Source organism: Corvus hawaiiensis, chromosome 3, assembly GCF_020740725.1.
Source record: "Corvus hawaiiensis isolate bCorHaw1 chromosome 3, bCorHaw1.pri.cur, whole genome shotgun sequence".
Taxonomy (NCBI): domain Eukaryota; kingdom Metazoa; phylum Chordata; class Aves; order Passeriformes; family Corvidae; genus Corvus; species Corvus hawaiiensis.
The window spans coordinates 26,914,082-27,490,797 of NC_063215.1; the positions used below are offsets into that span (position 1 = coordinate 26,914,082).

The following is a 576,716-nucleotide window of genomic DNA, read 5'->3' on the forward strand; positions in this document are numbered from 1 at the left end:
TTCATCAGCTAACAAGCAACAGAGAAGCTTTCCTGTGGGGGGATGAGATGCCCTGCTACATATATCTAATCTAAACCCATCTCCTTTCAGTTTAAAGCCACCCCTCCTTGTTCTGTCACTAATGCTCTTGTAAAAAAGTCCCTTTCCAGCTTTCTTGTAGGCCTTCTTAAAGTACTGGAACCCTGCTATATGCCTCCTGAATCCTTCTCTTCTCCAAGCTGAACAGCCTCAACTCTCTCAGCCTGTCTTCACTGGAGAGGTACTCCAGTCCTCTGATCATCTTTGTGGCCTCCTCTGGACCTGTTCCAACAGGTCCATGTCTTTCTTGGGCTGAGGACACGAGAGCTGGACACAGCACTCCAGGTGGGGTCTCATGAGGGCGGAGCAGAGGGGCAGAATCCCTTCCCTTGACCTGCTGGCTGCTTCTCTTTTGATGCAGTCCAGAATGCTTTTGGCCTTCTGGGCTGTGAGTGCACATTGCTGGCTCATGTTCCGCTTCTCATCCACCAACACCCCCAGGTTCTTCTCCTCAACTATTAATTTTCTCCATTTCATTTCTTCTTTGCCTCTGTTTCGTGAGTTCTTTTACTCAGAGTTCAAATTAAAATACAGGAGACTGGGAGTTTATCTTCAGACTTAGCTGTTTATTATATCTTATCTATAATACAGCTGCACAGAGTGTGCCTCTAAGTTAACAAGGTGAAAATGGCCCCAAGTTTTCTAACTTCCATGGTCTTTTAAGATCCAAATTACCCAATTATGGAATGCCAAGTAATTTATTTTTACTTATAATCCAATGACTAACTATTCATGATCCGCACTGTGGGTTTTTTGACCTAATACTGGAACACTCAGATTTGTGAAGAAGGAGAAAGGAAGAGCTAATCCCCACCCAAAGTCCTCCATATTGTTACATATATCCCATAAACCTAATTTTTCTACATCTCTACATATTCCACCCAGTGATATAACTTTAATTGCACAGCAACAACCTCAGTGTTATCACACAATCTGGGAAGCCTTTCCCAAGGCCTCAGGTCAAATGCAGTGTGCTTCTGAGGATCACTGTCTGTCAGCACTGAAAGGCTGAAATTCTCAGAACTCAGGGTTCCAACACTCAAGGATGGTCTCAACCCATTCTCCAACCAGCCTGTACTTGTGCTTGGCATTGCCCCATCCCCATGCAAGACCTTGCACCTGGCCTTGCATGAGGTTCTCACAGCCCCACCTCTCAAGACTGTCCAGGTGTCTCTGGATGTTCTCCCTTCCCTCCAGCCTGTCAACCACATCACACAACTTGAGGTTGTCAGCAAACTGCTGAGGGTGCACTTGATCCCACTGTCCATGACACTGACAAAGGTGCCAAACAGCGTAAGTACCAGCCTCTAAGGGATGCCATCCTTCACTGCTCTCCACTTGGACATTTTGAGTCATTGACACCTTGAGTGCAAGCATCCAGCCAATTCTTTGTCCATCTGTTAAATCCATGTCTCTCCAGTTAGAAACAAAGATGTTTGACACTGAGGAACAGTGTCAAATGTTTTGCATAAATGTTAGATGAGCTTTAATTAAAAAAATAAAAAAAGCCCATCCCCACTTTTTATACTTTAAAAGCCAAGCTCCTCATACATGCTTGTAAGCAAGACACTTTTTTCCTTGATCCACTTGTTTTCACTTGAAGAAATACTGTAACATGTACATGGCACAAGAGGAGAATTAACTTGGTGTTATACAGGAGCTGCAGCCAGTAAATAACTTCATTCTCTCCTATGTGTTATATTATCTGTTCAGACATGTGGTTAGATTGGTTGTCATAGACCTACATATCCCCTCCTCATGTTTGCTGTATTACTAACATTGCCAGCATTGTTTTTTGTTTTGCTGTTTAGACATCATGTTTAGGCACACTGTATTCCTCCTTCAGCTGCATGCAATTGCATACTTGGAAGAGTCAAGTCTTATGTAAAATCATAGGGAAATCAGAGAATGTCACAAAAAACCTCTTTCTGTTTCAATGAGAATGCTGTGCTGTACTGTTTTAGTGAAAATTCCTGAAGCATGAACATGTTGTTACTCAGACTGAATTTTCTCAAAATCTATGCTCTGACAGAAGAGGCTGTAATTGAGCTGAGATTTTTTTGTCTGCAATATTTTAAAGGTTTTTTTAAAGTCTCCAACATCTGTACAGCTCCTGTCATGATAACTGAAGTGTACACTAAACTAGTAATTAATGTTAGGAAACCATCTGGCAAGAATATTTCTAGGTTTCGTGTCTATATAAAATAGATCAAGAGTACCTGCAAAAACCAGTGGGGAAGGAAGAAGAGCAGAAGATTCACTGGTTCAAATTAGCTGAGCAGAGGGTGTGAGTGAGCCATAAAACAGACCATGCTGAGTTCAGTGCAAAGGTGAAGCTCTGTTAGTGGCTGGTAGCAGAAGCACAAGGACAGTATCCAAAAGATGACAGACACAGAATGATCCTTCCCTTAGTCCACTTGCTTCTAGCAAAACTGAGTGTCACTGCCTCACTAAAGGAATGCTCTATGGTAGTTGGGTATCTTTCCGATAGTCACAGGGAAATTCTGCTTGATTCCTTCTCAGCACCAGAGCTACAGGTGATGCTTCAGCATCGCAACGAGTTCAACATTTACCCAGACCTGCAGCCTTCATTCCTATTCCTATCTACAAGTAGTGGCCAGAATCAAATAGAATGATTTGACTGATACCAAAGATGAGACAGGCTTTTTAGGCTAGTACTGTAATAGCCAAAGAATCTCTACGTGCAGCTCCTCGTTCTTCAGAACCTGAGTTATGGATCTTTGAGGAGACATTTTAAGGGTTTTAAACAGTGTGTACTGTTGGCATTGAAGTGGCTTTAATGCAGAGAAAAGCTTTAAAGATTTTTCTGATTTTTTAAGTAAAACAGAATCCAACAGCTCTTTGTGAGGATAATTACATGGAGAGGGTTTGTCTGAACTGTGTTTCAGAGAAATAAAATACTCCTTAGATAACACTTTATGGTCTGCAGTTTTTGGAACTTTTAGCTTCTCTGAGTGAGATGCTTTAACCAGAAATAGGATTATGTAAACCCAGTGCTTGATAGATCCCATTTTTAATACACAGAAAGGAATTATTCTGTTTAATGTTTAAGATCACAAAAAATATGGGCATTACTTGAAAAAGTAGTCTTAAGGACCTTCCTTTTCTTAAGATAATAAAAGTAAATTTGGCCAGATTTTACTGAGCATCCCTATAAAATTCTGATGATCCATGGAACTTTAAAGGAGAAGAGAAACAACTGAAACCACTGGTACCACCATTAGACATTCATTTGACTTGGGATAAGAAATAAGATGAAGTAAAATTAGGTCTTTCCTTTAATAATACCCAAGCAACAGTGCTCAGGATATAACTAAGCTACACTAGAAAAGAAGATGCCTGTTAGAGCACATGAATGCAAGAATTGCTCCAAAGGAAAAAAGTTTTGACTATTAAAAACAATAGTATTTATGTAACATTATCAAAAAAATTTGAACATTATTTCTTTTACATAGTGAAAATGTGAATGAATGGTACAAACAAAATTGTAGCCATGATGTTTCATAAATTAAAGAAAAAAAATTAATCTTTTTTATTTCCTGTGAGAAAACATCAGCCCTAAACGTGCTGTTAACAACTCATTTCAGTTCTGGTCTGCTAGAGTCAGAGCTTGTGAAGGTCCTGTTGTGCATCGTAATGGCTGAGAAATTGAGATTTAATGGAAAATTGGTGTATATGAATGGAAAAATTCAGGCTGTTTTGCGGGAATTAGATGCAATTTAATTTATTTTTCTTCTTGTGACATATTAAAAGCCATCTAAACCACCATAAGATAGTCTGCTTGTTATTCTGGACATTCAAATGATGAAGAAATTCAGTGGCAGGAAGTTTTGTGCTTAAAAGCAAATTATTCAGTAAGATCAAAATTATATAGTATCTGTCTCCACCCTTCTGCTGATCATGAGTCTGGCTTGCCAGAGTTCCTTGATTAATAACTACTACAGTTTTAGATGTAATTTCAAAATACTGCTTTGGTTATTCTAAATAATGAAAATAATTGGAATGTTGCTGAAGTGCTGACAGATAATTCAGGCTAGGTTGGCCTTTTGTGTTGGTATCGCTGATCAGGATACAATTTTTACTGGTAGCTGTTAGCAGAACTCTCCTATTTAATGCAGTATTTTTATATAAAAAAATAAAATATGTGTTGAATCTAATAACTTCAGTCTCCTTAATGTGAGGCAGACCTGGAAGCAGTTGAGGTATGACAGGAAGGGGAAAGTAGCTAGAAAGCACCTGAGTAGTATCAGCATCATACTAATGCTGACTGTACTCATCCCCTTCCTCCTCACCCCACCACAGACCATTGCTGGGTAACAGAAGGCATTTATTTCCAGGCTGGGGCACAAAGACCTGCCACTGGTAAACATTAAAGGGATCCAGTCATGTGATTGGTTTTCAAGAGCTGAAGTTAACTGAACTCACATTAGTCCACTAAATTATACCACTGGGATAAACTCCCTAGAGAAACAATTAGTGGTTAATTTGTTTCAAGTATGATATTTTAGAAAATGGCATTTGTAAAAAAATAAGATACCATTTCATTATATAGCCATTATATCTCCCAAAATGGCAGGCTTTGTCACTAAATCAGACTGGATTTGGTATCTTGTTCTCATGCCTCAGGAATAATGTCCTTATTTCAGATCTTGTGACATTTGGAGTTCAGGAAAGAGGAACTGAAAGTACTGAATTATGTGTATACCAATTTTGCTAGCATCCTGCACAGACTACAGTGCTAGAATGTCAGAATTTAGTGGGTCAGAATTTTTAATAAAAGAATAGACAGAAATTGAGTATTACAAACATGAGTCGGGTGTTTTTTAACTAGGCAGCTTAGTACTTTTTAAGAGACAAAGCGTAAAAGAGGAGAAAAGAATCTAATGTGAAAAACCCTTAGAGACCTGAACCTTCAGATTTTGAAAGGAAATCTGGTGACATTGTTAATGTTGACTAGAATATTTATAATATATAAATACTCAGTAAGAAATATGGAATAATATAAAAATATTGCAAGGAGACTGAAAGCATCTGGACCCTAATTGTAGTCTTCCCTTATCTCCTGTTTGTTTGCCATCGTACAGACATGGCTGCACTGGGCTCACTTACATCAATCTGGGCTACTGCCAGTCTTCTTGGCAGCCTTATCCTTCTCTCCAAAGCAGCACAGGCTACTTTTCCCAATATCTATTTGGCTGACAGAAGAGTTCCATTCCTTTCCTGTATTCCTAACTGGAGGGCTTGGGAAATCATCCCTGTGACTCCTTTTGGACAACCAGAAACCAGACCAAATATTCCCCTTTTACTTTCTATGCTCAGATGAGTAGTGAATAAAGAAACTAGGTCTCGTTGCAGGGGAAAAACAAATCTAATCCAGTCATGCCTGGATGATGGAACAAGCCAGAAGGTCTCTCAGGATGGGGAGTCAGGAGTCACAGATTAAAAAATAATTACAGCAAAAGACTCGTGATGCAAGGTGTTCTTAGGAACTTTCTCAACTTCTTTTTAGCTACTGGCAGGAACTGCAATCGGTAAGACTAGCAGAGCATAGCAAGTCTTTACAAAATCATTTTCCTTAGCTAAACCTTCTTGCACTGGAAATGGTAAAAGGACAGTTATCGTTTAGCCCACAAAGCTGCTACATTTTAGCCAGAATGCAAGAAAATGCGGAGAGATTTAAAATAAGTAACAGGAGTTCAACATTTGGGGACTGGATTATACTAGGCACATCAATCCTGCTTTTTATTGTTCAGCTCAGGGTCTGAGCACTATATATAAATAGGGATGCAAGGTAGTTTCTTCTGTCCACTGAATGGCTCAGGCCATTGTGCAGGTAATGAGAACAGTGTGGGATATAATTCTGGAATTGCATCAGGGACTGGTGGCTGATGTGATAACAAGAAAACTCCCACCTTCCTAGTTAGCCTTGGTTGCAGGTCTCTTTAACCCATGGAAAAACTCTGCATCTTCATGTAGTCATGCAGTCCTGTGAAATTTCAGAGTCTGGGCACGAAGAATATTCCACTGACTTACCCCTCACCTGCCTCCTCATGTGTTTGTCCTGTTGCAGACACAGTGGAGCTGCCCATGGACCCCGGGTCACATGCAGTCAGTCAGCAATGTTTGGGTCCCATGGGCTGGATGTATTTTTAATACGTGGCCACAGCATGGCAGAAAGGTGCCATTAGCTGCATGTGGGGTCAACAGCAGTGCTGTGGGTGCAAAGAAATGTTTCTAACACGTCCATTTATATATCTGCTGCAGTTTAAAGCAGCAGGTATTCTTCTGCCCTAGGAGAATGTGTGTACAGTGCCATGCTATAGGACTGGATGCAAGACTCTTTTGTGTTTGGAAAGAGAACATTCTCCTCACCTTCAGTGATACACATGCAAACCTTCATACCATGGCTTTTAGCTAGGACCCTCAGCTCCCTGCATAGCACCTGGATTCCAAAAGTGCACACTCGCCCCCAAAGACTCCGAGTTATGAAAAAAACCTATACTGGCCAGGCATTAAGCCCTGAGCACTGCCTTGCAATTATCTGTAATGGGAAATTTTTCTTGAGGTACCTGGCAAAAACCTGGGCCAGGTGAGCTACCACCTGGCAGTGCCAAGGCCTGTCCTGTGGGACAGGACGAGTTTGGGACCTAGCATGTACTTAGGGATGTAGACACCCTTTCTAGCAGGCCTGATGATTCTGGCACAAAACATCACGGGATCAGTTCTGCTTGCTTTATAAAGAGTGAGTTGGCACTTGTCAGTGAGCTAGCATCCTCTAAACTGGAGATGTCCTTCATACACAAGTAGTTCTCTCCCTCTAGAGCAGTCCTAAAGGGGGACTCTGGATGGCCAGGGAAGCTTTCAGCAGGCAGACAAATTCTGCTCCTTCTTATTTGTATAGATAATTTGTCTTAAGACCAGTAATGACAATAGTGTACTTGTTATCTTATTCTTCCCTTCCCAAGCAAGCTACTTTTGGAAGGCAATGTGCAGCTCAGACTGAGGGACCATGCTACCACAGTCTGATTTCAGTCAAAGGGTTTATCCTTTGTATTCCCACATCTTCTTGTCTTTTTCAGTTCTACCTAACGAGAAAGCTGTCGTAGCTAAAGGCAGGAAGAAATCTGTCACGTACACAGCTCTCCCACCAGCACGCCTTCCCCCTCTCTTCGTCTTGCTCTCTCTGCTGTAATTGGGCTAGAGAGAAAACATTTAGCAATTTCTCTCCCTCTTTCCCCTCATTAGGCTAACGATGACATATTCTGTTTCCAGAGTGTCTGTAGGAGCACAGTATAGCAACCACTGCTCATTATTAACACTGGAGGAAGAAAAAGCTGGTGGCTTGATCCGGAATTTATGTAGATGCATGTAAATGAGAAGATATTTCCTTGGGATCAGATGTAATACACAAGTGAAAAATCAATGGGGAGAATTTCAGAATCTTGCTTGGTGGTGTTTTGAGTGCTGATGTTATCGTATACCCTTATTGTTCCTAATGAAGGTACACTCTTCCTCAGGTACAATGATACACACAGACAAACCTTGGGCTTTTTACAAAATTTTTTCAGTGCTTTAAGATTTACTTTGCCTGATTTCAGCTATCATTTTTCTGATTTGTTTTTCTCACTTTTATCTATATATTGACAAATCCATGTGCAATAAACTCAACACATGAAATTCGAACTGTTCTCTTTCTTTTTATCCAGCCTTCCTACTTTTTATTTACTTCCTTTGTTTATTGTCCTTCCTTCCCTCCTGCTTGCCTGCCTTTATTTCTTCATTTTGGAAAAAGGTAGTAATGAACTCTAGTAACATCTCTATACTTTTACTGCTAATTGCGATCAGATTTATCACCCACTTTTAACTTCTTTTTATTACCATTTAAACATTCTCAAATCCTAGTCACATTACTGACCTATTTGTCTATAGAGCTAAAATAAAAAATATAAACTGATAATTAACCTACAAACAGTACAGGTTTCTATACATCAAAGGAAAATTAGTTTTAACTGCAGATTTGGACAAGATAGGCTGAGGTGACACAAGAAACTGTATTTAATGCAACTCTATTTAAAGCAGAGTGAATGATGTATAAATGCAAAATGGATATATTCAACAGTCACTGCCTGCAACTCATTTAAAGGAATTATTAAGAAATGAAAGCGCCTATAAATGTGAATCCTAATATTATATGTGTCTTTTGACTTCCATCAGAGGTGTTTAAATACTTTAGGGCACTGATTAGTTAGCAAAGCCTCATATTATGTCTGAGAGTGAGACAAATAATAGAACCTTCATACAAAAGAATAAACTGAAGCACAGAGTAAAAGTGGCTAGTAGAACATCACAGAATCACAGTTGTATCTAAAATACACTAAAACTGAGAAAATCTTGGGTGAAACCTGAGCTCCACGTGGGTCACGTGTAGCTTCTCCTTTAGAACAGCATTTGGTTTGATCCCCTTTTGCCTTCTTCCACCCCAAGGGAAAGTTCACAGGCTCTTTTGCTGGCCAGCATCAGGTGGCAGGCTTTGGTGTCTCTGAGGTGTGTCTAACTCTCTGTCCAAGGGTATCACTTCCAGAGAGATGTCACAGTAATGTTCAGGCTCACAGAAATTTCGGGCAAATAGAGTGTCAGGACCTGACTGTGTTCCCGTGAAATATGTGCAAAACTAAGGATGGCGTAAGTGAAGGATGAGCTGAGCCCAGTGTCCCAAACCAGCAGAGCTTGCAAGGAAGTCTCTGTGCAGATCCAATCACTGGCCTCTCTGCCAAGACTGTCAACAAGGGTGCCAATTAGTGCCAGTTGTGATGATGATTTTTGTGATGCCAGCACCTGTCCACTATGAACTGGACTGTGACCACCCTCACATTTCCCATTAGATGCTGAGCAGCTGTCAGGTGGTAATAGAGCTGAATGATGTATTAGCTTCTGTGCACATCAGTAAGTCAGACAGGCTGTATTGTCTCTAAAATGCCTTTCATGTCAAATTATTTTAATCTCTGTTTAATAATGCAACTGACTTTGTTCCTTTGATTTGAGTCTGTTTTCTAGCTCATGGATTATTTATTCATATAATGCCAAGTAACATTGTGTGACAAAATAAAACAAATTCAAATGCAAGTATAACAAGAATTTGAGCTGCAGGCACAGAAATCACACTTGCAAAAACGTGCTTACATAGCCTTTTAGCGGCAATAAATTCAGTAATTATAAACCTATCTGACTTCCTGCACAATGCAGCTTGATAAACAGAAACCTGTTCAGAGGAGTGTTGGCAGTGGACCTACACAGTTTTTAATGCATGCAGATTTGAATACTGTGCACCAGTTCAGTTTGGAGGACAAAAGCAGCTTTTTATATGCAGATGCGAACCAGGTACAAATGCATACATGTGCTGAAATCCTGACCAGGAGCCCACTGCACCCAGGGGAGTTAGTGTTCCACATGGCTGTTGTCCCAAACAGGCACAGGCCTGCACCGTGCTGTGCACACAAAATGTGCTATGCACACAACATGACCTCCAGGTCTGTGCTGTGCTCTGCACATCCTCTGCCTGCAGGATAAGCTTGGTTGGCTGATTGTAATGAAGTAGCCTGTGGGCAGCTGCCACTGGGTCACACCACTGTACCTCCTTGCCTTTATCTAAAACAGCAGCAACAAATTCCCATAAGCGTATCTATCTTTTTTTGACTGTGAAAATGATTAATGGAGTTATTTTGTTTTAGGAAAACCTTACAGGAACTCAAAGACTGAAATATTGGGTAACCTTTACATGGACAAGATCTTCACTGGATACTGAGCCTGCATGGAAGCCCATTCACTGGTGCGTAACTTGGGCTTCCTGGCATCTAAAGGGATGTAAGATCATCTGTGCTAACCTTTTTTTCTTTAAAGTGTTAGCTGCAATAAATGGTATTTTAAACCATATTTCACAGAGTCTCGAGTGTCCTGCTTATTGGGATTACAATGAACCAGCAACTCCTGGCACAAAATCCTATTTGTGGGAATGTGTGTGCTGCACATGGCCTGTTGTGCTTTGATGTGTCTCTTGTGATCTTGCCTCAATATGACACCTTTCCATCAGCCTCACCTTTTTTTGTTTTGTTCTGCTGATAATTTATTGAATATACCTCACAGATGATTATGTGATCCTTTACTTTAAGATGTTCTCATGGGTTCATGGACACAACATTTTATGCACAACTCACATTCACCTTCCTCACTGAAGAAAGACTTAAGGGAAATGCCCAACAATCACATTACTTATTGAAGATAACTGATGAAAGGAGGTGTCTCTTAAAGTTCAGCCTCAAGCTTTTGTATCAGTTAATAAGATGCACTTGATTATTTTGGTAATTCTTTAAAAAAGACTGACCACGTAGTGAAAAAAATCCATTTAAAGAATAACTAAATAGGGCTGCACAAGGTATTCAAGGTGTTCCCCACGTTAAATACTGTGTGACACAGTAACAACATTTTGCATAATCATGAGAACTGAAAAGAGTGTAGCAAACCCCACTGCCATCATCTTCATCATTGGACTCACTCTCTAGAAAGCCTGGAGTTGTCTGTGTGAGTCTCCCCTCAGCACCCTGGATTCTCCATTCAGTCATGCCCTAAACATGATCCTTAAAAAAATGGATACAACCACATGTATCTTATTTTTTTCATAGCAAAAATATATATGGTCAGAGTTCTCAGTAATTCAAATGATAAAAATTCAGAGATTTATATTGTGAATAATAATTAGGAACTGAAAAAATAGTTTTATTTATTATTTTCCGTATGCTGCATATTAGATGGCTGATATGTTTGGTTAGGAAGCAGAAAGGAGCTATTTGTAGTCATTTCAGTTTTAAGGACTATTAGCTTAATAACAAGGAACTTGATAGAAAATTGTATCTAGTGGATTTTTTCTAGACACCCAGAAAACATTAATTTCTGTAGGCACTTAGGAAATGAACACTCATTAGGGATTCTTTTCTGTAGTTTTGCAAATCCTTTGAAGTTTCAAAATAGGTTGCACATTGCCAATGCATTGAAAAGCTATCCTGCTTTATGGTTGCAAAACAAAGGATGAAAAATACATTTACAATCTCCAGTGGAAAATAAAATCACCTAAAAAAAAAAGGAAAAAAACCCCCACAAGTATAAATATACATACTCATACATTCACTCGAGATACTGAAAACATATTTTGGATATGGTCATTTTGTCTCTCTTGGGAAAAGCAGAATGGCTTTTCTCAGCAAGGTGCTGCATGTAACGTACCATGGAGAAGTTTTTTGTCAAATGTATCCTCCAGATGGTGCGGGAAAAAGAGGTTCGACATGATTTCTAATTGTGAGCTTGTGTAAACCCATGTAGGTCTACTTCAGCCAATAATACTTCAAGACTTTTTTTTTTAGTCTTTGGAACAATATAAAATGTTTTCTTTAATAGTTATTAGTATCTTTAAAATCTAACTTGTTACACTCTTAGGTACATACCAGATTTATCATATCTCATGTGGATTGCATATAAGTAACTAACACAAGGGCATGCCATATACTTAATTTTTTCCTTTTTAAGCATAGCATTTGTTTAGTTGCCATAATAACTTTTTACATGAGGACCCTGATGGTGTATTTTAGTGTTAAAATACAACATTCAGTTCCAGAAGATTTTTTCTCCCGTTAGACCTATAAACCAAAAGGAAGAGTCTTCATGCAGATAATGATTTAAGGTAGGAAATTCTGACAGTTCTTATATTAAAACAACCTATTGGATATACTGCAAGTTCCTTTGCCTTCAAAGAGTTACATACCTTCAGGGACTCTCCAAAGCAGGACACATGCAATGTGTTGTGTGTTGGAATACATTATCTCTGTTCTTAGGTTATTCAAAGAGAAGCTGGAACATCTGTATTTTCAGCAGTGTTGATGCAGTGCATTATTTGTTGCAGTTCAACACATTATGTAGCAAAACTCGGTGTACTGTGCACCTTCTGTTAACATACCTTCCCCTGTTTAAGACTAGAAAATATTAATAGAAAATGGGTCATATAAGCAGGAAAGTGTGTTGTAAAGGAATTGAAACAAATAGCATGTGTGCTGGCTCTCTGCTAGGCTTAGGTTTTTGAAATCCAGACAGAATCCACAGTTGGACCATTAAAGCAGAATGGGATTTATTCTGTATAGTTTCATCATCTTGTTACAATCTTTGTCATAGAAAAGGAAGAGAGAACCTTGTGCCATTTTCAGTTCTTGTTTAATATCTTCTTCACAGGAAAATGCTGCCAGGATATTAAACTCATCTGTTCTTTTGGATAATAAGGATGTAATGTACCATTCTGACCTTTCCAAATGCTGTGTTTCAAATTACTGTTCATTAGATCTTTTTTCTTGATTAAAGTCTCACTAACCTGTAGAAACAGAACGAAATAAGATCTAGTCAAGACATAGCATATCAAGCATGATCAAAACAAAACCACACATTTGTATAGCTCAAGGGCTATAACACATATTAACACTTTGCGGGCTGTACGATTCATTCAAAACAAAGAAGCTAAAATGATGTCTGTTTAAATTTTTCACATGCTAATTTAGAATAGAAAGCTGAAGAACTTTTATTTGGTTCAAAGTTTAATTATGGGAGTAAGAAAGACTCTATTTCTGGGATCCTGTAGAAAAGTTTCAGAGATGAAGTCATAAGAGAACTGAATTATAATCCTCAAATAGAAATGTAATTAAATGATAAAATATATATGACTGAGGGTCAGATTCTGTTAACCTTATTCATTTTTATTTAGATTTAGAAATAGATATTAAGGGCAGAAGAAATTATGCATTATTGTCTAGTCTAACCTCCTGCATGGTCCCAAAATGTTATCCATCAGCCTCTGTAGCTTCTGAATGAGATGTAGCCTATCTTTCTAAGAGACCTATCTAGGTTGATAGCTCTAATGGTTGAAAGCTCTCATTGTTAATTTGGTGATGGGGGAACAGACTGGAATTCTTGGCTCCAGCTAATTACACATTCCTTACTCCTAAACTAAAGGGTTCTTTACTGTCAGTAATACTTTTTGCATGTAGGCTGAAGGCTGTAGTCAAGTTACTTCTCTTTCTTCAGTCTTTTCTTGACTGAATTAATAGCTAAGAATTTATTTAGTATTTCACTATTGGTACATTTTCCTAATTTTTTTTTTCAGAATTCTTTTTTGTACATCTTTTTGACTTTCCATACCTTTTTCAACAAACCATAAAAGTGAATGGCTTTCCAGTAAGTTTCTCAAATGCGGTGAAAAAGAAGTGCCAATTTCTGAATACTATTTACCTATTTACTCTTACAAAGATTACATTTGTCATCAAGTAGCATCCCATTCATAGTTCATATCCAACTTACATCTACAGTGACACTGTGTCCTTCTCAAAACCATTATTTTTTGGAATAACTCAGGATTAAAACATACTTAAACCAAAATGAACTATTAATCTAAACAAAAAATTAGACACAAGCTGTCCCTTCGTATACAATTAAAAATAAGTCATACACTACTCCACTGTGTTCATAGTTTAATTCTTTTATCTGTAAGTGTCCATATTAATGGGACTTTAAGCTTAAGTTTAACACTTTAGGCTGGTTTCTACTTTCTTTTTAACAGTGAAGTGGTTTTGCCTACAGTTTAACCTCTGCCGAGGAGAACTGGCCAGCCTTGGGACTGATGTTACAGAATTACGTACACACTTGGTGGTGATGAAATAACTGCTAATGGTGCTCCTGAGAGAATAACTCAGCATGGGTGTGGATGTTATGACTGCCTCCTGAGGAACTGCACTGTCTATCAGAGCAATTGCTTAGCTGTTGTTTACTTTTTCTGTCTGCGTGGATCAGTAAGCATTTTAAAACCACTGGGTAAGAATCTCTCTATTAGCACTTATGAAACCAAAAGACACATTAGGAAATACATATATTGTTGTAACAAGGAAATCACCCAGTCTGGGCAGCGGATTTCTTTTAAGTGGTGTCTCTCACACCCACAAGTACTAAGAGATGAACATGGGGATGCAATGACAGGTAACAATTCATGTGATTCTCTGTAGGAAAAACATTAGTATCATCAAGAAGAGCAACAGCCTAAAGTTCCATGTATAACACACTTCCTCAGATACATTTTTTTCCTGTACAAAAAGTACATTTCCCTAGAAAAGAAGCAGAACTCCAGGAAGTAGTTGTAGCTGCAGGTTATACCAGTTGATTTCTGCTACAATGCTGGGTCCCAGGAGAAGGCAAGTCATCAGTCAGGAAGGGTTTACAATGAATCTAGATACTGTATTAACTATTTTCTCACTTTCAATTCATACAGAAAGTTCAATATCAAAAGGAAGTAGCAAAGCCAAAGCAAATAATTTAAGATCCTTTTGTAGATCTCATATCCCTATGGATGCACATGTGGTTAGCCAGGCAATGCACACACACACATAGTGACCGAAATGGGAACTTATAAACCTTTTCAAGTGTCTACATATTTGAACTAACAGTGTGGCACAGCAGCATCAGCTGACTTGTTCTGCCTGTGGTGGCCTTCAAGAACATTCTTACTGCAGGCACTACAGACTACATGTATGAACTAATTACCATAATGTAACCTCAACTGACTACAGAAACCATGAGAATCTCCTGCTGAATATCAAGATTCCTTGGAGGAAACATTTCTCCTTTCTTGATAAACTGCAATCCTTGGTGTGCTTTCCTAGCAGGGCAGTACATGGAAAAAAGACTGGAAAACCACAGCACTTCACATGGTTACTTTCCCTGTCTACATGTAGTATCTGAATCTGTTTAGGGATCATGAATGTTTTGTTTTGGGCTATTATAAAACCATACAATAGAGCCATAAGGCTCTTCCTTTTCTAAGACTGAGATTGCTGTCACTCACCCTGTTCAAAGTGCTGCATGGAGAACGACACAAATATATTTTATTGACAGCAGGACCAGGCACCTTCATTTTTCATCCCAATATTAAGCCTACATAAACTTCAGCGTCATTGATTTTATGTTTTGTGTCCACGGGACTCTGAAAAAAGGGCCCAAAGAATAACAAATTAACAACTATTTAAAATGAGGAGGAAGAAAGAGTGAAGTCTAATTGAACAAGTGTGTAAAATTGACAAGTTATTTTGACAGCATTAACAAGTGATAGCTTGATTTTCAGAACATTGTCTTTTACTTTGAAAAATAAAATTCAGGTAGTAAACCTAGTTTTCTTGACAGGCCCTTGAAGAATGGATAGAGATTTTACATGACAGGAGATTTTATTGTGTTTATGAAACATTTTTTGTATCCCCAAATATTTCACCAGTAAGCCAATCCCATTAAAACTAATTTAATTTTATCAATGGATTGTAAAATTAAGGTTTTTCTTGTTTTTCCCCCCTTTTTTTTTTCCTGGTTTCTTTTCTGCTTTTTAAAGCCCTGGGTTTTTTGAAAAGTCATACAATTTTCTCAAAAATTAAGCAGTTGAGCTTCTTAAGACATTAAGTATGTATGTATCCTTATAGGAATCAGCTTTCCTGGTAGCTGGATAGATTTCCCAGTAGCAGGAAGACATTTACATATTCAATTTTTGTTTGAAGTTAGATGTCAAGCAAGTTTCTTAGGACTCAGTTCCCCAAATCCCACTTTATGCTTGCTTGGAGAGCCATTAGATCCTTGTATTTGCTTTTATTTCATGATAATTTCCTTTAGTTTTTGTAAGCAATGAAGCAGTCCTTAATCACTGATCCCTTTTGATAAAAAACAAGCCTTTTAATTCCTGCAGGGTATTTGCTAACCTTGCAGTGCTCAGCAAAGTGGCTTGCAGGTACACCTTATGAATAGAAGTAGTCAAATTGCACAACAATGATGAAGTAGACTTGGCTACTTAAAATGCAAATAATTAAAAATTCCAAGGTACATTTTTAATTCTACAAATATCATTTGCAAGGTTTTTTTAAAAATCTCGCTTTAATATTCACAAATAAAAATACAAACAAGAGCAACAATGACAAAATATAAGAACCCTGAACAGATCCTACTAATGGTGGCTGTGATTGACCATATTTTGCATTTTGTGAAATTAGGAAGAATTCTTTTCTCTGCGCAAGCAAAGAATGTTACATTCTGCAACAGAGACAAATCCAAGATTTGAGATTCTCTATGCCCGTATTGTGGCTGTCACAGACAATCTCTCAGATCAGAAATCAAAGGTATTTTTTTCACCTATATTTGTGTCCTGCTTGCCTGTCACAGTCCAGGATGGCATATAGATTTGTAAGGACACAGACACCCACAGTCAGACCAGCACTCTCAACTCTTACATTCATTTCATGGCTACAATTAAAGATGTTCAGACCTTATTTTTATGGCCTTACTCAGGTGAATAAGTAACTCAGGGTGACAAAATCTGGAAAGATATGAATTACATGATAGTAGAATAATAAAAGCAAGGGTGAAATGTGCTAGTGTACAAACTGTAAATACAAATGCACTGCACTATGCCAATTCTAGTGTCAAGGTGATGGCCATAATATAACAAGACTTTATATTGTTTGCTAAGACCTTTCTGGCAAAAGTAAGGGTGCAGAAAAACTAGATTTTCCATGAATGATATCAGTATATCAGTTATTTCAAATTATTAATATTAAAAGTCATAACCACTGAAAATACCTTTTCCTCCTGTTGGAGACACAGAATAGATCCCCAACAGCTGAAATTTACACAGCTCGTTATTTAACACGGCAAGAGCTACTGTCCTTTACCCCAGGGTTAAAGGCATGTCTGGTAAAATGACATTCTCTTATGAAAAGGGAAATAGCTGAATATTGACAATAGGATTCAGGGCACATTTTTTATACTGTCAAGAATTTTGGATTTGTTATGACAGAGTAGGAATGAAGGCAAACCCTTCACATTTGCATAGACAAGAAGTAATTATTTTGATAATTTTGAAATCATATGAAAATTCTAATGCGCAGACCTAAAATTCAATATGCAATCTAATTTGAAAGCCTTCCCTTCTTCTTACAGAGTATAATGAAGTCTACTATGTACAGAAATTAATAACATGAAAATACAACATGAAAGAACTTATTAAAACAATTAAAATTACACTTAGGGGTATTTTACTGATTTTTTATTGTTTTGTAGCAGTTTCAAGGCAACAAACTTTTTTTACGTGGAGAATTCCAGCCTTCCCTGAAACTTACGTAGAATTTACTTCCCAGCCAAATAGATCTGTGAAATCCAAAAAAAAAAAAAAAAGAGTGTACTCTGAGTACCTGTCACAAGTGTGTGTAAAGCTCGGCAGAATTCAGAGGAAATGTGACTGCTTCCCTGTCGTCTTGCCAAAGGCAACAGCTGGTGAGTGCCTCAGGCTCCAAAGAGGTGCTGGTTCAGAGATGTCACTGCCAGCTCCAATGTGCAGTTACCAATCCACTGCCCTTGGGAGCACAGGCTGCAGGAAACCCCCTCACCAGGTAGGTTGACCTGGAGCATTTAGTTCTTTCACCTCCTGCTATGGACCTGGAGAAGCTACAACAGCTTTTGGAGACCCTGGCATGACACTGGAAGCAGCGGCTGGAGTGCGGCTTGGGAAGAGTAAGACTGAAATCCATGAAACCCCATCTTGATCATGGCTCATCCTACTGGGATGCATAAAGCCTAAAACCATGGCACAAACCAGAAGAGGCAGACATTCCAAGATCACTGCTTGTTCCTCTGGTTCTCAGCACCAACACCTGAAACTTCATTCTCATTCTTCTCCAACTTTTCAGTGCTCTCCAATAGCTGGGTATTTAATCTCTTCAAGAAAAAAAGCACTACCCAAAAGTAAGTTACTTAGGAAAGGAATTTCAAATTTCATTCCCTCAGCACTACAATTAAAGCAGTTTGCTCATTGTTATAGCTTTAGTTTGTACAATGGAATATTCTGTATATGCTCATTCTGTGTTACATATATATGCACTGTAAATATGACAGTGATTCTGGGTCTGTGCTAAAACACCTAACAGTTACTGAACACAGTTCCTGGTGCAGTGCGATGCTAAAACTCTATGTATATAAAACCAAATAGATTTCAGTGATGGTACTCACAAGCTTATGTTTTATATTTCCTCAAGTTCTTCCTGTATCAGATCAATATACTCTTTTAAAGGGGTAAAATAAATATCCTTTTATTTCTCTGATTCTTAAGAGTATCAAATCTCAGTTGCTTCATATTGCATCACCTGTGTAGCATGGAACTGAAGACTTGATTTCAAATCTTCCCAAGTCAGTGAGCATCACTGATGGCTTGTGCTGGCTTGAATTTAATCACCACTGTCCTTTGTGGTCACTATGCCAAAAAGTCACTGCATTTCCAGTCCTGAATAAAGAACGCTAGTCATGCACACAACACTGAAAGTGAAAAAATATGTACCAGGAGGTCAACAACAAAGAATGAGGCTTTCCATTTTTTTGTTAATCCAAACATTTGTGTTTCTAATTCAGGGATTATGGTTCAACAGATGCCAACTGTTTACATTTCAGGAAAGGTCCCTCTGGTATGTATGAAGGATTTGTCCTGAAGTGAATCTGCTTGATCTCTATAAATATTTGGAGGTAGCGTGCTACTTTAATGGAATTAATAAAAATCGTGGAGGTTTTTATTGGTACACAGACTATACTCCACAGAACACCGTTGAAGTTGATGTAGCCCATTTATTAAACCTTCTGCTGTACTGTAATATTTAGCACAGCATAATTCTAGAGAGAGATCTTACCACCTATACACCTATGACGAGACCTACTGAGGTGAATAGGATTGCTTATTGTAATAAGATATGACTTTATATTTTACTTTGTCTGTCTGACATTGGAACTTGCTTACAGGTACCAATTCCTGGAGTTGTACAAAATTAATCAGAGTACTGGGAGAGAAAAGAGTATCTCAGAAACCACAATAGGCAATTCTTAAAGGCTGATGATTTAATGACATCTTTTATAGCTTATGGTAAGTCAACCTTCTGTGGTTTTAGTAAAAAGCTTAAATGAGTTCTCGTGTTTATTTTTCACAGTTATTACATTTATCACTCTTAACTGTCCTTTGCTTTGGTAAGGATCATTCAAGTATTTTTACTTATATGCCTAAATATATTATTGTTTTCTCTTGTGTTGCCCTTCACTCTCCTTTTGTCCTTGACAAAATCAGTTTTGCTGTCCATTTTTCCAGTTCTCACAGAGAACTAGCTGTGCCAACCAATTTCCATGTGATGGAAATACCTGCCCTTTTGTTGACAGGACAGACACATGCAGGATTGTACTGAGGTATCTGCACATCTGAAGCGTATACACTGCATTCTTTAAGTGAATTATTTGCCACGGTAATGTTATGCTTACCTCATTCTGCCAGCTGAATCCACAGATACTGGGATGAGCTGAATGATTTTCTACAGTTCACAAATTACAAAAAAAGTGGTTTTTACTCAAAAGTATATTTATGATAATGCTAAACATAATGCAATATTACAGAAAATATTTCTGGCATACAGGGCAAGTAGAAATTCTAAGAAGGAGATCTGGAGCACAAGAACAGCAGATACATAAAGAACATAGAGAACATAGATTACGTTTTTGTATTTAATTCAGGATAATTTTTCCCACGTTTTCATTATATGATGCATTAGAAGAGCCTGCAAAAGTTTCACAGTCCTTGCACCCTCTTCTGAGGTTCTCTGCAGAGATAATTCTTTCTGATTTTATAGGAAAACTCAGAGTGAGTACCTAAATACTCAAAATATTTTCCATTCAACTACCAATTAAACAACCAGTCATTACAAAAAAATCTTTATCTCTGCACCATGTCAGTATTGTCGTATCTTAAATATCTCTCTGGATCAAGGTCGATTGGGAGAAGTTCAAAAGCTGGATGAGATTCTGACAAAAAGCAATAGGAATAATTGGAAAGCCATAATAAAGGGCTAATATTGCACCACTTTGTATTCATATAAAGATTGATGCCGAATATACTTTAATTAGACTAGAAGAATATGACTCAAAGTGAGATGTCAAAATAGGAAGTGCATAAAAATATAAGCAGGATAGCACTGAAAAGACAATTAAGACATCTCAGAGATTATGTTAAAATGGGCAACTGAGAAATACACCAATATGCAACGTGCATTTTGACAAAATGCAGAAAGATGTACTTCCAAACTCTGGATACTGAATTATATTCCTTGATTTTAAATTCATTGGACTCATAGAAAATATCTAGAAGTCATTGTGTCCATTCCAATAGAAACATCTGGCTGATGCATAACTGATGTCCAAGAAACAGTTAAATGGGAAGTACAATTACAATATTAGATTGATTTATAGCTCAGTAGTCTGCTTTAATCTGAACCTAAAATACTTGAAAAATTCTAGTGGCTAAATTGTCAGTGCTGCCTGTAGACGAAAATTTTATTATTAATTAAATTTAGAAACAAGCAAAAGCAGAAGAGCTCAGAGAAAAGCAATTTTTTTAAAAATGCCAAATGAGCTTGAAAAAATCACTATGCCTAATTCCTAGTAAGCACTGAACTGAAATGCTTCTAATACATGTCATAAATATGTGTTTTTGTGCAATGGGGACAACCATAATTCTGATGAAAACATTACTCCCTAATCCCCCAAAAAGAATGAATATGGCAAACCCCACTTTAATCTTCTAGAGGAACCCAAATGTTGAATTCTGTTCTGTACATTTAACACAGGGGGAAATTCTAGAGCAATGTGACATCTTTTTTAAAAAAAAAAAAAGTGTAAATTCTTCCCCTTTGAGACAAAAATGAGGCATCAAATTCCTGAGACTGGGGATGAACTTTCTCTGTCGCCAGTTATTCCTCCTGGGTAACCTATCCCTACATTTGTGACCTTAGCTTATGTTTGGCACTGGTTATCCAACAGGCCATCTCTTTCTGGGTGCATACTGCAATCTGGGTTTATCAGTGTCACTGCTTATTGAAATAAGTGAACCAACATGCTAAAGCAGAAGGCGATTACATAGCGCAGTGCAGCACACGTAGCCTTTATCTGTGCTCCATTTACTGAGAGATGAGGGGGTTCATGCTGATCATTTTAGTTTTTAACCCCTATAAGAGTGTGATTCCAACCTGTGTTATTTCTTATTTATATAAACACTAATAATTCATTGCCTGTTTCAATACTATGGAAAATTATGCATGCATTGCCAGCCTGTTCTTGACTATTGCTTAAAAGGAAACCAATAAGCCAAAAGCTGCGTTCACTTTGAAGGCTTCAACTTCATGTAGGTTTGATGTTAAAGCTAGAGAGAGTGCAAAATCTGTTGCCCTGGCAAGGAAACTTCCTGTGCTAACATCTAGCTTTCTGCTCATGTCTAGGCACAGGAGTTTTCAGGAGCTGCTCCAAGTCATCCCTTCAAGTCTGCGTTGTCTCCTGATTTTGAAGCACCTCGTACTCCTTGGGTCTTTATGGGTAATTTCTATGCAAGCACTGTTAGGCAAGCACAACACCCCTTGTTCCTTGCCTGAATTTCAGTTGCTCCTGCTAGGCAGCATCCAAGACACATGGCTTCTTATTTTTCAGAGAAAAAAGTATTCCATCTTGCTTTGTGTTTCCAACTGCCATCTTGAGATTCCAGCCCTTCTAACTCTCTTAGCACATTTATCTCGTGACAGAGGATCCAGTTGCTTGTACTGAGGAATTGCTGTCCTAACTGAAGTCTTTGAACTTGCAATTATCTTTTGAAAGTCTTTACTGCACCATCTATGTTCAAAAAGGTTTTATATATTAAAATGACAAGTTTAGAAGTACATTAGAGGAGACATCCAGAGTATCTAAATATAACTATGGAAATGAGTATTAAATATGACTTTACGAGAGGATGAAAGTGCATGGATTGAATTTCCATCTTGGATTAGGATTGTAACCACAATTTATTTACACTGCATGCTGGTTCTGTCCTCTTAATTTTCTTCACTGTCCCATGAAGACTGGCATTTTTAAGTTGCAAAAACCTATGTAAAAATCTCCTATCAACTCCACAGGAGCTATGATTAGCAAAGGTAGGTAACAGAAAGGACAGGAAACTGCAGCTGTGTGGGAGAGAGGCATTCCCCAAGAGTGCCTGAAAGACAAAACTGAGTTTATTGTTTCAGCAGTGGGAAATCTGCTCCTAAGGCCTTGAAGAAGAAGTCCATTTCTTTAGTGACTGGTCCACTGTGCAATATGGAAGACTTTGGATCTGCATGTGTCAAGTTATTGCCCAATTTTAGACATTTTTGCACAATGTAGTTCAAAATAGATATTTTTATTCCAAAGTCAGGAGACATCCTGTGCATTATCTCTGCATTATCAGAGACAGAAGGGAAGAAAGAAAGGTGACAACACTAATTGGATTGATAAATGTTAGGGAACTGAGGAAAACCATGACAGGAGAGGAAAATCTCTTTCAGTAGACTGGAAAGTAAAAGAGAAAAGCTGGTAAAAGTACCCAGCTTTGTCTGTGATCAGAAAAAGCTGCACTTCTCACATGAGATATTGAAAAAATAGGTCCTACTTTCTCATATAGCAGGAGAAGTAGAATCAGGGTATTACTCACTGGGATGTAGTGGTATCATTTTATGCAAAAGCTTGGATCATTCTGTGTAATTGGCATCCCATCCAATTTATTAAATTCAAAGAAGGTTTACAGAGAATATATGGAAACACCTGACCTTTCTCTTCTCAGGGTGGGCTACAAAGAAATGCATTCTGTGGAGGATTCCGAGTGGAATTTTTGGCCCTGCCAACTCAGCATAGTCATCACAGGTCTCAGAGGCTCCAGCCCTGTATATTTGCTTTGCTTGAACACAGTAGACAAGGACTCTCTATGGACACTGCCCATGCTTAGTCTGTCATCCCAAGAGCTCCTGAGGAAAGAACTGATACTCTGCAATAATGTGCTGCTGCAGCATCTTACTCTGCTTCAGTTGTGTTGGCCATTCCTACAGCTTGTGCTCAACAGAGTACTTATGGAGGATGCAGCATACACCAGCTTCTCCACAGCCGTGTTCAAGTTCAGAAAAATATGTAAATAAAAGGCTTTGGTTTTTATACCTCCCCCCCCCTTATTTCACGTATTGAATCTAAGGAACGATTTATTCTTCTGGGCAATTTGTAGAAAAGTACAAATGCATGCATGGAGTACTAACAGACTTGCCAACTTATTCCAAAAAATGATGCACCTAAACAATAGCTGGGCAAATATTCAAAGAGGCATCATACTACTACTACTACTACTAACAACAACAACAACAACAACAGGAAGGGGCAACTGAGGAAGACTACAAAGGCTAGAAGGTGGTGAATGCACAAGGCGAAAAAATTTTATGGCCTGCAAAAACATCAGTAGTAGTGATGAGGCATAAATCAAAAAGTAGCTACTTGATCTTTAGGCTGAGGTTACAGGATGACAATTAGAAAACTATGTTTTCACTTCTAAGTGGTTTTGTCTGATTGGAAATCACCAAGAGACAAAAATTTGGTGCTCAAGATGACTTTTAAAATGAAATCAAATTTCAAGGAGAACTGTGACTTGAAATGCAACATTTATTTCTACCTTATAAGGCAGTGTTAGAAGAAGTTCCCTCCGTATCTTCCTCAATAGCTTTTATATTAGCAAATGCTCATATACTCAAGGGCAAAATCACTGTGATAGAGAAAGAGAAGGGGTTCTTTTAATTTGCTTTGCTGTTTTGAACATCCAGTGACCTGCAAAACCTGGATAAAACCCATTGGTTTATTCACTCACTAGAAGGATTTAGGAATATCTCCACTTTTACAGGAGTGATAACTGCCAGAGCTGTGAAATTTGGTAATTATTGCAGATATTATGAATAAACATTGGTACCACTGATGTGCCTCGTATATGCTAACAATAGGTACAAAAGTTATTGGATTGCATAATATTGACTTCTACCCTGGAGAAGACTTAGGATCTTATTCCATGGAAATAATGAAATGAATGGAAATCAGTTAATAGGATTAAACCCACTGTAGAGAGATGTGAAGCATAAAGCCACAGTTAATGACTCGTGATCTCTCTCCCCCTGTCCCCAGTCAATACAGTTTCTTTATTCCTCTTTGGTCCATATAACTCATATATATTCCTCTCACCTAGTCGTTCATGACCTTGTTCAAGTACTTGGTCTTTTCCTTAAAAACTCAGATGATGTTAAGAGTACTTTTTTTAAACAGCAATGAAATGTATTATACATGTGGGAATCAAATGAAAAATATTAATTCTAAAATGGTGCCTCTATTCACTAAAAATATTTATGTAAATCCAATTTAATTTTCACATCTTTGGTTCGAGCACTCCAAAAGAAGATGTGATGCTGAAACCAGGGTATTATTTTGGCATGCTTAGTCCTTCACCTGATTGTCTCTGATCTCTTAATATCTGCACTCTGGTTCAGTATCACAAAGCAAAATATGTACTGTTCTTTCCTCAGCTGAGCCACTTGCAGGATGTTTCAGAGTATCTAGATTAAGACAATACCTCATTATATAAATATGAATCTCTGGGACTTAACTCGTATTTCAAGGGACAACAGAAACTTTAAATGTTTCTCATACTAAAAAGATCTCAAATTCTGTATTTCCATTATGACGAGATTCATACCAAACTCTTACTGAATAAATAACATATGTAGTGTTATTGAATAAAAAGAATGGCCTATCTAAATAGAGAAGAATTGTTGTTTTAAAGACAATTGAATCTTGAGTATTGCTTTAAAGACAGTGCCACTTTACTAAATCATACTGTAGCTTATGAAAAATATTGCAATATATTTAAAATCTGAGATTATAATTAGCTTTCCTTTAGCTGACAAAACTCCAGAAAATACACTGATAGATATATAAAGGTAAGTTTTTCTTCCAGATCCTGAGATTTACAAAATAACCTAATGGAAAGCAAAACACAGAAGTCAACTCAACCTGTGCTCAAAACCAGTGCCTAAAGTTTTCAGGCATAATTAGGAGAGCTCTGTGGAGTTAACCTGGTAACACTGTGCTAAATCTTGGAATTCTTCTAACTGGAACAAATTTTCAGACTATTCAAATTACTATCACTCTCTTGGCACTTGTGCAATAAAGTTCTGATTTTAAACCCATAAGAATTCTGCTTCAGTAGTATTGCTGTGGATGAAATATCACACTATTTACTCAATATCTTCTGAGCAAAATACTATTTGGTGTGAGGAGTGACTACAAAGTAACTATTAAGAATTATATCATAGACTTGGCGGTATCTTTAAAAACTGGAGTTATTTTTTGGCAATCCTCTTGCTTTCTTTGCCATTGTCCAAAAGACACAAATTGAGCTGGCAGTGTACGCTTGTGGCCCAGAAGGCCGATGGTATCCTGGGGTACATCAGGTGATCCTGCCCCTCTGCTCAGTCCTGGTGATGCCACACCTGGCGTGCTGTGCCCAATTCTGGGCTCCCTGGTACAAGAGAGACATGGAGCTCCCGGAGCAGGTTTAGTGGAGGGGAACACAGATTATTAATGGAGTGGAGCACCTCTCTTACAGGGAAAGGCTGTTGAGCCTCGAGAAGAGTCAGCTGAGAGGGGAACTCATCAATGTCTATCAGTATCTGAAGGGAGGGTGACAAGAGGATGTTTCCAGGCTGTGCTCAGTGGTGCTGAGCAATAGGACAAGAGGCAATGGACAGAAATTGATGCACAGGAAATTCCACCTGAATATGACGAAAAACTTCCTTACTGTGCAGTGACTGAGCACTGGAATAGATTGTCCAGAGAGGCTATGGAGTCTCCCTCACTGGAGATATTCAAGAATTGTCTGCACACAATCCTGGGTAATGTGCTCTAGGATGGCCCCTCTTGAGCAGGGAAGTGGGATCAGGTGACTCACTGTGGTCCCTTCTAACCTTACCCAGTCTGTGATTCTGTGAAATTCCTTCCCTCTCCAATCTGGGCATGTGGTTAAATCAAAGGACATTATCTTTGCTGGGAAGGAAGATGGCAGTACAGTATCCTAATTCTTTGTGAGAGAAGCTGGGATTTGCACTTCAGGAAACTTTCAACCCTATAGGAATGGAGGTCTATGACAAGGGTCTGGCATACACTGAAAGCCTTTCAGTCACTCCTATCCCACTCGCTGTCTGGAGATGATTCCAAAAGAAACTGCATTCAGTTTGCCTTGAAGTTTAAGAACAGTCAGAGAGGAGGGATGAGCAAGGCCATGCTCTGCCCAGATTAATGGTTGTCAGTCTGCTTGTGGACCTGTCAAATGTAACTATGCAAAGTCTGCTAAGAGCAGGAAGTGGATTTGATATCAAAGGCTACATACAGGCAGCAGCTCTTAACTCAGGGCTTATGTAAGTGCATATATATAAGGACAGAAGCCTCTACTTAAACCAGCCAGTCAACAACTCTCTTTCTGAACTGTGGTGTGTCTCCAGAGATCCTTATTCAATTATTAATGCATCTGCTGCTAATTTCATCATGCAGAGTGTGAATTTGTCTTTCCACATCGAGCTCTAAGGGAAGTTTGTAAGAAATATAGAACTTGTCAGCACGTAAGAGTCAATACATTACTGCTGTGCTGCAGCCATTTATAACAAAACTAAAATGAGCACTCACTTGTTTGGCATTAATTTAATGTCCCACTTAGCTCCTATCAGACGTAAATAGCTGCTTCATCCATTTAAGCATTTCTGTTCGTGCACATAATGAAGTACTCTGTACCTGTCAAGTAAGCAGAATTCATAACTGAAATAAGAAATGGATGAGAAAATTCAATGTTCTTAATATTAAGCCTCTACAAGGGTAGCACCAGACTCTTTATGGCTTCTGTGAGATTCACCTTTTATTCCACTCTTCAGAAACCATATGAAGACATGACATATACACATGCTAGCATGCCAAAATGTTTCTAAAAGGGATATCGGTTCAACTTCAGGCACAATTAACAAAAGCTGTAGTTGTCGAACACACGCTATTACGAAATAAAATACTTAGCCAACCTCTCAGTATTTAATTTTTTTTTATGTTCTCCATTATAGAAAAACACAATTTAATTTTAAACAGTATTCTAGTTGTGATCATACTCTCTTGAGGAAATTTTTATGAGAATGAACAGAGATAATGACTACTATTAGTCACTGTCATTAGCATAAAACATTAGAAATGACAATATTTGTAACAGGCTACGACATGACAATTAAAATATGACTTTCTATCACTTGTGTATGCTTTGGCTACAGCTGGTTGCTATTTTCTAAAGTTAAACTGATAGAAGTCTGGTAATGGTATATTTAATAGCATGTTCATCATCAGATCTAACTGTTTTCCACCACAGGGTATGAAGTTTTATGTCCTCTATCAACCCAAAACAAACAGCCCTACTGCTTAATGGCTCTTCAATTAATGTTTATGGTGCTACTTTTATAGCCTAAGTTACAAGAAAAAAATCCAACAAAATCCCGCCAAGAAGCCATTTAAGAATTTAAGAAGCTTAATGGGACTTCAACGAATACCAAAAATCACTAAAACATGTATGAGGTCCCACAGTTAAGGATGTGAAATAGAAGACACTAGAACGACATTACAAAGACATTAGAAAACAGAAATAGAAGACATTGACAAATTCTTCTAGGACAATGTTATAATTGCCATTGGAGGGGGAGAACAGACCTTCATGTAGGGGAAGATGATTGAGGGACTTCAGGTTGGCTGCCTTGCAATTGCTGCTCATGCTGGGTTAAAACAGAGAAGACCTGCTCATCCCAAGTCATGCACAGGTCAGACTCTGTTGCTCAGATTGCCAACTTATTCCCCTGAGAGTGATTTGCCCTCAGTAACCCAGATGCTTGCCACCTACTCATAATTCTTTTCCCTATTTAGCAGAGCTCATGCTGATTAAAATGAAAGAACAGTTCAAAGACAGGTTTCTCTTTAACTGCCTTGGTGCATACTAATTTTTGTCTCTCCCTTTTGTACTAAGCCTCTAGAAGGCAAAGTAAAACTACTGTAAATATGTTTTCACTGGAGAGCTGCCATTGTTCTAAATTATGAAAGCAAATGATTTCTGACTTGGGTTGTTAATTGTACGTAGCAGTAATATATTAATTTTAAGCTGCCCATCATAATCCAGACATCCTGATTTCTAGCTTTTAATGATGCATTACGAGCCTTTATTTCTCTGACACCCAAGCAATTAATCACTGACACTCCTCAGTCCCCCAAGGCAGCTGGACATCATTAGACAAGGAAGAATCAGACCTGAGGGGTGGTGAAAATTTCTCTTCAGGAAATACTTGGGTTTTGCACCATAAACTCTGCTTGACATTCATTTCAGCAAATATATTTTAATAGAACCACTGTTATTTTGCCTCTCCTCCCAGTCTCCCAGGAGTTTTTGTAGCTCAACATGATGTTCAGAAACAGGCAAAAAAGGCTCTGTGAAGTTTAAAGGCTGTCAAGCCTTCTTGGCAAATTCCCTACAAGAGCACAGCTGAGAAATGACAAACCTATCACCTGACTGGCTGGTGTTTAAAGCTGACTGCTTTTGATTAGGAAGCAATGAACCTTCCCTTCTGGAGTTCATTCTGTGTTTCATAAGCACCTATTCACTGAAAATTATGCATTCAAACTGATTTGAATTTGATTAGTGTAACACTCCAGTTTTATTATTTGTAGTAAATACAGGCATCTCTTATGGTTTTACTGCACATTTAGGAGAATGTCAGGATAGTTAAAGACTTACTTTTACTTCTCATGTGTTATTGCTTGACATTTAAAACATCCAAGAATAATATATGCCTGTACTGCAGTTACTCACTTGTTGTGTGCATTGCTCCATACGTACTCACACTCTACTTCCTCTCTGCTCCAGAGGGAAGAATAGGATGAAGGCAATCCTGCCTACTCAAGGACAAAGTACTGTGTTCCCAGCTAGAAGTTACTGTGAACTGCAGCAGCTAATGTCTTTAATGGAAAACTCCTGTACTAGACTCTGTGCTGCAGACTCTGTGGTATTTCAACAGGCAGCACTGAGCAGGAGCAGCGCTGCTACCAGAGGGGCCAGCACTGAACACTGAATTGCTCTTTCAATGTCAGCCAGCTTCAGGAGTTGCAATGTGAATGCTCTGGGAAGCTTGATACACTTTTATCTTCTGAGAGCCTTTCAATTATATGTCCTTTCATATCATTACATAACTTCCAATGATCTGCACTGTGGACCTCAGTAATAAAAATCCATTTCATGCCTGAAGAACACAACTTCTTTGGTAAGTCAGTTTAGACCTAGACGAGGAGCAGTGCATTTGACCAGAAACAAATGCTGAGTGGAGTCAGCTGGTCAGGTCAATAAAAGCTAAAAATAGTATTTGAGTCTGAGAGAAAAAGAGAACTCAGGACACAGCCTAGAGGCTAGATTCAGCCCTGGCTAAACATTTATCTCTGCATCAGTGTTACAAGGAGAGATCAGTCACCCAAACTTACACGCTGCAGAGGGGTTAGATATATCTACAGAACTCACCAGTAAGGTCTGGGAGTAACTGAGAGCTTAATGTCATTATTACTAATATGGTCCATAGTGTCTTATGTCTATTAGCTTCAAGGCTGAGTATTCACCAACAGTTACTTCTACCTATCTTGAGACAAATGCATATACTTACACAATTTACCTCCTCATTTACTTACCTGTTCTGTACACCATCATTATAGTGCGTAACTACAGCAACATCAGTCATTAGGGATGCTTTTACAAAAATAAAGGAGGCTCACTTCAGCAGCAATTCCAGCTAATAGTGAAACATTTCTGTGATACGTGTATTTTCAGTACTTCAGCTTTCACTAGTACCAGCTGGCTGTCTCAAAAATCTGTAACATATTAATTTCAACAGTATCTGTATAAAGATGCAAGACAAGAAGTACGAAAAAGCTGGTTTGGGTCAGGATATTTAGGTCTTTTCTGCCAGTGATGACGCCTGGTTTTTGAGAATCCGAAGCTGAGACTAGTGGAAGCTGCAGGCTGTCAGTACTTCTGAAAATGAAGGTATGTCTTCAGTGCTCAAATACAGAGAGAAGTATCTAATCCATCTTTTGAAAATGTTGAGAATTATTAACAGAAGTGCCTTCTCCTAAACAAATCCTACTTCTTTACTAAACAAGCTTCTGAAATGAAGGTATGTCTTCAGTGCTCAAATACAGAGAGAAGTATCTAATCCATCTTTTGAAAATGTTGAGAATTATTAACAGAAGTGCCTTCTCCTAAACAAATCCTACTTCTTTACTAAACAAGCCATTTGAGAACAAAGCCATGAGAAAAAAGAATTAGCAAAAATTACAGAAGTACAGAAAATTAACTTCTGGGAAATTCCATAGGCTACTTTCTACAAGGTGAATGAGTAGCACAAGAAGGTCCAAGTGAAGCCTTGAATGGTCTGTTCACAACAAAGCTCTTGTGCATTGGCCTGTGCTTCTCTAATCCCACTTTTCAACTTCTTGCTCGACAACGGAGCATTGGGCACAGAACAGGCTTACCTCAAACTCCAAGGACTAGCATATGCCTCAAGCCTTGTTCTTCTCAGCTCTATACAATTTAATTAATGATATGACACAATATAAACAATCTGTAGCTTTTAATGAAAGCAACTCCCACAACTGAAATTTAAAACTTTGTTCCTTAAAAGTTTAATTATTAAGGTTGAGATAAATTTCGCCCAATCTCAGTTACCTAAAAGACAGCTACATAGTCTACACTAGGCATTTAGGCATATTTTCTAAACAGTACAGGGCATTTCATTCCATTTGGGTTTTTTTGACACATACCTGAAAATGGGTTAAATAGTCCTTTGAACCTGAACTGAGTATATACACATATATATGCAGCTGGAAAACAAAAAACCAGAACATGCAAGGAAGTAATGGAATCAGATGAACTTTGGTATTTTGCTACGAAGTTCTGGCTTGCCCAGGATGGGGAAGAATCAGACTTCCCTTTCTTCCTCTATAGACTTTTGTTTGTCTTCTAGAAATATGAGTCTTCCAACCTTCTGAAATATTTTATCACTTATTAAAATCTGCTGTTACCAAGTGAAAAGGAATTACTACTCTCAAATTTCCAAGAACACTAGGTCATTTTCTTTAGGCAAAGAGTGAAAACAACCTACTTCCAAGTCCTCCTTGTAAGCCATTTTAGGAAATATGGTATAATGGTTAGCAGCTTGGGCTCTAAGTGAAGGTATTTTAGTTCTGATGAAAAGCATTCTGTGTGATGCAGCACAGTTTCCCCCTTCTTCTTCCATTTGCTATATGCAAAGCAAAAATAATAACAAATAAAAACACTTCTAAGAGCCCTAGAATACTATTTACAGAGTTAACACATTTAAAAATAATCTAAGTAAACCCTTAAGAAAGCTGCATATTTTCACCCATTTTTTGATCTCACTCACAGCCTACATAAAACTGGAGTGTGAATACTGTCACCTAGGGTTTATTTCCAGCTCTATCTAGGAAAAAGAATCTTGAAAAATCCACTGAGTTTTTTCTCAAGTCTAGAGTTGTGTTAGGCTTGAATAGCTTCTGGCCGCATTCTTTTAGCTCTTTCTCTGTAGAGAAAAATCTGCATCTAAAGCAGGGCATAGTTTAAATTTTTATCACCATTTGCAAGAGCAGATCCAAAAGTAATGTGGGCAGAAAAGCGTCACCTCTTTTAGAACACACGGTGACAGGGAATGGGGATCCCATATGAGGGCTTCATGCAGTTCTTCAGGGCAGACTTCAGGTCTGTTTTCTGGTGTGCAGTCAGAAGACGCAAGGGAAGGACTGTGGTTGCACCAGGGTGTAGGAAATGAAGGTGTGTCCAGCTACAGAGGGACTCCACATTAGTTTTTGATATTAATTTTGTGAGCTGAAACCTTCTGGATGCACTAGCTACCAACAGCAAAGGCTGACAGTAGTCTTTTGTTTCACATTCTCATTTCTAATAACTAAATGCAATAATTGCATTTTTCTATGACATATGGATGTATACAAGTTTATTACAGAAAAATACAACTCAGTAGTTAGCTTGAAGGATTTAGGAAATGTTAGATTTATAATTTCCAATATAATTACATAATGTCCTTTAGTATATACAAGAGGACACAGCCTTTAACTGCAGGACCCCTTACTACCCTTTTCTCCAAAAGACCTAACTCATTCTGGATATAGGATTGAATTAAATATTTGTTTCTGTCTTAAACTCTAATGGTATGACCCTTGTTTGTTTTCTCTTTTTCATCCAAATGGTTGCTGCTGTATTTACTTTCTAACAGATTTTCATTGTGCATAATTTGTAGCAACAGTGCTACAGTAACTGAACCATACAAACCTTAATAAGTGGACGTTCACAGCAGCTTAATAAAGATACCAATATCTTCAGAGATTAACAAGTGGAGAACAGAGCAAAAAACCCCAGGATCTGCAAAATTTGGTTTTCACATGACTGTCTCAATGAATTCGCTTATCCCAAGGGGAAATGATTTCTTCAAATATTTGGCATTTTTAAAAACTATTTCTATGTTCAACACACTGCACAAATATAGCTTATTTATTATTATGTTAGTTCTGTGAGGAAGATTATTAACTATTATATTTCTTTATGACAGAAAAAGTGTAAGAATTTAGATACATCATCAAACTGTCCTGTTTCAAAGTAAGAAGCACCCCAAGTGTCTCTGTATAAGTTCCTTTCCAATGGCAAACAAAATATGAACTAGTTTAAAATAATCCTATTTTTTGCAGACTGAGGTGACCTAATTATCTGACATTTGACATAAACTAAAACCATATAGAAAAATACTACAGCTCACCTGATAGACTGGAAGATCACTGTAAGTCTGAGTGGTGGCATATCCTAGAGAGGGTGGTAATGGTAGGTCCAGAACTCAGGGCTGTGGAGAGTCCTAACCTGAGGTTCAGTCCTTCAGAAGCCAGTGATTTATTGCAAATGATGTTGAGCACTCTCAATTCCCTGAATACCATTCAAAAGGTACAGTACTTCCCTAAGGCTCCAAAAATCTGAAAATCAAGATAAAGTTGGGCAGACATATTCAATGAAGAACATAAAATTAGTTGTCACATTAATATTTTAGCTTAAATGACCTATGTAGCTTCACATACCATCTCTGTGACACAGGGTTATAGTTTGGATGACAGAAAAGTCTTGGAAGACATTACCTTCCAAATTCTGCATGCTATGAGATAAAGCAGTTACAAAAAATAACAACAGAATTTGCTACACATTCCTGTTCCGTGCAAAGCACAAGTAGAATGGGAAAACATATGATCACATGCTTAGGGTCTCTAAAATGATGACTGTGAACAACAGAGCAAAAAAGAGGGAAAGGAACAAACGAAACACTGGTATCTCTAGATTTTGGTTTATTTTTCTTTACTTTTTGAAACTTTTAGTAGAGTTACTATATAAAACTTTAGCTATCATTTTAGCCTAGATTTCTCACCTAAATTCTTAATTTTTATACTGCTACAAATTTATCATGTGCTGCCTCCATACCTTTTCTGTACCTGCAAGCATCTACTTGAGATGAAGGCTCATTGTCCAAGCACAGTAGTATGAGTATGCTTTTGGCAAAGTAATAAAAACATAGTGGGGGTGAGTTTTATGAACACCAACACTCTTTATGCAGGTATTACAGAAGAATAATTATATTCTTCCAGAGTAAATTAATTCTGAGTGCTGGTATGGATGAGAATGGGAACTCGTAAGAACAAGTTGGGTTGGAGTTGTGTTCCTTTTCTTGATAATATTAACAGAATCAGTCCCATGAGAGACCAATTAAAATAAGTTCTTATTAAAATCAATGAATTGCTAGAGAATTTAAAGATTTAGGCTGGAGAGGGAGGCATTTTTTAAGCACATTAGTTAGTCTCTTCAGTCAGCCAATGGAGACAAGGTACATCCAGAGAGTGTTTTAGAGCATCTGGTGTAGGTATTCTGAATTATTTTCTGTAAGCAAAGATCACTCCACTGAATGTATAGATACCCTGGCTATCTGCAGCAGCAAAAGTAGCTATTTGAGGCTTGGTGGTGAATGTGCTCAGTATTTCCCCAAGTGTTGCACCAAGGTAATGTCACATAGAAGGAAAAAATCCTGATCAGTGGAGTAGGGGAATATAGGCATCTTTTTATAGCTTCTAGCAAGTTAACTGAGTTGGCAAACAACAACCTTGTAGACATCTCATGATATTCTCCAAAACAAATAGATTTTCATGGAAGAGTCAGAAAACAATTTTTGGGTCACTCAGGGGAGTTCCTTATATCCTAAGCAAGTTTATGATACAGGAAACCTCAATTTGCAAATTGTGTAAACCTTTCCATAAACTTGGGAGACATTTTTCTTTGATCAGGTAGGTATAAACATCAGGCTTGCAAAATAAATGGTTAAAGTAAGCCAAGCACTCTGAAGTTAGTTAAATATCAGTTACAGGTCTGTGAAACCCAAATTCAGGTCTTGTCATGTATACATTTGATGTAGCCAGTGTCTGAGTTAAATTTTGTTACGTTTTCTTTTTTCTTTTTTTTTTAAATCATTGGGTTTAAAATGGTTGATTTAATTTTTTTTTTCTGCTTGATTTCATGCACAAGAAAGGGCACTGAAAGAACAGCTATTTGATATTTCTTTTATCCTCATTATTCAATGTGTTTTTCCTTTATTAATTTACTGAACTCTATTCAAAACCTTAATTTTTCTTGACAAAATTATGAATTTTGCAGTTGGCTTTCTGCATCATTTTTGGCTATACTATGTGAATACCTCATTAGTGCAACTAATTGTTTATTGTATTCCTGAGTTAAAATAAAACATGCAACACTGTTACATTCCCTGGGAAAGCCAAGGCTTGCATCTAACCTTAAACAGCACTTTACATAGGCACAGCTGATGATGACACTTGTAACTGATGAAAATCAGATCCAAAGAGTCTTTGTAAGATCTCAAGACAACAAGAAACACAACATTAGCAGGCAATGTTTGAGCAACTTTGAGCAACTTGCCTACCCTCACACAAAAGTCTGCTGATAGAGGTGCTGAAGGATCATATAATCCACTCCTCTGTTTTAGTCAAACTGAGCTGTTGGTCATTAAACACCCTCCACTTGTACCCCAAATCACTGGGAATGCCAGCCAGTGGTTCTGTGGCTAAGAGCCTATTTGGGCACACAATGCTTTTACATTACCACAGATATCAACTTGTACATTAGGCAAGACAGTGCAATTAAAAATACGAGCATTGAGAAAATAAGTCTGAGATAGGATCATTCTGGTGTTGTCTAATTTGCTAATACAGACAGAGCTTTTGCTCGTTCTACATATTTCTCCTGACCCCTCTGCCATGCACCCCAAACATCTTTTTCTGGATCTGACAGAAAAAAGATTTTTTATTTTTCTGAAATGTTTAGCATTTTGACAAAAATCCTTGGTTTGAGCAGATACCTATCTTGGAAAATTTAATTTGAAGTGGACACAGTTCCATTTATAGAACATCTTAATGGTAGATAATATGGCCAGCCCTGCAAAAAGTATACTTACAAGAAAAATGAGAGAAATGGAGGCATCTATGAGAGCTATGGATGAGAATGACTCATTGAAGTAAGTTCAGATGAGGAACCTGGTATAAAATGTTTTTATACTAAAAAGCTAACAGCTCTCTAGATCCTCAACATATTCTTAGGCTTATTTTTGGTTGACTATGTATTACAAAATCAGGTGCCTTATTTCCATTAATTTAGCTAAGCAGACTCCAAAGTAGAAAAACCCAAACAAATGACTGAATCTAAAATTATCCCTAAAATGGTCTAAAATAGAACTTCCATTATTTCTAAAACTGTCAGCACTACAAAGTTTAAGAATATGTAGGTTTTTAGGGTCCGATCCCACTGTGCTCAGTGCTGTGGGATGGACATTGGGTATTACCAGGAGTCTCAAGCCCTTACCAGTGTTTCAAGATGTCTTTCTTGCTCATCAAAGACATACAGCATGAGAAACTTACCATGGCAACAGGTGATGCAGCTATAGAAAAACAGGGTTATAAAGGAAATGTATGAAGATAATAATAACAGGCTTCTTCACTGTAAATCTGGCATATGTAGGTATGGTCCCCATACACACACATTCTGCTGTGGCTTCATCCAGTTGCCTGGTAAAGTCCAGCAGGCACCAAATGATGACAGTGCAACTGCACTGTGGACAAGGGAGTTCAGTTCTCTAAACAAATCCCAGCTCAGAATACATCCTGTGTTTCATTTCCTGATGCAGCTTCTTACCCTCACCTGCTGCTTTGCTAATTGCCCTTTATTACATCACTGTGACCTGCTGAGTGACCTTAGCCAGATCATGCAGCTTCACCGTTTGTCTAACACTCCATTACAAGGCAGAGATTAAAATACCTGCTGCCTTTAGTAAGCATTTTGAGTTCTATGCAGCAATTTTCTTTTGAGCACTGTAGGTGTTATTTCAGCTTTGTAAGGACTACGCAGCACTACTGGGGTTCCAGTTACTCTTTCAAATGAGCACTAGATTCCCTGAAGCACGTATCCCACAGGCCTTCACAGTCTAATGGGCAACCCATTTTTGCCTTAGATCTGCAAACAAGTTCAGTGATACAAAAAGTATTGTGCCTCCTTCAGAAATTTGATAGTTCTCATGAAAATAAAGTGAATGGATGAACTTGATCACCAAGTTGAGATTTGAGCGAGCAACAGTCCCAAGCAAGTACCTTCAACTAAATATTTTTCTTGCATGTGGGAAAATTGGTTATGATAACATAAAAAGTAAAATCTTGATGTGGTACTGTATCTGAAGTATTCTTTCTGGATCAAAGTTATTTCACACTGCTGCTAAGCAGGACATGGGCTGGAATGAAGCAATCCAGTCCTTAACAGGTAAGTGTTCTGTTTGAATTTAATTAAATTATAAAACTGACTACAGATCACATTCTGAATTTCATATTCCCTTTTCAGTCCTTGATGTCAGCATGGATTTTTAGTATATGAAACCTGGGTAAGATCTTCAGGATTAAATTCTCCATCAGAAAGCTACTTTGCTTAACAAGAATTCAATGTAATACAACATTCCTGTCAGTTGTTTGTATCTTTACATCATGAATTCTGAAACAGATATTAAAAAGGTATTAAATACTCAAAAAAAATATCATAGAGAATAATAAAAAGAACCCTATTAGTTTTAAATACTCAGAGAATACCACACTGAATTCCTATATTATTAGCGAATAGCAACATTTCATTTGTATGACAGTGTCCTTGATTATCTTTTCAGCTACAGTAGGTATACGAAACATTATGTTATTCTGTGAAGAAGAGAAAAAAAGGGGAAAAAAGAAAAGAAAAAGAAAGTAGCTGCATTGGCAAGACCTTTTCACTGATTTTTGCCACTGGTTGTGCAGGATTGTTATAAAGTTCAGGAAGAAATATAATGAATTATTAGCTGAGCAATGAATATGGAATTTGAAGTGAATATAGTAAATAATGATGCAAAATATCTGCACATTTTGTTCTGTTTACTGTGCAGAAGTAAAGAAAGCATGCCCACCCAGAATGCTGAGTCACAGATGAGCAGCTCAGCAGTTTGTACCTCTGACTTGGTGGTGGTAACACAGCGTGAAGGTCTTGTAACGCAAGGGCACGTAACAAAGGTATTCACTGCTTTCCTGTGAGTAAGCCATCCATCATGAGCTAATGCATCCAGCAGTGCCAAACAAGATATAAGCAGCTATTCTCACACTGTATAACAAGAAACTATACCTCCATTAAACAAATAAGGTACAGCAGCAACAGAAATAAACAAGAAACATTGTTTTCATAATTAATTCTACTCTTATCAGGACACGAAGCATTTCTATTTTCCACCTCATACACCCAAATGCTGTGAATTGATATTAGGAAGTTCTGATTGTTTCCATATAGCATATTGAAAAATTCTTAGGGCACATGCAGGATATAGATGATCAACTGCACGTCTTTTTCTTTCATGTTTTTCTTTTTAATATGTGAATAATGACCATTACAGCACGGGTGTGATCTTCCTCCAATAAACCTTCCTTCTGATTTACATATTTGATATATGTCTGCAATTGCATTCTCAACAAGTCTTCCTATTCTCCAGTAAAGCATACTAGGTTTCAAAATTAATTCAATTATTTTAGGAAAGGAGGCATTTATGTCTTTCAATAACTACCCAACACAGCCTTTTAATAGGATTTACGTAAGAAAAACAAGCCTTTAAACCGTGACATGTTTTCAGTAGAAGTTTAGAAACCTGAATTTCTTGTGCTTAAGTTGACAAAAATTGCTTCTCTTTGAGAATGAAAACTTTGTTCCAGATATGCATGATTTAGAGATATATTTCAACATGTTCCGCCAAGATGTAATACAAATTACTAAGTCAACCAGAGATTGTGAAAGGACAGAAAATCTTTCCTGTACTCATACTGGCAGGCACAGTTTAGATTCCATGGTTTCAGAACATAAATACTGTATACAGTATGTCTCCACTAAAAGATACTGGCATACTCATGAGCAAAGCTCATAAATTGTCCAATAGCTATGTAGATCAGCAAATCTTTCAGTAGGAATCATTTTCCTGATGCCTACAAATGAATTTGAAACTTCTGGTCCTGACCTACAGCACCAGAAACAAAACCAGTGGAAGAAAAATGAAAGGTTTGATGATTTCAAAGCTTTCTGTCGAGTCTCAATGGTAAACAGTAATGACTAGAAAAATTTAATTAGCTAAAAACAGAGTGATGATGGTGATCATCTTTGAAACCATAATGCCCTGAGAAAGTTACCTGTGTGCCTGTTCTGTCCCAGCAGACCAGTACAGTAAAACTGATAACATGTGACACTTTTTCTGGTAACTCTTGGGTTTTAATAACTGACGGAGGTCACGGAGTGCATCTAAGTTTTTAATGGAGGACAAAAAACTTGAGAAGACATTAGGATTATTTTTCTGTTCAGCATTCAAATATTTTTCAGTTTTTCTGCTGATTTTACTTGTTAATTAGTGTTCTTTTTGTACTTTGATGAATCTGTTGACAACAGAGGATGACATGAAATAATAAAAAATGTGTTCTTTATTCTTTGGACATTAACTACAGTCAACCCTTCCAACTATAGCCTTTCTTTTTGTGTGAAAACTTTGTAACCTCTTAGTGAAATTAAAGTTTTATTTTAATCCTACCTTGAAAAAAAATGCATCTACAAATGAACTCTGTCCTCCTGACCCCTAAAAAATCCATGGTTTCTGATATAGGGATAAATTGGTTCTTTGTCACAAAGGATTCATTTCTAACCTATTCTATGATTCTGACTGTATTAATATTTTTCCCCAAACTACTTTATCTTCTTGCAATCTTGAGCCATTTATTGAAGTTCTACAATATTATAAAAGAATTGGGGTAATACTTATTAAAAAACCAAAACTATTTGCTTTAACATCTTTGCTAAGAAGTTAGCAAACAGATTGTGTAAGATTATAACCTTGTTTAGATCTGGTATTGCTTTCACAAAAGAAATTACAGAAGACAACAGGAGAACAATTTTCTGTCAAAATATGTAGTTGTTTAAGAAACTCAGGTAGAGTTTCTCAGTTGTCTTTTCATTTTACACAGTATTTTTCCATAAAAGAAAGGAAGTGTACCAGTAAACTTTACAGAGTATGAGGTATCCCTAAGAAGGTTGCACAAAGACCGATACCAGTGCTGTCCCTACTTACCCTTTATATAGTCTTGAATTAACGTGTTTCTGCATGATAATGCAATACAATATGAAAAATACTCTAGGACTTCCTTTCCTTAATAGATCACAGGCTTCTTTCACCCATTATCAAAGACTTTCTCTCCAATGTTCAGCTTATTTGATGATTCTCCTTTACCTCTATTTATAATTCTGTAGCTGCAGTATTTGACTCTCGCAAAACTTTGGACTTAGAAAGTTCACAAAACAACACTCCTGCTGTCAAACATGAAGGAAATACACCACTAATGTAGACAAAATTGGTTTCTATTTGAACACAATACATTGGTTACTTGTTCTTGATTTCAACCTTCAGATAATAATCCTGGATGATATTTCATGAAGACTACCATAAATCCATATTCTCACAATAAAATTATAAGCCTTTCAACCAATGCACTCATACATGTTAATCATCCTGATTCTAATGGCAACTTGGTTGCTTTACTAAATTCCTGATATGTAGCTCAGTACCTCAGTCGTGGCTGTGGTTTGGCAGCTCCCTGGCAACAAAGAGACACAGGCTATTCCATCCTGCTGTGCTCAATCACAAGATCTGCACATTTATTTCCTCAGCCCTACCACAGACACACTGATGTTTCTGATGCCCTCACTCACCATCACTAACACCAGTGCTATGCAGTTTGGAAGTCATCACATGTCTAAATAAAATGGAGTAATTATGCTGGGCTGTGGAAGGGGTGTGGAGCAAGGGGATAGAGATCTCTTGGCTTTATGGCTGTAGCTCCGTCACTCTGAATGGAGGTTGAGGACCTCACTGAGCTACAAAAACATTGCCAATATCCTCTGAGGTGAGGTCAGATATACTGATATACTGTATTTCCTGAGTTTCTTCATTTATTCATCGGAAGATTAAAGATCTTTGTTTAAACACTGTAAGATAAGCTGAATAGGAAAGAAAGAGTTACATGGTGCTACTTCATTTTCTAATAAAAGTTGCTGCTCTAGAAACACCTGATTTTTTCAGTTAGAATGGCTCTTGAATACGTACAAGAAGTCTGCTAAACAAAACATAATTTGCTGATTTAACTACTAAAAAAGTACTAAAACCTATATTGCACTATTTTCTTCTGAAGATCAAACTGTTCTATATATGAGGTCAACCTGGATAACAAAAAAAAAAAATCTTAGAAATATTTGAACAGAAATTTTGCATTTTTAACTTGTCTTTCCTAATGTTTTCATTTATTTCTTCTGATATTTTATATCGATTTTTCTTCCTATTACAAACAAAACTAATTGGTATGTGAATTAAGCCAATTTGGTTGGTGACAAGTGTCTTGGAGTGATCTGTAGCATGAGTGGAGCTACAGGTTTTCTGGTGGTGCATATAAGTTTTCAGAATTATGTATATATATATAAGTTATATGTATATATTATATATATACATATAAGTACTCAGAATTATGGCTGGCCTGACTGGTGGATGTGTGGAATATGTCACAGCTTTCCATGGAAGACCTGAAGACAGCTGTTAATTACAACAACCAGACTCTCTTGTTACTCTCTCAAAAATTAATAAAGTGGATTATGTTTTTCCCAAGACACAGCTGATTAACTGCAAGGCTTCTTCAGAAACAGTAGTGAAATATACTTTTAGTTAGCACTGAACAGCACATGCTGTCATTGGTAATTTTTCATACTGTTTTCCTGAAAATCAATAGAAAAAATGTTTGGATGAACATTTGCTTGCTTGCACTGATTTAACCTACTTTTTCTAAATAATCCTTATGTAAGAATATTTCACAATGCATCATTTTACCGACACTTTCTGCCATTTTTTTTAATATACACAAGTAATGGCTGTAAAGTGGACTTGGAGACAGGAATATTAGAGGATGCTGCTCTGCTATAAAGCTGTATTTATTGAAGTCCATCCTCAAGGAGTTCACAGTAGTTACCCTCACATAAAAACGTGATGCACAAGTGAGAAATTAATTTTATCTACTTTGCTCTGGATCTCACTTACATCAGGTATGACCTGCTCACAGCTTTGTGTTATTAATCATTTCAGTAAGGCATATGAGTATTTCCTTATATAGTAAAATCTATAATACATAATAATCTAAAATCATGGTTATACCAGTAGGAAACTATTTATAGCAATGGAAAGTGTTTTTCTTTTCTGTAGAGATACATACTGACTGAAGCAAATTTGTGTAACTATGTGCAGTGCTACACTCACACTGATGTGACTGTAATATGCAGACAAACCTTAATGCCATGTTACATCTCTTTGGTCTGTAGGGTGGTTGTAGCACATCAATAAAACCAATTTATAAAGATCTTGAGGCAACTCTTAGGAGAGGAAAATTAAACCCTTTATATCTTGTTATACAACACAACTTGTGGTTTCTAAGTAACTGTTGAATATCACCATACCTGGAAAATGTTACATCATCCAGACCACAGTAATGGGAAAAGATGCCAGAGTAATAAATGTGTCTAGGACTGTGTATTTGTGTATATCTTATCTAGTTTAACAATGATGACAAGAATTTGTACTTTTTGTATTGTGATTAGGTTCACACTTCTGAGTCCATGGACTAAGTTTTAACTTAGCTGAATTTTTTTTGTTTGTTTCCAGCAATGACATTTGTCTTCAGTCAAAAATCTCATATAGAACCTGAAGTCTATTTAAGGAGGTCATTCAAGATAAACTTTCAGGTTTAAATGTGTTTAACAGAGAAATATAAGTAATGGCTCAATCCATGCCATTGCATAGTGATACCTCAGTGTCCCTATCATTCTGAAGCATATAAAAGAAAAACCTACCAAGCATAAGAATAAACAACAAACTTCCTGTCTCTATACAGATAGATTTTTTCATAGGAAGAAATGTTAAATATTTTCAGAAGCAAAGACAAGCTAGTATTGTATTTTTCTTTGCTATGTGACTAGCCAAAATGTAGGCATGTTCTTAATAAAAAGAAGCTCATGTTTTTGGCAAGAGCAGTTGTAAAGTACACCATCTTAATATTTACCATTTAAAGGATAGATGACAAGACTTCTTTAATTTAAATGAAGAGTAGCATAACATATATGCAAATGTTTTGATTGCCATTATACCATAATCACTATGATGATACGCAGAGAAACGTTGCTGGAAAGACATAGATTTTAAAATGGTAGCTGAATACGTTCTCGTGCATTAATAAAAACAAATGCACAGATCAAACAGCAAATAGGAAAAACCCCTGAGATGCAGTGGAGCTTACCTGACCACTTCCCAGCAGATCTGCTGCTTAGCTGTCCAATGCCTGTGAGTCCCTGAAATAGTGAGACAGAATAAACTCAATGTAACCATCATGTAGCCTACTAAATTCACTTTAACACTTCAAAGGACAAAACATACTCATCATAAACTATTCAAAAAGAGCTAGCATGCAACTCCAGCTGCAAGAGATTTTGTTCACAAACTGAACAGCAATCGGCCTGTACTTCAGTCGCATCAAAAAAGTAAACCAATCACATTGACAAAAAGCCACTGTAAACAAAAAGACTGTATTGAAAGGATTAACAGTTTTGGCATCCCTACCATCAAGTCTTCTGTTCTTTTTTTCTTTTCTTCATCAAAATTTAGGTTATATATTTGTTGTTAGCAAGAGTTGCATTACTATTATTGTTAATTTTAGTTCTGTTTATTACTTTGAGGGTTATATATTGTAGAATAATTTTGTTGTCACTAGTTAATGTTAATTAGTTGTTTTAATAGCCTATATACCTATTTGTTATCTTTTGGTAGGTTTACTTTTTTAACTATCAGTAACTTAATAACTGAGAATATTTTACATTACTGTTGCATACTCAAAATTACAGAGTTACTATTAGTGTTACCTGTTTAACGTTTAGTCATCCTTTGAGTCCTGCGACATATTTCCTTAATAATCATCAGCCATCAAGTCTGATAGTCTCAAAAGAAATATCAGCCCTCTAAACTGCCTTCAAGGGCGGTGATATTTAGCACTGAAAATTACAAATAAAGTTTTTGAAGTTGAGTACCAACAACTGGGCAGTGACACTGATGATTTGTTTATCAAGACAAATTGTTATATACTACGAAAAATGCAGTCAACGCACTCTTCTGAGTGAAAACAAATAGGTGAATCTATGCAATGCTTACATGTTGAATGGGATATTTAATGTGCGGGGAAACTCAAAGGTTGAAGAACTAGCATTTAGACAGTCTAACAGTGGTAAGTGGTAATCTTACCTCTTTAAACTCCATTACATTCTCACGAGAGACATGCTAATACAAACAAGTCAATCAGAGTTTGTGTTTAGCAAGATCAAGCTTAAAGGATAGTTTAAAATCCATTTATTGTTCTAAAGCATTTTTTTCCATTAACATGTTATACATTAGTGGATACTAACCATGATTCATGTAACAGTTTAGTTTGTTAACTTTTATATTATTTAACAACAAGAAGTTATTAATACAACTTTTAAAGTCTTACACAAAAAATCTTAAAACAGGCTTGGGTTCATTTTTGTAATTTTTATATAAAAAACATTTTAGGCATCTCTTGAAAAAGAAATAAAGCAGGCATTTAAAGCTAGAAAACAAGTAATTCCAAATTTAGTTTGTTACAAAAGGTTTCAGCTTTATTGACAAATTATGGCAAACATATTTGACAAAATTATGGTTTCCTATTTAGAGAAGCTTACACATGGAACTTTAAGTGATTTTTTTTAACAAATACAGGTTAAAACACTGAACAACTTCAGTTAGCTACATACATACAGTAGCTGCTTGTTTTCAACCCCATTAAAACAGCATTTAAAATTAAATTTACAAACTTAATATCGAACATCTTAATCTAAACTAACATATATTAAAAAAGACAGGTTAAAACATCTTATCTACAGCTTGATTATTGTCTGGCTCAAAAAAAAAAAATCAAAAATCATATTACAGTCTTTCAGCAACCCTAAACAGAAACTTAGCCTTAGCTAGTATGTAGAGAGACTCAAGATCTGTAACAGTGTCATGCTTTTTAAGTTACACACAGCAATGAATACAACCAACAGAACATCATCTTTGAATAGTTTATAGACAATGCTTGCCAAAGGTTTTGTTGTTTCTGTTTTTTTAAGTCCGTGTTATAAAATAATACTAATGCCAATGTCACGCAAATGTTATAGGAAATACAAGTAGTACATAGGATAATAATGAGCAGTAATCCCTAGGATAGAAAAGAAATGGACTATTACTTGTCTTGTTGCTGTTTATGTGGAGACCACAGGCTATTAATTGTCTTTGAGATGAGGTCACAGATGAGGAGGACCTTCAATATCTACCATAGGGGTGTTCCCTGTAACCCCCTCTGGCTGACCTTGGAGGTGGTGCCTTTAGGCTGGAACGGGTTGTAGCCCATTCTTCTTGTGCTAAAAACAGAAGAGAAAAACAAGTTTTGTAAATATCTAAAATTGAAAGAACAAAGGGATGCCACTGATAATGGCTGTCAAAATTCTTGAGGGTTCTGGCTGAAAGCTGTAGAAAATCAAAATGAGGATGGTGTTATCATCCATTTCTTTATCCTCCCACAAAAAAACTTACAGAAAACTAACCTACTTCTCTACACAGGAAACCTGTCTATCTTAGGAAGAAAAAAAAGCCTTACTCCTTCACTTTCAGCAGAGAATGAATAACTACTGTGTTGGTGGTACAGTCAGCTCTGGAAAAATCACTGTGTTAGTCTGCCAGTTCAGAATTTATTTGATGTTTTGAGTTTCTAGCATTTAAGTTAAAGCAGGAATTTGAATAACATTTAATGCTGCTGGTATGGTAACAAAATGAGGAGTTGAATCATGAAAAGATAAGAAAGATATGTTTAATTTTTTACTTCCATTTGAGACCAAAAGAAAGAAAATAATGGAAGAAAAATGTGAAGTTACTACATTAGGCAAAAGATTTTACTTTGCAGTATCTTTAGAACACTTTTTCAAATTTGGTGAATCAATTATGCTCAGGACACATAAGGTAAAAACTGTAAGTCTAGTTCAGTTTTTACAAAGCTTCTACAAATCTTCTTCTTCCTTTCTGGTGTGATATTTCTGGAATTTAACCCTCCCAAAGGTGCAATCAGGAAACTCCCTACAGTGATGGTCCAGCAGTTGAACCCAAAACTTGAATTATCTGCTAAATGAGCCAGTGGGTTGTCAAATGATTTCTGGTTTTGTCTTCCTCTGACTTTAACTGATCATACTCAGAATGATTGAAATGGAAATGCACAAACCACAGTGTATCATCTTATATCACGCCAGAGCGCAACATTGCCCGGATCTTGTTTTTGCTAATGACTGCTGACTTCTGTGGCCACTGAGAACATAAATAGCTGTCACTAGGCAAAAAATACTAAATGGTTAAATCAGGTATCAAAGATTCCTTTTGTAAAAAGATAATGCTATGTGACGATGAAAAATGAAAATATAAAACATAAAAAGCCTGTTAAAATTCTGAAAGCTATTTTTTCTCTGCAAGATGTCTTCTCTGCAACTCCACTTCATTATCTAGTTGCCTTGAGGTATGAGGGCAATAGCAACTGTAGAGCTAAAGTGAGTTCAGGCTAGCATATATGGAGTGGGCATCTCTGGAAAAGATTTGGCAGCAGTTGATCTTGCTATGGAACAAGAAACACTCCTGCTGTGATTTTTTGGTGCACTCCATTTATTTTCTTTGAGTTCTTCAGGATGTTCTCTTTTTGAATATCAGGGGTTTTATGGTCACATGAAACCAAAGTTTACTGTGGAAAGCTACTGCCTAGAGGGTTGAAGAAGTGGCAGCCAATATGATATAGTTCTAAATCCTCAGGTCTCTCATTCCTACAGGGAGTAAGTTTCTGTATAGTGGATTTAAAAATCCTGTCTCTGCAGTATGTCTCATTACACCCTTTAAAAATGGCATTTTACTGTAAATTTTTTGCAGCTTCAATTACCCTTTGCTGAAGTGGTACTGCATTTGCAGAGAGGCCTTGGGGACAAGAGAGATTTATACGGAAAAGAGAAACTTTATTTAAATAAATGAAAATGACTGAAGTAGTAAAAATATCCAGTAAATGCACGACACAAAGACAAGCCAATTTCTTGTTTCTCTTTAGTCCCCTCAGCGTTGTCCAGATTGAAGCACCTTCATATAAAGGTGAAATGTACAGTCTTTTTGGCAGTACTCATGCAGTAAAAAATGACTATATTACCAGCTGGAGGAAACTGTTTTTCCTTGACTGTTCTTAAAGCAAATTGCTCCTGTGACCGTACCAGCTCCTGATACGGAACAAAAACTGAGTCATAATTTGTGGTACAAGTCTCTTATGTTCTTTCTTTCAGTAATATGGTGGACCTATTTGCTTGATTTCAGACTTTAACACCATAATTGAAATATGATGCGATAGTTGACAGCTAACAGCTCCTGTTGATAGAGCCTACTGTATTAACAGGTGAATCCATAGCCAAAGCAGATGTTGAAGTTTTGGGACTACAGCCTTCAACTGAGAAAACCCTGGTGTTTACCACTCATATAGCAGTAAAGGATTATATATTTATTGTGGAGAAAGCAAGATGATAGGGAGCAGCACTATCAAGAGTCTCTGAACCACACCGTGTAAATATACTACAAGATGCAGCCACACCAAAAAAGAAATCAGATTGCTAGTGGTTTTTTTCCTAGGGGGGGTTTTAATAAACAATGAACCTGCGTGCTAGTAATTAAAGGTCCCTTGACATGAAAGCTGCTCTTTCATGCCTCCCTTCCAGAAGTCCAAGGTAACCTTTTTCTTTCAGCACCAAGGGAAGAAAGGGAGTTCCTGAGAATGGAAATCTCTATTTTCAGGAACAGTCTTAAAAGCTGGAGTCCTATAGATTACCTCAGCAGTCACACAGAGATTTGGGCAGCTCGTTGGGTAGTAGAAGGGTTGAAAGTTTGATTACCAGACTGAGTTTCATTGTGAGAACAGGAGAACAGTGAGCGAGCCTGGTCTTTCTCTGAAACACTGTGCCAAAAGGGGAGGAAAGAGAACCTGGACATTATTTCATCATAATAAAGTGACATATTAATGAAATGGACAGGGATTTCAGGTGAAGAATGGGCAATAGGTGTAGCTTTGGAGAGAGAAAGGTAATTGGGAGAACAAGTGAGACATTGCCCAAGAGCTGAAGAAATGTGCAGGGTGGTTGTTGTGTTTTACTGCTGATTTCTTTTCCTTTTTCTGATTCCTGTGAAGAGAAACCCTGTGGAGTCTGAACTTCCCCTTCCCTCAGTGACATGTAGACTTCCATCCAGTCTTTCTGCTCTAGCAGACCACACTCATTTCCTGTCCTTTTCACTTCTGACTGTCTCCAGTGGTATCAGGTTTCAAAGACTATGGTTAAAAGGAAATCCACACAGGCAGATAAATAACTGAGGGCAGTTTTTCCAGGAATTTAAGGAGAAATACTGTATGTTTTACTTTCAGAAAAACTGAAAGTGCAAGTTATAGCAGCATGATGGAAAATTAAGAGAGTTTATAGGTGAGGAATCTGAGAGTGCTTGGGCTAAAGGATTGTGTGTGATATGAAGTGTTATAGCTACTTTGGTAAGAAGTGTGAAGACATGGGCACAGCCCTTTTGATTACACTGCATATGTCCTTCAGTCTGCTATACGCTCCCTGTGAATTGGCATTTGAAGCTCACCTCTAGGATATAAAATTGTTCTTATTATCACAGGCAATCAGCACCCTTGGCTTATGCCCGACTGAAATTGCGTATTAGTGTTTTTGCACTGCTTCTTATGGTTCAGATGGACTCTTGTTTACTGTGTTCATTGAGTTACAGAAATCATTTATTTCAGTATTTATTACAGACATTATTGATACCTTACTTGAGGCTTTGAAGATTATTTTTTTATCAACTGCTAGGAGACTCCATAGCTTTAATCTGTTTAAATACAGAATTTTAGTTAGTTTTTCTTTTTCTTATTAGAGAGTCAGAATAAAAAAAAGGTCATATAATTTTTAACCTGAGAAATTTCTTTGAATATGGGATCAAAATGGAAACATTTATAGCACAGAGAGGGATACATATGGAGTTGTTTCTGTCTTACTATTTTACCTATGCATTATTGCAAGCACAGAAAAATTCAGTGGTCTATCCATATGGCTATCATCACATGCTTAAATGTCTTCAAGTAAAGATTTGAGAAAATCACATATTCAGACACTTTTTTTTTACTCTTCATTTAGCATTCTGCAACCTCATAATGGAATTTTCCAGTACTGAATAAGACTCTTTCACAAACACAGAGAGGGAAACAATGCAATAACTAAAGGGCAGATCATAATCATGGATGAGTTAAAAATAAAAATGTATCTTAACGGTGATTTACATAGGAGTATATTATTTCCTAATTATTTTTTATTTATAGTCATTGCTTAATTCTGGTATTAATCAAGACCTGACCACTTTTTCTTCCCAGTAACTTATTTAACATCGGAATACTGCCCACAATTATTGGGCACAATTTTATTAGCTTCTGGTCAATTATTTCAGACAGGCGGCCAGGAAAAGATTAGAAAGCTGTTCTGAGTAGATAGTTAAGATGTATATAACAGCAAGTAGTGTAATGGTTCAATTTGATTTTTCATTTACCTTTTGGTGTTTTAGAAACAGAAGTTGTTTTTAATTCAGAATACAATAGTTTTCTTTCCTGTGAGAAAAAAAAATCTCTTTTATTGCATACATGTGGAGAGAGCACACTGCACAGGAATTGGGATTACTAGCTCTACTCCTTGTTTGCTCAGTGACCTTGGACAATTGTTCAATATTTTGTGGTATGGCTTCCTCACTGGTAGAATGAGAGAGGAGTACCTCCCTCCCTGGGGTGTTCTGAGATGTAGTTAATTGCCCGAGCAGTAAGAGAAAAGTGATATAGATGTGCTGAGAAGAAGACCCAATAGAAACCAGACATATAGCTTTAAAATGGGAACTCTTAAAATTAGAATGCCTTTCTTTGGACAATTCAATTTGTGCTGTATTTCTAGTAAGCCTCCATAGAAAGATGGATGGAGACAAAATACTGCTTGCAAATGGTTGGAAAATTTGCCGTACACAAGCTAATGACCGAAGCTCAACTAACTTTGACAAAGACAGTATTTCAGCCAAAAAAATCCCCACAGAAAATGTAGCTGCACTTTTCTCATGTCATAACTGGACAAGGATATATTATTTTAGACAAAAATGCAAGAACAGATTTTGTTTGGTTTTTTTAAAGTAAAACATGCACTTTTTTTCACTCTTCTGGTCTCTTTTTGCTTATCTGCAAAGCTTGCAAAATACACAGGATTTTCTGACTTGACATATATGCATTTTATTATTTTGTGTGAAGAAGCGCTGAAATTACTATCTTTTATCACGTGATTCATGATCTTGAATCACAAATGGTGCCTTTCTTATTTGAAATTTGGAGTTTTGAGAAGACAAGAAATGTTTCCAAAACACAGGCTCAAACCAATTAAGCTTACTTACACCATCTAAGTACCCTTTGTTTTACTATACCTGCTGTATGAAATATATACAGCTTAAAAACCAGAAATGAATGGGAAACCTTGTGGTTTAATAGTCTAGTTCCTGAACATGGCTGTAGGTCTTCAAAACACCCCAACCTACTGCCCCTATGCTTGATGGTACCTTCTCTTCAGGAGGGCTAACAATTTAAACTGCATGGCTGCTCCAAATCTGCTTTTGGGTTGTGAGCTTCTCTGGCTTAAAGCGGTAGTGGAGGATCACAGCAATCCTCCAGCTGACAGCACTGGAGCAGACGAGAAGTGCTTGCACAGTCCCCTCTGCCAGCCCTCCCTGCAGGTGAAGTAATGACAGCGAGAGGTGCAGGAATGACCACTGGAGAAAATGATTTCCTAGAAGGCTTCATCCACTTCTGTAGTGAACACCTGCCACAGACAGGGAAGGAGCAGCATCAGAGTACACTGGCAGCTAGTCTGGGAAACCACAATGCCAAGAGGAAGAAGGCTCTTATCAGTGTTGTTGTGAGGTGAGTGTGAATGTTACAGTGTAGAAGGAGTTTTATTTTTCACTTATTTTCAGTAAAAATTACTTTTCTATTACTTTATGGTCATGCAACATGAAACATGCACTGATATGCTGCATCTGGAATTAAATAGATGCACATCAATATTACAGGACTTTAGTCTTAGATTCTCCAACACTACAGTTCCCATGGTGCAAGGCAGTGAAACTACCATTTGAAATATTACATAGGAAAGTTTTGCATGATTTACTTATTCTGTTATAGAAAATGATTTATAATTCAGAAGTAATAGAGGAAGCACAGTAAGTTGCTATAAATTAAAACCGATCTTGTGCTACATGTGGAATTTTTTTGATTGTTCTAGCATTACTGGAATTTTTTTGATTGTTCTAGCATTACTGAACTACAAAAGTTTTAGGATATACAGACAGTTAAAAGAATGTGATGAGTTTATATATGGAACTTTCTAAAGAATTATACCCTAATTAAAACTCTGATTTGACAAAACAGCAATAGCTCTAGAATCATCCCCACATTAGTCGTCATAGCTGAATTCAAAATGTGGTCCTTTCCCTGCAAACTTTCAAAATCACGCTCTTATGAAAATCACAAATCTCTTCAGAGGCAATGAATGCCACTTGGTATATAGCTAAGGTGATTCCTCCAGTAAAAGAATTGATAAAATTTTGCAGAAAATCAAGAAAATGCTTTTGGCAGTTCATTCTGTCCCACAGCAGGAATGCTGCTATCAGTAAGTATAGTAATGATTGAAATAGATGATTAAAGGAGGTCAATTTATTTGGTGTATCTTCTGTCCCTATGCAGTAAAAATCTTCAATAACTCCTGTTTCCAGTGGAATGAAAAACTGAGTACTGTACAGGAAGACTCAGGAGTACTTCTGAGTTCCCAGGGCTGGGTGTACATCTTCGTCATGCTCAGCAAGAGACCGGAGGCCTCAATCAGCCCAAAATACAAGTGGTCATGCAGGAACATGACACACTCCTCAGAACCATGGCACATGTAGCAAGGTTGCTAGCAGGGACAGCTTGGGGGGCAGCAGGATGCAGGTGCTGAATCAGTATTAGCACCCAGTGCATACCAATAGGAATGAGTGGCAGAGGAAACAGCCGACACTGAGGACCTGATATTCACAATATGACTTCTACAGGTATTTTTTATTTCAGACTGGCCCTAGTTTGAGCCTCTGGAAGTGAACTCTCACAAACAGTTGGGATTGCATCTTTTGCTTTAGTTTCAAATAGAATTTATGTACTTTGAACCCACCCAGTGATGTGGACAAAAGACCTATAAATGCAGACAACTGGTAAATCTGCTTATAAAGAACACTCCTACTTCCATGCTAGTGTAGAAGCAGCCAGCATGTGCTAAATAGTCAGCCAGGTGCTCTGTCAAGACACCACAAAACTTCCACCACAATGGTACAATCTGTCTTGATGCCTAATTAATAATAAGATGGATAAGGAATTGGTTGGACATCTACATCCAGAGGGTAGTGCTTAATGGCTCAGAGTCCTGATGAACATGAGTGACAAGTGGTGTCCCTCAGGACTGGGACCAGTGTTATTTAATATCTTCATTAACGACATAGGTGAAGAGATTGAATGCACTCTCAACAAGTCTGCAGATGACACTGAGCTGAGTGGTGCTGTTGACACACCTGAACAACAGGACAGCATCCAGAGGGATCTGGACAATCTCCAGAAGTGGCCCATGGGAATCTCATGCAGTTTAACAAGTGCAAGGTTCTGCACCTGGGTCAGGGCAATCCCTGGTATCAATCCAGGGGATGAACAGATCGAGAGCAGCTCTGCCGAGACGGACTTGGGGGGTGCTGGTGGAGGAGAGGCTGGGCATGAACCTCGCAGCCCAGAAAGCCAAACGTGTCCTGGGCTGCATCAAAAGCAGCATGACCAGCAGGGTGAAGGAGGGGACCTGCCCCTCTGCTCTGGTGAGACCCCACCTGCAGTGCTGCATCCAGCTCTGAGGTCCCCAGCACAGGAAGGACATGGACCTGTTGGAGCGAGCCCAGAGGAGGCCACCCAGACGACCAGAGGGATGGAGCAACTCCGCTGTGAGGAAAAGCTACAAGAATTGGGATTGTTCAGCCTGGAAAAGAGAAGGATTAAGGTGAACTAATTGCAGCCTTTCAGTATCTGAAGGAAACTTACAAGAAAGATGAAGAGGGACTTTCTACAAGAGCATGTAGTGACAGGACAAGGGAGAATGGCTTCAAACAGAAAGAGAGCAAGTTTAGATAGATATTAGGAAGAAACTCTTTACTGTGAGGATGGTGAGGCAATGGGACAGGTTGCCCAGAGAAGTTGTGAGTGCCCTATCCATGGCAGCATTCAAGGCCAGGTTGGACAGAGCTCTGAGCAACCTGGTCCAGTGAAAGGTGTCTCCACCCATGGCAGGTGGGTTGAAAACAGATGATCTTTAAGGTCCCTTCCAACCCAAACCATTCTATGATTTTTTTATTCATTCCATGATAATTTTAAGACCCAAACACCAAGGGAGGTTTTCTTTAGTATGTTGCCATGTTATTTTCTCGGAGACACCAAATGTATACACTCAGATGATACAAATGAAAAATTGGTGCATGCTAGTAAGACTTTGTTAATTAGTGTTAGTAAAGACACTGTAATCACAAGCCATGTGAAGTCAAACACTGTAATGATGAGAATCAGACCTATGTCTTACATCTGCAAATTAGTCACCATGAATTATTTGAGCACTTGACTTCCTATGAGGTTTGAACCCTCCACACATGCTTTCCTCTGCAAATTTCATCATTATATACTTGCTTTTACTTGTTCAGCAGAAACTATTATTATTATTGTAGAAAAACTTAATTTACTAGATGATACACTTTTTAGGACGAACACAGAGTGAAAAAATAAACAATATAATAAAAATGTAGTTGATTATTGCTGTACATTTTTAGTTGTTAGCTATAAAGGTCTATAAAGAATTGTTTTATGAAGTGCCATCTCTGTAGAGCATTACTTAGTAAACTAATCGTCATAACAATTGCAAAGCTCTTTTATATAGAGTGACTGGCAGGGAATTATTTGTGAAATAGTTAAATCATTGTGGCAGCATTTTACAACTTAAACGATGTCTTACATTAAAAGGAATTATACCGAGCAGTTACACTCTCCATTTTTAATTAAAGATGGAATTATCCTAAAACCAAATACCCAGTTCTGTACAAGTACTTAAAGCTAAACTGGAGTAGAATATGCATCAAAAAAGCCATGGTCATTTGAGAAAATCTTAACAACTGAAAATTTTTGGCGAAGACACAAAATATTTAAATAATGTCACCTTAATGCAATGGCAGAGCATGCAGTAAACAGCCTTACAAGCTTCTCCTGAAAAGCAGCAGTAATGTGACTGGAGTTCATTTATGTCTTCCTTCTTTGTGTAGGTGGCAAGCTACAGATTAACCTTCCTAACTCTTGCCTAAGGCCTTTGGCAGACAGCATTATCCTAATTTAATTGTGGTGGTTTAGGAGGTATAGACTTCAACCTGTCCTTTCACTCTCTATCCAAGTTTTCTGCTTTTTTGGTAGCAGCAACAAGAAGTCTCTGTGTACTGGTCTCTCAGATACTGCAGTTCATGACCTGACATAAAAACATAATGGCCATTATTTTCAGGTAATACACAAGGCAGGATATGCACCAGGCTGTGAACTGTGGCATCTGACAAGAGGCACACTCTCACTACTCTGGCAGTCTCCCTTTGGAAGCAGGGGCAGAAGCCTCTTGAACCTTCTGCAGCAGCAACTGGCAGAACTCACTGCTGGAGTCTCCAGCCTTTGGGAGAACTAAGACAGAAAGAGCAGCTGATAAACAAAGTTTTGAATGCTCTCATCAGTGCAAGGGCAAAAAAGGATTCGGATGAAAAGAACAATAAAGCAGGTCAGATGTAATGAATACAGCTTCTTGGTTATGCCTTGCCAGCAAGCCATACTCTTCTCTGTTATCTCTCTAATGTGGCCTAATACAACACAACACTTGAGTCAAGAATGCTCTTTCTTCTAAAAACAAAAACCAGGGAAAACGAGAAAGAAATCAGAACATGAATTGATTACAAAGGGCTTTTCATTTACAGTGATCCTGTCCTGAGAAGATGCTTTTTGGAGCTGGGCATGACATTTCACATGGGCAGGAAAGATTCGTAGTTACCAAACTTTAGGTGTACATTTTATCCTAATCAATTTATAAGACAAATCATTAAATTCATGTTTTCACTAGATATATCTTCAGATGACAACAGTGCCAGAAGGGAAACCACAAAATTACTAAAGTATAATGAGAGCAAAGAATATAAACCTTTTGTTCATAAATTAATCCAATTTCATGGCTTCTCTTTTAAAACCTAAGCATCAAGTTAACATGACAATGTTACCTTAGTTTAGACTTATCTGCAGATATCAAAACCTTCAGTGACAGAAGTATCATAAATGTTTGTTGAGTGTGATTAGAGGTGAGGATACTTTACCTTTTTGAAAATTTGTACAATACTTTAAATTACTGGTCTTTTATTTTTAAACTGCCTTCTGAAGGTATTTCTTTACAACTCACATGAGGAAGCCTATAAGGGCTACATTCCCAAGATTTTCAGGCGTATGTCCTAAATTTATGTTCCTCAGCCTGGAACAATGATCCTCAAAACTCTCTAGAAGTAGCTGCACAATCCTGATCTTATCAAAAACTTGTAGGAATCTCACAATTCCTGAGTACTGTATTTCCATGTGCTCAGAGACTGCTGCAGGGAATGCTTTGAAGTGTCTCTACTTTGATCCTTCTGAGAGACTGGGTGACAAGCATGTCAAATCACAACAGAGCTTAAGTGTCTAACTTCATGAGGGGGTTCTGTGCTGTGAATTTTCATTCATGGAACATCCCTAAGTCATGGAAAGCAGGGCAATTTTACATATACCCCTGATCTTCCTATTGTCTTGGGAGATTCCTTGGCTGAATTCGGAGGGAATGGAATTCTTAGGATGTTACAGCAGTGAATACTGTTTAGGAATCCATCTTGCCCAGCCTGAGACAAATGACTTAGACTCTTCCTTGTTTAGTACTTCCATTTAATCAGAGAGACGTCAACTTCCTGAGAATTAAATGGTGTTCAGGTGGGCTCTGCTCTGAAATACCCCTCTGATTTTTGCAACCATACGGTGAACAATCCATAAATGCATAAATCTTACGAACTTCTGAGGAAACAGCTCCCCCAATCAGAATTCTCCACAAGTTCTTTTAAAAGGAGTACAGAAGAATCCATGAGACATAAACCACTTCCTACTTCTCAGGAGTACAGATAGCAAGAAAAGTCATAGCAGGCAGCTCATATAGGAGTACTATTGTGCTCTATAATACTTAACAACCTACAGAGAACTCAATTTTATACTTTAAAAAGATTGTAAGTACAAAGTAGCACTACTATTTCACCAAATATTCTTCATGAAAAATGAAAAACCAACCTTCTCAGGACTGAAAACAGTCCTCCCTAAAGGTAAGTTGGAAGAAAGAGGATGCATGGGAGAAAGTAAAAATGCCAAGCTAGTAAATTTATGATAATTCAGATATTGTTACTGGAATGGATAAGGGTGAAAAGACAAGTTGTTGCACAAAACACCTAAGAGATGACAAGACATCAGTTCTATATTCATGTACCATTTTTCTGTGCTCTTATTCAGAGTTTGGGAGAATTCAGGATTACAGAGGTGTGCCAGAAATAATTGTAAAGGAGGAATATAGCCCTGTTATGGAAGGCAAAACAAGGCGTGAAATTGAACTCAGATGAAAGAAAGACTGCTGATTTCTGCAGGATAGTGAAAAATGAAGGGGCAGCTGATTTTATACAGTGGGATGGATTCAGGAGACTCACAGTGAGTTGCAAAACATCCTGAAAAAGTAGAAAACCAAAAACAGAGAATTAGGGTAAAGTTAGGTGAGGGTGAGAAGGGGTGATGTCTCAGATCAGATACAGAGAGAACATCAGTGTATGCAGCAAGAACTCAGAAACTGAGGAAGTTAAGCATGTATTCTATAGCTCTATAGCTCTGTGTCCTCAGATTACCTCCTCAGATAAATATTGGTGACTTAGGAATGACTTAACTTCCTGCACAGATTTCCAAGGCTGGAACTGGCAAATGTACTAATCTCCTAAAGTAACTGAACCAACAGTAGCATAAACAATTGCATATAAATGTATCTGCTTCCAGAAAGTAGCAAAATTGCAATTAGAAACATTATTCAATTTTATTCCAGGTTATTGATAACACTCAGATCTTTGTATTCAAATGCCAGCTCAGAAAATAAAATAGTTCAAGCAAAAAAACAAAGCAAGTCCACAGTTATCAGCCACGTATTTTAAGACAAGTCTAGCAAAGCAAACCCAGGCATATTGGGTTTGTTTCAGCTGCTGAATGAAGGAAAAAAGGAGCTTCATGCAGAGCATAAATTCAGTCATGATGCCACTCTGTGAACACTTTGTAAGCCTTAGCTAATTAGTCCATTCAAAATCCCTGCTGGGAAAACAAATAATATTCTTCTAGTTTTACAAATGAGGGATTGGAACGCAAGTGACACTACTTTAAATGTCCTGCCCAAACACATGGAGATTCAGCATGGTGGAGTGTAATTAAAAGTTAAACAGTGGGTAATTCTTACTGCTAAGATCAGACTGTTCTTTTCTGCATAGCCCAAAAGCTTAGCAGTGCATTCAGGACAGCAGTGGAGAGGGGATCTATAGACGGGAGGAAGGATCTTCCACTACAGCTATTAAAAATCTATGTGCAAAAAGGAAACAAACAAAGGGTAACTGAACCACTCACATTCATATGGATAAGCTATTATTATTACTTGCCTAGCACTGAAAATATGCTTGACTGCACATTGCATCATCCAAATATATTGTAAGAACTGACTGTACAAAAAAATAAGTTATTTCTGATTATGCAATGTAATAATTTTGACAACGTCTCAGTAATGTCTATTTCTGTACCAATACAAAGGAAACTGCAAGTTTGCATTAGTGACATTTGCTTCACAGCTGCATGAATAAAATTATTTATTTCAAGCAGCAACCCTTATATAACCCCTTAGTGTAACTTTCACTTGCAGCATCATTTCCAGCAGCTCTCATTTTCACAGTGCTGTGGAAGTCACCATGTAGACTTAGGATACTTTAGAAGCAGTAAATCAGGCATGACATCTCTGCTGAATATATTAGAGTCACTCTTTAAGCTGACAGTAGTCAGCTTTGCTGTTATTTCAGTGAATGTCTCAGAGTGACATTCACTGTGCCATCTGATGATACAATGTACTGATAATTATTAACAGGAAAACATGGACTAGACTCTAGTTATTGAAATATATCACTAATAGCAAACAACAGATCTAGAAAATGGTTTGGACTCATTGGAGCTACACTTCTCTTCCTTTCATGCTCCTGGTACCCAGGAAGTGGAACTATGCCAGCTCACCCACAGACTTGGTGGGGAAGTGCAAAGACTACAGCCCTTGCTCTGCTCATACTGCTTAGTGTGGCATGAGATACTCCTTTATCTTGGTGCAGTAGGGGTTCCCATGGTGATACAGCACCTTCTCCTTCTTTCCACTTTGATAAAGTCTATATTTCAAAATCTCACAAACCTTACTGGTTGAAATGATGCACATGACAGCAGCAGATGCATGGTATTGTTAGGACATCAAGCAAACTGAAATTTAACACTGTGAAAGATATTCAAACCCTAATAGAAACTTTATTGTTGCTGTTAAACTGACCTGTGACTATGAGTAATTTGCTTTGTAATTTTGATTGAAATTCATCAGTTCAATTTTCTGGTCCCAAGTCAAAACTCACCCTAAAGTCACACATATCTATTTTGTTCGGTCTTTGTAAAATCAGAGAAATAAAGAAAAGTGTATGGAAGTAATTTCTGAATTGCCAGTGACAGATATTTTTGTTTGATTTCATGCATTTGCTGAAGATAGAATAGATCTTACCGTAGCTGTCATAAGCCTCTTCGCTTGTTCCGTGACCATAGTCATAATATTCAGGCACACTGTAACAGATTCAGAGAGCCATGTCACTATTATCATGGGTAACCAACTCAAAACAAAAACAGAGATCACAAAATGAAAGGCATTTTAACACTTTGACATGACAGCATAGTCCAGCTAGTTTCAGGAAGAGTGAATATTTAAAAATATGAAAAAATGTATCAGTGACAATAACAGCTATAATAGAGTACATCACATTTCTTATCTACTGAGCATAAAAAAAATTTGGTCCTAAATATGTAAACCTAGGAGATGTGACAAAGATGGAGAGAAATTTTATCTGCAAAAATGAGGTCTGAAAAAAGACCACTGTATAATTCACTGTTGTTCAACTGCCAAAAGGGATATTAATCTCATTTGCCTGTAATTATAAACATTTATGCGTTATCAACTCAGCATAGTTTATTTTCACAAACCTGACTGTATTGTATGGTGTGGAACCTGTAAACTACTTATCTTTACCAAAACCAGACAGGTTTCCAGCTTTGATCCTGAAGACGAAAGCATGTTCCCACTACCTGTAGAGAGAACTTTTGATTCTCCACAGCCTTTTTCCTTATGTAGTTATTGGACATCCATGGAAAATTTTATACAGTGATCAATAAAACACATATGGAAAGAAACAAGGGTCTAGAAGTGCAAAATTCAGTCTCAACTCACTTTTTCACTGTTTTCAAAAATTATGTATAGTCATATTAACATGTTATCAAAATATTTCAGATAATAGTTACATCCTAATAATCAGCAATTCCCAGCTATTAAGTAGAGTGGGCATCCAGAAAATTCAACCTCTGAGACATAATTAAATGGAAAGGGAATTATTCACACTTTTTCTTGACTGCTATTATTATTTATAGTTTGCACTGTGTTTTGGTACCTGGTACCAAATTCAAGATCAGGCTACTTCTATTCTCAGGTACCAGGTAAACATACAAGAATCAGTCTCTGCCCAGAAAAATCTACAAACTCCATGAACTCCACTATATTGTATTTCTTCAATCTGCAGTGAACCAAGCAGAAAATGTAACACTTTCTCTGTTGATCTCTGTTGTCACTTCTGCTTCTTTTTCCTTGGACACTGTGTGAGACAGACTTGCAAAATGAACAGAAGCAGGCAAGCAGCTCAATAGTGCTATAACATTATTGCTCAGGCCATTTTCCATATTGGACTATTGTTTTAAAAATATTAGTTTACACTTGAGAGAGAAGCTTAGTTGACAGTGGAGTGCAAGTAGAAATATTTCAGAAGTGCAATAGAGATAAAAAATCAATCTATAACAATTATTTTCTTAACCTAATTTTGACCTTGTTCACAAACAGCCTGTGATTAGATTTTTAATTTCTTGAACTTAATAGCTATTCATAACTATTCTTGGAATAATTTCTGAGAATGATTCATGTTCTCTGTCTCACTCAAGAACACTGACTGCATGTATCTGATAACTGACAGTCAAGCTGTTTTGATTTGGGTCATGTCATCACCTGAATGGCTAGGGACAGCTCTCATAGTTTTCAGCTACAAATATCCATGGGCTTGGTTTGGGGTTTTTTTTTTGAACTGAAAATATAACCATAACGCTGTGCATTAATTCAGGAGTTTAGTGAGAAGTCATTCATGTGAGTGAATGAATTACAATGACGTCAGTATCTCAGAGAGATGAAATTCATTTGCTAAAGCAGTTGCAGAAAACGGACATAGGAATAACATGAATGAAATGAAGTTAACACTTCTGAAGACCTCCCAATGCCAGCCAAGATCTATAGGAAACAATCACTATTGAGACTTCCTGGATAATGGAAACCATTCAGTTGCTTGAAAATTAATCATCTAAATATACAAACCCTCCCACTGAAATGGTGCAAGAAACAAACAAGAAGGATACATCTTCTATTTGTAGAACACAATATTCATTCTGTACTATTTTGCAATTATTTTAGTAGCCAATTAAAGGAAGTAACAGGATTATGTAAGGTGAACTAAAGCACTGCAGCATCAGGGTTAAATCATATATCTAGTCATACCTACAAAGCTCACAGTTGAGATGTAAGAAATGACTTGCACTGTTTAGAACAGACAGATGACATACCACCCAGCTCTGGCAGACAGCCGTATGAAAAACTAATTTTAGAAGCTGCATTTTGGCATCCTGCCTGCTTTCCTGGGTAGAGGAGGGTGTTGGACTAGTGAGTGGTGTTAAAAGAAAAGAAACACAAGAACTCCCATCTTCTGCCAGCAGATAAGATCTAATATTTCTTCCTGATACACTTTTGCAAACCAAAGCACCTGTTTCCAAAGGTTAGCTTTAAAAAGAGGCCAGTCCAAAGGCCAGTAACTTATCAACAGCAGTCCTGCTTTCAGTGTCACTGATCAGGGCCTTGAGCTATTACCCATCAACATAATATCCAGCAGAACAAAAGACTTGCAAGAGCAGGTAAGAGATTCATTGCTACATTATTGTTGTTGTACATTTTTATTTGAGAAAAAGCCACACAATCATAGAGATAATAAGGATGTGAGATAAAAATCCTGCAGTGAGCATTCCGAACTGAAATCCACTACCAACATAATACTAGGTTAACACAGAAACCATCAAAAAATAAGAAACAAGCTGTATTGTATCTATAAAAAGGAAGTAATTTGTTACATACCATGTATTTGCTGTCTGTGAGCACAATACTTAACACATTCCCGAAAACACGTAATTCATAACACAATACGTGACTGTCATCTAAGTTCTCCAACTTTATTTGCCTACACTTCTTTTTTCCTTTATTTCCCTAATACATCTTTTTCATAGATTTGAGCCAAAACGGCATTTCAAATTCCTTGCCAACTAATATTAAAAAGTGTTTTGAAGTATATGTAAGTGAAGAAAACTTATTTCTTACTATGAAATACCAGACTTAAACTGGTATTTTGTGACCCAAACTGCTTATCCATTAGTCTGCTCTATTTTAAACCTCTCTGAATACTCACCATAATCTATTATACTCACTATAATCTATTATATGCATTTATATGCATTTAGTTGTAAACATTTTCCTCTGTTTTTTAGCCAAGTGAACAATAGGCAATATTTATAAAAATTGTGTGATAGGTTATGGCTTTACAAACATGAGGTTTATTTTTAAAATTATTGAACTACAGAGAGATGTAGCTCATTTGCATTATGGCCAACTGAGAAGGAAGCAATCAGCAAATGCATTCAGCATAAATAAAACTTGTTTATATAATTTTATCGTCCTCAGACTGTTCCTGGAAAATATAGTGATCATGAGCTCTAGAAACCTCTGACTCTCTTGGCAGTGCTAATTGGAAACAAAACACCATTATCTGTCATTAGCATTCATTACTTTCAAGCAACATGAAGTGTAATTTACTTAAAGTACATGCACCCACCTGAAAGCAGGACGCAACACATTTTATAAAGCAGACAGGAAGGATTAACTCATTACCAGCTACTCAGCTTTTACCTGCACTATACTTTAACACCAGATTTCTGAAACACAGAGGTCTTGATGTACCATGACTTACACTTTAGTAACCTTCTACATGTAGCACTCAGGGAAAAATTGATATACACAGGGGTATGTATCTTACAAGCAGTTTAACTGGGTTTGTATCGATGTAATTTTTCTCTATAAGAAACATTTACAACACAGATATATGACCCTGTCCTAATTCCTATTCTGTGGGCAAGGAGATTAATAATACATATACTGTAAATCTTCATAATCTTTACCTATTCATGCTTATTTTTTTTTAACTTTTCATTTTGGTTAATGTTTTTGAATATCTTCTTTTCAAAGATTTGGAATCAAAGTTTCCATAAACTGTGATCTGTTCTCTTCCTGCTGATAAAGCCGGGTCAGTTTCCAAAAAACCCCCAAAACTCAAACCAACACAAGATGATTGTTTTTGAGAGATAAGGGTCCTTTAGTGCCTTCCAATCTTTATTATCTAGGGCTCCTATGATACGATGAAGGCTCAAGTACAGAGACTGTGTCTAAACGGCAACCTTTAAAGCCAACAAAGACTTTTAACCTCTCGTTAACTGGGACTTTTTCAAATTTATATTAGTGCAAAAAAATGAATTCCAATTTAACTGTGTCAACACCCATGGGAAGCCACACAGCTTTTTGCCCAAAAAGGCTGTAGAGAATAGTGCTTTAAAGTGGTTTAGGCTGAGAACCACAAACAAAAGTGTTAAGATTGAAGCCACAGAACCCTGACTCTTGGGTCAACAAGCTACCCAAGGGAAGCATGATGTTCACCACTCAGAGGTCAGTGGGGTTAAGTACAGGAAAACATGACATTAATGAATAGACTGCATTAGCCTTTGACCAATCTCTTCCTGCACCTGCAGGAAGCTGCTGGCAAGAGACCCTGGGTTAGCAACATTACCATCTGGCTCCCTGGCTGCTCTTACAGCTGCAGTAATATAAGGCAGCAGAACACTTCAAGAACTGAAGAACAGAAGCACTTCTTGTTCCCTTGTGCTTTTTCGTTGTGCGTGGTGTTTTGTTTTATTCTTCCTTTCTCTCTTTGTGTTCTTTGATTTTATTTGGTGAAGGATGCATCTAAGCTTTTATTCTCAAGCGTGGTTGCAGACATACAATGGGCTCTCTAAAGCCAAAGCAGAAAGGTACAAGAAAGAGATCATCTTCTTTAAACAGTAACACATGAATCTGTACAGAAGCGTGTTCCAAGATCCTAAGAAACTGAAAGTCTTTGAGCAAGACCTGTTAACTGAGATTTAGCCATTACATTTTCCTGCAAATACATTTTTTTTTTCCTTTCCTAATGGTACTTTTAAACTGGGAGAGTATATGTTAGTATAATACAAGAATATTTTATTGGGAAATGTTTGGGAAAGAGCTGGTCAATTTAGTAAAGAGGCTTTTGACAAATCCTTGGAACTGTAACTCTGCCATTAGATAATAATCAGGCTTCTTCTGTGAAATACATGAATTGGTCCAAACTAGAGATTCAGCTGATGCCAGTGAAGTTCCACAGTTCAGACTCATAATGAAATAGGCTAAAAACTTGTACACTAGCCTTTGAAGAGGTAAAATAATTTGAGATACTTCCATCTTTGTGTTGTAGCACTCAACAATGTGAGAGTGAACCAATATTGTGGTTTTTGGATTGGAGCTCTTTGAGGAGGGATTCCCAGCCTTTGTCAGTTTGCAATCAGCATCTATACAGAGGTACAGATAAATGAACCTTTATCACTCCTTAGAGATATATCCCAGTTATGGTTACCTTTAGACAAGATTCTTGAGTCAAGCTAATGCCCAGGACAGATCACAAGAATCCCTAGAAGTGGGACTTAAAATTTTAGAGGTGGAATTCAGTATTTTAGACAAGTCTCTTTTTCACATCCTCAAATAGATCCTTTGATCTCGTCTATATACAATTATCTCCTTCTTTTCCTATGTAATTTCCGTTCAGTAATCTTAGGCATTTCCAACTTCCAACGTCAATAACTGGTACAATCAAATATTCAGTTCCTGTGCTAACAGGATCCAGTCTAACATTGCTGCAGTTGTTTCATGTAAGACTGTGTTTGTAAAGCTTCTCCCTCCTACATGAGGGAGGGAGCCAGCAGGATTTAACATACAGTTGGCCATGAAAGAAAAGCTGTTTACACAAAGCAGTACACTTCTGCCTGGAAGAGAGGCGAGCAAGATCTGCATTCACGTGAATTACAATATATGAAATTTTTACAAAATAATATCTCATAGTGGAAATGTGAGAATAAAGAAATAATCCTTCTAGGAATCTGAAACTTACTGGAACATTTTTACTTAATAGAGCACTTAATGTCTACAGGGAAGATGACAAATCTTTTGAATATAGGAACTTACAGGATCCAGCCTTAAATCACAAATATAGTCCTTTACTCAATACTTCTTTAGAACTAATGGAATAATATGGTGAACATTTTAGTGGATAAAGTCTCCCTTTTTCTGAAAGCTCAATTTTGATTGTATCCAGTATTTTTATCGGAGAAGAATATCTCTATTGCCATACCCCTGGATTTATTCAGTACCTTACAACATGCCTGAAGTGAAACTAGATTCAACTGTCTCCAGCAATTTTGTATGTTTGATTTTATGCTACTGAAAATAGGAATTTAAAAATATTATAAACAACAAAGGCAGTAAATTTATACAAGCTTAAGATTGCAGAGCCAACATAATTGCAAGATGACTTCAGGTTCTGAACTTTTTGCAAAATATGACATAGAAACCAATCTGCCATTTAATTTCACATGGCAATTTCTATTTACCTATTCTACATTCCACAGTCATTTTCTTATAGACACAGAATTATGACTGACTATTTCAGAATATAATACAAAATGTCTGCAGACAAAGTATTTGCAAAGGTAATGATGCAACATTTTAGGAATCCTAGACAGTTTCAGAGGAGAAACTTCCCTCCAGTTCAGAGTAGTGAAATTTGCTTCCACTTTGCTCATTTAATCAAATAAATGACAAGTGGCATTTGAAAAGAGTTTCTGATTATGAATGCCATAAGTGGATTGCTGTGAAAATACATAAAATGTCATATTCTAGGCTTGCTGCCTTGATTGATTTCAACAGGTTGGAAATAAAAAGCAGGGAAATCTTTATTTACGGACAGGCGGATATAAGCACAAAGCCAAAATGAAATATGAAAAAGTATAGATACAATGCACAGTGCTTAAAAAGTGAAAGAGTGAGTAGTAGAGAAAATAATAATGAATATCTAAGTTTGCAAAAAATCAGTGTAACCATTCTACCTATTTCAGCTTGGACTATATTTATGTGTCGATGTATTTTACTACATAGCGATACTTTGACAGTGAGACAGAAGTGTGCAAACCTCTGATTATATCACCAAAACATTCAACTATGTGATAATCTACTAATTCAATAATGGTTATTCACAGTCGTGTCTGACCACTGTTTTTAAACTAAGGACAAAATTCTTTCATTTAACTATGGGTAGTTCACAACTAATGTGCTGGAACTTTTCACAAAGCAAGTAGTCAAAAACAGTGGCACTTCTGAGTGGAGTTCACCAAGGAACATGTACACCCAGCTGAACCTTATACTGCTGTCTTCACAAGTGTACTAGTCTGTTATTTTACTTGCAGCACTGCTTGGAGAAACTCATCTTTGGAAACAGATATACAGACAATATCTTGATATCTGGAGGTCAAACAAGGATAAAGCAGAATGAACTGGAGCTCAGGCAAATATATCCTGCTGATGTAAATAATTCCTGCAGATACAACTGGATAAAATACTCTTCCTAAATATTTTTGCAGCATGCTCTGCACTGATGTGATTGTACCGTAAGCCACATAAGTGACATGGACTGAACTGTGGTCCATGTTGCACTCCTGCATATCAGATCAGAAATAAGTAAGTAATCTCTAAAGCTCCTGTACTAGCAGTCCATACTGCAGAAAAAGAAGCTGTAAACACAAGCTGTAGAGTAGATAACATGAACTTTGTAACAGAAATAATAACCAGGGAAAAAAGTTTCTTTTCAAAATCAAGAACTTGTCATATACTCAATTTCAGTGGCTAAATACACTCTTGAAATTTTCTGTGAGTATGAGTCATTAGAAGAATGCGCATCAGAACTGTAGCACCTATTAGAGGTTGAAGGGATAGGTATTCCTACAAACATAGTTACTGGGATAATAGTACACTGGTATGGTCATAGCATCTATTTTCCACAGCAGCACAGTGGACATAGGCAGCATTTTTGTCCTTTTACTTCTGTTACTAGTATTGAGAAACAGATACCCAACTGGACTTTGCACATAACAGCACAGCTTTAGGTATTATCGTACCTTTTGAATGAAATACAATTCAGTTAGGTGAAAGATATCAGCCAACTTGAGTGTCTCTGTTACTTTCTCATCTTTTCTTTTTCTCTTCTTCAGTCCTCTAAGATTTTAGCAATTATCTAACACAATGTTTGTCAGTCTTCAGATCTTGTAAGAACTTAGAATTTATTCCAGATATATTAATGACATCTTTCTTTATGTTAAAGTTTAGATTCTGTACTATCATTAACATCTTAGAGGGGAAATTTGGAGATGACATGGCCTATAATATGCAATTCTACATCAGAAGCAGAAGTTTGATTGCCAGCTCAGCAGATGCAGAATGGGTTTGCAGTGGGAGTTTGACAGACCAAAAAGAAGTCATTAGCCCAAAATGATCAGCATACCAGCATGAAACGTCTGTCCAGAGGACTGCTGCCTATAGCATTACATAAATTATTTGCAAGATTAACCGTAAATATTTTGCCAAGAATTGCTTCAAGGTCCTAAAATTGGGTCACTGTCATTAGTGAGGATGAGCACAGGCAGGCATGAGAAATGCTTTTTACCTATGTCATCTTGCAGTCACAGCAAGGATGACAACATGCCATCACAAGGCCTGTACTGCTGTGGAGTGGAATCTGTAACAGCAACGTTGTGCACTATTTTCATCTGTCTTTTATCACTGAATTATTTATTCTTCTTGTCAGTAAGTTATGGGCTTCCCGATATCTACAAGTCTATTTACAGCCTAAGGTGGGAGTTATAAACTCTTTCTTTAGAAAGAACACACTCGGCAACTAATTTTGCTGCTGAACTGTTTTTAACAAAAGCCATACAGAAAAAAGGCAGAATAAAAAGCCAGGCAACCAGACCTGAAAGCCATTGCCAATATACCATATACCTGTTAACAAAAACCAGAATGGATTGATGGATGAGTGTTCATGCCAGGCATTGTGGAACAGGGAAATAATATCAAACCCAAATTTTAAGCTTAATCAGAAAACCATTGTCTTCCTTTGCTCTTCACTGTTAGGCACCATTGTTTACACTACATATGGCTGGATAAGTTAGGCACAAGCGGATTAAAGAGAATATACCCTTCCTGGTTCATCCCATGACCGGCCAGTCAGTCCCAGGTTTCTGTGGTATCTCTTTTGGCTGTGAGACACAGACATTCTTTGAAATGAAACTACTGGTGCTGGCAGAGACACAAAGGTCAGTGGAGATGACTGCAGATGTGGTAGCAGAGCTGAAGATGGCTCTGTTGGCCATCACGGTTCTCAGCTGATTCATCAGCAAATTATCCATTTCTACCAAATTATTCTGTTGGTCTTGGCTGAGGAGTCTAGCCACGCTTTGCATGTGTGATCCCTAACAACCTCTGAGTAACCAAAGAGGCTGATCTACATCTCCTCACAAAACTTTGCATCCTTTTCTCCCGGTGATCTAGTGATCTCAGCCCATGAATCCTGGAGAGTGGTGATAGTTCAACAGACTTAGAAGTTCCTGGTAAGAAAATCAGAAAGTGTATTACATTTTGAAAGCTTAAAGGATTCTCCTACATTTTCTGTGTTACCTACAGCCGAGTTGGAAATTGACACTTCTACCATTTTGTATACTATACCTATATTTTTAAATAAAGTTGTCAGACTAGAGGTTTGGTGGCAGAAAGGTTTTGAGTCTGCTCTACCTGACTTTCAAGTACACAGGGAGTAGTGTATGAACTTAACAACTACTGAATATCTTTTGGTGTGTCTGGACAGGCAGATATTCTTATCACTGAGATCCATCTTCACATTACATGGAAGGGAGGGGAAGAGAGAGGAAAACAAGGTTTCATCAAGAAATTCAAATTACAGTGCAATATTGCCCATGGGAAGTATGTAAGATCTGGTGTCTTCTCCTGCCCACTGAAATGGTTGTTTCCTTGTTCTCTTTGGTATTGGACAAAGCATTTGTTGCAATTACCTTAAAAACTGTATTTTGACGTCCAAATGAACAAATTTCTAAAATGAGCAGGGTTTCTAAACGTCCTCAGAAAATGTGTAGTCTTTCACAGAATCCTGTAAATCCTGCTTACAGACTCAGTTGGGAAGGACAGGTGGCTGTCCGTTTAAATCTGTCCTGAGGTTCCACCTCGTCTTCTGGGTTGTCATTATGGGACAGGAACATGAGGAGGGAAAAGGTGGCTGTACATCTTCTGCTACTTCAAGCAAGACATACCTCCATGCAATATAGACTGTTTTGTCACAACCCATAATTCTCTTATTTCTAAAATAAGCCTCCCCAGCTTGATAAGGTACAGGTGGCTCTTACCATAGGTAAAGTCCTGCTTTTCTCTTTCTTCAGTTTGCTTCTTGTGTCCATTTCAAAGTGTGCTTGAGATGCCTCTTAGTTTGTTCAGACACGCAGACTTACTGTGGCTTTCATTCCAGCCTGATTCTGAGACTCTGTCATGCCTCTTCCACAAGTGACCCCATCCCCCTAGTTTCAGCCTAAAAATCAGACTGCTGTCATGAAGGACAGCATCTTCTGTCTGGAGAAGTTCATTAGGGAACTCCACTAGAGAAGGAGAAAATGCACTGTTGGTCCTGCAACACCATCCCTGACTTTTAGTACAAACTTTTAGATAATTATGCACTAAAGAACAGCATCCGAATGGTCTTGGGAATTGGTATTTTTGGTGCTCCTTGTACGAAACCATAATCCCATGTTGTAGCACTGTGCATGTCAATACTGTGCTCATTTTCCCTGCTGTTGGCAGAGCTTGGTTTGCAAAATTCTAAATCAGACCTCTTGGACAACAAAGGACTAGGGCCTCCAAAACGAAATATATATGGGCAGAAAGACTGGCAAATGGGAAGTAGACAAGATATGGAAGACAAAGGCAGGGGTAACAGGGGTGGTGGTGGCAAGTTGCCCAAACTCTATCTTCACTCTGTGCATGGGCTGAGCAGGGAACAAGGCATGACTTACTATGAGCTTTGCTCTAAAGCAAACTGAATTCAGCCTGAGCTCAGGACACCCACCTGTCTGTTCATGACCCTCCACCCCAACACATTCTTCTTTTTGAAGCAATGAAGAGAATAAGGCTTGGCCAACATGCACAGCGAGACAGACAGTCAGACAAGAGCATGTCCCATCTCTAAGAATTTCTACATTGATTCCTTAAAAAGTCATAAAAAGCAATGGGATAGAAAACGAATAGAAATCTTGGTACTCTGTATTAAGCCACTAACTACAATTTCTTCTTATCTCATGCTTTAGAAGTTTAATCAATCCCTGCAGAGGGAAGCAATGATAATTTTCTGGCTGAGCACTTGTCGGCAAGTTTTTGTTAATTTTCTTCCTCTAAATCAGACACCGGATGAGAGGAATAAGTACTTTGAAGCAGTACTACTAGTCTTCTTTGTTAGGTGTGCACTTGTTATGTCTTGCTCATATGACTGGAGCATACTATTAAGCAAGATCTGAGACCTGGAGAAAACATTCTTAAATACACATCTAACCAAATATTTTGGGTACATATATTGGTACAATATATTTCATTATATACTATTATTATTTCTATTTTTGGCTTAGTAGGCAGGCATTTCTATGAAGCTAAATGGCCGATGAGGGGACAAAATACAAATTATGTATCTAATGGTCCATTTGTTCTTTAAATTTTTGAAATGAGAAGTGCGTAGTTCTGGAAGTGCTCTCTTTGAAATCAATAGTCTACTTGAGGCATTAAGTGCCACTCAACATGGGTAAGTATGACCACATGTCCTGTCATATATTTCAAAAGAAAATGTTTTAGCTGCAGATTTTATACAGACTAGGTATCCTGGAGGTAGCTCAAATTAGTAGAAAACGTATCTGATGACTAAGCTTAATAGCTGTTTAATTGACTAAATTATGTGACTATAAATTTTCTTTCTTACATCAAATTATCACTGCTAGTTCTAGTTGCATTGTAATACACTCCTCATAAAGTCGATATATTTGTCATTTAGTTGCCTGGGACATCAACTTGCAAAGAAATTACAGGTTAATTCAGATGATCTAAAGCAATGTCATAGCAAGAGATTTCCAACTAATTACTGTTTTTACATCAGAAGTAATATCTCCTGTGACAATTCACTCTTGTAGCAAAAAATGAGCTGAGTTTTTTTAAAAAGGTTGAAGTACATTTGACAACACGAATACCTACCTACACAATGATATGATGGGCTCAGCTAGTAATGTATAATTACTTGAAAGTGTTAAAGTATACTTGATGGGGTTCACATTTAGGTGCGACAAATCCTTTTAAATATACTTCACTGGATACAAAAATACTTATGAAGTATTTTTTATCCACTGAAGTACCACTCACTACAGCAGTTCTGGAGCTGAACGTAATTCTTACAGACATTTTCATCAGCCAAGCATTCAATGAAAAAGATGGCTAAACAAAAAAAGCAAGTTTAAGGTCCTCTGGCTTTGGAGTACAGAACTCTGTATGTATACATCGCTTTCTTGCTCAGTGATAGTCACACTAACTCGGTTAAAATCTGTCTTTTCCTGTTAAAATTTCATTTGCCTTTCCGCAACCCAAGCAGTACTTTTAGCAATGCATAAGAGCACTTTCTGAATATTTGGCTGAAGGACCCTTTTCTCCTTTAGCTTAACTGTGAAAAAGATGCCATTCCATATTTAATAAACATTCTCCAACTGTCAAATTAATGGATGAGCGTGTGAGGTGTATGTATATAAAAAAGGGATCATTTTTGTTGCCTCATCTTAGTTACACAAATCAATATAAGATGTGAATGTAGCTTTTTCCTATTATTCCACATCATAAGGGCAAAAAATAAATTTCCAAACTTATCAATTCTGAGAGTTGCTTAGAAAGTAACTGTTAGAAAACAGATAGTTTCAGCCTTACTTCTGGCATGCAACTCCCTTCTGTAGTTTACCTTGATGGTGGATGCCAACCAGGAACCGGTATCCACCTTCACAACTATTTTTTAAAATTTCCTTCTGTTTTTTCCCCCAAGACATTGTAAAAGCCATAGGTATGAAATGCCCTTCACAACTTATCAACAGTAAAGGATAAAAAAACGGGACAAACAAGTTCAGAATAACATCAAATAAGAAAATGGTGTAATCGCTTGTAAGAAAAAAATACACTTAATTTGCACCAATTTTAAAAGCACAGTTGCTTTCATTTTTGCTTCATCTGAATCTCTGTATATAAACTCTGACTGTCACTATTACTTTTTGATAGCTTTCTGAAGTACTCTGAGATTTTGTAAAATTTAATGTGCAGAAGAAGCCAGTAAATTTACATGAAAAACTAAGAGAAAAAAGTGTACTTGGAGAAATAATGTAAAAGTACAAATGCTTACCTTTGTGTTTGTGTGGCATAACTGTTATCATATGCCTCATAGCTTGGATCATCATATTCACCTCCATATCCATCATCGTATCCCTAAGGGGAAAACAGAACACCACAGCTTAGAAGAATGATAAATCAAAGCATATTATCAAGCTGTAAAAATAAATTGCATCAACACATGCATGGCATGTTTGCCCACGATAATGTGAAACACACAGCCAGCTGAAGAGAACTGTGAGTCGTGAAGAACAACCTGTACATTGCAAGAGTAAAGAAATCAGTCACTCATTTAAGAACTCAGCTTATTCACTGATAAACTGTGGTGCATTGTCCAAACCACAGTGCTTCAGTGGGATCTGTGTAGAATACTGATGAATGATAATAAAACCAACAATTTCCTAGCAGTTTGTTACATAAATGGTTCTATAAATACCTACAGGTGAAATGAACAAATGGCAGGTCAAATATATTGACTGTTCTACACTATTAAGAAGGGTGATGTGATAAAACCTCAGTATTCAGTCTACTAAAAAATGCAAAGCAACAAACAAAACAAAACAGAACAAAAAAACCCACAGCACCCCATAAGAAACAATATCAATCAATCAATCAATCAAGGAAGTGATTTCTATAAATATCAAGCATATGATTTTTATAAATAATGCAGAGTAAGCCCCTTTACTTTCACTGAGCATCCTACTCCTTTTAAAGGCATGCTTTTCTGTGACAAATTAACCAACACTTTAGTACAGGTTCCTCCCATCTAACTTAAGGTCCTCACTGAAGGGCTCAGACAGATGCTCTGTTTGCCTAAGCTAGAGGGACACAAGTGTCTTCAGAAGGTCATTCAGCTCATCTCATGCCTGAACTTTCCACTGAGGGAGCCATGGGCAATTGTGATCCATTGTAGCTGTCTCTGAACCAAAGAATGCTCAGGAACCACACAGCAAATAAGTAAAGATAAAATCCAAGGGATGACTTTTGATATGCTCTTTTCATATGACAGGACACCAGAGTAGGTAAGAAATGCAGTATGGAAACTCTTTCTTTTTCTTTCTTTATGATTTTTGGTAGCCAGTATTTTTAGTTAAATTGGAACGAAACATTTTGTTTTCACAAGGAAGGGATAACTGTTAAGGGAAATGCTAAAGGAAATAGGAGATTTAAACATCTTTGACTCAATTATTAGTAACAGCAAAAGGCAATCTTTTCCCCCCACAAGCTATGCAAAATTTAGTCAGCTTGAGGGGAAAAGGGATGGCATGAGGCAGCTCTGAAATAACAGCAGTCCAATAAACAATCAGTCCAGTACACTACCATAACCACCCAGTGTTAGTTTGGTACTTCATCATTTCTGCTAGTTAAACTCCCTAGCAGTATTGAAGAAGACTTCACTGGCACTCCTAAATTCAAGAAAACATTCTATGGAGGAAGCATTCAGGTCTGTCCCCTTAGGTCAAGCATATTAAATTTGCCTGTTCCTCTGGGCTACCCAGCAGTGAGGGTAAGTGGATTCCTGGTGGGAGATTGCATCCCTGTGGTGCTTTAAGTCCTGAAGGAAGGACAGGACTCTGGACAGTGACTTCACTTCTCAGACTGTGTCAGCTGTAGTAAGGGAAAGCCCTTCTGGGCAGAAGAGAGTGTCCATTTTGGAACTGGGAATCTCCTCTCCCAGAATCTGAAGTCCGCACAACTCCATCATCTTCCATTTTGGGTGGTAGTGCACTGTTTTGACTTGTCTTCATTACTATAAACTCATAGCAAAAAGTACAGCTAAAAACATATCCCTGTAGATGACAGTGATGTATTTAACATATAGCTAAATACACAATCTTGCTTCTGGGGACAGGATAAGAGGAACAATGCACCCCAGGAGACATGTTAGTCAGACTGATTAGTATGCTACTGGGTGGGATCCCTGTGAAGATGAGGGTGATGGGAGTTCCTATATAAAGTCGAATAGCTAGAGGACAGACATTTCAGCCTGCACACCCAACCATCTGAGAGAAATGGAAAGGCAACAATTACAAATTAGCTCTCTCAGTTTCTTGATGCCTGAGGTGGATCAACGTTCAGCATCAGCAGGGCAGAGAACACTTGTTAATATTTGACACCACCGTGGGTTCACGTTACAGATTTTAACAGCCTCCCTAAAGGCTCAGAGCAGGTCAATACAGTGCAAAAGATTCAAGTCAAATGGTTGGAAAATAAAGTAAAAAAGCACAACGTACCTTTAATAAAGAACAACTATTTTCTGGATAATGTTCTTTTGTTTGTTTCAACGTGTATGAAAATTACCTTCTAATCCTACAGGTGATGTCTTTGTGTAAGGCACACACCAGAATTTACTGAAAGTTTAATATGATGTATAGTACCCAGATACCCACCATGCCTTTAAGCATCTAGAACTGAGACCCAAAATAGCTCCTTTCACATCCTCAAAGTGTCTTAAGCTCACTGAGCAGTTTTCTCCTCTTTAACCTTCAACTCCCCAGAACCTACAACTTTAATGTTTGAAAGTATTTCTTGCATAGGCACTTTGAGAGATGAAACACCCAGCTCCCACCTAGACCCTGTTGAGTCCAAGGGTGTCCAAATTCACATACTCTGCTCTGTGTGATGAGAATGGTGTTCCAAAAGCAGTTCTGTATAAATCCAGAGGCCAGAACCCAGTGTAACCTAAGAACCCTAAGAACCCAGAACCCTAAATGCAGTGTAATTTTTCACTCAGCACTAGACTCAGCACTTCATGCACTTTCTAGGTCTATTAGTGCTTCTATAAAAAACAGACAAACAAACAAACTTTTCCTGTGTAGAAGTCTTTTTGACCCATGGTAACTGCCACCACCATTCAGAAGAAAAAGCCTACTGCAATGAACTGGAAAATATGCAGTGGGGAATTATTAGAAATATTCAAAGTCAAACTGATAGCCACTTCTAGGCTAGGTTTTTGAGCCTGGCTACCTTTATCTCAGGTATTTCTCAAGAAAACAACTTTCCAAAACATAAAAAAAAAACCCCAACAAAACCTTTTTACTTTGTGTCAAGGGAAAGGACAGTGAGTCTTCCACAGACTAGGATTTGCTCTGGCCCTACAATGATACATCTTGGATGGGAGATAAAAGAACAGAAATACACATTTGAAGCTGCAGTGGCACTAAGAATGTTCATTAACAATTATGGATGATTTTGAGGAGCTTTGGTATTGTTTAGAGCTGAAAAATAATAACAAAAAAAGCTGGAAAGTAAAAATTTAAAATAGAACTCAATTCAAAAAAAGACTGATTTGAAAATGAGCTTATTTAAGTATTTACTAGTCTCTCCCCACAAAGGGAAGACTGGAAAAACTCTTAGGAGAATCTCACAACAGCATCTGAAATTAGCATTTATAAGACTCACTTCAGGAGGAAATACTCCCTACTCTACTACTGGTAACGAAAATTAGTCAGGGGAAAAAGGATGTAGAAGCAAAAAGGGACATAATTGAAAAAAGGCTTATATTCTACTACCTGAGAAACAGTTAAGTACCAATTTGATTCAACACTCAAGAGACTATTGAGAAGAATTTCTTTTATTTATTTAGATTTACTCAAATCCTCTTCCATTTTCAGATGCCAGGAAAGACATTAGAAATAAAAACAAAATTTTAAGTATCATTACTTACAAGGGTATCATAAATAACACAATCAGATCTCTTTAAACATGAATTTCCTTCTTAGTGTTAAGACCCTGTTTCAAACAATAACAGCCCACACTCTAATGCACCAAGTTTAAAACACCTCTTCTCTGAATAGCCTTAGAAAATAGCATTTTCACAGCATGCTCTGAAAAATGGTAGGTTTCAACTCTGTGAAACCAAGAAGGAAAATAAATCTAATACTTCTAATGAAAACTGTCCTACTCACAATATTTTATGTATTTCCTCATAATACATGATAAAATAGATTGTAAGAGAGTTGAAACTGATTTGTTTTTTACAGAAAATAGCCCAACTCTTTCTAAAGTAGCAAACTGCAAAATATCTAGACTTTAAAAAAGAAAAAACCAAACACAAACAACAGTAAGTCAAAAATAAAGTGAGTTATGCAATTCAGTGTTTCAGTTGGCAAACACGTGCACATGAAAAATACCTTCAGTCAGAGAAACAGAATAGCCCTTCTCATTAGCTGCATCCTGCAGTACACAAAACTTAGTCCTGTACCTCAGTGAAGGTGAAGGTATAAATATCCCCCTCTAGCTGTACCTCTTAAGTAAAAGCAGTTGAGGGACCTTTGCACATTTTCAGTTTTCTTCACCTTGCTTCTATGCTGCTGTCTCACTCTCTTTTCTGCTGTGACTTGGCCACATCTGTCTGTGCTTTCTCACACATCCACATCACCTTAGCTTAGAAAGCTAAAAGCCAGTCGTCTACCACTAAGCTAGAGTAGATTCCCATAAGACTCACAGGGTAGACATAAAATATTTTTCAGAGGATAATTCATACTATTGACACATATTTGAAAACAAGTTGAATTGCTCTTTAAATGAGAACTTTCTTTCCAATGACTATAAAGGGAGCCCAGGACGGATGTGTTAGATTTAGATAACTGATCTTAAGTTAAGCAAGCTAGTTTGTAATTTGGAGGAATTTATTGCTCATATTGAGAACAGTCCTAAGGGAAAGAATTTGGATGTGCTGGTTGATAAGGAGCTCCACATGAGCCAGCAATGTGTTCTTGGAGCCAGAAAGCCAAACACATCCTGGGCTGCATCAAAAACAGTGCGGCCAGCAGGGTGAGGGAGGGGATTCTGCCCTACCCTTCCATCCTTGTAAGACCTCACCTGGAGTACTGCATCTAGTTCTGGGGTCCCCAACGTAAGAAGGACATGGACCTGTTGGAGTGAGTCCAGAGGAGGCCACCAAGATGATCAGAAGGCTGGAGCCCTTCTGCTATGAAGACAGGCTGAAAGAGCTAGAGTTGTTCATCCTGGAGAAGGCTCTGGGAAGACCTTAGAGCACCTTCCAGTACCTTAAAGGGGCCCCCAAAAAAGCTGGAGAGGGACTTTTTACAAGGACATGTAAGTGACAGGTCAAGGGAGAATAGCATATTAAGCAGTTGGTAAGGCTCTAGTTGCCCAGAGAAGCTGTGGATGTCCTGTGCCTGGAAATGTTCAAGGTCCAGCTGGATGGGGCTCTGAGCAACCTGGTCTAGTGGGAGGTGTCCCAGGCCATGGCAGGGGGTTTGGAACAAGATGATGTTTAAGGGCCCTTCCAACCCAACCATTCCGTGATTTTATGATTCTAAGGTGGGGGGGCAGCTCTAAGTAGATGCAGAGGAACACATTTCTGTGTATTAATTTTATATAATTTAGAAAAAATAGAAATTTTATTCTACCAATTACAAAGAGGGGTAAAAATAGTAATTACTTAATATTTGGATTGTTCAGTGTTGAAAACCTGTAGTTAGAGCAGATAAATCTCACTGAAGTACCTGGGAAGTTAGTTTGCTGCTGAGCAAGGGTTCCCAAAATTGTAATTTATATTTGGAAACTGAAATTCTGACTAAATTATTCTGTAAGTACATACACCTATTATTATAGATGGCCATGGATCCTTCAGCTATACCTCCAGGGTCAGAAAAATGAAAAACTAGATATTATCTATAATAACTATTATCTATAGTTTTTTGAAGATGATTGATATATATATATATATATATATATATATATATCCCCTGCACTTGAAGATTTACCAAGCATTTTGAAGATGAACTAAACAATAAGTAGAGTGGCACAATATCTGTCAAAATTATAATTAGTAGTAATAATAAAAAAAATAATGCTGAAATTAAAATGGGAATACCAAACAATTGAAAAATCAGAGCTCTATGTTAGGGACTTCATAAATGCAATGTATGAACTAGAGTCTACAGTGATGACACAACCCAGAGCAGACAAGCTCGCTAGAACCAATGAAGTTGTCTCAACACACTCGACCTCTTAACAAGATCAGTCTTCTTCACACCAGCAATGGGAACCACCTTAATAAATGACTGGTAAAACATAAAGAGAGGAAAAATTTACATATGCTCATAGAAGTATAATTTAAGTTTCAGTATAATCACGGTCATGGCAATTTTACAAATTCAAAGCAGAGAACATTCATGTCCTCATATTTCAATGGTTTAAATAAACCTCATTCTGAACAATTAAGGCAGTAAGAATGAGTGAAATTGAACAAGTTTACTACCCAGATAAAGACAGGGCAGAGGACATGAAAGCAAATAGCTGTGCAGTGCCAAAGCAGGCACAGTAAAACAGAATCTCAAATACTTTCAAAAAATTGCTGTGTGTTATCCTAAACGTAGGCTTAATTTCTTTCCTATTTTTTTTTGTATTTTTTCAACTAAATTCAAAATGAATGAATAACACTTAAAATATGTTTTGGTGCACTGAAAATCAGAACAGAATGAAAAAGTAAAAGAAAATCAAATCAGAGACTTTTCTTACTCCTTCCATATTTGCCAGACTAGAGTACAGCACAATTTGCTCTTGCAATTATTATACTCCAGCATTCATCCGATTAACATCTTTCTTCAAATCCTTCTGTTTGCTCTCTTACGCTCATGAAGCCACATTGAAACTTCCAATCCACGTGTCAAAGCTCTGTACAATCAACTGCTGCTTACACCCATTTAACTTCTTGCACTTTCCCCTAACTTTGCTATCACTGACTCTGAAACCCTTTCCTCTCCCATTTACTTGTGACGCTTTTCTTGTTGCCTCTCCCTATGGAACGGCATCCTAACCAGTGCAACAATCCTTTACTCAGTTCCCACTCCACAGGAATGTCTTGCAGAAACATCTTTCTTCTAGTATCAATAAAATTACCTACTTTAGTAATAAGCAGCAAGTGGAGATGAAAAATAACCCAACGTTATCTTCTTTGTGTATCTGCAGTAAGATGCATTTTTGCATTTGTCTGTGACTCTGAGATTCCTGAAGAAAGGGTTTTTTAACTGCTATTTTTACTGATGATGTGTACTGCTTTACATAGTACTTGAGTGATAATATATTACAGTAGCAAGTTGCACTGGTGACATTCTATCACATAAATGTCATTTAAATGAAAGATTTCTTTTTCCTGTGAACTGAAATGAATAGAGTAGAAAGCAGCCTTTGGCTGCCAAGGGAGGATGGGCTGCAATACACTCACTACTGGTTTTAGTATCTTTATCATAGCTAGTATTTCTCTGCAAAATTTCCAGCAAAGCAGATGGTGAAACTCTTGTGCATTCTGATGCTCCCCCAGCTGTAGATAGAGAGCAATAGATGGAGCTGGCATAAGATCTGTCCACGGAGCAGTAGGATTTAGTGAATCAGAGACACAGAAATAATTACAAATATCTACTAAACAGTGACAACTCTTCTGCCCAAGTTTAGTAACTTACCGATGGTTTAAAGCATCTCACTGTGCTTTGACTTGCTAGACACAATGTCTTATATGTTAAATAAACTCTGTAATACTAGGAAATGATATTTCTAGGCCTTGAATGGCTGGGAATTCCAAGAAATTTTACTTTTTATTTTCAAGCCCTTGAAAAGTGGATAGTCCATCTCAGAGCTTTTAAATGTTCAAGTAAATGCTGTGGTACTAGCAAAGAGCAGAAATGCTTTCATAGGTGCTTTACAGGACCTTAAACTGCATTTAATTTTAAACCCAATTTCACTATGAAGTATTATTAATGCTGGAAGCAGGCTAATACAACCTGGCCAAATGCAAGATACTGTGCTCTAGTAAATACATCCTCAAATTTTATAAGCTGCCTATGTCTCCAAATTTACAGAATTCCCTAAAGAAAAGACTTGCAGGAGTAATGATGATTAACAGCTATACAATTTTACTGCAGCACTGAAGAAAAAAAGCTCCACAAAAATAACCTTACATTTTTTATGTCAAGAAAAGAAAATACATAGGTTAATTCTTTGTGCAATCCTATTGTTTTTGATCCACTTTTATCCTCTATTTAAATATATTTAACCATTAAGGATTCCATGAATTAGTAATACATAACAGTTAACAAATCTTCAAGTGCTCAAAACCCAAGGCAAATAAAGATTTATTTATTTATTAATCCTGAAGCTGGTCTAGATGAGTGTTCGGGCATTCTTATGTTGGAATCATTATATCCTAATATTTGGAAGACACCCCATACCTTTGTCATAAATTTGATTAAGCCCTTGCTTAATCAAATTCCAAATGTCTAGATTGTTACAATTTGAGTTCGTCACATATTTTCTGTAATCTAATTTTATAGAAAAATATTTTTAAAAATAAATTTGGACAATGAATTTTAAATTGTCTTCTGTATGTGATTTATGAACTTTGCATAATTTTTGAGTTCATACATAAACATTTTAACTCTTCCAATAATTTTTCTTATCTTATAAAAGACCATATAGGAGTATTTAGAAAGCATAACAATGCTACTTCTTATTTAGCATCGGTTCAAGCCTTACAGCTAAACAGTATTCCGCCAGTACCATGATAACCTTTGATTATATTTTTTAAGCTGTAACCTGAATAATGTGTTATATATATATATATATATGTATGTTTGAATTGATTAAACTTTTCTTTGTATTCAGTTTTTAAGTGCTGATGCAATGAAATTTACTGTGAAAAAAATAATTAGCATTTAAAAGTTATGAAAATCAGTCACTACAGAAACTATATTTTTAGTCAATACCACTTGCAGAAGAGATGACCTCATTGTTTTTTCTGCTTATGACAATGATTAATCTTATTATACAAATGTTGCTTGCATGTCTGCTAATCACATTTGAACAAAAATGTTCCTGAAAATTCTTCTTGATCCTGTGTACTGTAAAGGAGTAAAATCCAAAGTACCTACTCACAGCATGTTCTTAAAAGTAATATTTAATTTTCTAACAGATATTGTCCAATAGGGAAGTACAATTTAGCAAGGATTAAAGGTACTGCAGTCTTTTATTCTTGGATTTTAAAAATATGTAAGAAGAGTGAACTCAATTAGCACAATCTTGTACAGGAATTATTCATAAAGGCCAGGTATAATTAAAAGAAAACATGCAGAATACAATGGGACATCTCATTTGTGAATATAAGAATGAGCAAAACAGTAAAGAGTAGTTAATACTTATTGAGATATTTAAAGGCAGACTTTAAATTGTTATTCCCTCGAGTTTGAGCACGCAATTAGAGAAACTGGGGATGGGAAAGAACAGATCATCTATTAGAAACTCCTGTCAAACATGATTGCTCCTTTCAGCACATTTTTTAGTGCTTTCTCTAATCAAATGCTAAATATTGCTAGGAGTAGGGATTCCACCATTTCTCTTGGGAGACTGTCTGACAGCCTAATAGATCTTTGCGTCAGACACCTCTGCTAACTTTATCCTATATGACTAAATATATCTCACTGCACCAATGAAATGCTTTCTCACAACTCAGTCTTGTCAGTGTTCTCCAATGTCTGTGTTATATTCTTTCATTTTCTTTTACAAATTACTCAAATATAAAGATTCAAAGTCAATGCAACCCTGACATAGGCAGAGATATACTGGTCAGCAGACAGCACAGCAACCAGCAAGGACCCCCAAATCTTCATAAAAACCTCATACAGATCCTTGTCTTCACAAATAGGGTCCAGGAAATGGCTGTACTGCAAAAGATGTCTGGTTGTCTTTGACTGTAGTGGATCAAGATTGTTAAATACTACTATTAAGTATCCTAAAGTGAAAGCCTTCTAAAGGAAGTGTCTGTCAGTGGTGAGCGATGAGCTGCCTGAATTAAATCCTTCAAGTCTGATGGAATTTTATTGCATTAAAATCCACCCAAAAAGTCATAGCAAGTCTGTATAGATCTCAGAATATTATTTTCACAGCAACTCATTTGACTTACTCTGCAAGCCTTTGTGCTGCGCACCACATCAAATTTGTTTTTTTTTTTTTTTTTTTTTTTTTTTTAGGTGATGGAAGTGATACAGATATGGATCAAACAAAATTCCTATTGAATAGAGAATAAAAATCCTGTTACTGTGTATGGCATATTCCAAGACTCTGGTGCAGCCTGGCTCTCATGCAAACAAGGATGTGTTGTGATCCCGAACACCAAGAAGAAGGAATTGTAATCGTTTCCCCTCTTAAATGATACACGTTTTCTACCATGCACTTGCAATGGCTTTGGTCAAACTTAGTCTTTACCTGCCTCCTATCACTCATGGTTGAAAACTCAGAAAACTGACCAGGTATTTGATCCATGAACTGAGTGAAGTGTGTTAAAGGTACAGAAACAGGTAAAACTGACGTACTGAAAACACTTACTGGTATCTCTAGGCTAATTCTTTTAATGCTTGCCAATGAATAAAAGGACAGAAGAAGCAAAAGAAAAAGTAAAAAAGGCCAACAGCTCTGTTCATTGCAAGACTACTCTTCTCAGAAGAGTGACTCTGACCTTTCCTGGTGCAGACTGCCAACAAATTAAGGACAAAAAAGAACTAAAAATATTGATGGACTGCCAATCAGAACAGTATTGATTTTCATTTATCATATACAAGCAGAAGTTCACATCTAATAATGCCTCTTCTACTCTAAGCACCGTGGTGGAGACACCAGCAGCAGAGTTCAACCTTCTTGAGCATGCCTAGGGCTGGATTCCCAAAGTGTACAGATCATCCTGGGCCATGACTGCTCCAGCTGCTGGGCAGTCTACTCATGGTGTCCAACAATGTAACTGAAAATGTAATTTCTGGTTCCATTAGATAAAGAGTGACAGGCAGACTCCCTGTTAAAAGAAAAAATATTATTGGAAGAGATTTTTCTCTGGCCACAGATGTGGAGGCACAATATAGACTGCAGTGAACATTTATCTGATGTTACCTGAAATCTTGTGTTGTTGCTGGTTTTTTGAATGAATAAATTTTACTATTATTCTTTAGATTTTCTCAGTAAGATCAGAACCCTTTTAGCTCCATATTCAGAATTGAAAATAATTTTGTGTGATTTTAGCTCTTTTACTACGCCTGCGTAACAAGTCAATTTGTATTACTCTTCTAGTATTAACTGACATAATCTTGTTTTTATTGTTTATTGTTATAATTTTCCGCTTTCTTTATATTTTATTTTATTTTAATTTTATATGGGGATATTTTTATTGTATTAAATATAGATTGTGATTTATCATAATCAATTCCATTTCAGAAAGAAAGTAGGGAAGTGGGATGAAAAGAATTCGTTAATTGCTATTTCCTTTTGAACAGTGCTTCAGCACTTTACACACTCATCTTTATCTTGTTTATGCTATGATAATACCTTGTCCTGGATAAGATAAAAATCTACGCGTGTCTCAGATCTTCTTTCTTTTAAAGAGCAACAATGTTAAAAGGAATTTTAAAATTGAATTCTTTGAAATTTATATCAGGTTTTAGACAGCAAGCTGAGAAGGCCACTATGTCAGTTTTAGAAATACTGAAGGAAAGACTGTTCACAGCTAAATAATAAAGAAGATATGTCAGCACTTACTGCAGTAGAAAAGGAGAAGCATACAGATACATTTTTTTACTATCAGTTCAGAGAAGATGCCAGCTAACTCTTAGACTTTGCTTGAATATTAAAAAAAATCAGTAGAAGGTTATTCTCACCTTCATAGAATCACTGAGGTTGGAAAAGACCTCCAAGATCACTGACTCCAACCTTTCACTAAACATCACTATGTCAATTAAACCACAGAACTAAATGCCATGTCCAGTCATTCCCTGACCACCACCAGAGACGGTGACTCCACTGCTTTCCTAGGCAGTCCATCCCAATGCTTGACGGCCCTTTCAGTGAATAATTTCTTCCTAATGTCCAATCTGAGTCTCCTCTGGCACAGCTTGAGGCCATTTCCTCTTGTCCTGTTGCTGGCTGCCTGGGAGAAGAAACTGGCCCTCACCTGGCTACAGCCTCCTTTCAGGCAGTGGTAGAGAGGGATAAGGTCTCCCCTGAGTCTCCTCTTCTCCAGGCTAAACACTCGCAGCTCCCTCAGCTGCTCTCAAAGGACTCGTGCTCCAGACCCTTCACCAGCTCCGCTGCCCTTCTCTGGACCCACTCCAGCCCCTCAATGTCCTTCTTGAATTGAGGGGCCCAGAACTGGACACAGCACTCGAGGTGTGGCCTCACCAGTGCTGAGTACAGAGGGACAATCATTTCCTTGATCCTGCTGGCCACACTATTGCTGATACAGGCCAGGATGCCACTGGCCTTCCTGGCCACCTGGGCACACACTGGCTCATGTTCAGCTGCTGTTGACCAGCACTCCCAGATCCTCTTCCATCCGGCAGCTTTCCAGCCCCTCTGCCCCCAGCCTGTAGCTCTGCATGGGGTTGTTGTGACTGAAGAGCAGGACCACTATTCCACAATGTCAGTATTATCTCCTCATTGCCATTGTCCTTGTTCTGTTAATGCACTGGAGAAAACAAAGACATTGATTTAGCTGTGATTGCAATGGTCAGTGACTCAGGAATCCACATTAAAAGAAAATCTTCATGATTCACAGAGGCAGTGTCAGTGCTTTATACAGTGGTTCATAACAATATTCAGTTGGGTTTTGAAACAGGAAATCCCCTGGACACAGGGTTGTGTTGGTTTTTCCCCTGAGCCAAGACTAGGGTTTAATGCAGTGTTAAAATGTATACATGATTACAAAAAACATCTAAACACTATTTAAAATTTCAAAATTAATTTTCTTTAATTAACTCATTCCATTTTTTCAGTTTAATAAGATGTCTTTTGCATAAGTTCATAAAACTCAATTTTAAAAGCTAAAGATACTAAAACATAAAAGGAAATAAATCCATAAAAATATACTTCCTAGATGTAGCACATTGAACACTGAAGGGAATATGGTTTGAAAGGAAACTGACTATTTTTGTCACCGGTTATTTTCTGTATTCAAATGTTATCATAAGCAACATCCAAATCAGGTTCATGAAAATATTTGACACCGCTGAGTCCCATCATTGTGAATCCGAAGAACTCTACTTGAGGCTGAAGTAGATTCGCAAAACCACAGCTGAAATTTCACTGACTTAAAATCTCCACCAGACTCTCAGTCTGTTCATGTATCTAAGCAAAAGGTGCTGATTTATCGATGATGTTGACTTCTCAAATGTATCCTTCTAAAAATATAAAAAAATGAAACTCTCCTCCTAATTTCAGTATTTCTTTACATATCAGTAGCCAGTCAAGGACACAGATCTCAGTTAGGTCTCCTGAACACTGACTTGCCTATTTAGCATTAATATTAAAAGCAAACTAAGTCATTTGGGCTAGCAGCATTTACTGCCTTTGTAAAATGTTTGGAGGTATGTCAGTAAATTGACAAGTAAACTCCTGAGCATCACCTTGAACATCTGGGAAGCCCAGAACCTGGGCTCAGAATTATAAAATGGAGGAAGGACACTTAGAGTACTTAAAGTATCACTGAAATAATACTAAATTATTAGTACGAAAATAAACATTAAGCATTGCATCACGCGTGATTAAAAGATGGCCTTCGGCTTTTAAACTGTAGTCATCCTGCCAACTGAAGAAGGCTGTGTTTTAATTTTGACCTTTAGACAGACTGATGAATATATCTGCAGTCAGTACTGGAGTAAAAATCAGAGAAGCTAGAAAAACTGAAAACATCCCTTGCTGAAATTAGAAGCAATATTCTTCTTGTTGATTTTATCATCTATAGTGTCTAAGGATCAATGGGGTTCCTGTATTTCAAGATGTGGCTTGGAGAAGCTGAATGTAATTTGAATTTAAGTCCATTTGGATAAGCAACGAAGTTTTCTCCTTTGAAAGAGGTCTTTCTCATCAGTGCCTGCTGGAGGTCAAAAGCACAGTTCAGTGGAGTTTTCTAGTTTAAGACTAACTGATTTTGGTGTCAGTGTGCATCCTGGTTTGAGACAAAATTCGGAGGAATGTCCAAAATGAATGTCCTCTGACAGAAGGCAGATGTCAGCTGCCCCTCTCCTACCAGGTTCGGAAAGAATTATCCTCGGAGGAAAGTGAAAGGGAAAAACCCCCTACTTATTTAACAGACACAATGCACAATGGGAAAAGAATAATGCTAAATAATAGAACCTCTTGCTGTGGAGAGAACCTGGTAAATTCTCAGTGTCCTCTCTTTGGGTGTGGTCTTTCTCCTCTTTGGAGCTGGTTTGGCATGGGCCCCCCTCTGGGCCTCAGTGGAAAGCTCTCACAGTGAGTTTTGGTGTTTTGAACAGTTCCAGAAGAGAAGAAGAAGCTGAAGTCCCATGGGAAAAAAAAGTTTAACTCCCTGTCTCTCTCCAGAGAAACAGAGCTGAAAGCTGGCTGAAAAGCAGCAAAAAGGGTGCTTCCTTTGCTCTTGCAGCTGCAGAAGCACACAGAGAAGACAGAGTGACCTTGAAGCACAAACTGCTTTGAAAAATTCATCTGGCTTTTTTTTTCTTTCTCTCACACCCAATTTTAAAGACACATAAAGGCACAGGAATCATGTCTGGGCACAGAGCAGGCGATAGGGGATACACATCATAAAGTCACCCCAAGACAGTGTGAAAGCTAGGTACCTCACATCTGACCATAGGGCAGACACTGAGAGCTCAATTCAGCAGCTACACATAGTTATCTATTGTCATTTTAGACACATGAACATATCCCAGCTTTTACCTCCTAGTCCAGCAAGCCAGAGGTTTTTCCTGGGTATTATATGACATCAAATATTCTCTGTGGATGTCTTGAAGGGATGAAGACCCCTACAGTGTCTTCAAACGACATTAAAACCTGTGTCCAGGCAGCCCAACTGAATCTGAATTGAGAGACTTGCTTGGAGATGAAGGATGTAGCTACATTAGTGTTTTGAGTTGGGAGCTGCCTTAAGCACTGATCCTCCAAAACTGAGGCTAACTACCAATATGTCTGAAGTCTCCAAGCATCCAAGACTTTGAGATTGATATTCCTAAAACCTTTCTTCTGGGCAGCCTTGTGGCTTCAATCTTGGCAGAATTGAACAGCTCAACAACTATATACCACTAACACCTATTTACTGTCCAGTAAGTTCTCCATTTATCATCCAGGAAGGTTTTGAGCTAGTTAGCATGCCCCAAGAATACCTAATACATACATCTATGAGTCTGCCCAAAACCACAGCTGATACCCCTTGTTTCTTTCCAATAGAGCACAATACCACCATACTTGCATGGAGCACCAAAATTATCTGCTCTCTTCCATTGGCATTCTGCAGGAAAGATATAGCTCCTCTTTATTCCTTAGTTTTCTAGCTGCAGAAGATTCAGGGCTGTAAATCATAATCATCCCCAATGGACTTCACAAATATAAATAGATAGTTATACCTATTTCCTCACAACTGAGCAAAATTCAAGCATGTTATACGAAGTTTCTATAATATTGCAATCGGGATGTTAAACACAGTATTTTAATATGGAAAAAAATTGAAAAAACAATCTTTTAAGGTTCTTGATTTCCATTCTCAAAAAAATCTTTCAATCTGAGATGTAAATCTTGGTGTTTAAGCACATAATATCTCTGTAAAGGTTTTGTGCATTTACAGATCATCTTCTAAATGTCTTTTGCATTGTTAATTTCATAAAGAGAAATATTATTTTTCTGCTTCTGCTTTAACTTTCAGTGAGAAAGCAAATGCAAAAACCACTGTATATTTCTGTTTCCCAAATCATTCTCTGCTTTTCCTAGAAGCTAGCACTGATCACAGAAATCACAAGTAGGAAAGAAAAATATTTTTCTGCATGAGTAATCTGTCTTCTGGATTGTTCAATCCCTGTGGCAAAAACACCACTGATGTTTTGGTCTGTATAATTTTATAAGTTACAGTACATGAACAACAAGCTATCCACTGAGCTAAGAGCACTTCCGCCTTGAAACAGTGGGAAAACTCTCATAGACTTCAGTGGCATCAAAATTAAAAGAACAAATCTAGAATCTTTTTGCATTTTTAGATCTTTTGGATCATTTTGGAAATGTAACTAGGTATTAGTATGGAAAGTAAAAATATGTTAAACTATAGTTTTCATTATTTACAAGAAAAACGATCATATTAATAATGTAAATAATTATACTGGTTCTGTTTACTGTATTAATACTGCATATTCAAGCAAAGCTATGATATAACACATTATTACTATTCTGGTTATACAGATGCAGAAAACAGAATTTAAAAGTGTTAATGTAATTAACATGCTCAAAACCCAAGTGAAAATCCATGTCAGAGCAATGAAAAAAACTCAGTCATTTGGATCACATCACCACCTTCCTAAGTGATATGAGTCATTCCTTGCTCATACCAGCTTTAAAAGCAGATTAGATACTGATGCTATGAGAAAGGATGTTTCATAAACCTTTTACGAATATCGTATCAAACAGCTTCCCCAACTCAAACACTTTAAGATCCATGATTAGAAGTCCACAATAAGAGGTTATGTCACCTTAGAACATGCAACATATTGTTGCAAAAAGATGTGTTAAAATTGCACTGAAATACATCTCTGTGTTTGTGAGCTTAAGGCTTTGTTCATTACAGCCTGCCCTTGTACAACTTCACCCTTATCTCGTAACACTTGATGAATGCTCAGACTTTTTCTTCAAGTTTTGAGGAGTTTTAAGCTAATCTGACTGACATAGTATTCTTTTGCTTTGTCAAAATGTTTCCTTATCTGATTTTGCTAAGACACAAAAGGCATAGGCTGGCCTTCATTTAGTTGTTCACATATTTGTAATAATGGCACAACAAAAAATGAGTAAGATTGCAAGATGATAAAAAAAGTTTGTATACTTAGTGATGCCCATCAGTGTGTCTGAGAGCTGACAGAACATCTCACAATAATTATTTGAGGGAAAAGTTTAACTTCTCTGTTTGTGAGAGAATTATGGTTTAACTAAGTATGTCGGGTATTTAAAAACAGGTGTCTTTTTTCATTTTTATCTTCTGTTTTTCAAAATTGTTTCATCCAAAGGGAAGGATAATAAAGAGATCTCTACCAATACTGTGATTACTGTCACTCTTTACCTCTATTTTATCTTTTAAATTAATCTCTCATCATATCATATTCTCTTCCATTACTGGATGACTACAATCAGGATTGAGACAGGAGCACTGACGTATCGATATCTGAAAATCTACTGCTCTAAATATTTATGTGTACAGACACCTTAACACTACATTTCAGAGGGAAGTCATTAAATTTGATCAGGAAGTTCAAACATCCCCTCCTCAGAAACAGCCTGCATAGAACCTTCTGCTTGATCTAATGCTAACACTTGTTTTTGGTTAGTATTTTTAAAGTCACGATTATTTCCTAATACTTTGTTTTAATTTAATTAAAATATTATTTCTTTTTTTGAGTCTTGTTTCTTTCTTTATATTTTTCTGTGGGCATATTTTAGACTAGTATCTTTTGTACTCCAATGTTTTTCTACCTAAGAAACACTATCAAGAGAGTTTTTAGGCCTTAGAATGTCTGTCCAACCATTCCTGGCAGATGCTGGCGTAAAAGCAAACAAGCAATGGAAAGAAAATAAAGGGAGCATATGATGAAAAAGCAGAACTTCTTCAAAATTTACCAAAAGATGAAATAAAGTGATCCTTTGATTTAATCACAATACATTTCACAGCTTTAAAGGTTTTCTGTCCAGTTTTCCTTCCAAATTTTTCTTTCAAAAAAGTGAAACCTTTCCCTTGAAATTGAGATCCTTCTGTGAAGACATATGACTGAAAGCTGGTCTTTCTGAAGAACTGCTATTAGACAGGTATGCATAAAAGTTAGAAAAAGCTTCAAAGAAATTTCTTTATTTACAAAATTAATTTGCTACCCGCACTGACTAATACCTGCTAATCAAATTTCTTTCTGGCAAATTTCAAGGAACCATGACCATTTCATTTTTCTTGTCATAATAACAATCAACTTTAAAACAGTGTGGACTCCTAAGTTAATACAGGCTCCACAGGGAATAAATATATTAAAAAAATAATTTCCCTTGGAGGTGTGATAGTAAAGTGAAGGAAGTAAAGATGATATTAATTGTTCCTTTACCAGGTATATCAAAATTAAAGAAACTCTTCAAACTCTCTAAGTCTTGGAGGAGCCATGGCTAGAGACTGCCTCTTGGAAGGAGGTGCTCTCTGCTGGAGGAGGAACACCTCTGATGCGACTGTGGGTGTAGGCAACCCACCCTGGGGCTGGGACCCTCTGAGGGACCGTGGGCAACCCACATCAGGGCAGAAGAGAAAAAAAAACCAAGGAGCACCAAAGAAAAACAAGTAATAAGGATTGAAGAGCAGAAAGAAACTACCATGTCGTACGAATTACATTGAAATCAACAAAGACTCCGCAACAAAGTCAGTCATCCTCATGAGACAGGATCATCTTCAAACTGCCACATGTCCTAAACTTACTTCTTCTTCATACTTTGCTGTTATGACTTCCTTTCTTCATCAAAGAGCACTTTGAACTTTTCTCTTTAGTCCTAAGCATCCTAGGGAGCCATTTAAAAGTAAAACCTCCAAACAATAATTTTGCTAATCAATATTGGTAAGCTGGAAAGATATTTCTTGTGTAAATTACCTAAAGTAGATCAAGGTGAGAAAAAAACCAGTGCTAGTTTCTAAATACAAGTTAGAATAAACAGAAAGATACTTTCAAACTAAAAAGCCATTGCTTTCAGGCATGTTCCAATAGAAACACAACCCAGCAGTTACCTACGCTATAGACAATAGGTGATCTTGCTAAAAAAATAAAGTATGTTGTTACCTCCCCTGCATTGGTTCAGCCATTGGATCCAAATCAGCCTTAAAGTACCACTTTTCCAGGTTAATAGGACATCAAAACCACATTGTTTTGTTACACAGTTGGCTTCTAAAAACTTAAATTATAACCTCTTGTTCTAGGTTCTAATTATTAGGAATTTTTTATCTCATTAATATTCTACTGTAATAAGCCATATGAACAACCAGGAATGAGATGCTTATCTTTATCCCCGCGAACTTAATTTAAGAGCTTCTATGTTGAACAAGGTTGCTGAAAGCTTAAAATACTGATTCATAATTCAAGACAGTTTAGTTGAAGAGATGAAGGGAAGAGCCTGAGTCTGGATGAAGCAGATGCCTGAAAGATTCAATTTGTTAAGTAGAATCATAGAATCATTTAGAATGGAAAAGAACTTTAGGGTCATCATAAAACAAAAAATAAAAATATCTGAAAACAAGATGAAAAGTACAAAGTAATTTCTAGTAATTTTTAGTCACATAAATAGTGAAGGTGATCTTAGGAAAATCAGGGGGAAAGCAAAATCTCACAAACAGACTAAAACCAAGGACTAATCTCTCCCCAAAGGCCTTAAATCTAGATTAAAAAAGCTATTTAGATACTAACACTACTGATCCATACTAAGCCCTATGAAAACAAGGGGTGTTAGACATTCTAGTGTTTCTGTGTATGTCAGGCTTAACATCATAAAATGTTAAAAATCAACACAAGAACTATTCTGAGAAAGCAGTCTGCTTGAGAAAAAAATCCCCACAAAAGCAAAGTAAGCCATGATATTTTGTGGCATGGAAACCACGTATTTGTGTTTCAGCAGAGGTAACAGCCACCTAGAACAGGCAGTACTCTTTCAATATTCATGTATGCAAGCTGAGGTGCTGCAAAGGTGCACAGAGGTGGCAGTGCAATTCATGTTGCCATTTTGATAGCAGCTGCCACCTTCCATCATGCTCTCAAGCAAAGCACAGAGCGGAAGCCCTTACTTGATCATATCTTTGTGACTGCAATTTATTGTCATGGACTAAAATCACTGAGGCCTAGCAGGTTTGGTTATACTGATTAGTGACTGTGTGACATTCAACTGTCTGTCCACCAGACATCCTGGGCCACACCAAAGCTCCAGCTAGTCTAGTATGCTGCAAACAGTAGCAACTATTTTTATAAAAATTATAAATAGTATAGACAGAAGTACTATGTAGAATAAATAAGGAGTGACGATCTCAGAGATAGTTTGAGGATTCGTCTGTTGGCTTTTAAGCAACAGCAACTTAAGGAATTCCTATGTCAGTGGTTGGAACTGTGCATCATGGTGGACCTACTTTCCACAAATGTTTGCAATAATGTTTAAACTGATTTTAAACTCATTTTTGCACCTGTAACATCCTGTGACACAGATTCCAGGAGTTATTTCCTGTGTGAAAATACACATCCTTTTCAGTCTTTTAATTGGATTTATACTGCTCCAGATACGGGTAAACTAAGGGATTCGTGCACACTTTGTTATCTTTTATTCAATAATCAAGCCCACAAGAAAACTATTCCCTATTTAACAGGATGGCTTAATATCTTTAATAGTTTTCTTTTTTTTTAAAGAACAACACCACAGTCTTCTCAGAAATGTCTGGGCTAACCTTCATCCCATTTTTTTTCACTGCCCCTAGATAGGCTGCTCTGATTCTTTCTGAGCACCACATGAATACGTTTGTGTCAAAGCTTTTTCTTTGTGTGTTCATCTGTCACTTTTGTTCTTCCGATCTTCTACCAATTTTCCAGTGGAAAAGTCCAGCTTGCTGACCTCTAGTTCTCCAGATTACTCAAAATTTTTGTTTTGATAAATTTTGTTTATTGCGTTTCTATAGAAGGGGTGGGTGTGTGTGTGTGCGCGTGCATGTGCCTGTCTGTCTTTCATGTAAACAGGTGGATGTCCCTTTCCACTTCTGTAACTGATTATCTTCCTGGGATTCAACTGCTTCCTGGGATTCAGCTGCTTCCTGGGATTCAGCTGCTTTGCAGAAATGCCTGGTAACTGCCATGAGGAAGTGTGCTGCAGAACAAGACTAGCCTTTAATTTACCTTTTGTTCATACAGAAAGTTGACAGGTCAGTGTCAATTTTTGAACTTTCAGACTTATTGTTAGCTACACTTAGAAGCTCTTCAAGCTTTTTAAATTCTCTGCATCTTCACATGATGTCCATCCTTCCTGGTCAGCATGGATCACAGCAGTGTCTTAAAGCACAAAAAAAGGTATCCATGAATGTGTATGTTTCAATTATCACAGGTGTCCAATTGTGAGATATTTCTGTAGTGCCTTAAAACCATCCTTGTCTTCTTTCTTTAACTGCACCTTATATATTTTACGCAAATCTGATGTCCTCTTGTTTTCATGGTAGGAAGTCTGAGGTCTAATTAAGTCAAATCATCTTGCATAACAAAATGAGATCATTTTATATTAAGCTTCAGTGTATGTTTCTTCCTTGTTCTAAAATGGTGCTTCTATGAGCTGCAAGACATTTCTAACCCCAGAAATATTTTCTCTAGCCAGAGTAGCTTGATTAGTTTCCTACTTGTACTGACAGTATATTCGTGCCTAACCTATGTGCAGGGGTTGAGGAAATTACCTGTGAAGCAGTTGTAAAAAACTCAGATGCAAAACTTATTCCTGGGGGATAGCAGCCTTGCTATCTCCTCCTGCCAGGCACGCTCATTACCCTGGCATGGAAGGAAGCAGGCTGGTTACTGATTCAGTTCCAGTTCTGCATTTTCCCCTAGAGTTGGCTCAGTGGAAGTCAGACAGCTGACAATCTCAGCCAAGGAGAACTGCAGCACAGAAAACTGTAGCATTGCCTCAAGTCATTTGACTGTGCTTGCTTCCTCACAGTATTTCTCTCTCCAAGGTACACCCCACAAACTTCAGCTTCAGACAGGAGTAAAAAACAGATTGAATTTAAAGCACAAATGCAACTTATGATCATAATTCATGAAACACACAGATAATGCAGTTTGTAAAGATAGCAAGTGAAGAAACGATAAATAAACTCCTGTCAAGAGTGAGAAACATATTCTCTAATATAAAATGCAAACAATATGGGAATATTTCTGTGTGCGTAACAGCCTCATTCCATTTCAATGATGCTTCCTTGTCTATCAAGACCCAGAAATGACTGCCATTGCTACCACATGATAAGCAGACAAGAAAGCATTTAAGATGAAAAAGATTAATCTAGCAGAAAAGTGCTAACCGCAAGAACATTCAAACGGGGTATGTCTGCACCTTGAATCCTGTCTTCAGTTCTCAGGCCCTTACTTCAAGAAAAACATTGAGGGGCTGGAGTATGTCCAGAGAAGAGCAATGAAGCTGGTGAAGATTCTGGAGCAAAAGTCAACTCCACACGAGTTGGAAACCACTCACGAGTTTACACAGAGCTGGGGGTGTTTAGTCTGGGAAGAGGAGGCTCAGCAGGGACTTCATTGCTCTGCCTGAAAGAGGCCGTGTCAAGGTGGGGGTTGGTGTCTTCTCCAAGGTAACACATAACTGGACAAGAGGAAATAGCCTCAATTTGTGCCAGGGGAAGTTTAGATTGGATATTAGGAGAAGTTTCTCCATAGAAAGGATTGTCAACCACTGGAACAGGCTGATGACAGAAGTAGTTGGGTCCTCATGTAGACGTAGCACTTAGGGATGTGGCTTAGTGCTGGACTTGGCACTGCTGGGTTAATGGTTGCACTTGAAGGTCTTACAGGTATTTTCCAACCTAAATGATTCTGATGTAATCTGTGATCAACTAGAAGAGAGTCCAAATAATTTCGTTATGTGAGGAAGGGTGCATCTTTTGCATAGGAAAATTCAAGAGAATTAAGGCAGAGCTCTGTGCAGAAAGATGGAATTGCAGAGTATCTGGAAAGAAGTCAGGATAGCATCTGCTAGTCTGTCAAAATTTTGTCTTGCATTCAAGAAAAAAAGAATTGTTTTAGAAAAGGTTTCAATTGTTTGATTAGAAAAGTTAATCCCAAGAGCATAAAGCTATTTTTCTTGGCTTACCTATTTCTGCTTTTTTTTTTCCTTCAAAAAGCCACAATTCACGCTAATATATTCCTAAGCAAAAGGTGAAAGTACATGGTGGTGCACTGGAGACAGGTCCTTTTATCAGAATCTGTGGTTCTGGCTGACCTAGTGAGGGCTTCTCTCTGTTCCTTTAGGCTTTCTTGAAGCACAGCACTACAGTAAGTGCTGACACTAGAATTACATCAAAAGGGAAGTGACAGGAAAACAGCCCATTAGTATCTTTTCTACTGATCATATGTCAGCTTTTTATCTATAAAAAAAAGCTTTTTATTTTCATTTTAAAATAAAAACTTTAAAAAAAAAAATCAATGTTTTCTCCAATTCTGTAAATGAGTCAAAACAAAAACAGATGAATGCTGTAGAGAAATTAGCAATACAAAGACAGCAGAATATAGGAAATTGTAACAGCAGCATCTTTTTGACTGAGGGTCATAAGATCTAAAGATTACAGCAAAGGAGCTAAACTAAGTTTACTGAATGCAAAAACTCAATACACACACGCAAACAATGGCACTCATGAAGGTAATCCTTCCATTCTTGTCTTCACACCACCTTCCACACAGGAGAAACTTTGCATTTTTCCACTCAGTGGTGCTGACTGTAACTCAGTCTTTCACCTCAATTTTACCTCTATATTCAAACAAATGATAACTAGGAAGATGAAAAGAGATAAAAAATGTTATGAAAATCTTAGTTATTCCAGTCATTCCTGTATCATTTGGTATACTCTAGACTAGTTTTATTAGGATTGTGCTTTGGGCAAAATTTCTCAAGCATATTTGACTACTAATTAACTTTGGTAGAGTAGAAAATGTGTATTTAAGGGAGGTAAAATTAGGTCCTTATGAGCATGGGGAAAGTTAAAAGCTTCTGCTAAATCAAATTGGATTGGAGATCTACTGAAATTTTGGCAAGTATGTTTCTCAGATTAAGTAAAATTTTTATGACTGTAACACATCTAGTATACTGAATGACTGCTAAATTGGTGGCATGCATCACAGTACAGGCAGGAAACCAGCACAACAGGAATCCTATACAAAGAAAACTGACTGCTTTCATACCATTTTTGGTAGGTTTTCTTTCCCCTTCCAAAAAGGAGACAAGTATGTCTTGCAGAAATATTGCTGAGGGAATAGAAAATGGAAGTTTATATTTTGCATTAAAATATAGTTAGGAAATTATTGAGTTTTAAATTTAGGATGAAAGCTTAGCTATCAGACAACAGCTAATCTATAATGTATAAACAAAACAGCTCACAAAATGCAAAACTATATCGTAAGGGAAAATTCTCTTAGATCTACATGACTGAACTTAGTTCAGACATGCTGCATTTCCTCAATATACAGAACTCACACTGATATCAACAGGAGGTCCACGGAGTCAGCAGGAGCACCATAGCTGAGTCAAGATTTCTTGTGACCCAGTTTAGGTTCTTCCAGCACTAATACATTATGCAAATTGGATGTAAAGAAGAGTGTCTCTGTGGTATTTGTACATGTACATGAATCTGGGGAAAAAACCTGTGGAATTAAAAATTCTAACTTCCAGAATGTAGGCACATATATAGCCTGACTTTTAATTAATTACACATTTTAATGCATTTAAGAATCACAAATTTTATGTAACAGCTTAAATTAAAATATGTGTTTGAATATGAATGTCTGCTGTACATTTAAGGAACAGAAAGAGATTCAGGGGTAGAGGGCTTGGAAAAATGGTAAGTTACTATGAATAAGATACAATGTGAATTGAAAGACAGCTGTTCCATAGCAGTTACCTATGGGCATATGCTCACCCTGAATTTAACATCTGTTTCTAGCTATCAGAAAATTACAGAAACCTGAACATTGGAAGGCTGGATCTCAAGATTGTCTAGTACAACAGATCGTTTCCAAGAACCAGACTGGTTTTGAGTATTGCCAAGTATGGAGACTCCACAACCTTTCTGAGGAAGCTATTACACTGCTTGACCACCTCCATAGTTAAAGTGTATTTTATTTAAGTGGAATTGCCTGTATTAGGGTGCACTTACAGCCTTTACTGGCCCTGACCTGCTCACCTGGAAGCTCCAGCCACACCCCTGCCCATGGGCCCAGGAGCCCAGTTTCAGCTTGGCCTTCTTTCCCTGCCTCAGTGATGCCATTGGAGAGCCAGTCTCTAGTTGAGTCACAGCTGTGCTTGTTTGGGGCCCTCTTCATCTGGATCCCAAGTGGTCCCAGCCTGACCTTAGGTCTGCACTGTCACCATGGTCTTGCCTGACAGTCACTGAGCTGTGTCTGACACTGTTCATCCCCACCAGACCTGATCATGTTCTGTAGATTGACTCCCCAGTTTGACCTCAGATCTCTCTCTGCTACAAACTGATCTGATGATCGGGAGTTTTGACTGAACCTGGGCACCATCTCTGAGTCTACCTTTCTGGGACTCTGTAGGACTGGGCTCTGGGTGGCAGGGCCCCCACCCTCCTGGCCATGATACTGGCCTCAATTACTGGCCTCAAGACAGCCCTTGCTGTTCTTGACACTTTATTTCCACTGTCAGCTCTGTGCCTCCGGGAAAAATTTATGCCTTTTAACTTCTCTTTCTCAGGTATTTAAGCATTGATAAGATCTCTCTAGGTCTTTTCTCCAGGCTGAACAGTTCCTACCCACTCAGCCTCTCTTCATATGTATGTCAGTGTTTCAGCACTTTAATCACCTTCATGGCCCTTTGCTGGGCTCACTCCAGCAAGTTCACTTCTCTCACACTGGGGAATCCAGAGCTGGCCAAAGTACTCCAGGTGTGTCTCAGCAGTGCTGAATAGAGGGTCACCTTCCCTGACCTTGGCAGTGCTCTGCCTAATGCAGCCCAGGATGCCACTGGCATTCTTTGTGAGGGCACATTGTTGGTTCATGGTCAACTTGGTGTTCACCAAGATCCCCAGGTCCTTTTTCCTGAAAAAATTCAGACAGTTGGCCCCAGCTTGTCCTGGTCTCACATGAAATGGGAACCTGACTTGAAATGTCATTGCTGTCCTCTTCGGCAGCAAATTCTGATTTCAGCTAAGCCACTGCTGGATTCTCCATCAATGATTTGTGTTGTTGGGTCACATGAGGGTGGAAAACCTCATGCAGATTTACAGAACTGATGTGCAGGCACTGTTAACTGGAAGTAGGAGAATACAGCTGGAAGGGGAGGGAAGTCAGGTTTCAAAATGGGGCTTGACATTCAGTTTGTAGAAATTTTGCCTTTGTGCTCAATTAACTGATTAGCCATCTGCATAAAAATGAATTAATGAATGCTCAGGTAAGTTGGAAGACCATCAGAAGATAGAACTGTAAGTAGTATATAACACAAACATAGGGTTTCTTTAGATATCTATGCCCTCAGATATTTGTATTTACTATATGGCACATTCAAATATCCAGTTCAGCTTGTGTTAAAGCTATAAATGTCAAAGAGAAGATTGTTTGATGTAACTAAAGGAATCTTTCTTGATAATAGTGTTGAATTAGCTTTCTTGAGTAGGGATGAAAAGAACAAATTAAATTTCAATTCAGTCTCTAAAAAACCCACTCTCACTTGATCATGTCTATTGAGGAAGTGCTCAGCTCAGTGGGCAGCTCATTCAAAGAGACTTTGTCCTCAAGTAGCTAATTTTCTCCTTATTTTTTGCTTGAAAATATAAATAATTATTTAATAGCTGATATTCAACCACCAATTAATTTTAGCTTATATATATTTTCTTTTCTTAAACGTTTATCGATTTTCTCATGATATGCACACAGCTAGCAAGCTTCTCACTTCCACTAAGCATATATAAGCTTAAAAAGGAAAAAACAAAAAACCTCCCAAACCCAAACCAGAAATATACTAAAGAGAAGACAATGCCATAGGCAGGAAGCTTTTCTTAAAATATGCAATTAATAACTTAGAAAATTGCAAGCTGTCTTAAATTCAATCTCAGCAGTATTTTAGGTGTGAGTTTTGCCTAGACTCAGTTTAATTACAATAAAATTCCACTTCAGCAGTCAGTTTCAGAAACACTATTGACCAAAGAGAAAGTGTAATCTTTCTTTTATGACACAAACCATTTATTAATAAATATAAAGCTATATAACAAGTAGCAAAGGAGTCATTACATGTGACCATGAAGATATGTGCTCATTAAATGTAAGAGGGAGCAAAGTAGTGAAATAAAAATTACAGTGTGGTCACTTCCTCAGTCTCTGAATTGTGTCCTTTTCCCATCCAGCACACTAGATCAATAACTAGAAGCTTTTATTCAATTTATGATATATAGTTATTCTGCGGTGGTTATTTTCAAATTGTGGGCTTTTTTGCCTTTTTAAAATTAAGTTCATGGTTGCAACCCTATGTATACATTAGAAATTTATTTATCTACCACATTGTTACCTATGTACAGCTTGTTTTCTTATCAAACTGAGCCATTGCTACACATTGCTAATCCTTACCTGGAACACATGATAATAATAACATTAGTCTTTTGTTTAATATATAATACAAAAAAAAGAAAAAAGGAAAGAAAGTATTAACTAATGGAAGAAGGAATTAGATGGCTTCTTTGAAGTAATGTTGCATCTAACAAACCTTGTATTTAAGCCATGGTTGGAAGATGATAATCACCATTGTTCCTGCAAAATTCTTACAACTTGTAGGTATTACTTGCTCAAGATCCTAGACCAACTTTGAGAAGTAAAAATGCAAACAACAATGCAAACTAACATATGTTTAACCATTGAACTGACTGAAGTATCTTATTCTTTCTCTTCAGCACAGTAGACACACTTAGTAGGAAAGAGACAGCAAATTCTGATTTATATAGTTGACTCATAAGGAGTGAAGGAGTTTCATCAATTGCAGTTGATAGTGGTACCAGTGATTTGGGCAAATTGGATGCACAGGCTAATTTCCTCATTAACTGACTCAGCCAAATCTAAGGCTCATGAGAGAAGATTGATCTAAATACCTCTTGGAAGTGTAAATGAATTTTTGGTGAAGCTACTGACACTAAGATACTGTTATAGATAGGAATCCATCAGACCACATCACTGCTTTGCTGGATGAAGGCAGATAGGAATGCTACAATATTCAAAATAAGCTGGAATCCTAATTTGTCAAATATTTGGTTAAAATAATTCATACCCCCGTGTCTGATTAATGTATGCAAGCAAGGTATGACAATGATACATTCATTTATCCAGCCAGCTCTAAAGGAAAAATACAATATACTGTATTTTCCACATATTGATAATTGCAAGGACTGTAGGACTATGATAAGTAAAGACAGAGAAGAGAAAATCAGGACATTGTTCCACTACAGATCACTGGCCTGAAAGATTTTGACAACATAGTAAGGAACATTTAGATTAAAATAAAGGGAAGTTAATTAAATACTATTATCAAGATTGAGGAAGGCTTCCTGAAAATACACAGCCTTATGCTTCAAAATTCGTAAGACATGGATAAAGTTAGGGCTGTAGTATATGTGACATTCATAGCTCTTTGTGTATCTTTGCAGCTTTTCTCTAGATCTTAGGAATGAAAACCCACTACCAGTCAATGCCAAACTGAGCAGTACACCTGTATAGATCAGGAACAGACCATCCTACACAGACATGGCAATTGTCAGGACCACAAACACGAGTTTGTGGAACTGATTGCCTCCAAAGACTGTCACTCAGTATCAAATAAGACAGAAATTGATGGAAAAAAGGTTGGTTATGAACAGCAATTCTGACCCTTTTTTGAGACTTCCCAGAAGAGGTGGTAACGAAGTCCTTATACTGGAGCACCCTATCAAAACTTCTCAAGAATCATTACAGAATGTTGTGGGCAAAAGCTTATTCATAATCATTAAACAAAGTATGGAAAGGGAGGAGGAAATGGTAATGTCTTTTTTCTTGTAGGGTGATTTTTTCCTTTATTTGGATTGTAGATTCTTCTTCAAATCTTTTGATTCCATCACTGCTTTTTACCTGCCTGATAACTTTGACATCTACACAATGACAGTCATGATACAGTGTTCTTTTAGAGACAACATACATTCTAGAATTTCTTTTTTTAATTTCTTATAGCCTACAGAACTTATGAATAGAAAGTGTTGGCAACACTTAGACTTCATCAGTCAGTCTATTCATTTTTCTAGTATGTAAGGCAAATCCATTGGGATGACTATCTTTTTGAATAATGATCAGGGCAATCCTCTATGTCTGCTGTCCATCTCCAGCCCCTCAGGAGGCTATGACCCATCTCTCTAGGCTCTTCTGTCTTCTTCTAACCTACCAAAATAATGTCATGGATTTGGGGAGGAGGTCTGTCATGTAATATGCCTCCAGATACCTCATTTTCAAGATACCACAAGTAATTTTTCTGATGGATTTGATGGTTTAATATCACTGCAGTTTTTTTTCTGCAAGAGTTTCAAAACTACTTTATGCCATGTTTTTAAGTTATGACCACTTAAAAGAAAAAAGAAGCACAGTTTTCATAGGCAAGGAAGGCATCTGAACTTTCAGAGGAAATTGTAAGCTACTACTCCCCCAGATGCCAATTCAGTTCCCTGATCTTAAATTGTCTTGCCAAGTCAGATTTCCTGAGAAAGGAAGAGCAATTGCCTCAGATCTCTCTCTGGGAGAGTCAGGAGATAACTCAGATACTGTACAGTACTTGTGTAGTGGCAAAACAGATTTTCTCATTGCTTTGAAAGCTGAATTCTCTGTTTAAGAGCGTTAAGTCCAGTATATAGTGCCAAGGATGCAGAACCTACACCCACTCTGAAGTTTAGAAAGTCTTCTAATTAGGTAAAGGTTACTGGTTTGTAGAACAGTTATCCCTGTGTTTTTCTAAGAGCTGGATGTTCAAAAAAACCTCATATATGACCATATTAGCATATTTTTTCTCAAACACTCCACATCCTATGTAATTCTTCTCATTATTTCTGTCAACTTATCAACCTCCAGTGTGTGATATGGACATCTAAATATTCTCTTAGAGAATAGGGCTGGGGTTTGTACTTCCCAGCATGTCCTTTGATTCAATTCAACTTTCTTTCTTTTTTCATTTATCTTAGATGTATAGAAAGATATGTTGCAGCTAAATGAAGCACAGACTATCCTACCTCTCTGGATACTTTTTGCCAAAATGGTAGGTAACAATAATGAAAGCAGAAGCTTCTAGAGGCAAACCTCACAAGGGAATCTTTCTATTGATTTCATCAGCCAATGAACTGTCATGCATTTATAATGCAGGATTTTTGTGCGTATTTCTATTAAGACTTGCACTCAGTCCTTGTAAAATTTCAATTGTAGTTTCATTTTCCTGTCCAGGGCTTTTATGAGCATTTCCTAGTAGAAATACTTCTGTGATGTTTCATATCACTTGAGTAATTTCTCAAGGAACATTTATTATATGTGAGGTACAGCAACTAGGCATTTATGAGACTTGCATATGACTCAGAGCTTGGAAGTACAATTTTGTCCTTGCTACATCCTAAGAAAAACCTATGAACTTTTAGCATTGCTTTCTCTAAATGTAAGTTCTTTTATATTTTACATACAGTACGAGTGAAATATTCAGACTAATACAAAAAATAGTGTAATAACATAAAATGCTGGCAGAACTCAGTTTTAAAAAATGGAAGAGTTATCCATTAAGACATTGCTAATATTTTTTAAATTTCAGATAATTTAGAATAGATTCTTCAATCTGCTTTATTGAAGACCGGAGTTGGAATTTGGAAAACGGAAAAAAGAAAAATCCAGATCAGACTCAACACCAACTCATGTGGCAGTGCTTCAAAGAGGTCTTGTTGTATGCTTGTGGAGGTAAGAAGTCAAAACCCACCAATATCTGACAAATGTTTTGCGATCCTTATGGGCAGGCAGCAGTAAAAGAAGTGTGATAAATCAATAGAACAAATTGTCAGGCCAGTACTGGCTTGCATTGTGCTGCTTCTCATTAGATGCAGCAGCAACTGCAGAGAAGCTATTACAGCATTCAGCACTGTTAATGAGACGTACTACCACAATTAGTCTGCTGACAGAGTATACAGTCTGCAACTTGGTTACCCTAAAACATTTTTCCATGTAAGAGAATTCAGCAAAGACAAATTTCTGATAGCTACCAAACACTGAAAACTCTCCTAAAATATTTGTTGTAGTCTGATATAAACATCACCTTTGAAATCTGGCTCTGCTTCAGATAAACCTGATCAGTAGTAAGATCCAAAGCCAGTGTTTTATTGATATTTAAGCCAATGCATTTGATAAGGCCCTTGATTATCTCCCTGAAACTCAATGTCAAGTTCAAGCATTGGTTGGACAAAATGCCAGTTTCTAAATACTTTTCTGAAAAACCAGAATGGAGTTTATTTGGCACATCACTGTTTAGACAGGTTTGTATCTCACAGTAGTTCCTAGTTTAAAGACTATAATCTATAACCTGGGTACGAATAATATGGGACAGAAAAAGGGTGACATTTCAGTTTTCTTTTTATATGGAATATATTTAAGGAAATCTCAGGAAAATCAATTTAATGAAATTCATAGTGCTTATCTTAGTATACCTGCACTTTTAAAACATTTTAATTAAGAAATAGTTTCCTACTTGCTTCAACTACTGTTTAGGAATGTTTGGACTCTGATCTTTAGGTGTGAGGCTAAAGGCTGATACAGCTTTTTGTGATATTTCTCCATAGAGAAATTCAGGTATCTCTCTCCATATCTGAAGATTTCCAGCAGATTTATGAGCTTTTAAACACAGAAATCTATACTTTTTTAATTTACATTGATTTCTTTTTCCATTCTGTCCTTTATTTTTTGACAGTCATTGCAGTAACATACCATGCTATACAACATTCTTACTCTGTTTTTCTATTTTTGCTGAAAACATCTGGGCCCTGAGGGCTCCTCCTGTCCTGACTCTCCCTGTTCAGCCCCCAGGGGCCACCAATTGTCCCAGCAATGCTGCAGCAGAGCCAGACTCCAGAACTCCCCACAACCCTGCCCCACCTGGCCCTGGGCCCTGCGGAGCTGGGTTCACCTGTGGGACCATGTCCCAGCCTTGGGAGACGGGCAATGCCCAAGGGCTGGGTCTGCCCCAGTGTGCCCTGGCTTCCCTGCTCCTAGCTGGGGATGGGATGGGCCCTGGCTCCCAGGCTACCCCAAGGGAGCATGTGCTGCTGCTGGCCCCTCCCCTGCTCCCTAGAGAAAGTATACTCTACTGTTCTACTGTCATTATTAATACGCCACCCTCCTTCTTTCTCCTTAATATTAGCTTTTAAAAATACAAGAATAGCTCCATTTCCTGCATTCAGCTGTTCATGTTGTTCATGTTTACCACATGGATGTCTGGGTGCCTTCCCATGTAACTAACTGCACTGGCAGATGGGTGTATCAGCTCTTCGACAACCTTCCAGACAGATAAACCCAAACATCTACATCCGTGTTATTTTTCACAGGTGAGAAACTCACATCCTCTGCCTCCTCTTCTTTCTTCCCCTGAGCTCACCCAGTCTCACCTACTCTTCATCATCTCTCCTTGGCCATGGGTCTCTGGCTCAGTATCCAGCTCCCCTTATGGAGACTGCTCCTGCTCCTCCCTGCTGTCCTGTCTTCCATTACCAGCAACCGGTCCTTGTTTATGGGCTTATCAGGAGACCCACCCAGATCATGCCACTTCTTTGTCTGTGTATCTTCACTACCTACTCCATCCTGCTGATCAGCTTCCACCCTGGCTGGCTTGGCAGCTGTTTGCTCACCAAATTTTCCTACCCTCACTCCTCAACAAAACCACACTGTCACCCAAGCTGTCCACAGCTTTTTCCTTGAGTCACCCCTGCACTACACTCCAAACACTGCAGAGCATTCTTCACTCCTTTTATTCAACCCAAACTGAAGAGTCTTAAAAATCAAATACTGCTTCTGAATGCAAGTTTGAATATGTTTTAAGAAAAAATGTAATGCAATGGAAAACTGCAACCCTTCCCCCATAAAACCCAGTAAAACGAAATCACACATATGCACCCACAGAACAAAAAAGCCAATAAACTTAGCTATTCCTGAGACAAAGCCAGCAAAGTCCTTCTACTCTGTTCTATTGCCTCATAGGAATTAAAAAATGTTAAAATACCTGCCAACTTCCTTTGTTTCTTTAATTACAATTTTGCTATTAGAAGCATGAGATTGCTGAACAAGCATGAACAGCATGTAGATCACAAGAATAGGAAATTACGATTTATCCATGATACACTACTGGTTTGCAAGATGTTTTGGAGGAATCTTTCAAAGAGAAGAAAAGGACTCAGTAAAAGCTTGATCCCTTTTGTGAACAATGAAACTACACAGGGATGACAAAGAAATACCGTGATTATTTTAGATAAATGGTGAACATCACATGAAATAAATAAAATGGATTAGTCTACTTCTAATATATTTAGCTTGATTGTTTTTCCTCAGGCAGCTTATCTCCCGCTTTAAAAAAGAAAAGGCAGCTAGGGTCAATTATTAACTAGGGTCAAATATTAACCATAATTTGTAAGCAAAACAAACTAATTCAAGTCGTGGTTTTGTACACAAGGCTATGGAATCTCAGTCTAACTTTTACATGGATTTACAACTCATTGGTGCACAGTAAGTATAGCCTCCACTTAATGAAGCTGAGTCTTTATGTTTTTAACACTCATTTGGAAAACCAATTAACTCGGGCTCTATTGAACAACTTGAACAGGAAATAAATCAAATGTTAAAACATTGGTGAAGAGCCAGACTTTCTGTAATTAGAGTACTGATGTGCCCAAGGCTGCCTATGTGGTGTGCAGCATTATAGATTGACAACTTCAACTGTCCAAAGCAATTAAAATTGTATGTTCCCCTTGCTACACATGCTATCATCCAGCAAAACCACTGTATGATATTTACTTTTCAAATTTGGGTTCAAGTTCTTTATGATTTATAAGAACCATAATATTCCTTCTTCAATCTAGAAAACTAAAACAGCTCTAAGGTTTTAAATTACATTCAATACGAATATTCTGCAGGAAATCTACGGTCTGTTAGGTGGGAGACAGCATAAATTTCCTAGACAACATTAACAGGTTCACTGACCACATGCAATGTTTTCAATAAATTGGAATTTATTGTGGCAAGCCTTGCCATGTATTTGCTATGACTTTCTTTGCTTTTCTGTATTACTTGAATGTACAAAGAAAAGGTTTACTGAATCTCAAGAATAACAATCAGTTGTTCAGGATTTCTCCAAATGTTTAGTATTACCTCTAGAGTTTTCATTATTTGGACTTTTCCTGCCTATAAAGAAAAGCAGACGTGGGAATAAAGTAGAACACATACTCTTCTCATGACTCTCTGTTCCCAATGACTGTCAGGGATTCTGATTTGGCTTAGCTGGTGGTCTGAGTTATTCACCTGTCCCTGAAGCTGAGACAAAAAACCCCCCAAAACACTAAGATAGGTGTCTGTAATGATGGGCTCTACATACAATCCTTAATAACTTGAACATGAAGCAAAATGTGTTACTTATTACATTCACTACTCAAGTTTCTTGGTGTGCACATATTTCATCTTGACTACCAGATACAAGTCTTAGTTAAAGATAATACAGGTGCTAATAAATTCTTTGTAAAAAATCACATAACCCGCAAATTGCATTCTAGAGAAACACCTCACAGTGACAATACAGTACATCCACAACCTATTTCAAGCACTGGAGTTAAAAACAGAGAAATAAATGTCATAAGTGGATGAAGAATTCACTATAGCTGAAGTACCTTCCAAAATTCAGGCTCGGACTTGCAGTGACTACTATGATTAAATATAAATGTGAGAAATCTGTGGATCTATACACGGTATGTGAGTACCTGATAGCAAGAAGGTCCCTCTCAAGGGCCATTACCATGCTGGTGTACTTGGACTCTGAGGTGTTCAGAGTGCCTGGCCAGGTTTCTGGGTCCCAAACAGTTGAGTTTCCAAGCGAAAGAGTAGAATTCTCTGTCAGCCTTAGCAACAAACTGTGGAAAGGGAGGACTAGTCCTTGCCCCTGAATTGAGGCTGGATTAAACACTTCTTCAAAAAGTGGTTACAAGCACTTCTGATAAATTTATCAAGCTGGGGATAGTACCCTGTGCCAGGAAGATAATAAACACAACACTCAACAAAAGAAATTCAATTAGAAGCCCATTTGATGCAACCTCAGTAGGTTTCAGAGTGCATTGCAAATGAAAACATAATTAAAGTTTTGAAAAAGAGTAAGAGAAGAGTAAACATTACACAGGTTTATGATAGATATACTATACTGCAGTAGTATAGACCTAGAGTAGTTCGGCTAAGATGTCCTTTTCACTGCTTCAGTGAATTGGACAGGCATTCAGGTACAGGCAACTAGAAGTACCAATTACATCTGGTTCACATTCTCTGTAGTTTCTGTGTCATTACTGGTACTATATGCCTACCAAATCTTATGTTTGTTTCTTTCTTATAGATCTGGTGTAATTCAAAGCAGCTCTGATAGTCTTACCTTTGGTTACTTGAAAATGAATGAACAAGCAGCTTATATTCTCCCTCAGGGGATGAAGAAGCCAAATGGCCTAGGGACACCTGCTGGGAAAATTTCAGCCGGTAGTTCCTTTAGCACTTGAACAAACCAAGGTATCAAATTATTTCTTTAGAGCCTGCTACAAAGCTTGCATGGGTAAATATAGGCAACCTTATTTCAAATATCTTGAAGACACTGTTCAATACTTAAGATAGAGCATAAAAAGGGAAAGATTTTTCAGTACGTGATTAGATCTACTCTGTCTTACAGCTACATGCCCCTCATATGAATAAATCCCACTGAAGTCCTAAGAAGAGACCCCCTCCTTCTGACCACAAATCACACACATCTACTCAAAGCTGAAAATACTTTATCTGTCATTGGTGAATGGAAGACCAAACCAGGCTTCAGAAGCTTTAAACACTGCAATTATTAATACTAGGAACTATTTATAAAAGGTAAGAAACTTGTCTAACAGAATAAGATTTTATTTCTGAGAAGACTGGACAAATATGGATAACTAAGGTAACAGGACAACTAGAAGTATATGCAAAAAGCTTTTTTTGCAGGCATAAAGCATTTCAGCTCTTCCATGTAATTTACTGAAACAATCAAGGAACCTAAGAAGCAAGACTTGATTCCCCTTTTCACAGTCTATAGCTGAACATTATACAAATACATAAATGATACAGCTGTTCCACATACAACTGTTTTGACTATGGGCATCAGAGTTTTGTCCATGTTTCCTGCATACTAAGTGATTATAGCATAGGGATGTAGTATTTTTGGCATTCCATTCTAATGAAATTTTGCTTTGCTAAGAGACCATATACATTTTTGGACAGTTTAGCTTATTTTGAAATCACTTTGTTCAGAAACCTTCCATAAGTTTTGAGTATCACTTCCTTTCTTAATATTCAAAATCTCCTTTTTCTGATAGCTCAGCCTCCAAAAATATCAACTGTCTGCAAGTAAATAAAGAAAAAAAGTTAATTGTAATAATTTTGCTAACATGACTGCTGATGCAAATACTACTGATTATTTCACAGACTTTTTGATCTGATACTCATACCTATTTAGTATTTAATTCGTAAGTTATGTCACAGACTAAACTCAGGTGATATTTTCGTAAGAAGCAACTACATAATCTGTGAGAATTTTATGTGCTTCATTTCTAAAGTTAAGACAAATTTAATACTTATCCTTTCAACTGCATTTTTGCATGTATTGAAATAATTAAAACCCCTAAATATTCTGTGTCTCATTTTCATCCTTCAGTACAGTATCTGCTGTGAGGCAGCAAAAATAATTATAAGGTGTTTTTATTATTTAGTAGCTCATCTGTAGCAACAACTTGAATTAGTGCCTGTACACTAGGCAAAAAGTGAAAATCCAACATATTTTGTATGCCCTTGGACTCCCAATTTCAAGAGGAAATCATTAACACTAGTTTTTTTTTTTAGATTCTGACTCATTGTATCTTTAGTTAAGATCTTTGTCCACTGAAAGATATTTCAGTTCCCCTACTCTTATTTTTTGACTTGTTGTTCTTGGTTATTGAAATTCATTAATTTTGACAAAGGCACAGAATATTTCCTCTTAGCTTTAGGTATGTGACTGGAATACTTAGTTTGAAAGCAATGTTTTACATATCTTAAACTGTTCACTGAGAAAAAATGGAATTTTCACAGATAATTTGGCCCATCTAAGATCTGATTTCTTTTCTGTGGAGTTGCTATGGAAACACATCTATCCATTTAAATATGAGTTCAGAAATGTTGAAAAAAAAAAGACTCACAAGAATAATTACCAATAATCACTATCAAAATAGAAAGATGCAACAGTCACAGGAATTTATCCTTTGTCCAGTACTATTCAGTATTTTATTTAATTACTTGGGTGAGTTGTTAAATATACAATTGCATAGACAACTTCAAGATGGAATGGTAATACAAATATGTTGAAAACGCAAATTTGTAACTTGAAAGTCATCTTGATGTATTGGACATAATGTTTAAAATCTGTTGTCTAAAGCATACTTTTGGACTTCAGGTTTCTGTAATAATATGAGCTTAAGCAACAGGTTACATACATTATCTGGCATCTTAACTATCCAGGCTTCACTCCTCTCAGAAATCTTTTCTCACAGTTACTATTTTTGCCTTTTCTCCTATTGTACATGTATGCACTATTTTACTGCTGATTTCAAGAAAAGAAGCAGAAATTGGCTGTAATGGCAGATGTGGGAACACCACCACAAATAATATGACTTAGAGGAAAAAGAGGAGGGAAAGGAGTAAGAAATAGAAGCACATGAGAAGTACTCTGCTTCTAAGAGCAGAATGTTTTATATTTCATCTTTCATGTCCTGAGTCAAAGATGAGACATTTCCAATTAATATGAAAGTACACAGAGAGAAAAAAAGGATTCAAGCAGTGGGATGATATTGTTGAAGATGCTAGAATATTTATTAAAAGGATTAGCACAGCAAATCCAATTTTAACTTGTACCATACTCCTGAATGAATTAAACCCATGTAGCAAAATTCATTATCCAGAACGTCTGATGCAGAAAATTATTAATTCGATTCGCATTTAGTATACTAGCAGGGAAAGCTGATTTAAAATAAAGAACTTAGGAATCAATGTTTTAAGTCATGTTTTACCATTTTTCTTTGGTATATGGGAAATGACTGGAACTTCTATTAGAGTTTGTACCTCTTTTCATGATAAAAAACTTCTGGTAATACTGGAGAACTAGAAAAATACATTAAAAAGAACCCCTTTCACTCTTCTACAAAAAAATGTATGTTTGAAATTACAATCAAAGGGTGGGAAAGATAGAGAAACCTCAGCTGAAGCAATTTCAACACATTTTTATGATGTGGTTAAATTTCACAAGAAATGTCCATAAGACACTAAAGAAGAGATGGAGCAAATAAAATTCAAAAGATGAGATAGGCAAAAAAAAAGGAAAGGAGGGGAAGTATAAAGAAGTATCAGTAGAAAAGAAGAGAACAAAAGAACCAACGATATAATTAATATTTACTTCTATTCTTTTAGAACTTCAGATTCATATTTGAGATACCTGGAATAGCTCAAACCTTACAATATATAGTGCAACATAACTAAGAGCATGACCTTTGTCCTACCCAAGAGAATGACATTAAAAAAAGGTCTATTTTTTTATTTAATATGAAACCAGAAGTTAGTTGAAGAATAGACAATATTTACTCCCCATGAGGGCCATAAGGCAATAGGTTGAAGCTTCGCCACTTAATGGTATTTTAAAGAGCTAATCAGACACAGCACTTGATCTCCTGAAGTAGATTGTAATTTTCTCTTAACAAGGAGATCTAGAGCAAATCTAGAGTAAAAATGGGGAAAAAATCCCCAAACCCACAAACCTCCTTAAATTTTGTTTAATAGTGGTAGTGGTCAGAATTTTGAACTATATTTCTAGATTATTCACCCTACCTAGCAGAAAATACATTAATGCTTGTTACAGTCGCTGAAGAAAATCAACTCTTGGACCATGCTAAGTGGCTTAAAGCGTAGGGGGTCAATTGGGACATCCCTACCCCTCTCCACCAGCACCTGAGGAAACCAGGGAGACAGAATGAGTGTGTGTCTGCAGGTAGAAGGGCCTCAGAGAGCTTGTTTAGGACCCCAGATATGATTACAAGAGTGTGCCCGCAAGTCATTTGTCCCTAATCATCCATGAGCAGCATTAATGGTGTCAAGAGAGCTTCTACAAACAAAAAAAAAGACACTGAAGGTAATTTCTAAATATGCTTATCCATATGGAGCACAAACAGTGTATTGGTACAGATTTTTCAAACACTTCCACTCAATTCCGGAGTGATTTTATGATTCTATGTAATTTAAAATAATCAGACATGTCAGGTGTTGACTCTGAGGTTTATATCAAAAGCTAATTTTTTTCACAGACTTAAGACAATGCCTGTTTTTCAAAATAAATCAGCCTTTCTTTACCACAGCCTATAAAATAGACTTAGAATTCATGATTATCTTAGGTATTTAAATTTAATTACCAAATTACTGACAGGCCATTTTCTCAAGGTTGCAGCACCACGACCATTCACAATGCTGACATGATGTTCTGTATAAGTGCCTTTCACAATGACCCATTATTGAGCTAGTTACTGATCAGTTTCAAGGTCTTGTGAATATTCAGTTGTTACATTTTAAGTGGATTTAAAAAAATCTAAACTCATTGCCTTTTGGAAACAATAAACTAATGTTTTCAGTAATTTCATGGATGTACAAAATTACCCAGATTTTAGAACTTGTCTGCTCTTTGGAAAATGCAATCAGCAATTTCAGGCTGTTGTAATACCCATAACAGACTAGAATAGCTTGTCAAACAACCTGTGCAACTTCTCCACTGTAGTTAGTAGTCATCTATCCAAAATATTTGGACCATCAACCAAACATGTGGAGAAAGTGGAAATTAAATGGCATTAAGCATCAAAATAAAGAATGACTCAGAAAAACCACCAACTATATTTGTTATTTGTGATAAATTGGGTTTGCCTGGACGGGTTTTGGCAGCAGGGAAGGGCTGCAGGCAGGAGTGGCTTCTGTGAGAAGCTGCCATAAGCTTCCTCCATGTCTGACAGAGCCAATGCCAGCTGGCTTCAAAATGGATTTGTCACTGGACAAGGCCAAACCATCTGTGACTGTGGTAGTAACTCTGGGATAACAGAGTTAGGAAGGGGGAAAAAACCCAGGAATTGCAGGTAGAGAGGAGTGAGACTATGTGACAGAAAGAACTCTGAAGACACAAAGGTCAGTGCAGAAGGAGGGGCAGGAGGTGCTCCAGGTGCCAGAGCTGAGATTCCCCTGCAGCCCATGGTGCAGCCCATGGTGAGGCAGCTGTGCCTCTGCAGCCCAAGGAGTTCCATGAGGATGCAGAGATCCACCTGCAGCCCTTGGAGGACCCTATGCTGGAGCAGGTGGATAACCAAACGAGGATGTGACCCCATGGGAAGCCCATGCTGGAGCAGGCTCCTGGCAGGACCTGTGGCCCCGTGGAGAGAGAAGCCCACACTGGAGGAGGTTTGCTGGCAGGATTTGTGACCCCACAGGGACTCACACTGGAGCAGGCTGTTCCTGAAGGACTGCTCACCATGGAAGGGACTATACTGGAGCAATTTGTGAAGAACTGCAGCCTGTGGGGTGGATTCATATTGGAGAAGTTCATGGAACACTGTCTCCCTTGGGAGGGACCCCACCCTGGAGCAGGGGAAGAGTGTGAAGAATCCTCCCCCTGAGGAGGAGACAATGTGTGATGATGAACTGACTACAACCCACATTCCCCATCCCTCTGCACAGGCTGGAGGGAGGAGGTTTGAGACTGAAGTTGAGCTTGGGAAGAAGGGAGGAGTGAAGGGAAGGTGTTCTAAGATTTAGTTTTATTTCTCATAGTCCTACTTTGATTTGATTGGTAATAAATTAAATTAATTTTTCCCAAAGTCAAGCCTGTTTTGCCTGTGACAGTATCTGGTGAATGATCTCTCCCTGCCCTTATCCCGACCCATGAGGCTTTCATTATTGTTTCCCTCCCCTGTCCAGATGAGGAGAGGAGTGCTGGAGTACTGTCAGAAAATACTATGTACTGAAATGCATTTGAAGAAATGAAAGCATTCCCAGAGAACTGCACCAGACAGATTCAGCAGCAGAAACTGTCACTGACAGGTAAGTTGGAGTCAGGAAGAAAATGACTTTGGATGGTGTAGTTAACAATATATTAGCAACAATTCCTGTAGTCTGTGTTGCCTGAGAAACAGAAATAAGGTGAAAACCAGCAAAAGCTATTTCCTGAACAAAAAGGACAAATTCTCTGAAAGCCATAGGGGGAAGAAAAAAAGAGCTACTAGGGAGGTTTTTGAAAATCTCAACTCCTCCAGGCTGTAAGAATTCTGCTTACACTGAGTGACACTTTCCTTGAGGACATGTGCACTGGCAGTTTTCTCAATGCAGTATTCAGGTCATCTGAGGCAGGGAAATCACTTATGCACCCAAGGAGCCTCAGCTCTCCTATGCAGACAGCTTTGATAAACAAGATTAATGTCTTTTCACAACAAGAAAGTACCTTCAAACCCTGACTTTTCAAAATAGTCTATCACTAATTTAAAAAGTGGGTTAGCAAGATAAGTAGCACATGGGCGGTAGGGTTAATAATAAAAATGCCCACATGGTGAAAGGAATTCCAGCCACTAAACAGACCTGATAGCTGGTATATAGAATACCATTATATAGATAGTTGGTATATAGGATGCCATTTGTATCACTACAAATGTAAAGCCTTGAAAATCATTAGCACAGCCATGCAGAGTTCAGGGGAGCATTGGCGCTGTCACAAGTACTACTAGGATTTCTTAAAGCACTAGCCTGAGAAAATTTGCTTTATATTTCATATGCAAACATAAGCTTTTCAAATCTTCCATAAACCTTAGAAATTAATTCTGACCAATGAAAATGACAGCAACAACAGTAGACAGCTGTCTAAAATTACCTGAAAGATGTTAACTTCATTGCAAGTAGTTAAATTGAGATGTCTTATTTCTGGGTATTAATATCTTGCTGTCAGCATTCAAACTGTGGCAATTTTATGAGTTAGCAAAATTTCAAATGTTGTTTATCGAAACTGCTCAAAGACATTGGATAAAAATAAATTTGCAGTCTGGAGGAGAAACTGTGCCCAGTAATAAATAAAACATTTTCAGCTCCACATATTATAAACCTCATAATTAACCTCTATCTTGAGACAAAAGTATTACTCGAATGCAAACAGGACAATTTTTATTATTCAGGAATATAAACTTACAAATATATTTGTAAGAAAGGTGCTAATTAAGTCTATCATAGACAAAATCAAATCTGTTATCATCACTTACTGTTGGAGCTATTTCATGAGTTATATTCAGAATTAAAAAACTACTGGTTGGAAAACTATTTATTTCCAGATATGCATAAATGTATCAAATTATTGAATATAAACAAAGACAGCACATTTATTAAACAACTAATTTTTTCATATTAATGGGTGTATAATCACCCACATAATGGAGAGTATACATTTCCAAGTCTTTACAAATTAATTTAAAAAAAAAAGGGGGCAGAGGACGATACAGTATTAAGTTTACGGAAAACCACAATTCCCTTGGATTTTAGTGACACATTTTCCTGCATGTGGATAACCTGGAGCCTGCATACAACTGTGTCAAGTATATTCACTACCCTGAATCACAGAGGATTTTGGGGATGTGCAGAATATTTCACAAATGGTCTTTTGTATTATACATGTTAGGGTCAACTGAATATTTGCTTAAAAAAGGAAATTAAATAAGATTAAATCCTATTACATAAACCTTGCTTGCTTTATAATGCCTTATTAAATAGGGGTAAATAGGATTTATGCTAATCCCAAATTTATACCATTAATCCTGTTTTACAGTACATTTATTTCTGAACTTTTTTTCTCCTACTACAGTCCTTTCAACATTGAGTTTACAAGACATTAGTGTAATAAAATAGCAAGGGTGACTGCTTGAAATGAACATCTTGCCCGATCTATACAATTACAATTTGTATGGTCATTACCTGCCACAAGAATGAGTGATGCGCATTTGACAAAGACATGGCAATTGGTTAGCATTGCCTGCTGGCTTGAGTGACACTTTTATATTACCTTTTTTTTTTTCTCCTGGAGTCTTTTCAAAGCTTTGATTTCTGATTAAATTCTGGGACAGACAGTTGCTGCAGCCTCTAAAATATACTTTTGAAATAGCTTTGATAGTGTTGTGTCATTCATATATTCTGGCACATCCTTTTCTACATACTGATTATTCCACTCTTTACCTTATACCCCTGTGTTCACAAATCACCATCACTAATAATGTTGCACAGCAAGCAAAGGGCTGCTCAAGTGCACAGCACATGGTCACTGGGTACAGACACATCCAAATGCAAATTAAACTAAACACCAGCACAGACTCCTACAACATCAGTCATTCTGGATTTTGGACACGGCAGCATTAATGACACATAAAGCTGCAACAAGGCAAAGTACACCACCAGCCATTTTGGTCTGAAATTGCCTTGTATTTTAGAAATCACCTTGATGTAATAAGCCAGCACTGCAGTTGCAACACATCCCAGACTTCGCTTTTCCTCAAGGACTGGGCTGTGGAGACCAGGTACCATGCACATACACACGCACATTCCCTGAGGTGTGTGGCTGTTGTTTTGGAAGTGTTGCATCGTCACAGACTGTCCAATGCAACATGTCCTTAGTTTTGCTGTAGACAGGGAAGTTGCCTGTGATTGCAGCTATAAAAACAGCTGCATCAAGGTCAGTAAGTCAGCTACCTCTAAGCCACTCACACTGATGCAATCCTGCTCTTTTCCATGCAGTTTCCTTCACTTCTCAATGGTGCACAAATGATTAAAAGCAAGCAGCACCTGACATTTCTGTGGCTGTTTCTCTGAGCTCTTCCTGACGCTTCTTCTGCACAATGGACTTTGCATCTCAACATTAGCTTTTGATGTGTTTTCAAGTTATATCTCAATTATAAATATATCACAAAGTACCCAGTGGCATTGTGTCCTTCGTAAGATAGATAGGTTGAGGTTTTAACTGAATGGAAAACTGTCAGGGAAATCTAGGATTTGGAGAGAAAAAGGTAATGCCAACAGTAACCTCTTATAATTAATTTATGACCCTTTTCATTACTTTTCTCACTGTAATTTTGACTGTGTCATTTATTTCTGAAGTTCCTATTTTGCTAAACCTACTCTTTACTAATGCTTTTACTTCATGATTATATCCATATATTTCAGTGGCAACATGCATGAAGTAATATTATGAGAACACTGGCATCTGGCTCATGGCTTTTTAGCATGGTGTAACCACTTCAAACCAAACCATTCAGGAAAAATGAATCCTGTAGTTTTTTGTCATCTGTTTTGTACAAGTATTGTTGTTTAATGCATGAAATAATTTTCATATTTTTTCTGTTAACAAAATCTATAGCCAATTTTTTTCCTATGTCTATTAAAATGATAAATTACTTTGATTTCAGTCTGAATTTATTTTTGGCTTCAGTACAAAACAAATGAGAATTGATAATGAAGTTGAAGGCTTTTTTCCTAATACACTAAGTATATTCAGCTTGAAATAAGTTCAGCAAATCAAGCTACTACATATGCACATTTAAATAAAATGGTGCAGAGGCACACATTTTTGTGTGCATTATATAGTAAGCCATATTTATTGTATATAGTATGGTTGTCATAATTGGAATTCCAACTTGGATTTATGTTGTTTTCGTCTTAGATGAGTAATTAAAAATTACAGTCTGTTCTTTTTTAGTCTGTTTCATTACAAAAAATATACAACTCCAAAATAACTTGAGTTTAATCTCCTCATACTGAAGCTAATGCTCAACTGCCTGTAGCACTGTAAAGAACACAGTCGTTACAAGGAAAAGAACAAATGCTAAACTACATCTTCTGTTTAAAACAATTCTTACACATGAGCAATTCATTGAAAACAAAACCCCATAAATACATTCAGATTTAATAGTTACTCCTTTCAAAATACCCTGTTCAGCATGTAGTATGTCTAGTACTAACAGTGCTCTGCCAAACATATAAGAGGCATGCAGTAAGCATACAAATACTGCAGATAGATACCATGTATGTCAGTAATGACAGTGACAGAAGATATGGAGATCATGATAAGGAAGAAGATCCCTTTAATGACAGGAAATTTCTTCAAAGAGATTTCAATTAAGACAGGTTGAACATTTGGTAGAATCTTTATATTAACTCAAAGCAATTTTGGGTATTTGTCCTGGAAATACATGAATTTTCTATTTTTACATTTGTAAAATGTTAGTAACTTGTGTTCATACCTGAGCCTTATTCAACCCTTTTTTCCACTCCTATCCTGTGATAGCTACCTAATTACAAATAACCAACACAGCGTTAAAATGATAACCCACAGAAAAAGAAAAGAGCATATTACCTTCAGTGATGATAAAATTTTACTGCAGCATTGACCCCTTCTGACTACTGACAGTTTGCAATGACTGTCTGGACTGCTCTCAGCTAGATTCTTTGCTCTACTCCATCAGCACCTGAGGGTCCCCAAGGGCTTCTCAGAACTCAGAAGACAGCAGAAGAGGCCCCTCAGATGTAATCTTTGCAGAACATAAAAATGGATAGTCTGCTCCAGTCTCCTCACTAGAGCAGGGCTTGCTCCTCCTTGGAGTTTTAAATCTGGAAATCTCATTTCAAAGACACTGATATTGTGTTACATACTGGAGTTCACTGTTACATATGGTGGAGAAAAGCAGTTCTGAATATACAAGTATCAAACCTTTGACTCCTTGCCACGTCAGTACTAATTTCCAGCTGCCATTATTTGACCAGTACCTTTCTACATGGGTTCTTATTTCTGACATAGTTAAGTATTGCAACTCTTGGTCTTGTAAAACAGACTAATATAAAGCAGTGATTTAGATTCATTGCTGGCAGCATCTCAGTGCCTATTTCCCAGGACTCTACTAAATCACACTATACTTTACCTCAGTTGACAACTTTGGGGTTGTATTTTATTAAAATTTTAAAATACCAGCAATTTCTCTTATAACTGTAAAGCACCTTGTATATACGGTCAAAAGTGGACTCTGTAGAAAATATATTCTTTGTGGAGAAAAACATTTAAACATTTTCTTTGCATAATTTTTCCAACAGAAGACAGCTTTTATTAAAAAACCAAAAAGTCCAAGCAAAAATATCTAAGAAGGACTAGACTATAACTCCATTTACCTCCATGTGACAACTGATATACTGCCAAGACAATACAGTCTGCTTGAGACTAATTGCCTGTTGCAAAAAGCAGCAACTCTTAGTAGCTGCTACTGTCCCCCAGCACTGGGGCTTGCTGTGGATAAGGCTGTAACAGATAAGAGTGTTCACCTTCTTGAGAAGTGGCCAGTTTGGACAATTAATAAAAGTACAAGAGGACTTAATTTACTTACATGCCTAATAAGAAATCTGAAAGTACATATAGTCAATAAAGAGAGACAATGATTCTGAAGAAAGGGTCTGGCTTTTTGTTCCAAGTAGCATCCGAGGAAGTACATCTGGATGAGCATTATGGAAAACTTATGCAGTATAAGAAGTATTGGACTGTTTTCACCTCTGAAAATAATTTTATGCAACCATCACAAACGGTCTCAATTCTCATTTCTGAATTTAGCTGTAATAAACCCATGCCTTCACTGGAACTGCTCCACATGCACAATATTGTGGGACTAGGAATCAGACTCCAGCTATTTAATTGACAAAGAACCCCCCCCGTCCTTGCTCTTTGCCCTATGCTCTATCAGATTGTGTCCAGTCAAAACCAATGTTGCTATCAGCAGTGATGACTGGCAAGATAAGATCACTGTAGCACTTGTTTTCACATATCTATAAATGGTTACAGATGTATTGTCTGCAAAGCACACCTGCTGCAGTGAAATGTCAAAAGGCAGAAATTTCTCTTTTAATGAGAAAATGTAACACCACAAAGTGGTCTCCACAAAAAATGTATTTGGACTAAAAACATGCTTTATATGCTTTTATAGTCTCTCCCCCACTCATGTTTTGGCATGAAGGCTTCAAGACTGTAAATGTTCTGGAATGAATAATATTTTTTTTGTTATAAATAACTATACTCTTAGTGTAATCACAATGTATTTCTGCATTCCATGAGTACTAAACCACAAAAACGTTTATATCTATGTTGATGGAAATTGGTCTTATACAAATATCCATGTACACAAACCAGATTTTTGCCAGAAAAGCAGTAGAATGGCTGTATGCTGAAAAAAGGGCTGTTTTCACAAATAGTAATGATCTCTAAATATCAGAGAGTAGAAGAAACACAAGCTTTTGATCAAAATATCTTGCAGAATATTTGTATAAAATGACAAGTGTATCAGATTCTTCACCCCTTTTCAATGCCCCTCACATGAGATTACTAATCCCTAGCCTGTATATTTCTTTTTTTTTCTTTTATAGCAACAGATCTGTTTTGACAGCTTCCAGTTGTGGTTTGAAGTTTCTGGAGAACATGACTCACAACATTTTAAAATTCCTTAGGTTGAAGGCATTAAGGATTACACTTGCTTTGAAGTACAAGTCTGCATAACTGCCTCTTTGGATACTTGTCTAGAACTCAAATTCTAAAAACTGCCATTGTCATGTATCATCTAAGCCAGGAATATGTAAGTTTTCATAACTAAAATTCATCAGATGCCTGAAAATCAGTTTCTTGTCTTAATGGTACCTTCCTGATACGATAAACTCCAAAACCAATCCACAAGGTAAATTCTTTCCCTATAGCACCCAAATCCAATGTGTGATTCCAGAGAATACCACTTCACTAAATCCCACTAATTTTTTATTTAAAAATTCAATTTTTAGACTTTCTATGCAAGATGCAGAACACAAAAATGTGTTTCTTTCCTGCTTGGGGAGATTTAAACATCCCAGAGGTACAGTATGGCACTGGGATTCTCTGTCCCATCTGCAGCACCTTCTGAGTGCTCTGCGCTTCCTGCTGCTGGCTCCAAGGGTGTGATGTGCTCCATCCTGGCTCTCCTGTGTGGGTTTGAGGTGCCTACAGTTAGGGCTACAGACACTAAAATGAAGGAAAGTCTTGCTAGAAAGAGTGGTTCCCAAGTGCTGAAGGGGTATATGATTTAGATGGGGTTTCTTGTTTTAGCATGCTCATCTTTGTATTCTGTATGGAAACTTTAGTATCTCCTCTGAATTCCATGGAGCTAACCATACCTTCCCTATGGCATTTAAAAATACTGGTCATTATCTATCAAAATAGAAATTATCAATAATTTACGGTAGAAGCAACAAGCCAAAATAATACCATTACATGTGTGTGTGGACTCCACCTTACTTGATCATCATCACACTTATCCCATATTGATATAAAGAAATGTAAATCTGATCAGACCCTTGATTAGTGTGCATGGTGTACTGTAAACTAATAGACATCTCAATGTAAAAAAATGTTAGGCGTGTTGTGACAAAAAAGATACAAGGCATCTCAGCTGCAGCTCTTCTCTAGGAAATGTTAAACAGCAAAGAGAAACAAATTTTACTTACGAATGGACAATTAAATACAGCCAAGTTACTAAAAATAATGCAATTTGGAAGAAAAACCACAGTAAGATGCTGAGCACAAGCAACATGGGGACTGAAGAATCATTGTGCAAGTTTCGGGAACTGTGCAAGTAGAAGCCTGATGGGTGTGGGGTCAAGAGATCAGAATGTTATTGCTTTGTTATGATTATATATTTATTTTATTAAAAATGGCAATAAATCAATTTATGGTTTGAAAGCTCTGAGGTCTTGCTTACCATTACTGTCTCTGCACTGAAGATTACTGGCATAGTGATATCACTCTGTGATGTTATTTGGTTATTTACTTATGTGTATTTCTAGTACTTGAGGTTGGCACTATCTAGAAAGGGCTGGAAATACAGTATTCTGCTTCACAGATGCCCACTGCAGATACAACCTCTCAGTTACACCATGAAAAGTGCTAGCACTGAATTGCAGACTCACTATAGCAGCATTTATTAAAAAACATACTCATTTGAAGCAGTAATTGTTCTGCTGCCAGGGCACAGCCCTTCATAACATCCCTTTAACAGTATTTTTATGAAGATAGAACTTCAATTTTTCCAGTAGCTACAAAGTGCAATGCATGAGTACCTTTCCTCATTTGTTTTTCATTATGTACCACTACCCAGAGGCAATCATTAGCTAATTTGCTGATTTACAGTTGCAGTTTACTAGCTTTAAACAATGCTAAGTCATTATGATTCCATTCTTAGTGCTATGAGAGGAAAACAACTGTCCTTTTACTATAAGCTGCATAACAAAGTCCCTCAACTTATGTGCTTCTAGCTTCCCTCACATCTAAAACTATTATGTTGTCTTCCTTGCTAGAATTAACCCTAAATGGTGTTTAGTCTTCTTCTTTCTCCTATACTGCAGAGAACTCTTATTTTGCCACCTATCACAATCCAAATGAGTTGACCACGGAAAGTAGCAGCTATTGCTTACTCATTTTCGCCATGAAATCCATGGTGAAAAGTAAGTTGGTTACTGCTGGGTTTTCCTTAGCTGCCCGAGACATTTTTCTAGCATATTGTAAAATGCAAGCAAATGAATGAAAGTGTTGCATGTCTGTTTAATTGCCCTAATACGTACTGATATGTGATGAGATAAAATGCTCCTCTGCGTGCTAGCAAAGCAGCACAAGAAGATGATGGCAGGTGGGACAGCTCAGATGCCACCCTGCCCAGCTCCTCCCGTCCCAGGAGGGCGCATCCAGCTCCTGGAGGGCGGTGTGTCCCTGGAGGGACTGCAGAGCAGTGCGTGTCTGTCAGTGTGTGCCTGTGTGAAAGGGCTCTGAGCAACAGCAACTGCCGAGGGGCTGGGATTTCTGGTGACAGGAAGGATGTCATCCTCTAGACAAAGACATCCTCTGGTGAAAATAAAGCCTATTGTCTTCAGTATCTTCCATGTACTGCCTCTAGGAAGACCCAAGAATGAATGAGTGGTTGGTTAGGGACTCTCATAAAGTTAAAACACTTTCTATTGATATGATTTTAAAATCTCTTAAACATAATTTAAAACTGAATGCAATACGTTTTTCTCAAAAACATCTGAATGAAAGGAAGTTCTGGAAACAGCATAAACAATTTCTACGAAAAATCTTCACAGCCTTCTGGTACAATTTGAAAACCTGAAGTTGGAATTTTTGTTTTTAATCTCAAAAAAATGTAAAAGGTATGTGCTATGAAGCTCTACCAGACAGATAAATTTTATACTGCCATAAGATCAATCTCAGCCGACCTAACATGTTATAGTTACATGTGTTTTAGCATAAACCGTGAAAAAAATAACAGATCAAATCTGCTGAGAAATATAAGACGTTTAAGAACCTCAGTCCTACAACAGCACTAGCTTGTCAGTTAAACTGCAACTCATTTTCTAAGTGCACTGAGCTAATTTAAACCACAGCAAGCCAGGTCTAAACCACTGTGGGATGCCCCCACAATCAAGCACAGTCCTCTAATAAAACATGCACACACCTTTCTTTCCTTTGATCGCTTACAAACAAGCAGTAGGTACTTGGTAAAACACTTGGGCTTATCCAGACACAGTGTGTTTTGAATAAGGAGGATTTTTCCACTTAAAGGCATTTGGGATACAATTTAGGGACTTAATTTTAAAAACGAAGAGCTAATCTAAAATGACTGGAACTGCAATTTAAACTATAGTCTGGATATCTTCCAGTTGTCTTAGGGAAATTAAGGAAAGAATGCAAATAGAATGCAAATATTCTGGAGAAGGAAAAAAAAGCCCAGCATGTAAATCTGTCCTGTTGCTGATGAGATACTGCAATAAAGGAAATTATACCAATTTCCTTTGGAAATGTAACACATTCTTACCTAAATTAGCAATAATTAAATAATGAAATAACAAATGTGACAGCATGCCTAGTTTCATTTTTGGATAACTCTCAAAAACAGCACCTTTCTGTGACAACAACGTGTAATTAAATTAATGCAAACTTGTGGAATAACATTTCATCTAACGCAGAGATTTATTTTGAGGCTTTTACATTTTGGTGTTCAATGACAACACCCCCCCAAAAAAATTCATGACACTAAGTTAGCCATAGCTATCTGAAAATAAACAACCTTTTAAAAGACGACATGATTTGATACTTTTCAGAAGAAAAAATGAAAGTGTAAAGTATTGCTTTGGTCACTGTTGTTACTAGCCAGGATTCTCCTCTGACTATCCTAGGTACCAGACAACTCTCACATTTTCTAAATGTGCCCCTGTGACCTTATTTGTTTCCTTGTTAGTGCCAGACTTTCTCAGGAATTACTCTGATATTACTGGTGTATGCTTCAGTCTGTGTATGAGCCTAAGAATGTCACCTTTTCTTTACCTGCTAGTTTAAAAAATCACTTGAAATGTAGATAATTTACTGCACAACAGATGGACTTTGAACTTCTCTCACCATTTATATGTGTTCCCTCCATTCTGCAAAAATTTGCCTTCATCCTTACACCTACATAAAATGTAGTAAGAATCATCAATTCCTCAGTCTGCCTCCTCCTGAAATTCTTCAAGGGCCGGAACATAATCCTCTTTTCTCTAGCAATAAAAATGTACCAGGTTTTGACTCTTTCAGATTACTATAGTGCTGATGATTCATGGGACAAACTAGTCTTTATCCCAGCTACTCTAGCAGCTGGTACTTGCCACGCATTACTGTCCTCAGTTTAATGTATACTAGACCATTATCAGAAATGTGGTGGACTGCTCAATATTATTTCAATGACTGAATACATTCGTGTGTTTCCATACATATTTTGGAGTATGAGTCACTACCTTCCTTAAATCCTGCAGGGGAAAATGCAGAACTTTGTTGAGAAGGATTTTTTTTAATTTTTTTTTTTATTTATTCCCTCCTATGCATTTGATTAGATGACCTTTTGAAAGTAAATGCAAAGTCAATAAAAAGTGTGAGGATACCTGGATCTGACTCAGTAGCATACATTCAGATGAGGTTTAGTGCAATGCTGTTTCAACACTGCCATAGGGCTTCAGATGGCTCAAAAGCACAGGCAGAATATTCTCCTACTGGCTCAAAAGCTCCAGAACTTAAACACATGCAACCACATCCAAATAGAATTTGCAAGTTCAGATAAAAAAATTTAGTATTGAAATAAGTGTTAAAACTGAGCCCAGCAGAATGGCAGGTAAGTCCCCACTTATCTTTCTCTAGTGCTGTTTTATTTTGCCACTCCTACTGCTGGTTGGTACACTTAACTGGAAAAAAAAGGGAGATGTTAGCAAGGGTAAAGTGCTCCTAGCAGTAAATGATACTCCAAGGGCTAAATTGCACATAAAAGAATAAAACTGTTAATTGTTCAAAGCATTTCAAAGGTTATTTGCATGCCTAGGGATTTGGTAGGATAACTAATATTAGAACTGTTTGGGAAGGAGGAAGATGTTTACAGCCCTTCTTGTCTTACCTTGAATCTCACTAACACAGCTTTGTTTTATCCTTTAGATTCTTTCATTTGCATTTTTGCGTCTGCATTATACCTCTGTAGCAGAAGTTGAACAGTCCAGATAATAGTTGTGCCACTTACATCAATAAAGATGTCATAAAATCCAGCAAGTTTCTGCAAGCTGCCTCCCACATTACAGTCATAAATTGATCTTGGATATTGGTTTGAAGAACAGAACAAAAAACATTTTAACATCAAGTGGTTACTGTTCAAAGTGGCAGGATGACACGCTTGATAAATGAGAATCAGAGAGTGCACATGAAGTTTTCAACATTTTGTAACAGACCAATAAATTTCACATGAATGGTTAGTGCATAATGAATATATTTAGGACATTAAGTACAAAGGCCAGGAATTACGGCCAATTCATGTGACAAGCACCAATGGGTACTTTCCAAATCCCACCAACCACCTTCACAGAGTTTAAAAAAACAAGTAAACAAGCATGTTCATCCATTGCACTTTCTTGTACCAGAGAAATATATCTGAAGGTCAACCTACATTATTATGCCAGTTTTAAGTATGTGATTGAAGCTCTTTTAAAAAAAGGCCAGTCAGGCCCAACAATTTGTAGGATAGTGGCCACAGATAGTACTACAGTTTGAGCCTAAGAGGAATCAAGTTTTTCAAGAAACTGGTATGTTTTGAGAAAGAACTAGATCTGGCTACTCAAAATAGTCATAGCCAAATAGGTTTAAGTGAATGGATAGTCTAAACTGTTGCCTGGTGACAAGTTAAAAAGTGAGCATCTCATTCCTGTTAACATCATAGGTTGTAATCTCACAAAAGAATGTATTCTTAAAATTTGATAGGAGATAGAACTAATGGAAAAAAGAATAGCCTACTAAAATATTTCAGGAAAATAATCCAAAATTTCTGAAGCTGAATGAACAATTATTTGCTAATAATCCTAGATAAAATGCTGTCCTCAGCCCAAAAGCTATGTCTCCAGAGGAAAAATTTAATGGTATTTCTAACAATAGAAATGAATATCACATAAAATGTGAAGGTCTGCTTGTTTAATTTTTAAATTTTGAGAAAAATCCAATTTGGGATTTTTCTGGTGTTTACTGGTGTGAAATAGATGCAGAGAAAGATGTACAACTTCCTAATATGCCATGGCTTCAATTTTTCAGGCATACAAGACCTAATCCAGCAAGGTATTGGCTGTTAGGAGACTTCCTGCAATGCATCAGGTTGACTGAACCACTCAGCTTCAAAAACTTCAGAAATACACATTCAGAGAAGTGGTGAGATGTATTATTATGGACAACTGACCAGTCTTGTTCAGCCATGAATATGTCTCACAGCACAAGTACACATGGCCAGTTCTGCCCTGTGGTTAAGCTAACGGGACAACCATGTGAGAAACTGCTGGACATTGCAGACAACCGAAGAAAAGCACACAGTCAGTCCTGACGTGTCCTAGACTGACAAGGCAACAATGCAAGAACTACCAAAACCCACAGAGAATGGAGGGGGAGAATCAGATACAATATTAAAATCCCCTTTCTTCAGGCATGATTCTCCAGCCTGTTAAGTCTTTTGGTGCCCACTGAATTTTATTTGGAATTGGAAGAATTCAGGGTCTTTCCATGTCTGTCATTTCTTATTTTGCTATACTCCCAACACCTTCTCTCATGTTCTCCTCTCCTGTCTCTTGTCCACTCCATTATTTTCATTCTCTTTTCTCCTCTTTATGAGTAATCCTTTTCTCTTAGCCCAGGTTTAGCAGGGCTTATTGCTTTGTTCTCATTCTCTCAGCTGGGATTTTAATCTCTCTCTGTTTCACTGAGGCATGTTATTCCACTGCTCCAAGTTCTTCTGTCTTTCCTTAGACTGCATTCCTTTATTTCATCACCATCTTTACCTTTTTCTTTGAAAATTCAGGTTTGCTGCCCTTGCCTGTTTTAATCATCTGCTTTCTCTATCTTATTTTTATTGCTTCCTCACATCTCTTTTCCCTTTTTGCTGCAAGTTTTCATTGAGGTTCTTCCTGTTTTCTAAATCAGATTCAGTACACTTGTACCAATTCAAATCCAAAATAAAAAAAGCTGGTCCACTGCCTGCTCAAGATGTTTTCTAGCAATTTCCTTTCAGATCCTAGAAAACGGTATAGTCTGGAGGTTTATTCTTGCCAATTCTCTTTCAAAACACTTTAATTATCAGTGAATGTATAATTTGCATGGATGCAAAAACAGTCTAAGATAGTCTTGCAACTGTTCCCTTCCTGAAATATCTGTTTGCTACAGTTTTAGAAAACAGAATAATTCTCAGGATAAAACAGTTCTGACTTGCAAGCTGGAAAGAGTATCACTCTCAGCATATGTCATTGCTTGCAAGATATAAATACTGTTCTTGTGAAACTAATCTGATGCACTGCATCTGTAAATTTTTTTCCATTTCGTTACACTGCAGAGAAGTTTATGCAATCTAATGTGATTTGAAACAACTGCATGATAAGTCTGTATGGAATGCTAAGTGTTTTGGGAGCAAGTGTTTCTTATATAAATGACCTTTAGAATATAAATAAAATACCTTTACCAGTATTAGAGAAACATGCCAAAATGACTGATAAACAACCCCCCTTTTTTTCCTACAGTTTTCCTTTTAATAACTCATTTACTGGGCTGTTGTAGTATTGACTGAAATACAAGGAGGTTTAAGTCTGGGGCAAATCCTGAAGATTCTGACATCCCAAATGTGAATTCTGATTCCTCCTCTTTGTTGAAGATTTCCCTACCCAAGATCTAACCTCAAATTCTCTGTCTATTCTTTAATATTTTAAGCACTATTTTCATTGTTCCCTTCCTTTGTTTTCTACTTTATTATGTCATTTAAGCTACAGATGTGCCTTTTAAGTAAATTGAAAATGGATCTGTTGTACAGATTAAAGATGACTTTTTAATTATGTTTCTATTGCTTAATGAGTGTATATTTGTGTGTTTTCATACAGAAAAGGATGGAGTTTTGCATCTAGCTGTGGTGCAACTGGGGAAAGGCTGTTTGTTAAATAACTCTGGTGTTGAGATTAACCTACATCAATTCTTTCATTTCAGTGCAAGAAGAAAAAGTTCTACAGGAACATTCTGTTAAAATTAGAATGATTATTAATTCACTACACCTACTTTTTCTTACTAATGACTTTGATAGTAATCAGACTTTCCAAAACAAAAAAATCTTCTGTTCAATTTAGATTTAGGATGTGTGAAAGTTCAGGGGACAGGGAGTGTTATCTTTAATTCAAAGCAAAATCACTGTTTAAAATAGGGGAATAAAGCAACTTTGTGCCTGGTGCTTGATGAACAGATTCCTTTAAGAGAGTTTTTGTTAAAGTTAGTTCCTAAGAGACCTAAAAATGATGTATGTGAGTTGGATTTGCTTTTTGCAAGATGTTTGGCTCTTGATTGTACCAAGTTTTCAACCAAGCATCCTTCCAAAATAATTCCTTAAGGACTGGACCCTGATACATATCAACAGCAGTGAGCTTTCACTTCCTCTTTCCACTTTCAGAGCCTGGTCCACACTTTGTTAGAATGTACTTGTCTTAGTCCAGGCTTTGCTTTTTGATGACTTGATAAATAATGCATGGGAACTACAATGCTAATTCTGTAGGTTTGGGTAGGTAATTAAGAGAACACAATATGAGAGGTCTCTGTACTCTGGCTATTTTTCTCTTCACTGTAGACTCCTTTGAAACCAACAGCTATTTTTAAAATATCTTAGATATGTGCTGAAAAAGGCTCATCTGGCAAGATGAATGTGCTTTTTAATACCACATTCACTGTGACAGTGATGACACACTGCCTACAAACTGCAGCTTGCAGATGTACGTTAGGCATTCAGAAGAGACCTCTATATCATATATCTTATATTCTACTTCTCAAAACTTAGATCAAAGACACCAAAAATGAGATATGCACCATCTATAAATTGAAGTAGAATGCTTCTGCTTGACAACAGAGGAGATGAAACAAAAATATGAAGAACAGAAAACATGGTGTTGGAGCATGACTGAATTTTCTGTCTCACCCATATCATGAAATGGCTTTTTAGTAAAGTCAGCAGTACCAAGAATAAATTCAGGTCCAGAAGATCAAAAGGTTCAATATACAGATAGTAGTGTGTTGCATGAATCAGCAATATCTATGGGGGATGACTGGAAGAAAAGCAACCCTTGTATTTTTTCTGTCAGAAATCTGTGATGAAGGAAAGGTTGCATGGCAGCAGTAAGGCTGCCAAGAAAAACACCAAGCACATAGTTCTCAGTTTCTGTTTTATCTTCTTTTTTTTTAAAAAAAAAGTATTACAAATGCATCATTATCCATATTGGGGTTACTTGTCCCAAAAAGAAAATCTGCGCAGTTAATATAAACACGTTTTTAAAATAGTCAGACATTATGCTAGTAACTTTCATGTGCAGATTATATGACTCACAGCAGGTGCAGGTGTGCAGGAAGCATCTCAGTGATTAGACAATATTAAGACAAGTTGTGAACAGAGATCTAAATATATTTTCATTGCATTCCCACCTACTTTGTGTAAACAGCTTTTATTAAAAACCCATCTTTCTCAGAATGCAAAGTTCAATAGAATTTATTCTTCTGTAGGAACTTCTTGTGGCTTGGTTAAAGACAATTACAAATGTATCTGATACTTTCAAACATCCTGCTCATAGACATCAGTATACTCTGAATGGGTCTAGTTGAGAATTTCATAGTTCCTGAGCTTCCCCACCTATGTATTCACTATACATCTAAACAGGGTGAGAGAACATGCTGGAACACCACACTACAATGCCATAATGGTGGATATCTGCACCACTCGTTCTTACCAAAATCTGACTAGTGCCACATGCACTATCTAAGTCCTCATTCCTGTGCATACATTATAGCTCTCTTTCTCTCTAGAGAGAGCCTTGAAGCTGCTGATTTTCTTATTCCAGATGCTGACTGAACTGAAAATTTTCAAAGACCTCCTGATCAGAGGCTGGGCTGCAAACTTCCATTATCAGAAAGAACTGAATTTTCATGAGGAATTAAAGCCTTGCAGCCTCTAGCACCAACCCACCATTAAGTCATGACTTTCATGCAGGGTCTGGTAGTGCACTGTAAACCACAAGTGAACTTTGCCCTATTCCTGAGACAGAACCTCCTCAGGGAGCAGCCAGAGATGATGAAGTGAGCTTCAGTATGAAGCTGTCACAACCTAACTTTCTTTCCCTCTCACTGCAGTCAAAACTTACTAATTTCTTTAAATATAAACAAGTTCTAACTCAGATGCAACTAGTTTAAATTATGTTCATCCTTAATGGAACAAAGGACTTCTATCTAAAAGAATTAGTCTCATTTAATATGCTTACTTATGGTGCTCAGTCCCCATGCTGATGACGTAAAGGACCAACATACCACTAGAGAAAATTCCTACACACAGTGGAAACTCTTTCAGAGAACAATGTGTGCTTATGTCTCATAGCTGTACACTATTAAAAAAACTCTGGAATCTTAGATAAACACAAGTGAATAAAATCATAGCACTTCACAACGGAAGATGGTTGAAATTCTCTGGTTCCCCATATATCTTACTAAAAAATATTGTGAACATTTTAGCATCTCATTAAATAATTTTGTTATTCATTATTTCATTTATTTCATTTATTTTCCAAGCTGTTTATGGGCCTTTCTCAGTTCCTATTTATTTACTTTGAAAAGGATCTGACATATTATTTCAGTCTAGATTAGTACCTACAGTATCTTACAATTTCTAGTTTAATAGGATTATTAGTCTTACACCTGAAGCATGACGTTCCAAACCACAACACCATTTTATTATTAAGGAAAGAAATTACAGTCATGTTCTGAAATGACTGTCACTGTGAGACTGGCTCAGTTATCTCCAAGGCATGACTTTATAGCTTCGAGAACTGACAGATTGTTATGTCCTGAAATTCATGCAGGGAATTGTATTGTGGCTGTAAATCACAAGGGCAACTCAGACAGTGGCCAGCACCCTTTGGAATAATCTTTACATTCCTGTTTTGCTCAAAAAGCTTCTTAGTTGAAAGATTACCAGTGATGAGGTTTTTTCTCCAGGACTGGTAAAGGATAGCTCCTGTGTCTTCAACAGCTGCTTAATAAAATTTAAACAAGGCTTTTTGTTGGGCATTTATCTGTACTTGTACTCCTCCAAGGACTATAAAGGGCAAACAACTCAAATCCAAAGTCAATTTGTCTTTTGTGATTTGCTTTAGGCATATTTAAATCTAAACTGCTAATCTAAAATCCTGGAAGCAACTGTACCAATTAAAATAAATAAATAAAGTCATCACAGCTGGATTGTACAAACATTTTGTCAATTATTACATTTTCTGCTTTGTCTGACAGAGATACCCTGCCCTTGTTAACTGAGTCTACTCAACAATCTTGTTGAAAGAGCAGGTTGCACCACAGTCCTGGGACAAGTCCTTTCTTTACTGCTTGGCACACATTGAAATGTTACTTTGAAATTTATGGCTTCTATTGCAGCCTCAGCCTATATGGAGTAAAAGAAATCCCCCCTTCTCTTGACCTCCAGCTACCTACCGGAGTAACATCAGCAACATCTTGGAGCTTCATCCCACTGTTTTTCTAATTTCATCCTTGGAAAAAATGTATCTGCTTCACGTTAGCTCCTTCTTGATCATCAAGCTTGAAACTTGTTACTGCTGCTCCCAGAGGTTCTTAAGGCTTTTAAGCCAATTGCTGAGAAGAGTAAGATGACACAGCAACATTCTTGATCATTTGCTGGGTGGCCCAACTAGAAGTACCTCGGTACCAAAGCCTGCTTCAGCCCACCCAGCAGTAATTTTCTTGGAAATAGCCAGAATACAATTGTTCTCACTTTTCTTATTTTTTCAGAATAGCCACTTTGGATTAACAGTGATTAACTCATGGAGTTTTTGCCTTATTACATTGTTTACACTTCTGAACTCCACTCAGGAGATGAAATCAGACCTACATGACCACCTGCCAACAGAAAATGTGACTAACCTTATCACCAAGAGCCAAATAGATAATATATATAAATACAGTCTTAAGCACTACGATGATTAGACAACAACCCTGAGAATCCTGCTGGTTTTGTTAATTTAGTGTTCATTTTCTTTACCTCTATATTCTCTTCCTCTCAGTGGATGAATTAAGCTACAGCAACATTTTCTTTCTTTTCCGAATTTTTTACAGTGACCTTCAGAATTTTTTTTCCTTAATAAGGAAATTATAAAGCAACCATAAAGTTCTAGGCTGCATCAGGCAGATGTCAAGAAACAAATAAGCATTTGGTTCATAATGCTTTGAACTTAGAAACAAACTATATCCTTAGATTTTTCATTTTATCTTTTTAAGAAGGTCAGCACATTTCAGGACAGTTCAAGAATACAACCTACAGTAACAGAACTTACCGTGTAAAATTAACCAGCACCTTTAGAAGAGCTACGGTGTTCTTAACAAAACAAATTATTATGTCAGCAGGCATCATTTTGAGAGGATGGAGAATATATGAAAAATTCTTGAAGATAATTTCCTCCCCAAAATAATATTCTAGTTTTATATCACAGCTACTCAACACCTAAGTCACACAAATTTGTACACTCATACTTACTGTGGCAACACAGATACACAGCTCTAAAGGAAATGTTCAGTGAGATTATCCCCAAAATAGGGAGGGGAAAGCCTCATGTTACTGAACCTGGGAAGTTTATTTTGACAGCTTCCAGCATTCATTAATTATTTCTGCTCTACAGAATGTTAAACGGTTTCTCAGACTTTACTCAGTGACCTGTTTGCTTATCCTCCAATATCCTGATCAAGGATGGATGAGCGGGCATTTTCCAAACAGAGTGGAAGCTTACTTCTTTGTACCAATTCCCTTCCTCCAACACAAACAACAAATGACTGTGTACTCTGTACACAACTACTGAGGTCCTGAGGAAAGAAAGTAGGGCCTTTAAAAGTCTTTTCTTTCAAAATTGAATTTCACCTCAACAACATCCTCATTTAGTCAAGGACTATCAAAACAGTATTGCCTCTTTCCTCCTAGAAAGGTCATAGACTTTGTCAAAACAGATAGGTAGGATTTTTTTTAAAGAGCTCGAATAATTACCCCCCCCCCCACTCCCCTGTAAGTTTTCTACAAAATGAATAGTGTGTAAAAAATAATCTAAGTTATTTAGAACTGACGTCCTCTGTTCAGAAGTAATTTAAGGACTTAGAAGCCTACTTTGTTTGCAAATTTTGTAATTTAGGATCTTAAATTATTGGATCCTGGATAAACAAAGGAAACATACTGGACTTAATTACATCCAAGATGGATGCACTTTCTTGAAAGATATACAAGAAAACTTAGACAATTAAGAATGGTACCCACAGTGCTGTACTGTTTAGTACTCTTCAGCTGTCCTCTTGGAAAGGATGAAAAACGAGCATTGAATGAACCTTGATCCTCTCCAAGACTTAGGTGCCATTGTTTGCGTTGCAGGAAGGCAAGTCCTGCTCCCAGAACTCAGCCTGCTGTAGTGGAGAGGTATGCACGTTATTTCTGTAGACATTCTGCAAGAGACTGAGTCTTTTAAAAAGAATCCAGAAGAGTAGAATAAAAGTAGTCCCTTCACTCTTTTTTTTTATCCAGGATTTCATTCATCCAAGATGTGACACACTGACTTACAGTTTCTCCTCTGCTTCATTCCTGATGCTCCCTACTCAAGGGGATACCGCAACACTGGACTGCAACAGATTCTACCCAAGGAAAACACTCTCACTTCCCTTCATACTGCACTGTGCATGGAAACAGAAACAGTTCACATAATGGAAGGGTTGTCAAGCATTGCAAGGGGCTGCTCAGGAAAGTGGTGGAGTCAACATCCCTGGAAGTGTTCAAGACATGGCTGAACATGGCACTTAATGCTATGATTCAATCGACCAGGTGGTGCTCGGTCAAAGATTGGATTTGATGACCTTGGAGGTCTTTTCCAACCTTGATGATTCTATCATTCTATGACTCCAAGCACTGATTCAGCCACAGAGTTCTTGGCTACAGCTACAAATGCAGTAACCTCCCTTGTAAATATACATCACAATTGTACACAGTAAGACCATGCAAATACAAGACAAATCACTTGCATGAGAGTCTTTTTACCCCTTAGAAAATAACAATTGAAACCTGAGTGAAATGAATAAAACTCAATGAAAGTTACCTTTTTTCCCCTGCTTGTGCTATGTTTAGCACGCACAAGCCACTTTTGTTGCTTTTTACAAAATGGCAACATGTAATAGGCACCTCAAAAGTAGTAAGTTAGAAAAGCTCCAAATGGCTTTTTGGATTTATTTGTTTAAGGTGTTTGCATGAAAGGTGGCCTTACAAGAAAGTAAAATGGCTGTTCAAGGAAAGTGAAAAATGACCAAAGTTCTTCTGCTTCTAATTTATTTGATAGATGCACTCTGGCTCAAAAACTGCATTTCAGTAATTCTCTGTTTTTTCTTATTTTTATTTTTCCCATTCTCTGAGCTGCAGTGTCCACACTTTATTTTGGCAAAATTTAACTAGCAATGAAACACAGGTCCCATCTGCATGTCCCCTACAGCCTGATTTACACAAACTTGACTTGTTTATAATATTTTTTTCTTTATTTTCATATTATCTGTGTAACTGGTGCAGTTGTGTCAAAGTAGTCAGAAACCTCAATTTCCAAAACTAATTTTCATTTATAAGCACTTATTCTTTCACTGTCATTTATAGCTAAATGAAATTAAAATAGCCTGTTAAGCTTTCACATATATGAACAGTTTTGGCAAGAAAAGCAAAGCAAAGTAAACCAAGACTAATTCTGAATTTTTTTTTGTAAACAGGTAATACAAAGGGAACTATCTACTCTTAAAAAAGATTTGTTTCAAATCTTAATACATCTTAATTTTGCATGTCAGTTAAATTTTGCAAGAAGTGTTTGTCCAAAAAAGTAGAATGATTGATGGCACTTGGTTGGTAAAATAGGAAAGAAATACAGTTTGAATTCCAAAGTATTTTCTTTTAAATACATTATTTTTTCAGAAAACTTCCTGCTGCAGCACGTGTGAGGAGTGGTATACACATGTAAAGTCTTCATAAAGACAAGTTCATGGGCTACATGACATTGTAGAGCTCAGTCTTGAGTAAAATGGTGCAGCATCAGACTTGGACAATTTATTTTTACAATACCCAAATATGCACTGTTCAAATGTATTCTTGCTTGTTTTACAGTTTAGTCCTCAGAAAGATTAGTATGTAGTGTTCATAACATAATTTTTTGAGGTTTTCTGGGAAGAAAAAAAAAAGAACTGAGAAAAGGAACTGGGAAAAGTAGTGTGATACTCATACATAGTAAAAGAAACTAAAATATGAAAATAAATATTAAAATAATCCAGTATAGTACATAATTTTATATATTTGCCCCAAATAAGACTCACTTTTGGTATATCTGGTTGTTTGATTTTTTTCTTTTCACTTCAGCTTTCGAAAAATTTAGATGTCAGAAGTCGCAAGACTGTACAGTTAGAGACAATATTAAGGGACTGGAAAATCCAAATAAAAGATAACACAATATGGAGTTTCTGACCTTTAGGCTTCTGTGTCCCCATTTAGACTTAAATTGCATCTGACAGACACTGTGTGATGAAAAGAATTCATGTTAGTATATTATCTAATGATTTATTAGTATTTTCATTACAGAACCTCAGTAACTGGCCCAGAAAGAGTTGGAGGATAGTATGAACACCAAAGCTACAACTCAAACACCTTGTTAGGAACTTACACATAATGTTACGTACTCCACTTGCACAGATATACTGATTTTAAGAAATATTTAAATGCAGTTTAATGTTACTGCATAAAGTAGTACAGGGTCATGCTTGCGTCCTTGTGTTCTTATGATCCTGCTATTTAAGAAGCATTTACTTATATAATTTCACATACTTACATAATTTTAATAATATAAAACCCCTACTACACTCTATGATTTCATATGTGGCACTCCACAGATTTTTATGCCGTAACAAGAGCTACAAAACAACGTAAGTATCTATGAGTAACAGCACTTACAGTGATTGCAAAAGTTATTAAAATGCAGGCAACCATAATTTCATAATGAAAAAAACAAGTCAGTATGGAGAAAGAACATTTTTCATCTTTAGTCTTTTACTTTATTGTCCTGGAGTTTTATACTGCATCTCCTTCTTCTAGCGATTGTTGCACTCTCTAAGAGTCCTGTAGGTCAAACTCAAGATAACAAAATCAATTTTCACATTTTTGCTGCAGTTTAAAGAGTTACACTAAGTCTGCACCTTTGATAAAATATAACTGATCAAATTGTTTCAAAAATGAGCATATTTGAGAAGTACATTGGTCTACCTATATGACAGAGGTATTCCTATGAATATTCCAGTCACTTTATTACCACCATTGCTAAACAAAAGAAGAGTGTCCTTCATCCAGTCCATCTGATTGCACACGTAAAACTATTCTTTTAACTTATTCCTTTAGGACACTTGCTTGTATCTTTTCTTCCTTTCTATATTTACATTTTTTTCCCCAAATTGTATTGTTAGGAAAGAACAAAAATGCTTTAAATTTTATGTTGCTGATCCTTCAGACTGATTCTTTACATAGCTACTCATGCAGGTTGCTTGCTGTAGAGGATCTCTGTGCAGCATCAAGTTGTTATAAACAGATGGAAGAAATGGACCATGTTTTTCTGTGACGTAGCTATAGATTATATATATATATATATATATATATATATATAATTTACACGCATATCTGTATCAGAGTGTAAGCACATTATCTTTATATTCACGCAAAGATTTACTGGAAATACTAGGACAGTTGGAGTTGAAAACCTCCTCCTTCCAAAAGCAATAGATAACAGGACACTCACATGCTGCTGCTGGGGAAGAGGCTGCTGTGTATCAGCAGATATCCTGTGTTCTAGGCACAGCTTGAATCAGCTTTGTCTATAACAATATACACTCAGGGTATATATACATTCCTAGATCTATGAAAAGAAAAGCTCACATGTATACTTGAGCCTTCCTCAAATACTCAAAAAGAACAGGCATGTTGCTAGAGAGGTGGTTTAGTGCCCAATCCATGAGATAATTCATCCAGCACAAACCTTTTTCTTCCTATGTATAACTGAAATTCAGAGCTGCAAATGTAACGAATACAATGAGGAGAAAAAAAGTTACAGGCATATAAGGCTTCATTTCAGGCCTTTTATTTTACCAGATACATTTTCTCTTCTTCCATTATCCTGAATAAGTAGTAAGTGTATGGATATAGGCAACTAGCTAAAAGGCCCATCAGCCAGTGAATGAAACTGAACTGTGGTCTGTAATATTTGTACTTTATTTTAAGTGCAATTGCTAAATATGTATCTCTACAGTTTCATGCACACGTATTTTTTGCAAGATGACAATATCACAAATGTACCAACGAGAAAAACAGATGAACTCTTCCAGCAGCAGGAAGTGGTTTTTAAATACATGGCCCTAAAATTCCAGTAAAACTCAAATACTATTTTCTAACAACCCATGTAACTTTTCAATTAAGATGAAACAGTTCCTAAACAGTGCATTTTACTACATTAATCACGCTTAAATTTTAGCTACAATGCAAATTCTTAATAAATAATCATAATACACAAATTAGAAGTTCTCTGTCATCTGTACATGGAATCTATTTATATAAGGAGCACTCTGTAGATCTACTTTAATAAAAAGTCACTCATCTGAGTTCACCAAAAGGCTAGACTGAAAATCACAAGTACAACTGGTATGCTGAAGGCAATGTTGGTGTGATAATGTTAAGTGCCATGGCCTCTTACTCTCCAGAGCCCTTCCCAAACACAGAGCTCAAGTCTTCTGTACTTGTCTGGCACAGCTGGAGTCTCTGCACTTACTGAGTGCAGATGTGTCTGTCTCCCCTGGAACTGATAAACCTTGAAGTCCAAAATTATTTGTTTTTTAGTACCTCAGTGGACTGAATCTGGTTAAGAAACTTTTTAAAAAATTTTTTTTTTTGCTTTGCAGTCTATTGGGAAAGGATAACATGGGTGGAGATACAGACACCTGATCATGTTTAGCCTGCAAATGCCTGTAGAGTTATTTTGTACCAATCTAGACTATCAGATAAATACTCAAGTGACAAGTTGTGACTGAGCTAAGTGACAGTAGACATGTACTTTTGGTAACAGGCTCCTGAACAATCACATTGTTCAATGATCAAATGGTGCATTGCATGATGCTGACAAATTTGGCTCTGTGGATAACACTGCATATATTTTTTATGTAGGATCTTATGAATACAACTGCATGCACTATGAATATTAAGGACCATATGCAGGCTGGATCATCAATTGAGAGATGCCCTTCACTTAGATCTCTCTCTAAAAAATATAAATATTTATTACATTGTACTTGTATTAACATAATTTATAACACTAAAACATGTACAGCTGCATCAGCATTTTCCTTTATACTCTCTCTAGCATAGAAAATAATTTTCATCTGAAAACTTGGTAACTCATGTCAAGTAGAGAATTATTTCTGCCAAGTAAGGACAGCATGAAGGGGATGACAGAACTTATCCTCCACAAAAAGTATTTCTGCAACATTAATACATAGAAGTAAGGGTTTTATGTATTTTATTAGTGTTTAGTCCATTGAATAACTATGATTATGACAATCAAAACAATTCAAATCAAGAAAATAACATAATAAAGTCTGACTTAGACCTCACTATCATCAATATGTGAGCAATTCACAGCGGTGATGAGTCTGAAAGCAGTATTCACTTTTATTGCTGCACTGCTCTCAGGACAGTTCGTCTGGTTTCATGAGGTAAGCCTTATTTATTCAGACTAAGATCTTTCAGAATAAGATCCAAACTTCAGTTTGCACAGGTAAGCAAAAAACTCTGGAACTGCAGGTTCCCAGACACCGAAGATTTAGCGCTGACTGTGGATTCTGCTCTTAGAAAAACATTAAAAACTTGCCATTACTTTAACTGTCTATTTATGTTTCTGGATTTTTTCACAATAAATATATTTATACTTTCCATGGACAAAATTCTTCAACATCTGAATAAATTCACTATGCCTTCATCAGGCTGCCATGCTCAGCATCCTTCTAAACCTCGACAGGGTCGTTCAGATAATATAAACATTATCCTGTTTATTGCTATTGTACTAAAAATAAAATTTGATTTTTCAAGTCACAGCAGATACAAGCTGAATAGAGTTTAGCTCTTTTTCTAAGTGCCTTGGGCATAAGTAGGTAATCAATCATATTTAATCAATATGTTGTTCAGCCATGCAGATTCCCATGTCTATAATTCCAGCTTTATTCAAATGATCTTTAGTCTCAGTACACTCTTCATTGATTGTTTTTTCGCACCCAGAAAAGGCACAGAAATAGCTACATTTAAAGCCTGAAAATACCAGTTTAGGGGAAAAAAAAAAGAAAAAGAAAGCAATCCCTGTTACCTATTATTATACCCAATACATTTCACTATTTTAAGGTTTGGAACAACCTTAAAAGTCTTCTTAGTTGTCCAGGCTTCACTCTCATTGACAATGTCCTACTATGATTATAGGAATAGGCTTCAAAAATACCCATTGCTCACTTTCCATATTTATTAAAGCAGTAACACAGGAGCAAACATGCCATGAACAGGAAGTTTAGGTCTTTATCTACAGTTTCCATCTGCATCCAGGAATGTCAGACTGAATGGATTCAAAAGACCTAAGAATTCCCATTTAAATTATTAAGCAAAGCCTCCGCAACTGCAATTCTGTGGATTGCAGTCACATGTAAATGTTGATTATTCTTTTTAAAATCTTAAAGTGTGACAAAATGCCTCTTATTGTCAGTCTTTTCATTGTCTAGGTTGGCACTGAATAAGCATTAGCATAGATGTTTCAGTTTGTTTGAAAACTACTGAAAAATGTAAATAACCATTGGTCTTAGAATAAACAGTTTCATGTGGCATTTGCTTTCATATTAAATTATTTGAAATGAGAGGAAGAACAGCATGACATTAAAAGCACAATCTATCTTATTGTGTGGTTCTTTTCCAGTGACTTTGTAAAAGCACGCTCTCCACTTATTCCAGAAGATAACAAGAATCTACACTTGGCTGGTTTGATCAGTGAAATGAGAGGTGAGAGAGAATATTTGCATTTAAAATGGCTCTTTAATCTGGCTGTCCTAGACCTAGGAGCTGTACCAGCTTCACAGTGTCTCGACAGACTGGCCTATTTCTTGCAAACAAATTATTTATTTGTTTGTAGAAGCAAGAAGCTCATCTAAGTATTCATATTAAGATGAGTGGCTTTCTGTGCAAAAGTCCTCTTTTTTATCCAAGAGTAAAAATGCAAGTGGAGGTAAATATAAAAGCCATGTGTATTTTAGTCCCAAATGTATTCTGTTTTGGTAATTATTTCCCTCTGGTGTAAGGGAACAAGTGATTAAGTCACTTCAAAACTCACATCAGACCTCTTAGCAAGGCTCACTGTAGCTTCTAAAAAAATGTTAAGAAAAATATCACTGCACAGTTCATTTCTAGCTTCTGATTCATAAGGAAAAAATACAGATCTAGAGTCAAATGCCCTCCAAAACAGGATCTGAAAGCACCAGTTATTTTGGCTTGGATTTGGATCAAGCAAAGCTTCCAAATATAGCTTTAATCTTGAGAGGAAAAGTCTGGATGCTCAGATAAAAATATACTGTGTGGACCACTGGCTTTGCCCAGTCAAGTTGCCCCATCCCTACAAGTGCTGAAGGCCAGGTTGGATGGGGCTTTGAGCAACCTGGTCTAGTGGAAGGTGTCCCTGCCCCTGGCAGGGGGGTTGGAACTAGATGATCTGTAAGGTCCCTTCCAACTCAAACCATTCTATGATTCTATGATTCTATTATTTATTGCCTCAATAGCAGCAGACCTACTCAAGTACTCTTCATTTCTGTATAAATTACGAATCTCAATCTGTCATGCTTATTGCCTGTTTCATAAGTTGACAACAAGACTTTAGCCTTTAGAGGACCCTCAGGTCCTTCTCCACAGAGCTGCTTTCCAGCAAGTTGGCCCCCAGCCTGTGCTGGTGCCTGGCATTATTCCTCCCCAGGCGCAGGACCCCTGCATTTGCCTTTTTTGAGTTTCAGACAGTTCTTCTCTGCCCATCTCTCCAGCTTGTCAAGGTCCTTCTGAAGGCTTGCACAGCCCTCTGGGGTATTGGTCATCAGCAAACTTGCTGAGGAGGCCTCTGCTCCTTCATTCAAGCCTCTGATTAATAACTTAAACAATACTGGGCTCAGTATTGATCCTTGGCAGACACCACCAGTGACAGGCCTTCAACTAGACCCTGTGCCACTGATCACAACCTTCTGGGATCTGCCATTCAGCCAATTCTCTATCCACCTCCCTCTCTACCCATTAACTGTTCTATTGGGTTTGTGTGGCCAACTTTTGATAGTGGCAGGGGTACGGGGGAGGCTTCTGTGAGAAGCTGCCAGAAGATCTCCCCATGTTTATCAGAGCCAATGACAGCCGGCTCTGGGACAGAACCACCACTGGCAAGGGCTGTGACCCCATGGGAGGCCTATGCTGTTATAGGCTCCTGGCAGGGACCTGCAGACCCATGGAGAGAGGAGCCCATGCTGGAGCAGGCTGTGCCTGAAGGACTACACCCGGGGGAAAAGTGATCCATGTTGGAGCAGTTTGCGGAGAACTGCTGCCATAGGATGGACTAATGTCAGAGAAGTTCATGGAGGACTGTGGGAGGGACCCCATGCTGGAGCAGAGGAAGAACTCCTCTCCCTGAGCAGCAGCAGAAACAACCTGTGGTGAACTGACTGTAACCCTCATTCCCTGTCTCCCTGCACCTGGGCAGGAGGCAGAGATGGGAAGGATATGGGGGGGGGTGCGATGGGGAAGGTGTCTTTTTAAGACTTATTTTGCTTCTCATTATCCTCCTGATTTTGTTGGTAATAAATTCAATTAATATACCCAAACTGAGTCTGTTTTGCCCTTGACAGTATTCGGTGAGTGACTTCTCTCCTAGTTTTTATTTTAACTCATAAACCTTTCATTATATTTTCTCTCCTGTGTCCAGTTGCAGAGGGGAGTGATAGGCTTTTGCGGTGCCTGGCAACCAGCTAGTGCCAACCCACTACAACTATCTTGTCTCAACCCAAGAGTTTTCTCACTTTCACACTTCTGAATCTCTCCTTCAGCTCACCAGGGAAGTGAGCACCTGCATGGGACTTAGTTGTTGGCTGGGGTTAAAACACAACACCAGGTCACAAACCCAGGACCACCCCTCTTGATCCCAGAAGCTGCACAGCAGCTGCCAGTTACACTCTCCATCCAAATTCACACCTAATGAACTACTTTTGAAGTGAATAAGGTTCACATAGTAACTACTTTCCCTTTGCATGTATTTTCTAATGTCAGTACCTCCTCTTCCTGTGGGTAAGAAGTTCCTGTAAGATACTATCTAGGCTACACCCAACATAAAGCAAGTTTCAAAGGCAAGTAAAAAAAAAAAGCACAAAGTAAGTTACTCCCCCTTCCCGCTCCAGCCCTCTTCTTTTCTGAAAGTTGTTCCAAATGTTTTTCCCTCTGGCTAGGCTTGACATTCAAAATGTTGCACATGAATATATTCACCACAATGACAGGACTTTACTTTTCTTGAGAAACCTTCAGACACCTGCTTTATGGATTCTCAGAAAGGCCATCAGGAAACCTCAAAATATTTATATATTGGATAATCCAAACTTTTAAATATTTATCCAAACTGATTGGAACAGTTAGATGTTTCAAGGTCAAACAGTCAATACAAACTCTGATTAGTAGTGCTCAGCAAATGGGTAAAGATTTTTTTTCAGGAAATGCTGTCTAAACATTTAAAAAAATCTGCTGTAGCCATTCGATTCTATTTCTTGAATTCACTTTCAGATCAACATTTAAGTAACTGTATTTCACTAGAGACAAGAAAAATAAAGAATATGGATACTCACAATCAATGACAGGGCATTCATATGTACCACTAATCAAACTAATGGTGCTTGCATGTAGTAGGAAAAAAATGGTGTGCAATACTGTAATCAAAAATGAAAAATATAAACTCATAAGGAAATTCTAATACATTTGTGGGTTGCTTAGAAGCAGAAAAAAAAAGTAAATTGGATAAATTATTCGTTATAAATTAGTTTTTCATCTGTAGGATTAAGTGTGAAAGAACAACAATTACATATGACATCTGCTGCAGGTCAACAAATAGATCCACTTGCTTTTAGTATCCAGCCAGATATCTGATTTATTATGTGGTTTATTTAGAAAGAAAAACTGTGTTGATTAATTTCTGCAAAAATAAAAATATTTTCCCTAAAACATAATTTACGATATTATACGTAGATATGTGACAGTGAACTTTTCCTTCCGCTGGCACAGCATCAGAGTTCTAGTTATTGTCTCAGTCCATAAGATACCGAAACGATTTAGATTGAACTTATGAACTTTCATAAAATGACAAGAAATTTTCATTGCAAACTGGCGCATGATAGCAATCTCATATACTCCTAGCTCTGGAATATAGATGTTGAAAGGACACAGGAGATGGAAGGAGCTCCAAAACATGTGAATTTTGTCCTATAAGGCAGCACATTTTTTTGTTGCTATCTAAGAAGGGGGAAAACCCCCACAAATACATATGTTTATTGGACTAATGTATTACAAACTAGACTGACTCCTTTAATTGTATATATATATTTTGTGCTCCTGAGAGTGTAGGCATTTCAAAAATATGTGGAACTGGCTGAATGCCTTCCTAGCCTTGATAATGCAGCTGCCTCAATTTCTCCTCCTGCTTTCCATGTATTTACTATGCACAAAAAGTGCAAGAAATACTCCCTAAAAGATGTTTAATACCCTACGACATTTACTAGTACTGTAAATGAAAAAAATTACTTCAATTATAATCTTAATCTTACATTACAAGGGTTCTGTATCTGCACAGAAAGGAAGGTCTCATACATTTTGATACTAACAGACAATAATATACTGTCTGTCATGGAAGGGTATACTTTTGAAATTCCATTTCTTAGCAGGAATTTTAGCTCGTTTAATAATGAAAACTGTGTTGAGGTAAATAATACAGGAGGGGACTTTTTTCTCCTTCCTTTTTTGCTGCTGTTGCTCAGTTGTGATTCTCAGAATTAAGAGAATGTGCATCCCTGATTTGAAGCGGCTGTGATCTAGTTGCTACACCACAGACACACATGGCTGTGTGAAGATTTAACAACAAAGACTAATTTCTGTTTAATTTTCCTATCTTCAGTTCTAGGAAGACTATTAATTGAATAAAAGTGCATCTTTCCCTGGTGGTAGGATTAGGGAACAGATCAGATGTTCATCTTACTCTTGGGCTTGCCATAGCTGGAAAAAATTCAGACATCATATTTGATAGCACTTTCTTCCCTATTTGGGTATCTGTTGTTATGGTGATAGTTCCAGGAGGAAACGTTAATGAGGATGACTTGAAAGCTTTGATGTGTACAGCACAATTACTTTAACACCTCATAAGAAAAGGTGACAGTTAGTACTGCTCCTGGCTAAAGATGCATCATTGTATCAGCTTTCATGAAAACTACCTGAATTTCTATTTGTTATGTATCTGTAACACAATGCTGAATACAAATACGTAATAAAAAGGATTTGGAACGACAACATGCCCCCCATTTTCTCACAAAGGATATAAGCTGTTTTCTTAGGAACTTGGTTACAGTAAAAACTGACTTTAAGTATAAAATTTTAGAGTATCTGTATTGCTCTTTTGTGACACCCCAAGAACTATCCAGCATGATCTCTCATATCCAAAACTAAGCTGTGAACAAATCTATGAACTGACATCACCCAGCACGGGCCTGCAGACACATTGCGTCACCCAGACTGTCGTTCACCTGCTGGGGGAAAGCATTAAAGACAGAGCGGTTATTGGCCTGGATTATTCCATCTCAGAAAGACTTGATGTTCATCACAGAGCTTGGCTCACATGTTGTCAATGAAGGCATTTACTTACATAGTCTTCGTAGGCCTCGTGTGCGGGCGGCGGGGGTGGTCTGTAGCCCGGGACGGACGGGGCGCCCCTGGCTCGAGGGGTGGGAACGCCCCTGGCCACCGGTGGGACAGGGAGCGCTCCACGCGTCACCGGCGCTCCTCGGGGCGCCTGGGCACCTCGTCCAGGCAGCGGGGGAGGAATGGCACCCCCACGGCCCCTGTGGGGAGCAAAAAGGAATGGTCACTCTGGTGTCTACAAGGGAAGACATGCGTGTGCTACCCCATTTTAAAGGCTCTCACGTTTTTACTACTATTTAAAGCATCATATAACTCCAGGCTTTTGGCAGCTACAATGTCAAGCACTTTTAGGCAGTATCTCAGGCAGAACTCATATTATGGAAAGGCATTATTTTTAAACCATCCAGTACCTTTTACACCTGATCCTCTTGTTGCTTGTACTAATAAAATTCTGAATCATTTTAACTCACAGGGTTGCAGAATTACTCCAAGCAGTTCTAGAAGATGAAGAAAATGAGGAACCTTTTCTGTTGCTCTCAAATGATTTTACAAGAGCTGTCATCACTCTCATTTTCATATTTATTGGTGGGTAGGAGAAATGTATTGGCAGAAGATATTGCAGGACAGCAGAAACTTGCAAGGCAAAGTAGAGGAAGAATATAAAAGGAGAGGAATAACTTTTCTTCCTGTCTAATTTAGTTCGGCACAAAGGAATGGCTGCATGGGATTCTGCTTTCCCCCACTGCACAGAGAGAATAGAGCATATAGACAAGCATGGAGAGAGGTTTAGCATCCTCCTGGCTATTTATGCTGTATCTCCCTTGCTGTACTAATTAGTAAGTCAGAAGAAGCTGTTACTGTTTAAAAAGACTTGTAACTATACCATATGATGAAATAGAAGGGAGATGTATCAGGGTAGCAGCCTGTGGGTTTTGTTTCAGAGCAGTATGCTCCTGGGTGTGCTGTCTTTTTGGAAGACTGTGAATGTCAGGTATAAAAACCATGCATGACACCCATATCCACAGTTGTGAATGGAACTCAGCTCTCCTGTAGCAGTAGGAACTGTGGCTTGCTCCCTGCTGAGACAACCAAACCCATTGCATTAGCTCGTGATGTTCATTACTTTACTACAACTTTGAGTAACTGATTTTAGATTTCCAGAATCAATGAATAGTTTGTGTTGGAAGGGACCTTCAGAGATCCTCTAGGCAAAACCCTGTACCTTGGGCAGGGACATCTTTCATTAGATCAATAAATCTTAGAAATATCCTTTTCCTGTCTTCATAATCTGCTCTCATTTGTTGTTTATTACTTGTATACCACCCACTATACCCTGTGAACTGTAGATCAGAAAATCTGGAACAATGTAGACCAAACAGGTTATCAGAAGACAAATATTTTGGTTTACTGACTAGGATATGTATGTAATTGTCTTTTTTTTTTTTAAACTATGGGTTTTTTTACTACTGCTTACACTTTGTAAAGCTATTGACATAATAGTCCAGGTTACCACACCTTGAAGGAGCTGCAGGTGGCACACGGATCCCTCTTCCTCGAATGCCCCGTCCACGTGATGAATCCTCAGAACCATTCAAATATGAAAGTTCTCTCAGCTGCTCCTGGCGAATTTCATCATTATAATCCTGAAATTCAAAAGGTGAAACTTTCTGAAACTTCGTATTTTGGCTAAGCTGACAAACCACCCAAACCAGAAACTCCATGGATGGTATTTGGGTGAACTGCTCTGCATAATCACTGGTACGCTGAAAAATTGTACAAGTGGCAGTGGACAACTACCTATAATATATGGACAGAAAAATGTATATGTATGGGTAGTGAAGGTGGTCATAAAGAGCATGAACATGCAAAATAAAATACAAAAGGCACAGAAGGCATAGACACAGAGAAATGTACCTGTATGCAAAATGCAAATGGACTTTCACATGCAAAAGGTACAAATTTCAAGCGACTTGTAATTAGACAAAAAAATGTGTTTCGTAAGTATTTTGTATTTTTGGCAAACTTCCCTGGCTACCTTTATGCACTTAAAACACAAATTCTACCTTATATTGCACATTAGCATGACTGGATGATTTAATTCAATACCAATTAGCATCACTGAATGTAGCCTTCAGTTATTTTGTATATCCTGAAAGAAACTCTCTCTTTAGGAGTCAAGTAAAAAAGCTGTGTTTACTATAAAAAAATTGTTAAATGAAATAAAATAGGCCCATTCCAAGACAGCAGGGTATCGACTTCAACACTGCAGTTTCTGTTGGCTCAGTAAACAGAACACCAGATGAACTTCCTTTACTTACTGATCCAAAGTAGAATCACAGACTCATAAAATGGTTTGCGTTGGAAGGGACCTTAAAGATCTAATTCCAAGGACCCTGACATGGACACTTTGTTGGCTTCCTCCTCATTGGAATGCATGACTGGAGAGAGGTGATCCTTGAATATTAACGTCTATTGGGCCCCTCTTCCTTCCAGGGCTCTATCCCACGGCATTCCACCAAGCAGCTCCCTGAACAGACCAAAGTCTGCTCTCCTCAAGTCCAGAGTAGAGTTTGCTGTGCACTCTCCTCCCTGCCTTAAGGAACTTGAACCATCATTTCATGGGCAGCCCAGGCTACCCCTAAGCTTCCACTTCCCCACCAGCCCCTCCCTGTTGGTAAAAACAAAGTCCAGCATAGAGCATCTCCCCAGTGGCTTCTCTAGCACTTGGATAAGGAAGTTATTCTCAAGGTATTCCAGTAACACATTTGCCCTGCTGTGTTGTTCCTCCAACAGAGGAATGTTGGGGAGGTTGAAGTCCCCCACTGAGGACCAAGGCTTGCGAACGTGAAGTTGCTCTTTTCTGTCTATAGAGTGTTTCATCCACTATAATAGATAATAATGGACTTTTTTAACTTATTTTACAACATTTGTCAAAAATTCCTTTTTTTTAAAGCTTCCTTCCATTGTGTCCAGCTTTTTATGGGCTGATGACTGTACAAAAAGTCCCCTGCAGCAGCCAGCTCACCGACAGCACAGCTGTGTGCCAGCTAAATTATTGTTTCAAAACAGAAAGGATTATTGAATTTCAGCCCTTCTGTCCTTCCATGCTTCCACAGGCAACTGAACTGACTGTCATGCAAGCACCTGAAAATGCATTGCAAGTGACACCTCTTTTAGCCAAGTTAAAGACCAAGCAAATTGTGAGCTGGAACTGAGGCCTTGCTCATTCCTTCTTCTTCCTAAGGAAGTCCAGGAAATCTGTTTAAAGGTATGATCCTGATCCTGTGTTCTAAGAGAGTGTAGGCCTGGTCACGATTTCCTTTCTAAATTTCTAGAGAGTGTAGCTGGAGAAAAATCTACTAACAAAATTCAGAAAAGAACCCTATTTATACAACATAGTGTGTGATAATTGCAGCACAACCATAATTAAAACCAAATCCCTAATCTGCTAATAATATAATGGCTTTCATTTCTTACCATCTCCAAGTTTTTTTGCACATTTTTCTATCCTTCTAACACTAACAGTTATAAGCCGAAGACATCTTCTAAATCAATGTGCTCCGTAAAATACAGAAGGAAAAACAAAATCAGTGAGATCGCATTTACAGCAATTGTTGGAACAGGTACCATCTACTGTGCCCTCTTAATATCATCTGTTATTCATACTGGCTTTACAAGGATTAGGACTTCAAACTTGCTGATTGAGTTTACCCTCCGGATTCCACACTGGTGCTGAGACTGAACTTCATTGATAATGCAGGTACATTTTGTAAGAGGAAAATGTGGGCAAAAAGAAAAAGAGAAAAGACCTGCAAGGGACAGAAATAGGAATTTCTGTGTTGCTGCCTTAACCTCTCTCTTTTGGAATATTGCTGTATAAATGAATTCTACCAGAAATTGCCTTCCTCAGGTAAAAATATAATTTAAAATCTTAGTATTGACAAACCAGAAAATCCAAATCAAATTTATAATATGCAACAAGATCTGCAAAACTTCACCATTCTGTTATGCAATGCCCTTAGTTTTAGCCTGCAGGTTATTTGCTGCGTGTTAAGTTAAGAAACTGTATTTTGAAATGATGAGGTAAAGACAGCAAAGTACATGGAAGATGCTGGGACAGGTCTCTTAAAAGAGAAAGATTTCATTAAAAAATATAACTCTATGTAGATAATTTATCTTATGGGCTCCTTAAAAAGCATAGTAAGGATCATAATTTCTAAACCTGAAACCTGAAATTTTCAGCAGAAATGCTCATTTTGCCTCTTCCATTAAACAGAAACATAACACTGAGTTAATGTTTCGTAGCTGCTACAAGTATAGCTAGAGTAAGGGCATCTATCCTGATGAATATTTAATTGTATTTGAGTTCAGAACCTAGCACATGAGCAAAATTATGCTGCTGATGTTTCATAGATGTATCTAGTCTCAAGAAAGAGTACATGATGTTGCAAGACATACCTATACTGGACCAAGTACAAGGAAGTAGCTGCACACTACAGTAGTATATTTTGTTTCAGAAAGAAAACCCCAAAAACCAACTTATTTTTTATGTTAAAATAAGCTCATGAAAAATGTCCTGCACTTCATAACTTTTCTTATAGCTTTCTAATAGTCTTATAGCTATTCTTACAGCTGATAATGTACATTAACCTATATGTTTTGCTCTTATTTATATCGTTAAAGACATTACTACCTATAAACGGCTTTTCTATTTACTGCTGATAAGGGGGGTGCAATTGACTTGTATCATGGTGGTCAGTGTTTACTAACACAGTGAGCCAACTATTCACCTAAACATACATCTTGACTTTAGGAAGGCCAACGATTTACAACATCAGCAAAGTCATAGCACCCAGGGCCACCAAAAATTGCTGTATTTATGTAAATGCCTAAAAAACCAAATTACATGTTTAGATAAAAAATTCAGTAGTCCAGAAAACATCAACATGTTTACCCCAAATTACCACAATTACGTTTATTAATGAAGGTTAGGAGTGATTAATTAGGTTGGTTGCCTTGGCTGTTGTAGGAACAAAGGAAACCCATGCCCAGGTTTTCCAAAGGAAATCAGTCTGGCTGATGGCAACTCACCCAGGGGCCCTTCTGCCAGCAGTGACAGGAGGTGCAGCAAAGCACAGAAGCTGCTAGAGAGCTCAATAAACCATTTGGGTAAAAAATAGCGAAGTATGAGGCACGTTGCAAAACCTGATCTGAATTAACAAGAACATGTAGTGACAAGGGAGGAGAGTTAATAAAGAAATCAAAGGGTAAGGCATAGAAAGACCAAAAGGATTTGGGGAATATATATCTATCATTACCATAACAAAGGCTCATAGAAGTCAAGGATAAATCAATTCCTTCAGGACTGTGATCTCCTGTCCTGATGTACTCTGCACATTTAAGTTCTATTATAATTCTATTAATAAATATCATTACTCTTATCTGTGACAACTGACTTTCATTCTTACCAGATAGTTAGGGGAAGAGTAATTTAGGTTAAATTCAAACTACCTTGAGATATACATGGCAAATCTAAAATGATAAGCACAATATTTCACACTGACAATTTTGAAGCATGAATAGGGCACACTCTTTCACTCCTACACTGTAATATCCTCTGAAGCTCCGTGTTGCCAGCATAGAGCACCACATTCCCAGATATATGTTTGCCCATCCTACCACACTCTCTTCCTGTGCTCAGGCAGCAGAAAGGGAACAGGAGATGGATTTGGACTCCTGCAGAATTTCTGCATCCTGCCCAGCTCCTAACATCAGCAAAAGAGTTTCAGGGCTCTGTGTACTTGCACAGATTCACTGAAGCTATACAATCTTCCCTAAATTCTGTTGGTGCTGCCTTGGGGCTATTTTCAGGCAGCTTAAATTCCAATCAGGCTAAAATTTCCATTGAGTACATGCTTCAGAAAACTCACAGCCAGAAAATGGGGCACAGAAGACACAGTGAATTTTAGGTGGAGATAGGTGATGGGAATATAGCCCTTTTGTGTGGTTTGGTTTTAGATCCATTCTTATTTTGGACACTAAAAGAGACATTGTCCACATGTCCCCTTCTATATATGGGGAAGCACTAAAAAACACTGTGAAAATAACTGGTGATGAGGAGTTCCTGGAGTCCCCGCTTCTTTGTGTTCTCTGTGGCCTTACAAGGGTGAACTGTGCTATGCCTCAGCTTCAGAGCATAGTGAGAACCACCCATCTGGACTCATGGGGTCAGGATCTGCAGTTCAGTACACTGAAGAGGCCAAGAACCCTGGAATTCCCACTTTTTAGTTGAGTGCTTTAATATCAGGCTGTTACAAAAAAGAATAGTAGTGGCTGCTCAGTACTAGAAGTACTTGATGAACTAAATCCTGAATCGACAAGAGATATTTGGCATTTCCTGTTACTTTTTTGAATTTTAAAATCCTGTTCTAAGACTCCAGTTCACTCAAATATAAACATATTGAACTTTTTCCTGCACATACCAGTAGCATTTATCAGTGTCAGCTTAGGAAATTTAGAAGGTAGGTTGGATAACTCTCTCCATCACCTAGAATTTGGGTGAGACAGTGCCTCAGGTGGGCATGTAAATTAATTGCTGCACCGGGGTCAGGGCAGCCCCTGGCATCAATCCAGGCTGGGGAAATGAGGAGATTGAGAGCAGCCCTGATGGGAAGGACTTGGGGGTGCTGGTGGATGAGAGGCTGGACATGACCTGGCAATGTCAACTTGCAGCCCATAAAGCCAAACCTATGCTGGGCTGCACCAAAAGCAGCGTGGCCTGCAGAGCAAGGGAGGGGATTCTGTCCCTGTGCTCTGCTCTGGTGAGACCCCACCTGCAGCGCTGCATCAGCTCTGGGGTCCCCAGCAAGGAAGGACACGGAGCTGTTGGAATGAGTCCAGAGGAGGCCACTAAGATGATCAGAGGGCTGGAGCACCCCTCCTATGAGAAAAGGCCGAGAGAGCTGCGATTTTTCAGCCTGGTAAAGAGAAGGCTTTGGCATGATCTAATTGTGTCATTCAAGTATCTGAGGGGAGCATATGAGAAAGACGGAGAGAAACTACTTAAAAGGGCACAAAGTCACAGGACTACTTTCAAACTGAAAGAGTAGGTTTAGATTAGATATTAGGAAAAAACTCTTTACTGTGATAGTGGTGAGGCAATGGGACACGCTGCCCAGAAATGTTGTGGATGACCCATCCCTGGCAGTGTTCAAGGCCTGGTCAGATGGGGCTCTGACCAACCTGGTCTAGTGGGAGGTGGTTTGAACTAGGTGATCTTTAAGGACCCTTCCAACCCAAGCCATTCTATGATTCTATGAACTGCATCCTTAAGCTTCATGCTTTGTCTTTCTAATGCTATTTGAAGTTCATTGCAAAACATGAGATTCACCTGTAGCTGAGCCCATGCCCAACCAAGCAGTCCCTACAAAGTTCACCAGAACTGTGGGAACTGGCTCTAGCCCACCCTGCGCGAGTGTCTGATGGGTATGACGTACGTTCTCAACAGTATATGGAGGAGCTCAAACCCCACAGCTGTTTTGATGTTCCTCCATAACACCCACACTCTCTGAATCCATGTTTAATGTATATGCATCGTTTCCTGGTTACCTACAGTCAAAGCCATCTGTTAGGATGGCTCTTTGCCCATTCACAGATTGTTCTGGTTATCGCACCAGAGCATAGGTGCCAGGTAATGATGGGTTTAGATGGACAGCCTGCAGTGCACCACAAGTGACAAAGCTTCTGCCAGAATGACTCCAGTACTGCATTAGCAACACATACCTCGTTGCATTTGCCCATATATATCAGCACTCAAATAAGGCCATTTTGTATGCACGTAGTTCTCTGGCAGTCCCCAATAAATACATAAAAATATAAATATAATCCATCTGAGCCCAAGGAAGGAATTACTTTCTCTAAGCAATCAGCAACTTAGCCAGATCCACAGCCATAAACGTTACGCACTTTAACTTGCCCCGTATGCAAAAGGTGCTGTCTTTATCTGCTTACAGTCTGTCTGAAAAATAAACCTTAATTGTTTGGATCACCCTTAGAGATTGAAACACACAAAACAGACCATACATTTCTTTCAGCAGCAGTTTGAATGTGTTGCAGCCAATATGAGTTTCAGCTTCTAAATGCCTATGGGCAGAAAGCAAGCAGACATAAGCTAGAGCCATGAACACTTGCCTTTGAGGTTAGTTGACAGCTGGGGGATTTGTCAGCTTGCCACAGAGAGCACTCACCCAAGCGTGGATGTCATTTTTCTCTTTGAGCATGCACAATTAAATCTGCCTGGCATCATCAGCATGGGGCACCGCTCTCTACAAGCAGTGTGGAAGGGAGGGGTGTGTTTTCTCCTCAGCATCTGAAGAGAAGCTGCCAATCCCAGGGTGGAAATTATACATAGGCAAAGTGCTAAGAAACTTTGACCCAGATATTTTAGTCTTTTTCATAGAACAGAGCAAAATAAGTCTCATCTAATTACATAATCAATCTAAATTTTGCTTTTCATACCAAAGAGACCTTTCAACAGAAGATTATTGCAGTTTACATGGAAATGCTGTAAACCACACAAAATAATCACACTGAAGATGGGTGCATGACTTTTGAAAAACTGGCAGAAGCCTGTATTAAATTTCAGCCATCTACCCCAATTTGTTCCACCCCTCTTGCTCACAGGCCCCACACAAATGGATACTGTGGTCTCTAATTCATTCAAATGACAGCTATGCTGCCACAGAAGTCAGTTAGCTGACAGCTCCCTATCCCTGAATTTAATTCCAAGTGAGCTCTGGCTGCCAAAGACTTGTGCTTATTTACAGCTGTCACTTGAAGGAAACATATAAGGGAATTGGTAATATGAACAGAGGGCATATAGCAGGCTGCAGGAACAGTGGTGTAGCCACCTAATCCTAAAGAAATTGTTATGGATTCCCGCTGGATGTTTACACTGGCTTCTAGGAAGGAAGGGATGTGATATGGCCGGTCCTTTTTCAGGAAAATCCACTTGCTTCAAAGGAGGCAGGGAGAGGACTAGGGCTGCCACTGTTCTCCAGCTGGTTGCTGAAGCTCTGCTACTAATGAGACCATTACCTGCTCTTAAGGCCGGAGTAACTGTCTACTGTAATTTACATTGAAGCCAACATAAGTAACAAGTTATACATAGTACCTATGCAACTTTTTTTATTCCAGCTGTGCCAGGTGGGACCCAGATTGCCTGCTGCTAACCCACTGCTGTAGGTTTGCAGCTCCCTAGTCAAGGATAACAGGGACAGCAACAGCAGCCAACAAAATTCAGACGTGTTTACTCTTGCTCAGTGCGCCTGTCTCATCCAGCCTGGCTACAGACACGCTCCCTCAGTCCCATGTGGCACAGTAAACATAGCATGCTGCTCGACCTGAGACTAGAAAGGGCAACCAAGAATGAGAAGTCTGGGCAAGAAAGTATCTTACTACAGGTCTGTGGAGTGTCCTTTCTTTTACAGCTTCTGAATCATTTCAGAACTTTAAAAAGTCCTATTAGGTGATAATCTGTACAGGTTGATAGCATATAATATATTGTGACTGAACTTGATACGCGATACAGGAACTAGTTTTTAAACCAATTTTAGTGGTTTTTTTACTTATTGCAATATAGGATTACAATAACATGAGCTGTTCTTGGAGTAAGGACTGTCTTGGCAAGCACTAAGTCTATTTTACAGATGCAGAGCAGAAATTTCTTAATAATGCTGCTAGGATATACTGAAATCCATTAATAACCATAATTCAGGAGAAAATATATCTTAAATTTCAGTTACCACAGACCCAGCTGTAACATCCTGGCAGCAGAAGCTGGCAGAAGGGTGATTCATTATAGTCAGCACTCTCTTGACAGCTGCGGGAATGGTAGCATGGCCTGTGTGCTTGGTCCTCCATTTTTCTAGAAAACAGATTGCTCCAGACTAACCCAGGTTCTGGTCTAGATTCTGCTGCATGCAGGACCCTTTAGGAACCCTGACTATCTCTTTGATCATCCAATTTAGCCACAGTCTGTATCTATGAAGTTTTTTTTGTAGGCTTAGAAAAAACAAGATCACACAGGTCACTGATGCTCTGACTGGAGCAGCATTGTCTCCACTCCTGAGGGCACTGCATCAGCACCATCACTGCCTGGCACAGCTGCTTGGCAGAGAACAAACTGGTGGCAAAGCTGTACTGACAGCAAAAGAAAGGATGGAGACAGAAACTCCTTCTGGGAACCTCAGGCTGCCATGGGGGCTTGGCATTGGAAGGCAGCAGCAGTGCCTGGGCATTTTCTCCAGCCAGAGGGTGAGACAGAAAACACAGTATCTCTATTTCTCATGCACTCCTCCTTGCAGTGGTTTGGTTCAAAATATCCATTACTTACTCCCCCCTGCTACCTGTCTGAAAGCCGGAGGACAAGAGAGCTGTCCCGGGCTCTGTTTGTTCTTAAATGTGGATCACAGAGACGTGTCAAGCTTCTTAAGCGTCTTAAAAAGCTGCCAATATTCAAACTAGCCAGTTGATAGGTTCTGTCAGGTCATAGAGGAAGCTGAAAGCACCTCTTTGAAAGAAAATCACTTCTGTGGCTGATGGAGCCTTCTCTACTAAAAAACCAAACTATGCTAAACCATAACACTCCTAAACAGCAATCTGACTGACCCAAACTAAACAGCATAGCACATCCCATCCAGTGCCAAGATTTTTTGCATAGTAAGGGAAAAAAAAGGAAGATACACGCTGGGAAGATGGTCTGTAATAACATCATAAAAATACAAGAGCAATTTTCACCACTGGAATCAAAGATATTTTCAATCTGCTTGGTTTGAACTGCTATAATCTAAATTATTTTCACTGCTGATATATTTATGGCTAGCCAGTGTAATGGTACAGAGGACAATCACAGGAGAACAAGCAGGCATGTGAGGAGTCCCCCTCTCCATACTAAATTCAATAAGCATGAGGAAAAGACAGTGAAAGAATGCTGCTATTAACCCCAGGGTTACTGTCTGAACCATCACAGAAACTAAAAATATTAAAAATAATATAGATTTAGCTTTCTGAAGTTTATGCCTAAGTTCATGTGAGAAAGTGAAAGTGAGAAAAAATAGTGAAAGGAAAATAACAAACAAGAAAAGCTGAAATCATGTCAGTGGAAAACCAAAGCGAATGGCAAGCTCAACAAATTAGCAACAAATAGGTAGGTTTAAAAAGGCTGATTTAATAATCCCATTAGAAAGGTATACAGCAGGCGTAAGATGCTTTAAGTTTGGTTTTTTCAGAATGAGATTTGAGACAAAAGGAAAGATTATTAAGGAAATGACAAGGAGTAACAAGAGGTAGAAAATAACTTACAAAGAAAAGCTTAGACCATGTACCAAGTACAGATATACTCATTCCCAAGTGTCTCTCTGCTCTCCTTAAAATACATGGTATATGAAAGATTGGGAATCAAGTGTATAAAACTGAGTAAGTAATTAATGCAGCCAGATCTAGGTGAAAGTCCTGTCAGAGTTTCAAGCTAAACAATTTAATATATAGCATGACAAAAATGTAATCAGTTCTATATTTGTTATTTAAGTTGAATATATTTTATTTTGCTATTGCACAAACCTTTTAAATGTTTATTCATGAGGATATTTATAGTGCCTCCTTTTTTTCTCTGTAGCATGTGCTGAAGAAGGTTTCAGGCATTTTAACAGAATTCAATACTTTTCTATAATTTCCAAGAAATGTGATCAGTAATTATACATGGTACTGAAAGGGAAAGAGGGGAAGGTGTGGATACAAAAATGCTGCTAGCGAGGATTTTCTTGCTATTTTCTAAGTCCATGAGAGACTTTTCTCTCTCACAGAAGAGGTAGCAGAGTTATGTAAATAACCAAACACCTGCAGCCTTGAGAAGCCTTGTCTATAGTACAGTAGAAAAATATTTTGACTATGGATGTTTTAGGATTCTAGCCAATCACCCCAAGGGGTGGCTGATCCTTTGTCCAATTAGACTATGAAGAAAAAAGTCTATAAAAGAGTTTGTAAAATAATTAAATAAATCAATCTTGCTGCACAATTCCTGCCTGTTGGATCTTCTCTCCTCCTCCCTACAGCTCTGGGACACGGTAATGTACCTTAGGGCATTTATTTTTTTTTTAATAGGAAGGAGGTAAAATGGGCTTGGAAAACACATGTTCAATTTCTTTCCATTACACATTATTATACTGTTATAGACATAACAAAGTATTTTAAAAGTGACCCTACCTAGCTCCTTCTTACTGCAATCCATCCAGTTTTGCACTTGCAAACATTTTAACGTTTTAAAAACAATACTTACATTTTATAATATTTCTAATATTCATATAATATATACATATATTTACAATATTTAAATGGCATGTAAGAACATATATGGTTGTCCTCCCTGCTTATTACGAATATGAATCACTGAAATGTATCAAAATGTCTAGGTCTCTTTGAAGCTACTAATCTGGATCCTTATCAAAGAAAAGTCTTAATAAATTTAATTCTGTGCTGTGAGTCAGAAATCTACAAAAAGGGAATTATTAAGTCACTTTTTTTTTAATTCACAGAGATTAATTATTTTTTATTTTTCATATGTTATAGCAGAAAAGGCACGCATGAGGACTGGTGAAAAGGAATGCTCATAGAACTTTTTCCAAGCCAGATGTTAATCACTCTTTATATTAGAACTATATTCTTCAGTCTTTCCTGAACAGCTAAACCAAGAAATTTCTGTAATTGTTTATTAAATCTGTGTGAAAGCAAGAAATACGGCATATACTGACAACTGTTTATTAAGTCAATACTATTAATTAGTAATATGGCTAATGTTATCCTGGCCATAAATTTCCTTTCCTAAAGTCACAGTCTGAATTGGGATAGTGAAAATATGGCTGAATAATTAGGAAATGAGACTTAAGGTCTCACCTTTTCTTTTTTATCCTCAAAACACAAGGCCAGATTGAGGACGTTTTCTATGAGTAAGCACAACTTCTATGCCCTGAAAGACTTTGCTGAGCTCAGTGCCACCTTAAAGGTGAACTCACTAATTCCATCTGGAAAGAGGATCCCAGCACCTGCTAACCGAGTGCCACATAAGCTGAATTTTCCAAGCAGATTTCCCATTCAGCACAAATGTGGAATGTTTGTTCAGAGCCCATGTGTGAGTGCCACTGACTCCACCCGTGCTCAGGACAGTTACCTCACTCATACAAACCCCACAAGCACACCCTGGAAACCAGGCACCCAGAACCTTGCTGTCTGATGATCTCAAGTCTCACCCGATTTCACTCCAGAATCACAACTGGGGTTTAATATCAACCCTGTATTATTGACCATGAAACAAGATCCCACTGATTTCAGTGTTTTTCTGTGACTAAAAGCTGGGGCAGGTGACAAGTTGTGGAGATACAGGAGTTTCAGTCATACAGCTAAAAATGTGACTTTGTTTATTTTTTACCTAAAAATAATCGGTAATGCTTATAATAAGCCTCAGCTGTGATATGAATACAAAAACTTCCACCTGAAGGATGATTCCTTACCTGTCTTCTATGCTGCTAGAAAGCCTGTGGTGAGCTATCAACATCAAAACATCAGCAAATAACCATCACCCTACTTTGCATGCTTCCAACCAAAAAATTATATAGACTTATAGTGGAATTATGTGGAACTGAATACAAGTGATTGTGAACCCATTAGTTCCAAATTATTATTTAACTATAATTAACCCAGTTCTACATTATTGATTTTAGAAGCATGGTGGAAATCTATGCTAGACATTCCTTCTGGTTTTCCATTCAATTCAAGAAAAATGTTCTAAATTTAATTAAATGTTTCAAGTTTAGGACAACTAAATACCTCATCTTTCAATATAATAATTCACTTAATCATAGAGAATATGAGTGGACACTAAAGAAATAACAATAACCCCATCTCTTGGTTTTTTGAGGGAAAGAGTGCTATAAATGGAATGAACTGAGACTAATTTATTTCTTTTTTTTGTAATTCGAATGATCAATTATTTTAACTAAAATGTATTTAATTAAAAGCAAAATATATTTAATTTAATTTTAAATGTTTGCCATGTGTTTCAATGATTAAACTGGATAGGTAATGGATATCAATGTCTCATTATGCATTTATATTCAGCATAGCAAGCCAAGGCAAACACATATGACTTCAAGGTGCTGAGTATTCTCAGCTTCCAGTGGCTGCAACTAATCCTACTTAGCAGCAAAGGTAGATTATTTTATTGAACTTAAGCTTTCCAGACCTGGGGTTTATGGGATTAAAGTCTCCAACCCAGCTCTCTGCTGGGCAGGTCTCAATAACCCACAGTTATTTACACTCATTACCACCTAGGCTAAGTGGGTTGGGTAAAAACCTCATGATTCTCTGGGATTCCTTAAACCTTCCATAAATAACCTGGGTTGAAAATTTCTGTGTTAACCTGAAATTCTGATGTCCAGGCTTTCCTGCTATCATGCCAGAGCCTCACTAAGAAATGATGAGAATTAACATACCTGATACTGCTGTTAAAAACCCAGAGCGTTTTCATCACTCAACTTTGTGATTTCAGGCAAATAACTGGGAAATTTGAACTGGTCTCAAGTCTGCTCCTGTAAGTCTGTTCACCAGCATATAAACCATTACCTTTATTTACCTACACACAGTCACAATGAGAAGACAGATACCAGACACCTCTTCTTGCCTGTACTCTTTCCTTTGAGTATCCTTTTATTTGTCTCTGCTAAAGGAAGAATTTGACACTAATTCCAAAAAATGGTCTCTGGACAATCACCATTATCATCTTCATCCTAACTCCATGACTGTGAATTTAATTTTATTTTAAAATATTTGGCAAACTCTGTCCTCTGTCCCAGGATTCTTCAATCTCAAGAGCCCCAAAAGCAAGCCAATCCCAATCTTTTACTTCCTTCTGTAGAAAGAACAGGAGCAAAACAAAAGCAAAACTTTAGTTAATTCATTTAATTTCAAGTGGTTCTACCTTTTCTCTGGAGATTCTGGACTCTGCTGTAATAAACTGCTGCCCTTGAATGTCTTCTATGCTCCTGAAGTACAGTAAGAACTGTCCTCCATATTCTTATGAAAAGTTTTTTGAAGCAAGAGTAAGCTGAGAGAGAGCTGTTAGAAGAACCTTTTTTAAATACCACAATACATATTACTGATCAATAAGTTAGTTTTTCTCTCTTACCAAGCATAGCCCATAGATTTTTCAATATTTGGAAACCTCCAGACAAGTCTTAATACAAGCCCAGACTTACAAATGCCACATTTCTCCAACTGTCTGAGAAGTGCACCAGGTCTTTGCATTTAAAGTGGAAATTTCACTTCACTGATTGCCTTCATGTGGGTTGATTTCAGACTGGCAGAGATCAGTGTCTGGGAGACTGTTTATATCAGTTCTTGCTGAATATTTAAGCATAAACCTAGATATAAAGAAATTAAAGATACAGCACAGAAATCTATCCAGTATCTTTTCAAACACTGCCAGGTGCTCTGCACAAACCAGGGGCACTTCACATTTCTCCAGGTTTTGTTCTATTGGCAAAGCAATCTTACCTTCATCTCTCTAGGGCCATTTCCCAGCACCAACTTAAAATATCCAGAACAAGGCAAAAGGCTGTATGTGCTACAGAATGCAATGCAATCCACCATCAGCTCAGTTTTATACACAACACAGGAATGTGAAAATGTTGCCTTTTCCCCTTATCTTTTCTTAAACCAAAGCATCTGAGGAGAGCTCAGGGACTGGTTGAAGACTCAAGCATGACTAATTAGAGTATGTCTTCCTTATCCCAGTGGGACTCTTGGCATTGTGTAATTTCAGAATTTTCTATTTCCCCAAACATCATTTACAGTTAGTACAATTATAATTTTGTTTTCTGTTTTTGGAAAAAAACACTTGTTTCTTCCTAATTAACTCCTATCAACACTTTTTTTTTCCTTCTTATCAGGGCCGTAAGTTTGAAGATTTGGAAAAGAGAATTTCCACACATTACCAAGAAAACCCCCTAAACCCCATTAAGAAATCAGATTATCAAGCACTGGTGAGTATGTATTTGTAAGCAGAAAATAATTTTTAGAAATATGTGAGCAGGTGAATTTGTATTTTCAAGGGTCTGGGAGTGGGCTCAGGGGTTGTGATCAGTGGCCAAAAGTTCAGCAGGAGGCAAGTCATTCCTGCTCAGGACTCCAGGGGTCGGGGCTGGGTCCAGCACTGCTCAACTCCTCTGCTCATGAGTGGATGACGGAACAGAGCACTCCCTCAGCAAGCTCACAGGTGACACAACAGGGAGGAGTGTCTGATACACCAGAGGGTTGTGCTGCCATTCAGAAAGATCCTGCTGTGCTGAGAAATGGGCAAAGAGGAATCTCATGGATTTAGACATGTGCGAGGTCAACAATGCAGGCACCACCACCTCCTGGAGTCTCAGTGGCCTGAAAGCAGTTTCCTGAAGCTTTGCAGAAAAGGACTTTGGGGTTCTGATGAACAACAAGCTCACCAGGTACCACCAGTGTGCCCTCAGGCCAATGGCATCTTGGACTGCATTAGGAAGAGCACTGCTAGGAGGTCAAGGGAGGGGATTGTTCCTGTCCACTCAGCACTGGCAAGGCTACAGCTGGCTGTGCCCAGTGCTAGAATTCCAGGTAGAAAGATATGAAGCTACTGGAGTGAGTCCATCATAGAACCACTGAGATGATTAAGGGACTGAGGCATCTTTCACATGAGGTGAGGCCATGAGAGTTGGGGCGGTTCAGCCTGGAGTGCAGAAGGCTTAGGGGGATCTCATCGATGTGTAAAAATATCTGAAGCGAGGGAATGAAGAAGAGGGTGCCAAACTCTACTCCATAGAGCCCACTGATAGGACAAGAGGAAACAGCTGCAAATTAAAACATGAAGTTCAATCTGATCATGCAAAACGTTTTTTTTTTTTTTCTTGGTTGGTTGGTTCTTTGGTTGTTTTTTTCTCTGAGGATTCTGAACAGTGGCACAGGTTGCCCAGAGATGTTGCGGAGTCTCCATCTTTGGAGATATTCAACAGCTGTCTGGACACAGTCTTGGGTACCTGGAGGTGGTTGAACCAGATGACATCTGGAGGTCCCTTCCAGCTTCAACCATATTCTTATTTTGTGAAAGGAAATCCTATGTTATAAATTATTTGATGGCTTAAAACCAAGTTTCAGGTTCATACTAGGAACCCATACAAAACTCTGCTGCTGAATGACTCATTTCTTATGCTGAATTACACACTCCCAAAATGTGGGCTGAAGTAATTTTGAGTAAGTCTGTTAAACTGTCATCACATTCTCCTGCAAATGTAAATTAATTCACATTCACAGAATCACAACTCCTTTAAGATGCAATTTAATCTTCATAATAGTTCTATTTCTTTTAGGTCTGGGATTTTCTTGCCATGCAAGTTTCAGATCATCACATTAGAAAATGCCCAGCTAAGACTTGCAAGGGTTTATTGCCATGTTGTATTTTGTTAAGGCAGCCTGCATTTACAGCTATGTTTTGAAAGCACATGGTCATGCAGCCACAAAACCCTGGAAACACAAAAAACTCTTTTTGCACAGAGCTGTAAATCTGCTTGTTCCATGTGCAACTGTGTGTGCCCGTACTTGTACTCATCTTGTATTCACAAACACAGATTTTGCAAGGAACTACTGTTCTAATGCAGCATTTGGTGCTCGAGGCACGAGCTCTGGCGTGCCCCAGGTCAGAGCGAGTCCAGCTGCGTTCTTCTGTGCATCGCTGAAGCGACTTCGGCACCAGGAAAAGAGCTGCTGGCTGGGCTGGCTAGCTGGCTTCTCGGCAGAGGGAACACGGCAGGAGCCGATGGGATCGGCTCACGTTAGCTCGGAGACAAAGGAAGAGAGAGGCTGTTCGGGTCTGGCTTCTAACAGATTTATTGTTAGAAGTTCCGCAACCCGAACAAGCTGGGAAGGGATGGAATGCGATGCGATGCGATGCGATGCGATGCGATGCGATGCGATGCGATGGGAAGGCCCCCTCAGGTTTGTCCTCAGTTTTATAGGGAATTTGAAAACCCCGGTGAAAGGGGAAAACAACCAATGAGTTACAAGCCAGGGGGAGGATACAATTTAACAAGAACCACTGGGGTAAACCGAGAGGCGGGAGTTATAACAAAGAACCAGTGAACAACCGAGAATTTTCCCGAACCGGGGGAGGTGGCTTGGACCCGGGCACTGCCCAGGGGGTGCGGCTTAGGCTTCTGAGCCACCCCTCAACCCACCCTCTGAGTCTGCCTCTTCGGGAAACTCCATCCAGGGGAGGGGCTGGGATTGATTGGCATCTCGCTGCTCCAGCCCCGCAGTGGGCTGGGTCACATCAACACTGTTCGTTGCTGTGAAAATGCATTTGGATTTTTCAACATGGTACATGTTTCCTTTTCCTGTTTTTAAACACAGTCATAAGTTAACAAAGTATCAAACTTTTTGATTCAATGCAGGATGTTTTTCTAAACTACAGCAACAAAAGGAAAAGTCTGAAGCTTTTTTATTTTCAGTTCAAATGGCCATTTCAAATGCAGAAATGTTGATGAGTCATGTTAGAAGCATACAAAGTTTTTGGAAGTGGTATTTGGCATACACCACTGGCCGCCAAAGAAACATTTTCACAGACAAGCAGGTCTGTCTGCAGTTCAAGGCAAGATTTTAAATGGGAGCTAATTTTTACCTTTTCCTTTTTATATCTTTGAATTATATTAAGGCAGCTTCATAAACAATTCTGTTGCATGGCATATAAAATCTAAGAAAGCCTAATTAAATTCATATGCTTAATGAATGCATTAAATTTAAAAATCAGACAATAAAAAAATTCAGCACTGGATTATGCAATTTGTTTCCTGGGAACAAAATCCCTGGATTCTGTTTTGTTGTTCTCTAAATTATATGTATTCTAACTGTATATATTTCTACTCTGTCAGTTGATACAAAAATGTGTATACTGATCCTCTGTACTGCCAAATAGTTTTTGGTTTCATTAATGCCAAATACAGTTGTTCTATAGCAATTAAGGACTAAAATCCTGCTTTACGGGAAAACTTCGGGGTTTAACACTAGGAGAAATATGTGCAATGTTTTCTGTATAAAGTTCAACAAATAGCTTGTATCTTAGTTTAATGGCAGTGATCTGAGCCTACAGGCTACCCTAACTAGGAGAGGAGGAGTGCTAGAACATGATTTTCACACTAGCCTATGAGAAAGGTTAGATTCTCTTTTGTCCCATAACGACAATGGTTTTGTTTCTCATTGTGGAAATCTGATATAATAGCTTAATTATCTGCAAAACCAGTATCTTCCAAGTTCATCCTCTTTGGTTATTGTTTTGCTCCATGATTTGTTTGCTATTCAGCCCTGAGTGCTGATGGGGAAAATACAATATATTGCTCCAGTGGAAACTATGGAATGTAGTTGTCACCAGTGATATTACAAGCTGCCTTTTAAAGCAGATGTTGGATAATGAATTTCCTGCATTAAGACAGCAGAGTACTGCAACACCCAGTTAAAGTTAATACACCAGATGTATAAGTTATGGAAAAATGCTCATCCATTTAAGACACTGAAGTGATTAAATAGGTTTTTGAAGTAGAAGTATGATATAAATCATCATACATTATCAGTACTTCTCATTTTAGCACAGGTACCACATCTGATATAAAATTACAGTTTATATCTTTCATATTCATCTGGCACAGACCAAGAAGATGCAGTAACAAACCAGTTCACCAGTTCCTAATTTGGAATTAATTATATGTATCTAGAGTTGAGTTCTAGCACAGTCCAGCTCCACAGAAATGTCTAAGGAAGTTTTCATGATATCACACGTTTTTTGCCCCAGTGTACTCTTTCGTTCTATATACACTATACAGCTGTTTTGAGGATTTATCAAGATTAAAGGGTGAAAGGAAAACGGATCTCAAACACACTGCCTTTCAAAATGAAAACTTCATTGCACAGGCTTCCATCTGGATCACAGATTTTTCTTTCTCTCATTATCACATTAAAAAGGGGTTTTTTTAGTTGTGTGAACCATCCTGTAACAGACTGATTTTTTTTCTTTTTTTTTATTTCATGGAATAAAAGATTAAGTTCTATATGATGGATAATATGGTAATTATTTTAGAAAATATCAAATTTAATAATATGCATTTCTTATCAGACAAATTCAGCTTTTTCAGTGTCACTCAAGCCTGAACATAACAACATGATAATGATGTTTTGTGCTATTACCCTGAATCACTTAACATCCACTTAAGCTTTCAGATAACAAAATACATAAGGAAGAGATTTTCCTCCACTGTTTTAGCATTTTCTGCCTATGATTAAGTACACATGATTACACTGTTGCACTGATTGATGCCAATTCGGCATGAGGACATTTTGCAGCAATTATGTTTGGTTAAAGTATTCAGTATTACATGTCATCCCTCTAGACTGAGAATGTAGAGCTATTTAAAAGCTGGAAAACATAAAAACATATATATATATGTATATGTCTACATATATGTACACATATGCACATATAGAGAAAAATACCCACATATGAAAAGACTTCCAGATGATTTGTGTGTTATTATAGATATGCACTCTTTTAGAGAATTTGTCTTGTCTGCATAATACAAATAGGAAAATCAAAAAATATTAATCAATTTTCTATTATCAGTTTTTAAGACAGAATTCTAATGACTTAGTGAATAGCTCCTTTTTTAAAAGCTACACAAAATATTTTGGTTTAGCTCTCTGCTGGTCATATTATACTTACTTTAGAAACTTAAAGGAGTTTTTGCAATCATAGTACCCATACTCAGACATTAATTATTTGAAGAAGAGCATTAAAAGATACTGCTCTGTATCAAATACAGTTATTCTATCAGAATCACTGTAGTAGAGGAGGAATCTGAAAATAATGACTTTTTGTGATGATCACTGTAACTAGAAGTTACTTCAATCATCTGTTGTTCACTTACATATAATGCTGACATTCTTCTTTCTGAGTTTAACTTTAGTCTTTATTTTCTCAATTAGGTTTTTTTGAGTATTTTCGAGCTACACTAACTGGCACTGCTCTGCCCTGCAACAAGTGAATTGCTCCATGTGTATTCTTATTTGTACGATGTAAAGTTGGTGCTGCAATTGGAGTTTATTCACATTTATGCAAATCAAAACTAAGAAAGAAACACAGTTAGGACTTGTTGACTGACCCTTCTATTACATGTTTATTTTTAAAATTGCTTCCAGTTTTGCAGGTATTTAAAATCTTACTAAACATGTAAACAAAGTAAACATTTAACTGAGTAACGTGTGGATGTGCAATGTCTGTCTCTGCCTGAAAGTGTAAATTGTATTTGTCTTCAGAATAAAACACACCTAAAATACAAGAATATGGGAATGGTTTTGAGATATGTCCTCTGGTAGGGATATTTACCTGAATGTGCAGGAATTTTCTTTAAGAAAGACAGGGTAATAGTAGACCGAACAAACTCATTTAGAGATCATCTAAGACAGTCTTTAACTAAACTGGACAAGGGAGTCTTGAGTAGACTGGAAACCTTAGGGCAGAAAATGTCCTCATGTAGGGACAGATATGTAGTATCTGATCTACAAACTTATTTTTTAATTTTGCTTCTGGTTTTGATATTTGCCTTGTTCTTTCCAGTAGGATAGGTGTATTTAAAATAGATCAATTTGCCTTGTATTTAGTGGTACATGTCTGTGGCGGGTTTAGTGTTTTTTGTTTTTTTTTCTTTTTTTCATTCCTTTAGGTCAGAAAAAATTGGTGGTTTATTCAGTAACTATATAGGAAAAGTGTCAGCTATACAGCACACTAGCCATCTAACACAACATGGTTGCTTATTCACCCAGATCTCTTAAATCGATTAGCCTGACAGGGAAGGTACGTGAAAGCTTTCAAAGGCCAAATTACAAAAATTAAAATACAGTCTAAACTACTGAACACTTCCATGTGATGTCTGCTGGGCACTGGCCATAAAATGACCTTGGCAGAGCTATTTACACCAATGTTTTAGATGCACGATTTAACCTGGAACAAATAAAAAGGCATTTATCACATCAGAGTCTGCATAAGTAATCCCTGTCTTTCTTGGACTTTGGCTCCCACTCAGCAAAGTTCAGAAAACTATCAGGAATGTTTAATAATTACAGTTTCTGTTACTCAAACAGAACAGGTTTGTTACAATGAAATAAAATGCTATGTCTGAATTCATGGAAATGAATCAGCTGACAAAATATATTTGCTACAAAGGTTTCATAATTATTTTCGGAAGATGACCACAGTACGTGACATCTTACAGAACAAGAATAGTTATTAGTATGATAGAGTTACAACCCATTTACATTCTACAGTATTGTAATGCTCTTCCTTTGCTTACTTAAACATCTGAACAAGCATACACACGTTTAAAGGCAGCCTAAACCACAGGTTTCTTGATTTTTACTCCAAGGCTGATAGAATATTCATCATTGTACTAAATGCAGCAGGAGAAGTAGCTGCTTCTTATGTATTCTATAGGAAGCAATACCATGTGCAAATACTTGTCAGGAAGTTTCTGTTCAGTGATACAGAAAAGGTCGAAGATTGGTTTTCATTACAAATTACATTTATTTTTCTACCTAACAGAAAAATCTGAAGAAAGTAAACCAGAGAAAGCAACATCTGACTTCAGCGAATTCTCCTAACAAAAATCAATCTGAATGCTTTTAACACAAGTTTGAAGAACAGCATATCAGAAGTTATTAAATATTCTTCTAGTAACCACATGAGGTTGTGATAGTTCCAATAATCACTGTCTAGCACATCAAAGAAATTCTGGAGTCATAACTTCTTATTAGAAAAGCAAATGTAACATTTCTAGTCTTTCCCCTGGAAAGTCAGAGCTCATAGTGCAATCTGATTGCTGCAAAGGTATGTCAGTGAAGAAGGTTGTGTTATCGGAGAATTTCCTTCCCACCCCCATCAAAACACTTGTGAGAAATCCAGTTAAGAAAGTCCAGAGGAAAAAAGCACTATGTCTTCCTTTAACTCAAGTCATATTCTGTTCTGTTTGTGGGAAACTCTGAAACTGCTACCTTTCTAGGTCTTGAATTTCTTCCCACTTCTTTGTCCTGGACAGAAAAAAATCTGTTCACTGTACTTGGGCCAGGAAAAATTTACACTTATATGAACCGAGAAAAGGAATTTAGCTTGGAGCTACTAGAGATTATTCAATGGGGAAAGGAGAGAGAAAAAAGATGGTGGGGATTATCTGGAGGGATAGAGAAGACTTATCAAAATCAGAAAGAGAGGATTCCAGCATAATCTGCTCCTTGTGTTAACAACATGTGCAATCGCTTGTACTGGCAGCTTGTTTGCTCTGATTTTTCACATTATCCAAGGGCTACGTGTGTGAAGCTGTGGGTATGCATTTACAATGGTTAGTGAGTACCTTGCAGTATCTCTGGTGACACTATCCTGCAATCTCTGCTTCCCATTTATTATGTAGTAGAGGACTGTGACAACTAGCACAAAGCCCGTGGAAGCAGTATTATGTGCTCAGGTCTGCTCCTCCTATATGAATGCAGTATTAGAGGATACATGCTGTAGTTTCCAACCTTAACAAAGGACTAGAACTCCTAAACTGGAACTGCAGTTTAACACATACACATACAAGCAAAAAAAACTATGAAACAAAACATAAAATGAAAACAAGGAAATTTTTGTTCATTTTTGGTTTAAAATGTTTTTACTAGTTAATTGACTTGAACCATGAAAATAGTAAGTAACAATATTCTTTAATGAGTTTCTTCATTGATTGTGTGCAGAAATAAGTTCCTGCTTGTATATTTAATATCTGTTTACTTGAATTACTCTATTTAATACATGTTTATGTGAGAGGTTTTTAAATAAGGTGGCTGAGAAATTTAATATAATGAAAAAAGACTTTTGGTTAGACATACCACTATTTTGAAAAGCATTACAAACATTAGAAAGAATCACTGTATGCATCAGATGATGAACGAAATTCTTCTTATTATTAAACTTGTCACTAAACCTAGAGGCTGTCAATTATCACTTCTATCATCTGGCTATCACTTTTTATTAACATTAGTAAAAGAGAAAAAGAGACAAAAGCACTGATGTTGGGGTGCTGCAGCTGCTGTGGTCAATGAGAAAGCACCAGTGGCCTCCAAGGGGCACATGTTCCCAAACACCAGTTCGCTTCCCAAGGCTTCTCAAATGCTTCCCTTACCCACTGCTGTGACAAAACAAGGTAACCTAACAAGTTTATTTTCTAGTGAAAAAAGGTGTTATTATGGCTGCTGATCTCTGACAGACAGGGGTTTTTTTCTGCTTCCCCACCTGCCTCCTGATGCTGCTGACATCTTAAGAAACAGCCTATTCTTTAAACGCTCATCTCAGCAAAAATTTGTGGAGACTTGCTGTTCTTTCCCTGTTCTGCAGAGCACATCAGTTCTGACAGTGACAGGAGCTGGAATGACCCAAGCACGGAGCAACAAAGAAATAACTTGCTGATGTTGCTTGTGAAGGTGTGTGAGCCTCAATGCTCCGACTATTTAGAGGACACATGTGCAGCCTCCTGTTTCTCTCCTAAAATCTGCAAGAAAATAAGGCCAGTGATATCTTGCAGTTCTCAATCAGAAAACCACCACTTAATACATTAAAAGGACTGGTATTGATAACAAATATGCAACTGCACTAGGAAATGGAGGCAGGACAGTCGTAGAAGCCAGACTACAAGGATGGCAGAAGACTGGGATGGCAGAAAAAATATTGGAGCTTCTGAGCATAAATCTGAGCCATCATATGGTAGAATTAAAGCTGAAAGCAAGCGTGAATTGTCAAACAAAAATCTCTGTAGCAAAATGGAGGCAGTGGCCGCCATCCAGTTCTGACAGCTCCCCTCCTGCAGCCCCTGCAATCACGCTGACAGGGTGGTGTCTGTGGCCATGACCAGCGCTGGGGCTGTGAGCCCTGTGCAGCACAGGAGAGACATAGGGCTCTTCCTGAACTGCCATGCATCTGTCTGTCCCATGTCCAGGTGGAAAGGGTGTGAAGCCTGTATCTTGGTGAAATTATCTTGCTATTTATAGCAGCATACAGTGGAATTGCATGACACCCAACAGAGTTATTTAGACTCTACAATAAGGATAAACAAGACTGAAATCTGGCTATTTTTCTGAAGGTCAAAGAAAGGGTAGGCACTTAAACTCTATGCTAATCAAACCCACAAACGATTTAAAATACTAGATGAAAAGTATACATATATTTACACTGAACATAACTTAAGGTGTTAAAAACAGAAGAAAAAGCAGAGAGGGAAGAAACAGATGGTGTACCAAACGCCACAAGCGAGTAAACAAGGAGACATAAGAAACAAAGTCACCACAAAATCAAGACCTGTCAAACAAGTACTGACCTTAGCAAAGGCACACTCAACTCCACGGGCATCTCATAGTGCCACGGGGGACATTACTGAGACAAGGCTTTGTCAGGATGTCGCTGTGTCACAGTGACTCCAGCAGCACCTGTTAGACTATCTGTGTCCTCCCCAGCAGCTGCTCTCTGCCACTGCTGCTGTCTGACCTGTCGGTCTGCAACAAGTCTGGCCATGGGTTTTGCAAGGCCATAGATGTGTGGGACTAAGCTCCTCTTCTTTTTCCAGACACCTGTGATCACTCTTCAATCTCATCTTTTTCATCTGGTCTATTTTATGCCTTCTGGCAATTTTAAATATCATTCAGCTTTCATGTTGTTATGTCAGTTCCACCTGTTATTCTGATCTTGCCACTCTATTTCCAGGAAGACATGATTTTTCTCTATCAAAAATTAGGAGGAGTTTGCTAAAGGAAAGAATTAAACATCTTTTCTCTCTCGTGGCATCTACGATGGCCATGGAAGAGCACCACTATCTGAGATCAGTGAAGGCCCACACACACCACTAAATTGGGTTTGGCATGGCCAAGCTTTGGTAGTGAGGGGGCTACAGGGGTGGCTTCTGTGACAAGCTGCAAGAAGTTTCTTTATGTCCATTAGAGCCAATCCCTGGCAGCTCCAAAGACGGACATGCTGCTGGTCAAGGCTGGGCCAACTGGAAAGGATGGTAATGTCTCTGTGATAACATATTGAAGAAGGAGAAGGAGAAGGAGAAGGAGAAGGAGAAGGAGAAGGAGAAGGAGAAGAAGAAGAAGAAGAAGAAGAAGAAGAAGGAGAAGGAGAATGAGAAGGAGAAGGAGAAGGAGAAGGAGAAGGAGAAGGAGAAGGAGAAGGAGAAGGAGAAGGAGAAGAAGAAGAAGAAGAAAAAAGTTACTGCTCAGATATAATTGTGGCCAGAGAAGAGCAGGGTGAGAATATGTGGGAGGAACAGCTCTGCAGACACCAGGGTCAGTGCAGAAGGAGGGGCAGGAGGTGCTCCAGGTGCTGGAGCTGAGATTCCCCTGCAGCCCATGGTGCAGCCCATGGTGAGGCAGCTGTGCCCCTGCAGCCCAAGGAGATCCATGGGGCAGAGATCCACCTGCAGCCCACGGAGCAGACCCACTCCAGAGAAGGTGGATGTCTGAGAGGAGGCTGTGACACAATGAGAGGCCCGTGCTGTTATAGGCTCCTGGCAGGGACCTGCAGACCCATGGAGAGAGGAGCCCATGCTGGAGCAGGCTGTGCCTATAGACTGCACCCTGTGGAACAGTGACCCACACTGCAGCAGTTCATGGAGAACTGTCTCTTGTGGGATGGACTCATGCTGGAGCAGAGGAAGGACTCCTCTCCCTGATCAGCAGCAGAAACAATGTGTGATGAACTGACCATAACTCACATTCTCTGTCTCCCTGCACTGCTGGGGGAAAGAAGTAGAGCTGGGAAGGAAGGGGTGGGGGGAGGTTGTTTTTAAGGTCTTATTTTACTTCTCATTATTCTGCTCTGATTTTGTTAGTAATAAATTCAATTAATATCTCTAATTCTAGTCTGGTTTGCCTGTGATAGTGTTTGGTGAGTGATCTCTCTCTGTCCTTACCTCAACTCATGAACCCTCCGTTATCTCTCTATTTTCTCTCCCCTATCCAGCTGTGGAAGGGAGTGATAGAAGCTCTGGTGGGTGCCTGGCATCCAGCCAGGATCAACCAAGTATAACCACTTACAGTGGAGGATGGTGCCACTCCATCACAGGACTTGGAGCTAGAAACATGGCATCCAGATATTTTAGCACGGATGAATCATCATTCTTGTAGGAAAGACAAGTGAAAGGGAATGGAAAAGAATAAGGATTCCTGAGGATAGTTTAATATTAACAATCTTTCTAAAGACGACTTTTCCTAAAGCTTGCTTTATTCTTCTATAAAGATTCATGAATTTTTGTCTCCCAGTAAAACAGTGGACACCATAAGCATAATAATACGTTGTTTCTGCCCAGTATATCCTTTTCATCTTCACTAAAGAGTAGATTTTTTTCCTCAAGATGATGGATAAATGACCTGCCAATAGCCAACTTGTTGCCAGGCCTATACCCTTGGCCTACAAGCATTTCAGTAAGTCTATTATTTTTAGCATAGTCATCTCCCTGTTTTCTTTTTCATAGCTAAGTGGTTTTTTTTCCCTGCCTAAGTGGGTCACTTGCATCATCATCATCATCATCATCACCTGCTGTGCCTGTTTGATCTAGTTTGTCCATGGACACTGTTTCTTACAAAAGAATCTTTGCTGCACTTCACCAACAGAAGGTTATGATAAGCTACATATCTTTACACATACTGCAGCATATTCATAAATGAGGCAACATTTCAAGAGGCACTGCTTATTTTAGCATCTCAATATACTATAGTCAATAGTAGTCCTTGTCTTCCTTGAAAACTATTAATGTAAGACTGACAACAGAATTATAAGTCATTACAAAGAAAGGAATTAAGCATACTATTCAGTTTCCTGCTCTCTTTCCTCTTCTGATGCAACTGAGTTGTTATCACAGAGTCTTTTCTCAAAATTTGAGAAGGCTGTTAAGTAGATATATTAAACAACATTATAGCAGAAAAATCATTAGTTAACACAGACCTTTCTCATACATTTATTAGCTGCAGCTTCTTCATTACCAGTTGAGGTCAACAGACTGAACAAGTAGATCATATTACCCACTTAGAAAGCTTTTTATATTTCAAGTTCTTGTACCTAATTTATCCTCAAACTCCTTATGAAATAGGCACAGTAATTAAGTATGATTATGCTAATTTTCCTAATTAGGTAGCAAGTGGCATCAATGTTAAATATATTCCATAAGTTTATACAGTGAATCAAAAGCAGAAATTCCTACCTGACCACAATGTTTGACTACAAGTTCCTTAGCATCTGGGACGTTACCCACAAGTTCATGGGGAGCTGATTTGGCTTTTCTTTATGAAGAACATATATGGACACCAGGAGTAAAACAGATACACCAGCATCACCATTAGCACCCCCTTAAGATGCCAAAATTTGCTAGTCACGTGATACAGAACCCCTATGGGTCTGTCCTACTCTTTCCCGTATCCAAACCATCCATCTGATCCATTTCAAGTTCACTAAAAAGTTTACATAAAAAAAAGTTTTGCATAAGCAAAATGCAAAATATGGGGAAGTTTAAACTTTTGTAGCGGATGTACAAATGCAAAATGCATTCTTTTATTCCTACTAATTATTACAGCAGCCTTTTTTTTCCTTTTTTTTTAGCATACTTATAAAAGTAAATACTAAGAGGCTTGAAACAGAAAGAGGAATCCACTCACAGAAGCACAGCTTAAGCATCACTTTCTGCATTGAACAATGGGTCAAAGATGCCATTAGCATAATTGCAGAACAGCCAGTGAAGCTTTCAAAAATGTGAGTAGCAGCATAAAGGGCAGGTATGTTTTTTTATAAATTAATTTTGCCTGGCCCTGAAGAGAATAATCATAAAGGGCTCATTTTTCTCTTCTTTATTCAATCATATCAGTTAAAATATCAGTTTACAAAGCACATTAATGTTTCAGTTGGATCCAACAGAAATAGTAATCATTGCCTGCTCTCTTGGACTTTTACTCCTTGGTTTCTATTATCCCATCAGTAGGTCTTAAAGCCAACCAGCGTTTCCAGACTTGAGCTTTATAGGGAAACTCTTCCAGATCTCACATTGCTGAGTTCTGGGTAGTTGTTGTCTGATTCACACATCAGTCACATGTATCACAAAGATGAACACAGAAAATTTTCTTTCTCAAGAGTAGAAAATAGAGCATACCTAACACCTCATTAAAGCGCAGAGATGAAAGAAACATTTTTCATAGTAGAAATGGCCATCCTATTTTCTACAGTTCTATGTTTTATTTTTAAACAAAGTTATGAGTTAGCCATTTGTTAAAGGAAAAAAGTTTTGACACATTTAGATCCAAATTTGTTACATCAGATATTTCAAATGATTCAAGAGAGATGAGTGACTGACTTACAAGGCTGAGTTAAAGTGACAAATTTGAAGTAGGGTTCTTATTTTTAGTGGCAAATCTTAGACAGATGATTCCAGTTATGTTACTGTATGATACAATAAATGATTGAAAGAGAAATCAATTTTGATAGCATTATTAGTCTCACTACTATGAAGACATCAACTTCCTCTATTAAGCCACACCAGTTAGAGGCAAAAGAAGCTGAGGATGCATGTTATTAAACACCAAAACCCAAGCTAAGCATCTTCAAATTCAGTTCCTGAAAGTCTTCATTCCTATGTGGTCAGTCTAGTGATGAGAGATTTAACTTGCACATCTACATAACACAAACACATCTGCTTTCTTTGGGGATAGTGAAGGAGGAGAAGGAGGAGGACGAGGAGAAGAAGGGTTGAATTTCTAATGGGTATCACCTGGTGATGGGATCTATCTGCATCCCAACCCTGGCTTTCCCCTCCTCTTCAACAGAGAGGGTTCAGTCCCCTGGGTGGAGGTGGTGAGACTCCTGCCACACAGCCCTTACCACCGGGTGCCTGTGTCCCAGTGTGCAAAGGAGGAGGTTTACCTTTGCTGCTTACTGTCTTTAATGAAATGTGGAAGAGAAGACAGGAGCTTGGTGTTAGGGCATTCAGAGGAATCACCTCCTTTGGTTTTGACACTGTCATATCAATGGTCTTCGTTTTCAAGGTCTAAAACATGGACATTGCAATTTCTCTGTTGAGATCCTATTCATTATTTTCAGCATCAATCTTTAAGACTGAAGTGTTATCCATATTATTTTTCGCACATGGAAAACCTTTGTTCACAGGTAAGGCAGCATAAGCAAGAAGCTCCTGGCTTTTTTTTGGTACTCAATCCTTTTCTGTACCTACTTCATCTCTTTCAGAGGTATCTAGTATCAGTCAGAGGTAATTTTTAGCCTTACTTAAGAAGTACTTCTGAAGACAATGTGTCCTTAGCTTCAGAATGTTCTAATTAACAGACTGTCATGGAATTTCAGAAACGTCTCCTGGGGCCAGTATACCTTCAGATTGCCCCACAGGGCAGAAATCCATCTGCAGCCCCTGGAGGGACCCCACACTGGAGAGGGCAGAGTGTGTGAGGAGTCCTTCCACTAAGGAGGAAGGAACAGCAGAGACAACAGGTGAAGAACTGACCATGACTCCCATTCCCCATGCCCCTCCTGCCACCGGGAGGAGGCAGAAGAGAATTCTGGAGTGAAGTTGAGCCCAAGAAGAAGGATGAGTGTGTGTGTTTTTAAAATTTGGTTTTTATTTCTCACAATCCTACTGTGATTTGACTGGTAATAAATTGAACTAATTTCCCCAAGTCAAGCCTGTTCTGCTCATGACAGTAACTGCTGAGTGATCTCTCCCTGTCCTTATCCCAACCCAGGAGCCTTTCATTGTATTTTCTCTTCCCTGTCCAGCTGAGGGCCAACCCTGCTAACACAATACTCTATAGACCAAGGTAATGGATGAGGTGGACAATGGATGGGGAAGAGTTTCTGGGGACAATACAACTTTCCTTCCCTTCACACAAATATACAGTGAGGAACTGTTCCCCCATTAAAAAAATCAAAAGTGCTACAAAAATAAGTTTTATTTAAATAGTTTTAAGAATGACAACTTTGTCCTTATGTCTTCTGAATTTCTCTCTTCTCAAAAAGCTTGTAATTTAGGCACAACAATTTCACTCAGACTCACCATTGGGCAATAACAGCACCAAGAAAATGTACAGAATATTCAAATTAAGTTACCCAGTAATGCTAACAATCAGTCATTTAGATCACTGCTGCTTAATAACTGACTGTAATTTTTCTGATAAAAGTATAAAACATAGGAGATTTATGGATAGAGCAACCACAGGCTAAGCAGGTCTGATATTGGTTAATAAAATCTGAAAATAATTAGAAAAAATATTCTCCATGCCTTATTTCTTTTGGCACAAAAATAAAGGAAAATTAGCCTATGTAGTTAGTGCCAAGCTGGGTAGATTTGAATGCTACTTCCAAAACGAGGTATGGAGCTTATGACAACCATCTGCTGAGATCTCTACCCAATCCTGCCCAAGAAATTAAAATGTTGATCAAAACAGTTTCTTTGCAATAATGGAAAATTTAACAGTAGATCTGTTACCACCACTTGAATACTACTATGTCTGCCTTCTTTTTGTAAATGTAGATGATAAAACAAGACTTTTGTACACGAAAGATTAAATCTGCCCCTTTCCTTTCCATTTTCTAGAACACTGAAAGCCATAGACACCAAAACTGAGAGGAAGGCAGAGTTAGCTCTAAAATTGTAACTACAATCCTGACCTTTTTCTGGCTTATCTGATCTTGAAAGCAGCAAAACTTATGAAGTTTCCTTTTCCTCTTTTTTTCCAAGGTTTTCTTGAGCACAAGTTTTTCTTTTGGCAATAATTCACAACCAATGCAGGCTTAAATGGTATAAGCTCTTATGCTTGATTTCTGAACTCCAGGTCTACTGCAGTGCTGTGAGAGGCTCTGCATTATATATCACACATGCCCAGTACATATTTACAGCATCTGGTGTTTCAAAAAATGTACCTGTTGGTGTTGTCTTCAAACAGCAAGAAGAGCAAACTACAGAAGAGGAAACACCACAGCTGAAGCCACAGCTTCCCTGTTGGAACTTCTGCCCTGGGAGTCTGAGATCAGCTTGCTTGATGGAATTCAGAACCACATTTTCTAGATAGGTAGGTGAATCATCAATCCATATACTAGGAGATGAGTAGAATATTATGGAAGAGTGAAGGCACATACCACTCTTCCTGTTGTGCTAATATGACCTGCAGATAAGAATTTAGTATCCCATAAGATGGGGACTACTCTCTGGATATGTGTTTTAATCTCAGGATTTAATGTTTAACAACCTTAGCTAAAAGTTTATTCTTGACAATTAGAATTTATTAAAAATCCTTGACAAGAGAATTCCTGTACTTTGGTTTATGCTTCATGACTTCTTATAAATTTATATCCAATAATGAGGACAGAGTGGAAGGGTCAGCCTACCAAAACTCCTGGCTTCATCATCTTGTTAGAGCTTCTATTTTTTTTTTTTTATTTGGGGAATATTTTCAGTTTTTCCAAGCTTGAAATACGGCATGTAGAATAATGAAACACCTATCTGTATTTCTGGACTACTATACAACTCTCACAGTTCTCTACAAGCAACTGGGGGTGAAGGTCTCCCTTGTGGCACAGCTACAAAATACAAAGTTAAATTTCTTCTAATTTCGTCTAAGTTGTTTAATAACTATGAATTTGGTCAATGAATTAAAATGTATTTAAGAATTGCCAGAGAACAGAGTGGAGAAGTTACTCACTGACAAGAGAGAACTGCATACCCCTATAGTTCATCCTTACAATTACTTGACTTAGCACTCCCCAAGGGATTTCACAGCTGCCAGCAGTGTTTTGAGAACATCGTAAATAAAAAAGTTTAGGATGACTTTGGTATGTTCTCTGTAGCCTTAAATGCTACATTTAAGAATTTTACATTATACTAAAACTGCTAAAAAAATATTAACGTATATATTTAGAAAAGTACACAGTAAATATTGAAGAGGGTAAGACTGAGGTTTACAAAAATAATGAAATAATTTGACCATGTATATCCTGAATAAGGAACTGTATTACAACAAACCTCACCCCTCCCCCTGCCCACATCCCCAACCCAAGTAGCAGATGGCAGTCCATTAAGCTAGGAGGAGTGAGGCTGGACCGGTGAAAGAAAGTATTTTACACAACAGGTAGGGAATTTCTGGAACTTTTCTTCACAGAAACACACAGAGGCACATGGTATCTGCAGATTAAAAAAGGGATAAGGTCATAACCAACTGCTACAATTTGGAGGTGGCATTAAAAACTCTCTGGTGAAATCTGGACTGTCTTATTCCTTTCAGGATGCTGACGAAAATTCAAAACAGCTTGTAACAGAGCATAGCAATTATTTTTAGCTTGCATTTCTTTTGCTACTTCAAAGTAACAGCATTTTCACAAGCTACAGACAAAAACAATACAGTAAATTTAATATCTGTAATTCTGATTTTGCAATATACTAACTATTTTTATACTTCTTTTACAAAGCACACAGATTGTTTTCAAAAGAACAGTCAGCACTGGCCCAGGGATAGAGATTACCTGCATTATTCTTTCATTGTTAAATCCCACAAAGTTATAATTGGCATGTTTGTATGCTGAGTGTTTTCCTATTGATGGTACTACTCAAAGGAAAAAAAAATTCAGAGCAATTAAAGTCAGGAAAAACTCCAGCTTTCTACAAGGCTTTTCTTCTTGAGCGCTGGAACTCCCTATCATGCCTTCAGAAGCTTCCATTTCAAGCATTATGCTTTATCCTTCAAAGGCTTTACTATTATTTTCCTTGACTTTTTTGCAATGAGCTCAATTCCTAGGAACACTGATGTGTCCTAATGGCCTATATAGCAGTGAGAAGAAAGAAAAAATTGCAAAATGCCATATTTCTACACTTTTCCATATGAACAAAAGTGAAATTTGCATTTGCCCTGAATACAAAAAGCAATTAACGAGTGAAATTTGGCATTGGGTTTTTTTAGTGATAAATTATGTGTTTACAGCTAAAAGAAACATTTCCATTTTAAATTGCCTTGCACAGTTTACTTGCAGAAGCTATGTCCAAAAGGATATGCATACCTGGCTAATCCTTGGCAGCTAATTCCTGAAATTCTGCCTTTGCAATTTTGTCATTTGTTATTTACACTTTCAAGCATTGTCATCAATATAACTATACAACACATTCAGTCAACAGAAAATGAAGCAAAACCTATTTTACTTCATTTATCTTCAAAATACACAAAGGCAAATATGAGCTGAACATTGATCCCTCACTTCTGAGGATGATACGTGTCAAATCCATGATCCTTGACCAAAGTGTGCCGTTTTCCAATTTTGATTCTATGTGTTATCGAGGGTCTGAGGAACTGAAAAACTTAGGCAAATCTTGAGAGTTAGCAAACCTCAAGAACAGACATGAATGAAAATACTTTTATCTCAGCATGATGAGAGTGACAAGAGTGTGGTTCAGCTGTTTTCAAATTATGTGACAGTGCTGAAGGACTACTCTAGAGAATTACTATGTTTTTTAATATTGCTTAACTCAATACATCCCAGCCATGTCTGACAGAAAAGTCACAGCATAAAAGACAGAAAATGAAAATTTCATTGTGACAGAAAAAATTTTCACTCAGGAAACGTTTTCAAGTTTTTTTATTCCCAGCTGGGTTGAGAGAATTATAAGTTAGCAGAAACCTCTTATGATACTATCTATTGTTAATGTTTTTAATATCTCCCACAGTAAAAGCAATCAAGCTACTGACTTTTTCTTTCCACTTTCACTACAGCTTTTATCTGATCAAAACATAAACAGAGATACCTAAGCCACCCAGAAAAGATTAAAAAGGCTTTTCTTTTCTTTCTTTGTGAGTCTGCGTACCTCCCGGTCGTTTTGATTATCAGTTTTGCACAATAATGTCCCTTTGTTGTATGCTACGTTTTTAATATTTTAGAATTGATTACCTTTTTCAGTGTTAGTGTGGGGATTATTCCTTGTATATGGGGCTCTTGGTACTGACTCCTCTCAGCTTGGTCATGGACAGATTGCCATAAAAGAAGATGCTAAAAACGGTTAATTCAAAAAGTGGAACGATCAGAGTTGCTGAAAGAAGTAGAGCTCACTGAGGCATCCATGAGAGCCCCTTCCACCAGGCAAGGCCCCCTGCTACCCAACACATCAGGGAATGAAAGTTGAGGGTCTACATGCTTTGTCCTGAGACTATTTTGGAAACCTGGTTGTTGTGAACGACATATGAATGATATACGTGATTATGAACAGCCACTATGAAAACCTCTGTATCACAGAAAACTCCGTCTATGCATATTTACCATGCTGGCACATTTAGGTCATACCTCTGCCAAATCACGGAGCAGGATGAATTCCTGCAATATCCTGTTCAGAACCAAGACCAAGTTTGCTTGATTTTAAGCCTGTGTTAAGTAAGCAAGCAAGGGTAACAAATCATACAAGGCTTCAGAAAGAGTCTTGACATTTTTTGACATGGAAGTGTAGGCAAGTTCAGGCAAATCATTTAAGATGTCATGACAAGGCACAGAAAATGTCTGGGTGCAGAATTGTATTCAGATACTTTATTCCTGATTTAGAACACATCTACAGAAGAACTTCGCTCTCTACCTGTAACTGATTCACTTCTACCTCCTTTCCTAAATATTCTTTTGTAGTCAAGATTTTATATTCTTGGATGGAAATCATTATAATCTTATTGATTAGTAAACTCAGCTACATAACATTACAAAGGCAACTCTACTCACAGTATAATTAATAAAATGAATGAGCTATCTTAGGCTTTTAACTTCAAGTGCTCCCCTACCTCCCAGCAACTTCTATCATCTTGTTTAATTGATGTGATGTGAAGTATCAGGGTCACACACAACTTGGAGGCAACTCAGTTTCATGTTTATTAGCAGGTCACATACCCAGGAGCACAGACCCAGAGAGGTCCTCTGTCAACAAACTAAATTGCACCTTGAAGCAAAGAGAAAAGTGACTAAATATTGAATATAATCTGAATGTGTTTGGTGTGGCAGAGACATTCTGTGCATAACTCTGTGTCCAAACAGATCAAAAACTCTGGCTCCACATTTCAGCTCATGAGACTCTGCAGAGATCTTTTGAGATCAAGAAGCAATGGCAGATTTCAGCAGCCAAAGTACTAACTCATGGCTGCATCACACCTCAATGAAATCTTCAGCCCAAAAATGGACATACAAACACCTTTGCTGCCTTTCTTTATAAATGACATTTTCTTGGCAAGTCCAGAAGAAATCACTTATTTCAGTGAGATACCTGAGAATGCTACCCATAAACCATAATTTTTGAAAATTATTTAAGTAACAAAATGAAAACTATCCTTTATTAATGAAGGCTGTACCAGTACACTTTACTGAATCAGGACAGAGATAATTACGAAATCTGGTTAATTAGGACTTTTCCAAGGAAGCTGAATTAAACCAAATGAGTTTTGACTGGCAAGGGACAGTGGTTAATTGGGATGATAATTCCACTTAATTGGTATGCCTGCAGGCAGTTAAGTGGTCTGTGAGGCTCAAAGGCTAATAACAGCCTTTCTTTCCTCAAAAGACCTGTACCCATCCAAAATCGGTACACCAAAATGGTTTTAATGGCCCCATGTACACATTAAGCATCACTCAAAAGTTCACTCTATTCAAGAGGTCATCATCACAGAACTTTGAAGGAAATTGGAAGTACTAAATTTTCTCCAAATATATTTCAACTACAAGAAAGGAAATAAAAGACCTACATTTTTTCCTTGGTGCTGAAATACTTTACTGCTGAAGTTTCTCTCAGCTATCAGATTCCAATATTGGAAAACAAGAAAAAAACAACAAAACAAAAACCCCCAACAACAACAAGAAATTAAACAGAAAAAAACCCCCAAAACAACAGAAGAAGAAAATCTAGTACTACTAGTACAAAATTGCATTTGCCATTCAAAGTTACCTAAATCCCACCTTGCTGCCTCCACCATAAAAGCCCCAAGGGCAACTCTCACACCCTTGGTCTCAGTTTCCTGTTCAGTATCCTTTCTCAGTACACTGGCTGCTGTGTTTGGGATCCCTCCCAGCCACCAGCCCCTGTCCTACCCAGCACACTTCTGTACTGCAAGCCTGACTCAAGTGCCTTGACTATTTGGCTCATAAGGCAGCAGAATGGATTTACTATCACTATACGATGGTATTTGGGACAGCTGAAATGCACAAAATGGAATGTTCATCTACAAAAATTAAAGTTTTGCTTTTCCTTGAGGAAAATAGTATTTTGAGGCTCCCTTGCCCCAGAAATGAGTTCTCATATAGCTTTAAGGCATCTTTACAATCTTTACTCCAACTGAATTTTATTTCATTTGAAAGTTTCTGACACATAGATGTTACATCTGCATTAGTCTCATTTAAGAAAATGGGTGAAAACCAAATTTCTTATAATTTTCCCCATACTATATCGTAGCAAAATGATTAACTTAAAGTAATAAAAAAAAAAAGATAAAGACTTAATGCAAAGTTAGACAAGCATTATTATAAATTCCAGCTTTTCCTGGAGCTTAGGAAGTAACAAGGGAAAGTCAGAGAGAAAAACAGTAAAGAAAATCGCCAAATATCTGAAAATTAATACACTGCAATGTGCAGTGTATCACAAGGAAGAAAGTAATGAAATTATACAGAGTAAATGTTCAATATTTAATCAGTTACACTCCAGTTAAACAGACAATCTTTAATTTGATACACTAATAACCCAGTGCTGATACAAAATCTTACAATATCGACAACTGTACACATCCCTGTACATGAAGGGAGATATTATTTTTACAACATTCATTTTGTTTAATTTGTACAATTCTGTACTGACCAGTCATCATCTACAAGAAGTTTTCTACATCTCTTTGGTAAGTGCAATCCTACAATTTGAGTCAGTGTATTGCTATGCCCCTGTCTGGCTCGAGATCTATGTATTTTTAAAAAGGATTCATATAGACTATTATGGAGTTTTGGGGGAAATGTATGTGGGGACAGATTTGCACTCGCTTTCCTATAAAGTACCTTATTTCTTTGCACGGAGGGGGGAAATAGGAATCTTTTCCAAACCCCAGGGACACAAACTTCATGAAAATTAAATGTCATTAGCAGCACTCTCAGATATTTCCCGAGGATATAATCTCCAAATCAAGCTTTCTAACTGGAAAAGAGACTGTTCAGTTGTTCAGTGATTTATATTTATGGCCTTACAATGTTTAAATTCAACTAGCAGTTTTACAAAAGAAGAATATACCTAAGCAAACCCTATTAATGAAAAAAATAAGAGTGTTTTTTATTAAAATACATGGCTTCATGGCAATATTGAGCTCCATCTTTTCTAACTTAACCTAAAAGAAAATAAATTACTTCTCTGATTTTAATTCAACAAGTAACTAAAATATTCAACAACTCCACTAAAATATCACAGCCCTGAGATATCTAAAGCCTGGCAGGGGATCTTGTCTCCATTTGCAGATCTATTCTTTGTACTGTTGACTGCTCCTCTGAGCATGGTGAGAGCTTTTCAAAGCATGCAGAAATTACTGTAAAAGAGCCCTCACTTCTGGGCTCTTTATCAGTGCTGTGACATCTGCCCATGGACACACACCTTTACTCCTTATTCATACACATAAAACCCTTTCCTGCTATACACAGCTCGTGGTCAAGATTCAACACAAATGAAAGCAAGTCTTGTATTTCCCGGCAACATAATCTCATGGTCTCAGTCTGTTAACACTTTTACTGGAGGAATTCGTACCCAGTGGAACTCTGCACTTAACCAACTGCAACAAAAATTTTGGTATGATCCTAGGTAAAAACATCATTTAGTTATTTGCCTTCTTCTCCAGTTTAACATACTTCCCACAAACTGCAAGTATCACCATGTAGCTTTAAACTGCATTATATTGCTTGGAATTGCCAAATTTTCTTACTATTTTCCCCAGACTCAACAAAGAAGTCAGAATTACTGTTGCAAAAATGTAGTGAGACTCCAGTTTGAGAAGCAGAAGTAAAAGACCCCTATGGAAGGTCTGGGGAAGAATAAATATATACAAAAACAGAACAAAGATGATCAGTGAAGTTCTGAAAAGACCGTAATCAAACTGTCATTCCCAGGAGGAGGAGTCCCAGCTGAGGCAGTCCCAGAGCCTGATAAAGTCAGGCACACTAACTCACAAGAGAGTTCATCTCTTGTTCTCCAAAACCATTTAATATTGATATCTATGGAAAGAAATAAAAAATATAATTTAGTGTCTTTTTCTCTGAGTCATCTGATATTTTCTACTACATTTGGATCTTTTCTGCCAACTGTGCTTATTCCTGACTCTTTACCATCCCTGCAGTTCTAACCCTCTCCCAATAGCCCTGACTTTAAGAAAATATGGCAACTACTGTGTGCTTTTGTTTAATTTTTTTTTTTTTTTAATTTTACAGCCAGGGACAGTTATTTCTCAACCAACATGCATGAAAAGATGACATTGTTATGCTGGTCCTTACAGTATCTCTGCACGTATTGTGACATTTTACATAGTTCTTTTTAATAGCACTGAGCAAAAATTCAAGTGGGAAATCAAGCCCTAGCTGGCCTGTCAATCTCTGCAAAATTAAATCTATTAATATTTTATCAAAAGTGTGAGCATGCTGTAATAATCGTAATTTCTCTTTGAAATAAAAAAACATGCACATCAATATATTAATGGCAGTGTGTAATTTTTACACGGCATTTACCAGTTAGTGCATATGTCCTTCTAGAAAATGCTTCCATCACATTTAAAATGAAAAATATAAAAATAAACAATATAAAAATTATTGTTTTCTCATACACTTTTGAATTATTTTTTCATAACTAAAATAATAGAAACATTTATAGTACTCTTCATTTAAAAGCTGCTTTTCCTGAAAATGTAAATTTCAGGAAAAATTCAAGGCATCTAAATTTCTCATAGATGCTGCAACCACGGATAGTATCTTTCCACTGCTATTCATAAGTTTTTGTTAATTCATTTAAATTAATTTAATTTTCATTATTTAGTCTCCTTGGTTTTCTTTAACTTTCCCATTTGGTATTTTTATTTTCTCCATTCTTTTCTCCTTTATATGTGGTTTCATCTACAGATGTGTGAAACACCAGCTTAGAGGATCTAAGAGAGAATTCACTGGTAGGATCTAGCAACTGGCACACAGTATGTAAAGGCGTCCAAAACACAGGGCAGAAAAGATCCTTCTTATAAGCACTATCTCATGGGGGCTAAAGGAGATAGGAAGACGGTAATTTACTGCAAGGACAATGTTCACAGGAGTAGAATCAGGTTCTTGGATAACAGGAGTTAGAGCTTTATTCAAGCAAAGGTTGGAGTATTGGTGTGCATGTGTTACAGACCACTCCATCTGTGCAAGAAAACAAAATATTCCTTCTGCTCTTACTACCTAGGAAGAAAAATATGTGCAATGGGACTGACTTTGTCTTGGGGATATCTGCTAGATATCATAATATTTAACTGCAACAAAACTGTACTGTTGCTAAAAGGGGCAAGGTTGTAATTGCTGTTGAAGAGCATCCTACAAGCTACCCTCATAACCCAAATGCCAAAGACATTAAAAAAAGTGGCACTGGGCAATACAATATTTAGGTTAAATGCCTCTTTCAGAAAAAGAAAAAAAACAATATAAAAATGACACTAAGAAGGGTGTACATGTATTTTTTTTGATGTGGAATCTAACAGACCAACATTATGGAATAATAGACCACACTGTATTATAGCAACATACTTCCTAGTACATACAGAGATATATATCATTATATGAAATTCAATACATATATAATAATAGATAATAATACACACAAAATCAAGTAGATTCTCTGTTCCTGCTGGCCTTAAACTACATAAAATCACTTCTAGCTCAGAACAGATTAAAGAGCTGAAGTACAGGTTGAGATTTAATTGATATACCATATAAATAGCCTTCAACTACAGTAATTTAAATAAAAACAGACTAGGCTTTGGCAGAAAATGAGATACATTCAGATTTTGTTTGTATCCCATTTTAATACTTAGGATATGACTCAGCTGTTAGTTTGAAATGTGACAGAGAAGAAATTATTCTTAAGTGATGTTGCAATACATGACTGCACTAAAAAAAACCCAGGCTTTTGCAATCCAGCAGAAAGTATGATTTCTGACCATGCAAAAAGTTGAGCTCTGAGTGAAGACTGATTAACAAAATTAAAGATCTCTTTAAATATACTGCAACATATTCACACTGTTTGGGAGACAGATGGAGATGGAAAAACCACATTCTTGTGCAGATATGCAATAGCATATCAGGGACTCATCCCGTTGTGTAACATGAATCACCCACTGTAACAGACAATATGTGGTAGTCAAGGAAACTGCAAGGATTCCCACTGCCCAAATATTTTTTTCAGAGCTTTGTATTACCTTTGCCTTTAACTGCATCTGCCTTCAGTCTGGTATGCAAACTCCTACTCCGGATGCAGCTCATTTTACAGACTCACATTAATCTATTAAGTGCTTTTCAAAGCACAATACACGTGTAGACCAGCCAATAGCCAAGGCACAATCTCTCTTTCTGATGTGTTTATAGGCCGAAAAGAAATCTCAATCCAAATCAGAGCAAAATCTTTGTTTAATTTAGCATTGGTTTCTTTCACTGATTTTAAACTGATCAGTTTAAGGGTAATGACTGGGCAGAGATAACAGTTGTTTATCTTGTGATTTACCATGATGTTACACATGCAATTCCCCTTTCTGACACTGAGGGAATTTTCTTAGCCCTTCTGAGATAATAGCTCTGGTTTCCCAAACCCGCTGTAACTACAGTTATTTTACAGCTCTTGGTTGCTTTTCTCCGTCTGTTTTAGCTCAGTGGCCCATGTGTATTTGGCACCTAAGGAATTTCTACAGGCTTGGGACTCATGACTAGATTAAAACAACTCAGGAATATGTCTTTAGAACAAGGTGTTGTTTGTTCACTTCCTCAAAGTAATAATGATGTAAAGCAAATAATGAAAACAACAAATGGCTATCAAATGTTACTCTAAAAGTGACTTTTTTTTATTCTCTGCAAAGCTCTCCATGACTTTTTGAAGCCCGTATTGGTTGGAAAAACTTCACCTTTTGTCTGTGTTTTTCTGACAGCTGTTCCACTGACAGCTCTTGGACAGTATACGTCTACTCATTGTGTTTTATCAGAATCTTAGAGACCAGCTTTAACTACCGTTCAGTGTCTTATTTCTGCATTTTAACGGAGTTTATAGAAGTGTTGGAATTGTAAAAAGAAGAGAGGCCCGGCTCCGGTGGGGGGAGTTACTTGCAGACCAGCCAATATGGTTGATAAGTGCAAAACTCCGTTTATTAGCAATCCAAAGGCACTTATATAGTATACCAGCTTGTTAACTCCTAAGTGGCTTAAAGCTTATCAAAGCACATTTCTACTTCTACATAATTGGACTTACATTGGCAAGCTTCTACAGTTATGATTAAAAGAATTCAGAGTTCACCCTCCTCCCTCCGGGTCTTATCTCCACAGCTGTACCTTTTCAAACTCCCTTCTTGTTGTCAGCTTGGTTCTCACAGAGATTTTTCTCACGGAGAGTTTTTCTCACACACAGGCCTTCTGCTTGCAGGCTCTTGCTACAGTTCTTTTATTGATCCCATAATTCTATGAATGATCCATGTCCCTGATCCTTTAATAATTCCCAACATAGAAGTAAATCAACAATCAAAAGGAAAATTCTGAAAAAAAAGGACTTTTCCATTGTTTTCAGTTCCTTCTTGTACTGACCTGCTCAGGCTTAACTCCGTGGTAAGTATCCATTATAAACAGACCCATTGAACATGTACCTTAATCAGAAATAGCCACAGATCCTTCTGAGCTTGTATGCCTTCAAGAATTTCTCACTTCCTCCAATCTGGCTCTAAAAATTTTCAAAAGTGATGCAACTGAGTTGTTACTCACTGGGTCATTCACAAGTTACACCAACATGGAAATAATGCAGCAGTTGAGTTGGTGTTCAACAGACACAAACCTTGTTCTAGCATGTCAAAAGCAGAGAGTTCAAATGTCTTTCCATGTTTAGTAAGTAAGAAGTGAAAAAAGAAACTGCGTGCATCAAAGAGTTTTCAAACAGCTGAGAGAAAACACAAGCTAAGAGGTAGGTAGTAATTGTACTCAAGTAATTTAAATATGCAACGTGAGTTATTTCTTCTTAAGCATACCTTTATTGACTCCTGCATCTATCCTCAGCCTTCCTCTCTGAAGGAGCTCCTGTCTCTACTAGCTAGTGATATTCTGGGCCATCATTCCCAACTGAGTCCCATTCACAGCCTTGGGACTGCCTCACTCTTTCTGCATAATACCCTCAGTCAGTCCTGATGAAACTGTATCACTAATCTCTAGTCATCATATGAGTCTTCAGAAAGATTATGCTTTGTATAGACTTTCTTTCTAAAAAAAAGGGCTAATTTACCTATGAGAATTTCCTTCTGTTTTAATCCAAGTCACAAACAGTTTCCCTTTGCAGTTAATGACATACGGGCAGCTCTGGAATGCCTCCTCTCCTACTAAAAGCCTTTTCCAGTTTCACACTTAGTTTATCTGAAGGTTTTGTCTCTCACCTTGATGTTTCCAATGTGAAGTGTGTAAACTTAGAAGGCAGGCAGCTTATAAGATGCATCCTAATTATCAGCATTTTTTTCTGCTGGTGTAAGTGGGCTGATGGCTGGTAACGTACTTTGAGACACCAATCTCACGCAGGAAGTCTCTTCATCTGTTAAATGGCTACAGGTTTTGCTACAGGGTCTAAGTATTGCACCACCTGTGTAGGTCTCGCCCAAAAGAACCTGCTGTGTTGGAATGAAATCATCTACTATCAAGATGCAAATCTCCATCTTCAAAATTTGATACACAAAGCAGGTTTGGCAGACAAAGAAGTTTCACACATCAACTCCTTAAGAAAATTGCTACAGACACATATAGTAAGAGAAATGTTCTTATTAAGAAGGTTTCACCCCTGTCACATCATACATGTGGATAGATGTTTAACGGAATTTCATGTCACTAACGCAGTTTTATCAACAAACTCTCACTGAACAGGGATTGAACTGGGATTTGTTGACTAATTTTTCATCATGACATAAGAATATCAAAGTAGTGCTTAGATTATTTTCTCTATTTTTTTAATTCTGCAATCTTTTCCTGCTATTCAGTGAGGGACTCCTGCCAGGCTGGTCGTGGCACAATCACCACACAGTCAGGCTGCTACTGCAACTTTTTCTTTCACTGGCCACATTTTTATTCCACTGCTTATCATTCCAACACAATTAATCAACTTTTGACTCACTGGTCAACCCCAGCTGTATCTGACAGATGTCCTGTAGTCCTAGAACAGTCAGTCCTTCCCAGTTTCATGGAAATGCTCATCTACACCGTGAGGAAGATACTGTACGTGCCCTTACTGAAGAGCAAATGCCCACATAAGGTGAGCCAAAAAAACCCACCGAAGAACAAAGTGGTGACTGTCTGGTATACATAAAAGCTTCAGACTGAGAACACTCCCCCTACCTGAACAACCAAAATCCAAACATGAAACACAAAGGATGAGAAATCAGCCATTAGAAAGTAGTGCTGGTGCTCTTAGACCAGTGCACTATGACTCTTCTCTACATTCCTGATTTTTTTCCTAAAACTAACATTACTATACTTGTAACTGCAAAAGTATTGCATCATTTTGGTAAAATACAAGTATACCACACTTTATTTTTCCAGCTACACAACCGATATTTATGGAAACATCCTGATTTTTCTGCATCATTAATGACTGATAATGCTACCATCTCCAGGGATTGATAATGCTACCATCTCCAGATTGAAGTCTGTATATTTTTAGGATTCCTTTTATTTCTACTATGTTCCCTGAACTCATTTGTATTATCCCTGCATTGCTAACAAATATTTCCTTCACAACTATGCAAATAAATATGGAATTTTTATTTTATAAACTTGATTGCCATTAATCTGTCTTCTGCGTCTTTCCTGATTTTTACATAGTCATTGTTCCTAAGTTTTTGCCATCCCTTCATCACTGAGGTTGAACCAAAACTGTATTAAACGAAAGCTGGGGGTTTTTAATGTCAAAAGCTGTTTTCATAGTCAGCTGCCAATCTTTCCTTTTCAACTTGATATTTAAATTTATTTTTTCTTTCAAAAATCTCTCATGCCGATGAAGTTTTGTCATAGTATTCCTTGCCATTAGGAGACTTAAAACCTTTTGAAACATCAAGACTATATACTAATATATATTCTTTACTTACTAAACCCTCATGTTTGCACTGTACATGCCTGTATACATGAATGTATACAGGCAACTCTTATTGTCTTGGAGAAGGACACTCTGTGGATGAGTGTATTTTTATCCTTCATGCAGATTATTTCTAAACAAATTTATATCATATGGCTTGGTACAGAGCAAATGAGACATCCATTTTCAAACATCTCCATCCATGGAGATCAAAACTCTCATCAGCCACACCAAAAGTTGTCAAACGCTAAAACAGAGCACTTTGTTGATTAATAATTGTCTCTTGGTTACAGGAGAAAGAATATTAGAAATAGTTGGACTGTTATTATAATTTTCTCTTTTCTGAGGCGAAGAGTTTATTGAGTGAATAAAAAATCGGGTCTGCTCACCATATCTATAAATTTTATTACAAATTTTGAATAGTGAAGTGATAGTATTTCAATTAAATTATTCAAAGCAATAAAATCTAAAGGTTATTGCAGAGAATTGCTGAAAGGTCTCATTATACTCTATTACTAGAAATAAAACTGGCAGAAAAACTGAGGGATGATAAATGCAAAGTAATGCTATGAAAATAATTAAACTGAAGTAATGATAAACATCAAAATACTGAAAATAAATATGTCTTAATTAGCTATTATCATTCAACAAAGAAGCCCTGGATTTTTTACAAATGCCGTTCAAAAACATCAAATCAGTGGAAGCAGGAAGAATGGTAAACAGCACTAGAAAAAGCCCTGACACTAAACTACAAAACAACAGAAGATCCATTCCATTACTGGACTGCTTCTTGACTACCAAGATGAGCTACTGTATGCCATCCTGGCCATCCCATCCCAACAGAAAAATGAAAGAGGCAAGCTAAGGAAGAGAGAGAAACATAGTCAGAAGTATGTCATGGAAAACCAGAGCTACCTCTGCTTCTGTACAATAGAAGTTGGGGGCTAGAAAAGAAACAAATCCAGAGCAATGTAAGAGTGAGGATAGGTGTGAAACTATCCTCTGCTTTTAATCATGCATGAAGATGAGGACACTTACTAACTCATATGAAACTGCTCTAAAACAAACAAGAGGAAGTGGAATTTGGGGTTTTATTTTTGTTTTTACACTCAGTGCATAATTGAACTGTCAAACACCGCAATCTTAAGTTTTTCTGAGGCCAAAAGCTTAACTAAGGTTCAAAAAAAGCCTTTGACAACTCAGGGAAGAGAAGTAAAAGTTACCACAGGGTATAAGGCAAGATGGTCTTGGATGCAGCCTTGAAAAGATTGAATCTTTGCTGGAAGCTGAAAGAACACAACTGAGGTAAGATTACTCTGCATTTTTGCTTTTTCTTTCATGCTTTCCTAAGTGATCATAACTCAGCATCCTCAGAATTGACTACACTAACTTTTGCTACATTAAAAAAAAATATATATATAAGGTTTACTAATAACACCAAAACCTGCTTTCTCCCTTTAAAAAGGAAAACTATTTTAAAAATAAATAAAGAAAATAAAAACAAACCCCAACACACTGTAGGATCTGCAGTATGGTTTTCAATGTGAATCACAGCATGAAAATATCTTTTTTTTATTTAAGTGTATCTTCACAAATGGATTCAACCTTAAAAATCCAATTGTCATTTTGCTGGTATATGTGAAAGAGAGAAAAGTAACCTGCAAGTTAAAGTAACCTGATTAAGCCAATAACCAATTCGTTGAAAGAGCCAAAATAAGTACCGCTTATCTCCTTGCTTTCAGTCTTATTTTTTTAACCAGACATTATCCTTTTCTTCCCTCATATTGATGTCTGGGAGGAAAAAAAAAAGTTACTAATATATGTGATAGGAACATGTAACAACATCTTGCACATTTTTTTCATCATGATTACAAAGTAATTCTTTGAATGGAAACCAATTATTTTAAATACACTTTCTGTGCCTACTTTTATACAGAACCACATGGAATTTTATTTTCAAACCCTAAAGCTGCAGCCTCTTCACTGGGTCAACCAACTAACCTTTATTGTTGAGTTGACTGACCAAATTTGTACTCACAAGCAGAGCTCTAAAATGAAATGCCACATGTGCAGGAGGTCTGGTGGTCTCACTAAGGTGAACAGTCTAATGTGCAATACCACAGCAAACTTCTTGCTACATATTACAGACCAGCAATGAAAAAACCAGAAGCAATACTGTGGGATTCAAATTTTTCTGCATGAATCTTATCACCTGCACCAAAATAATAATCCATTTTATAGCTTTACAGCAGAAAGAACCAGTACTCGATACTGTATATCAATAACTAAATAAAAAAATTCAGTCAGTTGAAAAATAATGGAATTTAATTTTCACTTGAAAAATTTGAACATTTTTAGTGTACATCTCCACCCCCAAGTGTTCAATTTGAGGGAAAGATTTAGAATTATTTTCATCAAGCTTAAAATAAGTGATTTAAACAACACAAGCGCTGCTCAAAATCAGCCAGTATCGTTATTAGGAAAAACTTCAGCATCTATGAAAAGTCAAGAACCACAGTCCACAAGTTGTGATGACTCTCTTGAGTACACTGATGTTTGAATGTATTCATAATAATTTGATTAGTTAAGCAATGTTTAAGAAAAAAAGCTGTGAAGAGGTAAAGTGCTATGACATTTTAGGCCTTGACAGAATCACTGAATTTTATTTCCTTGATTATCAAAACTTGTGTGTGAAATTGCCAGAGATGTTGCACACTGGGAGAAACAGAACCCAGAACAACTAAAACAGCTGCTAAAATTTTTCCTTAGCAGAGTTTTAAAATAATTACTGTACTAATTATTTATTACTGCAAGTATTTTTGCAGAATGTGCAAGTGTAAATTATTCACTTTGACAGGCATAAAAGATGTATTTTAGAGATGCAGCTGTGCTGCTGCTCAGTGTCATATTTAGGGAAATATTTTGCCTGTTGAAGTTCTTTGAAAGACGAAAAAAAGACTGGCATCCCCTCACCCACACTATAGCTTATTTAGAAACAAACATAAGATTACAAAACCATGGAGTATGAAATGGTATGTAAATAGAGATTTCACATTATACTCTACCACAAAAGAAATTCAGATGGCTAATAAAAAATGTGCAAAACAAATCTCATATAGCTAAAACTGACAGAATTGTTACTGTGTGCTGTATGTACACAGATTATCTGTAACTCTGCTCTCTACCATATATGAGTTCCTATACATTCTGTAAATGTATGTTTGAAGTAAAAGAATTTCTTTTGCAATATTAGACGGAGAAAGACCTTCAAGCGACTAAACCCTACTTTAAGATGTTTTAATTGTTCCCACTGAAACAAACTGGTCTCAAAAGTTGTTTTCAATTTCCCATAGACCTCAATTTTTTCATAAATAGTTCTGGTATAAATAACTTCCAGTGTGAAATTAGTAAATTTTTATTTCACTGAAAGGCTCTTCTTCCTTAGTAATATTTCATCTTTAATTAGCTGGATGAGTGAGAACACATAATATTCTTAAATGATTGGTTAAGAAAATTATTTTAATCAATAGTACGGAGCAAGGTGAGCTAAAGGATTGAAGTTAAACAGTCAGTAAGGTATTTAGGCACCTACAAGGAAGTCTGGAAGACACTGCAGCCTGAATTAAAAACAGCATTAAACCCTGCATTCACCTGCTGCCTCACCACAGTGATTTCTAATAACAGAATCTGATCTGATCTGATAAACACCCTCAGAAAACTGTACAGGCAGATGATCACCAGGGATCATCCATCAACTGGACTGCATTACATGACCATGTGTTTATTCCCAGCCCTTGAGCGGTGCCAATATGCCTCATTTTAAAGCAGATACAAGTGGCCAGAATAATGTATGCAAATATGTTGGACAGCAGCTTTTAAAGTAGTAATTGGTTCCATTTCTGATCATCTGACCACACAGTTGTAAACGATCTTTTTAAAGTGGTCATGTCACCGCAGCTGCAATCTGCCCTCTACATAATAGCTCCCTATTACAGAGCACTCATACGTAAAATAAATGATCAGTATCTGCTTCCCTCATTCTCCCAAGGGATGCAAACCATGTCAAATAAAAATGCTTTGCTTAAAGGGATAAAAATGTGAATCAGAAAATGATTCTGCATGTGTTAGAAAGCACAGAACTCCTTAAGACAGTACAGCTTCTTATTACATGGAAATTAAGAGCTTGTTCAGAAAATATATTTGTATGTTTGGATGTACATCAAAATTATCTAAATCTATCTAACACAACTGATGTAGAGTTTCATTGATCATTAACAGTGAAAAAATTTAACTGCATTTAATAGCTAAGAACCTTTAAAAACCAGCAGATTTTAAAGCTTGAAAAGCTTCTACGCTCTCCTCCCCTCCCCCTATTCCCCAGTCTCCCCTTCTAGTTTGTTGACCCTGCATCCCATTTTGAGGCACTGAGATCTAACATCAGCCTTAGGTTCCTCACCTAGACCTAGGTCCCTGGCAGTTTACGATCAGAAGTACCTGGCTGTCAGATACATATGGGTTTTATCAAATCTGTGTCGGCCACAAAGGCAAATCTGCAAAACACATCCTCCTCCTAGGCATCCCTACAGTTTGTACTTTCCACATAGCTAATACTGGATAATTTCCATTTTGTTAGCATCAGTTCCAAATGTGATTGTTAATGCAAAACCTTGACTTGGGGAGCACATTCTGGTTTTTGTTTTTACTGTGTTGACAGAAAAACATTGGAGCAGGCAGTTGTGTTTCAAAACTCTGAGATTAATCCTATTTACTTAATCATGGGTCTTTTGATCTGTCATATTTCAATTATATTCAAATTTTCATACTGAGTAAACATCAAATAAAAACGGAGCAGTTTCTAGCTAGTAATTGGATATGACACCCCACAAAGCCTTAATTTTGCATAAAACCCACCAAAGAACTAGTGAAGACAGTTAAAAAATCAACCAGTTAACAACGTCCCGCTGACAGCACCCACACAGACCTCAAGCCATTTGCAAAATGGAAGCCACAGACACAAACGAAGCAGCTTGGCTTTGGGAGTGTGTCAGCTACCAAGGGCTGCAGACACTGGGGTTCAGTCATGCACCGAAAAGCCTGCTGGAGGGAGCCCAGCGCACCACCTGAGACCAAGCTGCAGCTTTGAAATGTGTTAACTTTTGGGACAGACAATGCCAAAAGGGGTTTCTAACCCTGGCTTGGAGGTAAAATTTTCACTAGCAAAAATATGGATACTTATTATTGGGTTGAAGGTTGAAGGTAAAAATGAAGTAATCACATTTAAATCAAAAGTAGTTGTTCATGAAAACTTTGCTTCATTTAGTAAATGTTCAATTTTTTTTTCTCAGTCCTGTTCTACATTTATCTACTTTTCTATTATGATTTCTGAGCATTTATCTTAAAATTCAGTCCCATTAAAACTTCTGGATAAGGTATAAAAACATTATTCCGTTTCACTGACATGATGAGTATAATTTCTGAGGGCAATATTTCATGAAGTCTTCACAAAAATCATAAGCAATGTGAAAACTCATTTGAATAGTTTATTACACACTTGATTTGGTATAAATAAAACTGTTATATTCTACTGTTTTATCCCTGTCATGCAATCCCAATATTCATTGCTGCAATAAATTAGGTCTTATAAACAACAAAACATCATAAAACAAATTCAAGAGATGCTGCAAATAGGGAACAAAAAGGAGATCATCTAGTGCAATTTTCTTGAGGGCAAAACCCTTGAAACATGTTGCAACGAGTCAGTTAATAACTGCTTTGTAAATCTGAAATGAAGCAGAGGACTAACAACTAACTACTAACAAACAAGTCATAAAGTACAATTGTTACTTGTTCGGAGTGATTATGATTCCCTAGAGGGAAGAGGGGCACAAAAAAACTGATTAATGTCCAAGGATCACCTCTGCCAAGCTCAGGAGTGAGCTTCATCATAATGAAGAGGAAGTCAGGCAAAAATGACAGGAAGCTTATATGGATGAACAAGGAGCTCCTGGACAAACTCAAAAAGGAAGCCAACAGAGGGTAGATTCAAGTACAGGTAGCCTGGGAGGAATACAGAAATTGCCCAAGCAGCCAGGGATCAGGTTAGGAAAGCTAAAGCTCTGACAGAATTAAAATTGGCCAGGGATGTCAAGGGCAACAGGGAAAGTACATCAGTGATAAAGGGAAGACTAGGGAAAATGGGGGTCCTCTCCAGAGCAGAACGGGAGACCTGGCTACCCAGGACATGGAGAAGGCTGAAGTAATCAACGACTTCTTCCTTCATGGACAGGTGCTCCAGCCACACCACCCAGGTCGCAGGAAGCACAGGTGGGCACTGGGGGAATGAAGAATTGCCCACTACAGGAGAGGATCAGATTCGAGAACGTCTAAGGAACCTGAAGGTGCACAAGTCCATGGGACCTGACGACATACATCTGCTCATTCTGAGGGAACTGGCTGAGGAACTGGCTAAGCCACTACCCATTGTATCTGAGAAGTCATGTCAGTCCGCTGAAGCTCCCACTGACTGGAAAAGGTGAAAAGTAACCCCCACTTTCAAAAAGAGAAATAAGGAAGACACAGGAAACCACAGCTCTTTCAGCCTCACCTCAGGTCAGAAAGATCACGGAACAAAGCCTCCTGGAAGCTTTGCAAATACACATGTAAAAGGAGGAGGTGAATGGTGACAGCTAACTCGGCTTCACTAAGGGCAAATCATGCCTGACAAATTCAGTGGCCTTCTATGATGGGGTCTATTACTGCCACTGTCAACCATGTTCAGAATCTCCTAATAGAGAACCTGGCTTTATATTTCCTCCAGTGTAGCTATTATACTTGTGCTGGAAAATGCATATCATTCTTACAAATAAATAATGTGTCACACAAAATATATGCTTGCACAGATGCTGAATATTTACAAAAAATTTTAATCCTACTCCCAAAACACACTGGTCCCTCTCCCTTATTCACCCAGGCTGAACAGAATACATGATGGATGTTAAAAATCCAGGTGCCATCATCATTGCACCATGCTAGAATGCAGGAGCTCTCTTCCAGAATGAAAAGGACATAAGAAGATAACTTTAAACAGGAAACTCTTACAGAAACAAGCTGAAGTTTAGGAAAGTCATGAACAACTGGAAATATGGTTATCCAAAGGACAAAGACTGGCAAATTTTATAATTGGCCCTGTTATCACTTTAAGTTGCAACACTCCAGACTTTTCAGGAACCTGTTACTTAATGATAAATTTTGTTCCAGTGTTAATGGCTTGGCAGATCTTCACCATTAGCTTGCAGCCAAAATGTCATTTTCCATGATATGCTGCCAGCATTACAATATTGACCTAATTTTTCCCAATTATTATATGTTCATCATAAAGTCAGAAATCATGAAAAAGAAAATGCGTTCTTGTCTCACAGTTATTTCAAAGAATTTTAAATGATATTTTATCACCAGTGTTCCTAAACTGGAAATGTCATAAGGAGATGAGAAGGAAGAATCAGAAAGACAGATTTAAGATTTAACTGGTTTAAAATGTGGCTCATTTCTGGGCACTCACTTGATGCCAATTAACTTTTTTATTTAAAAGAAATACCCAGATGTTTATTTTTAAGAATCTTAAGTTACTTAGTTTGTGTTCTTACAAAAAAAAAAGTTTATTTGCTCTTAAAAATTTGAACATTTAAATAGTCTACTTCATTATTTTGCTTGTAACATATTCCCCTTTTCCCCCAACCAAGAATCCCACACCAAAATAGCATTGAAATTCTGCCGTGAAATTATTCATATGCCTCACCTGAGTATCTCTTATCTTGGCTTCATATTACTCATAACAAAAAGGCACTTGTTGAATCCTTCCATTATCAAGAGACCTGAACAGTTACCACACTAATTTTTAAAATCAAAAATAGAAACAAGCTCTCATCATATTCTTTTTAAGGGATGTAAGTTCTGAACATTCTTAGAGCATTAAGAACTCTCAGGACAGACCTCAGAAAACAACTCATGTAATTCTAGTACTACTTTACTTAATATTTAGTATGCATATGCTTCAATTCTAAGACAAATTTAGGTATGAAAATAGCACGGAATAAATGTATAAATGTGGAAAAAACAAATTTCAGAGAATTTGAAGAAAATCAATAGACATGAAAGTAAGTATTTCAGAAAGTGATATATTTAGTAAAAATCAAATTGAAAAAGTTCACAGCTTTAGAGTATGTTTCTGCACTCTCCTAGCTGATGGAAGATTACTAAACTGTGGTCTGAGTCATAAGCTGAACAGAAATTTCTTAGGAATGTTTTGCTCATGCTGTTTCCTCCACAAGAAATTCATTAACTTCATTAGCAGGATATTTAGATAAATTGTTATATGTATTAAAATGTCTTCACAGATTTAAATATTCAAAAATCTTGAAAGTGTACTCTCATATAAATGACTAATGTCTGCAATCAAAAGACAAAAGTAATCTACCAGTTCTGCCAGAAACCAAGAAAGGAAAGCAAAAAACATTGACAAATGGAAATAATAAAATACCTAGAAAATACATCAGGGCATCACCTGTGACACTTAATGGTCTGTTTGGCATCTCCCTGGGACAAAAGAATGAAAGATGAAAGTTCAACAGAACAGGTTGAAGGGGTTTTTCATTAGTCTAAAGAAGGAACAAACTCAATGCAACAAAACCATAACCTGTCACAGAAGAATGTTACAAGTGACTTACAGGAACCAGGAATTTTTTTATTTCTTCCAAGGCATGACTCATACGAGAATACGCCTCCCCAGGTGGAGCAAACACTTCAATTAATACGTGGAGCTCATCACTCAAGTGCGCGTATTTGGCTTCTCCACTTTTCCTTAGTTCTTCCTCCTATGAAGAAAGGGTGGATTTGTTTTTTAGAACTGAAAATCTACTAATTTTGCAGTGATTTAGCACCCACAGATAACATGACAGAAGGACAAACTATAAGCAGACTTTTAAATCCTTTGAGAAATAAAAGTCTAGTTCAAGCCACCTAAAGATTTAAAAATCAATTTTGAGTGTTTGATTAATAAACCCAGCATAATTATCATCTAAAACAGATTTTAATCAGCACAGTGAAAAAATGCTAAATGCTCCAGAAGGAAGTACTGACATAATAAATCCATAATGGAAAAGCTGCATTCATCTGTCTGAATCTTAGCTCTTAAAAAAAACCCATAAAATAAAGATGCATTTAAGCATTTTGGAACACTATTGTTTAGTAAAGTCTTTAGGTTCTTCGATGAGTATCTGCAGCCTGTACATTTTAGTGTCACCAAAGGAAAATATGCCCTAGGACTTTTATCTGAGACACAGAATCACAGGATGGTTTGGGTGTGAAGGGACCTAGACTATCCAGTTCCAGTGCCCCTGCCATGAACAGAGACATCTTCCACTAGCTCAGGTTGCTCAGGGCCCCATCCAGCCTGGCCTTAAACACTCCCAGGGATGGGGCATCCACAACTTCTGTGGTAAAACCGTTCCAGTGTCTCACTACATCCATAGCAAAGAACCTTTTCCTAATGTTTAACCTAAAACCTACTCTCATTCAGTTTAAAGCCACTACTCCTTGTCCCCTCACTATGTGCCTTTTGACAAAGTCCCTCTTTGGCTTTCTTGCCCTCTTTTTGTACTTGGAAGGTGCCATAAATTTACCCTGAGCCTTCTCTTTTCCAGGCTGAGCAACCCAAATTCTCTTCATAGCAGAAGGGCTCCAGCATTGATCATCTCCATGGCCCTCCTCTGGACTTGCTCTGACAGATCCATGCACTTGTCATGCTGAGGGACCCTGAGCTGCTCTCCAAACTCAGTGATGTCTGAGTTTCAGTCCCAGTCCCAATACAGGGTACCTATGCAATGCAGTGTACACCAGCTCAGATGGTGAATCACCTCACCTAGATACAGCTCAACCACCTTTGGGTCCAAATTTCCTAGCTATACAATAAGCCTAATAATCCTACTTCACGTTAGAGTAATGTTCTGAAATGTCAATCTGCTTCCTTACACAAAGCTTTGAGATAACAAATGTAAATTGCAAAATACATTCATAGTAGTTACTGCCCCATAAAAATCAAAGGCATAAAATAGTGATCATGTTAATGGCACTGGCTATGACAATGTAATGAAAAATCTATGCCATTACTACACAAGATAGCCATAAGTAATGCTAAAGAAATGATGAGTTGAACTCTCAGTCTTCAAAAATATTTTGATAAATGTAATTTAGAAGAATATATGTATACAGAAAACATTATCACAGAAAAAGAAGCAAACTAATTGTCTTGAAAATGGTTAAGAGGTTATAGCTTTTTAGTATATACTAAACAGTTTATGAACATTTAGCTAAGATATAAAAATTGTAAAAACAGATTACAATTCTTACTGATTTAGTTTATTTAATTTTGCATTAACTTCACTTATTTTAGCCTTGACCAATTTACACCAATGTTTGCTACCAAAAACATTTGCACAATGCTATGCTCCTAACAGTAAGTATACAGTTCTTTTTATCTATGTTAGAAGATCCAGCCCCAGAGAATACACAAAGGCTACATCCTTTATCTCCAGAACCCAAGATCTGGCTCCATGCTAAGTCAACATTTCACAGATTATAATAAAATCATAACTCAATAAATGTGAACTATTATTTAATTTGAAAATTGACATAATTGTTTTCAACCAAAACTAAAAAATTAACAGAAGACATAATTGTCACAGTATTTTTATTTTTAAATTCTCTTTGGCATTTTAGCTTATCACTGAAATCTCATTGAAATCATAAGAACCATAGCATAATATAAAAGCCCATCGTGAGATGTTACAGTACCTTTCCGTTTTCTGGAAAAAAAATCACACATCTGATTACTGCTTCTGGAAAAATGTGGTATGGAGTATTTCAGTAGAATTAAGTCTTAATAACTATAAAGTTACATCCTAGTGATTGCTGGAAGTTTCTTTCCTGTTGCTTTTTTAAGATTCGGAGGGAAAAAAAAAAAACGCCAGAAAGCCCCAAAAGTTATCTCTCAGGAAAAGACTACCAATACACTCAGAAATTGGACCTTTGTGTTCAGATGTAGAAAAAAACAAAAGAGTAATATTTAGCTCATTATTTTGAGGAGGATTTTGTACAGCTAAGACATCAGTAACATGATTTTATAATGCATACCTGTCATACAGAAAGTTAGGAATATGCTTCTTCGGTGGTAACAATGGTAATTATGTTTCTCTTTTATTTCCTGAACAAACTCAGGATTTCTTAAAACACATCATTTGATAACCTGCCTCTTTGATGCAGCACATGCTCTCTGTCACTACTTGGCACTTATTTCTACAGCTGTTAGAAACTGCAGGATGAGGCTGCGAGATCCTACACATTTCTTTCTGAGAATACATAAGGGGGTTTCTTCTTGTGGAACACATAGGGTTAAAGACTGAATTTTCACACAGTATCTCTTCCCATAATAGGGTAAAATGTCACAATAATGCTCCTTTTATTGCATATTTGTATGTGGATACAGAGAAACTTAATTAAGGAAAACTACGGATGAGTAAGAACTCACAGATCATGTGAGCACTGTACCAAGCTCTGCTTCCCAAAGCCAGTGAATATGAGTGAGTATTTGGGGACTGAATGTAGTCTTTCATTTAATCGTGTGTCAGGTATCAGGCATCTACCAAGCAAACAACAGACGTGACTCACACTGCTGGGGAGACACTCGTTGGTACAGCAGGTGATACCTACTGGCAGCTAATACAGCTTCCCAAGTGCAGTACAGATGAACACACTCTCCCAGGAGCACATGAAGATGGACAACACCTGTGCAAATCTTCATTAGCAAGCAACACATCCCAACTGCACAGCAAAATGGTCAGTGCTGTGGACCCAATATCCATACTACTTCTATTTAGGATGACAGTACTGCCCCTTGTGTAGCACAGCAGTGGGTTTTGCCTCCTGCTAGTCATGGTCTGGTTGCAATAACTGAGTTCCCTTTAGAAGCCAGAGAGCCTTTCTGGAGCCCAACTTTGATACAGTTTTTTAGGAGAGGAGTCCAGTTAAAACCCTGTGAGTTCTGCTCACTTTAAATAATGGGAATTGGGAATGATCAGGAGGCTCTCTTCTTAACTGTGCTTCTGAGTCAAACAAAAACACTGACGAATAAACACCTCATGTAGCACTGGTAAGGACTGAAATGGATTATGAGACTTTCCAGCACCTGGTACATTAAGGCAGAATAGGTGAGATCATCATAAATCTGTTTGATATGGTGTTTTTTACAAGGCTATCTGGGTGTGAACGGCCTTGCAGGGCCCTAGTGGCCTCTAATGCACCGGTGCGATCACCTGTGGACTTTGGCTGTTTCTCATATAACTCTGCCTTAATCACCTCTGAGGTTCAGCTATTCCCCATGGTGCGGGCTGTAACTTTCGGTAGATTCTCACGGCTTTTTACGTTCTACGATTCCTTACATCATGTCCAGCAGTTTTTAAGACCCTGTTGAGCTTGCACAGCCTTGGCCAGTGGCCACCCAGCAGCCAAGTTGTTCTCTCACACCCAAGCACAGAAATAACTGCTTAAGCTTACTCATGTATACATGAAATTAATCACAGTGGAAGGTGATGTGCATCGAAAGCCTGATGGATTCTCTGAATCAAAATGAAGTTAAGTCTCAGGCACTGGATCCTAGGGTAGAAAAACAACAAACCTGGGACCTGATCAGTTCTGCTTTATAAAAGGAACGGAATAGATTCCCAGGGCTTCTGGATCAGTGATGGCAATCTCTTATTATGGCCTCTCAGGTTCATAGTATGGTTCTTACTTAGTTCATGGTGACAATGTTTTACTTCAGTGTGGGTTGAACACAGCAGAGGAAACACACATCACCCTCCAGAGGCAACTGCCCCTCATCCTGATCCTCTTCCACTCTGCTCTGCATGTCAATTCCCTTCATCTCTCAAGAGGGACAGAAGCCAGTTCCCCTCATCCTATGTGCTTCAGGCTTCCTTCATTCCTTCATTTGCTGCCTTAGAGTGTCTGTTACACAGCGCTGAAGTCCATCCACCCTCATTGTGATGCATGGCTCTATAACCCACTCCCTCATAAGGATAACAGGTGTTTTGAAACACCTACTGTGTTTTATAAATTCCATTTGACCAAAGCAGGGAAAATGACTTATAAAACTCTATAGCAGAAATATTAGGAGTACTGACCGCTGTAAAAGTGAAGTATGGGAGTGATAGGAACGTAAAGGCCAAGAAAAAGGATTAATTATCTCTGGATGTGAAAGGAGTCTTAACATTTTAAAAGGATGTGTGTTAACAGAGAACTGCTTTCTGTCTGTAAGCCTGGCCAAAGTGCTTGAATAAAAATACCGGAATAAAGTTGAAAGAAATGGAGTTTGCACAGAAAACCAAGTTATCAGTCCAGATTGGTGAATAAGAAGTGTCCTCCTAACACTGAAATAACAGGGTATCAAAGAATAATAGAAAATAAACTTGCAGTAGGAACTGTGTAGATTTCAGAGATAAATTTCATCAATACAATACAAAGAACTTCCCATAATGAAACAAACACAGCTACGAAAAGAAACAATGGGTGCTTGAGGAACAATATGCGAATTGCAATGGATTTCATATCTTGTAAGAATTTACAAAGAAAAGCATAGTGCAGAGACTAGACAAAGATGATAATAACAGGGCTGCTGCTACACAGGCATTATTCATAAGATCAATGGGCAATGCTACAGAAGAAAAATAATGAGCATGCAGTTTGACAAATGCAAACCTATTAATTTTTAATCTGGACATAAATAAAAAATATCAAAATGTTGTCTGCCACACCAATTGTAGTAAAAGTAACAGTGAATTAATTTCTTGGTGATACTGGGTTTGGAGTTAAAAACTTTCAGGTCCAAGGTCCCATCAGCGGAGAAACAACAAACAAACAAAAAAAAAAGAGTAACAATTCGATAATGGATAAGGCACTGGAAAGGGATTCAACAGAGTACAGAATGAAGCTAAAAGACCTTAGCTGTTCCTTGACTCTTGTTTTTAAACCAGTTATTCTCACTCCAGGAAGAAGAATAAAGAAGGTGTAGGTGGTGAATGCATGAGGAGAGCTCACAAAGTAGTGCAAAGAGAGTGGGTGTACAACATCTGCAGTCAGCCACAGAGACCCCATTATGAAACGTAGGCATTAGAAAGAACATTGTCTACATCAGAGGAAATTACTGGAGATACAGGTGAAAACAATTATTTTTCTATACTTGATTCATTATTAAAATTTTCATTGTTCCTTTGGTAAAACGGAGCAGAGAATTGTGTACACTCAGTACTGTCTTGGGCAAACAGGTCCTTCAGTGCTTTATTTCCTGATGATTTTCATAATGAAATACAATAAAAACTTAATGGCTAAGAAGTACTAAACCATACCTAGATCATCTTTTTGTTTAGAGCAGTGAAAAGGAAAAAAAAGACTAATCAGCAGAAGAATGTGATGATGAGACAACCACTACTGAAAGACCACTAACACCTGACATAAAGGTTAAATGAAAAAAACATAGAAATTCTTTGGGGGGGGGGGGGGGGGGGAAGTTTAGGAAAGCTCAACACACTAAAGTGTTATTTGCCAAAACTGAGGCAACAGACGGTGACCACTGTGACCAACAACTAGTGATCTATGCTTAAATTCCCTGCCAGAAAACTAAGAGCAGCAATAGAGTTCACAGACCTATGAATGTTTCTACACTTGTACAAACCTAAGCAGAAGCTAAAAACAGCATAGATAAGAACCACCTGGGCATTAGACAATTGCTCCTAGAATTAATCAAGCCAAAGATGTTCATTGAATACAATCAATGAATTCCAAGTTTGCAAAGCTTATGTAGGAAATCAAAGACCCTCAAGAAATGCATGATTACCATACCTAAAAATGCTTCCTAGGATTATGTTCATCTTAAAACTTACGATCACAGCTCGGGATCACTTCAATTCAGATGCCTTCAGATTCAGGAAGAAGACTTTGCCTTAATTAATGAGGGTAGAAAATGTCATGCTTTTATTTATGAGAGGCTAATTAGCAATTTGTTGCAACCAAGTTACAGTGTAGGTTGCCTGAGCTCCAAACAAGATGTTACACTTTTACTATGGGCAAAAACATAAAAGAAGTCTTTTTCTTTTTTTTTTTTTCCCTTAATCAAAGATTTATTAGAAGTCTAGTTCCATACTAATGATTGCAGCTCAAATTCCATGCAGGCAAAAATGACACATAAACTTTCTAGTTTCTGACTCTTTGCCTGGTGTTACGCTCACCTTCCACTGCCCCGGGGATCCTAAGGTTAATGGCTTCAGTTGGGAGAGGACAACACTGATGAGAGCTGCAGTACCCTGAGTTCTTTGGTGCAAGACATTGCATTGGGTTTGCATGGCCAGGTTTTGGTAGTGGGGAGGGTACAGGGCTGGATTCTGTGAGAAGCTTCCAGAAAGTTCCTCAGTGTCTCGCAGAGCCAGTCCCAGATGGCTCCAAGATGGATGTGCCGCTGGCCAAGGTTGGGTCAGTCAGAAATGGTGCTAACACCTCTGTGGTAACATATTTAAGGGGAAGAGGGAAAAAGTTATTGCTCAGATGTAATTGCAGCCAGAGAAGAGCAGAGTGAGAACATATGAGAGGAACAGCTCAGCAGACACCAAGGTCAGTGCAGAAGGAGGGGCAGGAGGTGCTCCAGGTGTCGGAGCTGAGATTCCCCTGCAGCCCATGGTGCAGCCCATGGTGAGGCAGCTGTGCCCCTGCAGCCCAAGGAGGACCAGGGGATGCAGAGATCCACCTGCAGCCCATGGAGGAGACCCATGCTGGAGCAGGTGGATGCCTGAGAGGACGCTGTGACCCAATGGGAGGCCCATGCTGGAGCAGGCTGCCGGCAGGGACCTGTGGAGAGAGGAGCCCATGCTGGAGCAGGTTTCATGGCAGGACTTGTTTCTCTGTGGGGTACCCATGGTGGAGCAGCCTGTCCTTGAAACACTGCATCCCCCAGAACAGTAACCCACATCACAGCATTATGCAGTTGCCTGTGGGATTGACTAATGTTGGAAAAATTCATGGAGGACTGTCTCCTGTGGGAGGGACCCCACACTGGATCAGGGGAAGGACTCTTCTCCCTGAGCAGCGGCAGAAACAACCTGTGGTGAACTGAGGGGACTGTAACCCCCATTTCCTGTCTCCCTGCACCCCAGTGGGAGAGGAGATAGAGCTGGGAAGGAGGGAGAAGTGGGGAGAAAGGTAGTTTTAAGGTCTTACTTTGCTTCTCATATCCTGCTCTGGTTTTGTTAGTAACAATTAATATCTCTAATTCTAGCCTGTTTTGCCCTCACAGTATCTGATGAGATCTCTCTCTGTCCTTACCTCAACCCATGAATCCTTTGTTATATTTTCTCTCCCCTGTGCAATTGTGGAGGGGAGTGATAGAGAGGCTTTGGTTGGTGCCTGGCATCCAAACGAAGTCAACCCACTACAGACACATAATACCGATGGCAATAATTTCTTCCTCCTCTCTCCAGGAAGCACAAGGGGTTATTTTTAGGATGGTAAACATGCTATATACATTGTTATTTCTCCATCATTTAGCAATTCAATTTCCCATCCAAATTCATTAAATAAGGTAAGTTTTACAACTGCTGTGTATGTTTCCTTTGCTCTCTTTGTTACTCATGATTTTACCCAGACCCAGTGTTGTGTCCCTTTAATGACTTGCAACTGACCTTGGTGACCAGTCCCCACTTACAGTCCTGGAGCCTTCCTTATCATCCCATGCCTTTGCTTTCAATGCCTCCACTTCCATCACAACCCTGTACTCCCCTCTGCTACAGTTTTATTCTAGGGCCATAGCGGCACACTCCACACAGAATGATGACTCATTATCGCTACCATTAATTACAGATATAGTACAAACCTAGGTAAAAGGTAAAGCAGCACAGGCAAGAATTACTCAGCCATTAGACAAGGGCTCCTAGAAGTCAGCAAGCTCAAAGGGAGCTGGGGGCAGACCCTGAGCAGTCCAGAGGATGGCTGGCAGGTCCCAGCCCTGTGCTACAGTTTTAGCACAAAGCCTGCAACCTGCAACAGGTGATGGCAACACCATATTTACTGGAACACAGGGCTACCAGTGGCAGCGGAAAGACAACATGAGGAACTAAATTCCTTTGATGACCAGTTCTGAAAAGCACTCTTGGGATACAGAGATTTTTTTTTTCAGCTACATCTGTCTAATTTTAAACCTAAATATATAGCTGGATGAGGCCTTTTGCTTTCAATGCACTTCTTAGTTCCACCAATGCTAGATTATACACGTGCCGATTGCAGGGTATAAACAATCGCTTGGGCTCTGCCACAGTGTAAACTGTGATGGCTACAGCTACAGCTGAAGATGAGTCTCTGCACAAAAGGATCAAAACTAATGAGCACAGACTGTATTCCCAAACCTCAACATCCCTTTAGGAAGGGCTCCTCACTATGATACAGGGCTTTGCTCAACTACACCCAGGCTACTGACAGCCAATGCCAAATCACCACATTCAAACAGATAAATACAGTTATTTAGTGATTTGAAAAAATGAAGAGTAGAGAGATATAATAAAGGCTGATGACTTTGTAAGAGCTTTAAGAGCTTACTGTGTCAAAAATAAAGCAACAAGCCTTGGGCAGAAGAGAAACATCATTTGAGGAAAGCAGATATGACTTCATTTACACTGGTTGGAGGAAAATGTACTTTCTTTTCCTCTGCTGTCCTTTTTACTTTCCAGAAATCATTTTACTGGTTCTCTTACAGCAATCTAGCTCTATCTCATTATGTTTGGAGCCAACAGTTTTATAAATTTTAATCCCTTTTTTTTTTTGAGAGAGAACATGAACAGTCACCTTAGAGTGATACAAATGTTATAGACACTAGAAAACTCTACTAATGTTTTCGGTAATGCAACAAGCTAGCTGATGACAAATTAACAGTCATCTTGCAAAGAAGGTTAACTGTATTTATGCTATGAATTCCGTAAACTGACAATAATTTATTTATCAACAATTCTTATTATTCAGGAAATATTAATCTTTGTATCTGTTATGTATATAGTGTTCTCAAAAGCTGTGTTTAATAAAAACCAGTAATGGTTATTTAAAATGTAAAAACAGGAAAATTTAAATTAAATATATGTATCACCTTTTTGTTCCTTATCTGTCATTAAGTTTCATTATGATTATATTAGTCCTACAAGAACACTTTTTTTTTTTTCTCCAAAGAATAAATATCACTTGTATCACAAGATTTGCAAGGGATATTCTGTTTTTAAGAATAGGGACTTGTATGAAAAGAAATGTTTTGCAGTTCTCCAGGCTCTGAATGAACTGTTTTGCTACACACTGTTGAACTGAAATATAAATAAATTCCAGTTGTAGAGTCGTCAAGTACTTAAAAGACCTTGGTTTTGGTCACTTGAAGGAAATAGTAGAAAGAATATTTCTACCATGGAGAAAATTCTGGAGGGAAAAATCCATGTGTAAGCTATTTTATGCAAAAGAAGAACAAAACCTTGTATTTTGAAACAATCCATCAGAAGAGGTCTAATGTGTGCACTTAGCTTTGACTATAAAAAAGCCTGAAACTTGTCTTCAGTAATTAATTTATTTATATTTAAACCCAATTTCATGATGAAGGCTCCAAGTAAACACTTGAAAGTAAACATCTGCTTAACCACTCACTTGATGAAGGATACTTCCCCAATACAGGCCTAGAGAACAGATCCACTGGTGCATGTAGGAATTACTTCAAAGCCTAATTGCTACTGTAGGTGCCAACATAAAGAGACCTTCAAGCCTTTCCCAATCTAGCTGTGTAACCTACTCACTTAGCTTATAGCTGCAAAAGAACTCAAACACCCAGGATTTAGGCATGATTTGGATCCTAAACACCGAATCGTGGCCACCTAATTTCCTGTTCAGTTGCTTCCTATCCCTGAAATCTACAGATGCCAGAATTGTCCACAGTAATACTCCTCAGACTGAAGTGTCTGGGCAGCAGCACCACATGAGGGTGAAGGAGATCTGATAATTCTTTCATGCTTAAGCTTCCCTGGGATTCACTAAGTAAGACAGGTGTTCCCAATACACTCCTATTGAATACACAAGGGCGCTGCTGCCCTTTTCCTTAATGAGGTAGCAGTTGGAGAGCTCATCAAGTTACACATTATGGAAGTCAGGAAATAGGTGTTCATTTTAGAGAAGTTGCTAGATGAATCCCACAAGAACCATTTGGGAACGTGTTCTGTTAAACTATTCATAAGTGATCCAGAAAATGAGTTGAAGAGTAATAAAAATTCTCCAGTGATAAAAACCACCTCTTTCTGTGTGCACAGACTCCAGATAAAGTTATTTCAGGAGAAAGATCTTGAAAGCATTACATTCAGATCTACAGAAGGAATTTGCTCAGTGTTTGTTCAATATCAATTGTTCAATCAATGTCAATAAGAATTTGTTCAATATCAGTTAATAGGGTATTCTCTATTAGGCAAGTTTTAAGAAAGGAAGATAAATGAAACTGCAAAACCTCTACTAGACCATTTTGGTGTCCCAATCTAAAAAAATTTAGAAACAAAACAGATCAAGATGAAAAGAATGATTACGAATACGGAAATATTTTCATATGAGATGCTAAATACCAAACTCTTGGCAACCTTGATGTCCCTGTAGTTAAGGATGTCCTTAAACAATTAATTCTTGGAAAGCCTCTCAATTTTCACTAGTTTTTATGTTCTTACCCAAACTTTTCAATCTGCAACTTTCAGGAGTTGTAGACTGAGTGCATTCTTATGTTTTCCTGTCTCATTTGGAACTGTGAACTCATGAATGTGGGGCACGATGTGTTGCATACATAGAGAAAAAAACCCAACATGTGGATCCATTATGTTTTTGTTCTGTGACAGTTGCAATTGCTTGCTGATGTATCTTTTATCACCTATCACATAGATATGTATGCTTAAGGTGGTTATGTGACAAATATGGAACCCACTTCTGATGTTAAAGATCCTATTACTAATTAGCATTCAAATGAGCTCCAAGTAATATTACAGGTGCTTCATCTAGATAGCAAGGCAACACTTCAGCCACTCTGATTGCTCATTATAATCAGAGCTGAGAGTGCAGAGGAGAGCGATTTACAGCCACTTTCAGCTGAAAATTCAGGAATCCTGCCTGCTGCAAGGTGTGTGGAGAACTGTCGGCTGCCTTCACCTCCTCACCTCCTGCGGTGGCTACCTCCTCCACTCCTTCCACACATCAGGACTTTCTGAAGAATAATGTTGTTATGCCTCTGACAAACCCTTTCAAATCCAACTGGGAAGCCCCTGCAAGCGGAAGGTTTAAAAGCTCAAACTGATGATCCCATTTAACTCCTCACTGCTTTTACTAGCAAGTCTCCACCATTGTGCAGGAATCCATGTTTTTGCACCTTGAAACACAATGGAACCTGTAATACAGGAAATGTACTTCCTTAACAGTGGATACAAGGGAAGTGACTTCTCCCTGATTGCCATATTGGCCCAGGCAGGGTAATGGAGACGGTTTGGATTCCAGCAGTTTAAAGACCTGTCTGATAAACTGTATTATAAAGTTTATTTTTCTGGCTGATTGTCAATAATTATTTCCTTAAGGCTGTCCCTTGATTAACCACAACATTGCAAACAAAAGCAGTAAATGTATTTGAGTATCCTACCACAAATTTAGAAGAGACCATTATTTTCTTGCATCCCCTTGATTCTCATGCAGTGATGTGGAAACCACATCAGTGGAGGGAAGCCACAATGGCAGAGACAAACTGAACTCTGGGGAGTGGAAGAGGGAAAGGAAGTTCATAAATAATTGGAAAACACTGTACTCTAATGGCATTTACACAGATGAAAATGTTTCAGTATGAGCTGACTGAGCTGACTTTAAAAACACATTATCTTCTAAAAAAGTACTTCAAATAAGATGAATTAAATAACTGCAAAATCAACCAATGTGCCACTCCTCTTCACAAACATATCCTTTTTCTGAGGCAGAATTTTAATGTCTTGCAAATGATGCACTCCCTCTCCCATGTGAGTCACACATGATTTTGCAGGTTTCACTTTTTCTTTTCTTGTAGAGTTAGGTTTTGCAAAATGATAAAAAATACAAACACACTTTTCAATGGCAAAATTACTTGTTCCTCTACCATCTAGAAAATCTAATTATTCACATTATATTCATTTAGACAAATAAATATTAATGAGATTGCAAGTTCTTGGATGATTTCTCACAAAAATGCCAGAAATAGTTGACAGATGATGAATATGTTATAACAATATTACATATATCATAAAATCATAGAATGAATCATAGAATGGTTTGGGTTGGAAGAGACCTTAAAGATCATCTCATTCCAACAACCCTGCCATGGGTAAGGATACCTTCCATTATACCAGGTTGCTCAGAGCTCCATCCAAACTGGCTTTGAATACTTTCAGGGATGGGGCATCCACAGTTTCTTGGGGCAACCTGTTCCAGTGCCACACAACCCTTGCAGTAAAAAATTTTTTCCTAATATTTAATCTAAACCTACTACCAGTTTGAATCCATTCTCCCTTACCCTGTCACTACATGCTCTTGTAAAAAGACCCTCTCCATCTTTCTTGTAGGCTCCCTTCAGGTACTGTAAGGCCACAATTACATCAACCCTAAGCTTCTTTTCCAGGCTGAACAATCCCAATTCTCTCAGCTCTTCTTCACAGGAGAGGCGCTTCATCCCTCTAAACAACTCAGTCGCCTTCCTCTGGACTTGTCCTTCCTGTGCTGGGGAACTACCATGATTTTATGTCTGACCAATTTACTGACTGCAAATAAAATAGTTTGCAAATAGATTCTCGGTCATCTCAGCTATGATGGGGATTTGCTCTGCAAAGATGAAGAACACATTTTCTAATCTTCTCATAAGGGAAATCTGTAAGGATATTAGTCCATTATAAGCCGTAAATGAATCTGAGTAAAAGACATGATTTTTTAATGACTAGTGATTATAGCTATTCTAACTGAAATTTACTAAAAAGGGCTCATTTTCATGGAATGTGCAGAGTACTCAGACCATGTACAATTCAGGTAACAGCAGCTCCTTGGCAGTGCAGTCTGGACCTGACCTGAACTTTGTATCATGAGAGAGTACTTTAAGAAGCTATCACTTGTAGAGAAAAAGTAAAGGAAGCCAAAATGACTTCTGTCAAATTCATTTATTTTGAGATAACTTGGCTGAAGTGATGATGGCAGCATTTGGCTGGGGTAACCATTGTGACCCAATGGAAACTTCAGTGTTCCTCACTGCAAATTTTCAGAATACCTTGTTTACCTAAGAACAAAGACACATCCTCACTGGAAGGCAGACTGACTCCCTTGCAAAGTACACACAAATCCCAGAATCACAAAGAAAGTAGCCTGAAGGATGGCATGGGCTTTCTTCCAGGAAGTCCAACGTTTGGAATTTCACACTACTCTTTCTAGTACCCCAAAGAAAACACCAGGTATGCACTCACTTCAGAGGAGCTCACCCTGGGCTGAAGATGTCATTGGTACTAAACTGGCCATGCCAAGATGTCAGTGACTAAGTGCAGCCAGGGCATTCCCTCTAAAAGTTCACAGCACACTGCTCCGGGTCCTCCACCCAGAACTCCCCATCTCCCATGAGCACTTGCACAGCATCCAAACCAGAATGGACTATCACCAAAACCCCAAACATACATACAATTGAAAGAGTAAAATAATTTTGAAACTCGGTTTAAAACAGATAATTGTACTCCAGAAAAGGTTAAGTACCTGCAGTCTTCAGAGTCAGCTAATTTTACTGCACTAAAAATTAATATTCATTTTGCACTTAAGTTTTATCATCCAGATCATCCTTGGCAATTTAAAGCACTCCTCCAACCCCCTTTATGCGCTCAGATTTATGCAAGAAGAAATAACCTTGTGCACAGGCTTTGAGTGTTGCAAAATTTTCATTACATAGTAGCCATATCTCATATAATCACAAAATATGCAGATTAAATTAATCTATTATAAAAAATTTTGCCTAGTGTCACCATCAGTTTACCACAAAAATTTCCTTCTATTAAAAGCTTTTTCCCAGGAAACACTGTAACCTGCCTCTGGCTGAAAATGAAGCATTTTATTTGTTTTCCAGTTTTTTACTGCTTTAGCACCTGTGGTCTCCCTTGTTGCTCATTTTCAATACCAGTACAAATGAACGTAAAATAAAACTGAACAGTAACCCTGTTTATTGCAGACTTTCTCCATAGATTTGAGACAAAAGATGAGGATATTTTTATCATTGTATGAACATCCTCAAATGCTATGACTGATATTAAATGCTGAAAAAAATACATTTCTTGTTTTTTCTTCCCTCCTAAATTGGAAAAATAAAAAATATTTCCTAAATAAGGAATACATGCACTACAGAAACTCAGCAAAGCTTCAGCTCCTAGCAGACTTAGCTCATTCTGCTACGTTTTCTATCTAAATGTTAAGGGGTTTGAGCCAAAGTGTGCAAAGACCAGATTACTCAAGTTCTTTAAAGATGTCATGATCTCCCTCCCCAGGCTGTGATCAACCCCAGGTCTTTGCCAATGTGCTGGATCTGAGACAAAGGTCCCAGTTTGAAAAGAGAGTTATAGGACAGATAAACAGTTATTTGTGTCCCTTGAGTGGGATTCATTTACCTTGACTTAGGCATCCAGAAGTTAGATATTTAAGCCTAAACAAATCACATGGAGCTCTCAGTGGAAACAAACAGGGTGACTCATCTGCAGCTGAGGCTGGTGTTCAAGATGACTTGGGAGTTTAGTTGAATAAAGCAGTCTATGGATCTAAGTATCTTTCTGGATCTGTCCAAATCATATTAATAAAGAAGAAATCAAAATACAATTGGTAACTATGAAAATGTGAAAAAAAAAGCATGTAGCATCAGTTGGATTCTTTTATAAAAGTTATTAGGATGAAGGAAAAAAAATGGAAAGTACTAGAGCCATGTTAGACAAGTTTAAAGACTGCTGGCAGAGCTTTGGAAACTGACTGACGGATTACAGACATCATTTTAAATGCTCAGAAAAAGATAATATATCCAGAATGAATCTGAAACATTGTATATACCAATTTTCTCTTCCAAATACATATTTAAGCATTACCCATTTTCACTGGGCATGCTGAGTGAAAATTTCAGTATTTTACAACTGACCTAGATGTTGCACTGCTGGTGACATGGAGAGCAAAGAAAGGAGGTGGAAACCTAAGCAATCAGGCAAATGCTGGCTGAGATGTTACTATTACCAGCTTCATACCTATTTTTTCTGAAGCACAGTGTAATTCTTATTTCAATCAGAAAAAGTGATTGCAAAAGCAACACTGGCCAACAGATTCTGGTATGATTTAAGAGAGATGATATATCTAATTATGAGAAACTCAATTTGTCCTGTTTTCATTTTATGTAAGTTACTGAGGGGTTTGACAGTGATGGAGTTCCCCAGCAGAAAAGCCACATGGTGCTCAGGCTCCAGGGACCTGTGGGAATGCTGCTGCACCATAGCAGCTGATTAATTAACCCTTTCTCAGCTGTCATTTACCAATTATATCCTTTCACAATCAGTAAATCTGTCATGAAAGGACAGGTTCTGCTCCTCTGCAGTCTGAACAATGGCACTGTGGCCATCATGTTATATTACTGCACTCCCCTAAGATGCATGGAGGAGTCTAGAAAAAGCACTTGAGATGCCTCTCTGGTAAGCAGAGCATGACAAATTTCCATTAACTGTGCTCCTTGACCCCTGGCCATGATGGGGATTATTACCCCTTGGCTCACTTGCCTCCAGTCTTCCACTGTCCCTCTTTTGCTCCTTGCGCCCTGTCCCAGGAGCTGCAATGCCTCCTCCGGCACCAGACTGCACATGTATTTCCCTGGCACATCACTCCTTCATAGTCACAGAGAGACCTCCACCTGCCATGGACTTATCCATAAAATGGCTAACAAGGAAGGAAAGATGCTTGCCTGCCTTTTTTTTTTTCCCCCTCTCCCTAGTATCTCTCTGAAACCCATTCTGTCAGAGGTTTTACTATGCTAGAAATGTTCAGTGGCAAAGAAATCCTCTTGTCAGCCATTCCTTGCTGATGCTGTTTTGGCAGACTGCATTCACCAGTGCCTGCCTCTGCTGGGGTCACCTGGCCCTGCTACCAGCACCCAGTGAGAGAGGCATGAAGACAACTGAGCATCTGTCCCTGGGGCACAGGGTCCCCAAGAGTCCACTGCCCACAAACCCTCTAATCCACTCACATGTGGGTTTTCAGTCTTTCTGCCACTGTCTCCTCAGACACAAGGGAGGGTGACAAATGAGACGAACCACTCACTATGTTTGCCATACAGACAGGAGCTCTGATTCTTCTGGGTCTGTGGAAATGCAGGTCAGCAACTGTAGCATCCTGCTGTGCAGGAAGAGAAATTAAATGCCCCTTTCAGGAGAATATTATGGAAAATGAATGTAATCTGCATATAATGCAGCAATGATCCTGGACTATCTAAAACCAACTTCAGACTGCTGGCAGGATTGAAGTCCAGAACCTGTTGGTTTTGTGCTTAATTATGTGCTCTTCTTTCATTCCAATCCTGAGAATATATTTGACCAAGTATTGCTAGCATCTTCTATCACACAGAATGGTACAGTCTCTGGACAATGAGTAGAAAGGACAGGTTAACAAACTGAGGTCTGCCAAATTTCCTTTGCACAGAAAGCAGAAAAAGCTGGGTTTTCAGATTATGCAAGTATTGATAGGAATGCAGAAATGCAGTGGCTTTACCTGTGAAGTTCAGAGTACTTTTCTTTAGATCAGAACATGTGACTGAAATATTTGTAACTTTAAGGAGGTCCATTGTGCTTTCTTCTTGCTTATCTTATTGAAGCTGTATTGATAGTAACAGTAAGGAAATATTTAAGAAACAGCTGTGATTATATCTATTTTCTGAAATTAATGTAAAGCCAGCAAATATTATTGCTATCATTATACAATATTTTGCATGCTGGGGCTGTGTTAGAAACAGAAAAAAACCCCCAAAACAACAGAAGAAGAAAATCTAGTACTACTAGTACAAAATTGCATTTGCCATTCAAAGTTACCTAAATCCCACCTTGCTGCCTCCACCATAAAAGCCCCAAGGGCAACTCTCACACCCTTGGTCTCAGTTTCCTGTTCAGTATCCTTTCTCAGTACACTGGCTGCTGTGTTTGGGATCCCTCCCAGCCACCAGCCCCTGTCCTACCCAGCACACTTCTGTACTGCAAGCCTGACTCAAGTGCCTTGAACTTTCTACTTTCCGGCCAGAGGACAAAGGATCAGTGCATAAACAAAGCCCAAGATGAAATAAATCATCACATTTGCCAGCACATGAGGCCCGTGAATCCTGCCTAGTTTTGTAATCAACCCATGCTGTACCTTCTGAGCCACCCACTGTTTCTCTCACTTTTTGAATCTAAGCACAGCATGCAGGTGTTTTAATTCAGACTAGGTCTGCACTGAAAAATCAAACCATTCTGGTTCCACATTCGAAAATCTGCATCCTCTAAGTTTGCAACACTTTTGGTCAACATGATTGACAAATGGTTTGAGCATACCAGTCTCTTTTAGGATCTCCAGTATAGCTCATTACAGTGCTCATCTAAATAGTGGGGATTTTTTTCTTGCTCGTTTTCAGTAGACTGTTTTGTATTTTATTTCTCTTATTTCCATTCATTTTCTTCTACCCTGATGGGTAGAACATATCTGCAAACATAATCTTGGGGGAATCTTTTTATGTGTTTCCCACGTGTGTTCATAAAGAAACAGGTGACTTGGAAACAGAATCCTTCTGTTCCCTGCTCACAGAATTTCAGCTTTCATTTTCAGGGGAAAAAAAATTAGAGGTCTAGAAAGAAAGAGTACATAAAATGCAGTAACAAAGGTAGAAAACAGTAAGTTTCTCTTTTTTGGTACCTTGTTTACTTAGGTTTGTATAGGCAAACTGAAGGCCTTTAAGATCTTAACTGCTGATTTTCTGCTTCTAGTGGATTAGGAAAGGGATGTGACTGGGCTCTGTATAATGGATAATGGTGGTTTTAGAGCACAGCACCAGATTTTCTCACATATTTTTTGGCTTTTGAGGAGATAGCTGCAGCTACTTCACTGTTGCCTGATAAGCTCTGGTTTCTGACAAATTGAAAACCACGAGACATTGATCAGGCACGGCTAGAAGGTTGAGCAGTATTGTTTTGCTGACTGCTATTTGATTTTGTGCAGGCTGCTTGGTGTCCACAGGAGCAGCCTGGCACAGCCTCTGGGGCAGCCTTGCAAGCGAGCTGGAGACCCAAGCACTGACATCCATGTGCCACCAGCAGTTCTGGGAACCAAACTTGGAGGAACAGCTACGAGAGTTGTTCAACAAAGCACAGTCTGTGCTGGAGACAGGTTACATCTGCCACTGCCTTTATCTTTCACCAGTGGCTATCAGATCTGGTGGTCATGCTGGACACCACCCATTTGGGCTACATGAAAAGACACGTCACTACCACATTGCCTTACGAGAGGTTAAAACCAGCAGGCATACAAGACTCCTGAATGGAAAAATGAAACAATACAGTGTGGTGTTTTTATCTGCAAGCCGGAAGATAATGTAGGACCCAGTACCCATCTGGCTGCACCTAGAGGTCTTTTTGCCTCCCAACAAAAGAAAAACAGAGGCAAGAGACATAGGAATCCATGTGAAAGTCTTCACAGGAGGAAGCCACGAAAAAAGGTCTTATTTGGAGTTAGGATTTTTAAAGGAAAGCTTGAGTTTCTGAACAAGAAAACTGCCTGTTTATTTCCTATCATGTTCAGGTAAAGGGCATATGGCACATATTTTCTGTGAACAAACTGGAGAAATACTACTTATTTCTTCCTCTAAAAGATGCAGAAAGGACATTATCCAACCACAGAGAACGAGTAAGAAGTTCTGGAAGCACTAGGAGAGTTCTTGTTGGTGCAAGGCTAGACATTGAAAGACAAATTTAAGAAACAGCAATAGAATATTGTTAAGAATTACAGCCTGACTTCAAAATTATGACTTACAAAAGTCTAAAAGATTTTAAGAATTATTTTCTCTTTGAATATGCTTTCCTGCCCTTTGTAGTCCAGCACATTCCACGGAATATGATGCCACAGATCTTCATAAACCTGTAAGTATGTTGGACAGCTATACTCGTCCATTTGCCTTTGTGCTTTTCATCTGAAAAATCATGTTTTAAGCTCATGTTTCATTAGTTTTGTCATTACTTGAAAATGAAAGGCAAGGAAGGACATGATGAGCTATGTTGAATGCCAAAGGTCTCAAAGAGCAAACTGGGTTGCACCAGCTGGTTTCTGAAGGCACCTGATGTAACTAGGAATAGACAGAAACTTCTTCTCACAGTGATCAGAAGGCACAACTCATCCTCCCAGCAGTCACCTTTTCACTTGGCTGAGGAGAACATGTTCAGATGGTGTGCTGTACCCTCAGCCTGGGATGAACTCACATACAGCAGCTGAAAGCCAGGTGCTGCATAGCTGCAACAAGCACAGCAAAACACTAATTCTGCCTGCTGAAAGGTGCGTGCATTATCTCAAGCTCAGCACAGAGCTGATGTCTTCCATTCACAGTTCATTTCCACTAACTGAGCAGGAAAAAAAGGAAAAATAAAACCCCAGAGCCACAATTAGTCTTGCTGTCTCATATTTTGTGTCTCTCATGGCACGATTAGAGCATCCCTTCTTTCAGAATGACTCAAAAGAAGTGGAAAAAGTCCATTTCCTCCTTATTTAGCAAAGCTCCTCAAGTGTGTCTGTCTTCCAATTCATGGGTACATGACTCTTCTACAAAGCACAGCTGCAAGGCTGTCTGTCCAAGTCAAATCACATCCATACTTCCCAGAGGCAACTACTCTTTTCATTCAGGGGTTGATTCCTCCAAAGATAGTGCAACTTCTAAATTTCAACTGGATAAAAGTATCAACTGTGAAACCCCACCTCTCACATAAATTCAGACACTTGAGTGTGCCCACCATCTGCTTGGCTTTAGGCACAGTACCACAATCATTCCTACACTGAGAACAGAAAAATACAGAACACATTAGGTTATCTTAGTTTTCCTTTGGAGGCCTGTCCTGCCTTCTCAATTAATTATATAAATCCTGAATTAAAGGCACTCGATCCCCCTACTGTGACTGGATGACTACTTTTCAAAAAATCAACCGTGATACGTCCTTAAAAGCACATGCTCTGAATATGGACTTACACTGTCACTACGAATTTAGGAGAGAGTGAGATTAAGGAGCGAAAGGAAAGTAGCTCCATCCAGGCAATTTACAATGGCTTCTCTGTGGTTGTGAAGTGAATATGAATTAGTAACAACATTTAAGATTGTGAATAATAAAAGAGTTGCATTCCAGGTTCTACCACAGCTTGAAATGCTCTTATTTTGAAAACGCCACTTGTGCTAAGGTTTAATTAAATGAAAAAAGAAAAAAAAAGACTTGTAAACGAAAAAGATCTGAATACAGAGGCAACAGAGAGAAATCACAAAGGCCAGAAGCAAAATGTACTGTTATCCTCTGCATTATGCACCAACACAGGAGCCCCAGGGCTCAGGATCACAGTGCTTAATGTATTAATTTTTTCCTGGCCAGTCCCTGAAAGCATCTGCATACACTATTTCAGGACTAAAAGGACTTATGCAATGCTCTGCTAGGCTTATACAGATAAGATGAGTACACTTTTCTTCTCAGCCAAATCCCTCTTTTCACAGACATTGCATCTCTGAAAGCATATCTACAAAATTAACACAACAGTAAAACTGCATGTGGCCTCAGAAAATATAAATGTAAAAATCATACACAATATTTTACTAGATATATTGCATTAATAAATTTATAGTTTAGAAATACTGAAATTCCCACCATTATGCATTATTTAATATAATACTTCATATTTAATTCTGAATTTCTAACTATCTATTGCTGGGCTCTATGTAAATTATACTGCATTGCAAAATAAACATTTTTATTTAGATTCTCTTGTAATGTTCCTGGCAGAAGTACTAAGTCATTTACTTACATCTTTGGAAAATGTTGTGTGTGTAAATGTTGGTATAATCTGGCTTCATGTTTCTAAGCCAAGTAATAAATGAAGTGAGTTGTTTGTTGCAGTATTTATAATGAATTTTGCTTGTTGCAGAATGAGACATATTGATCAAAAATCTTTCATTGAAAACAGCTACTGCAGCCAATGCAGCATGGATGAGCTTAGGATTCAAGATGGAATAGCTACAAAGACAAATCACTAGGATGCTCAGAAGTACTGGGAGTATCTTTCAGGAGAGACATTTAAAATAGCTTGTGCTTTTTGCCTAGTAGATTTAGAAGGGATATATGTTCTCTATAAAAAGAAAAAAGAAAAGAAAAGAAAAGAAAAAAGAAAAGAAAAGAGAAAAGAAAAAGAGAAAAATTAAACTGAAGGACTAAATTTCTAACTACCAGAGATTATTTTTATCTGGAGAGAACCTTCAGATGCTAGTAAAGGGAGCAGAACTCATTTTATGAGTTTAATCAGGTCATTAAAATGGCCATGTAATATGATTACAGACAGAGCAGGAGCAAGTCCCCCTCTAGAGTAGGGAAGTGTGATCTGACACAGAGTTGTTACGGTCAGTCCTAACATCATCCTTCCTTGGGTTAGCACTTCAGCATTAAACATATGCTGAAGCTTCACTGATTTCTTTGAACATTTACAATCTCTGTTGCCTACCAGCACAGTCAGTCAGAGAGTATTTGGAGCTTCAGGCAATGTATGAGATAGCTGCTATATCCTTTTTTGCAGAAGCAATGCCTTGCCAGAGTGCTATTAAGTTACTTGATTATTTTTACTGACACGTGAACTGCTTAAATATGAAATGCTTTTGTTAGGAGAAAAATAAAGGCCAAACATACAGATTAGTTTTGCATTTTTCAAAATATCTGTATTTTTATTTCCTCCTCTATTTGTATTTTACAAAAATAATAAATATATACGTATATTTACGTATATATATATATATATAAAATTTCTTTTTATTGCGCAAATTCCCATCAATATGAAGTAAATAGTAAAATGGATGGTAGTGCAGCAATAACATTAAGGCACATACAATGGGGTAAAATGAAGAATGAGAAACTCTAGTAAATCTTACAATTGAAGCGTGTAATTTTTAAATTTAATGTTAGTATCAGAATCAAATTCTCTCTAAGTACTTCATCAAAGTATACTTAAAATGCACACACAGATACAACTATGTAATTAATTTGCACTGTTCACTGCAGGACCACCAAGTGCCTGCCCAGGTTTCCTTGGTCACTTTTTCCTCCTCCTCTAACTGAATCCTTCCTGCCTGTGAGCTTTCCTGGGCCAGCTTCCCCATGAATCCAAATGAGATGGCCGCTGTTGCCTGTGCAGAACAACCTCCTGGCTGTTCCAAAATAAAGCTGATGTCACCACCAGGGATTGACAGTGCTCAGCTCATGGCCTGTGTGTGCCTGAGCAGCACATCCCACCCTGCACCTGCACATGGTGCTTCACTCTGTTCGCCCCTGTCAGTGACCAGAGGTGGGCTGTCATTTAAAGCAAACCATTTGGCATTAACTGTGCAGCCTATTCTCACATCTGACTCTCAATAAATCTGTAAAGCCAAAGTGCTGAATATAAAGTGGGCATAATAGACATTTCAAGAGATTATGCACATGGTCATTAGTGCTTTGCTGAATTGCGATTTTGCACCAATTATTTTGCTACTGAATTTTCCGAATGTCCATTGTGACTTTCTATGTTCCTCATTAGGCATGGCTGACAGCTCTCTGGCATTAAAGAATGATTCTTTCCATTAGATGATCACTGTAAGTATTGTATTATCAAGATGAAAAATAATACTGCTATTTTATATAGCGTGCCTGTATATATGACATAAAAATGAGTTAAGCAACTATGAGGCCACTTCTGTAACCTGCAAACGTCATTGTCCTTCAAACCTGTTTACACCAACAAAACTGGCAGCACTATGGATTTACAGTATGTCAGCCAACTAAAAGCAGAGCATTTGCTTCTTTTGCAGAATGGAGTAGTGTTGTTTAAGATTAGACCCATGTTGAATACACTTTTCTATTTTCAACATGAAACAAAATAATGAAAAGTAACAAGATTTTCAAGTGTATTCTACTAGGATATCACAATGTTATATAGGATATAAGTCACATTATATGTTTAATATTTTAATTGTATTTTTACTTACATAAAATACTCAGAAAATAAAAATAATGAAAAATAGGATATGGTTTGCAAAATTTTACTTTTTTTTTGATTCAGAGGCAGTAGATATTACATAAATACATGTATTATAGTATGCTTTTCATCTTAGCTTAGCTTAGCTTTGTACAGAATGATTCAAAAAACTAGTCTTCCTATAGGGTGAAAACAGTCTTAAAATTGAGGCCATGTTAGTTTTAAGAAATAAGTAATCCAACCACCTAATTTTGCTACTTCTTTTATTTAACGTTTTTCCAATCAACAGGCCAAGAAAACAGGCACTGGCTGCCAGCAGCTGAAATTGTCAGGAATAAAAAGACTCAAGTGCCTCTAAGTTTCATTTTGATTTCCATGAAGGTATTAGAAAAAATATGGCAGGAATTTTAAAACACTGTATTCAAACTGGATACACTTTCTCCTACTTCAATTTTGCTTATTTAATCACATTCAGCTGTCAAAGTAACTCTACTTACACAAACTGCCTTTCCTAAGCTGATAGTGAAATATCTTTCATTAATAATATTATTTTGTACTACATGAAAAAAAGAATCCCATTATATTTATACACGGATGTGGTTTATTTCCTCCATGTTCTTGTCTGTTTTAATGAATTTTACGTGAAAAAAAAAGTGTTATTCTCTTGCTTTCTTGACTCCATTTCACTTCATTTATTACAGAAATGAACATGTTATAAATAGTTGGGTTGTAGGGTTGTTGTCTGGTTGGTTGTCTGTTTTCCTATCATTTTCCAGACCTCGGGCATAGGATGAAGACCTGAGAGCGTGTGTACTCTAAGCTCAGCTGTGACAGGAAGTCCTCTCATGGTCCTGCACCAGTCATTCAGCAAGGGGTGATGGATTTTGTCAGCCTGAACCCAGCACACCCCACAAGCTGCTTCAGTAACAGAAGAGTCTCGAGGAGCTCTGTCTCAGGGAGTACTTCTGAGAGCCAGTTTCCTTCCCTAGTTTCCATCCCAACAAAGAATTGCTTTGATGCTACCCTCCACAAGCAGCAAACCATAATACATCTGGGTTTGCTTCATCTGAGCATCACCCTGGGGAACAATCTTCCCCTACACAAGGAGATGGACCCTCCAACTGGAGCCACACAGTCCAGGGCTAGGACAGCTCTCCATCCCCTGATGAGAATGTACAACCTGATGAGTTTGCTAATGTTGTTTTTCCTCATTGGTTCTCACCAGCTTTTCAATCCCAAAGGGATAATACTAAATGGTGTGGAAGGAAAATAAGGGGTATGGAGGGCAATTTTGTATCTTCATATTACAGAAACAAATTTTGAAATGCTTAATTAACATCAAAGCTAAACATTTTCCCTTCATTTGTCATTTTAAGGTTTCCTTCTTTACAACTACTCTTCTGGTCTCCCTGCCTGGTTCTGTAAAATGGCAGGAGCTGGTACTAAAAACTGTACAACTTTGAAAGAAGTATTTGGATCCAAAGTTTTCAAGTCTGCAGTACTACCAAGAGGTATAACTGACCATTTATATTTCACTGTTTTTAACAAAGGTTTCTTTCAACTTGGAACAAAGAGGCAATAATTCTGTAACTTGCTATTAAGCCAGCAGATTGCAAAATATCCAAGAAAATAATACATTTTTATAGAGAATGACACTTCTAAGAAATATCTATGCCATACCTTGGAATATAGGTATTGAGCTCAATTTCACCCATGAAAAAAGTCAGTAGGGCACTATAACTGAAACCTCAGCAAAAATCATCCTAACCAAACCACATTTTTAATAATAATGGGTAGACGACTGGGAGGAAAAAAAAAGGCAGGAAAACATTTTTAACTAGAGTACTTAACATAGCTATTAATTACATGTAATAGTAAACAACTTAGTGGGAAAAGCAGCTTTAATAGTTCCTCTTCATTTTAAAAATAAAGTTTTCAGTTAGAGGCAATACTAATATAAATGCAAGGACAATTTAATTCACAACCCACATAAGCATTGTTTAAATGGTGTTAAGTCAGCATCTCACAAAATGCCTTGAACAAATAATATGATCTCAATGCTATAGCACATAATTCTATAATGTACAATAAAGTCCATTGCTATGCATCACTGCAAGCCTCCAGCATACACCAACAATATAACCTGAGTAACAAAAACAATCAAGGCCCTTTTCAATTAAAAGTAATGTAAAAAACCCCAAACAAAACAACCAAACAACACAACAAAACTATGAAAGAAAAACAGCAATGTGAATCGGAACACCCATTATTCAACCTTTTCTATTCTGATGACAGCTCAGAGATCCCATATGGATTAAACGCACTGGGTGCTGCCCTAAGAATGGCCTCGATACTGTGGACTCTAATGAATGTATACAACTTTAAATGGACAAATATCCCTTTGAACTTCACATGATGACTTCATAAAGTATATAAAATCACCTCCAACAAAAAGAAGAAACAGGGAAACACTCACTGGAAATTTTGTTACTGAGTTTTAAAAATCCTTCAGTAACCAAAATAACAGAGAAAAACAAAACAGGCCATAGGGCCCACCATATGGCACAAATTTAACCCTGTCCACTTCCATCTTTGTGTCCACAAATGTCTGTCAGGGGGATTACTTTCTCTCAAATATCACTAGTTTTCTGTATTTGGTGTAAAAATTCATCATACTTGAACAAAGCATGCAGGTGACAATAATGTGTGGAAGATTAATAGAGATGACAGGCTGCCATCCTTAGGGGAAAGAAAACTGCTGTTGCACAGTCTGTCTTTTGTTGAAAGCTAATGGGAAAATTTTCTGCTTGTATGTGGAGAAATAAAACATAGGTACTCCTTAAAAGCACACACTGCCTAAGAAAATGCTGTGTAACACATAATGTTTCCACATTCATCTTTAAACAAAGCAATATGAATTGGAGCACTGCTCTAGATGAGATGGCCTCCACCTCTGTCTCAGGAGAGCTTTCAGACTTGGCTGGGGGTGGTCTGAGGACTGTGGGCTGAAAGCCAGCAAGAAGAGTGGCCAACAGCAGACCAGGAAAGTGACAGAAACACAGAGTCACAGGGGTAACATCTCTCATGGCAGAGTTATTTTCTATATAGTGATACATTGAAGAGGGGCTACAGTACTGAGTACTTTCCAAAAGCCCTCATTAGTCTTTACATCATGTGCATTAAGATGATGCATGCTTTCTTCTTTTAAAAAGACTTTCCTTGTAAATATTTGCATTTGGTAATGAATATATGTGAGTTTCACCACACCAGTGCGGAACCTGGATAGTACTAGGTATGGCCTGGCTAAGAGACCCTTTTTTCTAGAGGTGATTAGGAGAAAAGGTTATCACTGACACCTTATTTGAACAGTAAAGCCAGTTTGTAAAACTGCTGAATGCAGCCAAACCTCTGCACTGAAAATTAATGAAATAGAGCAATCCTAAATACATTGGTTATTGATCTTGTAACAATTACTCATGCATTCAATTATTACTTCTTCCTGGACTTCTACCTTCTGAGCCCACAGGGAGTGGAGCATTGCTCAGGGCCAGGCACAGGGACCAGCACAACCCACAGAACCTGCCAGCTCCAGGTCTGGCAACAAAGACACTGCCTGCTCTGAAGAGGCAGAAAGAGCACCGTGCAGCAGCAAAGGATGGACAACTGCCCACTCAAACAACCCTGTGTGTTAGCTTTACTTCTGCATTAAACCACAGAGTCCTCTGGGGAGAAAAACTGGAAGAAGCAGCTCAGAAAATATGCATCAGTATGACAACAACATTATCCACAGCAGTGATCATCCATGCATTTAAAAAGCAGTCCATAGACCACCTCTATCCTTCATCCTCCATTCTTCTCATCTGAATGCAACCAAATTATTCTGGGGCCATGGAAGTACTACTGTAGGGACCTTGTCCAGCTTCTGTGTCCCACAGTGTCAGGTATCTCAAAATCCTCCCTATGAAATGGATGCGAAAGGAAGTGGCCCCAGTGCAACTCCTCATCTCTCCTCTCTTTTTCCTTTTTACCTTAAATAATTAAAGAATATGTAGACTGTAGAAATACGTTCCTTGGACAAAGGAACTCTAAGATGACAATGAGGGGAATCGTTAACACCTCATGGGACAACCTGGTGAAGTGCATACTTGGCTGGTGTAGGTCTGGACCTAGTCCAAATTGGATGCAATGCCACAATGTCAAAACTGGACTATTTAGAAAGACAACAGAAATCTCCATGTCACAGCGTGCTGGGTGGGCTTACATACTCTGGGCCCTGTCATCTGAGACCTAACTTCATGATGCTATTTTCCAGAGGATAAATGCCATTATAATTTTGTTGAGAAGTTTTTCCTCCTTTTGAGAAGTGAATGGACCCATACTTAACAGGTTTTGAAATTAATATCCCTCTTTTTCTTAAAGCTAAAACCCAGTTACTTTCTAAGTACTTAGGAAAGTCCAGTATGTTGGCTGGACTAGAAGGTCATAGCAATTTAAATATCTAAAGAATAAAGAAATGCTGCTTAAATTACTAACCTTTCTTAAGTGATTTCTTAAATTGCCCAAAAGTTATCTGGTCACTAGAACTACAACAAAATAGGAAACAACATACCAAGTTGTACAAGCAGGAATTAATGAAATCTCACATGCAGAAATTTCCAATATAACTACTATGTTCCTGGGTTCACCAAGAGCAGGCTGGACAAAGGAAAAGCCTCCTTTAGACAACACAGGGCTTAACAACTTCCAGTTTTCTAGGATCATTCTAAAAAAACGTAAAATATTACTAGTCTTGTCTGAAGTAATTTTTTTTTTAAAGGGCTTTTTTGCTCATATTAGGTTGCACAGATTAATCTGTTAACATGGCAGCAATGGCACAGATTTTGGTTTGAAACGTCTCTAATTTATGGGTACAAAGTAGAACTATGTAAATAATCTGCAATGAGTATTTAACTTACTGAATATTGACCTTTGCCTTTTTCTCCCAAAGTACCTAGCAGCAGATTCCTTGATGTCAATGCCTTTTACTTGGGATCAGCCAGTGAGCCGAATTTCCCTAGTGTTTATTGACCAGAATGTTATTTCACTTTCTTGAGTGGATGAGCATTTTAGGCATAAGGAATCAGCTAAAGTGGATTACCAAGGGTATTTCTGGATGTGATTCTAAAGTTTTCTAGCAGAATTTGATTGTTCAAATACTGAGGAAGCTCCTAGAAAAGGGATGAATACAGAAGACCTATTAACTCACCCTGTGCCTGCTCCACTGGTTCCCTGTACTGGTGTGGGCTGGGATAAAGTTAACTTTCTTCACAGTGTAAGGTATTTTGGCAATCTTCTGGACCGTGCTGGAAACAGTGTTGGCAATACCAAGCTGGTTTTGCTATTGCTGAACAGTGAGCCAAGGCCTTTTCTGCTCCTCACCCTACCACACCAGTGAGGAGGCTAGAGGTCCACGGGAGTTGGGAGGGAACACAACTCAACGGGGACAGCACATCCCAACTGACCCAAGAGACATTCCATACCAGATGGCATCACGTTCAGCATATAAAGCTGGGGCAAGAAGAAAGAAGAGGGGGACATTTGAAATGATGGTGTTTGTCTTCATAAAATGGTGTGGTTTGGAAGGGACTTTAAAGACCACCTAGTTCCAACCCCCCTGCTGTGGGCAGAGACACCTCCCACTAGACCAGGTTGCTCAAAGCCCCATCCAACTTGGCCTTGAACACTTCCAGGGATGAGGAGTCCATCACCTCTCTGGGCAACCCATTCCATTGTCTTACCACCCTCACAGTAAAGAATTTCTTCCTAACATCCAATCTAAATCTACTCTCTTTCAATTTAAAGCTGCTGTTCCATGTCCTATCACTATATACCCTCCGAGTCCCTCTCCAGATTTCTTCACAGGTAATCCTTACATATGATGAAGCCCTGCTATCCTGCGGAAGGCTGAGCACCTGGGAAGTGCCCATGGGAAGTGGTAAATTAATTCCTTAGTTTGTTTTGCTTGACTGTGTAGCTTTTGCTTTACTTATTAAACTGTCTTCATCTCAACCAATGGGTTTTCTCATTTTTACCCTTTCTGTTCTGTCCCCCCATCCCACCAGTCGGGGAGTGAGTGGCTGGGTGGTGCTGAGTTGTTGGCTGGGATTAAACCACAACACTTTTTAAATAAATACCCAGCCTACCTTTCCCCAGCACCCTGCCTTGTAGCCAGGTGCTTTAAAACCATGTGTTCTCATGAAGACGTCAAACCTTCGAAGTCCCCGTTGACACTGCTGGAGTGCTACCAGCTTTTCTGGAAATGAAGTGATCATGGTCCTTGGTCATTAATTTTTTTCTGTTTAAGTTAAGTTCTAATTATTTTTAAAAGGCAAATCCCTCTTTTAAAATTACACAAGCATTTTTATAATACTCGTTTCTAGGCTCATGAACCCCTATTTCTCATACCTCACACCTTTGTTTTTTCTTAAGGAATTCAAATTTGACTTGAAGATGTAGTGTGAAGCATTACAAAAAATGCAAGGGAAATAATAGTATAGGCACAGCATTGCAGTGGGGAGGTCAATGAGCCTGTTGGAAGACTTGTGGGTTGGAAGAGGATAATGTCGACCTGGCAGATTTGCCTTAGAAGAAAATCAGTGAGCAGATGCAAAACAAAGAACAGGATCTTCTGACCTAAGCATGTCTGTTGTTTGGGAGGACACCTCCAAAGTTATCCCTTTATTACAACACATTTCAAACTGCCAGAAAAGAGAGTGAGGAGAACAGGCCTTTGTCTTTCGTATGACCTTACACCATGGTTGCAGAGATGTGGCACATAAGACCACTGCCAATATAAATACTGGATTTCATGGCATGAAAGTTGTCCTCAGACAGAAATACATCTCAGTATATATGAAAAGGCATTAAAAATCTCTTTCACCACCTCTGCGCTAAAAGGAATGGCAAAAATCAGTAAAGATGATTACTCAGATGAATACTCCAGCTTACTTAAAAAATAATGTTTTTATCCATACCACTCAGACTTGAAAGACAGCAGAGTATCTGATGCATGCTTGAGGACAAGAACTGTTCAAAACTAAAGCAAGCAGAAAAATGTTTAATTCACAAGAATGGTTTATCAACCACACTCCCAAGAGTCATGAATATTTTCCTGACTACAGGCACTGAAGATATGCTTTGTTAGTTCTTTATAGTTATTCCACGTATGCAAAAATAAATGAATTAAGCATTCTGTAATAGCTTAGAAGTTTCTAGAATGAGTGTGTGGCCAGGAACCAGTGCCTTCCGTCTACTGAGAAACAGAAACTCAAAATCTGGAAGAGCTACTCCCTGCGACAGGCCCAGGTGAGAAGACACTTCTGACAGGGCTTTGATGTTTATTTGCATATTCCGGTTTTGTGGGATGGTGCCTCGTATCTACTGAATTACATCACTTTAAGCCATCTTCTGCCACCTTCCCTTTCCAGGATTTCCAGAATTTCCCAGTGGGACTTTAATGGCACTGCACACTGGTCAGGAGGCTGCAGGCAACTGTCAGACTGGCTTTTCTTTCCTCACCAAGGAGGAAGTGCCACTCTGTACCTCTCTTCCTAAGCAATAAATTCTTGGAGGAAAATCTGGATTCTCGTGTGGAATATTATGCTTTAAAAGGCAATTTCCTCAATGAAAGTGCAAACTCTGTGAACTATGCAGAGCCATGTCTCCTTGCATGTCCTTTGGAAGATGGCACTCTGAGGCTGTGGACAGGACAGGCGGCAGAACAATGACGCAGCGAGTGCTGCCAATCCCCTGTGGGTTTTGGTAATGTGAACAGTGTGTGCATGTGAAAAAACACTGAGCTGTGCTTCCTAACACTGGCCATGTTATCCACAGCACCCTTTCATAGGGTTTGCTCTGGAAATCAAGAGCGACAGCTTGTGAGAACTTGGCACCATGCCTGCTCTTCTGAACCCCAGGCTGCCAAAGCCCAGTGATTAGAGAAAAGGGCTTTTAAGCACAACAAGAAAGGACACAGCAAGTAAGACAACTGCTGTGTACACAGTAGCAATGCTGGTGGCCTGAAATGAACACTGCTGAACAGTTGGCAAAATGTCTAGAAGACTGAGAAGTTCAGTCTAGCAGCAAAACTGGGTATTGAAAATACTGAGAAACCACAGAACCAGATATTAAAGCAACTCTGTTAAACATGCAGACATGATGAAACTGGCATTCAGAGTATATATCAGAGGTATAAGAAGGATTTAGAAATTTCTAAACATTATATGAAACAAAGGAACATCCAGGTAAGGGTAACTGGGTGACAAATAAAACCTAGCCAGAAGAAATGAAAAAGAATTTAAGGAATCAGCAGTAGTCACAGAAGTAACATGAACCCCCTCAATTTTGATAAAATCCTTGGTCCACAATCCTAGCCATATGCCAAGAACCATATTACAGACAAGACAGGCAATTATCCAAACAGCGCAAGGCACAAAACATGGAACATGTCAGGACACACCAGTGGATATGCGAAGTTGAACAAACATAAAAGGTGGGAGTAAAGTATGTGGGACGTGAAGGTCAAAGTTCACAGTACAGGGCACATGAGATACCCTCAGGCACTTTAAATGGCACTAGACACTCATGTTTAAGCAAATCAACACTCAACACTGACCAGGGAATAATTCAGCTTGCCTTAAGACAGACGTCTGTATTTTGTTAGATGAAGAGATAATTGCACCCTAGTGATGGTGCTCATTAAATCACCACCCATTCCAACACGGGTTTATGCACTTTGTTTCCATATAGCCAACTACATTTATGCCTCTGAAGCAGAAGCTGTATTTATGCACAGCAGGAATTTAGATGAAATAGCCAAAACTTTGTTTGGTCAGTGGCAGGGCAGAAGATGGACTGCAGAAGCGAAAGCAGAAAAGGACCCTGATAATAAAACCATTTCCAAGGCTTGAATGACCTTGGCAGGTAGAGGGTTGTTTATTTTTTCCCAAATTACACATTATTCAATCTCTAGTAGACAGTATTCTTTTTGGGTGAAATCCACATACACTTACTAGCTTCATTAATTTTTTTTAGAAGTCTATGTTTTCTGATGTACCATGAGAGAAACAACACTATACCCATATTAATTCAATTATTCCTTTTTACTGAGGTTAAGTATGTTGGTCAGGATACTTCTTTTTTTTCAAAAGTTTATAATGGACAAATGATGTTATTAAAAATATGATTACCTTCTGTTTTCAGAAACATTTTTAGTTCCAGAGTTCACATAAAAATTGAAAAGAAAATTATATGCTGTCCTGCAGAATATTTTATACCACATTGCGACCTACATATTCTCCAAGAAAATATCACTTTATATTTCAACGTTCTTTTTATATTATGTTGCAAAAGTACTTCATGATGTCACTTTTACAAAAGCTACTTGACAAGTCTTTCCTATCCATGTCAAAACGAACTTGAAATGCAGTATTTAGTATTTAAGGGCTGATCACCCAAACCAATCATCTGCCAGAAACATGTTAATGAAATATCTAAAAAGAACGCCCCAACCACTTTCGAAATTGTATTCATATTCATAGGATTTTGGAGCAACAGAAAAATAAAGTGAAGCAATTAAAAATGGAGATATAATAACAATTTTCATTGTAGAAGACAGTCAAAAGTTAAAAAAGAGATAATAAGATAATGATATATAATTACATAATAACTGCTATTTGCGATTTATTATGTTCTTTTGCACATGATCATAATCAATGAGAGCCAAGTAGCCTTGGCTAAAATATTTTTTATTTTTTAATGAAAATTTAGAAAACTATAAACAGTAATCTAGTACTTAGGAACTGTTATTCTTACTTATGAACTACTACTCTTACCCATCTTTGGTAACATTGAGCTTAATGTCTGATTAAGGTAAGAAAAAACTTACTTTTTTTTGTACAAAACCCTTGTCTTTCTCAGGCTCAATAAAAAAAGTTCTCTGCAGTGATGACACCACAGCCTGTCAAAAATTAATCCCACTCAAGCCTATTAATGAGATATTGATATGCATATGAATACATTAAAAACTATGGTACAGGACAAAGAGTGGGAAGATTTGGAAATAATAATAATAATAATCTAACTAGGTAAGAATCGTGAAAAACTGAAAACTATATTACTGATTTTTTTTCAGACATAAAATGAGACAGTAGAGATTTCCTAGACTGGTATCTATTTGAGCAGTAAAAGCAGAAGGGAAATAAATGACATTGGAGATTTTCTTCTACTGAACCCCTTCCAAAGTCACTGAAGAAGCTACCTGACCATACCAGGACTTTATTTAAATACGGGCTCAAATTCAAAGTCAAGCTTTATGATCACACTATCCATGAAGATAGACATAAACATTCAGGCTGGATATTGCAGATCCAGGTATCTTTATGCCTTCGCAAATTAAATCTGCATTTTTATCATAGAATAATAGAATGGCTTGGGCTGGAAGGGACCGTCAAGATCTTCTAGCTCCAACTGCTCTTTTTGGGTAGGGACACTTCCATTGGACCAGGTTGCTCAAAGTCCCATTCAGCTTGGCCTTGAACACCTCCAGGGATGGGACACCCACAACTTCTCTGGGCAACCTGTTGCAGTTCCTCATCACCCTCATCATAAAACATGTCTTCCTAATGTCCACTCTAAACCCACCCTTTTTCAGTTCAAATACATTGTTCCTTGTACAGTCACTACAGGCTCAGGTAAAAAGGATTTCTGTGTCTGATTTGTAAGCCCCCTTTATACATAGAAGGCTTCTCAGAGCCTTCTCTTCTCCAGGCTGAGCAGCCCCTGCTCTCTCAGCATGTCTCCATAGGAGAGGTGATCCAGCTGTCTGATCTGGTCTGGAGCCACTCTAACCTGTCCATGTGTTTCACATGCTGGGAAGCCCAGAGCTGGGCACAGTACCCGAGGTGGGGTCTAATGAGAGTGGAGTCACAGGCAGAATCTCCTCCCTTGCCCTGCTGGCCATGCTGCTCTTGATGCAGCCCAGGATGTGGCTGGTTTTCTGGACTGCAAGTGCACATTGCTGGCTCATGTCTGAGTTTTCATCCCACTATTTTACTATACTCCACAGTGATATATTACCATTGCTGGCTAAAGAAGTAGCTTGAGGTCGTTCTTATGAAAACGGGGTGTTGCACACATTGAAGTAGTAGTCGCACCACGTGATCTCAGGCACGGACCTGAGCTAGCTCAGTGACAACACTGATCACTGCTGGGCTAGGCAGCAGAGCCAAACAGCCTCTCGTGAAGGAGGGCAGAATGCAGCAGTGAGATCACCTGCAGTGATGTGAATAGCAGTGCATGAAAAAGGTGAAGTTTCTCCTGCTTTTATGTCTGAGCTTACTGAAACTTCAGAGACATGCACATTGTTTGCAGAACTTAGCATATCCATGTCAGGTCCACACCAAGGACTGTGCAGGTACAAAAAGAACAACTATCAAAAGGGTTAGACATTGTCCAGATTAAACAACACTTCTGAACTGAGAATAAAGTAATAAACAAGACAGAAATAAAATTCTACCTTAAAAAAACCCCCAACAGGAAAGACCAACAAACCCCAAACACGTAAATAACTACAAGCAGCTCAAAGTTCCAGCTAATGACTACAGCAATCCAGTCACCAAAGGCATCTAAAACAAGTATAAAAGAATAAACAATATAGAATTACCACTTTATGTGTAGCCTCAGCATTTTTGGTTTTATCCCCTGAGATGCCAAAAGCTGACAGAATAATTGCTAACATTTCCAATCACTCAGATACACTCATACTAGTCCAGAAGCACATGCATCTTCTTAATGACACTCAACTGTGGCCAATTCAACATATAAAGGATGACTGTTCTATTTTTTAAATTAAAATGAGAGCATACATCACAAATCACTCACAGAAACAAAGGAACAAACTATCATAAATATGTCATGGTGAATGGAAGAAATCCCAGTTTTTCATGCTCCATAATATTTGAGTCTTAATGTAATAATGCTTTCTTTAAGTCTAAAAACTCTTTTCTCTAATTTACAGAAAATGAAAGAAATAAATCAAACTCAAGATAGAAAAACCCATTAGATTGGTACCACCTGTTACAGCTTTGTTGCAGTTCTTATCTAAAAAGATTCTTAGATTTCCTTTCTGGGATCTGGAATCTCTTCTAATATTTGCCTACAATACTCCTCCTAAACTTTCACCCCATACATAAAATGTATTCTAAGACATAAAAGAGTTGTCCTTTTTTTGTTTTTTTCTTTCTAATGATATTTCTTCATACAATTCAACAAGAAATCTTTCCACATATATCTTAGCAAAATTTAATTAGGCATGCTGAATGGAGACGTTACATATGCTTCTGTGCTAGCCAATGTATTATGAAAAGTTATTTGATACTGTATTTCATAATATACAGTGATAACTTACATGTGAGCGAAACAAATTCTCTCCTCAATCATACTAGCTTTTTCAATTATCCAAAAATATTATTTGCTCCTCTTTCTCCTCTCAATTTTATAAACCACTGAATACCATTCCTAAAGCCAGGAAATGACACTAGATGAATTAATAATTCATTGTAATATGACAACTCCTAGATTTCACTGCTGTACTACATTGTACAAATAGCATAAAACAAAACGTGCAAATTTGCCCTTATTGCTATATAGTATAAGCAAAATTTATAGTTGTGACATGGAGAAGCCCAGTTTGGAAACAAAAGGCCATACAACAAATAACATGGTCTATGATCTACCATAAGTTCTTTCTCACTGAAGCCCATGTGAAAAAAGTAAGTTAAGTTTATATATCAGGGTTCTTTTCTGCATTCTTGCTCTACACTTGTAAAATCCTTGCATCTATTTTTAATTACAGACTATTCCCTTCATTAATACATTGCCAGTATACATTTGAAATGTATTTCTGTACATGTATTAAGCCAAAATTCCATACAGTCCTAATGTTGAATAACATCTTTTTTGCTATACTTGAAGTACTTTCGGAACCTTTTTAATAAACTATTCTAGCAATCCATAGTACTGATATATTTCAATTAAATGAATGTAACCATTTTCATTTAATCATGAACTTGCATTAAAATTATTGTAGATGGTTTGTACCTATAGATCATAATGCATATTATATATTCTATACACTAAGCAGAAGAGTAATAAATGGTAAACCCTAAAGAAAAAAAAAAACCATAGGAGTTACTGTATGTGAACCTCATTTAAAAACCTCCACATTTTATAAGTTCATCCACTACATTTTTAATAATTTTATGCAGAATATATAATAGTAATGTTTCCCCTAAAAACTTTAGAATAAGAAGCAGTGATAACTGTCTGTATCATGAAAGGGAAATCTGTATCATGAAAGGGAAATCTGCAAATCTGCGGATTCAGTATGTCACTCTGCTAATGTAATAAGAAAGACAGGAAAGAAGGTGGCAGAGAACAGACAAAACCAAAGACAGCCATTTCAAATACAAGAATTGTAAAACACGGGGACTCATATCACAGAGGCATGGACTCACAGAATGGTTTAGGTTGGAAGGGACCTTAAAGATCTAGTTCCAACCCCCCTGCCATGGGCAGAGACATCTTCCACTAGACCAGGTAGCTCAGAGCCTCATCCAACCCTGAACTCTTCCGGAGACGGGGCATCCACAAGTTCCCTGGGCAACCTGTTCATGTCTCACCACCCCCAGAGGAAAGAATTTCTTCCTAATATCTAATGTAAACCTGCCCTCTTTCAGTTCAAAGCCATCACCCCTCGTCCTGTCACTACAAGCACTTGTAAGTAAAGAGTCTCTGTCTTTGTTGTAAATGTACTTTGTTGTACTTTGTTTGCAGCCATCAGCTAATGTAAGGCTGCAATTAGGTCCTCATCCCAAATTATCCAGGGTCTGGATCATGAAGGGGGAAAAAAAAAATAATTCAAGGTTTACTATCACATCATTTTTTTACCACACACTTGTCAGCACCATGACTGAGCCTTCTACTTAAAACTAGTTGAAGAAAAAGCTTCCCATATCTAACGCGGTGATGATTGCAAGAGATTAATTTCTGTAAAGCATGTTTTAGCAGTTGCGGCTAAATCTTCAAAAGAACAAACTAAAATATTAATTCTGCTTGCAACAGGTGACACCCAGGGTCTGGCCTTGAAATAGTAAAACAGAATTAATAATTTATTGACAAACTATTTAAGAGTACACATTTGCTACATCAATTTAAAGAAATGTGCAATATTACTTTTGGACTTACATATGTAACTGTGGATCAAGTCTCTTAACAGCTAGAGACTCAATATAACCAGTGCTACACTGGAGTTGAGAGTTATATGGATGGCTAATTACATTTTTAATTAAGGAAGTACGACTTGTTGGACATTCCCTAGATCTCCTTATTCTATAAACAGACCCCCAGAGAAAGACTAACAACGTAATACAAAGGAAACATCCCTTTTCTTTCTCTCTCATGCCAAAAAAAAAGCATTTGGTAACAGACTTTTTCAATATGAGGAGATGAAGCAGGACCTGCAGCTGGACAGAAAAACAGAGAAGTTTTTATTTATTTTTTCACCTCACTTCATAAAAATGACTCTGAAGTGAATTCTTTACAGTCTATAGACACCCCCTAAATCATTCCATCTGTTGGAGCACTGAAGAACAAACACACAGTGCAGCCATTGACTTCCTCAGCAGGGTTTGTAAGCACATGAAGAAGGAAAACTTGCCTGTAAGGCCAAAATCCAGCAAAGCATTTGCACATTTATAAATTTAAAAAATCCCAGCTGTGTTCCTATGTCTTCTAAACACAGTTTATGAGAGCAGGGTCCAGTAAGTGGTGGGGTTACTTCTAAAGACTTGTTTTCAAAGAAATGTCTCAGAGACTGTGAAAGGCAGAAGATGACAGGAGGCAGGGATTAGGGTAAGGCTTTGTGTTGATTTTAATCACTAACTTCTACTCCTCCTGTCTCCTCCACGAATTCTGCAAAAATAAAAGTTCATTCTATTTTGGATTATAAATGGACTTGATCTGATTCAAACCAATGGAATATCTGAGTTCATATATAGATAAAATATTGTATCAGTAAAAAAATAGGCAAAAGAGCCTGAAAGCCTTGAGCACATCCACAGATGTAGGGATAACAGCTCATTCATCTAAACTCAGAAAACTCTGAATTTAGTGCAGTAACATGCTGCGTTTGTAAAAAGACTGGTAATTAGCAACAGATTAATTCTCTGTAGACACCTCTAAATTAGATGGACAAGAGCTGTTATCCTTTACTGTGGGGAAAGTAAGAATCTGAGAAATAAAGTCAGAGCTGCACAGTGGTGGAAACTAAAGGAAAACTTTACAGTCTTGCACACTCCAAATGGATATGGACTCCATATTGGATTGAATTCATGTTCATCTCCAATCAAAATAACAGAAACCAGAAAAATGAGGAAAAAGTAAATAATATCACTTGCAATGCTAATTTCATACCTTCTGATTTCACTGCATATTCAAAATTATAACTGTCAGAGATGCACATATGCCTTACTTTAGCTATGTTTGATAAAACACAAATGTATCTCACACTCAAGCATTCTTGGAAAGAAGCTTGTCAGAGAATACTTCTCTGTCAGAGAATTTTTTTCTTTCAGAGAAGATGAAAGGAAGATGGGGTGGTTTTTGTTGTAATAAATGGCTATAAACTCAAATTAAATCTGTACAGATTTCCTTAAAGCTATTATTGAGAAGCCACAAATTATTATTATGGATTGCATAACAACTGTACTGCGATGAAGTTATATCTCTAAAGTTATATTGATGTTGGGTAGATAAATGAAAAAGGAATGCTACACTACAACAGTAATCAATCTGAAAAATGATCCAGAGACTAACCAATGTCTCTGAATAAGAGAACATTAATCCCTGATGGAGATATTACAGACTAAATAATATCTAACTTAGCAATCTAAATTCTACTCACCATCTTCTTCTATTATGTTTCTTGTGGAATTGAATTTCAGGGGACTCCACAGAGTTGTTGCTCCAAGTCTGATTTTTTTTTTTTTCATTACTATATTTAATTGTGTGCACTGTAATTTAATTTACTGTAATGCTGCCTCTATTGTGGCAATGCAAAATTCCTTGTAAGAGTAGCCCATTAAAGTTTATTAAAAGTATTTATCATGATCCTCAAGAGTACAGATAACATTATGCATGGAAAACTGGGATTTAATGTAATTGTTACAAATAATTCAAAGCAGTTCCTTCTGCGTTATCTATATGTAAAACAGGAAGAACAATAATCGTAAAACAAAACTCAGCAAGATCAAACCTGGTTTTTATGAAGCTGCACGGAGATAAATAAAATACTTTGGAATGTAAGTCACTGTTCTGAAAAAGTACAGATGGGAAAAAACATCACTTGGAAAAGATAGTCAGTCCCCCAAATTGTTGTAAGCAATTGAGTTAATTTACTTTAATTTCCTTGTCTCTCTTGTTTTATCTTCCCATCTCTATACATGAATGCGCTGCTTTATTTCTTCCCATGTTTATTTTTTTTTAAGAAAACTCACTGCTTGACAGGCAGTTAATGCCAGGACTCACCCTGACAATGCTGTTCAGGATTGCAAATGCCACGTGCAGGAGAAGGGGATCTCCCAGCTGGGTGCACAACCAAACACAATCAAACCTCTTGGGAGACACGAGGCACAGGAGTGCCCCCGCGGACAGTGGCAGAAACAAGACACTGTCAACGTGCACCAAGTGGTTCTCTCTCCAATGGAATATGAGTGAGCTGAAACCAAGAGGAGTTTGGCACAGGTCTGCATGTGAAACTCAGACTTCTGGGTGTCAAATGGGCACCAGTGCAGACACAGGGGAGACTGAAGCTGAGTCACTTGGCAGCATGTTTCTAATGCGTAATACATGTGTACATATTCAGAAAATCTTACAATATTCCACAGACAAAAAATTTAAACTGCTTTCAGGTAAAAAAATTACTAAACATTTACAAGTTGGCAAAACTGAAAGCATGTTAATTTTCACTACTTCAAATAATACATATTTTTCTTTGCTAAGGGCTATCTTTAATCTTTACCCTTCCCACATTTCTCTCTTGCCCCTTCTTTGCCTTGCCTTCTTTAAAGTTTCATGGTCTTCCATCACCTTCAACTCAGAAAGAATAAAGCTGAAGCATTACCTCAATCTTTTGCCCTTTGGAAGCAGCCTAATTTTGTAGAAAGCAAAGAATGTGTCCCATCTTTTTACACACAGCAGTGTAAGTCTTACAAATGTCCCGTCAGAACAATGAAATATGTAAGTCTGTTTTAACATTACATTCAAGGGAGGCAATGAAGACTTTTAATATCACCACTGTGTTACATCAGTAATAAAAGAGCATCTGCTTGAGGTCTGATGTGGTTCTTCTGTGATGACAATGCAATTTTCTTAACTATCAGCTTCAGAGTATGAAATTTTTAACACAGAGCTAAATTGCCCTCTTGGCTATTCTGTTTTGAAAATGTCATCACTAATTACATGGAAGCATCACATCACTCCGTGAACTGTGCTAGTAGGAGATACTTGAATTGACATAGCTTGTTGAATCCTTACAACCACTCAAACACCTCACTCTTCAGATTGGAGCTCTAGTTTAAAAATTAATAGAGAACTATTTGGAGATTGCACTTGAATTTCATTTACTCACTCAGGTAGATACAAAGAGTGATTTATTCCTTGCACTGGTCATTGGCAAAACTGCCACTGGCTTCAGCAGTACAAGAAATGCACTTGGGACTCCGAGAGTGTTAGAGGAGATCTTATGGACCTCCTTAAGCATCAAAGAAAAATACTTCAACAATTTTCAAGTTTTATTTAAATTACAAACATTTAAAGTACTTAAACGAGTGTCCCACTTTCCTGGTTGTTTTAACCTGTCTTGGCATGTAACCAATCTATGAACTTTAATTTTTCATCAGTACTTAATACAGGTCTAGGGTAGGAAGATATGGTAATCTCAATTTTTCTGCCAATTTAAATTTTCAAATTTAAAATAAAACCTTGTGGTTCCAATACTCTATGTGTATGAAGAAACTTAAGTCTTTTTTATTTAATACCAAACAAATTCACTAAAACTAGAATATCAAAAAGGTCAGAGACTTCAGTTCAGTTTCTTTTAATAAGCACACACTTGCACAAATTGTTCAATATTTATAGCTTTTTTCAAGAAATCACAGACAAATAAGTTACAGAATCAATGAGGCAGACTGTTTCCAATATTTACAGCCCAAAGTTTATAGTCCAAAATTTGTCTCTGAGGGACAAAAAGGCCATGAAGTTTTTTCATTTGCTCAATTTAGGATTCTTCTCTCCTGGGGAATCTTTACTGAGCAAAACACCACCAGAGCAACCTTCACCAAGGTCTTTTTCTGTTACCTTTGCCTCAGGGAGACACTGGATAAGAAGTGATAAGGAGATAAATATGATGCTCCTGTGACCCAGCAATTCCTGATGGCTAATTCTTGACTCTGATGATAGTCCAGATCCTGCACCACTAAAACAAACTCCAGTGACTGGGGAACAACATTTACCTTGTGCAACAACCTGTGTCCCTTTTCAGAAACTGACACTGTGTACATGTGAGTATCTAATTACACGAAAATTAGCTGCAGTAAATTGGGCTCTAGCTATAATATTAGAATGCTCTAAAGTCTGCTGACACAAACTCACAAGTACCATTTTTTTACAAAAGTGCAACTAAAAAATTTCCAGCTGCCCTGAGGGCAGCATCAGGTTGCTTACTGAGACACATAAACGACTTCTCTAACAAGACAAAAAATGTCCTGTTCACATACTCCTGCCATGCCCAGGCAGAAAATGCAGAGAAGAACTGGAACCTGACTGGAGAAGTCAACAGACTGCCCCAGTGCCCAATCTTCAGACCTAGATTCTGAAGTGCAGGTCAGAGCTTACAGGCAGCACAAACCACAAGTCACATCTCCAGAGAAAAGATTTTTCTAGAACTTGAGAGACTCAAGCAAGGTGAAAGTCACTGTTCCAGACAAGGAGCTGCACTGCCTCATGTATGGGCAGGAAGCAGTAATTTGGTGGGTTCTGATACTGGTATCTTTTTCCAATCTAGGTACCTTTTTCCAAACCAAAGAATGGTTTGGTACTGATGCTTTGTCTTTACATGCTGCATAAAACTCAGCAGGGAAAAAAAAAAGGTGGTATATCACCCCCATTTAGGATATGGAATGATCTGGAGGCTTATTTAAGTATGACTTGAGAAGGCAGCAGGTTTTATATCAAAGTGAAAGGAACACTGTTGACTAATTTGGTGATAATCACAAAGTAATTTTACTTCAGCTATACTCCTCTTAAAATGTAAGTGATGTCAACTCCTTTTAAAATGGAAGTCCTACCAATCTGTAGAAACATTTAGGAAATGGGTTACAAATCGATCTTAACACTTTCGAAGTGACTGTGCATCTTTTGGGGATAGAAGAGCTGAACATTAAATAGCATGGGAATTTAAAATGGTTAAGAGACAGACATCCCTAGTCACTCTGTAGGAGAAAACAGAAGGAACTGGCTAACACAGAGAGACTTAATGCTCAACCATGAATTGGAGCAATATATCACACACACATCTTTCTTTCTCCACATATACATACAGATAACAAAGCTTACAAAAAGCTTACCTTAAGCCTAACTCCCCTAAGCAAAGTCAGAGTGTTACCCATCCAGTCAAAAAAAGCAGACCCATTCTTAACCCAAAAGGAATTGCGTAAAAGACTCTTTTCTCTGCAGCAAGATGGACTATGTACTTAAATGAATTCTAAAATTCAGAGAGGGACGTCATTGTAAATCTCTGACATAAATACAACAAACCACCTTTGTAAGGAAAAATCCATGCTGCAAAGAAACAAATAAACTTGAGAGAAATGGAAACAAATGGATTTCCAAAATTTTACAGCACAAACTGTAAGAGCCAGGCACTACTCTGCTGCAGATCATTTGAAACTGCATAAATTGAAGGAAAAGAGGCAGTTGCTCTTTCTAGCCAGGTTCTAAACCCAAAGTTACCAGGAGATGCCTGTTAACACAGATAAGCTTTCTGATATATATGGAACTAATAAGGCATCTCCTGGATCAGGTATGAAGACAGGACCATTTGAATATCAAGAAGGGAAGAATTAACCCTATGGAGCCAGTTAACTCTTTTGGCCCAAGGGCCTCATATTTTTGAGCTTGATTACACTTTAGCCAGCAAGTCAGACAGATAGTTAACTAATGGAACCTGCAAAAACTATTAAACAAAAAATGTTCCTTTCTGCCAGGAATGTGGTGCTACAAATGTTCTTGGGAAAGGCAATAGTCCCATAGAGAGCAGAGAGGCAAGAGGCATAAATATTAAAACATGCAGGAATATGACAAGAGATTAAGAGGTTTATGACTCCATATCTAGAGAGAATCTCACTGAACAAACATACTCTTTTTGTGCCAGAGGGAGGATAAATGACTGAAAGCACACAGTTTACTGTAATATCCAAAAATACAAATTTAGTTAAAAGGATGTGGCTGAGAAGCAGAGAAGACGACTTGTTTTTTTCTAGGTGTTGCACTCTGGGTAACATGGGAGTTTTCTGAAGAAAAGAGAGGAAAAACCTTCTGGAAACAAGCTGATTTGCACAGGTGCGAGGAACTGGTGAAATGTAAGAGGGGGCAGAGAATGCAGGGACATAAGACACCTAAGAGAAGCAATGGAAAAAGCATTTTTCATGAAAGTCTCATCCACATGACTTCTCATGAATGGATTCTATAGGCATCTCTAAGTTTAGACAGCAAACAAAAGAATGAAAAGTACGTGCTGAGAAGGTGATGCACAAAAGCTTCCCAAGGACTAGGAGCCAGAGTAGTAGCTCACGGCATAGTATCGACAGCTTTCAGGAAATTCTAGTTTCTAGACAGAAATTACATAGATTTTTCTTGAACACTCCTGCAAAACAAAGATTTATCAGCCAATATACATAAGCTGATTTCTTTTAAGGTACAAAACCCCACAAAAAGTCTCCAGATTTTGGTAATTTGTATTTAAATCAATAAGAAAGTACTGTATAAATTATACTAGTGCGCTTGTTTTATGACAACAAAACCGCTTTAACCAGAGCAAGTTGTATTTTCCTTAGCAATGTAGCAATCCACACCATTATTTATGCACAGAGTCAAACACATTTTCTTTACATTTTACCAGTATTTCAACCTAGAACAGCCTCTCTGAAATGCTAATTGTAACTATTACCCATCCCAAGATCATTCTCACACTCTTTCACTTGGAACTGGTAACAGTGATGCACATGGATCAGATAATTCCTACCTCTCACTGTAATTGCACAGGGATTTTGCTTTCTTTTGAGTCAGTAATGTCTAAATTGGATTAAGATAAATCGCCTATGAGCCTTTCACTACAGACATTGCTTTCATGACTGCTATATTTAATGCCAGTTTACCTCAGAACTTCATTTTTTACACCAGTCTTACAGAATGAGTTTCCATGAGGTTCATACTCAATTTCAGATTATTCTTAAGGACTAAATACCCTATGAAGAGGAAAAGAAAATACCCCAAATTTTGCTGACATACTCATGAGTGAATGTAGAAACTGTCGTGCTGGCACTGTTCACTATGATCAGACGAAAATCAAATGACAGGATCAGAAGAGTGACCAATCTCAAAATCAGAAGACTTAGTCTGTCTATTAATGTGTTTTAACATCTTTACACTCCCCTGTCTGGGCAATTGATGCTCTTGGCAATAATAATCTGAGTGGGTGGTTGAGAATGGAGTGAGTGGGCATCAGATGTAGCACTGATGTGAATTACTGCTACTTAGCAGAACATACACTCTCTCATCCAGGGAAATATTTTTTAATTATTTCATAAGTTAGACATAAGTAATTAAAATATTTTACCCGTCAATACTTGGAAATAAAATCAATAGTGTATTCAAAAATTATTATCTTATAATCATAACTGAAGTGTCACTAAATGTCTGACTCAAATGTCATAAAGAAAACACTGAAAAATTAAATACAATCTGTGTGCCTAATTTGTCTGGTTTGTGGGTTTCTTTTTTTTCAATATTGCAATTGCAGACCTCATAATGTCTATGTGATTGCTGATATACATCACCAAGACCAAATAATGCCAACCAAAAAATCCTGATTGGTCTTTCCTTTATTTTGGCATAGTATTGCTTTCATAATTTTAGCTACTGAGATTAATGACAGAGGTGACAGAAAGGAAAGAAGAATAATGCACATCACTACTGAAGGTCATATACACTTAAAATACAGTGAAATTAGCATTATTTCTGTGTTGACCATAATACTACTGTTCTACAGACTCTAAAAGAAGATACCACAATGCACTCAGTATATTTGGGTCAAATATAGATGAAGCTTCCTTAATGTCCTGGTTTTAGTTGGGATAGCATTAATTTTCTTCCTAGTAGATAGTACCCTGTTGTGTTTGCGATTTAGTACGAGAATAATTAATACTGGTAACACACTAATGTTTGGGTTGTTGCTAAGTAGTGTTTATCCCAAGCCAAGGACTTTTGAGTGTCTCATGCTCTGCCAGTGAGGAGCTGCTCAGGAAGCCAGGAGGGAGCACAGCCAGGACAGCTGACCTGAACTGGCCAAAGGGATATTCCATTCCACAGAACATCATGCTCAGTATATAAACTGGGGTGTGGGGGGAACTGGCTGAGGAGGAGTAACACTTACCTGCAAATAAATACTATGGGGCATTGACTGGGCTGTGATTCCAAACTGTTTGTTTTTTATTTTATCTATAGCGCATTTTTACACACATTTAAGCAAAATGTCCACTTTGTTATCTTTTCCTGGAACTATACCCTGAATAAATACTCAAAATATTAAAAAAAAAAAAAAATCTCTAAAGAAACAGAAAACAAAAGAGAAAACCCATTTATGTATACCAGTATTACAGCAATAATATATACAAGCTGTACTTTCTCAGGAGAAAGAGACTTCTCTCAGAACAAATGAACTTAAAACTGGTTTCTCTTTTAGGTGAATTATTTAAATAACAGTGGTAATATTGCAGCTGTGGAGGTCCAAGCAAGGTTGGCATAGCAAGAAAAAAATTATATTTAAGCAATTGATATAACTGGAAAAAAACAAATTAGCCATGGACTAAGAGTCTATTATAGGCCTTTTAATTAGGTCATTAATAAACAGACAGGCAATCTAAGTGTAACACCTAAAACAACATATATTTCAACACTAATGGCAACCAGAATCCAGATACAGTACCTTAGCTTTATCCCTCATGGATCCTTTTCCCAGGATGGACATTTTTGCACCTGTTTCTTCTTGTAATCTCTTTAAAGAGTTTCCTCTTGGTCCAAGCAATTTCCCAACAAAATTGAACTAGAATGAAAATAAAAGAACTTTTTAAGACCCACAGGTACTTTTCCAAAAACTTAATAAATAAACATGATGATTAAACAAGAAAATTTTACTTCCCTTTAAAAGAAATACTCCGACTTAGCTCTGAGCCTAACTGACAGAGATACAAGACTGCAGAACCAAGATATTCACCCATCTAGTGTGAAAGACAGTAAAAGCATTCATGGTTTATTGGAACCCCAGGAGGCGTCTCTCTAGGACGAACAGGCCAGTGGCCACTAGGATTAGCAAACTGCTAAACAAGATACTTGTTCATGAGATGGTACTGGGGAAACCCAGAGAATGCCCAGGTTCTTTCCCAAGTAAGCCACCTCTACTGGCAAGTAACATATCCTGCAAATTTAGAGCTTTAGATAGATTTTTAGGAATTGATGCTTCACACATCGACTTGAAAACAAGCTCTGTTTTGTGTATCGGCTTCAAATACCTGTTTTGCCAGCACCAGAACAAATCACAATCAATAGATCTGGTAGATATTCAAGGGCATTTTCTAAAAGGATTTTGTAGAACACTGGGCTTTGTCTGCCACGCTGCTAATATTCCTAATCACTGCACACTTCATGTTACTCATCAAATAGTTTTTTCTGTATGAAGAGGAGAGATGCCTACAGAAAATCAAAAGACAGAACAATCAATAAATGGGGTGCTAATATCATGTCGACAAAAAGTAGCAAAAAGGGGGGGAGTCTATTATGTAATGTGCTTATTCTGTAATCAATAGTCTCTTCAATTTATTTTTTTTTATTTTTTCCAGCATCCTTTAAAACGCTGTGGTATGTGGTCTTCAGAAGCTGACTGGAAATCATCAGCACTTGCTTAAGATGCTTCTGAATTATGTTCAAGTCTGAACAGACAGTATTCTGGTCTGGCTTTCAACGAAGAATAAGCATAGCCAAAGAAAAAAGGGTGTAATTGTATCAGCACTTCCTTGGTTTTATTTTGGAGAGAAAGAATATGACAATAAGAAATATAAATCAAGAAAATGTTGCTGTCAAAAATACACACAAATGTCTATAAAGATGTTATAATATATTTTGTTTCGCACTACCTTCTGTTTTGAAAATGGAAAAAATGTGGAAATATTCTTGTTTTCACTTTAACCAGCAAGAATATAACAACACAAATGCATCAGCCATGTTAGTAACACCCAAACTCTGAATTATGCCAGGTGCTCCAAACCCCAAGCTGGCTTTTAGTCCAGTGTCTTAATTAAAAATCACTTGTACTTCCTTCAAATACTGGTTAAACTATCTAAGAAAGTAGTATATAATCACAGGAAAAATAAATATGTAAGGCAAAATCTACTGCCACTTAAACCAAAATAATTGATTTCTGCAAAATAATGTGTCTGTGAGGGAAGTAATAAGTGGTAACATTTGCAGGAAAATTCAGCATGATTTGAAGCTCCAAAAGCAGATTTTTCAAGCTTGTGTGCTTGTACTTTTTTTCCAACTCTACTTGTTGAATTAATAAAAGTTATCAACTCTTCAAAATAGGGTAGGATTTAGAATCAATGATCCAATCAAGGTATCAACAATCCTATGTCTTCAAACTGTTGCCCTGTTTCTTCCAGGGCAAACTTCGCTTAGAAGAAGTTGTTGGCTTCAAACTGATTATTCAATTTTGTATGAAAATAAACCAAACAATGAGGAAGAAATGGCAGGAACTGAACTTTAATACTAGACTTAATGCATTGATAGATATAAGATTTCAATAATCACCCATCCCCTGTATATAAAGGTTTACTAGAGATGGCTGAGCAAACAGCAGAGCTTTTGTTCCTCTGCAGGGACCCCCTTACGGACAGAAGGGAAGGTGTCACAAGTTACAGCACCAAATCTTTTGTAACACTTACACATCACCAATCAGACAAGAACCATGTCCTGCTGCATCCTTTCAGTGTTTCTTAATATTAAGAAAAGCTACCCCTCAAAAGGTGAAAGAACGATAAAGTTATGTAACTTCAGAGGAAACTATGAGAAGGCCAACCAAAGCTTGATTACATTTGTTCTCTGAATGGAATAAAACTATTAAAATACACTCTGTGAAGATTTATGTTGGCCATTTATATTTAAGCACTTCATAAACTGTCTAATCATTACCTTGACATATTGCTGCAAAGGAGCAGCATGGCCAGCATAGGCCATGTTACGTACTAAGTGGATTTTAATCACTTCCCAAGAAATAAGTGGCTGGGGATTTTAATTCTATTGATTATGCAGCAGACAGACATTTCATCCACTATCTACAAAACACATATCAGGAAGGAAGCAGTTATTTACAACTAAAAAACTGACGTGCTCTTAGTTTGGTTTTGTCTAAAGTTGCAGAAAAGCCACGGCACTGCACCAGGCATCCTACTGTTGTGCTCAGTCTTTCCAGCATCAGTCTGGGGCCACTGGATATCCTCAGCACCATCTATAATCCCAAAACTCCCCAAGGTCTGAAAGTACTGGTAGAGTGACTTTAACTCAATTACTCAGGAAAAATTATATGCTTTATATTATGGTCACACAAAAGTAAAAGCAGCACATAAGAAGGAGGACGTTGCAGTGAACAGCACAAATTTTAAGAAATCTGAAACACATTTCTCTTTGTTTTTTAAACTAAGATATGCTAGGCAGAACCGATCTTAATACTGGAAACTTTAGGCTCCAATTACAGCCACACGCATGCACATGCAACCTGAGCATAGAGACAGTGAAGGAAAATGTGGAAACTCAGGCAGTTGGACTGCACATAATGGTGAGCCTTGCCCACAAACACACATTCCTGGTACAGCAGCTGTAACTGCAGATCTTATTCTGCAATCTCAGATCCAATCCAATTCTGCCATGTGTACAAATTTTCTCCAAATAATAGCAGCTCTAAGTCTCTGGGATAATATCTGGTCATATTAGGAGAGGATAGCTGAGAAATGCTGACACACAGAAGACAGTATTAACAGAAAGCTTTCACTGCTGGGGAGCAAACAGACTTCCACTTGAAAAATATTGTGTTACTAGATGTTTTTATAGGTGGCTTAACTTTTCAATCATGTTTATGAACATGAACTAGGCTTTCTGTTTGCTTGCAGAAACCCTTCATGGTTTACGGCAGAGATTTTGTTTATTATCTTCTCAGATTTTCTTCTCATCTGTCTGGGGGAGATGATGCATGTCTTCAGGGGAAAATGATCAGGTGAAAGCAGGGGATGCTTTACTTACAATCAAATGCACATGATGCTTCATGTATCAACAGCTGTGCAATAAACCTTCTCCTCTGCAAAATAAAACCTGACAGAGAATACAGGTCGATAGATCTTTCCTTTATCTACAGCCAGTATCTCCAGCATCTTCCCCACCCAATATATACACACAGTTTCAGCAGATTTATCTGCATCCTGATTACTTTTGCACTTCACCCCACCAAAGCAATCAGACAGTTAGGTGCTCAAAGCCAAAACTCTGGCTCCTCAGTTTTCATCAAAGTTTTTGTTCAAACTACCTCAGGACAGCATACCACAGGTATAAAAAATCTTAGGTATAGTTTACAGCATTATCATTCAAGCCTCAAGCTAACTACAATGACTGGTAGAAAATGCATGTTTACATTTGGAGGAGTATTTGTTTCCCTGTTTGATGCAGCCTGAATACATTTCTACTAGAATGGTAACATTTCTTACTTTATAAAATCTAATTTAATAGGGTTTTATAACCAGACCCAAGGAATATGCTTATCATTCAGAAAAAATGTTTGTGTCAGTGACTGTTTCTGTTTTGTACACAGATCAGTGTTCACAGCAGTAACAAACCTAGATAAATAACCAATAGGATAAGACAAATGGTTCCAGCTGTAAGATAAAGCAGAACAAAGTCCTGAACTGGGAGAAGAAATTAATTTCTTCTAGAAGCAGCAAAACAGAAATGGCCCTGGCTTGACAACATGAAACAGGTTTGTTATTTCTCAGCGTGTTTTGTTCAGCGTTGCTATCGGTTCCTTTGTGGAGAGACAAAGTGTCACTCCATTTTCAGAGCTACTTTTCCTCACAAAATCCTGTCCTTATTCATGGAGAGCAGGAGGGGGGTGGGGGTGGGGAAGAATCTTTCTAAATTCAGTCCTGTTCTAAAGAAAAGGGGAGAAGACAAAGACAGTCATTCCTGAATAAAACCTTACTGCTTGAGACCTGCCTATAATTAAGGTCCTATTCTAGGATTTCTGATAGTTCATTTAATTTAGAATAGCATTTATTTTAAAATATCTCATCTTTCTACATGCACAAGGGACTTCATGTTAAGGAAGTACTGGACTATTATGAAGGCAAATTTTATTTTTCTCAACATTTTGTAAGCATGACAATGCCTGTAATAACATGCTTTAACTTTTGGTCAGCCCTGAACTGGTGAGGCATTTGGACTGAGCATTGTGGGTCCCTTCCTACTGGACCTATTCTCTTCTATTCTCATCTATTGCTCAGCAGATTCTGCAGAGTTCAGGTTTGTCTCCCTCTATATGTAGCTGCTTACCCCATGCAATATCCGGTAGTTTTGGCTTTAGCAAAATTAATTTAGTGTTCCAGATAAACATGCAATGTTATTTTTTACAACAGCAATGTGATGTGATACTTGCTGTCTCTTGGAGAAGAGCTTCCGAAGACACCTGTTTGGTAGGACTGAACTTTGCAGGGCTCTACTTTAGCAGGGCATGTCAGGAAACAGCAAACAGCAGAAGCAGAAAATGAATGTACTCCAGAGAGGCCCTGGAGATCTACTCCAACGAATGTGTGCTACTGCTTTCTTACAGTGTAGTATCACAGAAGTGTCTCTGCAGCGACCCCAGAACCAAAGGAGAGAAGGAGAAAGCTGCCTTTTCCTACAGAGCACATTGGGTCTCATCTCTTTGTTAGGCTTTGAACAATAACCCAATGCCAGGCTGTGCACAGAAAAATTAAATGCTCAAAGGGAAAACACAGCTTCTTGAAAACTCTAGGCCAAATTAATTTCAGGTTTAAATCAGTGGAATCACTTCAAAAATAAATTAAATCTGATTAACAAAGTTAGAATTATTAAAGCTACTGTGACTAGAAAATTTACCTAAGAAATAAATGGGGTTTTATTACATCTTTTTTTATCTTGAGAAGTGCTGGGAACTTGTATTTATGGTGTGCTTGAAGAAGATGCTGCAATACTTGTATGGCTATTTACTAGCTCATTGCAAGCAGCTATATCTACAGTGAAAATATATTTTTGGCATAATTCCATGAAACAGATGGTCAGCAACTCCAGACAAAAATCTTCTAGATGTAAGTCTACACTGAGATAGGAAAATATCCCCTCACTTTACACTTTTAGTAGTTTTCAGTCAGAATTTTGGTAACAAGTTGTGGCATTCAAATGAAGTAATTTAAATGAGCCTTAAAATGAAAATAAATTTTCTGATAAAAAGAAAAAAAATTGGTGTCTGATATACCCTCATTTAGTTAAACTTTCTTAAGTCAGGAAAATTTGCATGGCTCTTTCTCTAATACATACATTAGTGGTGTTATTTATTAAAATCTGCTCATCTGTAAAACACCCAAGCATTTTATTTCATGTGTTTCTATTTTTAAATCTACTGTGAGGTAATTGAGGAAAAGCCAAGGAACAAATTAAAGTTGTGGATCTATATTAAGTCCTCAATTAACAAGTTGCTAATTGCAAAGGGTTTATTATTTAATTAGAGAGGTATCCAAAGAGATTCATTGTACCAGGCACTGCACAGCCATGCAGGAAGACATGATCTTGACCCTGAAGAGCTGTCAAGTATGCCAAAAAAACCCAAAACAGGCATTGCTGAATGTATGTAGCTACTATTGCTTATTTGGATTGTGAGGAAGTGACTGCTGAAACTACTGCTATTAAAATCATCAGGCTCAGTTACCAAAAAGGATATTATTACTCAAAGCAGGTGCAGCATCAGCGTCTGCTGACAGAAAGACCAGACCAGAGCCTGCTTTTGCAACTCAGAAAAGAGAGAGAGGATCCTAGTGTTCAAGGCAAGGCTGGATGGGGCTCTCGGCAACCTGGTCTACCAAACTGGTCACCAGTCACAGGTCGTGACTGATCCCAATCCATGTCTCTAAAAGGTCGGGAAGTTCTTTGATGGCTCGCCACTCCTTACTGGGAAACTGTGCGAGAAGAGCAGTATTTTTAAAAACTGCAGAGTATGCAGACTTTATTTTGTACTGAAGTTGTATTTTATTGACTAAGGCAAGAGGGTTCTTTAGGACACAAAGCTACCTGGCTTTTAACATTTATTCTATCCAAGCTTGAAGTAGTCAACTTTTACTATTTCCAGGAAAATAAAATACAAAGTAAGTAAAAAGAAATTCTTGAAATTGTGTGTCTAAGACTGGCTCATTTGCAAGACATTACCTAAAATGGTATTTATACAAAGGCCAACAACTCGGGCTGCAGAAGTGCACCACTGAGCTTTTGCCGAAGTGCACGAAGAAGTTTATACTGAGTATACTCACAGGTATGGAGATAGGTACCAAGACTACAACACTTAAAAGCACAATCAACATTTGGCTAATTGGACTTATTACTCCCACAGATACACAATTTACCGGTCACAGTAATAAACACCATCTGCTCTTTGCTAACTGGCAGCAACCTAACAACTTTTTTCTAACTTGAAGAGTTTGTAATGTAAAAGGAAGATCTAAATAAGTTTTAATACAGTGGGACTTTCATGCATATCATCTTACTCTTACTGAGCTGAATATGATTTCATATTATGTGAAAGATTTCTCTTTGCCAGATGTTATATTTGCCAAGATAAGCTCTAAGTCAACAAGAAACAGGGTAAGTTAGGGTTGAATACCCAACCATAAAAATAATGCATCTTTCCCATATATGTTAGTGGACTACTCAAATGTAGCATAAAACACAAATTTCTTATCAGTCAAGGAAATTATAACAGTTAATTTGGACCCAGTGTGTTAATGAACTGATTTAACATACCTCCTTATAGTATCTAATTTTGTAGACACCATTGTATTAAATCACAAATGGCTTATGTTAATCTAATTAAAAACTCTGTTAGTCAACTTGATTTTGCCTTTTGCTATTAAAGTAATTATACTTACAGCAGCATTTAAGTATCAATTTACATATACTGAGTACTACGCAAACAATTTTATCCTCAAGTCACGTTCATAATCAAAGCAAAGCATTACTTTAAAGTGATTGACGTATGCGAACTCACATAGCTCTGCGGAAATTAAACAAGCCTGTGAAAGCACTCCAAAATATTTTATGAAACTGTTTTTTTCACCTTCCCCTGCAACATAACTGTGCTTCAGACTTCGTTAATGTAACACAGAAAAAAGTACTTTCAGGATAACACCTTGAAAGATCAAGACATACAGTATGTGACAAATGAGATGGCAAGCATGAGCTGGAGGGCCTGAGTGGCTTTGAATAATGCAGGCTGTAATAACCAACAGTCTTGCTATTGAGATACAACTCCTGGATGAACAAAACTGCAGTTTGGATGCCCCTACCTGAAAAAATATTAAATGATCTGCTAATTTTTTCACTTGCACCTTTTTTCTTATTCTCGCACCCCAGGCTAAGATCTGATTCACACTTAGAAGAATATTATAGAAGTAATATTGAATTCTCCTCTAACACAAAATTAAGAAATGCCTCAGGTATATTTAATAACCATCTCGTTTAAACTTAATATTTATTCCATCACAATTACCTTGCTTTAGCACATCTACAACCTTCAAGAAGGATGAATGTGTTCGCAAAATACATATTAAAGAGAGCCACCAATATGAAGGCAGGGAATATTTTTGATTCACCTTGTCAAGACAATATGTCCCGAGCTCCAGCTCGTCAAGGGAGCTCTCCTGGAAGGGTTGAAGTGACACAGTTAGCCATACCCAAATAATAGACTTGGTATCTAGGAAGATGATTCAGGGTTTGAAACTCACTTTCACAGTGGCACCTGACCAATATGTGTGACTCAAGTCTGTGTGCTGAATTTTCAAGCACATCAGTCCCATTTCCACACTCTCCTCTGCCTTGAGCTGCTGTTCATCTCCAGTTTAACTGCCTCATTCATTCAGTAACTGTGTGAACTTTGGTATCTCACACACATTTACATGTAGAAAAGCCATAAATTCCAGGTCTGGAGCTCAAGGCCTAGGTCCTGCAATGAACAGAAGAATAACTTCTAGTCCTCTTGGGAACCTGCATCTTCCAGTACTCTTTCATGTTCCTCCAGGAAATCACTGCATTCAAGTGTTACAAATGAGGAAATGTTTTGATTTGCAACCCTCAAGCATTTATACTCCCTGTCTGTCTGCAAATGCAGTAGGCACTGAAACGAACTAAAACGATGACAACAAATATGTGACAAAACTACATGAAACAATAAGGAAAATTAACTTCCAACAGACACTGAGGGGAAATGTCAAGTGCAAATTTACATGGAACATTATGTTCTCTGTAAATCTCAAAAGTGCTTTGAAGCTTTTTTATTTGATAAAGACCATACAAGTCTTAAACACTTAGATTATAGCAACATAAGAGGAAACAAACGGATACATTCTTAAAGGTAAAAACTAAGGATTTGTTCCATTTACTGGCAATGTTTTCCCTCCGCAAATTTATTTACAGAAAATTTTATTCCCCTTAAAACTGAATACACCTATAAATATTACGGCACCAAAATAAGAACAAAACAGTGCACTTCAACCTGCAGCAACAATGAAATCAGTGAACAACTATTCACTCATGTAATCTTCTCCACCTAAAACACTATACAATGATGTTGACAATTGAGCAAACACATTCTCACATTGACAGCACCATCCTCAAATCACAAAGTGGTATATATTCTTATATCATTAGATTAATATGAGCAACTGTTTTATGAAAAGATTATTTATTTTAAAATCAGTGTGTAACATAGAATTTTGTGTAAATCATTATATTCATAGAGATTTGCCTCAGATGACAACTTTCGCCCTTGCCATGTCTTTTCTTATGGCATGTGGCATTCTGCATTTTGTTATAATTACAACAGAAAATGGATATTCTGAAATGTAATTTCCAGACTAAGGTTTGTCAAATGCTTGTAGATGCAGAGTATGGGCATTACGTGTTTGGTTATTCTAAGGCCTGTACATCCCCCACTTAGAATAATGAAAGCAGCTGTCTCATTAATCTTTAGCAAATACGAAAGAAATTAACTCCATGCTTGCTAACAAATATGGATGCCCAAATCCTAAAGGGGCTTTCAGCTGATGAATTCCAGTGTCACAGCAGTCAAGCCTGGTGAGCCTAGAACTTTACTATTCTCTCGTAAACATCACAGAATATTTATAACCACGACACAGAGACCTGTACTGGTGGCTCTGAGGAGAATGTGCATCCTGTGGACCCCATATGTCTGTGCAGACTCCAGAGACACATTAGCAGCAGCAATTTGGAGTCCTTACATTAAAAAAAGAAACAGCCAAGGGATGCAGGACAGAACTTCCGGAGATGAAATGTAGGTCATTTGGGAGGTGAAAGCTGCGACCTGCGCGGCAGCAGCCTTTGCCATGTTCTCATTATGGCAAGTGCAGTCTCAGAGAGATGGGGATGCTCTGAGGCAAAGCTACAATCACGGGCTGAAACAGAGGTGTCAGGACGAAGAACTGGGAGACACCTGGAACTGAGGCCACATCCAGGATAGGAAGAGTCTGTACAAAAAGAAAAGACCTGCTTTGAAGTACAAGGGATCCAGCTGTGGGTATGCCTAAAAACCAAAGAGATGGCATATGCAGGGTATGGAATAATATTTAATTCAATTCTTAAATTCAAGAAAAAGATATTTTTAAAATCTGACATTGTATTCAAATAAGGGAAACAAAAAAGACCATAAACTATCAGCCAAAAAAAACCCAAAGTCAAATCCACACACAGCAAGTAAGAGAAAACTTTGAGCAACAACTTGGAGAAGTATAAAAAAAGAAAATAAAACATTATTCAGAGACTTGGAAGCCAGACAGAGAGCTGGTAGGGCTAACAGATGTTCAGGCTATAAAAGGAGGATTCAAGAAAGATGAGGTCAGAACACAAAAATAAAATACTTTTTCTCCATCTGGGTTCATAATGGAGGAAACTGCGACAGGTGGTTGGGAGGAAGGCAGTGCAATAAAAATTTTGTAAGAATTTCCAATTAAATTACTACAAATCAGAATAAACAATACATTTAGTGAAGACTAAAATAAATACATTAGACAGGTAAAGAGCTAAGATGGCTATTTTAAAGGGAAATAATTTCTCAGGCATCTGTCAGTGTTCTCTAAAGAACAAACAAACCTGGACAAGAAAACAAACTGATAACCAGATACCTGATTTCCAAAAGACCAGGCTGGCATGGTATTAGAAGGAAGGGCCTCTCATGGAAACTGAAAATGTGTTTAAACACTGGAGAAAATTTGTAGTAAATTGTCAGTATTCACACTGAGAGGAATTAATTAATCGAGTCTTTCAGAGATTCAGTACGAGACTGAAGCCAGACAAAGCAATGAACAGTGAGAAAACAGACGTTACTGATGATGCTAAGGTAAGTCAAGGCTCTGATGGCTGGACTGGCTATAAAAAACTACATCTTATGATACTTGGTGATACAATTACAGCTGAAAGTCCGTATAAATAAATACAAAATATATCAAAAAACATTCCACCTTTATAAACAAAATGATGTGCTGATTCTAAGTCCTTGGAAAGTGTATCAAGAAAAATAATACCTCAGGGGGAAACAGGAGACCCTTGCAAGCAGCAGTCTCAGAACCAGCACAAGAAAGCTTTCTGCACAGGAATCCTCCAAATTTGAGTTTTAAGAAGGATTGACCAGAAGATTCACCAGAAGAAATGACCCTGAGCTCAGGAGCTTTGTTGGAAGTTGGGGTAATATTTTGGGGATGTATCTCTGCATAGTTTGACTTGACTCTATTTTGGTTTTAGGCATCCAGTGCTGGTCACTGCTGGAAGAGCTAAACCACAGCAGAAGTCATGCAGGAAATAGATTATCATGTCATTTGCAATATTTTGCAAGAGTTTGAAATAGTCAGATGTAGTGAAGCAAGTATTACCATCTTTTTATAAATCACATGCTATGATCATCAGGTGAACTGTCATCAAAATGTTGCAAAAAGTCTTAGAAAAAAACAAAACAAAACGCACCAGCATTTTGTTCATACTGTATTATACTGCAGAAGTAATTATATGTTTATGCTAAATTTCATTTTGAGATGTATTACAGTCTCCTTTCAAACTTGAGATGTACATACAGAATTCTTGTATTTTAGTTCAAACATAATTGACTGAAGTTTATCAGAAATATATTTTTGAATATATTGAATATATATTTGAATATTAAGCTCTAAAGATGCAGTTTTGACAGTGATCTGGAGTTGTATCTAGAGATTTTGTTCAGATGCAAAGACAGCAATTTGTAACAGTGATGGCAATTAAATAAATTATATTCTTCATTTAAATAAGTTATCATCCCTGAAAAATTAACTACAATCCATCTATGGTGGCATGTTTTCTTCTGCTATTCAGGAAGAGATGTCAATGTGTGGGGTTTTTTTTCATCCAGATAGAATATGACAAATTAATGAATTCCTTACATTTCTTCAGACTGCAACTTATAAAACTAGGCTGAAGGCCTAATCCTACTCCTATATTTGTCCAGGAATTCTCATATTTTTAGGATGAAGAAATGGATGCAATGTAACTAATATGGATGTCATAGAATTATTGCTTAACACACTGGTTCTCATACAACTCACACTCATATTGGTCTGCTTCAAATGGAAAAAAAAAAAAGGAGAGTGCAGAATGGGGTTGTCTCTGCTTTTTCCTATTGATTTACTAAAAACATAGTGATTAATGATCTGACATATACTTTATAAGACATAATCTAAAAAAAGGTTATTATTCATCTCCTGTAACCTTAATTTTCAAAGATAGCACTTTATAGCTTTTCAGTGTAGATTTAGACTTAATTGCTAAATTGAAAGTCATGTATTTGTGAAATAGCCTTTTCAAATAGTAACATTAATTAAAATTCCTTTTTAACTTTGTCACTGAAAAGCATCACATTTATTTACAATATGACAGAATTCACCATGACAGACTAAGTGAAAATGTGTTTGTTATTAGATCAGATTAGATATAGATCTAATATATATAGAGAATATAGATTAGAGATCAAGGTTTATCTGTAAAATAAATGTTTTTCAAATATTTATTCTAGCTTTATAGATGTCTTGGGGTGACTTTATGATGTGTATCCCATATCACTGCCCTATGCCCAGAAATTAATTCTTGTGCCTTTCTACGCCTCTAAGCTGAGCCTGAGAGGGGGAAGGAAAACTGAGAAAAACTTTTTCAAAGCAGTTTGCAGCTTGTTCAAGGTCACACAGAGATAGAGACTTTTTTTTTTCCCATCTGCAGCAGGGGAGCAAGGAAGCACCAGGCTTGCTACTGCCCAGTCAGTTTCTGGTCAGTTGTTTCAGTTTCTTTTTCTCCGGAGAGAGACGGAGAGCCGAACTTTTTTTCCTTCCCTGGAATTTCAGATTTTCTCCCTTTTCTACTGGACTGCTTCAACATCAGAGCACATTGGGAGGACTTTCCACCGAGCACAGAGGGCCTGGCCCTGGGCCAAGCCCCAGCTCCAAGGAGACCAAAGGGAGGCCTCTAACACTTTCCCAGGTTTTTTCTCTGCAGTGAAAGATTTTATTATTTAGCATTATTTTCCTTCCCTGTGTGTTTGTTCAATAAATAGCTTTTATCTCTTTCACTTTCCTTTGAGGAAAATTTATTTTTCCTGAACCTGGTGGGGGAGGGGTGGTGGCCTGCCTTCTCTCAGAGGATATATTTCTAAATTTGGCCAAACCAGCACAATAGTGTTTTGTGGCACTTACAGGCCATAGGCATGCGGTAATTGGCAAATTCCTTAAGAATTATTTTTGAGAGGTGCTTATAAAGCGATGAAGAACTATCTACTATTAATATTAAAGCAAACAAATTGGTTTATATAAAATTAGAAGACACGGTGAAGATAAGAAATGAGTCAAAAAGAAAGTGAGTCAGATGTTTACAGCACAGGATTTATGGGAAGTCTTCAGAAAACATGGCAAAATATTCTTTTACTAACAATTACTGTTAATTTGCACAATCTGAGTCTACCGCATACTTTGGAAAAAAAACTTATGTCATTACATAAAGTTAATGAAACATTCAGTGTACTCAGTTTCTCCTAATTTTCATATAAATGGTTTCAAAGTGCTCTTGTAAACTGCTAAATGACAGCTTTCACAGCTAATCAATATTTTTTGTTTTATACTGCAAAATTTTAAATGCCATTATCAGTAGACCCATATGTATATAAATAAGTCCTTGTATCTTAAATTAACTCCATCAAAGATTTTTTACTGTAACCTCTAATTTTTTTATAAGCAGAGCACAGTCCCCATTGACCTGAAAACTAGAAGTAATCAATGTGCCAATGTCTCCAAGCAAAATTTAGTACAGCATCTCTGAAAACAAATCAAGCTCTAAGCAGAAACAGTAATTTGTTAGGAGCTATAAATACCTTCCCATTCTATACAAAATGGTTCCTTATAACTGAGATTTCCCCATACTACTGGAAAATACAAGCCAGAAAAAAAATTATTGATTAAAACAATATTTGGCATGTTTTCCCCTTTAAGTGTTTTCTTTCTTAGCTCTTTGTCTTAGCCTGTATCATTAGCAGTTCTAACACGTTTAGCTAATTACTATGAATCCTTACTTGTTTAAAATGACTGTACACATCTAATCAGATCAGTTTCCTTTCAGGTGACATGGCATTTTCAAACCCATTATCATGTTAAAAAAAAAGCCCACTACATATTTAAAGTATTAAGATAGAATACTATTTAGGACAAACTTCAGAAAAAAAGACTATGTTCTAGTCTTGCCAAACAATCGATTTCTGTTTAAATTCATTTATTCTATTTTGGCACAATCAAAATTAGCTTATATAGATATATACAAGGAGGTTATAAATTGCCAGGACTTAGTGAGATATATTACAATGGCGAGCAGTGTCCCAAAGGAAATAGTGTATGAACTATAAACCAGAGAATTACAACTTTAGCTGACTAAAATATACATTATACATACGCAACACAGGACTGTTCTCTATGTTTCAAATATTCATGTTGATGCATTACAGCTCATTTAAGTAAAAATAATTGCAATGCAATGACCATGCTGTCATTTGGATTATGTGTCTGCACAGATTTGAAGAACCCATTCCCATTTCTCCTCACTGGCAGAAGTGGGCAGAGGAATTGCTCTCAGTTCCGTGGTCAAGCAGCTTCTGCTTGGACTTTGGAAATTATTAAACCACCAAGCAGAGGGGGCTGCACAGACTGCGTATCTGCATGAACACAGTGTCAGGAAACAAACCCAGCGCTATAGCTGGACATGGGCAATGCCAGCGTTGTTACAACTGTTCAGGCAAGGCCTTGGGCCAGTCAATGCGCCCTCTCCAACAGTATCCAAGCAGTCCTTATAACTGGGCCAGGAGTGATTTCCAAGATGCATTTTTAATGAAGTCATCTTTTACAGAGATAGGAGATGCAATGCTAAGGACATGGCTAGACCGTACCAGCAGGCCACAGAGCCGGCAGGCACTGCCACTGTTGGATTTGCCACATTTGTTTTGGTTACTGCTCAAATCCAAGAGCAAAATATTTATCTTCTCTGCTGTACTGAAGTTTCATCCTGATTAGATTAATGCTGTAAGACTCTTAAAACCCTGTGACATGTTTGCATTAATAAAGAATTTCCTATAACAAAGTCATTCAGTGTTTCAGGTATTACACATAAATATTAATCAGTTAAATTTTGTTCTCTGCAAGGCTAAGACAAGACTATCGATTACTATTATAAAGTTAAAAGGGAGAGGGAACTAATTTCTTAGCCTACAGTACTTTTTAAAAACTGTAAGAAAAGTTAACTTTCCAAACAAATGTAATTAAAGTGTTTTGAGGGAAGAACAAAATATGACCTTCCCCTTTCTACCCAGCTAAGCCAACCACCATGTTAGTGGTAGCAGCAGATTGAAAAAGCAATTTGGAGTGCATCACAAAACCTAAGGAGTTTTTCCCACCCCATTTTACAAAAACTTGGTAATAAAGTACACTATCTTATTAAAACCAAGGATTATGTGAAATGAAAAATATGCAATTCAATACAAAACACAAATAGAGGCAAAGACCAAGAATTCTATGGGTCAAACGAATGCTAATTAATGTATTTTGGGAAAAAAAATGAAGCAGTATTTCACAGAGTCTGAATGACGCATATTTAACCTATTACAAATATCAAAATGAACCTACTAGAAATATTTAGATGATTTGGGAAAACTGTGGATGACTATATGTCATCTTTGTCTTTCTGTATTTGCTGGGTAGAGTCCCTCTCAATACACTAATAAAGAAGCTTAGAAGCCATGGCATGGAAAATTAAGTTCCTTGTCATGGACTATGCCCAAGACAAGAGTTAAGGAAGAAGATAATGTTGAGATGGACTGCCCCATGCCAATATTGAGTCTCTCACTAAAGATTTTGTATTCTCCAAATCAGTTAGGCAAGCAAAAGAGCTTTACTTTGGTCTGGACTTCCACGGGAGCACAGAGAAGTTCTGGCTGCATCAGATTACCTGGGAGAAGTGCTATAAACCCACACTAGGCACCTGTGCAGAGCACAGACATAAATGGCACGGGCAAGTACCACAGAAACAGCAGCAGCAGAGCAAGCTGCCAACAGGCTGCAGGTGGAAGGCTGAGCCCAGCACCCATAAAGGCGTTGTATCTCGTGCAGTCTGGCACCAGCATCAGCCGCAAGACAACCACCTTCACTGCACGCAGTCCTCCTCAAATACCCACCTGAGACAGCCATTGTGGGGACACCACACAGCTCAGGATCATGTGTTGCATCACATCTTCTCTGTACTTAAAATGGCAAAGAAAACCTAGCATAAACAACTGCTAGATGCGCCACGGAAGAAGGTGCTACTTAAGAGACTGAGGCTTTGTTTACAGTGGTATTAAAAATGTATTTAAAATAAATTATAAAGTGGAGTAGTTAAATTGCATTTAGCTCTTGTTTGGACACGTTTACTCAGAATTGATGTGGTCCTAATTTGAATTAACTTCTGAACCAAATAAATACAGAACTAATTAGGACAACAAAATTCATTGCACTTAATTCTCTTTAGAATCCCTGAGCAAACATGCTCCTTTCATGCCAAGTGTAGAAATCTAAATCTTATGCCTTTTTTTGTTTGTTTTCTAAACGCAGTGAAACTGAACACCTTATAAACCCTTTCTGACACTGAAATCAAGGCTGTCGGTTGAGCAGAGGTGATTATTCTGCAGTCCTGAGTGACAAATTAACTGTTATTTCAAAGACAAAATATCACCTTTCCACCAGAGCTAAATGGGGCATTTTTCAGCCAGATGGTATAGATTTTGCAGAGTTACACTGTGCAACAGAAAATATTTGGGAAAAAATTAATTACAGCAATCACTGGTGTATCAACTGTAGTATTACTCAGATTCTTTAACATTTTTTCATATTCACCATATTAACCTCTCCCAAATTCAGAAGTATCAAATATTTTGTTTAAATAAATACTTCTTACTTCAGTGAAACACCATAATTACTGAGATGAAGACACTTTAACATAAGGCAAGCATGCTCTGAGGATATCAAGCAACATTAATGGAACTTTTAGGGAGAAAAATTTATTTGTGGTAAACAAGGAAGCAGAGAGGTACAGCTATGATACCTTAAGCTTAAAAAATACACAATTTCTCTTTCATACAGCACATATCCTATAAAAACCTGATGACCTGTACCGCACTCCTTAAAGAGCACGATTTTCATGACCAAGCAACCTATTATAAATGCTTGCTTTCTTTTCTAATAGGGATGTCATGACACTTAGAGAAAAAACGTTAAACTGGAAGTAGGATCTCCCCCCATGACAACAGAAACAAAACCTGTCAATATGCCATACCGAAGGCTACCATGAAAATGTTTTAAAAAACAAACTATCTAGGAAGTCTTGTTGCTTATTGACTGCATTCTACACCACTTCGGAAAATTTAGTTTTTGTTTCAATTCTAGTACCTTCTAAAAATTTCTTCAAAAGAACTTCAAAATGGAACCATTCAAAATAAGTAACTCCTGCTGTAAAAGAAATTCCTTATTCTTTCTCTTCTGAATAAAACAAAAAAAAAATAGTGGAACTCTATTATTAACTTATGAAGAAGTTTATAACCTATTATTCAGGTATTTCAAGAATGTTAATGATTTGAAAAATTATTTGAAATTTTATTTTCTTTTTTTTAGGTTTATGGGTTTTATTATTTCACATTATTTTATGAGTTTATGAATTTAAATTACGTATCTGAGGTATTTCCTTAACATACCTTCTTCTCCGAGAAACAGATATTTCAACCTGTACTTGCTAGAAGCTGTCGCAACTCAAATACTACAACATATTTCAACTATGATTTTGTTTCATGTTTTCAGACAATAGTAATGTATTGATATGAATGATCTATGAATGATCTAATATGTTTTAAATGCAATTACAAAATAAATTAGAAAGATTTTTCAATATTTAAAAAAAAGTAGTCTCCAAAACAAGAGAAATTCTTCTTAGCAATTATGAAGTGCACCATCAGCAATGATACCAAACTGAGAAGTGCAGTTGACTCTTCTGAGGAACAAGAGGCTTGCAGAGGGATCTGTATAGACTGGAGAACTGGGATATGATTAATGGCATGAAATTTAACAAGTCAAAATGCTGGATTCTGCACTTGGAATGGACTAATGCTGGTCACAAGTATAAACTGGTAGAGGAGTGGCTGGAGAGAAGCTCTGCAGTAAAAGATCCATGGGTGCTGGTCAGCAGCAGGCTCAGCATCAGTCAGCAGTGTGAGTCTGGGCAGGCAGGAGGACAAACCCATCCTGGGGTGCATCAAACACAGCATCACCAGCCAGTCAGGAGAGGTGACCATCCCACTGTACTCAGCATTGGTGCAGTGTCACCTGGAGAACTGTGTGCAGTTCTGGGCCTCACAATTTAAGAAAGATGTGAAGGTCTTTGAATGTGTCCAGAGGAGGACTACAAAGCTGGTGGCAGGGATGGATGGTATGTCTTAAATGGAGCAGATGAGGACTCCGGGCTTGTCAGGTTTGGAGGAAAGGAGGCTGAAGAGTGACCTCATTGCTCTGTACAGCTTCCAGGTGAGATGAAGTAGGGAGGGAGGTGCTGAGCTCTTCTCCCTGGTATCCAGTAACAGGACCCATGGGAATGACTCAAAGCTGTGCCACTGGCTGTTTAGACTAGACAGCATTTCTTTACCAAGAGGGGGTCAGACACTGGAACAGCGCAGAAGCTTGATGTCTCAAAGCATCAGATCCTTCTTCTGAAAACTGTCCAGAACAGCTGGACATGCTGTTCAGTAATGCTAATTCATTAAACCTTTCCTTCTTTGTATGACGGAATATTTTCAGTAACTTTTTGAGCATTCTTGACAAGCGTGTTTAACCAGATACCAGACAACATAAAAGCAAGTAATTTGTGAAGGAACTGCTTTATTGGAATGCCAATGATTATCACAGAATCAGTGAGATTGGAAATGACCTCCATGATCATTGAGTCCAACCTTTGACCCAACAGTACCATGCCAAATTGACCACAGCACTAAGTGCCATGTCCAGTCATTTCTTGAAGACTTCCAGCGATACTGACTTCACCACTTCCTTGGACAGACCCTTCCAATGCTTAAGAATCCCTTCCATGAAAAAATTCTTCCTGATGTCCAACCTGAACCTCCCCTGGCAGAGCTTGAGGACATTTCCTCTTGTCCTGTCATTGGTTGCCTGGGGGAAGAGGCAGACCCTCACCAGAGGGGCCCAGAGCCAGACACAGTACCTGAGGTGCAGCCTCACCAGTGCCAAGTACAGAGGGAAAATGATTTTAATACAGCAATACAGGATAAAGTTCCACCATATAAATATACATAAAACAGACATTCAATTGTTCATGGCCACTAAAATGAATTCATGTTCAAGATCTTTCATAAGAGATCTTGAAATCAAGGACTTCTGTAATAGGAGAGATCCTTTTAAAAGAACAATAGCTGTAAATGTGCTCTTTTTGCCAACATTTCATTTTCTCCTTCAGCCCCACACTACACTAAAACCTGTGCTGTCTCCAAACACCAGACAGCTGCTACTAATCTGGGGTGACACCACTAAATGGCCTTGCTGATTTACACAGCACAGTTTGTTTCCTTCTACACCTGCTCCCCACTGCTTCAGTGGCCTTAGGGAAACTGTCACTGGTGAAATCCATCATGCATAACAAATCCAGTGTGGGGTAGGAGAAGACTGAGCAGTAACCTCTGCATACCCTCAAACTAGCCCTCAGCAACGAGAGCCCTGGAAGAGTAAGTTATTCCAGCATCCACTGACATAAGCTTGTGCTCAAACATGCACACATCCTAAGATCCTTTATCCAAAGCGATCTGGACAGTTGATAATAAAAATTAGGAGAAACAATCTCTTAGAAATCGAAGAATACCACACTTCTCTTTGGGATGGGTTCAGTAGTTTTTTCCTCATTATATCAAGAACCACCCAGGAAAACTTCGTGCCTCTGTTTTCAAGCCACATTTGTTTGACATGTTCACGAAGAGATTAATGTACAGTCTGAATAACCTGATACTAACTGCTGTTAATAAATATTGAAAATAAATATAAAAAATAGTAAATATTACATGCTGGTATGGTATGCATTAAAAAAACATTTTTCAGATATTGATTAATGACTGTCAATTATTGTGCCTATTAGGAAATTATTGTTTCTTAATATCTAAAAAAATCTCACCATCCCTTCTTCTGACCAACCTATGTACTAATCTTAATATGTGGCTAACGGATCTCATGTTCCCAGGACACAAAGCTTGGTTAAAAAAATTAAACAGAACTTCCAAAAAGCTGAAGCAGAAGTCATAGAAACTAACAACTACACACAGAACACTTTTTCAAAACCTATACATTAGATATTTACTTCTTGATAGACATGCTTTTAATGTATAGCTAATTTAGCATGAAGAAAAGCTTTTAGTAGCTCTTCAGCAAATACAGATGTCAAGATTTTGAGAGAAAAATACACATGTGCGCTGTTATTCATTTATAGCAATCAACACAAGGAAAGAATGTAGTTGGGCAGGTCTTCATTTCAATGATTTTTTAACAAACATTGGGGTTTTCCAAACTGGTTTAGGGGCTTTTTTTCCCAAATAGAGTAAAAAAGAGTTGTCTCTGCCAATTAGGCAGTATGAGTGATACATAGTCCTAGAAACAATCACCAGCTGTGCAAAACCCCTCACACTAGTAAGTGAAACAATCTTGGTACAAAATAAATACTTTGAGAAAACCTTCTCAAATTGATCTGCTTATTGCCATGAAATAGTTCTGCTCAGATTCATTAATAATCATATGGAATGTCTCAGTATCTATAAAGAGTACTTGTAAAATATGCACCTGCCATTTGGGACCTTCTATGACCAACCAGATAGGTGTGTGCAGCGTGCCTCACAGTTCAGCTGAAAACAACTATCGTCTAGATTTCATTAAATGAAACATACTGATAAGTGAATGACTGCTAAAAGCACATATTGTGGCTAATTAGGAGTGCAATATATAGTCATTTTTTCCTAGCTGGACACAATTGTTCTTTGTTTCCTTTCACTTTTTAGTAATTGTGAATTTCAAAGAAGTTGTCTTTACAAGAAACAGTCTTAGAGGCTAGTAAGCAAGTGGTAATCATCAGAATTACGTACTCTTTTTTCTGAAAATACCCAAAGTGTTTTCAAAATGCTAATAAAATTTTTATTTCTAGGAATCTGAAACAAGCAAAAAGGAAAAGAATCTGTAGTAATGAAAACAAAAAGAGCCATCCTCAACTGGCCTGTTGAACTTAAAAGGTGTAATTCTGACAGGAAATACCCTTTGCTATGCTGTCATTATGGTGATGCTCAAACAAAGTGCTGATTGCGTGGCTGTGCACTAGCAGTATCACTGTATACTCACTGTGTGTATGAGGAACATTATGGCTAAGAGGAAGACCTATTTCCATCAGCTGGAAAACAAATTACTGATACAGCAGGTCACTACTAAGTATAGCAGGAGTACTTTTATGTTGCCGAACTTCTACAAAGAAACTAGCACAATCCAGGGGAAAAGTCTCAGCTATATTGTGAATTAATAATGACAAGAAACTATCTTAAATACTTCATGACATCTGAAAATTTACTCTGGAAATCATTATTTGAACATACAACAATACATAATGTGCACCTCAAACTTTCCAGTTCTATGCTATTTATTCTATTCTAAAACTGCATTAAGATTAGGTAGAGTCATAGATTTCTCTGTGGTAAGGTAGAGACAGAAGAGCACACCCTGTGTTCCATTGTTAAGCTATCCAAGTAACATGAAAATCAGTTTTAATAGAAGGTCTTCCGAAGAAGGCTAATTATGAACATGTAGGGATCACCTCCGCTATGTCTTTACAAGCAATCTGCTTTCAATATTTTTCCTCAATCAGCTGCACAGGGTTACCTACAGAGCTACCAGCAGGTAGCAAAAAATTGACAAGATGAAGAATGCATTTGCTAACAGGGAATTTACATACCCATAGCTCATACATCATCACAGCTTACCCAGATTTTAATGACTCCTCTGAACTGACAAGATGAGGATGCTCACACTCTGTGGGACTAATCAGAAGCAGCAAAATGCTTCAGTGACCACAATTCAACTGGAAGTTGTGTAAGTGGTTATCTTGCCTTAAAGACAAATGGGGGGGTTTGCTTATTGTCTCTCAATTATAACACCCACTGAAACAAACCCTGTTAAGAAGGCATTGAAGGCATGAGGAATTAAAATGAAAAAAAAAGAAAAATAATCTTTGTGGGAAAGAGCTATAAAGTTATACAGAGGGACTAAACATTACATAGGACTAAATATTATGTAGAAATGTCCTGCTGCTGCATTCATCCTCCTGTAATAACGAGAGATCATTATACAAGATGGAAATTTCTGTCATGTGACATAATGTGACAGATTACTTGTCAACAAATCTTTCTAGGTTCAAAATGGAATGAGGACAGTTTATTCTTGTTGTATCAGTTGAATGTATCAAGTACTGAAAATTATATCTTTATTTCTTCAGAATGAGAGTATATTTCATTTGGTATAATCAAGAAGAGAATAAAAAGTATGTCAAGCTATAAGAGGTTCCTAAAAATATATTAAGAAAAAAGATACTACTTTCAAGGTTAGCAACTACTTAGTGGATCAGTCTGCTTGGGGAAATTTATTTTAACATGGCTTAAAAAGCAAGAATCACAAGCTGTGGGACCAGAGTCATGAAACTGCCCAGAGGACAGGAAATTCCTGCTAATGGCTTCTGTCTACTAAATATAATATTTCTATAGCAACACTATCATTATCTCTTTGATCTACCCTACTTAGAAAGGCAGGAACTTTTAAGTCACCAAATCTTTATGGGGGACTGCAATGGACAGACAATTTTTGGCTGACCTCAGTTTCAGAGGGTATATAGACTAAACCCATTCAGGTACTTCTTGAACAGACATCAGTGCAAATTGCAGGTGCAGTTCAGAAGTGGCATATGGTCCCTTATTATTTCCACAAATATGCTGCTACTGCAACAATATATCTTTAAAAGACATTGCTAACTCTGTATGAGGTCTTAGACATATTGATGTTTATAAATCTGCAAGATTTGATTGAAAGAAATATACCACTGCTCTAATCTCCAACTCAAAAATTACTTTCCATTGATGCAATATAGTGATTTCTTTTTCCAGTACTAAATAAACTTATGAATAATAAATCACATAAGAATCTTGTACAGAAATATTAACACTTTTTTTTTGCCTTCTTTCTAATGCATAAAGAAACAACTTTTTTTTTCATTTCGATAAAGATAAAAGTGTGCCTGAAAAGAATGAAGGTGCCCATATGCAGGTCATGCATAGAAATGCTACAAATATTTAGTCAGGACAGAATACTACATATAGACAAGAATCCATATCATCTGCTGTTAGGAAAACATAAAAGAAGGGTTAGGTATCATAAAGAGACAAACTGGTCTATCTGAAATGACAGATGGGAAGACAAGAGTGTGTGAAGGATAACTAACTAAAGGATGGACAAAACAAACACATAATCAGGTGTCTGCTATATAATGAATACAAAAGTAACAGGGCAACACCTGTTATGCAGTCTGGCTTCCATAAAGTTTTACAACTAGCAAGAAGCCAAGAGAAAAGCTGTGCCCTTGATATTACTGGGACTGCATCTGCTGATGACTTGGCACTTCACAAGCAAGGCACTGCTTGAGACTGTGCATTTCACACATGTAATTTGCTAGGCACAAGTATGGGCAGATGTTTTGTAATATTTTTAAATATATCTGAAAAAGCAGGGAATGAACTTCCTTTAAACTGGGAGAAACCTGTGTGCAGATCACTTCATGCACCTAAAAACCCAACACCATCAGACACTTACCTATAGCATCCTAACAGTTTGGAAAACCAGCCATACTGGGTAACTACTTTCCAGTAAGAGCATCAGCAAACAGCTTTTAGAACTGCACTAAGGGATGCTAAGCAAGAGTACAGAAAGGTCTGCAAAGAGAGAGAGACCTGCAGTGGTGAATTATCAGCTACTTTATTGCTGAGGGGACAACTGCCGCTTTGGTTTGCGTGTCCCGTAACGCAGAACAGCTGATAAAAAGGTAATGCATTATGTATTACTCATCATGTATTATTTAACTAAATTCTAGTTTATGGCCTCAAAAACTGCTCTCATAGTTTATGTCTTACTGGGCAAAAAGCTGGCATTAGCAGTGGCCAATGGCAGGTGAAGATGTCCTGCTATCCCCATGCAGATGCAGAGCTGTGACTGCCTGCTCATGAGTGCTACAAGGCAGTCACCTGTGCCTCTTCCTCCTGCCAGAATTCATTCAGGTCTGATGCTTACAACTGCCTGCACGCAGAGGCAATGATGGGCTTGGGGGAGAAAAGGGGTGATTTTCAATTTCCAGTAGTAGATTTCCCTAAACAGTGATATGAAAACATGTGGGGGTTTTCACAGTCACACAGAACTGAGAAGGACCACGTGGATCATTGAGTCTGAATGCACACTTGTACTATACAGTAGCTCACAAAGTATCTCTTTCTCCTACACACAAAAAGACACAAAACAGTCACCAATGACTTATGATAGACTTAAGTCGTAGGACAAAAGATCAAGAGCCAGAAATCATGGTATGTGCAAGAGGAACAAGAAAACAGCAGCTGTCAGAAAAATACAACCATTAGAAAAATCTTCCAAAATATTTTAAAAGGATTATGGAAATAATGCTGCCAGCCCTGCTGTAGCTCATTTTAGCACTACACTTTGTACTAAATCTGTTTTCAGCTCTAATAGCTGAAGTCTGTCACCCTGTCGTACATATTGATAACTCCTATCTTACAGTGTATATTGATATCAACCTAGAGTTGGCAAGACTATTTCTATAGCACATAGGGCTTGTATACCATTATTCAAAAACAATGGAAAGGAAAAATAGCAAATACCCTTTGTTACTGGCACACCTTGTTATCCATAAAGTTTAAAGCCATTTTTATGGAATGTGGTTTTCAACAATGTCCTGTTAACATACCTAAAAGAGACACTGACATACTTCAGTACTTTTAAGACAGAAGAAGAGAAATATGGAGTAGCAGAAAAGCGTTACTAGAGAGAATACCTCAACAAGAGGTGGGAAGCTTTAGAAAAGAATCTTAGGATCTGTAAGAATTAAGGATGCACAGGTTTGTTAAACACTTAGAGCTTCTCTGCTCCTTCAAACTTCGTCAAAGGAGCCCAAGCCTGTGATCCTCTGACTTTGAGTAGACTGTCCAGCTTAGTAACATGAGGTCCCGAATTTTCAGTATTTGTTATAATATTATTTCTAATACTTACAGGAAAGCTTCAGCCCTCAATATAATGCATTAAATGTCAAAGGAAAATGATGGAAGAGGTGTGAAAAGTGGAGAAGGAGAAAAACTGTCTTACAGCAGAAAGACTAGAAGGTAATTTATGCAATCAACTCATCGTTATGAGTAAGTGTTTGAATCTTTCCTTTCCTTGAAGACACTAACGGTATAGGTAAAACATTCAAGAATCCCCAAGAGCTGTGCATAATATGTACAAAATGAGGTTGGACGGAGTGTACAAACTGGAGGTACTAAACCATTATTACAAATCGACTGAAATAATCAAATCATAAACTTGCATATCAGAATAAATGCCTGGTAGTCATGACTTCTGCTTGCTTCAAAGGGAATATGAGCCAGGTTGTATTTGAAAGTCTACCCAGAATTCAAGATTCTTTGTTTCCCACAAAATTATCTGGTATAGATCAAAAATGAATATTTCAATAAATATCCAGAGTCTTGTGCTCCCAGCTAAGTGACAATAGATCTCTCCCCATGGACTCTGGTTATACATGCCAACATGCTGTGTCGGCTCAAGGGAATAAATATTGTGATATTGAACTGTTGTTCATTTATACTATCAAAGACTATTTGAAAATACTATTTTTATATTCTTGCTGCAGAGTCCTTGCATACTTTCTGTAGATTGCATGAGCATATCTGATGTTGGATATCAAATATATATAGTTAGCTTAAGTTGTTTTGAGGCCATGGAATGAACTACTATTCACATACACATTCCTATATGCATACTGCTCAATTACAGAGGAAGAAATGACATTCCCTACATGCACACACTATCATTTGTAAAGTAGTAACATAAAAGTTAGAGACCAACATTTAAGCTTCCACACAAGTTAACTGTATTTTTTTACTTTCTTGACTTATTTGTTCTGTATAATTACTATGCACTTCCTCAAAACATTAACAAGAGACAACTTTACTCTTCAACAAGAATGATAAATACAATGTATGTGACTCTATCACCTTATGATTAATAGGGTCTTTTTTATTCATGAAGTCAGATGTCAGACTCAGTTGAAAAATGTGTATCATCTTATATGTATTTATTCCAAAACCTACTACAATTGCTTTCCACTGCTACAGATGGATACAATAACAACCACTTTTCACTGTTTTTTGAATTAACACAAGATGTATGTCAAATGATGACCTTAAACTTCCTGAGTTGAAAATTTCATTTAAAACTTGACAAATACACTGGATGCCAGAATAATACAGTAATAACAATTCACATGCAATCTACTACATCTTCTAACCACACTCCTCAAAAAAAGTCCTTAAAGCTTCAAAATAACCATTGGCCTTCTGTTGCCTGGAAAGAAAAACTGTACAATTCTTCTATGTTTTCTCATCATCTTCTAATTTTTTAAAATTTCCTTTTAATTTAAGACCAGTACACTATTTTCCTTTATGACTTACTGCAAAGTTAGTTGGTAATAATTATTGGAAGAACTGTTACTTCTATTCTTCTGTAAATTTCTGAGAATATTCCCTCTGACATCCAGGCAAAATTCAGGATGTGCCCATGATCAGCTCCCCACCAAAACAGAGTACCTCATTCTCCCTCTAAGTTATGTAACAGTAATAAATGACTTTTACAGAAACATTGTAATTGAAAATTCCCTAAAAATTAAGGTGGGCAGTTAACAGGTGTATCACAGTATCTTCTGGGTCCTGTACTTGCTGGTGTTCATTGTAAGCCATTGTACTGGCTGATAAATGGCCAACTTTAACTTAGCTCATTTCTTGAACAACTAACAGACTACAGAGGCTGCAAAACGAAGAAACTTCAAAGCGAAGTTATATGTGAATGAATCAAAGTCTGTATTTTTTCACCATTCAAGCCCTGAGTGAAGTATTTGATATTTCTGACACACTTCTTACGTACAGATATAGCACCAGACTGAGATAGCCTGCGTTTTCCCCCGATTTTCCTAGTTAAAAACGTATGAAGGAGGCAATTATTCAGAAAACGAGAAACAGTGTACTTACTGAAGGAAAAAAATTACTTATAATTCACTCATTCAATGTTAGAGACTATTTTTCAATAGATTTCAAGTTACTTTAGTTAGCAGAACAACATCTTGATGCTACAATTACTTCTTTCAGGCAGAAATTGACTGTTGAAGAGAATGTGTTCACAATAAGCTTGAACAGTACCTCACAGCAGACTCTACAGTACCCCTTTTTTTTCCACTTTCCTTGCTTTAAGTGAAGTCTTTATTCTACAAAAAAGAATCTATTTTTATGCATCCAAAGAATGCTTGCAGTGTCTTCAGAAAAACACTACGGATCACATAAAAATCTAAAATATATGCAAATCTTTGCAATACCATTATCAAATTCCTAATATGACATTAATCTCAAGCTGTTATACTTGAGAATAATTTATTTTTGAAATGTCACTTCAGACTAGTACCTGTTTCCACAGAGATCCCATTTGAATAAAAAAACCACATCCCCAAAACCCAACAAACTTTGTTGTGGTAAGTGTCCTCAGTGACTTGTTTGTTCACTTTATGACATAAATGCAGTCTTCATATACAAATCATGCTATATAATAGGTAACACCAGAGCGTTAGTATTTCTTTTCCTTAAACATCATATGTTTTAAACATAAAAATGTGATGAGAAAAAAGTTTCTGTAGGCTACTTATCCAAATATAAGTAATAATATGAATAGCTACAGATGTAATCAATCCCTGTAAAAACCAAAGAGCAGTGATGATTGCAAGGCATCAGACTCTGGCAACAGAATCTCTGATTTAAGGGAAAAACTTCCTCAAAGTACTTCAAAACTGCCCAGTCTTGTTCTCCTGTAAAAGCCGGAGTCTGGTTTTGGGATGTTACATCCAAGATGTGGGTATCATGAATGTACTGTGTGCTGGATATGTCTATCACAGCTGCAAAAACAGTTCAAGAGCATCATGTAAAGAAAGGAGAGGGGGGAGAGGGATAAAAAGACTACATTTTGCATTGCTGTATCTATTTAATCACACTGATAAAAACCCAGCCCACTACACAGTAAGTGAAGAAGAAGCAATTAAATCTCAAAGTAACTTCCAGAAACCCTTTTTTTTTTTTCCAATTTTTACAAACACCACCTTTACAACAGCATACACTGAGAGCAGTCAAACCAGCACACTGGGGAAAAAAACCCCAAACTGCTTGAAACTGAAGCTTGACCCTTAGCAACACTGAAGCCACTACTGCCAAAGTACTAAAGAATTTTTCAAATAACAACTGAAGCTAACAGTGACTGCCAGAAAACACCAAGCATTAAGTGCTGCTGGTGTAACAACACAGTAACCTGAATTAAAGATGACTACAACTCTCTTTAGTCTGTTCCAAGCCTTGGTTGCAGCAGTTGTAATATGGCTCAGATGCCTTTCTTAAATGATTTTTTTGTTTGTTTTTGTACAGGACAGCACTGCACGTTAATAAACTAGTTTTCTTATGATTATCTGTTTGGCAGTTTGTTCAATCTTTGCATACTGTCCCTATGCAACACAAATCTTTCCCACGCTGATGATGGTAAAATTAGCCAAATTTTGTCAGCTGGTATGTCATGTGAATTGCTCATCTTAAAAGGTCCTCCTACGTGTGTGCACACATGTGCATTCTTTATGCAACAAACATTTGGTTTCAAGTCTCCAAATAGTTTATTATTCCATAGTAACTTTCTTTAATTTTATACAGAAATTTGGAAAAAAAAGTGGACCTATGAGGCTCTGCTTTCAGAAAATGTGCAAGAAGCAGGGAATAAGATGGTGGTTCCATGGTGTAAGAAGATACGTGGGTAAACTAACTTCAAACTAACACCGTTTGAGAAAGAGATGAGCTGGAAAGGCTTTTCCAATGGCTTTCAATATTTTTGATCAGGTTCTGTATTTAGGTGGTATTTCCAAGAGTGCAATAACTACTTTTTCTTAGGTGTTTCCATTTCACTAAATTTAAAATAGAAGCTGTCTGCTTCTGAATAAAAAAAAGAAAAAAAATTTGCTTTTAGGGAACCTATTTTACATACAAACATTTAGGATTAAATTATTTACCCTAGAAAAGCCTTTTTCTCTAATTCTTTAAGTAAGCTTCTGGTCTTAGAAGGATGAGGGAACATTTTAACACCGAGCTACAAGCAACAGAAATGCTCTCAGTTAAAAAAATGCTTTTACTGAGTGCCTCCCTCTAAAACTGTACACCGTACAGTCTGCTCACGTGTGGGTTTTGGGGGAACACAGGGGACATAGCTGAGTTGGAATCCTTTTTAGGATAACCCCTTCTCTCCTTTTCCATCCCTCTCTGACTGGGATGAAGGGACTTGGACTTGTCCCACTGTTGTTCCAGCAGTACCTTTAGCCAAACATGACAAGCATGAAAGGGCACTGCATTCCCAGAATTTTTTACAGTTTCTGAAGTACTTCAATGACTGATCACATTCTTCAGTGATAAATAAAAGTCAAACTGTTTTCTCGGAAGTTATTTTTAAGTCTCCTTCCCCAGAAAATAGCTATCAATGTTTCTGGTACCAGTTAATTCACCCCTTATGATACCATTTGCAGTAGAAAGTTCAAATGAATAGATGCCTCCTGTTATTAGCATTCATTTTCTTGTGTGACTAAAAAGATGTTTTGAGATTACAGCATTCCTAATACCTCAGAAATGCAAAAAAATAATACATTATTTAAAAATAGTCTTGTTTCTTCATTGCACTGAATATCTGCTATTAAAAGTGATTTGTTTGGCAGCTTTTTCTTGCCAGCTGCTACATGAAAGCAACCAAGTCTCTGCTATATAAAATAGCTCTTTATACTGGTACCACTTTTATTAATTCCTCTCTCTGTTTTCAATGTAGCTTTTTGATAGTGGGAGGAAAAAAAATGGGTTTTTTTCCCCTTTTTTTAATTTCTTAGGTTCAGATGCTGGGTTTCTATATAATCTAAAACCCTAGTAACATTATCCTGGACAGAAATAAGAGTATTTCTACACCTGTGAGCACTTCTTGGTATACCTGAATCACTTCTAAATTCACTACTTGCATTCTGCTAACAACAAAGATATGTAAGAGCACTGAAGTTACTCAACCCACTCAGAAATCTGAGTCTTCAGTTGCCAATGCCTTAGTGAACTCAGAGCTATTGCAACTAGATTACTAGGGATTAAAGAAATGAAAACCTGATAAAAACCCCTGCAAGCCAGTTTAACGATACTATGTTTTAATGGGTTGCAGCCAAGTACTATTTGAATGCCTCTATCTGTACAGCCTCTCCAGGCAACCTGCTCCTTGGCTTCACTGTTCTCATGCTGATAAAGTTTCTCCTTTATCCAGTCTGAACATTTCTTGTTTCAAGCTACACCTGCTCCCTCTTATTCCCCCAAGATGCACCATTGTGACGTGTCTCCTCAACACCTTCCCTGCAGACATTAGGGAGGCAGCTTAGTCCTATGGAGACAACTCTGCTTCCTGACTTACTCAGTCCAGCTCCCTCAGCCTCTCCACACAGAGTAAGTGCTCCAGCCACTGGTGATCCTGGCAGTCCTCCTCTGAACTCGTTTGTCTGTGCCACTTTATATTTGGAGAATTAAAATGAGACACAGGCACGCAGGCAATCATTCTACTGGCAGCAGGTGAACACATTGGTTGCTCTATCGTCATTCCTTTCCCAGCTTATATATCTTACCTTGAATGTGAAGAAAATCTTGGCAGTTTCACTCTATAACAGACTGAGTGAACTTTCTGACTAAGAAGACAAATTCAGCATTGTGGAGCACTAATGGACCTAGCTCTGCTCCTGCAGACACAAGTGACTCCATGCAGTTGGTGTGTGAGCTTGAGCCTGAGCCTAACAAAACACACCCTTGCAGAGACATAGCGTGTTCTGGTAATCTGCTCCTGAGGAGAAAAAACAGAATTTTCTCTCTCCATTGAGGGAACAATCATGAGAGGATTTGTAGAGATTCCCTTCTCCTTGTCATCCTTCAAGTATACCCATGAGAGAACACTTTTTCTGTACCCATCATCTTATTCTTTTCTTCTGAAAAGGAATCCTTAAAAAAAAAGACAGAAAATATCTGAAAATTTGAAAGCTTTGTTTCTGTTTTCCACTTCACCCATCATCTCTTCCCTCCAATGATATTCCAAACAACATGTTGTTAAGTGGTATGAAAGTCATCTTGCCTTTTTATGCTTGTATCATTTTTGCAATATCAAAAAATGTGACAAATGCAATTATACTTGAAAGAAATAAACCATCTCTTCTTGCAGAGGCTGAAAGAATAATAAAACATGATTTGTACTAGCACTAAGCTAATTACAGTGACACCACTCCTGCCTCTACAGCTCTGTTAGTGTCAGTGCTTACATTACGAACCCCTCATTCCAGGGTTTGTAATTCTGCTCTGCGTGAGTTAGCTACTCTTACAGGAGTGCACAACACGGTTGTTAATGGCTTCATTAGCAACACTCTCCTAAAAATGGCTTAAATTTGAAATTACTCTTCAATTTTGTAACTCCCTTGTCTGCTACATGGTGTAAATCACAAGCAAATTGTGACTAAACCAAGACAATTCAGTAGGAAAAAAACCATTCAAAATGTGACTTATATGCTTGGACTTAAAAGTACTTATTTTTGGTAAGGTTGGAGACAACAGTTGTTGTATATAATAACCACCTTCACCATCTTCCCACCCAGACATGCTAGTAGGGATTTTTGGAAAACTGAGGTTTTCACTAAAGAAATATCTAAATACTATCATGAGTAAGAAGAGAGTTTCATAAACAGCAAATGTCAGGTGATGTATTGTCAACAAAGCCACCATACATTAGTGTTTTAAGTTTCATATGTGAACACATTTATATAGAAAAATATGGTGTGGTTTCTGGTATCCATTAACGTACTTGGATACCTTGGAAATCTGCAGATAAGCTGCCCACTTAAGTATGTTGATTATTTTAGGCAACATGACAAATTCACTGGACATGCTTCACTGAGAATGCAGACTCTTGGGCCTGAAAACTAGCAAAACAAAAAAGCACTGTCTTGCATCATGCTGGGATATGACATAAAACGTGGTCTTAATTATATCCACTTTCTTATGTATATGTAAAGTTACGCATTTACAGTATCTGGTATATATGCGAGTAACTGAGGTGAAATTTTACAGCTTACACAGAAAGAATTCTATTTCTTCCACAGGCCAGTTTCACTCAATCATAAAAATAAGTATTTAAAGCAAGGTGATAAGGAACAGCTTAAGGTTATGCTATCTCAAACAGTATTCCCAATATACCAGAGGGAAAAAAAAAAAAAAAAAAAAAAATACAGCAAGAATTCACTGCTGGTAAAAGCAGTAATAAATTGCTCTCTTTAAGAAAAAAAGGGCTTTTTCTGGCTTTCTGCTACCCACCAGTTTCTTTCTCAACAAATGACAGAGAAATAATTTACTCAAATCTAACATTAAATTTCTTTAATTCCTAAGAAATATGTTCATTTTTATTATTATTATCATTATTGAGAAATTCTCTATAGCCTGTATAATTTTTCTTTTCGTATTTCATTAAACATTGTTTCAGTGAATTTTCCTTGGGTAAAAATAACCAGGTGAAGAAGATTTAATTCTCTCTTGCTGAGCTGACATAGACAAAAAAGAGTTTCTCTCATCAGACAGTATTTACCTTAGTGCTACCCCCCCCTTACCTCAGCGGCAGGATTATGATCTCAGAAGGTAGATGGAAACATATTTTTGATATGGTTGTCACCTGTTCTAAATTCATCCCATTGGAACAAAACTGTGACTTCCTATCAAGAAAAGTGACAGAAGACTTATCTCCTCCTTGTCTTCTTTTAAGAACGTATGAGTGACAGAACTATGAATTCCTACATTTCTTGAAATAAAAGAGGGATGGCATGGTTTCCTCCCAGTTTGTAGTATTTTTCTTCTGACTCACAATCCCAAACCACAGATATGTAACAGTTTAAAAAAACCCACAGACAACCTGTGGTAACCACAGATAAACTGGTGTTTTACTGTTAATTGAAAATCTAAATCTACCAAATGAACATGCTTGCACAGTTGATTCTTTGTGTTCCTGAAAATGTTTATACACTGATGCGACTACCAAACTAACTAGGTTGAAAATTGAAGGCATATTTTTAATAAGTCTTAATAAAACACACACATTTACATATATTCTAATGTAACATGAAAGATGTATTTATGAAACAGATTTCTTCACTATTAGAGCATATCCTTTGCATTTGCATTATATGAAGGTGTTACCTGTTGATTTTGTTTGCTCAATGTGAGTAAAAAACAAAAGGGAAAGAAGGTGTTTGAGGTCAAACATACTCTAGGCTAAATAGCTGCAACTCAGCAAGTAAGAGCATTTTGAGTGTGAATTCCTTTCACCATACTCCTCTATACAGCAACACATAATTATGTTTTAAAGTTTTCTGATGATATGTGGGAAGCTTGAGAAACAGGGAGAAAGCCACCAAAATCCATGACATTATAAAGGAGTTACAAAATCATTCAAATGACAGTCCTGAACTGGAGGAAAACCTTGTCACTGAACTAACTGGTCCAGAAAACTCACATTCACTCTGTTTGCAGCACACAGGCTCTGGAGAAGGCTCCCTGTACGTCCCTGTTACTGTAATTGGCCTTCTCCTGTGTGAGGAGACAAACTACCCAGAGGGCCATGTAATTGCCAAGCCTTTCATAGGGAAGCAAGGCAAGGTGCATCTGTCTTGTGCAGTCTTTTTCTCTAGTAACCACTGACCTCAAAGCTTGACTTCAAGTCAGTTTGAAATAGGAGGCTATTTCAAAGACAAGTAAGATCTTTGAAGTTTGGAGAGAGCATAGACCTGGATAGAAGAACACGTTCAAACTTAAGGCAAAGGCTGTGCCTTAAGCTCATGCTGTAAGAGATCTGAAAATCCATAGAAGACAAAATTTTTGTGATTATACCCATCAGCAAAACATCAAATCAGAGCTCATAGCTAAGCAAAAGACACAGATGTGCACAAAAAAAGCTTCCTTAGCTCTGAAGTTCAAGGAACTGCTTGTGTACTTCGGTACCACTGAAATGTGAATTGTTCTGTGATGAGCTGTATTACCCCCTGTCGAGTCATTAGGTCTATTGCAAAAGGATCAAAGCAGAGCATTAATCTCTTGTGTTCATGTTTTATAAGCAATTTTCAAAAAGTTTAGCTAACTTTAGATGAGAGTTATTACAAATTACATTAATGACTACTTTGAAGTGACCTTGTAACACCACTTGAACAGAGAAAAAGCCTGAAGAGCCACCAAACAGGTTTCATCTTCAGCTTCAAGAGGTAAAAACATGCTTCAGGAGTGTTTGTGTAAGACAAAACAATATATTTGCTTTCAGGAACTGATTAGCCCACATAGATTCTGCAGTTACAGCACATTTGATCAGTTTAGACTAGAATAACAGAGGCATATGAAAAAATGACCAGTAACTACCTGTTGCAGTAATTTTGAAGCATTCAATGTGCATTTTTTTCCTTTAAATATTGAATCTTTTTTAAATGTTTCAAAGGAAGTAAATATTCATTTTAATAGCAACTTTAACAGGGTTCCAAAACATTCTTTAAACCCTACTACTTTGCTTAAAGTTTTCCGTGTACTGTTCTTTCATTCTCTGCTAACACATAAGAAGAATGTAACATTAAAAAAAGCATGACATTTATACAGTACTGTATTTCCTTATTAAAAATATTACTATTGTTATTATTAAAAATATGTATATGAAATAGTACTGCACCTAAAATAAGGAAAATCTCACATCCTATATGATAGCAGCATTTCAAATGGAAAAGCTGTATTGAATATGGCTGACTGGAGTTAATTTTCTTCATAACAGACAGTATGGTGCTGTGTTTGGGACTTGTGTTAGAAACAGTGTTGATAGCACAACAATGTTCTACCTATTGCTTGTACACCTTAAGAATTTTTTAAACTTGAATTTTTAAGGACATAGAAAAGCCCAGACATGTAATAGAAGCAATTTGCCATAAAGTCTTTTCTTCTACTGCCCTGCAACTTTAATATGTTGATGTTATAAATGCTAACTTATGTAACTGGCAACTAATCCTCTTAAAAGCTAGCGAGAAAACAAATAGTAACAAGTCATCCAAACCTGATCACAAATAGGTGAACTTTTTGATCAGACACATCACTGGCTTAGCTCTGCTCCTGCTGAAGTCAAGAGTACTGTGAAAAATCTCACTCTAACCAATAGTTTGCTTTACAGTTCTTATGAAGCATAGGTACAATTTGAAAGCTTTATTACATCTGATTCACTGTGTATTTAGACACAAAGTTTAATTTTTACTGTTCACTACCTTTTCTAGTCCTTAAGAAGCAACACAGATAAGTGGAAGCGAGTTAGTTTCTATTTCTTATCATAAACCACCAACAGACTTGCTTGTTGAACTCCCCTCAGATTCCAAAAGCAGATTCCTTTGAAAACACTGAACTTGTACTGATGATACTGAAGACAACATTTAGCCCCCAAATCATTCATTAATACAAAGAGCCGAGAAAGAAACAATGCTGCTGTAATTGCAAAGAAAACCTCAAATATCTTTGGATGTAGGTGGAGCATATGTTGACAATCAATCATACTCAACCAGTGTACCATTAACATGAAATCATGCTCCTGATTAAAACTTGGTTTATGCAGGGTGAATTCCTGCCCACTCTCAAACTTACTTTATTAAAGCAGTGTTATAAATTATATTTTTCTTCCTCCATCAAATAGGAATAACAAAGAAGAATAGAGAGAAATGTAAGAGTTTTGGTGGCTTAGAAAACAAGAGTCATGACAAACATTCCCACTGGGGAGTGGCTAGGACTTGCCTGTATTTCACAGAGTTGCTACCAGCTACCAACTTCACGATGATGATGTTTCTATTTGTCCTGTTTTCTACCTATGTTGTGTTTTTCAGAGTGTCAGCTCCTTGGAGAAAGACCAGTGTACTTCTCAGGTGTATTGAGTACAAAGGGTGTCTCCATCTTAGTTTTGGCCTTTGAGTGCTCTGCAATACGAAATGGTAAATTATAACTACTCTAAAAGTCTGCCTTGAAATACGGAAGACAATACCACATTCCACTGTAACAGCACTGAGTAAGTCCCAATAAATCACTAGGCAGCAATTTAGTGTCCTTGCTTGTAATTCTAAGAATGAGTTAAAGGAAGAAAACAGTAAAGGATGAAGGCTGAACTTTGTATTTTCATGCATAAATAAAGATACTCCACGAGAACTCTTTCAAAATCATGTAATCAAAGAAGGGAAAAAAGTCCTAATGTTGGGAATATTTTTTTGTACTACTTGTTTTTAACTATGTTAATGCTGTTTTAATTGCATTGCTAAAGATTTATACAGCCATGGATAGTTACATGAAACAGAAAGGCAAATCGCTACATTCTGTCTGGGATATGCTTTATTCTCTACAATCAGGAACAATTTTATGAAAGAATTTTTATAGAGGTCCGTACAGAGCATAATTTTTCAGCATGATTAGGAAGGTAGTTAATGCTGTGGGAGCTGATTTCAACAGCAGTGTTATGGAAACAAACAAAGCATTAATGAAAATGGGGACAGAAATTACTTTTATACAATAAAAGGTATTTCCTGTAACCATTCAAGAGCTCTGCAAGATTGGCATTGACCCTAGAAGCATTAAACTCAGGGCTCATTTCCTGAACTTACCTGGAAAAGGTAAGTAGAGAGATGGATGAAAGATCAGGTCCTAAGTAAGTCAGGAAAAAAAGATTTGTGTATGGTATTTTTTCATGTACTTTACTGAAAGTACAGCTGAAGTATTTGTCTGAATTTTCCAATTGCCTGTTGTCATGAAATGCAGAACAGAAGATTCATATCTGGTTTGGGTCTTGAGCACAATTAGAAATACTGAAAAATTGCACTGAATAGCAGAATTGCTCCACTCACAAGAAAATTTTGGAGAAATAGAATGAGGTTTTGAGGTTTGAGAGGTTTTGCCTTTTCTCTCAGCTAAAGTACAGGAAGATATTGAGACAAACAAAAATGAAGGTAAATCCTTTTCCAACTTTCCTCTCTTCAAGTGTTCATATACTTGATTTCACTTTTCAGAATTGGTTGCACAGTTCATACAGAAGTGATTTAAAGAAAATACCTTGGTTACAGCTATGTATTTGAAGCAAAAAAGTAAAAAATACTGAAAAAATCTAATTTGAATTTTGAAATATTTCTGCTAGTATATTTGAAAAATAATTAATGATCAAAATTAATGAGCAAAAATTAAATATTAGAAAACTCAAAGATCCTTCTTATAATATCTGAGTGCTTAATAGGGTCTGGTCTTACATCACTGAGTAATATTTATTCAAGTATCTTTTCATTAGATTTTTATGAACCTTAAGTACTAAAACACTTTATATAAGTTTTCTGGAATAATTTTCTGTATATCAGCGACTCCAGAAATAGAAACTTAATGAAAAAATCAAATACTAACAAATTCCAGATTAAACAGAGTACCTAAAGAAGTTCTTGCCCCTATTATTCCTGGTATTGTGTACATCAGAGATTCTGAGACACAATTACGCTTGAATATGAAAATTAAATTGGCCTCAACTAAAAAGGAATTTTGAAACTTCCCCATACATTTATAAAGTAAAAAGCAGTATTTTCCTACAAAGATGCATGTTCAGTTATTTCATTAAGACTGGGTAGGGGTAGAAATCTTTCAAGATATATGAGAAAGCATTCTTTATTTACACAACTATTTGCAGGATCAATTTCAGTACAACACACTTCATGTAAATTTATAATTTTCCACTTTCCAATGTTAAGGCTTCTCTTTTAAGAACTCAGCTGAAATACAGAACCACCAAAATCTTTAGATTTAGTTTGGCATCAGTCTAACTTCTACTATCTTGCCAAGCATAAAGGCTTTTCTTGTTTTACCATAGGAGACAAAAAATACTGGCAGGTCAAATAAAAATCTCCATTCTGTAGTTAGAAACTTAGCTCTTTTTTCTCCTATTAAAAATGTTGGAGGTTGTTTTAGTCTCCTGAAACATCTACAGGATTAGTGACATATCAAAGGTTCTGCCTTATCCAACAACAAGATACTTATTTCATTAAAACAATATAAATCACAGAGAGAAGTCCTGGCTACTTATTCAGCAGACTAACAGCCTGGGTCCCACTCCCCTTAGAAATTTGCTATTTTCTTGTCAATCCATTTAATGGACATATGAGTATATCTTACTATATCATATTAATATGGTAACATACAGATGTTTTTGATATTGCTGAGCAGCATTTACCATGTCAAGGCTTTCCTGCTCCTCACCCCACCTGACCTGTGAGGAGGCTGGGAGTGCTCAAGGAGTTGGGAGGGGACACAGCTGAGACAGCTGACCCCAAATACCAACGGGGTATCCCAAACCATATGGTGTCATGCCCAGCATATAAAGGTGGGAGGAGGAAGAGATGTTTGGAGTGATGCTGTTTGTCTTCCCAAGTCACCATGACGTGATGGGGCCCTGCTCTCTGGAGATGGCTGAACACCTGCCTATCCATGGGAAGCAGTGAAGACATTCCTGGTTTTGCTTTGCTTCCATGCACAACTTTTGCTTTAGCTACTAAACTGTCTTGTCTCAACCCACTGTCACTGTTCTGTCTCTCTCCCATCCCACTGGGGTAGGAGTGAGTGAGTATCTGCACGGGACTTGGTTGCTGGCTGAGGTCTAACCAAGACAAAATGCACTGCAATTTTTAAGACTTTTATACACATACTGTTTATTTTTGACTCGTCAGGTATTTCATATATCTGCACTCACAGAAAGCAAAAGAAATTAACAAACTGAGCCATTCCTTAATGGCTGAAATCCAGCTAAGCTGAAGCCAGGGATAAAGGAGGCAGAATTTCACCAAAGACAGCAACATTTTAACTTTCAATGTGTACTAGACAAGTTTGCAAACAAAAGCTTCCTGTTTTATGTGCTACATAAAGCTAAGGCTTTAAACAAGCTCTCAAATTCTTAAATTGTGCAAAGGAACAAATTTGCAAAGCCCAGTTTAGATGCCCCTTAAAAAAGTTATCGCAGAAAAAGGTAGGAACTACAGAAAACAACAGAAGCCAAGCTACAGGTAAGTGAATGGCAAAAATCTGTATTGCCATGCAAATGACAGAGTTTCTCACCAAGCAGCTAAACTGTCACTTTTGTTTTTTAGCAACAAGATAATTTCAGATTTCTGTTTCTTTCTTTTTTTTTAAATGACACACTCTTTTCCCATATCTGATTGAAATACATCATTCAACTGATGTGTGCTAAAGTCTTTTTACACAAACCCTGAGGTATTTTCATGCAAGTCTTAGTTGGAATTCACATATCACAAAAGTAAAAAAAAAGGCATTATGGGATAGAAAGAAGGATCGACAAACACAAGACACTGTATCACTGTTTCAAGAGAAATTTTAACTGCATTAAAAGATCTGCTGGATAATGGAGTGTGTGTGTGAATGAGATGCTGTTTTTACCTGAGCTGCTAGTATTTAAGATAATTAATCTCAGAAAAGATCATTGCTGAAGTATCAACCAACACCCCATCTCTATTTTAGATGCCTGTTTTACAGCAGAGGGAAGAGGCCTGTGTCTTACCCGAGTAGGTAACGTAAGACAGCTGTTGCTAATCACAGCCTTTCATACTCTTTTCCTGTTGTCTGCACCAGACTGTGGACACTTGAGACAATTTTTTTGCAACATCAAGAGCTGTTTAGCCACTAGAAGCCTTTTGTGTTAACTTTTGCTCAAACCTTAAAATGCTGCTGCTGACTCTACAGCTGTCATTGAAGCTTAGCCTACAGACCATAACAAATTTTAAGGCCAAGGGTTCCCTTGGAGCAATTTATATTTCTACATGAAGTTAAAGTAAAAGCAAACGTCTTCCAAGAGCTGCCCTCATTCCTAAATAGAGAGCCTGTAAACTGTTGTTTTAGATGGTGTTTAACTGGGTAGTTTTTCCAAAATTTTATACACTTGGACACTTCCGATTTACAGAACCCTGCTTAACCAGCACTGCTCAAAAAAGCTTACCAGTAAGCAATGAACGAATGATTTTAAATAATATTCTTTCAAATATAAATGCCTCTCAAGTGAAATCATATGGTAATTACCTTAATTGTTTATAAATACAAGTCTGATCAACTGCTCTTACTACCATATTCTACCAACTATATAAAACTAATCCTCTCTTAATTATTTTCTATTTTTTTTCATTATTTATAAAGCAATCTGAAGCAACCACTGTGTACTGATTTGACTAATGTATACAATTATGAAGAAAAGACAAGACACTACGTAAAGCAATCAGCAGTTTGATATAAACGGCAGATGCAATCCTTGAAAGATGGTTACTAGAGATGGTACCAGGAAACCTGCAGTTCTGGGACTAGTTCCTTGCCAAACACAGAATACTGCTAGCAAATCAACTACAGAAACCTTGCAGGAGATTATTCTGCATTACTGAATAAGTATTTAATGTCTATCATACTGATTTTTTTTGCTCCACCGCTCAAAAGCTGTAAAAAATGCCTTATATCTTTTACTACTCATTAATATGACAAGTTCATTAAAGTAAATGAAGCTAATTTAATCATATTCAAGTGCTATATTGGATAGATTATAGCAGTTTGTCTTTTAAATAGTTTATCTTTCATTCTACTATCTTCATCAAACAGTATTCTGAATAATTATCACACTGCTGCTATGAAGTTACAGCAATATTACATCCTGACTAAGAACTTCAGATCACCTACAGCCTTTACACAAAATATCACAAATAAAGGCAAAGCACCTCAGGCTACGCAGCAAGAAAGTAATTCCTTATATCACTGTATGTGTTTCTAAGGTCTTTACCATTTGCATTATTACATTATCTCAGTTTTATATTCACTAGTCAGGAGGCAAATGTCAGCTGGAATCATTGAATCTCAATTTTTTTACACCTTTCATTTTGTTTGATGAGCTTTTTACCAATTGTAATTTATTGCTCTGATGAAAGTATAAAGCAAAAAGCTCCAAGTGTAATCAAGGCTAATGGTGAACCAAATACCATGTGATAATAAATCAGCAAGGAAAAAATACTCTGGAGACAAATGAAGATGTTTATCATTTCAGTATGAATACTATTATAACACCTGTTTATGTAAAATAAAAAACTGTACAAGAAAACCAAACAAACACCCAAGTTCCACAAAAATCAATATTCTCTTATAAAAAATAAAAACCAAAACTTCCAACAAGCAGCTGAATTTTGCAAGAAATAAAATCCTTTTTCTACATCAGAGTATGTATAAATGAGAACTAATAAGAAAGTCTGAGGTGCTAAGACATTTGATTTCTATAAACAGTAATGAACATTGTCAGTCACAGCCTGCAGTAATCCTGACACTTGATCTTTTAAAACTTATTAAGCCAGAGAAAATCCCCCAACTCTTCTACAAGGAAGCTTCTCAGAGTTACTGTAACATTTTTTTCTTTGGTAACTGGTATTTTATTTTATAAAAGGATGATACATGTGATAAAAAAGCAACTGAGAAAAAACCTCAGCAATTTGCTTAAGGACCATCTACAAAACCTGAGTTGCAAAAAATCTCATTCACTTTAATTGCTTTTCTGAAAGGCCCTGAGACAGAACCTAAAACATGTAATAGCTAACAGGTAAATTTAAATAGGAGCTTAATTTCTTTTTTTTTTTTAATATCACAATGCCTGCATATTATGAGTCAATAAAAATGGTTAAGTGCATAACTTTTTCATCATTATGTTAATAAATACTAAACACACGTTAGACTAGATTTACAGTACCTTTGGATATTGTTTGACAGGGATCAGAACTCTCTCCGACAGCTTTATGTTTTTGTTGCTGATAACATCAAGATATTTCTTTTCTTCATCTTCCTTCTTGCCTTCTGAACCCTGAAATTTTTCCATTTCTGAAAAATATCATGAAACAGAACAATCAGTGACATGACATTTGTCATCCTTAGGAAGTTTAAACTTACACATTGCTATACAGGCTGTGCACTGAACGCCTGTGCTGTTTGCACTCACGTGACAGGGACTGTTGTCTTTAAGAGAACCTGGACTGTCAGCAGTGCTGAGAGGCAGAGGTGACAGTCCACAGGTCACACTGCACAACTAATTCTTCCCCGGCTGAAAGGGAAGCCAAATGATCTCAGCTGGAGCAGGAATAGATAAGGCTTACAATTCCAGCCATCAGTCTTTTTAAGGTGATAACATCATCACAGCTTGATGCTTTTTGCAAATGTCACCTCCCAGAACTAAGCTGGATTCTAACTGCAATGGGTAACTTTCAGTACAAATACCAGAAAACTGAAGAAACTTCTTCTTGTTCTGAGTTTCCTTTCAAATACCTCTGAATTAGTTAAGGTTCTACAAAATAAGGTAAGAAATAAAGCTAACTCTTGCTCAAAAAGATTCTTCAATTAAGAAATGCAGTAAAAAATTGTTAGATAGATATATATAATTGCTAATTTGTAGAACTCTAAAATTTACCAAAAGGAAAGAAAAAAAAAAAGAAATAAAAATATATTCAGGTAGAATAGTTTTAAATTCTTTATTCCCTAAAGCTCTATAAGCAATGGACAACAACAAATAATTGAATTCATCATCCTGCAACGAACATCTCATACGGTGCCTGAGAATACCCTGACCGCACAGGTACTATTGAAAAAGCTGCTTGTGCAGCAGTGACATTGTTGAAAGCACAGAAAATGGCAATGCTTATAATGAGCTAATTATATCTTAATTATAGCTGAAAAGGGACAGCTGTGGGTCTCAGAAACATGCTGCTTCAAGGACTGGGAAGAGAGAGTTGAAAGGAGTAACACAGCAACAGCACGCTCTAACGTTCACATACAAGTTTCTTTGACTTCCAACAAGCATAAGGAAAAATGTATTGAAAAGAACAGCCCATGTCATGATTTGTTAATAAATGTTTATGCTGCCTTTATGAGATCAAATAATTTATTTAAAGCCTGCACCAGCAGACAGTTCTCTAATATTACAGTCATAAGATCTTTTAAAACATTTCAGAGAACACACCTAGAAGACCTCAGATGGGATACATGTTCAATAATTTACAAATAAAAAATTATTTACAATCACTAAAAGCATCAGAAGAACATTTCATTATCGTAAAATACTTGAATACATGGAAAAAAATGTGGTATGTTGCATTCAGTGGAAGATCAATCTGAAAAGCAGCAAGTATCAATTAAGTAAAATACTTCTTTTGGGCAAGTTTAATAGATAGAAAGTTCTTTGAAAATAAATCCAATGCAATTACACCAAGTGTTGTGCTATGGGGGTACAGAGGGGAGAGACAAAGGTGCATAAAGAGGAAAAAGTGTTCCAAGCACAGTAAGTACTAAAATGAAATTAAGGAATTTCCCAAATGTCTTGTGAACACAGTACTAAATGAGATAATTCTAAAAGGCAAGTGGGGAAAGTCAATCCACATGTACACATACATTTCACTAGAACCACAGAAGTTTAAGTTGGAAAAGACCTTTGAGGTGATCAAGTCCAGCTGTTAATCGAGCTCTGCCAAGTTCACCACTAAACCACATCCCTACGTGCCACATCTACATGTCTTTTAAATATACTTCGAGGGACAGTCATCCCCCCAGAGCTAGTCACCACCTCCCTGGTAATCCGCTCCAAAGCTTGGTAACTGTTTATGTGAAGACATGGTTCCTGCTGTCCAACCTGAACCTCCCCTGGCACAGCCTGAGGCTATGTGTTCTCGTCCTGTCACTACTTGCCTGGGAGAAGAAACGAACCCCCACTTTACTACAACCTCCTTTCAGGCAGTTGAAGAGAGCAATAAAGTTCCCCCGAGCCTCCTTTTCTCCAGGCTAAACAACCCATCTCCCTCAGCTGCTTCTCATCAGATTTGTGCACCAGACCCTTGCCCAGCTCTGTTGCCATTCTCTGGACATGCTCCAGCCCCTCAATGTCTTTGTGAGGGGCGCAGAACTGGACACAGCACTCGAGGTGCAGCCTCACCAGTGCTGAGTACAGGGGAACAATCACTTCTCTGGTCCTGCTGGCCACACTATTGCTCACACAGGCCAGGATGCCATTGGCCTTCTAAACAATTAAACTCTTTCTCCTGGAAAGCTGAAGACACTTAAAAGTCAGTATGGTCAGTAGGGAGGGGTACTAAAGGTTAGGACAAAATGCTCCCCTTTGAATCATCTACCAGGCCTTGCAACCAGTCCCAGTCTTGCGCTTTGTTTTTGACTGAGAGTACATGGAAATTTTGGAATGAACGTGGTGCCTTTACTAAAGTTAATGAAAGACTACTTCAGCTGGGCTTATCAGACTTAGGTGAACAAGAGTTTGTTGATCTACCAAGAATGAGACAAACTGTGGCACTTCAATTGGTTTCACTCCATGACGAGGACTGAGCTCTAAACCCAGAAGAGCGAGTCCCAGCTTATTATGGAAGGCACAAGAAACAGCAGTGGGGAGTCGAGTTTCGTCCAGGGAATGAAAGGCAACAGAGCCCATTTCAGGGGAGGTCCCACAGCACGTAAGTTCAAACACAGAGAGAGAAGCAAATGAGAAGGGATTGTGATGAGGGCCAGGCTGTAAGCCCAGAACTACAGGGGCACAGATTACTGCAGCAGAAGGCAGCAGGGACATCGCGGACATCAGGTTTCCGCCAGGGACCAGTGGCAACCAGCCCATGACCACAGCCACACAGCTTTTGAGTATCATCTCCAAGGAAGGAGATTCCACAAGCACCCTGACAGGGCTTGGTCACCTTCACAGTAAAAAAAAAAAAAAGGTCCCAAATAATTAGAGGGAAGTTCTGGGTACTGGGCACCCCTGGAAGAAGCCTGGCTCTGTCTTCTTTGTACCTTCCCTTCAAGTACTGATATACACCGGAAAAGATCCCCTATGGTGTCTTCTCCAGACAGCCTGGAGGCAGCATTCTTAGCCATTTCCTCACAGGAGAGATGCTCTAGACCCTTCATCATCCTTGTGAACCCTTAGTCGACACTCTCCAGTATGTCCATCTCTACTTATGCTGGGGAGCCCCACACTGGACAGACTGCTCCAGTGGAGTATCACCTCTCTTGACCTGCAAAGTTGACTGAGGAGTAAAAAATGCCTCGAGATAGTTTATTTCTGAAACAGAATATAGGGCTGGGTATGATCAGTGAAACCTGTGAATTTATATGAAAAATGTGGCATTAGGATTTTGCTTGACAGTGGGGCAGTTGTGTGAGATAAGCCATCTTGGAAGTTTTTATTCCTTGGGGCTGGAGCTTGTGTCTTCTGGGTATGGTCCCTGAAAGCCCCATGATGTCACCAGGGAGTCATTGTGACACGTGTGACAACAAGCCTTTTGGATGCTTGGGGAAGCCCCGAAAGGCCACAGTGTCTGGCCTCCTCCACTAGGGACAGACATCTCCAGGGGGGTGGAAAGGATGCCCATCCCATTGTGTGCTTTCTGAGGGCACAGAGAGGATTTGCTGGACAAGGACACTAGCAGGGCCTGGGGTGCTGGTCCCAACCTGCCATGTACCCAGGCTCTGGCTGCAGCTGCTGAGAGGCCAGGAATCCCTTTCCCAGCTTCCCAGCTCCTGCCTGCACATATCAGAGGTCAGTTACCATCCTGCCTCGAGAGCTAGAACATGCCAAGACACCCCAGTGTCAGTAGTCTGCCCCAGGATGGTTCCTGGCACTGGTGGCAGCCCAAGTGCTGTCCTGTGGCAGAGTGGGCAGTTCTTTAATGCTCAACTTCAGTAGCTTTGCTGCTGGCAGCAGACTGTGTCCCCAGCACCAGGGGACACATCAGCTTATCTCTTTGGTTTGCAGGGCGAAATGGCCTTGGAGGAAGACTTGGCAGGAAGTGGCACCTCCTCCCCTGCTGCCAGCACCAGCCAGGTGTCCCAGGCCACACGTCCACATGCTTCGGTGAACCTAAGGTGCCCAATCTGCCTGGACACCATTAATGACCAAGACTCTGTGAGCTGGCGTCGGCACCCTTTCTGTTTTTACTGCATGGTGGAGTGGTTCCACAGAAAAATGGAGGGCCTGATACGCCAGTCGTCTTTCCCACACATATTCCACATGGTGGGAGGCAGTAACTCTGAGGTGTACTCCATCGGGGAGTCCATCAGCTCTGCCAGCCATACTCAAGGAGGGGAAGCTGGGCCCCGGTCTGCAGAAAGGTGGTGGTATCATTCCTCAGGATGCCAGCACCACAAGTCTTACAGCAGAAGCCATGGTGACAGCTGTGGTGGTAGCCGTGGTGGCAGCCGTGGTGGCAGCCGTGGCAGGGCCCAAGAGAAGAGCCAAAGCAGGTATCCAAGGCGGCATCACGATGGCCGTGGCAGGGTCCAGCAGGCCCAGGGCTACAACCACTCAAGCAGTGGGAGACGGCAGCAGAGCAGGGCTCAGAACACTGCCCGTGACAAGGGCCAAGCTCCAAGGACCAAGCGGCCTGTTCGTGCCTTCTCAAGGAGGTGTAAGCGCCGTCAGCAAGAATACCAGGTTTCCTTCATAGAACCGAAGGAAGCAAGGAGCCGATCCCAGCAGAGGTCACGCAGCACTGCCAGCCAAACATTGAGGGAGCATCTAAGGAAGATGGAACGTGACGAGGGACGAGCTCTAAGGCACGACTGGTACATCCGTGCCTCTTCAGGGAGGAGCAGGCACCAACAGCGGGGGTGCCAGGCTTCTTACAGAGAACTGCAGGTGACAAGGAACCAAACCCCAGGGAGGCTGCCCCTGAAGGAGAATCCAAGGAGGATGAAGCGTTATGAGAGACAGCCTTTAAGGACTGAACAGGGCATCCATGCCTCCCCAAGGAGGAGTGAGCGCCTTCAGCGAGGACACCAAGCTTCTTTCATCAAACTGCAGGTGACAAGGAACCAGTCCCGGGGGAGGTCCCACAGCACACGGCACCAAACACTGCGCCAGAATCGAAGGAGGATGGAACATGACGAGGGACAAGCTCTAAGACCCCAACGGGCCATCCCAAGCTCCTCGGGGAGGAGTGAGTGCCATCATCGGGGACGCCGGATTTCTTTCACTGAACCACAGGTGGCAAGGAACTGATTCCTGTGGAGGTCTGCAGCTGTGCCGGGCACAAGCCTGGTAGCACACCCTACCAACAAGGGAACTACTGTATGCCCTGTTACCCGTGTCAGGAATGATACTACTTTAGACAAAAACAGCCCCTACTAATAATTGCAAAAATAAAGTCAAATCCAATGCTCAAGGCTGGGGCCAAGCATCTACTCTCCATCACAAAATGCATCTGAAAATCTAGACACCCTTGCAAGGCCTTTTCAGGTTAGGAGGGTAACAGGCATGAAACTTCAGTGCTGCTTTTGTCATTCTGTTCTATGTTACACATTTGTCTGTAAAATGTGGTACTGAACATTTAGTATGGGGGTGCTTTTGCTCCCTGTATTGGGTTTCCACAGTGTGATCAACTTTTTCTCTTTTTCTCCTTTCTGCCCTGGTACCAAAGACACCAATGACTTACTAGGAAATCTCCTGTCCTTCCACACCTGTTTTCTTATGCTTTATCCCAAACATCCCCCAAAGTAACTTCTCCTGTTACCACTCTTCTCACAAGGTAGCAGTGAAAAGTGAAGTCAATTTACAATTACTCTGTCTCAAAGGCACTGCCTATAATGCCAATCCAAATCTAATGCCTGGTAGCAAGCCTCTGAAAAGCCTTTCCTTCTCCTTCTCCTTTAGAGACTTTAAAAATAATCCCCAAAGCCTTCACAGAGAAATTTGCCCTCATGGTATGCCCTGTACAAAGCCTCAGGTTTAATGCCCAGAGTGGCAGTACAGGCTACAGGCTCTTCAGACCATGGCCAAAGACTCCCAAAATCATCAAAAAACAGTGATGTGCAGAACTGTTACATTCAAGTAAAACTGGAGCAAAAAGAGGAGTCTTCTCAAAGGACAGAGGCAATACATTCATTACTGGAGCAAGACAAACTGTATTCAATTTTTGTATTGAACTACAGTCAGTGTCTGCTGTGTACAATCCTCATGTCACTTCATGACTAGTACAACCACAGAAAAGAAGCATTAAGACAAGTCTCATGAAGGAATCCAGGCCAGGATCAAGCTGCCAACTTGTTGGCTCATAGCACTGACATGCAGCTAGTTGCTTTAGTTGTCAATTGTGACTTGCCAACTTGGAAAACTATGGTCACCTGCAACACATGCTACAAAAACAGAACCAATGCCTTTAGTGAGATGTCACACTCATTGCACCCCTCAGGCTTGTGTTTAGCTTGTTAGTGTTCTGTGATGTCACTCATAAATCCCCCAAAGGAAACAAAAGAGGTGGCTGCCACATGGATAATTGACTTTTGGGAGACAAACCTGGCTCTTCATGAGAATATGGAATCATTCAAACCTTGCCATGTCATGAAATCTGAAGGTGCTTTCCTAGCTTGAGTGTGTTTTGAGTCACAGAACCAGAGAACAGTGGAGGAAGAAAAGGACCTCCAGAGGTCATCTAGTCCACCCTCACCTGCTCAAGCAGAGTCACTGAGAGATGGTGGCCCAGGACCACAGCCACACAGCTTTTGGTTCCATTCCTGCACATGTCAGAAAGGACAGTCGCTATCCTGCTCTGAGAGCTGGAACATGCCAACACACTCCAGTGTCAGTAGTCTGCCCCAGGATGGTCCCTGGCACTGGTGGCAGCCCAAGTGCTGTCCCAAGAGAGAGTGGGCAGTTCTTTAATGCTCGACTTCAGTAGCTTGCTGCTGGCTGCAGACTGTGTTCCTAGTGCAGGGGAACATGTGCTGCTGCTTACAGAAATCTATAGGCAGTACAGGATTTTGTGACCAGCTGTATTAGGTTTGCATGGTTTGGTTTGGGACATGGAGGGGGCTGCAGGGGTGGCTCCTGTGAGAAGCTGCCAGAAGCTTCCTCAGTGTCCAGCAGTCAATCCCTGGTGGCTCCAAAGATGTATGCAGTGCTGGCCAAGTCTGGGCCAATGAGAAATGGTGGTAATACCTCTGTGATAACATATTTAAGAATAGAGAAAACAAAAATGGTGGGGCAGTTGTTATTGCAGCCAGAGAAGAGCAGAGTGAGCAGAGCGGAAACATGTGAAAAGAACAACTATGCAGACACCAAGGTCAGTGAAGAAGGAGGGGGAGGAGGATGCTCCAGGCACCAGAGCCAAGATTCCTCTGCAGCCTGTGGTAAAGACCATGGTGAAGCACGCTGTCCCCCTGCAGCCTATGATGATCCATGGGGATGCAGAGATCCACCTGCAGCCCATGGAGGAGCCCCAGACCAGAGTAGATGGATGCTTGAGAGGAGGCTGTGACCAGGTGGGAGACCTGGGGTGAGTGAGAGGGACCCATGCTGGAGCAGCCTGTCCTCAAAGGACTGCATCTAGTGGAAGAGTGACCCATGCACCAGCAGTTTAAGGGGGACTTTTGCCCATGGGATGAGCTCGCATTGCAGCAGCTCACAGGGAGCTGCTTTTTGTGAGATGGACTCACACTGGAAAAGTTTGGGGAGAACTGTCTCCCATGGGAGGGATCCCAAGTTGCAGCAAGGGAAGGACTCCTGTCCCTGAGCAGTGGGAGAAGCTACGGGTGATGAACTGACCATAACCCCCATTCCCTGTCTCCTTGCCCTGCTGGCTTAGGAGGCAGAGCTGGGACGGAGGCAGGGCAGGGTGGGGGAAGGTGTTTTTATGGTTTTATTTTACTTCTCATTATCCTACACTGATTTTGCTATCAATAAATTCACTTTGTATCTCTAAGTTGAGCCAGTTTTGCCTTTGATGGTAATTGACGAGTGTTTTCTACCGGTCCTTAACCCATGAACCCTTTGTTAAATTTTCTGTCCTCTGTCCAGCTGCAGAGGGGAGTGAGTGAGTGGCTTTTGTGGGTGCCTGGCATCCAGCCAATGTCAATCCTCTACACCAGTGCAAACAGACTGTCCATGATCAACAGCATTCCTCCACAGAGCACAAACACAAGGGCCACAATGGTACTTTTTCTGCATCACTGATCTTAGATAAAAACAGAAAATAAAGCATTTCAAGAAGAAACTCTATATATTTTCCACTCACTTTTGCTTTGAGCTAACTGAATAGCAGGGAGACTCAGAGCTATTCAACTACTTCCTCCAGTATCAATCCTCAAACATGCCTCATTTTTGCCATTTACCATTAACACAATACTCTTGCATTTGCTTCTGTACAATACACATGTATCTCATCCCTCTTAACTGGAAGAAAACATGCACATTTCAGTCATGCAAAAAGAGGTCCCCACTAGAGAAGTATCAGAGACAAAAAGACATTTCTACCTGTATCTTTTTAGAGGTATTATTCCCTATGAAAATTTATCTTCAGCTATCTCCAGACTTAGAGCTGTAAAATTCTAGAAATATTCTCAGCCTGCTTATATGGATTTTTTTTTGAGGGGAGTAGCTGCTTCTTCCTTCATGGACTTATAAAATGGAAAGTTAAATTAGCAGCTCTTTTTCAGTACTCTCTGCTTTACTCTAACAGTGCCAATAAAATTATGTTAATCATATTTCTCTTCAAAGTCCTTGACACCCATTACAAAACTTCTCTCATTAATATATTTTTTCTATTAAAATTAGGCATCCCACAGTAAAAACATCCTTTTGCTACACTTAAGAGACATGTCAAAACTCTTCAAAAAATAATGTTCTCCCTGTCAGTCTGTCCAACCCACCAAAAAAATTTAAATCTACACAGTCCTCTCTGCTGTCAACATTTGCCTCCCACTTAAGGGAATTCTGCAGCCTATCGTGCACCTTACCTATCTGGCTTTTCTTGCCTTTGCATTTGCAGTACAGGTACTGTTTCAATCACGAATCACGGGCTGCTGTTAACAAGGCCAGGCCCACTGAAACAATCATATGTTTCTATTAATGGGAATGATTTCCAGAATGGGAGCATCACCAACTTCTTGCATGCATGTATATGTATATGCATGTGTATATGTATATCAAGCTTATCTAGTACTCTGAGAAGCACACTTTTTATGCAGGCTAATGAAAGAATGTTTGACCTGCAAGAGGAAGAATGAGACAACTCCAGTTAAAAATAACAATCACTAAATCACTGACAGTTCTAATCTAGAGAGAGCTTTTTAAATTTGAAGTTCATTACAAAATTACACAGCTGGAACAGTGAATACCTACAGTGGTGCTAACAAAAAATCCCAGCATATTTTTAGAAAGAAAATACTGAAAACATACATGAAGACTCGATTTCTGTCTAAGGCATTACATTTTAATTGAAAGCAGGGCTACTGGATTTGAGTCAGGAAAAAAAAAAAGCAGATGGCTCAATAAAACCAGTTGGACAAACTAAAATGAAGTTAATTCATGGGAAGGGAACATCCTAAGAAATTTCCAGTAATGAAAACTACATCCAAACCCCTAAGAACAGGTAATTTAAAAGTAAAAACATTGAGTGTCTAACAGGAGTTGGGAGGGGTTATAATGACAGTACAATCAGCCATAAGCACTGAAAAATTAGCCACAGGCTCACTATATTCACCCAGAAACACACTCATGTATCGTATCAACATTCCTTGACTTTATGTACACATACTCATTAACTCACAAAGCTAGCTGGGGTGGTTCAGGGAAGATATGGGAGTAATTTTTATTACATCAGGCAAGTAAGGCAATACCTCTGCCAGTGATGAATGTAATGCCTGTTATATAATTGTGGGTCAAATCTACATGTTCATGTCATCTGCTGTAGACAGATACAAACTGAATTTGATTACACTCAAAATCACCAAAAGCATTGTTACAGTATTAACTCGAGCTGAATCACCTCGGCTCTCAAGCAAGAAAAGTGGCTAGTAAAATAATGCTCAGAAAGAATTCTGAAAGACAAGTCAAAAAGGAATGACAGAGACATGCAAAATCAGGCACAGTATGAGAAGGAACAAAAATGGGTATTTAGTGTTTCTCAGGAGGAGAAAGCATCTGTCACGTTACAGATTGAAAACAAAAAAAATACTTTTATGTATAACATGTAATTATACTGGGGAACTGCTGAAAGCATCCATATTGATAAAATCAAATCTTTTACAGATTCTTCCCTTATGATTAGATTCCATGATGTCCCATAAGGCACTGAAGGTCTTTTCAATTTGGGCACATCTGAAAATACAGTCTCCACTAAAAGTTTAATTCATAATGCAAGTATTTTTTATTGTTGGACTTTATGACCATTATCATCTATCAGGCTGCCTATTTTATAGAATATAGAGAAAATGTAGAAAAGTGACCATATCCTTTAGTAGGTACTCATGAGATGGTATGTATGTGTAACACTGGGGCCAGATTTGCCCCCTCTGTTCCACAGAACAGGAAAGACATTAAAAAAGTGGAGCAAGGTCAGTGGAGGCTACTCATGGTGGTCAGAGCTGGAGCACCTGCCCTGTGAGAAGAGGCTGAGAGAACTGGGCCTGTTTATTGTGGTTAAGAGACAGCTCTGAGGGGTCTAACAGCAGCTCAGCAACACTGATATTCCCACAGTCAGGCTCTTCACAGCAGTGTGAAACAGGGATGAGAGAAAACAGGGAAAAGGTGAAAATAGAAAGGTTCGGACTGTATATAAGGAAAAGTTTTCTCAACACAGCCCAGCAGGGCTGCAGGTAGTCCAGATATGCTACACCATCTCCTCCACTGGAGGATTTCAGGTTCCATCTGGACAAATCCCTGAATAACCTGGTCTGAACCCTTCAGACTTATCCTTGTCTGTCAAATTTCTGGAACTTATCCAAAAGACTTAAATATTACTGCAGAAAAAGTTAGAAGACAGGAACAGCATGATTGCATAAACCCTGTATCCTTAGCAAACTTTTTTAACAAAATGTACTAACATAGGTAGAAAAGTAATTAAAAAATCTAAAGAACTTCATATTTCTAATTTAATGAAAACCAAAGAGAATTAACAAGGAGACAAAGGAGAAAATGAAAGTGTGCAAAAACTTAGATTTCCATCCCCATCTCTATACTGGCAACTGATTTTTACTGCCTGGTTACTACTTTGGCTCTACCTATTGTGTAATCAGCAGCTTGCAAAGGTATGCCACAGGGTAGTTTCATGTGCAAATTATACTATTGGTAGAAAAATAATTACCTAATGTATCCATCTACTGACCTGTGCCTAGATCAGTATAGATTAAAAAAGCTATGAAGACAATACTAGTAGTGTTAAATAACTAGAGAAGTCCTGAAACAGAAATATTAGTTCTTACTAAATTTATAAACATCTGCTCAGATGCATAGCTTTCCATGGAGAGTTTTAAGTCTGATTTCCAAGTAGTTCCTCAAGACAGTAGTCCATATAATCCTAGTTCAGTTGCTGAATAACTCCTTGATACATTATCCCAGGTAATTCTAGATATATACCAACTGTAATCACAAAAAAAAAATACTATTTATGATGAAATTTGCTGCAGGAAATTGATGGAGTCTTTCTCGCCTCAGTAAAAATAACCAACAGCAATCTTAAGGACAGCATCAGCAAGTGCAGTATAAAGAAAAGATCTGGGATGTATTTTGAATGTGATGGCTTACTAAATAGAGTTGGGGACAACATTTAAAGAGTGACAACAATGTTAGCTTCAAGATACAGTTTTTTTCTTCCTTTGGAAAAAAAAGGACTATTATTAGGATTATAAAAGGATTATTAAAAGGACCAAACAATTACAACATTGATTAAATATATTTTTCATCAAATTGTTAAAAAGAGAGCAAGCCACTGGGTAAGATTTTAAAGACTGAAGTTCTTTCAAAAGTGTCTTTGAAGTCAAACACGCATTTGGGGAGTTAACCTGCATAGGCTGTGTTGCAAGTTTGGTGTTGGCAGCTGTTGTATTGCTTTAACTATGGTGTGCAGTTCACTAAATAGCTGTTCCCAGCACACTTCTCCCTTCTTACCTCTTTCCTTCAGAGCAGCTTAGATAGTATTATGAACATGCCACCAGCTGGATGAAAGGCAAATCTGAAAGTTGTTGGAATATTTTTAATTTAATACTGGGTTTCTTTCATCTGAGAATGAGACTACTTGTAAGAAGAAATAGGGAGCATGAAGATTTACTCAGACAAGTAAAAAATCAAGCAAAAACCAACAAAAACATCACAAGTGTATTTATTTGTAAACATATCTCTAGGTGTCCTTGAATTTAAAACCCTAGCAAACTGTGTTGCTATGACACGTAAGAAAAGGAAAGTAGCTTTTTCCCAAAGATTTTTGTAGTTTCTACTGTGTAAAAGTCCATTCAAACAAGGCACTTCAGGACACACTGAAGTGTTCTCACAGATTAATCTGAAGAGAAAACATCAGTGCTGTGCTACATACTGTGTGGTGTGGAACAGGTAAGTAGGGGTGAAAGATGAATCGATCACTGAAATCGCAGCTAAGTCCACCGGTGACATACTCATTACCTATCCCTGACTATCTGAAAGCTGTTGGTATTCTTGAGCGGGTTGCTCTACCCAGCTGGAGCAACCAGACAAAAGGAAGCTTTTCTGTCTCTTCACACTTTCTGGGAAGTTTCTTCACTCTCTTCAGTCCTAGAACTTATTAGTGATAATCATGTCTGCTATTCTGTCCTCAGAGCAAGAGAGAGATATGAACCAGCAGGCATTTTTTTTCCTTTCTGCTCTTACTTAGCCTTTTTCAGACTTTTCTGTACTGTGAGGTGGAACAGCTACAGAATAAGACTGATGTCTAGAAGTTCACAATATTGAAAACTATGAAAATATGCCATATGCTGAAGTTAAGAACCAGTGTAAAATTTTGCTTGAAGTTCAGACTTCTCATTGACCTCTCCTGGTTTTCCAGGTAGCAATACTACTAATGAGCTAATAATCTCTGCTCAGACAGTTACCGAAGCATTTGAAAGGAGTCTACAAACCTTCAAAAGACTAGTTCCATTTATAATGTCACTTCAGATCTTGGGCTCAGAAAGTTATCTGTATCTGAAAGACTGACAGGAAAAACTGAAGTTCAGAAGAGATTATGAAACCCCAAGTAAATGCAAGGAATTGCTGAGAGGTGGGAGAGATTTAGCACCTCAGAGTATGACCTTTGCTTCCTAGTGTGCTCTGTCAGCAAAGAATGGCTCTGACTGCTATACAGACAGGAAAATACTGTGTGTGTATATATACTCATATATAAACCAAATAGTTATATATAAAAAACCCAAACTTTTTATTCATAACTGGTAAAAAAGCACAAAATAAGGAAACAAAAGATTCAGTGATGATATGAACAATTATTTCTACCTCTGTACAATGACATTATCTCTTAAACACTCACTGTTTCATCACCAAAGACTTCATTTACATTAAAGTTATATCCAGGTGCTTATTGAGACTACGTAGCCAACATAAATATTAAGCCAAATGTCAAGTTTAATGATGTTCAGAGTTTCACTGCATGTTATCAGGATTTCCTAGTTCATCCAAAAGATCACACCATTTCCTATCACAATGAAAGACGACTCACATTTTACTTTATCTTACTTCAGACTGAAAGCAACAGTTACAAATAAGAACTTTTTGATAAACTGATATTTAAATTAAAGGACTAAACTAGTGATATCTAAACAGTACAATGGTATGTAAGCCTTCACTCACAAATCCACTTTGCTTTAAGCCTCCACTTGGAAGTCTGTACAAAGAGATCCTTGCTCCAGAGGATCAGCAGCACACACTAAAAAGATGATCAACCTTTCTGCATAGCCTCTTCAGAAGAAATTGTCCGCAGTATCTAAAAATATATGGATCATGCAGCAACATGAATCAACACACTTGTAAACATGCAGTGAAAACGAAGCTGAAATGAAGAAAATGTGTAAAATTAAAGATATTTTAATAATCTGAGGAAGATCTTATTGCAGAGCCTCCTGTGGATTTTTCTACATTGGATTTTTCAATGGATTTGACAGAACACACTTATGCTCCCACCACACTCAGTAGGTTTTTCCTCACTCATACTGCACTTCAGGCCATGTCTAAGTACTGGCTGCTCACCTACTGATCTGCAGACGTGACAGGGACATGTGAACAAGGTGCCAATGCTTGGGCCTACTCCATTTAATGAAATAGCTGTAACATAAGGATACAGAAACCAGTCCAGTAACCTCATCAGAAGTAGGAGCAAACTACACGTTAGTTTTTGTTAAGTGCCCCTCAGTGTTCTTGGCTATGATTCATTTATGCAAGAAAAAGCATTTGGCAACTGAGGCAAGATTAGGGACATTCTTACAACTCGATGTAAACCAAGAATCTGCAAACTATTCAACAAAAAGCAGGAAACCTCCATCCTGCCTGGAAATAGGATAGTCTATGGCAACCAAGAAAATTCCAAGCAAGTGAATTTGTATTCCTAGGGAAGAAACCACATTAACATCAGGTAATGTGATTTCATTACTCTGGGTTATTTGACACAAGGAATTAAAACTCATCCTAGAGAGGTATCACAACTGATACTGTGGCAAACAAGACGTGCGTTTTTCATAGATTTCTAACCTTGCCTTAAGAATACTCATTTTCTTTGTACAGGCCACAGCAGTAAATTAAAACATACTGATGTCAAGGAGACTTGTTTCCTTTCCTGCACATATCCTTTGATTCCTACAACTAGACTTCTAGAAATCAATTTTAAAAGGTGAAGAAGACATGTTTGAACCTGTCTGCAACCCACTTCATCAAAGCCTGTTATCTTGTCAAGGGGGAAAAAAAGGGCCCAGGATAATGTTTTCAAATAGTACGAGTACAGTGTATGCTTCTGGCATACATCTAAAAATCAGTGATGGGAAGCGTCCTTTTTTTCTCCACCAGATCCTTTGCTTCTTATTCAATTGAAAAAAAAAAAAAAGTATCACAGGAATCCAGAGTAAGCAGGAGTGCTGCCAGGAAACAAGCAACCTGAGAAGCTTCCAATAACAGTGGAACCTGCTTGTGATGGATCTACACAGCTGCTTAATTTTTTACAGTCCAGGAGTAAGTCTGAATCCTTGCTGAGCCCTTACACAAGTGGTTATCTATAAATAACACCTAGGCATACTATTCCTAACTCCAGCTAGCTGGAAGACCCCACACTGGCCTAAATGGCCAAATATCATTTTTTCACCCTGTCAAAAAGATGCATTTCTTTTTCTTAATGCCAAAGTCCTGCAGTTATAACAGCAACACACCATAAAACCAAATATACTCTCAGCTCCCACGGATGGCTTTTCATCATTAGAAGTCAAAGCAATGGCACCCGGTTTCAAGGCAGTTCCTAGCCCAGGGGATAGAAAAGCTGGCATAAAAGTCTATGCCAGACTCAGGAGTTCACTCCTCAAGCTCAGTGCACCTTGCTGTATTATCAGTGTGGAAAAGACAGGGACCAGTTCTGTGGGAGACAACAGTTCTTCTGCGAATCAGCATCTCCAGAAGACTAAGGAGTATTATGGCTCTTTTCCAAACACCTGACATCAGGCATCGCGTTTACCTTGACATTACGACAAAATGCTAAGACAGTAACTAATGAATTTCTATTTTCTATAAATTTGAAATTAGCCGACATATTTAGAAAATATTGGGGGAAAAAAGCCTGGCAGACAAAAATTTAATTAATTTAATTGTACCAACTAACTGTATTTCCTTAGAAAATTTTTCTTAAAATTACCATAAAAGTCATCCCAGTAGTCATTTTGCCCTATAATTTGTGAACACCTAATACCTGAAAAATGCAGAAGCACAGATTACATGACTGAGAGGGAATGTAATAAAATTACTTTTGACATAGGAGCCCATAGGCTGCCACTATGCAGGCTCTTCATTACCCTCCTCCTTACTAGCATACCTATCATTAAACTGTTTAGGGAATAATGTACTGCTGCCCAGTAAAGCACTCTGAACCCAGTGAATACTTGTGCAGAACTGGATAAAGAACTACAATATAATTCTGGAAATTAATTTGGAGCACCAGTCTTATGAGGAGCAGCAGAGGGACCTGGGGTTGTTTAGCCTGGAAAAAAGGAGAATCAGGGAAGACCTTATTGCTCTCTACTACCACCTCAAAGCAGGGTGTGCACAGGTGTGTGTCCATCTTTTTTCCCCATGTAACAACAGATAGGACAGGAGATTGTGCCAGGGGAGGTTTAGATTCAGTATTAGGAAAAATGTCTGCACTGGAAGGGTGGTGACGCATTGGAACAGGCTGCCCAGGGAAGTGGCAAAGTCACCATCCCTGAAGTGTTCAAAAAATATGCAGTTGTGGTACTTAGGGGCATGGTTTAGAGGCAGAGTTGGCAGTGCTGGTTAATGGACTCAGAATCACAGAGCAACTGAAGTAGCGAAAGACCTCTATGATTCTAAGTAAACAGAGACATTCAATTTCATCTAAAAAGTGTAAGCACCTTTCAGCTTGTTTTGTTCACCAATTTGAATGTTGGTGAATCTTGTTACCCAGAAACCCATATAAATTTGGTGTACGCCCTGCTTTTCTTTAGGAGCAATTCATTCCCTTCCATTAAGGTAATTGGCAGTTAGGCCCTTATTCTGAGTGTGGAAAAGAGCACCTGCCTTACTTAAAATCATCAAGCAAATGAAAATGCCCATAATACTCTTGTGTATCTGGGAACATCTTTTTCTTCTTTCCTGTCTCCTACTTTATATGACACCTTCACAATTTACCTCACTATTACTGTTCATTAACAGGCATACAAAAAACTCCTTCTCCTAGCTCTGGTGAAACAGTAGTGAGATCTCTGAGACTGGCCGCATTTGAGAACTGTCCTACTTCACAACAAGCATCCTAATTAACCACGTCCAGAGGAAACTGCTTATGCTGCTGCAGATTAGGTATCACGAAATATTTAAGAAACAGAAGAAAATACAGTTCACAATGAAAATGTTAAAAAGGAAATCGCTCAGTTTGCCTGAATTTTATGTCTCAGACTAACAAGTCTTCTCATCTGGTTACATGTCTCTTGCCAACCATCTCAGCAGCTGGTAAAAAAAAAAAAAATCTGTCAATTTGTGCCTTAGGGTGTACAGGGCAAAGAAAGAACTTGGACAAACCCACACTGATTCAAACACACTGAAGGGCTTGTCAGCTGCCTTGATTAGTACAGGAAACAGCCTCCCAAGTTCAGAAAATGCCACAGGCTCATTCTTGAGGAAGAAGAAAATTTCCAGAAGTACACTGTGCCGCAAGACAATATGTTCCATTGCAAAACAGCTCTGCTCAGGCTCAACCCAACCCAAGAACTGCAACTTGATGCTGAGCTAATAAGGAATTTAATATTTTTGGGGAAGTGCTTCTTTTTTCAACAAATTGGAACCATTTCATATAAAAAATACTCCATCAGGTCTTGGCAGGTATAATGCTGGGGTGTTTTTAATGCTGGCATTTTTTAAATTATGATAAAAATCCTATCACTTTCCCTTTGCTTTAGGATGGATGCCATCAACAGCAACAGCTGATGGTACTCATATTTATCATTTCAATTTTATGGAGTAATGAAAATGTAAGATAGATTTTTGTTTCAGTAAGGAAACACAAAGCACTCTTAGTATTGGAGAGAATCACAAAATGTTTAAGGGTTGGAAGGGACCTCAAAGATCATGTTGTTCCAACCCCCCTGCCATGGGCAGGGACACCTTCCATAAGACCAGGTTGCTCAGAACCCCATCCAGCCTGGCCTTGAGCAATTCCAGGGATGGGTTATCCACAACTTCTCTGAGTAATCTGGGACAGTGCCTCACCACCCTCACCCTCAGTAAAGAATTTCTTCCTAATATGTAATCTAAACCTACTCTCTTTCAGTTCGAAGCCATCACCGCTTGTCCTGTCACTACATGCTCTTGTAAGAGAGGTAAAATTGTGGATAATCACTGGGGCATGTCAGTTCTTGCCCACACATAACTTCATGGCTACCCAGCCGTGAGTATTAATGTCCATTTTAAAAGTATTTGTTTAAAAGGATGCTTCAAGAAAGGATATAGGTCTTTTCATGCATCTACAAAAACAGCAAGTGTGAGCAATTTCAAAAGTAACGTAACTAAATAATTAAAACATTAAACAAAAAAGAGGAGCAGAATAGACAAGAAACAAACTTAAATCTGCACTTTTATTTTCTTCTCTTTTTTTCTGAAACTGCCAATGGATTGTATCTTTTCTTGGCTGAAAAACATTTTCTTTAATTCCAGAAAGCAAAATTAAGTATTGTGACTGCTTCCAAAATATTGTACAAGACATGGTATTAGACACTACAGATATAGCTCATTTTCCATTATAAAATATTTCTAGAACATAAGCCAGAATGAAGCTAGAAGGCAAGGAATCTGGAAATCTGGAGAGAAAGGTGTCAAGAGATAGCCAGGAGACACTCAAGGAAATATGAAGCAGAAAAACAAGAAAACAGATGACAGGATCAACAGAAGTAACAAACAAACAAAAAATATAAAGGAGAAGAAGGGCAAAAGTTCATGTCATGCTTCATCAATCTTCAACAACAAATTATCAGGAAGGACATGAGAAATCAAGGGAACAAATCTGAAGACTACACTAAGGTGGAGAATAAGAAGGGACATCAGAGAGGAAGAACAGAATTGTTTCTGAATGGGAGCTAAAAGAGAAATGGGCAAAGATAGACCATCTCACTGATTAGGCACACTTTGAAATCTAAATTTTAAATATTAATTTTGTCATCTACCTGAATACATAACAGCCTCTTCTTAGGGACTTTATATATCAAGGTTTAAAAATAAAAACTAAATGGATAAATAAACTCCATATAAATGGAGAGTTTGAGCACAGGCTACAAGTCAAATGCCAGTGTAGTACTTCCTAGGGTATTCTAAAAAGTCCAAAACATCCAAATCAAACAAGGTCAAACAATACACACAATAAGTGTCCTACTTTAAAAATACTTCTACAATTGAAATTACACAGGCAGACATGAAAGGAATTTTCAATAAAATTGTTTTATTTCAACTACTGTAGGGAAAACAAAGTCACGTTACATTTGAATCCATGCATCTACCTACCAGTATTTTAGGGAAGTGCAGGAAAAAACCATCATTCTTTAATAAAACCAAAAAAACATCAACGACTTGCTAATAGAAAATACTATTTGAATGGCATATTGGTAAGCAAAAATCCAGATTTTGAAACATTAACATACAAATAAAGTGACATGGGATAATAACAGGCTTACTATTTTTTCTGCATTCTTTTCTAGCTTTTCTGCCTAGAAATTGATGCTGCCACCATGAACACTCCAGTGACTTAGCCCGCATTAATCAAAGGATGTGTGTTGCTTTATTTCAGAAGATGCATGCTGCTATAGAAAACATCTCTACCAATTAAAACTCCTGCACACAAATTAAAGGCTAGGCTATCATTATGATATGAAGACAGATTCCAGTATCTGCAAACAAAAAATGGAGCAATTATTCATGTAGTTAACTGAAAATCTAGAAATAATGTAACTTCTCATAAGTGGCTGTCTGGCTATCTGCCAAAAGAAAATGGAAAATATGCAGATTTACCTTTGTGATCTATACTATATTTTGGGTATTGGCTATTGTCCTCTATTAAACGTCTCTCTCTCATGCCATATGATAAGTCATTTCACAGATACAAATTCTATGAATTTGAAAATAAATGCTTCAGGAGAAATTACGATGGTTTTATTAAAGAAGAAGCATCTGAGAAAGTTTTATGTAACAAGTCCATAGAAACATTTCACTAACAATCAGATCAGTAGCAGTGCAGAACAGGTTAAATGAAAGACATCATGGAACTGAAGCAGACTTTCTACTTGTGTGTCAGCAGCTCTAACAATTGTATGCCATGGGATCAGCATAAAACATGCTGTGAAAACCCCAAATTAAAGAGAAATATAAAAACAATAGAGATATGTTCTAAAACTGACATGTTTAAGGAAAAATTAACTTAACCCTGGGTTTTAAAGATGTTTAAGTTCTTAATTCATCCTGAAATTAAGCATTCAGATGAGCAGGTATCTTTTGAAGCCACATCTTTAATGCTTACAAATATAAGGCCAAGACTGGATCATGAAGTTCTCTACAGACAAGTACAGCACTATATCCAACATTATGAAACCTGCCCATGATTCACAGCATTGTGCCAACATATTCTCATTTGCAGGATGAAAGGGCTCTTCTGAGGTTCAGATTCCACTAAATATGCTTTGATCTAGAAATACACCATTAGAAAACCAGTGGGAATTAGACAAGAAAAATGCATGACTTTTCAGCAAACATGGAATAATCCATCCCCTGATTTTCCTTGCCTGTTTTTCCCATTATGCAAAATCCCAACCAAAAAATGGCATCTGAGCAATGAACATACCCCTACAAGACTCTTCAGTACTATAGTTTAAAGAAAGGAGAGGCCCAGTCTTATTATGTTTATATTCTTATTACAGTATTTATTGGGTTTGCATGTCCAGGTTTGGGTAGTGGGGGGCTACAGGGATGGCTTGTGTGAGAAGCTGCCAGAAGCTTCCTCCCTGTCCAGCAGAGCCAATCCCAGCTGGCTCTAGCAAACATTACCAGCTTTCATTTCAGGACCAGTTTATACACTGTTTTTCCTATTAAACCTTCAATAATAAGAGACAAAGTTTAAAGAAACACTCTTATTTGTAAAAGTTGTTTTCTAACATGATACTGACGAACCAATGCAGTTTACAGGTGCTATCATGGAGGACCACCACATGACAAGAGCAAAGGTATTTCTCCTTGAGGATCTTCAAGAAGAGTGATGAGGGGTGGCTCAGCAGGCAGATCTTAGCTGGGAGATGACATCTCAATAACAGATGATGAACGACTGGGTGGGTGGCAGCACATAGAAAATGCTATGAAGAGATCTGAAGAGAAAAACATAACCTGCTTGTTGTAGGAAAAAAAAGATAAAGATCATGGGTCAAACTTTTAAGTAAGGACGATTACAAGTGTTTTGAAGGGATACAAATCAGGCAGATATAAGCTGACATCCTGAGAGAAGGTTGTAGAAGCAACAAGAGAGGCAAATGTGAAAAACTAGCTGGATAGATAGACTAGATAAATAGATAGACCAATCTTTCACTGCTCACTTGTATGCTTGTTGCAAGCAAAAGAGAAGACAACCTGATACCCCTGGCTGTGGGTATCACCCTGAATTGTCTTGTAAGTATTTGGCACTGCAGGCAATGTGATATTCCCTAGACAGAACCTGAGATCAAACTCATCCTTAAATATTCATCTTGCGTTGCCTTTTGCACTACAAGCAGGAGCTATTCCTAATTTTAGAAAGCTTCTCCCTTATATGAATTGTCATAAATACAGATGGTTAAAAATTAAACTTTTCCTTAGCAGAATGTCAATATATTTATTCTATTAATAAAGTCACTGGTTTTATTTGTAGTTCAGGAACATTTTATAAATGCTTTACTCCTTCACCTGCTAGCAGATGTATATCTTCAATACACCTAAGAAAGACAAATAGACATGATGAAGAAATGATCCTTTTTCTTTCTTTTCTTCAAAGCTCCATCGTTCTGTATGAAAAGCTAGTAGTGTAGGTATAACTCTACAATCTTAATGATGAATCAGCCCTAAAAGTATTTTATAGAACATAAAGTATTGTGGGCACAGTACCAGTGAAATTCTGAAGTGCATTACATCATTCCTTATTTTGCTGGGACAAGCTTTCTACTGTATATTCAGGATTTGTTCTACATGCAAAAGGTCGTCAAACACAATGGAATTTTTGTTTCATAAATAGAAGTATTCTTTACTAAAGCATCCGGTCTTCTGATGTACTTCTACTAGGCAGTCAAATCTTTGACCTAGGGCGGCCTTAAATAATGCCAGTAATTTTGTGTAAGGATTGTTAAGCAATATAAGTAAACTCAGCTGCTCATTTTGCATGAATTCATACTGAACTGAAGGAGGATATATGAGTTTATCTGTTCCAGCTAAATTAATTTTGAATTCAAGATTCAACTGGAAAATAAACTAAGAGGGTAATGATTTTTTGGGGGGGGGTGTTTGTTTGGGTTTTTTTTGTTTGTTTGTTTAGACATATTTATTTGTAATAATTGTGTTAGAATTGTAATTGCAAAGAAATAAGCTGAAGGAAGCATTGGTAAACATCTTAATAGACTACTCTTGCTATTAGCTAGGTGAGATGTGTAAGTAAATTACAAAACCAATAATATAAACCTTATAGCTGTCAAATATAGCAAATGTTATGAATTATTCTGCACTGTGTTGTGTTTGGCATAGTCCAAAACTGATTAAGTAATGCAGAAGAAAGAAAAGGACGTCACAGTAGATATTAGTCCCTTATCAGAAGAAGAGTCTGCAGTGGCAGGAGGCATAAAATAAACTAGGCATAATAGCAGTTACTTCTCAAGAGAGCCAAAACAATCACGGCACAAAAACTGGCTGTCAATCTACACAGAAATATCTTCTGTATTTTTGTTATTTTTCCTTCTAATTCAAATATGCTGCTTTTTTTCTTTTTTCATTGTATGCAATGATAGTGAATGAATAAATGACATAAAAATTCAAAGATCTAGGGTTGCCTTAAGAGTGGTCTTGAAAAAAGTACTTCTTCTAAATCTTCAAAAGATCAGTACAATTCTTATGGAGATTATTATATTCTTGGTTTGCTCCTGTTATTCCTACCATAAAAGCAGCACTGCTGAGCAGTGCACTGGATGCTCACTCTGCAGAGCTTTCTGCTTGCTCTCTGTGGATCACAAGTTTCACCATCAGTCTCTAGTTCACACACATTAGATTCTGATTACTCTCTGTTACTACCCTCAAAACATGCTCACTTCGCCTAAGTGTCTCCACATATATCACTTAAATCCTGCTAAGGATCATGATGCCTGATTTTCTACTCTACTGAATACCAGATGCTCTAAAAAAAGATAGGAGGTATTCGCACTCTCAGTGCTACCTTATTTCCAGCAAAAACCAGGACAACCCCACTGAAGGCTGACATTTGGCAGCCACCTGTATTATACACTTCCAGAAGTCCCTAAGCAAAATCTAAATGATTCCAAATATTCCAATATATGTTTTCTGTACAGTCTGCATTTTATTGATACCATATAGACAGATTGCGCTATCTTAACACCAGTGCTACTGAAAATAGCCAAGGCAGCTGGAATGCCAATACAAAATGTGATGATGTGGCATAGAAGTGAAGAACGGCAAGATACGTTACTTAACAGGATGCTCCTACTAATAAATCTGTTGTCTCATCACTGCCTTTTTAACTTTCTGTTATAAAATACACTCCTCTAATCTCTACTTTTACTTCAAAAGAAACCCTCACAATATTTAGAAAAGTATTTGTCACATGAGATATTCATTGTCCATGTTACCTATAACTTGGCTTCATGGAAAAGCTGATACAGAGATATTTTGATTCAGAGAGCTCCATTTTAATATACCATTTCATCTCCAGAGAGTCAGGGACTATTTGACAGATTCTAAAAACTGCAATTTCAGGCAGTATAATTATCACACTCTCACTAGAACCACGAGAACCAACCTCACATGACAACATAGGTATAAATAAAACTAAGAATAGTCCAATCCTCAAAGAAGAGTCACATGACTAAGCATTGTACGAGTCTTTGTGTACCAACCCAAGGGTAAGCTGAAATAGTGAATTTTAGCAGCAGTTTCAGGCACAGACTATGCTTTGAAGATGGTTTCTCAGAGTGTCTAGGATCTTAGCAGATACATAAGAGTAACTAAATTTATTTTGAAAGGAGTACGTGTACAATCAGTATTTCATACAATGATGTTATTCTCCAAACAAAAAACAAAAAACCAAAGCAGTTATAACACCAGCACAAAGCACCGACTATCACAGTCTCAGCACAAAGGGATGAATAAGCAGATTAAAGTCCACTACATCTGTGTACACAGATCTAACAAGCATCTCATGGTATCATAAGCATCATAACAGCCATAAATAAAGTATCTGTCTGGGCAACCTACAGCTCTGGTCGCACGAATCGCTTTCCAATTCTCATGATCATACAAAGAAATATAATATAACTACTGTATGCCTTCTCCTTCCCAATGGCAGTAGGTCTACACTTCACTGAAAAAGCATTTACTTACGTTTATTGTGATAAGGTTAAAATAAATTTCACTGCTATTTTTATGTATTCCTCAGCAACTAATTTGTCTTGATTAACTGATGATGAAATCTTTATACTGTTATTTTAGAAACATTTCTTATAAACATCAATATGGCATTTTTTATAATGAATATAGGCGTCGTTAAATACATTAATGTATTTTAACATCTTTTCACTGTCCAATGCAATCCAATGCTGAAGCATATTAGGTTATTAAAACTTCAAAATGTTTATTATCCTTGAAAAATTATTAATCTTATCACCTCACGCATATATAATATTATGTAAGTCACAGAAATATGTTATCTCTCTGATTTTAAATTAATTCTTTAGGTTTTATCAGTAAATCTTTACACCTACTGCTGAAGTATACAACCAAAATGGCCTTCATTTGTTTGAGCATATTCTTAACTGATAGCAGGAGTTCTGAAGAAACACTAACACAAAAAAAATATACAGGACCTTAAAGTAAATGTCAAAGTAAAATGAGCAAAGTAACTGGTGGGTCATTTACTAACAAGGAGAAAATACCCTGGAAGAATTAAATGCAGGTACACGCCACAATGAAGATAAAAAGACATCAAAACACAATGACAGGAGATAGGAAAATCCTAGGACTTTTCAGTGAATTAAAGAAATAGAGATGACAGCCATATGGTCATTATTAACAAACATCAGCACTCAAACATGCTCAGAGGAATACTTCTAAAGCCAGCTTTAAATGTAATCCCTTCAACCCGAATTACAGAAATTCACTATTGAGGTTCTCCATTTTTTAACAACATGAAACACTGACACAATTAATGAATAAAGCATCTACCACCTCAAATGGAAGCCATTTTTGAAGACATATGTTTTCACAGTACTCATTACATGCTTATCAGGGCACAGCTGCAAGGCAACTTGCTGCAAAAACCAGGAGGCAGACGAGGCAGCAGAAAGGCATGCGAGGGAGGACAGCAATAGAATATAGCACACATGGGGAGGAGAAAGCCCTGAAAGGGGAGCACAGCCAATGGGCTGGCAACCTGCAGCATGTCCCCCTGCCACTTCTCTACAGCATTCATTTTCCAGCTTCAACATGCTTTTGGCTCCCTTCCCATTCCTATAGAATGGACTGTAGAATACAATAGACTGTTCCAGTTGGAAGGGACCTACAATGCTCACCTTGTCCAACTGTCTGACCACTTCAGGCTCGACCAAAAGCTAAAACATATTATGAAAGATAATTTGCTAGTGCCTCTCACTGACAGGCTTGGGGAACCAACCTCCTCTCTCTCTAAGAAGCCTGTTCCAGTGTCTGACCAACCCTCTGGGTGAAGAAATGCTTCTAGATGTCTGGGCTGAGCCTCCCCTGGCACAGCTTTGAACCACTCCCACAAGTCCTGTCACTGGATATTGAAAGAGATCCTGATCAAGTTGTCCCACTCTCTTCTGACTTGTACAAGCTACCCCCTCGTGTTTCACCCTTCCAACTTGTTTGACACTAAAAAGATTGGTGAGGAGCAGAAGGGAGTGGCAGCCTGTGAAAAAGTCACAAGCATGTATGGATATGATGGATGATTTTGAAATGATGTTTTAGTGGTTGTAATGAAGGAGGTATTCTCATTTCCCAAGCTGATTTACACTCAGTGCAATCACGGCAATGGTATGAAACACTCTATGAGAGCTGCTAACAACTCGTGAAAGAGCATGTATTTAATTATTAAAATAAATTCTAATAGATAATTTGTAGATTTATATATCTAGAAAATAAGTACCTAATTTAACAACTGCTCTATTAATTTTCACTACTTAAAAGGAGCAAAGTATCTCTGAAATACCACTATTAAGGTAACCAGAGGACATATGGGAGACAGGCATAAAGCCACTTGCAAGGCAACAGATTATTTTTTGACCTCTAATTTATAACACTAAATAGTCTCATTTTGTTATGATCATTGGCACAATGGAAAGCCCACGCTGCTCTTATTCTGCAGATTCTTTCCTCTTTCTGCTGCGTTACACTCACACAGATGCACACAACCACATCTCTGGTGAACCAGCTCCTCTTGAGATTCTCAGCAGCTAAAAAGCCTCTGAGCTATCACTGATCAGGAACAGTCCTGGACTAAATTTTCTAGGATGCTGTCAAGTTGTTTTTATATATGCCACAATGGGATTTCATCATGTTGCAATTAACCAGGAATTCATTTAAAATTACTTAAAACTTACAGAAGAAAGATCATATTTCACCAAGTACCAATTTATTTCATTGACATAAAATTCTCCTAAGACTGCCCCCAATCCCCATAATTTTTGACTGATGTTCACAATACAACATCTTCCTCTACAGATACTCAAATGAAAATATAGATGCCCAACCATCTTTTTAATGTGTTCACAATGACATAAACAGAGTGCACAGCTGGGAAAAAAACCCACTAAGCTGACCAGCACACACACAATGTTTGCAGAATTCATTTACTGAACTGCTCTTCAAGCTGCCCTGAGGGGGCTGAACACAAGGAATCAAACGTGCAGAACTAAGAAGGAATAACTGAATGAAATGACAGAAGCTTGAACTATGGGAAGAAATTTGCAAAAATACCACTGGAGAATGAGTATTTCCCCAAATCAGCAGTGGCACAGAGTAACCAGGGAAACACACTGTGCAGTTTCCATCACCTGGTATTTTCAACATCCATCTGGACAGAGAGATCTTATAACAACACACCTGATTCAATTAAAGGCATGGCAATATAGAGCATGTGACTTTTCAAAGAGCCTTTTTTTTGTAATTCAACATATTATTAATATTTTATGCTGCTGAGACATTTTTATTTAGACAAAGTTTGCATTGGGCTTGCTTTAATATAATACATTGCATGTACTTTCACTGGACTGGAAATAAGTTAATGTTGGTTTACACATCTTTGATAAACCAACACATTCATAAAATATGCACTCGAGAAATATCAACCTGAAACATTAATGTATGTGAAGATACTCAGATAGCTTTTTCACAGGGAAAGAACGCAGAACTTGGTAGAAATTTGGAACATCTAAGAATTCAGTAAAAAGCCAAACAATAAAATAGTATCTTTGGGTGCCCATTTAGAGAGGCAAAGTAACTTTTAACAGCTTAACAGGCTAAAGTAACAGTGGCACCCCAACTTTCTGTAGCAACACAATGCATGAGGGAACTGAGCCTCTCACATCCCCAGCTCCTGAGCCACCCCACAGGAGTTCACCTACAGACAGTCCTCTGTTGAATTACCTCCACTGCTTACTTTGTAATGCTACAAGTATCCTGGAAGTTAATTAGAATTTCCTTGAAAATCACAAATGCATATTTACAACATACAAAAACACTTTCCCTGGAAAAATTATTAAAATATAGTGAAATGAGTACAATTCCTTCCTGAGTGGCAGAGGATGTAACACAGGGAAAAAAAAGCAATCAAAAACCAAAAGTATTTCTCCCTGTGCACAGTAATAAATGCAGTTTAAAGTCGTCATGGAAACTTAATAAAGGCAAATGGATTTGAGTATAAACAACTAACAGCAACACAGGTATGAAAGGTTTACAAGTTAGTTTTTTCTCACAAAAATCTAAAAGTAGTATTTATTTTTCATATATTTTCTGAAGCTATTATTATTTTGCACTTAATCAGTGAAGGAGTGTGGCAAGAACTATTCAGCGCTCTTTGGCTGTGTTAGATAAAATAGTGAAGTAGTAGCCTGTTTAAGGGTTTCAGGCTCCAATAATGCTATTGCCAAACCTAGAACAGGGTCTTGCTGTTGGCTCTGCAGGAATTAGCAGCTTTACAAATTTCTACACCCCTACGAATGCAAAACAATCACAAGACAATGCCCAGAAGTCTACATGGCTTAAGCTATCCACCCCAGCAGTCTTTATCTTCTGAAAACATTACAGCATTCATTTACTTATTTTTTAGTCGTGGTCAAAGGTCTATACATTTCATAGCTAAGACTGAAACAGTGTGGATTAACTCTTCATAGTTGCTGAAGTTTAGAGAAGCAAAAGTAAGCATAGAAGCAATTGCTGTTCTTCTAATTAATCACCACAATTACAGCATGGGATACAGAAATCATGGAATAGAGTCCACTTCCTTAAATGCAGGCTGCCTTATTTTGTCTAAGCTTTGGTTAAATAGGTCTGCAAGTGACTGTGCTAGAATAGGTATCTTAAGTCTCTCTAGTCGGAGGAAGAAGCAGCAGACGCAATGGAGTATGTGCAAAGATGGGCAGTCCACACAAGTGAGACAACCCTCTTTTTCTATTCATTCTATTCTTGCTGCGTAGAATGAGACAGAAACTGATCCACTCAATTTCCATGCCCACTGCTCCCTGATGAGCACTCAAGAAACTAATGCTAAATACACCACAGGATAGAATTCCAGGGTATGAGAGCAGTGGTAATTATCCTCAATGCAATTTTTCTGAGCATTTATGTATGAGTGCATTAACATTGACAGAAAGCTTTCAGACTGAGGAGGGAAGGGCCCCAGGTTGGAGTCAGGCAGTGCTAGGAGAAGAGGTGAACTTGGTTGCCATTTCGGACTTAGGAGGTTTCTAGGCAGACAGTTTCATTCATTGAGTAGCTCCCTCATCAGTCTGCAGGGATACACATATATACAACTACAAATTCTGAGTAGATGCTATTTTAGAACAGCAAAAGGTGTTAATGTCTTCTGATGAAGTCATTGCACAGCATTATACAGTTTCCCTCTAAAAGAAGGAAGAATACACAAAGAATATGGTATGAAATGCATTTTGGGGAAGAGCCAAAATGTTGAATCAGTTCCAAAAATCCTGAAAATTGGTATTTTTTTATTCCTCAAAAGCTTTTGTACTAAAAAAGTGCAACACTGAAATGAATGTATAAAGAAAAAGAGATCAGCAAAGAGAGAAAAAGACTAGAGGTCTTTCTTGGGTAGAACTATGAAATCATGCCATCATATAGAGATATACTTAAAATTATTAAGAGAGATTCCCTATAGATTAGACATCCCGCTACCTCAAACTCATACCACTGAATGTCAGAATAATAAAAAACAACCATCTATCTCTTGTTCTAACAGGGACCTCTACTGTATTACAAGAACTATACTTTTACTAGAACTATTGTATTACTGGAACTATAGACTACATGTAGGTAATTTAAGTTTTATTAAAGGTAGCTCTGATTTAAACATGTCCTCTGGCAACAGTCAATCTGAAATAAATCCCCAAAACAACACAGACCTCGTAGACATTTCTTTTAAATATCTCTGAGATTGTGCAAGTCAGCTAGAGCTACAAGGAAATTTCTATTAAAACTGCAACATATTTAAGTAAGTGATAAAAGAATTTCTTTTGAAACTGTTCTGACTCACACTTGACCACAAAAAATTCTCCGAACAAATCACTTCCAAATCTACTCTTAGTTTTCTGTATTTTTATTTTACATTAAGTCTTCAAGGGATGTTAAATGACAGCTCAATCATATACTATCCATGCTTAGCTCACACATAAACATTCTGCTGTCTCAATCAAAAAAGGATTTCCTTGCCATTCTGTTAACACAAAAAGCCATCAGTACAACTGGTCAGTGTTATCTACAACAAAAAAAGCACCAGACACCAAACAACTTGACCAACATATGCTGGAACGAAGTGTTGTACCAGTGCATCACTGCTCTCCACGTGGTAACAGCAGGGTTTCATGATGGATCCCACTGAAACTGAAGTCCAGATAAACAGTACCCTCACCCCAGTGGGAAAATTTATCATGGAATATTTTTTATCTTTTTGCAATGTGATAATTTACAACACTATGCATTGACATTAAGACAGAAAATATAAAGCAGTCACAAAAAAAAAAACAACCCAACAAAACGACCATGCTACAGTTCTAACACAGGTTGATTTCTCAACTCCCAACTTTAAACGATTGTCAAAAGACTACAATACTTATCACTAGTTGATATCTCTACTAATTACCTAAAATATGTCAAACCATATTGTTTTGCCTGAGTTACAGATTCATGTCATCCCTGAGGGATTCATATCCTCTTAGTCAGAAGGAAAGCAAGTATTTGTGGCTCTTTTGGCACTAAGTAATTACCCAAAACTGCAGCTCGCTGAACAACAGGTTGATTGAAAGAAACAAGATTACTACATCAACAAAATCTGTTTTCTGTATTAAAAATATTAAATCTCTGGGAAGAAAAAATGGAGAGCTCATCTCTTCACACTGATTAACTGGGACAACTAGCTTCTACATTAAGTAATCAAAAAAGGAATGAACAGACTGTCTAATCTGAAATGCACATTTGGTATCCTTCCACCACAGAAGTGAGTAATTGCCCAAGATTCCCTGTGATCACCGGTCGGTCACCTTCAGCCTTTCAAGCACCTTTATCTTACCAGACAAAGTTTCACAACTGAGCTGTCACAACTTAGGGACAAACAGCACCTTTTAGATTCTTTTTCATGACTGACTGCAACTATTCAAATTCGTGAACTTAATCTCATACAGAGCCTCAGCAGAATAAACCCTATATATCAAACTCTTCGACTAATCAGATCAATAGAAATATTTAAGTAAATTAATGTAATTTTTCCAAAATGCATTGCATAATGAAGAAATACCTGTTAAAGAGTTTGGAAAGTAAGTAAACCTCACAACAGTTTAATAGCACCACTGGCCTGAGAACGCAGCTGATTTCAATGTTTAAATTCAGGTGAAGTGGGAAGATGATGTCTCAGAGGGACAGACTCAATGTTTGTGTACATTATGTGGTGCCATTCATGTTATACTAGTTCTAGATTCTGTACCTGATTTGAGGCTCAATATTCATGTTATAAAGATAAATGTGTTGGAAATACCAGTACTGTTTCTTTATGTAGATCACAAGACAGCAGCAATGTGATTAATATCAAGATGCTTCCAGTTGACTACTCAGGGAACAATCTTTTTCCTTAGAGAAATCTAGTTACTATAATTTCTTTAATTCAACTATCAATTCTTAAGGGTCCATCAACAAGCCACCAGTATTTCTCACAAACCTGTAACTCTTAGTAGAAGATCGATACGCAATTTCTCTCATCTTGTGACAAGCTCAGGTCCTTCCCATTCTGTACCATAAAACTCTGAAAAATGACATCTTTATTTTAATCAATCTTTACAATGATAAACATTCACAGGGTAATTTGTTCTGAGTAGGATGCCTGCATGTTGTGTGAAAAGCAGATTGGCTCTGAGGCATTTCCTCTTTGAACTAGTAGGATTTACAAGATTTAAATAACATAAAGCAGTCTTGTGCAACATATTGAAGTCAAACCTGAGCACTGTCTTAGTGTATCAGTGACATTAAGAAGTGCAAAGAAAAAATATGGTATATTTAGAGTTAGTTGGAGAGACTGAATTACATATATTCATACACTTGTTGAATGTGCCAACAACAAGCAATAGGTCTCAGCAGTATGTACAATCTGCCTTTAGAAAACCTGAGTTAATAGAAGCAGACACTGAGAATCTTTACTTGAAGAGTCAGTGACTGGCTTGATATTTTAGAAAAACTCATGGATGCTTTTCCTTATGGATTATATTTGAATAAACTTTTTCATCCCCAAAATGCTAGTTAACATATGATTATAAAGCAATTTTCACTTCTGTCATGACCACTGCTATATTTTCCAATTAAACTGCATTTTATGTACTGGAATATATGCCATTTGCATTATCTTTCACGTTAACAAAATTGTATAATGACATAAACTTCTGTAAAGTCTATCCCACGTTCATTACTAAGTTTACCAAAATAAGCAGCAATGAATGGTTAAGGCTTGAGAAGTATCCCCTGTATACTGAGATAAAAGCCTGCCCTAAGGTTTCCTGGTCTTAAAATGCTGCTGGAGAGTGGGCCAACTGGGCAAACAGGCCTCCCAAGGCTGCAGGCAGCTCCCAGGGACGGGCCATCCTACCCTGGGAGAGATGCCTGCAGGGTACATCCAGCCCAAAGACAGGGAACACTCATTTTTGGAAAGCTGAGTAAAAAGCACTAATATTTGTTCAAATAAGGAGATGAAATCCTAAAGAAGCTACAAAGTTTCCTTGTAATTTTGAATTCTACAAGGTCAAAGATTGCAAACCTATACTTTTCTAGCTGAACCTGCTTTATACAAATCTGTTGGCCAGTTCTGAGAATAAGTAGACCCAGCTGCACTTAGAGAAATTTAGAAAGTACAAGGGTCTCATTGAATCCTCATGACTCAAAAGGAGAGACCACAACCTGATTATACAAACCACTGTAACAGATCATAGAGTTCTTATTTAGACACTGAATTGACAATGTTTAGATATTGTATTAGCAATAAATCTAAACACAATCATCCACACAATCATTGTGTCTTATTTGTCATACACGTCTGAGAACCTCCTCTCAACTACTCTGCCATATTAAAACTGATGCAGAGCCTTTCAGGCATATCAAGCACAGCAGTTTGGCCAAGTCCACTAGAAGAAAGTATATGTATTCAAACGAACTAGAAATGGACATCTCATACAAGTTTTACAAGCAAACAACGGCAAACCCACGCAGGAGGGGAGGGATTGGGCTCAACAAGACAGTATTGGAAAGATGAAGATAAAATAGCGCTGAGAGAAAGAGAATGCAAGGGATCTGTAAAAGATGGAAAAGGAAAGGATGTAATATGTAAAGTGTCTGACTGCTGCCCAAAGTGCGTGCGTGCCAGGGACTCCACATAGAAAAAGGCAAAGATAGAAATCAAGCAAAATACGACCGTAGCAGTCAATAGTCAATTCAAGGACAGAATGAGGAAGTCAGAAGAAAAAACAGAAGCTACAATAACACAGTCAGAACCTTTAAAATTCATAGTCTCACCTAAAGACTAGGACAGAGGCATTTGGAATGACCCTGAGGACATGGAAAGAATCAGAACAAGAGGAACAGAAACTAGTCTATAAGCAGACCTATAAGCAAAACAAAGACCACCAAAATTATGGGTGATGGAGTAAATCAAACACTCATCTCATATACACCTGGGAAGCTAGCAAAACTACAAGAAAAACAGAGCAAAAATCAGGGGAACACGGAGGCAGAATACACCTGCTCAGTAAGCCTGAGAGGGGGATAGAATCCTACTGCCCCCAGAGGAACGTGAGGACTACTGTGGTCCAAGAGTATTTCTAACTAGACTAGAGGGTAATAAATCAATAATGTATTTAGCACTGCATACCAGGAAGGAGGAAGAGACCCATGAGATTGAGGGGAGCCTAAAACTTTAGTGGCAAAAGGCCCAAATGAAATTACAGAAACTGTTACTAAAGCAGCTTCTCCGCAACTAATAAACCCATGGGGTCCAGAGAACTTTGCACAGCCCTGATAGGAAACCTGGGATATCTCAGGCCAGTAACAAGAGGGCCCCATCTGTCTTCAAATAAAGGAGGAGAGAATGGAGCAAATTCTTGCTTGTAATCTTGCTCAGGCTGCCTCTAGCTGTCACCTGGGGAGAATCAGGGGAAGTCTGTACACACAGGTTAGGAAAGGTGGAAGGCAAGTGTTTTAATCTACAAATGCTAAAGTTGTCTAGGCCATAAGACTGGCAAGACCAGTCCTTCCCCCAGCTGGATCCAGGATGTTGGGGTCCCTCCCCTGCCGTGTAGCCCTGGGAGAGGGGCCCTGAGGGCACAGGCACGGGGTTTCCCTGCCCCTGCTCAGCCTCGTTCCCATTGGTTGGTTTGTGTTCCCTGCGCGGGCAGAAGGACCCTTGGTCCCGTGACTGGGACAGTTCCTGGGCAGAGCTCCGGCCATGCGGCTGGAGAAATAAACATCTCTGAAACAGCTATCAAGAATCTGTCTGTCCATATATATGTCCTTTCCACGGGACTCCTGGTTTGATATATGCGTGTTGCAGTATCCCCACTGCAACAAATGGTGGAGATTTGTGAGCAGAACGATCCCCGATCCCTAAGCGACTGATTTGTGTGAGTAAACCCTGGAAACTTTGGATTCCTCTTCTTGGTTTTGCTTTGCTATTCCGTATCTAAACTATGGAGGAACCGTGGGAAGACTCTTGGCTCTCAGAGCCGCATATGGACATTTATCTTAAACTTAAAATGATTCTTGAACAACGATTTGTAAATTTTAGCTTGATTCAAGCTCAAAAAGAACTGAAACACTTCCTGGCATGGTTGTTTAAGAACTTTTTCTATGTTTCTTGGGATTTAATTCTTACCAAGGGCTTTTGGAAAACCGTTTGGACACAGTTAATATTGGAGTCAAAATACATGCCGATGGAAGAATATTTTCGTGAATATTATTTAGTTACCGAGACTGTTGAGCAATGTCAGCTGTGTCCTGGCGAAGGGAAGCCTGGCTCAGGGACCGTGCGGCCCAGGCCACGTGCACCGAGCGCTCTGCGAGCAGCAGCGAGGCAGTTCCCGCGTGCGGGCGGAGCCATGTGAGCCGCAGTGTCGGTGGCGGAGCGGGGAGCGGCGGGACCCGGCGGTGCCCGCACGGCCCCGCGCAGCGCGTGGTGGAGCGAGCCCCGTGAACGCCTGACTGAGAGGGGCGGCACACGGGCGGCGGCGGGCGGTAGTGGCGGTAGAATGGAGCCACGCCCAGCCGAGACGCGCACTGGAGCAGGGCGCGGGGGAGTCATCGCTCGGGGGCCCGGCCGAGACGTGGGTGCAGCGCCCGGCAGCGGCAGCGAAACTGCGACCAGAGGAGGCGACGCACGGAGAACTGAGCGGCGCGGCCCGGCCCGCGCAGCCCCGAACGCGACCCCGGGAAGAGCGCGCAGGCACCAGCAGCCCCGAGAATTCCAACACGGGAGCGACCGAAAGAGAGAGCAAAGACGCAGCGAGACAGAAAACAGCAGCCACTCGGAAAAAGGAAAAGATCATAGTAACTAAGACCTTAGGGATAGTAAAATGGTATAATGTTAAGCAAAATTATGGTTTTATAACAAGATGTGACAACCAGCAAGACATATTCGTGCATAGAACTGCTATTAAAAAGAATAACCCTGAAAAATGCATCCCAAGCTTGGGAGATGGAGAGGTGGTGGAATTCAAAATTGTGCTAGGGAGAAAAGGGTTACAAGCATCGCAGGTCACTGGGCCTGATGGTGTTCCTGTAAAAGGCAGTATATATGCCAAAAATCGTAGTCATGTTAGACAATATCTCCATTATAAGCCCCCCCTACAGTCTCCCTTTCCTAATCCCACCTTTCCCTTTTACCCTATGTCCTATTATCCCCAGTGTATTCCCAATCCGTTTTTTCATCCATGGTTTCCCTCACAAAACCATGCTTTTGCCAATTGTTTCCCCAAAAATCCCTTTCCAATGCCGAGTGGGGGATGAAAAGGGGGAGGGAAGAAGTTAAACCCTCTCCTGCCTCAGTTTCCCCACAAAGCATGCTCAGAGAGTTCTGTCTCCCTTCTGTCAGCCCTAAGATGTTCCACAGAATCTGACTGGACATTTAAAGACTCAGGAGGGTGGCTTGTTTTGTTTTGAAACTGTTCTTGTTATGTTTATCCAGTTGTTTTCATTCTCCTTTTATTAAAATAAAACGGGTGAGGTGTTGGGGTCCCTCCCCTGCCGTGTAGCCCTGGGAGAGGGGCCCTGAGGGCACAGACACGGGGCTTCCCTGTCCCTGCTCAGCCTCGTTCCCATTGGTTGGTTTGTGTTCCCTGCGCGGGCAGAAGGACCCTTGGTCCCGTGACTGGGACAGTTCCTGGGCAGAGCTCCGGCCATGCGGCTGGAGAAATAAACATCTCTCTGAAACAGCTATCAAGAATCTGTCTGTCCATAGATATTTCCTTTCCACGGGACTCCTGGTTTGATATATGCGTGTTGCAGTATCCCCACTGCAACACAGGACACCTACTAGAACACCTGTGTTCAGTGAAGGAGGAAATCATTTGTGGAGAGAAGGATAAGCTTTAGAAATTCCTAAGACTTAAAGCATGACAAAGTAAGAACTTGTGGTGCCTGGTAGATTCAGTACAAAAGGCCGCCCCTGAGGTGCAACTGCCCAGCCCTCAGGGTCACCATTCACCACTGCAAAAGGAACTGTCAAAGGTAAAAAACCCAATATAGTGACTGGAATAGGTTCCCCAGGTGACGTAAGTTACAAACACAACAAAACCCAGCACAGAGAAAAAATAGCCATATTATCTACTTACCTCTGAGGCCCCAAAGACAGAGCCCTCCCCTCCCAACTGACCCAGGACCTGCCAGAGACTGAAATATTATAGTTTACGACTTACACATTTTCATGAAGGACTTCCAAAATTGTATTACAAAAGCTGCAGAGAAGACTTATCACACCCTGAATGAGGCTCTGAGAGGCCCTACACACTGCTCGATGATGAAGATAAGATAAACATGACTCAGGTCTGGGCTGGGGGAGAAGAATACATTTCAGAGGGATCAAGCTTAGCACCTTTGGGGGTGGAGATCACGGCCCCAGGGCTGTCAGCTGCCAGGCTTGAACAGACCCTCGAACCAAAGGGTGGGGAGAGACAGGTTTTGGGTGTGTGTTGGAAAAGCCTCTGGTGAGAGGCGCAGTGAAAGCCCATCCTCCACTGTGCAGAGGAGCCCAGCTGAGGGGTCCCTTCACCCAAGCTGCATCCACATGAAGGACAGAGGGGCTGACATGGCCCATCAAAGGGGCCCTACAAAGGGGTCCCCAGACCCTGCACCAGAGCACCAGAGAGGATGCAACAGACCCTCAGTGTTGCAAGGGACAGTGTTAAACCGGCTCCTGCAAGAGGAGGCACGTGGGCATTCCCACCTGGCCAAAACACGTATTAATGCACAGGATTCTACACTCTTCGGCGTGTGACAGTGTGTGACGGCGTGACAGCAGCGACGGGGGACCCTCACCACCAGCAGACCAGATGGAGGGGAGCAACGAGACCTCGTTGGGACCCTCGGATGGGTGATATGCTTCCACCTAACCCCTGTCACCTCTCCCTGTTCCCCCACCCCCCACGCACACTTCTTCCTCTATTTCTTTCTTTCCTCTTTCTTTCTCTTTGCCTCTTTTACTATTAAATAAAATACATCAATTTTTTGGCAGCAATATCTAACCTTGTTTGGTTTTAATCTCGTTTTTGGGTATATTTTGAACCTTCCAAGTTCCTTCCGGTTTATGCACAGACACTTGATTTTCTCTGCTCTTCTGTGTTTAAACCCGATCATAACAGGAGCTAAGACAGCTCTCATGTCAGACAAATGCCTTACGCCTGACCCATAACTGGAGAAACATAACAACAGTGGACATAGGGAATAATCCCATTTAAATGTCACACTGTTAAAATTATGAGCCAGTTACCAGGGAAAAGCAGCCCAGCCCAGAACAGTGGACCTTCTAAATATAGGCCAGGCACCCATGATATTAACATGCCAATGAGTATGCAGAGCCTGGGAGGCCCTGGATTCTTCAGGATCAGTGCACCACATTAGCTCTAGGTGGGTTTATCCCACCCACTGCCCTGACAGCCTCACTTCAACTTCCCACAGTGTAAGGCAGCTGATTCTTGCTGTAGGGATGGTCACCCTGCCCTGCCAACACTCTGAGTTTATACCAGACTGTTACTTTGACTGTTTCAAAACAACAACTCTTCTGTTTACGTAAGACGTCACTTAAAGCTTTAGGATCCCCTTAGTTCCTAGGCTGCCAGCCCTGGGAACTGTAAGACGTGCCAGCCTGGATAGAGCCAAATGAGTATTTCTTAAAGGGAACAGAAGACATGGATATTTTAATTCATTTCAAGCTGTTTATCCTGGGAATTTTATCTTTTCTGTTTTCCTTCCTGCTAGTTTCTCACTTAATACTTACTGGTTATCAGGCATGTCAATATCAAACAGGAACTCAAGTCACATATGCTACTTGTTATAAAAGAGCAATCTGCACTCTCTTATACTCACATACAGTATTAACAGGATCATTTTTGAAACAAAGCTTCATATATTATTCATTACTCAAATCAAACATTATTTTCAATGATTTTAGTACAGATTTCACCATACAGATTTTAAAGTATATTTTACATGAAATAAAGCCTCAAAATCTTGGTAACTCCAATTAGGAATACAGTCTCAGACATAAGATAAAATTTAAAAGTTAATTGCACTATATAAATATTTTATTTAAGGGCAGATTGGTGCAATTCTGGAATACAAAATGTCATCAACATTCCACTCCATCAATTGCTCAGAGTTCATACAATTTGGCTGCAAAGACTTCACTAGACTGGAATAACCACAAGATATTTAACTGATCTCACTGATTCTGTTTACATTTCTATAATTTTTAATTTTTATTATAACTCTGAGAAAACTACACTATAGTACCCACTCTGCCCTTCCTTCAATTGCGTAATCTTAAGCCTCTAACACAGTCTGAGATACCAAAGGACATCTCATCTGTCCTGAAGCAGCCAGTGCAGGAGCCTGCAAATCTACACATTTCCATGTCTTCCTTGCAATCCTTTCATGGATGTCTTAGACCTGAGTGAAATTCAGCTTCAGATTATGATACCTAAATTTTGACGTCTACTGAAAATGCAAGGATTTGATTAAATTACCAAAATATAGTGATTTACTACTACCCAAGATGTTGGATAGCCCAGCTACCACTCTGGAAGGGGACCAGTCTCCCACAGGCCCTGTGCCTTAGTAAAGAACTAACTGCACCCAAATGCTACACAGAGCAAGAAGCGTGTCATCCCAAACAAGTCACTCTGCAAGGCAGAATGTGAATGTGTGAATGTGTCATCCTCACTTTGCAATTATCCCAGCATCTGAAAATACTGTATCAGGAAGGTATAAACATGCCCTGTGACATACAGAATTTAACGGTTTGCCAGTTCAAATCTGAGAGAACAGTGATAAAGGAGTACAGCTACCCCAGCTAGAGACAGGCAGAGTCTGGACAGCCCATACCGTATAGGCAGATACTGTCTGGCAACTAATTCAGCAGGAAATGGTCATTTTAAATGTACTATAATGGAGGAGTTTATGGCACATGCATCTAGTGGCACAGTTCACTGTTTTATGGAAACAATGATCTGTTAGTTACCTCTGAGATGTCAATCATTAAAAGCGTTTTAATAATTAGAGTTTCTTCCCAATGTGTTTTAATCCTTTACTGATTCATAAATTATCACTTTTTTTGGTGGTATATATCTATTTGAGAAGGAAGATGTCTTTCTGGTCTTACTATTTAAGCCTGATTTCTACTCAGGGTTTCAAAATTATCTCATCTAGAAAGTCCTCATAATCAAGCTGAAGCTTTTGATTAGTAACATTTACTTTGGGATATTAATATCCAAAGACAAATTCCCACTCAGTTTCCTAACATTTCGATTAATCTTCAAATATATTCCAGGGCAGTTCTTCTAAGCACTCTTCTGTAAAACAGCAGCGTCTCCCTCAGAGCATGATGATTTCAGTTCATTTTTCATTCTCAAAAAGCATTAGAGAACTACATTCTCTTTGTATATGAGATAACTTTGGATGGCACCTCAGCTCCAGTCCTTAGATGGGAACCATTAAATTCAGGAATTCCTTATCTCCTGGGACTAGAAACTCCAGCTATATTCAGTGTTTAAGATGAACTCTTCCCTGTTAAGTCTATTTCTTTCCAGTGGTTTGAATTATGTTTCATATGCCAAGAGAAAGCAGTTTTAATGAAGTCGTCACAGTCTTTGTAATAGAAGAGGAAAAAACTTACAGTTCCCTGTTCAGCTTGCTGAGAAAAGAACCTTGACTTTATACTACGAAGAAACACCACAATGTTTTCTTCTAACAAAAAACGTTCCTCTAGCAGCAGAGTGTTCTCCAGGCCGATTTAACGCCTCCGAATAGCTGCATTACCATTCCTGCTGCATTACCATTCCTTGGTCTCCTAGATACTCAAAATTCATGAAATTTTAATAGGATTGTGGTAGCACAGAACTTGAGTTATCTGCCTGCACTGCTTTTACATTTCTTGAAAGAGAGAAGCCAACCACTCCAGACACAAGCAACAGCTACAGGGGACAGTCAGACTTCAAGTGGATTGGGAAATATCCCAGTCAGCCAACTGTCACACAGAACATTTAGACAGGTGGGAAATACCTCTTCATGTATTTTTAAATCATCAATCATGACGCAATGTACTGTATTTTTTTCTAGTCCATTACCTTGACTTAAAATTTATTATCACAGGTCTGTTTTAACATACTCAAAGATAGATTGGCCAATCTATGCAAGACTTATAAAAAATTCTTGTACTTTATTTTAAGCAGTATTTATTCTTAATTTTAGCAACACACTGCAAGTGAAATATAATTTTCTCCCTGCCCCTTCCCCAATAAACGGGCAAGTTCATAGTGACTACAAGAAAGAAAGCCAAGTATATTTACAGTTCAAAATTAAACTTTTTAAAAATCTCTTTTCTCACCATAATAAAAAGTCACTTAACTAAAGAACCAACACTCCTTGGTAACATGTATTTCAATTTAACTTTTTTTTTGTCTTCTCAGAGAAAGAGATTGTCCAGAGCTTTTATAGCAGCCTGTTCAAATTATTTGACCATTTTTAGGACTTCATATTCTATGTTTCAGGTACTAGTATAAAGAAGATTTTATTCAAAGCTTCAGTTCTTAGTCTACTCAGGCTGCCCCAGCAATTCACTTCAAATCAGAAAATCTCCTTGGAGTATGACTTTGTATCCAAAGTGACTACAGCAATTCATAACTACACAGAGAAGGATGTATGGACACCACATCCATCTGTAGCCAGGAAAAAAACACCCAGGCAGCTGCTGAACTCTCACAGCATGTTTCTGGATTCTTCCTGACATACAGCACAGTTATCTGAGAAGTACATACCTCCCACTAAACATCCTGGGACTGGTTTGGACACAGTTGCCAGTATTCTAGTCAGTTCAGACAAATATAAATTAAGTGCTCATGTTTAGTCTTCCAGATGCTATGCACATCTTGACATAAATAATATTAGCAGGCCAGAGCAGTATACAGCATTATGCATCTGTAGAAACACAACCACAGTAAAGGTGTATTTTTCCAGCTGTGTTGTTTAAAACTATTTTAAAACCATATGTAACAAACTTTATAATGTAAACAAAAATGGATACCTTTTTTCAGAAATCTGTGTTTTTGGGATAACTTTTAAGTGTCACTTTAAGTGCTATAAGATACCAAACACTGCATTCCATTTGACTGCTTATGAATCATCTGATCAAACAAAAAATGGATAGAAGTTATGTTCAGAACTGAACAGTAACCTACTTTCAACGCATGAGCTAAGTGACCTTAGCTCATTGTAGTCATAAATAATATGTATGGACAACTGTGGCCATCAGCAGCATTATGTCTTAGAAAGATTAGCAGAAGTTTCTGAAAAGCAAAGCTTTCCTATCACCATTTCCCATTAAAAACATCCAGAACAAGGCAGAGATGCATCCTGCCTAAGGAAATTATAACCTAAAATAGAGCAAAAGTAAAACCATATTTAAGTGTGTGCATGTAAAGGAAGAAGGGAGAAAATTAGCAAACTAGGAGAGAGATCATACGTGCTTTGCTTTTTAAACCACTCATTTGAATTGCAGAAGTTCTGAATCATTTATTAAATAATACAGAATAACAGAGATTTTAAGGGGGGAGCAGCAAATATGACAGCCAAGGGAAACAGGGTGGAAAGAATCACCTGAAATGCACTTAAGAGCAAAGCAGAAAAATGTCATGACGGAAGTATGAAAGTTGTTTTGTTGGGAATGGAGAGGGAAACCATGTGACGAGTATGAGGAACATAGTATCATGATGTGGAACTGTACAAACCTGACAGCAGAAGAAATGAAATGAAAAGGGACTTGACATTATCAACATCTTAATATACACCAACTGACTAAATATACTAAGGCCAACAAACTTCCTCTGGCCCCAAGACCAGCTGTCACATACAACTCACATCTGTTCGCTTAAACTATGGCAAATGTCAAGTTTGTGCTCAAGGCCCTCTCTGGGAGAATTGCAGTTGGACTGCCCCAAAACCGTATCAGAAAACATCCTACAAACTTAATGGGAGCAGAAGTGCCAGTCCTTGTGCTTTAGTATTATCCCATTTCATGTAATACTATGGATACAGCTTTTGTGTATTAAAGGAAGAAAAATGCAGAGGATTACAGAACATACACTCTTTGATTCCCTCATCACTTTTCCACATTCTGCACAGGCTCTCTAGCAGAGGGCCATTCCAGTTCTCTTTAAAGTGATGAGGTTTCAGATCCTTCCATTCAAGCCTCATGCCTCTGGCAGTACAACAGGCAAACATGATCCAGTGCACAATGGTGGCCCGTAAGTGTTATGTTTTCAGTCTGTTTCACAAAATCTCAAAGTACACTCCAACTATGTGAATTCAGTCAGGCATCAGACCTTGTGTTAACAGTTATGTACAGGTACAGGGAAATAACCCCATCTGTATGTTCCTCTGCAATATCAATGTGGGACTTCTGAATTACAAAATGATTGGGATTACTTCACAACCTACAGTGACAATGTAAACATGGATATACAGAGTAAGCTTTCAGGTGTGTTCCAGCACCTGACTGTTCTCAGTGAAATGACCAACTGAATCCACGCTTCTCAGAAGTTATGATACACTGAAAGAACAGCAGTTTGGAAGACACTGCTGAACCTTCTACACAGATGCAGTCTGAACTTCCATTGATCATCAACTTGCTTAGTCATTTCCAGCTGAGAGAAGGAACAGTACCGTTTTTCCAACCTGACAGCATTTTTTCCACCAATCTTATATAAAAACATATAAAGCACTCTGCAGTGGAGAGAGTCATCTTGATTTATTTGTTGCTAGGTATGCAGTACTTACAGAAAATGAAAGTCAAACCTTGTTTTTTTTATTAAACACCCTGTAGAGTTAATTACTTCCACAGGGTGACTATAGTACATAATTATTTTATTTTATAGGTTTTAATGCACTCCTTAATTTTACAACTGTTTGTTTTACTATTTTTTGGAAAGGGTAAAAAGATACAACCAATTAATTTCCCAGAATACCTCACTAAAGCCTGTCTTCAACCACTGGAATAACCTCCCAGGGACATGGTAAATCCCCATCACTGGATGTTTTCAGTACATGATTGGTCACAGTGCTAGGTAATCTCAGACAGGCTCCCTTTCCCACTAGAAGTTAAACCAGATAATCTTTCAAGGTCTCTTCCAACTTGGGCTGCTCTATAACTTTCTAACCTTCCTTTAAAATAAATTAAAGTTGCTTTTTCATAAATCATTGCAAGTCAGTCATGATGTAGTTAACTGCATTTTGTCCTTTCCTGGTTCTTTAAAAGGACTAAATGTACCAACTGCTTCCAATAAAATAAATGTATTTTCATTTTTCATCCTTGCCAAGTAAAATATTCTGACATTATAATTATTTTCTGTTAGCAGTTAGTTACATAAACACAGTTGGTCCTGTAGTACTTCATCTTGCACTAAATACCACATTGAAGGATAGGTTCCTGTCCAAAAAGCCTTACCCAATTAAGCTAGTTGCCCAAATCTAGGTGCATCTGAATGTGTCACATTTATAATCTGGAGCTTCATACAGATCTGGACAGCTGTACCCAATCAGAAATTACACATAAAAGGAAATTCTGCCCTCGTGCAGCTTCCTCTTCATCACAATCAACAGTGTTAACTCTGGTCCTACTGCTATTTCAGAAGCAAACTACTTTTCCTGTTGTTTTCAGCATAATCAGTTTCTAAACCATACCTAAGTTATGCTACTTCCTCTGTCACTATTCATTTTCTTTGCAGCCTACTATGAAGAATCTTATCAAAGGCTTTGTGAAAATCCTAGAACATTATGTCTGACAGGTAACCTTTATGTACTTTACCTGCCTTTTTTCAAAGAACTCTGACAGAGGGAAAAAGAACACTCATCCTTAGAGAAATTCTGATACTTTTCCCCCATCACACTACACAAACGTGCTACTCAGTCTTTAATTATAATCTTCATCTTACCCGAAATTCTCAAGAAAACTCCTAGACTGTAACTCACTATCTCCTGCCTTCTCCCATCAGGACAGGTATCCCACACTACTGACACTGCAGTCGTCTTTAACAATTACTGGCTGGAAATACAATGTGCTCTACCAGTTTTCCATTTTCATAAGTGGCTTGATTCAGAGTACTGAAAATGTGCATAATACTCTAAATATATATGACACTTCATAGATACGTCGTAACAGGTCAAGTCTGTACTGTGAAATTTAGAACCCACTAAGTAAGGCCATTTAGAGAAACATTATCCAGATCTAATTCATTGCTGCTTTATTTCATATGGGTATTTCTACAGAGACAAATAATATTTGATTCAGTCCAATGTTTTATGAAACAATAAAACTTTGACTCTCAGTTTAGTGAAACAAGTAATATACAACTAGAAAGATGTATTATACATGTATGCATATGTGTATAACTACATGGAGTGTGTGCAGATATATATATACACACATATATAGTTATACCACCAATACAAGCTTCCATAAAATGAAAGACTGATAATTACTTTCTGAAAGATTAGGGCATTAATGAAAACAAAAAGGAAAGCATATGTAATAATAGCCAATCTTGAACTACTGTGTTGCAAATGAGATCATCCACATCAAAATATACTCTCAAAGCTGTTTGTTCAGTACAGTATCATGGTAGTTTTCACATGCGCAATTTAAAGATCAGGCTTAAAAATGGGATTGATTCCTTCTTAGAAAACATGAAGCTCATGCTCAGACCTTATTTTCATGAGTGCTTGATAAGCTAAGGGACACATACTTAGAGGTAGCATTCCAGCATTTTTTTGGTTGGTTGCTTGCTTTGTTGCCTCACTGGTGTCTCTCTGGCCTATTGACGTAAGAGAAAGTGGCTTGGAGCAGAGGCGAAGTGCCTCTGCAGGTCCTGGCAGATTAGGAAATAGTGGCCTTCTCTGGCAGCCATTCCTGGAAATGCTAGCTGGGGGAAAGTGAGCTGAACCAGCACAAAAGAGAAACGAGCTGGCAGTTTCCCCTCCAAGCGAACTAATATATATGTGACTCCTGGGGAGGAACTATTTAGGAGCAAAGAGCTACAGTATCTGCATAGTTATGCCAAGATGCCACCGCTCACTGGAAGCAGATTCTACAATTTTTGCTGGTGACTGGCTGCTGAACTACACTAGTTTATACCATCTGCTGTGATACCTTTATACAGAACTGCTTTACTGGGGCGTTTTTGGGAGCTGTTTGGCTAACTATTTTTTCTCAATTTTTTATAGTTTTTTGTATCCCCACACTACTTCCAGAAAAAAAATGGGGGAAAAATAAAATAAAAAAATAATTGGCTTGCTTAAGAAACCTTAAGTGTGGGAAAACCAGCAATAACTGACCATGTGGAGAACACACACTGACAAACCCCTCCTGTGTACAAGCAGTATAGAACTGAATGTCTGCATCGGTTAAGTTCTGGCGACAGAGTTAGAAATGAGAAGGGAAACCTTCTCTGGCATTGAGAAGCAGGTGGAAAAGAGGAAAGTATTATCTGTTTTATCTGTTTGGGTTATTTTCATAATACTAATTTTCATAAGTCATCACTACTCTCAAAATTTTAGAACAAATGTGCTTGTAGGTATATTTGGGTAGAAAAATCATTTAAAATCAATACCTCATCTATGTTAGTCCAATACTATAGTTTTTCTTCTCCTTTATACTGGAGTTTGGTGTTTTAAAACACATGAAGGATGACACCTTAGAAGCATATAACTATCAAAACCAAATAATTCACAGGTATATTTTTGTTCTTACAAAGTCAATTTAGATTTAATAGCAATGAATTTCAGAAATGGTGCTATTCACTGCTTTTTACCATAAACCAAGTCACACTTTTAGATTAAGCTGGAATTAAAGGAAACATTTCTACTAAGTACATTTCTGACTAGCACAAAGGGACATTAAAGACAATAACAGGTAACATCAAGAAACCCAGAGTTCCTTTTTTCTTGCAGCCTTTGTTAAAAAAAAAATATGATTAACACAGCAAGGTAGTCTTAAAATGTGAAACATCTTGGAATAGTTTTGGGTTAAATACTACCTAGATCAATCAGATTTTAGTTCTCAGGCTGGTTGAACATAATAGAATTTATACTAATTTCATATAGGTAAGACATGGCACAAAGCTCAAGCAAACAATCCTGACTAAAATAGTACTTGCTTAACATAAGGCAGATTCCTTCTGTGGCATGGCCCCGGAGCTGTGTATCAGTTGGGATTCTAGTCAGGATGAACGTCCTTGTACTTCTTCAGCTGTCAGAAGGGCCTCTGCCATTGGGGCCAAAGAGATTTCCAACTGCTTTGTCGCACCTAGCAACAAAGCAAGAGGAAAAACGAGAAAAGGAAGGCAAGGAGACAGAAGGAGGCAGAAGTCTTTGCCGAAGAAAAAGGATCAGGAGACATCACTGTAAGTGACTTGGAAAACTGGCTGAGATAATGCTAATACTGCTAGTAAGTATATTTGAAAACTCAAGATTTTTGAAAATTTCAAAAGACTGGAAAGGCTAAAATACTACCAAGATTCAATGGAAGAAAAGGAAATAATAAGAAATTCAGACAAAATTATAAATTATTAGTAGAAATTAATAAAGTATCTCTAAACATTAGGAAGATACCAAATAACTGGTAACTCAGAGTAACTACAAATCATGGCGTATCTCCTTTTGCAACAAATTTCTAAAGACCTCTAAAAATACTTCAGCTTTTTAAACCAAGTTATCGTCTAGATGACAAATGCTCATTTCCATTGAACATAAAAATCCTTCTTGCACCAGTACTCTAGAAGGACTATGGTTTGTCATGCTTTCAGCAGGATGTCTGGGAAGATGTTAGCAAAATACATTCCTTCTATTAAAACTGTAGATAATTTTTTCAACTGGTAAAACCCAAGGAGCAGTTTACCAAAACTGAATTTAGAACAATGCATCAAAAATGAGTCAAAACACGTAAGAAGAGCTAAGAATTAATTTTGTTTACTGTGTAAGAGTTCTGTCAATAATACCCAGATTTTAGGATGAAATTGCATGCACACCAGAACTTTTAGGCAGCCCATCAAGCTTCAGAACCACACTTAAATTTGAAAGAAGACTGCACAGTCGGAAAATAAAATTGAAAGATTCATACTTTCAAATTCTTTTTTTTTCCTAATTCCTTACCATTTAACCTCAGAATTGTAATTTTCCACTGTTTTGGTGGACTTAGAGATGATCTAATGGGAATTTTTCAGGCTGAAAATCAAACAGAGCTTTACTAGTACAGTTTGTAGAACATAAAACTGACATTTGACTTATTCAAAATGCAATTATCTTTTGGACTACCAAGAATATACCAGCTTAATAAAAGCTCAGGTTAAGGAGCCCGTATTTATTAGCATCATTGAGATAATTGCATTTGACTTTCTTTGCTGGCTGTAAGAACTTTCAGTAGCAATTTTATTATCTGACCTAAATGTTTAAGTGTTAAGCAAAACATGACTCAGGCAAGTGGCACTTTAAACACTTCCTGCAGCCCATCATGCCTGAAGAGACAATAATACGTTTTTCAAATGAAACTCTAGAGATGAAATGCTGGCCTGATTCCTGCAAGGAAGAACTCCAAGGTAAAGAAGTCAAGACACTGTTAGGGAAAAAAATAACAAGAAACTGAATATGAAGAGTGTTGGGGTTTTAGGAGTTCTCCTTTTTTTTTTTTTTTTTTTTTCTGTAAAAGGAATTTTCCCCATACGTGCTGCTACGGGGACAAATTGCTGGGTACTTAAGAAAAACAGAAGACCTAGCCATTGAGGGAGGGGTACATCTGGCTACTCTTTTGTTTCACCTGGGTGTGTGGACAGTCAGCTCCCAGCATTTGGATGGAGAGGGAGGCTGTTTTGTCGGCTGCTTTTCCTTCTGCCAGAGAAACCCCGGGATCTCAAGCCCGCCTTCCCTGCCCCGCTGGGAGCCGGGCCCGCGGCCACCCTGCCCCCGCCGTTGCTTTGAGCCTTCGCTACGTTGTAGCCCTGCTCGCCCTGCCTGCCCAGACCTGCGGGGGTTCCCACAGCAGCTCCGCAGTTTGGATACATCTCGTCTGCCACCCGGGATTTGTGCTCGTCCCTGCCGTTCCAGCCTGCTGTTCCTGAGGGTCTGGCCGGACACGGGGATCGGCTGCCCAGCGGTTTGTGAAGCCTTTGTCCCATCCCTTCCCGGGATCCCAGGGCACCGGTGCCGCGTGCTCCCCGAGCTCGCTCCGGAGCGCCCCCTGCAGCCGCGGGGGAACCATCGCACCTGCCCTGCTCACCGGGAGCCGCCAGCGCCCCTGCCGGCTGCGAGCGGAACTGCACCCGAGGGGAAAGGGCCTGACAGCCGAGAAGGCTGGGACTGGGTTTGTGATTGTTTGCTGTTACTGCCAGAGTTATTGCTGTTTGTTTGACCGGTTATACACATATAGATATATAATTGTAAAGAACTGTTATTCCTATAACCCATATCTTTGCCTGAAAGCCCCTTGATTTCAAAATTATAATAACTCGGAGGGAAGAGGGGTCACATCTGCCATTCCAAGGGAGGCTCCTGCCTTCCTTAGCAGACAGACACCTGTCTTTCCAACCAAGACAAAGAGTCATATGCCAAACAGGAGCAGGCACCCAGTTGGCAAATATTATCATCAATAGAGATTAATGCAACTCCAACCTGCATTAGTTGTAATACAAAACTATTTTCCAAGCTGCTGCACTAGGTTAATATTTAGCATTGCTGAACCTGGCGACAGAGTTGCGGTGTCAAATGAATAGAATTCAACAACACTAATCTCATTCTAAGCAGAAAATTATATGCTGAGGGATAGCAGAGATCCCACAAAGCAGGCATCCACAATGTGTAGTCACCAAACTGGGGCACCCCTCACTTCTGTAGCATGGCTTATTATCTGAGCAGGAAAAACAAGCTGCAGCCACTCCGTGTTTGGGTTCTTGGTAGAGCTTACACCATTCCCTTTCTGCATCCACCCACATGTATTAGCATGAGAGTCCTAAATCACATGTGTTAGAGGCAGTAATGCTTTATTTGGTCTGAAGACTTGCAGTAGTCCACATTCACCCCACAAGTAATGAACACCGTCTTTAGAGTGCACAGTGGAACACAGGTCTCTTGGAATTTAATCTCCAAGATGCTGGCCCAGAACAGCCTTGCAATTTTTCTCATCTCATTTCACTCATTTTGCTTTTGTGATGCTTACAAAGTCCCAAACTCAGCTGCCCAACATTTCTGCACACTCTTGTTAACAAGAAACAACTTTACAGTGCTGCAATAGCAGAATTTTATTAGTAGGTATCCCATTTTAATCTGTTTACTCTTTGAGCAAGTATGTTGTCTGTGAATCTTCCATACTCTCTTACCAAAAGGTTAATGTTCTGCTTGTCTTTTGCTTACTGCTTACCTTTCATTCCACAACAACAGTGAACCAATGTAATGCTGTGTTACCTTGCTTCCCAAGCAAAGAGAAAGCCGTATATACCCTACAGCAACCACAATATCAGACAGCCTTTAACTGATATAAACACACTGATGAAAACTTTTTTCAACTTAAACAAAAAAGCGAGTCACTTGCAGGTTCTATTTCACGATTAGACCAGATACTGTATAAAAAAGGAGAACTACAAAAAAGTACGGTAACACAACCAACAAAGCTACTGAAGAGTAGAAGAAATTACAATGCAGGAAATCAAGTGCTAACAAAATAATACATTTCAAAGGAGGCTGCTAGCTGCATCCAGACAACTGGACTGAAATGGATGAGCTGTGGTGGGTCGACCACCAATGCTGCTCTATCACTGTCCTCTGCAGCTGGACAGCGAGAGAAAATGCAGCAAAAGGATCCTGCGTTAAGATATGGGAAGGGAGGGATCACTCACTAGCTACTGTCACCAGCAAAACATACTTGATTTGGGGAAATTAACTGTATTTATTACCAATTAAATCAGAGCAGAATAATGAAAAATAAAATCAAATCTTAAAAACATCTCCCCCGCTACCTCTCCCTTCCTCCCAGTCTTAATTTTTGTTGAGGAATCCATTCAGTGCTGGTATCTTGGCGAGCTGCTGCAGTGGGAGTCACAGGTTAAGCTCTGGGAGCCTGATGCAAGAGGCTGGGAATTGCCAACCCTGTGCACAACCAAGGGCCTGGGGACCTGTGGCCCAGCCTGGCGACTGGACATCTGAAGACATGGCAGGAGCCAAGGGTTCCAGACTCTCCTGTGCTTAGACTGTGGGAGGATAAAAGCCCAGGGCATCCTTTGTTCAGGGTCCCTCCTCAGAGGCACCAACTTGAGCTGTATTTTTTTTTTTTGCTACTGGACCAAGATTAAATTATTTTAAGGATCAGTTCATCTGAGACTCTGCTGTGGGAAAGCTGGGGTCGAGCCAGCTCGGAAGCCTGGTGTGACTGTGAGTGTGGGGATGTAGCTGTGAAGGGGCCTCTGTCCCAGCTCAGGTGTGCAAGTGTGGCTGACAGAGGGGCTCCTGGAGGGACAATTAGGGAAGTTTTTTCAACACTTTACTCCTGATTCTCTCCCTCATCCCCCCATCGGAGGTGCCAGGCATTGAGGCTGGTTCATCACACATTGATTCTGTCACTTCTTCCTCTTCAGGGGAAGGACTCCTCACACACTTCCCTTGTTCCAACATGGGGTCCCTCCCATGAGGGACAGTCCTCCACGAACTTTCCTAAAGTGAGTTCTTCCCATAAGCTCCAGTTCTTATAAACTGCTCCAGCATGGGTCCCTTCCGTCTTGTAGTTTCCAGTGCATTACACTACAATACACATGTAACCACCTTCTTGCTTCTGTGACTTTACTGAAACCCTGTTTTTGTCCTTAGACTTTGCTGCTGCAAAATCTTTTGTAGTCTTATGATTGCAAACAGCCATATGAGGATCCCTCCTTCCCTATTCCTCAACTTTCTCACCTGCTCTCACTTTTTCTCTTGCAATTTATTCCAGCTACATGCTGTATTGTTTTTATTTCCTTCAGGCTTGTACTCTTACACTAGTTTCCTTTCCAGTTATTTCAACCTTAATTCTCTAGCTTGTCTCCTATCTCTCTCACATCAGCTCCTCTATTATCCCAACCTTTACTAGCTGTTTAAGGATAACTCAGGCAATGGCCAATCAAGAGGTCTGAGGTTTTGTAGATTTTTTTCTTTAAATAGTGTTTGTTCACACAATTCAATTCACATGGACTTACTTGCTCTTCAGGGAATTCATTCAACTAAGCTCTGGTGCCTTTGACACATGCTGGTTTCCTCTGCTCAAAGACTTTTGTTTCCTAGAAAGCAAACTAATAATACCCAGCCCAGCATTCTCCCTTCTTTTCCTACTGTCCTTCCAATCCATTATCAGTTTTCTTTGCTGCAACCCTGTAATAACTCGAATATATCAGAGTGTGTTTAACCTGAAAAAACAAAGGATGCTGTTTTTTAAAAAGTGCATTTGATAAACATGCATGTTGTTACCATTACCTCATCTCTGAAAATATAAGCAAGACGAATGATGAAAAGAATGAGTAAGATACATGTTTTACAACTTAATGTGTTTGACATTTGCTGAAATCAGAATAGCATGTGTGGGTACACAAAAGATAGAATAAAATCTGAAGGGGGCAGAAGCAGCTTGCTGTTTAAGAAACAAAGAAAAGCCTAGAAGATGACAGTGTTGTTGTAAGAGGTACATTAAGAACAACTGGATTATTTTGCAAAACAAAGAACAGTGCAATCTAGATCCTGTTGTTAGGGCAGGAAGGCCTTCCTATCCAGGCCAGGATACGCTGGTTATTGGTTGGTACACTTGCAGAGATAATCAAGTAAACTTCTAAATACATTAACTGAGAGAAAGGATGGGGAAATCATAGGTTCAATACTTAATTACAGAAGACCAAAGGTTACCAAAGCAAACAAACCTGTTAGAGATGGCACTGGAAAGCACACTCATGGATATATGTCCACAGGGAAGAGACAACTAAACCGAAACTTTGAATGAGCAGGTAATATGAACAGTAACAACTGAATAGGAGGCATCTCCAGGACAGAATCCAAGACTTGCTGATGGCATTCACAGGCAACTGTGTTTAGCAGTAATCAGTTTCCTGACAAACCACAAATTATAAAAACATTAATATGTACTACCACCGTATACTGATATAGCACCTCACACCTACATCCTAGAGCTTGTAAACCAAGTGCAACAATGGCATCACATGACATAGGACAATTCAGGAAAGGGAAAGCACAAAAATTATGGAAAAGAATGACAAAAAGATAAGTGAACATTAATTAAGAACTTCTAGGTGCAGGATCCTCACTATACGGTAGAAAAAAACTGAGCGACTTATTATGCACATATATATACACAGTAAACAGTAGATACTACGACTATGCACCCCCCCCCCCCCCCCCATCCTCTATGTATCTTAAGCAACAGGCTTCCATCCATACTGTTCTGGGGAAGAAAGCACAAGAGGGCTTTTGTACCCAACAGGACCACTGAGTGAAGAACCATGGAAGAGATGACACCCAGAAAAGATGGTTAGTGGGCATGGGTTATTCAACCACTTCAAATGAAGCAATACCAACAACCAAAGAAATTACGTATTTTAGTCTCTAAAGAAAACTTCTTTTGTTCATTAGCAGTAATTATTCCTCAAACATGTCTTGCCAAATTTTCTCAAAAAGGCATGTGCTGCATCATCTCTCAGTCTGAAGTTCATGCAATTTACTAACACCATAGGATTACTTCTGAAGTACCACACAGAAATAACAGACTTGAACACGAGTTATACCTCAATTCAGGCACAAAAAAACAATCTGAAAAGTTAACTTTGAACATCAATACCCATGTTTTCTAATGACTGGTTGCTTGTAAAGTTGTAGGAAACAGGTGAAAAGATATCCGTTTAGGAATGAACAAAAAAGGACATCAAAGACTGAACTTTTTTCCCCCGCAGTTGTCAGGTATTTTTCTTAAAGTGATAGCAATAATGTTATGATAGCTGAGATTAGCTGGCACCTGAAAACTCTTTTTTAAAGGTCTCCAATAAATTGTTACTGTAAAATGGTACTATTTTTCTTTCAGAATAACTCTCACAGTAAGATCATTATCTCAGCAGTACTGAGACTTGCCTCTGGACCAAATATCCCTTCCCAGTCCCTGTACCTCAGGCTATAAGCACTTAAATCATGAGAGATGGGGAAGTTATAGAACTCAGAGGTCACAAGCTTATGGCCTTTATACTACTCAGCATTCAAATGAGGGACTAAACTCCTGAGGGCCTTTTGTCAGGCAGATGAAAAACCACCCTATGGACTACTATAGGCAACAGAGATGTCTCACAGGTTATGAGACAGTTTTACCTTAGTTCACTCACTTATTCAATGGAAAGAAATGGATTGTGAGTTGCTGTCTGGACTGAAAGCTCCTAGGACAAACAAAGGGCCCCACTGAAATTTGTAATGATTGAAATTATACACTCCAATATTGAATAATGGACAAAGATAGTGTTAAAAAGTATCCAAAACTTCATGTCTTGGCAAGTGATCAGCTCAAAAACACGTTAGTCTTTCAAAATCTAAAACCACTTTGATATCAATAGCAGCATCATACACAAAGTGAAGCTGAAGGCAGAAGCAATACAATGAATGTACTTTCAACAGCTTCAGAGTTATGAGAACTTGCTTTTATTAAGCAGTATTATGTTAATTAGCAAATATTTTTAAGTTATAAACCATAATAGAAGAATTTTCCAATGTAGGGATAGGATAACACTATTAATACAATTTTTGTTAAGCTTTGGGAAAGGTTTTGATGCTGTCCTCTGTCTCTACCTGCTGGTAGAGATCCCAGAAGCCACCTGTGCAATAGAATTAGGAGTCAAGAATATATTTTTGGACTCCACTGCAAAAATGTGTCATTCTCAATCAAGAAGCAAAAAGAAAAAACTTGCCCCAAATCCTCAATTTACTTCCTTTCATTTACACATCCATGAAACATTTATGCTCAGGAAATCAACAAAATATTCTCAAAGCAAAAACCCACAACAGTGAAGTGTGGTCCAATTTATTTCTCCTGGCAAATTGTATTGTGAACTAGCAAAGTTCAGCCTGAACAGAATCCTCCCCAACAAAGCTGCTGGTTATGAAAAGAGTTACTTGGAACAGCAGTTGAGCATATATCAGATATTTAGCTTTGGCATCTAGACTTAATTTTTGCCACAGTCTTTCTTCATGCACAAGCCCCACATATGCAGCCAAAATGTCCAATCATAACCTTCTTGCTTACTGCAGAGACACCTAACAAGTTTGACATAACACACACTTAATAATGAGGTTTTCACTGATTTTCCTCCTCAGGAATTTTAGTGGCGTGTTTTAGAAAAGGTTAATTTTTTCTGTGTTACTTTTACCAGAAAGCTTCCAATTTTCTTATCTGTGCCTTCTGTTCTAAGCTAAGCAACATCTGAACTCATTATTTTTATTTGACATTTATTACCTTCTTAAATACTGTCATCCTTAATTCCACCACTACTAGACTCTGATAGAACTAAGCACTTTCAACCGTGCAAGAATATCAAACAATTTTGAAATAGGTTCCTTGCCATAAAATATCAGTAACAGCTCCCAAAACCCATCTCCAGAAGCTTCTGACATTTTTAATAGTTTTTATTTAACCCAAGCAAAGGTAAGAAAACATGAAGCTACTAAAACTAAATTTCAGTTTTATTTTTCTACCCTGTTTAAATGAAGATTGACAGTTGTAGAGCAATGTGAACAATACCTACGGACAAAGAGAGAAACTGAAATTCAAATCCAGGGAAGATGCTCAGGGCAAAAAAAAAAATCAAACCTGTTTGAAGACTCAGTATTAGGTTTCAATGAAACAGCCTGAATTTGACACTTTAATAAATCCATCCACTTAGGATTGTAGCTAGAAAAAGGTGCCCTATAAAGAAGCCAAACCTCACATTCAAGGAGCTTGGAAGTTAAATAAAAAGATCTCACATGGAACTCACATGCTGCAGCAAACAACAACCCAAGGTACCCATTACGTCCCAGGAAGATCCACTTTTATAGGGCTGAAGACAATAACATTTAGATAAATTAAACAAATCCCCAGTGATTTGGAACATTCCTCAAAAGAGTTGGAGAGCTGAGTTACGACTCAAGAAACAAATGGAGGATGTTCAAATGCAGGACAAAGATTAACACAATAAATTGAACAGAGAGCACTGTAAGAAAAAAATAACTAAGCTGTGTGTCCCGCAAGACAAACGGAAAGACACCAAAGTGCCTCGGGATAGTGAACAGTGTAACAAAATCCCATCCCACCTGGCCATCTGAAGCAACCAGTGGTGACCGCTCCTGTCTAAACTACACAACAAGCAACTCTAAATATGGAGTAAAAAGAAAATAAATTATTTAGTAAAACAATCTCCATTTTCTATGTATTCTAGAATAAGCATGACCAAAACAGCCACATGGCGTCTTGGAGAGTACTGAAACAGGCCCCCTGCAGCAGTTTAAAAGCCAACAGCTTCTGTATTTTGATTATAATGAAAACGAACTGCCACCATACGTTAACAGCACTCAATAAGAGAGACAAATATCAGAGTAGATGTTCTTATCTGAGGTAAAAGTGACCAGAAATCAGTATGGAAAGATATGGCAGTCACAATTCCTCAGAAACTGAGGAAAAACAGAGTCGAGCAAAACCCATAAATAATGTGGTTTCACATAAAACAGGAACTCCTACTGCCAGTGTTGCTAAGGAGAAGAACAATTATCTAAAGATGGCTAGCACAATAAATTTTCACCTGCTATATTTAAGGTAAAACATGAAGGCCAAGCACTTTATGGACTCTGGGCAAAACCTTGGGTAGAAAACAAAAATTTTGTTCCAGTTCCCAAGATCGCAATTTCTAAAAATATGCTAGAAGGCATGACCATGACTGCAGATTATGAAACGTCCATTAAAATTTATCAAACCAATATTTGCACTGAGGAAACCACTAAGGCTTGTAGCCTGTGTCAAAATCAAACAGAAGGAAAACACTCATCATTGTCATAAGAAAAATATGTCTCTGGAATGCTATGGGCAAAATTTTTATTATGTTGGTTGGGAAAGTGGGAAAGGCACAAGAGAAATCAAACCCTAAAGCTGTAAGACTGTTGTGGTTGGTTTTTTTCCTAGATGAATGTTCTCTCCCTTTCCTAAAATAACCTAATGAGAAGATGCTATGCATAATATAATCCTGCATATCAATTTTATTAGTTTATTAATCTGCTGTATATGACATAAGATGTTCTGTAGTAGTCCATAGTTCAGTGTTTTTTTGATATATATGGAAGTATGGCTTAAGATGGATTTCAAATAGTCAGTATCCCCAACTTAAAAATGTGAAAAAATAATGTTAAAAGTATGCCTTAAAATGGTTCTGGAGTTTGATTCTGAACCACTCTTAAAGAATGGTACAAATCATGAAGAAAATGTCAACAAAAATTCACACTGCCTGAAACTAATGCAGAAAATTATCTCCCAGCATATTAATTTATATAAGGAAAGTGACCAAATTTATATAAAGAGAAGTGACCAAACACCAAAGTCTGACTGGAAATGCCAGATGTACTCGGTATTTCATTTAAGTCAAACTGCTGAAGTCCATCCTTGAGCCCCAGTTCTGGTCTTCATCCAGCTGCATGCCAGGTCAAGCCTACAACACAGCAAAGCTTCTCTCTATCAGGAATCCTGGTTTTCTTGAGAAACAGAAGCATGGGAGATGGTTGGGGTTAGAGGGAAGAGAGTAGCACTGTACTCCAACAAGCGGGCTGCCCTGTACAACCAGAGGAAATCAGACTATGGTGCTCACCCTGAACTACACCTGCCCCACAAACAAGATGCAAGCAGCACATCAATGCACAATGCAATGCACATGCCAATGCAAGCAACAGGAAGACAAACATTTCACCTCGAATTTCAGTTAGGTCACACATTTTGTGCCTCTGACAGCTACAATAGAGTCTGCTGCAGGGGTAATAACTTTATCATATCTTGCATGGCATTGTATCTTTTCCTAATTTTCACTTCACTTTTTCATTTTAAACCAGTGTATGGACCTGAATTACCCTTTACTGAGTAATATCACAAGTGCTAAAGGTGCCCAGAAAAGCCTTCCAATAAATAAATTGTAACATAGCCTTCCAGTGTCTTACAAAATGTGTATATATATTTTTAAATCACATATTTATTAAGATGGGAAACTTAACGTCAATTCAAACTTAAATGACCCAATTTGAGTCATTCAATTGCTGTCTTTTACCATGAAAGCCAGTAAGATGCAAAATCCAACATTATAGCAAAACAATTTTACCTCAGAATTACCAATCAAGACTACTTCTTTAATCCACTGCTTCATGCAATCTTTTTACTATTTGTTGTTCAAAGTTGTTTTTATCCTCTCCAAACATTTTGTTTCAGTTTATGGATAGCACAGCAGTGAGTTTACAAAACACAGGACAATTGGCTGCAAATCAGTGCTCACATCACTGTGAGAGCTGCTGCTCTCTAATCTCCTGCAGACTCCACAATTGAACACTTCCTCAATATAATCTTGGCACATCTGAACTCTCTTCTGTGCAATTCCATAAGGCTGAATAAAATGTCCACCACCATAATCTCATCTTTGGCCCGAGAACTTAGTGAGTTGTAGCTGATACAAATAAAAGTCCAAGTTCAGAGCTCCTAACACTAGTACGCTCCATTCCAACGTTTAAAGATTGTTATGAAAAGGAAGAAGGGAACTCCATATCTAAAACTTCAATCTGTTCAATCTTAGAATCCTACCTTTTAAAATAAAAAGCATAAGTAAATTATCAACTGGCTAACCACAGTGTTCCAAAAGGACTGTAAATATTACTAACATGGAAGATCTCAGTTGTTGTTTAGTATAAAATTGGGAGAATCACTGCAAAATAGATTGTTGTGTTTAATTACTGAATAATTTAACACATATATATGGATCACAGACACCTACACAGTGTGTCTCTGAACACATGAAATACAACAGTATCAAAACTATGTAATTCTTAACAGAAGCTTTTCAGAAAGAGTTGAATTTAATTTTATTTTTCTTAGATAAACCAACAGCATTTTCAAATGCTTATTATACTACTTTTATCTATCCATTTTAACAGAATAGAACTTAACTAAAAGCTTCCAGAAGTCCTCATTAAATGCTGAATATTTTGTGCTTTCATCAGTTGCTTAGACCTAAGGTAACTGAATATTTTTCACCTGTTGAATTTGTATTTTCTTCGCTTATTTCATTTTCTTCTTTATGTCTGTTTCTCAACTGATACTCCCTTTTCTACTTCCCCTACAATCTTCCCATTATTTTGGTCTCCTTTTTATACATTTCCTCCATTTTCTCTTCCCTTTCCCCCATTCTTCCTTCTAACTCCTTTTTCACCATTAAAAAAAACCCCAACCTCTAAATAAAGGCTGTGAGAAGGGACAGAGTTGAAACATCAAGAACCAGAAAGTTGCTGGCAAAAATTCATAGCAGCTTCTAATTATTTTATATTTGTCTTCAAATCAGGACATCTTAAGTGTTTGGATGGATGCAGAATCACATCAAGTTCCTGCTTTGTGTCAAAACCAAGCTGCTCCATTTCCACTTTATGCTGAAAACATCTCCTTCCACTTCTACCATAAGAAGCACTTGGACAGCTTACAGTACAAACATTCCTTTAAAAAAGCATTGTAATCAAAATATTTCTAGCAAAAACTTAGTCCTGTCGTCCCCCTTGCAACTGACATATCATTTCAGATTATTCATACGTTTTGGAGTAGCAAGAGACTTTTCGTGCTGAACAGATGGTTTGTGTGTTTTAACAAGCTGGTACTGCACGAACATCTTCTTGTCATGCAGCTCAACTGTATATCCAGGCTAGTCTTCAGAAAAAGAAGAGTAACAAAATAGGTAACACAAACACCTGTTTTCCCACGTTCACTGCTGACCTTGGATCCCTTTTACACAGATGAGTAAAACCCTTCTTACAGACTTATGCACAACCTGATCTGTTGGTGTTCACACTAAACCATTTGCAGCAAGAAAAAACCAACCACTTCTGTAACAGCAGCAACAGCATCTGGACAACCCCTAACAAATCAAAGAGAATCAGAACATTCTGCAATATTGTATTTACAAAGACAGAATGATCTTGTTAAATAGGATCAGGAAAAGGAGTCCATGCAATATAAGAACCAAGTGTGGAGGATTACCCACCAATGGCTTTTGAGCATAGTAATAAACTGATATCATTCATATATTTACTTGGATCTACAAGTATGAGGAAGATGTTATTTCAAATTTTACAGTGGGCTAAATCCTACTACTTTGCATACATGTATTAGTGAAATAATTGCAAATCTGTATCTGTGCAAACGCTAAAGCTATTAGATAGCTCTACAGACCTATGGAGACACCAGGATAATAAGCATCATTTACCAAAACTAATGCTCCATTTGCTTGCTGAACAGCTGTCTGAAGACAGGAAGGGGAAAGGTCTCTTGGAATTTATTTTATCAGTCCTTTATTTGCCCTTCAAACAACAAAAGAAGAGACAGTAATTCACTTAAATTTGGTGCTGCTCCTTTCAGGAGAATTGAAGAGAAATCAGTTTTAGTTAAAATGGGAAAGTGAGGGAACTAGCTCCATTGCTGCAGCAAATCAGTGTGGTCCTAAGTATTTAGGAAGAACAAAGTCTCACTCTTGCCCCAGCTAGAGCTCACACTGACCTCAGAGCAACCCCTGACAACACCAAAAGGTTCTTTCCACAATCTCAAAAAAGACAAAATGCAACAAACAAGTTCGCTTAGAAATATTTATAAAAATCAGCAATATCAGCGTACATTAGCAGAAACACAGACATAAAAATTTACACTGTGAGAGGTAAGTTAACTTAATTTTTCAATACCCAAAAGCCATTTTAAAGCACACACACAGTCCCTGATTTCATGGCAAGTTCTCTAACTTCAGGTATTTGAAAGAGATCTTTGAAACATACACTTAAATCCCAGGGAATATTAAACTAGGGGATTTGTTTTCTTTCTCCAGTGCTCAAACCTCTTAGAAAAACTATTTTTCCTTGATTTGCAGCACTGCTCTTTGGAAGTTGACTGATTATGAGCCAGGGGCTTTGATCCCTACTTTTGCTTTTGCTGAAGACACACCTGCCTTTACCAGTTAGTGAAGCTAAAATGCTTCTACTATGAAACAAGTAGAAGTCTTTTTTTCCAGATCCAAAGCAGAGCAAAAAGGTGGAATGCAGGTTTTAATAAATCTAGACTAGCATGCAGTATTGCTTTTTCTAATAGTTACACTGATTGCCAGAATTCAAATTATTTTATTCATCAAAAGCTTTTGACTTTTTTTACATCTATCAGTGTAACCTTTACAGCAAGAGATAGATGCTAGAGTATCTGATGAGCACTTCAGCAGGTGCAGAGAAATTCTAAAACAGCAGTGACCTGCCCTGTGTCTTTCAGCCTTTGCATCATACTAACCCAAGAACAGTAAACAGGAATGCCCAGTGCAAGCAGAGCATTTGAAGTTTTTAAGATGTCTTTGGTTATATCATATGCAGCCATGTATGACAATCAAAAATTTTTACCATCTTAATTAAGTGTGGATGATCTTCAATATTGCCATATTAGCATTATTAGAAGTCCTGCTTGTTAATTTTTTCAGTATTGAAACTAAAAAATTCTCTTTTAAAAGTAAAGGTTGTGAAGTCAGGAACAGGCATACATTATTTCAGGAGGGGTTTTTTGGGGGGGTGGGGGAGTTGGGGGTTTTTAATCTGCTGAAAGTCTTGAATAATTCTTCTAGTTTTTATTAGTTTCAGCCCTTTTAGGATAAAGAAAGAGCTGTACTCATTTCCAGCAGAATTCTAATTAAAATATGACAGGATTTACAGAGGGCTGTAATAACCAGGATTATTTTTGCCTGCAAATGTAAAAAAGAAAAATTTTGTACTAAAAATAATAAGAATAATACACATTTCCTATTTCATGTCGAGATCTCAAATATTAGAATGAAATTCAGCATCAGTCTACATCTTACAGACGGGAGTTTTAGAATGTGTTCATTGAAGGTATATTGTACAAGCCAAAACTCCAGGTACTAAGCACATCAGATCTTTACACAATTACTAAGGTTTTCCATTTTTCTGGTCAGACTGCACAATCTTACTTGTTTACACAGCCAAAGATTAAACTGCAGCATCAGTAAAGTTTCATACTTTATACACTTGATTTTAAAAACTGTCTGCTTCCTTGCTTATTCTGATGTAGTGCACTGATTCCCACCCAAGGACTGAAAAATGCAAGGTGAAGAAAAGATGAACACACACCTTCACAGTGCTTAGCAGGATCCACCTGCAAACCAGCCTTTTTCTTCCTTATTGTGTACGCTTTCTTAACACCTCAAATCCTTACGAAAACACTCTTCCTACTATTTATTCTCAAAGTATTTTAAAGACAAATGTATATTCTAAAATCAGTGACAACACTGAATTTTCCTTCACATTCAGCAGTCTGTTGGAGAAAAGAGATTTAAATCGAAACAGTTAAAAACTGCATGTTTTTGAAAAGGCACTCTTACCCCGAACTGAGGTGCCAGGTGACTGCAGAGACCCTGCCGATCCAGAAAACAACTGTTTCATATAAGCAGCATGTGTAGCCTACAGTACAGCTGCAAGGCACAGGAAGGTGTAATGTATTCCCATTTTAAGAAAACTTGGAGAGGAACTACCAAACAGCAGCTGCATTTATGCCTTCTAAAGTAAGGCCCAAGATATCTCACACTTTGATCTTGAAACCGGTGTCCTTGTGTCATGAAGGAACTGTTTAACTCTCATGGCACTGCTTTGGTGGGCTAGGCAGATGTTTTACCTTTATTAGAAGACTCATGCATGGGTCACTGCTGATAATATCAGATTTGATAGACAACTAAATAGCCCAGCATGGTCCAGCAAATCTGGTTGTCAGTATATACTGTCTGCATATTGCCTAAATGTGAGAAGTATACATCCAATGAGAAGAATTTTATTTATCTGTTGGACCAGACTAACCCTCTCCCAGAAGGTGCCAGGATATGAAGATCTATTTTGGCATGTGGAGCCCAATCATGCCACCTCCTGGTTAGGAATGGCCACTCCATTCTACACATTACACAGGTGTTCAGTGCCTAGGAAGTTAACAGTTGACTGGAATTTTCTACTCAGCTTTCCAGGTATTCTGCCTTCTCTTGGTACTAACTAAAAATAATAGCAATTTTCCAAATTCTTGAATTTAAAAATGTCTACTTTGAGGTATAGAGGAAGAGATTGACAGTTATAGCAGTTGTACCCTGAATGTATATATATACACCAAGGAGACTAAATATGACATACATTTACTTAAAGAATTCCCAGGACAAGTAAAAAATACTCTTCTCCTTCAAGGAAAACACTCATGTTGCTAAAAAACCAGCACTTGGTTGATGAGGCTCTGGCCATCCAGATAAGCCTCAGCAAATGCCTTTGACCTTCCCTTGAACAGTTGGCACTAAATTCTGCTATTTGCAGAACTGCAACTTTAGCAGCTCCACTGATTCAAACAGCACTCTTTAAAGAGCAAAGCACCTTTTATTTTAAACCAGGGTATCAGAATCTAACCTTCAATTACTGCACTCATTGTTGCCTCTTTGCAAAACAATTTACTGTGTTTCAAAGTACATGTTTTCTAAGATCACAGATCAAATAGTCCTAAGTTGCTTCAGATGTCTGAAAGAGAATTTTGTTATTTTTATTTTTTAAAATCACATCGATAATTTCTTTTTTCTCTCCTCTGAAGTAAGCCTGCCTTTTATGACTAAAACGCTGGGGTCAATATAAACATAACAGTTGCCTTGTTATACTCATTCTAACATTTGTAGTATTTTGTTTTCCATAAATCTGGTTATCACTTGGGCTTCATCTCCATTACACTGCAAGGCAAAAGTATTACTAGAGTTATGAACACAACATGGTGTCATACCACGACAAAAAAATTCAGCTTTAAAACAACAAAAACCAAAACTCAGTTCTAATACCTGCAGTATATTCTATCAATTTTCATGATTACAAACCTATTCGCTATACCAGTCAGTCGATTATATTTGTATTACAAGGACTGCCTGATAGCCCACTAATGGCAACAGAAAAATTCCCATTAACTTTAGTTAACTGTGAACCAAGTCCATAATGCCTAGCACATCACTACTTTATAGAAATCGTAAGTATCTTGTATTCATCTAGAGTTCGCACTTTTTATTGAAAAGGCTCCAAATGATCAATAAAAATCTAGTTTCTAATGAAACCAAGATACTTAAAATACATGCTCTGAATATCAGCATGCTTCCTGAGACAAGCTACCAGGAATTTACAGCGCATTTCTTGAGACAGCAAAGCAAACAATGATTAATACCAACTATTTTGTGAATACAGATTTCTTCTCACCTGATGTAAACATCAGGAAAAAAAGAAACAATAAGCAGAATAGTGACCACTTACAGATTAATATTAATGCATGAATTTATGCTAACATTTTACATTAATCTTACTTTAGTCCAAAGGCTTGTTGAGACAAGTAAACTCATACATTTGCAAGCATATTTTCACAAGTAGTTTTCAATGAAAAAAATTATAAAAATTAGAAAGTATCAGAGGCCTGGTTTTAGCAGGTCATATGCTTCATCAACAGCCTTTCACATCTAGGGCTAAGGATATGGTTGTTATATTCTGTATTTCCAAGACAAATAATTTTCATATAGCAACCTAATTATCATCCCAGGTTTTTAACACAAACACACATTCATGAACTAAAGCTGCATTCCTATATGAAAAGAAAATCAATCTCCAGTAATCCAAAGAAACCCCAAACCCACACATACCAGTATATTAGTTGAAATCCTGAATATAAGACAGAATGAATTTGCATTATGTCAACAGCTTTCTACTAGCTGTAACAACTACTGCAGGCTTGTATGAAAGACTGTACTAATGCTCACGAAGTGCAAAGGCTAATCTTTTGAATAATCATGTCCCATCCTACAAGAAGCCTGTATGGGGATGATAGCTGAGCTATATGAATCTAATTTACACCACTTGGAGGTTTAACAAACTCATGCTATGCCACATGGAATGATCTAGGGACTTAACTCAAGATTAAACTTAAAGGCCTGATTCTCATTGCCTTCAGAATGCGAGCTGGAATTCTGAGGTCAATTGCACTGTCATTATAGAGAGAGAAATTAGCTACCTCATTACCCAAGTAATGCTGATATTTCCATTGGGAGAGATGCTCTTACTTTGGCCAGCTCTTTCCAATAGGTCTTTTTCCATTATGTTTATATTACAAAACACGGAGCTGGCTTTAAGAATACACTATGCAAGATATTCCAAAGCTACACATATATAAATAAACACACACACACACACACATATACACACACACATACATAATTTGCTTGACCCCAAAAATATATAGACAATTAGCTGACACTTTAGCCTATTAAATATAATGCTGATATAAAACCAGTTTTGAACTACCAAACAGCTCCAGCTGGTTGTATCTTTTTATGTCATCCACACCTTCACAGCTAAAGTCACACACTTATTTTTATCTTCATAATCACAGACATCTTACACAAAGCAACAAATATTTACATACATGCAAAAGTAATACATACAAGCAGCTCATTTTCTTCCATGGTAGGAAGCAGTACCAGAACAGAGAGGCTCTCAGTTCTCCCCAGAGCTCTAGAGTGTGCTGCATTATAAGCGTAAGTTGGGTACAAAAGGCACTGCTCAAAAACTGCTCTTCACTTTTGACATTTTTTATCTGACCAAGCATTACCCGACCTCATACATTCATCAGGACATCTCTTGACTAGAAGCAGAACAATCTTACCTGAGAAAAGAACTACTGGTAACCAGTTTACAATAAAATAGTTTAAAACTATACATGAAACAGGGACACTCTTCCAGCTCTTGTAACAACCTAGTACACAAAATAGTTCACTTGATACAGAAAAGCCCTTTACAACAGATGGAAATTAGCCTATTCTTTAGAGTTCAACTACCTATTGTAATTAAAAGGTATTAAATTTTCATTACTGACTGGATTATATTATCAGAATACAGATGTTCAGTGCATTTTGCAGAAGTTTGAAAAAACTTAGGCTGAGGAAAGCATCATCAGCCACTCACAAGTTCTTCTAATAGATGACTTACAAATGACTTTTCCATTTCTAATAGTGCAACAATCATGTAGGATCTACTTCTATATGAAACAGGTAATGACCCATGGGGAAATAAAGTATCTTCTGATTAAGGCACTCGATTAGCCATTTAGAGACTAGGTTCATTGTCAGAATCCACCAGATTCCCTCAGTGATTTTTAAAGAAATTGGTTTTTGCCTCCACATCTTGTATCTATCTAAGCAGCACTAGTACCTTTTTACTCACTTTTCTTTATGTTGCTTGCTAAGTACGCAAATTCTCTGCCATAGGAAACGTCCCTTTTCTGGGGGTTTCACCACACCCAGGTAAGGACTAAGTGATTTCTAGTCATCCCTCACTGGTGAGGGATGAATAGCTACTGATTCAAGTATACATCTGACACAGGTCAACCTGTAGGACACAGACCTACATCTTAAAAACATAAGCAATTGTTGGTTTTAATATTGGTTAAGTACACCAAAACACACAAACAAAAAAGAACAGAAAAGAACAGAAATCCAGAGCCTCAAAACAATGTTACATCATGGATATAATTCACTAGAAATTATTCACTGCTACAGAGATCCATGCGCCACCATCCCATTTTCTTCTGGCACCCAAAAAAAAAAAATTCTGCCAATTTTATAAATTTCTATTTACATCCAGCAGCAGTGCATTAATTCTCATTTTCTTAAGTAGTTACACTCTTACCTTGGTCAAGTGTTTTAACAGTCATCATATGTTAGACTCTAGAACAAATCTCTCGAAAGCTTGACAGATGGTGTTTTGAAGGATAATGCCAGGTACCTGGTGTGAATCTGACATTAGCATTCTCTCAGACAACTCACCTTCATCTTTTAAAAAATTCAGTGAAATAATACATAGTCCTCTTTATGCTAAGAAGGAATAAGAAAACTATTCACTTTTTCAATCACACAGTTGCTCAAAATGCAACTTCTGCATGAACTTGATGCCTAAAAAAATTTTTATTTTCCTTTTTTTTTACTTTTCTTTGCATACTTCTGGTTTTGTCCTTCCTGCAATGCTCTCCTTTCCCAGGCACGCACGCACACTCTCAGTGGATACTTCCCCCCCCCTGGGAAAAGATCGAATTGCAAGGTGCAAAAAATATATTCCTCTAAGAAATAAGGACTTTGTTTATGGTATGATTATTAGAAAAACAACTGTAAAAAGCAGCATGGCTGCCTCTTTAGCAGCAAGGCAGCGATGACAAAAGGGTAATTCATGGGTCTGTATTCCTACCTAAATTCAGTATGAATTTCAGAGCTATCAAACAGAAGCACTCCAACAAAACCTGGACTCAGTATCTTCACTCACAATCAATAGTACATTAGGGAAAGACAATATAAAAACTGCTGACAGAGGAAAAACACGTATGGCTTAGCATGGTAAGTTTGAATTAGTTATGATTTTCCTTAAGTCATAAACAGAACTTGAGAAATTATTTGCCACCTCTGAATCTGAGTTCATTTGAATATGTGACTCTCAAGGGCCTGACCATATATTTCTTTGCTTTAGTCTCATTTAAGAGCTTGATAGGTTGTCTTGATTTATGCATCATTCTTTACTACTTCTTCTCAACATTAGGTTCCAACTTTAACATGTTTTTTTAAAAAGACTATTATAAATCTAAGAAGAAAAACCTGTGTAAGAGGAACTTAATGGATTACACTTCGGCAAAAGTTGAAATTCCGTGCCACGAGGCCTTCACTCAACCACTAGATTGAGCAGTTATTAAAACAGAGACTAAATTATAAACTTTGTAAAAAAACCTCTAGCTGAGGTCCAACTAAACCTGCAGTCCAACTAAAGCATGGAAAGCAGGTCCAATTACACTGAGTAACAAAATGTATAACCAGTGTATTCTGATCCCCGCACAAAACCAAGAGGAAATCATCATGTCCTGGATGAAATTGTCATGAAACTGGTAAGCCACATCCAATCAATGTCTGACATCGCGCAGTCGACTAACACAGCGTCGCATTAACGGCATAATAGTAATACCATATAAACCTTATTACTTCAGCGTGGAAAACAGGATATAACGAGCGTAATGAGACGCCAGCATCGGTCTTTGTGTAAGTGAGCCCGGGAACCAGGGGAGCGCTTCCCGCAGAGGCGAACCAGCCGCGGCAGAGCCGGCGCACGACGAGCGAGCGCGGGCGGCGGGGAGCAGGGCGCTCGCTGCTGCTGCCGCCGGGAGCTGCCGCCGGACGGGTCCCCCGGCGCGGGCTCCGGGTCGGCTCCGGGCGCCCGAGCCCCCGAACGGCCGCCGCCCCCGCCCCCGCGCGGCCAGGTCCCGCCTCGGGCCGCTCCACCGCCCGCCCGCCTGCCCGGAGACCCGAGGTCGCCCCGTGTCGCCCCGCCGGGGCCGCCGAGCGCCGACCCCGAAAAGCGCCCCGGCCGGGGGAGCGCGGAGCGGAGCCTCACCATCTTCCAGGAGGCGCATCGCGTGAACAAAGCAGGGATCCAGGCTGTCCTTCTCGGCCATCAGCTCGGGCAGGTACTTGTCCTGCTCCATCGCCGCGGGCACGCCGGGCGGGCTGCGCGGGATCTCGGCTCGCCGCTCCGCGCCCTCGGCCGCCCGCTCGCCGGTGGCCGCGCCGGGGCCGCCCCGCAGGTGCCGCCGCCCCTCCCGCGGCGGGCGCTGCCCCGGCCCCGCCTCCGCCTTCCCCTCGCGCCGCGCGGGGGCGGCCACGTGCGCGGGTCGCCGCGCGCCGCTGCTCGCGCGCCTTCACCCCCACGCGCCGCTTCCTCCCGCCACTGAGCGACCCTCGGCCACCGCCGGCCTTAAGTAGGGAGGCGGAGCCAGCCGGGCCGCGCCCCCGCCGCTCCCATTGGCGGATACGCCCCGCCGGGCGGGAGACTCGCCGCGCCATTGGCTGTCGCCGGGCGGGAGGGCCGCAGGCGGGGCCGGGCCGGGCCGCGGGGCGTGCGTGCAGGTGTGTGCGCGCGCGCCCCTGTCTGTCTGTCCGTCTGTCTGTCTGTGTGCGTCTGTGTCGTGGTTTACCGCTGACATTCCCTAATTTATTGCTCCCACTAAAAAACCGCTGCCACTCGCTCCCCCCACCCTTTTTCCCCTTCTCCGTGGCAGGCTACAGAGGAGAATTGGAGGAATCGAAGGTAAAGATCACGAGTTGGGATAAGAACAATTTACTGGAAACAGCAATGAGATAAGAAAACGAACAATAACAGCAACGATATTAGTAACAAAAGTGTACGAGAGAGGCAAATGATTCTCATGCAAAACGCTCAGAATCGGGGTTACCCCCCCGCTCCCACCCCGCACTTACCGGACCAGAAGGAACCCCTTCTCTTCTCACAGGATGAAACTCCCTTCCCCACAACCCCAGTCCTGGCAATGACCTCAGAGGATAGCAGAGCAACCTCTGGGCCCTGGCCATGCCTTCTCTGGCTACTGCAAAAATTAACTCTGTCCAGGCAGGAACCAGGACAGCCTGTGTGTCGATCTGTGTGTTCATGTCAAAGCGTGTGCGTGTGTGTGCCTGTCTGTGTGCAGCCGTGTGTCTGTCTGCCCGTTTCTGTGGGAGCGCGTGTGTCCGTGTGTGTGTGAAACTGTGTGTGAGTGGGCTGCGCGGGAGAGGCTGCGCTGCGGTGCTTTGTGTATGTCTGGGGGGAGTCTGTGCCCCTGTGCCCGTTGTCCACGCGTGTCTCAGCGCGCCCGTGCCGCCGGTGTCGCTGCGTGGCTTATCTCCTGGCAGCCAGCGTGTTGCGGCCGCGGCCCGGCACGTGTGGCCGTGCCCATGTCCCTACGCGCGGCCGTGGCCGTGGCCATGTCCCGACGCGCGGCCGCGGCTCTGCGCCCGCCATGCCTCCGCGCCGCCCGCTCGCTGCCCCGCCCGCCTGCCCGCCCCGCCTCGCCCCGCGCCGCCCGCCGGGCGCTGTCCGCGGTGCTGAAGCCGGGAGGCGGCGGCTCTGAAGCCGCGAGGCGGAGGTGCTGCCCGGCTCTCCCGGCGCTGCTCTCTTCCCTCCCGCCCCGGCGCCCTGCGCAGCCCGCGATACCTCCCCCGAGCTCCGCCGCGCCCCCCGGGCTCCTCGGCCCTCCGAGGTCCGGGGAGACGCCCCGCTAAAGCGGTGCTGCACCGGCAGCGTGGTCGTGCCGGAGCTGCCAGACAGCTTCTCCCCTGAGGATGTGATCAGAGCATCAGCGACCGGGCACCGCTGCTCACAGACCGCGCCGAAAATGTCTGGTCGTGCCTGCTGCGCGCAGCTGGAGAGGGCGCAGCAGGGGCCCGGAGGTCCTGTGGGGAAGGGGCGATCTCTGTCGAGGAATGCCGTCCTGCTGCTCCAGGAGCTGCTCTCTGCAGCTCCCACGGCCCCGCCTGACAGAATTACAGCTTTTATGCAATTAAAGTGTCTACAGCTGGGGTAAATAAAATTGATTTTAATTAGAATTTAACTTTAAGTATACATTTACTTTAGGTTGTATTTATTCAGGATTTCCCCCCAACAGACCATACAGTAATGTGTTTTGATTTTGAAAGTAAACAAAAGATGCCTAACTCAACTCGTTAAAACTCCATTTGTGGGACCTCAAGAGCAAGCAGTCTATGGCACCATACAGCATTTTGTGCTCAACCCCTATGGCACATTCTGTCTTAGTATGTACCACTAATACTACTAACTTAATATTTATTCTAATGAAATAGACAGTTGTAGCAATAATACATTTGTAAATGGCCTAATAGTGTTCATGTCAAGATTTTTTTGGTGTGGTGCTTAGATTTTGTTTGTTTGTTTGTGGTTTTGTTTTGGTTGGGGGGAGTTGGCAGAGGAAGAAAGAATGAAGAAAGAAAAATCGAGGCAAAAACTTCTTAATGGCATCCACAAGGTTTTGAATGTGTTGTACAGACATAAAATAAAATTACAGACATTACATAAAAATTTGGTCTGCGATGTTTTCAAAATCCTAAGGTACATGCAGGCAACATTTATGCAATTTCCACTCAGCATGCAGATAATTGAGGTATTGCAAGTGTTTACAAAAACATGTAGACAATGTCGGTGACCGATGCCTTATTATTCTATAGTATTTCCAGAAGCGAGTGGTATAATACCTGAGAACCAATCTCCCTGCTGAGACAGAATAGGAGCAGGAAAATGGTTGATTTCAGCAAACTTACAAAACACTGAAGAAGCAGAGAAGACTGAAAGCAGAACTGAAAGGTTTAATAGTCAATCAGATTTTACTACAAATTTTGTGTGGGGATAAAAGGAAGACATAAATCCTTCTTTAAAAAACAAATGAAACAAAGAAAAGCACAGAACTAAGATAGTTTATTAATAATTTACCCTGATTCAATTTACCGCATGAATAGTTCTCCTTTCCTGTTTAACAGCATAGCAAGAAATGGCAGTGTTTGCAACACAGCTCAGAACTGGCTTGCTCAAGAGATCACCTATGTCATCAGATTGCACTTCTGCACCTCTGTTTTTCCAAATAATTCAGGCTGGTGCTCCTCTAGTTCAGAAATAGAGAAGACTGGTGATAAGTGTGTTCTCTTAAAGCAACTTCAAGATGAATGTAAGCCATCCCCTCAGAAGTAATCCTGGTCTGGTAGCTTTCAAAACACAACATGTATATGGAAAATGAATTTTGGGGGTTTTCCATCTGAGGTGTTATAAGAATAGTGTTACTTTAGTCTGTTTAATTGTACTTAACCTACTTAGATCACAGGAAGCTTCTATTTAAACACCTTTAAGTTTATTAAACAGTGGGAAGTACTAAATTTATTAAACTGTTTTCTGGTCAAAGGAGTAGACAGCAGGTTTCATTGCACATCTTTTCACAGCAAACTAGACAGAAAAAAGTTCCCTGTAAGTTCATTTTTCAAAACTTACAAAATTAAATTGACTTTCAGTGATACTTAGGTTGCAAAGCCACTGAGATACCTTTCTGAATTTTACCTTATACCTCATTAATAAAAAAAAGAGGCATTAAAATCTGTCAGACAGGAAATATAGACCTCTAATGACATCAAACATGACTTCATTGCTAGTTGGAGATAAATTTTTTTCACAGTTACTAAAAACCAAAGACACATTTTACAACATTTTAGTTTGAAGTGTCAAGCCAAATTGAAGTTTATCTGTACTATATTTTATTGCTAAGTCTGATATTGAAGTGGATCACAGCATACCAGATTGCAGTTTATTCAAAGAGAGAACGGGTAACAATCATTATGTATTTTTGCCAGTGCTGTCCAAATGCATTGTATTATCATGTAGAACTGAAGTCAAAAGGCAGTGGAAGCAAACAATTGAAGGAAAACCTCCAAACTTTGCAAATGCTTCTTCAAAAATTATTAAATCTTTTGACAATATGCAGTAGAATGAATGGTCAGTGTGAGCACAATTACAATGAATTACCCTTCTGACACATACAATAAAGTTGATACAATAATTTAAATGAGTAGGTAACTATATGTGTGTGAGTATACGTAGGACCTCATACATCAAAAAATCAGAATAATCAGGAGTTTTTAATTTGCTTTCAAATTTCTTTACCAGTTCATTTGCTTTAGGTATGGGTAAGGGTTATCTGGTTCCTGAACTAACTGCAGATGAGCATTAAAAAAATAAATAGGGACTTTCTTCTATAATCTAAGTAACCATCTCCTTCTCTGAAAGTAGAATTATAATTGACAATATAAGGAATAAAGAAGCAGCAGTACATATGCAAAAAAAGAGGGAATGGCCCCACCTCCTTTACTACAGTTTGTTTAATTCCTTCCTGGAATACAGGCTGTACCCAGGCTCCATCTGATCTCTGCATGCTGGCCTGTGGATACCAGTTCTTGTACCTTGTGGCTTCATGGTTTGATTATGGGGCACCTGAACATGCACAGGCTGTCAGCACAAAGCTTGTTTCCACATAACAACACTCAGATGGTTGTACTGGGCTTTGGCCAGTGGTGGGTCCAGATGGAAGTGGCTACACCCTCTCCTCGTAGAGGTCAGCCCTGAAGACTCCTGCACTGCCAACAGCTTGACGTGTAATCCAGAAGGGAAGTGTGCATCAGCAAGTGCACAAGTCACTGTAGATCATCTTCAGACTACTCCAGGCACAGCAAAAGACTCAGCCGTATATGGTCCAACACACAGATGGTTGATCTCTGTGGTAAGTCTCTGATTTCAGCAGAGTTTTGGTGTCTCCACTCATACAACTGAATAAACACTGATTTTCTTAAATAGGAACATTTCTTACAGATTAGTCATTAATCCGTACAAATCAAATAATTCAGCTGCAGTTTAAAAATATATCAGTACTTACTTATTTCCTTTCAAGATATTAAATAGTTTCCTAAACTCGGTGTGCCTATGACCCCAGGAGAGTTCAGTGTGAGTTCCAGGTGTAAAACAAATTCTGCCTTATGCTATAACTGGGTTTATGACACCCACGTTACAAGTTCTTAGTTCATCAAAACACATAAAATAAAAATATGTATGTTACAGCTCTAGTTCATATTAGCATTCTTGCAATGTTGTAAAGAAGTAACAGAAAATGTAACTCAGGGTAAATACCATGGAAGATAACATAACTTCACTGAAAGATCTCCATTATTAATTTGGGATAATTTTAAACAGAATAATAAAATATAAAATAGCAACTGAACACAGAAAAAAATGCTTAGATAGAAACAAACAGCAAAGAATAGAATGCAGTCTAGAATGTCTATCTTCTTTCTTCCTTGTGATGATAACAAAACTGACAGAGAAATCTTGACTCTATAACATAACTATAATTTTCTCCTCTCCACATGGAGGTAAACACCAGACCTTATATTTTGCTTGCTTATGTTTGAAGTTCTACTTATACTGTTGTTTCTGACCTTTATATTATATCTTATCCATTGAGGGTAACTCAAAAGCTTCCACAAAAATCTTCTCCATGATCATAGCACAGTCTCCATTCACCTGTCCTCTCTAATCTCACTGCAATCAATAAGCCTGAATTTCTCTTTCAACATCACCCCCAAGATTTAGAGCTGTTCCTTTTCATAGAAAACCTCTGTTTACATGGCTTTCTGCTTTCCTTTGCACATGATGCAAAATCATTCCTTTTAAACCTTTCTTTTACTTTTTCCCTTTCTGCTTATTGTTTCCACTGTCCTTTCCCAGTATGCAAGTCTCCCTTTAATACAAATTTCTCCCTTGAAGGATAACAACAAGAAGCAGAAGAACTAAGGGACAAACTGAGGTACAAAGAAGGTGATATGTGGTTTAGAATAATTGAGTTACAGTTTCCAGACTCCTAGGACTCTTCTTTGAGCTAATCCTTCAGTTCATAGTTATGCGCCAACTATTCAGCACAGCAAATTAGAGAAATTGGTAGTCTCACGGAGCTTTAGGCATGCAAAAATCACGTCTGAGTCTAGTCCAGTCACCACAGACACTCTTTACAGTCAGGAGGTTGAAACAGGCTCTCACAGCATTTATTCATCTGACCTGCAAGTACCTGTCTTTGGTTAAGATGAGTCATCCTATGCAAAATCTGATTTCTCTCCACTGGATATAAAGTCAGTAACTAGATTAGATGTAAGCATCTATCTTGTAGATAACAACATTACTACAAATGAATTTCAACAGATTTCAGTAGTGTATGACAATAGAGTCCTGAGGACTTTCTCATTGTATAACAGATGAAGGAGCAAAAAAATAAGTCTTCCAAAAAGTGCACGTGTTTGCATGACAGTATGTATTCTACTTCAGGCATATAGAGGCAGAAAGAGAGAGCATGCTCAAAACAAAATGACAGAATTTATTTGAGAAAAAAAGATGAGAGATGCATACATATCATTTATTTAAGATGTAAGTAAATGTCCAAATGCACAAAGAAAATACTATATCCAAATGAGAATAAAATTGTTTAGAGGATGCAAAAGATATAAGATAGAAATAAGGAGATTATGTTACACATAGGAAAATGTATAATGAATACAACAAGCTACTTTTACCATTTCATTTAGCAAGTGAAATTTCATCAGAATTAGAAAGCAAAGAAAAGGAAACTTGTAGGTATGGATACAAGAAATCTGGTAATACAATATAGTTCTGCTTTCCTGCGGGTTTGTTTTGCTTTGTTTTGGGGATTTGGTGGGGTTTGGTTGGTTGGTTGGTTGGTTTGGGGGTTGGTGATTTTTTTGCGGGGTTTGTTGGGGGGGTTTTTCAGTGCATTCATAGATTTTTATCCAGTTTTGGTTTAAGTTCTGTTCAGAGAATATTTATCTGTAATTGATTAATTACCAGCTTGATTAGTTAACTTTGCTTACTTAAGAAGGATACAATGGAAACAACTGTCTGATCTCAATTATTTTATTGATCAGGTACACAAAGCCCAAATCCAGGCGATGAGATAAAATTATTTGTTATTAATCCATTGGTCTGTTGCAATTTTGCAAAACCTGAAATGAGGCAAATTTGGCAAATGATTTAATATAAGCCTATTTATACATTTACAATGTAGAAGTCTAGAGAATTTAGCCAGTTCCCACTTACTCATCAGAAGTGTAGAAGTATAAATGGAAAATTCCAGACAAATCACTCACAGATGGTATTCATCTGGCAATCTTAAAATGAGATATATAAAACTACAGGACATTCAGCTCATCAACAAACTGAACAGAGAAGAAAATTCTCCACTAACCAAGTTTCAAGATACTTGATGATATTAAAAGGTCAGAAAGAGCTCAACTAACTCTCCAAACCATAGTCAAGCATTATGGCAATTTTGTTCAAAAGGAAATGTGACATGGGGAAAAGTGTGACACTATACAGCATCTTTATCAATTCATATACTCTTAAGCATAACGTTATAGATTTGTATATTAAAAGCCCATTTCAAGTGTATAATACTAGCAAACTTACTGTTTAAAAAAAATGCTACATGCTAAATACAGGATTAGAAGTCATTACCCTCCAGGACCTTTGAAGAGAGAAACTTTGGAATATTAAAGGAACCTAAATATCTCCACTTTCTTTATCCAGAACTATTTTAGGCAGAACATTTCAGTAGGAACCTTAAGAATCCTCTATGTATCTAATTCAGGATTAAATGCAGGTGTCATCACCAGTATGGATATAAACAAACAAACAAAAAACCATGAAAAATATTTTCTTTCAACAATGTATATTCTAGTTCAGCAGATGAAGTAAAGTAATATTCATCCCACTCATAAGGATTTGTCTGTTTTTAAAGAAGTCATAGAATCAATAGTTCACGTATGTTTCAGTCTTACTGGATCACAACACAAACATTTTCTTGAAATATCGCTGAATAATAAAAAAGCAGATGTTTATAAGAAAAAAATAATTTGAAAATCACATTAGAATTTTATTAGCTGTAAATCATGGCACAATGTTATAAATTATTTCACAATTTATTTGATCAAAACTGAGCATATCTGAATGTAATATTTTAATGCGTAACAGGAGACAGATTTCCAGTTCCGAAGAATAAAGAACGGTAACAGCTTTTTTAGTCATTTTTTCTCAAAGTTCTCCATGAAAAGGCTTTCAAATTAACAGGTTTTCATTTAGATAAGAGCACTTTGACTCCTAAATATTCATAGTCCACAATGAGCATTTGCATCCATAAAATTTAGAATAACCAATATGAACCCAAATTTTAAAACCTTCAGATCATGAGGAATTTCAAAACTTTCAAAACTTACCCTTTCTCCTTGCTTCTTAATGTTAGCAAAGGCATTTAATGCTTCCAAATGTTTCTTTTTTGGAGAATTTGCCAGAATTTGGTTGAACTCCTCATAGGTCTCTTAGAGATGTGCATAATAAATGCAGAAGATAAGGACAATCAAAACTTAGGAAATTTAAAAAGCAGACAAACAGATAGCAAGTTTGTGGTTTTGGCAGTGCCTGACTAGCTCCAGTAAGAGTAAACAGAGTAATAAGAACAAAAATGTTTAAAGCTCAGCAAATGTTGTCAAATCTGCTCAAAGTGATGGAGTTTATTTGCTGTTTGTGCCAGAGCAAATGGGTTTGCTTTATTTCAGGAGCTGGGCTGTATTAGTCTCAACTATTGCAAAGCTCAGTTCACCCATGGAGCAAATGCATGATGATTCATTCTTTTCCTAAATAGAGTATTAAGTGCAGTCTCATCTTGCAATTATTTCATTTTCCAAATAATTCATTCCAAAGCTCTAGGATCTAACTCCATGATTATATAATTTCTTTCAGAGCAGATGAAATTTCAGGATAGATCATACCACTGTTACCTATGTTTAAGCACTGTCCCAGTTCAGTCAGTATCCTACTAATTTTATTTAATGACTGAACAACAATATAGCCTTCTGATCTTCATTTTACAGGATTTTGCTCTATTATTTTAAACCTTGACATCTCAAGGGTGAGTCAAACTTACAGATTTACCAAAAAAACCCCAAAAAGTATTAATTACTATGCATTTCTATAAATTTCATGCACTGTACACAGATAGGAAATTAGAAATTGTTAAATTAAAAACTTGTGAGAAACTTCACACGATAATACTTTCCAAACTAGATAAATGTCAGCTGCCTAAGAGTTCCTCAAATATAATTACCCTTTTTTTTTATTTTTAAATACATAACCTGACGAATTTGAAGAGATTTGTTAAAAAATAATTTTTAAATGAATTACGCCAAACTTTTCTCTGCTCCTGTATTTTCAATTCTCTTTTTCATATTCAGATACCTTGTTTTAAACATAACTTGCTCATGACAACACAACAAAACAAACATTTTAAATGCAGAATGGACATATATTGAAGACCTTCAGAATCATTTCACCAGACTGCCCACACCATGGAAGTCCTGTGCAAGCACAGAGTAACTGCAATATTTACAATATTAATTGAGTCCTTTAATGATGTTTCCAAAAGTTCTCTTCTGAAGCCCACTTAAAAAAAAAAAAAAAAGAAAAAGATATTGTCATCAATGCAAGTTTTTAAAATTTTCAGTGATGTTTTTCTCTCTTTTTTTTTTTTTCTGGCATCCTTACGTGAATGACCATTGGTTTTAATATGAGTATTGTCATTGACAATGGACTTTGACTCAGGCACAAGGCCACTGCAGCAGATGTACTCCAATCTGCTGGAACTGCTGTCATGCACCAGCACTGCATTCCACTGACTCTGGATGAATTTTGTGCTGGTCTTAAAAATTAAGGAGGATGAGTATTTCTCTGCCATAAAAATTGAAAGAGATTGGGTTTTTTTCTTCAGGCAGACTTATTTAGGCACTTATTTTTCGGAACTTAAATATTTTTCAAAAAAACATATGTTGAGGCATCAGACTATGTCAGATTGATGATTTCATTAATTTATATTCCCAGTAATTCAGAACAATTGCCATTTCATTCATCTTTTTTCCTTTTCCATTATATAAATTTCAATTTATATATCAGATGAACTGGTCATGCTGTTAGTCATCTTGACTAGTGACTTTTTAAAATAATTCCACATGTCTTTGTACTTGGTTTGTGTGATCAGATTTTGGTAGCAGCAGGTCTATAGGGGTGAATTCTCTGAGAAGCTGCCAGAAGCCTCTCCCATATCAATAGAGCCAATGCCAGCCATCTCCAAGACAGACCCACTGCTGGCCAAGGCTGAGCCCATCAGTGACAGTGGTAGCACCTCTGGGATAGCATAGTTAAGAAGGGGAAAAAACCCCACGTTATTTGTGCAGACGTAATTGCGGCCAGGGAAGAGCGGGGTGAGAAAATGTGAGAGGAGCAGCTCTGCAGACACCAAGGTCAGACAAGGAGGGGCAGGAGGTGCTCCAGGCGCCGGAACTGAGATTCCCCTGCTGCCCATGGTGCAGATCATGGAGGAACAAAGACCCACCCACAATCCATGGAGGAACTCCCACTGGCTGTGGGTCACAGCCCGAAAGCTGTGACCTTGTGGGAAGCCCATCCTGGAAGAGGCTCCTGGTGGGACCTGTGGACCTGTGGAGAGAGGAGCCCGCGCTGCAGCAGGTTTGCTGGCAGGACTTGTGACTTCATCGGGACTCACACTGGAGCAGGCTGTGACAAACTGTAGCTCACGGGAAGAACTCACAACGGAGCAGGGAAGAACTCCTCTCCCTAAGAACGAAATAGTGGCAGAAACAATGTGATGAACTAAACTAACCATAATCTCCCATTCCCTGTCTCCCTGCACTGCTCAGGGGCAGGAAATAGAGAATGACTAATAAAGCCTAGGAAGGAGGGAGGGGTGGGGAGAAGGTGTTTTATGATTTGTTTTACTCCTCAATTATCCTGTTCTGAATTCAGTTGTTAATAAATTGAACTAATTTCCATAAGCCAGCTCTGTTTTGGCTGTGACATAACTGTTGAGTGATTTCTCTCTGCCATTATCCCAATTTATGAACTTCTTGTTATATTTTCTCTCCCCTGTCCAGCTGAGGAGGGGAGTGATGGAGTGGCTTTGGTGGGCAGCTGGCATTCAACGGTCTTCTATTTGAAGAGTTAAAAAGTTCCACTGTGCTTGCTTTTTTTCCCTTTATATATATATGTATATATAAATTAAATAACTGGACTTCTTATGTTTAGTCTCTACACTGCTGCCTGTCTTCTGCTAACCAAACTGCTTTTTTATCCTCTTGTATTAATCTGTGTCCTGAGAATCCTGTAAGAAGCATGTGTGTAGCTGAGAGAGACTGCTGAATGTTAAATGCATAACAGCAAAATAACGTTATATCTCCTTTTAAGCTCATTTCTGCTTATACTTTTTTCTACCATAAACAGCAATTTCTACATTTAAATGCAAGAAAAATATGGGAAGACAGGTGTAAGGAAGGGACAAAATGAGGTTTCTTAACAAACTGGGAACTTAGGTAGGTACGTAAGAATAAGCTTAAAGCTGTGCTGAATAATGTACTGGCTCTTTCTCTTCAAGAGAGGGTAGATGTCTTACCAAACTACTCAATTGTTCTCTGTAAGACACAGAGAACTTAATCTCTTTTAGCTGATCATATGGTTTTCTCATGTCAGTAACGCATCTGTTGGAAAAAATAATCAATCCATATTCTACTATACTGAGGTTATGTGTTTCTACTGAGCACAGATTTGGATACATTACCATAAAAAACCTAGTCTCTGATGGCTGAAAGCAACCCCTAATTTAGCAGAAAAACTGCACATATTCCCATAAAATAGGGGAATTTTTCCAATAGGGCATTGGAAAAAAAAAAAACCTGTCAATTTTGCCAGCTTCCCTTGTTTCAGGTTTACAAATGTCCTGGTTTAAGCAGAGAGGTTGTCCTGGTTTAAATACAGTCTATTTACTGTAAGGAATACTTCACAGGGTTGGAAGTAGGTAACTTCAAGAAAGACCAGATACCAGCTATAGAATTTCTGCATTGACTCGCTTACCTTTCATTTTCCCAAGGCGCATGGCTTTGGGCATGTGAATCTGATGGCTGCATCTGATTAGATAGAGATAAAATCCTTTGACAGAAACAGAAAAAGTTACCCACATTTCTGACTTAGGACTGTAGTCTATGTTTGATTAGAAGTCACATTATAATTTATAAATCAGATTTTATTTACTTAAGGAAGAAGTTTCCAATTGTTAACGTGTTGGGGATTTTCCCCCTCAGCTTATGCTTACTAAGAGCATGCTTAAAGAGAGACACCACTGCCTCCCTATGCAAGAGACTGTGCTGCAATCATCAAATTGTTGTTAACTTTCTTAGGCACCTTAGAAGAAAGTTAACAACATTGGAAATAGTGGATTTTTTTCAAATCCTCTCAACCTCATCAGGTTCCCTGTTCCTTTGAATTGATTTTATCTGGTTGCCTTCTGACCTTTCACAAGAAATTTATTCTGGTTTGGCACAAAGGGGAAGGATAAGTAGCAATTGGAACTATCAGTTATCCAACACTGACTTCACCTGTTCACTAAAGTTCTTTGCAATTTTTCAGCACTCCTACGTGATGTTTTCAGTATTTTCAAGAATTCAGTTTGATCACTTGATGGCAGGAAAAGTCCTATTTTTTACATCAGTAACTTGGTAGATGATAGATTTAATGTGCTGTTATCAGGTTTGTTTTTAAAAAGGCCCTATAAAAATGAAGGAAGAGAGCTTCAGACTGGGGTGAGAGGAGAAGAGGTGGAACTCCTGTGAGTTGCTCACTGTGGCTCCATATGAATTCTTCATCAGTACTGGTGTTCTACTGTGTGCTTTTACCTGCTAAAGGCTGCTCACAGGCTAGAAATTCATCTTTGATAGAAGGAATAAATAATTCTAGGGTGGGAGGAGTAGAAAATAGACTTTACTCAAAATCTCGGTATACATATTGGGAAAAGGGAAAATAACTAATGGCCCAGAAAAAAATAGGTATCTTCTTGTTTTTGTGGCTCTTCTTTGACTATTTGGCAGTTTTTTCCCTATAGTCTATGCTTGCTTTAGGCTTACGAAGAAATTGTTTTAATTTAAGAAGCAGCTAGTCTGACTATGCTATTCTTTTTACTTCCTCAGATACTGTTAGTTTATATGAAGTCAATGTCCAGCTAAAAAGGAATTCAATAACTGTATTTATGCCAAAATAACTTATTGCAGCATCAGATAAAAACAATCCAATTAAAAAGTAAAAAGGAATAATCTGGTACCTCATGAGTCAGATCAGATAAACACAGGTAAAAAGCTGCCAAAAATGGAAAAAGACCAGTGGTCTTGGCCGTAAAATTACACTCCTCAGAAGCTAAAGCAGTCCCTTCTTCACAGGCATCCTATAGGCATTCAGGTCTGGTCTGTGTTTAAAAAAAAAAAAAAAGAAGAAGAAGAAGAAGAAGAAGAAGAAGAAGAAGTGTATTTCTTTCCTGATTAAGCTCTGCCTTGGGTTCTATTACCTTAGTTTTTTTCAGTGGGTCTCCTAGGAACAATGTATATGTTACCAAGACATAAGCATGCACAGGGTCCCTCATGTGTTCCTTGTATGCTTACAGCTATCACTGACAGTGGCTTTGAAGCCTAGCAATGACTGCCCTGGGTCTGTCCTTCTAAATTTATTTTTCTTTATTCTTCCACTGGGTGCTGCAGGACAAAATTATTGTATGCTATTTACTGCATTTGTATTCAAATAGTTCTGTAAGACCTTTCCATCTGCCAATGCTTGCGGTAGCTGTGAGAGCTATCCCCAATACTTGGCAGTCATTCTTCTATTCAAGAGGGAGAAACTAAGTACATATGAGCTATCAGTGACCTCAGCATGATTTCAGAGCCCCCAGTTTCCAAAAGTGAACTACAGGTCCAAGAACACTCCTAATGTAGGTATCTATGTAGAAAACATTAGAGTGGCATTGCAAAGCTGCCACAGCAGCAGTGTGGCAGCTGACTGTACAGCCAATGCTGCAGTTCAGCTGAGAAGGATGACTCATTTCTGCACAAGCAGCGGTCCTTTGAACTGAAGATTTTCAACCCCCACGGCCGGGGTTAGCCCCTTGCACAGCTCTGTGACAGTATTTCCTCATTGAAATTCTGGAGTCACGGTTGATCACACATTCAAGATGATAAGAGTCTACCCTGCAGAGTGGAACTGCTTCACTCAGAAGTCTTTTTGTTAGTTCCTATCAGAAAGCTAGCATTAACATGTCCTAAGATCCTTGTCAAGGCAAAAGCAAGGTTTTTCTGAAGAATATTCTGTTGGTGGAGGTGAATGAAAGCCTAGGAGACAACCATACTTCACCCACTAAAACATGATTAAAGAGACAAACTTATAGGTAAAAGCAATTGTTTTATTCAATCTTTAGGTAGTGAGACATTTTAAAGCACCTGAATTCAAAACCAAGACAGTAGCTAAACTGCAAGGGATACTGCCGAAACATTGATTCTTTAAATTGCTGATAAAGATGTCTCAAACATCTGTTAAGAACAAAATAAGCTTTAAGCCTGTGAGGACTAGGAGAGAAGTAAAGGTTGCACTGGCTCTCTCACAAAAAGGTAACCCTACTGCTGGCTAAAGAGGATGAATCTTTAAAACAACTGATATTTGTACCTAAAATACAGAGCCTTATGGGGTTTAAAACTTTTAGGGTGTTTTATATCTACACTCCCATCTGACCCATACGCCTTGCTGCCCCTGGTCTGCAAGCCATCATTTAGTGGGTAAATGCCTTGATTTTGATCTGATACAGATGTAGGTATTAAAGCAAGAGAGAGAGAAGTTTGTATTTCTGATTGTTTATTTTGTAAACTGAAGTAATTATTTTTTCACATAAATGTGACAGGAGGGCTGGCCTGATTTTAAGAATCTAAAAAAGTACTCCCAGAGCCCTGCCTTTCTACCACATGGAAAATGCCCTCAGGGCATTGGAAAATTTAATAATAAACTTTAGTAATATCTAATATTATAATTAAGTAGAAGCTCACCAGATTAGTCTGAGCAATATCACATGATCCAACTCATTATAAAATGTATTAATTTGGTTAGACTTGTAAGAAGTAACAAAAAAAGACTCCTGGAATGAATAAACTTACTAAATGAGTTTACAATGTGTGACAAATTGAGAAGATTACTGCACGGTCTCACAAGTCTATACAAAACTAAGTAAAAATTAATGATAAACAAAAATGTGCTCCCTTTGTGGTTTATTTCCATCCAGCTGCATCCAGCTATGAAAGGGCTATCAGACAAAACACTAATTAGCAGTCTGTTCGAGACAGTTTTAGAAAGTAATCCCTTGGCTTCCAGTATCTTTTGATACTGTCACAATTTCAGGAAAGTGCCTGGAACTGCATAGTCCCATTGCTGCTTAGGGGCAGGTGCCAGTCTGGAAGTGTGCAGGCTTGCTCTGCAATATGTGAAGGATAGAGCAGCTGGCAATGGCATCGGCATGGACTGAGTGTGACATTGGCAAGGCTGTGTCTTATCCTTTGTCTCCTTACAGTCTTCAGCAACTGGTTCCCATGTCACAGAGAAGACTCTCTAAAGCCCTAAAAACCTTTTCCTTGAAAAGCATTCCTTTCCACAGAATGTGTGTGGTGGTGGCAGCAGTCATAGCCATGTAGCCTCTATGATGTGGAATATAGCGCCCACCGCCTTTCCCGTGTATTTACTGATTTTTAGGAAAGCCAACCAAACACTAGACTTGCAGACTCCTACTATTGTGGTCTCTTCACTGTCTTCTACAATAAGGATTCCTTAGAATCCCCTCTGTTGAATCTCTTTCCTGTTTGCAGCTGTTACACGTCTGCCAGACAAAAGACCAGGCCTGTGACTTGTAGCCTCATGATTAGGGCACTTTCTAGAGAAGACAATGCACTTCCACCTCTCACATGAGCAAATGCTTAACCCCTAATACAGAGACTATCATGAAAGGAGGGATTACAACTCAGGTCTCTTCTTTCAAGTGAATGCCCTAAACTGTCAGGAGTAGAGTCTGATTTTCCTTTGGCCCAGGAAATACTGATGATACTGGATTCTTCAGGAATTTTTAACAAAGCTTTTCTTTATAAGAGTTTACAGTCTAATGACTATGCAAGGCCAACATGTATGTTCTTCAACTAAAGACATACTGATTTAGTGTGTTAGACACTCAACTGCTGAAAAAAGGGCATCATGTCTTCCAATTGTCTTTCAAAAATGGTTTGATGACTGTGATCAAGGTCAGGTGCCAAGCACCAGGAAAATATCTGTGAAATGAGTGCTTCTGTTTATTTCAGGCCTATAAACCCAGTTCAGAAGGGGACAGGATTTAAAGTATAACCTACAGAAAATACTGTTTAGCTTTCCAATCATCATATTAGATTACTTGTTTCCACTAATGAAGTCCTTACTCATGGATTGCACAAAAAAATCTAGATATACTGATGAGACCTAAAGACTCTGCTGTCAAAATACAAATTAGATAATATAGAAAATAGCTTTTTTAAAAGTAGATTGTGTTTTAACATTCTGGTATTCATTTAGACATAAACTACACCTCTCAAAGCCAGCAACCTGACCTAAAGCTAGTTAGTGCTACATTCCTTAGTGGAGAGTTAACACCTTTAGAAGAGGCTTAATCTCATTTATCTTATCTGCTTTGACTGCAAAGTGAGCTTCAGTTTCTTGTTACGGTTTTGGGCAACAAGTTTGCATATACTACCATAAGCTAGATGGATTCCAGCCTCCCTGTCCAACCTCAGTAAAACCATGTCAGATCACCTGTGATTCACATTCACAGGAAGAATTTTTCAGGCCACTGTAAGCTACAATTCAGGTAACTTCAGAAAGAACTGAGGCTGACCATTGGTGAATCAACCTAAAGCCATTTTAAAACCATATCTGTCCTGAATATATCTTAACCTGGGAACTTTGCACCCCTTCCTCCACAAATATCAAAATCAGAGGATTCAACCTATGAAACTAAAAAAACCCGGAATGCTAGTAGATCTAGTAGCTTGGGTGAGGATTATTCTGTGGTCCTGTTCTTAAAATTCACAGCTCTTTCATCATTCTCTTTAACTATTCCTTTAGAGTTTGAGAGATCACTTAAGACATTCCAGTGATATTGATCCTATATCCACTTTAAGTCTTTTATACCTGGAGTTTTGCCCAGAAAAATAGTGTGTTTCAGTGATCTCAAAGCCCGTATCAAGCCTTTTATTGTAAAAGTAGGCACTTTAAAAATTTTTTTAGCTTTCTTTCTTTTTCTTGGCATTTCATAATATTGTTCTAAGGTTATATTCTAATCCTTAAAAACATTGTTACACAAATAGAGTAAACAAGAATTCAGACTGGTTCTGGGTACTATGGTTCACTTGAGAAGAAAAAAAATTAGAGCTTTTACCCTACTCAGCTATCTCAAGCATCTACTCACTAATTTGCTTTGCTCACTAGGTGTCCACTTTCCATCCCAGCCAGCAGATCATTGCTGGTCTGGGATAGTTAGACAGAAAGTTTTGCCAGTTTGTGTTGAGCTGCTGCTTGCATTTTCTCACTTTTTTTTTTTTTTTTTTCTGGACCCCTTGTTTTTGGTAATCCTTAGTTTTCAACAACAGCTTTTCTTTCTGGAATGCCAAGTGCCCAGTTTTCCCAGTTTGTAATACTAATAAGAAGAATAATCTATATGTAGCAGAAAAATTCATGGTCAGGCTTCTGACTGGTGGTTCTGTGACATGTTTCTTTATTAACTGGAGGATTTAGGATGTGCAACTTTTGTCCAGATATTATCAAAATTTACAGGTAGCATGTAGCATTTGCAGCTACCAGATAGTGGGCTTCTAACAGCTAAAACAAATAACAAAATAAAATGTATATTACCATTTTAAAAATCTAGTAGACATAGTAGATAATGCACCCAAAATTTCTTTATAAAATGTCAGTGCATTCCTGCATATTTCAGGTAATTTATTTTCAAATGTTTTGAGAAATAACATAAAGATTTCTCATTGCTCTTACATGTAATTTTATGATACCTTGCATATATAATATCACAAAATCTTGGTGCAAATAACAGTGCTATCCTAAAGGGAATAGAAAGAAATTAAAATTGTTTAGTTTTCCAGTTCCAAGACAGCCTAGCATTACAGAATGAATACTTAGATCTCATTTTAGCAGATGCATAGTGATCTTCTGTTTTGGATAACTTAGAAACACTTTCCATCATGAAACATTATTGGACCCTTTTCTGGGGGTAGCTTGTTTATCTACATTTTTTGTAGAAAGTCTGACAGGGAAAAGTTCGGGTGCCAGGAAAATACCAATGGCTGATGCCAGGAAATTATCTTCAGATTTGACTGGGCAATAAACTATGGAGAATTGCTGTTTTCCTGTTGGGGCTTCCATTATTGCTTTTTGACTGGCAGCACACCAAAGCCACAGACAATCTAAGCATTGAACCCTGCTCCTCCTGCAGCCACAATAACATCCACTGCAATGAGAAGTACTGGGGGTGTAACCTCAACCAGGGCAAAGATAGTGTGGTGGTTTAACATTACCCAGAAATTAAACTCCAAATAAGTCACTCCCCTTCTCCACGCCCCTTCCAGCAAGAGAGGGACAGAAGCAGAGACTATGAGTTAACAATTTACTGAAGGAAAACAGCAATGGAATAAGAAATGCACAGTAACATCAGCAATATTTAAAACAAAAGTATATAAAAAAGAGAAGGTGCTTTACACACACAAAGTAAGGTGTTCACCACCTCAACTTAGTTCTACATGGCCCCTGGGCCAAAGACAAGATGGCAGCCATTCCCACATGGTTCCACGTTCTCCATCTGGTTTTCCCAGACAAAGACGTCAGGCACTCCCCACAGCAAGTTCTCCTGTCCTCGAGCCTGAGGCAACAAAAAGGAATGACAGAAAAATCCCCAAAAAGCCAGATCGTCCGCACTTCACCACACATTTTTTTCCTGACCACTACACACTGCTGGTTCAATTCCATGCTGCGCTGCTGCTTCAGACAGCTTCCGCCCCACTCCACCCGTCTCTGCTCAGCTCCTTTCGGCTCAGGTCAGACTTGGCTTCCCCTCTGCCACTCTGTTCTCTGCAGCTGCTTCCCACACCAGAACCACTCCTCAGCACCACGTCTTGGAGCTGCGTTCACCACCTTTTCAGAACCACATCTCCAAGCCACATCTTGCAGGAGTGGGAAGGGGATAAGCAGCGACAGAGGATTCGGTCCACAGAACTGATCCTGGTAGCCTCCCTGATGGAGAGACTGAGACAAAATGCTGCACTTTTGGGGGTACGTTCCTTTTCCTTCCCCCTGAAACCACATCGCCAGCAATGATGTCAGTGGTATAGAAGAGCGACCTGGCCATGCCAAAACAGCATTAAGCTCTGCCCTCTCTCTGCAACCAGGACAGATGGTTATCAGATAAAGAGATATGGGCGATTAGAGAGATCTGGGAGGAATATCTAGAAGGTCCTGCTTGCAGCCTCTTCAGTCCTGAAGATTAATAGGGACATGAAGCAGACTTAGACAAAAAAAATGTAATAGACAGGAGAGCATTACACGCCATTGGACAACTGACATGAATGAACATGGATCTTTCACAGCATTTCATAAAGCATTTTATATTCCACTTAATTTTCCAAACATGAAATTCAAGTTGCACTTACAATTTTGCATTATTTCTCAAAGAAAATACAGTGCTTGTGCCATGATTTACAAAGGAGATACTTACTTTTCCAAAACCCTTTTCTAGTGGCTGACTTACATCAGGTGCCAATCTTTTCCCACTGCTTGTTAGCACAGCTAATCCTACACCTTCAGTCATAGTGATCAAGGTCAGTGGCAAGTGTCAAATCTGAACTGATGCTGCATATGAAAGAGAGGGGGAATTGGTACAGTTGCACAAGACAAAATCTGTCATGTTTACTAGTTCTTACTTCTCTGTATTGGCATAGGCTGCTGAGATCGAAAATAGCCATTTATTAATTCAAAAATCTGTAAAAATATCTATGGATAAAGCACATTTGCTCCTGAAAGGACACAGAGATGTGTCCTTTTTTGTAAGGTCATTAATTTTCTCCATACAGTTTCACTGAGGTAGCTATAATAAGGGCAAACTCAGGGGAGTGGTTAGCAGTAGCAGGCTTAACAGGAAATGAAATATCTAACTCAGTGGAGAATGGACAGTGGCCTCTGCTTTACTGCTATTGATCCAGTCCCACTGAGGTCAACATATGTGAGCTTACAAATATTCACATGGTTTACATTTATTGCAGTTGTTCCAAATATGTCGTGACACAAAACAATTTCTGCATTTTACCTTGTCCCACTCCTAAGTTTTACTTGCAAGATACAGAGGTCTACTTCATGCTGACCTTTTCCAAACTGAAGACTATGTATGGAGCAACTTGACAAATTAGTAGAGTTGGTACTGTAGGATTTCACTGATTTGTATTTTGGAATGGCTCCATTACACAGATCCAAGTTATTTCCACTATTTATCTTCCCTCTTTTTTATAAGAAAAAACTATACAAAATGGTTGCTGCAAATATCAATCATTTCCTTTTCCAAAAGAGTTGCAAACATACAACAAGCAGTTTTTATGAACCAGTTTTCATAGACTGTTGAAAAATGGTTGGAACATTAAAAGGGGTATTCTGATTTCCAAGGTGAAAAATTTTAATATTTATAGTCATCTTCTCTTTAACAGAGTCCAATAATTTAGGATGGCTACAGCATGAATTTCAGTAAATCGGACGGTTTTGATTTAGGATATCTAATGATAGGGAATCCACAATTATGTTAATAGTGTGAATTACTAAATTTAATTTTTACTTTTAGTGGGCTGGTATCAACATTATGCTTTTTGTCTCTAAGTTATATTATTTATCATGTAATGCATGCAAAAAACCAGAGAATAGCCAGTACCAATCCTCCTAACTCAAGCTGGTCAGTTGATACCAACTGATAGGCAAACCTGAAACCTTGCAAAAAGGGTTCATCTAAAGCTCTGTTGAGAAGATGGTATTATGCTGAGCTGCACAGTTTGATTAAAGCCACTTCTTCGGGAAGAGATTTAAATTTAATTTTTAAATTTAAAAAATAGAAAAAATGTGGTATGATTGATTAAATTAGAAGATAGCAAAAGAGAAGGAATTTTCCTTTTTCATTGGAATAACAAAAAAAAGTGATGAACACACATACTATATGTGTTACAATTGCCTTCTGTATTTAATATGACCTATGTCTCTTATCTCCTACTCTGAAATATTTGAATTGTAGAGTAATTTGATACTCTTCTACATGCAAATGAATGCACAGGGCTTTGTTAGCATGAAAGGGCTGACTAGGCTGTGGGCATGACAGGAAGAACAGAGTGTCTGAAAATGATCATGTTAAAACTGCCCTAGGGGAAAGTAGTTTGAACTCATTTTAAGCAGCAGGGAAGACTGGGATGAAAAGACCAAATCCCCTTCAGCGTCAAGACAGTGCATGCTCTGTCACATTGTAATTTCAAATGTGAAATTTGGAATGCCAAGTAGTTGGAGTAATTCAGTTTCTTGTCTCAAGTCTGTGTGTACTGAGACAGGAACAAATAAGGGATATTAACAGTTAAACATTTAGACTTACTAGCATGCCTTGGAAATATTTCTGATACTATCCAAAAAGCCTATATGGTGATGCTGAACCACTGAAAACTGTACCTGAGAAAGAAAAACCCATCTCTAACTGCATTGCACCCTGTAAGTGAATATTTTTATTAATATTTAGGATAGAAAACACTAAGGTTTTAAAAGCATGTGTAGTGGTTTGGTCCAAAATACTCATTACTGTTTATCTGCTGTGAGATAAGAATTAGGAGAAATGCAAAGCAGGCACCAAACTTGAAAGAATATAAAGAAGTTTATTAACAGACCTAAAAGAAGAAAAAAAAATTATACCACCTTCAGAACTCTCCTCCTCCCCCCACCTTCCTCCCTTCTCCCACTGACAATGTGAAAAGACAACCCTTAAGATGTTCAGTCTGTTTACCACTTCCATAATAACCTTGTTCAGTCTGTTTAGAAAGAGAAGTCTCTTCTTGCTCATGCTATGAAAACATTATCACAACGAGACAGCCGCCCACTTCCAAATATTGTTCAGTCCATTTAGGAAGAGGAGTCTCTCTGCCTGCGTGTGAGTCCTTTCCCCCGACTTGCAGCTTTTCCCGCAACTGCTTTCGAGGGTCCACTCTTGAAGTTTTTTGGGGTACAATTTTAAGGTTGAGCCGTTCAGAAACAAAAAACAGAGGCCCTTCTCCTTCCCTGGGAGCAAAGGGTCTTCATCATCTTCATCTTTAGGACTATCTCTGGGAGCATCTCTAGGGACTGAGGTTTTCTCCTTTCCCGTTTGGAGCAAAAGTCCTCATCTGGTTCATCTCTCCCTGTCCAAACTTCTCATGCAATTACAGCTGCGTCAGCATCTGCCTATCTCAGCGCAGGTGCTTTTGCTTACGAGTTGAACACTCCACCCCCCATATCTTCATAAAATTACAACAGGATACTCTGATATATCATAGCTTCACAGCAGAATTTCAGCTTTAAGCATCTCCTCTCTCTCTTTCCCTCAGGTTTTCAGCTCTTCACAGCAGTAAAAGGGTTAATCTCACCTCGGCCTTGCAGCTTTGCAGCTGGAATGTTGAATGTTTCTTGTCACAGTGGAGAGGGGGGAGAGCGGAGCTGCTCCGGCTGCCCACGGCAAGGCAGTGGGGGGGGTTCCATGGCTGGAACAGGTCCATCGGCTTCAGGATGGCCGTGGCCCAGCCCAGCCTGGCCCAAGCAGGGCCTGGCCGGGCCCGCTGGCCCCCACATGGGCCCCGCAGACACCTGTCCCAGCGCCGGAAACGAGAGAGAGCTTGGAGGGGGAGTTTGCCTATTCTTAAATGTGGATCACAGAGGTGATCACAACTTTAAGTGGCTTAGAGAATTGTCCATATTCAAACTGGCCAGCTGATAGGTTCTGTCAGGTCCCAGAGGAAACTGTAAGCACCCCTTAGCAAGGACGTCCCTTCCGGGACTATGCTTGCTAACCTATGACAGCATGTGTGGCTTTTTATTTAAAAGTGTATACTTGAAGACTTAAAAAGTTTTGCTGATAACACATGCAAAGATGTCTTTGCTGACATTTATATATATTTGACATGCAGAACTGCAACTGCACTTACACTTGTGTATATATAAAAAAAGCCTCATATAGGTCTGAATGCTATGTATTGCCAGACATTAATAAAAATATGTTTTAGCTTGACTTTCATTGTTAAGTGTGAAAATAGTACTGCAACATGCTACCCATCAATGATTGATTCCATGCATTTAGTAATGAACCTTTTGCTTCTTGGTTTTCTGTTATGATGAGTTGCTGTTTTAATGAAAACCTCAGCCAAAAAATTCAAGCACTTTCACCTAAAAGCCAAATTGCTGAGAACTCCTTACAAATCAGTAAACCAACACAACTTTTACTGGCTGTAATGATCAATGCATGGTGAGGATACTGAAAACCCTGGAGGACTGTAAGGTGGGAAGAACAGACCAGACAGTTCTATGGTAATATGTGTTATGCACTTTTACCTTTAGAAATATCTCATTATAACCTCAGCTTGAAGCACAAGTTCTAACACAATACTATCCCTACTTATACAGTTGTAGCTTATATTGAATGTATTGGATTCTTATTAGTCTTCACTTAATTTTTGTTTAACAAAGATCTTTTTCTTTAAAAGTCCACCAGAATTAGAAGTCAATAATTATGCTGCAGGGGATACATATATAGATATATATATAAAAAACATGTCCATATCTACCCTCAACAATTTTGCTGACAAGCTGTGTGATACAATCATAATGCTGGTCCTGCAGGTGGTTCAGGGCAATCCCAAACACAAGCAGAGGCTGGAAGGAGAATGGATTGAGAGCATCTCTGCCAAAAAGGACTTGGTGGTGTTTGTGGGAAAAAAGCTCAACATGACTTGGCAACGTGCTCTTGCAGAGCAGAAAGTCAGCTGTGTCCTGGACTGCACTACAAGAAGTGTGACCAGAAGGTTGAGGGAGGGGATTCTGCCCCTCTACTCTGCTCTGGTGAGACCCCACCTGGAGTTCTGCATCAGCCCTGGGGTCTGAGCACAAGACAGACCTGGACCTGTTGGACTGAGTCCAAAGGAGGCCACTAAGTTGATCACAGAGCTGGAGCACCTCTCCTATGAAGAGAGTTTGAGAGAGCTGGGACTATTTAGTCTGGAGGAAAGACTCTGGGGATATTTTACAGCAGATCCTTTGGTGTGGGTAGGATGAGGGGAGACCTGGGGGCAGGAGTACTGTCCATGATGGTCAGGGCTCCCCACGGAGAGTCGACAAAGAAAAAAAACAATGTTCCCACCATCCCAGCCAGAAGCAGGGCAGCTGAGGGCACCTGGGTAGCACCAGCCCCAGGCGCCTTCCTGGGGATGGGCATAGGCAAGAACAGGGACAGGCCAGGACATGGACCCATGGGTGTGCCTGGAGCAGCAGGACTCATGCCTGGGCTTGATCCAGCAGGATCCATGACCAGGCAGAGCCAGGCTGTGGGGAATTGGAGACTGGCCCTGCTGGCATCACTGTGGCAGGGGCTGCTGGACCCGAGGGGCTGGTGTGGGGACCTTTGATGTAGGCAGGATGAGGGGAGGCCTGGGGGCAGGAGTGCTGTCCATGATGGTCAGAGCTGGTGGTGCCCTTAGGGACCCAGAGTACTGCTACAGAAGAAGCAGCAATTCACAGATATAGGATTTAATCTTGAAAATTCTTATGTCTTCCTTTCTGGGATTGCACATTGCTCACCAATAACTGCTGAGATGTAGGCCTGCAATTTCCAGAAATGAAATACATATTGATCTGAAAAAGCAGTGAAAACACTCTCATTTGTTTGACTTGGCAGAGACTGATCAGCATAAATGTCCTGAGTCACTGCTTACCTATGCTGAATATCACCTCCATCTGCTTAAAAAGCTTGTTAGCTTCATAACTATTTTATGAAAAGTTAAACATTGCATTTGAATATCTATAGGTTACTAGCACCCTGCACTGCTGGGTAACTGTTCATCCTGTTAGACTGTGGGAAGGGTTTGGGGCAGAGCAGCAGCCTCATCCAGCAGGATAGAATTCAGCTGGGTGCAGGGACTGGGGCCATCCTTGTTGCTAGTTAGCATGGGGTCAGTGTCCAAGTGCACATGGTGATGCTTTGGAGCCTTCTGGCCCAAAGAATGGCCTTGGCTGCTTATTTTACTAGAAGTGATGGAGCCACACAGTCTATTTATCTCCTTTACTCTAAACTACCATCTCTTATTCCTTCATACAAATGCAAACCACCAGACATTTACCATTTTCAAGTGCTAATGAAATTAAAATTGAGCAACTTTAAAAGATTTTGTTATGTTCAAATAGCATTGTGTGTAATGCTTTCTCTACCTATTTGAGCACAAGATGTAGGCTCTGTCTTTAAAACTGCTGCATAGTTGTTAAAATGCTCCTAAAATTGTCCGGGAACACGACTCTTCCTTGCTGTAAGACAAGAATGGAAGGGTATTGTTAATCTGCATTAATTGAATTGCCTTTTTTCATTTGCAAAAATATGCACCTGCTGCACATACCAGATCGCTGAGTCTGAACTTTAAAGACTTAATAGTAGCTCATCCTGTGAACTGTTTAATATTAGAATTTGTAAATTGTCCATTTACCTTGGTTTGAATATGCACTTGCACTGATCATGACAGTAAACAACGCAGATCTTTTTAACTACCAAATAGATATTTTTTAATTTATGAAGTTAAAATAAATAGTTAAACATACAGCCAGATTCTTTTGCTTTCCAAGTTGCTTAAACCTGTGCTTTGAGACAAATTGTTTTTATCAGTTAAGCTATAGTATAAAAAATCTCAATTAATCAGTTGAGCTAAATTAGGAAAGACATATATAATAGTGTTTGAAGTTTCACCATACACATTGCTTTCAAATGAAGCGCTGTGAACACTAATCACAAATGTGTACAAAATGGAATAATCACATTAAGGAATCAGAATACCGTACTTGGTATTTTCTTATTTCGATGCACGGTGAATGTCAGACACAGTAAAATACATTGCAGCTGCTTGACAAATAATTTTACCTTCCTTAGCAATTATTGTGCACAGGAATACAAGAATGAACACAAATCAATAGTTCTGTTGTATCCTTTGAATAACCAAGATGGATGAGAACATGGTGACAGTCTGCCTAGGCAACAAAAGACATGTCTTCAGTGAGTAACAGGATACATATCACAAAGTTTTCCTCTGTGGGTTTAATCAAGTACATTTCTTTATTGAGTTTGGTAATGTTATACCTGTTTTTGACAAACTATTTCAACTGTTGGTTTTTCTTTCACTATTATTTCATTCAAAACATTGAAGGTATTTATTATTATCTTAAATTATTGACCCATTTACTTCTACAAATGTCCTTGTCTTCTGACAACCTTTCTTGCCCATGAATACTAGGATTGAATTGTTTCATAGCACATATTCAAAATAAAAAAAATATAAACAAGTCCAAGTATTTTAGATTTTAAACAGTGCACATTTTTTGTTTTAATCTTTCAATAACAAAATCAAGTAGTATTCAGGCTCTTAATGTGCTGACCTGTGGTGATAATTCTGAAGTTCTGAGAGTATAGACACCTGTCAGTTCCAAAGCTTTCTGCCCTTTTTGGAGCCTCAAGTGTGAGAGTCAGCCAAGCATCTTAACTATTTAGGAATAATCAGTTGTACAGATAAAAGCTGAGGAAACAATTTTCTTTTCTTCAGGGCAGTATTGTAAGATGTATCATACCCCACGCTGAAGCTGATTTCTTGCTTTCCCAGAAGGGGAATCAGGAAGTAAGTAGGAAGGTGGAAAGTGGGTTTGCTGCCAAAAATGCCTTTGCTATAGTCCATAAAAAGCTGGCTTGCTCAGTTTAGGCCTTGTGTTGGGGTGCTACACTTTAAGAAAGACGAAGATTAATTGAAGAATCTAGAGAGCACTGTGATTTATAAAACATGATTTCTGGGAAAAATAAAGGGTGTGGAATTCTTAAGATCTAAGAAACAAGACTGGGGGAGAGAGTAACTTCTCAACCTTGTTTGTGGAGAGCAGTAACAGAACTAATAGACTTACAGTTTTCATTACAAAAATTTCAATTTCAAATTGAGAAAAGAAACTGTATAAATTGTAGATGTCCAGGTTTTCCTAGGAAGGGGCTGCAGTGGGGGTCTGTGAGGAGAGGCCAGGTGTGGGCAGGGCATGGTTGGTTCCAGCCGCCACAGGGCATGGCTGAGCCCATGGATAAGGTGGTGGCATCTTGGGGAAATGTATTTAAGACATTAAAACAACTGAGAGGTGGGGGAATAACAAAGTCAGAGAAGATGGTGCTCCAGGCACCATCCCAAGAGCACATATTCCCCTGCAGCCTGGGAGAGAGCATGCACTGGAGCAGATGGGTATCTCTGAAGGGGATTGTGGAAATCCCACGACTGAGCAGGAAAAAAGTGGAAGGAGGAAGTGGCGAGAAGGAAACCACAATGTACTCACCATAATGCCCATCCCTTGTGCTGCTCCATGGTTAGGGGTTTGTATAGGACTCTGAAATGAAGGAGTGAAATAGAGACTTGGAAAAGGGTGAGGATTGTTATAATTTTATTTTTTTTTCTCATTACTTGAATCTATTTTAACTGGCAATAAAATAAATTGCTTTTGCTGAAGTCTGTGTTGCCTCCAAGAGTAATTGGTAAGAGATTTCCCTGTCTTACCTCAACCCATGACCTTTCTCATCCAATTTTCTCCCTTCTCCCTGCTGAGTCAGTGAGCAAGTGGGTAGGCATTTTACTGTTATGCAAGGCTAGCCCACCACAAGAACAGGTAAACAAACTTTCTATAATGCAGCAGTGAAAATGGTAAAAGGGAATGTCTGGGGAGGCTTTGGCAAGGGCTCATCTAAGATCTTTGAAACAAGGTTAAACCAACATCTACCGGCATAAGCTAGGTAGCATTAATCTTCTCTCATACCAAGCTAAACAATCTCAGAATTCTATATGTTACTTTGCTGTGATCTGGTAGTAAAGAAATATTCAGAAAAAATATATAAATTACTTCTCAGATTTTTTTTTTTTTCTTCTGGAGCGTACTAAAGATCACTTTAGAAAAGACAGCTAATCTAAAAAGCAGCAGCTCCATAAAATGTGATGAAGGTTCAATTGGAATCAGTCACATCGAACTACAGTGTAGAAGAGTATGGAAACACTACTCTTTTACTTTCATAATCTGATTTCTTTAAATACCAAGAGGCTGCACACCAAATAAACGAAAACCTTAAATCTGTTTCAGCAGATGTCCTGCTACCTTGTAATTTTATTCTTCCTACATAGTTCAGGAAAGTTAAACTAAAAGATGGAAGGATACTGGAATAGTGATAGGAATATAAAATCCACCTGGAGAAAAACTACCAAAAAAAAGCCTAGCTTGTTCAATTTCACATGACAGCTGAAAGAGCTTACTAAGCTCATCACTCTTAATAAATAACATATGTGGTTAAACATAAATGCAAAAAATGAGTCATTAAAAGTAAAATATAGCTTTAGCCTACAAAATAGACAACAGTAAATCACGAATATTAATGATACATCCATTTGTGCTGAAGAAGAGAAGTTTTAACCATTAGAAGAGTGACAATATCCAAATACTTCATTGTAGCCTGCAACAGATCACGTGGCCTGTGCCTGTAAGACTTAAATTAATTTACTTTGCTTAGATATTTAGAATAATTTACAATCAAAACATCAGCAGATACAAAGCATCTATCTCTACAATACTAATCAGAGATACTGAAAATCATAGCTTTTAAAAAAATATGAAAATTGGAAATTTGATATGCACAGTGCATAGAATCAGAGGCAGTTATGTTTCATAGATTCTGAAGAAAGACGCTGTGTCTGTTTTGTTGTCTACTGAGATGTTATGATCCATTACAAAAGAGAAACTTTGCCCATTAAGAAGAAGAAATATACCTACTGCATTTCTTTCAATTATTACTTTGATATAAATATTTATAAAGCTGGACATTTTCCTGCATGAATTAGATGTAAATCATCAGGTTGTAGCTTAGCTGGATAACAGATACTTAGATAAGGCTTTTTTTATAAAGCAAGTGGAATTTTGAGAAAAAACTTTAATAATCATTCCTTATTTTGTGTTTTGTTAGCTGCTCATGGTTGAATAGCAAATAAGTAAAGTACAACAGTAGATAAAAATAAGGTAATAACTTTGGTTGAAATAAATCTCAGGAAGAATCTTTTGGTTTAATTGGAAAAGTAACAAATCTATGTGAGCCCACAGGAAGATTTTAGAAGTTTACTCTCTTTCATGTACACATCATTACAAGTTTATTGATAATGGACTGATTCCAGAAGAACTGTCAGTTCATCAATTAACCACAACACAATCTAAATTTGTTAAATTTGAGTCATACTAATTTATTTGCATAGTTTAATTGAGTGATAATCTTTCCAAATTAATAGCTTTTCAAAGATGGTAGTTGAAATGAAGATGTTCTTCTAAAATGTCATTCCAACCATGTAGGCAGTCTTTATAGTCATATACAAGTCACTTCTTAGATTTAAAAGGAAAAAAATCCATTAATTCAGAATACTTTTGTGGCTATTTTTTCTGACTCAGAAGAGGCAGTTAAAAATACCAGAAATGCTTGTGACAGTATTTGCCAATCACATTTCATCTATGTCCTTTGGAACAACTCATTTTTACAAACCATGGTCCTTGCTGAAATGTGTATCACAGAGCAGAGCTAAAGAAATGGTAATAATGCAGAACTACCAGGTGTAGTGGGTTGATGCTGGCTGGATGCCAGGCATCCAGCAAAGCCACTCCATCCCTCCCTTCTGCAGCTGGATAGCAGATAGAAAATATAACAAAGAGCTCATAAGTGGAGATAAAGAGATAGAGAGATCACTCACCAAATACCATCATGGGCAAAACAGATTTGAATTAGAGAAATTGATTTAATTGCTAACAAAATCAGAGCGGGATAAAGAGAAGTAAAATAGAACCTTAAAAACACCCTCCCCACCCCTCCCTCCTTCCCAGCTCTATCTCCTCCCCCCAACATTGCAGGGAAACAGGGAATGGGGGATTATGGTCAGTTCATCACACATCGTTCCTGCTGTTGATCGGGGAGAGGAATCCTTCCCCTGCTCCATTGTGAGGCCTTCCCACAGGAGACAGTTCTCCATGAACTTCTCCAGTGTGAGTCTATCTTGCAGGCAACAGTCCTCCCCAAACTGCTGCAACGTGGGTCACTCTTTCATGGGGTGCAGTCCTTCAAGGACAGGCTACTTCAGTGTGGGCCCCTCTCTCCACAGGTCTGCAGGTCCCTGCCAAGACCCTGTTGGTCTCCCACGGGGTCACAGCCTCCTCTCAGACATCCACCTGCTCCAGCATGGGTCTCCTCCATGGGCTGCAGTTGGATCTCTCCATCCCTGTGGATCTCCCCATCCCTGTGGATCTCCATGGGCTGCAGGGGCACAGCTGCTTCACCATGGTCTTCACCAAGGGCTGCAGGGGAATCTGAGCTCCGGTGCCTGGATCTTCCCCACTCCTTCTCTCCATACCTTGGTGTCTGCATTGTTGTTCTTCTCACATGTTCTCACTCCACTCTTCTCCGACCACAATTACAACTGCACAATACCTTTTTTTCCCTTCTTAAATATGTTAGCACAGAGATATTACCATCATTTCTAATTGGCCAGCCTTGGCCAGTAGCCTGTACATTTTGGGAGCTGCCAGGGATTGTCTCTGCAGGACATGGAGGAAGCTTCTGGCAGCTTCTTGCAGAAGCCACCCCTGTAGCCCCCTCACTACCAAAGCTTGGCCATGCACACCCAATACATCAGTATAGGTGAAAATGTTACGTGGATATCATAGATTATGGCAAGGGTGCTATCTCTGAATTGCCCCTTTACCATGATAAGCTGGCCTATGCATGTTGTCTCCATGCATGTTTACTACATGTCTCCAAACACCCATGTCTGCTTAAAATACAGATTCTTTGTTCAGATTAGAAGCTTAATTCAATCAGGCTTTGCCAAAGTATAAGAAAGATATAAAGCTACTAGATAGCATCCAAAGGAGGGCCAGTGAGGGTGGTGAAAGGTCTGCAGGTGAAGCCGTATGAGGAGTGGCTGAGGTCACTTGGTCTGTTCATCCTGGAGGAGACTGAGGGGAGACCTCATTGCAGTTACAGCTTCCTCATGAGGGGAAGAGGAGACACTGATCTCTTCTCTGAGGTGACCAGTGACAGGACCTGAGGGAATGGCCTGAACGTTTGTCAGGGGAGGTTTAGTTTGGGTATTAGGAAAAGGTTTTTCATTCAGAGGGTTGCTGGGCACTAGAACAGGCTCTCCAGGGAAGTGGTCACAGCACCAAGCTTGACAGAGTGCAAGAAACATTTGGATAATACTTTCAGGAGCATGGTGTGATTCTTGTGGTGTCCTGTGTAGGACTTGGACTTGATGATCCTTGTGGGTCATTTCCAATTTGGGGTACTCAACAAGTCTATGATTAAATGAGAGAGTTTGAGGAGATAGTAAATATGGAATCATAACCACAAGGTATCAAAAATTTGTGCTGTAGTCCTCTCTTAAATCTATGGATAAAAAATGTTGTACTGTACAGCTGAGAAATATGGTGTTATTTTATTCAAACTGCTATGATCCACAGTTGTGCAGAACTGAAAGACTGAACAGATGGTGAAAACCTACTTAGAACAACTGCACAAGGTAAGTACAAATACTGTTTTAGAAAAATCTCCCATGCATGTCCTGTTGGAATCATGCTCCTCTAAAAATATATACCATCAATATGCCACACAAGTTTTGTATCCATATGAAATTCTTGGTTATGGAATGGGAGAATTAGAGAAAATAACAATTGCAGATCATTGAGAATAACTTCAAAGTAGAGTTCTCTGTGTATCAGAAGTCACTCTGTTTGAAACTAAGAAATTACTGTTTTGAAGTATATTATCTTAGATTATCTTAAAAGTAAGCAGACATGTTATGTTACATGGACTGCAGGGTGTGGATACAAAATCAATCAGAATCACTGCTGAAGACAGAGATATCTTGGTGTTTTGTCCTGTGTTAAGCAATCGTATGTTTTGACTGATGCATGAAAAAGTGCAGGCATAAGCTGTGTATTCATGACATTCATGAAACAGCATGCTTTCTTGTCATCGGGGTAGATCTAATACTGGCTAGTTTGCCTTTTCAGCAGGTAACATCGCTATTTCTAACCAAGAAAAAGCTGAAGGTTAGAAACTGATTAGAAGGGAACATGGGAATACTGTGTGCTTTCTATGAGTCATGGAAGATTTCATGAGCTCTTTCAGAAAACTGCAGGAGTACGCTCATCACATGCATGTCTCTTAAAGTCAGTTTATCAGTGCTCTCTGGGCCAAATGGCAAGAAACTGACTTCAGCAATATTCTGCCATGTAAAGTCTTCCTGTTTCAACAAGGAATATGGAGATGATCTCTACAATGTGGACTGTTACATGGACATTCAGTAGGTGACTGGATCCACAGTATCTAAAGGATCTCACTCAAAGGTGCATCTGTAAGATAATTCAGATGAATTACATCTTGTTACCTGTTTTTCCACTAGTAAGGAGATCTTAGAGGCCTAAATGACATTTAATCAAGGAAAGATAATGAGCTTTTTGTTAATGGTGCACTTACACAATGAATATATATTTTGATTCCTGATAAGATCTCTTACCAACAGATACGCAAAGCTTGAGTGTTGTAACACAAAAACACATAGGAGGTCTTATCATTAAGAACATAATTATTATTACTATGTTACTAGTATATTTTAGCAAAGGTCCTAATTTAAAAAAAAAATCTGCATAAATTCTTTTTAAAAGTCATAATTAGAATTTTTTGCCTCATGTGATAGCATGCTTAAATATCAAACTCTTGATTCACTGATTACCCATCTGAAAGAAAAGTTCTATAAGGGAAAATACTGAGCAGCACTGTCTCAGCAGAAAAGGGGAAGATCCATAATGCATGTCTCTCTGTAGGCCACTTGAAAATTAAAGTTTGATTAATAAATTTTAAGATCAAAAGGGATTAGTATGACCAATTTTTTTTTTGTGAGATTCACGTGCTTGTATTTGTGCATTACATATTTCCACTCAAGAGATTTTCAGAGGTAATACCCTTCTATCCATTTATTATTTACAGAATTACAATTTTAGCTTATGATAACATAGTGTTTCACTGTGCAAGAGATAATGGAATGAAATGGGGAGTGGGGGAAACAAATTACTTAGAGATTGTTAGTAATGGCTCTACTTTGCCATTTACTTCCCATTTAGTTTGAGAGGTCAAGACAACTCTGTGAGCCTAAGCAAACGAATGTAAACTTACATTGTAATCTCCCCTAATGCAGAAAATCCTACAGGCCTGTAAGTATGCAGCAAGACATTTCCTGAAAACATCAAGTTGACAGAAGGATGTTAGAAAAATTAGGGTTTTCTATGCTGGAAAGCAAGGGAATAAAAGGAGTTGAAGCATCATGACAAACCCATAGTGGTTGAGCTAAAATTTGGTTCCTGTTGAATTGACATCTAATGACAAATTCATGAGGTACTATTAGCCATTAATAAGACAGATTTGTTGCAGGAAGATTCGATGGTGCAGTCACATAGAAAGAAAATGGCTTTAAAGTAAAGAGAAATTTTATCTCCCAACTTTTAACTTTTTTAAAAGCTTCAAAGCATTCAGATACAGCTATCAAAATCTTTATTATGTGGAAAAATTGGATCTCCTGATTTTGAAATTTAGTTATGATATTTGTAATGATTTAGAAGCTATTTATAAAGATCACTTTCTGTGGTAAGTACGTTTGTTCAATTCACAGTATCCAAATATTCCAAAATACTGGAAATGAGTAGCTCTCTGGAAATTTAAAATGAAATTTCTCTGTAAAATTCAAGTATATGTTTATTAGATTCCAAGAGATTGTATCATTCTGTAAAATAAAGCAATTGACATATTATACATCAAACTTCAGCAGTACTTGCAACTTAATGGGTATTTTCTAATAAATGACTATTTCAGTTGTGTAGTGCAAGAGTGAGTTTCTGTGACATCTTCTAGAACTAAAATAAGTGCAAATGTTTAAATATATCCATTGCATCTCAAATTCACAACTGAAAATCATGGTAAGATGTTTTAAAGGGCAGTGGTGAAAGTGGGTATTTGTAACACATTTCTAGTTTTGTTGCAAATAAATCAATAACTGCAAAAAAGCTTTAGCTATCTCTTCAGAAGTCCTACCTTTGCCATAGAAAAGAATCTGTGTTTTTCAGTTTTTTAATATCCCAAACTGTAAATATAAGGATGATTTCTTGGAAGCCTTAAAGAACATTCTAAGGTGGACTCCTGTTAAAAGTTGCTTAGGTCTCAACAACTCAAGTGGAATGAGTGGAAGTCCTATTGCTCCCATAATTTGTCTTTTTCATGGCAAGATGTGTATGTTAATTCAGAAACTCTCCATTAGGCCACATTTGTGGTCTTTTTCTTCCTATCTCTTATTTGAATCAATTCCTTAATAATTTTAAGGTTTTCTATTTGATTTTTTCCCTAGCCTATTTTTCTTAGTATACTTTTCTTTTTTGGTAATTAAATTGAAAAATCAATAGATGGAAAATGTGATTTCTGGTTAGTATAGCTGCTAACAGATAATTTATTTTAAGGTCTTCAGATTTGTGTGATATGACTTACCTTCACTACTTAACAGTTTAAAGATCCCCGTCAAACCTAATAATACCCAAGGTTAATCTTTCTGAGTAAAATCCAAGAAAAGGAATTTAAATGGCATTTAAGTGAAAGGGCTTTTCCCCCCCATAAATACAGGATGCTTGCTGCTTTGATTTAATATGCATTTCAGGTTTTGAATATAAAGTTTGAATTGAATGACAACTGTGAGTTCTGCTTCTGCACAGCTCAGCACCTAAAGCCATTTACAATTCAGAAAAGAGCTCTGCTTTGCTTAGTAGGTTTTCTCAGACACTACTTAACACATGTCACAGGATCAGACTCTGAACACCATGGCAACATCCCAATTTTTAAAAGTTTAATAATTTAGAGGCAAACACACATCTAAAGGAGACTCAACCTTATGAAAACATTCAACCTCTGCTACTTCTTAGCTATGTACCTTGAAAGAATCTATTCTTAAAATAGTCTTTCAAAAATGCTATTTTGTTGCAGAGAAATTGTTCACTACTGCTGAAATTTGGCTGATGTGTAGCATGGAATTCAAGATGGAGAGAAAGTGAAAGGAAGAATGGCTAAAGTCTGTTCACACAAGTCACGCCTGGAAGATAAGACTCTAGGTCACATCTTTTCCTAAGAAGTTCTTCAGTAAAATACCGACTCAGAATTGGAAACAGAGACCAGTGATTTCCCAGGCAGTATGTCCATTACACTATAAACTGGTGTTCTCATTTCTGTTCTCACACTAGCCACTGAAGAAGAAATTTACTCTGTCGACCCTATTTGAAAACATCTGTTTTTTCTGTGGTTCACATAAGATACGAACACTCCTATTACATGTTCCTGTTTTCCATAGTCCATGCATGAGGTCAGAGACAGTCAGAAAAATGCTGTAAAGCAATGTAATCTTTCACATTGAAATGTCTAGCAGACAAGCATCCACACTCACGAATAGAATTTGAAATTTTGAGCTGGGAAATGTAGTTATTTTCCCAGGAAGTGTGAGAAACCATTAAGCAGCTCTATGGCAACAAAATTGTCCTCAAACTTAATCTTAAAATTTTGATTTTACACTTTCACCTCAGAAGAGCTCCAGACTGGGAGTTTAAGAGATTAGGCAAGGAATACAGGCTGCTGATTGCCCTCAAACCCTATGATTTGCATTACTGATTCCATGGAGTTCTGACAGAATTGCATTTCATAGACTTAACAATCAGCAAATAGTGTGGTTATTGGAACACACTATATATATAAACTATCTATGGAAAAAAATAAAGAAAACAGGAATTGTAGACTCATGTTCAAACAGCTCTAGAACTAAATTAATAATTTTCCTATTATGAGTAACCAATTTAGTAGCTGGATTATTGTACCTTAGGCATCATTGAACAAAACTTCACCAAAATCTTTAGAAGCACCAAGACCGAGAGTTTATGAATCTCAGTTGGCCTTAGAAGGCAGATAGAAAAATGTACGTCCTTGGCATACATGGAATGGAGTTTTAAATATCTGAGCAAATTTCATGAAAAATTCAGGCATTAAGGACATTTAAATATTTTGTTGGATTTAACCCCAGGTGTGTAAGTGGTGGCTACGTCCTACAGGGGATTCAGCTTTATTGACTGAATTATGAGTGGCAGATACTACGGAAGATAAAACAAACTCTTTCTAACTTAAAGATTCCAACATTGTAGAAGATACAAATGAATGCATAATTATTAAATATTTGCTTGGCTGGGATCCATCTAAATTTATAGTGTTTAGATACCATTCTGTATATGAAAGAGTGGTATTCATGATGCAGTGAACGTACTGATGGGAAAAATAATTTCAAATCAGAAACTTGTTGACTATGCTGTCAGTTAAACTGTCAGTGTATATTGTTAAATATAACATTTTAACTTCTATTTTCTATAATACCTACTAATATTATTTCATGCTTACCAATGGAAGACACTAAAATAGCTCCTAATATCTGCCAAGGTAAAATACTGAATGATAGAAAACCTATCTTGTGTACAGTTATTCTGGCCAGTGCTTATTTCCTAATTAGTTTATTCACTTGGTCTTTTGCTTTCTTTAATCCTGACTCCTCATCTTTATAGGGTAACTGTGCACAAAATGAATCCATTTCAGCTGCTTTACTTATGTTCCTTATGTTCCTTGAAATCCCTGCATAAATGGTCTTACACTGAATACATCACCTTGCTGGTATTTGTATGCTTGAAAGCGTAATCTTTCAAATATACTTTATGCTAAAGAAATGCAAGTGTAGTTTTCTTGCAATCAGTAAAACTGGGAACCTGAAGGGATATTTTCATAACTTTACTACCTAGGAAACGTATAGGATGCACCTAAGTCCTCATCACTTAATTTTTACATTAAATTTACATTTACACAACATTATATTCTCATGCATTCAACTGAATGCCTTCTAGTTTTTAAAAAATATTATTCTTAAAAGTAATCGTTTGATACAAAAGTGTGAACACTGATATGTTACTGTGGTTTTTACTGCTACAAATCAGTAGGAATGTACTACAATTCAAGTAGGTGTATAGATAGTAGTCATATTGTACTCTCAGTTGGGTCATGAAATCAAGATTAATCTGTACCTTGCAAGAATAATTTCACACAGTATACCGGCTGCTTTGAATTAATTTATGAATCAAAGACTGACCCAAGCTTCTTCTCCCAAGCTTTTGACATAATGCAGGAAACCTCATCACATGAAACTCTTGACATTACTTGTGAACAGAACAGAAAAGGAAAGAATTTCTATTATTTCAATGAGAAAGAAAAAGAATAAATCTTATTTTTACTACTAAAAAATGCATATAAAGAATTTTGGATTTTGAAAGCTTTGTTTAAAATAAGTGATACTTAATTGAATTAAATTTTTACACTGCTACTCAGTGACAGAAGTCCAAAATGAAAATATGTGGGGTTTGGGGGATTTTTTTAGATAAACAGATCAATAAATATATCAGATACCTCATGTTTTACATCAATTAATTGACATACAAGAGAGGTGTCTATGATACTGCATATTTTTGATGTGTCTGTGGCAAGAGGTTGATGTTTTAACCCCTCTAAGATAAATAGCACATTCCAAGTTCATTTCCTGCACTGACATTTGAGACACAACTGCAAACACATTCCAGTTTCAGCTGGAGTCAGTGACAAAACTCCCACTGACAGGGTTTCATCCTTCACACTTAACTGTCTGGGCTACTCTTAGTTGCATAAAGTGGTAACAGCAAAGTGGAAGCCTTTTTTCAGCAACATTTTCTCAATATTCTAATTTGCTGGTTTTTTCAATTCTAGTAAATATATGACAAATATAAAGAGGAGTCCAGCATAAAATTGTATGTCCCATCCCAGTCTAGTTGGAAGTTCAACATATTCCTGCTAGTCACTTGAATGATGGATTACTTCACAACACCTTCTGATTCACTGTGGAAGAATGACTGGTAATGATGCAGAATCTAGCAGAGATGTAACAGGCTGGTGACATCAATTTGCAGTATCTGGACTGCAAAAGGAGGCTTATTCTCCCTCTAGATCAAGGCAATGATGAAAATTGCACAAACACGGAAATAGCTGTGGAAAATAGCAAATGGAAAGAATGAAAGGTATATCATGTTCAACAGATGTTTTTCTCATGATAAGGGAAAGACAAAGGGTAGAAGGGTTGGCCAGGCCAATCTGAAGGCAATCTGAAGGATAAAAAAGGACATATTAATAAATATAAACACGCAAATAAACAAAATGTCTGCTTTAGCTATAAATAGCTCTGTGTGCAATTATACTCTTTGCAGGCTACAGGATGTTGTTTGTGAGCCACTGCTATTATAATATTAGAGACAAAAAGATCAGAAAAGTTTCAATGTGAAAGACAGCTGCTGTCCCAAAGAGATTCAGCCCTTTGGACATCAGTGAATAAAGAGCAGCCATATACTAATAAACAACCTAGTAAACAAGGCAGCACACTTATGTAAGAATTGTAGAAAAAAACACCAAACCAGTAGAATAGGGAGAGAAATATCAGAAGTTTTACACAATAAAGAAAGAACTGACAATTATTATTTTATGGATATACACTGACAATTTGCGTTGTGCCTTATATTTCTCAAGTACCCTGATCTTCTAATCATTTATCCTACAAAACACTACTTTTCACCTATGAATTGCAGAGAACAAATTAGTTTTTCTCCAGAAATATTCTTTGTAGCTGACCTTGACAATCATTAACCAAGAGAGGAAGAAAAGCAGAACTGCTGCTTTAATTTATCACTTTTTTTCAAATATTGTCTCATTAAATATTACCTTATTATTTTTTTTTTTCCCTGTATATTCTCTATATTTTGTGGACATTTTCCTTGTACAATTATATTTACAGCAGAATGCAGTGTCCTCTGGATAGTTTTGCCAGATATGCAATGAGAATTCCTACATATTTTTTTATCAGATGGGGATGTTTCTGAATTCATACTATGAAGGAGAAGGCATCCATAAACGTTTTTTGTTCTGAAAATTTTAATCTACTTGTTGAAAAGTGGGGGGAAAAGAATGCAAGTCATGAGAATTTTTTTTTCCTTTGGTCTCAGTAATTCCCTAGGATGGTGTCAGTTATTTAAAAATAAAAAGTTATGGAGTTTTAGAGATTTACAAGAAAATGTATTACTTGAATACTGCACTCATGGATTTATCTGGAAGCTAAAATTTGACTGCTGTAAATGGTTGGTTTTAAAAGATGCATTATTAATTTTAACTTTTTATAATATTGTGTTATGTTTTGACAGCCAAACAGCAAAACCTCAGCATGAGCAACTCCTGTTTTTATTGAAATCAACAGACGGAAACCATAAATAATTGTTTATATCCTGCTGGTAATATCAATTAGCTAGCATCATACAGAAACTACTGTAAACAAGTACAGGGTATTGTATAAGATATTCAAACATTTGAGCTACACACAAAATATTCAAGTTTAAATGTACCCATGACATAAATTTTGTCTTGTGTGCTTTTCAGGGTTAGCAGAATTTATAATGCTCAAAGGCCATTCTATTAAGACTACTTCATATTTTTATTTCTCTGTGCTCAATGGAAACAGCAGACAATGTCAAGCATGCATTTCAAAAACAGTCATTATGATATTGAAGCTTAAATACAATGATAAACTCTGAGATACTCTGGCATGGTGCAGCCAGGAAGTGAAATTTCATCTGGAGCAGCAGCTAAATATTCGCGCATCACACAAACCACAAAGAGCATCTCAAACCCCGGCTGAACCGCAAAATGAAAGGAAAAGATGGCAAGTGTGCTGGAAGATATTCTGACGTTTTCACATCTTTGCTACCTTTTTTTCTGCAAGGAAAATGAAGGATGGTCTAAATAACAGACCATCAGCTCAGTGCCTCGGAAACCTGGCTGTTTTCCTCCTCCACTTTTCAGTTGGCAAGTAAATCCCTGTCTTTGCACCTACTCAGACAAGACACTGTGCAGTGAGGATAACTGTTCTAACATGGACTGTGTTAGCACAGGTTGCAGATGCTTCACCTAAATTAATACACTGTGCTGTTCACTCTGTCTGAGTTGTTGAATAATTGAAGTAGATGGGTCTTCATTCCAAAGAGATGACCAGTGGTCATCAAAGATAATGACTGCTCTTAGTCACCACTGAAATCAACATGAGCATTTCAGAAAATAAAACTGTGTAAGAAATTGAAAGTACTTGAAGCTTGTTATTACTGGTGAAAACGCTAACATACAGTATTTTTTTCCCCCATACTACAAGAATCTATGTCTATGCAGGCTGTGTCTTAAATTTTCTGCCATTGTCTTTGGCACAGAAATGACTGAGACAGTTAAAATAGCTTTAAGCTATCTTTACAGTCTACTAGATTGATGGTGTACTCATTGAACCAACTTAATCTGCAATCACCATCCACATTTCCAAGCCTCTTCTCAAAGACATTTCAATACTCAAGTTTCTGGCTGTTGATGCTATGAGAGCATTTTAAATCTCTTCATTATATTGTTATGTTGTAAAGATGGGGCTCTGTCATGTCAAAATGGCACTACATTTATAGCTATCAGAAAGCAAATAACTAAATTCATTCTCACAGAAAAATGTTCACTGAGCTCCTGACATCAACTTTAACAATCAATGCTACTAACTTTAGTAAAGTCAGCAGTGTCATAGAAACCTGTTGGGTTTTTATTTTTTTTTTTCCAAAATCATGATAATACAAACAAGGTTGAGTTCTAACACTGAGGCTGGTCCTAACATTGTCACAATCCAGCATTACCAATACTCCCTGGATGACACTGTAAGAAGATTCTATTTCTTAAAAAAAAAAAAAAAAAAAATTTAGCAATTCTATGTTGTTAAAAGTTGGCTTCATACCACACTGTGCTTCTTAAAAAACACAGTACACTTCTGATTTCAGTTCTTTGAACAACATTCAGTGATTCATTTTATGATCTTTTCAGCTGCAAGGATTAGAACTGTGAGGTACTATTCAAGACCTTGGAGTCTGGACTGTACAGAGCAGTAGTGCTCAAAAGAAAGAGAGGAAACTCAGGGAAAACTTCATGAAACTCCTAAGAACTTAACAGGGGAGGAAAAAATCTCGAGGAAGAAAACCTGATACATAGTGACAACAACTTACCTTCATATTCTTAATCAGAATCACTGCCAGAGGCAGTATGTCTGAGCAAAACGAACATAAATGCTGTGAATTTCTTAGACAGAAGATCTATTGTTTAATTTCTAGTAAGTCAACCTCTGCTCTTTTGCTCTGCAAATCAATGTTTTATCACTTCCAGGATTTTGCTGGTGGTAGATATTCTGTTACTCTGGTCAGGCTACAAATCTTAGGATCCACTCCATACATTTCTTTCTAAGGGTCGTCCTACATATATAACGGAATGTGCTACACATTGACAGCTCTCTTGATGCTGTATTCCACTCAAATAATCTCTGAAGACCCGTTTCTACTTGGGGCTTTATATCCAGGAAATAACCGTCTAAAATCTGCAGTGATTGGAGGAAGCAATCCACAGAACCCACACACAGGCTATGACACTGCTGCAGTTTTCAGGTGGCTTTCGTGTTCTGGGTGTCTGGTTCTTTTACACAGTGAGTTCTCCAGGCCAGGACACATTGCTAAATTTGTAACCTGTTGTCACCAGGAGCAAATCAACAGCAGAACAGCTATCCTGTGAGTGGAAATCAGTGTCAGTGTTCAGTTAAAAAACAGATTTGCCTGTACCCAGGCAAGTTACAAGTACTGGCTGTGCCTCTGTTCTTTTGCTTTTAAATAAAGCCAGTAATAATCTTTCCCCTTTCATCTTTCCCCTTTACTTGCATTTCTAGGAACAAGAACTGCTTTGTCTGTATTTCTCAAAATCACTTGTCAGACTCATGTTGATATTATGTTTGGGACCTCTGCAATGCACTATTTCATAAATAATCAACAAAAATTTCTATAACAGTTCTCTTCCTGGGTAGTCAATTATTCAACAGTTTTCATCTTCAGATTTAGACTAAAGCCTCTTTCTGTTCTTCACTCTCTTCTTTCTTTTGGTCTACTGATTTAATTTTTAACTGGGATTTTAAACTGGGAAATATATATATATTTAATATATATATATGTATATATATGTGTGTATATATATGTATATATATTTAATTTTATATATTTGAGAAGCATCAGAACTAGTGTACATTCAAGTGATCAAGTAAAGGTTCAGCTTCTTGTCATAGACTGAAGGCAAACAGTATTGCAGTAAGGCTGAAAGAGGCACAGGTGTGCCCAGTTCAAGAAAAATTTATCCATTTCTTCTTATTGCCTGTAATGAAGGTGTTTAAATAGTACTCAAACTTACAACTAAGCTAACATTAAATACTATGATATGAAAGAGAATAGGCATTTTTAGGCATTTAAAACTTTATAAATCAATATTTATTTTGACAAAAATTCAGGAAAGCAGCAACATGAAATTAAGGTTCTGACTTCAGCTCTTTGAACAACATTCAGTGATTCATTTTATGATCTTTTCAGCTGCAAGAATTAGAACTGTGAGGTACTATTCAAGACCTTTGAGCCCAGACAGTACAGAACAATAGAGCTCATATGAAAGAAAGAAAATTCAATAAAAGCTTCATGGAACTCCTAAGAACTTAAAAGGGAGGGAGAAAAACCACCAGAACAGAAACCTGATATATGGCGACAGCAACTTACCTTCATATTCTTTATCAGAATCAATTATTTAATTATTCCCAAGCAGTAATGGCCTTTCAAGCATCTAAATATGTCCAGGTAAAAGACATAGGAGCGCAATTTCTCTGGGGCTGGCACGCCATTCAGAATTGGTTTTTTCTCCTTGTTGATATTTTCTCCGAGCGTATTTGGCCACCCTTCACTACATTTGTGTATTAGTGAAGAGTGTGGCAATGGAATTACAAGGCAGGGAGCCATAATCATCCCTGCTCTGGTGTGGGCTTAGGAACAACACACAGATCTCCCCTGTGGGGTTTGCTTCTCACCACAATTTAAAAGCTTTGGGATGCCTTGCAGCTGCTCTGCCTTCTGGCACCTCTCTGTCCTTTGTTCCCAAGGCATCCCTCTGGCTGGACCCACCAAGCAGGCAGCAGTGCTATCAAGCTGCTCTCCTGGCCCTTACTGGAAGCGCTGCTCAGGGGAGGAGAGACACATCTCCCAAAAAGGTAATGTAAAGGTGACACTAGAGAAGCCCTCTGATGCTGAGAATAATAATTTAAAAAAAGATAGAGAATTTATTTGTGAGCAGTCAAGTTCTTTGTGAGAGTGACTCAGTGGTTACCTTCAAATAAATCATGCAGTGCAGTCATTTCTACAGGAGATAAAAACTCTTGCTTCTGTTTGCTTAGTTTGACAGACTTTGTAAAAAATACTATATTCCAGATTGCAGGGCTGCTTAATGTATTTCCAAATAAAAAAAGAGAAATGTCAAAGAAAAATATTTCAACTATTTTTTGTTGATTTTTTTTCCTCACTTAGATCCCAAAACCACAAAGCACTTATGCATGAGGTTAAAATTAAATGTTACACATGTGGTTAAACATCATCCTGAATTAAGTCTTGGCTCTTCTCTTTTCCAGGAAGACTTGCCTAAACTGGTGTTTATAACTGGTGTTTATAACTGTAAGCAGATTCATAGCTTTTTGTAGCTGTTATCATTAGTGTGAAATGTAGTTATGAATCTATCATATCTACTCAAGCTCTATTGCTCTATTTTGTTTTCTTAAACAAAAAACAGTGTTCATTCTATTTAGTGACTTGGAGTCTGAATTTTTTCCTCCATTATACTGATGCAATAGCATGAAATAACAGAATAATTAAGTCTATCTACACTGTAAAAAGTGGGAGTGCCTTTCCAAGGTTCAGCGCAGCTTCTTATTAGCCCAGAATATTCTGAGTTGGAAGGCACCCATAAGGATCATTGAACACAACTCTTAAGGGAGCGGCCCATACAAGGATCAAACCCACAACTTCAGCATTATTAGGACCATGCCCCAACCAGCTGAGCCAATCTCAGTGCTGTTTGCCAGCTTGGCCAGCAACCACACACATTTCTCTTTGGTGTCTGTGAAGGTGCAGCCCAGAAGTGCAGAAGGGCAGAGGGAGAGAGCACGTGGTCAGGTCTGGCACGTGGCAGGACTGTAGGAGTCACTGGTTCTCGATGCAGTTTCTCTGGTGGATCTTGCCCATGTGGTGTGAGGACCAGGCACACACCAGGACTGAGGGTCACCAGACTAAGGCCAGCAGAAGTTTGTATATGCACCCTGATGAAGTCACTCCTTCACTGCAGGTTGGACTGGTGTTGACAGACAGGATGAGCATGAGGAGGACCTACACTAGCTGCCATTCAGTAAAGAAACTCTCATTCTGTCCCATCACTCTAAATCCTAGAGAAGAAATTCATGGCTGAGGCAGCAAACATTTCAGTGACTGGGTTACACTTGTTATTAAATGCCATATTTTATTTAAATTCAATATTATGACTGTTTAAATAAATCCCCCCCATTATTTTTTCCAATCTTCACAGGAAAACAGAACTGTAAAATATTATGAGGCACTAGCAAAAGGGATTTTAACAAAGTTTCAACGGTACAAGCTGCTAAAATTAGGTTATATTGCGAAGATTATTTCAACTGTATTTCTGTGTTAATTACTGTTACTGAAAAAAACCATTTGTGGCTTATGTATCCTTGAACTAGGCTTTTTCCATTATTATTGTGTCTGTCTACAGATTTAAAAGATTCTATTTTAGTCTGGTCCTGAACATTTTGTTGGAATTCAATGGGCCCATGCATGAGGAAAGTGTTTACAGGATCAAACATCTCTTCTGTAAAAGTTGGCTCTGTTTTTAATGGCATGGAACTAAAGTAAAATCCTAATTAAGAAAGTGTTGCAGAATGTAGAACATAATAATGAGTCACTTTGGTTGCAAGAATAGAGTAATTGTAAAATAATTTGTACATTCAGAAAGAAATTCTTCCTTTGTTTATAAAACCACTTGCTTTTACTTCTCCTTTTTTGTACTGTATTAATAATATAAGTGTACTTTAATCTTGCTTTATTCTTTTTGAACAAAATGGCTTTTATAAATATTACATTTTGTCATCACACATTAATGCCTGTAAATGTTCAATGATTACTGAATTTTTATAGCTGACTTCCCATTTAGTGTTGCCTTTATTATCTGTCGTTAGTTTTTGTTTAGTATTTCCTGATTAGTGATTTGATGGCATATTTATGTATGTTTTGTCTTAAAAAATCAAGTTTTGATCCATGTTAAGGTGTCTGTGCAAGAAAAATATAATACACCAAATTTTATTTCTACTTCTCAGAAAAATAATGTATTATGATCCAGAAAACACTACTGAGAACTGAAGTCTTTCCCATATTCTGCAGTCAACAGAACCAACAGGTCTTCTCTGCAATTACTGTGTCACAAAGAGAGATTTAATTGACTGTGCTATGGGGACCTTGATTTCCCCAGACCTTCTAAAAACAGCATTAAAACCAGGGTTATTGTAGCAATGAAATGTTGGACCTCTGATGCAATTTCTAGACTACACAACTCTAAAACCAGTAATACAAACTAGAAAAATCCAAGTCTCTTGGAGGCTTTTTGCTGAAGTAGTTACTGGGTATTCTGGAATAGCTATTCAGCAGGTGTGTGCACCCATAAAAGCTGAAGTAAATTAATTGGGAACATAAGGATACATTTCCCATTTTGAGTGTAAACAACTGTAACTTGGTAATTTATTGTGCATTCTGGGTCTCAGAAAATGACTCTCCTTTTTTTTCCCTAGACAATATAAGCAACTCTTTCTTCAGAGATTCTCTTTCTACCTTTGTTTTTGTTTATTTGTTTTGCTAGTCACAGTTCAGCATCTCATCCAGGACTGCATCATCCTAAGCCTAGTGAAAACACCAAACAGAGATGGTCTTTGCCCCACAGATCAGAAATTGGGAATTTGAAAGTAAGAAATAATGTAGAGACAGACAGAGAACTAAAATCTGAGGAAACTAAGAAGCTCTAGAACTTTACATAGTAAATGCACCTAGCTGTAGTAAAAATCCTTCATTTATTTTTCCAAAAAGAGAAGTTTCAGGGACTTTCAAAAGAAAGCAGGAAAGTTTTATTGTAGGTATTGTCAGGGAGTTCACTTTAAACACTGGGGAAGAAGGAAGGAAGATATTTTGAAAAACAATTATTTGAAAAATGAGATGGGTGAAAGACTCAGGGACAGGGCTGACATCTTCATGGTGAATGTGACATGATAGATAGGAGAGGAGAGATCATGGAAGACCCTGAAAATGAAAAAGCCTATTATGTTTTACATTATAAAGCAGAAAGAATGAGTGAAGCAATACACTGTAAGAGGTGATATGGTCAAAATGAAGACTAACAATAGTCTTTGCTTCACTGTTCCGAATAGATATGAAAAATACTGGGCTTTTGGGAAATCAGAGAGACTTGAAGTATCTAAAGTTTTTGCTTTGTGATTGAATCTTTCAGAATTGTTCAGTGCAATATACACCAGGATATCTAAGGAGATTTTTTTAAAAATAATGGTCCCTGTATTACAGTCCCAGGAGGTCTACTGAGAACTGAAAAGAAGGTAACAAACATGAGTAGGGGTAAAGAGAAAAATCTGTTTTACCTGTGTTTAACTCTGAACATTGCTAAGAAACATACCAATTAAGATCTTGGCATGCAGGGAGGTGTTTAGAATAGAATCAATTTTGAGAATTATCCACATATAGATGGTAACTCAGTACAAGTGCTAACAAATACAGCTTTGGCCCTAAAGTGTTGTCTACAGACTTACTTGTAAATCACCATGAAATTCATGCTTTTCTTGATCCTTGGTTCTTCCTTCTCCCTCTCCACAAAATAGCCTAAGTATAGCAATACAGATTGCTTAGAGCTCCTTCAGCCATCATCTATTGGTGCACCTGAAGTGAAATTCAGCTGTGTGTAAAATGTCAGACAATTTAAGCCACTTTGGGTATTAAGAGAGGAGTCTACAGAGTGCTTGGACTTTCAACTAGTCTATATTAAAAAGAAAAAATAACTTTTCTTTTATTCTGAACTGACTACCCCTTCTGGTATTTTGCCAAATGCAACAGATACATTACTTATGTTATTCAGAGGGATATACATAGGGTCTTAAATGCATATAGACAAGATCTTGTCACTCTTTGTCATGGAAGTAAAAATCTCCTAGAGTTTTAAACTCCTAGAGTTTAAAGAGTTCATTGGTGCACTGATTCCAAGCGTATAACAACCTATAAGAAGACCTCTGCTTGCCTAGTCCTAGTTTTTCGTGTCACTACCCCTTTGCATTCTGGACTCTGCATTACCTATAAAAAACACACTGTAGAGAACAAAGTTAATACCACTTCTAGCAGCAGATAAAATAAGGGAAACACACCACTTTCCTCTGAGCAGAAGTTTAGCACAAGCACTGCAAAAGTTTGATTGATTTATCTGAACACTGGTTTTCTTGAAAGAGGTCAGATTGGTACTTAAAGCTGCAGCTGAGTATTGTTTGAGGCCATTGATTGAGCCATATATTGTTTCAGGAAGTCTTCCAACAGCAAAATATTTTTCATGGTCGGCCAACTCCCAGAAGAAGGTGCTCTGTGACGTTGAGCACCTACTGGCAACAATATAAGCTTTTCAAAGGTTAAAAACTCTCCTGTGGATGAATGTCTACCTTGCTTCATAAAAACTATTTTTTGATAACCTGACAGTGTCTTCTGATAAGAAGTTTTCGTAGCCAACCTACGCCAGGAACACTTGACATCAGACATTACAGTGTGCCACAACAGAGCATGAGCCTGTGTATCAACAAAGGTGCTGGGTTCTTTGGAGCTCCAGCCCTTCCAGAAACCAGGGATGTTTTGCCCAGACAAGATGTCTTTGATTGCACAGGTGTTCATGCAGCTGTAAAGAGTTTCCTCTCCCTATGCCACATCAGGGTAATAGATTCCCTCTGGTCCTTCGTTAGGATATAGAACATTTAATTTATTTCACTGTCCCTTATTCACCACAACCACTGATGATTATATTCTGCATTAAAATATGAAATCACTTAAAATACAAATTTCCTGAAAGGACAAATCAATAGTATGACATCGGTCAATTAGCTGGCATGCACTTGCATGAAAGAAGAATTTGACGTACTGGTTATACCTCCTGAGCCAAACTGTTTGCATAGTTTTATGTGGATTAATTCCACATTGGTGATTAAGTAAATCCTTATTAATCCATGTGTTTGCAATAGCTGATATTTGGGGATTCCCAGACATTTCTATACTTGGTCTTTGAGTTTACCATGTAAGATAAGTATAAAAGGGTGAAAAAATCAAGGTTGATAAAAAATTTAGTGATATTAGAAATTCCTGGAACATGGTGACATTTAAAAGGGGTATTAAATATCAAACACTTTAAAAACACATCCTGCATTAACTTTAAGCAGAGTTTGACACTGCCAATTTAGGATGGAGGGTGTGAAATGGAAAGGAATTTAATACCAACCAAAGGAGGAAGGCAAAAGAAACCCTGCCCATCTCTGCTTACCATTGAAGTGCTTTTCCGCCTTCATTCCACTCTCCTTTTCCCCTGAGTGATCAGAAAGAGCATGTGTGTGTGTCAAATCATTCTGGTTTCAGTTTTCTTTGCCTGTTCTTTTCCTCTGTCCATTTTGCTGGTCGTCATAGTGACAGTGACCTCAGTCGTCTTCGTCTTTCAGAGTCTTACAAGGATTTTTTAAGCTTTCTCTTGTAACAGTGCTTTGCAATGGCAGCTTGTCCAATTCTTTAAGTGTTACTGCATTTCTTAATCTATTTGTCCCAGCAGTCTTCCCCTTTTCTGTGCTGTGTCCTGATATACTATTCAGAGCAGGCTAGAAGTGCTCAGATCACCCCAGTATCATTTTCTTTCTGATAAGACTTCCCACCATTAATCTTTCTCTTCCTAACCTTTGAGTATTATTATACTTTGGCCTTGTCTTTGGCTAGCTTTAAAGTGATATTTTTATATCTCTTTTAGAATAAATTGACTTCTGACTAGACAGTCAGAAGTGTACTATCTCAAGCAGCTTTTGCCTGCTTTTTTTTTTTTTAAATTTCAGTCCCTTCCTCTAACTTTTGCTTATGAAAGAGTCTGACCAAGCCTGCTGTACTAGACAGGGCCAAGGTCAACCTTAAAACCACAGAAACATGAGATGCCCCTTGGCTTTTCCTCAAAACTTAATAGGCTATAGCAGAGGGGCTCCTATCATCCCTCCCTGTCAGGCTACTACTCTAACAACTGCTGCTTTAAAGGAACTAATCATTGGCAAGGAAGAACAAGCTGGGTGCTAAGCGCCCACGAAAACCTCATGATGTTCAAGAGGCCAGTGAAGGGTTCTGCATATGGATCAGAGCAACTCCAAGTACAACACAAACTGGGCAGAGAACAGATTGAGAGCAGCCCTGCAAGAGAAGGATTTGGAGGTGTTGATTAATGAGAGGCTGGACATGACCCAGCAGTGCTCACTCCCAGCCCTGGGGGTCAATTATCTCCTGGGCTGGTCCCAAAGCAGCATGGCCAGCAGGGAGAGGGAGGGGATTCTGCCCCTCTGCTCTGCTCTGGTGAGACCCCACCTGCAGTGCTGCATCCAGCTCTGGGGCCCTCAATATAAAAAGAATGTGGGCCCATTGGAGTGAGTCTAGAGGAGGCCACAAAGGTGATGCAAGGCCTGAAGCACCTCTCCTGTGGAGACAGGCTGAGAGAGCTGAGGTTGTTCAGCTGGGAGAAGAGAAGGTTCCAGGGACACCTTATAGCCCCTTCCAGTACCAGAAGGGGGCCTGTAAGAAACCTGAAAGGGACTCTTTAAAAGGGTCTGTAGTAAATAGAACAAGGGGGAATGGCCTTAAATTGAAAGAGAGTAGGTTTAGAATAGACAGACAGGGAGGTGGTGAGGCACTGGAACAGGTTGCCCGGAGAAGTCGTGGATGCCCCATGCCTGGAAGTGTTCAAGGCCAGGTTGGATGCGGCTTTGAGAAATCCATTCTGATGGAAGGTGTCCCTGCATGGCATGGGGGTTGGGACTAGAAGATCTTTAAAGTCCCTTCCAACCCACAACATTCTATGATTCCATTATTCTGTGATTCTATGAATCTATAATTTCATGATTCTGTGCTATGTCAGGGGTGAGTGGGTCTTCTGTCACTGTATTCAGGGCTTATCACAGGGAAGGAAAGTGCATCCCTTTTGGCACAGAAAGTTGTGACTCCTTCTTGGACTAACTCTGTTTGATAGATTTGACCAAAACTTCTTTGAGTAAGGATTGAGATTTCTATGATGATTTTCATATAGCACTCAGACAAGTTTCAGAAACAAGTTTTGTCTGTATGTTCTGTTAGTCTCAATTCAGAAATTGACAACAGACCTGAGGCACTCATATTACAGTTGCATCAATAATGCTACAGACAGCTTAAACAAGAAAATGGGTACTTAACAGTGGTTCTTTGGTAACCCTTTAAATCACAATGGTGTATATGATGTAATTGTCAATCCTCTAAACTATTATGGAATTGTAAACTACGTGGTAAGCAGTCATATGCTTCTTTTCCATAGATTCAAAAGTATCAGATCTGAGCTAGCTTATACACGTAGACATTTTAAAGATTTTAGGTATTTACTTAGTACCCAATCTTAAGTTTAAAAAAAAAGTATGTATGATAAATATATATGAAATGTATGTCTTAAACTGAAATACTGATGATAGGTGTACACAAGTGCAGCTTCAATGGATACTTGCAGCACTCTAGTGGCCGTTCTTCGTAAATGCAACACCAAAAGCTGGAAACTTCTAAAGAAAAAAACCACACCCTAGCAACAAAAATTAAAGGGCTACAGAGTTAGACATGAAAGTTCTGAAAAAGAGCAATAACATACTGTGTGCACCTAATTAAATTTAGTCAAGCAAACCTGTTTTAATTTAAAAACATCCTTGCTTTGCATTAGAAATATAAAGAAAATAGTTTTCGGTGGAACGCATTATAATTTGTGGTCCTTCTATCTTTTGGTGTACTATCTCACTAGTTCAAGAAAACTTAATTACTGGGAGATTTACATAACTCACTTTTCCTTCATCCCACTGACTGTAGGAGGGAAATAACAGGCACAGCACATCTGCATTAGTCAATAGATTTGTGATGAGAAGAATGTATAATATACAGCTCTGATTAACAGAGTTACTGCATGTGAATGTGCTACTGCTCTTTTGTAAGCAAGATGCTGCTGTGCTAACATAAAGTAAAATGTGTGTGACAGGAGGGGATTTGTCTTAATGACTTCAGAGATCCTCTCCAATTTTAATTTCTAAATCTAGATATAGATGCAGCATTTGTGTTCTAATTTGTGTATATATTTAAAAATATACTTGCTTCCTCCCTTTCTTTCCTTGTTCTCTCTCTTCTATGAACTTTGGACTATATAAAATATACTGTAATCAAGGCTTGAAAAATGCTAAGAAAAAGGCATGTTAAGAAAAAGGCATGTTCCCCTTGGCAAATGTCATCATGTCTGCAAAGGTCAGGCTTTTATTTCAAAACATAATTTTGCCTATTCCAGGCAAAATTATTTGCCATTCTAATTATTTTTGAGGATAATTGTCTAAATGTGAATTAAGTGTCAAGAAAACTGTCTGCCTAAGAGCTCAGACACCTCCCCACTACTGTGTGCACTTGGATGTGTCAGCTTTTGCTGGTGTTCTTGCAGACCCTCTGGTCAGTCATGAAAACTGACAGATCATTTCCCCTCCTGGGAGTCCCTGAGCATTGTGCACACAGGCAGAGAAGCATTTCCTCCTGGGAGAAGCACACAAACATTGCTCTCTGCCAGGCAAGCACACACTAGCAAAGAGATTGTGTTACTATGCTGGTAGCAGCCAGGATGAGAGGGAAGAACAGAGAGGGTTTTCTTCAACTTTTTAGCAGTTAGAGAAAAGGCTGGTGGTCCTCACTTGCCAGGAAAGCATTGCAGCATCATAGAAAATCAGAGAAGTCAGATTTCTTATGTTCTTTACTACATGGATGTTTCACCTGTACTAATTTTCTCACTATCCTCTTTCCAGAGCATGAGAAAAGCTCAGAGAAGATTGTCGGTGCAAGGCCCTTCCAGCATGTCTTGTTGCAAATATTTCTACCTCTGAAAAAAACCCTCTTTGAGATCAATAACAAAGAAAAAGGTTTCCACCATTTAAAATTACATATCAAATATGAAAGAAGGAACAAATGTAACTCTGGAAAACATAAATTCCTTGTTTGATGGCCTGTCATTTTGTCGAAGAAAATGACAGCACCTACCAAGGAAAAAATCCAGTACAGAGGTAAATAGTTTATATTTTATTTACATGTTCTTGCTATTTTGTCTTTGAAAATTCCCTGAAGTATAAACTTTCTCCGTGGTGGCAGGAAGTGCAGGATACCAGCTGTATCCATATCAATATTTTATCCCTATGTAGGAGGAAGGCATGCTTCTGAAATGCACCTTTTCTTTTGGGGCATATCTTGTCTCATACATTTTGGTCCTGTTCACTCAGGGCTAGTAATCTTTTGGGCTGTAACTTCTACAAAAAGAAAAGAAGATGTACTTTTCACCTTGTACTAGAATTCAATCCCACACAATAACCCAATACAAATACCACAGTATTTACCTATATAGGTAATCATGGTCAAAGTACAGTCTTGCAACCAGAAAGTTTTTTTCCCCAAATTACAAAGGTTACTTTTATAAACTGATCCACAGGATAGATTTAGTTTTCCATTTGTATCCACAAATCTACCATGTGAGAAAAGCCATGGCTTGTTAAGTGTATTATCAGAGCTAAAGCATAGCTCATTTCCCTGGACACTTCTGCAATTTCCATACCAGCTTCCACAGGGCTGCAGAAGGTGCCAATGAGTGCAGTGGGTGACAAGCCAAGCTACTGACTCCACTTGTCCCACCCTGTTCACACCTGGCTCATGCTTGACTGCCCCTGGATCATGAAATGATCAAGGGCACTGAGCAGTTACCCCTCTGCACAGGGGGAGCTTGGAGACAGCTTCACCCAGGAAGCCTCTGATCCTTATTCTCAGAATAATACCTCAGACTATTGTATACTGAATCAGAAGAAAACAATATGGTTGTATGACATTTTTTCATTTGAGGCTTTAATCTATTAATAGGTCTGATTTTAAGAGAGAAGTATTCTGTTAAAATTCAACTCCTTAACCAGCAGAATTATACCACAATAAAGCCACCATACCATTCTGCAGCAGGGCTCAGACTTAAAGTTTCCTTTGATACTACAAAACCTAAAGACTACAGATTGATGACCAAGCTTACTTTTTTAAAATTCTTGTATATTTGAAATAAAATTTGACTTGTGATCCAGTGCTGAAGAATTTGCTGTCAATCATTTTCTGTTTAATTTATATCATTTAAGTAAGCAAAGTACATACCATTTTAGTTACTGCAGTGTCCAGCTCAGATATAAAGTTGAGTGCAATGAATCATTTCCCTTACAGCCCATTTTCAGTGCAGAGCTGGAGACTGACATTTGCTGCAGAGCTGACTGAGAAGTTCTGTAGACAGCTTCAGAAATTTAGCTACCGTGTTGGCAAGGTCAGTGGTTAGTGCTGATGCTGGTCAATGGTCCTCAAAGTTCCTAATTCCTAGGTGATTGAAATGTTAACTAGCTCTTGTCAAAAGGGGAAAAAAAAAAAAGGCCTGGAACATGATCTACTGCATCTGTCAACCTAACATCTTGGTCACTTTGAGTTTGGCACCTACATGAAAGTGTTTATTGTTTCATCAAAGGTTTCATCAATCATTTTAATGGGGGCATTCAAACAGAAATTAAGGTTTTGAGACGCCTGCTTAAATGTCCTCTTAGTTGCTAAAGTTGTCATGGACATTCCTAGATTAAGTATTAGTCTTGGTCATTAAAGTGAAATAGGTATGTAGTGGGATATTTTCACATAAGGAAGAAGTGGTTGATTTAATTAACGAAAATAATACAAGATAATTATTTTTGTAAAATGTTTTTTAATAATGACACAGAAATGAATGAGAATAAAGCATCAAGAGGGGCTTTCAGGATACTAGCATTGTTATGGTTGGAACGAATATAATTAAACATGAAGTTGGAAAGCACATATGTCCTATACACTCCAAGCTCCCTCTACTGAAAGGAAATAAACACTTTTAGCATTACATTAATTTCATAGTAAATTATTTTTTTACTATGCTATTTTACAGGAAAAAATATTTGAACATGATTTGATAATTATCAGGAGTTTTATTTGTTTGATTGGATTATTTATCTATAGATAATTTTTTGTCTTTTTACTTCGAATGAAACAGACGTAATTAGACTGCAAGTACACCTCCTGATTATTGGAAATGATTCATACATGTCCAGTTGTGGATTTGGGGGAGGTGATACATCTTATCAAATGTCACCATTTATGGTGAGATCCTCTATATCTGAGCCAGTCACCTTTTGCATGCTTAAACCTAATCAGAAAAATGAGTATCTTTTTGGGTCTAATTCATCTCATACTAAAGCAGTCATTGAAAGCAGATCAAGATGGCTGTTACCCCTAAAGTGCTGACTTCACTGCTACACTAAGAGTCAAGGGTGAATGGCTCACACACACTCATATATAAAGCTTGACGAATAAATCTATCCAGTGTGAAAATGGTATTCTGAGTAATGTAGGTGTAATGCTAACCAATAGAGTATGTTATATTAAATATCAAGTGCACAGCAACAGAAATAGTTCAGAAATAACAGTATAAATTATATGACTTCGAAACTTAAAATAAGAAGAAGTTCCCATGTGTATTTATGAAAGAATTCAAAAATCAACTAATTAGCTCAGTTTAGTAATATATAAAAGGTTGTGGCTAAATGTCTGTTAGGATTTGGTTTTCATGTAATATTAATTGGGAAGAGTATTAATCAACTATTAGTACTGTGCAAGCATACAATATTTTCTGCAATAACATTCTCACCCTCTATTCATCTATAGAGAGAAGGATGAACTGAGCTTAAAAATGTGTTTGATTAGCCTGTCTTTAGCTCCATATGGTACCTTGAGGGTCCATAGTCCCAAAGATGATAGATATCCAATAGGTTGTTTAAAATAATGTATTTTATCCATATAATTAAGAAATTAACAAGACAGTGATGTTTTAATCTTCCTTGTTGAAGGGTATGTATTACCTTCTAAATCTAAAAAATGCATTTTCCTCAGCAGAGCTTTCTTCATGCCAGTCAGGTCAGACATAATCTACATCATAGTCCGTCTCACCACACTTAAGTTAGCAGAGTGGACATGCAGAGAGACAAACCAGTGTCTTTGCTGAACAAGTTTGGCAGTTTTATCTTCTTGTCACAAATATAAAACTCATTGTCTTACTTGTTTTGCTGCTAAATATTACTAACTCATTTTAAATATATAATATACTGGATGTTTTACATATTAATCAAATATTGAAATATCTCCAAAGAACTTTCCTGTCAGGGTGAAGAGGGTGTTTATGAAGGATGCAACATTCCTTGCAGAAAGAGTAGAATAAGTGCTCTTTGTCCCTCTGTTACAGAGGATGTAAACTTGCATTCTAAAAAAAATCACCTTGCTTTTCAGAGCTGATACTTTCGAGCCTGAAATTATCATATTGCAATGATCTCTGCTGAAGGTATATAGGCCTTCAACTCCAAGATATATTACTAAGGTGTGTATCTCACCTATGTGAAGATAAAAGATTCATTCTTCACAAACACTGCGGCAACATATATGGAGTTGTGATATAAGGATGAAAGCCAAGATTTTTTAAAGTTACATCCTTAGTACAGACAGTTTTTTAAAGTTTTTTGTTCTGTGAATGCCCACGATGTGTAGTGGTAATTCCCCAGGTAATCTCTGCATGGTAGAGGCAGTTGACTGGTTTAAGATACTGAGCATTATCCCATCCAAAATTTCATAAATTATATATATTTTTTAAACAATTGGTATGTGGGTGTCTGTGCAACAAGACCAAAATGCTGGGAACCCACAACAAACTGAGAAATTTGTGGCATTGCAAAGTGCAAAAAGGATTGATACTCAAAAGGTTATAGCATAATTCAGGCTGGGAGTGAGCTCAGGAGGTCTCCAGTACAAGCCCTTCTTGAAGCAGGGACAATAATATGCTCAGGTTGGGTTGCTCAGGGTTTTATCCAGTTTGGTCTTCGAAATCTCCAAACATGCAGGCTGCACAACTGCTCCACTTCTGGGCTACCCTCATGGAAATGTTTTGGTTATATCTGTAAAAATGCACACCTTCAGTCAGTGCAGGCAGTATCACTCCATCAGGCTTCAGGGTGAGCTTTATCAGAGCATCTGTTTTACAACAGTTATCTCCAGCTGGTTTTTTTCTGGTCAGCCATTTTATATCTCAAACATACATTGGGATCTGTGGAAAATAATAATTTTTCAGGTTGTGAATACAAGTTAAATACAGATCTAGACAGGCTTAGCAAAATTTAGAGTCCACACTATCACGGAGGAATCTGTTTCAGGTTTCAGCTGCAATTAAGATGTTTTATTTCATTACTAAAGTCTTCTCAGGAACCCATCAGTCTGGATCAAATTTCTTTAACAGTTTTGGAAAGCAAAAAAATACCATTTGACATCTGCAAACCTCAGAAACTAGGTGGTCAAAATCCTCCTTGGGAAAGTGGCATTTTGACAGCTTTGTACAGGTATTTTTTTCTATTTAAATTAAAGAATAGACAAATCTCTTCAGAAATAAAGATACCATTCCTTTCTTTTCCTTGAGAACTTGAAGAGTTAAACATACATAGTCTCATAATGGATGAAGCACAATTTCACATTTGTCTTGGGGTGACTTGATGCTGTATTCCCTATTGCTGCTCTATGCCCAGAAAGTAGTTTTATGCCTTTCTGTGCTTTTAAACTGAGCCTGAGCAGAGAGAGAGAAAACTGAGCAAACTTCTCAAAGCAGTGCTTTTCAAGGACAGACAGAGATAACACACTCTCGCTCTCTGAATTTTTTTTTTTTCTTTTCCCCTGCTGCTGCTGGGCTGTGGGGAGAGGAGCAGAGAAGCACCCTGCTTGCTTGTTCAGCCAGCTTTCGGGTTTTTTTTCCTCCGGAGAGTTGAACTTTGCTTTTTTCCTGGAATTTCGGATTTTTCCCTTTCTCTGCTGGATTGTTTCCAACATCAGAACACAGGCTGGGACTATTCTCCACCGAGGGCCCTGGCCTGTTGCAGTGGGGATACTGCAACACGCATATATCAAACCAGGAGTCCCGTGGAAAGGAAATATATATGGACAGACAGATTCTTGATAGCTGTTTCAGAGATGTTTATTTCTCCAGCCGCATGGCCGGAGCTCTGCCCAGGAACTGTTCCAGTCACCGGACCCGAGGGTCCTTCTGCCCGCGCAGGGAACACAAACCAACCAATGGGAACGAGGCTGAGCAGGGACAGGGAAGCCCCGTGTCTGTCCCTCAGGGCCCCTCTCCCAGGGCTACGCGGCGGGGGAGGGACCCCAACACCTCACCCGTTTTATTTTAATAAAAGGAGAATGAAAACAACTGGATAAACATAACAAGAACAGTTTCAAAACAAAACAAGCCACCCTCCTGAGTCTTTAAATGTCCAAACAGATTCTGTGGAACATCTTAGGGCTGACAGAAGGGAGACAGAACTCTGAGCATGCTTTGTGGGGAAACTGAGGCAGGAGAGGGTTTAACTTCTTCCCTCCCCCTTTTCATCCCCCACTCGGCATTGGAAAGGGATTTTTGGGGAAACAATTGGCAAAAGCATGGTTTTGTGAGGGAAACCATGGATGAAAAAACGGATTGGGAATACACTGGGGGTAATAGGACATAGGGTAAAAGGGAAAGGTGGGATTAGGAAAGGGAAACTGTAGGGGGGGCTTACAATGGAGATACTGTCTAACATGACTACGATTTTTTGCATATATACTGCCTTTTACAGAAACACCATCAGGCCCAGTGACCTGCGATGCTTGTAACCCTTTTCTCCCTAGTACAATATTAAATTCCACCACCTCTCCATCTCCCAAGCTTGGGATCCATTTTTCAGGGTTATTCTTTTTAATAGCAGTTCTATGCACAAATATGTCTTGCTGGTTGTCACACCTTGTTATAAAACCATAATTTTGCTTAACATTATACCATTTTACTATCCCTAAGATCTTAGTTACTATGATTTTTTCCTTTTTCCGAGTGGCTGCTGTTTTCTGTCTCGCTGCGTCTTTGCTCTCTCCTTCGGTCGCTCCCGTGTTGGAATTCTCGGAGCTGCTGGTGCCTGCGCGCTCTTCCCGGGGTCGCGTTCGGGGCCGTGCGGGCCGGGCCGGGCCACGCCGCTCAGTTCTCCGTGCGTCGCCTCCTCTGGTCGCAGCTTCGCTGCCGATGCCGGGCGCTGCACCCACGTCTCGGCCGGGCCCCCGAGCGACGACCCCCCCCGCGCTCCGCTCCAGCGCGCGTCTCGGCTGGGTGCGGCTCCGCTCCACCGCCATCGCCGCCAGCCGCCGCCCGCGCGCCGCCCCTCTCGGCCGGGCGTTCCCGGGGCTCGCTCCACCACGCGCTGCGCGGGGCCATTCGGGCACCGCCGGGTCCCGCCGCTCCCGCCGCGCCTCGCTCCGCCGCCGACACTGCGGCTCGCGTGGCTCCGCCCGCGCGCGGGAACTGCCTCGCTGCTGCTCGCAGAGCGCTCGGTGCACGTGGCCTGGGCCGCACGGTCCCTGCGCCAGGCTTCCCTTCGCCAGGACACAGCTGACATTGCTCAACAGTCTCGGTAACTAAATAATATTCACGAAAATATTCTTCCATCGGCAGATATTTTGACTCCAGTATTAACTGTGTCCAAACGGTTTTCCAAAAGCCCTTGGTAATAATTAAATCCCAAGAAACATAGAAAAAGTTCTTAAACAACCATGCCAGGAAGTGTTTCAGTTCTTTTTGAGCTTGAATCAAGCTAAAATTTACAAATCGTTGTTCAAGAATCATTTTAAGTTTAAGATAAATGTCCATATGCGGCTCTGAGAGCCAAGAGTCTTCCCACGGTTCCTCCATAGTTTAGATACGGAATAGCAAAGCAAAACCAAGAAGAGGAATCCAAAGTTTCCAGGGTTTACTCACACAAATCAGTCGCTTAGGGATCGGGGGTCGTTCTGCTCTCAAATCTCCACCATTTGTTGCAGTGGGGATACTGCAACACGCATATATCAAACCAGGAGTCCCGTGGAAAGGAAATATATACGGACAGACAGATTCTTGATAGCTGTTTCAGAGATGTTTATTTCTCCAGCCGCATGGCCGGAGCTCTGCCCAGGAACTGTTCCAGTCACCGGACCCGAGGGTCCTTCTGCCCGCGCAGGGAACACAAACCAACCAATGGGAACGAGGCTGAGCAGGGACAGGGAAGCCCCGTGTCTGTGCCCTCAGGGCCCCTCTCCCAGGGCTACACGGCAGGGGAGGGACCCCAACACTGGCCCCTGGAGGAGGGGGCCCACCCCGTCCCAGCTCGAAGGAGGAGTACCAAAGGGAGGACTCTGACATTTTCCCAGGTTTTTTCTCCACAGTAAGAGATTGTATTATTTAGCATTATTATCCTTTCCTTGTGTGTTCGTTAAATAAATACATTTTATCTCTTTCACTTTCCTTCGAGGAAAAAGTTTTTTTCCCTGAACCTGGTAGGGGAGGGGTGATCTGTAGCCTGCCCTCTCTCAGAGGATATATTTCTAAATTTGACCAAACCGGCACAACATTACACAAAATGTCAGAGGCTTCAGAACACCCAGATTTAATAATAAGTGAAATGTCTTCTCACACCCATTGTTTTTGGAGACTGTGTTAACTTTTCTGGGTGTTAGGGGCCATAAATGTGAGCTTTCAGAAAAAAAATAGAAATAAAATGTTATTAAAGTCTTTCACCACGCTGATCAAAAGTAAAAAAGAAAGAAAAAAAAAGAACCCCCAAACTCAGCAATTTGCTATTTTTCACTAAAAAGCTGAAAGAGAATCTCCTAAATGGGGTGTGATATTTTTTAGTTCAAAATCTTTATCTGCGAGATACTTTTAAACCTATTGATTGCAGTAATCTGATCCAAAGAAATAGTGGATATTTTATATAGAATGGAAAAAGTCACAAGAAGAGACTGAAAGAAAATCCTCCAATGACATTCAATAGTGCTGTAATCAGATAATCAACGTAGAACATACTGAACTGACCATACTAGGGGGTTTGAAACTCCATCACTGCTTTCAAGGACTTTACTTTAAATCTTGAGACATTTTTCTCCTTTTTATTCACCAGTATTTAACTTTTACTCCTAGGAACCCCTTCACAGAAAGATACTTTCTCATCAATGATATGAACCCCAAAAAAATTATCCAATTGAGGTCATTTTGTTGAAAATGCATCCATGAGACCTACTCTTAATATTGCCTGGAAATTTCACTCAATTGCCCACAACTAGAAAAACTACCCTTCCACTAATCACCAAATTTATTTTTCCTACCTTTGAACTACATTTTTATAACGAGGAAATTTTAAATTAATGTTCAGTGAATTTTATAGTTATATGCATCCATATAACCAAATCTATTACATGGTTTTCATATTTTAATCTTACTAAATATTTCCTTATTGCTTTTTTTTTCCCCCTTTGTACTGGGAACATCCTCAAAAGACTTTTCTATTACACTTGAAGTACAGTATACTGCTGTAGTGGTTTTGTGTGGCCAGGTTTTGGCATCAGGAAGGTCACCAGGGTGTCTTCTGTGAGAAGCTGTCAGAAGCTTCCGCCATGTCCAATGGAGCCAGTGCCAGCCAGCTCCAAGATTGACCCCCCAGAGGCCAAGGATGAGCCCATCAGGAACAGTGGCAGAACCTCTGGGATAACATAGTTCAGCAAGAGAAAAAGTTACAGTGCAGAAGCACTTGCAGCCAATGAAGAGAGGGGTGAGATTATGCGGGAGGAACAACTCTGCAGGCACCAAGGTGAGTGAAGAAGCAGGGGGAGAAGGTGCTCCAGGTGCCAAAGCAGGGATTTGCCTGCAGCCCATGGGGAAGGCCATGGGGAGGCAGCTGTACCCTTGCAGTCCATGGACGTCTGTGGTGCAGCAGGTGGATGCCCAAAGGAGGCTGTGACCTCATGGGAAGCCTGCACTGGAACAGGCTCCTGGCAGGACCTGTGGCCCCATGGAGAGAGGAGCCCATGCTGGAGCAGGTTTGCTGGCAGGAGTTGTGACCCTGTGGGGGACCCATGCTGGAGCAGGCTGTTCCTGAAGGACTGCACACCATGGAAAGGACAATGCTGGAGCAGTTAATGAAGAACTGCAACTTGTGGGAACGACCCATTTTGGAGAAATTAATGGAGGATTGTCTACCATGGGAGGGACCCCGCTCTGGAGCAGGGGAAGAGTGTGAGGAGTCCTTCTCCTGAGGAGGAAGGAGTGGCAGAGACAACGTGTGATGAAACGACCACAACTCATCCTCCTGTGCTGCTGCACTGGGAGGTGGTAGAGAATTATGGATTGCACTTGAGGCTGGGAACAAGGGAGGGATAGGGCGAAGGTGTTCTTAAGATTTGGTTTTATTTTTCATTATTCTTCTCCCACTGATTGTTCATAAATTAAAATAATTTCTCAAAGTCAAGCCTGTTTTGCCCATGACAGTAACTGCTCTTATCTCAACCCATGAGCTCTGTGTTACATTTTCTCTTTCCTGTCCAGCTGAGAAGCATAGAGTATCTTTGGTGGGCACCTGGCACCTAGCCAGTGTCAACCCACCACAATTACTTTTTTCCCCCAAAATGTCTCAAATTATCTACTCTGAAAATAAAATATATTTTCTTTACTGTTGTTCACTGTCATAAGGTTTATCATACAGAAAATTGATGGGTTTGGAGTATATGATATAAAAGCCACTATGAAAAATAAATTGCACTGGATTGCATTAATGCATGTGGAGATCCTCACTGCACTGCTACATAAAGAGCAAAGCAATCTGAATCAGAGACATAAACAATAAAATAAACAAATTTTCCAGGGATATTAAATTTGAAAATTAATTTAAAAGATTAAATAAATATCCTTATTTTTCTTCTGGAGCCTATACTGCTCATATTTTTATTTGCAAGGGGCTGTTAAAAATTTAAATATCCACCTAATTAGACTTTCAGAAGCACCTGGCTATTAAATTCCTCATTAGTTGCTACAGGATTTTGTAAATCCTACTACAGTTTTGTCTGCATCCTGAAGTGTCTGAGTATGTCTAGAAGCCTCGACTGAACTACTACTTGCATTTATCACAGAATAGAAAAGATAAAAGCATTAAGTCTAAGTTTCTAATTAAAATGTCAGAATGAGATATAACCAAGATACTATAAAGTCCAGTAGCAAAGACTGCTTCTCCACCTAAACACTGTTGTGCCAAGTGTGTTTTTTTTTTTTATCTGAGTCACAAATGCTGGCTCATTGTGTTAATAAGCATGGTCAAATTAAAGTACCTGCTGCCATCCTATTGCTGGTAATATGCAGTTTTCTGAGTGACTTGTGGGGTGCCAAAGTTTTTCTGTGATTCTCACAGAGACTGTGATTGCTTGCTTTCCTGTAAACAAAAATTTGAGTGCATAACAAAAGACTCCTCTGGTGCAATTTACAGAACAAAATATGTTACCTGATACCATCTAATGGATCTGTGGAAATGATAGCATATCCACAGAGTGGGGGTGCAATATATAAAAGAAATGCTATATATTATCACTATTGGCTTTTTGCTACTGCTATATCAATTTTCTGAGCAGTCAACAGCTAGCTTTATGGCATGGTAGAGGGATGATAAAATGACTAAATGGTATAAATGTGAATTAAGAGGAAGAATAAATCATTATTTGAAATTGGCTTTATAATAATTAAATACTATATTATCCCTTCTTAAATTAACTGAGATTTTATGTGAATTTGCCAAATATTTTAATGTAGATCCCTGCTTTTCTAAGTGCGAATTGTTTGTGTGGTTTCAGTGCCAATCTGGAAGAGATTATATTTGCTTTCCAGAAAAATTTCAGGATATGTTAGTCAGAATTCTCCTCAATGTTAATATTATGAGAAACGATAAATTATGTCAATAATAATAGAGTGACTCATTCTACAGTGTTTTGCAAGTATTTTTGCAAATCTTGGCAAATTTAAATGTCCATGGCTTTACTAGACTTCACATTTCTCTCATTTGTTTAATAACATATGTACAGATGGCGTAGCTTAAATTTTGTGCATCTTTGTGACCTGGCAACACATTTCCTCAGGATGAAGTCCCATCATACAGTCTCTCCTTACACAAAAATTTCAATAACCACAGCAGCAATCACAGAATTTAGATTGTAATCAGCAGCTTTATCATACCTGTTAGATCTGCAGTCATTCACTTAATTTGAAGTTCATTGAAAAGTTATTATGGTGAAAGTCAGGTTTATCTAAAGAAGAGAGTGGGAAAATCACCAAATGGTTCAAATGAAAGTACATTCTGCCTACTACCAATGTGTTTCTCTCCTCTTGAGAATGCCTAGCGGTCTGATGTGTCCTTTATCACCAAAGCCTTTAGAAGTGTTAGCTCTGAAAAATGTAGGGCAGCTCTGCAGAAGCTGTGAGCCTGACACTGGACTCATTTGATGTGGTCTGTGAGCTGGGTAGTACTAGATTAGCTCCACGCAGTTCTGCCTGCTGGCTGTACTACCCACAAATATCCAAGAATACCAAAACCATATAATTGACTACAGCTGGTAAACACTTTATGGGATTTCACTGTGTTTGTCAATTCCATTCCAGGTAGCTGGTCTGAAGATAACATCTACACAAATGTCTGGTCTATTTTGAATCATAAGATTGAAAAGATCCCATGCCAGCAAGTTCCATCTGTCAAATTTATGTTTATTGGACCATGAAATTTGTCTAACATCTTGAGCTTTTTGCAGAGTCTATCTTCTCATGTTGAAATCAATCAGATTATACTGACAAGCTGCTTCTACTGAAAAATTGACAGGGTTCAAGTAGTCTATTTAAATTAAAAGAATGTCCACTTATGAAGTAAATACCACTATTTGCACAACTACTATATATAATATGTGAAATATATAAACATTCTTATCTTCTTTATGTGCTCTTGCAAATTCCTTTTGCTGAAGGTTATTTGTGTGCAGAGTACACATGGGACTGGCTGGATCAGAATCTAATACCAAACAGTTAATACAGGAAAAAAACCATAGTTTTCTCTACTTTGCAGCATAAACTGGAATAATTTTGCAAAAGTCCTGAAAAAATACAGAGTATTACTTTTGGTATACATATACCTTTCCCTTGTTACATCACAGAGATATAATTGGAAAATTTTATTACATTTCATTTGGATCATTTAGGATCAAAGACAAAACAATAGCATTAAGTTTCTTTATATAATAATTTTTTTCTAAAATTGCAACCCATATGAAATAAAATAATCTGTTCCATTCTTTGAAACCCCCTTCAAAAATAAAAAAGGGGGAATTAGACACCATAAGCTGATATACTTCTAAAGGAATTCTAAATTTTAAATGAAGGCAAAAATTTCAGATTCAGAACCTTATTTAGATGTCCTCTGGAGCTTTTTCTCATTCATCTTATACTAACTGAAAGACTACAACAGGATCCTTCTGAATATGTAAATTATCCTGTATTATTAAGGTTCAGCAGCTATATATTCTAGATTTAGCTGCTAGAACTCAGCTCAGGCAATAAGACCAAATCAGATCTTAACAATTTACATTTTTATAGTTCTTGCTAAAGCAATTCAGAATTGACTTTTACTGCCAAGAGAGGGCATAAGATAGTATATAAAAATGTACTTAGTGCACTTTGTGTAGATCTTCCTTTTAAACATGGGTCTTTCTTAAAAATAATTTTAAAAACATGGAATATAAACTACTCACAACAGAAAAACAAACAAACAAATAAAAAAATCCCCTCTGCTCAACTGAGGATGAAGTTCAGAAAGAGTTACAATATTGCTGAGATGAAATTCACTGATGAATAACAGGGGAAAATCAGCAACAGAAAACTGACAGAAAAGGGAAAACCATAATGGACAAAGGAACAAAATCTGCAAAGGTTCTTATTTAAAATGAGAGTAGGATAATTGATGTTCAAGTAATAACAACATTCCACCTCTTAGTGTCAGATTTTCTAGCATAGAGTGGAAGAATGAAAAATATTTATATTCCTAATAGGTGACATATTTTATTACATATCCTTACATGGCAAAGGCTTTTAGAGCCCTCTCTTGGAAAGCTCAGACAGGTCAGAATATATGTATTAGTTACACAGGTTTCATTATTTTGACAGTTGCATTTCTATCTACTGCAATGATTTCTGAGATGAAAACTTCAGATCAATATTGCAAATTGTGCAAAAGTGTTCAAGGACAGGCAGAATGGAGCTCTGAGCAACCTGGTCTGGTGGAAGGTCTCCCTATCCACTGCAGGGGAGTTGGAATTAGATGATCTGTAAGGTCCCTTCCAATCAAAACCGTTCAATGATTCTGTGATTAAAGCTAAATAACTTCTCAGTGCTCCATATTGCTTTGGTAGAGGTAGAGTACAGGGCAGTCCAACAGCTGCTGGCATTCATATGCACCCAATGAAGATCTGTAAGCAGTTTATAACATACATAAAATTTACATGTCAAAGTCTAGCCTTTCTGATCTAATGTGCTTATCCTATATGAGGATCCTATATCTATCCTATATAGACTCTAAATGGCATTTTTTTATTCCAATCTCTTGAAAAATAATATTAGGTCTATGTAGGACTATAATCTGTCAGCTCCAGGGTATCTTTGGGATAGGACACATTTCCAAAAAGAGAAGGCTTGTGTGATTTAGTGGCATGCAAAAAAATCTTTTAAATTTTCCAAAAAAAGGTGTCCAGGTGATGTACAGAAAGACAATATTCTCAAATTGTCCTCTTTAAAAACAACTCAGCCACTTCCTACAGAAGAAAAAATGGGAAATAAAGCTATCTCCAAAACTTATTTATATCGTAGCTTAAAGATTATAAATCAAGTTTATCCTCACATAAGAGCATAGAAGTCTCACTGAAGCCCTGTGGATTATAAAGATAGAATTGTAAGAAGACTGACATGGAAACACTTGCTCATCATGAACAATGATACTGATTTTATGCTAGAAAGGGATTTCTTCCCCTGTCCTCACAGACAGATAGAAAATCTAGGGTCATATAGGCCAGTGATGAAGGTTCCTCAACCCAGACACTTAAGGCATGCTTCTAATTGTTAGAAAAATTGCAAATTCTAATGCCTATTTAGTTTGTGTTTTTTTTAAGCAAAAACCCATCACGCCAGGTGTCTGGGTGCACAGGTGCATGCACAGAACACAGCAGAGGCTTATAACTACAGTACCTTACCAGGCAAGGACAGACCCAGTTATTCATTCTTAAGACAATATTAACAAGATGAAAATACTTGTTTTTTACACATGAGAAAATATGAAATAAATAGCCATAAGCTTGCAAAGCCCTTATTAGTATCTCCTATGTGGCCTTCATTCTGCTAAGATTCTCTTGACACACGTCTACTCCTCCAACCAAGAGAACAGTCAGCAATATTCACACTGAGGGCTACTGTGAAAGTGCACAAGAGTTCTGTAACCTGTTTACTGAGAATTATTTTTTTCACAGAAGGCCTATTTTCAGCTTTTATTTTTCAATGTCTATTTCAACTTCACTGCAGAAAGGAGAGTTCAAGCACATGGTTATAATGAAGTCAGTCAAACCACAAGGGAAATCTCAAAGCATCGGGGATTTCAGGATTTTCCAACATTCTCCTAACTTTCACAATTTTGTCCTCTGGCCCAGCTGTCACATATACATCTGTGTGTTTGTGTGACAAATAGACCTTAGCCTATAAAGTTTATGTCCGCTATAAATCCTGTACAGGGTGCTTTCTGCAGCAGTACCTATGGCATCAAGGTGCTGCAGCGCCAGGCTTGGTGCTAGCAAGTGCCCACGCTTAGTAACAATCAGAGAGGCTGTATGAAGAAAAAAGTGGTAAAATCATAGGCTGAACAATCCCAGTTTTGCCCAAGTTTTTTAATAAACCAAGTTTCCTAAATCTCCAATCATCTTCATAGTTCTTTTCTGGATTTTCTGTGCTATACCTACATCCCCTTTTAAATCCCATGCCCCAAACTAGACAGGTATTTCTGGCTGTGATCAAAGAAAGGGCTGGTGTTGTAAATTACAAAAAATATTAATTAAGATATAACAATATTAGCTTGTCTTGAATTTAAATCTGCATGTACTAAAATATTGTAAATATTTTGTGACATTGCGCTCACATAGCTAAACACAAAGTATGGGCATTTTACAGGAGAGTGTGAGAAATTTGACCACTAACCCATCAGAGATCTGTGCAGCTGCACAAAACAGGCATTGGAAAATGTGTATGCAGTGACCCAAACAGCGAATTTCGCAAAACAATGAATAAAAATAAAAAGAGCAGACTCTGCAAATAAGCCTGGTGACCAAGAACCCCCCAGATCCATGGCCTATCACTGCTAAATGTGCAGCATCAGCACCCTGGTGCTGTACACTTGCAGCTCACGTGTGATACAGGTGTTAAGGATTAACAGTTTTATATAGGTAGAGATGAGTAGCAATAACATAAAAGAACTAACTCTTAATATTAGTTAATATCACTAATAATAATTTAATAAATTAAATAAACTGTTAGTGTTGCTGATGAAATGTCAGTTTAGTAAAGTTTTGCTTTAAAATCATTTTAGATTTGTCAGACTTCTGAAAAATGCAGTCAAAGCAATCTCAAATTCCCTGGTACACTTCTATATATGTTCATTTGCAACATAGCTAAGGCCTTATCAGCAACACAAAATGTGTGTTTCACACATCTTATGGGTTATATATAAATGCAATGAAGATTGCTTCCTTTGCAGCATGAATTGCTTAAGAACTTGTTGGGACCCATCATGAATGTGCATAATTAGCTATTCCTGTTTAGATGTGCTATCCTGAATTTACTTTCCTGAATTTCAATCAGTTCTTGCAACATAATTTCAGATAATTAATTGCAATATGTCATTAACATGATAATTCTGCAACAAGTGTACTGATCCCTCCAAAATATTTGAGTCTATAATTTTTTGTAAACATTATTTTAATAAACATTGTAGAAGAAGAAATCCTTAACAAAGGTCAAACTACTTAATTTAGACTAATTTGCATAGGGAAGTATACAAGAAAATAAACAGTTTCAGAAGACTGTGTACATCACTTTGTTGCAAGTTTAGACCAACTGTAGATAAAAGTTAATATTTTTACTGATTTAACATCCTAGCAGCAGAATACTCTGCCTTTACATGCTTTTAGAATACAGCTTCCAGTGTAGCTATAGGTGTATCTGATTCTCAAGAATTCAAAAATTATATCCTAATGTATTTGCAGGGAAGCAATTACTCTAATGTCCATAGTTATTCTTCCGAATATTTTGAGTGAGGTACTGTGAATACACTTTAGCTTAGTTTTGCAGGTATGGCTCTCTTGTACCAGCCACCTCAGGATTCTCTGTTATATCACAACCTTGTCCAATTAATATATATTCCTACCATTACAACAGTCAAATAATATGTTCCATTTTCTTATTCATTTTTGTACATGTGCAAAATTTTCCTGCTATTGTGGAAAAAAGTACTGTAGTGGAAATATTAATGCAGGAACAAAGAGTAATGCTAAATATATTCATGTAGTGCCACGTGCTAGAATATGCCAGGGCCCTAGGAGATCAGAACAAAGCAGCTATTTGCCTTTAATTGTTTCAGGCATTTGTATTGTGCCATCTTACTTTGTAAAATTTTCATGTTCGCTATTTTTTTCTGCCACATCTTAGGAAATTTTGGCTGAGCTTCTTATTGTTTATATTTGGTTGTTTATTTCAGAGGTGTGACACTTAGAAGACAGAGGAATTTGCAACATTATGTTTAAGATTTGGGGTAAGAATTACAAAACTTCTGCTGAAACAATGAGGCTAGTGATGGCATAAAGGATTTGGCTTGTCAAAGCAACAAGACTTTCCTGCACTTTGCTAGAAACCTAACACTTAAGAATTGAAAAATTGGTGTTTAAAGAGCTAGGAACACTCACACTTACTCAGGGTAGATGTTGTATGCAGTACATCATTTGTCATGGTCAGACTCTCATAGTTAATACATGAGTGATGTTCTACAAATACATTTTGCCTTTCAATGTAATTCCTGTGAAAGCAAAAAAAAATCAGTCTTACTGCTTACTCCTAGTTCCTTGACAGGAGAATATCATGGGTTTAGTGCTTCTGTGCCAATTAAAAAAGTATTTTTTCACTTAGCAATTGAAATATAATGATCCTATTATTTCATGAGGATAGTCAGGCATAGAAAAATTTGGTGCATATGCTGCATTCACCTACCAGCCCCCATATCGTTATTGCTACTAAATACTCATACAATTTTTCAGAACAACCACCTCAATGAAACCAGAGCTCCAAAATGTAATATCTTGTCAGAGATAGCTGTGACTTTCACATCTGTCAGTTAACAGAGCTGTTTTTTAATAAAACACAGCATCTCAAAAGAAGTGGCTTACTTTTCAGTCCCATAGTGACAACAGAACTAATGGAAACTACCCAAATATGTCTGAAATCTCAGCCTTAATTCAGTGTGAAGTATGGAAAAAATTCCAGTTATTTGTTGCCTGAAAAGAAGCAATGCTTGCACAAATTAAAATGGGTAGAAAAAGCTACAAACTATTTTAAAGGTTCATTTACCCTTCTCTTCCTGTACTTGCAAAAGGAAGATAAAGTTTTGGGAGTACTATCATCTATGAAAAAAAAATTGGATGCTTCCAATACTGCACTTTTCTGTTTCTAATGCAAGAACATTGTGTGAATTCTGTACTCATTTCCATATGAAAATGATGGCTGGGTAGAAACCCATGCCTTTTAAATAAGACATACATTTAAAAATTTATTTTGGAAATCTGACAATTTTAATTGAAGGGTTTATTTCTAAAAATCTTAGGAGACATGCACAATATCCACTGTGATCAGAAATGTAATTATCTCATGCATACCAATTCAATTGCAGCTGACAAATTTAACAACATGAAATATGTTTTAGTTAAATATGCACTTCAAAATTTGAAAACCAAACCCAAAATGTTACATAGCAATACCATAGGTCAGGCTTGTTGCAAAATCTCTCCTTTTGGTGAAATTTAAAAGTGTGATTTATTTCCCTCAGCAGTAAATGGATAAGACATCAAGACTTAGGATTGTTTGGCTTCCTTGTATTTTCTTTTGACTGTGCAGGAGTTGCCTGAATCAATAAATAATAATTATCAGAAGCATTTAACTCATGTTAGTTTCACATCAAGCAGAAGGAAAGCAAACCAAAACTCTGTAATCCTCTTTTTTTGTTGTTTGGTTTTTGGTTTTTTTTTTTTTTTTTTTGCAAAGCACATCTAGTACTCTGTTTATTCAATGTGCGATCAAAGTTTCTTGGACTATCTCTTAGGGCTTCATGAAAGATGACTAAGAAAGAAAAGTGCTGTTTGAGAGGTATGCACAGAGAATAAATTGTTCATCCCTTAATCAAAGAAGCAAGGAACTTCCTGTGCTAGGTAAGTGGGAAGAGAGAGGAACATGAGGTCACAAACTTCCAGGCAGGTTGCAGAGTCAGACACTCATTCTGGTTGCAGGGGAAAACAAAGACTTCAGATAACGACGACAGAAAGACTGGGAAAAAAATCATAGAAAAACAGATCAGCAGAAACCAGAAATATTCAGAACATCTGTGCCCTATATCATCCTTCCATCCTACAGTTGTTCAGAAGAGTCTTGCAATATTTGCCAGAGTTTTGATGAATCAGGCACTGGCACTGATTTCAGATCAGAAGGCAAAGTTCACATGCATCCATTGAAACTAAAAGTTTTATAAAATGTGCAAGATAGACTTGAAAAAACTGGTTTTATGCAATAAAGTTGATTTTATTTTTATACATAATTAGCACCAGTAGTTGGACAAAACTGAAGAGCATGAATTAGTTTTATCATGGCGAGAGCTAATCAGACTTTTTTCTGTGCCACCATGAAGCTAGTCAGAATTTTAAAATTTCATTGAGCTGCTGATTTATTCTGATGTTTAAAACAAGCCAACATTAACATTAAGAACATTAAAAGATCCATAATGGCTAAGTTGTGGAGTTACTAAGTGCACTACTTAGGGCATTCTGATTAACCAAGTAAGAAACCTTTTTTTATCAAATGCCATTGTTCTTTATATGAATTAAAGAGTATTACCCTTAAAATGAAGGCTTACTGTGGTGGCTGGTTAGCCTGTGGTACAAGGGACAAAGAGAGCTCTTGGGTAAGACAGTCCCTAGTACCAGAGACTTCTGTCTGGTTGGGGTGAGAAGAGAAGCCTCTCCCTGAATGCTTTGTTCTGTTCTATTAATGTACCCCAGGCCTGTGTTCCTGGTTGGCCACTACACCGCCCCACCCCCTTGCTGCCTTATATGTTCCATGCCATAGAAAGTTCTCCACTCCAGGTTCCCTCCATTGGCCTTTGCCCCTTGCCACTCCCCCAGAGCTTCCCCACTGGCTCCCATTCCCTAGTCCTGCCCTTGTACCGCCCCTGTGCCATGGATCATTGGTTTCTGGCGCTCTCTCTACTCCCGTACTTAGACCTGAGGTTTCACTGTTGTCGGTCTTTGCGCCTGGAATCCTCCACAGTGTGGAAGCAATGAACTGCTCCCATGGAACTCTCTGCAGAAATCCTTCCTGCCTCTTTGCCGTTGACCCATAGTACTGAAGCTCTCTGTGCTTTTGTGCATGCATTCATGTGTGTAGCTGATCCTGCTGAGCGGCTTTGCTAACGAGACGCTTTTGAGAGATTGCAACACCTCATGCTCCGGCACAGAAGCTGCAGAGCTCGGGCTAGCGATAGATCATTATTTTAATGAAAGATTAATGAACGACAACTACTGTCCTTCAAAGAAAGAAACAGCAGCAGAAATTGGTATTTCACATTTAATCAATTGCAAGTGAGCAACTGCTTTTGTTGTTCTCTTAAGGTCATTTCAATACAAGTCAGGGACCATGTTTGCAAGCTTCACTTAGATAATACAAGGCATGCAAAAGCAGCTTATCTTAAACTTCAGCATCACTGCCCTTAAAGAGCAGCAGGTTGAGATATGGATATGTGAAAGAAAAGAATTTTTCAAAGTCCACATTTTTCTTCCTGCATTAATAACACCCAGGTTCCCATACGATTATCTATAGCTAAGGCAACAGCTTTTCTCAGTTCCGTGTTTCAGTAAGGCTGTACCTTGGAATACTATCCTAAACAGAAACAATTTTTGATGTCAAGAGTATGGTTAAAATTGGTTTTCATAAATATACGCTTTATGATACATTTGCTAGACCTTCTAAATAACTGCAGGTACAATTTAGGATTGATTTGTTACTTTGGTTGGATTACAGCAGTAACTGCATGTCAGAGAATTTCTGTTTGCTGCCTGACTTGGTTGTTTGAGCTGCATTAGCTGAAAGAAGACTGGAGTGCAAGAAATCCAATGCTTTTGTCTTAACTCCTTGCCTTTCAGATGGACTTAGTCTTTAACTACCCTTCACAAACCTGTCAAATACTAGGCAAGGAGATTTGCAGCCTTGCTCAACCGTGCATTGTCAGAGCTGAGAAGTAACTTAGGATTTCTTTTTTCTTTATCTTCCATTTTAGATGTTTACTATAGAATTAGAAAAACCTCTTTTATTCTTTTTCACAAAAATAAATACTTTTGCTGGCCTAGTTTAGAATCCCACTGGCACAGATTTCCTGAGTTATTGTAACTCATGTTTATTATTCCCAAATTATACATCACAAGATTATGGCCAAAGTTTAGCTTTAAAAGTAGATGAGTACAGACTGCAAAATTTAACGAGAGTCCTCGTTGGTATTGGTCAAATGAATCATATTCTGAAGCCAAGTTTGTTGTTTGTGGGCTATGCTGCTTCCATGATGGGATTAGCAAATTGATAAATAAATCACCCTTGAAGTGTGAATATATAAACTTACAGTGATGTTTTATTGGTTTGTTTCTACACTATTTTAACTTCTGAAATTTCTTCATAAGAACATTTTCTACACAAAAAGATTTTGTTTGTTTTATTTCAGCATAATGGATTGTTCTTTAACTTCAGATATGCTAATTTCAAAAGTAAGGGATTAGATTTTATGTATACACCCATTACAGAGACAAACCAGAGACAAACCCATTATTTTCACAGGTGTTGGGCATTCATTCAACAGAGAACACCAGTGCACCAGAGTTACAAGAAACATCAAATGATAGGCAAGGTGTTAATATCAATATAATCAATTTCCAGACCTGTGAAATGTAGGCTTAGTGATCTTGACAGGAGTGAGTTAAAAATGGCTTGGACCTTTATTGACTTCCTTGTTTTGCTGTAACATTTTTAACTCCAAGAAATGCAGTCCTCCAATGCTTAGGAAGCCACAGCTTCTCCTGCCCCCATCATATTGTCTTGTTGTTTTCCACATTGTGCTAACTCCCAGTTCAAGAATGAAAAGTTCATAGAAAGGACTGGGTAAGGGAAAAATGGCCAGGAGATTTTCTTGTCCATGCAGGGGCAAGCAAACAGAAAAGTAGCACTCATCCTTTGAGGAGTGTGGCTTAAACCCTTCAAGCAAAATTATTTATTTATTTATATTATTTATTATTTATTTATTATTATTATTTATTATTTATTATTTATATATATGATGAGAAGATAGTTCATATTACATATTTGTTACCTGTTAGAGAGAATGGGCTAGGTAGTACCTAGCAAGGTGAGAGTTAAGACCATTATATAATAAAAGCATGAGAGTTCCCTGACGTGTGGACTTGTGTCTTTGTTCAGCCTGACTAAAATTTATAACGAATGAACATCATGCCCCCTACCAGGTGGATTGTGATGTGGCCTCAACTTCACTCCCACATTCTCTGCCTCCTCCTCCCAAGCTGCACAGGAGGATGGGGAATGGGGCTGGGGTCAGTTCACAACAGGTTGTCTCTGCCGCTCCTTCTTTCTCAGGGGAAGGACTACTCACACTTGCCCTGTTCCACTGTGGGGTCCCTCCCATGGGAGACTGTCCTCCAAGAACTTCTCCTATGTTAGCCCTTTCTCCTATGTTAGCTCTTCCTATAGTCTGCAGTTCCTCATGAACTGCTCCAGCATGGGTCCCTGCTGCAGGGTGTAGTCCTTCAGGGACAGACTTCTCCAGTGTGGGTCCACCATGGCATCACAAGTCTTGACAGTGTGTGCTCCCCACTCCATACCAAAGGTCCTGCCAAGAGTCTGGTCTGGCATGGGCTTAGCACAGGATCACTGATTCCTCTGGGCATCCCTCTGCTCTGGCATGGGGTCTTCCACAGGCTGCAGGTGGATCTCTGCTCCACCGTGGACGTCCAAGGGCTGCAGGGGCACAGCTACCCTACCATGGTCTACATCAAGGGCTGCAGGGGAATCTGTGTTCCAGCTCCTGGAGCACCCCCTCTTTCACTGATCTGCAGAGTTGTTGCTCTCAACATATTCTCAACATATTCTCTCATCTTTGGCTGTAATTTTCTCCTGTGCTGTAACTTCTTTCCCCTTCTTAACTGTGTAATCCCAGAGGCACTACCACCAGTACTGATGGGCTCAGCCTTGGCCAGCAGTGGGTCTCTTGGAGCCATCTGGCATTGACTCTGTCGCAAATTGGGAAGCTTCTGGCAGCTTCTCCCAGAAGGTACGCCTGTAGCCCCCACCCCCAATGCCAAAACCTGGACATAAAAACCCAATTCACAAATGAAAATGATGACAGACACATTCTGTGTTCTTCTTTGCATGGGATCAGTTAAATTAAAGCTCCTGCATGTCAAACCCCTTTTCCTGTTAAATTTAAGATGGCTGGAGAACGTTAAAGATAAAATCCAGATCTGTGTTTTATCATTGAACATATATTATACTTCTTTTTGTATCTTTCATCACGGAAGAGGGCAGGGAAGAGAAAACTAGTGTCTTGGGGTGACCTTATGATGTGTATCCCATATCGCTGCCTATGCCCAGAAATTAATTACTGGCCTTTCTATGCCTCTGAACTGAGCCTGAGAGGGGGAAGAAAAAACTGAGCAAAACTTTCTCAAAGCAGTTTGAAACTTGTTCAAGGTCACATAAAGATAGCAGGTTTTTTTTTTCCCAGCTGGGGCAGGGGGGAGCGAGGAAGCACCCGGCTTGCAGCTTTTCCAGTCAGCTTTTGGCCAGTTTTTTCCAGTTTCTTGTTCTCTGGAGAGAGGCTGAGAGTTGAACTTTTCCTTCTCTGGAATTTCGGATTTTCTCCCTTTTCTACTGGACTGCCTGATTGCTGTAACATCAGAGCACATCAGGAGGACTTTCCACCGGGCACAGAGGGCCTGGCCCTGGGCCAAGCCCCAGCTCCGAGGAGACCAAAGGGAGGACTCGAACACTTTCCCAGGTTTTTCCTCTACAGCGAAAGATTTTACCATTTAACATTATTTTCCTTTCCCGTGTGTTTGTTAAATAAATAGTTTTATCTTCTTCACTTTCCTTCGAGGAAAATTTATTTTTTTCCCGAACCTGGTGGGGGGGAGGGGTGGTTGTGCCTTCTCTCAGAGTATATATATATTTCTAAATTTGGCCAAACCGGAACAACTAGTAAAAGGATTATGGGAGAGTCATTATCATAAGGAAATGAATCTGGGTTTCCTCACTGACTCACAGTTCCTCTGACTTATCAGTGGATTAATTACTCAAATCAAATTGAATGATAAACTCAGTCTAATATAAATTGCAGAACACATTATTTTTAAATTTTTCTGCATTTCAGTCTTTTATAGATCTTCGTCCCAAAATAGACCTACTTCATTTTCCTTGTTTATGAGAATGCAAACAAGGCTGTGGAACCTATAAATAACAGTAACAACTGTTGGTAGATGAAGTGTCATGATCTATCTTGCAAACAATCTCCAATATCAAATTTTTTGAAAGAACTAGACTACAGTCTAAACACAGGCTTCACTGACTTTGAATCTAGAATTTGAAAACACAGGTAAGTGATGGCTATGATTTGCTACAAATATCTGTCATGTTATTTTCTCATACAGCAGTGTAATTAATAATCCCACCTATGATTTAAAATCCATGCAACCTCTGAGTCAAATAAAGACTTTAAATCCTTCTCATGAACACATGTCTTCTACCATATGTATTTTTAAAAGTACACACTGGATATAAACTTACTACAGCTTAAAGTACTGCAAAAGATGAGTAGTCCATATGGATACTGACTTACACATATCACATTCAACAGCTAAGTGCACTTCAATATCATCATAAGTCACATCAGAATGCTATTTCAAGCACTGTTTTTCCCCTGGCAGAACATCTCACTTCACAATACAGCTCAGGAAATGTTTTTTATTTAAGATCTAACAAGTCCCTGTGGTGACCTAGTTCTGACAAGTTACCTGAGTTACTAAACCAACCTTTTGACAAAGCCAGAAAATGAGACGCACAAGATAAGGTCAGTGTTCTTGTGTTCCACACACTGTTCAAAAGGTCTCATAAGACTCACATGAATATGTCTTGGACATAGTACAACTGAGCAATAAATAGATGAAAGAAGCAACAGAGACAAAAGTTAAATACTGTTTGTGGTTCCTTGAGGAGGAGTACTACTTCAATGAGTTACAAGCAGCCACTATTCTGCAGCTTCACTCAGCTTCAGCCAGGCCATGGGACCAATACAGTATCAGAATAGGGGAAGCATGCTTTCATAATATGCTACTAGCCATGTGAATGATTTTTTTTTCAATCAGTTCTGCTTTCTAGCTCTTGATTTTCTTGATACACCTCTAGAAACTAGTAAAGGCTTCTAGCTAGTAAAATTTACTTGCTCAAAGTTTAGGCCATGTCTCAGTAGCTGTTTTGGTTTTTTATAGCAGAAGAAAATGGTTTTATTGAAGAAAATATTTTTATTTGGCAGATAAGTGACAGAATTTTGTAAGTTGTAAATTCCACAAGTCATCTTGTTTGAGATACAGAAAGTTCAAGGCCCACAGAAGTAGTTTACTGAGATGAAACAGTGATGGTTTTCACTGGGATAAAGTTGATTTTCTTCACAGCAGCTTGTATGAGGCTGTGTTTTGGATCTGTGCTAGAAACAGTGTTGATAATTCAGGGATGTTTAAGTTATAGCTGAGCAGGGCTTTCACAGAGTAAAAGTGACTTTCTGCTCCTCACCCACACCAGTGAGGAGGCTGGGGCTGCACAAGGAGTTGGGAGGGGACACAGTTGGGACAGCTGACCCCAAATACCAAAGAGATATCCCAGACCATATGGCATCATGCCCAGTATATAAAGGAGGGCAGGAAGGAGGAAGAAGGGGATATTTGGAGCCATGATGTTTGTCTTCCCAAGTCACCACTGTGTGTGATGGGGCCCTGCTCTCCTGGGCATGGCTGAGCACTTGCCTGCCCATAGGAAGTGGTGAATTCCTTAGTTTGTGTTACTTTACTTGCATGCACAGCTTTTGCTTTACCAGTTGAACCGTTAAACTCTACCTTCAGCCTTGAGTTTTCCCACTTTCATCCTTCTGATTCTGTCTCCCATCCTGATGTAGGGAGAGTGAGGTTATGTGGTGCTCAGTTGCTGGCTGGACTTAAATAATGACAAATGGATATCAACAAAAATACTCATACAGTACTTTTTTACATATTTACATTGCCCACGTGGATTACATTACTTGTTTACATTGAAAAATAATGTTTTTCAATGTTCAGCAAAAACTAAAATAAAAGGAATTACATCACAATTGCTATGATTTAGCCTAATAAATAATTTCTACTACAGCTTAGGTCATGGGCTTTTTTAAATTTTAATTTTAGTTTTTATAACTTGTGTGTTTTCCCTCAAAAGAAGAGTAAAAAAGTAAGCAGTTAAGTAAAATAGTCTAATTGTATCTTGGTTTGCCATCAGAAACAAGATGCTTTAACTTCCTTCAGTGTACAGATAAGCTTCAAAATTTTTACATAAACTCAGTTACAGGTGGGTGGTGCAACTTGGACCAATGGGCAATGAGAAAACTGAGATCTGGATATTGGAGAAAGCCCAGTGTGCTGAATGACATCCCAGGACAGGAGGCACTGCCCTTGAAGTCAATTGAATAAAGTCCTCTTAAGAGTTGCCTCTAGGTGGGCAATCAAGAAGAGACATTCCCAGTACCAAGACATTACTTTTACAGGGCATTCATGGGTGCATCCACAACCCTGTTGAGGATGTTGCCTGTTGTAGGCCTCTTAAGGGAAAGTCCAGTCATGGGCTTGTGGTTTCATTCATGTGTGTCTGTTTCACATAAGCAACCATATCAGTGGGGTTGTAATGTGAGCCAGCCAAATGACCAAGCACGTGTCTGGTCTGTGAGGAGAGCTGCCTCACTGCGAAGTCCAAAAAAGCCAGCAGCTAGGTTAGTATAAATCTGGTTATTCCACTGAGAACAAATGTGGAGACAAGTGCCATGATCGTTTCCTTCTCTGCATTCTCTTTCTCACCATCTTCAATCCCCAAAAGATCAGGATCTTGTAAAAAGTTCAAGCCATTTAGTAGCAAACGCACATGATTACTGCAAAATACACTATGTATGACCATTTAGAGGGTTTACAGTGTTGTATTGCTACTTCACTTTTTGTTGGCATTGTCTTGCTGGGAGTTAGGCATACCTCCCAAATATCAACAAATCATGTTCAATAGCCATGGAACATGTAATAATAGAGATGAACATGAGATGTATCCCTCTGCAGCACATGCGCTCACTACATCAGCTCAAATATTATTGCCAGATACATCCCGAAACTCACTTCTTACCACCTGTAGCCACAAGCATGAGAACTGCATTTCCTTCAGCTGGATAGGTCCTCTCCTGTGAATGAATAAATAAATTAAACAAAGAAATTTCAGAACACAAATGATCAAAACATGCAGGAATAATTCTGTTTGTTAAATGCATATCTTTTGAATGCTTTTTCAATGGCTGGTTTCATGCAAGTACACAGGATAATTCTTCTTTAGGAATGTTGTCTACATATCACTAAACTGCTGTTCTTACAACAGGAGATCTGACCATGGGACCCCATGTATTGTTATTTTTGTTAATTGAATATTCACAAATTGTACTGGGTAACAGGCTCTGGGCAGCACTCCTTGACAGGGGTGACAGGGTTGGACAGGGTGATCTCCAGAGGCACTTTCCAACTTCAATCATTCTGTGAAATTCCAGTGTCTTTCCATGCTGAGATACATGCATTCTGTTGGCTACAGAGGTATTCCTTCACACAAGTGCAAGGTTATTTTGTCAAGTGCTTTCTAAGAGCAGATATTCTTTTGTATACCCTCTTTACAGCTCTTCACACTCAAGGAACAAACTGCTTTTCTTCTCTCCTGCTCACAGAGAGAGAAAATCCCTCTTTTGATTCTGCTTGTGCCATTTCACAGCATCTAGTCAATGGGACAAATTGCCCTGCCTTTCTTTCTTTCTTTCTCCCTTTCATGCCAGTCCTCAAGGTCTTTGAAATCCTTTTCTCTTACTAAGGTAATACTCCAAACATTGTCAGTAATGCAACAGACTCTATCTGAACTCTCTTCATTTCCCTGGCATGTTCAGCAATTCTTACCTCTTACAGGAAAGGAGGATTGCCATTTCCACTGTTGGCAGCATTAATTTAAAAATAAAAAGTTCCAGAAAACATTTGGTTCTCTCCGTGTACTTTCTTCTCCTTGTGTAACTCTGGTTACACTTTTGTTCCATTTAGTTGTTTTGACTCAATTTTATGTATTTTTAAGCCTAACTGCACTCTTGGTACCAGGCACATACTGTTATAAAGAGAAGATGAGAAGGATGTTAATAAAAATGTCAGATTCCTGCTGGCCTCACTGCTCCTGTTTTTGTCCATGTGCCCCATCGGATGTATCTTGGCTGTAGACACTGCTACAGAGAAGGTAAAGTACACAGTGTGAGGTGTTGTGCTGGGGCAGTGCCAAGCTCAGTGTGGTGATAAAAGGCACATACACTGCAGAGGCACTGGCAATAGACACAACTCACAAGCTGCCCACAAAACTAAGTGAAATGCATGACAGAGAGGAATAGGTGTGGCAAAACTTCTTGATCTGGTTTTTATAGGGGAAATTGAAATCGCACTCCATAAACTTGAGATATAAATCAACAAAGGGGTATTACTGTGTACTGGAGACACTCTTTCCTCCTAGAATTCTTTTGGCTAAGAATTGGAGATGATTCTTAAAATGGCCCTGTTTGGAAGGGGCCTGGAGGAAAAGAAATAATAATAATAACAATAATTATTATTATTATTATTATTATCATTTTTATTTTGGTTTTATTTTTTCTTGTTGATATTTGCTTGTTTTCCATTAATTTTCAGCTGCTAGCTTTGAATCTTAGGAAAAACCAAATACAGCTAAAAAGGGGAAGGGAAAAAAAAAGAAAATTGAAATCCATGAGGTCATTGCAACAGAAGCAGAGACCATCTTTGCATTAACTGTAGGACTAAAAGCAAGGATTTCTGCCCCTATATTTGATTTACTATATCATGTTAGGCAGGTTATTTCACTGCATTTTAGTTTCCCCACCTTTGAGGTAGTGGAATCTTGTGAGGGATAATATATTTCTCCATCACTTTGAGACCTTTGGATATAACAGGCTATTGCGCTGAAGTAGCTCCTTATGGGACATCACACAAAATTAAAAAGCAACACTGAGAGGTATATCCTTTGGCTATGTGTTTTATTTTTCATTGTCTAAACAAATCAGTTTACATATTTATGGTAAGTGTTGCCTTCTACATCTTGGATTTTTAACTTCATCCCGAAGGAGAAGGAGCATTTGAGGAAAAAAACCCTAAGTAGAAATTTAATTTAGGGAAATATATTGAAGTTAGTGTGTCTTTCTGTGGGTTTCCACTCAACAACGTAAAATATTATGTAGGATGGGGGTCAGAAAACTTTGGAACTCAAAAATTCAGTCCCTTCTGTCACTCAGCACTGATGGGGGGGAATTAATATCAGTCAATGCCTAACTGGGCTCAGACCATCATGTGCATGAACTGTTGCCACTAGCTGGTGGAAATAAGGCCAAGAGCCAGGAAAAAGCCTTGTGAAAGCTCTTGGCTAGCAATCAGTTCCACCCATTGACATCTACCAGTTTTGTGTTACAGACATAGGTATTTGCCAAACTAGAGACTGTTGGTGTTGCATAGAACCTTTAAATAACAAGCAGCAGCAAAAGCCACTGTGTGAGAAGCAAGAGCTGTTACCAGCTGCAAACTGTCACAAAGTCAGGACTATTTTGCAGCCTCAAAGGAACAACAAGTATTCAAAAATGATTGCCTTAGCAATTTTCCACTAAGGATCATGTTGGCATAAATTTGCCATCAAGACAGTCACATTTCCCAGCCACCTAGAACTGCCTGTTTGTGGCACGCTTGAGGGTGGAGGCGGGGCCAGCCTGACTAGACTGGGTAGCTGAGGGTCTGTGTCAAGCCTAAGCTCCACCAAGATCAGGAAACTTGACCTCCTCAGTGCACACTGAATGAGGGACTTAACAATGCAGCTTTAGAGTCATCAAAACTTTAACTGCTGCTTCACTTTAAAATACCTGGAGAATGAGATGGGCCTGATCTGCACCTCTGTAATTTGGTTGTGTAGGGAGCAAGGACCTGGAGCAGGACCCCCTGATGTGGGGACTTCATGTGATCAAGGGGTATGAACTGTACAGCAGACTTCCCAGACAGTCCTACAACTGCAAGATTTTTGTGGGGTTCCTTTCACTTCCATATATAGGTTGAATAAGAGATCAAAGAGAAAAAATTACAGTCTTGCAGGTTGAGATTTTTCCCTGGCTTCAGAGAAAATCACAAGTTTTAGCCCTTGATCACAAGATTTAGTGCTTGGTCTGTTCCGGTACCATACACCCTGTATCTTACACTTGTGTAAAGTGCAAAACTATAAAACCAGTAAACGTCACACAGTCACTATTTTAGCCTACCAGTCACCCACACATTTTGAAAGAAATGCCTTGAAGAGAGGATTAAGACCTTTAAATCTTGAGTGGGGAAAATTACCTGCTCAGAGCATTTTATAAATCTCTGAAACCCTAGAAAATGAAAAGGAAGGATTTAAAACATTTTTCCTCTATGTATTCAGCTGGCAAGGCTGGGAAATTAAGGTTATGTTTAGTTGAAGTCCAACCTGTAAATCAGTAAAAATTCTTTCTTTTGGAAACATTGTTCAATGGCGTTCTGTATTTAAGAACCAGCATATGCATCTGGGCTTACAGCTGGCAAGTTAAGCTGTGTGAATGTGCCTTAAAAAGAGTATTCCCCTTGATGGCTGTGTCTGTGCCCAAGATCCATGTTCCAACCTTTGTAAGAAAGCCAGTCATTCCATCACGAGCCATAACCTGAATTCTTTTTGTAGCTTGACTACTGAGACTGCCTTGATTTTTCTCAGGTTTTCGCTTTTCATTTCGTGCAATTAACCAGAGATATTTGCTAAAGGAATCTAAGATCTTTCTCAGCAGCCCCACACAATCCTTTCTAGCAGAAGAGATCAATGAAAATAGTCTAGTTTCTTTGAGTGAGCTGATATACTTTCCACCTCATTTCAAGTAATTTCTAAATATTGCAGAACACTGATGATGAAAATAGAAAATAAGAAATACACAACATCCCCTGAAATGTCAAATAAATCCCTACATGTCATCATCAGATAAACTTGTTCATTACAAAAAGGTATCTCGGCAGTGAACATGGGGACAAATCTGCATTTAGGCAATTTATTGAGATTTAACTAATTATCTGAAATGCACTCAGGTACTACTTTATTATTTTTCATCTATGGAGTTAAAAACTCAATCACTACTACTACTACAAAAAAAATGTTGACTATTTAGTAATAGACACTTGTATATTTACATATTGATCTATTTTTTATATAAATAATCAGACAAGAATATTAACAACAGCAATAACTAGTAAGATCTGTTCTTTTAAGACTAAAAGGTGTTGACAATACTCCCAGTACTAAGGCACCTCTTTTGTGACTGAAACTGTGAGAAGTACAGAGCCAACACAGTGATTTCCACACTAGGGCAGTGTTATTCCCCCCAGTGTAGGCACCTATTAATTCTAGATCTCTTTCCTAAATGATTTTGTTTCTGTGTTTCCTTTGGGAGACTTGCACAGCTGGTAATGCAAGAGAAGACCTAAAAAACCTTATTTTGAAGTTCCTTTTACAATTTTACTACCTAGCTTTTTACACAGCCCTGTTATTTCTTTTCTTGTACCCATTGATACCACTGAAATATTATTGGCCCCATTGTATATTCTTTCATCACCTTCAACCTTATACTTTTAAATAAATGGGCTTTTGTGCTCTAACCCAGAAAAGCCTTGCATGTGGTTTCAATGTCTGTGTTTTGGGACACGAGCAGTTTCTATATATACAAGATTTAAAAGCAAGTGTATAGCGAGGTATTTGCTAAATTAAAGATTTGGTAATTTTTATAAAGCTACAGGATTTCTGTTAGGTAGGATCTAACAAATGTTTTCATTTTTTAGGTTTTCTGGTCTTTCTTATTACTTTTCTCCAAAGTTCTCTCACACTATAACCAATATTTTATATGCATATATAATGTTATTATATGAAGGTGAGGTTTAGTTTTAATTGAAGGAAGATGTCAAAGTTTGATTTCATTAAAACTGAATGAAAAAGTGTTTCCCCTCCATGCTGACAGGAAGCTTAAATGCACCTTGCAAAAATTTAGAGAGAGGTAACTAGAGGTTTTGAAAAAAGCCTTGAACAGAGTATTTGTTTTGAAATAAAGATGCTGAAATGCCATTGAGTTTTTTTTTTTTTTTTTCTATGTTACATTGCTATACACCTACCTTTTTTATAGTTATGTTCTGCTTTGTCCATTCCAGGGATTGTCATTGGGTTTTTTTGGTTGGTTGGTTTGGTTGCTTTTCCATTGCAATAATTGGTATGTTCCTTAAAATAGTCTCTTTTAAATCATAAAATGCAACCTTTTTAATACCTCTTCCTAATACAAGCTTTGAGATTTTTTTGCTTTCTTGCATGGAGTCATGTTTTCTTTCCCCATATAGCTTCAAATTATTGTCATCTTTGTTTCTTCTTTGTTCTAAGAAAAATGTCTGTTAACTATGTGCTAACTAGTAACGCTGTTGCAAGCTCCTCCTCTCTTTTCTTCCAAATTTGCACTTGTATTTCTAGACTTATTTTAATTTTTAAGTAATTCTTATTTTATAACTTTCTGAAACATACTCTGCTGAACTAACTCTGTTGGCCTTGGTAGGACTGCTTCTTTTCTGACCTTGCTAGGCTTGCCTGATTTAAGTTACTTCCCACTACAAATAGGGTAGAAATTGAAAGATGAGTTGATGTGAAAAGAGAAAATAGCTTAGCATTTTTTACAGGTTAAATAATGAAAAATCATTATTATATAAGAATAATGATTTTTTTTTTTTGTCTTTTGAAAGTATTAGTGAAAAAGAAAAAAAAACCCCAAGTGGAATGCAATTGCTAAGTGTCAAATACTTCCAGTTTTTGCCACAAACCCCTAAGCAGTCCATGAATGCCTAATATTTACAAGCACAAAATTCTCACAGGACAGCAGTGTTATTTTAGATTTTTTCCTTCTGCTGTAATAAGCTAATTATAATCAAATTAGTGTACTCTGTAACTTGAATAGTCCTGATGCAATACAAAGGAAGAACAGTGGCAGAACAGCGGTTTGCAACATTAGCATGCCCGGGCATTGAGTACCATGTTCTCTAACCCATTCACAGCCTCATAGCTAGAGATTTATTTTGACCCTTTTGTGTCCTTTACAAAACCACGACTTTAGAGTAAGTTATGATCTTGAAAAAACACCAGTAGTTATGGATTGCTGCTCAACTTGTCAAAACAAGGCAAATGAAGCCTAACCATGGTGAAATATTAGTCTGCTTCTTCACATTACAAGCCTATATATAACCACAGATGAAAACTGGAAAATGATAATTGAATGTCACAGTTTTGTGCTGTTATACAAAGTTCAGAGATGGTGTCTCCAACACAGGCTTGAGTATCTTTAGCAGGACAGGACCTTGATTAATGCCTTGTCAAGATACTCTGGACTTTTCAACAATCATTGAATCAGGAGAAGAGATCTGAACACAGGTTTCTCTGTCTGAAACTTAAATGCCTAAATTATTTAGCCATCACTTAACCAAGACCTGCTTCAAATTTTCTCTACAATCAGTTCAGTTGTATTGCTACTATTTTATGCTTCAACTCTTTTGGATTCACAAATTTGCAGATGTTTCTTCACCTATTATCATATCTGGAGTATATGTAAAAAGTGTTCTTAGAATATGAATTCCACAGAGCTTGGTCATAACTTATAGTCACATAATAAAACATTGTTTAGTATAAATTTTTAGCATTATCTCCTCTCTGATGAATTCTGCATAAAAAAAATTTCCCCAGGAATATACCAATGGTTATTTGTTGCTAATTTCTCAGTAAAAAAATTAATAAAATAATTACTGTACTAGAATTCAAACTTCTCCTTACCTGATGTGTCTAAGAAGTAAAAATATTTCTTGTGGGCACTAAGGGCTAGAAGCACTCAACATTTCTTGAAACTGAAGTGTCTCACACTTGCAGTCGGTCCTAGTTAGATTTCTCCAGCACTTCTCACAGCTGTGAATCTGTCTGTGAATGTCAAGCAGATCTTTTACGTATTCCATATTTTTTGTTCCATAAGAGCCTTTCACACCTTAATGAAAACAGTGTGCCAATTAGCAAGTTACTCTCAGTTGTGTCTGCATTTTCTTAATTAAGCCTCAAAAAAATAAAAAGGAAAGTGAACTCTGATAAGATTATGTTTTGACAGCACTGTCTATCCTGATCTACTAGATGAAAATAATATATTCCAGAAGACTGAAACAGAAGCAAGTTAACAAGTTCTTTCAAATATATTGAAGTTTATTCCTCCACTGTTTTACAGCTTACCACCTTGCATCTCTTATCTTGCAGCCAGAGGGGTAGACAAACATTTAAAAGCTTTACTAAGCATACTAAAGATCTCTGTGAGAAAATAGCTGAAGTGAGAAGGTGTTTGGATGGAAAGAAGAACAGCCACATTTTGGACTCAGAGCCCACAGTGGGGCTGAAACCTTATCAAAGTTCAGTCCTACCAGCTACAGAAATCTTACCTCACACTACAGTGAGTCTTAGATCATTTCACACCTGTCTGTGTAGCTCATATGCAAAGAAAAGCAAGAATGAATATCGATTCAGTGAAACATTTGGGACTAGTGCCTACACTTTGAAAATATGTGGAGCTGAACTCTATTAGAAGAAAGTCATGCTCTTTGAAGGCTCCATGGTGCAAAACTATAGTTTCCAGAACATAAGACACCTTTTCAAACCACCCTGACATTCCTCCATGCACATACTTTTCTTGCTCAGGGTACGTTCTCATCTTAGAAAAGAGGATAATGGGGAAGTAAGAGGATATTTCCTCCTTTAGTATCAATGAAGAATCAGAAATCCAGAGAAAAATCAGTGTTGCAGCTGCTCTGCAAATAGTGCAGAGCCATAACCCTCATATATGCTGGAGGATGGTGCTATTAGCAGTTGCACAGACTCAAAGCATCATCTTGTTTTGCTACTGCAAGCCAACTGTAGGCACCAAAGATACAGATTTCCAACAGTTTGCTGTGCCAAATCAAGAAAATTTCTAAGAGGGAGTGATTATGTTAACAAGCAGTTGTTTATTTTTTCGATGTTGGTTCTGGCAGTAAGGAATTTAATCCTGCTCTGAAATGACTGTGCAGCAATCCAACAGAAATGCAACCAGTCACAGCAAAGGGCAGCACTACACAATCTGGGGTTAAAGTTTCAGTGTTCAGCCACAGAACACCAATGTTACAGTCCATGATGATGACATGTAAGGTCCTGAACATTCAGTAGGTATTTTCCATTGATTTCAGGAGAGTTGGGATTTTAGCTGAGATCTGTAGCTTCAAACAAAGCAATTGTCTCTCTTTAAAGGTACAGGATGTCTCAAAGAAAGGGTTGTTACCTTGCAGAAAAAACATTGAAAGGGTTTTTTTCAGGTTACCCAATAAAATCTCCACCTAGAACAGGCCCAGTTAAATCCAGTTGCCCAGGGTCTTGTCCATTAAAACACTGAATGTTTCCAAAGGTGGAAACTTCCTAATCAGTCTGAACAACCTGTTTCAGAGTTTATCTAGCCTCATATTAAAACAAAAATAAATAAAATTCAAGGTGTCAGATCAAAATTTTTGGCCTCCAGAAGCTATCCTCACCAGCAGCACCAGCCCACCAGAGGTTCCTACAAGAAGATACAGCTTCTAGAAAATGTCTCTTGGTGTTCAAGCCTGAAGCCACTGTGACAACTTCTAGTTAGTTTTCTGTGATATCAACCTCCAAATGACTCGGTTAATAATGAGAAATAGGAAATTAAAGTTGATACTCATGATGCTGGAAAATTCGTTCATGTTCTCATAGTATTTTTTTATCATTTATGATAAAATTAGAGCAAAAATTTTGCTACTCAATGAAAAAGGAACAACAACCTCTTTTGAAAACTGCTACTTTTTTTCTCCCTCATTTTATCATAGCCATGATTTCTGAGAGAGTCAGATGATTTTATAAAGTTAAAAATATTTAAATATTTAGAGCAAAAATATTTAAATATTTAGAGCAAATTGTCACTGTTTCTATGTGCCTTCCAGAACAAAAATCCCAGAACATGAATGCACTCACTGCCTAAAGAAACTTTTTTATCATTCATGTTGTTCAGTTGATGTCTTATATATGACATCTGGAGAAAATCCATTCTGCCTGACACTGGTTGGACCAAATGTCTCTTGAAATCACTAGGTAATGATATGTACATAGAAGTATAATTGTATTTAAAGGTAAAATCTTGGAGACAGGGAAGACTATTCTAAAAGCCCTTTAAGGATTTCCTAAGTCAGGAATATTTTTAAGGGGCTCACTGAAAGGCCAAAACAGATAATTTTGTCCTACAACATGATTTGCTGCAGAACAGCTCTGAAAACAGAGCCATTTATCTGTTTTGGTGTGACGTCATACTGAACTAAAAATCTCTGCTGAGAACTAGACTTCCTTAGCTGAATCACCGTTCTCCATTAATGCATACAGTGTCTGCAGCACTCCCTGCTCCCAGCTAGCCAGCTCAGGTTGTGAGAAGTGTGAGCTAGATTTTCTGTGAAAACAGCAATGCAAACAGACCATAAAAAACTTTTCCTTTCTTATGTCACATTAAAATTTGTGGGATTGTGGTTGGGAAAAGTAGAGCTGATGGCTGGCTGGCCACTATATCTGTCTCTATCACAAAATTAAAGAAAGAGCAAGCACTTTGCAGAGTTTGCTAATTCCCTTGGTAGTGTTTCATTTTTTTTAAATGAATGAGAACAATTCTTGGCACACTACTAAAATATTAATAGCATTTGAAGGGTGAAAAATAACCCCACCACAGTCCTAAATCACACTATAGAAAGTTTCTTGTTAAGAGTCGCTAAAATATGGGGAGAGAAGATCAAGAACATCTTATTTGCCCACTGAGGCAACACATCTCCTGTTTGCTTGAATGCACAGGTTGTTTGCTGTGTACCCAAGACACACAATAGAAAACTGTGCCATTACAGCTCATTAGTGAATTGAGCAAGGAAGTCAATATTATAATTTGCCCATCTTTTTGTGAATTAATCTCATATGATTACAGTACTGTCTCCCACAGTTTTGACCCCATCATAACCCTTGCTGGGAGAACACTGACACTGGAATTTTAAAAAGCTTTTGCCAGCATATGATTTAGTTGTAGGACAAGGAAGTGATATATTCTAGTGCTACAAAAGCTGACTTCCAGATTGTGTGCACTGTATTGCTTTCTAATTTGCACTTCCTGCATGGATGAAAGCACTTGGCTTTCAGTCTCAGATCTCCGAGTCTACCTATGAGCGCACACAGGGAAGAGCAATGCCAGCCCTGGAGCATCTTTTTGCTGTAGTACATGATTAGGAAGAAATCAAGTAATGTCTGACAGCCTATCTTTTATCATTCTTTTGACAGATTGGGGAAACATCTACCTTAGCTATGGAGCCTTCAGAATAATTCAATTCCTCCTGAGTCAATTCTCTGTTTTTCAGTAACTCTGGACAAAACCGTAATAAAATTTCAAGGACTCAATGTACAAAAAACATATTAACAACAGAATGGTATATAACACTGGTATAACTTGATGACATCAACAGAGTAGCAAGAATCAATGACAATAGGGCGAGACTCACTGTTGATTGAACAGAAGGTACTGACTTGCAAAGCACAAAGAATTTACTCTCAGTGCTTAGAAAGTGCTTGGAAGCTATTCAATAGTTTGAAGAAAATAAATTTCATTAATAAGTTTAAAGTGCTGTAAAGATCTCAGCATAGATTTACAACTATTGATTAAGGCATCGTTCTTCTTGAAGTCAACTTACTGGTAATTTATGCATAGTGTATGTCAAAATGAAAATTTACATTTAGAAAGGAATGTTTTGTAACAATCAAATAAATAAGCTCTCCATATGGCTAAGAATCTACGGAAAAAATTAAAAAACCCTTTTATTTTCTATAGATGTATCTACTCTGATTAAGGATGAAGAAATGATAACCTGAGGGGAAAAGAAGAGAGAAACAGTACCTGCAAAAAATCAAAAAGCTAAATCTCAAGGCTCATAACAGATTTTTTCTTCCTGTGCATTTAATTCTGGACGAAATGAAATGGCATTTAATTCCTTTTTTTCTTTTTTGTATTTAATAATAATTACTCTTGAGATATCTTTACATTATGTTGTAATCTCAGAGATGTGCACAGCATGAACAACAGGCAGGAACTCTGCAGAATTTTTCTGTGCCTCTATTCACGTTGGTGGGCTCCTCATGAACTCTGGGTCTAGGAAAGTCTAAATTTAAAAGAAGAACTATATTTTTCCTTCTCCTTTTCCTCTGATTTCCTTTAAAAGAGTGGAGATTCTACCTGTATTCTTGAGAATGTAATGCTGATGATAAAATTATTGTTTTGCAATGGATTCCCCACAAATGAACTTTTGCATCATATGCAGCCGCACTTAAAATTGGCACAGGAGTGTCCCAAATGACTTCATACACAAGAAACTAAGATGCTGTGTTATGCCTTTCTTCCTAATGGTAGAAATGGTAGCTGAGAAAGGAGGAAAAAATTTAAGGTATTTTTTTTTCGTGTGGTTCCACTGCAACCTGCACTCTGTATATTATGTTCATTTGAGATCATAGCTTGTGAGCTGAGACCTTGTTCACCTTAATGGTAAAAAGTAGATGCAGAAAGGAATATTTTCCATAGGGTCTACTCCTAACACACACATAAACATGAACAAGTCCTTACTCTTTGGCTGGTGGATCAAAAATTGCATCCTAATAGAGAGCAGCTAGAAATATCCATTATACTGCCAAATTGCACAAGCATATTGAAGCAGAATAAAAAAAAAAAAATTACAATCTTCATAATTTTTGTGATAGCTCCAATACAGACAGAACAAATTGACTGCTGCTGAAAGCAGGTCTGTGTCTTCCTAATTTGGTTAGGATTTAAAAAATGAAACCTTTTCTATTTAAAAAATTAAACTTTTCATGACCAAAGTGAAAATCTGAGCCTAACCTTGTTCTCTTATTAATACAAGATGACAGCTGTCAGTGATGTTTATAAGCAGGAAACATACTTTTTTCTTACTTGAAGAATTTCCCCTTAACCTACAAAATTCTCATGATTGTGAAACGTTGGAAAATAATATAAATTATGTTTGACAGCAAGGGCATAAAGAAGGCATATAATCATGTAGGATGCTATTTTTTTTTAATATAGATATTCCAGAAATAGGCATCTGAACTTTTACTCACTCAGTTGTGTGGCCCCCAAATTCAGCAACATATGTTTGTGTTGTAACCCATGTGTGGTTGGTTAAAAGCTATCATTTTTCTGACTTCTGCTGGGCAGACTGCAACTGGATGGCAATTTGCTGTGATGTATTTGCCCACAGAAAACAACAAGAGGTGGTATAATACAATTTGGTGCTGTGCAATGTTCTCTAAGGACAGGCACAATCACTACAACAATAATGATGAGTAGCAGAACATTGCATTAACTGAGTGCATTTTTACCTGTTTATGCTGAATCGTGGTAACCATGGTACAGAGAACAACATAACCACATTTCCCTTCTTTTTAAATTGCTCTAGGAACATAAATATGTGAAAAAAACCCCAAAGCAAAACAAACAAAAAGAAAATAATTGCATGGTATTAACAAATAAAATGTCAGTTCTTTGACAGGAAAACATCACTCTGCTAAATATTAAAGTGTTAGGGTTCAATAACACAAAGGAAGGCTTTTATGCTTGAACCATAAACATCTGTCTGATTTCCGTTAGCTTTGACCACTGCCAAGTGTTTCTGAAACTAAGTCCTCAGTAAACTGTCCTTCTGAGATACTTGAGCAAAGACAAAACAATAACTTAATGACAGTGTAAGTTTTTTTTTGACAGTTTTGAGAGCAAGCAGCATCAATAAGGAAGGAAAATGGACTGGTTCCTGCTGCAAGATGTGTTATCTCTAGAAACAAAAGGATTTAGCTCTAGTAACAAAAGGATTAATTACTAATTATCATCGAAGTTCAGATGAATGCACATGTGCTGCTGTGGTCAGATAGATACAGAGGGCTGCTGTGCTCTCACTCTCTGGAAATGCTTGGGACACCAAACTGCCTCATTGTTTCTCCTGATGCTCTGCCCTATGTCTGTTCCATCAGCCTGGAAGCGAAGGTGTGCATCACTGGTCTGAGGGGTCTGCTGCAGAATGTTCCCTGCCAAGCATATTTGATCCTTTACATTTCCCTTTTTATATTCCAATACAAAATGTAAAACTGTAGTGGGTTGAACCTGAGTTGATGCACAGTCTTTTAGACTAATGATGTTTCTCACAATTTACATATTTAAACCGTGTGGAAAGGTGGGAATTTCCTTTCGTTCCAGCTCGCCTGCCGGAAGGTGAGGGGGCCTTGGAGCCTCTGGGCCCCGCCGGGCAGGGCCGGGGTCCCGTCCCCTCCCACCTTTTCCCAACTCTGCGGCACGGAGCCTGGGTCACTGGGGGGGGAACTGTCCCAGAGCCGCAGGCGGCTAAAACCAGCCAAGGACTGCCACACAGCTAAACCCAGCCATGGACTGCCACACATCTAAACCAGCCATGGACTGCCACACAGCTAAACCCAGCCATGGACTGCCACACAGCTAAACCCAGCCAAGGACTGCCACACAGCTAAACCAGCCATGGACTGCCACACAGCTAAACCCAGCCAGGGACTGCCACACAGCTAAACCCAGCCATGGACTGCCACACATCTAAACCAGCCATGGACTGCCACACAGCTAAACCCAGCCAAGGACTGCCACACAGCTAAACCCAGCCAAGGACTGCCACACAGCTAAACCCAGCCATGGACTGCCACACAGCTAAACCAGCCATGGACTGCCACACAGCTAAACCCAGCCAGGGACTGCCACACAGCTAAACCAGCCATGGACTGCCACACAGCTAAACCCAGCCATGGACTGCCACACATCTAAAGCAGCCATGGACTGCCACACAGCTAAACCAGCCAAGGACTGCCACACAGCTAAACCCAGCCATGGACTGCCACACAGCTAAACCAGCCATGGACTGCCACACAGCTAAACCAGCCAAGGACTGCCACACAGCTAAACCCAGCCAAGGACTGCCACACAGCTAAACCCAGCCATGGACTGCCACACAGCTAAACCCAGCCATGGACTGCCACACAGCTAAACCCAGCCAGGGACTGCCACACAGCTAAACCAGCCAAGGACTGCCACACAGCTAAACCAGCCATGGACTGCCACACAGCTAAACCCAGCCAAGGACTGCCACACAGCTAGACCCATCTGGCGCGGCTTCCTGGGACTGGCGGCTCCCTCTCCTCTCCACGCGGGGCCAGCGGGAGCCAGCGGAGCCTCCTGTCTGCAGCCAGCACACCTCGTGCCAAACTGAAGAGGACACCATGCAGCCAGCAGCACAAAGGGAGCGAGGCTTTCTCCACCGTAAAGCCTGAACAAGGACACTCTTCAACATGGCAGTCTCAGAGTCAGAGAGGAAGAGAAGGTGAGTCATGTGAGAAGCTGAAAATGGCGATGGGAGAAAAGAGGGCGGTGCCGTGATTCTCATGTGTAGCTTAAAAAACTTCTTGCATGCCATGGTAAGAAACTGTGATATCACAGACTGTTTGTCTCTTTAATCCATTTGGAGTACATGGGGGGATGGAAAATTCACGTGTGGCCTGTGAAGATTGTGAAGAGTGCCTATGCCAGGCTATATAGAAGCAGTGAGAGGCTGTTAGAGACTTGTGGCAAAGAAAGCCTTTGTGCTCAGCCCAAAATAACTCATCCTTAAAAAGATGAATAACCCCATGTGATGGCCCATGTTTTGCAGTGTGAATGAACTGTGAGATTTTTCCATGGGGGAGATGTTTTACACCACAGCAGATTGTTTCTTTCCGGGCGGGTCTGCTGTTGGTGGCAGTTTGGGAACCACGTGAAGCAGAAGAAAACCCTTTTTTCCTTAAGCATAAGAGAGAGACTTTTCAAGAGCTGCAACACTGACTAAAATCCCATGTTCTGTTATCCTTTGTGCGAGTTGGGTAAAAAGAGAGAAGTGCTGAAAGTGGGGGGGGTTTGCTTTAGTTTCTTGTTATTTCTTTTTACTTTTAATTCTGTTAGTAATAAAACTTTTTCTTTGTACTGCAACCATTTAAGTTTGAACCTGTTTTTCTTTCTCCTAATTCTTATCTCACAGAAGGAAAATAATAAGTAATAATAAGTAATAGATATTTTGAACCAAAAATATATTCTATTTGAATAAATTATTCAAATATTATTATTAAATTGAATATTATTAGAATATTCAAAATTATTTTCTATTTGAATAGAAAATAATAAGTAATAGATATTTCGAACCAAACCACTACAAAAACACTGGGGAAAAAAAAAAAGCTATGAGGCTTGGTGATCTTTAATACTGGGATTTAGGAATGAGCTGATCCATCATGAATTAAAGAATTAATACATTTCTTACTTGTTTATGGATACTGGACTATAGCTCATGGCCGTCAACAACCAGAAACTGTCAGCATGCTACCATGTATGATCAGTCTGTGGGAGAAGAGATGAACTCTGGTCTTTACTGCATTAGCCTATTTCTTATTCAGTGTAGTGTTCTTAAGGAAGCCTGAATGCACTGTTTGTTTTTGTTTGATATTGCTCTGTATACAAAATCAGTAAGAGTTCCATTTTCATACGCATTCATCACTGATTTTATTCTATGTATATATTAGAGGCAGAGAACAGTCAAACTTAAACGTTTGAAATGTTTATTAAAGTTGTAAAACTGGTCATGCTCTCGGTGTTCGTTCTTATGAAAGAATCCTACATTCATATAATTAGCTCTATGGCTCAAGTAACATTTGGAAGGAAGAGACATTTGTGTGTAATATTTAATGGAGATTTTTTCTAGCATTTGTGTGAAGACCCTGTGTTGTTCTAGGCTTATGATAACTAGGGAGCACATTTCCACGTAAACCTACACACACAGGCACAAACTGAAGGAAACACAAGCTAAAGAAAAGTAAATCTTTTGACTTTCTTCTAAACCACATGGTGCTCTGAATGAAGAAAATAAGTAAATGTAGCTGAAATTTTTTATTCTAGGTACTGCAATATTGAACATGAAGGATACTGTGCTAAAATTGGCAACCAACCAAGATTTTAGGCTTCTAGGGAAAAAAAAGGTACCAAAATGAAGGCAGCAATACACTTCCAGAGAACAGGCAGTTTGCCATCTGAATCACTCTTGAAGAATGTGATTACACACTGTTTTCCTAAGTAGAAAAGCTGGCTCAATAAATTTCTCTCTTTCACTCAGTGAGTGATCCAGACCTGATTTTCACCCTCTACCATACCAAAGCACACTCTTCGCCCACCCATGAAGAGTGAACTGCAGAATCCTGATGGGAATGAGAACCTGTGTGGACCTTCCCCGCAAAGAAAATGTATTGTGAAACTACAAACTTATTCTCGGCTTGATCATGCAAATAAGATTTGGTGTGGCTGTGTGATACAAACCACAGATCTAGCCTGATTCACTTGCCTAAAGCTATTAAAGAGTGAAACAGAGACAGGGTTATCAGCTAAGGGACTGCAGTTGTATCTACAGAGAAGACAGATAATTTCCCTGTAGTTCTTGCATTTCCAGTTCTGAGGACCTAGACTGAAATTCTGTGAATGCCTTAGATTCTGGTTTTAACAACACAGTCAATCCAGTGTTAATTTTGCAAGGACCAAACTGAAATATTGTATCCATATATGCAAGGGTCAGCCAGGTATAACTTAATTGAAAAAAATCACAGATTAACATTTTATTGTTACATATTTCTGCTGTGAATGATCTGCTAAGTGAGTGGTACTGCTGCTGTAAGTGGTTCAGGTGGGATTCAGCTCACCTCTCCTAACAGTCTTCCTTCTCTTCTCTTTTTAATCAGTGGAGAGATAAGCCCATTCAAAGAAGTTACCCATTTAATCAAACTTTAAAAGTAATTTACAGTGAGATTCGAACACAATGACCATTGCACCAATGACAGCCTAGGGCAGAAACCTCAGGTGCAGACATCTACATTATAGGTATCTTTTCCATTACAGCCTACTCGCACTAGAAGTTTCGTGATATGAATGGAAACATTCTCATTTACAATTCCCCTTTAACAATCTCAGGATGATTTAGTTAAAGAATTCCAGTTTTGGTCCAGAATTGTAGATTGGTAACTTGATTGTCAGGCCAAATGAGCCTTTTTTTTTTTTTAAGTAGGGGATTTTGAATTTGAAATAAAACCATTAAGAAAAGAAACTTCACTATGTTTTTCAAATTTGAAAAGTGATGTTTGTGGAACCATTATGACTTTCCCTAATTTTTTTTTTCTAAGCATAGGACCAATTTGACAAATACTTTCTACTGCTCTGAAACATCTTTTTCAGAAAAATAAGCCATCCTGTTGATAAAAACCAAAGTAGAACCCCAGAAACAAACAGGCTGTCCTCCCTCTGTCACCTCTTCATGAAAAATGTTTCTCTAATTATATCACAACACATGCAATGATAATGTACTTATAGAAAAAAAGTTTCCCTTGGCTTTATGGTCTTGCATGACCAAATAATTTCACTGCATATGTCTAGATGCAGTTACTGAGCAGGCAGTTACTTAATTGAAAGATTTGGAATTATTTGATTTCCAAATGTTAATGGATGATTAAAGGCCATTATTCTTTTTCTCTGGATTATTTATGTTCGTAGGTATCTGTTTATTGATTTCTTTCACATTTATGAGGTGTTTCTATTTCTTGCCTCCAGGCACACTCAGAATAAAGAATCTGATAGTTTAATTTTTTATTACTTTCATTAAAGCAATCTAGTGATAGCTATACGAGGTCTGGTATTTTGGACAGCTTTGATGTCACATTTAAATATATCTGGAAAGAAAATCAAGATCAAAGCACTGAGCTAATCAATTTTTATTACGTACAGGGAGATTTGAACAGACAGCAGAAGTCACTAGCATTACTTTGCCAAACCACATCCAAATTAGCAACACACAAAAACTCTTCCCACCAGATTTTCACCGAAATACATCCATGGTGAAAACTCTACACAAATTATTCCTACCTGTAACCTCAGAGAAGCTTCTAAAAGTAGTGCCTGAAACTCCAGTAATTTAGAAAGTCTTTCATCTTAGCCAGTTTTGGGGTTAGCTCAGCAGACACAGCTGCTGCTACATCAAGACAAAGTGCCATCTCTTGTGGCTGCCCATCTGTATGTACTCCATGGCACAGGCTGCCCTCCAGCCCCTGAAAGTAAAGACGGGAATCACTGCATTTTGCAGGCTCCACTCTAAGCTTGCAGTAGGTGGTAAACTATGGCTGCTACTGTAGTTGTGGACTAAAAATCTAACTGCACAGTCTGAATATCAACTGATAAGGAAAAACTTGGGATTGAGTGGACACTTGAGATGTACGCTTTGGAGTAGCTACTGCTTTTCTTGTTTTCTGCCTGCTTAGCCATCTCAGCTGAGACTTGAAAATCTGCATGAGACAACAAATCACAGCCTTCAAAGCCCACAAAGCTCAGAAACTAGACCCACCAAAAGATCTTGTTGCACATTATGGGTCACCTCGCTTTACTTGTGTCACCTGTAAAATTTTAGCTTTCCTTCCTAAAAAAAATTATCAAAGTTGTCCTAGAAAATACTGGTTTGAGGTCCATAATTGCTATATTTTTAAGGCCATTAAGTGTACCATGATTTATTTGCTTGTTGGATGGGGTTTTTTTCACTTTTTTTCCTTTTTGAGTTTACAAAAAGAAGGGCAAATTGATAAATAAGACTGATGAAACTGTTATCTGGGAGTTTTATTTATGTGAAATTTATCACATCTGCACTTTCACTATGATAGTGCATGTCCATATTGGTCTATTCAAGTGAATGTCTAAAGCTGAAGCATGTGCCAATTTGTGTACATCATATCACAGAGCTACAGAACCAAGGTAGATCCTGGCATGAACAGGAGGAGAGGTGCAGAGTTCTTTAGTGTGGTGCAAACTTCCATGTGTTTCTAAACTAAATAGCATGTTTCTGATCATTTTGGTGTGACCAATAAAATTTTATGAAATGCCTTTGGAAAAGGATCAGAATTTATTTTGAGAGTTTCTTTCTAAAACTGTAAAGGCACATCAAAATAGCAGCTTGCATTTATTTACATGCAGGACTAAAAGTCAGTGTATTTTTGCTTGCAGTGACAGTTTCCACAAAAGATGTCATATTTATATGGGACAGAAATGAAGACTCAGAGAGGAAGACAGGTAAAGGACACAATCACGTTGTCACTACCTGTGTCTCACTTCCAATGGGAGTTCTTTTATGGGATTATCATGTATAAAGCTGAGCATAGGAATAACAGCAGAAGGTCACAGAAGTTAATGCATTCAGTTCCCAGATGAAGAGTTTCCACAATAGCAGTGTTGGGAAAATATATCTGTAATTTTCCCACCTCTTCTTACAGGCTTGCATCAGTGGACCCAATGTGAAAGCAGCAGCTATCGCAGATCATTTCAGCAACACGGGAAATCCCTTTCCATAGAATCACAGAATGGGTAAGGCTAGAAGGGACCACAGGGGGTCATCTGTTCCAGCCTCCCTGCTCAAGAAGGGTTATCCTAGAGCACATGGCACAGGATTGTGTCCAGATGATTCTTGAAGACATCCGGTGAGGGAGACTCCACAACCTCTCTGGGAAATCTGTTCCAGTGCTCGGTCACCTGCACATTAACAAAGTTCTTCCTCATATTCAAGTGGAACTTCCTGCGCATCAATTTCTGCCCATTGCCTCTTGTCCTATTGCTTGGCACCACTGAGAAGAGCCTGGTCCATCTTCCTGATGCCTTCCCTTTAGATACTCATACACATTGACAAGTCCCCTCTCAGTCATCTCTGCTCAAGGCTCAACAGGCCCAGCTCCCTCAGCCTCTTCTCTCAATAGAGATGCTCCTGTCCCTCAATCATCTTTATAGCCTCCTCTGGACCTGCCTCAGGATCTCCATGTCTCTCTCATCCTGAGGAGCCTAGAACTGGACACATCACCCCAGATGTGGGCTCACCAGGGCTGAGTAGAAGGGCAGGATCAGCTCCCTCGACCTACTAGCAATGCTCTTCCTAATGCACCCCAGGATAGCACTGGAATTCTTTGTCCCCAGGGCACACTGCTGCTTCATGGACAACTTGCTGTCCAAGAGGACCCCCAGCTCCTTCCCTGCAGAGCTGCTTTCCATCAGTTTGGTGCCAAGCCCCCACCCCCTTTTGAAGGCTCCTGCTCCCTGTTTGAAAGCACTGCAATCACACAATCTAAAGTGCCAATCTGATATAATCCCTGCTCACTCTACACTGTTTGTAGAGGATGATGACAGGTTAATTTTATATCAGCAGACCTCATGCCAGACCAGGGGTTGCTGCTTTATTCCAGATCAGTTACTGTTTGTCCTCCCAGCAGATATAAAAGCATAAAGCTGAAATAAATGCCATGACACATGTTCTGGTTCACTCAGCAGATACATGATGAAGGGGATCAGACATGTCCTGCTGCAATCTGGCAATGCACAGATCTGATACTAATCATCATGGACTCGTGGTGTTGGAGGCATCAGGACGGCTGTGGCTGGCCCCACAGCGAAAGCTGGAGAAAGGTGATTCTGTGGAAGAAAATCATCCAGGTGTTGAAGCTGAAGGTCTCACATTTGAAATGTGTATGTATTTATGCAGCACACAGACTTACAGTAAAATAGGAATTGCTGAATAATGTCACAAGTTTTGAAATAAAGGTTTATTATGAGTTTAAAAGACCTGTCCCTTCCTAATGCAAATACTCACTCATTGGATTATTCAGAAACAGACCTGGGCAGTGCAGAGAAACTCTCTGCTGTGCCAACACAGTGTTCAAACTGAGAAGTATTTAAAAGTATTGACAGAGACTGCCCTCTGCTTTCCCTCCTGTGTGATCATCTCTCTCTTTATAAAAAAACCGTGCCAACATTCTTCTTCCAAGTTAGAAAACAAATTCTAAAAACTACTATGAAGGCATTTGGAAAATCAGATTCTGAGACAGTCAGAATCCAGCTATACAGCTGAGTTGTAATGAAAAACGTGTGTTTCTGTATATTCAAAAATATTCTTCAAGGGAACCTCTAGGGTACATATACTCATCTCAAAACTATGATGGAGTTGGACATGGTGATACTCTTCTAATCAACCTTGTCAGTCTCCTCCCACTCTTTATCACCATTCATAAGAGTACATGTGTAGACAGAAAAAAATGGTTTAACCTTCTTGCTCTTTTGTGGAAAATGTCAAGGTCATCAGCATTTTCTAGTGAAGATCATGAGCACATTGTGATAATATTGTTTTGGGACACCATCAAAATTTATGAAAGCTTAGTTATATCTGACTGTCTCATCCTACTACTTTAGCAAGTATTTAGAATTTGCCATTAGTACAACTACCTTACTGGTGCCTCCAGAAGGGTATTCCAATGGGAATTTACTAGTTTGTGTGCTTTAGATATCTTTTCAAGGTCTAATTTTTAATATTTTCGTTATGCCAGTGAATCAAAATTATTTTTAAGATTTATCCTGTTTTTTATTTTCTTCTCAAAACCATCTGCCAGCAATGATTATGTAATGAATTTTTGAAATTGTCAGAGTTGAATATCAATGTCAAATGTCCAATTTTGTAGCTTCCAAAATGATTTCCTCTGATGTTTTATACCACATAAGTATTATCTGAAAATTTATTTACATGGATAAATAAAGCCACTTTCCTAAAATATGCTGTTTTACTAATAGTTAACATTTTCTGTTATTTAATATTTTATAAAATGTTTCACTATTGTTACCCTCTCAGATACATTTTTAAGTTATATGTCCCAAAATTCTGTATGTTTTATTATAGAATATATACAGTACTCAGCATTTTAAATAACAAGCAGTTCAAGTAACATATCAAATTACTTTTGAGTTCACTGAAAAGAATAGTTGAATATTTGCCTATTTGTAAACCTGAAGAAATAAGTTACCATTTCATTTTAACAGCATGATAGGTTAGAAATCTTTTCCATCTTGAAATGCTAAATAGCAAAGAGATTACTTGGCACTTTTTTCCCATTTCTTTTTGTTCTGTGGAAGATTTTATGCATAACTTTTTTTAAGCTTGACAGACTGTTGAAATATTTTAAAATGCAATTCTGTTCCTAAGCTTCTAAACAAATAAAAAAAAATCACAACAAAATTCTCAAGGCTCATACCCACTGTGATTGTGTGTGCCATTGACTTTTTACTGATTATAGACTGCAGTGAAATTTGAAAAATAAGAGTTATTCAGTTATTGATATGATGGTGTATTAATGCTTAGATGAACTTGTCAGGAAAAATTAAGGTTTGACCATAAAATATTTTAAACTGCCAACTCCTTCTTCTTCAGGCTGCTGTGCGCAGCTGCAACCTCTGCTCACATGAAAATGTCTCCAGGTCTCTTTCTTCTCTTCTTTAATATCAAATACAGGGTCATGTCTCATTTTATGTTTATGTTTCACCTCAGTAGCTTAACATTTTGCCAAATATCAACTTACCCAAGAAAAACTCATAGCACATACATTCTCCTCATCAGAACACCAGATGTAACATCTGATCGTACGCTATTGATGCTCAGTGTTTTCAAAAGGACACTGATTATGGCAGGAGTCCAAAAGGAAATGCCTAAAGTTGCATGCCTGGCTCTTTCTTTTCAGCTGATCTTCCCTACACCAAACATGGAGAGGCAGGGATTTGATGGATGGACTATTCAGTGGATAAGAAATTGGCTGGATAGATGCAGCCAGGGCACACCAGTGGCCAATGGATCTGTGTCTAGGTGGAGGCATGGCTTGTGGATGAAAAGCTGGATGTGAACCAACAGTGTGCACTTGCAGCCCAGAAAGTCAGCTGCATCCTGGGCTGCAACAAAAGGAGCTTGGCCTGCAGGGCAAGGGAGAGGATTCTTTCCCCCTTCTCTGCCCTTGTAAGACCCCACCTGGAGTGCTGTGTCCAGATCTGGGGTCCTCAATACAAGAAAGACATGTTTAAGTGGGTCCAGAGGAGGTAAAAAATATGACCAGAGAGCTGGAGCACATCTGCTACAAAGACAGGCTGAGGGAGCTGGGGTTGTTAAGCCTGGAGAAGAGAAGGTTTCAGAGACCTTACAGCAGCCTTCCAGTACCTTAAGGGGGCTTATAAAAGGGAGGGGGAGGGAATTTTTGTACAGGGAAATAGTGACAGGACAGGGGGCAATGGTTCTAAACTCAAAGGGGCAGGTTTATATTAGATGTTGGGAAGAAATTCTTTACTCTTTTGGTGCTGAGACACCTGAACAGGTCAGAGAAGTTGTGGATGCCCCATTCCTTGAAGTGTTTGAGACCAGGTTGGATGGGGCCCTGAGGGTCCTGGTCTAGTGAATGGCATCTCTGCCCATGGCAAGGTTGGAGCTAGATTACCTTTAAGGTCCAATCTAACACAAACCTTTTTCTGATTCTACGATTCTGGAAAAAATACCACAATATCTGAATGATAATTTTCAAATAATTTCAAAATTCTTTCAGGCTGATATAAAAGAAGATGTGTTTGATAACAAGAATGTTGTTGCAAGCAGGCTATCATCTGTGCAATACATATGAGTTGCTTACCCAAGTATTTTGAAAGGTCTTTCCCAAAAGGACTTCTCCAACCTTTTTGGGTAACTGCAATGTTCTGCTTCTTGTCTCTTCCAGAAAATAGAAATAGAAAAAGCATAGGATGACCTATTTTGTTCCAAACATATACTATTTTCTTACCACAGACAAATATTGCTTAAAGAAATACAGAAAGCATGAGGCACATGCATGACACACAAAATCATACAGGCACTTTGCAGCCACATGTTCCGCTTCTTAACCTGAAGGGCAATTACATCACACAATGAAAGATTAATTTTCTGCCTACATCATAGAATCACAGAATATGCTGAGTTGGAAAGGACCCACAAGGGTCATTGTGTCCAACTCCTGGCCCTGCAGAGCACCATCCCAAAGAGACGCACCATGTGTCCAAGAGCATTGTCCAAATGCTTCTCGAACTCTGTCAGGCTTGCTGCTGTGACCACTGCCCTGGGGAGCCTGTTCCAGTGCCCAGCCACCCTCTGTGTGAAGAACCTTTTTCTAAAATCCAGCCTAAAGCTCCCCTGACACAATTTCAGGCCATTCCCTCATGTTCTGTCACTGGTCATTACAGAGAAGAGATCAGTGCCTGCCCCTTCTCTGTCCCTCATGAGGAAGCTGCAACTGCAATGAGGTCTCCCCTCAGTCCCCTCTTCTCCAGGCTGAACAGACCAAGTGACTTTAGGCACTCCTCATATGGCTTCTACTCCAGACCTTTCACCATCTTTGTTGCCCTCCTTTGGACACTCTCTAATAGTTTAGTATCTTTCTTGTATTGTGGTGACCAAAACTGCATTCAAGGTGAGGCCAAGCTAGTCGAAACCATCCAGTATAACAAAAGAGTTGGGAACACGTGATCCGAGGAGAAGAAAGAGAAGGTCATATCTTTGACAGCAGGTTGTAGACAGATTATCTCACAGAATTTTTATGTACAAATTAACCAAGGTAAGTCTGCAAGGACGTAGATCTACTGCCTTTGATTATATCGTGTGTGCTTCATCAAAATGGCTAAAATTTCTGAGCTGTATGGAAACCAAGGAGTTAAGTGTATTCCTCTCAGTAAAGGGAGATTTGTATTCTAAACCTTTTATAGTGTCAGTCACTTTTATTCAGTGAAGGGCAGAAAACAATTTCTAACAGCACAGAAAGTTTTTTAAATAGTTACTCAAGTGCTTCCTGGATCAAAGATGCATGATGAATTATCAGGTAACTCTCCGCAACCATTTTTTCACAGAATTTGGCTCAAGAAAATTGTTTGATAGTAGCTTGATGACACTTTGATCAAGAATCTATTGTTAAATTGATTGTTAAATCATTGACCAGATCTGAGCAGTGGAAGGTAAGAGCTTGCACACTAATCAACTTGAAATATAAAGAAATAATTTTTTTAGAAAGATGAAAACCCATATGCTAATACAGAAATGATTAAAGCATGATTTATCTCTGTAAAATTATATAGTAGATGTAGCTCTATGGAATCTCAGGATTTTTATGTTAATGGGATCCATAGCACATTAGTAAATCCACAAGTAAAATGCTGGGTTTTTCTTCAGTTATGGCTTCTAATCCATCCTTTCATAATCAAAATGGATTGTTTCTATCTTCTCTATGATCCTTAGCGATATACTAGGAATAGGCCAAATTCTGCTCTCGGAGACATAACTACAACGTTAAACCTCAATCAAGCTGTAACCAACATCTCAGCTCATAAAGTGATACTTAACTGTGAAAGGTGACATAGAGCTACACTGACACAAGAAGAAGACAAGGAGTAAATCAATGCCATTCTTCCAAAGTGTTTATGGATGCATCACTTCTTTTTACAGAACAGTTTATTCCCTTCCAGGTTTTGGATAGTTGGACTAAGGAGGAGTGATTCAAGCCCCCTCTTCCATCCAACCTGGACTATTGCATGTAAGGGAGAGTTGAGGATTTCCTGCTTTAATGACTAGTGCTTGAGCTGCTGCTCAACAAGGCCAAGTAGTCAAGAGAATGGGTTCACTTCTGCTTTACAATCTCCAAAGCCAGGAAGATGATGATAGACCATTTTGCGAATACTTGGATCTACACAAAAGAAGAAACTCAGGCATGTTTGCTATCCAAACCTAAGTGATATAAGAAGAAAGATAATGATATCAATAAGTGAATGGCTATGATGCTAATCAGATAGAGGAAAATGTCTGATGGATTAAAAATGTGACAGCTTTACAAAATCACATTTCAGTATGTAGGATTTTATGTTATGAAGAATGAGGAAAAAATGGTCCTGAAAAAAATTCAGTGCTAAGGCAACTGAGGAATCCCAACCTATTTTTCAAAGACGTTCTTCCTTGTGCACATGATTGTTCATCTTCTCTCCTTGTGCTTGATTTTGCAAGGATGAATGAACAACTCCACAAATTTGGAAACAACTAAAAAAAAAAAAATCTACTTTACAGAACTGTAAGTATTTGCAACTGGTTTATATTTCTAGTTGGATTTTTTATGTTTTTTCTTTTTCTTTGCTATTTTTTTGTTGTCGTTTACACAGCCCTTTCCCATACACACATCCAGATCTAGATATTTGTCTGTGCTTAAAGATAAATAATGATAGGATTATCTGACTCCAGGCAAAATGCAAATTGTTTACAAATCTGGTTACTGAATGACAGTGAACACAATTGGATTTATATTTTTTTAAAAATCAGAGGAGAGAAGGCAATTTCTCAAAGCACTGATGCTGATTCTCTGAACCATGTGCTGATTCTAACCTGCATACAGAACTGTTGAAGTGACCTGCTAATGTAGAACAAGGACAGTGTATAGCTTTGAATAAACTGCTGACAATAAACAGTGGTTGTGCAATGCCACTTCTTGGGCACCTAAGCAGATTAAAACATCTTGTTTTGACAGTTACATTGTGGTCATTTTTGTATTTCTTTATCAGCAGGCTCATTTTTGTACCGTGATTGACTACAGATTTTCTAGTTAGGTTGGTAGATTTAACCAGGAGTTTTAAAATAAAGATTTGCAACCATCTAACATTTCAGAGGCAGAGGAAAATCGATCACTTACACAATTTAATAGATAGCCTCATCTCGTTGTGTAATTCTCCATTTCTCTGTGGTTACTTTGAACACCATTATTCGGTGGGCTGTTAAATGGATCTCAGCTACCCTGTGGATCACTGAATTGCTGTTTGAACAGAGGAGACATTCTGTCTTTGAAAGAAAGCTCAAATTATCACTCAGATATGAAAACATGTCAGCACATTGATATTTTAGGTTTAATGATTCCAGTTCCATAGGGTATGGATTACATAAGAGCCCCATAGATTACCAGATAACCATTAACAGAATTCTGTCAGTGTTCTGCACCTGATAACAACATCCCCAAATGAAACCTCAAGAGTTTTTAACAAATTAAGGTCAAGTCTTGAATTACCAGGTTCATTTTTGTTGCAACCACTCCAGTTCTTTGCAAAACTGTTTTACCTGCACTTACTGCCTCAAAGCAAATACAACACTAATTCTGTGTTATCAAAAATGAAGGACTGAATTATTGATTAGACAATTTAAAATAGTATGTTGATTTATACACTTTTTGGAGACAAAAGAGCAGTTGGATCTGTAGGTGATATAAATGAAGAGTTGATACGAAGCTCACCAGTGTGCCCAATTTACAAAAGATGAGTTGTAACAAGTGGCCACAGTTCTCAGAGCCCTAGCTGTCAGGGGAGATCCCTCCAAGTTATAAACACCAGCAGAGCTTTTGCTGTTCAACTGAAGCTGTCTCTTCCATTTTTACTAAGGATGCCCTTTAAGGATTTTTTTGGGCTTCTTTAATGAAAGTGGGGCTCAAAGAGCAAGTGAATATCACAGGGTGATGATAGCACTGCTGCTTTCAGAAACATACTATTTTTTATATTTTCTTTGACCATAGGAGGCAGAAAAAATGTTCAGTGATACTTCTGCTCCTACATGCTACATTTCAAAGTATAAGCTGAGAGAAAAGGTTCAAACCATAACTCCTTCCCATCTTGCTACATGCCTCATTGCTTACTCTGGGAAACTGTGTGTGTGTGGGGTGTGTGTATTCACTTTTGGTTACATGTGAATTGAAGATGAACTCTTTGTTTTTGATCTTCCTTCAAAAATCCATTGATTTTTTTTTTTTTCTTTCTTTCTTTTTTTTTTTTTTAATTTCTGTGCTGGTAATAAATACAGCTTTTTGTAATTTGAACTTCCGTTCTCAGGTACTAGCTTCCAAATCACAAAGCACATTCAGTCAGTGTATTCCCCTCTCAGCAAAGTTTCCCTGTGCTTACTACAGCTTTCCTAAATTCCTGCAGTCATTCAAGCCTGAATACATTGCCTTCTGGTCATGGCACTTTCAGTACTGTTTCAGCTCTAAAAATAATACATAAGAAATTTTTCATTGCTAATTTGTTTTCTGTAATGGTTCTTAAGTCACTGTTTTGTGTGTGGTGTGTAATGTGTTTTGCTGATGTATCAATGATGCAGAAGTTGGAGTTTTGTTTTAGAGTGCTGTTTCTGAGTTGTCTCCTAAATCTGTTTTTCCTCTGGAGACCCCAGTTCCCTCAGCTATGAATGAAGCAGGAATCCACCAACCCTGCAAAGTAATCACAAATTAATTCTTGCCTTTGCCATGTAATTGGTCTACTTGCCGCAAAATTTAGATGTCTATCTATTGTCACGTGGATCTTAAAGATTCTGCATAGCTACAAAAAGGAAGAACAAAGGTCCAGTTTTCAAGTACTTTTAAATAAGTGACAAAAACATGTTTTCAAGCATGAAAAATCATTAAGAAGCTAAATATAGTGTAAAAGAGACAGTTAAAAGATTAAGCAATTAAATTTAAATGTCTTAAGGAAGTGTTTATAAACATTACCAGAGTTTTCCACTGCCAGATCAATAGTGGGGAAAATTACTCAAAATATATATCTGAACCTGCAGCTCCCAGTATGTATTTCCCTTTTATATCTTATTGCTTTCAGCAAAAAACACAAACAACAACAGTAAAGGCTGAAATCCATCTATTTTGGATCCATACATGGATCAATGATACAGTAGTATTCTATGGTGGGCAGCAGACACTAAACTTTGTAGGTCCTGAGTAGATTATTTACATGTGTACTGTGTATTGTGTTGTTTAGTGGTGCTGTAAAATTACAGTCAACTATTTTTTTCAGGTATTTTAAGGATACGTAGAACAGAATAATGTTTCAAACGCATCTAAGCTGATAACATTAACGTAAACAGCATTAGACTTGATTCACAAAATGTTCTTGAGAAGAAATGCAAGGTAGTGTCTTTAAATGATAAAAAAACCTGAAACATTTTATTTTACTGGTAAATCTCCCAAGTTTTACATTTCTATAAAATTGGACTAAAATATTAAGAGCTTAAAGAGAAATGCCAGGTAGAGGGACTTGTTAGTGGAGAGTGAGCACTGGAGTGCTCCCTCTCAGATTAAGATAACACTCAGAAGGGAATCTGTTTTGAATTGCTTAGTCTGAAGGAATAAATGCCAAGGGAAAGATAAAATGGATTCTTGCTAAACAAAGGTACAGCAAGTGTAGGATTTTAAGACCAGTATAATAAGCACAAGAACTAAATGAGGATCACAAAGGGAAAGATTTAAAGAAATGTGGGATGTAAAGAGAATAAGAAATTACTATCACATTAAAACATCCAAGCCAGTCCACAGATTGAGTGTGGACTTTCAACAAAAATGAAAAGCATTTATGAAAAAGCACAAGGAAAGAACTTCAATGCAAGATTTAAATCATTGACAATAAAATCATAAGCAGTGGCTTGAGCTGATTAAAGAACCAAAAGAAAGAAGGAGTCAAGAGTAGTATAAATGAGTGATTAATACTGAAAGAGTGTATAGAAAACAAAGGCTCATATACAAGAAATACAAATAGAAAAGAGTCCAAAAATACACACTGTAAATAGTTTTCAATGGAATATAATATTTAATAGCAGGACAGAAATTTGTCACTGTGCCTATATTTTAAAGTTTACAACCTGAAGTTATTCTTCATTTCTGTATGATGAAAATGATATGCTGATATATTTAGGAATCCAGATACCCGTGTTTTATAGGTGTCTATTTCCTTTGACTGTTCTCCACCAAACTGTTATCTTTGTATTATCAGTAGACTTTCCATAATATTCCTGTTGGCTCTACATATGTAGTGCCAATACAATTGAGGCTACCAAGACAGATGTTTCATTGGCTTAGTTTCCCACTTGAAAAAAGACATCCACTGTATACCAATTTTCTTTCTTCTTTGATCTGTCTTACGTGAAAGACTGTTAAAACTACTGTTGTTCTGATTTTTACCTTCTCTGATTTTTCACTGTGTACCCGTGTTTAGGATAATTCACATCCAAACCATACTAAGGTTACCCTTGCTGTCATAGAAACACCACCGAATTTTATTTTCCTTTCATTTCTGGGCAAGAGAATGGGGGAAACGTTTCATTAGCATGTCTGTGAGGTTGTTCTCACCTACCATATACTGGACAGGGGTAGGAATCACTTTAAATGTTTAAGTGAATTTGGGGTATGTGCACCCTGGGAGGTATTTTATTAAAAAAAATTAAATTCTTCCACAATGCCTCCCCAAAATCACTAGCACTGTGGTGTGCTAATTGAATTTTGTGTACTATTTTGAGAAATTTCATGGATGCATAAATGCTTCATACAGCTCTACTCAAATATATACTGTAAGGGACAGAAAAAACTTTCTTACCAAGAATAAATACCCATATTCACCTTAAAACATTAGAAAAATGAAGGTTTTGTAATGTATGGTTATACTAAACTTCTTCCTTATACCATGAAAAATATAATCAGATGGAGGGGTGTGAGCTTTCCCTTTCACTTGAGTTGAGACTAATTAGATGCTAAGCCATACTGCCAGGCAGACGGATTAGGGATGTCTTTTTTTCTCTCTTCCCACGGTTTTCTTAATTTTCCTCTGCTTTCCAAAAACTGAACACTGGTCCCAATTAGTAGCAATAAAATCAGTCTTTATGTTAAAAGATTTTTTATGTTATCATAAGCACTTGGAAAGGAAACAAGAGCTTTCATCTCTTCCATTCTCCAAGGCATTTCATACTTTTCTCCTTATAAAGAGCCCATCTCTGCTTTCTGGTCTAGTCTGCCTTCATTATTACCAGTGATTCCCAGACTTATTTGCATCAAAAACTTCCTCTAAGAATGTTATAGGTCACAAATCTCTTTCAAGCATTCCCACCTTGTATGTTTTCCTCTCTGCCTTCTCTTGAATCAGTTATTGAGAAAGCACTGTGCCTAAGTATTTTTGTTTTTAACAGGACCTTTACTACCACTGTTTTATTACAGTGCTTCTTTCTGGGTGTCTGGTCTCTACCAAATGTTGGTCTGTGCATTAGAAAGTGACCATTCCTCCTTCTGCCATGATGGCTACAAAAATCCAGCTGCCCTCTAAGTCTGGTCTGTGTACAGACTCTCAAGGCTTCGGAAGGAGCTGTCTCTTGTCCATTGTCAGTCACAAAACAGATTATTGAGAGGGTTAATATGCTTTTTCTCCTGCTTTGAAAATTAGTATAGCTCATCTTGTGACAAACTTCTGAGGTTCAGCAAAGCTCCTCTGAGGCCAGTTTAAACTTTACTGAAGTCAATGGAAAAATGGTGGCTAGCAGTAGAATAAACTCAAAATAAGTTTCTGAGAAGTAAAATGAATAGAAACAATCATGAATAATTTTCCAGAATGGATATGAGTGTCACACATAAAAACAAAAGAAGGGAAAATCCTGAAGTACAGGATTCAAGGCAAAATCAGAGTCCTGAGCTGCAACAGAACTGAAGGAGAAGCACTTGAAATTTAGTGGTGAAAGAGTAGAAGCATGAATTAGTAGCAAAATAAGAAGATATGTAAAGAATGAAGTTTAATGTAATGTCTTTTCCTTTAGAAACTGTTTCTAGGAGAATAGATTCTAAAACCCAGCATATAGAATAATGAATAAAGGATTTAAATTTCCAGGGTCACACGTTTAAACATAATTTAAGAGTATACTTCAATGGAATTTAAATCAATGTTCATGTGGAAAATTACTAACCCTTCCCTTCTTTTCTGTTGTAAACTGAATTTATGAACGGTATCTGAGAAACATAAAACCAAATACTTAATTTCAGTTTAACACATATATTTTGTGCAATGGAAGCAAATGGATCTTTCTCTGTACTAATTACACAAAAATTGGAAGCTAATATCTCTTTCATTTACATGAAGACAGTATAGAAGTCATACAGTTTCCTAGTTTTTTCAAAGTTGGAGCAATATCATTACTTTCTCCTTCAACAGTGTCCACTGAAATAGCAGAAGGAGACCCTGAAGGTGAAGAAGATCTTGGGCCCTGTTTCACAGGAAGATTTAAGCAACAGCTCTGCCCTTAACTTCATTGTGAGCCTTAGCAAATGTAGTAACTGAGCAAGTAAAAAGATGCTGCTTATTTTGTCCATTCACACCCTGAAGTCACTGACGATTCTGAGAATAGAACTGCGGGGTTCCGATCTTAGGCACCTCTCAGAGACCTCCAAGCCACATTAGGTTGGTCATCATCTGCATTCTGCTGGACTACAGTGATGGATCCTCTGTCCACTATTTTTAGCCTTGACACACAATATTTGATTTTATGGGGAATTTCTCAAGCTGGATCCTGCTTCTCAAGAGACCAAAGTTCATGCGTACCTTTGAACACTGAGATATTCAACTGACCATAAAAATAATTTCAATGACCATAAGTATATATGTGAGTGACTTTCTGAACAACACTGTGGTGCTCATGAGCAAGATCAATCCTCAGATAAAGAAAGAACTTAAACCGCTGGAATGTGTTCTTAAAGGTACTGGTAAAAACTTCCTCAGAAAATAACAAGTGAAAATCTACCTATGCTAAAAACCAGTATCAAAAGTCTCATCAAAATCTCATTTACTTATTTCTGTAAATAACCCATAAGGATAGTCTTTGAAATTCAATATACTGTCTTTATATAATATTCTTATCTAATATATTTTATATACTCAATAAATCAATATAAATACTTAATTGATTTTTGAAATGCAAATATATATAATGAAACTAAAATGAGAAAGGAAATAAAAGTTTGAAAATACTGAAAATTATGTCCATGTACACACAGCGAAAAATAAAAGTAAGCAAAGAAACTTTGGGCTACCTATGATCTTTTGAAAGATAAGCATAATAAAGGTATTCTACACATCTGATTTTGCACTTGACTGTATTTGTGTGAAACCTGTAAAGAGTTGGAGGACAGAGCCACCTGTGAGATATAGACCTGAGAGTGCAGTGAAGCTTGGGTAGCTTTTGTTCCCCTTATAGAAATCCTTTTCTTTACCCCTTGATAAAGCTGGCCAGTTCTGCTGACTATTGTGTGAGGCACTGATCACCACCTGCCCATCGTTTCACGATCCTTTGATATTCATGTTTCTCAAGAAAGAGCTAAAAAATCAGCCTCTGGGAAGCCTGCAATGCAAGAGCTGCAATTTGCTGGAGACTTACAAAGGCTATTTCCAGTACCTGGTGTGTGTTCTGATGCCATGATGATTTTTTGCCTTTTCTTTTATACCTGTTATACCTTTTTTACAACTTCTGTATTCTTAGTGCTTTTTGCCTACATTCTTGGACTTGTTTGTCAAGCTAAGAGACTAAACATTTTAGAAGCTTCGTAGCTAGGGATCAGTGTGCCCCAGACCCCAAGGTCCTCTCCAGAACACATTCTGTAAACTAGGATAGAACCATCCAGCAGAAGGCTCCTTGGGGAGGGGGTCTCACTTGAACCTCTCGCTGAAGAATCTTTGATAGATATGCTAATTAATAAAACCTATAATGTTATACCAGATCTTTTAGGAAAGGCATTTTGGCGAGGTGCATTTCGATGCATATGACCTGGATGTAGTACACCTAAGGATCCTTAAAATAAATACCAAGGTAAAATCCCTTTTCCCCTTCTAACCATGTACGACTCTTGATTTTAAGATCAAGAAAAGGCATCAGTTCCAATGGGGACAGGTAGAACTTCTCCCTGGTTTAGGGGAAGAAGGGGCCTCTCATACTGCAATACAGGAATGAGGATAGGTGCCTGTGTAATGCATTCCTATAGTGATTTTAAATAAATGCCATAACAAAATATACCTGATTTTGGGATTTTTTTTCACATTTCTATTTTTGCCACTGTGGTTTGACTTGAATTAAAAGGTTTCTGCAGGGGAATTTACAGAGTGGTGTAAGTGGGTGGTATCCTGAGCAGTAAGTCAATTACTGCTCACAATTCCAAAGAACACAAGGTACCAACTGCTCCTTGATTGACTCACATATGCTTCCAAATGAAGTCAGTAGCAACTTTATCTCTTCAGGGGGAATAAACCATGCAAAAAAAGACAGAATTTGAGAAATACGAATGTATGTATTTATTTAGTGAATGTATTTCTTTGTTTTCAAAAATCAAACACAAGATAATTTCACTTTTTGCGAGCAAAGATAAAAGAGAAAATGGGCTTTATACACACTCTGCATGCATTTCATAGCACCTTACATCTGTAGAATTGTGTATAATCCTTCTGCGTAATGAAAGTGAAAGGCATTGCTTTGACTTTGCAGTGTTGTGTTTTCAAAGGCCCGTTCTGGAAGGTTTGCTTTACTTCAGCCAATTCGGTCACACTGTGTGCAGAGCATGAGACAGTCAGCTGAGGAATGATAATAATTCTTTTCCCCCACAGGAGCCCAGAATATGCAGCCCCGTGCCAATAAGTAGCAGCTCCCAGAAAGACAGCATCCAAAGGAGGACAGCTGAACCCAGATTCCTTGCATTTAAAGCACTCAGAACTGATGCATGGTGTGAGATGGCAATATTTTCAACCCTAGCTTTCCTTGTCATGCAAAGACATTTTTGTGTTTCTAGTTTTTGTCTCTTTTGCTCTGCATTTAATTACCTGCTAAATATGTATTTTTTTCTGATGGAATTTCCTCTGGTTTTAAATGACTGAAAACCACATAGCTGTAAGAGACCCAGAATAACACATCAGCACAATATTCCATAGGCAGATGGTATGCTAGCCTGACCTTGTTTATCACTGGACCACATCCTGTGACAAGGTTTTTTTGTAATGACTGCAGCAGTCCCAGGCTTTCCACGTATGACATTCCTCCCTTCTTATTCTGATTACACAACTGTCAGGTCAGAGGGACATTTTTAACTGTTGCCTTAGTATTGTACTACTAATTCTGCTGGAGACCTTCAAACTTTTAAAATATAGATTTCAATCAGTGAATCAAGAGATATTTTTGGAAAAAAACCACCACATTCTAATGAATGATACCACAATATTGATATAGACCTTGAAAACAGCAGAACTTTTAATAAAAGGAAGACTTTTTTTTATTATTATTCCTTTCAGGTTAATAAAGAACTTGTTTCAACTACTTGGCTATTTGGTTTTTATTTGAAATATATTTGGATTTTATTGTCCCGGAAGTTTCAAGCCAACTAGATCTGCAGCATGTATAAACACATCTTTCTTATACATTAAAAATAGAAAAAGTACCTTTTATATCACATGCTTATGTTCTTTTTTCCACTGAAAAAAAAGTAGAGGTATTATTTACTACATGTAACATTTCTTTTCGTGTTCAAACATCTTGAACTCAAACTATGCATACATTTCAAATTCAAATGACATATATCTTAATGTTTCTTCCTCTTATATTTTTATTAGCTTTTTTGAGTTTCAGCCTCCTCCAAAATTCTACTAAAGAAGTAGGAGTTCCAATAGAAAGTAATTTCATTTCATAAAATAATAATAATGCTTAGGGAAAAGAACATTTATCCTTCCTTCTACAAAAACTTCCTCTTCAGTTTGGCTAGTCCAGATGCTGCCCTTTAAAAAGAGAGAAGGATGAAGCTCAAAAGCTGGCAGATCTTTGCACATGGTAAGGTCAGCAGAAATTTCAGCAGACTATACTCTTTATTTTGGCAGTGCTTTGTGTGCAGACATGGCCTCAGGTGAAGTCAACACATCTGCACTTTAAAAACACAGTGTAATTTTTCATCCAATCACTAGTCTGTGTAAGTGATGGATTTTAAGCTTTGTGTCAATCCATAGTACTTTCTTTTGACTTCAGAGTACAGATCCAACTCCCTAGGAACTGTGATACATGAAGATTCCCTCCTCAACTTTCAGGCTGGAAATAATATGTAGAATATATTTGTTTGATAATAAAGCATGAGTCACAAAAGGTAACTCAAAAGATGACCCTAACAGACACTATTTTGGACAAATTTTGTCAGAAATGTTTCCTATCTAATATTAGTATCAAATGCATATACTGAAAAAATATATATGCAGAGCAGAGACATCTGAATTAACAAAGTGGAGTGACAGGATGTTCAAATGCTTTTTCTATAAAATATCAGATTTTTGGGCTCCATTCTGTAGATTCTCATCTTCAGCAGACACTCAGACTTCCCGCAGACCAGAAAACCCTGCCAGTTCCAAGTCCCTTCTTCAATTGCATGACCCTGGTCACACTGTGATTATCCTTATTCTCTCCTCATACGAAGGCACAGCAGAAAGCTGCACAAACAGAACTCCTTGCTTTCATCTGTAGAACTGAAGTATGACATGTTATTATCTGTTTATGCAATGCTACTTCTATTTTGGTTGCTTAGTTCCTCCTATGCTAGCATCCTGCTTTCATTTTTACTTATTTTGCTAATCTTTAGCTGCTCAGGCTGAAATTTCCTGTGCTGGAGACGTGTCTCAAAATGGAAAGTTTTAGGAAAAGAGATTTAACAGTTTTTACACCGAGATTAGTAAAATTATTCAGCAATATTTTTACTTAAGACTCTATAATTATTTCAGATTTTTCACCAGAAACTTTGATTTGATAGAAACTGCTATCTTGGTGTCTAATTCTTTAAGTGACAATCACCCTTTTATGTCAAAATTATTTTCTCTGTAAAGAACGACATTCTTCACATAACTTATCTAGACTCAGTTGAGAACAGTTGTTAAATTATCCAGTGTTTACATCCCTACTCAAGCTAGTTTGTGTCAAAAGGCATCTGTCTGCATCTGGACTGTAGATGTGTTATCCTACAGACAAGATGTGCAGAATTTTACTGGACATACTGCTTGTAGGCATTATCTTGTGGTTTACATGTTTTTAATACAATGTTTAATTGTGATCCATAGGGTGTTTTTTAAGGAGAAGTGGGGCCTGGGCAGTATCTCAAGTCCATTATATATGGCACTTGGAATATTGCTAGGATTGTGCAGTGAACAAAGCTGCTCAGTGGGAAAATACTGCCTCAGTAGCAGAAGTTGACTATGCAAGATGCAAGGTTTTGCAAGAAAATAAAGCAAACTTGGAAAACTCTATCGCATATCTGCTTCAGACTTCCTACATGATGAGCAAACTCTCCCTCAAACTGCATGTTTCATAGCTGGCCATCAACTGTTCCTCATATCTGGTTGCCCTGCAAATACTTCAGGCTGTGATTTGCAGAATAGATGACCATTTTTACATGCAGGTACTGTCAGGGAGAAAGCTGATCTTGAGTAACAAAACCTCTAATCATTTTACCCCCAGTCCTGTCTTGTACCTAACACAGTTTCAAGAAAAAGGGTGGTTATAGAGAATTCTTAGTCAAGCTGGTTGAAAACTGCCCCAGAGAATATTAACTATGTAATAGTTTGCAAGAAAAAGCCAATTCTATCAAAACTATAACCAAGGACAAGGTTGCCATGCCCTGCCTACAACTGTGGAGAATTTCTTCTTGTTGAATAATCAATCATTAGAATATCTCCAAGTCAAATGTTACCATGCCGTGAAGGAATCTGCCTACACGTCTTCCCAGTACATTAATACTTCTGGTTTACCCTTTTCGTGGCAACACTAAATTAAATTAAAGATTTTGTTTATTTAAATTATGTTTTCATGCAGTAATTTGGGTTAGAACTGTGCAAAAAATAGCTTTTAAATGAAAGTGATAAAAAACCCCTGACATTGCTCTATCAGCCATTATTATGAAAGATAAGGTCAGTATCTTTCCCATGTCTCAAGAGAAGAAAAAAACCTACCACAACTGTAGTTTTAGAAAGGTTTTGGTTACCAGATATTCATGTTTGGTTTATATTTATGTTTTTATATTTGCATTTATAGATATACACACATGATATCCATGCCATCTAGAATACTCTTTTTAAAAGTTGTGAGGCTTGTTCTTCACATGGACATGAATATATCTCAGTGCTTGGACTGCACTGAGAAAATTTTAAGGGAATATCTGTGTTGCAGTGGGGATCCTGCAACATGCATATATCGAACCAGGAGTCCCGTGGAAAGGAAATATATATGGACAGACAGATTCTTGCTAGCTGTTTCAGAGAGATGTTTATTTCTCCAGCCGCATGGCCGGGGCTCTGCCCAGGAACTGTTCCAGTCACGGGACCAAGGGTCCTTCTGCCCGCGCAGGGAACACAAACCAACCAATGGGAACGAGGCTGAGCAGGGACAGGGAAACCCCGTGTCTGTCCCTCAGGGCCCCTCTCCCAGGGCTACACGGCAGGGGAGGGACCCCAACACCTCACCCGTTTTATTTTAATAAAAGGAGAATGAAAACAACTGGATAAACATAACAAGAACCGTTTCAAGACAAAACAAGCCACCCTCCTGAGTCTTTAAATGTCCAAACAGATTCTATGGAACATCTTAGGGCTGGCAGAAGGGAGACAGAACTCTGAGCATGCTTTGTGGGGAAACTGAGGCAGGAGAGGGTTTAACTTCTTCCCTCCCCCTTTTCATCCTCCACTCGGCATTGGAAAGGGATTTTTGGGGAAACAGTTGGCAAAAGCATGGTTTTGTGAGGGAAACCATGGATGAAAAAACGGATTGGGAATACACTGGGGGTAATAGGACATAGGGTAAAAGGGAAAGGTGGGATTAGGAAAGGGAGACTGTAGGGGGGACTTACAATGGAGATATTGTCTAACATGACTACGATTTTTGGCATATATACTGCCTTTTACAGGAACACCATCAGGCCCAGTGACCTGCGATGCTTGTAACCCTTTTCTACCTCGTATAATTTTGAATTCCACGACTTCTCCATCTCCCAAGCTTGGGATGCATTTTTCAGGGTTATTCTTTTTAATAGCAGTTCTATGCACGAATATGTCTTGCTGGTTGTCACACCTTGTTATAAAACCATAATTTTGCTTAACATTATACCATTTTACTATCCCTAAGGTCTTAGTTACTATGATCTTTTCCTTTTTCTGAGTGGCTGCTGTTTTCTGTCTCGCTGCGTCTTTGCTCTCTCCTTCGGTCGCTCCCGTGTTGGAATTGTCGGGGCTGCTGGTGCCTGCGCGCTCTTCCCGGGGTCGCGTTCGGGGCTGCGCGGGCCGGGCCGGGCCGCGCCGCTCAGTTCTCCGTGCGTCGCCTCCTCTGGTCGCAGCTTCGCTGCCACTGCCAGGCGCTGTACCCACGTCTCAGCCGGGCCCCCGAGCGATGACCCCCCCGTGCCCTGCTCCGCACGTCTCAGCTGGGCGAGGCTCCGTTCCACCGCCGCCCGCCGCCGCCCGCGCGCCACCCCTCTCGGCCGGGCGTTCCCAGGGCTCGCTCCACCACGCGCTGCGCGGGGCCAGGCGGGCACCGCCGGGTCCCGCCGCTCCCGCCGTGCCTCGCTCCGCCGCCGACACTGCGGCTCGCGTGGCTCCGCCCGCGCGCGGGAACTGCCTCGCTGCTGCTCGCAGAGCGCTCGGTGCAAGTGGCCTGGGCCGCATGGTCCCTGCGCCAGGCTTCCCTTCGCCAGGACACAGCTGACATTGCTCAACAGTCTCGGTAGCTAAATAATATTCACGAAAATATTCTTCCATCGGCATATATTTTGACTCCAATATTAACTGTGTCCAAACGGTTTTCCAAAAGCCCTTCGTAAGAATTAAATCCCAAGAAACATAGAAAAAGTTCTTAAACAACCATGCCAGGAAGTGTTTCAGTTCTTTTTGAGCTTGAATCAAGCTAAAATTTACAAATCGTTGTTCAAGAATCATTTTAAGTTTAAGATAAATGTCCATATGCGGCTCTGAGAGCCAAGAGTCTTCCCACGGTTCCTCCATAGTTTAGATACGGAATAGCAAAGCAAAACCAAGAAGAGGAATCCAAAGTCTCCAGGGTTTACTCACACAAATCAGTCGCTTAGGGATCGGGGATCGTTCTGCTCTCAATTCTCCACCATTATGTTGCAGTGGGGATCCTGCAACACGCATATATCAAACCAGGCGTCCCGTGGAAAGGACATATATATGGACAGACAGATTCTTGATAGCTGTTTCAGAGATGTTTATTTCTCCAGCCGCATGGCCGGAGCTCTGCCGAGGAACTGTTCCAGTCACGGGACCAAGGGTCCTTCTGCCCGCGCAGGGAGCACAAACCAACCAATGGGAACGAGGCTGAGCAGGGACAGGGAAACCCCGTGTCTGTGCCCTCAGGGCCCCTCTCCCAGGGCTACACGGCAGGGGAGGGACCCCAACATATCTGCACCTCCATTCTTGTCCAGTGGTGAGAATGAGTATTACAATAGTTCAGTAGTGTGAGGAAGGTGACAGTTCCCTAACCTGACTGTATTTATGATTAAGCTAGTTCTGTTAAACAGTTCCATCTGTCATAAAAAACAGATCATCATTCTGAAGAGGTTATATGAAGTGTTTTATTAAACTGAACAGCAAAAAATTTGGATTATTCATCACACTGAACACCCAAAATGTGGGTTACAGCAAGCTCATATACATTTGGATGAAGCCATATTTTTTAAAAAACAAATTTATTTTTTTGCTTTGCTCTATCAAGAGGCATTATATAGATTTACCAATTGCCACAGCATGTGTTCCAACTATATTTTACAATAAATAAACACACAATTGAGACTCCCACAATAAACTATTTTATGCTTCTTTTTAAGTGGAGCTGCTGGAATAGAAGACATTTTTGTTAGGATAACTTACCTGTGGGACTGCAAACTGAATTTACTTTAACAACATGTCTTTAAAATGTTCTCTTACAATCTATCTGTATATTATTCTAGGCAGAATGGATTTAGAGGACAGAAATTTTTGATTGTATGAACTCATGTCCTACCTATAATGCAAAAAATTGTTATTTTAGTATATATGTAATATATAATCCACATAACTAAAGACCAGACAAGCATTTTGCTAATCTAAAAAATATTTTATCAGTCATAAGACTTTACAGAGGAACTGAGTATTCAGAGGAACTTTGGGTTCGTTAACTGGGAGAAGGCATTACTTGCTTTTTATATAGCAGCTCAAAACCTTCAATTTGAATAGTCTTTAGGAAGAAATTCTCTACTGTGAGGGTGCTAAGACACTGGAAGAGGTTGCCCAGAGAAGTTGTGGATGCCCCATTACTGAAAGTGTTCAAGGCCAGGTTGGATGGGGTCCTCCATGGGCTGTGTGGATATCTGCTCCACCATGGCCTTCACCACAGCCTGCAGGGGACTATTTGTTCCAGTGTCTGGAGCACCTCCTGCCCCTCCTGCTCCACTGACCTTGGTGTCCACACTGATGCTTTTCATACCTCAGCCGCGCCCTGCGGTGGGTGGTTGGATCCGGCTGGAACCGGCTGTGTCCGGCTGGGGCCGCCCGGCCTCCCCTCACAGAGCCCCTGCAGCGCCTGCAGCTGAGCCCTTAGAACCCACCCTCAATATAAAGCTCAACAAACAACTTGCATTATTTAAAAGTGAGGAGCCTAAGAAATAATAATTCAAATACCTCAATTTAATTCTTTTCAGTAGAGTTCCATCAGTATATTTCAATTCCAATGTCTCTTGAACTAGACTGATTTGCTGTGGTTTTTTATTCAAATAAAACAACACTCATGGTTTTACTACATCCTTTTTCTATTACTTACTAGAGCTTCAGGGCCTGAGAAAATTATGGTCTCTCCTAAGAACTGTAGCCTCTGTTACAAGACAACAGATCATTTTTTATTATATGCTGTTCATTTTCATTTTCAGACTGTCCTGATAGAAGACTATCTTTTTCCATTTACTGTCCTGGGGAAAAAAAATTAGGTGCCATTAGCATGAGTCCCTTTAGCAACCCTTCTGGCTAAAACTGAACTTGCTTGAAAGCAATCTCCATTTGTATGTATTCCTAAAACATTTTCACTGACTCATAAGCATCACAGGCAGTTTTACCTTGGGCTGTGAATGGAAGTAACAGCACTGAAGAGAAGCCACTGAACCCCCACACTCAGATGTGAACTCTTTCTCTCTCCACAGCACTTTGGTTCCAGGTTGAGATTGTGCCCAGATTGTGGGCATAGGGCATGAAGAGGGCTTCCACCACCTGTTTGAGACTCAAGAAAAGCAATGAATTTATTGAAACTGGTTAGAAAATCTTTGCTGTGCTACTGATTTACCCCAAGTCTTCTCAAATTTGCAGCAGTGGGACATTAGTCATACTGCCGGTTTCTCTATTTCTTCAGTCCATTACAGTGGTTTTCAATCTTTTAAGGCTCTTCACTTTAGCACAAGATGTTGAGAACATATTGAGATCAGGAGTGTGTGGAATAGATGATCTACAGGTTCCTTTATTTTTATTACAGATACCTGCTGTGGAAGTTAGTTAGCTCATGTAATCCCTATTCTTCTGTTGAATCCTTAAGAGAGGCATCATCAACTGAAAGCATCTTCTGTTCACTTCCCTCTGCTGTAGTGCTACTTGGCAGTTGTCCCAACACTGACTGATTCAGGGGTCTGGGAACCAGGTAAGACAGAAAACAAAATTATGTTGTCTACCCCAAGTACACAATCCCAAGATCACTAAATTTTTGAAGGGAAATGTAAGGAAAAAGCTTTCTATTGATTTCATTCAGAGCCACAATTTTACATTTTTTGCTTCCAGTCATATTTTCAATATGATTGCCGTATGCAATTTTGAAAATAACATGTATAATGCACTTACAGTAGTCATCAGAATGGTTAAGGGTTGTTTTCCTCTTAAGCCACTATTTTGAAGCCTTTACAAATGGAAAATTATTACTTGCTTGGATCACCTTTCTTGAGGCACGTTTTCAATGCCAAGGTTATTTCTTTTCCTTGACTGAGAAAAGGTTTGATAAAATTAAATGTTTCTGGTTTAGAACTATCTGAATGGGAAAAATAACAGTTTCATGCTTTGGAAAAATGTTGAGATGCTTATTTACACTAAGTACTGTGAAATGACTTAATTTTATCTTCAAATTTGTCACTCACAGAAAAGAAATTACATTTTAAAGGAAAACTGTTTGAGGAAAAAACCATTTTGCTTGATAACAGCTTAAAGAGTAAGATGGAACAGTTCCCTCAGTTTCTAAAAGAAACCAGATATTCTTTATTGACATTAAATGAATGTGAATATATATGCCTTAAATGAAGTTCTTTATATTATGTATTGTTTTGTTGTCAATTTTCCTGTTATATAACTTTACAGCTACTCATTATATAGAAGGCAGAGCTAATAAAAAATAAATGATTTTGAGGTTATCTTTTTTCTTCTTATAATAACTTGTCTTTTGTTGCATATAACTATACTATGCCTAAAACATTCACGTTGAAAAGGCCTCACCCATCCCCAGAACGTAATCTTGTCCCTGTCCTAAATAGTGACAATTATCATTTAATTATGTAGTATACCTTATTACAACTGTTACAACAAATTAATAAAGCTATCAGTTGCAACAGCTCTCTCTGTTATAGCACTTCCTAGTTTCTGAGTTTTTTTACTTTGTACTTCTGTCATCCTTTTACGAATCTGCTATGTTATATGCTTAGTCTGACTAGACATTAGAATTGCAAAGCTGCTATAAATTTTCTTTAGATTGCTTTTTTGCATAGTACTTTTTAGTTCATAGAGGTCCCTGCTGTATAGAAAACCTGAAAATGTGGCCTGGAACCATGTGGTAAGTTACTTCAGCTAAAAGTTCTCATACTGGAAGTATGTGATAAAAATAACAGTAAGATTAGAAATGGTTTGGATAATATAGTTTTAACATGTCAGCTTTGCATTGCTTATACATGCACTAAGCATCTCATCTTTCCCTGTTTGAAGATCCTAATTCCACTTTGTATGACCAACCTACATCACACTTTTTTCAGGCTTCCTATTTTTAATGGAATAGTATCTTAATCCTGCCTTAATTCTTCAAAGTTTTTTCTTCTCTTTGAAATTCCTTTCAAATTATGCATTTCAATCTCTGCCACACAGACATATCTTTCTATCTGAACTTACTTTCAAGTGACAAAAACATGGAACTGAAATTCCATCCCCTTAAAGTCAGTAGAAGATTTGCCATTGCTATTAGTGACTACACAGGATTCATCTGTAATGCATGCAGAGGAAAAATAAACAGCTTCATGAGACTTTTGGAAACCTTCTTCCATCTTGCATAATGTCACCTATCTCCATGCCAAGCCACGTCTCATTTACCAAGATAAGACTAGCACAGTTTTAGCACTAAGTATATAATGGATTTCAAGTTTCAGAGAAGCAGTGTTGCTTAATTCTGCCAGTAAAGTACCTTATCCATCTGTTATACATTTTATAAAGATATGAAATGACTGTTCCATACATACCACATGTTCCTTACAAATATATAATTCCACATTTAAATGCAAAACTTCAGGGAGAGAAAAACAAGTTCAGACTTTGGTTTTGATCACTGAGATTTTTCTACTGAAATGACTTTGATAAGAGTGAATTGCTTTTCTCTGAGGGAAGTATAATTTTCTGCAGTATGCTTTGACTTGGAAATAGTGGAAAAAACCAAAAGAATAAAAAAAGAATAATTTTAGTTTATCCAAGGACCATATTCAGCAAAGCAGTTAATCACATGCTAACACTGAAAACATAAAAATAATGGGCAGACATTCATAAAGTTTGGTATACTCAGAAATACTTTGGTGAACAAGGGGCACAGTGTAATTATAGCCTATATTAATTTATACACAGGTTATTATGGACAAAGAAAATGTCCTATGATGGGAGTTATTAGTCCATGTCTGTTGCAATAGAAAGTTGGCAACAGACTTAGGGCTGTAATAATAGCCATGAAATATACAGTTAGGCTCCAGTTTTGAAGTGCATTCAAATAAAGCAATTCCCAGTGGAGAAAATTGTGAGTAATTTTTCTGGTACCCATCTGTCAAAGGTACTGTTGCACTATTCCCAAAGAGATTATCACTTCTGTGTAAATGACAGTATCCACATTGTAATCACTTATTTTCCTATTTATTTCCTTTTTTATGGAAAAGACACATATGATATCCTGGTAGCTGTATTAAGTTTTAATTACATGACCATTATCTGTGTTTTTAAATCATCTCCAAGTTTTGTTGTATCAAAACATTTTTATTGATGTAATTCAACTAAGACTCACTATAACAAGCTTTTTCAGGGGAATAAACCTAATACCAGGCTAAGGTGCTTCTTGAACTCTAGAGAATTTTCTGTAAATGAAACTCTATTGTGGAGCTATTTTATTGATATGATTATCACCTTATTTTCCTTGGCAAATTCATGCTTTATCCTCATAAAGAATTTGTTAATCCTGTGAAACTCTCATTAAAGCCAAAAAATCAATAGTGTTTAAGAAATTCTGAATAGATTCTTAAAAAGTCCCAAGGAAACCAAAGTCTGTTGCTGACAGAAAGATTCAACTTTTTTCCCTTTAGCTAGGCCTAAAGGCAGTCAAGCCAGGTTCTCTAGTTGATATGAAACCTTCTGATACTGTAGAAATGCTTGAATGCATAGGAAGACTGTTTAAACAGTTTTGTTTTACTGCACTGACGTTAGCAAAGTCCTTTTGATGTAAGGCGAAGTGCAATGAACTTCAGTCACAGGCAAGCAAAATACACCAGAAAATGTGCCATGTAAACACCAGCATGGAAGTGTTGATGCATTAAACAATAGCTTTTCAGTTAGTATCTTTGGGCTTTAACTCAGCTTTTGGAAGAGGCTGGACCTAAATCACTGAAATTCTGTTGACTATGGCCAATTTTTGTGCCAGTTTAATAACTGTCTATAGGACTATGTTAGACAGTTTGTTTAAATGGGATATTCAGGAACCACTAGATCTTTTTGTATTTCATCAAACAAATTCTGTTTAAATACTATGAATAAAATTGTTGATCCTCTTTCACTCACTCTTTTTTCTGAGTAAAATATGTGTGTATTTTAAGATGCCCAGTCTTTCAGAGGCTCTCAGCCTGAGACAGCAGGAAGCTGGGTATCAAAACCATGAGCCCTATGAAATCTCTACTAATAACAGGAATTTAAAGCAAGTTAAGGTAAGCAGGGAATATTCATGCCACACAGTATTTAGGGACTTCATGTAACGCCCTGGATTCTGTGTATAGCCAGAACACAAAGCAGGATGCAAACTCTTGCTTTTTCACATTAGTGGCCTAGTTCCTAACTTCAGCTGTGTAATCTTACACCCTCAAAGCACTAAACAATCTTAAGTGTAAGTACTACAGCAACTTCCACAAGTAAAGAAATGTTTTGAAGGTATTAGAATAACCAGTGTTGCAGGTATCAGAATCACCTCTCTGATGGGTAGCTTACCAAACTTTGCACACAAGTTATTAGAAGGGGCTGGGGCTTTTAAAATCTGTATTATTACTGCTCTTAGAATTTGCTTTTCTGTGTCATTTTTCATACCTAATAATCTAATGTGAAAATTCCAGTTTGACTTTTCAAATGTCCTTTATATTTTTTTTAACAGTTCTTCTGAAAGACTACTATGACAGCAGTTCAATAATGAGGTTAACCAGACATGGAAAGAAGGTTTTCAAAAGATAAGAGAATCATCTTGGATTTTTCATGGAAGATCTATGTAATCAGATGAAGCAGAAAAGGAAGAAAAAGAAAACCGCTGATCCTAGAACTTGGTACTAGAGTACCAGGGAAATATTTTGCATTTTAATTCACATTTCAGAGTAATGGAATCTGCTGCAGCCACATATAAAGCAGACCTGAGGAATAAGAGGATAAGATTTCAGTATTCTCTCATGCTGTTTCATTGTGTGATATTAACAGTAGATAACATAAAAATGTACTGTTTTTATGAGCCTAGCAGGTACTATAGGTGTTCTGGTTAGATACGTACCAAAATGTGTATTTTAGTATATCATAGAAGCTATAGCAAATGGCATTTTAAATAGAGATATTTAGGAATCACAAATGCATTTCAAATCATATTTTCAACATCAAAAATAGGTGGAAGTTCAATGAAGCCTATAGGATTTGAAAGTCTTAGAAGATAAAGCTGAGTATTGTGGAACTTGTAATGGTCTCTTAAATAAAATTCTGTTAAACACTCCTAGTCATCTTAGTTTTGAGATTTATTTAATAATATTCCTCTGAAGTTATCTGCATTTTGTGGTGACCTTTTATCTTTCTTCTAGAGTACTTCTGCATCTACTCACAAAGACCTTTATTTACATATTCCCCATGGAGCTGGATCACTGCTGCATGCACTGTCTCCTCACACTAAGTAATTGCAGCTTTAAAATGTTTACTTTTGTGTGGGTGGTAGTGAAATGTATAATTGAAGGTTTCTTTTTAGCAGATGTTCTCTTGCTTTATAGCAAGGACAATAAAAATTTGAGGCTCTCCAATGCCATCTAAATATCCTGGAATTCAATTTAAAGCTTTTTTGGTTGAACTATTATACTTAGTTACTTCAATCAACAAATAATAATAAAAGAATCCTACCAGTTGCTAAATTTCTAATACAGCAACACCTGCTTTAATGGATTAGGATATTAGGATCATCCATTTGCAAATGCATCTGAGCAGGAGCTGGTGCCTGCTAGTGAAAAGTTCTGCGGTTTGTTTCTAAAAACAGGGATAAGACTTAGAAGATCTGGATTTTGGTCACTTTGATGGACTTTGTACAGTCCATATTGGAGGTGTCATGTCTATGTGTGTTACTGGAAAATAATTAAACTCTTACTATCAAACCCATCCATAGGTAAGAACTATATGCCAGAACATACAACAAAAGGAAAACTGAGCCACAAACAAGTTTTAGTCATATCATCTTGATACCAGACCAAATAAAGCAATAGATGCAGGAGGATCTTGGTGCAGCTTTAGTGAATTCCTATTTGACATGATATTGTGGAAAAAGTTGATGAACTGTTCTAGGACAGGGTAATAGAGGAACATAATGTTATCCCCTGTACTCAGCACTGCTGAGGCCACACCTCAAGTCCTGTGTCCAGTTCTGGGCCCATCAGTTCAGGAAGGACATTTTGGTGCTTGAGTGAGTCCAGAGAAGAGCAATGGAACTGATGAAGGGTCTGGAACACAAGTCCTGTGAGGAGCAGCTGAAGGACCTGGGGTTTAGCCTGGAGAAAATGAGGCTCAGGGGAGACTGTGTTGTTCTCTACAACTGCCTGAAAGGGGGCTGTAGCCAGGTGGGGTTCAGTGTCTTATTCCAGGCAACCAGCGACAAGACAAGAGGACTCAGTCCTAAGCTGTGTCAGGGAGGTTTATATTGGACATCAGGAAGAAATTCTTCACACAAAGGGTGATTAGATATTGGAGTGGCCTGCCAAAGTAGGTGATGGCATCACCAGACATAGTGCCATGGTCTAGTTGATATGGTGGTGTTCAGTCATAGGTTGGACTCAACAGAGTTCTTTTCCAACCTAGTTGATTCTGTGTTTCTGTGATGTGGGATGCATCAGTCTCAGCTTCATTCTGTCACCTGTGTTGAAGTATACACAGCCTGAGGCTGCTCAGAGCCACAATTCATACTAGCTTGAACAGCTTTGTTACTGGGGAAAATGAAAACCAGAAGAGAAAGGAAGCAGGAATGCATGTACTGAGGAAACTCAGGCTGTTCTTTGAAAAAGAGGATACACACGAAATGTTCAGACTAAGCTGTGTCTATATTGGAAAGGTTTTTTAATTATACCTGAGCTTATCATATTTTGTCCACCAGAAGAATAACTAATCTAGTACAGCTATAGTAAATCCTTTGTGATAAAATTAGAAGCCAGTTATAAAGCAGAACCATAAAAGCAAGAAGATGAATATTGAGCTTTCAGAGCAGTTGACATCAGGTATATTATAGTTCCAGTTGTTTCTTAGGCATTACTTGATGCACTTCTTGGTTAAGAGAGTCAAGGACCAAACCAGTGCCATTCTTGAAAGCACTGTTATTCAAAAAGAGAACCCCAGCCTGGGTTGCTTTTCCTCCAGTTCTACCAAAGATAATTGCATGTCCAGGAGCATCAATATTTTTCCAGAAATATTTTGCAGGAATGTTCCCTTTCCCTTTGTCCCGTAAATTATTTGACCCTTATTTTCTTGAGATCTTGGTTATTAGAAAAATACAAACAAAATATTATTTAAACTTTTAGGAAGGGTTTGTCTTTTGACATCCAAAGATTCTTGGACGTGTTCATTTTTTATGCTAGGTTTGTCTTCCTACTTGCAAGGTCTATTGAATTACCATATCTTTTTCTTCCCAGACAGTGTGATTTGCATTTATTATTCTTAAAATAAAATATCATTAAAAATAACCAGCATAACTTTGTGATAGTCTTATAATACGTGATCTCCTGCTGTCCTTTTAATGAAGATTGCAGAGGACCACTGATGACTGATGTACTATATGGAGTGGTTCCTTTTAAACTCTTTTCCAAGGTAACTTCCCCAATCACCTCTTGGCAGATTCAAAGGTTCAAGCTGCCACAGCCAGGTGGCTATTTAATCGTATGGGGACTGACAGGCAAAATAATTACTGAAAGAAAACAGAGATTCATTAGGGAACATGCAGGAAATTTTCTTTATGGATTCACCTCATAAACCCATTGGAGCTGTTGCTACGATAGATTCTCCTGCACCATTTAACAAGAAAAGAATAAAATTTAGGCTAAAATGAGTCTGAAACTGCAGCAGGATACAGTAGCATAGAACAATAACAGATGTGTCTTTGCAGCTCTCCCTGTTTACACGTGACTGAGAAATGGTAAATTTTTGAGAGATGCTCAAAATGGTCTGCATTTCATGTAGCCACAGGGTGTGATTTTATTTTTTTTCTCTTTGAAAGTCTAGAAATGTCTCTCAAAGCATCCTTGTATTATGGCTATGACCTGAAATGTGAAAATGCCATCATTTTCACATTTGGCTTAAGTGCTGTTATTCACTTTTTACAGGGTATCTCTAATAGCTGAATTCAGTTGAACTACAAATAATGGGGTTATACACATTCCCGTCTATTCACTTTGCCCGAAGACTGCAAGTAGAAAACAATTTCACTTAACATGAGAGAGTTGCCCTTGATAGGCAATTGTGTGTGATAAGCTCACGTGCTGTTGCAGCTTTAAGCTGTCTCATATTTTTCAGTATAATAGATTAACAAGGACCATATTTTTACATCCTGAACCACTCTTCATCTAAATACCACAGAGCAGCAGTTTCTCTTTTTAAGTACAGATGATTTCAGATAAAGTATCACTGCAGAATTTTGCCATTTTTTCCTGAAAATTTTAATAGATTAAATTCCATAGCAATCCAAAATAGCAACAAGACAGTAAAGAAACAATGACACATGCATTCTAATAAAAAAGTGAGTAGTATTAATGCTGAAACTGCTTTTCTACTGTTGCCTGCACCTAGTCTGCAGGCAATCAGCATTCCTTGTTCCCCATCTCCCTCATCTCCATGAATCCTTTTATTCACATTTCCTGCAGCAGTTTACACCTTCTTTGTGTTCTCTCCTCCTCACACAGCCAGAGAGATCTTTCAGAAATAAATATTTTTGAATATTTAACAAATGTTAAAACCATCAGATTGACATGGGACCTCATGAAGACTCACTGAAAAAAGCCAGGGAAAAAAATTCATTTTGGGGGGCAGCTCTTCATTTGTGATTTTATAATTTCTTTCCAGAAGTACCATCATACTTTTCTAGCCCCTTCTTTACACATCATCCTTCTCCTTGTGAAGTTATTCTCCTTTTTTTTCTCCCCCATTTATCCTAGGTATGTCTCAATACTTTTTCTAAAAGTTACTATTCTTATCTCTATGTGAAAGCTATTAATTTTTTTTTTTTTTTGGAAGGATATCTCTAGCTGGAAAGCACTGGAATGTGAATTTAATGGTCTCAAAACCCATATAGCATATTAGAGAACATCATATTTATTATATTACAAATCTTTGAAACCAGAAGACTGCTTTTGTTTTACTCAGAACATGATTTCCTGAGCTTATTATTGCTTCTTTCCTTGATTTGATTATTCATCAAGTATTTCTAATCAGTATAAACTTTGTCAGATTTTTTTCCCACGTTACCTGGTATTTCTTCTTTTCAGTCTCCCTCTTCATCCCTTACCTCTTGCTCTCCATCTGTAATAGCATCCCTCCATTCTTCACAAGACCATTTTCTGTCTTCTAAATATTGTCCATTTTTTGGGTTGGTTAATTTCTTTCATTGTTTACATTAAGCTTCTCATTTTTTACTTCAAAGCTGCTTTGGCATTCTAGACACCTGTTCTCTGAGAAACTTTGTTTTTGAAAATGTTGATTCAGCTCAGGTAGTATTTGGAGGTACTGACAAACACTTTAATTCAAGAGAGACTCAAGAGTTGAACTGCTGAAGACTAAAGATCTGATGCTCAGCAGAGTATCTTACTGGATGTCTGCTAAAGTGAACTTTGGAAGGAGCTCTTCTAGTGATTTGCCTCCAGCAGGACTTTATGTCACTAATAAAAACTCTTTAAGCCTTCCAGTTCAGCCAGTTGTTAAGCTACCTACCTGTACACTTATCTGGCCCACACTTCTCAGTTTGTCTAATTTGTAAAGTAAGTTACTTACTCTGTCATGTAAAATGCTACCATTAAGGTCTTGGATTCAAAGTTTGCATCATTTTTATGGAACAAATAATATCAGATATATATAAAGAGAGGATGAGTATCCTCTAAATTTGACCATGTTTCCTCACTTGATACATTTTTTTATATGATACATATATGTTTTGTCTTAAACTCTGATTTATACAGAAGTGGCAACAAAAGTAAGTCTAGGCATGATGTAGCAGTCTGAGCAGTCAGGATGTGATGGAATTTTTTGACCTTCAGAACACAGATGAAAACAGATTCAAAGGGCCTCTGTGACCAGTGACAGCAATTGGAAAGCCAATACATAGACTTGAAGCAATGTTTTTCACAACACAAGAAATAGACAGGACATTTAAACATTTAAAGATATCTACTAAATTTAAAAAAAAATCAATCAGCTAAACTAGGTTAATAGCTGTAGTGGCATATAAATTTCTTAATTTTCAGAAGGTTTGAGCTATCCAGGAACAAAATATCTGTCATTTAGTAGGAACAATCTAATGATCTTGGTTCTATGCTGAAATGCAAACACATTTCTGCAGCTGATCTTTGTTTTTAATATCTGGCCTCATTTATTACTAGGTTTTGGATAAATCAGTCACTGTGTGGCCCATGTGATTCTCTAACCCCTTGATTAGCCGAATATGAAGAAGTATCACACTTAAAAAACCCCGAGCATTTATGAAATTAAAACAGTCTATTTTCTATTGGTTTAATCTCACAATTTATATCTAGTTGCAAGCAGAATAAGCTGTGTTACTTCTTCATAAACAAATTTCAGTATAAGTTTAGATCTTCAGTTATAAATGCTGTCAAATATTTTGAAAGCAAATGGTGAACCTGTCAGTTAAGCACACCATGGAATCCTTTGTACTGCCAGAAATGTACTTGACTATATAAATAATAGATGTAATAAAGTATTCAATATGCAGAAAAATTGTCACAAATTCAGATTATTACAGCTGCAACTTTCTATAGACATTTGCATTATACAACTAAATAATGACAATATCCAAATTTGGCTCTTCACTGGAAACACAGGAAAATTTATAAATGCTGTGGATGTCACAGTAAATGAAGGCACAAAGCATTCATGTGTTAAAGGTCCACCGTTCTCTGTATGGAATTCTCAGGAATTATTCTGTTTTCTCATTTTGAATGTAGAGGCTTAGACTGTGCCAGGGATTAGAGTTTCTAAGGAATTAAAACTGATCAAACGTATAATGGAAGTCTCATGTGATCTAAATGAAAATAATATACTAGAAGAACTCAGTGATGTGTTTGATTAAATTGGTTGCATTAAGGACACACTTCACATTTGTTTAAACCCTGAGGTAACCCCATTTATTACTCTAGCTGGGAAAACTGTTGTTAGTGAGAGAATGTGTTCAGCAGAAACTGTAAAGCAAGCTGAATTTATAAGTTATTAAGTCAGCTAGCGAAGCACCTGGCTGGCTGCAGTCAAAGGTGGCTGGGTAGGAAAGAGGAAGAGATTGCCTGAGAGTATGCCAAGAAATAAATGAAATTTGGTAATGGCTCAGTGAGAACACATTCATATACTGGCTGGAAGAAAGAAGTAAAACACTGGCAATAAAATCTCAATCTTCTAAGTGCATGCATTTTGGCCAATATGTATTCCCAGGAAAAAAATAACTTTCATGTAATACATCCTTTAATAAATTCTCCTCCCTGTGGTTACCTTGAATCCAGCCGGATGGTTTCATAAGCACCTTCAAGAAGATGGAAAGGAAACAGAAGTCAGACACAAAGCCGAGCTTGAACAGCTCAAAAAGGAAGGCACATCAGTCTAAGAATACAATCCTCAAGACCCTTGCCCAGCTCATATCATATTTTAAGAACTTTGGTTTGCAATGACAAGTTTTCAGAGGTTTTAAATGATACATTGTTTCATCTATTAGTACCAGTCAGGGACTACACCATAGTTTGGGAGCAGGGACAGGAACAGTAACACAATAATGTAACCATTTGCATACAGAATTATTTCTTTGCTTTTTTCTTCACTGCAGCCACATTTCCCACATCACTGTCCTACTGGGGTAAAGGTCACATATCAGTAGTCTATTCAAGTTTGGTGTGTTCATACCAGGATCAAAAAAGAGGACTGGGGTGCTGCTACCTCTTTTTCCTACACTAAAAAAGAAAAGCATGTATTTTACATACATTTGAAGTTAGCTTTTCAGGTTGGTGTGATTACAGTAACCCTAAGAAAGATAACCTTGGGACTTCACTGAAAAAAAAAGCAAACCCAGACAAAAGGCAGACGGGAGGGCACCATGTCCTGGGGGACATCAGGCACAGCATCGCCAGCCAGGCAAGAGAGGCTCTGCACTGAGGCCGCCTCACCTCGAGTGCTGGGGACAGTTTTGGCCACTGGAATATAAGAAAGACATTAAGCTATTAGAGAGTGTCCAAAGGAAGCCAAGAGGATGGTGAAGGCTCTGGAGGGGGAGTCTCAGACTTACGAGGAGTGGCTGAGGTCACTTGTTTTTTTCAGAAGAGGAGATTGAGGGGAGACCTCACTGTGGTCTTCAACATCCTGAGGGAAAGCAGAGGGGCAGGTACTGATTCCTTCACTCTCAGGACCAGTCATAGGACTTGAGGAAATGGAATGAAGCTGAGTAACGGGAGGTTTAGGTTGGATATTAGGAAAAGGTTTTACACCCAGAGGGTGGTTGAGCACAGGAACAGGCTCCCCAGGGAAGTGATCACAGCACCTGAGTAGGGCCAGGAGTTCAACTCAGTGATCCTGATGGGTCCCTTCCAGCTCTGCACACTCTATTATTCTGTGAAACAAAACCCCCAAGCCCACAAAACCAAAACCAACCAACTAACAAAAACAAACAAACAACAGACACAACCCCAAAAAAATCCCAAACAAAAAGACCTCAACCCCCTACATCATCAAGTAATTTTGATTTTGGTCTCCACCTGGCTCACAGAACATTTTTAAAAATTTGCACTCCGTTTGGTACATTAGTGCAGGCTAAACATTTTTCACAGGTGAAGCAGCATGGCAGCCAACCCATGATAGGAAATAAAACCTGAGAGAAATAGTTTTCTAAAGTCGCTTCTGTAACCTGAGAGAGATCTTGTTTGAAAGATCTTGAGTGATTCCAGGGCAAAATTAAAAGCAGTCAATGATTGTTTATGTGGTAAGGAACATGAGGAAAAAATATTTTAAAGGTGCTTGTGTTTGTATTTAGCTCATTGCAGGACAGAAGGTGTGATCTGAGAACAATTTGGGTGAAATTCCCTGCAGAACTCTGGGTTAGAGCTGGAGTCAGTTCTCCTTCCATCTATGTGGCATACGGAGAAGTGCTAGAAATCCCAGACATCAATATATTTAGCTCTAGAGCACTAAAGTTGGTGAACAAACTTATTTTTTTTTAGATGAGAGTTAGAACATAAGATAATCTTAAACTTTCTGTGTGGAATTACCCAGTACAGAGCTTCAAGATTTTCTGTAGCTTCTTGATTCATGGGTTGGCACTCTGTGAGCTCTTTTAAGACACCCATATTCCCCATGGTAAGGTACAGTATAAAATATGTGCAGTGTGGTCCACAGAAAATGGGCAGTCACTGACCAAAGTGTTCATGTGTACTTAGGTTACCTGAGATGCACCGAGGATAAGAATTGGACTGTGTGAGGTTTGGTGCAGTACAGAGGGAGGGCAGCTACAGTTATCAGCAATGCTGTGCCTTGTAGAAGTACTCTGCTAACACTGGCAACAATAAAGCTGTGTTAGCACACTCCTGTGTTAATAAACTCCAGTAATAAATCATATGAGAAATAGATCAGGCCAAAAAAAACATATAAAACAAGTGTCGTGGTTTGACACTGGCCAAATGCCAGGCATCCATGACAGCTGCTCACTTGCCCTCCCCTGCTACAGCTGGGCAGAGGAGAGAAAAAAAAATTAAATGAAGGGTTCATTAATTGAGATAAGGACTGGAAGAAAACACTCCAAGGGAAAAAAAGGCTCAACTTAGAAGTACAAAGTGAATTTATTACTAACAAAGTCACAGGAGGACAATGAGAAGTAAAAGAAGCCCTTAAAAACATTTTTTTCCCACCAGCCCCTCCTTCCTTCTCACTGACAGCGCAGGGAGACAGGACATGGGGGTTTTGGTCAGTTCATCATCGAGATTCTCTTCTGCTGCTCAGGGAAAGGAGCCTTCCCCTGTGAGACCATGGGGTCCCTCCCACAGGAGACAGTTCTCCATGAACTCCTCCAGCGTGGTTCCATTCACGAGCAGCAGTCCTCCCAAAACTGCTGCAGTGTGATTTCTCCCACGGGCACACAGCCCTCCCAAAACTGCTGTGGTGTGGGTCACTCTCTTTCCACGGGGGTCAGTCCTCCAAGGACAGGCTGCTCCAGCCTGGAAGCAGGGGGCCCCTCTCTCCACTTGATCTTCCACTGGATCACAGCCTTCTTCAGGCATCCACCCACTCTGGCACGGACACCTCCCCCACGGGCTGCGGGTGGATCTCTGCATCCCCCGTGGATCCCCATGGGCTGCAGGGGCACAGCTGCCTCATCATGGTCTGCACCACGTCCTGCAGAGGCATCTCGGCTCCAGTGCCTGAAACACTCCTCCCCTCCTTCTTCACTGACCTTGGTGTTGCCATGTTGTTTCCCTCACATGTTCTCACCTCCTCCTCTTGTCTGGCTAGAAAAAAACTGTGCTCCTCTTTGTTTTGATTTTCTTCTTAAGTATGTTATCACAGGGTTGTTACCAACCTCTCTCACTGGCCCAGTTTTGGCCAGCAGCATGTCCATCTTCAGAGCCATCAGAGATTGGCTCTGCTGGACAGGGTGGAAGCTTCCAGCAGCTTCCTCACAGGAGCCACCTCTGTGGGCCCCCTGCTACCAAAGACCAGGCCAACAAGTAACAAAACCAACTAAACAAGTAAGGAATTTTGTGTCAGTTCCAGGGTCTTAAGATACTCAAGCATTACAAATTTGTTCTACTGGCCTTTTGCAGTCACTCCAAGAACTGTCCACTTAATTCTGAAATCTCTGAGATCTCTGAGAATCAGAGCCTAACCCAGGTAATTTCAACTCAAGCTGAACTAAATTTTCAGGAACATAACTCGTCTTAGGAACAAAAGTTTGCTGCAAAATGAGAAACAAAAGATTTTCATGGGACAGATTTCAGACAGAGTATGTTACAATTCAACTAACTACAGTGTAATTTTATTAACATGGCTGAAACAGATACCAAACAGAACATGCAATCCAGTTCCTTGTTCAGTCCAGACTTCAGGAGAGCTGATTTCATTCCTTTCTTAAGACTTTTTCATGCTTTAAGGAAAATATTTTGAGCCATTCATGATCAACTAGAAACCTCAGAAATATATTTCTGTTTTTGCTCATCTCCACCTGTTTGGATACTGGACAGGGTCAAACCCAAATACTGTATTTTGTGAATAGCTCAACCTGCTCTTGAACTCCCTCTTTTACTAAAATCCCTATGAATCCTTTTGTTTGTTTATATGAATCTTCTGCATTTACCACATTATAATAAGTAGAATATATGACACATTTTGTGGTTGATTGAAGGAAATAAGCAGAATTTGAACAGGTTCTCATGAAAACCCTGAGGAAAAATACACACTCTAAACTCATATCACATGGGAAATTAATGCACAATAATTTAGCTGTTCATTTATACACAAAACACTCATCTACTTAAATATCAGTCCACCTCTGCTGAATGACAAATCCATTTGTTTCAATAAAAGCAAAAAAAAATTCAGTAGAGCATAAGAAACAGGAAAAAAAGCAAAGGAAAAAAGAATACCAGAACACACACAATAAAGACTGAACCAATTAAAACCAATTATATCTGGAAAAAGTTTGTGCAAAGTTCTCCTAAACTACATTTTTTCTCACAAATTGCACATTAAAATTTTTTGCCTTTGACTATTCAGGCTCTTGCCTTTCCAAAAGATTCCCCTCATAAGATAATTAAGTAAGGCCAAAGATTTACTTTAGTTTCTGTATGTTTGCAAATAAAATTTACCTCATGCAGAGACTAAGATTTGGCTGGAAAATTGGAAGCTTCAGACTGCTTGAATAATTAAAAAGAAAGAATTATACTATAAATATTTTCCCAGCTTGTGTTAGTTGCTTGACACAAAGAGAAGAAAACAAAGTAATAATTTGTGGGGTGGAGGAGACTTTTTATTTCTCTGTGTGCTCTTGAGCTACAGAACAAAAGCTGGTTCATTTTAATCAGAAGACAATTCTGTTCTAATGCCAAAATCTTGATAGGGCCTTCATTACCGGGACTGCCTCACATATGTGACCTTAATTTGCCTTCATAATCACACACAAATAAAGGTATGATTCAAAATTCATGTTCTTATCAGCTATAAAGTTTGTTACTCAATTAAGGTTAACTCAGGGCTATGAGGAAGGTATCTGAATTTGACTCAATAGTGTTCCAAATCATAATTTTTTTTTAAAAAAACAGACAATTATCAGGTTCTTGTAAAATGAGTTTTATATAGAACAAGGAAAGCAGCCTTTAAATAAAAAGGATACCAACTAAATCTTTTTCTGTTGATCAGTAAAGCATTATAAAAGGTAATATTGAAGAAAGGCACACAACTTCTGAAACTTTAGATGTTATACAGATCAGTAAGATAATATTTGTTTCATTCATATTTGGAATGCATTAAACTTAATACTTACTTCAGTATGCTTGTAAAGATAGGCAAAGTTTTTTCTTTCCTTAAAGTAAAGATACTAAACACATTGTTAAACTAGCTGCTTCCTTAATCAGTATTCTGATTAATTCATGTCCAGACATCCTTGCCTTCTTCATCAGATATTCAAAACTCAAGGTCCAAAGTGTCTAAGATAAACTTTTTTTTCAAATGTCTTTGAACTTTTGTATTATAGGACATAAAAAAAAATACTTGTGTGAAGGGTTATAATACAGATGTGGTGGTGTTGTCGTGAGTTTAAATTCAAACAAAATGCTTATTTCCCACTGATAGCAAGCTTAGAAAAATCAACCAGCAATAAGAAAAGCTTTGAAATCTCTATCTTTCTTGTGATCTTTTCTTGTTTCTCAGCTCCATCATAAAAGATCTGAAGACAAATTACACCTTCTCCTGTAGGTAGAGAACACTATTTTCTTCTACTATTGGCATCAGCATGTCCTAAGCTACAGTCTTGTTTCTACTGTGTAACTGAATGGCTTCATAAATTACAATTTAGGTACAATTCTACTGATGATACAAGTACTAGGAGAAATAGGACTTAACTAATTCCTTTCTGAATGTGAGTTACCAGCAATAAAAAAGCAGGGGTGGAGAAAAAAATGTCCTTTTTTTTTCTTTTTCTCAGCAAAGGTAGACATAACTTCTAATACGAACCTGAACAGATGAGTATGAAGAATAAAAACACCTGCCATATCATGGCTCTCCACATATACAGACTTAATTGGATAAATCTGCATGCTATATCTTTTTAGAAACATAATTATTTTCCATTTAATAATAGGTGTAATATTTTTATTTATATTCCTCCTTCTTTCTCCAAAAGACACAGGGCATTTAATTAATTAGGAGATGGAGCATTTTGTTTAATTTTTTAAAAAATAATTAATAACTAATCTGTTGAACTATCTTGTTAAAAAGATTGTTCCAAGTCTAGTATTATAATTACAAACCAACATTTCAGTGTATATTCTGAGAGATTATTTCCATTGCTTAGCTCTTGTTGTTTTTGGCAAAAAATGTCACAACACAAATGACAGTCTGCTGAAAACAGACTTTAATTCTGAAAGTGTAATAAAGGAGGCCCAGACTTTTGTTTCATTGCACATTAGTGTTAGAACCAAAACATTTATATTTTGATTTTGATAATGAGAACACGTATAGTGATAAGAGCAGCAAGTCACACTTTTGTTCTGTCCACACAGTGAGAGGTCCAGATATGTGTATCTAATCTTCCATGTTTTCCTGACTCTAAGCCAAGACAGCTACTTGCAGCAATTCTATAGCCACACAACAGAAAAGGAGGGAAAGGATAAGAGCCACAGCAGGGAAACAATCCATTTCCCCAGCTGGAACTGTGGAGATATAGTGCCCTGGTAATGCAGCTAAGCAGTTTCTAGACTGAATCTGGCCATTGTTCAGAAAGCTACAGCTAGATTTATGAAAGCAGAATTCAGTTTGAGACTAACATGGGGAAACATAGGCGTGGGATTGAGTTGTAGTTTAAGATACATACATTTGTGCTAGGTGCCTACATTCCATTAGATTCGATAAAGATTGGGGTCATGATTTGATTGAATATATGGGTGTGCTCAGGGCAGTTTGAGATTATAAGAGATGTTTAGGATAGTCAGATACGGGTGGCAGAAATGAGACCCTTTTTGGAGCAGTGGTCAGAGGTCAGATTCCCTCATGTAGGAGTAATGAAGTGGCCTTGAACAGCACCAGATGTTGAGGTTTAAGCAAGAGAATCCCACCCCCAGTCTGCACAGCAAAGGGAGGCACAGCCAGCTCCCTTTCTTTATCTCTTCCTCTCTTGAACTTTCCCTTTCTCCCTCTCAACTTCTTTCCCTTTCTGTCCCAGACGAGCCGAATGGTTTAAGATACGGCAGTATGCATTCATTGTTGAACTTCACTTGTGCTCTCTAAATGAGTCAAAGATGAGAAAAATCAGTTATGTTAGTCTGTGACCCACAGAGGAGTCATGTAATATCCTATAATCCAAGATGTGTCTGCAGTATCTGATTTTTGCAGGACAACTACCTGAATGATGTAGGTTGATTATGACTGGCTGCCAAATACCCACACAGCTGCTCTATCACTCCCCTTTTCAACAGGATGAGGGGAGAAACTAAGGTAGGAAAGCTCCCTTACCAGTTACTGTCATACTCAAAATAGCCTTGACTCGGGGAAAATTAATTAAATTTATTGTCAATTAAAAAAATTAAAGTGGAGTGGAATGGTGAGAAACAAAGAAAAAAAAGCCTCTAAACCACCTTCCTCCCACCCTCCTTCCCAGGCTTAGCATCATTCCTCCATTCTCAACTCTTCAGGATTCATTACTGCATCATTTTCAGTCCTGTCACAATTAATTACTTTAGCTGGCAATTTGAAAGATTCTCAATATGTCATTGAGAGAAGCAAACACTGTAAGCAGTTTAAATGTTCTGGGCTCTTGAGTGTCCAAGAGTGATTGCACAGACAAACATAAATAGTTCTTGAATAGTGAAATTTCAGCAGTCTAGGAAGAAAATAAAAATTTTATTTTCTCTCATGTAATAGTCTGTATTCCAAAATTATGGCATTCCTTGCAGAATGAAATATATTCCTGTGTCTTTAGAGCCTACATTGATCCAGGACTCTTCAGTGAATGTTAGTAATTAATCAAAGCCTTGGCCACTGCAGCTGTCCTTTGGATGTCTGATTTAGCTTGCAGATACACAAAACTGTTCACCAATTTGTAAAAAAAGAACAGTATTTGATTTACATTGTATAAAAATTTCCTCATGCAGTACTTTTGGGCAGAAAGTATAATTTCCTCTCCCCATCTCTCAAAATGTTTTTGCTCAAGCTCCTTCTGGGCATTTTTACACTGTGTGTGTGCAACACCTGAAGATAATGATCTTTTCCAAGGGATGACAAACAGGTCAGTGGATCCTCAATTAAATCTTATCATCTTAAAAACATGCAAAGTCTTTGTTTTTTCCAAATCTTTCTTGTGCCCATCTGATGGTATCTCATAGCCAGAAGATTTCATCTACTCCTGATTATTCCTCACCTGAGGCCATAATCTTGTTTTTTGATAAGATAAAAATTTTCACAGCAACAAATTCTGATGCCAAAGGCACATAATGATTTAGGTTAGAGAAAAAGTATCAGAAACAGTTGAATTTGCAAAAATTGAGAGTACTTGCTTACATATAAATACCTCACCAATAAAAATGTATAAACAAAAGGTTTCTACCTTCACCTAAAATGGGATGTACTACTCCAAACTACCTTTCAGCATCAATGAGCTTTTCAGCTTACACACCAATCAAAAGTTAGTGTTCCATTTTTTGCAAGTAAATATTTGTAGGAAGTTGAATTCTCTTGAGAATTAAAATATTTCTAATAATGTTAATTAAAACTTTCCCTAAATGTTGTTGAAAATAAAAGTATAGCTACATATAAAAGCAATAACAAGAGTAACTTATACGCTGGTGGCCACAGAAATTTTTAATCTTTTACACTTACACTGTACATAAATTTTCAAGTATGGGAAACACTTTGGTAGGTATACCTGTGGAACTCTCTGACACTATACCATACATTTATAGTACATTTTCACTACAATAACTACAGATTTCAGGCAGCTTTTCCAGGTGTAACACCTGAAAACATAGAACTCTTTCCTGATAAGTGGTTCTGAAATGCCACAGAATTAGGTGTTTTCACATCATATGCAACAAAAATACGCTCATTTAAAACACTAGAAAATATAGTCATGGTTGTGTTTGTCCTGGATATCAAATCATATTGGAATTTACAGGAATGAAAGAACTGGTTGGATTGTTGCAGCTACTGTTTTAAAGGAATAACAATCAAGTTTCTATTGTAATCTGACAAAAAAGCTCTGCTTAATCAATGACCAACTCAAGCACAGCTGCTTATCAAACTGGAATAATAAATGATATGGTTGTTTTATTTTAGTCAGTGCCTAAGAAGTGATTCAGGAGGCAATTCTTTGCTTATCAAAACACACACCACATTATGCAAAATATTGATTGACTCTCTGAACTAAATTAAGGAATGGCTGAATCAATCAGGATGATACACAAGTATCCTTTCTAGTAAAGAAGGCATGCTGAGCATCAAAATACAAAAACTTCTGGCATCTAATAATTAGTGTGGAGTGATATTGTGTCATAAGGGAGACCATCTGGGGTAGTATTTTTGCTATTTTCACAGTCATCAGAGCCTTTTTGTGTCACTCGCAGTGATCAACACCTGCAGAGGGGCACCCCTCCTAAGGGACATCAAGGATATCCCTTCAATTCTCCTTCCCGCATTCAGGACTTCCAAATTGGATGCTACTGTTCCAAGAACTGCATCGCTCAAATGTTAAGCTGCACCAGATAATCTCTCTCTTTGAGTTACTCTGTCAGTCTGCAGGTGAGTACAGAGGAGACTCCAGGGAAAGAGTGTACCCAGGGGGAAGCCCTTCTTGCAAGTTACCACCAGTCCCTGTCCCAAGCTGGCAAAGCTGGGAATGCCAGCTCAGTGAGAGAGTGTCAGGACATGCCTGAATTGGTGTACTGAGTTCCACGTTTAGTGAAAATTCTTGAATTTTGTGAACTATTGAGTGGGGGGAAAATGTAATAATAATGAATTGCAAGCACTTATTCAATTGACAATGGCAGCTTAGTTTCAATTATTTATAACGCTTCATAATGTGCTTATAAATGTTCTGTAGTATCATGTCTTGAAAATGTAATGAAGTCTTAGTAAAATAAAACCTCATTATAGCATTCAGCTATTAATTCTGTGTTGACAAAATGAAAACATAATCTGTTTTTATGAGCAATGTGTTTCTCATATATTTTCTACGGTATTTGTCTGCTTCAATTCTTCATCAGTATTGTTTCTGACTTTTCTGAGTTTTAAGTGTATTATATTTCCCTTATTCCAAAGGAAATTCACACCTTCTTTTTGCTGTGCCTATCAAAATCTCTTGATCTGAAGATTAAAAAGAAGAATTTATAGTACCTTGAAATTAACTTCCTCTGTCCCTTCTTTATGCCTGCTATGTCTGCCAGTTCCACTAAACTGTTTTTGAACCTATCAATGAAAGAAAAAAGTAGCATAGACACAAATAGTTAGACACAGGAGTGTGGAGTTAGAATTAACTTTGTATAGGCATCACAAATCTAATTTTGTATTCGATTTCAAATTTCTAATTTCAAATGCATTTCAAATGCATTTCAAATGCATTATGCCAGCAATCCTTCAGTTTGAATGTTCAAGTCAGGATTTATGCCGGGCTGCCCTGCCTCAGGGCACAGTCTTAATTTTCTAACTATTTGCTGGGTGCCTGGATATAATCTTGGAAGAATTGTATAATCAGTAAGAAGAAGAAGCTCTTTAGGGTGCCACCCTGAGAAATTTTAATGCAAACATGGAGCAGCTAAATTCAGCAAATAGTGAGGATCAAACAGAGAGGGTTCTGATTCCCTTTAGCACAGCTTAGATTCTTTTTTCCATCAAGATCCATGACCTGAGGATAATTACCTATACCTATTTTGTTGGAGGACAAGGTCAGACATAATTTAATTCTTTAAAGCAAGCAAACACAAGAGGTAAGACAATGCCTAGACTTTCATGATGCTGAAAGTCTGTTCACAGTGAACCATGGTAACACTTTATCAGTTGGCTATACTAGTCATCAGTTTGTAGGAAATACTATCTGATGTTATGAAGTCCTGCAAGAAGAATATTCAGCACCTTTCACCATATAAGACCATTTTGTCAACCTCTTTTTCCCTCATAAGTGCATAAAAGTATTCCCTATCAATACCACTGAATGGTTATGCTCTTAGTAGGACAACAAAGAATGAAAAATCACATTCTGTTGAGAATGCCTGTTGTACAACCAATACAAAAGGCTGCATAGAAAGGTATATAGAATAGATAGACTCCTCAGTAGGTGTAGGGACATCCTCTTCCTTTGAACCATGCCAATGCACTTCAGCCAAACCTCATGCCCATTATCTTTTCCATCTGCCCATTGTGCACTTTCTTATTACTCTGCCATCTATGAAGAATAAAAGCAATAAGGCTACATAAGGCTTTTTTGCCTCTTTTGTCTGACTACTAGAGGCTAGTCTCAAATCTTAGAGTAGGAAAGCAAGATGTAGATTAGAGCCTTGGTATAACACAGAAACATGTTAAAAAAGTTGTTTTGTATAGGTAAAGCTTTTTTGTGTGTAAAAGCTACCTTTTGTGCCCTGTTAATAATCATGTTGTTCATATCTTCCCAACAACAAATGAAGAAATTTTTGTCCACTTGAGAAATTGTAATATAACTATAGATTCTATGTGCTTCAAAATAATGTATAATCAGTCAATATAATATTCTTAAATTATTTAGTAAATGCACAAAGATAGATCATTTGTTTGATGATACTGGAAGCTCAGCAGTGGGTAAAATTGATTGAATGCACTTTGAGCATGAATAAAAGAGTTTATGATTTATTGACACTTTGTAGATTAATCTGAGGCCTCATTAAGCAATGAAGCAGAATAGAAAACCTGATTTGAAGGAATGTTAAAAATGTTCCTACAGCAAGGAAAAAGAATTAGATCCCACTTTTTGACCTTAAGTATTTTTGGCAACTTTCAGTGGTCTTGAAAGGTAACATCAGTAAGCAATCACCTTTCAGTGATCTTGAGAGGTAACACCAGGGGAAAACCCAGTGTTCTTTTGGCCAGATTTTCTAACAATTCTGTTGTTTCCAGATACAAAGAAAGCATAGAAAAAAGATAAAACAAATAAAAAATGAAGTCAAAATACATCTGATTTAGCATATGCTCTTAATTTAAAAAAAATAATTACAAGTTCATCCACCTATGGCCAAATTTAGTATGTCAGATTTACCAGTCCAGTTTTCCTTGATAATGTGATTGTTCTGCATTTTGTTAGGTGATTTGAGTGTGATATGTAACATTGACTTCTTGATATTTGCTATCTGGGTTTGAATTTTGTAACTTGAGGATTTGTTTCTCTCACATTAAGTCACAGGTCTATTTTGCTTTCAGTGGACAATAAAGAGAAGAGAGATTATTTTTCTGTTGTATTCACAAAAGGTGCTTAGAGGACACAGACAGATCTTTTGTCACTTTCCAATGAATTTTAGATTTTAGCTTGTTTACTCAGCTTGTACTAGTCCAACAGAAAGATATGTAAGACAAATCCCTTGTAACAAGTAATTTGGATATCAGGACCCTAAGGGCAGTCATGCAATAACAGTTGTTAAAAATGTTCATGATAAATAAACCTTTTATTTTCTCATAATGTTGTTGTCGTGGCAAGTGCTTAAGCACTTTTACTGTGCTGATAGTTAAAAACAATCCCCACTATGTATGCATATATATTTATGATATACAGTAACATAATATACAAAATAATACCTAAGAATTACACCAATAAAATACAGAGTGGGAGTTTTCTACTGGGGCTGATATATTCAGAATGCATGAAGGGACAGAACATGACTCCCAAAACTCCAAGCAAGAAAACAGTAACTCCTCATATTTCCTTACTTTATTTTATACAGAATATTAAAGAGGCTTGCGAGGGCCCTCACCCTGGAAAGAAATATGGTACAAAACCTCAGATTCTATTTCCTTCTACCAGGTCATCTTGAAAAATAACAATTTTCTTTGAGAATTTGGTGCTCTTCATTTGCATTAACGAGTGATATAAAACAATGTAATCTTTTAGCTTCTCTTACTGGAAATGTTGGACTCGAATTTTGATTGGGAAAAAAAAGACTATCACCAGCTACTTCAAGATGATAAAACAAAATGCCATAACATACTGCTTTATCTGTGGATGTTGCCTGTGAAAGAAAAATACAATAAGTTTGCAAAAACAGCAGTAAAAACGGACAGGTTATGAAGGTAATGTTTGAACACAAGAAAATTTTGAAGTTCAGAGAAGTTTTTACTTTACTCAGAAAAGTTAGGAGGGATTCAGGCAAGAGGAAGAAAAAAAGCAGAAATCATGAAAGACATCCGCTTAAAAAGTTGGAAAATCAATTAAACACAAAGAGGCTAATCCAAGTGAGAGACTGTTAGAAATGAATAATTTGCTACTTTATGTGGAAAGACAAGACAGTAGAAGAGCGAAAAAGACAAAGAAAATAAATATGGAAAAGATGAGTAAGCTAAGCTGTGGAGTGAATCAGAGCAAGTTAGTGGTAAAGGGCTATATTCAGGTATAGGATAAAGCGTCCTGCATCTACTGGATTACATATCACTGCAATCCTCAAATTCTAAACGTGGACTCTGGAAAAAGGCATTTCATTGGGTTTGTAAATAAAATATTTATTGCTTATTCCTGTATAGATGTCTTGGGTTTAGGGAATGGATGACAAAGGAGGATTTCACTATTTTTCTTTTTTTTTCTCATTTCCTTAATATAAAATAACTATCATCAAGGATAGTGTGGTGGCAAAATTATTAATATACAAGATATGAGAGAAATTTTTAAGTTCATCCTAACTAAAAAAGTCACTCTTTTTGACTAAAAGCTGTCAGTGACTGTTTCTAAGCTAAGGTGACACTGGGTGTGCCACTCCTACAGGCTCCACCAAGAGCCATCTCTCCATATTGTCACATCATTGACTGTTTTATTCCTTCTTAGAACTGTGGCAGTAAACAAGTTGCTTAAGAAATCTGTCCCAGGCATGGATACCTGGCTTTTTAAACATTGTAATGATTTTCTTTTTCTCACTTTTTTCTTTTTTCTTTTTTCTGAAACATTTCATTATCTGGGTCTCTGCAATCACTTGGAAGAGAACAGAGAAGCAGAGGGAGAAATGTAGCCAAAATATTCTCTCATTATGATCATAGATAATAAAGTTTCTGTCTGACCTGTCCTGAATTCAGTAATGAGGGGTGTCCCTCAGGGAACTGTACTGGTGCCAGTACTGTTTACTGTCGCCATCAAAGACACAGCCAGTGGGATCAAGTGCACCCTCATCAAATTTGTAGATAACACCAAGCTGAATGGTGTAGTTGACACATCTGAAGGACAGGATACCATCCAGAGTGATCTAGACAATTTCAAGAAGTGGGCCCATGGGAACCTAAAGAGGTTCAATAAGGCCAAGTGCAAGATGCAGCCCCAGTATCAATATAGACTGGGGAATAAGGGGTTTAAAGCAGCCCAGTGGAAGAGGACTTGGGGGTGCTGGTGAAAGAAAAGCTGGACATGAGCTGGCTATGTGCACTGGCAACCCAAAAAGCCAACCATATCCTAGCCTTGATAACAAGAAGTGTAGCCAGCACATCAAGGGAGATGATTTCCCCCTCTACTCCACTCTCATAAGATCCCACATGGAGTACTGTGACCAGGTCTGAGGTTCCCAGCAGAGGAAAGACATGGACCTGTAAAAGCAGTCTCACCCATGAAGAAAGGCTGAGAGAGTTGGGGTTATATAGCCTGGAGAAGAGAAAACTCCATGGAGACCTTCCTGGGGCTTTTGGGTACTTAAAGTAGGCTTATCAGAAAGATGGAGATAATACAGCCTGTAGTGATAGGACAAAGGGTAATGGTTTGAAACCAGAAGGAGATAGATTTAAACAAGATAAAAGCAAGACATATTTTACAATTCGAGTGGTGAAACACTGGAACAGGTTGCCCAGATAGCTGGTAGATACCCCATACCTGGAAACATTAAAGGTCAGATTGGACAGAGCTCTGAACTACTTGATCTAGTTGAAGGTGTCCCTGCTTATTGCAGAAAGGTAGGACTAGATGACCTCTGAAGATCCTTTCCAAACCAAATTATTCTACATTTCTATGAAAATGTACTTGTGTTATTATCCACTGGGATAATATAATATATCCCATATTCTCCAACAATAGGAGTCATCTTGTTTGACTTCGGTGTTTGTGTCCAAAAGCTGTTATTGGAAAGTCTCATAGAAGAAATGGGCAATGTTCCTACCATTTGCCTGGGGCTATTTTAGCTAGTATATCTAGATGTAATTCATATAATACCATAAATTAAGAGGAATAGGCACCTCAAGAGTTGTTAAAATTGAAATAAATAGTTTGATATTAAACCAGAATTAAATAGTTCAAACTTTACTTTTCTAGGACTAAAATGGCAACATGACATCATTGAATCGTCAGTACAAGAAAGAGAGAATTCCACTGAATTATGATTTTTGGGCAATCCTGAACACATTGTCTTGCAATCAGCAACTTTAAGTCTATGTTAGGCCTGGTCAGATGGCTTCTGCCACAAACAAAGGCAATATCAGCACTCAGAGTGACACAGACCATTATGATACAAAGAGAATTTGAACTTCTAGATCGTTATAATATTGGAAAAGAATTTCAACTGTCATGAAACATGATGCAATGAAGTAAGAATGAAAACAATTCAAAAGAATATTCTGCACAACATTAATTCCTGTAGAGTCAGATTTCAGTGTCCTATCAGTGTCCTTTTAAATGTCTGATCCTTCTGGGGTAGAATTAATTAAATCTCTCATCGCAAGGTAAGCTCAGAGAAAAGAGACAATTCATTCACTTTTACCATAAAAACCTAATGTAAGGTACAGCAGTTTGTAATCCAGTGGAGAAAATCCATATGTATATGTTGTAATGATTCAACAAAAAACAATGCACTATTCATGGCTATCTTGGATGGGCAGCCAAACCCTAGTCTAGATGATATTTAAAGCTCTGAATACCTTTTTTAACAGAACTTATTGAAAACACCTAAATGAAACAGATTCTATGAGAAAATGCTAGCATGGAGAAATTGAACACTTACACATATGAATATTGAACCAAGAAGATCAGAAATATACTAATTTTTAACATACATTCAATATAAAGCATTATTACATACCAGCACTGCATCAAGGCATCAGGAAATGTGAATAGAGATTACTGAGTGAAATCTACTCTTATGATTCTTTCCAAGTTTATTGGTTAGCTCTTTTAAGGGTACATATGGAGACCTATTAATTAACTCTTTTTCCTTCCTGATATGCACCCTTATCCAGAGGATATCTCATCAGAAAACAAGGTAATTATTTTGCATTAATTGTTAGAAACAGATGTTAGCTTTAATTTCATTAACATTCTCAAGTATCATAAATGTAGCTGCAAACTACAAACAAATAACCATTGTATTTCAAACTTCTTTATTCTTTATTTTTCTCTCGGTTACACTGAAGACTTTTACTAACATCATAATTATATAATATACATCATGTTGTGGAAAGATTTTTTTCCTCCTTTTAATGTTTTACTTGTAGGCTTTAACAAGTTTATAGATATCAGCCCCCAGTGTTATGATACAGTTTTAATTTAGAGGCAGATGACCGTTATTGCGCTGTAATTCTTTCTTGCAGATTTATGGAATCATAAACCTGATGGTGCTTTAGGGACGCTGTCAAAAGGAAGCAGCAGAAACAACAAGGGAAATGTTGGAAAGAAAAGTGTTGCTGGATACTGTAGAAGTTTTCCTGCTTTGAGGGCAGAATCAGGATGCCTATGCAAGGGAATGATAATCCTGGGATATAGCATATTGTGAGCAATATTATTATAAGTTTGCCAGTATTTCTTGCTGAGTTACTGTTTATATGGCATACACTCTTCTTGTCATTCCATGCCTCCCTTTCCTGTTAGCAAAGTTTTGTGCCAAGAGTTTTCTGCTGTGCCATGATTTTCTAATATAATGAAAAGCATCTTTAGGTTCACCGTAGGTGTCTCATAAATTTGTCTCGCAATAAAATGCACAAGAATGTGACTAAGATGTTTTTTATTTTCATTTAGGGGTTGGGACATCTTAGTAGATTTTGTACATTTATTATGCCTGATAAGTTAGGATTCTTTCTAGACACAGTTGTCTATTTAGACATTATATTGCCCATCTATGTACATTTGTGTTTCAACAGAACTCTAGGAAGTTTATATCTCATTTTCCCACAAAGTCAGCAGCATACAAAAGGATTAGAAATGCAACATAAAATTGGATCTTGTCAATAAAAATTTTGGTTTGATTTTGAGAGTGGTCATATTTACATCAGTAGCAAAAACATTATAAATCTTTTTCCTCATTTATAGCATTATTCTGTGATCATCTGTATTCTTATCTGATCAACTAAAGTGTATAGAAAGGACATCAATCATTAACACCAAAAAAACGTATTTCCAGGCATACTTTCTGAATTTAGAAACAAGATAAAAGCTTTATGACTCAAAGAAAAAGAATCAAATGCTTTTTTTTTTTTTTTTTTAGCCACAAGCATCATATTTACTCAAAGGATTGTAACTATAAAAGCAAATATCTCTTACAGGAAGTTAGGACAAAAGCTGTCAGAGAACAGGGTAGTAAATAGCCCTGAAATTGTTTTCTCTTCTTCATTTCAAAAGCTCGAGGCAAAGAATGTTTGACCTTTTACAAATGGAATGGTTTCCTGGAGGCCATGGTGCTGTATTGAGTGCTGCTGGTCAAGTGCAACTTGATGCAATCATTATGAACGGTGAAACTATGGCTGCTGGCACAGACTCCTGCATAAGAATGATTTCTTATTCAGTGACATTTGCTTGTTTGAGTCTCCCAAAAATTGGAATATGTCTTTCTGCTTCCTCCATTCAGATGTATTGCCAGAGTTTTTTGACAGGCTTTGCAAATTAAATAGTGTGATTGTTCTATATGACCCAGAAAGTGTAAAGGGATCAAGGAGAGAAATGTGAAATACGAGCAAAAAAGCTGCTCTTAAACCTGTGATATCTATAGTCCATTAGCTTTCACCTTGACATATTAATGAAATATGAACGATATTTCTATCCAACTTTATATTACAACTTATGAATATTTTAATGAATGTCATATAACCCATAGGCTAAATTTTGCTCCCATTGAGAACAATGGAAATTTTTACTATTGCTCTCAACAGACTAAAACTTGACTCCACTTTACAGTCAATTCTTCTCCTGCATTTGTTAATAATTCTTGTTTGGATACTGGTTTTTTCCCACATAGCTGGTGTGTAGATAACTAATTCATTAATTCCAGTTTGGTTTTTTTCCATTTTCTCATGCTTTCTTAAGTTTCATTTTTGATGTGATCACTACAGAAGTCAAACAACCAGGTTGTGCAAAAGTGGAGAGTATTTGAGCATACCTATATATACACCCCTACCACTATTAGGAATTATAGATTTATAAAGTAGCTAATCAATTCTGTCAGGCAGTGCTTCTTTCAACTTTTTGTCTGTTTTAACAATAATTTTGTTACACTTACTCTAGACTTACAATGGAAACTCACAGGAGCAAGGTACCATGTGTTACATGATCCTAGCCCTTAAACTGCAGCACAAGTGCTATCATAATAAGCTCCACAGTGGTAAAAATAACACCTAAGCTAAAGGCACATGGTAAACCCAGGAATTTTTTAACATACTGAAAAAGATGGTTAGTTGAGTCCATAGAAATGTGCTGTTAGAAGTATATGAGAACTGGTAAATTTCATTTTCTGTCATAATGGTTTAATTATTAACTCATTATTTTCAGTTGTGTTTGTGAAACCACAAACAGAGTTTCTCTGGTCTCTTTCTGATAGTGATTCAGGATTCACAACCTATGTGTCTAACTCCTCTGAAAGACCCTATCAGATAGTTTTGCTTAGAGCACTAATTTCACCACTAAAGACAGAACTCATTATGTCCTCACTGAAAAAATGTGGTCAGAAGAGATTTTCTGTTTATGCAACCCACTACTTAAGTAGCAACATAGTGCTTAGAGCACTTAAAAAAAAAGTGGGAGAATAATTTGGGTCTCTACAATCAGTACCAAAAGTACATTAAAAAAAGGACAAAGTTCTGTTGGTTTGCCTACTGTGCTGTGGCAGTTTATGAATGCAAGTTTGCAAGTAGATTTCTTACTGGAGTAAACCAAATAGTTCCCTCTAATAAGAAATTTCAGTATGGATGAGAGAATGGTTTGCATTTGGGTCCATTCTCCGTTTGTTGACAGCATAGTCCTTTACAGCCAAACTCCTATAAATCCCAAGGCTATTATGCAGATTGGCTCCCTGATGTTCACTGAAAGTCAGGAAATACATGTGTAAGTGTCTCATGACCAAAATATAGCCCTGACAGTCATCACGTCACAACTATGCAGAGAGGCATGTAGAGACCATCAGTCTCCTATACATAGGACAAAAGAAGCAATGTAGTTTTCAAGATGATGTTACTCCATCTAGGCGTACAGTCCACCTCACGCTTTCACATTCTCGGAAACAGCAGTGGCATCTCTGCTTTCCCCATCAACAGAGGCATGAGATCCATGTGCATGCCAGTGTACAGCCATCCCAGACTCATTTAGTGCCAAGATGCCCATGGGGAATCCAAATGTGATGGCTGGTCACACAAAGTCTGTGACTGCTGCTGAGGACAGCTGAAGGATTTTTAAAAAGGCTTTGTCTTTCAGAGCCAAGAAAGTCACTGTAACTGAACACACAGCACACACCAGCCCTTGAATGTCTGGTTTGTATAAGTAATATGTTGGAAAACTCAAGAAAGCAATGAACAACTTCTTGGCAATTTTGAATGCTGTGGTCAACACTTCCCATATCCAGAAGATTTGAACCTGCTTCAGGATGGCTAACTTTGTCTGGTTCATCTCAAAGAATGAGGATAACACAATAATGGGCCTCAGATACCGTCATGGTTTCCCAGTCACATGCATGTGAAGAGCAGCAGAAGTGGAGCAGGAACAGAAGCACTGTTCCAACAGAAGTGGCAGTATAAATAACAGGCTGTACATTTTCACCAAGGTTAAGCAGAATTTTCCAGCATGTATCAAGTATGTTAACAGTGCTAACAAGTTCACATGTTATCCATTAGGTAGACTGACATGTAGCCCTTCTTCTTTAGGGCATTTATGTTGAAATATCCTTTAATATTTACAGAGGAACTCTGAAAGAAGGATATTAATTGACAGGCTCACATAGTAGATACTGAAGACTAATCCTCACTAACACTCAATAAGCTAATCAAGCAACTGAAAGTCAGATGGGGAAATGTTGATTTCCCTTGCAACTTGCTGACCTCTGTGGTATTAGGATTAGTTTTTTATACTGTAAATATTTTCCTCTTGCATCTTGTTTTATACCTCAACAATTGTATTTTATTTCCTGTTTTTCTTTTCTTATGTGGTTTTGTCATGCCAACTTCCTTAGAAAAAGGTCCTGAACTGAATTAAACCTTAAATCAGGAACAGCAGTAACTCAGGGCTGAGGTTCACCTGGTGAACATGATGTATGCTAGAAAAGCCCCAGACTTACAGATACAAAGTTCACTGGAAAACTGTTCCACCTGTCATGAAGTATGGATGAGACCAGTATGATCTGGTAAATGCTTACCTTTGGCAGTTTGCACCTACTTCAGTTTGTACCTTCAGGCTCAGGTATCAAGACAATATGGATGAAGTTGTTCACTCAAGATCTGCCTTAAGGAGCCTCATTGCCACTCAACTTTCCCTCACATACTTTGGGAGATACTGTAAAAGCATTGCACACTTAACAAACTCTATTTGTTGTTTACAGCACTGAAGTAGCTTCAGCTCAATGAAGAATCATTCATGAAATCTGGCACTTACCTTTGGAGTGCTGCTGTGCTTGGTGTGATAATAGGTGTTTATTTGTTAAGGAAACTTCCCTGTCTGTCCCGCCAGGAGCCCCTCTGTCAGTCACACTTGCACACCTGAGCTGGGACCGAGGCCCCATCACAGCTACACCCCCACACTCACACAGTCACACCAGGCTTCCGAGCTGTGCTCGACCCCAGGTTTTCACAGCAGAGTCTCAGATGAACCAATCCTTAAAATAATTTAGTCTTAGTGAAATAACTAAATAACAAACTAGCAGCTCGAGCTGATGCTTCCGAGGAGGAACCCCGAGCAAAAGACCCCCTGGGCTTTTATCCTCCCACAGTCTAAGCACAGGAGAGTCTGGAACCCTTGGCTCCTGCCATGTCTTCAGATGTCCAGTCGCCAGGCTGGGCCACAGGTCCCCAGGCCCTTGGTTGTGCACAGGGTTGGCAATTCCCAGCCTCTTGCATCAGGCTCCCAGAGCTTAACCTGTGACTCCCACTGCAGCAGCTCACCAAGATACCAGCACTGAATGGATTTCTCAACATGTATAAACATGTAAAAATCCTCTCATTGTATGTCTCATTGGTGAATACAGATCTATTGTAAAATTGTAAATCAATCACAGCTGGTAAGTCAGGTTAAGACCAAACTGGGTTTAGGTTCAGGTTTTTGGGTTTTTTTTTACCATTTCTTCTAAGGAAGGTGTTAGTTTGAACATTTTAATTTAACGATGTGGCTAGGTTGACTATTTGGTTAAATTAGTAACTACTTGAAGCCAGTCTATAACACACTATTTTATATGTGCTAGAGATTTATTTTCAATATTAAAATATTTGTTTGGGACCTAGTTTTATTTTTTTTTCTTTTAATAGAATGCATCCTGATTCAAATATACTCTCTCTATTCCTACAAAACTTGTCTTAGGATGTATTGGTACTGCTATGGTCTAAATTCTAATTGATAAAACCTTGCTGAGAAATGGGTGTGAATAATGGTGTGAATTATCTTCTATGCCAAAATGTAAAGAAAAGACTGAAACAAGTGGCATCCTATGTGGCTGCATTTGGTCTGGGAACCTCAAATCTAAAAAATGAAAGAGGTAAAATTGAGTATAATTTAATAAAAGGCATACAGAAACCTTCGCCTTTCAGTGGCTTGGCAGAGAAGCTTGTGAGTTTTAACCCCTACAAAAAAAAAAAAAATCAATTACCTCTTCAAACTTCATAATTTTTTTCTGCTAAGAAATTGCAGAGACTCTGCCTTGAAAAATAAAAATAACATTAATAATTAATTCAATATTTAAAAAATATTTTCTCCTACTATTTTAGATCAACTGTTAGAGAAAATTTCATATAGTTTAAAAATGTCCCTTCTGAAGAAATACCATTAACACTTAAGAAGCAAATTTGAAAGGGTCTAACTTATTGTGCAACATCTGCTGCCATCAAAAGCATCAATATTGCTATATATGTTTTCTGGCACATCATTAAAATCCAAATATCACTCTAGAGATAAAATTCAGTTTGCTTCTTGTAACTTTAAAATGAAAAGAAATCCTTCTCAGAGGAATCTTACTGTAGGTTTTTACAGAAAATGTAGAATACATTTTGTTTACCTCAAAGATAAAAAAAAAAATTTTCAAGTTACTGTGTACAAACTTACTCCTCTGCGTAGCATTTGAAAACTCCTACTAAACCCCCCTGAAGAGAGTCAGGAAGATTAGGCAAAAATGATTGGAATAGACTCTAAGTATTTTTCCTGAAAGAATTCTACTGTCCTTTGTTATTTTCTTTGATAAGCACTTTGATTTCCATTCCCAAATCCATCGGAAAAAAAAAGAAAAAAAGAGTGATGTTTGCAGCAACATATTGGCCTAGGATTTGAGTTTGCAAATTATATGCAAACATTAAGAAATACCTGTTAGCTGCACTGGAGCTTCTTCTAAGATAAGCATTAAAGTATATTGTATTTGAGATTACTCAAGAGGGTGCAGGCAATCTGCATAGATTTGCTACTGCCTCTCAAAACAACATGAAGAAACATTCAACTGCAAAGTCAAAAAAGGCAGTCAGCTCCCTAGGTGAACTCCTGACTTAAATTTCCTTATAATTTGGCTTTTCCTTCCTCCTTCTGGAATACTTCGAATAAGATATGAAAGGAAGATAAGGATTTCATCATTCAAATAGATTCCACACTGTTAGATTTCAGCTTTTCTCTGTAGCTTTTAGAATCCATAATAGGAATGGTGATGTGTTGTGCTCAAGTCACCTGAGATCTGTGAAAGTTTTTGGTATGCATTAGGCAGCATTAAGTGGCAGAAAGTGTGGCTTTGCTATCCATGGACTATGCAGCCCTGTTCCACAATGGAGTGGGCTGTAGATGGCTGCTGTCTTTGATGTGTGAAGCTTCTCCAGGGCTTTCTACCCTGCTTTTCATCTTAGACATGGAACATTGTCCAGCATAGATATTCATGTGCTGGTATAATAACTCCCACTGTACTACTATGAAGCTGAATATCTGTCACATGAAGGCTCTTTCATTGCTGGTCTTCTGTTCATTAAATTGCTAAAAAACCCCATAGCACTCCACCTAACCTCCTGCTCCCCCACTTTGCATTTACTGTATTTAACCTGTTCATTTAAAGTGGTAGGTTATGTAGTTGGTTGGGTTTTTTTCCTTTCTTCAGTCAGACAATGGGTTCTGGTGACTTTGGTTCAGCTGAACTATTGTTTTATAAAGCCTAAATTAGACAAGCAAACAGGTAAAGAGGAAAGCTAAAATGACGAGAAATATTTGCAAAGACAATATGTAAGGCTACATGCATTGGTTATGCTTTAATTAAAAAAAAAGAGGGCGTCTTGAGGTATTGATTTTTTTATCTTGGCTTTATTACTGCTACCTTTTTTGACTCCCTGTATGCTTCCTTAAAACACCAGGCCCTCCATTTTCCACCACTTGTGCAATGGTTCTTCTTCACAGCACAACCTCCTTTTTTCTTCTGACCTGCTGCTCTGCCTCTAAGGACATGTCTGTTCCCTTGTGGTACTCTGTTTGTTGGCTATGGAGTCCAAGCAGCATGATAAGATTGTGAGGTAGCAATCCTATATATGGGAAATGGAGTTGTACAGGTGAGAAGATGGGATCCTGGTGGTCTACTTGGCCCATTAAAGCTTGTGATTAAATTATGTAGGTGATAGGTACATCTGCAGAGCTGCATTTTTAGAAGTTACCACTTCTATATTTAAATTAAAAGAAAAAAAATGAGACTAGGGAAAATATCTCCTCTTACACAGATGTGTGGATTGCCACAGAAGTCAAAACTGATTTTGCCAATATCTCTGCTGGTGTTGTATGACTAGGTTGCTGTTGAGAACTTTCTCACTGGGGTATTTTCTTATGAAAAACTGCATATTGGGTTTGGAGATGCTTCATGCAGAGATTTGTTATCTATGAGAAGGCTTTCCCTTTAGCTCTACTATATGAATATAGAGAGTTCATAAGCTATTTGCTGGATTCATAAACCATATCCTGAAGAAAAAAAATACTGATCTTGTTATTGCCTAAATCATGCACATGCTTGCATTTACCATTCTGCTCCATTTGTGGCAACACAGGTTGGATTAGAGCTGTAAGGTTTGTTATGGGAATAAAGGGATATGTCTTGAGTTCTGATTCCTATGCTTGACAGATTTGTCTGCTATAAAACATCCTCAGAGTATGGCAGTTCTCACCAACCTTTAGGAAGAATATGATTATAGGTTTATTTTTTGTTGCTGTTGAACTATGCTTGGCTTAAAGTTCCAACTTTTTTTACATCTAAAATAAAGGCACCTGGGGCCATAATTTATTCCAATAACTTATTTCCATTAATAATTAGAGCCTTTTCTGCTATCTAGCAAAGGTATAAACTCGTCTGATCGAGTTTTTGTATTCTTTCAGCTGAATCAGAGATCCAAATATTTAATGACATGATACAAATATGTGTCAAAGGGTCTTTAAGTCTGCAAACTTCATAATGGACCATAGACATCCCTACCTGGAAGATTCAGCAGCACTTATTCATTATACCAGTGTACAATTATCACTTAGGATTTGAATGCTGGGGGAAAAAATAACCAGCAAAGGCATGTAATACTTTAGGTATATTCTTCGGAGAAAGGTAAGGACTACTTTTTGTGTTAGCAAGTGCTTCCAGAGGTTGAATGTTTTATGCATTTCATGGGTTTTGAAACAGAGTTGTCCCTGTTAAATATTTTCCCTTCAAGAGGGAAATCTGCATTTAAAATTTGACCAGCTGCTAAACTGTCTGCTTCTTTAAAGCTTGATGTGTTCTTTGAGTTTGGTTCCTGTCATGTGCAGAAAGATGGTCACAGAGCCACATCTTTTCAAGTTGTTTTTCAGGTTTGCATGAGGTTTAAAACATGTCTTGTGAGTCTCTTCATTGAGGAGTTAAAATCTGTAAAAAAAAATCTGATTTTAATAATCTCATCTGCTATGCAGAGAAAAGTTATGTGATATATTTCAATTTTCAACAGTTTTTTACTAGGGCATCCAATTTCCTTCTAGCCCCTGGTTATTACTCTTTCAGAACTATTTTAGTCTATCCTATCACTGATTCTTATAATGTCTAGTACCACTTAAGCAGGAAACAGCTAAGTTATAAGTACTATTGAGTAAGTCACATACATACACTAAGCTGAGGCTTCAAAAAAGTATTAGGAACAGCTTTAAAGGAACATGATCAAGGTTAAGCAGCTCACATCTTGACAGTCCGAATCTGAAAAGAAATGTTCTGTTTTATTGGGAAGTACTTTAAAAACATAAAATACCATTTGGAGAGGAAGAAGGGTCAACCTTGCAATGTCCCTGTAATGCTTCTCAGGTAGTTTACATTAATGACCCATGTCTAACAAATTTCCCAATAATCTTGAATAGGAACCTCGGTTAACTTTCTGTTTCATTTTATAGTTTTCAGTTAAGCACCATTTCATTGGGTAAGATTATATTCTGGTACATGTAAAATAGCTCTGCCAATGCTTCATAAAAGCAGTGTCTTTATCTCATTTTGTGTAATGGAAGGAGGTCTTCTTTGTTAATTAGATGCAGCACAAAATGGACTGATCAAATTAAGTTCTGGATATTGGTCAGACTGGTCACACAGAGAATGCTGGGAAAAAAGAGGATTCATTTTTCCAGATGCTATGTGACAAAGGACAAGGTTTTGCTGTGCCTTCTATTTTTACAGATTTTCAATTCTACCTGTATTCATATGTAGAACTTTTAATGAAACTTAATTTTTATTGAAGAGAAGATGTTTATACTTTTAAAATAATACAAAATATAATTAAGTGATATAAAAGCAAATTTCTATAGCTCAGAGCTCTCTGTAAAGTACTTTGAAATTTCTTAAATAAACTCAAGTGACATAAAAATGCTCACTGTTGAAATGCATAGATAAAAATAGAGACCTTAAAAAAAAGGAATGAGGCATTAAATACTACAACAATACAGGGTTTTTTTTATCAAATGTTATTGGGTATTTGCAGGGGGATTCATCTGAGTTAACTCAGACGTCTGCAAGTTATTTGTCTAGACTTAAAAAGACAACCTAGATCACCGTCATCTTCAGGATATAGTGACCTTCAGGACCACACAAGGAAAATATGCATCTTTAAAGGGCAAAACACTTCCTGCAAGGACTAGAGAACAAGACAGGTTGAATGATTTAGAGTGATCTTTACCTCCATTAACTGTATGGATATCTGTACAGTGACCAATTTGGATTTAGACAACAAAAATTTAGATGTTCAAAGATGAATATATTTCACCCCTATGTTCTGAAAATGTACTTTAAAGAATGTTTTCCATCCATTATATAATTTATTATGCAAGAGTGATGCAGAAGTAAAGCAATCCAGTCCTCATTCATTCATTCATTCATTCATCTCTAATTTACTTTGTTCTGCATCTACTTGAAAGTGCTCTAATAAAACAAATAATTCTGGAATCTGCTACCTCTCTTGAGGTTTCAGGCTGAGATTTCAGGTTCTTGTGATATGATGACTGAACTGCTCAAATTTCCTGTGCAAGCTCAGCCACTGAAGTAATCCCAGAGCCCTGATATTTATATTTATTCTTATGCAGGTTCAGTCACTGAGACTAACAGACCTTTCATTCTGTCATGTAAAGGACAAATACAAATGAACCATATACAAAAATTGTGTTTCTACCTTTTGTAAAATCCATATAGTCCTAGTGACAAATATTTTAGGGTAAATTGTGCGGTGGAAAAGTCAAAGTAATCTGTGCTGTGAGAATTTGTGCTTATTAGAAGGAAAATACTGTGAAAAAAATTGTCAGAAAGATAAATATAGAGAAACTATCAATGTAGTCTTCTTATCTCTTTCTCTCATTACTCTTTTTATCCTGATTGGCAGAACAGACCAAGAATACCCTTCAAAGTCATAAGCTGCTGAAGTAGATTTTCTACGATGTAAGAAAATGAAATATGTCTTGACTGAAGACAGATTCTAACCAGGAAAAACAAAAGAAAAAAAAAGAAAAAGAAAAAAGGAAATTCAGTGCCATTCTGCTCTTAGATGAAGCTGTAAGTGTTACTTACAGGATATATGTTCTGTTTTGAAAGTCTTGACCAGTGCTGGATTGCAAAAGGTGGTATCATGAACTTCATTTCCCACATATATGATTCATTGCTTTTTCTCCCTGAGCAGAGCCATCATTTCTCTAGTCCCAGGCAAATTAAAAGGAATGCACAGGGGACAGTATGTGAATTCTACTGCTTTTTCCTCCCAAAATGAGGAGAAAGCATATTTGTCTTTCATGTTCAAAGAATAATTTTTATTGCTAAGGCAAAACCTCACTAAAGACATGTGCTCTTTAGTTAAATTAGATTTTTGTCTCTTCCTCTGAAATCTTAAAACAATGATAGCTGTGTTTGTAAGCATGTTTTTAAATATCAGGATGAGAAAGCTATTATTTCAGAGTTCCTTAGACTTTAAAAAGCAAATATGTAAAAATATATATACAAAACTGAAACAGAATCTTGTAATCTGTGGGACTTGTTCCCAAAACTGACCTAATTATCATCAGCTTTCCAAAGAAAACATCCAGATCTCAGGGGAAGCCATGCATTTCTGCAAAAGGCAAGGGATAACTAAATTGTTGATATTTTGGAACTACTGTAAATTCTATTCCCTTCCCTTTCCTATTTGCTTTCCTTTTCAGATTGGGAAAGTAGAAATTGCTTAGAAATGTAATAGATGAAGGATATGAGCCATGATAGTTTCTTATTCATTCATTTCTGGATGACCTTTGCATGTGAAAAAGAATCCTAGAATCAGAATAAATGTGTGGCTGAGGTTGGGTAGGACATCCATCTTTTTCTGCCAAGATTCTATCGAGCTGGTCAGCTTCCAGCAGATACTGATACATGGGGTTGTTCCTCCAGAGGTTCAGGACCTTACACTTGACCTTGTTGAACTTCATGACATTCCTGTGGAACCATTTCTCCAGACTGTGGGTGTCCCTCTGGATGGCAGCCTGACCCCCCTGGTACATCAGCTGCTATTCACACTTAGGTGTTATCTATAAACTTCCTGAGGATACACTCTGCCCCAAAAGCCAGATCCTTAATGAAGATGTTGAGGGGGATTGAACCACTGCTGACCTAGGGAGTGGCCAGTCACACAGTTTTGAGTCATCCTGTACTTCACTCATCTAGCTCATATTTCATCAGCTTCTTCATTAGGATCTTATGGAAGAGTGTTTTGGAAACCTTACTGAAGCCTAGGGAAATAATAAACAGTCCTTTCTTTTACTTAGTACTCCTTCTATGTTAATGTGTATCAAACAAAATTAGTTTTATGGCCTGGGCTTGATTGACTAGCAAGGCCGAGGAAAAAGGGATCTGTTGGAAGACATAGACTTGATAGTAAATTATATTCTTATCAAATGATGATTATAAAGACAACAAAAGATAAAGAAGACCTATCTTTTGTTTGCCTGTTAGCAGAAATTTTGTCCTAGACCTCATATTTCATGGGTGAGTCCTAAATACACTTAGATGTGAGATAAATGCTGCTTATCTTCAGAAATAGTGTTTGCTCAAGGTATGAACAGGACTGGAAGTGTAGTTGTACAGGCAATATGACAGATGAGATGTGTCTTGAACTGTGATCCCAAATCCTACTGCAGTTAATTATCTGCTTTTGAAGCTCTGAGTCTCACCAGATAGAAATGAGGTATTGTATTACTGAACCAGTGGATGTCAAGGGCTACTCCAGAGTCATTTCAAGGCCCAGAGAGAAAAAAGTGCCGTACTCTATTTAACACAAGATAAACCAGCACAAATCTACTATGATAAACAAAAAGGCAATAGACTGTTTTCTAACGTATAGGTCTCCATATATCAATTACTTTCCATGAATTGCAAGATAATCTGTTATCTCCACAATTTCAAGCTCTTTCTTTTTCTAAAAATAAGTGTGTAAAATTTACTGAGATCTGGGCAATTCTTTTTGTTAAACAGCGATGTAAAATCCCATGCCTGTATTTGTCAACATATTTCTAAGACTTGGTAATTTACCTGAAAAACTTATGCGTGACCTAAAAGAATTTTACTTTATTAAACTGTGTGAAGTTCTAACTTTTCTATAAGTTCTACTGTGAAATGACAGGTGATTATAGTTTTAAGTTAACCACTTCTTAAATACATAGTCTGGAAATATATTAATCTCTATTGAAGACTGAAACAATCTATAAAGAAAAGTCTCAGATTATTAAAATGGTTCTCTTGCCTTTATCTTCTTCTGGCCAGTGTTAAATAAGCTGTAATTTTCCAGGAAATTATAGCATGTATAGACATCATTAGGGTTAGATAGCAGATAAAAAATCCTAATTTGTAATTTTGACTCTTGAATCTATACTGAATCTCTATGTACAAATTTCCTTCTTGAGACAATGAGATTTAAGGATGCTTCTTCTGACACAAAGATGCAGATATTTGTTTATTTTTATCTTGTATACTTCTGATGCCATTAAGATTTTTGCCTTTTCTTTTATACCCCTGTTATACTTTTTTACAACTTCTGTATTCCTAGTGCTTTTGCCTACATTCTTGGACTTGTTTGTCAAGCTAAGAGACTAAACATTTTAGAAGCTTCGTAGCTAGGGATCAGTGTGCCCCAGTCCCCAAGGTCCTCTCCAGAACACATTCTGTAAACCAAGATAGAGCCATCCAGGGGAAGGTTCCTTGGGGAGGGGGGCTCACTTGAGCCTCTCATTGGGGAATCTTTGATAGATATGCTAATTAGTAAAACCTATAATGTTATACCCAATGTTGAGGGCAGACAGAGATAGACTCAGCAGGGTGCATCTTGATGCATATGACCTGGACGTGTACACCTAAGGATCCTTAAAATAAATACCAAGGTAAAATCCCTTTTCCCCTTCTAACCATGTATGACTCTTGATTTTAAGACCAGGAAAAGGCATTCCTTTTCCTGTAGGTGTTTTAAATGCAGATGTACGAGATAAGAAATACTGATCATCTTACTGACATAATAAAAACCAGCAAGCTTTTGTTCTCAGACTTCTTCAATATGATTATGCTTTCAACAGTACTGATAATGTAGCCAAAGATAATTTTTTTTTTTTTTATTATATTAGTAGCACCTTTGGGGAACATTAATCTCTGAATAATTGAGAAACACTGGCTAAGCTGTTAGCTTTAAATGACACATTAGTAGCTGTCATTTAAATTGATAGTTAGATCTGTAATTGAGAGTAACAGTCAGAAGGTAACTACTCTGTCGTTGAATTTTTACTGCTTTATTAATTTACTGACCTCATGCACCTGGCTGAGGTGTATAATCACAAGATATCTGAATCTTTTTACCAGATAAGGGCAAAAATTGTGATTTTGATCCTTTCTATCATAAAGCTTCCTATTCTGTTTTGTTGCCAAATTTTGGATGGCTATGTATATGGATATTCTTTCTTTCAGTCTGTCTAGCTAGCTGTCATCATGTCTGCACAATTTTTTTATGACCTTCAAGGTAGGACTCTGACTTGCTTAGACCTTGTAAAGAATCAATAATCATTCCTTACAAACAAGAGGAACATTCCTTACAAGAGGCAAATAGAAAATATTCTATAAGACAGTCCTACCATATTGTAGCACAATGCTCAGTGCTTTAGAATTTTTTTCAGTATTGCTTTGTTTTGCAGAAACAAATATATAGGTTTGAACTAATTGAATGAATTTTTATACTCTCCTAAATGTTATGCAAAATGGAGTAAAAGACACTTAGACATTAAATTCTGTATTGTTTCCATTTGGCATTAAAAATTACCATTCTGGACCAGCTCATCATATTTGCTCTTTTCTCTGTTTCTGGACATAGCATAATTCTTAAACCTGCTGTTTGCACTGTTATGTTTGTAGAGGCATTTTATAGTGAGCATTCTGTCAAAATTTAGTATTTGACCACTGTGAGTGCTGACATTTTTATGCTTCCACTAAAATACTCACATCGACTTCAGACCTGCATGTTATAAACAGAAGCAGCCGCTCCCTCTATCCCATCAGGATACCAAGATGGTGTGAAGAGATGCAATTCAGGGTCCATGTACTTTGCTACTTTTGTGGAAAAACATTTAAACAGTAGGACTGGTTAGTGTACTCTTAGCTATTCCTAATGTTTTAGTGAATATTCTGGGGAGAGTGTCATAATGTTCCTTTGTCTATCTGCTGCACAGAGATGTTGGTCTCTGTCCAATTTTTTTCTATTTAGTTTAATGTTCTCAGCATGTTAACTCACTCTTTGGAGTTTTGGGCAATGTCTAGAACACATTAAAAGTTCATCTACATATTTTAAAGAAAGATATTGTATCTGAAGTTCTTTTAATATGAAATGAACCTTGACAGTTTGCATTTTATGTCTGATAGCTTGGACTCTAAGCACAAAGCACAAAGCCTACTTACTAGCTTCTCTAAAATTAACCAAAGTAATACAAAGGGAATGTATTAAAGTGAAAGAATTGTTGGTTTAGCTGTCACTAACGTGTAGAATTATTTTCTGTTACATAATTTATACATGGGCTGCTAATGCCTTTGCAAAGCCATCTTGGCTCTGCAAAAATATTAGTAACTTGGATAAAAGTTTCTGCATTTCTCTATTTTGAATGATTCTCTCGGCTTTCCAAAACCATTTTGGCTAAGGAATGTAAATAATATGTTAACACAGCACAGGCCTTGTGACTGCAAGATATCACAGAAGCTTGCATTTATTACTAGCTGTACACGCACCATTTTCTCCTGAATGCTACTTCCACAATAGGCAAGCACAGAGAAAACATATCTTGCACAATTTAATGGAACATGACAGTAGCAGTTAAGCCTGCATAGGAATAATTATCTCCACCCAGCATCACACTCAAGTCCCTCCTTTGCATTGCAGCTCAGCTGACAGCCATTCTGTTCATTTGCAGCAATATAGGTCTACCTTGGCCAAGTCATCCACGCAGCTGAAGCCATTTGGCAGCATTCCACTTTTTATTTCAGTTCATCTTAGTTCTGCATAGCATTCTGATTTAAAGACAAAACAGCTGCAAACCTGAACCATACCGTACCAAAAGGTTATTGGGAGGGCTGCGTGAGAAAAAAACATATTAACAGGGATTTGCCCTCAAGTGAGACTATTTGTATTTAAGTTCTATTTGCATTGATAAAAGACCTATTGCTCCCCACTATTTTCAATAATCATATGAAATAATGAAAAGTATGAAATAACATCCACTAAACATAAAAGAGTGGCATAATAAATGATGAAATTATAAATAATATAGGAAAAGGAGCTGATACACAGAGTGATATGGATCATTTAGTAGCTGATAAAGGTTTTTTTTTAACATTGCCATATATTCAGTAACAGATCTAGTAAAAACAATTCATAGGATATATAGGCTGTGACCAAATAACTCAGCATAAAGCTTTGTGGAAAATAAAGGATAGTTACAATAATTTCAAATAAAAAATAGAATACTTGGGTTCAAGAATAGACAGTCATTTTACTGCTGCATATGAGTGCAGCTAACATTAGAGCAGTACATATATAGTCAAATGCATCCATTCCTAAAATGATGCTAAAAGCCAGAAGAAGTAACTCAAAAAGAGAATCAGTCTTATGCTAGAAATTTTGAAAAAAAGCATATACTTTAAACCTCAGTTTGTGTGTGTCTGAGGAGAACTGGAGAAGGAGGTGAGTAGATCACACGGTGTATGTACCTTTTCAAGGAGGAAAAGTCAAATTCTGAAATCTTAGCACTCTGTGCGGAAAAGGCATAAGAAGAACAAAATTCTAGCAGCTGAAGCCAAAAAAATTACATTTGAAATTGAGAAACATGCTTTGAATAATAAGTATGCAAAGCTGCTCATAAAAAATACCAAGATAAATAATGAATTCTCCATCTCTTTCCTTCAAATCAAATATTTGCCTTTCTAGAAAAAATGTTTTGATCAAATTCAGTTCACAAGAGTGAAGTGTAGCAAGATATTAATCTTTCTGTCTCTAAAAAGTATCAATATGAATCTGTGATTACTATGCAAGTAATCATGATCACACACGTGATGTTTAATATCATAGACAGGCTTATGTTTCCCCACAAAAAAAAGGCATGGGATCACAATGGAGATGGAACTGCTCTTAGTCCCTAGTTGCTGACATGGCCAAAAATCTCAGAGCATAAAATACCTGAAAGTATGAAGTACAACAACATTATTTTGTGACAGTGTCATACTAATATTCTGCTTATGCAAAGGGTGTCTGCAACAATATGCGAACATCCCCAAAATTAAATGGAACCCAGGCAGGAAGGCTTTGCTACGTGTACTAAGATTGCGCTGATCCTTTAATTTATCAGTTGTGGCTAGTAAATGTTTGTCAAGCCTGACCCATTTAAAGGTCATCAGCAAGGAGAGGTCCTCAGATTACCATACTATTTTCTGTTCAAATACACTAGAAATGTTTGCAGTCTGTTGGAAAACTCTCATTGAACACATTGCTCTCTGTGTCCTATCCTGCATGTGGAATACATAATCAGAAAGGGGGTTGGATGAATAAGGAGCTGATAAATCACACATAGATTTAGGTAGTAGGTCCTCCTAATGTGTCTGAATCAGGACCATGAGAGATTTTAGTTAGGGACAGCTATGAAACAGAAGATGTGCCATATGTCTGAGTATAAGAACAGTCTAGAGCCAGATAAGAAAAGATACCATCCTGAAAATCCTTCTGTTCAGTTTCCATCTAATGCATAAGCTGGATAAGTGCCCTTCTGTTTGACCTGAAACAACTGATGCCTGTACTACTGATTTACTGTACCATACAAATATCCTAATAATGTGCTTTTTACCCAGACTTGATTTTAAAAGCCATGAAATCAATACTTCCACCTAAGTCCCATAATGCAGTGAAGGTGCCCATGATACGCATAGCACACACCATGGCATTCCGAGATGTTTCACCAATTCTTTTGGAAAAAACAGCTAACTGTGCCAGTGATGGCTATGTGTTCTGTCCTGTTCTACTTACATCTTACATGACTTAAATTTGCAGCAAATCATGTAAATGTTATGGCATCTGTGAGAGAAGGATGCCAAACTCTTCTAGTCATTTTTACTCAAGAGTTGTGTATATTGATATTTGAATAATAATATTTGAATATATATTATTTCAATAATAATTGTTTATTGAATAATAAACAATGAGACTCAGTTCCTGGAACAAATACATGAATGCAGAATCCCTTTTCCAGACTGGTTGTACTGATAATAGGGGTAGAGATGGTATTCTTCTCACTTGGCTTTTTTCAGTCCCCTGACTCACGAATCTGTTGTACTCTGCTCCTCAGTGGTATAACTTGAACAGGAAAGATGAAAATTAACCAATATAGTATTTAGGGTTTGTTCTTGAGAGATTTGAAGGGCTTGATTACCCTTAAGAGGAAGAAATGGCAGAAGGCATGTCTCCTTTTGTGGGTACCCTTCTCCTACAGTCTATTTTATAAAAGATGCGTGACCTACCCAACAGCTGCATTTTTAAAGAAAATATAGTCAACTAAAAGAAAATGAAAAATAACCCCCCATCCCCCTATATCTTGCACTAAATGCAAGAAGAAATTGAAGGAAAAGATGTTTTCACATCCCTTTCCAAATTCTTCTGTGAGTTTTTCCACACTGACATGTTTTCTTCAAAAAATAACATGTTCAGTGAAAACTAAATCAGAGTTGAACATCACTAGAAGAACTGATCTGTCATAATATAGAATCAAAACATGGTGTGACAAGCTAATTATAGTCCACAGCAAGAGGAAGCTTAACTAGCTAATAAGTGACAAGTACACTGTGGCTTTATGCTGTCCTATTTTTTTTCTGTTTCTGAAGACACTTATGAAGACCATGGTCTTCTGTAGGATATTCCTTACCATGTTCCGTTATTACTGAAGCTTTGGCAGTGATGCAGCTTTTTGCTGAGTTATACATGTATGCTGTAAACCCATAATTCAGAACAAATCTAGAAGTTTTTTCTTCTTCCTGGTACAGCTTGCTGCTAAATTGACTGGATTATCAATTTATTGTAATTAACAATGCATTTCCTTTCTTTGAAGTCATACTAAAGAAGCATCATGGTACCTCTCCATAGCTACATTATTATTGTTGAGGTTATTTGTCATTAGCTTCTTAGAGGCAAGGAACCCTCACCTGTGGTTATTTTATGTGCCATTTTCAAGGCACACGTTACTGGAAAATAGTTTCAAGAAGGCAGAAAATTTAACATGACAAAGTTATAAATTATGTAAATTTCCTCACTGATTATCTTCTTCACTGACCACGTGTGCCCTACTCTTTGTTTTCCATTCTATGATGAGAAGTGAAAGAAGTGTACAAGAACCATACATCACACTGCGCACCACTAAATGGGAGAATGACTATTATCAAAGTACTACCTTCAAAACTCAGCCACAATGCTAACTAGTCTTGTTGCCTAAAATTTGATGCCCTGAAGATTTAGCTGCACTATTCGGAAGCAGAATATTAACATTCATTAAAGAAAAATGTAGTCATAAAAAATTCATGACTACAGGAAATAGCTTAATCATGAAATGTGAATTTTGGAGAAAAGTGGGACACGTACAGCCATGCTTGAAGAGCATCACAAAGGTCTCGAACCATTACAGAACTTTGGTTCAAAGTAAAACCGCTTTGATGATTGTACTTGAGTTTTCAGACTATAGTGCAACTCATCGTGTTTCTATTCTTCTGTCCCATGAGAAAAAATTAAATATACAAGTAAAACCATAAGGCACATGAAGCAATATCAGCATTTTCAAGAGGATCTGTTTATTGCATTACCAGCTTTTTTATTCATGAATTTTGCTCTAATCATATTAGTATCAAAGTTCATTATTTTCACTGATGATAACATTATTCATGTAATTACTGATGATCAATAATTAATTATAGATTTTCAGTATTATTAAAATAATGCAATTTTTTAAGACTGATATAATACTAAATTTAAAAAATGCATGATGACTAGGCTTTTCTTCTGATACATATATGAATAATATTCATTCTGAGGGTTACTTTTACTATTTCAGCACAATTTTATACAAGACATCCTTTCATCTTTAAATTCAAAAATGTAATGATTTTAGGAGGCATAAGAAGTGGGTCCTATAGACTATTCTTTTCTTATCCTTATATAATATCATGTAGATTGAATTCAGAACTATCAGTTGGCCAAAAATGATGTGTGAAAGCTGAAAGTTCTATATCAGTAAGCCATTACTAAGAGAATAATTAGGTGAAGAAAAGATAGATATATTGGGCTACAGAGAGCTTGTAGCCAAATGAGGGGGGTGTTGCAGACAGAGAAGTAGAAGCCTGCTAAGATACAATTGACATTTCCTACCTTGAACCCGGCAGGCAGCTAAAAACCCCACAGCTGTTTGCTCACTCCCCTCCAGTGGGATGGGGAGAGAGTTGGAAAAAAAAGTGCAACTTGTGGGTTGAGATAGAGACAGTTTACTAATAGGACAGAAAAGGAAGGGGGAAAAATAAGATAGAACAAGCAATGCACAGTGCAATTGGTCAAGACCCAGACCAATGCCCAGCTGGCCCCTGAGCAGCGGGCCCTCACCCCACAGCCAACTTGCCCCAGTTTTATTGCTCAGAATGACACCGGATGATATGGAATACCCCTTGAGTCAGCTGTCGCACCTTTGTCTCCTCCAGGTTTCTTGTGCACCTCAACATCCTCGTTAGCAGGGTGGCAGGAGGGACTGAAATGTTTTTGGCCTAATGTCAGCCCCAGTCAACGACAACCAAAACATCAGTCTATTGTCAACATTATGCTCACCTTAAACCCAAAACACAGCACTGTACCAACTGCAGGGATGAAAATTAACTCTACCCCAGCTGAAAGCAGGACAAACACGTAAGTAGCGTTAACAGGAAACAGTAGAAGCCCTTATAGCACAGTAATGCTACCAAGAGTAAACTGGGCCTAAATACATGAATGACACATAACCAAAAAGTTGTAAATGAGGACTTGTGTCTCCACTGAACAGTAGAGTACAGTAAAAATCAAAACTTGTTTTAAATGAAATCTGCAAGACAAAAATTTTAAAAAAGAGTGATCAGGGTAATTAGGAAAGTAGTCTGGTATAATTGCAGTACTCTTGCAGAATGAGTGGGAAGCAAACTAAAAGAAGCCCTTATCTGAAAAATATTAACAAATTTTTTGGAAGCAGTTCAGATCCTCACACTTTCTTTGGAGAAGGAACTGAAAAACATCCACAATGAAAAAGCTAAAACCGGTAAGAAAGAGGTCACCCACTACAGTACTGACCTCCCCCACTGAATATCATTCCAGCCTGGCCAGCCTAGCCTTGAAGACTAAGGCTGTGAGGGCTGTGACCTTCACTGCCAACCACAGCAGTACCAAACACTGATACTGAGTGTAGAGCGAGGTTGTCATGGACTAATTATTTAGATACATAGTGACAATGACAGATAATGAGTTAGAACTAAGCTTTGGCAGCAAGTGTGGAGTTGAATGTCAGTCTTCTAAAGTGCTGTTCTGAAGTCTGAAACTGGCCTGATTTATTCATATTTTTATTCTTCCACCACAGTGATCTCTCATTTCCTGGGGCTTTTGGATATGTGTAGCCATATGCTTAGTTGCCAAAGGGCTTTTGCAGAAGGTCTGAGGGGAAATTATTGATGTGTCTTGTAACTCCTATGTAGCCAGAAAAAAAAACCAACCCCAGCCTAAACCAAATAAACCAGACAGCTGACTAACGCCAAATGGAATCATATGATCATTAAGATCGGAAAGCACCTCCAGAGTAAGTGGCTTCCACTCACTTAAAACACACATGACAGTGAGGCTTTCTTCAAATTTCTTGTTCTTCCTTGTCTTCCCAAAGGATAACATAAAAGATGTGATGGGAGCTGGATAAAGAATAGGAAATTATATGAATCCAAGTGATGGAAGTGCCAGAAAAGCTGAGATGCTGTGGAGGAGCTGCAACATTGAGGGGAAAAACAAGGAGCACTCATGACAGAGCAGTGGAAATGGGTAAAATAGAGATTAGTTCAGTTTAAACTCTTAAAAGTTTAAACTCTGCATTTCCGTCATTAGAGTCTGAAGGAAAGAGAGATAAAGAAAATGCTTCCTTGTTTGTGGAGATAGAGACAAGGAGATCCCTTACCAACTACTGTAGTGAGCAAAACAAACTTTACTTGGAAAAAAAAATTAATTTATTGCCAACTAGAATAGATCCACGTAGTGAGGGAAAAAAAAGAGAAAAAATTTAAAAAGCACCTCAACATCTTTTCCGCTGTGATTTGCTGGCTGAGCTTCACTCCTTCACTCCTGACTCTCAAGAAGTGTTGGGGGCTGAGGGGAAAACACCGACAATACTGGGGCATGTACACCCCAAAATGCCCCTGATGTAGTTTGCCTCTGCCTTTTTGCAGAGGTCTGGCCTGAAGTTTACTGTACAACAGAACTACTGTGATTCATTCAAATAGTGTTTTAATCAGATCCTACAAAAAACACCCAAATAAGCTAACCTGTTTCCTTACAGCTTGTTCTGCCTTTTTTTCTATGTAAAATGTAGTAAATGTTAGAAGTGATTCCACAAAGCTAGATTGTATAGCTTGCATTGTACTTCATGTGATTCTTTTCAGTATTTTATATGAAGTATAAAATACTTCACAGTTAACACATAAACACAGTTAACTGTGTTTCTTTTTCTAATAGACTGTTTTCACACAAATACAAAAACCATGGTTTTATAGGACTGCAACCTTGAAAAACAACAATCACCAAACAGAGAAGTACGCCATAGTTCTCTGGAGGTTCTGCCAGAGAGAGGTATTATCAGTGAGTACAAGAGGGACTACCAGTTATAAGGGTAAGGATTAGTCAGCTTTCTTTAGATCTGTGGAGCTGTGAGGTGGTTTTATTTTAAAAACTCATATATTGTATGTTACAGCTACAGCTTTAGCCACAGATGTGCACTGGAGGTTATGGATCATAACACCACCCATAATAGGCAGCCAGAGGTCACCTATTGCTTCCTTGTCAGGCTGACTGGTTAGCTGAAAGGAGCTGTGATGCTACTGAGCAAATTCTAAATAATTTCTGATAAGAATGACATTTTGGTTCTTATTGAAATGGATATGTTATCATTTTTCAGTAAAGCTTTATAAACCTGGCTAGGTTGTTATGAGATTATTACTAGGGACACAAACTGCTTGTAAGGTGAACCTTAAATCATGAATCTGTAATACAGTATTTCTAAAACAGACTATTTTGGTTTTGAGTCTTGGAAGATAAACAAGATGCATTTGCTACTATTGCAGTGCACATTTTAGTTTTAATTTGAATTCTCTAGAAACAATAACTTTATAGCCATAAAGTATATAGTTACTTTAAATACATACATGTATATATATATACACATACACACACACATATATATGCCATGTATACATTGCAACAGTTGTCAAAAATAATATTAATATCTAGACAATCATACCACTCACAGAAGAGGTTTATCATGGAAAGACATTTCATGATACTGTTTAGACACAAGTCAAGCTGGTGCAGTAGAACGTGTTCTTCATTCACAATTCCTAGCAAATGGACTTTTAATTAGACAAATTCTGCAACACCTGTGACCTGGACAAGCCTTGCCACCTTTTGTGATGTTGCCATGTAGACCAAAAAAAAGGTGATTTGTCATCAAAATCCACTCATTCCCTCAGGAAGTCTCTGATATATTTAGACTTACATGAAAACTAAAAATGAACTCACCAACAGCCTTAAGTGCCCTTGACAAAATAAGTCCTGAGGGCAGGAATCTGAAATAACCAACAATAAATTGCCATCTTTTGAACATCTTCCTACATGACTAGTACAATTACAGGTCTGTTCCTTCCATTGCAACTATTGTGAAAGTTAAATATTTCAACAATAATGCTAGCTGGCAGTGTGATGCACTAAGAATATAATAGTTTTAATTCCATAGTTCTGCAGTTCTGTTTCAATAATTTTCTGCATCTCAAAGCCCCCTCCCTGTTTTCTCTATAGGGCTACTGTTCTCAGCATAACTGGAGTAGAGAATGGATGAGTTCAAATCTGGCATCACAAAAGATACTTGCATTAAACCACTGTCCTGTTTATCTGTAAGACACAATGATTTTTCTGGATTTCATGTAAATATTTGCCTTAAGATTCTTTTCCTCCTCAGAGAGGTGGGGCACCTGTGATAAACATGCTCTGCAACAGTCTGTGGTGCTGCTTTGTCCTTGAAAGTGGCAAAAGGGCATGCAATTGTATGATGTGAAGGGCAGATACAGTCAAACCATGGCTGAAGCTGTGGAGCTGTATGACAATTACCCACCTTGTGACTGGGGGTCCTTATACCAACCCAGTCAGCAGCAAAGACAGAATTGGAACTCTCTTGGCTACTTGTCACTCTGGTTGACATTACCTCCATGTCTTATAATTTGCTCTGAACATTAAGAAAACAAAACCTGAGTTAAACATTTTCATTGCTCTTGATGGTTACAGACATGAAGGCATATGTTTCTATATCACATGGGAAAGAATCTGAAAAAGACTACTTTTTTGTTGCCCTAACTTTAGTGGCTTTTAGATAATCTGTCAAAATACTCTTTGTGTTGCAGACATTTCTCTATCCAGAAGCACAGTCTACTTATGCCTTTGCTTTTGAACACAACCAAATCAATCTGTCTTCACAAGAGAATTGGGAGAAGCCTGTAAATCATCCCTTTTGAAAGAAACTTAAAAATAAGAGACAAGTGAAATAACCTAATAAAGCATGATTTGATGAAAAAGAGACTATTTTTCCCTGGAACCAGGGCTACCAACAGAAAAATGAGAATTCTAATGAATTGTGTTCAGACACAAATGGAGGATATCAGTGATGGAAGAGCAAACACATTTTTGTATATGTTTTTCACCATGGGGTAGTTATATTGACTCAAGCTGAGGAAAAAGATATTATAAATATATATAAAAGACCACATTTAAAAGAAATTCTAGAATCCTGTCATGACAGTGTGGTAATTTGATTCTTCTTGCTTGTCTTTTCCATTGTAATTAATTCAGACACCAAAAATAGAAACTTCAAGCTCCTGCCTCAGTGTGAATCTTACCTGGGTCAAAAAAATAAAACAATTCATTGGGATATGCATACAATGAAGTGCATGATAGACGTGCCTGCTCCATCTTCAAGTTAGTTCAGAGGCACTGTCACTGCAGCAGTGTGGCAAACTACAACTTCAGACTTGCATGTGCAATGCCTGTATTGGCTCTAATACTTGAACCCACTCATTTGGGGCTAGACTGGGTGTCCCTGCACAGCACTGTTTACTGGAGCGCCAACTCCTCAGCCCTGACCTTGTGAAGATGGTCACTGTTTTGCCCACAAAGGAGAGAGGTCCTCTCTCTGACCTGCCCAGAGCTTTGCTTTGCGCAAAGCAATAGGGCAGGTGGTGCTCCATCCCGCTTGGCAGCCTGAGTGACAGGATTGTATTGACCACAGGGCACCCAGTGAACTCACCAACAAAACATCAAATGAAAAAATGAAAACTAAAGTAATTTTCTAAGGGCACATGTTGAGATAGCACTAGTGGTGCAACAGGGAGCTGGTAAACAATTTTTTGTGAAATAAATAAATGTTTTGCCCGATCACTGAAATCCTACAGGAAAAGTGTAAAATGTATAGTAAGAAGAAAAACAAAAAAGGAAAATTCTTAAAATTTCACAGAACTTGGACCATGAGACTGTCTCTAGATTTTTGACAGCATTGGCCATTAGTCATATTTTAATGAAACGTTGTGATATAAATCTGATTCATTGTCACCCACAGTTCAGTTAACTGAGTGTTCAATACCGCTGTATAGCTACTGTGTCTGAATACAATTCAAAGAAGTCAGATAATACTTTCATAATGAAAAAGAGAAATATTATTCTCTCTGATTTTTCTGGGTTTTTAGTGGTATTTTTAAAATATATTTTCTCAATATCCTACACAAGTTTTGAATACTTTAAATGTATTTATCATTTTTAAAAATTACTGGTGTAGTCATATGGTAAATATTACTTGCCTTTGTGCAGGAAATCTGTAAAAAAGGTTCATATTTTAAAGTGCTATGTACTTAGGTTGATTGCTGAAGATTTGGAAGTATTCCACAATGGTAAATGTTGTTATATCCAACATGGATTTTGATCCAAAGCATCCCCCAGAAGGTAAAAATCAATCTAAGGCTCTAGATTTTCTGGGTCTGTAGTGTGAAGCAATAGCAAGGAAAAAAAAGAAAAGTTATTCTTAGATAAATAGAAAGAGGATTAAAAAAATGGAAGTATAGTGCTATTTTTGATTCTCTATGATATTAGTGAGACCTCTACTGTGTTCTGTTTTATGAACTCATTTTAAAGCAGCATTGATATATTGGAAATGGCTTAAGAGCTACAAGAATGATAAAAGTTCTAGGGGGGAAAGAGCCTTTTTAGTGAGATACCTACCCAGTTCAATCCCCTTTGCTTAACAAAATGAAGGTTAAGAAACGAACATGATCATGATCTGTAAATGTAGATCCTTCCAACACTGGAGAGAAGTTTAATCTATCAAAGACATTAGAGATCTAGAGCCTGAACACAGAGCATATGTCAATTGAGACGAGAAATGAAAGAAACAGTTTTACAGTGAATCATCACTAACCAACTGAATTAGTTACCCTGATGCTTGATAAGTGTTCAAATAAAGATTAACATCTTTCTGAAATGTATGTCCTAGCTGAAATAGAAATATGAAGCTTGACATGCCAATCAGGAAAACCAGGGGTGTTAAACATGTCCTATGATTACCCAAGTGTAAATTAATCTAAATTGTGAACTAGTGTTTTGTACAATTATTGTCCTGGTAACTGGCTTTGTTGCAAACCAGTTTCAAGATGAGACTTTGTTTGTAAAACTTATTTGATCTTTCATTCCTGAAAGTGCACAAAATATTAAAACAACCTTCCTAGTAGACTTTGTTCTGTAGCATATTTCCAAAGTTAGGAAATTTGAAAAGACATCACTGTCACTCGTTTTTAGATAGTCTCCATTTATTTGTCTTAGGTACTAAGACAGAAGGAAGATTGAGGGCAATTATGTCTTATTTTTTGACTAAAAATTACAGGAAGTGTAGAAAATTTCTTGAAAAATGCCATTCACCATACTGATAGTATGCAGGTTATCACTGCTTTGTCCTTTTCTTTCCGCAGGGTCACACTAGACTTTTATTTTATTTTATTTTATTTTGTTTTATTTTTAAAATTTATTTTATTTATTTTATTTTATAGACTTACTTTATATACTCTTGTATACTTACTGTGGTGGCATAAAAGTTTTAGCTAAACCCTCTTGTACTGAGCTATACTGTCTTGCACTTTCTTGGATCAGAAGCAGATAAACCAAGCAACTTAAAAAGACAGACACCACTCTAAAGCAGTAAAATTGTTCTGCATAAAAAACTTGTCTCCCAATATAGTCTGGACAAAGGTACTCACTTGAATATTAAAATTAGCATTAGAATAGGATGTTTGCCATGGCTGTTTTGATGAGATAGAGGGAAAGACTGCCTTTTGTTTCCTCTTTCAATGACGTGTTTCAAGATCAATCCCACATTTCTCTTTTACCTGTCTTCCTTTTTACTTTACTGGTTTTGATCTCACTGATTCTAACCTGCTATTTTCTGTTCACACCTTTCTCACTCTAATTTCCCTTATATATATATACCAACCATATGATACTCTGTTGCAGTGGCTAAGTCCAGTTTACACCCACCATGTTGCTTTGAAAGTGGTCTCTCCATAAACCACTGTGCTAGAAAGTTCTCCCTTCACTGAGATTCCACTGGCTACCGACTCTCTCCCCCCTCCCATCCCTTCTCCCATTGGTCCCTGTTATATCACTCACCCTCGCCTCTGCCCCCTGGCCCTCAGACCATTGGCTTCTGATGCTCTGCCCACCCCTGGGACCCTTTGGGATAAAACCACGCGTGCGTTTTGTTCTTGGTTCTTTGTCACCGCTTCCTTCGAGTGTGTTGGTTTCGTTAAATGCCTCGGAATCGCATGCAGAGAACCCCTCTCGCCTCCCTGTCTCCGGTTCGTGCACAGACTGTGTGTGAGGGGCTGTTTGCGACTGCCTGCGAAGGTGAGATCGTGGGCACGTGTGGGTGCTGGCAGAGCGCTGCCTGAGCGTCTCCACGAGGGACCCTGTGGAATAAACGCGGCATCGATCCACCAAAGTGCTCTTTCCATAATACTCAACAAGGGAAAGTGCCAGATTCTGCACCTGGGATGGGGCAACCCTGGGTGCACAGACAGACTGAGGAATGAGACACTGGAAAGTGCTGTGGAAGAGGTCCTGGTCAATGGCAAGTTGAACATGAGCAAGCAGTGCCCTGGCAGCCAGGAGGGCCAACCCTGTCCTGGGGGGCATCAGGCACAGCATCGCCAGCCGGGCAAGGGAGGGGATTGTCCTGCTCTGCTCTGCCCTGGGGCAGCCTCACCTCAAGTGCTGGGGGCAGTTTTTGGTGCCAAATTATAAGTAATGTATAAAGCTTTTAGAGTGTCCAGAGGAGGGCAATGAAGATGGTGAAGGGCCTTGAGGGGAAGCTGTATGAGGAGCTGCTGAGGTCACTTGGTCTGTTCAGCCTGGAGAAGAGAAGACGAGGGGAGACCTCATTGCAGTTACAGCTTCCTTGTGAGGGGAAGTGGAGGGGCAGGCACTGATCTCCTCTCTGTGGTGACCAGTGACAGGATGTGAGGGAATGGCCTGAAGCTGTGTCAGGGAGGTTTACGTTGGATACCAGGAAAGAGGTTCTTCACCCAGAGGGTGGCTGGGCACTGGAACAGGCTCCCCAGGGCAGTGGTCACAGCACCAAGCCTGACAGAGCTCAAGAAGTGTTTCAACAATGCTCTCAGGCATGCGGTGTGACTCTTTGGAATGGTGCCCTGCAGGGCTGAGAGTTGGACTTGATGACCCTTGTGGATCCCATGCAATTCAGCATATTCTGATTCTGTTATTCTTCTTTTTTCCATATTTCCTCTCCTGCTTTTCTTTTGCCTTGTCTTCTGCCTTACTGCTAGTTTCCTGGTTCCTTTGCTTCATAGTTCAGTCTTTAAAGCTTTAAAAATTATTCTAGAATTTCACACTACTATGAATGATTTACATAATATGTCATCAGTGGGTGAAATTAATTACCAGTGAAATTCTCATGGCATAACTGAAGTTGTTCCTACATACAGCAACAAGAAGGCTGGCTTATTATTTTTAATATCATATATACTTTCTCCATGGAGGATACCAAAACATGGAGGCAACCCTTCGAAAACACAGGAGAGAAAATGCAGGTTGTATAATGAAGTGATTTTCTTTAATAAACAATATAGATACATATGCCTCCTGAGTTCATTCCTAGTAGTACTGAGGGAGGTAGCAACATAGTACAAACATGAGCAACTCAGAAAAAATTGTGATTTGTTATGCTTCTTCCTTTTGATTCCCCCAGGCTATTATTTCAACACATTGTTTTTAGGGGGAGGCAATGTGTTTTTTAATATGAATTATGGATAAATCTGAATTGTGGGAATTAGGCTATAAAGAATATTTATTTAAATTTTAGAGAAACACAAGACAAGAGATTCAATTTTTCTAATGTAATGTGTCATAAAGTTGAGGGGATGCTGAATTTTGGAATGAGACATTCAAGATCTTTAAACAGAGATATAAAGAAAGCTGCTGTACTAGTATAGTATATTATTAGCCCCCTAGTGAAAAAAAAAGGAGCAGAGAAACGTTTTTCTGTGTGCATCAGTTAGGGTGAAAAGAACACATAGAATTTTAAATTATTTTTTTTATTATTTTTTGTAGAACACCATTTATACCTGTGTCGCTATGGAAATAACTCACTGTGGATTCATACTATTACTATTAAAAGCAGCATTTCAGATAAATTCTTGATAACACTTCATGCCTCACAGTTCCTGGGAGTCTGAGGTGACTGGTCAAATGCAGTCTTCCAGTTTATTCAGACTCTTCTGGGATGTTCAACACCTTCAGCAGTAGGAACATCTTTATCAGGTCTTCTCCAAAACCTGCTCTATTTGTCTCACTACAGAACTATCTTGTGTAAAAGCTGTTGGTCCAGGGACTTGGGTATTTGAAAGCTTTTACTGTACCCCACAGAGCCATCCCTTGTGCTTTCACAACCTTTAAACTCATTGTCAAAAATACTTTGCAAGTAATTAATAAAGCTTTTAAAAAAAAAAAAAAGTTAGGCTTTATGGGGAGCACTTTTCCTTTCGCAGAGGAAGTGGGAATGGAGTGATGTTACAGCCCATTAAGCTAACACAAACACACGTCTAGTTTTTCACCTATTTAAAGGGTTGCAAAAACCCTTATAAATAAATTAATAAAAATCATCAGCAGGATGAAAAATAAGCAGATAACAGGTGTCAGCATTAATTCTAGACTCTGTGTTTCCTACACCTTTCCCTCCACACCAGTAGTGTAGCTGCAGGTTTGCTGTCCCTCACTATTTCTGATTTCTGACTTTCAGTATCAGGAATGAATCTTGATGCTAAAATCAGTGAATTGTGCAGGTTGTGCATGTACTTTTCAACAGTATTTTTGCTTGTCTTGGGCTTTCAGAAAAAACAGTTGTCCAATCTAAAGCAATGGTTTTCAAGATGTAGTTTCTGGATCTGTCAGAGGACCAGGATTTTCTGCAGATTTTTAGGAGAGGTATAAATAAAAAAAGACAGCAAACAATAAAGCACAGGGAGTTAGAAAACATAGAAACATTTTTGTTTCTGAATTTGGTGTGTTTTCTCACTGCATGTGAGACATATCCCTTGGAGCATCAATATTGTCTAGCTCAGATAAATTGTGTGCATATCAGTGTCTCAGACAAGAGAGATTTGTGGAGAAATAGTGCTTTTAAAACATGTGCACACATGTATACATATAAAATATAATTCAAATTTAAAAGATGGCATATTGCCACAACAACCTCTATTCTTTGTTGTTAATGGTTAATTTCCATGTCAGTAAAACTGAGATAATGTTGGTCTTTTCCTTCTCTTCTTTTTTGACTCTAAGGTTTTGTTCCTTTATCTTAAGTAACAAGACTAAAGAATCCAGTAAACACGTTGGAAAATTAAGTAACATACTGATATTTTTCAAATAGAATACCTGGACTTCACAATTCATTTTTGGTGGAAGGATATAGAATATCTAATTCTAACATTTAAAAAAAGTATTAAAATAGGTGGTTAAGGTGAAACTATATTATGATAGTGTACTGGAAAAAAATTCGGTGGCTCAAAGATCCAGACCTTGGATACATTAATTATAAAGGAGTTCTGCAAAAGGTAGAGCACTGTTCTGATTAACTGTAGGGAAGTATCCCATGTTTGATCAGTTTCAGAATAGGGAGTTGCAGAGTTCCACAGCTCTGCAAAAAGTAAGTTATGGAGAAATAACAGCTGAAAACAGATGTGAGAGAATACCAACATTCACTGGAAGGCTTTTAATCACACTGGGTACTATTAATAGCTTCCCTGAGATCACAGGAAGAGATCTGTGAAGTAAGACCTGAAGTAAGGAACAGGCTGCCAAAGATAAATCACCCAAGTTTTTCATCAGCCATCAGTGTTCACAAAGTGAGATGCTTGTGACATTGGTTGTGTTTGTAGCAAAAGCCATTATCTCTCCACAGTTTGTGATCTTCAGTCTCAGTATTGTTAATGATGGTGTTCATCTCACCTGACATTGCATCTGACAGTCATGTGATAGTTACTCTAGTTTCCTAATGAAGGACAGAAATAGGCACCTCTGGGATATTAGTTTTATCCTAATGAATGGAGTCAAGATAATGGGAAGTTTTGATGGCATTTCTTCAGTGGCAAAGGAAGTCTTGGGAAGAGGCTGGCGCAATTTCCACAGAAACCTGGTGTTCTGAGGGAGTTCTGCATTTCTCACCCTTTGCTCCCACACTATTCCCAGTAAAAGCTGTTCTCTGCAGGCTGAAGGTGCACTTAGTTCAGAACTCACACTGATGAGGATCCTCTTTGGCAGAGATGTGGAGAGGAAAACCTGAAGCATAGAGGAAATTAGAGGACAAAGGTAAGACCCCTCCCTGAGCATGTGTCTTTGCACATACAGCATAAGCACCTTTTATCTTGATCTCGTATAAGCTCTGAAGAATCCTGCAGTTACATTGGCCAAAGTCCATGTCCTTTCTTCCCAATGTCTCAGTCTGCCTGCCCCAGTCTCACTGTATCTGGGGGTCTCTCCACAACCTCCAGCAGACAGGCGTAGATTTGTTGTTTTCATTTTGAATGTGGTGGAAGGGGGCATTGAGCAACTGCGTTGGCCTCACTCAAAATTGATTGCTGCAGATTGCTGCAGATGAGGTTTTTAAAAAAATAACACAAGTACCTTCTGATACTAGCAGATTAATTGTGATAAAAGAAACATTCCCAGATGTCCAGGGTTGCCCTTTCTAATCTTACATCTGTGATCATCTGGAGATCATGACATAATTTGGTTCCATCTGAAACATTCAATAGGGAAAACCAGATTCTGCAGACTCAATCATATGCTGATTTAATGCTTTCAGAGTATTGACACTTTGGCTGATGTGGATCTCATTAACGTTGTCAAGGCCACATCAAAGCAAGTCAGAAATCTGGTGGAAGAGCATCTCTGCCAGCTTTACTCTTGTCATGATGCTACTACTTGCTGAAATTTCACAGAACTACAATGAAAACTATTCAAAGGGATAAGGGCAGGCATGCAATTCCTATGAATGGAAGAGCCATCCTACAGTACAGTCTATACTTGTAATGACTGTACATTACTCATGCAATTATGGCACTAAACCATTAGTATTTGATGAGTGAACAGGAGGAACAGTAAGAAGAGGAAAAGGACTCCTTTCATTTCCTTCTAACTAGTGTCTACAAAAGAATATTTAAGAATATTTATGCCTCTCTCCTGGTCCTCTATATTTTTTTTTTTTCACTCTCAATAGGCAATGGCTAGCCCACTGTACTAAGCACAGGACTGGAGGGAGGGAGCACTGAGGAGGAAGAGAGGAAAGTATTGAACAGAGAAGCAATGTTTCTAATGAAAGGATGGGGCTGGAGCAACAAACCAGAGTTTTGGGGATTTGCAGTCTTAAACAGGTAAGTAATATCTTCCCTCCATTGTTTCCTACCCTGAGTATGAGAAGCTTCTCTTCGGCACCCTCACTAATTTCCAAATAAAAATGCATTACAGGGACCATGCTGTAGTTATTCTTTTTATAGTTTCACCACCAGGGGAGGGAACATGATAACATCAGAAATAGTTTTGTTACAAGCTCTGTGCTGAAGGGCTAATGGGAAATGAAGAGAATACAGTGTTCCCCATTCTCAGGTCATATTTAATAATTTGTATTTTATTTCTGTCTTTGCTTAAAAAAAAAATCAGAAACTCCCTGGTAATTTAGGAAGCTAAATAACATTTTAAAAATGGATTGAAAACCAATTTCACAGTTTTTAGAACATCAATGTGGCAGGATTATCTACTAGCTCTTCTACTGGAATTATAAAAGGAAAACGTGATTATAATTGTCTAATCACATACTCAAAACACAGTAACAATAGAATATTTATTATGTGCTTTCATATTTTGTTTTATATGTTAATTGTATATTAGCAGACTTTTTATATATGCATATAATTGTATGTCTGTATATGCATGCATATATAGAACACCCAGATTGGAAGGGACCCTGAAAGCTCATCTGGTAAGTGTGTATATAAAACTTCATATTTTTCTGTCTAAAATACATATACACATGTTCCCAAGAGCCTACATTTCTTTGAAATTCATTGGCTTTAGTTTTCTAAGTTTACTTTGGAGTCTTGAAATTCTAATCTTTGCTAGGTTTCTATGAAAGGTGAGAACCACTGCTCCATAAGTTGAACTACATTATGATGGCTCTAGCTTCACACTTGAGTTCTATACATATTGTCTTGTAGAGATGCAAAAAAGTGAGTTTCTATGAGAAAAAAAGGGCACTTTTCTTGCAGTGAAAGGGCAAGTTGTAGAAGAGTCTGAGCATTCCTGCAGGTTTACATCCTTTGAAAGATATCTTCTCTTCTGTATATGACAAAGCTTATAATGTCTTGCAAATCCAAAGGTGGACGGGTTGGATACCAAAATGATAAAAGGAAGGATGATCTTGTAGCATTTTTAAAGGAGGATGTTCAATAAAATACTTTAGTTCCCTGGCAGTTGCTTTGTTGTACAGGAGGTATTTTCTGTCTGAAATAATTTTAGCAAATGCTGTACCATGGTTTCAGAAATTTGTGAGACAGATTTGCAAAATTCCATAAATTACTCTTTAAGTTCTAAATGTGACATTCAATTGTTCTTAAACTGTACAGCAGCACTGAACCCCCTGGGCAGGAGAAGTCCAGCACCAGACACTACAACTGTCTCCCCTGCAAGCCGGGCAAAGACTGAACCACTGCCAGGTAAGAGACTGCCAAAAACCACACGGCTTCCCCCCAGCCCCCTCCCCCAGAACCATTCCAATGGTATACCAAGGCATTGGCCTCACCTTTTGTCTCTTAATAGAGGTCTATTTTCCATTTCCATGACAACAAATGGGGAGAAAATTCCCTGAAGGACCCTAACGCCAAACAATAGGGAAGATTTCCAAAGAGCAAGTAACGAAAATGGGCAACATGCAGCTTCATTCCTATGCAAACTACATAGAACTTTTGCCTAATGTTTTTATTTATATTCTTCCATTTACATTGCTTAGGTACTGGCATTTGTTTTGCAGCTTTCAGTAGTGCTTTCAAGCCATAACTACTCCATAAATTGCAAGTGTTCCATATAACACATCACTGTAAACGACAGATGACCCCCAGTCTACCTTCTCACTAAGAAGAAGACAGCAGCGCTCTGATAAATAAGATTACGTTTTTGCCTTGAAAACAAGATTTTCATGTCTCTTGTAAGCAGCAAGTTTGAAAAATAAGTTTGAAAAATATCTGTAGCAATTCATCTGACCAGAAAAAACTTGCAACTTTCTTCTTCGAGTTAGTTTGCCTTTCAAATTAAAATAGGGCGCACGCCTTCAATTTTATCAATTGTCTGCAAAGCCACTGCGAACAGATTTTTAAGACACCCAGATATCTGCTCCACAATGTTAGAAAACTGAAGAGTCACTGAGCCATTGATGTCTTCTTTCTTCTTCCCATAATATGTCCTCTAAGAAAAAATCCTCATGTCTTTAGGAAAAGTACAAGCTCCTTTGACCTAAAAACTGGGCACACAGAATTGCTAAAGTTTAAGTAGAACAAGAAACAAGATTACATAAGGAAAGTGAAATATTAGCAGAAGTAAAATAATCAAACTTCTCAACACATTTTAGTATATTTGATTCACCATGAATGTAGATGAATAGATGCATGGGTAATCAGGGAGTTTAACTGTTAGTGTATAAATTTTTATTTTCAAATAGTGGTGGGTTCATTCATAAAAATATTAATTTCCATTATTTGCTTACTGTGTGTCTCTAGCGTCCTCTTTTTTGAATATTTTGACCTTGATGACATGGAATATTTCAAAGCCTCAGGTCTCAGACACCCACATCTTCCCTTTTTCCTGAAATTCTAGTTCTCAATATCTAATTTTGATGGTTTTCTTAGAATTGATTTTGAAATAATCTCTATAAACAGCACTTCTATGTCAGTAATTGACACCATGTGCAAACGTAGTTACACAGAACGTAGAGATGTTCTTAAAGTGGAAGGGATAAAGTATTAGGCCAAATAAGCTTTGAAGTTACCACATATTTGTTTGTTAAATAACCTTAAAGAGACTTATTTGAATCCAGGGTACATGGCAAAGCTACAATAATCAAAGATACTGAAAAAAAAGTAATTTATTTTTTCTCTTCTCTGGTTTTATTTTTTTTTTATCTCTTGTATCTTATGGCTTAAATGATACCTTATATCAAAACCCATCAGTAACAAAAGTCCATCTAGTTTTGGAAAACAGCTGTAATACTGAGGTATTAATTCATGTAGTTACTGTATCTGGATCTCAACAGAGTCATATTACAACTACATATCTCAGATCTAGACACTTCAGATATTTCTCCCCCCTTTTTGAGACCCTTTTGATACCTTGGTTATTTTTCACAGCTATACCATCCATATTCTAGCTCTATGTAGATACATAGATGGATATAGATACATGTAGTGTAAAAGATCCCCAAATGCAATACACCAGTCTCCCACCATTCATGCTCTTGAAAATAGTTGTTAATCATATTATTTAATCCACCAGAGACAGATTTGTAAGTATTGTGGTAATACTAGTGATGGATGAAGTAAAGGAGAGGAGAATAGAATAGGAAGGATGCCAGAACCAGGTCCTTCATTGTGATACAATCATTTTCCCCTGTAAATTGTCCATGCATGATTCTTCTTGTGCTTCTCTCCTTCTCTGAATGAAAAGGAAGAGGATGGAAAGTATTTCAGCCCTCACCAGTGCAAGCAGAGTAGAACGTTTATTACACTAGATTTTAAAAACATTGATAGATATACACATCAGTTGTTGCCAGATGAAACATAACATTTTAATGTATACTCTATTTATTTATCAAATATCTTTCTAATAAAATTTTTGAGGGGCAGCTGTGGTATCTCTAAGTAGTATTTTTCTCTCTGAATAGGAAATCAACTTGTAAATGAATACAGAACTTCACTAGGTAGAATTATGACATGACAGACCATTTCACTGTCAAAGAACTACAATTTATGGTATTAAACATCAGTTCTTTTACTAAAATGGTGATGTAATGAGAGCTAAGAGCATTTGACAGATTTCAGGGGAAAAAAGGGCAGTTAGTATCTGTTTATGAAAGTGAATTGCCCTTAAAAATAAATTGATTCTTCAGTGTTCATAGTATTTAATCAGCAGACAGAATAATTGATAGCTTTATTGCTCAAGCCAATTATCATGTATGTACCTATCCCTATGTTATGAAGATATTCCTAACTCTTCAGTCTCTGCACTTAATAATCCGGAGCCACAATTAGCTAATGATAAAACCAGCTCTCTCATAAATTGTTTTCCAGGATGCAATGACACATGAGATATTTGTTCAAATTTATCTGCAGCAATATGAAACTGCAAGGCTGTGTTTACATCAGTGCTGCTGTAGATGACTGAATTCATTCAAAGCAGAAGAGAAAACTGGCTATGTCTGCAGAATAATGTTATTACTCTTGACTCCCTGCTAGCATCTTTCTCTGTTTGATCCTGTCCTCACAAACCTGTAATCATCAAGTCCCAGGCAGCATGCTCTTTAATGTGAAAATTGAAATAGGCTCAGAAGATTACTTTGGAACTCAGGTACCACAGGATTGTGCCCGGCTTTGGGATGCGACACAATGCAGAGACAGGCAGCTGTAGTGCTGCTTAAATTGTGGACATATGGAATGGGATCAAAACAGTCCAGTAGGCAATGTGGGAGTGCTGCCAGGAGGATCTTGCAGGAGAGTGTTTCATTGTCACCTTCACTTCATGGAGATAAAAGCTTAGCAGGGAGCAAGTGAATAGTTCTGGTGCTGATTACAGAAGGCAAGAAGAGCTCCTGGAGAGAGGCTGTAAAAATAGTAGGTTAAAAGTCCTGAGTGACACTGCTAATTTGGAGGCTTTAATCCTGTGTCTAGATTTCATTATTGATGACACCTTTGTAAGTAAAGCATTTCTGTAAGGACCTATGTCTCAATGTTGGAAACTCAATTACACATTGTGTGAATGTGGGTTGATTAGCTAGTGACCTTCCACTAAAAGGCAATGGCCCTGGGCTTCTTTTTAACATCGTGAAGGTGGCATTTTGCTGTGAATACTCACTTGCTAAAAAAATATGCTCAACGTGTTTTTAAAACTGTATTTCAAGGCCAAATTTAGCTGTTCTTATCTGAAAAGTTCCAGTGAGGCACTGTCCAAAAAACACTGTCTCTTTTAAATTAAAGACTTCAGATGTGTATATGTTCAATATCTAAGTAAAATGATGCTTTGGTAATAGGTTTTTTATTTCACTGTGCTAAGATTTCAAGCATAACCAGTTCTCTGTTACTGTATCTTACTGAATGGGATAAACAGATTGTGTGGTGATTTTAGGAGCTCATATTCTCCTGTCCTTGACTATGACTAAACAGATAATGGCACTTGAATTGGCATTCATATGATCAAAGTGTATAGATATTTGAAGACAAATACATAAATGAGGAATTATAATTACATTTTTGGCTGTGCTTCAGAGAAGATAATTCTGCATTTCAAGACACTGAACACTCAGGTAATGTCAAATGTAACTATCATTAAAGTGAATCATCTTCTAATAAGTGTACAGTGCCTATGACATTGAGAACAGAGATTGAAGTGGGCTGTAAACTTTCCTCTTGCTCTATGTTTATTGTATACTATTATTCCGACTGCTTATATACTATAGAAATATTGACTTACTTAAATGTTTCTCATGACAATAAAAAAGTCTCTGGAAAGCTGTTTATCAGGAAAGATTGAAAGCAGCCATGATGTTAAGACTTCCATTTTATCATACCTGTATTGGCAGAAAAAGTAGAGCAGGTACAGATGAAAACATCATATAGAATTCTACTGATGGCTATTGCATGCACAGAAAAGAGGAGATTAACAAGACGGATGGAGGAAGACTTCTAAGAACTGTTTTCTTTAAAAAAACAAAACAATTGTATGTCTGTAGGCTAAAAGTTTATGGGGAATATTTTCCTCCCTCATTTGGAACATGACTTTGAGACTAGTTTATATAAAATTCAGATTAACTAAAATCATGAGAAACCATTTAACTGTGAAGAAATTTTTTTAACTTTTAATATGATACATGAGATTTAAGAGAAAATGGAATCTTAAACCAAATCATCTGTTGGGCAGCTGCTACTCGAATGCATGTAGCATCTCTAAAAATCATGAAGAAGAGGATCAATTCATTAGCAGTGCTGCACTTGTTCCTTGATGGGGAGAGAAGGCAAACAGTATTACTTTCCCAATAAAGAAGTCCATCTTGAAACACCTTTTTGCAAAATTTTATTTTCAACAAAACATTGAAGTCTTCATTAAAATTGTCAAGAAAATTCACATTTCCTTAAAATTTGTGGCCATCTTTTATAGTTGGGCTTATTAGTCTTTACTCTTACTCTTACTCTTACTCTTCTTGAACAGAAAAGGAGAAAGTAAGTTTGACATTTCTCCACCTAGATGGCTGAGCATAAGGAAATCTAAATGTTCCTAGGTTAGCCAGGGCATTGACATCTAAATCATACCATCCTGTGCAGATCAAAATCCTTCTATATTCTGAGCAGAGACTGTGTCCTCATTCCAGGTTACGGTACCAAAAATTATTAAAAATAAGAGAAAAATCCCATTATATACTATTTTGTACCTGCAGTTTGAATACACACCTGACCCCCATTTTAAGAAAGATATAGTTGAATTTAAAAAGTTGCAAAGAAGTCCTATGAGAATGACCAAAGTCCCTGAACACTTCTGTTACAATTTTTCATAGTTGATAAAAGTCTGCTGTTTTGTAATTCAGCAGTTTTTGTCTGTCCTTCAATGTACTTTGAATAAAATTAGCTTGTATATAAATAACCTCCTGCAAGGTTATTTTATATAACGAACTCTTCTTTAATGTCCTCACAAGATATCAAAATAGCATCATCATTTTTAGGTCACTTGTCATATAGAGGGACAATTTAAGCAGGTGCTTAAGTTTAAGCATACGACTGCTCTTTGGTGCATTGGAACCTTGATGAACTTCTTTACAGTTAAGTAATTGTCACATGAATTTCCTGTTTTTCAAGTGATAGATAAGCCCCAGAAACTGAGATGGTTAAGGTCTTTTTGATGGCCTAGTACTTTATATGGAATGAAACAGGAACAAATGTGAAGGAATTTGGATAATATCAGTCTTACTAATATTAAATCTGTATGTTTAATTTCACCCTGTCAAAGCAAAATTAGGTTTTAGGTAAGTCAGAATGTTTTACTTGACTCTTCACTCTTCTAATCTCTTTCCACATGATTCTTTTAATGTGATAATGAGATGGTGTTCCATATAAATATCTCATTACATGTTCAAAACAGTGGCTACTGGTAAAAGTTACTTTAAATGTCAACAAAATGCAGTTACTGTGTGTACAATGAATATACCACATCGATGTGGAAAAACACAAGGTAAAGAGTTGGTAAAATGTTGTTTCCAGGGCACATCATCATGTATAATATATAATTCTAAAACAAGAAAGGTGATTTTCATTCAATTGTTTTTTCATTGACTTCAAAAGTGTCCTGAATTAGTGAACAAAGGTACAGATGTCCGCAAAGTAGAAGATAAAGGACTCTCCTGTCTGATGTTGCTATGAAAATTCACTGTCTTGATGTGGGAAAAGAAAGCTTATGCAGTTCAGTTTATTTAGTAACCAAGCAAATCAATAAAATACAACATATTAATTATTACATTTATTCTTAAAAAACAAATATGCAGCCTGGTGTGTATCTATCTGCCAGCAGTATCTGTTTATGAAAGCTTTTTATTGTTCTTTTTTTACTACCTGATTTTGAGCATGCTTTAGTGCCCTTCAATCTTTAGTATTTCTTCTAGCGCCGAGTATTTGCTCTTCCTCTGGGACCCCCCTGCCCTCACTGCAGCACTTCAGCCTTTGCCCAAACAGGTCAGTGCTGGCTGGGCAGAGGGCACAGAAGTTGGGACTTCTGTTCATTATTCCTCTCTTCAGTGCTCATGCCTGCTTCACCTTTGGTATGTTCTTTTCACTCTGTTGTTTTTTTTTTTTTATTTTTTCCAACTCAGGTTTGTCCAGATTTACTTTGTTTTGCAGTTCGATAACCCCTGATACCAGTATGATTTCTCCAGACCAGTACTGGTGCATCAAGAATGAACTGAGCCATCAGTGTTCATGTCTTTTTTTCTCTTTCATTTTAGTTTGTCTATTTCAGTGAGTATTTCCTCACTCTCTGTTCTTTTGTCAAAATCTTTGTTCATCTCTGATTCTCAATTTATCCATCTTTTTCTGCTTACCTCTTTTTGTACTTAACAATGCCCTTTTTCTGGCTCACAGAGGGCTCTTCCACGGGTGGCTTGTATGAATAAGAGTCTGAAAGACACTCAGGCTTAGTTCTTTTTCAAATGAAAGCTTGTATAACTTCCTGTTTATTTTTTAAAGTTTTTTTCAAGCTGCTTGTTATCATTATTGAATATATTATCAAACTGCGCAGTGTAGAACAGTATTGATATATTTTGCTTACAGGTAAAGCAGGCTTTTCAAGACATGACTGTTTAGGTGTCAAGATGGTCAGTAACAGAACTTTTAAAATAAAGAAAATTTCAAATTATTGAATCATTCATGGAGGTAAAATAGATTAACTAAAAATCCAGTAGGAAAAGCAAGGGGAATTTAAAATATTTGTGATTTAGTTTTCTCCGGCTAAATTCCATGGCTCAAAGTCCAAAAAGAAATCATTAATTAGTGGAGTCCCTCGAGGGTCTCTACTGGGACCAATACTATTTAACAGTGACATGAACAGAGGGATGAATGCACTCTCAGCAAGTTTGCAGATGACACCAAGCTGAGCTGTGTGTTTGATTTGCTTGAGGGACGGGATACTGTCTGGAGGGACCTTGTCAGGCTTGAGAGTTGGACCCAGGCAAACCTCATGAGCTTCAACAAGACCCAAGTGCAAGGTCCTGCAGCTGGGTCAGGACAACCTCTGGTATCAATCCAGGCAGGAGGATGAACAGATAACAGAGCAACCCTTCCCAGAAGGAGTTGGGAGTGCTGGTAGATGAGAGGCTGGACATGACCTGGCAATGTCGACTTGAAGCCCAGAAAACCAGTTGTGTCCTGGGCTGAATCCAAAGCAGCGTGGCCAGTGGGGTGAGGAAGGGAATTCTGCCCCTCTGCTCTGCCCTTGTGATATCCCAGCTGGAGCACTGCATCCACCTCTGAGGTCCTCAAACACAAGAAACACCTGGACTTGTTAGAGCAGGTGGAGACATTGGCCACGAAGTGATGAGAGGGCTGGAACAACTCTTCCATGATGAAAGGCTGAGAGTTTGCATTGTTCAGCCTAGAGAAGGGTAGGCTCTGGGGAGACCTTATTGCAGGCTTTCAGTACACAAAGAAAGTTTATAAGAAAGGTGGAGACTTATTACCAAGGCCTGTAGTGGCAGGACAAGGCCCAACAGTTTTTGGCTGAAGGAGAGTATGTTTAGATTGGACATGAGGAAGGCATTTTTACAATGAGTCGTGAGGCACAGGAACAGGCTGCCCAGAGAAGCTGTGGATGCCCCATCCCTGAAAGTGTACAAGACCAGGTTGGATGGGGCTTAGAGTAATCTGGTTTAGTAAAAGATGTCCCTGTCCATCATAGACAGGTTGGACTGGATGGTCCTTGAAGGTCCCCTTTTACTAATTTTCTCCATTTTGTTTCTTTTCTTCCTTGCCTCTGTTTCTTGAGTTCTTTTACTCAGAGTTCGAATTAAAATACAGGAGACCAGGAGTTTATTTTCAGACTTAAATGTTTAATATATCTTATCTATCTATTATATCAGCTGCAGAGTGTGCCTCTAAGTTAACAAGGTCAAAATGGCTCCAAGTTCTAACTCCCAAGGTCTTTTAAGGTCCAAGCCACCTATTTAAGAATGTAATGCCAACTAATTTGTTTTTACTTATAATCCAATAACTAACTATTCCTGATCCGTACTGCAGATTTTTTGACCCAATACCAAAACACCCAGATTTGTGAAGAAGAAGGAGAAAAGAAGAAGAACAAATCCACATCCCAAATCCTCCGTATTGTTACATATATCCCAGGAACCTAATTTTGCTACATCTCTACATATTCCACCCAGTGATATAACTTTTAATTATACAGCAACAACCTCAGTGTTATCACACAATCTGGGAAGCCTTTCCCAAGGCCTCAGGTCAAATGCAGTGTGCTTCTGAGGATCACTGTCTGTCAGCACTGAAAGATTGAAATTCTCAGAACTCAGGGTTCCAACACCTTCTAAGCTGAATCTTTCTATGATTCTGATTCTGATATTTTGCAATTTCTTTAAGGGATTTTCAAAAATAATTCTGAAATATGCTGTAAATCCATTCAGATAGTTGTAATTCAAACGCACTGCTTAGAGCTTCTGCTCCTTTCCGTGTTTATTCAGAAGGTAGAACTGAGTGGTATATGGCACAGTTATAAAAACTGTAGGTGCAGGTTTCCTACAAGTCCAACCAACAATATAATTTGTGTTCCTTTAACAACCAGGCCTTCCACTAAGATGCATATCATCATAGCTAGGATGAGGACTATATTTTCAATGAATAATATGTTGGATCATGAAGGATTTGGGTCTTAGAATTTTTCATGTGTCTATACAGATTTCTGCAGACTGGCTTTTTATTTTAAACTCCGTACTGAAGTCTGCCTACTAGCATGCAAATACACTTCATCTGGTGAGATATTCACAAAATATTCACTTTGATCATTCACTGTTAATTATTTGTGGAAGCTGGCGATAAACATCTACTTTACAGACAAATTGAGCACTGTAATTGGTTTTGGCCAAATGTATAAACAGGGTGTCTTAAGAAAGACTATGGAATGTGATCTTAGGTTATGCAGGCAGAACTCCTCATCACTGCTGAATGGTTATGTGCTTTGGTCTGTTCTTATGAAACCATATTAAGCTGGTGACTGCAGCATTGTGCTGGGGGATTCAAGTCCTAGCACGACTACTGTCTTGCTTCTTAACATTTAACAACTCACATCACCAGCACTTCCCTTCTTTCTCTTTCTTCCATATTTCTTTTCAATTTGCAGTTTTATTTTAATCCATTATTTTAGGCTAGAGGCAAACTGCAAATATTGCTCTTAATTTAACTGGTGTCTCTTTGCGTCTGTTTTTACCAACAGATTTGCCTCTAATCCCATGCAACTTTTGACTCATAACACTTTTTTTCATCATCAAAATAATTTTTAGACATCAAAATAATTTCTGATGTAATGCCCATTTTTTATGCCTTTTCGTCCTTCAGCCCAAGCATCATTACATATGCTGTGCCCATTTCATTAAAAAAAAAAAAAGCAGTTAACAGTAAAGTCCAAATGAATTAATGTACTTGGCAAGTATAGTAAGACTTACCATAAGTTCTTATTCTTACATGTGACTATAATTTTTGGAAATGAACAGACAATTCAAGATCTTGATTATGTGAAATGAGTAAGGAAAATGACTGAAAAGAAAGAAAACAATCTTATTGCATGAGAAAAGATTTATTTGTATATATATACAGAGATATACATAAATGTATATTAAAATTTGTGCTCTGTGGATACAAATTATCCAACATGGTTCAGCCAGAGTATTCTTTTTTTACAATGTGGGTATGGTATTTAAAAGTACAGTTTTGTTTTTTTGTTTCTTTGGTTGGGTCTTTTTTGCAGTATGTGTTTTTTCTCCACTTTAGACGGAGTGAGTCCATAAAAAATGAGTGAATTTTGAAAAGTTGTCCATTATAATGACATTTTGACCTCAACAAAATCGTAAAAGTATAGAATAATTCATGTTGGAACATACCTTATAAGGTCTTTCATCCAAACTCTTCCTCACAGCAGGGTCAAAAAAGAATTGAGACCAAGTTGTTCAGGATTTTATCCAGTCCGGTCTTGAAAATCTCGAAGAGTGGAGGCTGCACGATGATCTGGGAAACCTGCTCTAGTATTTAACCATGGTCATAATTTTGTCCTTATGCCAGAATCTCCCTTTTCAACTTTTGGTCATTGCCTCCCAACCTCCTGACGTGCCCAGCTGTGAAAAGTCTGTCTGCATCTCCTTGCCATCTTCCCCAGGGGCACTGGGGATCTCCTTAGATGCCCTGGAAGCTGTCGCTTTTTCAGGCAGAACAAACCCAACTCTCAACCTCTCCTCACAGGACTAAGGCTCCAGCCCCTGACAGTGTTTGATGGAGCCAGTGCTGGATGGAGCTGGTCTTGTGCACACTCTTCAGCATTTTCTGTGGGGGTCCCCAGCTGCACTGCATCTCCTAGATGTGTTGTAACATGGACTCAGTATAGGGGAAAAGCTGTTTTCCTCCATTAACTGGCCATGCATCTGTAGACACAGCCTAGGATGCTGTTAGCTTTCAGTGCTGCCCAGGCACACTGCTGGCTCAGGTATAGCCTGCTGTCCACCCTTTCTTAGTGCAGATACTGCTAATTTATTTAGAGATCAAGATTTCCATACCTCCACATTGTGAGGTTTGTGTTTTGAAGTGAAATTAAATGAGAGGTCCCTTTGGAATGATTTTATTTGGGGAGTGGAAGGCATCTTGAATGACATTGTAGAGTTACATTTTTTTTCTCAGGATAAATATCATGCCCAGAATTTTCTCCTTCTTTAGAAACACGAGTTTTGAATTTTTCTGTACTTTATGTAAAATCTTTCATACTTTCACAGGATTTATAAATTAATTTAATCCACTTATTGCCTAGCAGGTCTGGAAACATCAACTCTTCAGTAACTTTCTTGGGTTCAGCACCATAAATTTCAGGCTGTGTCTCTAATGTGGGTTCTTGTACTTGATTTTTCTTTCTTATCTGAATTTTTTAACTTCTAGTCTATGAGTCTGAGCATCTCTAAACAGGCCTTTGGCAAGCTGTGGGGAGACTGAATTTATGTGAAACAATTTGGTTATTTGATGTGTTCAGTGTTTGTATGTTCTGTTAGCAACTCTGTGTACCAAAGTAACATTTACCCTAGACTTTGATTTGAAATGGAAGAAATTAATTGTAGGACCTACCTAATTGCAGAACTACTTTAATCCATAAAGATTTCTTTCTTAAGATAAAACCTAGGGTTGAATACAAGCTGATTACCACTGGAGGGAGATTAATCTTTATTTCTTTATCAGGTTTACCCCTTAGCCAGGGAAGTGCTCCCAGCACAGGTCACATAATTTGAGTATAGAGTTGTGATGCAGGGTTGCTAGAGAAGGAAAGAGGAATTATGAAATAACCCTGGTTGCTGAGCACTGTTGCAGTCTGTGTTAGGTAGGGAGAAGTGCTAGCACTGGGTATCACAGTAGCTCTGTGTGTGTGTGCACATGCAAGAGGTGCAAAGAATGAGAGCTCAATGAGTGCTAAGTCTGCTGCAACCTTTCCTTCTCCCTTCTTCTCAGCATGTATATGGCTAGGAAAAGAAGTAACACCCCAGTACTGCCCAACTATGGTCCTTTGCAACAGGACTTACTCTTGAAAACCTTGGTATTCAAAACTTTGAAACACGGTTTGTTTTTTTCCTTAAAATTCACAAAGCACAGGAATACATCAAGTATGAAGATGGTGAGGGGAAAAGTCTCTCAGAAAGTGGGCAATGCAGGGAATGAAGTGTGTCTAGCATTGCAATCAAACAAACCCTTGTCATGAAAATTCATCTGCTGGGGAAAATCAGAGCATCTCCTCTGAAATATGTAGCAGTGATGAGTGATATTAGCTGATGATATGGTTCTGTATAACTTTATGCATTTTTCTTAGTGTAGGTCATCATGAGAGTGTCCAAAGAATAATTTTCTCGGTAATTTGTTAATCTTGGATTAATATATTGTATAGTTTTGTGATATATTTATAAAAAGCCATGCTATTTTTTATCCTAAAGACAACGCTCATCCATCTATCTATCTATCTATCTATCTATCTATCTATCTATCATCAGGCTTTTGTTTGCAATAAATTTTAGACACTTTATCAAAAGTATGTTTGATTTATGCAAGTATATATGCATTATTCAGGATGAATGAGGAGTGTTCTAATGCATTTCAGAAGGCATTTTTTATATCCTATTTCTGAAAGGAAAAAATAAATAATGTAGAAATGTTTAAAAGCTGTTTAAAATTCTAGACATTTTTCCTTTGAAATCTGAGTTTCCTATTCTGACTTCATTATTATCAAATTCTGCTGTCTAGGAAAACATGAGAAATGCAGTGAAGTTTATTTTTCAGTCATTGCCTAACATGCTAGGACAATCTTGGGCCTTGGATTAGAAACTTGACCTCAGCTCACCAAGAAAATTAGATTAAAGCAGAACTTCAAATCAGATGCCTCAACTGACTATTACACATGCAAACTATGTATATATTCAAAATACCATGATTTTGAAAAAATTTGAATACAATGACAGAATATAGACAAAAGTTGGGTTTTTAGAAGACACTTAGGCACTTTGGTGCTCATTGCTGCAGAGCCTTAGAGACGGATACAAAATGTGACATAGGCAACAAAGGTAAGAGTCATAAATGCAAGTGATATGTCTTAATTTTAACTGTCCAATACCAGATTAATTACCCTCAATTACGTTTATGGCCATGATGAGGAGACCTTAGCCACATCCTAGGTATAAGAAGGATATCTTTTAAGAACATGCACTTAGTTTTTCTGCATCCCTCAAATTTCCAAATAATTTTTTTTACAATCTCCCCACTTCCATCAGGTGAGAAGATAATACAAGGATGACTAAAACTGCTGAAAGAACTGTGAAAGAGAAAAGCAAATGAAAATGTTGAAAAACAGGTGTAAGATGATCATCATGGGGATGGTGACTGTACAAAAACAAACAAACAAAAAACCACCCCAAAACAAAGGGAAAAAAATGCAGCAGAGACTGGAAAATGTGCTGCCAGGTTTTGAATAATCCTCTGAAGAGATGTCCTTGTTCAAAAAGCCCAAATCCTGAAGCACTTACTTGATCATATCGAGTTGGCGATTTGAGAGAAAAGAAGTAGAAACTGATACAAGGCCCATTCAGAGCCAAAGAGCAGGTAAATAGGAGAATAACTGTCCTTTCACAGGTCCTTTAAGCCAACCATGCAATTTGTGAGATTTTGTCTTTTTTTCAGTATTTGAAGTTACCTGTGCAACAGAAGATGGCTAACAGTATGAAAGAGAAAAGTGCAGCAAGAACTGGTAGTCACAGGGAAAGTCGTGAGTTCCTATGACAACTGAGGACTGTCTGGAGGCTGCAAAAGAATCATGTCTTAAATATATGCTGCTTAAAATGATGAAAGAGGATATTTTCCTTTTATTCTTGAATTTTCATTCAGAATTAGTTGCCTGCTTAATACCAAGTTGAATACTAATAACATTCAGTACCATGACAAAATCTGTGGTTGCAGCTTGAGTTTTGAGTTTTGTGAATAATGTAAAACTTATATTCCACAAAAATGATTAATAAAACTACCATAGGGAGAAAAGTTCTGCATGTTTATTCATTTATTTTAGCTTCCTTTGCTTTTAAAAACCATAGCTTATAAATAGTTCACTGTAAAGACCATAGGCTAGGCTGATAAATTTTCATGTGTTTGTCATGGGGAAAATATTAAATTTCATGCTTTGTCACAGATTAATAGGAAAACCATATTAGTACTATGCAGAAAATGTATATAATTTCAGAGTCATGCCTAGAAGAAAGACAGATAAAGTAAGAGTTTACATAAGAAAAGAATGGCATTACAATGTTGAGACATCTTGGAATTTCTGTATGGTAAAAGAGAACCCCATAATATGCAGGGTTTGTCCCTGTTTTATGTATATATTGACAAGAAAGGGCATTAAATCTTCACATGCTTTCTGTGTGACTTATCTCCCCTAAATACCCAACTGTTTGTCATCTAAGATAATTACCCTAGGTTCTTCTTATAGAGAGAAATAGGCATTTCCTGAAGGTGTTTTTCACTCAGACTCAAATTTAAAGATGAGATTAAGTGCCTTCTGCATTTTTCTGCTCCAATAAGGTCAGTCTCACATTTTATGTGGCCTGTGGGATGAGTGATGGTTCTATTCTTTTTCATACAAGACATTAGAAAGTGTCAGATAAGGCAGTGGAGAAGAACAAGAACAAACCATGAGGAATCGGTTTTTCTAGATGTTGGAACAAAGAATTAGTGCTTATCTGTGTCTAGGTACCTTAAAAATTTTAAATTACTCAAAAGGTAAACTGTGATATAAATACCATAAAAGAACATAGTATTTTCTGTTGCAAAGACTTAGGGAAGAGAACTCAACGTGGCAAAAATGGAATTCCGTATGAATATGAAAAATATACTTCAGTATTTCCTAAATTATTAATATGTGTTTTATGTATCACACATAATTTCTCTGTAAAGATCTCTCATTTTTCTTATTGGAATTCATCAGTATATCATAATAGCTTTGGGGTTTTTAGTCACTTTGAAATAATACATGGTCCAACGTATTTTATCTCTATTTCTTTCTACTGTATTTCTGGGATATTTAATATTTTTCTCTCTTGATTTCAACATTGCTGCTCTTGGGGTACTATTGTGCTATGCTTCATCAGTCGAAGCAATAATCATATAATCAGCAATTATATCTTCTCTGGAAATATCACCAAGTGCCTCATAACTCTCTTTCTACAATATTTCACTGACACATTTAATCTCAAATGTTAATCTAGAAAACTGATAATGTCCTCCTGGAGATTTAGAGGTACCTAAAAGGAGATGTACCTGTCTAATTTCACCTGCCAGACCCCATGTTTCTTATCTGAAATTGTAACAAGTTGCTTGATTTTTAATTGATGTTGCAAATCTTCTGGTGTCAGTCCTGAGCAGTGATAATAGCCATGGTGCCATTTAACCTTCTGGTGTTAAACATACTGAGTCTTTTTTTTGTTCCTTGCTTTTTCTGCTCCAATCAAAGTGCTGATGCATTCTCTTGTTATATCAACTTGACCTCTTTTTTACTGGCTAAGGACAAAATTTTGATACTTTCAAACACTTCAAACATACTTTATTCCATAGCTTGTTGCCCTAACTTTGCTGTTGATTATAGTGAAACTACTCATCCAGCCTAACAACTGCATTTTAGGTATTTCAAGTTCAGCAGAATTTATCTTACTGCAAGTACATGTGCGTAATACAACTTTTATTTCATGCAAATATGCTCAGATTCTCTAATTTCTTTAAATATATCATGGTACACTATGACAGTATCTTCTCTGGATGTTAAATTTATCATTAGATGTCTCTCACCTATATACTCAGCATGTTATGGATGGTCATTCAGTTATGAAAAATCGTCATTTGGCTGTCACTTCCAGCTTTTTTGGCTGTAATTTCCAGCTTCACCATTTCTTTTGATTAAATGGGGTACATCCTCTGCTGGTAGAAGTAGATGAAATGTCAGTATTCACTTTACCTTGCAAAAAATTAGCTTTTGTGATTTCAGAATCTGGGTTCTTTTAGTACAGAAGACTGTTGTGCTATTCTCAATGCCAGCTTCCAGACCAAATTTATCACAACAGCTGACAAGGACTTTAGACTTATTTTTGTTTTATTTTCTCCTTCAGCCCTACTGGTTGCCCCAGCATGAGTAATATGCCAACTCAGGACACAGAATAAACTGTAAGTATTTAATGGTATAGAGACTTCATGGAGCTTAATATTGCAACTCTCTGCATTCCTCTCTTTAATAAGAATTTAACCTTTGCTCTCCTCCTACTTCTAATGTTACCATGAGGCTTTTCTAACATCATTGCACATGCTATGAGTCTTCTAATACCAGTAAATTCTGTACTTCTGTTCACATAGAGTTAAGATTACTTAGGTATATACATTGCTTACATATCACATACTTCCAAATTCATCAGATAAATTAGTACATCTTTGAGATTAGGTGCTATTTATTGAGAACAGAAGTAATTGTTAGGGGAAAGAACATTTTTTTAAAGGAATTTCAACTTTTAAACCCAGAATGGAAATATTACTTAATAACAGCAAGGGATTCTCCCTCTGGGCCTTAATTAGAAGGAAGCAATACTTAAAGTTTTCAAATTAAAAAAATAATGGCTATTGATGGTAACAGACAACAGGCAACATAAACAGATTTGGTAAAACAGAATTTATTTTCTTCCTAGGCTCTTTTACAAATCATTAAAACACTTGCTCAACAAGTTTCCAAACAAGCCTCTTTCTGATGACAGTCTGTGCAACAAACAGAAAACATGGTCATTTTGGAATCTTTACTACCCTGGAAGAGATGTACACAGTCTTTCTGGAAAAACTGAGCAGCATTCGTAGATTATCTTCCACAAAAAGATTTAAGAAAAAGAAAAAAAAGCTGTATTACAGCAGCACTCTCACCACTCTCATATATTTACTAATGAAAACAATGTTTATGACTTTAAGGTGATGACAAATACATGAACTGAGAGGCTAAATTCAAAAAGGTTCATGCTCCTAAGTGATTTTACATAGCTGACACGAGGTAATAAAGCTGAAGAAAGAAGACTGACAAAGCATTGCATGAACAAAGATGGAACTAGATTAACCCCACAAACACAGAACTCTTAGGGAATAGTTTTATTTGTTCAAGGACTAGCTAACATCTTATATCCTGTAGAAGGCTATTTTCATTATACCAGGGTTTTGCAAAGTCAGGATGGTGGAGAACAAGATAAAAGTCCATTGCTGTGATGAAGGAGACATGTAGGCTGAAAAAGGGTAGTATCTTTTGAAAGTGCTCTCAAATTATCTATAGCTTCCTTCACCCCAGTCCTGCTAAGGAGAGCAGCTCCAGAAAACCCTTATATCTATGGCATGGAGCTCTTTTTGTGTTTATCCTCAAAGAACACAGTAGTTTTGGAAACTATTGATGTCAGCAATCAGCTCTGGTTAGTAATATGGCTCTGGCTGTGCTTTGAAGATGCATGTGAAACCTTGGATCTGCTGAGGCACTGGTAGCTTTAGAACACTCTCACCTTTAGCTTTGCTGCTTCTTCCCTTCTGTGGAAAGCTCTGTGGTTTGTCAGTCATTCAAAAGGTCTCTGAAAAACTTGCAGCAAAAGATAGCTGCCAGAGAGCAACTTTCTCTGCTAAAAAAAAAATAAAAACCAGAGCCAGAAGCTGGACCTTTCATGAAAAAATGCTACAGATAGTTACATTTTTGTTTGGGGCGGCTGGCACTGTAGGGATTGGATGTTATGAGTGCCTGGCATGTAGGAGGAAATGCTAGGAGGGTCCACAATCGACATATAAGTGTAGATAATTCTAGTGAGACTACAAAAATGAGACAGTTAATGATTTTATGGGTAAATCATAATTCTGCAATAGAGTTGGGGTTTTTTTTGGTTTTGTTTGGGATTTTTTAAGAGAATGAACTTTCTCTCACATTGCCTGTAATGAATAGGCAAAGGGAGCAATTACTATCTGAGGTGGCAGAAACTGTCAGTGTGCTTTGAATATTTATCTGAGCAGAAGCTTCTCATTTGGTCTCACTGTAACCAAACCCGAACATGTTGCAGTGCTTGGTTTGGTTATCAAGGCTCAGCCTTCCCAGAGAGGTCAGTGGGCCTGCTTAGGGCAGAGCAGCCATTCTGCCCTCCCATAGTCCTTTTTGGACAGCCCGACACTCTTGCTCTGGCTAGCTGGGCTCTGCAACACAGTGATAGAAAAGGAGGCAAGAAGGGTCTCTCCATCGGGAAACTTTATTGTTACATGTTGGTCTGCTGGTTCCCAGAGGGAGAGTGACCGAGAGAGACCACCAGGTCAGGCAGCAGGGGGGTTTTCTCAGAGTGCAGGGGCGGTACATGGGTAGAGTTGGGGTACAGGAACCAGTAGGGAGAGCCCAATGGAGTGGCCAGGGCTAGGGGCAGGGGAAGGGGGGGCCCACGTGGAAGGGGCAGACCTTTAATAGGAAAAGTAGTGGGGAAAGTACAGCACTACATGAGCATTCCAATATTCTTTTTCCTCACGTGTCTGCTACTTCTTGTTCTTATTCATAAGATGCAGCCTTTCAATACTTAGAGGGGACCTGTAAGAAAGATGGGGAAGAACTTTTTAGCAGAGCCTGTTGCAATAGGACAAGGGTAGATTTCGATGAGATAGAAGGAAGAAGATTTTTACAATGAAGGTGGTAAAATACTAGAACAGGTTTCCAAGAGATGTGGTGAAAAACATTCAAGGTCAGGTTGGATGGGAGTCTGAGCAAGATGATCTAGTTGAAGATGTCCGTGTTCATTGCAGAAGCAGTTGACCAGACCCAATCCGTAGGGAAGTTTGTTGCCTCCCTGGGGCCTGGGTAAGAGACGTCACCAAGGAACTTCCCAGTCTGGTATGGCCCATTGGTTATTACCAGCTACTGGTTTCCCAGAGGATTACCAGCAAAGACCCAACAAGAAGGCTGCAGACAAACAAGAGCATTTTCAGTGCCTTGAGACAACTGGTCAAGGGATCTGGAGAACAAGTTGTGTTCTCTTCTGTCCTGAAAGTCCTGGATAGGTCAGAAGAATTACACCTTAGCAGTGCCATTAGCAGTGCCATTAACAGTGACATTAGCATCTTTCTTCTCCAAATTTTCATTGGCATAACTTTCATCGGGACAATTTTCATTTGGGTAATTTTTTAATGCATTTTGCCTTTAGTTATTAATATCAGTTTGTAGCCTGTGCATGCCTGTGGAGTTAAGTTGCTGTCTATTTCATGTGTTTGCAGATTTGGCAGGAAAAAATGAAACTGTATCTATAAGTTCTGGGATAGCTTTGGTTGCTGATGATTCAGCCCTTTTCTGAATATCCAGATTCCCTTTGTCCTTTGTTGTCCAGACATATTTTTTTTGATTCAACAGGATGAACTAATGCCTCAAAGATTTCTGCCAAATTCCTGTCTAACCTTTTATGTGCAGAGCAAGATGGAACAGGAGGCATGGCAGGAGTTTGCTAGAATAAATTTCACCACCTTCTTCCAGAACAGCTGACAACAGAATTAATTGATACCAGTTGTTGCACTTTCAGGAGGGGATAGAGAACATGTAAATTCTTACAATTTCTAAAAGAGATCCGTGAAATCTCTAATGCACGCAGAAATTCATGGAAGGTCAGTCGGGAAAGGTGCCCTTTGTGTGCAAGATTTTTTTTTTTTAATACAGTTCCAAGCCTTCCCTTGACAGGAAAAAGATTAACTCTGTTGCATTCCAGAGAGTTGTGCAGATTTGTCAGTGGTCTGAATACATCATCAATTCCATGGAATTGACATAATTTATATACAGCGTAGAACACGATCTTTTATTGACAGCATTATAGCATCCATTGTTTCAGTGTAAGAAAACCAATATGTTATTTGATTTTTGTTATTAAAATTGTTTAGTAACTCAGGTTCTTTTTCAAAGTCTCTTAAAAAAAAAAAAAGCAATTGTAAAGTATCAAAATGCATATGGCAGATGACATCACAAGCACTATATGCATCACTTCATTTTCCGAGTGGATAATACCACAGATTAAGAAAGGAGATCTTTCCCAAATACCTCATATATGATTTTATGGAGCCCATATGGAGGGCTATGAAGTTATCCTTTCGTTAACTCTTACTTACTCATAACACTAAAGTCTGTCTCCATTTCTGGAACACCTTTACCCTGAAATACCAGTAGCAGATAGAACGTCATTTGGTGTAGGTATGGATGAGAATAAGAATTGAAATATTGCTGCTTGCCCTTCAGATTTGTAATGGCCAGTGAGGAGGTCCTGTGATCACTTGATTTCATGGAAAGGGATCAAGAAAAATAAGTTTGACAGCCAATATGGGCAAGCATACAGATTTTTAAATGAATTGTTAACTTTTTTTTTGCATAAGCTGGTCAGTTTATTATACAAATATTTGATCTAGTTCTTGATCCAGCTCAGTATCTGAGATTTGCAATGCAATGCTAAAATGTGGTCATAGTTTTTCTGGCAGATTTCTTGGGGTATGCATAATACAAATGATGCAGAATGAATCTATGAAATACGTGGTCAAAATTTCAAGTCTGTTGTTTTGTGCTATATTAAAAAATGTGTTATTAAAGAGTTAGTTACAAATGGTTCTTGTACAATGTCAGCATGAGGATAACATAGATAAAAGAAATAGCATTTGAATTCTGTATAACACATTTCATGAAGTTTCACCAACAAAACCATCAGATGCCAGCACTGACCTCTTGGCATATGTGCAGTGAAAACACGGATGTCCTCTATATCAGTAGGTGTACAATTCAAGGTCTAGTTGACTGTTAACAATCCTACATCAAACTTGGATTGTACATATATAGTTTTCATGGCTTTGTCCTCACTTATTTTGATGAAAGTAAAAACTTTATTCAATGCACTAAAAACTTGAGCCTCTAAATCAGGTGAAGAAATTCTCTTCTGTATGGGATTCTCTACTGGTGGTCCAGCTGCATATGGACTCAAATGACTGTGTCACAGAGGATGAGTAGTGATGCTCCAAAGGCCTTCAGAGTTCTAAAAAGGATGTAAAGATTTTAATGGGACTGGGTAAGAAGTGATTCACCAGGGGTCAGACAATACTTTCATTTTATTGAGTTAGAAAATATTTTGGTCTGTTAATCAAAATAACATGAAAGTAGCTGCAGATTTCCTTACATTATTCTAAGAAATATCTAGAGTAAACAATCAGTATTTAACTTTCTCTGAAAAAATAATTCTTACATTAATAATAGCTGCTATAATGCCTGTGTCTATTTATTTATGAGGCATGAGACAATTGATGTTCTCAGTCTGTCAGTTATTCAGATGATTCTTTCATAGATAATATCTGCTGGCTTTCATAGTTTATTTTCAGGTTGTTAACTTTATAGTTTTCTGAGAATACTACACAGTTATTCAGATGATTCTTTCATAGATAATATCTGCTGGCTTTCATAGTTTATTTTCAGGTTGTTAACTTTATAGTTTTCTGAGAATACTACACAGTATACAAACAGATTTTCTTTGCATTCAGCTTAAACTTAAGAACATGGCTGATTTATTCATTAAGAATTGCTTCTTTACAACCACCAATCTCTCTCTGTCTCTTAAGAATTGACTTCCATGGGAAAAGTGGTTATAAACAGCCTTTCTTTAAAGGGAAATGCCAAAGTAGGATTTTAGGGAGACAAGTGAAGGGGTAAAAAAAAGAGAGAAAATAAAGCAGAGAAAGTCAGAAAGAGAATAAGACGGCTAAGGCCTTGTATTAGTTTGTGTGGCAAGTATTTTGTTGTTTTGGGGGGTGGAGGCAGAGCAGGCTGGGCTACAGTGATGTGTTCTGTGAGATGCCAGAAACTCCCCCTGGTGCATCTGTCACTGGCCAAGGGCAGATCCATCAGTTTATCTTATCTGCAGAGAAGATGAATTAAAAAACCTCCACCTGTAAGTATACCAACTTGCAACAGAAAAAAATGTTCTCTTTGTCAGGATTTAACCTAACAAGGGCAAGAATTTGATTTCTGTATTACTGCTGTTTTTTCTAAAGCTTAGGTGAAAGTGTACTTAGAACTGAGATATATGTTCTTGTTACCCACATAACATTTAATTCACTGCATTATTACGCTTTCTTCTCCTAAGCTTGCTAGCTGTAATCTAATTTAAATCATATTTTCATATAAATTTCTGATTTAATCTTTAAATAGCCAGCTGTAATTTCCTCTGATCACACTGGGAATGTCAAAAATTGGGTGAATCCAATATTTGCCATTCCTGCTCATTTCTATGCTTTAGGAAACAGACATGTGCTCTTCAGGACAGTATTTTATAATCATATGTATTTATTTAAATTTTGTTTATGCACAACTTTTTAAGCAATAGCTGAGTAAATTAAATCAGGTTAAGATCTATATGTACAAAAATTCAAGGGAAATGTTAGCATAGTAAGTCTCTGCTCAGGGTCAAAAGCTTGGACACTGCATAAATTCTGTTAGTTGCTCTGCACTCAGTCCAGCAATTAAACCACAGAGGCAGAATTTGCACGTGAAAAGCAATAACCAATTAACAGACATAACTGTACTGTGGAAAAGAAACATGAGAAATACAAATAAAGGAAAATGAAACTGCAGGGCGTTTGGAGGTTTATGAAAGTAAAATGAGGAAACCTCACATCAAAATTTAATTTTCAGAAAAATAAAACATAACCAAATGAAAATCTTGTTTACCTTGAAGAAGAAGAAGAAAGGAAGAGGAAACAAAAATAATCTATGGCATAAAGAAATTTTAGGGGTCACTAGTGGTTTGCATGAACAGAATAAGGAAAATATCTAATTAAATCCACACTGTTGGCATGAAAGAGAAGCTGCTCCATATAATATTTCCAGCTATAGAAATTACAAATATTATGATCCTTAGAGCCAAAGTAAACATTTTTTTTAAATTAAGACAAAATAAGGGCATTTACATATAAATATTCTTTCAGGTTTTCTTTAATCTGCTCAATTACAAAACACTTAAATCTGACAAATAAGTCAGGTTTATAACAACTTAGAAGAAAAATACTCCAAGCATCTGCTGTTTTTTGGGAAATGTGGCCCTCTTCACTGTTCATCAATAAGGCTAGCATTTGCATACATTTTTACAGAGACTCCTGATCTATCAGCTGATCTTGTGTGGTCTCCACAAGAATTTGAGTAAAGAGAAGAACAATGAAGAAATACAAATTCGTGCTTTCTAAAGGAGTTAGATTTCATTTCTCTATTTGTTTATGCAAAGATTCTACAGACAAGTGGAATTGTTTTTATGGTTTCCTGGAATCACTGAACCAAAGAATCATTGAGGTTGGAATGGTTCAGGTTGGGTTCTCTCGAGATCCTTGGATCCAATCCTTCTACACAAGCAGGGCCATCTGGAGCCAGTTGCCCAGGATTTTGACCAAATGGCTTTTGAGTATCTCCAAGGATGGAGACTCTACAACCTCCCTGGGGAACCTGTGCCAGTGCTCTGCCATCCTCACAGTGAAACAGTGTTTTCTGAAGTTCAGACAGAACTTCCTGTGTTTCAGTTTGTGCCCATTGTCTCTGGTCCTGTCACTGGTCACCACTGAAAAGAGCCTGGCTCTGTCCTTCAGGTATTGACACCGATAAGGTCACTCCAAGCCTTCTATTTTCTGCACTGAACAATACCAGATCCCTCAGACTTTCCTAATATGAGAAGTGCTCCTGTCCCTTAATCATCCTGCTGGCCCCTCAATGAATGTTCTCCAGTATGTCCATGTCTCTTTTGTACAGAGAGCACAGAACTGAGCACAGCTCTCCAGGTGTGGCCTCTCCAGTGCTAAGTAAAGGGGAAGCAACACCTGCCTCACCTGCTGGAAATTTTTTTGTCTACTGCAGCTGAGGATATTATTTGCGTTCTTTCCAGCAAGGGTGAATTGCTGACTTATGTTCCAACCTGGTGTTCACCAGTACTCCCTGGTACTTTTCTGACAAGATGCTTCACAATTGGTTGGTCCTCAGCACATATCAGGGCATGGGATTGTTCCTCCAGAGGTTCAGGATGTTGCACTTTCCTCTGCTGAACATCATGAGGTTACTGTTGGCCTTTTCCTCCGGTTTTTCAAGGTCCCTCTGGATGGTAGGTTGACGCTCTGGCAAGTCATTCATTCCTACCACTTTGGTGTCATCTTCAAACTAGCTGAGAGTACACTGCTGAGGTTTGCTTGAGAAGCTGAAAAAGAAAATTTGAGATACTCAGCTGTAGTCAAGTAAGTGGAGCAGGAATCTTTTCTCGAACAGAGGTGAACAGGATAGGATTAACCACCACCTATTAATCTACCCTGAAGGCAAGCTGCTTGTGATGTCTCATGTGGCACAGTGTTAGAAAGGGAAGAATTAGTGACCTTTTCTGACACTGCTTCTCAGGGTTTTAATCCAAGTACTTAGAACAGTATTACTATGGTAGTGATTTAGAAATTTTAGAGTAGCAGTATGTTTAGAAATACAGCTGTCCATCACATCCATATTTTGGGTTCCTAGCTGCACATTGTGTCTATAATTGGGATCCTTTATTAGCTTTAGAACAACTAGTGGACCATGACACTGCCGTGCTAAAAATTAAAAGTTTCTTAATGTGTTTCTGACAATAGTTATATTATTCTGTGTCAAAGCTGATCTCCAAGTCCCAAAGACACAGCATTCTTGCTAAGATATATTGACTTTTGGGAGGGTTTTCAGGACTAAGAGGATTCCCAGCTGCAGCCATCAACAGTGAAAACTGTGAAATCTTCCACTTTCGAGTTCCAGTATCTCTGTTAAATGAAAATGATGAAAGCAAATTGATTATTTCTATTATCTGCCATAGAAATATAAAAAATGTTCCACTAATGAAACAAGACTTTATTCTTCCTCAACTCAGTTTTTATTGCCTGGAACTGAATAATAAACAGAAATGTCATAAAGTATCTTTGCTATTTATATTGTTCATACAGTATCAAATCAATTGTGACAGACAAACTGCTACAGTTTAATAAACAAATTAATTAGTACCCTGAGGCATAGCTCCTATTGTATCAGCTGATGCTGGAGAAGTGGTGTACCTGCTATCAGCAATCTCTCTAAAAGAGTGTTTGTGTCTTATCAGCATTCTTCTTTTCTTGTACAGAAAATCTTTCACCAAAGGGAATAGGAAATGGGCTACACTGAGATATCATTTATATGCCTTCAAAACTCTGCTTGCTGTAGTCTTTAAAATTATGAGCCTTGTATCTTCATTTCCCAAACAAACATGGCTTCTGTAATTACATTGTCCATTTGTCTGTCACTTGTCTTCCTTTTAATAAAATGAGTCACCTAACTGGGTTCCACCAAATTTCACTGAAGCCTCATAAATTCACATGATTTGTGTGAAGATCACTAGTGGGATAAATGTGTGATGGAGGACTGGGAAAGGGAGAGGAAGAGGGAGACTCAGCTGGGATTCCTACTGAGTGAAAAGCTGAGCTGAGTGGACAAGGCTGGAAAAGGAAATAGCTAGGAGATATTGTAGGATTATATAGGGACATAAGAGAGAATGTAAACATAAAGAAAAGAATTTGTCTGTGTGACATACCACTCAAATCAGTCTAGTCTACAGAAGTACCATGATTTGAGGCTTCCTGTTAATAGCAGTTCTTTAAGAGGGGATAGAATACATAATATTCTATGTATGAATATGGTGTAATTATTACATTGTGTCTATGTGATGAAGTCTGAAAACAAAAAGTAATTAAAGTGCTGTCCTTTAGAAGATGAAAGCTGTGAAATTACTGTGTATCATAATGAGAAGTTCCAATTATAAGTGTAAAAACCACTTATCTCAATTTATACTTTTGTAATAACTAACACTTAAAGTGTTTTCTTTCTTTTCCATCTGATTACATTCCAAACAAATTACTTTTGCCCGTTTGGACTTGCCCACATTTTGTACTCTTTACAGGGCTGATATACACTGGCAGCTACAGCTGAAATGTCAAATTGGAATACAGCTACTGTTTCTTCAAGGAGATATTTCACATATCATTTAAACATTTAAAATACCAAAGAGACTGCTTAAGTCCTTGGAGTGTGTATTACTCAAATGACATAGAAAAGTTGCCGATATCAAAGTGAATACTAAACAAACACCAAGTGAAAAATCAGATCATTTAAAATGCAAACACATAAATATGAAAGCTGGAGATAAAAACAGTGGGAGTGCACAAACCTGCACATGCTTAGAATAAAGTTTCAAGAATCCATATGTTACAAGAATAATGTAGGACCACATGTCCATATCTCAGTGATTTATAACAGAAGTAGTTGAAATACCTACCAACAGTTCTAAATCTCTTGTTCAAGTCTTTAACCATCTTTTTAATAATACCACTTTTGCATGCTTTATTTAAACGCTCAGGGACTTTTTATTGAAACCACGTTCACGAATATGCTCACTCTTACAATATTTTGAACAAAAGTAGGGAAAAGCTATGCACAGATGTTCTCCTTATTGGGATGCTTTGGTTTGGGTTTTTTTTCTAATGGGGATAGGGCTGCAGTTCATGACCAGAAAACGGGACCAAGAACAGACAAACATTGCCTTGGATAAGGAGGTGAAAATGCTGGCATAACACCACAGGTAACTCTCTGTTTCCTCTCCCCAGGCTAGCTCTTTGATGAAGCAAAGGGCAGGGTTCTGTCTTTTGGGGACTCAGATGCATTATATTGAATTAAGCCTCAAGGCTATTCTATCTAGAATCTAGAATTAAAACTTCTATAGTGCTCAGCCAATTTTGTAAAGAGTTGGTTTCTTGTAAGCAGATGTGTCAGGCATGCAGGAAACAGAGTTTCTTAAAATAGCATTGACACGAAAGCTGTTGGGTATTTATTGACATTCTCTATACCTAGCATTTTTATACAGAGTTCTGATACAACACCTTCACTAATTTTTAGCAGATACAAAAACATGCATTTGTTATTACCCTGACAGATACCTGTCATTAGAATGTGGTGGCTCTGCTGTGTTTTCTAATTCTTCAAGCTGACAAGAAAAGCTTCAATTACGACCTTTTCCAAATATTTGATAATTTCTTCAACATATCAGGCATAGATATAACAACTCATCAATCTACTTAGCTTCTGGTGAAGCAGAAATAAACAGTCTGTAACCAGAGTTTTCCAGATGTTATGCTCCACTCTTGAGACTCCACAAAGTAGTCTTCCTCAAATATGCCCAACTAAATTTAGTAAGAATGTGCTAAACCAGAGGTTCAGTCAAAAACAGTCAGAGAGCAGCTGTTGTGCCATTGCCAGTAATGATCTGCATAATTTTCAGCTTTCTATTTCATTCCATAAGCCAGTTGCAATGGGACGTGACCATTATCACAATGGAAAGCTCTTTTACCAGAGTTAAGCTGCAGCAATGCTTTCCCTTACGCAAAGTGATGTATTTGTTGAAATGTAAACCTCCTGGGGAAAAGCAGCTCTTGTTGCTACATACATTAATCATTCAATTAAGAGATCTGTCTTTAGCTTCTGTGTGTACAGCCTTCCTAATTGACTCCCCATTTTTGGTGCATTCATTTCTCGCAAGGTGGGTAAAAAACTGATGTCTCAGGGACCCTTGACTTGCTTTGCCTTACAGTCTGTATATCTGAGGCTTGACACATCATGTCTGTGGTGCAAAAATAAGTTGGGTTCAAGGCCAGTCCCACTGAGAGAAGCACAGAGAATATTTATAGAGAAAATCAATCTGGCTGATTACCATACCATCAGGCATATCCAGATAACCTGTTGCAGGCCTCCTGCTGTGACAGGCAGGTAGAAAGATGCTATGGAGAAAGTTACTTTCCTTGCTCAGAGCTGTCTACACATAGTCCCTCTGTCTCTCCTGTGCATATCCTTTCTGGGGAATATATCTTTTTTGGTGTTGCTCTCTAGTGGAAGGGAGCCACGCAGATAAGAAATCCACAGTGCCAGTTGTTATCTTGGGCAAAAGCAAATCTGGGAAAATGCTGACTGACAGGCTGCTTTGCTGCATAATTAACCCCTTTACCCACACCTTCAATCAGTCCTGTGTCAATGTCCCCCATCCATATCCATAATGATTGTGCACACTGGCTCCTGATTGATCAGGAATGGTTTACTCACACTGGAGGTAAGGACAGCCCCTCAGAAAGGCCATTGATTAAAAAGACACATGAGCCAGCTTGTAGAGCTTCCACAAATTTTTAACCTTTATCTGTCTTTTTATTTACTTACTTATTTTTGTCCTCTTTTGATTTTGTTTGAACTCTCTCAAAGTGAATCAGTGCATGGAGAAATAGAAGTGCCTTTTAACAGACTGGGATTTTAAGTTGTCTGTTGGAGATGTTGAAATACAGATTGTATAGGCTAACTGTGGGCAACCAGGAAGTGTTATGTGGTGTTTCTTTACGCTGGCTCAAGAGGGAAGTAGCCATGTTGAAATGTCAACAGCAGGTTTATTTCCAGAGAACTTCAAATCAGGAACGTTCTGGGTCACAGGTTTGTTCTCAAGTTTCCATCTAAGGGGTGCCAAGGTTATGCCTACAGAAAGTCATCTTCCCGGTGTCACATCAAGTGACATCTATTCAAATATGGATTTGAGAATACCACATCCCTATTTGCAAAAGTCAAGGGGGAAATATTTAAAGTAGTGACCATTTAATTTATTCATTTCTTTAGATTGTTTAAATATTCATACATCCAAAGCTCTGGGTGCACATGCAAAATGTTAACAGAAAACCCAGGAACATAATGAAATCATATAATACATTTCTCAGAGCTACTTTGTCAGAGGAAACCTCTGCATTCTAAAAACCTTATTGTTCTTCTGAGTTGTTTGATTTTTTTCCTTCTTTTTCTTCAACCTAAATTTAGTAGAGAACTTTAGGAAATGTACTTTGATTTTTTGAATATCGTATGTAGCTTTTAATGGAGGAAAAAATGAGAGAAATGAGAGATGAGATGGAAAAGAGAAGGGGAAAGATGAAAAGGGAAAGAGAAGGAAGAGAAGCAGAAAAGAAACAAAAAAGAAAAGAAAAAGAGAAAAAGAAAAAAGATAAAGAAAAAGAGGAAAAAATGAAAAAGGATAAGATAAAAGAAAATAGGAAAAGAAAATAGGAAAAGAAAATAGGAAAAGAAGACAAAACATACATCTGCTGGTTCAACATACGTAACAGAACAAAAGTGTATGTCCTAAACCACTTTGTTATTTGGATAGAGTTTTATGATCCATTAGACAAGAACAGTCTTCAATCATGAAATTTGATAAACAGTTTACCATTTCAAGCCTCCTCAAAAGAAAATTCATCTGACCTGATGAGACAAATCAGGACCACCGTGGTGATTTAATGGAGCAATCAGCAATGTGTCAAATCTGATTGATGTGTCCTTTCAGAAACCTGACAGGTGATTTGATCCCCACTAGTGCAGAAAAATCTTCCCCAAAAGACCCTCTTGCTGACACAAGCTGTGGAAAGATTTTTCCAGTCAACTGTTTCTTATTTTGCCCTTGAATTGAGGTGATTTTTCTGTCCAACTCCTTTGCTTTGACTTGATCTGAATAGTATTGTCTTGACCTAAAGGTATTATTTATAATAGAACATAGCTCTTACCTTTCAAAATGTCAGACATCAAGTGATGAAAGTTATTTCTTTGATAAAGCTAAAATAAGAAAGTAATAAATATAATTTGCATAGAATTCCAGTTCTAATAGCTATAAATGCATAATAAACCCAGTGAAATTCACCTGAGGAGTCCAGAAGAATAGTTACCTTTTTTCTGGATTTTAAGTGAGTTACTGTAGAATGACTGCAGAGAAAGGCAGAGGATAAGCAAGAGAGATAAAACAATTAGGGGCTCATTTCATTTCAAAACTGTTAACAATAATTTTATGTTAAGTGAGTATTTTGTTTTATAAAGTATGCATATTTAAAAGCTTTATTTTAAAAAATCATTAAAAATTTAGTTTTAACTTGTGTCAGGGAAAAACTACATTGAATTGCCTTGCTGCTTCCAAATCTGCTTACTTAAAAGATCTCTGGCTGCCCTGCTTTACAGCCCGTTGTGGACTTGTTTGTGGACTTATACAAATTCTATTTGTATAAATTTCATGTCTATATAAGATCTGCAAGTAGTTTCCATTAAACAGGCATGAGCTTGATAGGAGAATTGAGAAGAGAAAGCAGAATTCCTTCTATAAAAGCTTGGCTCTACATGATGATGTTTATTTTTCTTTGTGAAGTATAAAAAAGTCTGTTTAAGCTCTGAGCAGTTGAATAAGGTAATTATTTGCAATGCATTAGCAGTAATATGAAATTTCATATAAAGTATGCATGTTCTGAATCAAGAGTGTGTAGGGTCATTTCTTTTTAATGATGTCAGTTCATAATTAAAATTGACACAAGGGGGGTTATTTTTGGAGGATTGGAGCTAGTCTTTAAATGTGCCTGTTACAGATCTTGTGTCCAATCCCAGTCTGACTGCTTTATTAAAATGTATTTGGTGTACTACCCTAGCAAAAATCAATTTTAACACCTTTTTGCAAACAATTTCCTTTCTGTTAGAATCATTTCCCTTTGTAATTATAAAATCATCGGTGTAAGAAGATACAATTGGAGTTTGAAGAGTATAGTTTATTTTTTTAATTACATTTAATGAATAATTGAAAATTATATTAATCTAATGAAAATAAATTTGAATTTATGATTGTTTCATTTTAATTTTTATTAAATCCATTTATTAGATGTTCATTGCAGGAATACCTATACATGTTCTACAGCCTGAACTTGTCTTTAAATAGCCTAGATAGGATCAAACTAGTCTGATGATTTATTCCTATTGTCTCCCAGATTACATGTACATTAATGTGGTCAGTTGGATGCCTGTGTAATTTGTGGTCAGTGTAATTTGGTTTCTACTAAAACTGAAGACACAATTCCTAGTGATGTAGGGAGGTCAATACTTTGTCCATGGAAATGCAGAGCATAATTAGCTAGGAAGGTCTTTGAGAAGAAATGCTGCTTTCATCTTCTTCTGACCAGAAAGATAAGGATGACCCCTGCCCCTCATTAGCTTCCATAGAGTCTGAGGGTGTTCCTCATTTTCTCAGCAGCTCACAAGTACCATGGCATAGCCCCAATCCAAGAGCCTATTAAACGTACACGTACGGCTCTTGTTGGCTCTGTGGACATGGGATCAGACATGTTCTATTAGCCCTGAAGGTCAAAGGCAGATTTAGCTTTTGAAGCTATTGAAAATTGTTCTTTGATGATGAAGAGATGATGCTCTAAGAGATTCATCTCTTTTTATCCATATATGAGTTGAGTGTCTAGTCTAAATTTTCAGGAGGGTTTTTTTTAAGTTTGGCTGCTGTATCTACCTTACAAAAAAAAAGCCTGTAGGTTTTCCTTTTTATATACTGAGTGAAAGAAAAGTTTAAATGAATGGTTAGGTTATATGACCATTATGGTTTAACCCCAGCTGGCAACTAAGCTCCACACAGCTGCTTGCTTACTCTCCCAGACCTCTGTGAGATGGGGGAAGAGAATTGGAAGGGTAAAATGAGAAAACTCATGAGCTGAGATAAAAAAAGTATAATAATTGAAATGCAATAATTTAAGAAAACAATATTAAATAATGAAAAGGAAAATAAAAAAGACATAAAAACAAAACCCAAGAGAGACAAGTGATGAAATTAATATAATTGTTCACTGCCAGTCAACAAATGCAAAGCCAGTCCCCTAGCAACAGCTTCCTCTCCAACTTTTCCTCTATTTTCTTATGGATTGGGATATCCCTTTGGTCAGTTGGGATTAGCTGTTCTGTGTCTTCTCCCAACTTCTTGTGCGTTCCCAGCCTCCTCACTGGTGGGATGCGATGAGGAGTAGGAAAGGCCGTGACCCTGTATAAACACTGCTCAGTGATAACTGAAACATCCCTACATCATCCACACCGTTTCCAGCACAGATCAAAAACACAGCCTCATATCAGCCACTATGAAGAAAATGCTCCAGCCAAAACCACTAAATTGACTAATTTTAGATGGGATTGATTATAAGGAACAAATTCACTGTGAAGGCAACTGAAATTTCCAAAATAATTATCAATTCAGGTGCTGTCAGGTTTCCTATAACCAGCTCCAGACATCCTGTGGGCTGCAGAAAACTACTCTGTGGGCATTGGTGTATGCCAGTTGGCTGGATCTACTGGTGGGCACAATCTGATGATATTTGGAAGTGCTATTCAGGATGTTGAACTGAGTCCAACCTCTTCTAAAAAAAAGAAAAAATCCTCTCAGCTGTAATTCCACAAAGACTTACAGCAGGAATGTTTTTGATTACAAAACTGATGTAGAAATATTCTTACCTCCAAACTGGCTAATTTGGCCGTGCAAATAGTCATTCTAGAATATAAAAACACTTCCAGTGCCAATCTGAGACAGATTATGAAATGGTTCTGATGCAGATTAAGGAAATACACAACATGATCTCTGGATAGTTTTAGATTTATGTGCTTCAGGATGCTGAATATTCATCCCTGGTCTTACAAAAACCATATTTAAACTTAAGAAAGTCAAGGCTATATCCCTAATTTATTTTTCTTTTAGGGAAAATAGGGTTCAATTTTTATTCAAGCTCTGTTGGTAATGAAAAGTGGATATTCTATCATATAATTAACAACCTTACTACGTGTGGCTTGAAACTGTCATTAAACACCCTTTTTGTTTTATCACTGCACATCAAAGTTATGTCCTTGCCTTGGAAAATCTGTCTCTCTTTCACTCTCTGAGTGAAAAAAATTGATTAGGAAAAGAGATTTATTTACAACTTTGCTAACTAATTTTCTATGGACTTTGCAGCAAGACTGCATAGCATAAAATCTTTGTGTGAAAGAGTCTGCATACTCCTAGTTCTCTTTTGTTAAAATTGTAATCCTGATTAATGATTATGGGATATGAAATTATTTCTGTTCAGAAACCTATGCATAGGAATTACCTGTATCTTACATACAATTTGCACAGAAAATTTTTTTTGAAGTGCCAGAAAATGATGTTAGCATAATATTTAAACAAAAGTCTAGGAGAAAAGATGGCATTTTCTTTCTTACATTAATTTATTCATTATTTTGATACTGAGGGCACTTACCTAAAACCAAAAGATTCTTGTTTAAACTTTTAACAAATTTTGTTGTAACATTTCTGTGAGATTTAATTAAGGTGTGTGAGATGCTCTGGTACCTGCTTCTGATAGTATTATATAAAACAAGGCAATAGCTGACAAGGTGGGTGTTCATATTCATGCCCATATGATCAGCTCACGCACACAAAAAAATAGTTTCTCTGTTTGCCAGTTAGACATAATTAGCAATCACAGTTGGGTAGTAAAATAAGCACCAAACCCTTCCAATTTATACTGTCTAAACAATGTCATTTTTCAAATTTCTGTCAAGAAAAAGCATCAGAGATCGGTTTATCATATCATTTAACAAGATACAAGGAGACACTTCTTCCTTCAAGGTTATCATATGCCATATGCCTTGCTCTATAGGTTTGCCAAAAGTCACTTAATGCCATATGTCCTGAGCCATTTGTTTCTCAAATAGTACCTCAGCCATTGCAGATGCTCTCTGATATAAATAATCAGAAAATCTAACATTTGTGCTTTGCTGCGATTTTCTGTGTAAGTATCATGAGAGATTTGTACATGTTAAACCTTTGTATTGATTCCTCATAAGACAATTTTCAGTGGCACACATAGTTCTACCTCCTGTACCACTCAGAAGAGAGGGTGGGTTTGTCTGCACAGGTAGGTGAATACCAACACAAATAAGCGACCTCACCCTTCCCTAACAATACAAGAACTTCAGAAGGCTGAGAAAACCTTTCAAACAGCCTTTAAGAAATGGTGTTTAATCACAAACTGCTTACTGGTGTAGTGAATTGCTGGAAGAAGCAGAAGGCAGGGACCATCCTTCATCTGTAATTCTTTCTTTCCTACAGCTGTTAGACAGCTGCCTTGTCAAGCAGATTCTTGAAAATTCAGAAAAAAAGGTCCTGTGCCACTGCATAAGGTTCATGATGCTTTAAGCAGGACCTTAATTTAGGGCAGAAGCAGTGCAGAAGGCCACACACCACAATAAGCTGTTCTACTGAGGTATATCAGCTTTCTCAAGAATTTAAATTAAGGATTTGTGGAAGCAAGAAAGCATCTTTGAGGAAATATGTTATTAAATATTTTTAAAATCCTAAAACCTTGCCTTTAAAGAAAAAACATTTGAGTATATTTTATTACAAGGGTTTTTTTCAGTTTTTGTTACTAAATTCATATTTTATTAACTTTCATAATTTTACCTTATATCTGTCTTTTAGACTAAATACTTCTTAAAATAACATTCAAAGAAAATCTTATTTTCAAACCTTGGAAAAGATGTATAACAGAAAAGAGATACAACTGTTGCTGTTGCCAGTGATCCAATCATCAGAGCACAATAGAGATCTCCATTTATGTTTATTTTATAGGTCTTTGGTTTAAGCAGATCTGTTATAGTCTTTGAATTTGAGAAGAGAGTTGAGATGCTGCTCACCTCCTTTGCAGGATGCTATATGTATTAATTAGCTAAGGTTTGTTTAACTCTTTGAAGGTGAAGAACTCTATTTAGATACTAAGCACTACTTTCATGTAGGAAAATAAGTTAAATGCTGACTAAATGGCAGTGCTGGGGTAACACAGCTGTTTGGCTTGAAGTTACAGAATCACTCTTCCCATTCGAGGCCTCACAGCATCCACAGTACTGTCTCTCCAGAGTGTGAAAGTGGCAGGTGTTTTTGGCCATTGGTGGGGGCACTGCAGCTCTGGAAAGGCTGAAACAAAATGGCAAAAACACAGCAAGTCAGATACTGGTTACATGCACAGGCAGGAAGGCAATTAGAGTGTCAGAAGAAACTGTGATTAGAGTTGTGGTATCATTTTAATGTATTCTCGTGTGCTTTTGTCCTATGCTTTCTGTGCAACCACGTGTATGGGCACCTTCTTTTGGTCTTGTACTACATACAGGGAGCTGCAGTAAAAATGTTACTATTTTCAGGCTATTGTCCCTTTTCAGCTTAAGCTGAACGCCAGATATTTACTGATTTACACCCCAGACAATAGAGAGTTGGGGACTGCTAACTCTCAGCCTCTGTGACAGATGCATGAGCAGCACATGCTGTTCCAGCCCCAGAAATGCAGCTTCCAGTGTCACACAGTTGCATTTTGCTTTTATATTAATTAAGGACAGTATTCAGTTCTATATCAAAAAATCAATGCAGATGCCCTTAGGTATGGAAGGCACCATTGTTATAGTCATATAGCAGTGGAATTTGGTTAAGGAAGTCTTGGATATCTATTTAATTGGGATTTTGAATTCCCTGACTGCATTGACTAGATTTTCACTGATTATAACAGGAATCAAAATACCTAGTGTACTTGTAGACGTTTGCAAATAAATGTGTAAATCCCAAACAACCGCTTTTCATAAGGGCACAACATCAATTCTGTAAGTTGAGGTGTTTTGAAGTATCTCAGAGGTGGTCTTGGAGATCCCATCTAGCTTCAGATGATGCTTCAGAAGGGTTAGATGCCAGTATAAAGACAACTGCACAAAAAAATGCTTAAAAGTTCCAAAATCTTATATAATGAAGCTGTAAGTGGCACTGAGTTTTTGAGATGACATTGTGTAAAGTGTGGTTAATTTCATTAGAAATAGAACCAGTTAAAGTCTTAAAGAGAAAACCACAAAGTGATTTCATCCAGAATCAATTTGAATCCACTCATGGGATAATATGGGAATACATAATATCTCGTGAGTTTCTAAATAAGGAAAATAGTTCTTATAATATTGTGTTTTGTTTCGGTTTTTTCCTAATGGCCTTCAAGTGACAACAATAAGCAGTTAAAACATGCAGTTTTGTCCTAGGAAGACTGACTCTGACAATGATGACTGAAATATGCTACCCCTGACAGGGTTTTCTGTAACAATCATAGAAGGCAACAAGTCTGAGCTGTTTGGGTCTTGAAACCACTAAAGAGAAGGGAAAAAAATTAAAATTCA

The 576,716-nt window shown here is 38.0% G+C and overlaps 1 protein-coding gene across 18 annotated transcripts; it reads right to left on the reverse strand.

The window, feature by feature from the left end:
* Nucleotides 1–12,246: 12,246 nt before the first annotated feature.
* On the reverse strand, nucleotides 12,247–357,091 carry KHDRBS2 (KH RNA binding domain containing, signal transduction associated 2). Of its 18 annotated transcripts, XR_007202166.1 has the most exons (17): nucleotides 356,923–357,091; nucleotides 288,604–288,731; nucleotides 246,354–246,470; nucleotides 199,315–199,461; nucleotides 146,589–146,716; nucleotides 145,078–145,273; nucleotides 72,303–72,385; nucleotides 59,036–59,094; nucleotides 45,188–45,361; nucleotides 43,192–43,243; nucleotides 32,991–33,198; nucleotides 30,967–31,026; nucleotides 29,836–30,015; nucleotides 26,773–26,877; nucleotides 19,498–19,547; nucleotides 15,020–15,157; nucleotides 12,247–12,505 (listed from the first exon to the last, which is right to left on the reverse strand). XR_007202166.1 is itself a non-coding variant. In XM_048296678.1 (9 exons), the coding sequence occupies exons 1-9, from the start codon at nucleotides 357,011–357,013 to the stop codon at nucleotides 45,264–45,266; spliced, it is 1,047 nt and encodes a 348-aa protein (XP_048152635.1). In that variant the 5' UTR covers nucleotides 357,014–357,091; the 3' UTR covers nucleotides 44,276–45,263. The 18 variants fall into 18 exon arrangements, 1 of the variants encoding a protein (XP_048152635.1); XR_007202165.1 differs by lacking the exon at nucleotides 30,967–31,026; XR_007202168.1 differs by lacking the exon at nucleotides 29,836–30,015.
* Nucleotides 357,092–576,716: the final 219,625 nt, after the last annotated feature.

Coding starts and splice junctions, on each gene's coding strand:
- KHDRBS2 (XM_048296678.1), bottom strand. CDS start 357,013: ATGGAGCAGGACAAGTACCTGCCCGAGCTGATGGCCGAGAAGGACAGC. Junction 246,471..288,603: donor CTGTCAAACAATATCCAAAG/GTACTGTAAATC, acceptor TTTTCATTCTAG/TTCAATTTTGTTGGGAAATT. Junction 145,274..146,588: donor CCACCTGCAGCTCCTTCAAG/GTGTGGTAACCT, acceptor TGCTCCCCACAG/GGGCCGTGGGGGTGCCATTC.